This window comes from Simochromis diagramma, unplaced genomic scaffold (assembly GCF_900408965.1).
Source record: "Simochromis diagramma unplaced genomic scaffold, fSimDia1.1 OVJJ01000553.1, whole genome shotgun sequence".
Taxonomy (NCBI): Eukaryota; Metazoa; Chordata; class Actinopteri; order Cichliformes; family Cichlidae; genus Simochromis; species Simochromis diagramma.
Window position 1 is genome coordinate 2,978,555 of NW_024387095.1, and position 576,716 is coordinate 3,555,270.

At 41.0% G+C, this 576,716-nt stretch overlaps 16 protein-coding genes, 5 long non-coding RNA genes, 2 other non-coding genes and 4 pseudogenes across 41 annotated transcripts; 14 read left to right on the forward strand and 13 right to left on the reverse strand.

Moving 5' to 3' along the window:
* Positions 1-13,352: 13,352 nt before the first annotated feature.
* rgs4 (regulator of G protein signaling 4) lies at positions 13,353-19,336 on the reverse strand. Its single transcript, XM_040046467.1, has 5 exons — positions 19,151-19,336; positions 18,728-18,835; positions 17,373-17,437; positions 15,434-15,597; positions 13,353-15,069 (listed from the first exon to the last, which is right to left on the reverse strand). Exons 1-5 carry the CDS (start codon positions 19,192-19,194, stop codon positions 14,824-14,826), a joined length of 627 nt encoding a protein of 208 aa, XP_039902401.1. The 5' UTR covers positions 19,195-19,336; the 3' UTR covers positions 13,353-14,823.
* A 32,238-nt stretch (positions 19,337-51,574) lies between these two features.
* On the forward strand, positions 51,575-60,577 carry fetub (fetuin B). The gene is made up of 8 exons (XM_040046372.1): positions 51,575-51,621; positions 56,272-56,488; positions 56,862-56,975; positions 57,445-57,532; positions 57,705-57,871; positions 58,199-58,309; positions 58,623-58,709; positions 59,811-60,577. Exons 2-8 carry the CDS (start codon positions 56,273-56,275, stop codon positions 60,531-60,533), a joined length of 1,506 nt encoding a protein of 501 aa, XP_039902306.1. The 5' UTR covers positions 51,575-51,621; position 56,272; the 3' UTR covers positions 60,534-60,577.
* A 10,051-nt stretch (positions 60,578-70,628) lies between these two features.
* On the reverse strand, positions 70,629-77,603 carry LOC120742882. 3 transcript variants are annotated; one of them, XM_040046366.1, is made up of 3 exons: positions 76,859-77,603; positions 76,461-76,638; positions 70,629-75,176 (listed from the first exon to the last, which is right to left on the reverse strand). In XM_040046366.1, the coding sequence occupies exon 3, from the start codon at positions 74,944-74,946 to the stop codon at positions 72,994-72,996; it is 1,953 nt and encodes a 650-aa protein (XP_039902300.1). In that variant the 5' UTR covers positions 74,947-75,176; positions 76,461-76,638; positions 76,859-77,603; the 3' UTR covers positions 70,629-72,993. The 3 variants fall into 3 exon arrangements, with proteins under 3 accessions (XP_039902300.1, XP_039902299.1, XP_039902298.1); XM_040046365.1 differs by having other exon boundaries at positions 70,629-75,491; XM_040046364.1 differs by having other exon boundaries at positions 75,361-76,638.
* Positions 77,604-78,064: 461 nt separating this feature from the next.
* On the forward strand, positions 78,065-84,218 carry LOC120742883 (fetuin-B-like). Of its 2 annotated transcripts, none has more exons than XM_040046368.1 (7): positions 78,065-78,304; positions 78,762-78,872; positions 79,249-79,330; positions 79,489-79,661; positions 80,915-81,022; positions 82,209-82,295; positions 82,862-84,218. In XM_040046368.1, the coding sequence occupies exons 1-7, from the start codon at positions 78,089-78,091 to the stop codon at positions 83,591-83,593; spliced, it is 1,509 nt and encodes a 502-aa protein (XP_039902302.1). In that variant the 5' UTR covers positions 78,065-78,088; the 3' UTR covers positions 83,594-84,218. The 2 variants fall into 2 exon arrangements, with proteins under 2 accessions (XP_039902302.1, XP_039902301.1); XM_040046367.1 differs by having other exon boundaries at positions 78,169-78,304; positions 79,249-79,337; positions 79,504-79,661.
* A 14,486-nt stretch (positions 84,219-98,704) lies between these two features.
* LOC120742859 lies at positions 98,705-102,500 on the reverse strand. The gene is made up of 2 exons (XM_040046330.1): positions 99,073-102,500; positions 98,705-98,791 (listed from the first exon to the last, which is right to left on the reverse strand). The coding sequence occupies exon 1, from the start codon at positions 102,498-102,500 to the stop codon at positions 101,247-101,249; it is 1,254 nt and encodes a 417-aa protein (XP_039902264.1). The 3' UTR covers positions 98,705-98,791; positions 99,073-101,246.
* LOC120742881 lies at positions 102,317-105,875 on the reverse strand. Its single transcript, XM_040046363.1, has 2 exons — positions 105,670-105,875; positions 102,317-105,410 (listed from the first exon to the last, which is right to left on the reverse strand). The coding sequence occupies exon 2, from the start codon at positions 105,243-105,245 to the stop codon at positions 102,672-102,674; it is 2,574 nt and encodes an 857-aa protein (XP_039902297.1). The 5' UTR covers positions 105,246-105,410; positions 105,670-105,875; the 3' UTR covers positions 102,317-102,671.
* Positions 105,876-109,332: 3,457 nt separating this feature from the next.
* Positions 109,333-122,484, forward strand: LOC120742860 (annotated as a pseudogene).
* A 2,255-nt stretch (positions 122,485-124,739) lies between these two features.
* On the forward strand, positions 124,740-130,269 carry si:ch211-284e20.8 (uncharacterized protein LOC563738 homolog). Of its 2 annotated transcripts, XM_040046371.1 has the most exons (8): positions 124,740-124,854; positions 124,940-125,162; positions 125,316-125,429; positions 126,299-126,377; positions 128,650-128,816; positions 129,057-129,170; positions 129,530-129,661; positions 129,840-130,269. In XM_040046371.1, the coding sequence occupies exons 2-8, from the start codon at positions 124,962-124,964 to the stop codon at positions 130,092-130,094; spliced, it is 1,062 nt and encodes a 353-aa protein (XP_039902305.1). In that variant the 5' UTR covers positions 124,740-124,854; positions 124,940-124,961; the 3' UTR covers positions 130,095-130,269. The 2 variants fall into 2 exon arrangements, with proteins under 2 accessions (XP_039902305.1, XP_039902303.1); XM_040046369.1 differs by having other exon boundaries at positions 124,771-125,162.
* Positions 130,270-130,823: 554 nt separating this feature from the next.
* Positions 130,824-130,895, forward strand: trnah-gug. Its single transcript has one exon. It is a non-coding gene; the product is annotated as a tRNA-His (tRNA).
* Positions 130,896-132,565: 1,670 nt separating this feature from the next.
* On the forward strand, positions 132,566-132,637 carry trnah-gug. The gene has a single exon. It is a non-coding gene; the product is annotated as a tRNA-His (tRNA).
* A 7,315-nt stretch (positions 132,638-139,952) lies between these two features.
* LOC120742865 (carboxyl-terminal PDZ ligand of neuronal nitric oxide synthase protein-like) lies at positions 139,953-368,447 on the forward strand. Of its 4 annotated transcripts, none has more exons than XM_040046334.1 (13): positions 139,953-140,435; positions 140,768-140,839; positions 217,121-217,213; positions 225,694-225,752; positions 262,307-262,415; positions 283,892-284,033; positions 290,974-291,191; positions 314,309-314,470; positions 330,355-330,520; positions 334,405-334,581; positions 362,379-362,575; positions 362,784-362,908; positions 365,184-368,447. In XM_040046334.1, the coding sequence occupies exons 1-13, from the start codon at positions 140,331-140,333 to the stop codon at positions 365,821-365,823; spliced, it is 2,265 nt and encodes a 754-aa protein (XP_039902268.1). In that variant the 5' UTR covers positions 139,953-140,330; the 3' UTR covers positions 365,824-368,447. The 4 variants fall into 4 exon arrangements, with proteins under 4 accessions (XP_039902268.1, XP_039902267.1, XP_039902269.1 ...); XM_040046333.1 differs by having other exon boundaries at positions 139,955-140,435; positions 314,306-314,470; XM_040046335.1 differs by having other exon boundaries at positions 139,958-140,435; positions 291,022-291,191; positions 314,306-314,470.
* Positions 204,786-214,805, forward strand: LOC120742867. Its single transcript, XR_005697982.1, has 2 exons — positions 204,786-207,299; positions 207,685-214,805. It is a non-coding gene; the product is annotated as an uncharacterized LOC120742867 (long non-coding RNA).
* Positions 225,759-238,891, forward strand: LOC120742866. Its single transcript, XR_005697981.1, has 2 exons — positions 225,759-227,960; positions 230,757-238,891. It is a non-coding gene; the product is annotated as an uncharacterized LOC120742866 (long non-coding RNA).
* A 16,536-nt stretch (positions 368,448-384,983) lies between the features above and the next one.
* Positions 384,984-396,514, reverse strand: eef1db (eukaryotic translation elongation factor 1 delta b (guanine nucleotide exchange protein)). 5 transcript variants are annotated; one of them, XM_040046390.1, is made up of 10 exons: positions 396,371-396,511; positions 394,741-394,750; positions 389,380-389,497; positions 388,205-388,276; positions 387,391-387,453; positions 386,953-387,049; positions 386,378-386,490; positions 386,094-386,300; positions 385,808-386,002; positions 384,984-385,118 (listed from the first exon to the last, which is right to left on the reverse strand). In XM_040046390.1, the coding sequence occupies exons 3-10, from the start codon at positions 389,491-389,493 to the stop codon at positions 385,080-385,082; spliced, it is 900 nt and encodes a 299-aa protein (XP_039902324.1). In that variant the 5' UTR covers positions 389,494-389,497; positions 394,741-394,750; positions 396,371-396,511; the 3' UTR covers positions 384,984-385,079. The 5 variants fall into 5 exon arrangements, with proteins under 5 accessions (XP_039902324.1, XP_039902321.1, XP_039902323.1 ...); XM_040046387.1 differs by lacking the exons at positions 394,741-394,750; positions 396,371-396,511 and adding exons at positions 389,961-391,228; positions 394,057-394,722; XM_040046389.1 differs by lacking the exon at positions 394,741-394,750 and having other exon boundaries at positions 396,371-396,514.
* Positions 396,515-398,385: 1,871 nt separating this feature from the next.
* Positions 398,386-407,432, reverse strand: pycr3 (pyrroline-5-carboxylate reductase 3). 3 transcript variants are annotated; one of them, XM_040046393.1, is made up of 7 exons: positions 407,391-407,432; positions 403,688-403,781; positions 403,543-403,607; positions 401,055-401,234; positions 399,979-400,191; positions 398,972-399,064; positions 398,386-398,868 (listed from the first exon to the last, which is right to left on the reverse strand). In XM_040046393.1, the coding sequence occupies exons 1-7, from the start codon at positions 407,415-407,417 to the stop codon at positions 398,665-398,667; spliced, it is 876 nt and encodes a 291-aa protein (XP_039902327.1). In that variant the 5' UTR covers positions 407,418-407,432; the 3' UTR covers positions 398,386-398,664. The 3 variants fall into 3 exon arrangements, with proteins under 3 accessions (XP_039902327.1, XP_039902328.1, XP_039902326.1); XM_040046394.1 differs by lacking the exon at positions 407,391-407,432 and adding an exon at positions 407,122-407,260; XM_040046392.1 differs by lacking the exon at positions 407,391-407,432 and adding an exon at positions 406,289-407,088.
* bmb (brambleberry) lies at positions 407,421-414,945 on the forward strand. The gene is made up of 13 exons (XM_040046391.1): positions 407,421-407,547; positions 409,328-409,572; positions 409,767-409,895; positions 409,993-410,178; positions 410,256-410,478; positions 410,856-410,972; positions 411,058-411,237; positions 411,424-411,630; positions 411,717-411,858; positions 412,525-412,586; positions 412,693-412,820; positions 412,924-413,045; positions 413,426-414,945. The coding sequence occupies exons 2-13, from the start codon at positions 409,330-409,332 to the stop codon at positions 413,553-413,555; spliced, it is 1,869 nt and encodes a 622-aa protein (XP_039902325.1). The 5' UTR covers positions 407,421-407,547; positions 409,328-409,329; the 3' UTR covers positions 413,556-414,945.
* A 2,191-nt stretch (positions 414,946-417,136) lies between these two features.
* LOC120742927 (GDP-L-fucose synthase-like) lies at positions 417,137-420,818 on the reverse strand. Of its 2 annotated transcripts, none has more exons than XM_040046456.1 (10): positions 420,691-420,818; positions 420,110-420,252; positions 419,918-420,032; positions 419,682-419,810; positions 419,529-419,602; positions 419,005-419,138; positions 418,752-418,883; positions 418,577-418,656; positions 418,264-418,363; positions 417,137-418,165 (listed from the first exon to the last, which is right to left on the reverse strand). In XM_040046456.1, the coding sequence occupies exons 2-10, from the start codon at positions 420,244-420,246 to the stop codon at positions 418,110-418,112; spliced, it is 957 nt and encodes a 318-aa protein (XP_039902390.1). In that variant the 5' UTR covers positions 420,247-420,252; positions 420,691-420,818; the 3' UTR covers positions 417,137-418,109. The 2 variants fall into 2 exon arrangements, with proteins under 2 accessions (XP_039902390.1, XP_039902391.1); XM_040046457.1 differs by lacking the exon at positions 420,691-420,818 and adding an exon at positions 420,511-420,651.
* Positions 420,819-424,334: 3,516 nt separating this feature from the next.
* Positions 424,335-429,751, forward strand: LOC120742861. The gene is made up of 3 exons (XM_040046331.1): positions 424,335-424,780; positions 424,867-429,451; positions 429,657-429,751. The coding sequence occupies exons 2-3, from the start codon at positions 425,287-425,289 to the stop codon at positions 429,749-429,751; spliced, it is 4,260 nt and encodes a 1,419-aa protein (XP_039902265.1). The 5' UTR covers positions 424,335-424,780; positions 424,867-425,286.
* A 17,830-nt stretch (positions 429,752-447,581) lies between these two features.
* LOC120742908 lies at positions 447,582-450,498 on the reverse strand (annotated as a pseudogene).
* A 2,707-nt stretch (positions 450,499-453,205) lies between these two features.
* LOC120742911 lies at positions 453,206-457,809 on the forward strand. The gene is made up of 2 exons (XR_005697989.1): positions 453,206-453,422; positions 456,492-457,809. It is a non-coding gene; the product is annotated as an uncharacterized LOC120742911 (long non-coding RNA).
* LOC120742906 (leukocyte elastase inhibitor-like) lies at positions 457,536-466,055 on the reverse strand. 4 transcript variants are annotated; one of them, XM_040046418.1, is made up of 7 exons: positions 465,907-466,055; positions 464,265-464,448; positions 463,576-463,713; positions 463,375-463,492; positions 463,131-463,273; positions 462,830-462,997; positions 457,536-458,272 (listed from the first exon to the last, which is right to left on the reverse strand). In XM_040046418.1, the coding sequence occupies exons 1-7, from the start codon at positions 466,038-466,040 to the stop codon at positions 457,862-457,864; spliced, it is 1,296 nt and encodes a 431-aa protein (XP_039902352.1). In that variant the 5' UTR covers positions 466,041-466,055; the 3' UTR covers positions 457,536-457,861. The 4 variants fall into 4 exon arrangements, with proteins under 4 accessions (XP_039902352.1, XP_039902354.1, XP_039902353.1 ...); XM_040046420.1 differs by lacking the exon at positions 465,907-466,055 and adding an exon at positions 464,825-464,908; XM_040046419.1 differs by lacking the exon at positions 465,907-466,055 and adding an exon at positions 464,825-464,908 and having other exon boundaries at positions 464,265-464,467.
* Positions 466,056-481,501: 15,446 nt separating this feature from the next.
* On the reverse strand, positions 481,502-487,764 carry LOC120742907 (leukocyte elastase inhibitor-like). Of its 2 annotated transcripts, none has more exons than XM_040046423.1 (7): positions 487,688-487,764; positions 484,231-484,414; positions 483,566-483,703; positions 483,365-483,482; positions 483,125-483,267; positions 482,824-482,991; positions 481,502-481,982 (listed from the first exon to the last, which is right to left on the reverse strand). In XM_040046423.1, exons 1-7 carry the CDS (start codon positions 487,741-487,743, stop codon positions 481,572-481,574), a joined length of 1,218 nt encoding a protein of 405 aa, XP_039902357.1. In that variant the 5' UTR covers positions 487,744-487,764; the 3' UTR covers positions 481,502-481,571. The 2 variants fall into 2 exon arrangements, with proteins under 2 accessions (XP_039902357.1, XP_039902358.1); XM_040046424.1 differs by having other exon boundaries at positions 487,693-487,760.
* A 71-nt stretch (positions 487,765-487,835) lies between these two features.
* Positions 487,836-492,215, forward strand: LOC120742910. The gene is made up of 2 exons (XR_005697988.1): positions 487,836-488,088; positions 491,161-492,215. It is a non-coding gene; the product is annotated as an uncharacterized LOC120742910 (long non-coding RNA).
* Positions 492,192-500,712, reverse strand: LOC120742909 (annotated as a pseudogene).
* Positions 500,713-502,769: 2,057 nt separating this feature from the next.
* On the forward strand, positions 502,770-506,331 carry LOC120742862 (annotated as a pseudogene).
* Positions 506,332-540,649: 34,318 nt separating this feature from the next.
* Positions 540,650-566,317, reverse strand: LOC120742863 (NLR family CARD domain-containing protein 3-like). Its single transcript, XM_040046332.1, has 10 exons — positions 566,152-566,317; positions 565,579-565,695; positions 565,393-565,494; positions 559,907-559,985; positions 552,616-552,820; positions 550,685-552,458; positions 549,189-549,362; positions 547,306-547,479; positions 541,802-541,844; positions 540,650-541,608 (listed from the first exon to the last, which is right to left on the reverse strand). The coding sequence occupies exons 2-10, from the start codon at positions 565,644-565,646 to the stop codon at positions 541,087-541,089; spliced, it is 3,141 nt and encodes a 1,046-aa protein (XP_039902266.1). The 5' UTR covers positions 565,647-565,695; positions 566,152-566,317; the 3' UTR covers positions 540,650-541,086.
* LOC120742904 lies at positions 566,316-567,774 on the reverse strand. The gene is made up of 3 exons (XR_005697987.1): positions 567,642-567,774; positions 566,926-567,090; positions 566,316-566,373 (listed from the first exon to the last, which is right to left on the reverse strand). It is a non-coding gene; the product is annotated as an uncharacterized LOC120742904 (long non-coding RNA).
* Between the last annotated feature and the right edge of the window lie 8,942 nt (positions 567,775-576,716).

The window sequence follows — 576,716 nt, forward strand, 5'->3', positions numbered from 1 at the left end:
CCCAGGACAACAGTTTGCAAATGTGGCAAACACATACAAAAACACAGTGTTAAAATTAAGTGTTATAGTTTTGTCATATCACAAAAGTGCACACATGCATGGTAAAGCAGGTACAGGGGAGTTTCTGCTTAGTGTCTAAAAAACCTTATAAGCATTCCCACAGGGCACTCTGCTCTTGTAGAAGTTATGACATAATGTACGACAGACTAATAGAGCGGGAGTGGAAATTATGGTGTAGTTACTTATAGTATAGAGGTCATTTAAAAAAAAGTTTTCATTCTGGAGTTTAACTGTGAGTTTTGCTAAGAAAACATTGTGTGAATGAATTGCTTATTATTGCCAACTGCAAGAGGACAAAAAAAAAGCATTAAAAACTTCAAAAACACATTTTCAACTTTTAACCCAACTATAAATTTTAGCCCTGTTGTCTTTATTACCCAAACTGTCCTATAAACCAGAGAACCAGATATGCAGGCCAAGCAATGTATATATTTATGTACTCAGTGTGTGCATGTGCTCAAACAATGGAGATTAGTGGCGTTGCGCGTGCACGTGTCAGCGGGTACGTGCTTCATTGCATGTATGATCACATTAGAGGACCAGACCCTCCATTCAGGTTTTAATTAGCAGGCCTCACAGCTGCTTACCGTTAGAAAGGCAGGAGAGAACATCCAGCGATAAGCAAATTAACACTGAGTGAAGCTCTGCTCAGGTCTGGGAGTTTGAGCCTGAGCAGACTCTGGCTGTTATTACAGCTGCAGGCGGAGAAACATACACAAACACAAGTGCTGTACACAGAGGTGGATAAATCATCAGATTTTGTACTTAGGTAAAAGTAGCCACACTGCACTTTGGAAATACTATGTGGAAAAAGCAGTCATTTACATTTTTACTCAAGATAGAAAGCATCAAAATTCACTTAATGAAAAAAAAATAAAGGCATATTTCAGACTAATTTATGTTATATTTGTAACTTGTATTCATTGATTCATTAATGTGTCAGTTTCTTTAAATTTGAAAGTGCAATAGATGCTACTTGTAGCCTACATTTAGTCCTTGTTTTATTTTTTATTTTTTCTCAAACTTTCCATCGCACCCTTTACTAGGGAATATTAATAAACTATATGAGAAAAATGGACATAGACAATGTGACTTTACCCACTACTTTCTTAATTCCATTCTGGAGCCTGAAGATTAGAATTCTGGCAGCTCCCATCTTGATTATGATTAGATTAAAGTCTAGGTTTTGATCTTTGCTGTGTGCTGTCGGCTTTGTGCTCACACCCAACTACAAAGAGAAAGATCATATGCATGTCCTCATCATGATAGGGATTTGTGTTGGTTTTTGGGCTGTAGCCTCAGATTGATATTGTTGACTGGTAATTATAAAACAATATTTTTCAGGTCATTTTACATAAGGAAATGAAAAAGAAAGGCAACGAGTAGCGTAACTAATCATTCTCTCATGGGAGCAATTAAGTTATGTACTCCACTTTAAGAAGAGTTCTGTGTAATATGTGTAATTACTTTTACTTTATTAATTTTTGTGAGTAACGACTCCAACAGTGATGAGAACAAAGAGAGGAAAGGTGTCCAACAGGCACAAACATTTGACCACACAGCACAAATTCTAATTTTCACGAGTTTGATGTCATTGCTATGCTGCTTAGTAATGCTGTCCACACTCTGTCCACTAGAGTCGTTAAAAAGGGAGACAAAAGCCATGGAGAATAAAAATGTTTCTGGTACCAGGCTTCAAATGTGCTTTTTGACACCCTGAAGTGAGCCATTTTGACATGGGAGTCTATGGGTGCTTTTTGAGTCAGCCTTAAGTGATAAACCTTGTAAAATACGATTAGCTGTAAATGTCAGTGAATAGCTATTATTCCATCACATAAACTTATGTCATTTTTTCCAAAACAATGTCAGTTTTTTTGATTTATGGACATTTTTTTCTTCAATCAAGGCAACGCTGCAGCTTCATTACAACCACATCAGCAACTTTAATTTTTAAATCACAAAGTAATCCAGGGTATGCTCCGTAGAGTCAAATGTTCTGATCACCAGGCTCTATGATTTTCCTTTATCTCGCTTACCTTGGCACTATGATGTTTTCCACTGAGATCCAGAAAAAGTGCTGAGGAAATGATATTTCCTGAAAGGATTTAAAAGTACAGGTCACATATCTAAACACAACAGGGAAATGAACAGAAAAAGACAAAAGATTTGAGTGTACAAGAAAATAAATAGAGAAATAGAAAGATGTGCACTCAAGAGACAAAACAAAAGAAAAATCCCAACAAAGAAACTCTCAGGAAATGAAACAACTTGGCAGAGAAAGGAACACTAGAAAACTAAAGGCATAGCAGTGACCATAACTGTTCAACAACAATAGAAGAGTCATTTAATTATTTATATTTGTTTTCATGCTGTTTAAAGGGTTTTTTGTGCTTTAAAAAGTGTCTCTGATTTTCTTCTTTGTGATGTCCTCTTTTAAATTTTCCTTTGAGCTACATGTCAGTTTTGCATAAGACTTACTTTTGTCTTCAATTAACCTTTTCCAATTCCTCTAGCCTATATTGTGCTTTATTTACTTTTCTTACACCAGTGCCTGTACACTGTGGCTGGAAGAAAAGCGAATCATTTCTGTTTGTCTTTCCACCGGGGCTTCACATACCCTGTATTTTTCTGAAAAGCCATTTTCTCTGTTTTTCTTTTCTGTTGCTGGTCTGTTACCTGGAAAGATTAATGATAGCACTAAGAAAAGCCAAGTTAACTTGTTTTATCCCTCACCATACAGACCTCCAACAACCCCCACAGTTTTTAGTATAGTTTCAATCTGCATGGTGGAGAAATGCAGCAAGCAGCATCATACCTTTTACATTTGTAGGCTAAAGCAGGACCACAGCTGTTAATGCTATGACCTCTGTGGCTGCTGTGATGTAAAAGGAGGCGGTACACACCCTTGAAGTCATATATGTTGTTCTCTCAGGAAATGTCATGTGGACTGACAGAAAAGATTCTCTTGGTGCTGCAGAGGTTTCTCAAAAATAGTGCTCTTTGTTTTTTCTTTTAAATATAGGGTGAAAAATGTTACATGTTTTTATACCTTCTGTAATAAGAACCACGTGAGGAGGACCTAAATGTGGGTCAAATTTTCAGGTTATAATCATAATTTAGGATGGACAAAATAAATAAATAAATAAAAACACTTCAAAAATCATAAGGAAATAAACACATGAGTATGTCAGCTTCGTGACATCATCGAAATGTGTGCAGAACATACCAAGCAGACAGTTAGACCCAAATGTTTCACAACACATTTATTACTTGATAGCCAGACTGCCAGGTTAATGTACCATTCTTATGTTCTGCTTGTTCTTTTACAATAAAACACAGAGAAAATGTTGGTAAAAATCCAAAACGAAAAAATAGACTTAGAGGGTATTTACTGCTTATAGTCCTTCTCAGCAAGCAATAAACAATTGGGTTGTAATTTAAAAGCTTTCAGAATCTGCTTCTAAATGTTAAACATTTCTCATGGAGATTTATTGCCACGCTGTCCAGCAGAGTCAACAAGCATGAAGAACAAGCAAAAACAAACCACTGACAGTGTTTATGCCAACAGCTGGCCTTGCACACACTTTTCCAAATCTGCACGTTGTTCATCAGTGTTATACAATTGTGACATTTCACTGAATTTTTGTGGTCTTCCATCGAAAGTCTGATGTCTAGTTAGCAGACTGTTGGGGCATTTTTTACTGTCAGCAAGAGGCCAGGTTTCAACATAGGGTGTGAATGGTGTGATGTGATTAATGTGAAGTTGCTGAATTTTCTGGTAACAGAAATAATTTCAGGACTGACTGGTGGATTTAATTAAGAATAGTCTTTAGTAATAGCTTTCTCATAGTGTGCTTAGTAAGTATTGCTTGAAACATCCATCCATCCATCTTCATCCGCTTTATCCGAGGCCGGGTCGCGGGGGCAGCAGCCTAAGCAGAGAGGCCCAGACCTCCCTCTCCCCAGCCACCTCCTCCATCTTATCCGGGGGAATACCAAGGCGTTCCCAGGCCAGCCGAGAGATATAATCTCCCCAGCGTGTCCTGGGTCTGCCCCGGGGCCTCCTCCTGGTGGGACATGCCCGGAACACCTCACCTAGGAGGCGCCTAGGAGGCATCCTTGTCAGATACCTGAACCACCTCAGCTGGCTCCTTTCGATGTGGAGCAGCAGCGGCTCTACTCTGAGCCCCTCCCAGATGGCCGAACTTCTCACCCTATCTCTAAGGGAGAGGCCAGCCACCCTTCAGAGGAAGCTCATTTTTGCCGCTTGTATCCGCGATCTCGTTCTTTCGGTCACTATCCACAGCTCGTGGCCATAGGTGAGGGTAGGGACGTAGATCGACCGGTAAATTGAGAGCTTCGCTTTTACACTCAGCTCCCTCTTCACCACGACAGACCGGTGCAGCGTCCGCAATACTGCAGCTGCAGCCCCAATCCGTCTGTTGATCCCCGGCTCCCTTCTCCCATCACTCGCGAACAAGACCCCGAGATACTTGAACTCCTCCACTTGGGGCAGGAACTCATCCCCAACCCGGAGTGGGCGACCGTGGCTCAGGGGGTTGGGAAGCGCATCTGTAACCGGAAGGTCACCGGTTTGATCCCCGGGCTCTCTGTCCTGGTCGTTGTGTCCTTGGGCAAGACGCTTTACCCTACCGCCTACTGGTGTTGGCCAGAGGGGCCGATGGCGCGATATGGTAGCCTCGCAGCTACAACTGTAGCTTGCCTCCACCAGTGTGTGAATGTGAGAGTGAATGAATAGTGGCATTGTAAAGTGCTTTGGGTGCCTTGAAAAGCGCTATATAAATCCAATCCATTATTATTATTATTATTACTCCACCCTTTTCTGGCTGAGAACCATGGCCTCAGATTTGGAGGTGCTGATCCTCATTCCCGCTGCTTCACACTGAGCTGTGAACCATTCCAGTGCGAGCTGGAGGCCCCCACCCGATGAAGCCAACAGAACCACATCATCTGCAAAAAGCAGAGATGAGATTCTTTTTTTTTTTTTTTTTTTTTTTTCTTCTTCTTTTTGTGTCCCGTTTGGATCTATAGCCATCAGAATTGTTGTCTTAAGGCCAAGAAAGATGCCAAGCGGATTTATTTTACCAAGTGGATCGTCATGGCCTTGCCATATTGGTCCATTTGATTGACCTTTATTATAATTATGAATTTATTTTATTTTCAGTTGCTACAAACGGGACAGACATGACTGGAGGATAGGACAGGGAGAAAGAATGAAAGAAAGAGAGGGAGAGAAAGAAAACCAAATGGGAGAAGAGACGGTGAGAAGGGGGGGAAGAAAGAAAAAAAAAAAAAAAAAAAAGAACAAAACTCCTGGGTCACCTGCATGGAGAAAAAAAACAGAAGAGAAAGCAAACAACAAAGAGCAACATAATAAATAAAAAAAACGGCACCATCACAATAAACTAGCTAGCAGTAGATATCAGTAGATACTAAATAATAAACGATATTGTGCAGCACGCAAGATAGACAGCGCACAATGTGCTTTGAGGCAGCAGCCAAGAAAGCTGTAGTCCGCGTCTGTGAATACCCGTGTGTACACCTGTGTGCATACCTGTGTGGATCAGCATGCTTGCATTCCAAAGGTTTCTCCATGTAACGATCTGCTAGGGAGTGTGGGGAGCCACAGCCCCGTCCTCCAGGGCATGAAGCAGGTATGGAGGAGATCAAAACTCCAGACATCCAGAGGCCCCCAGAACACAAGAGACCAAGGAAGACCAACAGAGGGGCAGTCGCGCCACTGTCCCAGTAAGAGCTGAGGAGAGTCCCAGATGAGGGCTCACTCAGCAGCCGCGGAGCAGAAGCCAGGGGGAGTTGCAGTGACGCGCCCGTGAGCTCCGCCGGCAGCCAGCTGTGCCTGAGTGACCGAGCCCCAGGCCGAGAGGCCGGGGGCACCCCACCTCCGAAGTGGCCCGAGCGAGCCCCAGGCTCCAGGCCCCGATAAGCGGCCGCCAAGGAGTGAGCCGGTGTGTACCCGGACGCCCACCCCCAGACACAAAGAACCACCAACGCACCGACACCTGAGGGATTCCGCCACTGTCAGGGGAAGTGGTGGTGGGTGGAGATAGGCCTCCAAACCTTGGAGGGCCTGAGATGTCCCCAGAGAGGTGGCGTCTGATACCCAACCTGACATATAGACACAGACATACAGGCACACACAGACACAAACATCCATTCCCACCCTCATGCTCTCATATGCACTTACTCCACACTCAACCAACATGGAGACAGACATAAAGAGACGCTGTACACACGATCACACTCCCCAAGCGTACTCTACGAACCGGGTCTAGGTACCCTTGCCCCTGGAGGGGGGAACTGCACCCAGACCCAGGTGGTGTTACCCTTTTCCCTGCGGTGGGGAGAGGCAGACCGCCCCGACTCCGCAGCAGCAGGGAGGCCCCACACTCCAGACCGCAGTCGGACGGCCAACTCCTCCTCCTAGCCCCCTAGCCCCCCCGCTCCAGCAGGCCGCAGAGAACGGGGGTGAGAGAAGACTCCAAACCTCCCTCCACCCGCTCATTGTAGTGTTGATGCATGTGTGTTCTAAGGTGCAATTAAAACCCAGGAGGGCATGGAGCTACCTGCCAGAGAGCAGCAGGTAAGCGCATAGTCCCTCCTGCTAGCCCTCAATGTCTACGTGTATTCAAAATTGAGAGGTGGGCAACGACGCCAGGGGTGGGGTGTACACCCTGATGGTAATTTGGACTCCGTGTATCGTGCCCACCCCCAAGATCCTATATGTATGCGTAATGAGAGTGTGAGTAATGTGAATGTCTAAGTTGTGGGATAAAATTGAGGCAGAGGCAGCCAGAAGGGGACGGGGGGGGGGTAGCCTCCTCTGCACCCTGGTGACATACCCCTACTCCAAGGCCCTACATGTGTGGGTGATTGTGGTGGAGCGGGAAGAGGGAGGCAGCTGGAGATGGGGAGGGAAGGAAGGGAGGGGCAGATGACCCCTCCCTGGGGCCAGCTCCCCCGCTGACCCCAGTAGGCACTCCCATACTCCGCGACCCGCCAGGGAAAGGGGGCCCAGGCCCATCCAGACCGGGGCCCAGCGCAGCAGCGCCCCCCGGCCCCACAGAGCCCGGGACAGTCCACCCAACCCCACCACAGAGAAAACTGCACCCACCCCACCATCCATTCATCTTCCAGACTACATGAGACAATAGACGCCCAGGCTGAGATCTTCCTCCACCTCTCCTGTGTCTCCCCCTCCTGCAGAGAGTTCCTGAGGAGAGGAAAGCTCCTGCAAGGTGTGACAATCTCCCCCACCAGTTGAAGAGCCCCCCGGAAGGTAACCGGAAGGTCACCGGTTTGATCCCCGGGCTCTCTGTCCTGGTCGTTGTGTCCTTGGGCAAGACGCTTTACCCTACCGCCTACTGGTGTTGGCCAGAGGGGCCGATGGCGCGATATGGTAGCCTCGCAGCTACAACTGTAGCTTGCCTCCACCAGTGTGTGAATGTGAGAGTGAATGAATAGTGGCATTGTAAAGTGCTTTGGGTGCCTTGAAAAGCGCTATATAAATCCAATCCATTATTATTATTATTATTACTCCACCCTTTTCTGGCTGAGAACCATGGCCTCAGATTTGGAGGTGCTGATCCTCATTCCCGCTGCTTCACACTGAGCTGTGAACCATTCCAGTGCGAGCTGGAGGCCCCCACCCGATGAAGCCAACAGAACCACATCATCCGCAAAAAGCAGAGATGAGATTCTGAGGCCACCAAAGAGAAAGCCCTCCGCCACTTGGCTGTGCCTAGAAATCCTGTCCATAAAAATTATGAACAGAGCTGGTGACAAAGGGCAGCCCTGGCGGAGCCCATCACCCACCGGGAACGAGTCTGACTTTTTGCCGGCAATGCAAACCAAGCTCTTGCAACGGTTGTATAGGGATCGAATGGCTCGTAGCAATGGGCCAGACACCCCATACTCCCGCAACACCTACCACAGGACACCCCAAGGGACACAGTCGAATGCCTTCTCCAAGTCCACAAAACACATGTAGACTGGTTGGGCAAACTCCCATGCACCCTCAAGTATCCTCGAGAGGATAAAGAGCTGGTCCAGTGTTCCGCGACCAGGACGAAAACCGCATTGTTCCTCCTGTATCCAAGGTTCGACTAGCGGACGAACTCTCCTTTCCAGCACCCTGGCATAGACTTTCCCAGGGAGGCTGAGGAGTGTGATCCCCCTGTAGTTGGAACACACCCTCCGGTCTCCCTTCTTAAAGATGGGGACCACCACCCTGGTCTGCCAGTCCACAGGTACTGCCCCTGATCTCCACGCAACATTGTAGAGGCGTGTCAACCAGGACAGCCCTACAACGTCCAGAGCCTTCAGGAACTCGGGGCGGACCTCATCAACACCAGGGGCTCTGCCACCAAGGAGTTGTTTAACTGCCTCAGTGACCTCACCCCCGGAAATTGGCGGGTCATTCCCCTCATCCCCAGACTCTGCTTCCTCCTCGGAAGACGTGTCAGTGGGATTAAGGAGGTCCTCGAAGTATTCCTTCCACCGCCTGACAATTTTCTCAGTCGACGTCAACAGCGCTCCGCCAGCACTATACACAGTGCAGGTAGAGCACCGCTTTCCCCTCCTGAGACGCCTGACGGTTTGCCAGAATCTCTTCGAGGCAGTCCGAAAGTCTTTTTCCATGGCCTCTCCGAACTCCTCCCACACCCGAGTTTTTGCTTCATCCACTGCCCGAGCCGCATTCTGCTTGGCCTGTCGATACCTGTCGGCTGCCTCCGGAGTCCCACAAGCTAACCAAGCCCGATAGGACTCCTTCTTCAGCCTGGTGGCTCCCTTCACCTCTGGTGTCCACCATTTGGTTCGGGGATTACCACCACGGCAGGCACCAACCACCTTGCGGCCACAACTCAATGCAGCAGCTTCGGCAATGGAGACGCTGAACATGGTCCATTCGGACTCAATGTCCCCAGTCTCCCTCGGAATGCTGTTGAAGCTCTGCCGGAGGTGTGCGTTGAAGATCTCGCGGACTGGGGCCTCTGCTAGACGTTCCCAGCACACCCTCACTACGCGTTTAGGTGCACCGGGTCTGTCCAGCGTCCTCCCCCGCCACCTGATCCAACTCACCACCAGGTGGTGATCAGTTGACAGCTCAGCCCCTCTCTTTACCCGAGTGTCCAGAACATATGGTCGCAGGTCTGGTGATACGATTACAAAATCGATCATCGACCTACGGCCTAGAGCGTCCTGGTGCCACGTGCACTTATGGACACGCTTATGTTCGAACAAGGTGTTCATTATGACCAAACTGTGATTTGTGATTTGTCCAATAACAAAGCACTGCTCGGGTACAGATCAGGGAGGCCGTTCCTCCCAATCACGCCCCTCCAGGTCTCGCTGTCGTTACCCACGTGAGCATTGAAGTCTCCCAGCAGGACAACAGAGTCTCCAGGTGGAGCACCTTCCAGCACCCCCCCCCCCCCAGGGACTCTAAGAAGGCTGGGTACTCTGAACTGCCAACGTACCGGCAGCAAGCCGAGGGGATATTGGAATACCCACCCCAGCCCGCCGCCTCTCACCAGGGGCAACTCCAGACTGAGACAGAGACCAGCCCCTCTCCAGGAGACTGGTTCCAGAGCTCAAGCCATGTGTAGAGGTGAGCCCGACTATATCTAGCCGGTACCTCTCAACCTCGCGCACTAACTCAGGCTCCTTCCCCACCAGAGAGGTGACATTCCATGTCCCTATTGCCAGTCTTGGCAGCTGGGAATCAGTCCACCAGGGCCTCCGCTCCTGGCCGCCACCCGGCACACAATGCACCCGACCCCTATGGCGCCTCCTGCAGGTGGTGGGCCTGCGGGAGGATGGGCCCATGTCTCCTCTTCGGGCTGTGCCCGGCTGGGCCCCATGGACTAAGGCCCGGCCACCAGACGCTCGCCCTCGGCACCCTCCCTGGGCCTGGCTCCAGGGCGGGGCCCCGGTAACCCTATCCCGGGCAGGGTAAACTGTTCCCTCAATGTTCTCTTCATAAGGGTCTTCTGAATTGCTCTTTGTCTGGTCCCTCACCCAGGACCAATTTGCCATGGGAGACCCTACCAGGGGGCAAAAGCCCCCAGACAACATAGCCCCTGGGATCCCAGGGACACACAAACCCCTCCACCACAATAAGGTAGTGATTCACGGAGAGGTTGCTTGAAACATGAGCATTTAAATGTGGAGGTTTGTTTTGATTCTGATGTTTTTAATCAGCTGCTGAGATTAGTCATCAGAATAAGTCCTTGAATCATTGGGAAAACATCTTACTGGAGGAAATAAGGGGTGAGTTTCAATGACAGGTTGCAAACTTTACTTGGTGATTGAATGGATGAGAAGCAGAGACACTTCACCGCTTAGGGAAGTTAATTCTAGGATGTGAAGCCAAAGGACCAAAAACAGAAAAAGGATCAAAAATCCAAAATGTTTTCAGTTTCCTGACTGAGTTTTCTCATTTATTTCCGATGAAGCTGCCTTTGCACTGCAGCATTTCCTTTGAAACTTCTGCTAAGATTTATCCTCAAAGGTCACTGTGCAGGGTTGCAATTTCTACCACAGTGACAGTGGGTCCAAAATGAAAGGCCATAGTTTTGCTCAACAGCTCATGCTGAGAGTATAAGTGCAGTCCGTGTACTCCCACATAGCATATGGATTGGACAGGCAGCCAGATTTGACAGGGGGCATTTGCCTTATTTCACGTTACTCCTTCTTTAATAAATAAGGATATAAATAATGAATAATAGAAGTAAAAGAAAGAAAGGTGAGGGTACTTAAGAGAGGATATGAACTAAGGTGCAGAGTAAAGAATAAATAAATAAAATGAATTGTTAATATAATATGTAACCTAAACAGTGGACCAGCTTTATAGGCTACACAACAAATAGGCTCAATCAAAAGGCTTTATATAAAATGGATATTACTTAACTATTAATAAGATTTTAAAAAACAAACCCAGAGAAGTTTTTCTACTAAGCATTTTACAGTTTCACAGCTAAAAGTTTTCATTTTGCTAACTACAAGTTACCTTTTAAATGTAGTTGTGTCATTCTTATCAACCTTGATCCTCGCGACAGCAGAGCGTGTCTCACTATATTTAGATTCCTAAAATTCTACGAGGGACAAATGAGCTCTGTGTCAATTGTCATAATATATCCATCAGTTCATCTATTCATCTTCTTAACCATCTCTCCAATTCAGGGTGCCAGACATGCTGGAGCCTAGCCCAGCTATCATCCCAGGCAGGTCGCCTGTCCATCGTAGGCCACTAAACATAAACGGTTTTATGATGATTTAATTTTTATTCATTTATATTGACCATTCTTAAGAGAATGACATGTTTAATAGTCCTATATTAGTAGTAATACAATGTTCCCAAAGCAGCCTACAAAAAACAGTTTCAAGAGCTGATTTCAACAGTTCAACAGCTAAAGCCATATTATGTTGTATTTATAATTAAATGGCTTAAAGAAGGAATCGTTCTTGGAACAACTAAAGAAATAAAATTTGTGCATGACTTTAATTCACAACGCCTCAAATCCTTCATCAGAGTGACCAGAAAAAAGACTTGATTAATGAACTATTTTGTCTCGTGTTTGGACCTTTCCATCTCTGTGCCCCAGTACTGGTATTGAATGAAATCAGAAAAATGTTAGCCAGTGGTACTGTAGCTCCAGCCCTAAGTGTGTTTGTCCAGATTCCTCATCCCTGGTCCTCACTTGTTGTCCAAACTCCTCTCTCACGCCCATACATTTTAGATGACGGAGAAATATTCACACAAGCACACCAGTGGATTTATCACTTTTTTTGTGATTTACTCGAGCTGCAGAATTCCTGCATGTTGCGGCTGACATACAGCAGTATATCAGACAGAAACGAGAATGTGTGTCTGTGCAGACACAACTATGTGTGCATTCTTTTCTTTCCGTGTTTGCAGAAACTTTCCACAGGAAGGAATCTTACCTTAAACAACATAAGTCTCGTAACGACAGTTCAATCATGCTACCACTAATCCCAATTTGAAGCTCATCTGGAAGGATGCTCTTTAAGTATTAATTCAAATATTTTTAGAGATTCTGCCTCTATTAAAGAATCAAGGCACTTTATATTCTATTTTTGTGCTCTTACTAAGCAGCAAAGCAGGCAGACAGAATTTCCCAAAAGCAAATATTTATGCATGTTTGCCGTCTCCTTGTCTGTATGAGTTAGATTCCCAGATTAGATTTGATTAGTTATTTACTGTGTAGTTGCTCAGATATGTTCCCCTTAAATAGGCATCTTTATGCAGTGGGTATGAACACAGATGCTGTAAACACTGTTCACTTCAATGAGGCACATCCAAACAAAAAGTTGGTCCAGTGTATGAAAAGTGGAGCTTGAGCTCTGAAGGTTATTTTTAGCTTCTTGTAAGTTTTGAAGTTTAAAATTTAAACTGTTTAGTAATAAAATGGAAGACATTAAATTATTAACAGTGTATTAAACACCTCTATAAATTATGCTTTCATAACAAAATGATCTAATCCTGATGAAACCCGTCTTTCCTATGTGTGAAATGTTCTCTGGTAATTATTCGATAATAACGTTACCCTCTGATAATCATCTATAATCTGCAGACGTTACGCAATCAATGCTAGATATAGAAGAGACCACCTTTTCCCTGCTGATTATAGATGATTACTGTCTGATTATGAAGGGACAGATGTGATGAGGTCATGGAAACGTTCTTTTAGACATCACAACAGAAAGAGTCAACTGGCATCAACGTGTGTTGATCACTACATGAAATAAAATGTTATCAGTCAAGTTTAAAACCAATACTGCATAACACAATTTTTATTTAAACATTAATTTAATCATTGCTCTTCATTAAAATTTCCTTTAAGATGTTTTTTTTTTTTTTGATTCAGTAAAATAGCATGAATGAACTTACATTTATATGATGACTTTCTAAGTACTTCTTCCTCCACATAGTTGCAGAGGGGATCATCTGATTGTTGGGTTTTTCTTATATATTTGAGTTTTTACCTTAAATCATTAAATGCCTTTTGAGAATTGTCGTGAATTGGAACTGTATCTATAAATCTGAAATAATACTCAATTGCATTAATTGAAATTATGTCATTTTAATAATCAGTCTATCCTCATGTCCTTGGTGATCCACTTGCTAATATGGCACAATATGTTTGATGGTTGATGCATCATAAGAAGTGTAACTGTGTAACAAAGAAGTGTGTGTTTGAGCTTATCCTCCAACATGTCACACACAAACATACTGTTCATGCCACATTTATTTACTTCATATCTTGTTACCTATAGTTACAGGAGAATTTCACCACTTGTGTTAATCAGCTAGTAGGTACAGAGGACAGCTATTATTTTGACTGCCACCTTCTCTCAGCTTTACATTTTAAAAGAGCATCTGCAAGCTAGTACAACTACACAACACTTTCCACGAGTGACATCACCAAAGCTCGCAAAAAACAAAAATGTAAATACAACCACAGATTTTCATCATTAAACACATTTGGGAGTAGCCATATACAGAAATAGGACAAAGACACGTGTTCTTTTACATATAATATGTAGTTTTTTATCATCACAGTATACATTTAGATAAGACATTGTAGAATGTGTGGCCACCAAAAATTTGGTAAGGTGGTTTGCTTTAAAAAAATATCCTACTCCATTTAACATAACTGCGTCATGACTCTATGACAATTACTACTTCTACTAATATTAAAACATGCCTAAAATTCCCACGAGAACTAGTCAGTCAGTGTTTTCACAGTGCAGAGATCATGTCAGGATGTTTAAACAGCAGAGGCAGTTGTTACCATTATAAAGTGTTGAGATATACACCGGGTTTTACTCACGTGAATAAACAGACATCAGTGTCAACCATGGGCTGTTGTACAAACATATGGTATTAAATAGTGAGTTGGAACTTCAAATGACTATATAAAGCTTTTTTTCCATTACCACTACATTGTGAGGCCATAAGTCAACATGATGGAAAATAACCAGTCTGTGACCATGTTGTGACACCTGAAACTAACTGCAAAGCCAATCACTACAGTATACGTGCTACTTTATTGTTGTTCCAACTGTACCAGGGTCAATTATTACTTTACATTTATGATTGTATAAAATTCTACAACATTTAAACTTGGAGACTCTACTCCTACACAAGGGAATCGGGGCATTATTTTTAAAAAGTGCTTGATGTATTAATTTAAATATTCAGGTCTGTACATAGCTAAATTAGTAATCTGTGCCGTTCCATTGAGAAAATGTTCCAGTGGCACCAGTTTTCGTGTCTGTTGGCTGGAGGTAGCTTTCAATAGTTTTCTGTTCTAAGTATCAAGATAACCTGGTCACAGCTTCTAGATCAGATTGTGTTTTGCAAAGAATCCAGAATGAAAACGTCACAATGCAATGATGTATTTACATTTATAAACATTCAGTCAGTCTGTAGAACATTTCACCTGATGAATGCAGAAATGGGAAATATATAAATATTTACAAGAGTGACCACATAAGCCCAGAAATAAAGAGCAAGTATCAAAAACAGAAGAAGAAAAAACGACCTCACATGAACCTTCATCAGACATCTTCAAAACCATTCTTCCTTCCTTATCTAGAAACCCCGGACACCCCAGCAAACCTATCATTCCCAGTGTGAGCCCTAACTGACTGTCAAGCTTTGGCACCTCCTTCAAGCTTTTCCTTCTTTCGTCCTGACTAAGCACCACCAGCTAACACCTGACTGCTGTCAGCCATGTCACAGCTTCTCTTCTCTTTCTTCTCCTGAGCAGCGTTGCTCTGTTGTTGGCACAGATCCTGGATCAGTTTGGATTTGAGAAAGCGCCTATAGGAGTCTTTCTCCATCAGTGTGTAGATCATCTTCTGGGCATCATCAAAACAAGAAGGGCAGGCATTCTCGACGTTCTGTCTTGTTTTTTCTCTGGTCGCTGCATCTAAGTTTACCTAAAAGGTCACAGAACGAAAGAAAAGTGAAACGTACTGATGTAATGTATTCACTTATCAAGAGCCTAAACTTTTAAACTGCCACAGAGAAACAGCAACTGTTTTTGGTAATAGAGATCATTGCTGATGCGAGGCAGGAGAAACACATGGGCTTATCAACAAAATGAAGATGTGAAAAAAGTAGAAAGATATCAAAGGTGGACTATTTTTTTACTTGAAGGTAAATGTTCAGGTATAGTATTGGGGTGTGGTGAGTCATATTTTACCAGCCCAGCAAGTAATCTTCTTTTTATGTTGAAGGATTTTACTCTTATTAATCAAATTGATTTTGTTTGTCATTTTATTTCAGTAGTGTTGTGATTACCTCATTAAGAGCATCTGCACCAATATATTTCTGGTAGATCTGCTTGGCTCTGGTTGCTAGCTTGGTAGGTGCAGTCTTCGTGTAGTCCTCGCAAGCCATCCAGAAGTCCATGTTTTCCTCACTGAATTCCGACTTTAGGAAGCTGGTGAAGACTGTGCGACCCACTAAACACAGAAAGAAAAATGTGTCTCTTTTGATCCAACTGTACTCAACAGCCACATAGTCCGTTTATTTATTTATTTAACTTAATAACTTTAGTTAATATATATTTGTTATTAATAAACTATTAATTAATAACATTACAATTAGTAATGTTGTTTACTAGTTGGTAAATTTTTTGTAAACCAGCTGGAACTTCCCAGTAACCATCAAGATCATGTTCACAGATGACCTTTGTAACACACATGCACATGTAAGTAGGCCAGTGACATGGCGATTGTGTAATTCTTCTTTCCTTGTTTTTTTTTCTTAGGTTTAGATACAATTTTGGTCAGAATTGTGGCACAGCGCAATTTAATTATATAAACATACATTTTAACACTACAAATGATTAGTAAAGACTATTCTTTTATTGTGAAATAAGTCTTTACCAAAGTTTAATTAACTCTCGGTTTAAACATTGTCGTCATTGTAAAGCATTGCCAAAAAGATAAAGCAGTGTGTTATTGAAGCAAAATGAATAAGCTTCACCAGAGTGTAATAAATGCTCTAATATAATGGTGTGGCAGCCTTTGCACTCATCAAAGCCAGTCTAAATTTTCTAATTTGGCTGGCTGCCTGATGAATAATGCAGCAGAATTAGCTAGAGCAGTCCAATTTCAGGTAGCAGAACCTGCCCAGACTTAGTCAAAAATTATGCCACCTCCCCAATAGGAGTTTAAATCAGCTCCCAACTGCACATTAGTTGCCAGAAAAAAATGAATCATGAATACAGAAGTTCTGAGTGCTGGGTAAGAATTTTACCAGCCTTATTTTTTGGCAGCGTGTCCAAGTGCTGGACTCTAGTTTTACATTGCTTTGTAGCATGACACGAACACGCCACTGATTTACTTTATATTAAAAAGCTACATCTTGTCTCACATGTCTAACATGACTACAAGAAGAGTTTGAGGAGACCTTTGAGGTCTTAATATGTTAAACAAATGAAGGAGCAGTAGCAGCTGACAGATAGGGACAGCAGAAGGAAGCCATAACTATGTTGGAGGTCATGGAAAGACGCAGGTCAGAACTCCGCTGGTTTCCGCAAGGCTGTTGCTCCCCATGCACACGCAGACAATATGATTCTCAGAGGTCTTATACATCCACACACACACACACACACACACACAGACACACGCAGACACACACACACGTGCACACTCTGCACTGGTCAGCACGCCCTGAGAGGCCCTCTAGTACTGCCTCGTGACACGTAGCAAAAGCTAGAGCATGAGAATGTGCTGGAAAGTGCTTGAGTGTGTGTGTGTGTGTGTGTGTGTGCGTGTGTGTGCGTGTGTGTGCTCCATTTGCGTGTTTGTGTGTCCCAGCCAAGTCCCCTTAACTTTCTTTTAACAGCAGTAATGAGCACAGTGATGATACTTAATTAGCCAAACCCAACCATCTGCTACGCTGAGCTTATTTCGACTCTGCAGCTTGATTTTCAGCATCACTTTTGGGATTAGCAAAGCCTTACTGTCAATCCTTAGAGTGATATGCTAAAGCCAGTATTTCCCATGATTGCAACTGTATTGTACTACATGAAAATGATTAAATATATAAAGCCACAGGCACATTTTGTTGAGAACAAATGAGTGAAGCTTCTGTCGGACAGCTGATGGCATTATTATTATTGGGATGACAAAGTCAGAAGTTCTTCCAGCTAGCTTTGGATTAAAAGCCTCATCTGACTTGTTCTGATTCAGATCCAGTCTTTTATGAGTGAAACTAATGTAACACTTACCTTCACTGTTCAGCACATGGCTGAAAGACTCCTTCCATTTCTCCACCTCAGCTGTATTAGGCACCCTAAAACACAAACGATCAATGCCATTTTAAGTAAGGTTGCACAGAAAAACATTTTTACATAAAGTACATATGGACATTTTCACCTTGTCTCTAATCTAGTCTTTTTGTAGTACTTTCTCCAAAAAGGTGAAGTAGCCACCAAACATCTCTTAACAACATAGCAAAACAAAGATATCTGTATGAGATATCTTTTGCTGTAAATAGAACGACACATTCAAATCCCAGTCGCAAAAATGCAATTATCAAAATGACAGCAAATCAAATCATGCCAACGCACGTCATCTGACAGCAGCAAGCCCGGACTATAGTAAAATGATCATTTTCAGTTATAAAAGACCAATATATAATCAGCATTTAGAATCATAATTTGCATTATACACAAGGTTATATAAGCGCCATCGAGTCTTTGTGTTGTGCATAGTGATTGATATTGCTGCTGTGCAATTTTAGCAGGAAAACTGAATATTGATCATCCATAGCTGTCTCGGGATGCTGCTAAAAAGCAAAGGTCAATGCGAGCAGGGTCAATGCAAACGTTCTCATAAAGAACAATAACAGGCTTCCCGTGGGAAGACGTGCTCTGGAAGTGTAGAGAAATCTGATAGATTGTGCTCTTCGGTAACATAATTCGATTTCAGAATTTATGCAGAATTTATCAACTATAAAAGCTTAATGACTGTTAGCCACACAAGTCATCACATCTATGTCCAATTACAGGAGGCACTGGCTATGCCACTGGTCCAATATATTAAAAAAAAAGTACTAAATCATTTATTTTCCATGAAATGAAATGGTTCTTCAGCCTATTGCGTCAAAGTGAGCTCATCTTCTACGTGGAAAGATCCATCCATCTATTTTCTAATCACCTCCCTATCTCTTTCCCAACAAGCCTCAGATAACAGAGATGTCCCGCGAGTTTCAGTCATTCATTTAAAGGCACATCAATATTAAGGGTCTGCAACTTGAATTGAAGCACGAGCCAGGATTTTCTTATCTGTACCGTGTTAGGCGCTAGTCACTGAGTTTAAAGTCAAAAATAAACTTAATTTAGCTCTGCATCAGTCTGAAGGAGACTGATCTCAAACAGACACCGCCATCACATTTTTAAGCAGTTTCAACTCCTTCAGATTGGAAACGCAATATACTTTTTAAGGCAGCATTTGTGGCAGGCTTGGTTTTAGTTTTCATCATAAAAATTCTCTCTTTCGAAGGAGGCTCAATGTGTGACTTAGCGCATAGAACACATCTTTTAAACAGCAAATTCAGCTGAGAGAGGCTTGTTCCTCTAACCTTTTTGCAGCAGCTGTGGTTGATTTTTCTTTCATCTGCTTCTGATCTGCTGCTTGAGGTTCAGGCTTCTGGAGTAAGAAGCTTATTTTGTGCTTGATGTCTTTGGCACTGTGGAGAGGCAGAACGAGAGGACCGTGAGCAAAATGCATTTCAGAAAATGTCAGTGTGTTTCCATTAGTGATATCTGCGCACAGACTTCCTTTATCTATGTAAACAAGTGGTTAACAGCTTGTCAGCTAGTTCCTCTTTTTCCATATTTAAATTGAGATTTTGAGTTGCTGCTGTAAAATAACAGCTCTTTCATTTTTTACATGTACACACATCATATTCAAAAACAATGTTTTAATTTTTTCTCTTTCTGTCTTTATTTTTTCCTGAATTAATGTTTTTATCCACCTGTTGTTCAAGGAATATTGCACTTACCTTTTCAAGCATGTCGCAGGCAGTGTTGCAAGTCCTTTACACATGATGGAAGGTTAAAAATCTAAAAATCCAAAGTCAGTTCTGTTGTTTTAAATGACAACAGAGAGGCAACCACACAGTTGTGAGCAGCAGTGTTTTTGCAAGAGTCCTTCAGTATCACACAGCAAGCTGTGGTTGTCTCCACCCCCAGCAGTGGTTTTATACCTCCAAAATGGACTGACAATCCCACCAGACGGGCGAGGGGTGGGGGAGTGTAAGACAGTTAGAAAGGGACAACAGAGAGGGAGGAACAGAGGGAGAGAAAATAGGGGAACATTTACAACAGATGGGATCGTATGTAACCACAATAAAAGGTGTTTTCCACTGAGGGATTTAAGGCATTAGAGAAACTGGTGAAGTCATACATCACGTGGAAAAAAACAGAGCTTTTTCAAACTGAGCAAATCTAAAATCCAGACCTGGAAATTGTTGTTTTCAATGCATTCTGTGAGGTCATTGTTGGAAAATGTGACCTTTGTTGCTGGACCTACTGTCAACTCAGCTCACAGCAGCCAGTGTTTATATTCAAGCATTAACAACCATTTTTATACTGCTGTACCTAAAGAGAATTGTGTGCTACATAGCATTATTAATAATGTGATGCGTGCAATAAACACATTTCAGTAAATTAGATGATTTCAGGATTCAATTATAATCTCATCAAATCAATAATTGCCTTGAATGTTTTGCAGTAGATCTGTCCAACAGGACACTTGTATCAAAAAGGGTGTAAGCCACAACTCCCTACCAGACACAAATGTTATAACATTTATAATATACAGTAATAAGCATCCTGAATGACAGTTTATTATGTGTTACGGAAAACAGTAATGGTTTCATTCCAACAATTTGGCCATTAGAGATTTATTTACAGTAGATCTCTTAAAAGCATCAATATGGGACTTGATCCGATGCATTGTTAATTGGCACTCTCTGAGGCTAGTTCCAATGAACACTGCAGCCATTGTGACTGTTTGTCTCCTTTTTGTTGGCTTACTGCTAATCAGAGTCTTTTCTCTCTACTTAGCAACTCGTGTCATGACATGATAACTACCTTGGAGCTGTTGTTTTGAAGAGTTTACAGCCTGAAAATGAATCAGTCTGAAAAGTAATTATGCAGTTTTCCCATTCCTCCATAAATGAATAACTGTCTCTCTGTGTAATTCTAATTGTCCTCATTGGGTTTCTCATTTCAGGATTTGGTTTATAATTGTAAATACAAAACAATACTCAGAGTTTCACTTTCTGGGTTCTCAGTGGTGGTTTGACTGTGCCATTAGCTCTGTGGAAGTCTACAGTCGGGGATTATATAGCACATATCCACATGGACACGTAGTCAGAACAACAGAAAATGCTGCCAATGCTTAGCTAGTTACAGGTAAAAATAGAGATACGTTACAGTGACAAAGAAGTGAAAGCAACCTATAGGAAAGGGTGCGTTTTTTTCTCTCTTAAAGCTACAGTATGTTTAGCTTTCACATCTAAGTTCTTTCATTATAGTAGGTGTGGCCATGTCCTGCTGACAAAAGCCGGCCCTGAACTATTGTTAGCAAGGCTCAGATCAGCTATTATATTCCTCATGTTCATTTTATACTGTAGTTTTTTATCACAGTGGATACATTACAAATCATTTTCCTCAAGATGTGTGAGTGTATTAACTGTTTTAGCACTATGGCAAGAAAAACATCTTAGATCACCAAGAAGGGAAGACCACCTTCCACAATGACAAGAGCTAGAGTTTGATATGAGCAGACGAGTTCAATATGAAACTCGGCATGTCTCTCCAGAGACAGTACATGTGAGAAAAAACAATTGTTTTGATAATTACACAACCCTGATTTCATTCGTCAAATTACTTGCGCAAGTTTAGAGTCAACATTCTCTGTCTTTTAAACTTCTTCAGTTTTTTTCATTTTCTGAGTCTCTGAGCTTAGTCAAAGTCATAGAATACATGTGGTTTAATAATGCACTGTAGAAAGCAGCAGGTTAACCTTGTGAAGTCATTATAATAAACCTAATCCTAAAACATTCTATGAAGGACAGGTAGAGAGCAAGTCAGAGAGCAAATTCAAAAAGAGACACAGGAATGCTTTTAGTTTAGGTTTTGCATGCAGGTCTTTTACTTATAATTTTTCATCCTGTAAAGATGCTTTAGTTTAGCTGTTGATTTCTTTCACTGCTGTCAGTTAATGGTAAATATCTTACCACCATAAAAGTGTATAAACTCTCTTTAACCAGAAAAGGTATGTTTTTATCTGGTCTGTTTGTTTTGTTTAATCACCCGTTATTAGGTGTGTGCCAGGGTAAGTAGTTTTTAAAAGGTGACCACACACCACTATGCTTATGCAATCTCCAACCTTATCAGAAGTGGGACTCTAATTATCTAAGACAGAAGAGGAGAAGCTTACTATTCCTATAGTGCTGTTGTGCTTTTGCACATTAAATGCCACAGAAAGGGGTGTTTACAGGTTCTATAAAAAGTATCACTGTGCGGAATATGAACCATATCAAACACATTTTGTTTTGTTTACATTTTGCCTTCCTCACTACTTTTCTCACTACCTTAGAAGATCATTTTATAGCACTGAGAACTTCAGTTTTTCCTCTTACTGTAGATCAGAACTGTCAAGATTATTGACAGTTCTGATCAAGTATAAAAACAACAACCAACTTAGTCAAACTCCAAGAAACGGCAGTGCAGCACTAAACCGGCTGACCCTATTGAACTCAACCCACTCCACTTCTCATTGTCATCCAACTGTCAATATGGGACAAAATGTGCCGCTACAAATTTCAGCAAATTACACACAGACCTTGAATTACTGTGTGACACAATGAGACTCGGGTAAGGTACTGTCTCATAGCTGACCCTGTTCCTATTGTTTCCAAAAAATCTGAGCATTTTAGTCTACTCTTCAGTCTCTGGATGGTCATTACCATATAAGGTGCCCAGGGATTGCTAAGCTTGTAAATTAGTAAATGTTTTCTTTATCAAATAAAACTAAACCCAGTAAATTCAAACCAGTGGAAGGTTGGAATCTTATGAAACGCTGCCCTGAATTGTTTGGATGGAAATCAAAGTCCCCCACACGACTTGATTTGTGGCTCTGACGAGTCCTCTGCCGCAATTTCCTCCTACTTTACGTCTCCAAGCATCTCCTTTAGAACTTTTTATGACTTCAAGCAATATTCAATCATCCATGTATCTATCCTTGAATACAGAAGCCGGTAAACCAGCCCAAAGTGATTTTTTGAGGATGCAGCCAAGTGGCTGTTGTTATGGTAATTCTTTTTTTGAGTTTCTGACGGCATTGTTAATTTAAAGGTAAGGAGTCACGAATGGTGGAAGATATTAATGCAGATAGGCATGTTTTAACGAATAAGTCACAAACTAAAATGGAATACTGAACAAAAGAGGCTGCTTTGTATTCTAAAGCACTCTAATCAGGGGTTAAAATCATTATCCTGCGACCTGTAATTATTTTTGAACAATAAGCCTGCAGAACAGCAATCAGATTGCAAAGAATAAACCTGAAATCGGAAATTTACCCACCCCAGTGTTCCGTGCTTTCCCTCTGGCCAGTTGCAATTGCATCCAGCCCACACACTCTAAGCTTGTTTTCTAATAGTATATACGACTATGTTTCTTCATCAGCAGCGGCACAAAATAAGCAGAAGAAACATCTTTAAATGTGTGTATTGAAAAACGTAACCCCGTAAAACCTGGACCATGAAATAGATGCCTGAAAATTCTAATCTTAACCTAAACCCCTCACAATTAAATAAATATATACATATACATATAAGATCTAATTTGTTGTCATGTGTAATCACACTGATGATGTAGAGAACTCATAAAAGCTTAACTATGTAAAGCACTTTGTGCTACATTTTTTTTTGTATGAAAAGTGCTTTATAAATAAAGATTGATTAATTGATTGATTGATTGATGTAGCAAATGTAATATACTTAGCGTTACAGCGGTGAGCAACCCAATGAGAACTCAGTACAGGTAATGATATACACTGATTAGGTATAATATTATGACCACTGACAGGTGAAGTGAATTCCCTGATTATCTCTTCATCATGGCACCTGCTACTGGGTGGGATATATTAGGGAGCAAGTGAACATTTTGTCCTGAAAGTTGACGTGCATGGGCAAGCATAAGGATTGAGTTTGACAAACTGTGATGGCTAGATCCCACAAGACTTGTGGGGTGTTCTTGGTCTGCAGTTTTCAGCATCTAAAAGCAGTCCAAGGAAGGAACAATGGTGAACCACAGACAAGGTCAAGAGCGATCAAGGCTCACTGATGCACGTGGGGAGTGAAAGCTGGTCGGTGTGGTCCCATCCATCAGATGAGCTACTGTAACTCACTTAGCTGAAAAAGTTCATGCTGGTTTTTATTAGACAGAAAGGTGTCAGAATACACAGTGCATCACAGTTTGTTGTGTATGGGGCTGCATTAGTTGCAGCCTGTAGGTTTCTTATCTGGGGAACTTTCAGGTCAGTACTGCAGGCGCAATGTTTTCACTTCCCTGTTTGCACCTGGTACAGTTTTATGTCAGGAGAATAAATTATCTGCCGGTAGGTAGACTGTGACAGCTCCCGGGCACGTCACTGCAACCCCCCCCTGGCTTATGCTCCGCGGCTGCTGAGTGATCCCTCATCTGGGACTCTCCTCAGCTCTTTCTGGGATAGTTCTGAGGGCCTCCGGATGTCTGGAGTCTTGATCTCCTCCATACCTGCTTCATGCCGTGGTGGACGGGGCTGTGGCTCCCCACACCCTCTAACAGATCATTACATGAAGGAACCTTTTAAAAACAAGTGCGTTCATGCTCACAGGTGTACACACAGGTGCTCACACACACAAATTACACCCTCTTTGGCTCCTACCTTAAAGCACACTGTGCGCTGTCGATCTTACGTGCTGCACAATAATGTTTAACATTTAGCATTTACTGTTATATTCCCATAGATCATTGTGATGTTGTTTATTCTATTGCTCTAGTCTTCTTCTGCTTGTTTTCTTTTTTCTTTCTCAACAGGTGATCCAGGAAAAGAGAGAGGAGAAAAAAAAAGGACACAAAGACAAAGGTAATGAAGCAGATTTTCATTGTCTTTTCTCTCTCTCTTTTCTCCTTTTTCTTTCCCTCACCTTCTGTTAACTTTCTTCTGAACTTTTCTTCTTGTTTTTCTTTCCCGTCCCCGAGTCCAGTCTAGCCTGATTACAATAACTTAGAATAAAAATAACTAATAAAGATCAAATAAACTATGACAATCAAGTGGACCAGTATAGCAAAAGTAAATCTGTTGGGCATTTTTCTTGGCCTTGAGACAATAATTCTGATTGCTACAGTGCCAGACAGGACAAAAAAAGAAAAAGGTAGACTGTGACTTTAAAATCTGTTTCTTTCCTTTCTTTTGTTGTTTCTCTTAAATATTGAAATAGTGAGTATGTTCAACATAGAATAGAAGGGAGATGATTAGGCACCTCAGATGAATATGTGTAAGCTTGATGTATCAGTCTTTGTGAGCACTTTTTAAAGTGTTGGCTCTCAAACTGAGCAAGCTGAGCAGATTGTTTTGACCAGCTCATTAATCTCGACCCAAAGAGACAGACTAATTCATCATCTGTCTTGCTCACAGGTAATATATAAACAAGATTAACTGATAAGCAAGCTGAGGTTTGTTCAAAGTCTGGAGGATAACCTTCTGATAAATGCATCCTTGAAAATGAGGATCATTTCCTTCTTTCCTTCTCTTTGTCCCAGCGACTTTTTTCGCATGACCTCATAGCCAAAGCTGCAGCCATGCATTATTTTTCCCTTTGATCTGATACCTTGCAGCAGCTTTAATTCTTGTCTCCAAAAGTTCTAAGAGCATACCTTTCAGATTTGCAGCCAACATGTGGAGGCATTTAAACAACGGAGGGCTGCCAGCAGTTCCCTTTTAAGGTAGAATGATTTCCAAACAGTGAGAGCAGTCCTTTTAAAATTGGATGCACTCAGGGAGGAGATTGTTAGCCTTGTTTGTGCTTTTGGTGGATGGTATTTTCCCGGCGCTCCAATCATCTTCTGATTGCTTTTGCTTTTTTTTTTTTTTTTTTTTTTTTTTTTTTTTTTTTACAAGTTTTGCAGTGCATTTTCAAGGAAAATAACTACTTCAAATATCCAGCCTAAAACCACCGATTTCTACAACTTATTTACAGAAAACTTTGAGGAACATGACACTTCTTCATTTGCACGTTGTATTTGTGAATGTGTCTGAATAGAATAGGCCTTTCATATGCATCTGCGGACACTGCAAGGCTTAAAATAGAGATTTGCACCCAAGCATTAAAATGATGTTCTGTCAAGAGAAAGCCAATTTGCCGACTACATGCTCATAAGTGAATGAAGCGCTTTTAGCCATTCTATGTCAGCTGCAGGTTAGAAAATGTGCTTATAATAATACTGTAAAATGTAGGGCTTTTTGTAAAATGTAAATGAAAGCAGACTATAATAACTCGAAGCTTATTTCATTTTAAATATAATCATCAAAAGAAGAAGATTTTGAGCATGTTTACCCATGTGCTATGTTGCCTCTTCTTTTAAAAACACTCAAAAGCAAGGATTTGATAACTGAACATTCCAGTTGTTGTAGTTTAGAAATGGAACTGTTTTGTCTGCTCAACGTTCAGGAAGCTCTTTGTCATATTTTGGTTTCTCAGTCAGCCAAAAGTTTTTCACTTTAAGGTTGGAAGTGCAGATAGGCCAGTTTAGCACCTGGACTTTTTTTTTTTTTTTTTTTTTTTTTACAGCGCAATGACGTGCAGAATCTGGGTGGACATCTTGTTCCTGAATTAAACAAGGCCTTCCCTGAAAACGATGTCATCTGGATTGCAACACAGTATGTGGCTCCATTCCCAAACCTGTGTTTGTAACTCAGTATCAACAGCGCCGTCACAGATGTGCAAGTTACCCATGCTATGTAGTCGTTTAACGTCAAAGTTGCTGGTCTTTGAATCGTGTGACGCTAACAAGCCAGATGGTCCCGTTCTTCTTTGGCCCAAGGGATGTGCTGTCCCCGATTTTCAAAAAAGAATTTCAGCTTTTGATAGGTGCGATTATGCCGTGTCTGGTGTTTGTTTATAAATGTTTTCTGTTGCGCGCAAGAGTTTTCGCTTGCTTTTTTGGGGTTTCACTGTCAGTGGATTTCAGAGGTCTTCCTGAGCTCATGAGCTGACATCTGCTACAGATTTTCAATGCAGTGCTGTCTGAGGGCCTGAAGCCATACAAAAATATTGTTCAGCCTTTTGTCTGGAATACATGCAACTTGTGGGGATAGGTTAACTGGATAATCCAAATTGCCATTAGGTGTGAATGTGAGTGCGAATGGTTGTCTGTGTTAACTCAAAAGACACGATGTCGTACTCTCATTCACAGCGCTTTATTCGTTCCGCCATTTTTCATACCGACAACAACAACAACACTTCGCGGGCAACTGTACTCTCGCGATAAAACAGAAAATAACAAGTTAACAATCTCCCTCTTTCTTAAAAATAAAAGTATAAACACACCCCTGTAAACATTTGTATACATATATGTATATATTTATATAAACAAAAAAAAACATTTCAAAAGTGCTTTGCTTTACTTAAAGAATACTATCATTGCACACAATAAACAATGGTACATTTGAATGCAAAGACAACTTTGTAGACAAAGGATTACAGTATCCAGAGTCCTTCATCTAGCGCCTTTAGAAGGGTTAAAGGTGAAACTCCCTTTTTTGTCAGACAATCAGCAAGTTGAGATTTTGAATCTGACCAACAAACCTGATTTTCTTGGCTTGTATGAGCTCTTTAATGCTGCTCATTTCTTGCCTCAGTCTCTTCTCTGTAACCTGCTTAGTAGACTTGAGTGCATCAACCAAGGAATGATTATCAGTTACACAGATCAAAGGAAGAGCGTTTAGACCAGTGTTACCAGTTGTAAGCTCAGAAGAAAGTGTTGCCAGGAAGACAGCACTGTCTATTCCATGTGACATGGCAAGAGTTTCTCCTGCCAGTGTACTTCTGACCACGCGCCTGATTTTTTTTTTTTTTTTTTAGACTGCCAGAAGAGAGGACAAAACTTTCCTCCTTTACCCATAAGGACGATTAATGCCCCTCCTTGAGTACCGCCATCAGGAAGGTTGCCAAATGAAGCATCACTGAAAACAACCAATGCCAGATCCTCACTGTTACCCAAGTGCTGAAACTTAAGAGTCACTTTCTCTGCCTTAAGTTTACGGATAACTTTGTTCACTTCATGAATAGACTGTACAGTTGCATCTTTGATATTAGATCCAAGGCTACATGTGTCAAACATAACATCAGGCCTTGTTTGTTTGGCAACCCACAAAATCTGTCCTATTTTTGACCTGAGTTGCTCACGTTCTGTTTCACTTAAGGAAGCCTCCCTCTGTACAGCCCGTGCTGCTTGTAACTGAACTGGTTTTAGGTTGTCAATGTAAAGTTGTTGATGCACCTCTATTACATCATTAACTGTACAAATGTCCATACCAACATAAGAAAAACTGTCATGTTCTTCACGGCCCACAAGGAAGGTAGATTTCAGTACAGGAATGATATGAGTTGCAAAGTGACTTGAACCAGCCCAAAGGAAATCATCATCGTGACATGCAAGCACTCCTGTAACCTCAGATTGTTCATTCTGCCAACAGAACACTGCAGGATCAACCTGTGATATTTTACCACCAGTTTTGAGCATAATGTCTTTGACCTTATTGTACCAATAAAGTGAAGCATCTGCAAGTCCATAAACACACTTTTTCAGTTTCCATAGAACATTGTCCTTGCCAGCTTCAGGTGGGGGACGAAGATAGATGTCTCTTGACAGTTCCATTCCCTGCAAGAAGGCAGATTTAATGTCCATTGAATTTACTCTCCACTTGTTTTGACATATCACAGCTAGCACCAGTCTGAGGGACTCAGACGCACATGTTGGAGCGTCTTTCTGTAGTTCTTTAGTATTTACCTCTTCAAACCCCCATGCCACAAGTCGAGCCTTTGGGACAACACCATTAGTAGTTTCTTTGAGTGTACAGACCCATCTAGTAGACACACATTTTTGACCCAGGTCTTTCACTTCATCAAACACACCATTACTTTGCCAGCTCTCAATCTCCTGCTGCTTAGCAGAATCAAAGGAAATATCTTTTGTTATGAGTACATCTGCATCTCTGTTTTCAGCTTCAGTGCAAAGACCATCAACAAGTGACATGTCTACAGCTTTCTTTTCACCTTCACTACCATCATGCTCAAGATATTGCACATTGTACCAGTTTTTGTATTGCCCTTTTGCTTTTCCCGCTCTGCCTAGCACTCTGGCTGTGTGTTGAACACCGTTGTCTCTGTTGGTAAAAGCAATCAGCTGTCCTGATCTTAACTTTACATTTGCAGAGATATGATCAGTGGGTGTAGAGGGCTCATTTGCAGTTTGTGTGACAGACATGTTTTCTGTAGTGTTAGTTTCTCTGTCAATAGTGATGTCTTCTTCCTCACTAATACTCTGTTCACCATCGGGTGTGTCAGTGTCATCATTTTCAACTGCGTCTTTGTTGTCATCATCAGTAGTACTGTGTGGTATTTGTTTATCTCCAGTCTGTGAATCCACTTTAGTCAATCTTGACTGGTGTACTCTTACAAGAGTCCCCCCATGTCTTACAAATACAACAGTTCCATCCTGCCCAATAACTACACCTGGACCCTTCCACTCTGTACAGTCGACTCGTTTGTAGTATACTTTATCTCCTGCCTCATATTTGTCATCTGTAGGCCTAAGTTGTTTGCGTAGTGCTCTCCTGATCCTTTCTGTACACTCTGCCTCAGTAAATGCTTTCCTGGAAGCATGTAATGCTGAGATATGTTCAGCTACTCTTGCACTTACAGTTGTGCCCTCTAAGGCAGGTGGCTTATCCATCAACACAGAAGGAAGGTTGGGGTTTTGGCCAAACACAAGTTGATGTGGACTATAACCATGTACATTAAGCATACTGTTTTCGGCCATAAGGGCCCAGTCTAGCGCAGTGTGCCAGTCACATCCACGTTCCTTTTTTACCTTCAGGAGGATTTCTGTAAGTGTCATGTTATGTCTCTCCAGTAGTCCGTTGCTCCAGGGACTATACCCCACCGTTGTTTGTACCTCAATGTTGAAGTTTTCAGCCATGTCTCGAATGTCTGTGTTGTTGAACTCTCCGCCGTTGTCTGTGTAGAGCCGTCTGGGGGCACCGTGAATGCTTATCCAGGTGTGAATGAAGGAGTTGACGATCTCTGCAGCTTTCTTTGTCTTTACGATGCTGCCAGCACTGAAGCGTGTGAAGTGGTCGATGATGTGAAGGTACCACACATTGGGCTCCAGCTCATGTAGATCCATCGCTACTGTCTCATTATACTCAGAAGCCAGGGGTAGACCAACAGCAGGTCTCTGCTTGGTTTTGCAATATTTCTGACAAATGTCACAATCACGAACTATCTCTTGTAGAATAACTGCACATTGTTTATCTGTATTGCCAGAGCTTTGGATGAGCCTCAATAACCTCTCTGCAGATGCATGACCAAACTGCTTATGAAGTTTCACAAGGACTTTCTGTTTCTCTTTTGTAGACATTTCAGCAGTTACCATGAGAACTTCATTTTCATTGCAGCTTTCTGTAGTATTTTCATCTCTAATGTCCACACAATAGTGTCCCGAACTAGTGAGCTCTAGGGGAACAGGCTGCTTGAACATGACAACACTGTCATTCTCCATGTCTAGAACAGTCCCTGCTTTCTTGAGAGACGTTTTGCTCAGTAGTAGTGGAATGTCAACAGGAACTACTTCACTTTCAATGTCACATTTTGTTTGTCCAATTTTGGCTGGAAGTTTCACTTTTCTGCTGGAATACACTACAATACCATCCCCAAAGCGAAATGGTCTGGAGCTGGGGGTTTCTGATTGCAACAGCTTGTTTACTTGGCCTTGGCTGAGGTCACGCATGTAACTATCTAGCCACTTCTGACCACAAACTGTACGTGTACATGCAGTATCAATAATGGCTGACCCCAGTGCCTCAGTCAGGAAGATTTCAGAGTCTGTCATTGAGGCTTTAGTGTACAAAGTAATGTTACACTCCTCCACTTTCCCATCTTCAGTTAGCTTTACTTGGTCACCATTACGATGAGGACAGTCTTTCGCCCAGTGGTAAGTGCTCTGACAAATAGCACATCTTGTTCGCTTGCCAAACTTGTCAAGTGGGTTGGTACCTTGTAGTGGTTGTCGCTGTCCACTCCGCGACGAAGTACCGTTGTTCCGTTTGTATTTGGGACCTTTTTGTTCTGTAAGGAAAACTGCTTCTTGGTTCAGTTGAATTCCGCTGAAAACTCCGGTTACTTTCCCTCCGAAAATCCGTTTCAGTGCAGACTTCATGGACGCAAACGTTAAGTCCGTGCACACTATCAGTGCAAGCTGTCGACTTTTCTCATCAAGACAAGCTGTATCTAGAAGCTTAAATGCTAGCACAGCGTCAGGCAGCGTCATGTTGTACTTTTTCATCCGGTTATAACGCTGTTCAAAGTCTATAATGTAGTCTGCCATGGACACGCTGTGGTTCTTTGCAATGGAGTCAAAACACGAGTAGGCTTCATAAGCGCGGTCTTTCTCTTCTCTCTGAAACACCGCGTCAAGTTTTGCAAGTAGTATTTCCATACCGTCATCTTTGTCCAAATCTTCCGGGGGTATCTCCATGGCCATTTCTCTGGCTCTTCCCTCGAGCCCCAGCGCCACTGCGAGTGCCTGTTTCTTTTTATCCAGCTCCGTAACTCGTCTCCAGATATTGACTTCATTCTTCCAGCATTCGTATGGCCTGGCTTCATCAAGCTTTGGTGGTACTTTGTAATTGGAAACCATCCTCTGCTACCAATGTTAACTCAAAAGACACGACGTCGTACTCTCATTCACAGCGCTTTATTCGTTCCGCCATTTTTCATACCGACAACAACAACAACACTTCGCGGGCAACAGTACTCTCGCGATAAAACAGAAAATAACAAGTTAACAGTCTGTCCATGTGTGTTGGCCCTGCGACAGACTGGCGACCTGTCCAGGGTGTACCCCGCCTCTTGCCTTATGACAGCTGGGATAGGCTCCAGCACCCCCCGCAACCCTGAAAAAGGATAAGCGGAAGCGAATGGATGGATGGCAAAACTCCCTTTGTAGTTTAACAATGAAAAAATCTGTTTTATCTGTTTATGCACACCAGTTGGCTGAGTGCCAAAGCACCTTTATATTTTCACCTTTTTATGTTATTTTAGTAATTCAAGCACATCTTAAATGTGATTTTTGTCTTTTACACAAGTGTTCAACTTTTTTTTGTCTTCTTTCACTTTCTAGCTGTCTCCATGATGCTGAATGGGTACCATATAACACCCCGGCAGCTCACAGGAGTGCTGAGCGACTAAAACCAAGCTTCACAAATCAGACCGAACAGTTCAGCAGCTTTTTATATAACATATATTTTATTTCTCCTTCACGGTTTGGCTTTCCAAATAATGGTGTGGGGTCAGGTAAAATGGCTCTGTTTGGTTTCTGTCAGCATGGAACTGATAATGAATTTTGCCATGCTATCTCCTGCTGCTATCTGGTTAGCATATCCTGCTAACCAGACAGCAGGATATGATCAGCGCACCAGACAGCAGGATATGATCAGCGCACCAGAGGCCAGGCTTACACAGCAGCAAGGTGATGATGGCTCTGTGTGTTCCTGGCACACGTAGAGCTTCACACAGACGTGTGTGCTTCTGGAAAATGCACAGAGGATCCTAATTTGAATTACACACATAAAGACAACAGTAGAGTAAACATTAAGTCTAGGTACTAAATTCGATGGCAAATATACATTTATCTACTAAATGTTGCTCAGTTTTCAATTTATTTTGCATATAAAACTTTCTTAATATATTAATATTGAGAAGAAAGGGGGGGAAAAAAGGCTACAGTGTACCTTTGGCTCTTAAGCCTTACCAGTTAGTGCCAGGTAGGGATGTAGCAAAGACAGGTCAAATGACCAAAAATGAATTTATACTTACAATGTGGTGCACAAATTTGTTTGAATGTAGGGCAAAGGATTAGGCAGATGTCCCTTCCTTACTCCCCATGCTGCTGCCATCCTTGTCCTTTGTCTTATTACTTCCTGGATCGATTATTGCAACTCTTATTTGGTCTCCCCAATAAGTTCCTCCATAAACTTCAACTTCTTCAGAATTCTGCAGCTCGGGTCATAACTCGTACTCCCTTAAGAGACCATATTACCTCAATTCTTCTACAGCTTCAGTGGTTGCCTATAGAAGCCAGGATAAACTTTAAAATCTTAGTTCTCACTTTTAAGTGTATTCATAACCTTGCCCCTCCTTATCTCTGTGATCTGCTTCATATCACCACAGTTTCCCGCTCTCTCAGATCTTCATCTGCCACTCATCTTGTTGTTCCTTCTTCTCACCTTACCAGTATGGGGCACAGAGCTTTCAGTCGCTCTGCTCCTCGGCTCTGGAACTCACTTCCTTCAACCTTAAGAAATATAGAGTCCCTTCCCTTAAGTCACAACTCAAAACTAGGGATGGGTACCAGTATCGGTTCTGACATAAATGGTAGTAACCAGACCGAAAAGCAGCGCACATTTCGGTGCTTTATTTCGGTGCTTTTTTTTCCTGAGCTGTGATACACTTTAGATTCTAGCCAATCATTTTACGTTTCCGAGGATAGTAGGCGGGACCAGGTACGTACGTTCTTTTAGAGCAGAGCTACAGATTAAAAATGCCCAAGGCGAAGCGGTCAAAAGTCTGGCTGTACTTCACAGCAAAATATGCAAACTCAGCAGCCTGCAACAAGTGCTTTAAGCTAATACTGTGATACTGTCAAAGGAGGTAACACCTCGAATCCGATGAAACACCTGGCGACGCATAGCGTTTTTTTTTAAAAAGCCGAGAAATGCACCGTGATAGCTTGCTGCGAGACTTCACACCGAGCGCATCTACTGCGGGTGTGGTGCCTGTTATCGGTAACATCCCCCAAAACCCCGAAGAGGAGAGTCCTGGCCCCTAGCCCTGCCAGTGTAGCAGAAATGATGACGGATGATAATGGCAGCAACAGCCGTTCTTCTCTGCGTGAGTAGCTTAATGTTGTTCGTGTGTAATTTATGTTGAGTAGGCTAACCACGTTATTACATTAATGCATGTAAGGTGAACTAGCAAACATCATCATAGCTACATGCGGCTGTCTTCTTGTTTGATGGCAGATACTCCCTTCACCCTGGCCAAAAAGGCTAAAATGACCAAAGAAAAAGTGGAAAACAGTTAAACATGAGAGGTTTTTGGACAAAGTTTGTGTTTTTGTTTTTTTTCCCATTGTTTAAGCACTGCTTCCAGCCAAGAGTGATGCCATAAATCCCCTATAGCTGCAGAAAAGGCTAACATTGTTATGTTTTTACAAAAAAACAGCTGAACATGAGAGGTTTTTGGACCAATTTTGTGTTCTCCATTCTTTAAGCACCGGCACCGTTTCAAAAGTACCGGTTTGGCACCGGTATTGGATAAAACCTAAATGATACCCATCCCTACTCAAAACCTACTTGTTTAAACTGGCTTACTCGCTTTAATACAGATTTTACCATGTTTTTTGTTGTTGTTGTTTTGTGGTTGTATTTTGCTGTTTTTTGTATTTTAATTTATTAGAATCTATTTTAATATACTGTTTTATTTATGTCTTTTTCTCTTTGTAAGGTGACCTTGGGTTTTAGTAAGGCACCCTCAAATAAAGTGTATATTATAATAATAATAATAATAATAATATGCTTGAACCAATCTTAGTCCTAGAATGTCACTGTTAATCAAAAAATTCAAGTTTCTTTGGAAGAAAATATCTTCCAAATATAAAGTTCAGGCAAAATAAATGCTTTTTGTGAAGTCTGGACTAAGATGAGACTTTTGAATCCAGCAGTGGGTTGGTAGTTCTTGGCCAAATGAAATCTCACAACACAACACCTCTGAGACTGCTCTGAGGTGAAACACAGCAAAACGAGAAATCCTTGAGCTCGGAAGATTAAAAAAAAACAGGTCAGCTTGAGTGTTATGTTTTTCTGACAAAAACACCTAATTTGACATTTGAAGTTAAGTCTGTGGGGGCTGTTTGATGGGTTCATGGTGCTTATGTGCTTTCAAAATAGTGTTAATCTTCACTTTTCATGGACGCTTTCTGCAGCTTGCATTTTCCTAGCAAAACATTGCAGCTGATTGTTTGCTCAAAACAAGTGAAGTGAATAATATTAGCTGCACAGTGAGTTATTTTAGGTAACAGCTTGGTATGTAGACAACAGTCAGGTTTTTTTTTTTTTTTAATGGTGTGTTTAATGCATGAGGGTGTGTTTCCCATCACGTTAATGGCTCCAAAGGTCAAGAGCAGCCTAGGCAGCTAGATATAGATCCTCATAAAGCACATCAGGTGGCAGGGAATAGCCTTGGTAAAATGTCTTAATCTCAGTAAATTATCCAACACAGGCTTCTCCTCAACCCCAATGATCTAGTCACCCCTTTGAGGAAGGATGACCTAGCCCTTCATAAGCTGTCGACTTTGTTCTCATCAGTTCTGTAGAGGACAGTTGGTGAAGGATAATTGCATATCTCATGTGGTAAAGAGATGCATCTGTCATTTGGAGAGACATTAAATCTGATGGGTAAATCTAATGCAGTAACGTAGTACAGCTAGCCGTCCTATGATATCATTTCATTTTAATTTGGGTTGTTTACTGTGCTCTACAATTCGATTAAAAATATCAGTGCTTGCAAATATATTACTTTCCACATTCGGGCTTACAAAATTTACATGAATTGTTCGTAGAATCATGCCTCAGTTTTTAAAGGATGTGTAAATAACCCAATATGAACTTAATGAAATTCTTTCACTTCAGTTTTTTGTGAATCAGGGGAAAGTGTGACTGACACATCCACTGTGAAAACACAGAGGATGCATATCTCTTCAAAACAACGTGCTCCCAGTGGAAATATTGCCTAATACCGCACAACATAGATGTGAGACTGATTTAATTAATTTTGATGATCGAGTAAGACAAAAGAAGTCCCAATTCAGCTTGTGTAAACATGCTGAACATTAAGCCTTATAATGACAATACAAGAAAAATAAGGGGATGAACAAAGATGTTGGGACAGATTGTGAGGCAACCTGTGCAAAAATGCTCTCCTTTTAAATGTAGAAGATCTTTAAAAAAAATCTTTTTTGGTTTGGATTGTTTTGAAACAATTTTTGAAGCAAAGTATTTACTTCATCCTTCTGTGAATTTGAATATATAAATATTCAGAAAACAAAAGAAGCAAAACCAGAGGACTAAAGGAGCAAAGTCAGCCAATCAGAAACCAAACGCTTTGACGTATTCCTAAGGTTCACAAGTCTTCCAATTAAACTAGTGGTTTGCATGGTATGGTGACCCCTGGTGGCTCACAGAGCCATTGAAGGGGCGGGCATGAACTACCAGGAAAAAGCTGACTTAAATAAGTGGAAGAAAATGGTTGTAGGATAAGGGAAATGGACAAGGATCTATAACTAGAATAAAAACATGACAGCAACCTCCTTGCAACTGTGAAAAAAATAGGCCAGTGATTACAGTGAATTTTTTTCGATGACCATTTGGTTCCCCAGAAGCTGACTGTGCAAGTTTATTGCACATGGTCGCAATAATTTTGGTCATGCTATGGTCTCCAACCACTTATCTCCCCACTGTGACTCTAGCATACCGGACAACTCAAAGAGCTTTAGACAAAAAGCAAATACTTTCCCATTCAGAATTACTTTTTTATCATATACACTTTAACTACCTGAACTAATTAACCTAATATAAAAGTCTTTGGATTATAGGAGGAAACCAGACTACATGCAAATGCCACTCAGAAAGATTTAAACAACACTAACCACCTTTTTGTTGACTTCTGAAGCCAAAAAATGTTAATATTAAAAAGCAACAAAACAAATGAAAACAGGAATTTAAGGCCATAATGACCCATGTCAAGCTTCCACCACACAGGCCTACAGACTGGTCGGCAACCACATGGTGTCCTCCAGCCACTAGTGAAAATTGTGGATTCCCCAACCAGTTGGCAAGTGGTTGCTGGAAGGTGATGGTTGTTGCTTGGTGGGACAGGTTGCAAGGAGTTTGCTGTTCAAAAAGCCACTTTGTGATTGCTTTGGTCTCTAGCAGCTTCAAAGACCAAAAAAGTCTATGCCAGGAGTTACAAAGACTGGCAAAAAAAAGTTGCCCGTACTCATGCTGCCCTGACATCATGCCAGCTCATTTTAGGGATGGCATAGCCACGATCGGTGTTCTTAAACCCATTTGCCTGGAATTAGGGCGCCCTCCGTTTGCGAAGTGAACCTGCTGCTTGCGGCACAGGGAAGATAGGGCACGGCGGCGGAGGATTCTCTGGCTGGAACAGTATCTAAAAACCAACTTGCAAAATAAAACAAAATAAACACGAAAACACCAGACATAATACAGAGTTATAATCTGCACTGATGTTTTTTCAAAATTCTATACGCAAAAAGTGAGCACAAGAGCCCTCAGTGCACCTGCTTGCTGCTGTGTCAAAGTAAACTTTATTGTCATCTCCACTATATACAGTCCAGTATATAGAGAGACGAGACGACGAGGCTCCAGTTACAGCAGTGCAAATAAACAAACAATAAATATAAGAAGAGTAAGAAAATAAATATACACTTTAGGACTAGGGATAAAGGGATCAATAACAATTTAAAATTTATAATTTAAAGTTTGATGATTTAAAGTCTCTCACACAACCTCTCGAAAGGGGAGGGGGGCTGGCTCTTTCCAAATAGAGCACATTTCATTCATAATGTTGTGAATCCAAGCCCATTTTGTATTCATGATTTGTTCCTGGGTTGTGCGAAATCCCAGAAATAAACCCTAGAAAAAGCGAATCTGTGAGCTAAGGTGTAGGTCTGTTAGGTTATGTTGTGGTGATCGTCGAGTTGGGGGATGATTGTTCATACTGGAGTGCAAAATTAAAACCAATGGAAGATGCACAAGAAGCGTTCAAAGCCATCAGGTGCAAAAGATACAGGTAAGCAGATGTGTCATTGGATAATGACCTGTCATCCTGAAACAATCAGAATCAGAATACTTTATTAATCCTTAAGGAAATTATGTGGGTTACAGTTGCTCCAAGAAGTAAATGTAAAAATAGTAACAGTAAAAGACTAAACTCCAAATAATACATTATGTTACAGATGTTACACATTTAAGAAATAGCATTAATATATACAGATCGCTCAGTTCTAAATATCAAGGATCAACAGAGATGATTATAAATAAATATCAAGAAAATTTATAAGAATATTACAGAGTAGAGAAGAGTGTGTGTAAAAAGGGTGTAACTATTGCAGTGTTTACAGTGTGTTAGATGGAGGAGTTGTACAGGGAGATGGCCACGGGCAGGAATGATTTCCTCCTGTGTCGTTCAGTGGTGCTTTTTGGTAATCTCAGTCTCTCACTGAACGTGCTCCTGTGACTAGCCAGTACGTCATGGAGTGGATGGGAGGTATTATCCATGATTGTCCCTTATCTTGGACAACATCTGCCTCTCAGACACCACCCTAACAGAGGCCAGCTCCATCCCCACAACATTACTGGCCTTGTGGATCAGTTTATTTAGTCTGTTGGCATCTGTGACCCTCAACCTGCTGCCCCAGCATGCAACAGCATAGAGGATAGCACTGGCCACAACAGAGATACAACAAGATAACATTAATTAGTAGGGATAGTGAAAACTTTACATTTTTTAGCCACTTGGCTATAATAGGAAACAGTAGACACTGATGTAGCTTACTAAATCTTTTGGACTGTCTTCGGCACAATATTAATTAGTCATTGTCAGTTGTTGATTTGTCCTGTTCTCATTGTATGACGAATTATGATGGCTGTTTGTAAGCCGTTTGCATACTATGCATACTCTCTCTCTCTTTATATATATATGTATATGTGTGTGTGTGTGTGTTTGTGTGTGTGCGTGTGTGTGTGTGTGTGTGTGTATCTGGCTAAATTCAGTATGGTTCAAACTAGAGATGGCATGATACCACTTTTTAATGTCCGATACCAATTCCGATATCATAAATTTTGGATATCTACCGATACAGAGTGTATTTTGTAATCAATAAAACTGTTCTTTATAAATATCTTGCTGCATTTTGTATACAGTGGGGCAAAAAAGTATTTAGTCAGCCACCGATTGTGCAAGTTCCCCCACTTAAAATGATGACAGAGGTCAGTAATTTGCACCAGAGGTACACTTCAACTGTGAGAGACAGAATGTGGAAAAAAAAAATCCATGAATTCACATGGTAGGATTTGTAAAGAATTTATTCGTAAATCAGGGTGGAAAATAAGTATTTGGTCAATAACAAAAATACAACTCAATACTTTGTAACATAACCTTTGTTGGCAATAACAGAGGTCAAACGTTTACTATAGGTCTTTACCAGGTTTGCACACACAGTAGCTGGTATTTTGGCCCATTCCTCCATGCAGATCTTCTCGAGAGCAGTGATGTTTTGGGGCTGTCGCCGAGCAACACGGACTTTCAACTCCCGCCACAGATTTTCTATGGGGTTGAGGTCTGGAGACTGGCTAGGCCACTCCAGGACTTTCAAATGCTTCTTACGGAGCCACTCCTTTGTTGCCCGGGCGGTGTGTTTTGGATCATTGTCATGTTGGAAGACCCAGCCTCGTTTCATCTTCAAAGTTCTCACTGATGGAAGGAGGTTTTGGCTCAAAATCTCACGATACATGGCCCCATTCATTCTGTCCTTAACACGGATCAGTCGTCCTGTCCCCTTGGCAGAAAAACAGCCCCATAAGCATGATGTTTCCACCCCCATGCTTCACAGTAGGTATGGTGTTCTTGGGATGCAACTCAGTATTCTTCTTCCTCCAAACACGACGAGTTGAGTTTATACCAAAAAGTTCTACTTTGGTTTCATCTGACCACATGACATTCTCCCAATCCTCTGCTGTATCATCCATGTGCTCTCTGGCAAACTTCAGACAGGCCTGGACATGCACTGGCTTCAGCAGCGGAACACGTCTGGCACTGCGGGATTTGATTCCCTGTCGTTGTAGTGTGTTACTGATGGTGACCTTTGTTACTTTGGTCCCAGCTCTCTGCAGGTCATTCACCAGGTCCCCCCGTGTGGTTCTGGGATCTTTGCTCACCGTTCTCATGATCATTTTGACCCCACGGGATGAGATCTTGCGTGGAGCCCCAGATCGAGGGAGATTATCAGTGGTCTTGTATGTCTTCCATTTTCTGATGATTGCTCCCACAGTTGATTTTTTTCACACCAAGCTGCTTGCCTATTGTAGATTCACTCTTCCCAGTCTGGTGCAGGTCTACAATACTTTTCCTGGTGTCCTTCGAAAGCTCTTTGGTCTTGGCCATGGCGGAGTTTGGAGTCTGACAGTTTGAGGCTGTGGACAGGTGTCTTTTATACAGATGATGAGTTCAAACAGGTGCCATTCATACAGGTAACGAGTGGGGGACAGAAAAGCTTCTTACAGAAGACGTTACAGGTCTGTGAGAGCCAGAGATTTTCCTTGTTTGAGGTGACCAAATACTTATTTTCCACCCTAATTTACGAATAAATTCTTTACAAATCCTACCATGTGGATTCATGGATTTTTTTTTTCACATTCTGTCTCTCACAGTTGAAGTGTACCTCTGGTGCAAATTACTGACCTCTGTCATCATTTTAAGTGGGGGAACTTGCACAATCGGTGGCTGACTAAATACTTTTTTGCCCCACTGTAAGTTCATACTCAAGTTTTAAAAAACAAGAGACTGAAGCTATTCTGTTATACCTGTATGCAAAAAAATACACTCCACCCAAAACATTTTCAAGTTCAGCAACACTGATCAATCTGATAAATTTAAACCTACACCATCCTCCCTATTCTGGTATTTTAAAGAGTATTTACCTACCTAACTAATAGGGTTGCCAACTTCCAGCAAAAAATATTAGGGAACCACCCCCCGCCCTTAATCGATGTAATCAACTTTAATTTAATGCAAGTGTAAAACAAATGCACAGAAGTCAATTATTTTTCTACAATAATTAAATAGATTCAACATCTTTCTTCAACAGAATTGCAGACTGCACAGATGGTACCTTCCCGAAGGAAAACGTACTAAAGCTTACTAGGGTATATTAGACTTATTATTTACTATATACAATAATGGATTTCTATACATTTAATCAGATGACCACTTTTGTTGTAAGATTCAGATAATTACTTATTCAAAGTTTTTAAATGACATAACAAAGAAAAATATTTATTTGTGCCCCCCTCACCCTGTTAATGCCCAACCTGGCCCCCGACAAAACTTTGCTAGACCCGCCCCTGCACAGTTACCAGCCGTCAGCTATGTAGAAAAGGATCCTGGTGTTATTTGTCTCTCAGAAACAGTTCATAACTTCCCTTCAACTCATTCATGTCACCTAAAAGGTAGACCTGTTTCTCCATCACCTGTTCAGCTCTGATGATTTAGTAAGGACATCTCCTGGTTTCATCTTCATGTTTCCCTCTCACCACATATCCAAATGGATATCATGACCAGCAGCTTTTACAGCCGTGGCTCCAGCAAACCTCAGCTGATACTAGAAAGTAATATTAAATACATTCTAACAACAGCTGATCACACTTAAACATGCTGCTGTTGTTTATCCGCTGGTCTCCTCTTTCTAGCGCAAAGTGGGCAATAAACAAACAAGAAAGACGGGACTTGCGGCAGAAAAGCCGATCAGCTGATCATTGATCAGTTTCATGTTTGAAGTAATAAGAGGGGAGGAAGGGGGAGTGAATGAGAGAAGTAGATGCAACTGCGCAGCAAAGACAGAATAACTCAAGCTGAGTGTCTATTTTTTTTTTTTTTATTCTAGCTGAATTACGGGACAAATCGCTTCCTTTTCACCTCAATATGGAACTCCGATGGCCAGTCCAGCTATGGCTCAATATATCAGTTGTTAAGCTTAACGTGGAAATACAATGCAAACATTCAGGGATGAACTTACACACTTGCTTTACTTCTCTGGGATAGTTTTCTCCGAGATGAAATGCCGTGGTTAGGAAGCATGTAGCGAGGCTCCAAATGCTCCAACAGACCACTGAGAGGTCTCGCAGACAACAGCCGCTATCACGTGACACATACTGCTCCGATGTGCCGAGCTGGGTTACGCCAAGTAGCACCTTTTGTGAGGTGATTTTGTGATACTTCGGATGGGATTACATTTTTTATTTCTCTCCGATATCCGATCCAGTAATTTAGGTCAGTATTGGACCGATACTGATACGTAACATCGGATCGGTCCATCTCTAGTTCAAACAACAGTTTTTACAGTAAAATATTTATCTTAATGTACAATCGTTAATATGTTTTATATGTGAGGGGGTTGCAATAAGAGGTGTTCGCCCAGGGCACGAAAGGCCCGCCACTGCTGGTAAGGATACAAAGAACCCAGGCTTAGCTCTGGATTATGATTGCTTTCTGTTTTGGGTTAAGTTACGCTAATAGTAAAGAGGACTTTCTCCAGAAATTCTAAGACCTATTTGTTTCTCCACATAAGGTACCATGACAGGAATGCTTGTTTAATGAAAAGTCATAGCTTGCTAAACGAAGGATGTTTTTTGTGGCGTTACTGTAAACTGTAAGTACTCGAATTATAAATGGGTTCCTCAGGAATAATTGTGAAGGCAGTTTTTATTATTCACTCACAGATGACTGTGAGCATATCGAACCCAAACAAAGCAGTAGACTTTTCCAGATTCTGCTAAATGACCCTTAGCAGAAAACTCACAGTATTTTGTGCAAAAGAAGAGAGAGCACTGCTATAGTGATTGTTTTTAGACACTGTCTGCAAGTCAGTCATGACAGGTCATAATGAGCTGTGAAGAGGCAACGTGTGGAACAACATGCAGGTTCACAATCAAAATCACTCTTCCTGGGTGGCCTCAGTCACTGCTTTCATCTGACATGGAGACACTGATGGATGAGTCACTGAGGTGTGTGTGTGTGTGTGTGTGTGTGTGTGTGTGTGTGTGTGTGTGTGTGTGTGTGTGTGTGTGTGTGTGTGTTTCTGTGCATATAGAATCTGTGCCATGTTTGACAGTTTTAGCTTGGTGCTGTGAGCCCATCTGAAAATGTGTCAAATGATGTAATGCAAGTAGATCAACACAAGGTCGCACTTGGTCGATGAGGTATTTTTGGCCTTCTTGTTAATACAGATATTGGTTAAAAAAAAAAAAAGACATCTGTTGAAAAATGTTCCACTTGCTTCCTGTCAAACTGATGTTTTCCATGTGCACTCCACAGAGTTCACAAAGAAAAGATTTCAAGTATGAACTCTTGCATGTCCTCTGTTGTTGATTTTTTTTTAACTGTATTTATTATTACAACTTGTTAGCCTGACACCCAAAAAATCTTTTGTCTGTGCTCAACAAAGCTTCACTTAAGCTCTGAATTGGCTCCTGTTGGCTGCACACCTCTGTTTGTTGACTTGGACACTGCACTCACCGCAAATCTCCTCAACACTAATTAAAATGTCAATGGTGCCATGTGAAAAAGTCCATTTTAATCACTCTCACAACTGATAACTTCATTCCTCTTTGTATGCACGCGTGTTCTCTCTTTCTTTCTTTCTCTCTCGCTCACTCTCTCTCCATAACAGTGAACTCATTCTTTGTGCAAGTAGAAATAAAGTTTGACCCAAACATTAAAATCAAACAGTCTGTGAAACTGTTACTGCTCTGCAAACCTGGCAGATGACGATATAAACACACACATAATTTGTACTTAAATATAATCTGTGCTTATGTCATATAAACACTGACAACTGCAGTCAAGACTGACCACAGGCCCCTCCGGAGATGAGCTTTAAGACTGTACACTTGCAGACTGCAGCCTCGAAGTGTTTTCGCTGGTTATAATGTCCCCACCAGATCACCGTGTTGTAGTTACAGGCCACAGCTGTTCCTGAGGCATGGTATGTGTAATAACAAAAGCCAAGGTCTCATATCACATGAAGGAAAAGGGATTCTCTGTTTACTGTCAGAGCACATATGGTGTATCAGGCATTCGGCAGAATGTTTTTAATAATAGCAAACTCCCTGTCAGACCTTGTATTTCTTCTTTTCAGTGTAATATTTATTGTGATACTCAAAACCAAAAAAAGAAAGAGGTAGAAAACAATTTGGTGTCCTGAGGCTTGGTAATTATCTAGCTCCAACTCAGGTGGCATACATTTTTATTGTGTACTGGGGCCCATCACGACCAGCTAAAGAGGTGAAAGCTGACAAATCCTACAAAGCCCTGGCAAATCCTGGAGGAAGAAATTGTTTTACCTCACCTCCATAAACCAATACACAGATTATAGCAATTTCAATGAAATAATGTCAGTACAAAAACATCCTCTTAAAATATGACGAGGTTTCTGGCATGAAGCTTCAAGGGCTCATTGTACAAGGGTAAACCATGAATTGTTTTCAAAAGACAAACATGTGCACTGCGACAACAGCTGTGGTCAGTCTTTGACTGCAGTTGTCAGTGTTTATATGACATAAGCACAGATTATATTTAAGTGCAAATTATGTGTGTGTTTATATTGTCATCTGCCAGATTGCAGAGCAGTAACAGTTTCACAGACTGTCGTCACCGCTTTAAAGTATCCTACCAGAAAAAGGTAGGAACAGAGACTACAATCATGGCTGCTCAACACTATCTTTGTTAACAGTTGAAGTTCAAGCTCTGGCTGCTGGGCTGGGTTCAGCATGCATAGTATTAGCATGTTAGCAGTATATAATGCAGTTGTTTCTCCCTGGATGCAGTTTGCACTTTACCATTGTTCCACCGCTCCACCAGGTCCCTCAACCTTTCTTTCCCGGTGTACAGATAGATTAAAAGAAAGAACAATACAAAGAAAGAACAATACAGTATCCACATCTGAACCAAAGAGTAAAACAGTGAAATGTGGATTATTAAATATTAGGTCTCTCTCCTCCAAGTCTCTGTTAGTACATGACTTAATAATTGATCAACAAATTGATTTACTCTGCCTTACAGAAACCTGGTTGCAGCAGGATGATTATGTTAGTTTAAATGAATCAACACCCCCGAGTCATTCTAACTACCAGAAATCTCGAAGCACAGGCCGAGGGGGGCGGTGTGGCAGCAATTTTTCACACCAGCCTATTAATTAATGAAAGACCAAGACAGACTTTTAATTCATTTGAAAGCCTGATGCTTAACATTGTCCACCCCAGCTGTGAAACTCAGAAACCAGTCTTACTTGTTATCATCTATCGTCCACCTGGGCCTTACACAGAGTTTCTGTCTGATTTCTCAGACTTTATATCTAATTTAGTTCTGAGCTCAGATAAAATAATTATTGTGGGTGATTTTAACATCCATGTAGATGCTAAAAATGACAGCCTCAACATGGCATTTAATCTGTTATTAGACTCAATTGGTTTCTCTCAAAATGTAAAAGAACCCACCCACCACTTTAATCACACTCTAGATCTTGTTTTAACATATGGCGTAGAAACTGAACATTTAACAGTGTTTCCTGAAAACCCTCTCCTGTCTGATCATTTCCTGATGACATTTACTTTTACAATAATTGATTACACAGTGGTGAAGAGTAGACTTTATCAAAGTAGATGTCTTTCTGAAAGTGCTGTAACTAAGTTTAAGAATATAATCCACCCACTGTTATCATCTTCGATGACCTGTACCAACACAGAGCAGAGCAGCTATCTGAACGCTACCCCAACAGAGGTCGATTATCTTGTTAATCATTTCACCTCCTCACTACGTACGACTCTGGATACTGTAGCTCCTGTGAAAACTAAGGCCTCAAATCAGAAGTACCTGACTCCGTGGTATAATTCTCAAACACGTACCCTAAAGCAGATGACTCGTAATCTGGAGAGGAAATGGCGTGTCACAAATCTAGAGGATCATCATTTAGCCTGGAGAAATAGTTTGCTGCTTTATAAGAAAGCCCTCCGCAAAGCCAGAACATCCTACTATTCGTCACTGATTGAAGTAAATAAGAACAACCCCAGGTTTCTCTTTAGCTCTGTAGCCAGGCTGACAAAAAGTCAGAGCTCTTTTGAGCCAACCATCCCTTTAACGTTAACTAGTAATGACTTCATGAACTTCTTCACAAATAAAATTTTTATCATTAGAGAAAAAATTACCAATAATCATCCCACAGATGTAATATTATCTACAGCTACTCTTAGTACTATTGATGTTAAGTTAGACTTTTTCTCCAGTTGATCTTTCTGAGTTAACTTCAATAATTACTTCCTCCAAACCATCAACCTGTCTTTTAGACCCCACTCCTACAAAACTGCTCAAAGAAGTCCTGCCATTAATTAATTCTTCGATCTTAAATATGATCAACCTATCTCTAATGATCGGCTATGTAGCACAGGCCTTCAAGCTGGCTGTAGTTAAACCTTTACTCAAAAAGCCATCTCTAGACTCAGCAGTCTTAGCTAATTATAGGCCAATCTCCAACCTTCCTTTCATATCAAAAATCTTTGAAAGAGTAGTTGTCAAACAGCTAACAGATCATCTGCAGAGGAATGGTTTATTTGAAGAGTTTCAGTCAGGTTTCAGAGCTCAGCACAGCACAGAAACAGCTTTAGTGAAGGTTACAAATGATCTTCTTATGGCCTCTGACAGTGGACTCATCTCTGTGCTTGTCCTGCTAGACCTCAGTGCAGCGTTCGATACTGTCGACCATAATATCCTATTAGAGCGATTAGAACATGCTGTAGGTATTACAGGTACTGCACTGCAGTGGTTTGTATCATATCTATCTAATAGACTCCAGTTTGTGCATGTAAATGGAGAGTCCTCTTCACACACTGAGGTTAATTATGGAGTTCCACAGGGTTCAGTGCTAGGACCAATTCTGTTTACATTATACATGCTTCCCTTAGGCAGTATCATTAGAAGACATAGCATACATTTTCACTGCTATGCAGATGACACCCAGCTCTATCTGTCCATGAAGCCAGATGACACACACCAATTAGTTAAACTGCAGGAATGTCTTAAAGACATAAAGACCTGGATGGCTGCTAACTTTCTGCTTCTTAATTCAGATAAAACTGAGGTTATTGTACTCGGCCCTGAAAATCTTAGAATTATGGTATCTAACCAGATTCTTACTCTGGATGGCATTACCTTGGCCTCCAGTAACGCGGTGAGGAACCTTGGAGTCATTTTTGACCAGGACATGTCCTTCAACGCACATATTAAACAAATATGTAAGACTGCTTTCTTCCATTTGCGCAACATCTCTAAAATTAGAAATATCCTGTCTCAGAGTGACGCTGAAAAACTAGTTCATGCATTTATTACTTCCAGGCTGGACTACTGTAATTCATTATTATCAGGATGTCCAAAAAACTCGCTGAAAAGCCTTCAACTAATCCAAAATGCTGCAGCAAGAGTCCTGACAGGGACTAGAAAGAGAGAGCATATTTCTCCTGTTTTGGCTTCCCTTCATTGGCTTCCTGTTAAATCCAGAATTGAATTCAAAATCCTGCTCCTCACATATAAGGTCTTAAATAATCAGGCCCCATCTTATCTTAATGACCTTGTAGTACCATATCACCCTATTAGAGCGCTTCGCTCTCGCTCTGCAGGCCTACTTGTTGTTCCTAGAGTATTTAAAAGTAGAATGGGAGGGAGAGCCTTCAGTTTTCAGGCCCCTCTTCTGTGGAACCAGCTTCCAGTTTGGATTCGGGAGACAGACACTATCTCTACTTTTAAGATTAGGCTTAAAACTTTCCTTTTTGCTAAAGCATATAGTTAGGGCTGGACCAGGTGACCCTGAATCCTCCCTTAGTTATGCTGCAATAGACGTAGGCTGCCGGGGGATTCCCATGATGCATTGAGTTTTTCCTTTCCAGTCACCTTTCTCACTCACTATGTATTAATAGACCTCTCTGCATTGAATCATATCTGTTATTAACCTCTGTCTCTCTTCCACAGCATGTCTTTATCCTGTCTTCCTTCTCTCACCCCAACCGGTCGCAGCAGATGGCCGCCCCTCCCTGAGCCTGGTTCTGCCGGAGGTTTCTTCCTGTTAAAAGGGAGTTTTTCCTTCCCACTGTTGCCAAAGTGCTTGCTCATAGGGGGTCATATGATTGTTGGGTTTTTCTCTGTATCTATGAAGCGCCTTGAGGCGACTTTTGTTGTGATTTGGCGCTATATAAATAAAATTGAATTGAATTGAATTAAAAAAAAACTTTGTAACACAAATAACGACATAATTGTAATTAGTGTGATTACTGTAACTAAAGTAACACATTACAATTAGTACATTACTGAAAAAAGTAATACGCTGTAATTACAGTAGCGTGTTACTTTGTAATAAGTGATAAGTAATGAGGTCTTCACTCAGTAAAACTGAAACATAAACTTCTTGTTCTTTCAAGTTTAGCGACTTGAATTAATGAAGGCAAGACCTAGCATACTAATCAGCTACAACTATCTAAGTCAGGCCATGTGAAGATATCATCTGAATTTCAGGAGCGAGACCACTCCTCCTTCACGCCCCCTCTGGCCTCAGGCTATAAAAAACCTCCTTCTCCAATACCTGCTGTTCTCATTTTCATGCCCCACCCTGCCCCCCCTTTTTCTTTCCTCTCTTCTCCTGTCCTCTCCTCTCTTCCTTTCCTCCCTTTATTTCTCGTTAGTACATGGGGTTCTTCCCGGCCCGAGAGCCGTCGCCAGTCCCCTTCAAGGCTTTCCCCAAGCCGCAGCACTATTCACACTTCCTCATCCCTCATCGCCCATCGTTACCAAGGAAGTGGTCCCTGCTAGTGAACTATCAATTAAAAAAAGCCAAGTCTCTAACGATAAATGTTACTAATAAATTGGTCAGTCATGAAAAAATATACTCACCCAAGAGGGAAACTATCCCTATAATCTCCAAGCGTTTTTTGAATCAGGCTGCAAATATTACAGCTGATCATAAGAGCCTATGAGCAACCCTTAAGTGGCCAGTCTAGAACTTGCAGTTTCTAACACTTCATTCTGGCTTCATTTTACAGCCCTTGAGATTGCCACTTAGACTCAGCTTTATTCTTTTTAATCAATAAATTGCACAAGAAAAAGCTTCTTGACTGCATTCGCTCATAATTAAAGTGTGCCTTACAATTAATACTAATGGTTTAAAATCATCAGCTCTACATCGTACAATGGAGTGCTTTCACAACAGCAGCATTTTTATTCACACAGTTATTGGTAATGGATTGGAGCTCAGGAAAATCTATTTCAGCTGACACTCACTGAGCCTGTGTTTGTCTGCCTAATCGATATATTGGTCTGCGAAATTGCAATTGAAGTTATCTTTGCATGCATGTGCGTGCAAACTAGCATGTGTCAGACCGTGTCTTCGTGCATGTGTTTGTCAGTTCATTGCCGATTAAATGGTCACACAAAGTCCTCCATTAGCAAGTCATGAGGTGTGTAATTTAGCATTTAAACTGCAGTCAGTGTTGTTGCCTCTCTGTTTGCCATGGAAAATACTATTTCAAGCCATTTCCTCTTAGTTGTTCTTCACTATCACACTTAAGGGCAAGGACAAGCGCATTGTACACAACAGTGTAGATTTAATCTGGGTTCAAACTTGTATGTGGTGATATAAATGGGTGTATGATTTTAAAAACATTTTTAAAATAACAGGTTTCTAATTAGACACAGCTGATTTAGATAAAGACAGGACTTTAAGCCACATTAAAACATCCAAATGAGGGTCACGGTACAGTCAAATGCTTCTACGTTTAGTGTTTTGTTAAGTGTTTAAGCTCAGTATTTCACTCTGAACTGAAAGGCAGAAAATAGTAACTGGAACATATTGTTACTTGTTATGTAACTTAGTGGCAGCCTTAATTTAACAATACTCATTAAACAAGAAAAGGAGTAATAGTTATACCTAATCCATTGATGCACTTTAAGACTGAAACGATTGTTTTCCATTTTAAGTTAACAGCCCAATTTAATACATGCATATATTATTAAGGTTCTTCGTGGCCAGTCAGTAACAGCATGTACTGTTCTCTTTTTAAAAGCCTCATTAAAGTCAGACTGGGGGTGTAGCTGTTACATCCTTTAAAGGAAATTCAACAACAGAATCACATGGCAGAAACCTGCTGCTCTGCTTTTTATGGGTTGAAACGTTCAGTGATAAAAGTATTCAAATCTTCTTCTTGGATGTACCACCACTAATCGTTCCTACTAAAGTTATAGGAGAATTAATAATAAAAAGGCCTAAGACATGTTAATCAGTGTTAGACAACTAGAGAACGACAAAACTTGCAAAAGCCCATAGCTGCGATGGGACACATGAAAGGAAGCAGGTGCTTTTTATCAAGTTAAAAGAATCTGCAGTCTCACCTGTACATATGCATGCCCAATATTCGCTGTTCTTTAACTTCTAATTCATGTGGTTATCTATCTTTCTCGAGTTACTTGTGCAAGATACAGCAAAAGTTATGCAAAATGCTGAAAAATACTTTTTTTTTTCTCTGTATTTATTGTACTTCCATCGGTACCCATGAAGCTGTCCAGAGCACTAAGGAATGGTAACTAATGTTAATGAATTCAGCCAGGACCACCAAGTCAGAGTACACCTTGCCACAAGTGTTTCCCCTTGCACTAAGAACACTCTTCGGATGTCTCTTGCTTACATAAAAACTGTGTCTACTGCAAAGCACTGAAGTTCTTATAATGTTTATCTTTTTTTCTGTATATTGTTTTCTTTACCTTCACCTTTGTGGTCTTGCTACCTAATTTCACTGTGCAAGAAACTGTACAATGACAAAAAAAGTTCTAGGTTCTAAGATATAATTCTCCCTCTGCCATGCATTGTGGGCTCACTCACTTGGGAGGTAGAATCTTTGGTCAGGAATCCTCAAAAGTATGAGCCCGATCCTAGAGGTGGTCCTGCCAACCGTTTGTATGTGTTGTCCAGCATTCACTTTTAGGTCATTCACTGGGCCGATGCCTCCATGTTTGCTTGTGCCATTCTTACCACAGTGACAATCTATCTGCTTCAACACCTGTTCTGATGGCCAACACTAACCAGATGTTTGAGAGCATGTGTCTGCATTTCAAGTCTATCCACATAATAAGTCTGGAAGCTCTCCGCTAGCTGGTCTGCTTCACCCTCTTCCAACTCCCTGACAGCAATGGTCCCACATTGTTGTGGATTGTCACTTGCTTACCCCCTTCTGCTGTTGATACTGTCAAACTCACAACAATCGACTGTTTTCCCAAGGCTGTACATTTTGTTGCCTTTCCCAAACTCCCATCTGCTCCCAGACAGCTCAACTCATTGTAGAAAACTTTTTTTTGCCTTGTATATTAATACAATTAATATACAAAGGCTATTCACACTTTTGGTAAATGCATTTTGCTGAGTAGACAAATTTAAATACAATTGTGGCGGAGTATGGTTAGTCATTCATGCCACAGTGGTGCCGAAACCCAGGAGGTGGAATGGCGGAACTATGACTGGGACAGTCAGTGGCGCTGGCCCGAATGGTGGCCACGGCCACGCAGCGGGAGCAGGTGGTGGTGTTTCGCCGCCAGGGGGAACAGCTGCAGTGGTCCTGCACGTATCTAGTTGACTGTGAGCCTCGGCTCACTTCCTCGCCTGCTGCGCATCCGCTGCCTGCACAGTCTGTCCCCAGATCCCGCTGGACACAAAGTCGATTGCCGCTGGACACACGGTCGGCCCCCCGATCCAACCCTTCCCTGCCGCTGGTCCATGGGGTCGGGGACACCAATGGTCGTATCCTGATTTCCTCTCCCGTTCGCGGCAAGGGGGAATAGGGCTAGGCCAGAAGGCCGTGGGGGTATGTGGCATGACTGCAGGTGAGGCTGACACACCAGAGTTCCATCAGCTCATCACACTTACCCAGTATAAAACTTGCCGGGACCTGAGGTTGTGGTTGATGTTGTTGTTGTGTGTGGGATGCAGCTGAAAAGCTGCAGCCATGTGTTAGAGGAAAAGCAACCGGAATAAAAAGGTTAAAAGAACAAACTATGTGGTCTAGTCAAGTCCGCCATTCATGCCACAACAATTTATATATTTTTACTATGTTCATTAATTTTTAAAAAAATTTCCACATCTAGTTTTAAATCTTTATTAGGTCTTAGCCAATGAACATTTCATGTACAACTCAGCTTATTAAAAGGAAGACAATTTTGGTTATACTGGAGTTAACCCGTTATTGCTCTTCCGAATAGTCCCACATTTATGTGCCAGTTATATTCATATTATTATCCTGATTATAAGGAGTTTTAAAACATTTAAGTCTTCCTCTCTGATTGTCTGGCAAGTGTCCAGGAAAATCATACAACATAAGCAGAGCAAAAGTACTGATTTACATTTCTTTAGTCACTGGTAAAATCAGTTTCAGAGTAAATAACTGGCATGATAAACCGGGAGATTACATCACCTCTAATTTATGAAATATGCATCATAGTTCATAAATGTAATAGATTTTGACACTCACTCGAACTTTGTGCCAGTTCTATGTGCATTTAAATGTGAAAAGAGGGTATTTTGGATTGTACCAGACAGTCTATATAAGGAGCCAAGCTGCTGTACTGGAATACCTCAGATCAGCATAGCTTCTTTTCCCAGTCAGCAACATTGTAAACATTGTGACAGTGCTCATTATAGCAAACTGGAGTAGAACAATCAGAAAAGCTATGGGATGTTTCAGAACAACAGCAGCTTGAACTCTGAGGTTCTGTAAGGTTCACTGTGCTGTGGATTATTTCCTCTTATACATTAATCTATTTCATCAATTTTATTTTGGGACAGTGTAGAGATTTGTGAGACCAAAAGCAGAATGGAGAAAGAGGTGACACAACAGAATTTAAATCATGTGTTTTGTTCTGTCTTTTCAGGGAACTGAAACCTGCAGTTCCTCTTTTGGCCACTTGAGACTAAAAAGGAAAATCAATCCCCATAATCGCCCATTTAGCAATTAAATCACCTTGTTAACAATTTATTAGAAACCTACTCATTTGTTGTTAAGGCTTAGTTAGGGGCTGGTAGTTTTCATCAGCGTGTGTGCTGACACAGGTAACTGCAGGTGATAGCTATCTGCTGTATGTTTCACCTCTGCTAATTTGAGTCTCTAAGATGGACTCCATAACATAGTCCTCTTGATTATGTTTGTGCCTTTTAGAACAACAGAATAATCTGAGAAATTATATTATCTGCTGTGAGATACAAACCATTCAAGTTTATGTAGCATTTTAATAGTTTATTAGTACTAATTAGCAAATAGCTGTGTCTGTAAATGTCAAACATACATGGAGGCATGGGGTTAAGAAAGCTTGCTAGCCTTCCCTGGTAGTTTAACACTCCACTCCCTTGTCTAAATACTTCTTTAGAAGAAAAAAACTGTATGGCAGCGGCCAGAAATGCTCATGCTGAGTTTTCATAGTTTGAGTCCACAAACTACTGGGTGACATCAAAGTGGCTAGAAGCATCTTTTACACAGTCTGTGGAGGATACAGCCAAGAAAGTCCATTTTTTCATTTAATGTTTGCATTAAACCTTTTACAGCATGCGTCTGAAATATTGCACCGGTCAGTAAAATCCCAATGTATTATATCATACACAATATGAAGTGTGGTTCCAAACAAATCCAGGTCTGAGCATGCTGAAGTGGTATTACACACTCCCTGTGTAACCTGTGAGATCTGAAAGACAGATGAGATAACCCTTCTCTCTGTGCCAAGAGCTACAATTTTTCCTCATCTTCCCCCGAAACCCTTCTCTTTCTCCTGCACAGGTTATAGCCTTATAATATGAGTCATTGTTTACAAATCCACTGACCCTTAACGTTTGAGATCTATCTAAATTCTGACTATGTGAGACGCGACCTCTGTAAAGCTCTCTGTAAATGCAAACAAATCCTATACATTTATCATACCTGATGATGAGTAGTTTTGCTGACAGTTCAAAAACAGTCAGAAAAAAAACAGGTTTGTTAAAAAGCTGTTCTACCACCATAATAGCTTTAATTCTCCTTAGCATTGAGTGTCCAGGTCGTCTGGAAGCCCCATTCTTCATTACGACTGAGGAAGAGATTATCTTCATGTGCTCACCCTGTGGACTGAGGCTAGTTATCAAAGACGAGTCCTATCAGGATACAAGTGTTTCCTCACATTTTAAAGGTGATCATTCAGAACAACGTGATGTGCCGGGTCTTACCCTGTAAAATAAGATGGACTAAAAATATGGACTGACACTAAGACATGAAAATGCACCCCAAAGCATACAGGCCTGAATGCTTGACCCTAATATTGAGGGGATCAAGTGGTGAGTTTTGTTCTCTTTGTGCGTGTCACTCGCTTCCTCAGCTGCTGATGACTCACTTGACCGTATCAGTATTTTTCCACACATCTCTGTAGAACATTGTCTGTGGTTTTTGCACCACAGGGTCTCCAAATCCACGTTTTTATAATAAGGGGTTGACAGACTACATCTGTATCACGCATTATTATAATTTTTAATTAGAGTTCTTAATTCAACAGTCTGATTACAGCCTGCAGATTTTCTCAGGTACCTGAGGAAGCTGCTGTTTTGTGCATCATAAGCATTAGAGTCAGCATATATGCGCTGCTGATTACGACTTCCTACCTATTTATTGATGTCTTTTCAGTAGATCTGGATGCAGATGTCGCTTAGTCACTGTTCCCACTGAGGCACTGGCCAAGGGAACAGTCTGTGATTAAAGCTCCTGCCATCTGTGCCCTGACAAATGAGCCTTCTTTCAAAGTCACTGAGATGATTTCCTCCTGTTATCAGGATGAACTGGGCCCACTCAGTTGGCCAAAGTGATGACTGGAGTCAAATGTTTAATTGTACCTTGCATCAGAAACAATTGTGTTTCACCTTGTTTTATTTCAGGGGTTCATTAATTTGACACTTTTTTTTTGTATAGATACAATTTTTATTTTGAATGTACATTGCTGCAGTATCACACCCATGTATATGTACATATACATATACACATATGTCTTTTGACAAATGCTGAATGATGCATTCTGTGCTGCGTCTTTAAGTGCAGAATAGCTTCAGACTTATAACCAGTGTATCCAGGACCTCAGTGTGCAAAATGATGGTCTGATATTGCACTATACTGTAGCACCACCTTGTGCTTGAAATAAGTGTGTTTCAAGAAACTCAAAATTTAATTCCTTAGTATGAACTTAAACACTGCAGGTTGTTATGATTGCATATTCACCTATGGAATACCTCTGCATTTTCTCTCTGAAACATTTGCAAACTTACGTGAAAGTAAGTCCAGAATTCTTGAAGGACAATCCAAAGATCTTCTTTAAATGGTGGCTGCTTTTTGTCCTGCTTTGTGTCAAGATGATCCCACATGACATCAATAACCCTGAGAGCTAATTATTTTACTAATAACTCTATGGATATCACCTTGTTCTTCCAAAAATACTACTTTATGCTTGTCAAAGGTCACATCATTCACTGCAGCTAAAGGAAAACAAGCAACAACTCATTCCCTTCAGTGGGATTCGGGGTCAAATTTAGGAACAGGGGGAATACACCTAAAGTCTGCTTTCTGCTTCAGTTTATCCTCACAGCATCAAGTAAAGACCAAAGAATGTTAGAATGTTAACATAACACTTTAAATACCTCACTTGCACACACTGAAGAGGGAGGCGTTCACTCATGTAATATTTCAATTATTTATTCTGAAAAATGGTTCAAAAAGCATGTTAAGGAAGTGAATGTGACCAGTTAAGAAAGAGTGGGGAGAGGATGAGGTCACACAGTTTAAGAATAAATGTAGAGCTGTAAAAATGGCAAACTGCATGACCAAAGAAAGCAGACACATTCATTCATTCAGAATGGGTTTGTGAGGCACTCTGTGGGGCAATGCTAAGTGTAACAACACAAATTTAACAAAAAAACACTTAGTTTAATCTTAGGAAATTATAATAAGCTAACAGCTAAAATTTGAAAAACATAACTGAAAACATATTGAAACAATGATGTGTACTTAAAAGGCTAAGTATATGGCATTGTCTTTTATTTTTGTATTTGCTAAATATTGATGCATAGGTTTAGTGAGTATTCTGGGATGTCTATGACTACGTATCAATTCTATTTGCAACATGCTGTCCTTGTATGTTATAAAGTTCTTGCTATACATATACTGCTTGTGTTTCCAATTGTAGTGGAAAAAGAAGATAGTATACAAACCAGTGGAAAGTTTCAATTAGCCCCATTGTTCTTCTGTGATTTAATCAGATAGTGGTGACATGATATCGCTTCAGTTAGCTGATATGAAGTTGTACAGTGATCAGTAGCTGCTCTGATTACTCTCCAACATTCTTTGTCTTTTTAGATCATTGACTGCTGTGGTCCTGTATCTTGTCCATGCTGTTTCTCTTTAACGAACATTAGGCAAGCCTTGTCCTAGTTTATTTGTATAGCACAATTCAACAACAAGGTGATTCAAAGTGCTTTACAGAGACATTAGAAACAAGAACAAATAAAAAGCATGATTTAAAATTGATTAAGCCTTGTCCTTAATTAATCTCAGTGGCTAGAGTGGATCATGGGACTTTAAACCCACTGGCTGCACCCATTGATCACAAAGAAGAAAGACTCTTGAAAAGATGATTATATCTCAGCTAACATGCTCCATTGTACAGTCTGGTGAGTATTTGACTTGTTGCCTGATAGATGAGCATGACTTAAATAAGGAGTTGGGGTCAGTGGTTATATTTACTTTTTACAGGAGGAGGAGCTGTGTGTGCGACAGTAGCAGGATATAAAATGTGACCTCTCCTCTGCACATCTCTTCTAGAAGCCTGAGTGTGACAGTGTGTACCACCATGAAGACCTGCGTGCTGTTATCACTGCTGCTGGCGTTGGGTTGTGTGACCATCAATGGTGCACCAGTGGAGCGTGGTGGCATGGAGCCAGGTTCGTGTGAAGACGCATCAACAAAAGCAGCTGCTGAGCTGGCTCTTACCAAAATCAACCAGGACAGGAAGGAGGGCTACATCTTCAGCCTGCACCGCCTGTCCAACGCACACATAAAGAGACATGTAAGCAATGCTGCTGCTTGCAGTATCAAACCAGTTCAGTTCATTGCATTTCTGTTTGTTTACTGGAGCACTTTTAGTTTTCAGTACAATCCAGACATTTAAAGGGTTGTGATTGAAAAGCGTTTGGCTGAAATCTGGAGACAGAGCAGCAACAGTTACAGCACAATTGCACAGAAAGATGGTCAGAAAGGAACTATTAGACCTGCAACACTAAAAAACTAGTGTTTGTATTTTGCAAGGGGTCAAGCTTACAAATCAGGAGATTTCACAGATCTCGGGAAGTAAAACCAGAAACTGTTGTTAAATTCTGTTAAGGTTTTAATGACTGTAAATGTTTGTGTTTTTGACAAAACTGTATGTGTGCGTGTTACAGGGAGATAACGGTGTGGTCTCCTACCTGACTCTGGATGTCGTGGAGACCAAATGCAGCGTTCTCAGCAAGAAGGACTGGAAGAGCTGTGAGACTCGTCCCACTGCAAACATGCCGGTTAGAAAAGACACACACCCTGCAAGTGCATGTACTCACACTGTTCTGCTCAAGGCTTTCTTGAGTAGTTGTTATAATAAAATTGTTTTTATTATATTTTTATTTTCTTAATCGATAAGCAGTGGTTTATAAACTGTAAAATGCCTTGTTGGCAGAGGTATGAAAATGCGCAGGAAAATCTGACGTGCATGGCAAACTTCACCGACGATATTTAGGGAGGAATAAACACACATCAGCCTTCGGCCATTTTGATGAACGCATACGCCCCCTAGAGCGCACTAACTTTATTACCATCACACAAATGTAAACCACACATCAAACACAAATGAACCATTTGACTGTCTCCATAATTGAGAGCATTTTCTCTTCTTATGTCAACATGCCTTAAGAGAATTTTCAAAGACGTAAATAAAGGTCTTATATTCTACAGGAGTAGAAAGTACAGTGAAATATATATTTCTGTTTGCAGGTATATGGACAGTGCAAAGCTGCTATCTTCATCAACAAGGTGCACAGAGTGGAGCGTCTCTACAAATACAGCTGTGTTATCAGACCAGGTATGAAAATTACCGCATCTCTTTGTTTCACCTATTTCCAATTTTCCTTGCAAAACATTAAGAAATGATGTGTAGGGCAACACTTGGCACTACATGTCAAAATCTGGGACAGCGCTTTTTTTGCACACCACAAAATGTATGAAAATTTGAAGACAATTTTTGTTCTGCTCAGTTCCTGCAGCTAGAGTACATGAGATGTGTCCTGACTGCCCAACTTTAATTCACCACGACAATAACAACGTTCAGAAGACTGTGTCCCACTCTCTGGAAAAGTTCAACAAGGAAAGCGGACTCGCCAATCGTTTTGCTCTCCTCAAAATCTGCCGTGCTGCAGCAGGGGTAAGCTTACCATACCTCCAAAAGGAACATCAGCACATGTGACATAATGTATCCTGTCATCTTAACTTCCATAACACACAGTGTCAAGGCTGAGAATATTGTGACTGAATTTCTGACACCAGAGATTAGTTGAAATCACACAAAAATATCCTTCTTAGAGGTTAATCTAAAATATTTATCAATAAATGACTAAATACTGGCTTTCCATCAAACCTCATGGGCCTACTTTTCATGTTCAACAGTTTTTATTCCCACCACTCTAGATTACTTAATAATTCCTCTGCAAATGATTTTCTCAATTAAACATTTGTTTATTTGTGTGTTCAGATGGCCATGAGTATGTATTACAATGTGGAATTCAGCATCCAGGAGACCATCTGCCCCAACAGCGCAGAAGCAACAGCTGAGAAGTGCCCCCTCATGAACTGCGAGTTCGCCGTGAGTCAAGATAAACACTTCACAACTTTTTTATTTTATCTGAACTGAATTTCTTAAATGAGAAATTTTGATCAAACTGCTTGATGAAATTACTCCACTGTGGCTTCTCCAATCAGGGGGCTATCAGTTTTTATCACTACAAGCAAAGTCCTCTGTTTACAGTCAAGCCTCGAGCAAGGATGTGTTCTAGCTTTATATTACTGGCTAGTTTACGTCAGCAGGAGATTATTCCTAGATTCAGTTTTTCTAATTTTTAAACCTTAGTAAAATGGGCGTTCCTCTCTGCTCTTTGTTCCTCTTTTTCTCTCCTCAGCACAAGGGCTTCTGTAAGGCATCCCTCTACCACTCCCCCACTAATGATGAAATCATCGACGTAGAGTGTGAGATCTATGAGCCTGAGGTAAGTCTTATCAGGATACGATCTCTGTATTTTTTTTAACATCTTTCAATAGCACAGAAAACATACAGGATTGAGTCTAAAATTTAAATTTATTAGAATAAAACCTTTGAAACTTTTGTCTCCCTCTTGAACAAATATTTGATCTTGAACAAATGAACACAAACTGTTGACTCTAATTAGGAAAAACTACAAAACAGGGAATTTGTGTTTGTCCTAGCTGTTGGTTGCTTCCTTTATTGGACAGCAAGTCTTCCTCTGTATGTCAAGTTTTATTTTGATTTTTTATCTTTGATGTCAAACACTTTTTTTTCTTTCCTAATGTTCATCATACTTCTACATACAACCTGTAAACTGTGATACCACAGGAACCAGAAGGATTTCTCCGTTGCTTAGTTAGTGGCAGGTTTTACTTTGAAACAATGGTGCTTGGTAGGATGGTGAAAAGCAGGATCCAGCTAGTCAACCTTACACAGTGTCATCTTTACAGTCGTAACATTTAAAGTAAAAGTTGATATCTTGTTTGTGCTCTAGACTGTTTCAAGCTCTAACATTACAAAATCGGATGATACAGCTAAATTCTCACCAGGGCAATCAAAATATCATTGAATGATTCGATTTAATTTCCTTTCATTTTATTTATACAACACCAATTCAAAACAACAGTGACCTCGAGGTGCTTTATGTTGTAAAGACCCTATGATAATAAAAAAAAAAGCAACTCCAACAATCACCAACAATTAAAATATAGGAGTTTTTCCAAATTAATACTGTAAAGAAAAATGAAACTAGTGGTAAAAGTTCACTTGACTTTTAATGAGAAATGCAGTGATTAGCTTTCATCCGGTAGTTGCTATAGATCGTGATCAAATCATAGAATCCTTATGGGGCCATTAGCAGAAGTTCAGATTGTAATTCTTCCATTTTGACTTAATTTTTTTTTTAAATACCTTTTTCTTAAACATGTGTAAGACAGCTTCATTTTCTGGTCACCATTAAATTTGCTCCCATCTGAAGGAGGTCAGATTTTGTAAGCACTTATTCACAGGGCCACTGGATTTTGCTTTACTGTAATGTACCGTGTACTCTTTATCTCTTCTCCAGGCTGCTGAGAGAGAGAAGACGCTCCACCTGCTGGGCGGAGAGACTGACCACAGCCACAATGACACACACTCACACAGCCACGACCAAGACCAAACACACGACCACGTACACGATCACACCAAGAGCCACTCTCATCATGACCAAACCCACAAGCATGCTGACAACCACGATCACCACCACACACATGACCATGCCACAGGCAGCACACACAGGCACGCTCATGACCACTCCCATGACCACAGTCACAGCCACGATCACGTGCACACTCATCACGACAAAGCACACAACCACAGCAGTGACTTTCCCAACCAACACCACGACTACAAGCACGCTGAAGGTGTGCACACCCATGAACATGACCACGAGCTGGCTCTGGACCACGATCACAAGCATGGTCACCTGCATGAACACGAGCACCACCACCATCACCATGAGCACGAACATGAGAACACACCCCACGACCACCCAGAAGGCATGGTGACAATGCTGCCAGCTCTGGGCCAGCCTGTGACCTTGCCTTCCTTCCCTGATGTCCCTGCTGGTGGCCCTGAGCTCGGAGTCACTCTCCCACTTAAACCCGACCCCCAGATTCCTGGAGAAATGGAACCTGCTATCGAGCCCTTCCCAACCTCAGTCTCAGACCAGTGTCCTGTCCCAAAGGCAGGACGTGACCTGGTGGAGAAACTCTTTGCTGAGGACGCTTTTTTTATGCTTGCTGTATAACATGGCCTATGGAACTGTTTTAGATGTACACAATGACTCAAGTGTAACAAAGAATGGAAAACTATATGATATATGATACATTTGCAATAAAAACATTCACAGTCATTGTAACACATCACTTCTCACGTGTCTAGCTTCTTATCCTAAGCATCAAAAATGAATGCCTAACCCTAAACCCTTGGCCTAAACCTAATTGTAACGGGAATGACGTACCTGACCACGTAGTTCACTCGTTTAACACACTTTATTCCCGTTTGCTGCTCTCTGAACACTCAGCTGCAGCATTTCAGCTACAGTCACACACAACAACAACAACCAAAACTCCTGGTCCAGGCCTGTTTAATAGTGGAGATATGATGAGCTGATCGAGCTCAGCTTTGTCCGCCTCCCCCACAGCTGCGCCATGACCCACGCCCTGCCACACTAACCATAACCTAATCCGGTCTTTAAATCTGACACCATTAGCCGTTTCCGGATCCAACTTCCACTTCAGGTCCCAAAGTCAAACGAACACTGTGGCATCACTGGGGGTTAAAAATGTTCTAAATCTCTTGATCTTTAATAAAATGATCGGTATTGCTGCTTTACCAGGTGTAAAAAGTACAGCTCTGCTATCACATCCGACATAAATGAAGACAGAAAACTAAACAGCAGTGACTTTTCTAGTGTTACTGAACTTGGACTAGCTGGTATATAATGATGTGCTACGTGGAGGCTAGCTACACAGCTATAGTTAGCATAATATTAACACATTAGCACAGTGAAGCTGGAGGATGAACGCTAACTTTTTTCTACTCGATAAAAGTTAACGTGAGGGTTCTAAATGGTTAGGAGCAAATGCAATCACATGGCAGTATCCTGTAAACGGACGGAGAACAACTAGAACACAATACAAAGGATTATAACATGTTAAAAACATAACAGCCTTAATAAACATAGAGTAGTTTGAACCCGGAAGCAGGGTTCATACGTGATCATTTAAAGACTGAATTGTAACCCTGACACTAAAACCCAGCTCTAGAGTGCGACCAATTTGGTCACATATTCAATTCAATTCAATTCAATTTTATTTATATAGCGCCAAAACACAACAAAAGTCGCCTCAAGGCGCTTCATAGATACAGAGAAAAACCCGGTTGGGGTGAGAGAAGGAAGACAGGATAAAAGACATGCTGTGGAAGAGAGACAGAGGTTAATAACAGATATGATTCAATGCAGAGAGGTCTATTAATACATAGTGAGTGAGAAAGGTGACTCGAAAGGAAAACTCAATGCATCATGGGAATCCCCCGGCAGCCTACGTCTATTGCAGCATAACTAAGGGAGGATTCAGGGTCACCTGGTCCAGCCCTAACTATATGCTTTAGCAAAAAGGAAAGTTTTAAGCCTAATCTTAAAAGTAGAGATAGTGTCTGTCTCCCGAATCCAAACTGGAAGCTGGTTCCACAGAAGAGGGGCCTGAAAACTGAAGGCTCTCCCTCCCATTCTACTTTTAAATACTCTAGGAACAACAAGTAGGCCTGCAGAGCGAGAGCGAAGCGCTCTAATAGGGTGATATGGTACTACAAGGTCATTAAGATAAGATGGGGCCTGATTATTTAAGACCTTGTATGTGAGGAGCAGGATTTTGAATTCAATTCTGGATTTAGGGCGACCGTGGTGCAGGAGGTTGGGAAGCGCATCTGTAACCGGAAGGTCGCCGGTTTGATCCCTGGGCTCTCTGTCCTGGTCGTTGTGTCCTTGGGCAAGACACTTTACCCTACCGCCTACTGGTGTTGGCCAGAGGGGCTGATGGCGCGATATGGCAGCCTCGCTTCTGTCAGTCTGCCCCAGGGCAGCTGTGGCTACAACTGTAGCTTGCCCCCACCAGTGTGTGAATGCGAGAGTGAATGAATAGTGGCATTGTAAAAGCGCTTTGGGTGCCTTGAAAAGCGCTATATAAATCCTATCCATTATTTAACAGGAAGCCAAAACAGGAGAAATATGCTCTCTCTTTCTAGTCCCTGTCAGTACTCTTGCTGCAGCATTTTGGATTAGCTGAAGGCTTTTCAGTGAGTTTTTTGGACATCCTGATAATAATGAATTACTAGTTTTTCAGCGTCACTCTGAGACAGGATATTTCTAATTTTAGAGATGTTGCGCAAATGGAAGAACGCAGTCTTACATATTTGTTTAATATGTGCGTTGAAGGACATATCCTGGTCAAAAATGACTCCAAGGTTCCTCACAGCGTTACTGGAGGCCAAGGTAATGCCATCCAGAGTAAGAATCTGGTTAGATACCATATTTCTAAGCTTTTCAGGGCCGAGTACAATAACCTCAGTTTTATCTGAATTAAGAAGCAGAAAGTTAGCAGCCATCCAGGTCTTTATGTCTTTAAGACATTCCTGCAGTTTAACTAATTGGTGTGTGTCATCTGGCTTCATGGACAGATAGAGCTGGGTGTCATCTGCATAGCAGTGAAAATGTATGCTATGTCTTCTAATGATGCTGCCTAAGGGAAGCATGTATAATGTAAACAGAATTGGTCCTAGCACTGAACCCTGTGGAACTCCATAATTAACCTCAGTGTGTGAAGAGGACTCTCCATTTACATGCACAAATTGGAGTCTATTAGATAGATATGATACAAACCACTGCAGTGCAGTACCTGTAATACCTACAGCATGTTCTAATCGCTCTAATAGGATATTATGGTCAACAGTATCGAATGCTGCACTAAGGTCTAGCAGGACAAGCACAGAGATGAGTCCACTGTCAGAGGCCATAAGAAGATCATTTGTAACCTTCACTAAAGCTGTTTCTGTGCTGTGATGAACTCTGAAACCTGACTGAAACTCTTCAAATAAACCATTCCTCTGCAGATGATCTGTTAGCTGTTTGACAACTACTCTTTCAAGGATTTTTGATATGAAAGGAAGGTTGGAGATTGGCCTATAATTAGCTAAGACTGCTGAGTCTAGAGATGGCTTTTTGAGTAAAGGTTTAACTACAGCTAGCTTGAAGGCCTGTGGTACATAGCCGATCATTAGAGATAGGTTGATCATATTTAAGATCGAAGAATCAATTAATGGCAAGACTTCTTTGAGCAGTTTTGTAGGAATGGGGTCTAAAAGACACATTGATGGCTTGGAGGAAGTAATTATTGAAGTTAACTCAGAAAGATCAATTAGAGAAAAAGAGTCTAACTTAACATCAATGGTACTAAGAGTAGCTGTAGATAATATTACATCTGTGGGATGATTATTGGTAATTTTTTTCTCTAATGATAAAAATTTTATTTGTGAAGAAGTTCATGAAGTCATTACTAGTTAACGTTAAAGGGATGGTTGGCTCAAAAGAGCTCTGACTTTTTGTCAGCCTGGCTACAGTGCTGAAGAGAAACCTGGGGTTGTTCTTATTTTCTTCAATCAGTGATGAATAGTAAGATGTTCTGGCTTTGCGGAGGGCTTTCTTATAAAGCAGCAAACTATTTCTCCAGGCTAAATGATGATCCTCTAAATTTGTGACATGCCATTTCCTCTCCAGATTACGAGTCATCTGCTTTAGGGTACGTGTTTGAGAATTATACCACGGAGTCAGGTACTTCTGATTAGAGACCTTAGTTTTCACAGGAGCTACAGTATCCAGAGTCGTACGTAGTGAGGAGGTGAAATTATTAACAAGATAATTTGTTGGGGTAGCATTCAGATAGCTGCTCTGCTCTATGTTGGTACAGGGCATTGAAGATGATAACAGTGGGTGGATTACATTCTTAAACATAGTTACAGCGCTTTCAGAAAGACATCTACTGTGATAAAGTCTACTCTCCACTGCTGTGTAATCAATTATTGTAAATGTAAATGTTATCAGGAAATGATCAGACAGGAGAGGGTTTTCAGGAAACACTGTTAAATGTTCAGTTTCTATGCCATATGTTAAAACAAGATCTAGAGTGTGATTAAAGTGGTGGGTGGGTTCTTTTACATTTTGAGAGAAACCAATTGAGTCTAATAACAGATTAAATGCCATGTTGAGGCTGTCATTTTTAGCATCTACATGGATGTTAAAATCACCCACAATAATTATTTTATCTGAGCTCAGAACTAAATTAGATATAAAGTCTGAGAAATCAGACAGAAACTCTGTGTAAGGCCCAGGTGGACGATAGATGATAACAAGTAAGACTGGTTTCTGAGTTTCACAGCTGGGGTGGACAATGTTAAGCATCAGGCTTTCAAATGAATTAAAAGTCTGTCTTGGTCTTTCATTAATTAATAGGCTGGTGTGAAAAATTGCTGCCACACCGCCCCCTCGGCCTGTGCTTCGAGATTTCTGGTAGTTAGAATGACTCGGGAGTGTTGATTCATTTAAACTAACATAATCATCCTGCTGCAACCAGGTTTCTGTAAGGCAGAGTAAATCAATTTGTTGATCAATTATTAAGTCATGTACTAACAGAGACTTGGAGGAGAGGGACCTAATATTTAATAATCCACATTTCACTGTTTTACTCTTTGGTTCAGATGTGGATACTGTATTGTTCTTTCTTTGTAATTGTTTATGTTTAAGTTGTTTGTTGCTGGTTTTTAGTTTGTTTTTTGTGTTTTTGGAAGCTGACACAGTCTCTATGGAGATGGGTTTTTGGGGGGGTAGCAGGAGGAGAGAAGCTGCAGAGAGGCGTGTAAGACTGCAACTCTGCTTCCTGGTCCCAACTCTGGATAGTCATGTTTTGGGGGGTTTAATAAATTTGTCCATATTTCTAGAAATGAGAGCTGCTCCATCCAAAGTGGGATGGATGCCGTCTCTCCTAACAAGACCAGGTTTCCTCCAGAAGGTTTGCCAATTATCTATGAAGCCCACATCGTTTCTGGGACACCACTCAGACAGCCAGCAATTTAAGGAGAACATGCGGCTAAACATGTCACTCCTGGTCTGATTGGGGAGGAGACCAGAGAAAACTACAGAGTCCGGCATTGTTTTGGCAAAGTTGCACACCGATTCAATATTGATTTTAGTGACCTCGGATTGGCGTAACCGGGTGTCATTACTGCCGACGTGAATTATGATTTTACTGAATTTACGTTTACCCTTAGCCAGCAATTTTAAATTTCCTTCAATGTCGCCTGCTCTGGCCCCTGGAAGACAATTGACTATGGTTGCCGGTGTCTCTAGCTTCACATGTCTGAGAACAGAATCACCAATTACCAGAGTTTGACCCCCGGCGGGTGTGTCGCCGAGTGGGGAAAAACGGTTAGACACATGAACGGGTTGGTGGTGTACCTGGGGCTTCTGTTTAGGACTATGCTTCCTCCTCACCGTCACCCAGCCGCCCTCTTTCCCCAGCTGCTTGGGGTCTGCCGGGGAACAGCTAGCGGGACCTACGCTATCTTCGGCTGCACCAGCTACAGGGGCCTGGCTAGCTATGGGTGAATGAAGGGTGCGAAGCCGAGTCTCCAATTCAGTAATCCTGGCCTCCAGAGCTGCAAATATGCTACATTTGTTACAGATATCATTACTGCTAAAGGAGGCCGAGGAGTAACTAAACATCTGACACAATGAGCAAGAAAGTGCAGGAGGGACAGGTGAAGTAGCCATGGTGCTAACGAGTCGGCTACGAGCTAAGCTAAGCTAATAATAATAATAATAATAATAATAATAATAATAATAATGGATTGGATTTATATAGCGCTTTTCAAGGCACCCAAAGCGCTTTACAATGCCACTATTCATTCACTCTCACATTCACACACTGGTGGAGGCAAGCTACAGTTGTAGCCACAGCTGCCCTGGGGCAGACTGACAGAAGCGAGGCTGCCATATCGCGCCATCGGCCCCTCTGGCCAACACCAGTAGGCAAGTAGGGTAAAGTGTCTTGCCCAAGGACACAACGACCAGGACAGAGAGCCCGGGGATCGAACCGGCGACCTTCCGGTTACAGATGCGATTCCCAACCCCCTGAGCCACGGTCGCCCGCTAGCTAGCGAAACAGTACAGAGACAGTGAGTGAATACTTTGGCAATAAATTAGGTAGTGAGTACACAGAAAGTGTGCTTCGGATGAAGCACGTGAAGATTATACTATGAAAAAAGAATGTATTTAAAAGTTGTTAATTAAATTGCTAAGCAAATAAGCTACTCAGAAACACCACTGTGTTTGAGCAGGAACAGGAAGTGATACTCTACCGCAGAGCGAGCGAACACCAAGTGACAGCGCCACCAAGAGTGCGACTTCATTTCTCAATGGTGCGACTGAAAAAAAATCCTAGGTCATACCGGTGCGACCTGCCATTTGAGTACAAAAAAGAAAAAGTCTCCGCAACTCTGAAAGTCTGAAACTCTGGTCAACAACAGACACACATTATGCCCATATTGTGATCCAAACCAGTCAGACATAGTAAGGTTAAAGCTATCAAAACTATTTCAACAACCACCAAACAGCTAAAACAGCAAACCAGAGCAGGTAAACGGATTCCGCACAAAGACATAAACACAGAGTGTGGAACCGACGCATCAGAATGAGTGAGATGTCTGCTTTCTCACCCGACGGCACATACACAGACACGCTATCAAGGCTGAAAGCCGACAGCTCACGGATTCTGATGTGTCAGGTCCGCTCTTTGTGTTCACATCTTTTTTTGCGCTAGATTCTGATGCTGCAGGTTTTGTCTCTCTCCAACCAAATTAGACTGAACCAGCAGCAAAAGAAGATCAAAACTAGGCTTCACATTTGACAAACATCGTGATTAATTCCCTCTTACTTTTTGTACCCATTAGTGCCTGTTGGCCTCCACAAGGATAGTGGCATGCCAATTTTCTTTCCCCACAAAGGTGTCTAAACACACACGCACGCACAGGTTAAAGACACTGGACCAGAGTACTGTTAGTCTTTCAATCAACAGGAGCATGAACCGAACCAGTGATAGCATTACTTTTGAGCATTACAATGTTTGTTTGGATTTTTTACATATTATAAGATTCATGGAAATTAAGATATAAACACACCATATTGTCAGGATCCTGGGTCTCCTGACCCAGCGTTTTTAGTTCTTTGTGATTTTTGTACTTTGTACTCATGTGATTTATTGTATGGTTTCTAGTTTTGATCCCTTGCCCTTCATGTTTCTCTGTGCCCCCTCTGTTCTGTTTTAGTCTGTTTCTTGGTATGTGTCTTTGCATGTTTTGAGTTTCTTGTGTTTTCACTTGTCACTGTGTATTGTGAATTATATCTCATGGTTGGTCTTTTGTTACTCCCTCGAGTCTAGTTTCTTGTGTTCCATGCTTAGTACTTCCCTCTGTGTATTTTGGTTCTTAGAGTCCTCTGCTTTATGGGTTATGTCTCTGTGTTTCTTAGTTGCTGTCTCCACCGTGTCAAGTTCGCATCTCTGTGTTATACTTCCTGTTTTATTTTGAAGGTCTGCGTCTCATGTGAGTGCTTTGCTTCCTGTCTCATCAGTTCTGATTTCTCCCAGCTGTGCCCTCCTTCTTTGTCTCATTCCCCTCATTACTTCCCAGTGCATTAAAACCCTGTGTTTCTCTGAGTCAGTGTTGCGTTGTCCCTCATGCTGTGTGGATCTTCCTGTGTTTCCTGTAAGTTTAGGTTGTCATGTCCCAGTTTAGTTTAGTTTAGTTTGCTTTGTATGCTCGTTTTCCTGTGACCAGCAAATAAAGCTGTGGTTTTGAGTTCATCCCTCGAGTCTGCATTTTTAGTCCTCATCTCCTGCCTGCCACACAGCACATCCTGACACATAGGAATAAAAATAAGGAAGGCTTTATTTGGAATATTATTTGTACTATTCTATGTACCATTTTTCTTCCACTTATCCAATATTTAGGAAATTGTAATTATAGCTGTAAGATCAAACTAAGGATTTCATTGATGAGAAAAAGAAAATCTTGACTTGCTCCACCCCACCACAACTTAGAGATGTGATACTTTTCTGAGTAGCCGAAGACCATCCAACACAAGACGATATGTTGAAAAAAAAAAAAAGAATCAATATGTGAACATGATCCACAAAAGCTTTTTTAAAACTGAGGCAAAGCCTGAAAGTCACAATCTCTGGAATTGAGATGAGAGTGACCATCTGGTTTGCTATCAGCACTCATTTCAAAAACCATGCATCTCAGATGCTTCAATCTGGAGCATCTGTTGCAATGGTAAATTGCATACTGCATCTGTTACAACAACATGACTTCATAGTACGAGAGTCCGGGTGCCTGCAGTCCAGGTCTTTCACCAGATGAAAACATGATAAAATCAAGAAGAGCTAGAACTGCTGAGCAGCTAGAATCCTATCTATCTGTAGAATGGGGTAACATTCTTCTCCCTAAAGTTTAGCAGCTGATCTCCTCAGTTCCTTCAGTTTTTTGAGACATGTGGCTGTCATCAATTTCAAAATAAGCCAATATTTTGTCATAAAATTTCATTTTCCTGTGTAAACATTGAATATATTTTCTATTTTCTATTGTGGATAAAATATGTGAAATTGTGAGATTCAAAAATCAATGCATTCTGTTTTTATTTACGTTTAACACAATGTCCCAACTTTTTCAGAATTCGGGTTGCATGTCAGGGCCGTGCAGAGAGGTTTAAAGGGACGGGTGCTCAAAGTTAAAAAGGGGCACATTGAACCAGGCTGAATAACAACAACACACATTCATCAAGAATCTAATATGGATGGGAAGGGCAGGGCTGTGTTGATCTGAGACTGTAGACATTAAAAAGTCCATAGGAGAGCTGGTAGCTGATTAAATAAGTGTCATGAGATAATAACAAAATGCAAAGATTGGTGACAGCACTTGGAACCATAAGGCAACAAAAAACTGTGAGAAATAATTTAGGCTCTGCCTGTGATTCACTCTTTGCTTCTCTTCTTCCTTCCATCCCATCATTTCATATATCACTCTCCACTTGCTGTCTATCTGAAAACAAGGCACAACTTGCTATTGCAATAAACTATAATCTAATTATCCACACCTAACAACTCTTGCACTTAATCTATAATAAAATGATGACAGAAAAATGTTATAGCCCTGCCTTTAGTAGCCTCACACAGCTCCTGCTGTTTCCTCCTCATGTCCTTACCAGGCATGTCTGGACAATGTTATATCATGAGTAATATTTTTTTTAAAAATCCATCTAACTAAAACACACACATGCACGCACACATAGGGACATTTTAGACCTTCTTCAGAATACTGTATATACTATGGGCATCATGGTGCTGATCCAGAATCTTTAGAGCTACAATAATAAAGCAATGAGGAGGGGGAAGTAATAAATATGAAATAATGTATTTATGATGATTCCATTTGTTTCACTATCCACTCTGTGCAGGGGGAAAGCTTATTACATTTTTAAACTGTAGAGATACAATCATTTTACTGCTGTAAAATCCAAATTTTGTCTTATTTAAAATATAAATCTAATATAATCTGCTTCTTAATGTATGTTCTTTAAAATACAGCTTGTGTTTTTTAATATATTATAATTATAATAATTATTATGTGGACATGCATATTAGATCGTTTTTTAGTGAAATATAATCCCTCCAGAAAGGCAGGAAAAGCCCGGAAACTTACTTTAAAACTAAATATGTTCCCTAAAACGGTGACAGAGCTACAGACCCATGACAGCCAGGTAGCCAGCAGCTATGACCAGCACTACTTGTGCAGTTAATAAAAGGACAGGTAATGTTTGTCGCGCTGTTGCACACACAGCACGCTCGTTTGTTTCAGTTCGTCAGTTGCCACAAGACAACTTACCAACGTGTACGTAATAAGCTAATACTCCTGGGTGCTACACACTACAGTGTGCGCTGTACACCTACTTACTTGTTTTGTCGCATCAGTCTGTGTCTCTGAGTTAACTTGTGTTTCTCCTATAGCTCCGGACCGCTAAAAATGCGCGTGCTCTTTGTGAGCTCGTTCCCGGCTCGTAACCAGCGCGTTCTGCCGTCAAAGGCGATCATTGGTTAAATGTGATCATGTGACTGATGCAAGCCAGATCCTTTTATTTAGCAAAACTGTGATTAATAGTTAAATATTATTGTTGAGGGGCACAGACAGGACTCCGCACGCACACACACATTAAAAAAAATAATAATTTTTTTTAAAAAAGTTGCCTCAACAAAAGGGCACTTTGGGCACCCATCAGGAAAGGGGCGGGTGCTCAAGCCCCTCTAGCCCCCCCCCCTGCACGTGCCTGTTGCATGTCATAAGTTTCTTATTTCCTTCGTTGTAATTGTACATCCAGATGAGAAGGATTTACTATGTGGAACACAACACCCGGGAGACCACCTGCCCCCACAGTGCAGAAACAGTGACAGCTGAGAAGTGCTGCAACAGGAAAATGCATGCGTGATGAATTCTGTGATTTGAATTTATTAAAAATCCACATGTTGAACTCTGACTTTGACTAATTTTACACAAGCCTTTGATAAATGCTTATGATGTTTTGGCTTTTCTTAATAAGGAGAGTGTGTGGAATGTTGCAAAGAGAGGCAGGATGATCCAAACTGAAAGGGACGAGTTGCCAGAAGGCAGAATATCAGGCATACAAGTTACAAGTGCAACGGCATTCCATGTTACAATGACAATCATAATAAAAATCCACAAAGGTCAGCAACAGAAGGTAAGACAGGTGCTGAGAAACCAACTGAATGGTAGGAATAATATCTAAGCCATCAATACATTGACTCGTCGTCAGATATCCAGGCAGAATAATAAGCTGGCCACAGAAGAACATAGATACCACTGATCTCAAGACACAAATAGCCCTCACAATCCACAGAGGACTATATCTGATGTCCAGAACCCTGAGGCTCTGTGAGTAATGGAAAGATTAGTTAGTGTCAGGGCCAGAATCCAGGATGAAACAAGGAAGGAGCACGAGAAAACTGAGAAGTATCAGGGCCTGAAAGAACAGCTGGAGCAGATGTGAAAGGTCAAGTCCAAAATGGTGATAAAGAAGCATTGGGAACTGAAACCCCCAAACTAGAAGTGTGACTCCAGCAGTTTCCAGGCACATCAGAAGTCTGCTTTGATAAAACTGGAAACATCCTCACAGGGTAATCAGTGGAATTGTAGGCTTAGCCCTAAACACCCTTTAGGGCTAAGCCCCGGGTGTTTCAAATGTCTGGCTCCGCCTGTGCTTGGCTCGGTCTTGAGGTGAGAATGCGTCCATCACTTCAACCTTATTTGATGCTATTTTTAAGAGGCGAAGGTTTGAGTCTGCTAGCATGTCTTGTGTCCGTTTCAGGAGGTCGATAGCATCATGTTCGGTGGGGACAGACTTTAAAGCATCATCCACATAAAAATCACGCTCAATGAAATGGCGAACATCTGACCTGTATTTGGCTTCTCCCTTTTGCGCGGCCCTCCTCAAACCATATGTGGCCACAGCAGGCGGGGGGCTGTTTCCAAATACATGCACGCACATTCTGTAATTCACGAGCTCTTTCTGTGGATCGTTGTCTTTGTGCCAGACAAACCTCAGTACATTTCTGCAGTCCTCGCGCACCAGGAAGCACTAGAACATCTGCTGGATATCTGCGGTTACTGCGACTGGATGTTTTCTGAACCTCACTAGCACACCTAATAGACTGTTGTTCAGATTAGGTCCTGATAACAGCACTGTGTTGAGCAACATACCTTCAAACTGCACGCTGGAGTCAAATACCACTCGGATTTGTGACGACTTTTGAGGATGGTACACTCCGAAATAGGGCAGGTACCAACACTCTTTGTTCTCTTGTACTGGGGGTGCGAGCTCCGCATGCCCATTGTCCAACATTTTCTGCATAAAGTCTATCAGGTGAACTTTCATTTTTGGGTTTTTGTCTAGAGTTCGTTCAAGTGACTTGAGGCGACTGAGTGCGTAGCGGCGATTGTTAGGCAGCAATGCTCTGGGCTGGCGGAACGGCAGTGGAGCCACCCAGCTTTGTGACTCATCCTGGAAACACTCATTGTCCATGATATTCAGGAACTGCAGATCTTCCATGTAGGGTGCAAGCTTATTGTCGTTCTTGGTCTGGCAGAAAACATTGTTTCCTATAGTTCTGTTTTGTGTTCTGTCCTTTATGTTTGAACCACCAAGTACTAAGTGTCGATTTAAGAGACTGGTGTCTGGCTTGACAGTAAAGTGGCTTTCGCACGGGGAAAAATGAGTTGGCCTTCCATCTGATAGAACGTGAGTCTTAAAGGTAGAGACTTGGGAAGGCTTATGAGTATTGCCTAAGCACACATCTCCTATTATCACCCAGCCTAAGTCCAGTCTCTGTGCGTATGGTGCATTGTGCGGACCATTGATCTGACTGCGCACTTTATGAACTCTCAAAATGTCTCTTCCAAGCAACAGCAAAATGTCTGCACCACTGTCCAAGGGTGGTATTTTGTGTGCTATGCCTTTGAGGTGACTGTGTGCGTAAGCCGCGGAGGGAGTGGGAATTTCCTCTCTTTTGTTGAGAATCATGTTGCATTCAATTAACATGGGCAGGCAGCTGAATAGCGAGGGAGCTGTCGATTGCCTCTATCATATACCCAGAGGCTCTTCTGCCAGAAGTGAGACCTACGCCACTGCATGTCTGGAGGGTGTATGGCTCTGCCTTACCATTAACCTCGAACATGTCAAAAAACTCAGAGCGTGCTAGTGAAATGTTACTCTGGTCATCTAGCATGACATACATTCTCTGGCGTTTACTAGGATCGTTGGCAGGGTAAACGTTAACCAGGCATATTTTTGAGCAAGATTTCCCAGAAAATCCTTCCCCACATACCTCAGTGCAACTTGAAACAACTGCAGTCTCTTTTAATTCTTGTTTCTCCCCGCTGTGACTTGCTGGGGGCTGAAGAGCTTGGGGAAGGCGAGGAACATCTGAATGCAGAGCTGATGGGTGCTTATCACTGTTACATTCAGAGCATTTGATTTCTGCTTGACAGTTGCGAGCTACGTGTTTGTTAGAAGCGCAGCACTTGAAACAGATGCTGTGTTGCTTTAATATTGCCTTTGGCTTTTCTCTGAAACTTCTGCACTGTTGTAAGGCGTGAGGTTTGTTGTGCACAGGACAACATTTGTCCGGTCCTTCCTCAGATATGGCTGTAACGTTGGTTTTATGCACTGAAACTGACCTGCGGTTGTTGCTGTAACCATCTCCAAGCTTGTCCCTTTTAACTCCAGAGTTGCAGGTTGACAGCAGATTGAAGCTTGGATCGTTGCGTGCCTTTGCTTGTGTCTGTATGAACTGTAAGAAGAACGTGAATGAAGGGAAGGTCACCCTCTGCCGCTGTTTGTAGTGTGAGCCTTCCATCATCCACTTGTCTTGTATCCCATACGGCAGCCTATCCACAATGGGAGCAACACCTCGCGCTGTATCGAGATAGGAGAGTCCATACAAGTACCCTTCTTGTTTTGCTGCATTTATCTCCTGCAACAGATCACTCAGCTCTCTTAGTTTTTGATTGTCTCTGGGCCCTATTTTAGGAAATTGATCAAGTTTGGTGAAAAGAGCACTTTCAATGGCTTCTGGCGACCCATAGATTTCTTCTAGCCTCTCCCAGATTAGCTCTAATGCCACAGCTGGGTTTGTTATGTTTACAGCTTTGATGCGATGTGCATGCTTGGTAGATTCTGGGCCAAGTGATTTTACAAGGAGGTCGATTTGTTCAGACGCCCTAAGCTCTAGAGTGTCAATGGTGTTGATGAAAGATGACTTCCAAGATAAATAGTTCTCCGGCTTGTCATCAAACTTGGTGAGTTCAGAGGTTAACAACTGACTTCTCATTAAATATTTGGCAAGCTCATTAGAGTCCCTAGAGGAATTTGGATCTGGAGGGTAGTACCGAAAACGTCCAGCAGAGGGTGGTGTAAACCCTGGTGAGACATGGCTGAGGTGCTGCTGATAGTTAACAGAGTGTAACTGTTGTCCTTGCCTTTCAGGTGAGTAATCTCTTTGATCAGGGGGTCTGAGGGAGCCATAGTCCTTTGGTGCTGAGGGCAGTTCATCCGGTGACATGTCCGGTGGCTTAGGTCGATTTGCATACTCGCCTTTTTCTATTTTGACGTCCTTTGATTTGACTGAATCACTGCGTGCCTGATGCATATTGACATAGTCTGTAGTTTGCTCATGAGAACTCTGTGTCTCCTTTGGTAAGTTCAGGTGCTCATCACTCATGTCAAAACTTGCAACAGCAGACTCCAAGACAGCTGCTTCAGCGGCTGCGGCCTCAGCTTCACTTTCTTTTGCTAGAACATCAAGCTTTGCATCTAATTTGGCTCTTTCTACTTTAAATTCAACTTCCATCTTTGCAAACTCAGCTCTTTTTTGGGCAGCTTTAGCGCGGGCAGTAGCGGCGGCTAACATTACACTTGCAGTGGAAGAGCGGCTAGATTTCTTTGACGTCGTGGATCTTACTTCATATCCTTCTTTCTCCATCTTTAAGCTGATTGAATGCGCATTTATGCTGATTTGGTGTCACTGCGTCTGTCGTGCTGGTCTGGATACAGCGTGTAACAATGCAGTCTTCATCGTTGTTGTAGGGTGTCCCTTTTCACTGTACTGGCCTCGTAGAACCACTTTCTACTATCCAGGAGTTAAACACCTCCACACAAAAGTCACTGATGCCAGAGTGGGTTTAGACTTTGCTTTATATGGCAAGTGTGAAACTGTAACAACAAAATACAGTGTAGATGAGTGACAAATTAAAATAATTACTTGAGGAGCTGCGTGACCAAGTGCTAATGCTAACACCAAACAACTGTCTACGAACCATAAATTAGCACGCGTAATACAGCATCTAATTAACTGCTATTAATCAACATAAAGTGCCAAACAATAATGCATACTCACAGGGAATGCCTTTTATCAGCCTTTCACAGCATAAATCACAGCATAGATCACATTCAGTCGATTGTCTGATTCTTTCTTATACTTCCCCTGTCCGCACATGGACCATGCCTTTCTCTTAAAGGGCCAGTGCACTAACCAAACAAAACAAACACGTACAAATTTGACAATAGTCAGAACAGTAGTTTTTAGCACTTCATTTATCTAGCCACTTTCTGTAGTCTTAATGCATGTGTAAGAAAGCTGGATTTTCTGGTAACCATAAAACAAATTTCATTCCATCTAAATATGGCAGCACCGGCTCACATTTTGTATGCACATGGCCACTGAGGTTGCTTAACTATGTTATACTGTATACTGTTCTCCTGGCTGCTGAGATAGGGAAGAAGCTCCACATGCTGGTATAGACGACTGACCACAACCACAGTGACACACACTCAACCAGCTACAACTGAGACTAAACACACAATGACAACCAGACAAATGCATGTATACCTGCCCCATTCTGTGGTCCTGTCCATCTTATACCTGACCCCTCCCAGATCGATGCCTTCATAGAATATATGCTATTTATAACACTTCGAATATAAAACCAAAAAATACTCTGCTTCCCGTTCTACTTTTAAATATCCTAGGAACCACAAGTAAGCAGTCTGAGAGTGAAGTACTCTATTTGAATAATAAGGTGCTATAAGGTCTTTAAGATATGACAAGGCCTGATTATTCAAGATTTTGTATGTGAAGAGTCAGATTTTAAATCCAGCTCTGAATTTAGCAGAGAACATAATATAGGACAAATCTGCTCTTGCTTTCATGTTGCAGTTAGTAGAGTTCTGGATCAACTGAAGGTTTTTCAGGAGGTTTGTAGAACATGAATTACAATGGTTTATTTTAGAAGAAATTAATGCGTGAAGTGGCCTATCAGCATCATTGTGAGACAGGATGTTTCTAGTTTTAGTTGAGCAAATGAATGACAGTAGTTATGATCAAAATGACTCCAAGATTTCTCACAGTGTTACTGCATGCCAGGGTAATGTCATATATCTTTTACGTCGATTTAAAAAAGCCTTTAATTTCACTTCTTTTCCTGTAGTGACACTTACTTTTGTGAATTTGATAAGTTCTTGATTGATTTCTTCTCTTCCCCAGTGCACTATGGCCCTTCAGTTTGTCTGAGCCAGCCATTGGCCTCCAGAGCAACAGATAGAAGAGGAGAAAGTCCAGCATCAGTCTCACATGTGTCTGTCACAATTCTCCCTGTAAAAACTAGGCTTACAGGTCCTGCAAAGGAAGATTTCCCTGTCAATACTGATACTGATTTTGCTCTTGTACACTCGAGACCAGGTCAAGGTGAACATTCAGCAAATACGTGCACAAAAAGATGAGCATGCAAAAAGAAAAAGCATGTGGCAACATAATCAGATGATCGACCAGCAGCAGAGTTAGAAGTGCTTATTTAAATGTGTGTGTATCCAGGAGAAAGATGTCTCTGTAAACTAACCTCTAATATCGTGTCTGAGTCGTGGCCTTAATCAGGGAGATGCCAAGAACCCAACGGTCAATCTTCGTGCTCCAGAATGCTCTGAACCTCAGACCTCCAAACAGGACAATGACCCTAAGGACACATCACATGAGTGGCTTCAGGACCATTCTGTGAATGTTCTTAAGTGTCCCAGACAGAGACACGCTTGAACCCAATTGAACATCTCTGGAGAGATCTGAAAATGGCTGTGCACCAACCGTCCGTTTGCACAAATAAATGCTATGTTCTTTTGACCTTTCACCCTCTTGATCCTCCCATTTAGTTTGTGTTAATATGGTGGTGAATGTGTACCCAGACTGTCCCAGAGCCAAAAATCACAATGAACCAACCACCAAGGAAACAACTGACTCTCCCTGTGTGCACATTTATGAATCGTGGCTTTGCTTCATGTAACAAACAAATACTTCAAAACAAAGTGAGCTTATTATCTTATTACTTATAGTAATTTCATTAAAATGTGTTTTTAAGAGGCTTAATTTAAAAACCTGATGCTGAATGTGACAGTGTTCTGAAATTTACAGTCACTTAGGCTTCTAGAGAAAGAATAAAGAATGAAGAAAGAATGAATAGCTAGCTCTAGTGTTGTTAATAAGAAAAGTATACTGTGTTCAGTTTTAGTTTCTATTTATGATATTGAATGTAAGATTTGGTTTATAATTTTTAAATGTATTTTCATATGTGTGATCTTATCTTTCGTGTGCTCTTTGTGTGTTCTGTCCAGTCTCCTCTGACCCCAGATCCCACCAAGTTGTAAATGCATGCTCAACTGTAGGATAGCATTGTGAGATTAGTTGCTGCTTTGATTACTCACCATCATTTTTTACCTTTTTGCTGTTTTTATTGAACAAACATTAAGCTTTGTCCTTGATTTAACTGAGTGCCAAGAGTAGATTATATGACCTTCAACAAACTGGTTGCACACGCTGATCCAAAAGAAAAGATCGATTGCATGAGTGATTATCTAACAACTGATAAGCTCCGTTGTGCAAGTGTGCACTGTGAATGTTTGTCCGGATGCTAGGTGAGCATGACTTTTTGAGAGGAAGGGGTCAATGGTTATATTTACCATTGACAAGAGGTGTGTGTGGGTGGAATGGGGGGGACTTAAACAGTAGCAGGATATAAAATGTGACATCTCCGTCTCTGCACATCGGTGTTAAAGAGAGAGAGTCATCCCAGGCCTTTACCATGAAGACCTGCGTGCTGTTATTGCTGCTGCTGGCGTTGGGTTGTGTGACCATCAATGGTGCACCAGTGGAGCATGGTGGCATAGAACCAGGCTCATGTGAAGATGCTTCAACAAAAGCAGCTGCTGAACTGGCTCTTACCAAAATCAACCAGAACAGAAAGGAGGGCTACATCTTCAGTCTGCACCGCCTGTCCAACGCCCACATAAAGAGACATGTAAGCTGAGCTTGCAGTATTATTACTGTGTGGTAGACCAGAGCTGTTTAAGGCAGAATTACTTTCTAGTAGAGTCCAGAGCAGTTCAGTGTATTTTGGCATTACTGGAATACTGAAATTTATAACATCATAAAGTGATTTGACTAAAAATCTGGAGAAAAAGTCAGTTAGAAACATTTTCATGAAACAAATATGTTCCAAAAACTTTTCACTGTGATTGGACCAAATGAGACAACAAAAACAAATTAAACCAATGTTTTAAGTAAGTACGACAAGTCAGACTGTTTTGTTTTTTTGTTTTTTTTGAGGGGGGATGCCATGTTAGGCAAATTACGTGAAAAACAAATGACCATGTGAAAGATCAGAGCATAAATTAAACAAGTAACCACTGAAAATAAATTCCATTAGCGTTTTATTGACTGTACATAATGATTGATTAAATTTGTGTGTTTTACAGGGAGAGAATGGTGTGGTCTTCTACCTGAATCTGGATGTTGTGGAGACCAACTGCAGCGTTCTCAGCAAGAGGGACTGGAAGAGCTGTGACATTCGTCGTGGCAATACGCAGGTTAGAAAAAACACACACAAACACTGCATGTGCAAATTATCATCAACAAGTTTACCAAAAATCTGTATGCGTATGTAATTAATACATGTGTTAGTCCTGATTTTTTTTATTACTGTCTCTTGTGTTCTTCTTAAGGCTTTCTTACAATCTTAAATCTTTCTTTTTTAACATAGTGAGCATCTTAGTTTTGTGTTCCATAAGCAATAGTTCATAAGTTGGCAGGTGAATAAAGATATTTAGTATCACAAGATATTGTCATTGTTCTTTCAACTAATTTATAAAAAGGTATTAAAAAAATCTAAATAAACTCTTTTGCGAATGTGATGCTGTATGTATGAGCAGTACACTAACATCATGTATTGTATTGTGTTTGCAGGTATATGGACAGTGCAAAGCTGCTATCTTCATCAGTAAGGTACACAGAGTGGTTCGTCTCTACAAATACAAGCTGTGTTATCAGACCAGGTATGAAAAATATTACACGTATCAAAAAGAAGTGATTGTGGTTTTCATTCAAATTCAACCATTATATCTAAAAAGACATCAAGGTCCAGACTTAAAACATGTTTTTGTGGAGTGCAGCAGTCTCTTCATAATTAAAATGACTTTTTGTTCTGCTCAATTCCTGCAGGTAGGGTGCATCAGTCCTGTGGTGGCTGTCCAGGTTTAACTGACCATAATCACGATAAAGTTCAGAAGGCTGTGACTCAGTCTCTGGAGAAGTTCAATCAGCAGAGTGGGCTGGCCAATCGTTTTGCTCTGCTCAAAATCTCCCGTGCTACTTCACAGGTAGGGAGATCAAAATTAAGATGTGTGACATAATGTATCCTCGGCTCTTTTATTGTATAGATATATATTCTCATCATGCACTGTCAAGGCTGAGAATAAGGTAGCAGAATTCCCCTTTACAAATTTACACCATCAAATTTAATGGAAACACACAGAGAAGCTCCTACACAAAAATTAGATTAAACAACTACAGTAGCCTGTAAGTAAAGTTTGCATAAACTGTATAATATTTCATAAAGTTTTCTACCAAATCTGGTATAAACAGAAAGGAGGCACATAAATGTTTATGGTAGTGGCACTGCTCTGCCTGGACTGATACTGACTATATCCATACCTGATCTGGTACTACTACTGTAATGGTACTCTGGTACTTACATTAAGACACATTTTGCTCCACCCACTCTTCCCTGCTCTGCTGTGTTTCGTTGACCTGCGGTCACATGACTCAGCAGCACTAAGCAGAACTATGCAGGCTGCAGGAAGTGACAAAGTGGAGCAACGTATAGAGGTTCCAGGTTCTAAGAAATAAAATGTATACAGTTTTCCATTCATCTTGTCACATTCTAATATTGCACTAAAAAGTATCTGTTTTGAAACTACCAGACCACAGCCCAGCAGCCAAGAAGAAACAGACAGAAAACAGAAGAAACAAAGCTAATTTGTTTGTCTCCCCAAATAGTGAGGGCAGATGGTCGCCCCTCCCTGAGCCTGATTCTGCTGGAGGTTTCTTCCTGTTATAAGGGAGTTTTTCCTTCCCACTGGTGATTTCATTACTGGGGTTATCTCTGTATTTTTGAAAGGTCTACCTTACAATATAAAATGCCTTGAGGCTATATAAAAAAACTGAATTAAAATTGATTTAATTTAATTAAACAGAATGGGAAAATTTCACACAACTTCCTTAATCACATATTTCTGACAAAAATAAGAACAAGAATAGTGCTTAAAATATTTTTTAAAACTTTAATCTTTTTCATTTTTTTGCATTTGGACTATGTCTTACTTTCGTGACAGGGGGTGCTACACCACCTCCAGACTTGCCAATGGTCATTCTGTTAAGTAGTTACTTTGTGAAAAAAGAATCACCGTAATTTAGTGGTTATTAAAATGTATTCTATACCAAAACATTGCTGTATCCCACACCGCCACAGAACATCACTAACTATGCTGCCCCAATTCTCACACATGATTTTATATCAAGTCTCTTCCTTAATTTGGGCTTTTCCTTTCTCTCTGTGTCTTTGTGCGTCCAGGTTGTTGCAGGTAGGAAGTACCATGTGGAATACACCATCCAGGAGACCACTTGCCCCCAGAGGGCAGGAGCAGATGAACCTTGCCCCCCCATGGAATGCGAGTTTGCTGTGAGTCTTTTATTAATCTTTCATCTACTAGGTTTTGCCCTGTTTATTCTCAAATGAAATCAAGTTCAACTCACCTTCTCCATCAGGGGATTGTTTTACTTTCTAACAGTGCAAGGAAAAGACCTTCATTTGCTGCTCAAAGCTTAGTATGTTCTAGCTTCATATCAGTGGCTTGTGTATGACAGCAGGAGATTACTTTGATATTTAGTTTGCCTAGTTTAGAAAAAAACAACGTAAAACTACAAAGTTTTCAGATGCAAATTTGTAGTGTAATGGCATCAAGTGACGATGAGTTGGTCGTAAGGTTTCTAAACAAGAAAACGAAGAAACTGAGATTCTGGATTCATCCAGACATCCATTCGCTTCTGCTTACCCTTTTCAGGGTCGCGGGGGGTGCTGGCAGCCTATCGCAGCTGTCGTAGGGCAAGAGGCAGGGTACACCCTGGACAGGTTGCCAGTCTGTCACAGGGCCAACACACAGGGACAGACAACCATTTGCACTCACACCTATAGGCAATTTAGACTTTTCAATTAACCTATCCCCACAAAGTGCATGTCTTTGGACTGTGGGAGGAGAACCCTCGCAAACACGGGGAGAACATGCAAACTCCACACAGAAAGACCCTGGCCTGATGGTGGAATTAAACTCAGGACCTTCTTGCTATGAGGCAACAGTGCTAACCATGCCACTGTGCTGTCCATTCTGGACATCATCCAATTCTAAATAGAAGGCAGCAGCAAAAAGAATTTCTTGTTTTAATCCAAGAGGTGAAGCTGCATCACAGCTGCTTTTGTACATAATTCAGGACGTCAGTGAGGAAGTCTGAGCTCTTGTGGGTAGACCACACCTGAGGAGGCAGAGAAATATTTTTCAGATAGCCGTATGACCCAGAGCAGCATCTAGCTGCTTAGAATTAAAAACCTATTACCATATCATTGTATATTCTGTACTGGTATGCCTTTGAGCTGCAAGCACACTTGCCAAATGCAGTGGTCTGATTGGTCCAATCTGTTAATTCACACGCGAGAATCAGAAAAACTGAACTTGATCCAAAAAAATTTGTCCAAAAGTATTTTTAAAACAAGAAACATTTGCACAAACTGTACATGTAAAGGCCTTTATACTGTAGTAAAACCACAGGCATAATTATTGCACTCTTACTTTTTCTTCTTTTTCTCTCCTCAGCACAAGGGTTTCTGTAAGGCATCCCTCTTCCACGCTCTCAATGACGATGAGGAGATTGAGGGAGCCTGTGAGATTTATGAGCCTGAGGTGAGACTCTTTTAGATGGTTTCGCTGTTTACCTTCAATGTCTTTTTACAGCATAAGAAAAAAAAAAGGATGATTGGTGGATTGTGTGATTTTAATTTTAATTCACTGCACGCAGTGTTTTGGAACTCACTAAATTAACACAAACTGTTTATACATGTCTTTGCTGTATAATTCCAATGAGGATGTGTTTTTTTTAAACTACAGAATCAGATGGATACATCCAAAGTTTTGTTAACACCGTTCCCCTAAAGTTTAGCAAACAGATCTGCTACAGTGCTTTAGCCTGTCAAAATTCTCAGTCACACCTGGTACACCTCTATTTTGAAGCTCTAACTGTCCAGATAGAAGAGTTAAAAAATAAAATTCACTCTGTACTGTTGTCGTGAAGGGGGACCATAGCTATGGAGGCCAGAATTGCTGTTTGTTATTTTCAGGACTTAAGTGGGCCTTGAAAATCTGAAGATGGAAGCACCAGACCATATTTTATTCACATGGCCATTAGAGGTTGCAAATCTATAATACACTGTTCACTCTTTAATATCCTACACTCTTTATCTCTTCTCCAGGCTGCTGAGAGAGAGAAGAAGCTACACCTGCTGGGTGGAGAGACTGACCACAGCCACAATGACACACACTCACACAGCCACGACCAAGACCAAACACACGACCACGCAAACGATCACACAAAGTGCAGCTCTCATCATGGCCACACCCACAACCACACTGATGACCGTGATCACCACCACACACATGACCATGCCACAGGCAGCGCCCACAGGCACGCTCATGACCACTCCCATGACCACGGTCTGAATCACGATCACGTGCACACTCATCACGCCAAGGCACACAACCACAGCGGTGACTCCCCCAACCACCACCACGACTACAAGCACGCTGTAGGTGTGCACACCCATGAACATGACCACGAGCTGGCTCTGGATCATGACCACAAGCACGGTCACCTGCATGAACACGAGCACCACCACCATCACCACGAGCACGAACATGAGAACGCACCCCACGATGAACCACAGGGAACAGTGATAGTCCTGCCCGCCTTGGGCCAGCCTGTGACTCTGCCTTCCTTCCCTGATGTCCCAGTTGGTGGCCCTGGAGTTGGAGTCACTCTCCCACTTAAACCCGACCCTCAAATTCCTGGACAGATGGAGCCCACCATCGAGCCCTTCCCAAAATCAGTCTCTGCCCAGTGCCCCACCACAGCGGGAAAGCATAAAAATGTGGATGAACTCTTCACTAAAGACCTCGAATTCAAGCCAGCTGCAGCCAGTTCATAAAGCCTATAAAACAGTTTTTAAATACACACACAAAGGCTCAAGTGTAATGAAAAGAAGGAAAACTATTTGGCATTGCATTTTTCTACATTAAACACATTGTCAGTAAAGGACTGCTTGCATGAGTCAATCTTACCGTTTCATGTCCTAGAGCAAAAAAAATGTTTTAAATGCACATTTTTTCATAGATTCCACTAAACAACTGATTTTCTTTGGCAAAAGGCTGCTAATATTTTTTGCACCAACCAAGCAATTCCCATATAGGTTTCAACTGAAACCTTGCCATAAATCAGCATGCTGTGGAGTTAAAAATTTGTGGCACCTTAAAAATTGAATACAGGTGACAAAGGTAAAGACATTCTGTAGCTGAGAAGAAGTACAGGTACTTCTTTAAAAATTTAAAAATTTGGGAACTAGCTGAAGTATTGATTCAGCTTCTCTGCAATGAAATGAATAGCTGAACCTCTGAGTGTACACCTGTGGACGAACCAACTGTTTAAGGTAACGTGCTAACATGGTTAATGCTAGCATCACTGCAGTTAGCCCCACCCTTTTATGCTCATGTTAGCAGTACTAGCTAGCTAACTTGCTCTTCACAAATAAAGCTTCAAGTTAGTCTCTGCCAAGACTAGATATGAAACTACCCATTTGTTTTGATTACACAAGGGCACACATTTCTGGCCTCTTTAAAATATAATATTGTTTAAAGTAAACATTTCAACTGCAAAGAAAGTTTAGCAAACATAGATTTTTATACTGTGGTTTATGCTGTCCAGATTCTCAGTCACAGCACCCACACCTCTCATTTTAAGCTGTAATAGTGTCCTAACAGAGGATTTAAAAAATAAAAGTCACACTCTGTACTGTTGTTATGAAGATGGCTACAAGAATGCTGAAGGCGTGCACACCTACGAGGATGACCATGAGCTGGCTCTGGGCCACGACCACAAGCATTGTCACCTGCATGAACATGAGTGCTACCACCATCACTACAAGCATATAAAATATACAAGCTGGCCCATTGTTTTTTACCTGGAGACAGCAGTCACCCCATTGTTCTGACACACAACACTACACACTAACTACAAAAGGCAACACATTAACTACACACTCCAAACACGGTAAACGTCACAAATCTCTCACTTCTTAAAACTCGCTCTCTCTCTTTTTCTGCTGTCTTTCTTTCTCTCTTTCTCTCTCTCTCTCTCCATCACTCCTAAAACTTAACCCTCTTTCTAAACAACCAAATGTCATGTTGCCATATCATTTTTGATTGGTCAACACGAACTGGATGTTTTTTGTTTTGTTTTTTTATTTTTTGATCATAAGCAGAGAGTGCTTGCTAGCGCTGTCCTTAGCTTAGACAATAAACGTGACGAAACTATTGAGGAAAAAACACGCGTAAATATATTTTTATCATGACTCTGGTTTTACGTGGCCTATCTACACAATTTAAAACCTGGTATATATCACATTGTTGCTTTGTCATCTTGAAGTGGTCATGTGATTGGCTTACCACGACTACTTTATTCTTCCTCAGTCAAACAACAGCACTCATGCAATTGTTTTGCCCCCTAGCTACAGGTGTTTTGCCAAAAAGTGATTGTATGCCAGAAAGTGATTGCCGTCTGCGGGAGCGCGCGCAGCTGCTTAAAGCTGTAGCGCCCAGATTACTTACAGCTACTTCCGTGTAACTGATATAAGATGCGGTAAGCTGAACACAGCTTCAACCGTCTGTTGAAAAATAGTAACGCCACCGCACCACATTTTCTTGTTAGTAACAGTACTGGCGTTGTAACAATAGAAATAGTAATTGGCTAGATTACTCATTACTGAAAAAAATAATGCTGTTAGTAACGTTATTCCCATCACTGGTAATAAGCAAGAGAATAATGGAGGAAACAGAGATTTTTAGATGGGAAACTGTTCTTGAAGCACACTGAGAGAGAGAGAGCTGTGCAGATGTGAGGTGTGATTTTTATCGTGGTGAAAGCAAAACAGCAAAAGTAAGAGGGAATTAATGACTATGTTTATGTGAAGCAAAATGTGAAGCTTAGTTTGGATCTTCTGGATCTTTGTTTTTGGAGGAAAGAACTATATTGTGGTCACAGAATACTTCCCTCTGTATCAACAACAGAGGCTGTAATTACTTCTATGATAGCCATATTTGCAAGACACAGTGTGCCAAGTGAAGTGTTCACAGACAATGGACCGCAATTTTACAAATATTAAGTTTTGACAGTTTGCCAAGGAATGGGACTTTGTTCACACAACATCGAGCCTGCATTACCCACAATCTAATTGACAAATGGAAAAGTCAGTCCAAACAGTGAAGAGGCTGCTGAGCAAGGCAAGAGACAGTAGTACTGACTTCTAACAAAGCCTGCTAGTATACCGCACAACGCCACAAAGCAAATGTTCCAAAGGAAGATCAACCAAATCATACATCATTCAGGCAGAAGATAATGCTATTCGAAGACAAAATCGCCAAGATCTTCCGGACATGTAGAGTAGAATAGAGGTTGGAGGCTGATGAACAACCTCAACACACACTGGAGATACTATCACCTTGAACAGCTACACGTACATAAGAACAAACACAGAAGATCTGTAAGACAAGTAAAGCCACCTATGAGACTGATTGAACAGAGGTGTTGATACGTTGTTTGGAAGATAATATTGTCATAGTATTTACACAAGTTGCACTATAATTGTGTACTGGTGTTGAACTGATTATGATTGTTGAAAACTAGTTGTGCCTTTAACCCTTAATTGACAAAGCTTGGTTTAACAAGTAAAAGGAGAGATAGTTTATGTTTATGAAAGTAGAATTATTATATTTTTAAAAAGGGATGGTGTAATGATAACAGCAAATGCATATTTGCTTAGTATCAGTGTTTGATGTTGTTAATATGCCCAGACTGTAGGGGGAGCTAGAGGTCTAGAGAGGAGTTACCTGATGGCAGACTGGCAGAGTTGCTGTTCACATGTGATTAACACCAGTTCGATAAAATACCTTCTCTTCAAGTAATGGTGTTGTCATGGCCCTGAGTCTGACGACTCTGTGTTTTGTGTTTCTTTATGTTATTCTATGTTCTTGTTTATTCTGTTATGTCTTTTGTTAAGGGTTGCCATTCGTTAGGGTTTTGTTCTGTGCCTGCCTGCTCCCACTTCTCTGTGTTCCCTCTGTCTGTCCATGGTGTCACTGTGTCTGTTTGTGAGTCTGTCTGTTACAAGGGCGTAGATTTGGTTTTATTTATTTATTTTATTTAGGACAGTGCATGTTAATGAACATAAATGTAAAAAAAAAAAATTACATGAATGTAAACATACCAGATTATAGCCAAGGGCTAATTTCCATCTGTTGTCCTTAAGCATAAAAAATAGACATAAAAATTCATCATTCATTCATAATAAAAACTCCATCACCAAACTTACACATACACACCATTCTGTTCCCAAATAAAACATTAAAACTATACAACTCATACATGATCACACACTTGATTTGTCCATAACCAGTTTTTAACCTTTGCCTTAAACAAATTGAATGTCGAGCATTCTCTAATGGGTTGAGGAAGACTGTTCCACAGATGACCTCCCTTGACAGAGAGGACGTTCTGCCCAAATGCTGTCCGTCTGTGGGGTATAAACAAGTCTCCTCGGATTGTAGCTTGAGTGGTCCTGTCTAAGCTTTCTTTATGCCTAATGAACTGCTTTAGTGGTGGTGGAGCAAGGGAGTGTAAGACTTTATATATTAAACTCACTCTTTTAAGTTTCACTAAGTTATTGAAGTTCAGTAATTTATGTTTTTTTAACACATGACAGTGGTGGTGGGAAGTCGGTTTTTTGTCAAGTAGTTTTAAACTTCTTTTATAAATGTTTTCAATAGTTTTAAGTGTTGTTGGACACGCAAGTGACCAGGACGTCAAACAATAGTCCATATGAGAGATGATCATTGAGTAAAAATAAGTTTTTGCAACATTTAAATTATTACGTATATGATTAAAATTTCGATTATTAAATTTAAGTACCTGGGACACTTTATTTATGTGACTCTTGAAGGATAATGTTGGGTCTAGAATGACCCCAAGATATTTAAATTCTGGAGCTAATTCAAGCTCTACTCCATCCAGGAATATGTTTGACTGCTTCAAGTTTAAGGGGCGTTTTGAAAAATACATACAGACAGTTTTTGAGGTGTTCAACATTAGGCATGAGTCCTCCAGCCAGCTATGCATTAATGCTAAAGCAGCTGTAAGATCTTTTGCCACCTGCTGGACACTATTTGCTTGCGTATATATAACTGCATCATCCGGATACATTTGAGTAAATATATTTGGACAGACTTCAGGTAAGTTATTGATAAAAAGAGAGAACAATAAGGGCCCAAGAACAGATCCTTGAGGAACCCCTGTATCACAGTCTAAATATGGAGATTTAACCCCATCCAACACCACACACTGTTTCCTGTGTGAGAGATATGAGGCAAACCACTGAAGAGCCTGACTGGAGATATTAAACTGAGTCAATCTGGACAACAATATCTGATGGTTTACAGAGTCGAAAGCCTTCTTCAGATCTAAAAATACAGCTCCAACACAGGGACTCTTGTCCAGCAAGCTCTTCAAGTTCTCCACTAACAGACACAGGGCAGTATCTGTGGAGTGATGTGCCCAAAAGCCAAACTGCAATGGATGTAATGAGGGTTGGGTGTTTTCTAGGTGAGCAGTGAGGAGTTTAACCACCCACTTCTCAGCTATTTTAGATATGACCGGGAGTATGCTTATGGGGCGATAATTAGCAATGTCAGTCTTCACACCTGCTTTGAGAATTGGTGTAACTGCAGCAATTTTCCAATCTGTTGGAACAATGAAGTGTTTGAAAGACATATTCAAAACATGAGTTGTTGGATGTACAAGCAAATCCATATGTTCCTTTAGGAAGTTTGTGTTAATACCATATACATCAAGTGCTTTTGATTGTTTTAAACCTGTAATTAGTTTAGCAACTTCAGTGTCTGAAATATGAGTGATGGTGAACAAATTTTGACCAACATCATTCACATTATCAGAGCATACGACTGAGTCAAAGCTCTGACTGATCTCCTTAACAGATGAAATAAAGAAAGTGTTTAAGTTACTGACAATAGATAGAGGCTCTCTAACAATAGAGTTATTTACATAAAGTTCAATTGTATTTTTACTTTTGTTTGAATGACGGCCAAGTAATTTATTTAAGTGTTGCCAGATAATTTTACCATTACCTTGGCTCTTTCAATTATATTTATAAAAAATTTTGCTTTGGCCTGTCTCAAACTTCTTATTACTTTGTTCCGCATTGAAGTAAATCTCTGTCTATCCAGAGTTAGACCTGTTTTCAGGAACTGCTTTAGTAATTGATCTCTTGTTTTCATTAAATTCTTGCACTCTTTGTTTAACCAGGGCAAATTAGATGTTGTCTTTATTTTTGGCATTGGTGGGGACTGATGATTCAACCACCAAACTCTGCCCTGTTTCTTTTTTTTTTTTCCTTTTTGTCTTTGCTTCTTGATAAAAAAAAAAAAAAAAAAAAAAGGAGAAATATACTTGCCTACATATGCTATTCTACATGCTTTTAAACCATTTAAAATTAAAAGTCATAGTTTTATATGTGAATTATATAATGTTAAATTACAATTAAACAAATGACTAAGTATTTTAGACTTTAATTTACTTCAGCCATATTCCATATAAATCAGGTATCATACAAAAATAAAAATACAGTCATGACAATAAAAGAATATGATTTTAAGGACTTAACAACATTACTTCAGTTACACCAACATCTCTTATACATTAGCACTAAGGGAACACTGAATGACCTGGTGGGTTTTGTCCATAAAACTACTCATCTAAGATTAGCACAAAGTAAAAGATCTCTCAGCAAAATTATGCAACATTTTAGGCACTATTGCTCCTATCAAATCAGTGAGCTGGGATTTTTTTATTCCAAACATGAACTACTGTTACAGCAACAGACATGGACTACTGGTGTCCCACACAACAACTCAATGTCCACTATGTGAAGGAGCCAAACACATGCCTTCTCCTCTCGTTAACTGAGATAAACTGTTGGCATGTTTGTTTTACATCTATACTGTCCAGTCTCTCCTGGTGGACATACAGCAGAATTGTTTAATCTCATTTGAGTCATTGTTGACCACGTTAGACATATAATTTTAACAGCCTCTGTAAACTAATATCCTGGCTTGCTCAAGGCTGCCGTTTTCTCTGACAGTTTCAATCAAAATTGGAAATGCTGCTCTGAGACTGAGATAACTAACAGTGCTCCCTGTTGTGCAGTTAGTTTCCAAAACACGTTATTCATGGTTACATACAGTTTTAGACTGATGTGGGCCAAAGCCTAGCATAGCCTGTAACGTTATTATGACGGACACATTTTATGAGTGAACTTGGCTTTAAGTGACTTACAGGTTTCTTTGAAAAATACTTTCTTATATCCAGGTTCTTCCTTTGTGCTGCCATCCTCCCTTGCAGGTCCTCGCAGTTCAGGTTTGCTGTTGCTAAAACTAAACAGAGCTCCCTTAAAAGGCACAGACAATCTTTATTTGTCACATGATGTAGGACTACAGTGGAGAAATTAATTTAACTCTTTCTCCCACTTTGACAGATCTTTTTTTTTTTATTTATTTATTTTTTTTTTATGTGTTTTTCTTTTACTCGAAGAGATCAAATTATTGGTGGGGAAAATTCAATAATCGCTGGATATTGGTGGGGACATGTCCCTTCCGTCCATGCCAAATCTACGCCCTGGTCTGTTAAGTTCAGTGTCTTGTCTGGTTCTCTGTGTCTGTAAGTTTCCTGTTTTATTCTGAAGGTCTCTGTCTCATGTGAGTGTGTTCAGTTTACGTTTCCCCTGTCTCGTCAGCTCTGTCATTACTGTCATTATTGAGAACCCACAGCTAGAGAAAAGGCACATAGCTCAAAGAAAGAACTGGTGTCTACGCAAAACTCAGCTAAGAGCCTATTTTAAATTGTGTCTTTAGGCACTTTGTTTCTAGCAGCCTATTGCAAAAACATACAGTTTGTTTAGTTGAATCTATAACAAATGTAAAGTTAGTTGCATTTAGCAGACATATAGTTGTACTTCTGCCAATAATCAAGATTATTCGCAAAGAATCATTAGCTTTATAAATCTGAGGAAGTTGAGGAGCAAAAAACATAAATAAGTGTCAGGCCTAAAAAATTACTAAAGACTGAGGATTAGTATCTGAAAGTCATGTCCTTAAGAGATGTTTCCTGTTTGTCATGCAAAATATTGGACCAAGCTCAGCACTCACATAGCAGAGATTTCACAATTAGGTGCTGGCTCTTTAGATAATGCCTCTTATCCCAGTGACACACAAGGGGGAGCTTGTTTATTCACCATTGAGAAGACACCCAACACTGTGCTTCCAAGAGGGTCAGTAACCCTGCATATACAGTATCTTCACTTATGGTGTAACATCTCTTTTCCACTATAACAACAGCTGTATGTTAAAACAACACAGCACGATATGCAGGAACAAAACTAAGTAAGTTTCATAACAATAACAGATACAGCAAAGACAATTTCCTTAAACTTAACATGAAGCACAGTTTGCCAGAGGCATGATGGGAGATAACATACAGATTACAACAGATTACAATCAGCCAAATCTTGGAGGTTTTGGGGAAGGCAATGCTGGCAAGGCCTTTTTTCCTCTATGTGTCAGGGCTCTGTGTGCGGGCAGGTGGAGATGTGGATCCAAGTGCAGGACTCTCAGACAAAAATATAACTGAAAACCACAGCTTTATTGCTGGCACCAACAAAACAGAAACCAAACATGAAAACACTAACTGGAACACACAGGCAGGATCTGCGGGTACAACACAACACCAAGCATGGGAAAACACAGGGCTTATATACACAGGGTAGTAATGAGGGAATGGGCAACAGGAGGGAGACACAGCTGGGAGAGATCAGGGCTAACGAGACAGGGGGGAACAAAGCTGCACACACTAACATAAGACAAAGACTTTCACAATAAAACAGGAAACATGAATCACAACTCAGAGACACGGACTCAACACAGAGAGACAGAAAATGACACATGGAACTGAACTATACATGAAACCACAATTCCTAAAACATGGATAACAGAAACATGAAACTCTAATAATAATCATCACGACCACAACAAGAGAACAAGAAAACAATCCATGATGCAAAATTAAACCAAAACATAATAAACTCAAAATACTGGGTCCAACGGACCCAGAACCGTGACACTATGGGCTATAAACCCACACCTGCCGGGTGCAAGACCTTTCCCCCTTCTTTGAGTATTATGTTTCTCATTGACCAGACACTCAGCTGTGGTAACAGCACTCTGGGCGGCGACTGTATATGCTTCAGGTCTCTTGGTGAAGTAGTCCATGGCAGGAAAAGGACATAGCGGTTCCCTAGGTTAGTGGTAGGGAAACGGCCAAGGATGACTACCCCAACACCTTCCATGGGAGCCCCCACCTGATACTGTTGCAAGTGGGGACCATTCTGATGGCCCCTTCTGGGCAGTGCAAGCATCATACTGATGGAGCTCTACATCTTGGTGATACCCTGGCCAGTAGAACCAGGACCAAAGTCTTTGCAAAGTTATGGTGACTCCCAAGTGACCCGCAGCCACCGAACCACGACCAGGTGGAGCACATTGGTATGTAGCTGATGAGGCACCAAGAGCTGGAAAACATCACGGTGGCCCCCGTTTGGTTACTCAGTGATTCTTGAGATAAGGGACAAAACATGTCCGCCAGATAAAACCCAATTTTGGGGTTAAAAATATGAATACAAGTGTTAACCACACTGACTAAAAGACAAACCAAGGCAATGTTTATGCAACAAAAGTATGATTTTGCATTTTTTATACATATATATTTATTTTAAATGGTACAATAGATTACCAGTACCTTAAAAATCCATTGTCCAGAAGCAGGTGTGATAATATTAAAATACAGGGAAAAAAAGTAAAAGTAATGTAAAATTAAACATCATGGCTCTCGTCACTAAGTATTTAAGTCAGTAACATTATATAATATCAAAATATGCAATTGAAAAAGATTTTCCCTACTTTTTTAAAAGTAGAAAAGAATCGGGAATTATTCTGGGTAGCTTACACTCTGAGGACCCCTTTTTCCACTTCCTGTTTGGTACACATGCCATGAGGTCACTGCTGTGATAATTTATTTTATTTTTATTTCATTTATGACACACCTTTCTGATAAAACTCTGTGTCACAACCATAGCGCGTCAACACCAAAGTCGATGTAAACCAAGATTTATTTATTTTGTTTTGTAAAAAGAGCTTAATTTAGGTAGATTATAGAGGCCATAAACAAATGATGAAAAACAAGATGGCTTCTGTCAGATAAACATGTGTTATGAGAGAAAGTAGGGTATTTTGTCAACACCATCAGATGTCAACACCATCAGGGTTTTTGTCTGACGGTGTTGACCCTTTTTCTAATGGTGTTGACAAATGTCACAAAAGTGTGCTATTCACCATTTATATTAAGTTATTTTTTACTAATATTTCAGATATATTACTTCCTGTGTGTTTTACTGATATTTCTGCTTCACAGATGTGTCAAATATTATCAAATTTGTCTTATCTTGAATCTCATTGTTTATGTATACATTATTAATCCTGTAGGAAAATGCTTAGTACTCTGCATTTAATACCAATCCAGGATAGCCGCTGTTCGTTGGATTTGAACGCCCAACCTTCCGATCATGTGGCGCGAACGGGGATGCACAGTACAGTAGTGCAATTCATCCTGATCGGTGATTGGTCAAAAGTCTAGAGTGAAAGGAGAGGCTCGTGATTGGTGGAAAATGTGCAATGAAGAAGCCTTCTTTCATTCATTCAGTCTGTTGTCTGTTTTTTCTTCATCAGGTGATGTTTCCAGCTCCTTTATCCCACCTGACACCTGGACTGCTGTCTGTGGTCTTCAGCATGATCACAATGTGTTATTTATGTATTTTGACTGGTTTACAATGACAGGACAGTAAGCATTATCAGTGTATATTCCAATAAAAGCATCTAGTTTTTACTCCAACATCGATGAGGATTTTCTTTTGGCTCTTTTGAACCAACAGGTTGGAAAGTCTCCTGAAATTAAGTGCAATTGAAAATCAATTCCTTTCTTTACTTCTGTGATTATTATGTGCAAAGACTAGCCATAAGAGGAGTCTTTTATGTTCTCCTGATGAGACAATGTAATTGTTTTACTTTTCTACTGGTAAAATCTGAAGGATTATTCATGCCATGACACTGTCATTTACAGACAGGCAAGAAATTAAAGGCATGCCCTGAACTCTTGACCTCTACACAGAGAGACATTGTTGCACTTTGCTGCCATGTTAGGTTCACTTGTCAAAGGTAAAAGAGTTTTAAAATCATTACAAAGTTGCTATGGGAGATTATGTTTGTCCTGTGACAAATAGACTGAGTAGTTGATTATGAAAATGGCGTGATCATACACCATGGCTTTCACAGTCACCTGATGTCAACCAAGACTATCTGGGGAAATTTGACTCCCATAACAGATAATAGCTCTGTTAATGTTTCCTAATCAATTCCAGGAAACACTGAAGTTGTTGCGGAGGCATGTGTTGTACAAATACTTCCAAAACTTGTCTTTGCCTGCATGTACACATTGCTTCTTTGGTTCAGGTCTGTTATGTGTTTCTACATAGTCGTGTCTTCTAAACCTATTGGCAGAGAATAACTTAATAATAAAAACAAGTAAATCCACAACTCACTGTTACTGTAACACAGGACACTTTATTAAAGGGGATGAATAAAGGAAAACAGCACTGCAGGATAGTCAATCAGTGAACTGAACTACAAAAAGTCAAAAGTGCCCATCAGGTAGGCTGAAATCATACACGTTACCATCAACAATATAATTGTGAATGTTACACATACTTAAAGAAAGTTTACAACGAGCGATATGTACTGACAATAGCCAAACACGGGTAAATGTGTAGTAAATGGCACTGCGGTAAATCTGCCTAGTATGACATTAAATACACTTACTACTTCATATATCTCAGATCGTTTGTAACGAGCCACGGAAAGCAGTTGTAGCCACTGAAAAGACTAGAAATGGGCGTAATACATTAGATGTCGGCTAGCGCGCGGCTAACATTTACCACAAAGAAAAAGGGTTAAACGCGTTATTCAGCGTCGTGTAATTTCTGCTAAATCCAGACTCTGTAACTTAACGTAAACACAGAAGAAATGCCAGTTTCCATTTAAAAAAAATAGCGGACTTGCCGGCTTCTTCGCCCTTCCGCTTCGTGTTGTTGTTGTTTTGGTGACGCAACTTCCGTCGAGCAGACGATTGGTCGTCTACAGTGGGATTTGGCACTCCCATTGGCCTGAGTCTACAGTGTCTACGCTCACCGTAGACTCCGGGCCAATGAAAACGACGTAACCGTCTACAGTCAGCGTAGACTTTGCACTACCGTAGATTCGACTTCGCGAACTGAGCTATCTCTTCCCCGAGAGCTGTTCTTTAAGTGATGATGTATGAATCCTGCTTCCGGGCCCAAACTACTCTGTGTTTATTAAGCCTGTTGTGCTGTTAAAATGTTTTAATGCTTTTTATCTTGTTCTATTACATCTGAACAAGCCCCTAAAAACAGTCAGTGATCACTGTCAACGTAGCCATCGGGAACCCTCACGTTAACTTTTATCAAATGGAAAAAAGTTAGCACTCATTCAGCTGGTATATCATGTTTAGGTGGAAACAAGCAATCTAACTTCTAACTCTGTTAAATTTCATATATTCTGTTTTCATGGATGCCTGGATGTTACACCTGGTAGAGCAGCCACACTGATCATTTTTCAAGGTTCAAGGTTCTTTATTTGTCACATGCATAGTTATACAAGTATAACACACATTTTATTAAAGATGAAAGAATTTAGACAGATTGTAACTCTCATTGATGCCACAGAGTTCCTTTGACTTTGGGATCTGCAGCAGAGTTTGGACCTGGAAACGACTAATGACATCAGACTTAAAGACCGGATAGCATCTCTATTGCTTAATGCATAATTGTGTTGTGAATATTTATCCTTAATCTGTAAAAAAGCACAAGGTTCTGAAAAATTATAGTGATTACAAAATGGTACATTTCAGACTAGAATGGCAAAGGGGAACCTGTCAGTAGAGGAACGAAAGAGAAGGAACAGGGATGATCAAAAAAGAAGGAGAGAAAAAATTAACAGCCAGCTTGAGTTTCTCATAAAGGAAAGGGAAAGATGGAGAAATAGAGTGAAAGAGGGAAAAATAAAGAACATCAGTGATCTGAAAGAACGAGAAAAAAGGCAGAAGAGAAGGTTTTGGAAACAAGCACAGAGAGACAAAAGGAGAGAAAGTACAGCAGGGTCCACAACCACAGAGTACTTTAGGAATCAAGGAGTAGTAGGCAGCTACTTGCTGGTGAACTGTTAAGATGTAGAACTTGACATGTGCAAAAACAGAATTGTTATGATGTGTTTTGTGATTTTACAAAGGTTGTTAAGGTTTAATGGTCATTTTGAAAGAAATAAAATCTTGTTTTCTACTAGTGTGTCACCCCCGTCAGATTTGTGTCACCACCGTCAGCACCTTGTCAACTGGAGTTTTTGTTTATTTTTCTCTTTTGGAGAACCATATATTTTCCTCCCTCATGATCTTTCCAATAAAAATACGTAATTTTCTCAATAAATGTGTAATTTGTAATACAAGCTTCTGAAAATATGTATGACTGTAACTCTAATAATAAACAGCCAAAACAATCTTACTTTTAAATGTGGTATAATTACTTTGAAAACATATGTGCATAAAAAATAGAATAGAGAAGCTGCTAATAGTCAAAATAGCTGAAACAACTTAATTTAAAATATATATTTTTGCATTTCTTTTTGTCTGACGGTGTTGACAAAAACCTTGCACTTCTCCAGCAAAAACATAAATTATTAAAAAATGTTACACCTGGGAGATTGTACCAAAACATGATGAGACACCCAAAACTTTGTGTAACAATTATATGTAAATATGTTTTTGAAAAGTCAAAAAATATATTTTAGAAAATTAAAACCTGTTTTGTCCCTAATCTCAGGAATCACTGAGTTACACTATCCATCCATCCATTCATCCATCCATTCTCTTCTGCTTATCCTTATCCCAAGTGGACTGAAGCCTATCCCAGCTATCATAGGGCAGGATATAATAGCTGGGATATGCTAAATATTAGGGGTGGGGGAAAAAATCGATACTGTGTAGTATCGTGATATTTTGTTTGCTAATAATGTATCGATACAGGGACAGCAGAAATCGATATTTTGTTACAAAAAAGGTTTTTGTGCTCAGAGCATGTTGATCCTTTTTCTGAGCAAGAATCCTGACATTCCTTCACTGTCCAAATGTGTTTAACTTTTTTTTGGCAGCAATAAACATGACAGTTTACTTATTTTAATTTAAGACATGTTTTATTTTAATTAAGTTTAAAACTTTTTTATTTAATGTAAATTTATATTTTGTTTTAATTTATTTTCAAATTCTTCAGTTGCTGAAGGGGCTGCATAGTTTTCATAAATTGCTTAGTTCAGAATAGCTCGAATTGTACCAGATGGTTGCATTCAGTTAAGTTGGATTAGACTGTAATACAAACCGTTCAGTTTGTCAACAATAAAACTGACTGAAATGAGAGAAAGACTGAGTGCGAGACTTTGATATTAGATAAAATGAATATTGATAAAGTTTACCTTTATGTACAGAATCTGAATATTGCAAAATATTTTTTTTAAAAATCGCAATAATATCGTATCGTGCGTTAAGTATTGTGATAATATTGTATCGTGGGATGTATGGTGATTCCCACCTCTACTAAATATGTTGTAGGGTTAATTAACTGTGAGAATTTCTATGAGTATTAATTATTAAAAATAAACAATTGTATTTCTTTGAGTCCATTTACCCAGTTCAACAGTATACTATGACCCATCAGTTTGTCTGAACCAGAAAAGTCTGGCCAGACAGCAGTTTGATTATTCTTACGGGAAGTGTAGCATCACAGTGCAAACAGGCCCTGCAAAGGAAAATTTTCTAGAAAAAAAAGGATGAACTGTTACTCAGTCTGCTTGCAATGCTTATCTGTTATGGTCATTTTTCATCTTTTATATTATCTGGCCATCGGACCAGGATTTTATAACTTCATCTCGCATTGTGGGTCGCAGTATGTTGAGCCTAGCAACTGCAAACCTACACATAATGTATTTTAAGGGAAAATCATAATTTAGACGAGTACTGTAGGTGTCACTGTGTTGAGCATTGAGCTCCAATACATCTCTCTCTCTCTGAGAAAGTGCTTACATAGATTGCCTTCTCTGGCTGGACAATTACATGTTAAAGATCAAAGAAATGCAGAGTGGCAGGAGAACCATGTTTACCTTCATAATATTCTTAGAATAACTGATTTCATGTTCTGAAATATGTTGAGTGCTGTCTTTGTTTGACGAATATAAGCTTATAAGCACTGTTAATATAAACTATTGTTATTAAGAGATTAGAAAAAATCTTGCAGCACGGTGGCGCGGTGGTTAGCACTGTTGCCGCACAGCAAGAAGGTCCTGAGTTCAATTCCACCATCAGGCCGGGTCTTTCTGTGTGGAGTTTGCATGTTCTCCCCGTGTTTGCGTGGGTTCCCTCCGGGTACTCCGGCTTCCTCCCACCGTCCAAAGACATGCAGCTTGTGGGGATAGGCTAATTGGATAATCTAAATTGCCACTAGGTGTGAATGTGCGAGTGAATGTGAGTGCGAATGGTTGTCTGTCCCTGTGTGTTGGCCCTGCGACAGACTGGCGACCTGTCCAGGGTGTACCCTGCCTCTCGCCCTATGACAGCTGGGATAGGCTCCAGCGCCCCCCGCGACCCTGAAAAAGATAAGCGGATGGATGGATGGATAGAAAAAATCTTTACTTTGTGACTCTTTCATTTAGGTTAAAATGGAGAGAATGTTGTCTCCGGGAGTTTAGCTGATTTGATTTAGAGCGGCAAGGTATGGTGGGTGTGTTCCAGTTAAAGAACACGGGGGCAGCTTCCAAGTTTAGGAGATTTATTCAGCTGTGGTCTGTAGTAACGATACATAAAGCAACTATCAGTACAGCACACATAAAACATTCAACATGCCCAGACATTATTCTAGCACAGAGATAGCACAAGGAACTGTATTCAACACTCACATCTATAACAACTTCAACAATTACACAATATTTATGATTAGCATTAACTAGCTTAGTAGTTTACATAGCATATTAGCGCATTAGCATAAGATAACATTAGCATAGTCACGAGGGAACAAATACACACAATAGCATCTGACATACACAACATCATGTAAACAGAACCCACCTTCTGGCATTCACACACAGCAATAAACCAAAACCCACGAAATGCTGATGAGAGGACACAAGGAGCAATGCTGGCTATCAGCAGCTACAAAGGCAGACTAGGAGCGTCAGCATAGACATGGTGAGTTCAATGACGTAGGACATATCAATTTCTACAGCGCAAACACTATCTATAAACAAACCACAGCAATTCAACCAAGCAAATAACGTGTAAACAGTGGGCTTTCTAACACAGCCGCCCCCGACTGTCTGCACAGACAGTCGAATCCAAGGTAGAAAGGCCACTCAGGTACGTGCATCCTTATCATCTTCAAGCATAGGAAGTGAGATCAAGCGGGCTACTGGTCGAATATACGTTCGATCTTTGACCTTAATGGCAGCAGTCCGGATGCGTCCATCAGCTCCAGGGTAAGTAGTCGTTACCTTACCAACAGGCCATAAAGCTCTTGGGAGCTGAGGATCAACTATGAGCACCACTTGGTCCGGTTTGAGGCACTCAGAATCCTTCTGCCACTTCTGTCTCTCTTACAAGTTAGGCAGGTAGTGATGGATGAATCGGGACCAGAAATGGTTGACAAGAACTTGACTATGTCTCCATCTGCGACTCCCGATAAGGTTACTGGGATCGTAAACCACTTGAGGGAGTGATGCATCATAGCGTCCCATCAGCAGGATGTTAGGTGTGATGGGGTCTGGATCTGCTATGTCTGATGAGACGTAGCCGAGAGGTTTAGCATTTACGATGCCTTCCACTTCCACAAGGACCGTACGAAGCACAGTTTCAGGGACCATCTGCTCCTTGAGCACGACCTTAAGAGCAGTTTTCACGGACCTGACCTCTCTCTCCCAGGCGCCACCGAAGTGAGGAGCACTAGGAGGGTTGAAACGGAAAGCAATCTGCTGCTCTGCAAAACGCTCCTTCAACTGAGGCGCCATGGTCTCAAAGGCCTCATGGAGCTCTCGGGCTCCACCGACAAAATTTGTCCCGTTGTCACACAGGAGCTCAAAGGGTTTGCCTCTTCTGGCAATAAAGCGCCTTAACGACATCAGAAAGGAGTCAGTGTCAAGACTCTCGAGAAGGTCTAGATGCACACAACGGGTCGTCATGCACTTGAAGACTATGCCCCAACGCTTCTCCATTCGACGTCCAATTTTCACAGTAAAGGGTCCAAAACAATCGACTCCAGTTGAGTAAAAGGGTGGTTTATACAGACGCAGACGAGCTGGTGGCAGATCTGCCATCATTGGAATGGAAGGATTGGCACGCCAAGCCTGACACTGCCTTCAGTCCCTCTGATACCGTCTGACTGCTTCCCTCCCCCGGAGGATCCAGAACCGGCGACGTAGTTCAGCCAACACTCTTTCTGGTCCAGGATGAAGGAGGGTCTCATCAAAATCCTGGATGATGAGCTTAGTCAGAGGATGTTTTGGGTCCAGTATGATCGGGTGGATAGTATCTAGCTCCAGCTGCTCAACTCTTCGTAACCTTCCACCAACTCTGATGAGTTCCGTATCTTTATCATATTCGGGTGATAAGGAGTTCAAACAGCTGTTGGTTGGCAATGGTCTGCCAGACCTGAGTGCATTGGCCTCCTCTGGGAATGACTCTGACTGGGCCTTCATCAGGAGGAGTTTCTCAGCTTTGATGTAACCGTCTGCTTCACTGTGCGAGCTTGAGTTTGGGTCAGCCGCCCCATGTAGGGACCGCGCTGTTGTCTTCATGAGATCCTTCCAGGTAGAGAACATGCTGATTTCAGGAAGTTGAGGGCAGGAGTTAACCCTAACCTGTCCACAGAAATATGATTTCTTCAGCTCACCATCCTCTGGCTCTGGATATACTGGTGGGCTGGTCGGCCAATGTTCCTCGGATCGACGTAGAAACTCAGGGCCTTGGTGCCACCGGTGTGGTCGTGACAGCTCCTTTAAGGTCTTTCCCCGGGTAATGTCATCGGCAGGGTTATTCGCGCTATCCACATATCTCCAGGTACTCCCATCTGTAAGACTCTGGATCTCTGCCACCCGCGTGCCCACAAAAACTTTATAGCTGCAAGATTCTGACTTGATCCAGTGGAGAACGGTAGTAGAGTCCGACCACAGAATAACCTTTCGAATGGGCAGCGTGAGCTCAGCTTGAAGGAGACCAGCTAGTTGTGCACCAGTGAGAGTGGCACTTAGCTACAACCGTGGCATGGACAACTGTTTCCTTGGAGCCACTCGGGATCTAGCCATTACAAAGGCAACATAGACTTCCTTCTGAGCAGTTTCTGTCCGCAGGTAAGCGACAGACCCATACGCTCTCTCGGAAGCGTCGCAAAAGATGTGAAGATCTCTGCTCGAAGCAGATGAATCAGCAGACGCTGGTGCATAACATCTGGGGATTTCCATTTGGATAAGATCAGGAATCTCCTTTTCCCAGGCAAGCCATCTGTCACGAAGGCTAGGTGGCTGGATCGGGTTGTCCCAGCCGAGCTGGTCCTTCCAAAGATCCTGTACCAGAATCTTGGCCCGTGTGGTGAACGGTACTATATAACCTAGCGGATCATACTGACACGCAAGTGTTTTGTAGACGTTCCTCAGTGTGGATTCAGTTCTCTCCCCCAGTCGATGTCTGTATTTGAAGGAGTCACGAAGGCAATCCCATGTCAATCCCAGAGTTGGCTCCCAAAGATCCGTGCTAGACTGGGAGAGCCATAGGTCACTACTCTCAGATCTGACATTGGATGGAAGATGTTCAATGACAGCAGGGATGTTGCTGGCCCACTGACGTATCTCAAAGCCCCCGGTGTGGAGCAGCTGGCGCAGACTGTCGACTAGGGCCATAGCCTCCTCTTGGGAGTGGGTGCTGCGGAGACAGTTATCCACGTAGAACGACTGCTCTACACAATCGACGAGGTCATGATTGGACCTACAAGTGTCCCGGACGTGCTGCTGCAGTGCATAGATGGCACAGCAAGGACTGCATGTAGTGCCAAATGGTAGAACTTGCCATTCATAGATCTTCGGCTCCTCATTCCTCTTCATGTCCCGCCAGAGGAAGCGCAGCACTGGTTTGTCTGCTGGCAACAGGCGTATCTGGTGGAACATACCTTTGATGTCGCCACTCACAGCAACTGGATACTGTCGAAACCGAAGAAGAACTCCTAGCAAAGATGGACCTAGGGCAGGTCCAGGGAGGAGAATAGAGTTGAGGGACTTCCCTTCATACTGGAAAGAGCAGTTAAAGACGATCCTGTCCTTGTTATTGTGTCGCACCATGTGGTGAGGTATGAACCAGGATTCTGCAGTGGTTCTAGCTATCTCATGTGGCACCACCGCTACATAGCCCAACTTCTCTAGCTTCTGAATCTCCTGACAATATACTTCAGCGCGTTGTGAGTCTTTGACAAGTCTCCTCTCTGTACTGCGCAGACTTGGCAAGACTGCTTCCATAGAAGCTTGAAGCGTGGCAGAGTTGGCACGACGAAGCAGTGGTGTGGCATACCTCTGTGTCCCATGGACCGTGACCCTGATGGTGGATGTCTGGAGTAGATTCAGAGCTTGCTGATCTTGCTTCGATCGGGTTACCTGCTTTTCGCTCACATAAGGGAGCGTATCAATCTGTCAGAGACGCTCAGCATTCCTGAAAAGCTCACTGGTTGGCACAACGGTTGTTGTGAACAGGCACTGCTGCTCAGTTGCAGGAGTCTGGTCGATACTGATGGGACCTTGGAGCGACCAACCAAGCTTTGTATGGACAGCGATGGGTCCCCCTGTCGGGCCCAGATGAACTGGTTCTGTAGGTGCCAGGAGATGAGGCACGTCAGAGCCGATAAGCAGCAGAGGTTGAACATGGTCTACCAAAGGCAGAGGTAAGTCACGCAGGTGTTTATAGCGGCGTCGGAGAATCCTCACCGGATAGGAATGTTCTGAGAGACCAAGGGCATCGGCGGTGAATGCCTTATGTATATGATGCTTCTCCCCGGGTTTGTAGGGAGAAGACACTTGGAAGGAGACTGAGGCGCCACAAAGCTGCACTACGTCTTGGTGGACAGTCCGCAGGGTAAGCGTCTCAGGCTCTGGGGTGAGTTTTAAGCGTCGAACAGCTTGTGGTAAAATGATGCTTTGTTCTGAGCCATCATCAAGTATTGCATGAGTCTCCAATGTTTGGTCCCTGTTGTACAGCAAGACCTTTACAACCTTCCGCATCACCTTTGGGGAACGGTTTGGCCTATCCAAGTACACTGTTGTAGTCGGAGCAGTCATCCTGAGCACACTCTTCTGGATCTGCTGGACCGCATCATGCAGTACAGTCAGATGTTGCTCTCTGCAGGTATTACAAGGTCGTTTGAGGGTGCAAACCTCCGGCTGGTGAGTTCTTGCACATTTCCAGCACCGCTGTTCATCAGTTAACCACCTCACCATCTGGTCGGTGGTCAGTTTCTTAAACTCTACACAAGCGTTCAGGAAATGCTCCTTATTCTTGCAGCGTGGGCAATATGGTTTTGGTCTGGATGAGGTCTTTGGTCGGAAAGAACTCCCTTCTGCGCTGGGGTTTTCCCGGGAAGTCAGGAGGAAGGCTGTAGATTTCTCCTTTGGTTTATTGGGAAGACGCTGGTCTTTCTTTGTCGGCTTATAAGCTTCAGGACTATAGAGTGAAGCAGCTCTACCTGCGATGCGCTTCGCTTGGGATTTCATCTGCAGCCAGGAACTCAGATCAGGCAGGGTATAGGTTTGGTCAGTACCTGTCCGAAGAATGCCTTGGTTCAGGCAATGCTCTACAAACCCATCGCGATAACTGGGTGGCATCTTACTCAGTAGTCGGTCGACATGAGACCCACATCTTAGCTCAATGCCGTTCTGGCCCTCTAGTGTCCTACGCATCCCTACTAGAGATTGGATAGACAAGGCAAATGCATCAAAGGCTTCTGCGTCGCCGAATTTGATAGCTGGAGCATTCAGAATTGTGCCCAATTCACTATGGACAAGCTGACGGGGTTGCCCATACTTGTCCTGCAGGGCGTGCACGGCCATGGTGTACGGCGTTGGGTCGTGCATGTATGCCTTAGCTAGCTGGATTGCACTAGGTAGCCGTAGGTGCCCAAGCAGCACTTGATATTTATACTGCTCATTCAGGTGTGGATGACTGTTCAACAGGTTGTCAAGGGCCATTTTCAATAAGGCAAAGTCACTTTCACGGCCACTCTCAAAGGAGGGAATCATAGGTTTGGGAATGCCATGACCTGTGGCGAGGAAAGGGTACGCATTAGCTGTCGGTAGTTGATGTAGCTCGGATTTAGTCCGGGTGGGAGTGCGAGATAACTCTGCTTCGGCCGGGTTGGTGCAGGCTGCACGAGCGTACTGCGATGGCTGAACTGAGAATGGAGTAGATGCCTGGTAAGAGGTATCAGGTGCAAAGGTAGTAGACCGAGGTCCAGCTGGAACAGTTGGGTGCAGCACTTGGGGCATGCATTGAGAATGCAATGGATGCGAGGCCATGGTTACTGGAGGTGGAGCTACCACGGGCGCTGGAGGCTGAGCCACAGAAAGTGTTGAGGGTGGAGCGACTAGCGGTACAGGAGGCTGACCCACGGGACCGACTGAAGGTAGAGCTGCATGGGTGCTCGAATTACTATTCTCCGATGGGCATGATGAGACTCTGGAACCACTGGGTTCTTGTGCTTTCTCTTTAAGGAGAGAAGTAACCATCTTGGCTATCTCCAACTCGTTTACCCTCTTCTTTAGCTGTCGTCGCCTCTCCAGCTGTCTGCTCAACGACTCTTGGGTTCTAATGGCTTCTTCCTGTAGCTGCTGGGCCTCTCTGGCTTGAGCTTGAAGTCGTTGACACTCACATTCGACTTGTTGATCCTCTTCTAGGTGCTGTTGGAATTCCTCAAGTTCCATCTGCTTCACTCGCTCTTCGAGCTGGGCTGTTTCCAGGTCTGATAATGCGTGGGAAGGGAATCTGCCTATCGACGAGCGTGATGCCCTTGTGGACCTGGAGCTGGAGCTCCTCTGGGATGAGCGTGTTTTACCACTATGTGAACACTGGGAAGCAGTAGCCGGTTGCTTGGTTTGAGTTTGTCCCTCAAGAGGGAGTGTTGAAACCTCATAATCGGTCAGGTAAGCAGGTGGCCGTCGCTCTCTCTGCGAAACACGTGGGGGTGCTGAGTCAGCCTGGACATCTGTCTGTTCCATACCTTAATCAGTACTCTACTCCGGCTCGAAGGACCATAAAATGGAGAGAATGTTGTCTCCGGGAGTTTAGCTGATTTGATTTAGAGCGGCAAGGTATGGTGGGTGTGTTCCAGTTAAAGAACACGGAGGCAGCTTCCAAGTTTAGGAGATTTATTCAGCTGTGGTCTGTAGTAACGATACATAAAGCAACTATCAGTACAGCACACATAAAACATTCAACATGCCCAGACATTATTCTAGCACAGAGATAGCACAAGGAACTGTATTCAACACTCACATCTATAACAACTTCAACAATTACACAAGCTTAGTAGCTTACATAGCATATTAGCGCATTAGCATAAGATAACATTAGCATAGTCACGAGGGAACAAATACACACAATAGCATCTGACATACACAACATCATGTAAACAGAACCCACCTTCTGGCATTCACATACAGCAATAAACCAAAACCCACGAAATGCTGATGAGAGGACACAAGGAGCAATTCTGGCTATCAGCAGCTACAAAGGCAGACTAGCAGCACACGGCACAGAGTGGTGCATTCAAGGAGCGTCAGCATAGATATGGTGAGTTCAATGACATAGGACATATCAATTTTCACAGCGCAAACACTATCTATAAACAAACCACAGCACTTCAACCAAGCAAATAATGTGTAAACAGTGGGCTTTCTAACAAGGTCGTCTGACAGAAATATATATTACCTCCAATGTCCAGACCATAGTCTGATGAAGGCTAAAATGATGAAACATTAGCATGTTTATTGGCTTGGCCAAATAAATTGGTATATTTGAGAATTGTCACACAAGTTTTATGTGTGTGCAACCTATTTCCTTTGGGTATTCAGTGCTGGAGTGTTTACAAAATGCTTTGGCTCCGCTGTTGTTAGTATCATTAGCTGAATTTGTCAGTTACAATAACTATGAGGATTTCTGACTATTTAAGTTTTAAAAAATAAACATACCCTGTTTCCCAGTGCACTATGACCTCTCAGTTTGTCTGAACCAGCCTTTGGCCTGCAGAGCAGCAGATACCAGCTGTTTGCTCATCCTTACTGGAAGTCCAGCATCAGTTTGCCAAAAGGCCCCACAAAGAACATTTTCAGACTAGCAAATGTGTTAATATTAACCCTGTAGGTACAAGGGGATAATTATCCGTTTTTGGCTACTCATGATTTTTCCATTATATTTCAGCTTTAAAAGGGTCAGCCTTGTTGTTTGGTATCATTCTTTCCAGAACAATCTCGCGTCTGATTTTGCATTTATTTTTTTCGTTTTAACCTAAAATCGCACGAACATAAAATAAGACTAGGAAATTGATTTTTTTTTTCTGCGAAAACCACAAGCATGTTTAACAAATCATTCTATCAACTTGTCAATTTCAAAAACCTATGCATAAATTTAGGAAACAACAAAGGTATATACAACTATTTACATAAAAAGTCAGGAAATGCCTCTGGAATGTTTTGTACAAACTCTTTACAGTACAAAAAGATGTTTGTGTCACTCCAAAAAATAGTTCCTGTCCACCAAATGACAGACAGGTAATTCACAGATTGACCAACAGCCTTGTTTACAGAGCCTTAAAATATAAGAGGAGAAAAAGAAAGCAAATACGGAGAGAATTCTTTTTTAAATGTCTATATGTCTCCAGGAGAAAGGTGGATCTCTTTACAAACGCTGAAGGAGACGAGTTAACCAACTTGGAACTTCCACTGTTGGACGAAGAGGAAGACTCCAACTCTGCAATGCCCCCGCCATTTTATACTGTATAGCACAGAATCACAACTACAGTACAGTCACCTCAAAGCACTATATTGTAAGGTAAAGACCCTTCAATAATACAGTGTTCCTGCTCATTGCTCTGACCTGTGGGTAATTAAGCTGTCAACTTATAAGGCCAGCGCTCTCGACTTCTCTTTGCGAGATTCTCAGCTAACCAGAGTTAGTGCAGGCCCACATAGTGTTTTGTGAACGTCATAGTAAATTACCTTTTGATTCTCGTTCATAGCTACTCATCAGATTGCCAGACACCAACCTTCTCCATAGAACCTGCATTTGGACGCTGGACCTCTCAGCAGTCTTTATAGCCAAGGCTATTGCTCACTCCACGCACCTGTCTGCCTCAACTTCAGGAGTTTTGGATTCCTTACCACTCTCCCCTCCACGCTACTGATCCACCTGTGGCAAGTAAACAGCTTAAAGGAACATTCAGAACCATCATCTGACAGCAATCACCTGGAACCATACCTGAGCTTGTTTACTCTTATTTCAGTGACTCTGACCCCCCTGGACCCTGCCATCCAGTCTGACTTCCCCTTTGGCCCCAAAATCACAGAACTGCAGTTTCCACTGTTAAAGTTTTTCTTGTTGCTTGCATAGCTCAGGTTCCATAAGTGCTCAAAACTTTAGCATTGTTCATGGCACATGTTAATACTCATTGCTCACAGTTCAGTTTAATAGTCTCGTTGCACATTCACTTACTTTGAAAATAAACTTTGTTACTTAAACATTAACCAGTTCTCCGCCTGCGTCCTGCATTTGAGTCCTTTTCTCCCGAGTCGGCCTACAGCCATGACATAGGCGGGCCCAGAGGCCAGTACGTAACATGGACCCAAGCACAGATACAGACATGGACAACAGAAACTCAGTTTTAACAAGACTTTATTTACAGATGTAAACTTGTACACAAAGGAAAATGTGCGTGGGGAAACTTGTCATGTGTGTGGTCTTACATTTTGTGTGCTATGCGTGTAATGCATACATTGTGTTCTGGCCACAAGCAGCTTTCACTCCCAAGTGGTAAATCCAGGCTCGGCTCTTCTTTAGGCAGTCTTCTTCAGAGAGATTGGCTGTGGCTCAGGATATAGAGCAGGTTGTGCAAAAAGCTGCTGGTTATATGGTAAATGGTAAATGGCCTGTATTTATATAGCGCTTTTACTAGTCCCTAAGGACCCCAAAGCGCTTTACATATCCAGTCATTCACCCATTCACACACACATTCACACACTGGTGATGGCAAGCTACGTGCAAATTGGTCGTCTGACCTGGGTATAGGGGCAGAAGACTATTCTTTTGGAGGCACTATATCCTTGGTGCCTCCAAGCTGCCTGATGACGTGTGGACAAGGAACCAAATCCTGAGTTGCTCCAGATGCACACTGGATTGTGGGTCTGTTCATGAATATTAGACACAGAGCTTGAATAATAGTACCCTATGAATGTGTGCTCGATTGGGTGAGTGAGGCTTATAGTGAAAAGCCCTTTAAATGTTTAGAAAAAGAAAAATGCTATGTGTTATATAAGTTATATAACTAAAGTTAGTTCAAAGTTAGTGCAAGACAGAAGTGCAAATGCATTAATAAATAATATGTACCATTTAGATCTAAGAAAAACAGCTTCATTGGTAGGAATCATTTCCTAAAGCATTCTTTATGGCAGCGAGGTTGAATCGATCTCAGAGAAACGGGGCTCCGCTGCCTCAACAGTGTGGAGTGGAGCAGGTGTGATGGGTTGTCCTTGATGGAGAGCTGTTTGTTCAGTGACCTCCTGTCCCTCACTGAGTCAAACGCCTCCAAATTCTGACCAATGATATTGCAGTTTTTTTCCTCAGAAAGTCAACCCCCATTTCTTTAGTCTTGCTAACATTCAGAAGGTGGTGACAGTCATCCTGAGCAGCTTCTCACTCAGAAGAAGTAGCTGAATGGAATTAAAGCACTAGAGAAATTTAAAAAACATGATTCTAACAATGCCACCTGTACCATCCAGGTGAGAGTGAGCACACTGCAACAGCTGGATAGCAGCATTATCACCACTTCAAGAAGAAGGTTGAGCAAACTGAAGAAGGTCAAAACTTTATGCCATGTCGTCGATTAGGCTCAACTGTGTGGCAACACTGGACCATGTGCCTATTGATCCAAAAGAAGAGAGGGTGTACAACCTGTTTATTTAACAACTGATAACTTTATTATGCAAGTCTGTGTGTGTGTGTGTGTGCATGTGCGTGTGTATGTGTGTGTGTGTGTGTGTGTGCACATGTGGGTAGCAGGCTATAAAATGTGACATCTCCATCTCTACACAGCTCTTTTGGAAGCTTGAGTGTGACAGTGTGTAAGAGAGTCATCCCAGGCCTTTACCATGAAGACCTGCGTGCTGTTATCACTGCTGCTGGCGTTGGGTTGTGTGACCATCAATGGTGCACCAGTGGAGCATGGTGGCATGGAGCCAGGCTCGTGTGAAGATGCATCAACAAAAGCAGCTGCTGAACTGGCTCTTACCAAAATCAACCAGGACAGGAAGGAGGGCTACATCTTCAGCATGCACCACCTGTCCAACGCCCACATAAAGAGACATGTAAGCCCTGCTGCTGAGCTTGGAGCATTATTACTGTATGGTAGACCAGTGCTATTTAGGGTGGAATTGCTTTCTAACAAAGTACCAGATAAGTTCAGTTCATTGTTGTTCTGTTTTATTGTTGGAACACTTTTAGTTTTCAACACAACTGAAAATCATTTAGCTGAAATCTAGAGAGAGAACAGCAATAAATACTGTACAATTACAATGGGTTTTTTGCATTAACAGTTGCATCTTTTACAGTGTGGCTAACAAGCAAAGCATTATTAAAAAAAATGTACAGATGTGATTCATTTAAAACTACATGACCAAACATCTTTGAGAACAAGTAAGGAGCTCAAAATACTTTATTGAAACCTGCAAATGTTTTTATTCCTGTGGCAAACAAAAAATAACTAAATGTAGAAAATAGAAAAGTTTGCATAACGTGTTCACTGGAATTCTGTTAAATTTGGTGAAACAGAAATAATAATAGATTGGATTTATATAGCGCTTTTCTAGGCACCCAAAGCGCTTTACAATACCACTATTCATTCACTCTCACATTCATACACTGGTGGAGGCAAGCTACGGTTGTAGCCACAGCTGCCCTGGGGCAGACTGACAGAAGCGAGGCTGCCATATCGCGCCATCGGCCCCTCTGGCCAACACCAGTAGGCAAGTAGGGTAAAGTGTCTTGCCCAAGGACACAACGACCAGGACAGAGAGCCCGGGGATTGAACCGGCGACCTTCCGGTTACAGATGCGATTCCCAACCCCCTGAGCCACGGTCGCCCGTAAATGAATCACATCCACTTTTATGAAGGTGGACTGAGTCAGCCTGTTTATTGAAAATGATATGATTGACTAGCCTGAAAAATAGTGTTTGTATTTTGCTAACACTACCTGGTCGAAAAGGGTCAAGATTGAAAATCTCAATGATTTTTTCAAACTTGACAGATTGAGAATCAGGTGGAAAATGAATTATCACTACACCGTGAAATATCATGGATTACACAAACTCAAACCAATAACCACTCGTGATAAATTCCATAAGAGTTTCATTGACTGTAAATATTGTTTGATAAAGTCTGTGTGTGTGTGTGTGTGTGTGTGTGTCACAGGGAGAGAATGGTGTGGTCTTCTACCTCACTCTAGATGTTGTGGAGACCAACTGCAGCGTTCTCAGCAAGAGGGACTGGAAGAGCTGTGACATTCGTCCAAGAGAAAACATCAAGGTAAGAGCCCACACACCACATACACGTGCGCACACACAGAGAACACGGGGTAATCCTAACTGAAATTCTATTTCAGCATAGTGAGCATCTTAGGTTTTTGTTCCATAAGCATTACTTCAGAAGTTGGAAGGGGAAAAAGTCATTTGGTGTATTGATATATTGTATTTGTGTTTGCAGGTATATGGACAGTGCAAAGCTGCTATCTTCATCAATAAGGTGCATAGAGTGGAGCGCCTCTACAAATACAGCTGTGTTATCAGACCAAGTATGAAAAATATTAGATAGATCAAAAAAGGAGTTGCAGTTTTCACTTAAATGTAACCATCACATCTATGATGAAATCCAGTTCTACATATACAGCAGCATACTTTATAAAGGAAAAATAAAAACAGGCTGCACCTTATTACACAATTTGATGAAATTACAGGTTTTGTGCAACGCCAACATTTAAAACCACTTTTTTTTTTGTTCTGCTGAATTCCTGCAGGTACAGTGATGGGGGGCTGTGCCGGCTGTCCAGGTTCAGCTCGCAATCATGAAGAAGCTGAAATTCAGAAGACTGTGACCCAGTCTCTGGAGAAATTCCACAACCAGAGCAGGCCGGCCAATCGTTTCACTCTGCTCAAAATCTCCCGTGCTACTTCACAGGTAAGATTACCACAAATACAAAAGTAAAATTAAGATATGTGACATACAAACATGCTATCTAACCAAATACTTACTGTGGATGAGTGCTAATTTTTAAAATTAAAGACATCCTGTCTCTGAGTAACACTGAAAAACTAATGCACATAGTCATAGTTCTAGGCTGAACTACTGTAAATCATTATTGTCACTGTTAAATACCCGAATTCTTTGATCTTCGAGCTGAAGGAAGAACAACACTCGGTGTCTAAATGCTCAATCAACAATCACTTGTTGATTGAGCTGCTAGTCCGGCAGATCTCGAAGTGTCTGACAGTCACACAAACTCTTATAGCCTCAACCCCCCTCCAAAGTCATAAAAACTTAAACATTCACATTCTTTCTATCTCTCAGCGAGCCTAAGTTACGACCTTGGCTTCCTGTTTTTCTCCTTCTGTGTAAGATTAGGGAGAAAATCCTCATCAGTATGCTGTGTTCTCTCTGTAATCAGAAAAGCAAGGCCATAATTCTCTACAAACAGTATTTCATTATAAATCAGCAGTATGAAGTACCATAAAACAGTATAATTCATTCACAGTAAATCAGCAATATAGTGTAATACAAATCAGTCTAATAAGTCTAATAATTTCCATCCATCCATCCATTCGCTTCCGCTTATCCTTTTCAGGGTGGCGGGGGGTGCTGGAGCCTATCCCAGCTGTCATAGGGCGAGAGGCAGGGTACACCCTGGACAGGTCGCCAGTCTGTCGCAGGGCCAACACACAGGGACAGACAACCATTCGCACTCACATTCATTCGCACATTCACACCTAGTGACAATTTGGATTATCCAATTAACCTATCTCCACAAGTCTAATAATTTCACCTTTTCTAAATCAGGAGTATAATGCAACCTAAGACAATCTAATGATTTCACAATCTTTAATTAGAGGTATAATGTAGCATAAGACAGGGTATTAATCCCACATCACATTGTGCGAAAGGTTCACTGAAAAGCTCCCAATCAATCTGAAATACAACAGTGAAAACATTAAATGGGATAAGAAAGATCCTATATTCATTGTGGACTCTCATTTAGATTGACACGTTATTGCTTTTTTGTGTTTGTGTTTCCAGGTTGTAGCAGGTACGAATTACGATGTGGAATACACCATACAGGAGACCACCTGCCCCCGCAGCACAGAAACAGTGACGGCTGAGAACTGCCCCCCTATGGACTGCGAGTTTGCTGTGAGCCAGGAGAAAGAATTATTAGTCTCACTCCTGTTATTGTTGTAATCATACAGGTTGATGAGATCACTGAGTGCTGTATGGCTTCTCTAATCGGGGTCATTTCAAGTTTTTTTTTCTTTTTCTCTTTTCAGCACAAAGGCTTCTGTAAGGCAACCCGCCACCGGCCTCTCCGGGGTGAAGGACAAGTCGACGTCGACTGTGAGATCTTTGAGCCTGACGTAAGACTCACTAACATGTCATATCTGTATTGTTCAGATACCTTTCAGTCGCATAAAGCATATGTGATGAATACTGTGATTTGAATTGGACTTCAGTCGTCAGCTTGATGCTGCAGTAGTTAACGCGTTCATCTCACATGTGAAAGCCCCCTGATTCAAGACCAGAACAAGATCCCAACTCCCAATCTCAGGAGGTCACAGCGAGCATGCTCCTTGTGCCAGTTCCAAGCCTGGATAAATGGGAGTTTTATTTCATATATGCACCAGAGCTGATGTGGGAATACCCTGGGAAATACAGAAGAAGACAAAATATCTCAAAATTTGAACTATTGCCACCCTCTTCTACTAAATCAACACAAATTACACTACACCTCTAATGAGGAAAAACTACACCAGTGGTCATTTGGATTTTTATCTCACATTGAAAGGCTTAATCAGTAACACAGCTTTAAATTAGAGCCCCAAAGAATCATTCTTTAGACTTGAGAATCAGACTCGAGTGATTGAAAGCTGTTGTGAACTAGCATCTGTGAGTAAATCATTGACATTTAAAAACATTTTAAATTTACATTGAAATTGCACCATCTAGCTGACAGGCTGAAGTAGAGTTGAGCAGGCAGTGATCTGCAACACAAGCCTGTGTTGTCAGTGAACACATCCTTAAGCTGTAACAGTATCCAAATGGATGAGCTGAAAGATAGAATTTCACACCCCTTAAGAAGGGGGGACATAGCTAGGGACCCCGAAGTTGTTCTTTGTTGTTTTCATTACAAAGATGGCTGCATCAACACACTTTAAACACATACTCACATCTCTACTTAAGGTTGCTTAACTGCAGTATTCTGCACATGCCTCATACTGCACTCTGTATCTCTCCTTCAGGCATCTGAGAGGGAGAAGCAGCTCCACCTGCTGGGTGTAGGGACTGAACACACCCATGATGACACACACTCACACAGTCACCTGCATGAACACGAGCACAGCCATGGGCACAGACTTGGGGCCACACCCCACAAAGACCCAGAGGGAATAGTAACAGTCTTGCCTGCCCTGGACCAGCCTGTGACCCTGCCTTCCTTCCCTGATGTCCCCGCCAGTGGCGCTGGAGTTGGAGTCACTCTCCCACTTAAGCCCGACCCTCAGATTCCTGGAGAAATGGAACCCACCATCGAGCCTTTCCCAACCTCAGTCTCAGCCCAGTGCCCCACCAAAGTGGGAGGAGATCAAGGTGTGGTAGAACTCTTCGCTAGGGACCCCATATTCAAGCCAGCTGCATAGTGTGGTGCATGAAACTGATCTCAGAAATACACACAAAGGCTCAAGTGTGATGAAGTTATATTACACAGTGAATATCAGTGATTGCTAACTTTTTCTGTCACTGTAATAAAGACAGTGTGCAAAAAATATTGAATTATTGAACTCTCCAATTTGTAGTGTGTGTGTGTGTGTGTGTGTGTGTGTGTGTGTGTGTGTGTGTTCAAGTACAGTCATTCATTGTAATTATTAGAGATGGACCGATCCGATATTACGTATCGGTATCCGATGCTGACGTAAATTACTGGATCGGATATCGGAGGGAAATAAAAAATGTAATCCGATCCATTAAATATCAAAAAAGCACCTCAAAAAACTTGCGACATGGTGTAACTCAGCTCATAACCGTAGCACATTGGAGCAGTATGCGTCACGTGATAGAGCGGCTGCGTGTATTTGTACCTTGCTAGCAATCAGGCATTTTATCTCCCAGGAAGTGATCCCAGAGAGAAGTAAAGCAAGTGTGTAAGTTCATCTCTGAATGTTAGTAAAGCATTCCAGCGTTAAGCTTAACAACCGATATATGGAGCGACTGCCTCTCATTCTCTTCCCCTCCCTCTCCTGCTGCTACTTCAATCATGAAACTGATCAATGATCAGCTGATCGGCTTTTCTGTCGCGAGTCCATCTTCTTGTTTGTTTATCGCCCACTTCGCGCCAGAAAGATGTGACAATAAAAGTGATTTGATTTGATTTGATTAGAAAGAGGAAACCAGCGGCTGAACAGCAGCAGCACATTTAAGCTCGATAATCTGTTGTATTATAAATAATATTTATTTAATATTACTTTCTACACCAGGATCCTTTTCTACGTAGCTGACGGCTGGTAACTGTGCAGGGGCGGATTAAACATCACGAGGTGGAGGGTGGGTGGTTCCCTATTTTTTATTTATTTTTTGCTGGGAGTTTTAGAACTTTATTAGTTAGGTTGCTTACTCTTTAAAATACCAGAATAGGGAGGATGGAGTAGGTTTAAGTTTATTAGATTGATCAGTATTGCTGAACTATGAAATATTTTGGGTGCAGTGTATTTTTTGCATACAGGTATAACAGAATAGCTTTAGTGTTTTTTTTTTTAAACTTGAGTATGAACTTATACAAAAAGCAGCAAGATATAAAAAAAAAAAACCCAGTTCTATTGATTAAAAAACACACTATATCGGATTCATATCGGTATCGGCAGATATCCAAATTTATGATATCATATCGGTATCAGACATAAAAAAGTGGTATCGTGCCATCTCTAGTAATTATGGGAGTCAAATGTGCTGTACTTACATACATTTTGGGGTCTGTCCAGAATGGGCCCTACATGGGCCACAAGAGCCATGTTTGCTGTGAATACAATGGCAGTCAATCCATCTCCATTGGTAAAGGTAGTCATAAGAAAACAAACAAAAGTCAGAAACTACAACTGCCCACTGAAAGCATGCTTACCGATTGTCCAAAATCATGACCAAAAGCAAGAGGATGATATTGCCATAACTGTTTATAACATTTTTTATATAACAAAACTGAATTTACTGGAACCAGAACAAGTTCATTTACACCTTCTAATGTCATTGATGAAATGAGTCACATCTATTTGGAACATTTGTCAGTACATGACGTGGTATATAATACCAAAAGTTTGATTTCTGATAACTTGGCATCTATATGTTGATAGTTATATTTTATAATTAGACAGTGTAGTAAATGGATAAGGTTTCAAATTATCTGATCGGGAAAATGATAAGAATACCGCCTGGGTGAGGTGTTCCAGAGAAGTGGAAGAAAATTAATTGAGGAACAGTCTAAACATTTATACAAGGATCTATGGCAAAATTGCTGTATTGAATTCATCAGCTAACAGTGCCAAATATTCTTGCAGTCAATATTTCTACCATATTCATCTTTTAAATTCCATTCTAAACGCTATTGGTCATTATTCTCTGGGCTTAACATCTATACAGCACAAAAAGCAAGTGAAGAATGAAGAACAGTATAGTTAATGATATACAATGTTCAGATGTGGGAAGTAATGAAGTAAAAATACTTGTTTGAGGTACTTAAATAGAATTTTCAGGTAACTTGACTTTACTTGAGTACTTGTTTTTCTGACAACTTTTTACTTTTACTCCTCACATTTTAACACAAATATCTACATTCCACATTTTCAAAACAGGCTCCAATCATTTATAGCATTTATACTCAGAGTTAAAGTGGGGTGAGTTGTGGTCGGCACACTAGCTAGCTACTGAAGAGGGGTGAGCATAAAGAGATTAATATTTTATAAGTGGGAGGCTAAAGTCCAGCTGCAATATTTTCAGGAAGAGAAAAGAATGCGAGCTAACTTTAGTCAGAGAAGAATATTTGTTATTGAAATGTTGTGTGATAGATTAGCTTGCAGTACTGCCAACATAATGCTTCAGTTGTAATTTAAGTTGTAAGACTTACATTAATTCCACCTTTACACCAAACTTATACATCTAGTATAAGGAGAATAAACAGTATACTTCCAATATGGGAAATGGAAAATCTGCCAAGACAGCGTGGGAAACATCTTGTTGAACTCAGTTTTGCAAATCCACACAAACACAAGCAGGTCAGCGGATCACCACATGTACACTAAGATAACCTACAGGAGCTCACGCTATATATTACTGTAAGTTTTGATTTTGTTTCCCACACTGAACCACGACAACTGATCTTAGTCAACCTCTGCAATGTAGGCAACAGAAAATATTCTCTTTTTCACTTCTTGTGTCCTATACAACAAGATTCAAGTACTTTTTACTTTCTTACTTTGCGCACATTTTAGAGACTATACTTTTTCATTTTTACTAGAGTAAAGCAGTTGATTCAGAACTTCAATTTTTATCAGTATTTTTTAACACAGGTATCTTTATTTCTATTTAAGTAAAGAATGTCTGTACTTTTGCCACCTCTAGTAATATTAATCTTATCTGTGTTACTAATTTGCAGTTTGTTCATATAGTATGAGGATCTTAGCTCCGTCAAACTCATTTTTATTGGTGCCAGCTCAAGCCTTCATCCTTATCAAAATACTGTGTTAACAAAAAGTTAGCTTTAAAATGACACTCCATCTTTTAACAGTGGAAAGTCTGTGGCATGCTATTTAGAAGAAATCTCATGATATCACGTGGCAGCTGTGCCTTACCATCTGTAGGGGCACAAACTTTGGAACAGGGACAAAAACTTTCATATCATTGTTTGTTTAGAGCATTTGTTGCATCTGATGTTGAATATGAAATTGTTTGGCTTTAGCTGTAAGGTACTTTTTAAAATGCATAGATAACACTCAGATATGTATAACAAAGGTATATTGTGTTCAGTTCATATTATAAACAGGAGATTCAAAAGGGAGTTTATAGTTTTTTTTATTTCATTTTTTTATTGTTATGTGTCTGGTTTTACCTTTTGTGTGCATTTTTTGTGATGTATTTTATCTCTTCTGACCCCAAACAAATCAAATCTTCCCCAGGGAGTCTTCTTCAGGGAGATATTGACTGTGGCTCAGGATATAGGGCAGGTTGAATAGAAGGTCAATGGTTACATCCTCGGCTCCTCCAGTCTGCATCTTATCTCTAGACAAGATACTGAACCCTGAGTTGGACTCAACGCACTCAACAGACTACCTGATATCTCGACGAAGCATGCAGCAGACACGCCAGTCCACCATGTCCATTTCACGCTTTGGCTCTCTAAAGTGTGAAATCACACACATGCAGAAGTTGCATTGCCAGTAGGGGGAGATAATATGTAAGCCAGAAGGCGGGTCAGATGACAAAGTTTGTGAATAAAGGTGCCTGTATGAATTTGTGTGTGACTGGGTGAATGATATCACCCAATCACTCACGAATATCCTAACCCTAATATGAGCACCTGCACTCAGCCACACCCAGCTCCAATATCATGTCTCCAATATTAAGTTGTACAGTTATGTTTTAGATTATGACTGCGTGGCAAGGTGTGGTTTGTGGCTCAGCTACAGGGCAGGGGTGGAGCATTGGATTCAGGGTGTGGTGTTAGGGGATGCTGGTTGTCACAGCCGGTGATCATTATCTAAGCTGAAAAAATGCACAACCCGTGTGCGTGGGGTCTTCTATCCACAGACTGTTCTATTGCTGCAGGTTCTATCCACTCTGTTTCTTCAGCAAGTATTAAGTTTGCCCCTTTATTAAAACTCATCCCAGTGACACGAGTGGATCATGTACATTTCAAATCACTGGTTGCACGTATTGATCCAAAAGAAATGAGACTGCAGGGCTGCTTCTCTAACAACTGATAACCCCATTGTGCAAGTCTGTGCATCATCTGATTGGTTGGCTGATAGGTAAGCAATTTTTTTTGAAGGTTTGGGGTCAATGGTTATATTTGCCACTGACAGGAGGTTTAGTGATTGTGTGTGGGTGTGTTTGTGTGTGGGTGTGTTTGTGAGTGTGTGTGTGTGTGTGTGTGTGTGTGTGTGTGTGTGTGTGTGTGTGTGTGTGTGTGTGCGTGTGTGTGTGCGTGTGTGTGTGTGTGTGTGTGTGTGCGTGTTAGCAGGCTATAAAATGTGACCTCTCCATTTCTGCACATCTGATTTAGAAGCTTGAGTGTGACAGTGTGTAAGAGAGTCGTCCCAGGCCTTTACCATGAAGACCTGCGTGCTGTTATCACTGCTGCTGGCGTTGGGTTGTGTGACCATCAATGGTGCACCAGTGGAGCATGGTGGCATGGAGCCAGGCTCATGTGAAGACGCATCAACAAAAGCAGCTGCTGAACTGACTCTTACCAAAATCAACCAGGACAGGAAGGAGGGCTACATCTTCAGCTGTCCAACGCCCACATAAAGAGACATGTAAGCCATGCTGCTGAGCTTGCAGTATTATTACTGTGTGATAGACCAGTGCTGTTTAGGGTGGAATTACTTTCTAACAAAGTGATCACATTCATTTTTTATGACAGTAAGTCAGGCTGTTTACTGAATGCATGATGCTTGGAAACCGTCATAAATAGTGTTTGTGTTTTGCAGACACTACTTGGCTCAAAATGGTCAAAATAAAAACAAGAAAAACAAATTTAGGTGACTTGTGTGAAAGTTTAGGAGGTACCATGAATCACTGGAAGTGACCAAGTGAAAGCTGTTAAATTCAATTACATTTTTATTGACTGTAAACATTGCTTGATAAAGTGTGTGTGTGTGTGTGTGTGTGTGTGTGTGTGTGTGTGTGTGTGTGTGTGTGTGTGTGTGTGTGTGTGTGTGTGTGTGTGTGTGTGTTTGTGTGTGTGTGTGTGTGTGCATGCATTACAGGGAGACAATGGTGTGGTCTTCTACCTCACTCTGGATGTTGTGGAGACCGACTGCAGTGTTCTCAGCAGGAAGCACTGGAAGAGCTGTGACATTCGTCCAAGGGAAAATATCAAGCATTAGAGCACACGCACACACACACAAGTGCGCACACACAGAGAACGCAGCAAGGCTTTCTTAAAATCCTCAAATCTTTCTATTTCAGCATAGTGATCATCTTGGGTTTTTGTTCCATAAGCATTACTTCAGAAGTTGGAAGGGGAATAAAGTCATTTGGTGTGTTGATATATTGTATTTGTGTTTGCAGGTATATGGACAGTGCAAAGCTGCTATCTTCATCAATAAGGTGCATAGAGTGGAGCGCCTCTACAAATACAGCTGTGTTATCAGACCAGGTATGAAAAATATTACATATATATAATAAAAGGAGTTGCGATTTTTAACGATCATATCTATGATGACAACCAGTTCTACATATACAGCAGCATACTTTATGGAGGAAAAATAAAAACAGGCTGCACCTTATGAGACAATTTGGTGAAATTACAGGTTTCGTGCAACACCAACATGTAAAACCACTTTTTTGTTCTGCTCAATTCCTGCAGGTAGGGTGCATGAGAGCTGTCCCGGCTGTCCATATTTACCTCGCAATAATGAGGAAGCTGAAGTTCAGAAGACTGTGACCCAGTCTCTGGAGAAATTCCACAACCAGAGCAGGCCGGCCAATCGTTTCACTCTGCTCAAAATCTCCCGTGCTACTTCACAGGTCAGATTACCACATATCCAAAAGAAACATCAAGATATGTGACATAGAAACATGCTATCTAACCAAATACTTACTGTGGATAATTGCTAAGTGTTGGGTCTACCCTAGCAGCCCCGCTGGTTCAGAGCATCATCACCCGTTAACAAAGCAAGACAAACAGTTTAACCGGTTTTAACTTGCGTGCAAGGGAAGCCTGGTCGGATCTCAGAGCAGCACCTCTGCCCTCGACCTCAGAGGACTCCAAAGAACCAGTCTCCCCTTCAGCCTTTTATTCTGTGTCTCTATATACGTGACTTCCTGCTGGTCACCCTGTATATGGCTTAACCCCTTTTTAATGGTCTCATGATACACAAGCACAGGTGAGGGCATAAAGGGCAGGAAGTAAAACATCCTATAAGGACACCCAGAACCTTACATGCTATGTCTGCAGTTAAACACTATAGCTGATTGCCCCCCCCCCCCATCCTAGATGTGTAGGGGAGGAATAGAAAAATCTCTAAACATACAGTTTAAGACGAGGTTTAATTTAAGTACAACAATGACAACTATTATCAAAATCAACCTAACACTGGGTGACACTGAAAAACTAGTGCATACAGTCATTACTTCTGGGCTAAACTATTATAATTCAGTATTGTCACTTTGTGCGAAAGGTTCACTGAAAAGCCCTCGATCAATCTGAAATGAATGAGAATATTAAGAAAGAAAGAAAGATCCTTTATTCATCATGGACTCTCATTTAGATTGACCTATTGTTATGCTTTTTGTGTTTCCAGGTTGTCGCAGGTTCAATTTACCGTGTGGAATACACCATACAGGAGACCACCTGCCCCCACAGCACAGAAGCAGTGACGGCTGAGAACTGCCCCCCTATGGACTGCGAGTTTGCTGTGAGTCAGGAGAAATAATTATTAGTCTCACTCATGTAAAGTTGTAGTCACACGGGTTGATGAGATCAGTGAGTACAGTATGGCTTTTCTGATCAGGGGGTCATTTTAGTTTTAATGCTGCAATCAAAGACCTCTGCTTTCCACTCAAAGCTCTGATCCAGTGTGTTCTAAGTTCTACTGACTAGTTTGTGACAGCAGAGGATTACTTTTTCATTCAGTATGTGTAATTGTTCCACCGTAGTAAAACCACAGGCATCCTCAATCCTCTGCTTTCTTAAGTTTTTTCTTCTTTTTCTCTTCTCAGCACAAGGGCTTCTGTAAGGCATCCCTCTTCCAACCTCTTTTTGATGAGGAGCAAATTAATGTCGACTGTGAGATCTATGAGCCTGAGGTAAGACTCATTAACATGTCATATATCTGTATTGTTCAAATATCCTTCAGTCGCATAGGGAACAGTGTAAGTAATAAATGGTGATGGGGGACCTAAGAAGGCGCTTAGTTTCCTTATGCCTTGGGCTGGCTCTGTTTTGTAAACTCTTTATTATAGTACACTCTTTATAAAATCTCCAGGCTGCTAAGAGAGAGATGAAGCTCCACCTGCTGGGCGGAGAGACTGACCACAGCCACAACGACACACACTCACACAGCCACGACCACACCAAGAGCCACTCTCATCATGGCCACAACAGAAACCAAACTGATGACCACAATCACCACCACACACATGACCATGCCACAGGCAGTTCCCACAGGCGCGCTCATGACCACTCCCACGACCACGGTCTGAACCACGATCACGTGCACACTCATCATGCCAATGCACACAACCACAGCGGTGACTCCCCCAACCACCACCACGACTACAAGCACGCTGTAGGTGTGCACACCCATGAACATGACCACGAGCTGGCTCTGGACCACGACCACAAGCACGGTCACCTACATGAACACGAGCACCACCACCATCACCACGAGCAAGAACATGAGAACACACCCCACGATGATGCAAAGGGAACAGTGATAGTCCTGCCTGCCTTGGGCCAGCCTGTGACCTTGCCTTCCTTCCCTGATGTCCCCGCCGGTGGGCCTGGAGTTGGAGTCACTCTCCCACTTAAGCCTGACCCTCAGATTCCTGGACAGATGGAGCCCGCCATCGAGCCCTTCCCAACCTCAGTCTCTGCCCTGTGCCCCACCAAAAAGGGAGGGAATCAAGGTGTGGGGATTCTCTTTGCTAATGACCCCATGTTCAAGCCGGCTGCATAATGTGGTGTATGAAACTGTAATAAACACAGTGTGCAAAACTCATTTAATTACTGAACTATATAAATAAATAAATAAATAAATGTGTGTGTGTGTGTGTGTGTGTGTGTGTGTGTGTGTGTGTGTGTGTGTGTGTGTGTGTGTGTGTGTTGTGTGAGTGTGAATGGACTGGTTCTTACACCATATAGCGCTTCCTTATGCTACCCGAGGACTCAAAGTGCTTTATAGAACTTCATTCTTATTCGACCTCATTCACTCATTCATAGAACCACTGTTTTCTATGCTTTTACTACATAAGTGCTTTCTAACATCGACACACATTTATATTTCAAAGGAAACATCAGAGAGCAATCTGGGACAATGGGCCCATATGGGTCACAAATGGCATGTTTGCTGGGAAGGTACACTTTAGTCGAGACAAGTGGCTTTATTGTCATTCCAACCGTGTGCAGTGGTACAGTACACAGTGAAGGTGTGTGTGTATATGGGATTCTGCAGCTAGGTGCTTGGTACTTTAAAATTAGTTCGTTGCTAAGTTTCTCCTTGAATCATGTATCGGTTAGTGTTAAGTGGCTTAAAAACTGAAAACATTCTGCTGAAAAGGTTAAAGTACAAAGGAAAACTGAAAAACAGAAAATTGTCCAGTAAGCCTGAGGAACTATTGCTGTAGATCAGTGGTTCTCAAACTTTTCACAGTGAGTACCACCTCATAAAATATATGGCTCTTGAAGTACCACCCTTATGATTAACATTAAAGTACAATAGTATAGGCCTATTTAACACCATATACAGTTTACATGAGACAATTTTATTTCTTATATGAAAATTATTTATTTTAACTGTCATAAAGAGGACGTGACAAGTGATAATAATAACAACTGTACTGCATTAAAACATTCACAGCAGGTGGGATATCCGGTCTTTAAGTGATGACGTATGAACCCTACTACCGGGTCCAAACTACTCTGGGTTTATTAAGGCTGTTGTGTTTTTAACATATTTTAATGCTTTGTATTTTGTTCTATTTAATCTGAACAAGCGTTTATTTACAGTGCAGCAAAATGACAATAAATCCCCATGCGCTTCCCTGACTCCCGTGTCGTGTCTTCTTCTCAAAAGTCCATGCTCAGTGCTCTCCACTCCCGTGTGTCCCCACACCCCGTGCTTGCTGCCCTGCGGTGTTCCACGCTCCTCCTGAGGGGAAATAACAGAGGCAGCCATCAAGACACTTAATTCCAGTAGGCATACACTCACAGACGCTAGATGACTGACGTGGAGTCTCACGCAATAATCCAGCGTCGAAGAGCGCTCAGCCAAACTGTTAAATAGCTCCCAGACAAGGCTTGATCAGGTGTGTGTGATTCTCCTCCGCAGGTGTGGCCTGGCTGACACACCCACTAGGCCTGAAGAACCGGTGCTCTGCCACACACACACACACACACACACACCTATACACAAACATAGAACAGCAGCACCAAAAATACACATGTCCGTATTTTGATTCAAAAACATTTTTCATATTACTGTAGTTTAGTAGGATTATGACTTTTACTGAAATAAAGCAGTACGAGTTCAAACTATTTTCAGACACTCACACGGTGCTGATGTTCATGTAATGCATCTGTTCTAGCACAGCAGGCTGCACACGAGCATGCAGAGTGTTTGCCAATGTGACAAAAACGATTAGGAAAAAAGTTATGAGTCAACCTCTAATTCACATTTCAGGAAACACTCCAACAGAAATATTTACAGAAGATAAAAGTATATCCAAAACTCTTTGATCGATTCCTGCAGCATAACTCAAACTTTTTCTAAACTCAACTAATAGATAGATTTCTTCATTTTGAAAAAAGAAATCAAATGAACAAAAAGCACAGCTAAAGAGCAGCTACACACTCCACTGTTGCTAGCCCATTAAGTTTTATATGATACTACTGACATGAGCTTTTTAGATTTGCCAGTTACAGTTACTATGAGGAAGTATGAACTGGCGCACATAAAATAAAAAGAAGAATCAGCAGCAGAGAAGTGGTTTACACTGATGGAGTGCTTTGCAAATGGCCCTCACTTTCTTTTAAGCTTCGATGAGATGAGCTGAGAAGAGTTCTGCTAAAAGAAAGCTCACAGGCATTCCTGCGTGACTTCATTTCTTAAAGAATTTTTTTAAAAGTAATATTCAAGAACTGAAATGAAGTGTGCAGTGAGCTTTTTAATTGATTTGCCCTGTTCCCCAGTGCACTGTGACCGCTCAGTTTGTCTGAGCCAGTCATTGGCCTGCAGAGCAGCCGATAGCAGCTGTTTGTTCATCCTTTCAGGAAGAGGAGAAAGTCCAGCATCAGTCTCACATGTGTCTCTCACAACTCTTTGTGTAAAAACTGGGATTACTTATTAGGTCCTGCAAAAGAAGATTTCCAGGTCAATGCATGTTTCAGTTTCATTATTAAATGATCTGCCAGCATAGGATTTAGTAATTCAAGTAGGTGGGATTTTTTTTTATTAGGACCAGTCTGTATGTGCGTTAGATGAGGATGAGTGTGTACCTGCTGGTCGTATGTTTGGCTTTGCTGCCCCAGGGAGGGGAGGCCTCGGACCCTCCAGGCTGCATGAGCCCTGATGCAGTGCGAGTGGCAGAAGAGGCGCTGGAACAGATCAACCAGGACAGGAAAATTGGATACATCTGGAGCCTCAACAGGCTCTATGATCTGTCTCACACTCCAGAACAGGTCAGGGTGAATTATGCATATGCATGCACAAAGACATGATCATGCAACAAAGGCATGCTGCAACATATTGACCAGCAGCCATATTGTTTTTATGTTAGAAAAGTCACAAAAGGAAGAAAGAAAATAGAGTTGCTTATTTATGAATGTGTCCAGGGGAAAGATGGATCTCTGTACAAACTAACCATCGATGTCATGGAGACCAAATGCCACATCACCAGTGGAAAACCGTGGAAACAATGTGAAGTCAGAAATATTGGGAATGTTCCAGTAAGTACCAAGCAATGCACATGTCACAGAACACATTATAATCTGAGATGATGTTTGAAAGTGAATATGTCAAAGATAAAAGCCTGAAATGTTTACTGGTCTATATTACCATGTCTGATATTTGAATGTATGCAAACTTTGGGCCGCACATTTTTCATGCAAATTGTGGAGGCAGAGGAAAAAATATCTTTAAAAATATGATTTGTGATTGGATTGACCCAGGTCTTCAAAATGTAAAATATGCACACATAACGACATTATAACTAGCATCTTGAAACTCCAGCATTTTTAACACTATTTGGACAGGACAATCAGGACAAAAATGATATTTTTGTGATATAAATTGTTATAATCCGGCATCAAAATTAAAGGAAATTTTCATTTTCTTTATTTTTGTAACCAAGAATGTAATGTTAAAAAGTATTCTACAAGCTTTATTTTATAGTGTTAGAGTCACCTCAGCACAACTGTTGGTGCTGTACAAAATAAACTGATCTGAAAAACTTGAATTCAAAATGAGAGTTTGAATGGTGGATTTTTTACCGGCCAATACTTTGACATTTTTTGACATATCTGTCCCAAGTTATAGATCCTGATTCATTTCACAATACCAGACTGACAAAAAATATTTAGGTCTTTTATAAGTAAAGCTGTATAAAATTATCAGAAAATTTGACTTAAAATACCAGAAGTTGCAGCGACAACCTTTTCAGAGTTTTAATACAGTGAGTCTTCTGTTGTCTTTGTTTTACAAAGCACTGCATTGTAATGCATACATTCATATGTTCTGCATGTATGAGCTGCTGTGGTTCACCTCTTACACGTACATGTGTCTTTAGCTACTGTATAAATGTGTTTGTGTATTTCAGGTGTATGGAGAGTGTCAAGTATCTGCCTATGTTCACACTCAAGTCAAACTACAAAGCTACTCCTGTACAATTCGTGAAGGTAGATCAAAGCATCACTGAGACTCTTCTGTATTTTTGTCAACTTCACTGTATAAAACAGAAAATTATTTACAGCGTCTTAGCCACAGAAAGCAATCAGACTCTGTTTTGTTCACACAACAGTTCCAACACTGTTACATTTCTATCACCTACATCTGTCTTTTTATCTAAAGCCCTCCGCCATGTAGGAACAACTCTGCATTTTTTTTCCAACAAATTAGCAAGACGGTGAGAAGATTCTCTGATCAAAAAACCTCAAAAACTTTAGACGAGAGAGGAGATTTGAAAGAGGAAGAGTTTTCAGAATATGAGTTTGTTGTCTTTGGTGAACAGGACAATGCAGACATTAGAGAGTGAAGTGGGGGCAGACTGAAGAATAATGACACACAGGAAATGGTGTGGGGGCAGAGTCAGACCCAGACCCGTGCAGTGAGGACTCTAGCCTTCAGTACTAACCAGGTGCTACAGCAGCACCTGAGCCAGCTCGATATAAACCTGTCAGGAACTAGCAAAGCTAAAAATACTGATGCACAAACATGATAAAAGGGGTGATAGTTACACTCGCAGTAGCACAGGAACAGAGCAGGAGAGGGAGAGAAAGAGAGCCAGGGTTGTTGCAAGAGACAACATCGTCACATTAGAAAGGTATAGTAAAGAAAATGAGTGACACCAAGAAAAGAAGCAAAATCTGGAACCATTTCAATTTTATTGACAATACAAAGGCAGAGTGTAGAGTCTGCAAGAGAAGACTGCCATATAGAGCCGGCTCCACAAACAACCTGCACAGGCGGCTGAGAACTGTCCACCCATCAGTGCAATGGAAGGAACTGGGTGTGAGTGGAGCCCTCCAGTGGTTCACCACAAGACAGAACTCAATTGATAAAGGCCTGGCAAAAATGACTGCACTTGATTTTCAACCATTTCCAGTTGTGGATGTTAAAGGATTCAGAAAGTATATTCATGCACTGAATCCTGTGTATGCAATTCCAACCAGGAAAACCCTCTCCCAAAAAATCATCCCAGGCCTATATGACAGAGAATGTGCATTTTCTTTTGTTTTGCATATTCATTTATATGTTATTGTGTTGTTGTTTGCAGTGTTTTGTGTTGTTTCACTTTAAATTTGTTTAAAGGGGAAAAGTTGAACATTTAAATAGTTAAAAGTAGAATTCTACATAATTGGTTTTTGTATTTAAGAATTTATTTTTTAAATTTTATGTTGAGTGAATAAATAAGATAAAAGCATATTTATATAATAAATATATACAAATAAAAAACTTTTTTACATTAGCAATTCATTTTGTGCATAATTTTATATTGTTGTTGATAATAAATTAATTAAAGCAACAAAACAACCTGAAAAGCCGGTTGGGAGCCGAAAGGGCCGGCTCTCTACAAAGAGCCGGAATTCCCATCACTAGTAAACCAGAAGGGGCAGATGCATTTCTGAGGGCTGAACTATAGACTCACAAGAATCTCATCAATTTCAAGTTCCAAGAAATAAACATCAGTAGTGATAATAAACTTTGCTTCAAAAAAAATAAAAATAAAAAACTCGACCCATATCTTGATAATGACAGATTTTTCTTTTTCTATTAAATTTTAGTAAATCTCACTTTTATTAAGAAATTGGCTCTAACAGAGGTAAATAACCCATATGAAACATGGATGTGGTCTGTATTGGTTGACATAGGGATAAAGTAAACATCTATTAAGGGTTCAATTTCTATGATTGCTTTAATTACAAATTTAAAAAAAAAAAAAAAAACAAAGCAAGGGTCCAACAAACCTACAAGCATAGCTGCTCTAATAACATGATCCTCTAATAATTAGAGGGTTGGTGGTTTGAGCCCTGGCTGGTTCAGTACTGTGTGCCAAACCATCCTTGGGCAAGATACTGAATCCGAAGTTGCTCCCTGTGAAGGAATGTGTATTAATGTTAGATCAATTGGGCATAAAAGTGCTTTGGCAAATATGGCTTGTATTTAAAAAAGTGCTTTGTGTGCTCAGAGTAGGAAATTGTTGTTTGAGAACAATGCCATCCACCACACAAGGGTTAACAGTGTGTACTCACTAGTGAAGTAATTCCGTTTCTCTATCTTGTCTTGCTGTGGCATTCTGGATAAATCATGTATTTTCATAGAGATTTTAGAAGAACCTAAATACAATAGTCAAGCCTAGAAGTGACAAATGAGTTGATTGATTGAGACAGGATGACCCTCAGGCTTCAGAATTTTGTTTTGACCTTTGAACCTCTTGATCCTTGTGTTCAGTTCCAGCTACTGCAGTGGTGGACACGTGCCCAGACTGTCCCACGGCCGAAAATCTGAATGAGCCCATTGTCAAAGAGACGGCCAATCTCTGCCTGCAGAGGTTCAATGAGGAGAGCCGCCTGGCCAACTACTTTACTCTGGAGAACATAACGAAAGCCAGTTCACAGGTTAAGACAGAAAAAGAAATGAAAAAGAAAAAGAAACCAAATGTAGGCAGAGAGTCAGTAAAGAAACAGGTTGAATACAAATTAAGCTTATGTGTGATTTCTTCTAAGCAAGTACTTTTAGTTTTCTATCCTTTTCAAAAGACTAGACCTAATGTAAAGCTCTTAGCAATTTTATCTGACTAGTTTTTAGTTTTGACCTACCTCTGTCCTAAACTAGGCTTTCATAAATATATTTTTCAGTGGGTTGTTGGTCCGTCCTACTTTGTGGAATTCACTATAGTGGAGACAGGTTGTTCAAGGGAAACAGATGTCAGTGAACTGAGCCGCTGCACACCTATGGACTGTCAGTTTGCTGTAAGTAATGAGAAAATAATGCTCTGTTTACTCACCATATGTTCATAAAACTGGACTGCTACCAGGCTGAAGCTGAAAAACTGCCAATAATCTGCTGTTGAATGTGAAACTCCTCTGACAGTGATGAAAGAATACGCATAGATATCTTAAAGACCAGTAATGCACCTTACACTCAATTTATAATTATAATATTTGTCTTAAGACTCGGTGGTTAATTTATCATGTTTAAACCTATGTTCATGTGCCTGGTCTCATCTTTGGTGTGCTCTGTGTACTGCATCCAATCTCCACTGGCTCCAAACAAAAATCCCCCAAGCTGTAAGTGCAGGCTCAGCTCTCCTTGTTTTCTCTCTTCTCAGCACAGAGGCTTCTGTTCGGGCTCACATGTGGCTCGTGAGGATCAGTTTGAAATCAGAAACCCTGGTGGCAAAAGGGACTTGATTCAAGATAAGAAACCTGTAGAGGTGAAATGTGAGATCTATGAACCTCAGGTACTTGTTTGAACAACACAAGACTTAAATTATAAAAAAAAGTTCACAAATCTTCACAGTCTATCACTGCACTTCTGATATTTTGATTGTTAAAGGGTTTTTAAAACACAGTTCGAAAATGTTGACAAATGCTTCATTGCTGAGCACCACCGCTCTCTTGACTATCTTCCGTTTTCAGGCTTCCTCTGTGGAGGCGCAGGCTCACGCAAAAGCAGGCAGTGTGCACACTGAACACCAGCAGCATAACCACACTCACCTGCATCCCCATGAGCACCTCCACTCAGACTCACCCAGCCCAGACATTACACTCTCCGTGTCTCAGAACCTTGGGACTGTGGCGAATCAGCCTGCCTCTCCCAGAGCTTCACCAGCAGGCAGCTCCTGCCCCGGACCCCGCAGATACAATCTGGGTTTACGGAATCTCAGGCTCTGATTGGTTGAACCTTCAGTACTCAGTCCAGAGATTGTTTTTAACCATATTGCAATTAGTTCAAGACAAGAAATGGTAACTAAAACCTTGCAATTAATACAGAAAAAAAAATCTGTATTTACTGCTCATTGATCATTTAAATAAAGTATTTATCACAGCTGGAAGTTGTATAATTTATTTCTATCAGTTTAGCAAATCGGTACTTTACCTAATCAAATAATGACCCCACTGTAGCAACTTCTTGGACACATTTTATTTTTAAAAAGTAACTCTTCTCATTTTAAGCTACATATTACTTTTGGGGGGTTGTTTTATTTATTTATTTATTTATTTATTTATTTTATTATTTTGCAGGGGGGTATGCATGACCTCATTATTTGTTGATTTGGCCAGTTTAGCCTATTTGTAGGCTAAACAGCATAAGTTAACAAACTTATCAAGAGGCTATCACGTTTTTGATTGGCTCTCATCATATCTAAATGATAGATTTTTTTTTTGTTTCCATTACCAGTTTTAGATCTGCACACTTAAGCTTTTGAATACATGTTGGAGAGCCCAAAGCACACAAAATATCTAGCTCTGAAATGAATTAGAAATACACCAACCCTCAGCACTTCCCAGACAGATCGGCAGTATTTAAGGCCATTCCATTGGGGGGAGAGGAGGGAGGGTGCGCATGACGTCTGCAGGATCAGATATTCCAGATAAAACCTACACTCTCAAGCCCAACTTGCCGTGGTCGTATAGTGGTTAGTACTCTGCGTTGTGGCCGCAGCAACCCCGGTTCGAATCCGGGCCACGGCATAACTACTTTCTCCAGACATTAAGCTCCCAAGCTGGAAAGGCAGAATCAGCTCTGCTTGTTTTCTCTCTTCTCACAGAGGCTTCACACGTGGCTCATGAGAATAAGTTTGAAATCAGAAACCCTGGCGGCAAAAGGGGCATTTCGTTTCAAGATAAGAAACCTGTAGAGGTGAAATGTGATATCTATTGGTGCTAAACAGAGACAAGACAGAAAGATTTGCTGTTGGTCCAAAAACACAGAGACAAAACTTTTGTTTCCATATTTATCATCCCTTTCTCTGAAACACAGTAAGCAAGTCAGGAATGTTGGTATCATTTTGGACATCGAGCTCAGATTTGATAAGCAAGTCAGGAATGTTGGTATCATTTTGGACATCGAGCTCAGATTTGATAATCATATTAGTACGGTTACCAGGTTACCAGAACTGCTTTATATCACTTAAAATATATTTAAGGTTGGAAAATTCTTGTTTCAAACTGACTCAGAGAAATTGGTCCATTCTTCTGTATCAAGCAAGTTAGATTCTTGTAATGCTCTATTTGTCTCATTACGCGAATCATCAGAAGACTGACTTCAGCTTCAAAATGCAGTGGCCAGATTCATTGCAGGTATGCGGAAACTTGACTTTATTACCCCAGCACTGAAGGCACTTTTAACTTTTAACATATTTTAACTAGTTCATAAAGCTCTCGGTGGATTGGCCACCCACTTGACTTGTTCAATTTTAAAACCCAGTCAGACCTCTCGGCTCATCAGGTGCAGATTTTTTGACTATTCCTAAAATTAGGTCTAAGTGTGCTGAGGGTGCTCGTAGTTACTGTAAAAGTAAATGAAAATATAAAAACTGAATTCAAATGTGGGGCTAGGCTACATGCAAATATAAAGTCCACAAGTACAAATGGGTGTTCTGTTTTGGAATCCAAATACTAATACTTATATAACCCCAATTTCCAAAAAATGTGGGACACAGAAAAAAAAATGCAATTACTTGCAAATCTCATAAAGCCATTTTCCCCAACAGAACACAGAAAACATCAAATGTTTAACCTGAGACGTTTCACTTTTTTTCACTACTGTAGGTAAGCTGGTAGATTTACATGTGCCCTCACATGGAGCGACCATGTGGGACTTGTATCTGTCAGATCTGGGAGTTTAAAAAGAGAGCGATACTTACACTCCATTACTTTTTAAAATCCTGGGCTGGAGAACCAGACCAGTGACAACCGGAAAAGGATATCCTGCCTGCTCTAATGTAAAATTCTTGTGTTCTAAATCCCATAGTACTACATAAAAATTGGGAATTCTCATGGTTTTGAAAATTAATTATATTCATTATGCATATTTCAAAATTGTATACTTTATATTACTAGATCATTATTACGATCCATTAATGAGTAATATACATTGAAACATTTAGCAGCAGAGTTGTATTTAAAACCAATAATCTGCATCTACAAAAGCATTAGCTACTTAAGCTTTTGAACACATGTTGGAGAGCCCAAAGCACAAATAAGATCTAGCTCTGAAATGCTTTAGAAATACACCAAACCTCAGCACTTCCCAGGCCGATCGGCGGTATCCAGCCCCCCAACGGCCATTCCGTTGGGGGGCTGGTGACGTCTATGGGATCAAATATTCCAGGTTAAAGTTGCTGTACTGAGGACAGCTCGCCGTGATCGTATAGTGGTTAGTACTCTGCGTTGTGGCCGCAGCAACCCCGGTTCGAATCCGGGTCACGGCAGCTTTTTGCCAAAGTGCTTTTGTAAGAGTATGAAATCCATTACTGGTCGTATAGATATTACCAATAATTATATCTCTATACGTAGGTTTTTGTAACTTTTTTCTCTCTTTTTTGTACAGCGAGTATATACCAGTAGGGATGACACGAACACAGTAAATAGATAGAGAGGCTGCAATAAGTGTGTACATATTTCCGCCTACTCAATTTCGTACTTGGTGATTGAGTTCTTACTTCACGTGAGATTTTGTTTGAGCACATACGTGTGTATGTCTATGCATATATATGTGTGTGTACACGTAGTATGTGCGCATATGTGTATGTCTATATATGGCTTTGTTTTACGAAAAAGTTTCAAATGTAGTCATCGTCATAATCAGCTGTTTATCTATGAATATAACACTTTCTTCGGTGTGTGTGTGTGTGTATGTACCATTACACATACATACACAATCAGTTTACAAATGTATTGTAACTAATACAACCTTTAAAAAAAGTTTTCTTCTCTGCTGTCATATCAGACAGCAAATTCTTTCTTTTTAGACAGTTTTAGGCTCTTGGCTGACTCGTGATGCCCACAACAGGAGAGCACTGCAGTCACCTGTGGTGAAAGTTTCGTGTGCCGTTAAGGCGGAAGCACACAGTGTGCACTGTGACAGAATGTAGGCCGGTTCAGGAGAAGAATAAACCTGGCAGGCTGCCATCTCCTGTAGAAATACAAATTGATATACTCATTTATAAAAGAGTTTTCTGGCTGCCAAGTGTCAACGTAAGTCTTTTTTACTGTTAAACAACATGTGGTTATTTTTATCTGTCAAATGCTTTGCTACCAAATCTGTGTTGACAGTTGTGTTAAAACGGACATCAACAGCCTACATAAATTATGTTTTCTAACACATTAAAAAGATGTATGAGATGCAAAAATCACACTGTAAAATAACAAGGGATACTATTCAAAACTACTGGTTTCTTCTTAATAGAAGACAAGGAAACTGAGCTAATTCTCCTCTTATTTCTGTTAACCAATCCAGTGTTACACACTTTACGATGTGTCCACATGGTGTCAGCCTTATCTCTCTTTTCACTTCAACGAGTTCACACTGGGAGTTTGTCCAGTAATCCTAAAAGATAACTTCAGAGTTTTCTCTTTTTTCCCTTTATGCTACTGGAATAACTGCTGCACTTTTATGCTTCCAAACTGGCTGCAGGGGCTGAAATCTAACTAAACTGCCATAAAATTGCATTTGAATATTCATAGTGCTCAGAAAACTACCTGACTTTTTCTCCTAGTAGCACCATGGGAAACTTGAAATGCACAGTCTCACCCATGTTTTTACAATATATCACGGATTAGCATTAAGTATTGTAAATGTTTATTCATGCCATCTCCAGGATGAATTACAGGACTTTTCACAATTGCTCAGTTATACCTAAGATTCAAGATTCAAGAAGTTTATTGTCACACTGCAAAACACAAGTGGTTACGCAGAGCAATGAAATTCTTACTTTGCAAGTTCCCTTCACACAACTAAATTAATTAACTAAAATAAAGAATAAACCTAACCCTGAGCATGGAAAATAGCATAGAAAATAATAAATGAAGTAAAAACAAGTGCTTTGTAGCTTATGTGTGGGTGTAGTCAGAATTTAAAGTGAAAGTAGTTGCAACGCTTTCACAGTGGTTATATATAGAGAGTATGCAATATTAAAATTTTTATATTGTAAAATGTATACTGTATACCTAAAGTATATTCTCAAGAGGTCAAAATATCTGCATCTTCATTTGCAAGTATGATGCTGACATTTTAATGTTAGTAAATGCTAGCATGCTAAATTAAGAGGATGGTGTGTTGGTTGTTGTCAGGGTGCTAGCAAGCTGAGCATTTACTTCAAAGCAAATGTGCCAAAGTAGCCACAGTCTCACCAAAAACCAAACTAACTGTTGGTCATAGACTGCATATAAAAATGGCTACCCGTTGCTTTCTGGCCATAGCAATTTGAAACCTCAACAGTAGAATTTTGGACGCCATCTGGGTTTTTCTTTTTTGGAAATAAGCAGTTGTATCCAGTCTGTGTCTGTAGCCTTTACGCCCTGTTCTTGGTGTGATTGGACCTTTTTGCAGTATTCTTGATTGTATTTCTCTTTTAATGGATTTCTGTCATAAAAAAATATGGCTTGCTGTTTTTTACAGCATGGTCAAAAAGAAAATCTCTGCATCAGTTTAGGTGAATAAAATTCCAATAATTATTTAGCATTTATTTATTACTTAATAGTGAACAAATATGTGTAATGTATCTTGAAGCTTGCTAGTGTTACCTTGTAACTTAACTAACTTAACCTAAATCTCCTTCTGGCTTAAAACAAATAAATATAGCCAAAGAAAACTCAAACAAATGGTAGAATGGTACATTGAAGCTTCTAAATGTGTATTTTAAAACTATCAGGTGAATCATCGTCTATATCCATCGTTTATATACAGTCTACATCACTGAAACACTTTTGGAGCCAGCCTCGAGTGGCTACTTCAGAAATCACTCTGTATTTGGCTGGTCCCCATTTGGCCTCATTCTTCAGCCTTTGGATGTTGGTGATTGCTATAGACACATCAGTTTGGGTTGATCCTAAAAGTGATGAATGATACAGCTTTTAAATTCCTCTGTAAACCACAATATATGAGCTACATGACAGTGTTGCAGATATTTGGCATGAGTGTCAAAAACACCATTACAACAAACACTGCAATAAAATCAACGGTGGTTGTTATGAGAATCAAAATTACAAACTGGAGTGACTGTAAGACTAATTTATCTCTTCAAACATATCTTTCAGTTGATCCTCTTTTTTCACCATCTATGTGACTTCACTCACTTTTACAAACAAGCACAGCAAAGACTTACATTTAATTGCACGTCCAAGCCTGCTACATAATTAACACTGGGTTGTATAAGCCTTTTATGTGCTTGGATGCTGTATCAGAGGCAGATTATATCTGTACTAATCTACCCCCAAGTGTGAAGTGAAGACAGCTTTTAATACTGCATGTTGCTACACAGCTTCAGGCACAATTATAAATGTCATTAGCTGTCCCGCTGCTTCCCTTCTTGTCTGTCTTCTTTGTTGTGTGGCCCACATTCTTTAAAGATCTCCATTATTAATTTAGCTTAAAAGGCCCTCAAGATGTGTAAGGCTGTGCATGCATGCATGTGTGTGTGTTGTGTGGGGACTGTCTTTTAAACCTACCGTGTCTGTGTTTTTCTTGTTGCTTGTGGCTAAGACAAAAGATATCCCAGGTTCAAAGCTCCTGCTGACCTTAACAATGCATGATGTTGGTACCAAAAGAACAACAGGGCTCTGATTCACACTAAAAATCAAACTGATGAGTTAAGATAAAGCTACTGAAGTGAGCATCTTTTAGAATACCAGCTTAGTGTGGATGAATGTTGTGGTAAATAGTCTCAGACAAGGTCCTTCCTCCTGGGAAAGCAAAATAGATATGATGAAGTGGTATGAGTGGAATTCCTAAATATGTTCATGCCTCAGCCACCTGAAACTAATGGAAAATGCCACCTCACCTTTCTTGTATTTATTTATTTCCCCCCTTTATGATTTAAAGATGGTCTGTGAAAATGGGGCAGTCTCAAAAACACAGTTTATCCTCCAATCCAATGTAACCAGCATAGCATTTACCTAAACTAATTAATCCCTGATACTTGACTTGGTAAATTCATGTTTACTTCAAGAAGCCACCTTCTATCATTTGTGCCCATTCACTGTAACCACCACCATAGCGCCAAGGGCTACAATTGCAGAAAAGTATCTTTAACTATTATTGCAGTCCTTGATGTCTTTGTGTTGCTGCTCTCAAATCTTGGGTGGTTAAAGGGTAACATACATTTTATGATCGAATCCCACTTCCAAAGACGTTGGGACAGAAGTTGGGCATGCAACACATCTCACAATTTTTTGGAGAGGAAGAACAAAAAAACTGGAAAAGTAAGTGTTAATAAAAAGAAACCACTGGGGTAACATTTTGCAACAAATTACATATATTGACAACAGATCAGTAACATGATGGGGTATTAAAAAGGCACCTTAAAAGTATACATACAATACATACAGACAATATCTGTATGTATAGTGTGACACAGACCCGGGCCAGTTTGCAGCTCATGCCACAGGGTCTTGGCCATCATGTCCTGATTGCCTGATTACTTTACTGTAAGCACGTGCAGTGCAGGAATGGGTTAAGAGAAACACATCAACTTCAACTGTTGATGCGTACACCATCTTCTTTTACCACAGGGACAGGCCATATTTGCAAAAATTATTTGAAAATATTAAATTGTAAAGCACTTTGTGAATTTTGTTCTTTAAAAGCGCTTTATAAGTAAACCTTACTTAGTAGAAGATCCACTTAAAATGACACAGTATGTATTTAGAGGCTATCACAGCAATGTTTAGAGTGTTAGAAGGGCAGGAGCTATATTATAATGCCCAAATAAATACCCGTGCCAGAATAAAATGAATTGGCCAAAAAGATATGAATGTGTTTTTTAGCAAAAAACTTGCATTTTTAGTGTTTATCCTAGATTCAAGATGTAGTATCAGGAAATAGTCTGTTTCAGGTCTTAAATAATTTTCCTTCAGATTTAAAGGACTTATTATTTCCTCCTTTCTTATATATCAGTATATATCTGATGTGTATGTGGTTACTGTTAACTTCAATTTCCCCATGACTGGTGGAATTTGTTTGACTGCTCTAGTTCACTCCAAAGACATCCACGTTAGGCGGTAGATGTGAGATAGGTGACATATTTAAAGCTTGAAGTGACTGTAGTAACCCTGAAAAAACATCCATACAAATGCTAGTCTATTTCCAAATGTAGAATACATATTTCTTTTAAAAAAAACTTGTATATTTTTTCACCTTTAGGTTAACAACATAACTGTCACTGAAGGTTAAAGATTTCCCCACAAGGGCACAAATATGTGACTGTGACAACCTTGCATGTTGCCTTTTGTCCTCTATGTGGAACCAAGCTGTTTGTGTGAACAGTATTCAAGACCTAGTTCATGCAGGGAGCGTGTGCTTAAGATGCCGCAACCCTAATCAACAGATCAACATGAAGCTGGTGACCTGGCAAGGATTAAATTGTTCTCTATCCTTTTTTAAAGAGCCTTAAGAACACATGGGGTCCCTAAGTGGGTAACTGGTTGTACTGAGCATAAATTCCTCATGCACAGACAGCAGCTGTTTATGTCTGCCAAATAGCTGCCGCGAGGGCAAGGTGGCCATGACCACAAGGGCTGAAGGATTGGTGTAATACAGCCGTCTTTTATGGAGATACCCGTCAAAATACTCCAGGCAGAATAAAAAGAAGCTCACTGATAGAAGTGTTATAAGGGCTTCAGGTGTGTTTGTTCATTTAAAGCTGAAAGGCCAGCTAATGTTCTCTGTAATTACGTGATTTGGTTTGAAGGTAATCCACCTCCACAGCATTTAGGAAGCGCTCAGTTGCTAAACGGAGGAGTTAATTTTGATGTATGAGAATGATGTTCTAATTTAACTGCACGCTGAAGCACGATGATAATTAAGAAAGCAGGTGGGAATTTGGGAGATGGCAGTTTGGAGTAAATCATACCACACTGCTACAAGCCCTATTAGCAGCAGCAGCAGCACTTTGGAAATTTCCACAGAGGCGGCGTGAATGTGAATTTGTGCTGCTCCACTTCCCCACCCCTACCCGCCTGGGACCACCTTGTGGGAAGTGATGCATCTTTAACTCCTAGGGTGACGCAGATGGTGTGTGCATCATACAACATGACAACTGCATTAAGTATGAACACTACCCTGTCTACTGACCACATAGGTCTGTTTTCCTGGAGATAGTGTTATTCCAGCTGCTTGAACACAATGTGTGGATGGGTGTCCATGAGTGTCTGAGTGCGCAAGATCTCCCTTTAATTATCAGCAACAGCAGCCTATTATTATTGTACTGATAAAATTGCTAACTAGACTATGGCTTCCTTTTTCTGGATTGTGCAGGGGTTTAAATTCAGACTTTTTTTTAAAGGTCTCTTTTCTGTTGATGTATGTTTTTATAGGGGTGTGACAAATCTGAAATAAAGCGCTGCAAAAACTTTTTAAAAAAGTATATTTGTCTTATTTCTAGTCAAATTTATCTCATTACACTTACGTCCCTGTATTACTGAAATGTTGCTCTGTAGCTGATTTTGTCCTTTTTTTAAGTGTTTTAAGTTGAATAGAAATAAGACAAATACACTTGGTAAGATTTTGAGTTTTTGGAGTGAGACAAAACAATGCAATGCAAACATCTAGAATAGTGTATCATAATTCCTTTTCCCAATACTGAAGCCTGTAATATTTAAAGGTTTCAGAATGATGTGTTGAGAAAAAGACATCAGAATAATAGATAAAATAAAATGTAAAAAGTTCAATTAAATTTATTCAGAAAGACTCTGAATAGAAGATGTAAACAATTATAACAAACTACTAAGGGAAGTTTTTCTATTATTCTTAAATAAAAACTTAGACGCCTACTGTAATTTTTAAATAACATGTTATAAGTTCCTGATGTTAATATGAGTATAACATTAAAAAATCATGATTTATTGTGACGGTTCCTTTAAAAAAAAAAAAATTCATAAAAATATTTATAAAAGTACGGTGTGCTTTTAAAAAAAATCACAATATATTTAACTTGTACGTTTATGTAGTAGCTTCCCACTAGGTGTTAGCAGATGTGGCCACTAGTTGGTAGCCTTGTTCTTTTTATTTAATTCAAAATCCCAGTTGTGTTCTTGCTACACCTGTAAGGCTGTGTTTCTTATTTTAATGGCAAAAAGATCAAAAGCAAGGCGTGCTATCTCTTCTTCACAATATCTCTCCAAAAATGTTAAATAACATCACAAGAGATGAATACAACATTTTTTAAATTAATTTACTTTTTTGCTAATTGAAGGACATCGTTTTGCATCAGTCTCCAGGCAGTGCGTTTACATGCAGGTTATTTTACTGCTGACCAAAGCCAGCGTTTACGGTAAACACCTGTAAATATACACGCCACTTGCATAGGTGTCATTCAGGTTATTTCCATTATAGTGTGTGTGTGTGTGTGTGTGTGTGTGTGTGTGTGTGTGTGTGTGTGTGTGTGTGTGTGTGTGTGTGTGTGTGTAAACAGGGAGGGGGGCAGGTTGTGGGGTGGAGGGGGCAGGTACGAGAGTTTCAGCCACTCCTCCTCATGGCCACGGCGCGTCTCTGCTCCAATGGAAACAGGCGGGATCCCCGGACTCCTCCAATCACACCTTTCCTCCATGAGGGCGGCGGGGTGGGGGGAGTCCTGAACCGGAGGCAGGACCCGACGAACTTCCACACTCGCCACAGGAAAAGTCGGGAAAACACGTCTGTCCCCGCATGACGCTGTTTGTGTCGGCCTGCGTGTGTCGTTAAAGCCGTAGCGGTGACCGTTAGCGGGCCGGCAGTTTCCCGGAGCGCCGGTGAAGTTGTGGCCGCTGTTGACGGCGGTGTGGTAGCGTCGGGACGCTTTGCCGCTATGGAGAACATTCACTGATCGGATTTGGAATTGCTTTTCTTGGATTTATCCCCGGTAAACCGAGCTGTTCCCGCATATATCCTATTGGCACTGTGGAGTAGGAATATTTGGATGAAACAAAATGCCTGGGAAAACCAAGTACAACCTCGTAGATGATGGGCACGATCTGAGGATCCCATTGCACAACGAGGAAGCATTCCAGCATGGGATCAACTTCGAGGCAAAGGTGAGTTTCCAAGTAACTTTGAAGTGGTTAGCGCAGCACTTCATTTATATTTTATTATGTCACCGAGTCTTCTTCGTTAACTAACCTGTGCCTGAATAGCGCCTTGTTTAACTCGTATATACCGTAAACAAAACAGGTAACTGGCATAAGACTCTTGGGTCTCCCGAGAATTTGTTTTGTGCTTACGCAGTAAACTTAAGTTGTCAGCTTGTCAAGAGGTAAAAGTTGCCCAAAGCTGGGCTGATTATTACCTTACTGTAGGAACTTGTGTTTGAGATTAAAGGAAAGTCAGCTTCCTTTTTCACTAATGTGCTGTACCTGTCATATTTTAGTACATTGGCAGTCTGGATGTGGCGCGGCCGAGCAGCCGAGTGGAGATAGTGGCGGCGATGAGAAGAATACGGGTGAGTGGAAGGGAGCCTGACAGGACGCCGTTTAAAATCTTGCATTTTTTCATATTTTTCCTTTTCCACATCATTTGATAGGACACGACTCCACGTTGTCCACGGTTTTTTTTCTTTTTCTTTTAAAATCTGTTTACTTTTCGGCATTGCGAAGCTAATTATGATGGAAGAGCGCAATGCTATTGAACTGGACCCTGAACGTAACTTTAGCTTATTGTAGGCTTATAGCTTAGTTATTACTTCTAATAATGAGCACTGCAATTATGCTTCCTCTAATATTTGTACTCATTTAATTCAGAGACAGACTCAGTTGGATTTTTAAATATCAATTTTACATATAATGCTTAAATCACATGTCAGATTACCAAATTGAGGCCATGTAAAACTGACTTGGAGAAGGCCACAGTGTTGTTATTTAGCATTAGTTTTGTGTGAACACACCTTGGAGTTTAAACGTGGAGCCCTTTGAGTGTCTTTGACATGTCTTGCCTGGTGGGAGGTTTGGTCTCCCATGTGCTCCATCAGTGTTTTGAAGTTTCCTTTGAAGCGGTGCACTGGAGTGTGACTCTTACCCCCTCTCTCCCCCCTCTTTCTGCTGTGTAAATCCAAGATTTACAGCTTTTTCACTCCCAAAAAGAAGGCTTCATCTTAATCAGTGTGTCTGCCAATCATATTGCAGCAAGCTGATGTAGGTTGTTGATGTTTTCGGGGACTGGTGCTGAACTTGTAGGTGGAAACGAAGTGTTAGTTCTGTCCCTATTTATAATCTTGTGGTTTTAAAGAAAATTGTGCCCCCCACACATGCTGACATTTTATTTTAAAAAGCTGCCACTTTTCCCTCATTAACAGACTTCACTTTTGCTCTGCCATTGGCTCATTTCAGCAAGTTGCTCAACCTTTGAGCAGAGTTGAAAAAAAAAACCCTCTCGTTGGCCCTTTAACAAAGAAGTGACCTGCTCCTAAAAAGTGGACCTCCCGGAATGCTGCCATGGCAGCTGTTGTTGTTGGCAAGAAAACGAGCATTGGTTTGGCTCCTCCGGTGTGAAAATGGTTTGACACTGGCTGGACAACACAATGGAGGGTAACCACAGGTATCAAACTTGGAATGGAGATCACGTTGGGGATCGGGGCGCTGCAGGAGTCACTCTGAAGGCATTTTGTTTGAGTTGGGTTACCAGTATGCCGAAGCAGTCTCCACTCAGTGATTATGTAAGAAAACTGCACTGGAATGCCCCAGTATGTTTTGGTAAATGCAGAAATGATTGGTTTGTTTAATTACTTTTAGGGCATTCATTTACTGATTAGTACACGCTTACACCTTATGCAAAATCTGGACTTTTTAAGTAGGAAAAGAAATCACCGAAAGTAGAAACACTGTAATCTTCAGCAGGTTTATGACTGGCAGAGACAATCATGCGTCTTTGCCGTTAGTTTCACTTAGAAAGAAACAACAAAGGGAGCTATAGAGGCGCTGTCCTTTATTTATCCTTGCAGTTAGAGTTGCCCCATAAAACCAGTTCACTGTGGATTAAGGACTACAACTGGGCATCAAGCAACATTCTTGCAGCCTACAGTATTGATTATTGATTCTTGACGTATATTATCTATCCCTGAAAATGTTTGGTCCTTCTTCAGTTTAATTGTACAGAAAAAATAAAAATCAGTGTTGTGTGTTTCATTTGTACCGCATCAAAACAGAGCTTTTCATTATAGAATTGATCAACTTTCCCCTCGCTTCCCAGGCTTTTACTGTTGAGCAGCTGAAGAAAGTTCCGGGGGAAGCGATTGTTGACAAAGCACAGCAAATGCACAGATTGGATGCTTCTACTCTCTGCTCCCTGAACAGCAACATAAAAGTGGAATCAGAACAATGCCTAGACAAAAGATAACATGCTAGTTTTTCCCAAGGTTCCAAGTTCTGTGGTGTTGAAATGCAGTAGTGTGATGAATAATCATAAAAGATTTGAACACAACTTCCTATTTCCCTGCCACAATTACAGTAACTGGTTTGTCTTTTATATGACAGCTACCAAACAAAGCTGACTGTTACCGGCACTCATGTTTTGTTTCTAATTGAAATGTTCGTGTAACACCGGCAGCTTGTGAAATTTGTGAAAGTTAGTCAAAATGATGCTTTCCTGCAGCTTGTGTTTTTCTTGCAAGGTTACTATCAGACTCCATTTCTGCAGAGTCAGTCAAAGTTTTGGACGTTGCCTGGCAACCGGTTGATGTATGGTTTCATTGTTCATTGTGTGCATGAGTCACCTGTAAGCTGGTAGCTGATAACAAACAGACAACAGTGCAGAGCAGGAAATAGGCACCTAGAATGGAGCCGAACGCAAAAACCGGTAGGATTTGACGTTTTGTTACACACACGCGCACACACGCACACATAAAAACACACACGAGTAAACACACCCACTGTGTTGCACGTTGCTGTTGAATGATTAATGATCTCTCCAGAAATGAATGGAGAAAAACACTTAACAGATGGGAAGAGCAGTTTTCACTTCACTTAGTGAAACTTCCCAGCTGAAAGAAATGTAATGTTGAAAAAGTTACTAATGCATTTATGAACTTTTTTCGTTTTTTTTTTTGGAACTCAGGGTCTGTTTTGCAGTTATATAGTGAATCATCAAATGACAAAGATATATTTTAATAAAGATTTTTTTCTCCACCTGTTTTGTTAAAGCTGAAATGAGGATCATGTCACATTTTTTTCTTTCTTCTATTAGTGAAAAGATAGATTTGCATATACAGATTGAAAGAGCTATAAAATAAAATCCACCTAAATGCATTCTTGTCTTATTTTGCCTTTTTTCTCCCTGTCAGCTACAGACCAGTCAGAGATGAGGATGCTGTATTACATGCTGGTCTTCATAAATTAATTTTATTATTATCATAATCTGGAAAAGTGCAGCAGCAGCTTATCTGGTTAAAAGAAGAGAAGACCTTTGCAGTGAATTAAAGAGATTAATTTCTCATTAATCGCCCTTTGCTGGGTTAACTGACTGTAGGAAGACTGAGCAGCATGGGATGAGAAGATTAGATGTGTCTGACGAGACATTTGTGAGGGCTGAAAGAGCACAGCGGTGGAGCTGGAGTGCTTAAAAGACAGAAATGGAAATGCTTTGTCAGTTCCTCTGGCTGTCAGGCTGAACCAGGACCTTTGTGTTCGCTCGGTGCACCAATTAGCTGGTGGCTGGAAAACACAGTGCAAGTTTATTAGTCTGGGTTTTAGTTTGCATTTTAGCGAACTGTCGTAAAGCTTTGCACAAACTGTCCACTGCAGAAATTGGATGGAAGTTTTGAACAGTAATGTGCAATCTTTGTGAATACAGTTAGGCACTGAGAGGAAATATTTACAGTACTGAACAGTCTTGTGCTCTATTAAAATTAGTTGTTCCTTCTTGCGAGCCCAAAGACTCGTGGGAATAAAGATGTTTACGTTTGAATCATGTAGCAGTTTTGTGATGATTATTTTCAGCTTATTTCAGAGACTTTTGATCACCGTGGTTTTGATTTCCTGATGTTTGTGTGAAATAGCTAGAAGTCCTAGAAATAGGCCACCATAAAACAGACTCCCGTAGGGAATAATTTGGTCTGGCCAGTGTTTGTCTTAACAGTACTTACATTAAATACAGTAGCACTCCCTTAACCGTGTGGCACGAGGAAGGAGGAAGCTGTGATAATTAACTAAGGGAGGGATACTGTACATTAAATGTAGCATCACCTTAAGCACGCAGTGCAAAGAATAAGCGAAATGGGACTAAACAAATATCGTGCGACAGTTCCAAGAAAGACCAGAAACTCAGTTAATACAGTACAGTAATTAACTTCTTATTTAATTTAAAGAGGAAACACTGAAATGGCAACCAAGGAATAGCTGTATTCTCCTGTAAATGTGTCTTTTGTTCAGTAGATATGAACCTATAACCTTCTTGTGCCGCCCAGCAAAGAAGTTATAGAATTGAAATGATTAAATATCCCTGAACCGTGACTTAATTCATCCAGCTTCACACTGTGCTTGAGGACCTGATACAATATCACATTAATGTGACCAAACTGTAATTATCACGGAGAGCCAGTTATTATCACGGTGACAGCTATGCTAAGTGGCCCAGTGAAGTAATTGTACAGTTGCTTGTACCTTTGCCTTAGACTTTCTATCGACTGTGTGCAAACATGTATTGTTTATGTCTGTTGTGTACACCTGCCTCAGCTTATTTCCCTTCAGACAGAAAATATGAACAGTGTTCATATTTCAAGTCCTCACAAGGAGAGAATTAACTGCTTCAACCACAGAAAGGGGACAACTAATGAAGCAGAAAGTTAGTAGTGCTGAGAGGTGAGCATTATTGGTAAAAGTGACAGCCTTTCTCCATCAGGAAAAAAAGTCTTTTAATTACTGGCAGCCGGAGCTGACCTGCTTTATTTGATTGACTTTAATGAAGTAAAGAAGCTTTGGCTCTGTTCATGTAATCCGCTTGAATTAATAAATGGACTTTCTAAGAAGTGATGTCTTGCATTATGAAGGACCTTCAAACACTCATCTGTTGTGTGACTTATTTGTATTGAATCTTCTTTTTGCATTGTGATGATTGCTTTACATGATACTCTGCAGCTTCTTGCTGATATACTACAGAATGTCAAAACTGACAGATTCTTGTGAACAGTGCAGTGTGATTGTATTTACAGAGGTAAATGGCATGTAGAAAGTTGTAGAGTAACTAATTTATGGTAAAGCTCTCTGAAAAGTGTTTGAATATGTACATTAAAACATTTACAGTAGAAAAAGAGCCGGCATTTAGTGTGAAATCTACACTGAGCCGCAGTTAATGAGGTCGAAAATTAAACCGGGAAAAACAGCCAGTTTGGTAAGATCTCTGTAAACCTGGCTGGTATTTTCCATACATGCCTACATACTGTTCGTCCTCACCGCAGCAACAGTAGATCAATGGCTTTATGTTTAATATGTCTGAGTGGCTAACCACGCTGAATAACTCTCTGAAGAGTAATGCTGGGGAAATAACACGGACATGTCAGGTCAGTGGAAACAGCCCGTCGCATTCAAACCTCCCAGTGAACTGAATCACAGTTTAGAACACAAGACAAAGACACACCGTGGAAGAGATCCAGATATTAATAATAATAATGATTAAATACAAAGTCGTGTAAGAATGCAGAGAGTGAAAAGAGGTAAAAGAAGAGACCCCCATTAGTAAAAAGTAAAAAAAAAAAAAAAAACGGGGTTCAAAGAAAATAAGAAGAAAAATAAAAAAACATATGATGTTGAAAGTTAACATAAGAAGTGTCCTTTAAGCCGAAGAAATGTGAAATGACGGTAGCCTTCACTTATTCATTCCTGGAATCCTATTATCAGATTAGTCGATCTGATTCTATTTTAAATATGCTCTGCAAAACTGAGAAAAAGACCTAATACACAAACAGATAATATGTTTCTGAAAAATGTCATCAATTCCTTGCTTTGTAGCCAGAGACTCAACAGCACTGCATCAAGCTAAAACATGTTGGTGCTTATAAACAGTAAGCAAAGTGCAGCACAGAGAAATGTAGAAAACAATGAATTGAAGGTAGCCTTGTTCGAGTGGGCTTTTTGTGTGTAACAGCCTCAAATCTGGGCTCAAGGACCACTTAGGGGATTGGAGAGGTTGAAAGAAAGTGGATAAAAATGGATTATGCCATCATGTATTAAAACACACCAAATAAAATCTGTTTAGCTGACTAGTTCCTGGTTTCTCCGCTTGTTGTTTCACTATCTGTCTTTAAAGGGTTTTAGGGATTTTTCTTGTTGGATGCGGGTATAATAAGAAACTGCGCCTCTACACAGACTCGACACAGAAACTGTCTCAGAGTAGATCTACTAGTCCATAAAGGTTATTACCACGTTTGTGACTTATGGATGATCAGTAGAGGCCTGCTAAAAACTCCTGGAGTGCTCATGAAGAAGCCTGCTAAACGTGCTTGTCTTTATAAGTACATCAGGAAGTGTGAAGGAGGGTTTTTATCCAAAGGGTTTCCTCTTAAGTAAAACGCAGTGTTTGCCGTCCTCGCTGCTGTTTTGAAGTGGTAAAGATTTATGCTAAACCATTTTTGCTTATGTATGAATTTCTTTGTAGAGTGTTTTAAAGCATCTCTTTGTGTTCTTCAAGCTCTCTCTCTTTTGTTTTGGCCAGAGCTCAGAGGTCCTTTTCAAACTTCAGGTCACAGTTTAAAGGTCATGAAGTGCGCTAATAATGACCTGTGTATGGCTCATTACCCGCCCTCCCTTTTCGCCCCCAGTTGCTCCTTAAATTCAGTTTTCATCGTTCGAGACGATTGGTTTGGAAGGTTAAGTGATCATAATGAGCCTCTGTGTAGTTTACATTAATGTTATGGGACACTTGCTCAATGTCATGTTTATCCCTGTGGTTTATCCTATGCTAGCTGTCAGCGAAGTGCTAGCAGGCAGGCTGTCATTTCCATGTACGTGTGTTTAAGAAATGGCTAATATTTAACTTACCGTGTTCGTTACAGATAGCAGAGGGTTTGGCGAGCTGCTGATTGAGAGATGGCATGTATACAGCCTCTGAGACACTCCATTATTTACTTATGGTTCAGGTTGTTACAGGAATCTCTTTGAGCTAAAGGCTCAAACATGTAAGGCTTGATTAACAATGGTATGTAACTCAATTGTTAATGGAGTAATGATTTATTCAGCTCAGTGCTGTTGGAGGCATGATTTTTATGTCAGTGCATCTGAAAAGCAGCGTGCGGTAACTTTTTAGAACTGAGCCATTAAACAAAGCAAAAACGGGTGTCAAGGTTGAAATTTAAGCCCAATTTAATCTGTATGATGCTGTTTAAAAAAGGATTTTCAGGCTTTTAAGAAGCATTGCATTCTTTAAAAACAGCCCTAAGAGGTAAACATCTTTTGACTGCCTGAAGTTTTACACGTTTTCCTCTGTGTTCATTAGTTGGACATTGTCAGGCCCTTAGTCACCCCCCAGCTTGGTAGAAGCATGATAAACTCTGCTGTCCTGTCCACTGTTTATCATGTGAACAGGGCCAAATGCCCCAATAGGCTGGGTCTACACTAGTGACCCCCTGTTGGTGCTCTTGGACAAAAGCAATAATCAGGATTCTCGCTAATCCACTTACTGTAACCAAGTTAAAAACAAGAAGCAAACCTCCACCAAAGCAGCTCACTCTAAGGGCAGTATTTACTTTAAGGAGAAAAGTGTTGTATTTTGTATACATTCACTTTGTTTTCGTCGTGCTTATAGTACAAAAAAGTTTGTAGTGCAGTACAAACAACTGCAAAGTGCAGGCTTTTGTTATTTGCTATGTTTAAAACCCATTTTAATATACATAATTTTCAGTAATAGTATTTTTTATTTCTTAGAAGTATTATTTGATATTGTTTTCATGTATGAGGATATTGTACGTGTAGGATTCACTTCATTAAGTAAAACGTGTTTAAATGTTTTGCAATAAATATAGTATATAGTATTACAGTAATATAAATATAGTATTTCCAGGAACATTGTACATGTATTTAAATGGTTATAACCTGTTATTGTCATGTATGTTATAAAGTCCTAATTAGATAACATGATATTTAGAGTCCTGGTATGCCTATGTGTCGTCAATGGAAAAAATGGTAGTAAGAAAGTTTTAAATAGCTCTATATAGTCTGAGTTACTGTGATAAATCTATTGACCTTGAACACAATATTGTAACTCTTTATACAGGACTTTTTTATGGTGACAATACACACCACACTAACAGTTTTCCTCACGGTAACCCTGATAAGGATAGGCGATATGCTTACATTTGGAAGTTGGCAGAATATATTCATGGAGGTGTATTTGGAACACTAGCAGCACACTGCTGATTAGTCATCTGAGGTAGAAATTTAGCACAGGAAGCATCATCAAAACACAGACTGAGCGAATATAGTGTTTAAGAATGGTATTCTGTCTCGCGAGTAGTTAAGGAGACTTAAGATATCCAAAGCTGTTAGGAATTGAAGCTATTGTGGTGGAACGGAGTGGCCTAGCACCTTACTAAGAATCTTCCCCATAATTTTTAGTCAGTGTATATGAGAGGTTCCATTTCATTTCTGTCTGTAAGCTTTTTACTTGGTCGTCTTCAAGCTATATTCAGCTCTTCCAACACACTGTGTGTATGTGTGACTAAGCAACCCAGTGCCTTTATGTGGTTTGCAAACACACACCTCCTCCTGCTTGGCTTCTCTGTTGAAATTTAAGGCTACAATCAAGAATAATATGTAGTCCTAAATGTGCAAGTCTTTCTGTTTGCTCTTCTCTGTAATCCCACCTTTTCTCCTGGCCTTTTCATTTAATCCCCCTCTTGCACGTGGCCCCCTTTTCCATGAACAATCTGTTCTGCTTGTCACATCGTCCTGCCCTTCATCAGAGGCCGAGTGAAACTCTGGCTGATTAACGGGGTTTTTTCTCCGAAACGCCAGGGTCTTTGTCAGCCCTCGCTGTAACTAATGGCGACACAGACTTAATTCGATCCCTCCCCTCTTACTTTATTATTAACGCCTGCCATGCCACCGAAATATATCTCATCCTGTGAAATTTGTATTAACATTTTAGTCTCAGGAACATTAAATAACCCCCAGATAAATATCAAACAACCAAATTGTCCAGTTTGCTCCTGGTTGAAGGAGGAGGGATTTCTCTCCTGATTTCACGTTAGGAATATCACTCAAGAAAATAAGAAAAAAAAAGGAGATATTTGACAGATACCTGGTCCATGTCTGTGCGTGAAAAGCAGATGTTGTAGCAAAAGAGGAAAGTCTTGGTGGTAAAGTTGTTGAGTGAATTGGATCGCAGAAGCACGTAGACACAAATTTCTTCAGATTTTATGATTAACAGAACATCCTATCATTGGTTAGTAGTCATAAAGAATGTGTAAGCATTTTCCCTGTTTCCCTGCATATGCTTCACAAAATTAAAATGAACATTTTCCTGACAATTATTATTCACAACAGTTAGCAGTAGCAGCGGCATAATCTGCTGTGATTGGTTGGGGGTGAAGTGAAGTTGGGACAAATGAGGGAACGAGAATAACAACACTGATTAAATAGACTCACATTTCCATATAACAGGTGTGCAACCAATCATGCAACACTTCTTCTTCTCTGTGGTCTTGGTGAGCTCGGCTTGAATGACTTCTCCACCATCCAGGTTGTGGTACTCTCCTGAGTAGAAGCAGTTCGGGATAACAGAGTTGGAGTCCCTCTGACTGAGGAACAAGGGGCTGGTGAAGTAGCTGAATGAATTTTGAGGACTACTACAGGAACAACCTGAGCAGGCTGGTGTTAGGTATTTAGCACCAACTGAACTTGTAAAAGGAAATCAAACAGGACCGTCCGTTGATCGAGGATGGTGTAGTTCTCTAGAACTGATGGAAAAAAAGAGAACTCTGAGTTGGCAGATATACTGTTAGAGCTGTAAATATACCTGGGCGGCCTGCCAAAGTAAAGTCTCTGTGTGAGCAACACTGTGTTCATATTTTCTACTTATTTCAATCAGGGGGCCTATGCAAGCGATGATGTGAAAGTAAATCAAAGTGTTTTTTTAGGAGGATTATGTATCTGTGCTTGAAAGATATAAAGCGTATAAAGTGTTTGCTGCAGGTTTAGACAGTGAATTAACTCTGATCCAGCAGGTTTGAATGTTGGTGTACGACGAAGCTGTACTCCTGTTTTAAGAGAGCGCGCACACACCTCTTTCCACTGCCTCTAAGCTTGCAGTGACAAAATAGGCAAACAGCCTTGTCAGCACTATTAACTGCACTCCAATTACATCTTTACCTCCTTTGATTCCTGCCTCCATCTTTTCCCCTTTAGCTTATGTTTCTCCACATGCTCCGTTGCCACCGTTCACAACCCGCTGCCTCACTTGCTCATCTTCTTTCTCTGACAAGATAATACAGTGTAATAGCACACAGATGCTGCAGGGCTCCCTCCCAACGGTTCATGCCGGAATTTCCTCAAACCCCACCCAGACCCTACGTGGCCCAACGTGCCACCTGAACCTCCACCCTCTTTCTATAAATGTCAGCAGTTAACCGAAGAATGAATCTTGACTGTGCCCTGGGGCGGGCAGCAGGATGGTGGTGATCCAGGACAGTTGAAGGGGGGCGGTGTTGGAGTGCTGAGCTGGTTGCTGCTTTGCTGTGCCCTGCAGCGTAAACATGGGAAGGTACTGTGGTAGAGATGCTGTGCCTGGGAGGAAAGAGAGCTTTCAGAAGGTTCACTACAGCTGTCTGTTGTAAAGTGTCTGCTTTGACCCCAGTGATTTGCTTGTGGCTCAAGGCTTAATTTTGCTAAAAAGTTTCCATCCTTTCTTTTTCTTTTCTTCGTTTTCACACTATGTAAAAAATTGCTCCTAAGAAATTCTCTTAAAATAGATCACAACTGCTGCCTTTTGTGTGAGGTGATTTGTTGTGCAGTATATCTTGTTGTGCCGAGGATATGCATGCATGTGTACGTGCACTTGGGCCACAAAAGAAGGCAATTCAGTGACTATTACATTAATCATTCAGTAATTTTGTGCTTCTCTGAAAATATTTCATTTTGTGATTTATTTTTTTAAAAATTTTATTTATTTTTTATTTTTTGGGTCGGTCACACATGATGGGGGGATAAATCAGCTGCTCTCCAGTAGGTTTTGCCTCCTGCTAATCAATACCAGCACCATTATTTTGGACTCCAGCCACCTATAGTAGTCCTTGTTCTGCTCTGCAGCCACAGTGATCCTCCAGCTCTCAACCTCCTGCAAGATGGTGTAGCTGGAATATCTCCGAAATAAACTGAATGACATCAAACTTCAGAGATGAGATGTTTCTCTCTGCTCCAGCATACTGGACGTCATGCACCAGTTCCTGCTTCAGACTATCCTCTGTCTGTCTTAAACACTTGCAAACACGTGCCCTTCATATTCCTTTTATTATCAGGCCTGATTTGTCCTCTTAATGCTTGTTTACAGCTCTTTTTGCTGAGCAGTGAAAGGCAATTGGTCATGGAGCTAGAGTGAGGTTTTCTTCATGTAAAAGTGATCTTTACGCTTTTGTCAGTAATTTACAGCTGTGAGCTCCTGGCTTGACAGTATCATTTACTCTACAATGACAGCGTGAAATTCAGGAATATACTGTGCTAGCAAAAAGTGTTATACACACAAAAAAGAAATGATTTCTTTGGTATAAATTTTTGCTTTATTAATCGATGATTGAAGTGAAAAGCGAAAACTTAAGAACCTTAAAGAGTGGATGTAGATCACTGATTACTGCGAATGAAATGTATTAGAGTTTAGGCAGTGGATCGGACAAAACGGGGATCTCAAGCTCACTGTGCATTCCCAGATTTCATTTCATGATTTTTTTTCATCTGAGTTTTGTAACCGTAGTGGGTTAAAGAACTGGTTGTAAATGTAGGAAAACTTGAGAAGCCTGACTAAGTAAGGCTGGGTGATTCAATTTTATTTCAGCAAATATAATTTTTTTTAATTGGGATTTTTTTTCTAAACAAGATAATTGGAACGAAATTATTAGTTTTCTTGTTCACTTTGCTGTCAAGTGCCTTATTTTCTTTTGCGTTATAATTTGAGCAAAACCCATTGATTTACAGCTCTTAATTTTCTCTTCCTAAAAGCCCACACACTCAGTTTTGTTCAGCTGGGAGCTAAAATAACAGAAACAGTCTTTTCCCAGCAAGGCAACTGTCATGGTTTTCCATGAGTGACACCTGTGGATGGCATTTGCCTCTAACCGAGTCCACTGTTGATGCCGTGCTAAGGAGATGTTGCCTGATTGCATTGTTGTTATTTATGAATTTTCAAATGTACTGTTTAACAAAAAAATGTAAAAGCACATTTTCAGATTTGAATTAAGATGCCAAATGATAGCAATTCAGTCGCATCACTGAGAAGAAAAAATGGTTTTAGTGGTTTTTATGTTATGCAGGTCTCCCACATTGATTGACACAAAGACAAAAGAACTACACGAACGATGCTGAGCAAATTTGTTAGACCACCTAAGAAGAAAATCAAAATATTTTAGAAAGCTGACAAATTTCTTTAAAACGAAAAACTTCCTATTAGTCAAATAACAAACTGAATTCATGGTTTTATACCCAATTTTGAGGCGGGACCCTGGATTTCTTTGAAAGAATCGGAAGTTAATCAATTGTAACATTCACCCACTAAAGCTGTTTTATTCTATTCAATGATTGCAAGTAAATAATTGTAATTTGGCATCTTAATAAAAAAATAATAATGATTATGTTTTACTATGTTTTTCAGCTTTTTATGCAAAACAATACATTTGAAAAATGATGTTGGTCATTTCCAGTACTGTTAATTGCGGGCAGCTGTGACATAAACCTTACGTTGGGCAGTGATCCGGTAAATTTGTTGAGCATTATTTGTTTGTCAGCGGTCAAACCATAGGCAGGGAGAAACAAAATGTAAATTACTGACGAGGGCTTAAAATCGTTTTCGTTTCTGTAGGCTTAACTTGTACTGATGCATGTACTAAGCTTCAGCACTTGCACTTGCATCAGTCAAGTAACACGTCCGGTTTCCCAAACACTTCTACTCAGGATTCTTTGAATGTTGAGCCTCTCTCTTATGATGTCTTTGGTTAGCTGCCTGATTTTAACTGGTAGTGTTACAGCTCTCTAGATAGCTGTTTTACTCTTGGGTCTGTAGGGGGTGTTGCTTTAACCCTTTGTCTTCTTGAATCTCAGACGTCGCACTGATCTTTAACTATCAGGTCTTGAGATCAAGGCTCCACAAAAACCACTTGAACCTTTCTACCATAAGGAAACCCTTGCACTGAGGTTTTGGCACGTCCAGCAGCTGTTAATCAGAGTTACAGATTTCTCACCATTGGACGAGCGCATGCAATTGCTCTGGCAACTGACCTTTCAGCCTCACACTGATGCCCTTTCCTCCAAGACTTCCTCCCCTTCTGCACCCACTTTCCAGTTGAAAGTGAACTTTTAAAGAAGTGCCTTGAGGAACAGGTGGAAAATGAAGACACGGCCAGGAACAAGGTTCCCCCCCGGCTGCTTTCGCTGCTCTGCTTCCGTCAGCCCCGTCCTCCTATCCTCATCTAATAATGCTCCGTTTCCTTCTCCTCTTCCTCTTCCTCTCTCTAGACTTTATCTTTATTTTACCTCCTGTTTCTATCCCCCCCCACATCTCTTTGCGCTTTATCTTCATCCCTATCACCCTTAGTCCCCCCTCACCCCACCCCCTTTGTATTCTTCAGTATGTTGTCTTCCCTGTCCCCTTCATTCTGCTTTTCCTCCTCCTTCCTGCCCCTCCTCTCTCCCTTCATTCTCCTTTGCCTCCTCCTCCTCCTCAGCCTCTCCTCACCGCTCCTCCCTGCATAGTTTCTGTCATTGTTGAAGAGCTCGTCTTCCCTGCAAACTGCCTCCATAGTTGGCGTGCTTTCCATAGCTCAGCTCTCACCGAGAGCGACTCTCTCTCCTCTATACACACACCACCACGTGTCATTCCCTTCCCCTTTTAACCCTATGCTATAAACTTCCACACCAGTCAGTCGTTGCCGGCTGCGTCAACCTGACGTGTTTAACTTCTTGGGAGGTACAAGGTTCAAGATATGCGCACGGTTATGGCGTAGGATTGACAGGGGTTTCTGGTTACGTTGTAAGTTACGAATTGGATTTCACATAGAAGCCTAAATCGGGCATGAGTGTAAAAAAACGGAGCTACTTTAGCAACCTCCAACTGAGCATAGTACTTTGCAAACTATGTAAGAAAACTGTTCCTGCTACAGGTAGAAGCAAACTTGTTTCAGCACTTAAGGCAAAAGCCAGGCTGTGAAGCGCACTTCTAACTGGAATCCGGTAATTCCCATCCGCCAGTGGATGTGGTTACATGGTGGGAAAACAGGTCTTTGGGTGTGTTTTTTTTCTTGATCCAGAATAAAACATCCCAGGCATTTTTCGACTTTAATGTGTGACAATATTGTAGAGTTTTTGAAGAGTTACGAGGTTAGGTTACTTTAGTTATTGTTTTTGTCAGAGTGTCGTGGAAATCTGAAATAAATGGGTTTTTCACATCAGTGGGCTGTCTCTGTGATGTTTCATTTGCAAAAGAGTCAAATAACAATGCAGAGCACAACAGCAGCCTGCAAAGAAGCATTCACAAGCAATACAGGGGTTAAGCAGTTATGTGTTACACACGGAAGTGTCAGTGCCATGGTAATATAATGGTGCTGGCACCCTTTGGCAAGAAAATCGGGTATTCTGTCTTCAGTGAATATGACACTCTTTGGTAAGCAAAGATAGAAAATGCCCTTCATTTTGTTTTTACTAGTTAGTTACTAGTTTTTTAATACAGTCCTGAATATTATTATCACAAATATAATTTGAGGCTATTTTGCACACCACTAGCCTTTATTGAGCACTGTGATCGTCCAAATTTAGATCTGTCATAAAGTGTTCTACAGTTACCATTCACCGTGGTCCAGTTTTCTTTTTTTAATGTTTGTCATAAATGAGACAATGATGCCACCAAAAAGGATTTTTATCCATTATTTTCAGGGATTGGTTGTATATATTGGTGAGTGCTTAATTATGGATGATGATGCCTTTAGTGAAATGCAACAGATGAGAAAATATCACAGAATAAATAAATAACTGCTCAGAGTGGGTGTGTGGTTTCATATTAGCTAAAAATGATTCACGTTGGTCTTAACCATCTGTAAAATCTTCTTCTTTATAAATTATTAAATAATTCCTAAAATTCCAAAATGTTTAGCCTTCTCTATCTCTCCATTACTAAACTGGATATTGAATATACACTTAGCTTGTACATATAGCTGCGTCATCTGCATAAAGTGTTCTGGTGAACTGGCAGGCAGAACACTGATAAATAGAGTGACTGTGTTCTGCCTATCGGAGCAGTCAGACTGCAGTGCATAATTTAAAGGTCAAGTTTCTGTGTTGTTTGCTATTTGAGCGTTCAGTAAATAATTATAGATGGAAGCCCTTTTAAGATGGCCTGTACCAAGCAAACTATGGGAGAGTTCTGCAACAGATAAGATGGGGGTGGAAGTATAACTTCCAGGGCTAAAAAAGGCTTTTTAAAACCTTCTTTTTGTGCAAAGTCAGCAACCTTTCAAGTTGTTTTTACTCTGAATTATTTCATGGATTCTGTTCATGTGCAGATAACATCCTCCAGGCATTTCAAGATAGATGCCAGTTCTGAAACTTATCGCTAGAAGCATTTTGTTATAAAGTATGACTCACCTCTGTCTGCTGTGCGTGTTTGCTTTGTTGGTCTTTATCTCAAATTAAAAACAATTTTTTATTATCATGATGATTTTTTTTGCATACAACATTTTCAGACCCTTTCACGTCCTGGTGAAAGGGTCTGAAACTCACATATCTGTGAGTACACACACTCGGCAGCCAAGTGATAATGTTATGCAGTCATCTGCTGCTCTCAGGCTGACCTTGGAGCTGCCCTCATCTATCAGCCCCAGGCCTCGGCATTATCTCGCCACTGCAACCATCCCTCCTCCTATCTCTCCTCTGTGGCTGCGTCTCAATCCTGCACTCAGCCCTCCTGTGCTTATCTGCATCCTTTTCCTGTCTCTTAATGCTGCCAGCTCCCATCCACGCCTTTCTCCCCTGCCCTCCTCTGCCTTTTCCTTTTTATTTTGTCAGCCTCGAGTCTGTCAAATCATCATCCCCGCTTCCATTAATCCCTTTAAAATGTTTTGGAACCAGCCGTGTCTTTTGTACGAGGTTCGACAAAAACAAAGATGCACACGCATGTTTGCTGTCATTTCCTGTAAATATGTGACACAATAATAATATTAAACCTTGTACTTGTCTTGTATATTTCAGTCATTGAGTTCCTGCGAGCGTTAACTCCTCCTCTACCTAACTGCCCCCACTCTCCCTAAATGCACGAAAATCCGGACAAGTCGAGGAGTGTTATCAAGAGCACGTCCGCCTTGCATTGAGGCAAATGATTTCGCTGCCTTTTAGATCACCCACAGATGAAAGAGTGAAAGAAAGGGGATGATGATGAGGAGGTTACTAAGATTGTTAGATCTCCAGAGTCTGTGTGTGTCATTGCATGTGTGTGGCCGCGAGGATGAAATGATGTTGCCCTCCAATATGGTTTTAATGAAACCTTTTCCCCTCCACAGACACTTTCATTAAAGCTGCCGGCTGCTGCTGTCAACCCCACTTTCCCCACAGCCGCTGTGTGGATAGACTCCTCACAAAGCCTTGAACTCACAAACGGTCTTTGTTGTATTGCCATTTTCCTTCTTTTTGGTCTTTCATATGCTCTCTCTGACTGGACTGTTTTATTTATTTTTTTGTTGCCAGCACTCCCGCTTCTTTTACTCCCTAACGTACTGATTATATGGTTTGAAAACATCTGTTGTGCAAGTGTACAAAATACTTTAACATTACTAGTTATAATCCAGTGGAATTTGTAATGATACATGTTAGAAAACACAAGCACACAGAGGCTCTATAATTGTTGAGTCAGCTGCTTTGGTATTCTGAATGTCTGATTCTGCATAAAACCCATGTTTTTATTATCAGTGGTTATTTCTCACAACTGGAAGGCTTAATATTACTAATACTTTAACAATACTTTCTATTCTATTCTGTTTTTAAGAATTTTCCTTTTTCCCTCGTCTACTACAGAAATTACAACAAAAAAGTAATTAATAAATTAATGAAACAGGTCATTTTCTGTGAATGAACAAACATTTTCTTCTTTATATTTACCGGATATTCTGAGCAATGAGTTACCAGAAATTTCTCTGCAATTTTCCACATTTATTCCTTACAATTTAACCCCAAAAAGTCACACTGAAAGATGCCTTTCATTAACTACAGCAGCATGTTTTTATGATGTAAAAAAGCTGAAATGTACTGTTGAAAGTGCCCTTCTTTTTCATTTATTGAGATATCTCAGGGATTAAATGTACAGTTAAACTACTTTATGTGGTTGAGTTTGACCTCCTCGTTGTGCGTCATACTCCATCCTCAAACTTTTACATGACTAATTAATTACAAACATTCCTATCAGTTCTAAAAATGGGAAGATATGCTGACAGGGTGGACCTTGTCAGCAAGAGGTGATCAGTATTCAGTCTGTCTGACAGGATGGGAACTGAATATGTGGAGTCTGTGTCTGCATTGGCTTATCTTTAGGTGCTGCAGCAACTGTTTCTTGGAATCATTTCCAAATGGTGCCATCACAGTTTATCCAGGAAAGCAGCACAAAATCACTGCTTTCAGTGCGGCATCAACCATTGTCTTTTCAGGATGTTTTTAACTAGGCTGAGAAATATAGTTTTGCTATAATACACCATTTATATCATGTGTGGTCCCTCTGAAGGAACTTTATCTGCTATAGTGTGGAGGGCGTTCTTTCAGCTAGAGTCATTCACCTCAATGAATGATAAAGAAACAGCTAGTAGGATATTAAATATTTGAATGCAGAAACAAAAACTGACTCAGAGCCAACCTCTCCATTCATATTTCTATTTCTAAAAATGAATGAACTGAGCAATTTAGTGTAGTTACATAGTAATGAAATGATTTGTTCGCACTTAAAGCTTTGTGTATGAAACGTTACTCTACTGCTTTCAGGAAATATCATGTTGGTCAAAGAGCTATGGTACGCAAACTGTTGTGAAGTTGCAGCTAGCTGCTACTGGTGTGTGGTTCCTTTTGCCTTTAAAACTCCTGTAAGTCATCATGGTATTGATTCAACGAGGTGCTGGAAACATCACTCAGAGATGTTGGTCCATAATGACATGATAGCATCACACTTAATGGAAACACTTGCATTCCAAAATGCTCGGTTGGTATTGAGCATGCGTTCATGTTGTTCAAGTAAAATTGTGATCCTACCATTTCAGTGTTGCAGCAGTAATCGAGGCTCATCAGACACAGCAACATCTGACCCGAGTCCATGCATGTGTTCGGTTCTGACCTTACAGTGTGGCTGCTTTCAAGGTTCAACATGTGCTTTCAGAGATGCTCTTTTGCATACCTTGGTTGTAATCAGTGATTGTTTGCCGGACTGTTGCCTTCCTATTAGTTTGAAAGAGTCTGGCCGTTCTCCTCTGACCTCTAGTGTCAAAGAGGTATTTTGACTCAAAGAACTCAAATATCTTCTCTTTCGTTTTTCCGGATTGTTCTCTACAAACTCAAGACATGGTTGTGACCATTTGCCATCAGCAGAAATGCCACATTCAAAGTCACTTAAATCACCTTTCTTCTCCATTCTGATGCGAGTGTGAACTTCAGCAGGTTGTTTTTACCTTGTTTTTGCAGCCAAACACGCCGGTGAATCTACATATATGGTATTTGCAACTCAAACCAAATCCCGCATGTGCTTTAATTACATTGTGACTGCAACAGTTAGTATCTATTCAAAACATCAGCCCACACAAACCTCTGAAACACCACAGACTTGTTCTTCACTGTGGTTTTTCACCCCAGCTGGCATGCATGTCAGAGGAGTAGGAGTAGATGATGGATATCTTACCTATTGTCTCATTTACACTTCAGTGGAGAGCGTCCTAATTGATTTCAGTTTAGTCTGCTGGGTGGATGAGGTAGCATGGAGACCATTCGTCATCATCGTCGTCATCTATCATTTTAGCGCTGGAAGTTGAAAAGATGAAAAAACACAAGTACTGACTGAGAGTAAAAATGTGAGCAGCACCAGCCCATTGTTCCAACTCTTACAATTCTCTTCCTCATTCCCTCCGTCGGATGAAAGACCGAACAAAAGGTAGACCGTGTCATTAAGTCTGCAGTGGCCTTAAATAGCCAATTTGTTGCCATTACATCCACAGGGTGTTGGAGGAGCTCACACGTATCCACATAACGATGTCGTAAATTAGAGCAGGGGATTTTATGTTGGCAGTGATTGTATAGATGCTCAGCTGTCAGCAGTAAATTAAATTTACTCCTTCTACTGACTGATCATGTTCGTCTTTAATAGGAAGGAACGCTTGAAAGATGATGGCATTAAAAAGGTTCTGAATGGTCTGTTTTTCTTTTATCCCAGCAGCAAAATAAGCAACAGCAGTTTCAGACATTTAATGCTTTCCATTAAAATGAAATTCATTTGCCTGTTTCTTCTCTTTTTGCGGTGGGACATTTCTTTGCTGTAGCACTACTGATAAGGCTAGCTGTAGTTGAGCCCTACAGATTCCTGCAGACGTCCGCACAGGAGAGACAGCTGCAGTTTCCACCGTTCTCCTCTTCTTGTTTCTGTGTTAGTGAAGAGAGGAATCATACAATTTCAAGAAAGCTTTGTAACTTTCTTTCATCACCGTGGTGCTTGGAAGTACTGTAAGGTTGATTATTTCAACAACAGCCATGTGGTGATGATGACGGAGTACTGACAATCCCGGTCTGCTACGGAGGAATTCTTTGGATTATGGTCAGATGGCAACATTGTGGAAACTTGACTGCAGCGAGTGAATATTGAATAGAGTGATAAAAGTTTCATTCGGTACTGCTCCGTGTTGGTTTCATATTGAGAGAATGACGTCGGAACTGTTGCGTGTTTTCCACAGCTGAGCCTTCTCGGGCTGTAGAATGTCCGTTCTTGTTTACGTGTGTATTTATGACGATATTTATGATGAAACAAGTGTCGTGTACAAGTAGTTATGTTTGGTGTTGAACCAGTTTGACTTCTTTTTCTTTGGCAAATGATCAAATGTGACTTTTGGCTGATTTTGACATGAGTGCTGTGTGATACTGCAAATTTTGGTATTTACCAAGTTTACCAAGTAAATACTTGGCCAGTATTACCAATATCAGTGCAGATGATTTTACCTTTTAAATGCAGCTTATGACGGGGAGAGCAGTGTGTCATGACTTAAGAGATGAATCATCATCAAATTTTGACCACATTTTAATGATCATTAAAACAATTTGAGTTTTACTTTCCACAATAACTTTGTTAACTCAACAAAACACACTTTTCAACTTTCCATCTATTATTTTGGAGACCTGAAATGTAAATGTGCAAGTCTTTAAGCACATTGGGTCAACTTCTGTTGGTTAACTGGTAAAATATGGGGGAAATGGTACAAATAAATAAAATAGACTTGACCGTCAAACACAAAAAGGACTTTTTCCCATAGTGTGTGTCTGAGGTATATTTTTTTTCATTTCCAAAAAATAATTCAATACAATTGAGTGGGCTACATGCTGAACTTGGAGGATAAAAACAAAGTATCGACGTCATTGATTTGTAGATCAATTCGCCCACCTCTATTTGGCACACTTCATTCCACACTGCCTGTGACACTAACCGAGCTGCTCGGTTGTTTCTTCACTTCAAATGATTCTGGTGTTGTGCAGCAAATATGAGGCTTTTAAACTTTAAAATGAGTTTTGGTGCTGCTACATTGAGTCCTTCGCGTGTTTTTTTTTTAAAATTTTTTTTTTATTTTTATTCTTGACCACTGAGAAACCCAGTGACACGTGACCATTAATTGATTGTCATGCCAGGCTTTTATTGTGGCGGTCAGACTTTTCTATGAACATCATCTCTTTGTTCTTGTCATTTAGAAGCGAGGACGGGAGCTCCAGAGAATGACAGGCTGCTCTCAGCGAAGATGCAGAAATCCTGCCAGTGTCTTTATACTCGCAGCACTACAGTGGCATCTCTCTGTGCTTCACCATTCATGTGTTCCTTGTCTATGGGACACTATATTTCAGTGTCTGTCTGTTGTTTTCTATTTGGATCTAACTAATAAAATCCTAATACACTTGAAATCACCAGACAGCTGTGAGTGTACACCCGAAAACCTTGGACTAAGGGTTAAAGGAAAGCATTTTGACAGATTGAAAGACGCCGCTGTTGCTCTGCTTCAGTCTGCTCTGCTTCAGTCTGCTCTGAGGTGTTGATTTTGATTTGCTCTGGTTTACAAAATCGAAACTGTAAATGCCTTTGCTCACTGGATGCTTACAATCTGTGCCAGTATTTCCTGTGTTGAAAATATTCAGTATTCAACTTACCTATTCGTAATCCTGCCGTTCACATGGACAGTGTAATTTTGCTGGATGAATTTGCCAGAATCGTAGACTGTGAACATAAGGATAAATTATTTACCCCACTTTGCATAGTGGACCTAAATGATTGGATATACAGTGGGGCAAAAAAGTATTTAGTCAGCCACCGATTGTGCAAGTTCCCCCACTTAAAATGATGACAGAGGTCAGTAATTTGCACCAGAGGTACACTTCAACTGTGAGAGACAGAATGTGAAAAAGAAATCCATGAATCCACATGGTAGGATTTGTAAAGAATTTATTCGTAAATCAGGGTGGAAAATAAGTATTTGGTCAATAACAAAAATACAACTCAATACTTTGTAACATAACCTTTGTTGGCAATAACAGAGGTCAAACGTTTGCTATAGGTCTTTACCAGGTTTGCACACACAGTAGCTGGTATTTTGGCCCATTCCTCCATGCAGATCTTCTCGAGAGCAGTGATGTTTTGGGGCTGTCGCCGAGCAACACGGACTTTCAACTCCCGCCACAGATTTTCTATAGGGCTGAGGTCTGGAGACTGGCTAGGCCACTCCAGGACTTTCAAATGCTTCTTACGGAGCCACTCCTTTGTTGCCCGGGCGGTGTGTTTTGGATCATTGTCATGTTGGAAGACCCAGCCTCGTTTCATCTTCAAAGTTCTCACTGATGGAAGGAGGTTTTGGCTCAAAATCTCACGATACATGGCCCCATTCATTCTGTCCTTAACACGGATCAGTCGTCCTGTTCCCTTGGCAGAAAAACAGCCCCATAGCATGATGTTTCCACCCCCATGCTTCACAGTAGGTATGGTGTTCTTGGGATGCAACTCAGTATTCTTCTTCCTCCAAACACGACGAGTTGAGTTTATATCAAAAAGTTCTACTTTGGTTTCATCTGACCACATGACATTCTCCCAATCCTCTGCTGTATCATCCATGTGCTCTCTGGCAAACTTCAGACGGGCCTGGACATGCACTGGCTTCAGCAGCGGTACACGTCTGGCACTGCGGGATTTGATTCCCTGCCGTTGTAGTGTGTTACTGATGGTGACCTTTGTTACTTTGGTCCCAGCTCTCTGCAGGTCATTCACCAGGTCCCCCCGTGTGGTTCTGGGATCTTTGCTCACCGTTCTCATGATCATTTTGACCCCACGGGATGAGATCTTGCATGGAGCCCCAGATCGAGGGAGATTATCAGTGGTCTTGTATGTCTTCCATTTTCTGATGATTGCTTCCACAGTTGATTTTTTTCACACCAAGCTGCTTGCCTATTGTAGATTCACTCTTCCCAGTCTGGTGCAGGTCTACAATACTTTTCCTGGTGTCCTTCGAAAGCTCTTTGGTCTTGGCCATGGCGGAGTTTGGAGTCTGACTGTTTGAGGCTGTGGACAGGTGTCTTTTATACAGATGATGAGTTCAAACAGGTGCCATTCATACAGGTAACGAGTGGGGGACAGAAAAGCTTCTTACAGAAGACGTTACAGGTCTGTGAGAGCCAGAGATTTTCCTTGTTTGAGGTGACCAAATACTTATTTTCCACCCTAATTTACGAATAAATTCTTTACAAATCCTACCATGTGGATTCATGGATTTTTTTTTCACATTCTGTCTCTCACAGTTGAAGTGTACCTCTGGTGCAAATTACTGACCTCTGTTATCATTTTAAGTGGGGGAACTTGCACAATCGGTGGCTGACTAAATACTTTTTTGCCCCACTGTAAGGTAAACAGAAAATCCATAACATTTACATAGTTTCTTTGTAGATTTAGAGCTATTTTTAAGTGTAGAAATTGTTAATTAAAACAAAATAATCACTGATAATGAAATTACTTATTATGTGAGGGCCTCTTGTTCCTGTTGAGAAGCAAAGGTCTGCATTTTGGGGCAATTTCATTGCTACATTTTGCTATGTACTCTTTTCAAACATTTTAAAATGACAGACCACTTTGATTAAAAACCCCCAAGCCGGCTTCCAGACCACTGCTGCCACAAAAAGATGGCTTTCTTTGTTACCCTTTTATTACAAGGGACACATCAGTTTCCTTCAGTATTGCTTTTAATTGCCTCACAGTTTGCTGATGATCATTAGGCTCTTAAGTGGCTCTATTTTCTTTGTTTGTTTGTTTGTTTTAAATTTTTTAAAATTTGATTCTTTTTGTTAAGTTCATCAATTTCTTTGAAACTGTAGCCTGTCTTGGAAAGTTGCCACTGTGTATTAACTCCCGTTAAAGCACAAATTGGTTGGCAAAGCCCTGCTTTTGAACTACTTTTGAGTTCTGTTTCTGTGTAGAAATGAAATTCTGGGTTGATATACTTGGAAAGAAAAAAGAAGGGGGACATTTTAATGACGTTGTTGCCTCAGTTTCAATTATTTAATTGAAACTCCCAGGAAAAAAAAAGTCACTGACCTCCTCAACATACAGAGATACAATCCCGTCCTTAGTATCGTCATTAGAAGTGACTCACCATCCTCATTTATCTGTAATGGCTATGACCAGTCCTGAGACTTTACTTACCTGCTGCCTTCGCTGCTGATGTGCTGCATTGCAGAGCATTGCCTTCAGCCAGTCTTACATGAGTTCAGGAGGTCAGAATTATTTCTTGCTAACAAGGTTCTTTCTGGCATCAAGTTGATATTCGTACGAGACCATCTAGATCGATAACAACAAACCTCATTCAACACAGCGCTTTTCATTTGCAAATAATTAATTTAATCTGCCTCTTTTCCATTTCCAGTACTTGTAAATGACTGGAGTGGAAGGAGAATGCTTAGCAATGGTAATAGGTTAAAAAACCTAACGCACACAAATATGATCAGTGGAGGATTTTAAATATCAATGTTCTCAGTACCAGATGCTGGGGACAGGAAAGAAAGCAGAAAGACATTGACAGCATAAAACTTCAGTGTTTTCTTTAACCTTTAAGACTTTTTTGTCACGGAGTCACATCCGAAGGTTTCAAACACAAATTTAGGAATCTAACCTCCCACTCACATCCCACAGGTCTTTGGAAAGACAAATTCCATCTTAGTGGCAATCATTTTCTGGCTCTGCTGTGACTCTTCCAACTCACACTCGTCATACAAATTGCCTTTGCAGAGCAGCATGATGAAATTTCATCAGCATTTTCTCTCTCTCGTCCTAGCATTGTGTTGTAGATTCTGAATAGCTTTGGGGAACTTTGCCATGGACCCAGAATGCACTTGGTTAACTCCCCCCCAAAAAAATACTGAGTCTAATGAATCAAGCTGTACTGTGGATTTTGAGGCATCATAGGCCAGCTGCGTTGATAAGGCAGCATCAGAGAGCCGAAGTTGCAGCAGCCATGCAAACAAGGAACACGCATGATCCATCATTTAACAGATGTATGACTGCTGCTTTTGCTGTGTCTGATTTGCTGCTTGTTACAGTGATGTTTTTTTTTCATCTCATTAGCTGGTTGTACAAACCAGACCCAGTTAGAGGGCAGATCATGACTTCACGTCTGCCACAGAAGTAGCGAAAAATCCAATAAGGAGAATACGGTCGAAGGAGAGAATCCAAAACTCGGAGAAAGGAGGAGAAATGTAAATTAGGATGTAAACAAAATAACTTTTTCACATTCAAGATTTAGCTGCAATTGGCTCATTAGTTTTTGGATTTAAAAAAAAATCACACTTTGTGGTTGTGTAAAAGGACAGTAGACTAGAGACATGGAGAGCAATGAAACACTTTAATGAGTCCTGTGGGAGGCCTAATAAAGTGGCCCAGTGACAAGCAATGAAATAATGGTTACACTGTTCACCTCCGAGCTACCAACAGCTGCAGTCTGGATATATTGGAAAAACTAGAATGTTTTAACCTCTAAAAATCCAACAAGATATTGATCACCCACCTTGGGTTGGGCTTTGCGTTCCCCAGATCCTAATTAAACTACATTTAAAAAAAACTATGTAATATTAGCTTTCAAATGATGTCTCGTAAATCTCAATGAATTTGACACTACAGTTTTTCTGCTGTAAGTCTTTCAAAACCTTAACAGAGCATTAAAAACATAAACCTACCCTTTGCCCAAGGTGGGTTATTAGGGAGCTGGTTGTGGAAGAAATATACATTTACCAATAATAAACTCAGTTTGAACTTGTTTTAACACTTAACCTTAAGAGCTTTAGCACAAAATGGCACTATTTCCATTTTACACATATAATTAATTCAATACAACTACTTCATGCAGTATAGTATGATTAACCCTTTTTACCCTTGTTTTCAATGTATTAAAGTCGTTAACCATAATGCTGCTAGTTACAGTACGTTCAATTTTGTTTATATAGCGCGAAATCACAACAATAGCTGCTCAAGGCCCTTCACACTGTGAGGTAAAGACCCTGCAATAATGGAGAGAAAACCTCAAAATCAGACGTTCTGTAAGCAAACACTTGGAGACGATGGGAAGGAAAAACTTCCTTTCAACCAGAAGAAACATCCAGCAGAACCAGACGCAGGGAGGCGACACCACCTGCTGCGACTGGGTGGGGGTGTTATTGATAAAGTCTTTCACTATACGAAAACCTGGGGGTATTTTAGGCCTACAATATACAGATGATGATAGATCTTACCAGCTAGCCTGCTCTTTAGTGGTTAAAATGGCAACCAGAAAACTATGAATTATGTTGAAGATATTGGAATATCATTATCGGTTTTAATTTTTACTTTAACGTTAAATGCTTTGGTCCAGTAGAATTTTCACAAGAAACTAATTTCTGCCAAATATTCTCATTTATCTTCTGTCTTTTCATTTCAATTCAGCTAGAGAGGGTGAGCAGTTTGTTCATTTGGGACATTTTTAGAGTTGAGTCTCTGCTACTCCACATTGAAGGGAGGCAGTTTAGGTTTTCTGGCATCTGATTGCTGGACACCTCCAGAAAACAGATGTAATTTCTCAGCTGGGGACTCCTCCCAGTTGAACATGTCTGAAACACCCAGGTGTTCCCCCAAAAGAGCTTCCTTCAGTTACTGGGGAATCTATTTAGGCTGGTGCCTCCATGACCTGGACTCCAATAAGCAGTGGTTGATGGATGGATGCCACTGACAACATCAATGGGTTTTCTTGGAAATGGTATATTATGGTGTGTATATAGTTTAAGTTGTAGGGGTTTTAACATTGTCTTGTTACCTGTAGACAACTTGGTGACCCTCAGTTGTGCCTGTATTTAAACACTGGGACCTGCGCCTGTGAATTTTTTTTTAAAAAGGAGGGATAAAGTAGTTATTCAGTAGTGAAGGTTCCTCTTTTAGGCCTTCGCACCTTTTCAAATCATCAAAGCATCTTTTTTTTTTCTACAGCAACAATGGAAATGTTTTACCGGAGTCATGTTAGTGTCAAAAACCCAATCTCAGTCAGCACACAACAGAGCTAAACACGCATTGTTCTGTTTTGGCACACACTGTGTGGCGTCGTGTTTACCCTGAGACGAGTCCCAAATTAACAGATGGAAAACAAAACGTGCTGAAAGTAAGCCAGGATGACAACATGTGTCAGAGTATTACTATAAATCAACACAGATCAATAGACATATGTTATGTGCTGTTTGTGCAGCATGAATAAAACAAGATGTTGAAAATTCACACTCAGTGGGGACGCTGAGCTAATACCAACACATAGAGAAACACACCGTATACATAACGAGATCCTGTGGGAGTGTGCGCGTTTGGGTGTAGGAGTTTAGGTAGACTCTTTTTTTGTTTTTAAATAATAATCAGGATGTGTGTAATGTCAACATTTCCACCCAGCCTGCTTTTTCTGCTGAATTCTGGGATAGCTTAAATATAGTTTTGTGAGTGTGTGTGTACTGGAAGCATAATCTAGGTTCAGGAAGGCAATTTTATAGAGGGGAAATGGGAGAACAATACCTCTGGCCTCAGTGTAGCACAGTCTGGTCAGCGGGGCTGTGATTTGGTGAGCTGCACTGCAAAAAAAAAAAAAAAACCTGACCAGCTCAGCAGGAGAAATTCTAGTGTTTGGGCTCCGAACTGTACTCTGCAATATTCTGCTGCAACAAATCCTAAAATTGAATGGTCAAGCAGTAGCCCCAAGAAGCTGTGATAACCATTACCCTGCAAAGTAAAAGTGCTGGATGGAATAGAAAGTAAAGAGATTTATTAGAGCTGAAACTGTGACATTCCTCCTGAGGCTGTTGTCATCCTGAGGGGGTTTATACCCATTTGGATCCTCTGCATGCTCTGTAACGTCAATTGTCATCTGCTGCTGCGCCGTGAGACTCGTGTAGAAGTTAATCAACCTGAGCCTAGGACAGGGCTGAAGGGATAGGTCCTGTGTAATATTGTGTCTTAGGAGGTATAGCAGGTTGTCTGCTTAAATCCTGCTGTACACACATCAAAGTTAACCCCCTGGGAGAGACATCAAACCAAAAACTGGTCATACTGGTGTGGATAGAGCTTATGTAGTAGACCACTTCATCTCTGTGAGAGAGCTTGTATTGTAGAGGGCGATGACAGCGTTAGATAAAAGGTGAGGGGAGTCTCTAAAATAATGTGACCCATCGTGCTGAGGAACATCAATACTGGAACAACAAACATCAGGCAGACATTTTCACCTATTCTTGTCAGACCGACATCCAGCATTGTTCTCGTGCTTCAGTGAAAGAGGGAAAAAGTACAAACGATGACATGTGGACAACGGAAGCTAATGACTGAATGAACAATTCTTTGGTCAATGCTTTATGCTCATGTCTGCTTTTCAGGATGGTATCAAACATAAAAGTGACCCCAAGCTAATTGGGGTTTTTGATTGGATTTGATTGATCTGTCAGTATTAATAACATTTTTCCATTCCCATTCAACTTCATTTATTCGCAGCTCCCTGGAAGCAGACATACAAATCTACTTTTGTGCTATATCTCATTTCCAGAAAGATTAATATACACATAAGCATACCATAAATGGCACTGTTGTTGCATGAATGGCAAGAAGATCCACTTCCCGTAGTGACTTTAAACACTGAAACATATGATGTTTGGGAAATGAATACCTTGAAAACATTTTGCAGTGTTTTTTCAACCTTAGTCGCTGTGATTGAAGAAATGAACTCAAGTTATCGACCTTGAATGTGGAAAACAAAGGGAAAAAAAAGAAAGCAGGCAAAGCAGGAAGTTGATAATGTGCTTTGAGACCAGAGCTTAGATGCTGACAGAGATAGCCGAATCACAAGTAGCACAACTTCTATTCTATTCTATTAAACACTTAAGTCATGAAAGTGGCCAAAAGGTGACCTTTTATTACTCCTGAACTTCGGGCATCCTCTGGGATGTTTTCTCTGCTTTAAATCTTCTAAGACGTCTATTTGAACTTCCCACAGTGCTGAGTTTGAATGAAGGAACGAGCCTGTGGAATGCTGTTAAGAGTCTGATCCTCAGTGCTCCTTGGAGCTGCTCTAATTTGCCATCTCACTAGAGATTCAGAATAATTGGTCTCAATGAGGGATTACCTTCCGGCCACTGCTCATTTCAGACCAAACTGACAAAATGGCAACCCTGTATGACCCCTTATATCACAGAGGGGGTGGGCTCCCTCGAATAGCTGGCTTGGAAACTAACCATTAAACTGCAAAAGTAATTTCTTAAAGTGTTAATTTTGTTGCATATATTCCTCTGCATGATTTCTTTTTAAATGTGCAAATCAGCACGCTCATGATTCCAAACCAGTGTCTGGTTTTGTATCTTTGCCTTTGATCAGAGGGTCACAGTGGAGGTTTTAATACTGGCTAGACCATTTCCAACATGTTAATGGTCTGATAAAATGTCTTCTCATTTGGGCTTTGACTTGTGCTTATTGTCGTATAAGCACAGTCTTATTCTGTTTAGATACACCAATGCGCTTTCTCCAAAGTTGTTAATTGTCAACAAACAGCTGCCAACGTGTTGCTTTTTCCATATTTTCAGTGTTGCGCTCAGAGAAATCACCAGGGAAAGTCATCAGAATTTTAAAGAACTAAATTGATGTCTTGAGCTTCAGTTTCATGCTGGTTGCACTTTGGCCTCGGATACACTATTAATACATTCTGCAAACCATCAGCAGCTGGAAAATAACCCAGTTGGAAATGTCAGATCAAAGTGTATCCTGGAACACATTAATTACTTTGAAAATGATTGGTGACAGTTTGTTAGCCAATAATTTATGATTGCAACATTTAGTTGGAAGTAAGTTTTCCACCTTGCCAGTTTAGCTTGAGTTTGAATCTCACTCTCGAATGGCATTTTCATGCTCACCAGTTTCCTGGAGGAGTACTGGTTTCCTTCCGCAGCCCAAAGATACTTAAACTTATCGAAGACAATAGATTGCGTTCATGAGTGTAGTTGATTGTTAAGGCAGGGTTAGACACTCATTTTTGGCACCCATGGATAAAAATCCCATAATGCTTGGTCCAAGTACAGTGGTGTGCAAGGCAACTAGACTTCTGCTCTTTCTTTTTTGACTCTGTTGTCAGGCTATAAAAGTGTTACGCATAACTGATTTAAGCTTACCGCAGGTTTTTACAGGCCAGTAGAGTTATAGATCATTTGAGGTAACATACAAAGCGATAGTCTGGGTAATATTTGGTCGTTGGGTGGTTAAAAAGTAGGGCTACTGGAATATCGAAAATCAAATTTTGAATGTTTTCTATGGGGAGTGGTCTTACTGGTCATAGACTAACTTTGGAACCATAAGTGGTAGAACGATGCACCAAGTTAGGTTCAGACTGGTTTTGACCCCAGCTATAATTAAAAATTTTCTTTCATACTCCTGATCCAGAGACCAGCCAAATGCGGTGTTGCAATGGAAAACATGTATTTTCTCCAGGTCCAAAGAAAGGAATGCTATTTAATTTTGAAATATTACCAGGTGGTCTCTACGGTTATATAAGTCACATTAAATGATGTGACTTGCACCCTTCTGTCACTGTTAGTTTAGCTCTGGTGAGTTCATTAGGCACTTCAGGGGGTTGTATAGGTTTGAGGTTTGATAGCACATCCTCAGAGCTTAACACTGTAACCTGCTAGTGAAATATTCATAAGGTCTACTATCAGAGGCTTTGAAGTTCGCCAGCACCTGTGGCAGAATTTTCTTTAAAGCTTGCTGCATATCTTGTTCCTGTTTGAAACCTAACAACTGCGTTTATACTCCCTGAATTGTACTCAAATGTGTCGAGGCAAGAGTTGATATCCCAGCACTCTCGAGGAACAGTTTTAGTTAAAAAAAAAAAACTGTCATAAACAGAAGAGCTCAGCTGGTCCAAACAATTGTTAAACACTAAACCTGAACTTCATGCTACCTTTCAACCAACCAAGCTACTGTCCTGTCACAACTACATCTCCTGTTATGTGTTACAGAATTTTCCCACTGTAACACAATCTCCCTCCTCCTCCTAAACAGGAAAGGGCCCTCAATGAGTCTCTATTGTAAACTACTGTAAGATTCCGACACACCCTCCAAATGACAACAACAGTACAAAAGTGCTTGAGAAGCCAAGTTGTTCTTTGGTCATGCATGGCAGGTTAATGGGTTGTCCTTTGCTGTCTATGTTAACATTATTAACTGTATTAGCTAATGACACTGGAGGACTGTACTTATGGTAAAGGGCTTTAAGCACTAACATGCCCTTCTAGCTATGCTTTAAAGCATTGATCGCGTGCTAATAAGTGGGTGATGGGATATGGTCCACTTGCTTCCCCTCCACCAACCCCCAAATGATGATAAATTGCCTGACACAGAGAGCTGTGATAGCTTGGATTATCCACATAATTATTCTCCTGCATATTTTTGCTTATTAATGATAAACAGAGAATGAAAATATAAATTGGGATCAACTGGGGCTTTCATTCATGCAGTGGAAGACTTAGATATTGGCATATTCCACTCTTGAATTTAGCATTTTTCTTTTTTTTATTTTTCCAACTGAGCAAAATTCTTAATGATACTGCTTTAATCACAGCTTCTTATCTGTGTAATCTTACATCACTTACAACAACATTTATGATTTTAGCTCTACAAGTTACACAGAATTTAATCAGAACTTGTATTCCATGCCCTGGTCATTGAATGACCTTCAGAACTCACTTATGGCTTTGTCTCACTGTGAGATTTAAAACATGTAATGAAAACTTAACATAACTGAAGAATTATTATTTCTACATTGATTCTACCATCATGTATCTTTTAGTCCTTTGTTTCTCTTAATGTTAATTGTCATTCTAACCTTGATGTAGTGTGTTTTCTTTGCCAAGTCTTCCTTTCAAAGTAGATTTTACTCTTGAGGCGTTTATTGCTACAGCTCATGACCATGGGATAAAACATAAAGTATGCACTGATCAGTCAGCCAGGGAACGAAATTGGCCATTTTTCATTTTCCCGGCACAGACCAGTGAGCGACCGGTAACAGGCAAATGACCACACCTGCATTCACAGCCACATGCTAACGTCATTAGCACGGAAGCTCCTCATTGTGAGTGAAGATGGAGCGTTCGCCAAAGTAAACCGTGGGAGGAACCACGACTAAATCAGACATAATGAAACACTTAAATCACTCTGATCCAGAACTCAGAGTTTGCTCATACCGAGGCCTGTAGCTATGGGCTCAAATTGTGGTCATAAATATTTTGTACTTGTAAATCAGTTTTGTACTTGTAAATCAGGATTTATATGTGTAAAAAGAATTTGTGTGTGTGTAAAAAAGATTTGTGTGTGGACCAAAAAATACATGTGAAACTCTGCACTCAAGTTTCAAGTTACAAATACGAATTTTGACCCTGTTTTTCTTCCTTTCATCTAATTGGCCAATGTCATGTCAATCACAAATTTGACTATCCAATCAGAGAACAGATGGGTTTGGCTGTCTTTTTTAGGCACACACAAATTCTTTTTACACATACAAAACTGATTTACAAGTACAAAATATTTATGACCACAATTTTAGCCCATATATAGCTAAGGTTCAAAGCAGTTCTGAGGATAATTATGGAGACTAATAAAAAAGAAAGAAAGAAAAGACAAGAGAAGGGGTTAAAGACCTGTTACCTGTCGAAGTTATAAACATACAGGAGAATGTTGTAAGTAACTGACATTGGCTTTGTTATATAAATCTGCTTTTGTTTGGTGAGGTAAAATATGTCAGGTAAAGTTGGGTGTACAGCAGCTTATTTCCTGGCTGTAGCAGAGCACTTTATGTTCAGTGTAAGTTAAAGCTTACTGCATTTTCTGGCACAATTTTAAGTTGTAGACTTTAATATTTCCTTTTATTGTGAAAGTGACATTATACAGTAAAGATGTTTTTTTTTTCTATTTGTATATTTTTTTTAATAATAGTTTTAAAAGAAAAAAACAATCGTTAAAAGTCAGTACTGGCAGCTCACACTTCAAAGGAAAAGAATAACTAATCAGATACAGTCATGAAAACTGCACTTTGGCAGGGTTAAACAAAGGTTAAATAAATGAAAACGAGTATTTAAATAAATACTAAATAACTTGAGGAGCAGGTATTGATGGCGGCTGTAGATTATTCAGCGTGTGTAATCACTGCTAATTGAAAGTAAACCCGCTGTGTGTGAACAGGGTTGATGCTCTAATATTGTGCCGATTTAAATGAGCCTGTAATTTTGCTTCCTGCTGGTTAATTCTCATATTTCACATGCTAAGCATGTGCTTCGAGAGCTTCACATCGCCAGGTTTGTTGCTGTAATAAGACAGAAAACCCTGGAAGTCAAGCATGACTCATGAAATCTTGACATGTTGTAAAACTAACTAACTAACTAACTAACGGGTAATAGCCACGCAATACCAGCATAGCTATGCAGCATCAGTGGCCCTCTAATAAGTGATAATAGACCCTGAATGGTTTGGACATCATCAAGATGGTCAGGATAATTGCCAACCCCTCTAATGATGGGAGTATGAAGTCAGTGCATAACACCAAGGATAGAAAATTGCATGTGTGATGCTCCCAAGGTGTCAGAGGGTCTGCGAACAAACAGCTCTGACACATGCTGAAGTTTGTAAATGAAAAGGTGAGTCCTCTTCGCTTCAGCGCATTGAAACTGTATTAGGTTTTTTTTTTTCACCTTTAATACCACATACTGCTGGTTACATAGTTCTTGGTTTGTTTTTTGTTTGTTTGTTTTTTATTCAACCCCTCTTGGTGTTTGTTGACCTTCATAAATGGGTTCTGCTGCATGACAATGAAACTGCCCAGTGATGAAAACCATAAAATACATCACAACTGCACAAAGACTAAAACAGCTGCAGTGGGATGAGCTGTAAACTGCACCCATCACGTCTCTGTGTTTCCCTAACGTCAGAAATCAACTCTGTGTGAGTGAGAGCTTAGATAAAATGACTTTTTATGCTCCTCTCTTCACACTGAGGGAAGTAATATAAAGCCGCTCTTCTGGCTGGGAAGGGAAGTTTATCTCTGTTCATCTTTTGTCACTGACCTGTCACATTGGACCAAAAGTCTTTTTCTGTGCTAAAGCGCGCAACATCACTTTGCAAATGGATTATATAGTAAAAAAGCAGTCTGAGCTTTGCAGTGATTCAGGAAAATTCTCAGAACAAGGAAGGGACTGACACGTTAATACAGTCAGGAGGTTTGTTTGCAAGTGTTGTTTTATCCTAAATTTTTAATGGTGTGATTGGTTGGGTAAAAAACAAATCTGAGCTCGGAGGAGTAATATCCATACAGTGGGTGGTAAAATGATAGACGTACTCGTGCAGTTTAGTCTCTGAGAGCGCCCGGTGGAATTACAAGTACGTGTTTATGGAATGAACATCTCTGCTGAATGATGAAAACACAGGCCTGTCGATGCTGCATCTTATTCACATACTGATAGTTATTTTTATGAGTGTGTGGCAGAGTTTTAATCTATTTGATATTAACATCTTTCATCTGTTTCTTTTGTCTTTATTCTTTATTCAGATGCCCGTTAGTTGTTCCTGCAGCAGCAGCAGTGTTTCCTCAGCCGAACTGTGTTCCCTCTAAGCTGCGTACGTGCGCAATTGCGCACTGCTGGCACGGTCTCTGCGCACAGAAAATCTGCGTTGCGCACAAAAAAAAATCTAACCTGAATTAAAATTAAAATTAAAACTTTAACAATTCTGTTTTGCAGTGTTAGTCAGTAAGTGACTGGCTGCTCCCATAGTCCAGCCAATAATGCGATTCACATTCGCAGCTAATCAACGTCGTTGACAGGCTATGACAGCGTCCTTATGTGCCGACACCGGTGTTTTAGCTAGCAAAGCGGCGTGGCTGATGTGGAGTGAAGCCACGTTAATGACAACGTGTACAACCATTGGAGATGTGAGCAGGACAGACGGAACAATTGATGGAAAAAGTGTGGACTTTATAACAGTTTTTAAATTGTGTTGATAGGCCACGTAAAACCAGAGTTATGATAAAAAAAAATATGCAATGTTTGGTTTCCTTGCTGAATACTATTGTTGTTCATATTTACTGCGGGAAGAAACTGTAAAAACGGCGTTTTATAAGAAAAAAGGCTTGAAAGCCTGTGAGCAAAAACAAACTCCACCCCCTCTCCCTTTCCCATTCGTCCAAAAAAGTACCATGCCGACCAATCAAAAAATGATATGGCAACGTGGCATCTAGTTGTTAAGAAACGGGGGGAAGTTTTAGGAGTGATGGCGGTGTGGCACAAATAATTTGTGTGGCATCAAATTTGATGCAGAACAGCTGATTGTTCTGTAAATAGTTTGAAATGTTTATTTAAAAACACCGTGGCTGCATTTAAAAAAAAATAGCTGCAAAAAACTTTGTTGTTTGCCAAACTCAGTTACTTTTTTGAAGAAGTAACTATATAATTAACTGCCCAACATTGGTCATTATAAACTGTATTTTGCAGACAGAGAGTTACAGGACTCTCTCCCAGACCACAGACTCATAATACAAGTCAGAGCTTTATAAAAAAAGAAAAGAAAGAAAGTTGTGTTTTTAAAATTGGAGTTCAAGTTATTTTTACTTCCAATAGTGTTAACATACTACACAGGTCAATGACTAGATTTTTTTTAAATTTTCATTGTAAGTGGGCTAAAGCAGTTAATTAAAAGTAGTCTAACATAAATGTAAATGCTGTAATTTGATTATTTTAATAAACCATGTAACTTGGATGGATTCGATGCTGGCGTGACCACAGTGCACACGTCTGATGTCGCTCACAGTGGTCCAAGGGACCGTTCAGGGAGTTTGTGTGTTCGCTCAGACACGTGAAAAATTAGAGGGAACTTTGGTCCCAAGCAATCTGATTGTTTGTGTGATCAGTCAGTCTGCCACGAGGAGAGTTTCTCTTATTTACCATCAAGATTCTGAAAACTTCCTGAGAATTTTTGTCACTACGAGCAGCACTTTGTACTCTTTGTTTTTTTTTTAAATAAATACAGCCCCTGAACACAAAGCAAAAATAATTACAACCTTTCAGTGCCATGGTAACTGGGCTGGGCTGAAACTCAAATAAGGTCATTGCTTCTTGCTGCCCATTAAATAAGCTATTTTTATTCGTTTTTAAAAGACCATTTTCTTCTCTTCTTTAGGACTTCTTTTTATAAACCGGTCTCTGACCTAATGATATTTCTGTTGTGGATTAATAGCATTTGTCTAGCGGAGCTTGTCCTTACTCATTTAAGCTCCATGTTATCTCAGCATGAGATGCACAGAATCCAATTGGAGAAATGAAACTAAGTGTCTTGCCTGAGTTGTGTGGATCCCCAGGCGAGTGCGGAGCTGATCAACAGCAGGATGCTAGCAGCCTCTTGAACACATAATCACTTTATTAAAATGAATCTGTCTAGCCTGCTTTCCACTCACAGCAGTGACAGAACTTGCTCGTCAAAGCCTCGAGGCCACGACTAAAGCGTCTGCCCTGAGAGACTGATTGAAAAAGCGTACATCAGTTTAGTGCCTTTTAAGTTCTTTATTGGATATAATAATTACTTGGCATCTATATCCATTCACCTCTTTTGCTCCTGTCTAACTCTAAACTCCCATTAAACTTCACGAAAACTGTGTGTAACACTATTATACGTCTGCTGAACTGGCTTCCAACTTTTCTTCATTTAAAAGTCAAAATTAAGAAAAAGAAACTGGGTGACTTTTTAGCAGCCTCATTACTTGTCCTCTCTTTCCCCCGATGACTTTATGCATTATACTAAAAAAACATAGATATCACAACAGATTCTGCAGGAATTGAAAGGTTTTCAAATTAAAACAGTTTACACTTCTTCATCTGTCATGTTGTGATCTCACTGCAGGTAACAGATTAAATATGTGGCTCTATTTGCATTTCTAATATTAGAATAGAATATATTTGAACAGAGTACAATACCTCTGGATTTTCCCCCATAAATGTCCTTCAGTGTTACAGGGTTTCTTGCACAATTTTGGCTATGACTGGATACTTTTGACGTATTTAATGTCATAGAACCGTGAATACATGTAGATATCTTTGTGTAGCATAGCAAACAGTTTATTTTGTTTTCCCACAAAAAATAAAAGTTTCCTTTGACCATGTTTTGATTTATTCGCGATACCTTAACAGCCGATTCGTGAAAATATTGTCGGACATATACCGGTCCGTGGCTCAAAAAAGGTTGGGGACCGCTGCTCTATAACACTGCCTGTATGTTGCCAATATAAGTAATGGTAGTAAGAAACATAATTTTAAATGGCTCTTTATAGCATTATCATCACATTTCCCTTCAGATCAATTTAGATCTATTGACGTTGAAGTGGAGGTCAAAGGTCAAATTCACGATATTTTAAATCATTATACGGTACTTTCTATATGTTGATACAATACGCACCACGCTTGCAAGACTTATATTTCCAAATTACAAGGCTTTTTGTCAAGTTTTCAACAATAAATCATTAAGTTGACCTTGTAGATTTTGATGGATACAAGCCAAATTTTAATGGATCTTTATCATGACCAAACTCTACACCCCTACAAAGTTTTACCTGAATTAATTCTAAACTTTTTGAGCCATAGTGCTTACAGACAGAATAAACACTACAAGAATCATAACCTCCTTCGCTGAGGTAATAATTTGTGTGGCAAGTGTTATAGTCCGAAAAATACGGTAGTCAGATTTTTTGTTTATTTTTTAAATATATTTATTTACATTCTTTTTATTTCAGTAGTAGGAGTAGGAGGTTATTCTTCACTGGGGACAGTGATTCAGATAGCTTCAGGTCCCAGAGATGTATAGTCAACCCTGATGTACATTTAAAGGGTGCACACTGGTGTAGTGTAGTGAAGTGTCTCTGCTGAATCATCAATGTAGTTGTGAAAATTTAACATCCTTGTTCACGTCCAGTAATGAAATTTCTGTCTATTTTAACACATGGAAACTATGACACCAATGTAAGAGTGTGTCTTCATCCTCTACTCTTTGTTTCACTGTGGAAGCTCCTCTCCCAATGACTGAACAAAGTGTTTTGATAGCAAGTTAGCCGTTGAAGAGTTATACAGCAAATTGACAAGCAATGACCTGTAGAGTAATCAATAACAAACATAATTGTTCGTTGCAGCCATAATGGTAATGGTTGGTTGGATTTTATTTGCATGGATTTTGAGTCGAGCCCAGTGGACAGCCTTCTCTTCATACAGAAGAATTATTGCTACAAAGCCAAATTGCAAACCATTTGGACTCTCATTTACACCCATTTGTGACTAATGAGTGTCTTTGTCACAGTGCTTTGCACTCATTGGCTTTGAACTATACTTTGAACTGTTCCCTAATGGCAAAGTTGACCACAGCTGATACAATTTGCCGCCCCTAGTCTTACTGCCAAAACTTTGAGCAGGCCTGAGTCCATCCATCAGAAGAAGCCTCATCAGAGCAAGCCGGGGAGTCGTAGGAGAAATAATGTGCTTTTTATGATGGGATGGCCGTAATGTTCTCCACAGGTTGGGGTATTAACTGAGTTCATACATCACCCACACTGCAGAAAACCGTGGGGTAGTTTGACAGGGAATCACCTCTGGGGAATATGTGGGGATAGCATAGGTAACTAATGATCAAGAAAACGCCAACGAATTAAAATGTGAAGTAAGGTGAGGGGTTTTCCTCATGAGTATTAATTAGAGGCCAGGTTGATGTACAGCATGCTGTTTATACAAGAGTGAGAAACATGGAAAGTTGGAAGGCAAATGGATTTTTAGTGTTAAACAAGTCAGCTTAAATGTCAAGGAAAAAATATAAAGGCCCAAAAAGTGCTGTGTTGGAAAGTTTTTTTAAAATAACATTTAACAGGCTTCATTTAACAAGCAGGGTAATCATGGTTTTTGGTGGTTTTTTGAGGTAAGATGGACAAAGCTGACACAATGTAATTGCATTGTTCTAACTAACAGCAGATTTTTCACAGCTACTAGTTTCTTGGGATTATTTTGGGTGTCCAGGATGATATCTGTTCCTCTGCATTGCATTTATTTGTTTGGTGTGATGAATACACCTTGAAATCTTTTGCTGAACTGACATTTATCCAGGGATTTTCCTGGCTCAGTATGGGCCTTTGGGGGTGACTAAATGAGGGTGTGTAAAGCAGTGTAAGGGGTTGTTCTCGGTGACGTCCTCAGGCCAGTGAAATATGGAGAGTAACACACAATCACAAGGCACTTATGCCACTGAGGGCTCTTTTGAGGTGGATGACTGCTTCCCTCTAGGATCCCCTGAAGCGGTCATTGGTGTGGTGGTGGACCATAATGGCTAAATATCAATTAGTGGTGTTGGCTCTGGGCCCAGTGAGGCCTAAAAGCTGCAGCTCTGTAGCTGAGGCAATGCAAGTGCAACAGATAGACTGCTCTGTAACCGCGGCTGAGCGTTAAGAGGTTCTGAAGGGGAAAGGAATGCAGTCGGGTGTTGTTTTGGCTGCAGCAGCCAAAACAGAGTCTCTACTTCTTAAATGAAAAATGCTAAGTTGAAGATGATCAAACAAGAGCACAAACTGAGTTATGAGTCTTGCTAAGGGCGTATTTGAAAATCAACCCCTCACTACTACCCCTCAAGGCTACGTCTACACTAATGCGTTTTTGTTTGAAAATACATCGTTTTCTCTCCCTTTAAATGAGTGGCAGACAGAAATGTCAAATCTTTTCGCGTTTCACGCATGCGCAGTACTGGAGCATAAGCGTTTTCAGCCGTTTCAATGTGGACGCATAACTCTGTTAAAACGACTGAAAACGCTAGTGTGGACGTGGAGCTTTTTCAAACAAAAACGCCGTTTTCAAATCTATCTGGGCTAGTGTGGACGTAGCCTAAGACATTTCCTGCTGTGATCAGATAAGCAGCAATATTGTAGCAAAGAGGAGTGAGCTCCCCACAGCTGGTGGAGGTTGCACCTAGAGATTGTTTCACCCCAAGGAAGAAAGGGAAGGTGAAAGACAGGGAGAGAGATTAAAAATGATGTCCATAGCTGCTGAACAATGAGTAACTGTCAGGGGCTAGCTCAGTCAGAAACAATCCAATAAAGTCCACTATGTTGGAGAAAGGATGTTGCCACTCCTCATACTTGGCGGTGATTAAAAGAGTGAAATTTAAAAATACTGACATCAGCTCTGACCTTCCTTTTTAATTACTCTTTAATGGTCATCATAATATTGCTGTTATGGAGAGGAAATCAGGGATGTTCTGATATTGTGACTGCCCTAATCAATAGATGAAGTGACCTAAACAATGATCTGGTGTTTTGGTTTATATATGGGAGTCAAATTCCTGCTGACTTCTACCCTCAATGCTAAAGTCCATTAGTCATGTCTGTTTTTATTCTGCAACATTGAGTGCTTTCTTGTAAGTATTTTTCCTGTACCTTCTTTAGGAAGGTCATGTGACCGCTTGGTTATATTGTCATAAAGTCGGGTAGCACAGTTTGACCGTGTGATATTTGTTGAAGCCCTGTGTTGTGTGCACAGGGCTTCCAGCACTCTTCTCTCCTCCCTGCATCCACAGCAGCAATACACAGTAACACCTGCTGAGTGTTTGATGACCTCATACCAGCAGCACAACACAGATATACACCAAGATGCAGTGCTGAGAGAGGATGGGCAGAAAATGAGGGACCAACATCAGAAGTGCCTATCTTCAGATTAGTTTGGAAAAAGCTAATGTCTTGCGATAATGTCTGATGTGCTTCCGCTAGCTCCTCATCATGAACGCTAACATGAGTGAAATGACACTAAAAGGTGAAACGGCACCAAAATTGTTACCAAGGCAATCATAGCATAAACAGAAGCTGGTTGTGTCAAATTGGCGTTGAATTCATGAAGCACTTTTATTTACAGTATGTGTAGGATAAGGTTTATGCCTCTTATCTGTGGGGCGTGCATATATAGAGCAGCATGCTGGGGATTTTCTTATGTAATTCCAGTCTTCTACTAAAGACCACGCGTGTTAAGTTGTTGGCCCCGTGAAGAGATTTGAGAAAGCTGTCTTCGCCGAAATTGTTTTCTCTCCACAATTAGTGTGCATACACTTTGCGATTTCCGAAGGGACTCTATCAGCAGCATTGTTGGTCCTTTCCTGACACAGCCAATATCGCTTACGAATGGAGAGTCTGGCTTAATGGAGGATAAATCCACTCACCTTGGGCAATAATAGCTTACCCTCTGCAGTCTTACCTTGAAGATTGGAAACGTAGGACTTGGTATGTTTCCCTTATCTCTGGCTGCCAATAACAGGACCTCAGAGACAGTGAAGCATGAACCTAGAAGTGGAAAGGGAAAACTTCTGTCGGCCACCCGCAGCAAGCACACACAGGCGAGTGCTCTCCTACAAGAGAGGAAAAAAAGATTTTTGTCTGTCCTGGTAGTCGGGAGGGGATGGAAAACACCTGGGAGAAAAATGCAATTGCAAATGCAACCTTCCCGTGACCATGTTTGCATTTTTGAAATTATCGACCTACATCAGGTGATCGACTCTCAGTGAGGCGTAAAACTGGACCGGGGCTCATTTCATCTCGGCATCTGCACCATTCTTTGTGTCATCCAGATAAGAGTGGGATTGCGAGATTGGGAAGATGTCCCGCAGCCTTGACACTTGACATTGGCGGCAATTTGTTGTGATGGAAATGTGGATGATGGTGCAAAAAGTCCGGTATGGAGGTGTGCGTTACCTTAGTTACCGTGCAACATCACTAGAGGGTAACAGCTGGAGCTTTTAGGAGGACGGGCGATGTGTAATTGAAGAGAGAGAAGAAGAGGAGAGCAGCTGAGCTGGAGATCAAGACAAATGATGTGAATGGGGAAATGAAGATGCAGGCTTGTTTTAAAGCCTAGAACAGAGCATGTTTGCTCTCACTGCTAGTGATGGGGTAGGCTGGAACTACAGGCCTATTGGCAAATGACTTGTAGGCTGGTAGCCAATGAGAATATCCTGGATATTCCTAATAGATGTTCTCAGTCTTGTAATCATCTGTAACTGACCACATTAAACCAATACAAGAGTGTTTATTAGCAAAGGACGTGAGGTTGCGTGCCCATTGACTTCTATAGAGTTTCGGTTGGATGTTTGTGAATTCCCAAATTTCACACTGTATATTAGTGTAACAATTTCCGTCAGTCTATGAATTTTCTTCCGCTTATCTGATTTAGCTTCGGGGGGGCTGGGGTGGACCCTATCCCAGCTGCCATAGGGCGAGAGGTGGGGTACACCCTGGACTGGTTGCCAGCCGCAGGTGTGAATAGTTTTCTGTCAATGTCAATATTAATCCAGTAAGAATTTCGAATCATCACTTAACCTAGTCCTTAACCTAACCCCCCACTAACCAGGGCCTTCTTGCTATGAGGCCATAGTGGTCCACCACGCCGGCATGCTGCCCTTCATGTAAAAACTGTTACTGATGCTAAAATGTGTAACAGAGGGTATTCATCTTGTTTTGAAAACACTTGACCTAATGTTCAGGTTTTCCTCCAAGCTGAAGCTGAATCCCTAGTATTGTTTAGGTGTTTAGGTGTTAGGTGAGTAAGATTATTGCTAGCTATCACCACTGTAAACTGCAAAGATTAAGCTGTAGTTTAAATTTCAGGGCAATAAGAACTCGATGGCTCAATTCTAACTTGAATCTGTCCAGCTGGACTCATATATATCTATTTAAACGCACAGTAAAACAATAGAAGCTTACTGTGAAAGTCCATTAAAGCTTTTAATTGTGAACAAACATTTTAAAGTCCACAAATGGACCAAACAGTATACTTACAGTAGCTTCACCTCACAGAGCAAAGCCCGTATCACTGCTTAAGCTGCCAGCCTGTCCTGTTTTCAGCATCAGTTTAGGGGAGCCGTTTGAGCACGGCGCTACCTGCGTCAGTGTATGCATGAATGAAATTGTGTGTCAAGAGCGTAAATGGAGCACAGCTCAGCTTTGGTCGAGCGCTGCGAGAGCGTGTCTGATATTTGACTAACAGCATGCAGAGGGTGGACTGGATTTGAAGCAACTTTGTGGATAGAAAAGAGGACTGGGTACAAGCATAGATTCTTTCTTAATATCTTTTTTTTGTATGTGTGTACATGTTTGTGATTGTCTGTGCATCTCTGTCTGATTAAGATTTAATTCCTTCTTTTAGTTTGTTAGACTTTGGAATGTCAGCCTTGATAATGTTGATAATGATCTTCTTCTCTTTGCTGAGGTCTTTCAGTTCTCTCCACTTTACTCCCCTGAGGCTCAAACACATACAGTATGAGAAGCAAAGCAAAGTGCCTGTCAGGTTTGGCTTTGGGTTCCCTTCTGTGGCTTTTTCCGTGGTCAGCTAAGCATGCAGAGTCCCGGATGGCCCCACATCACAGCGTCGACCACTGCCTGTAAGCCTGTGGCAGCATTTGCTGGCAGGATCCCTATAGGAGAGTCTGCAGGAACTGATCCCACACCTTTACTCCTTTTTCTTCATTTGTTGGAAGTTCCACATCACACAGTAGAAATGAAACGTATGGTGTGAGTGAAGGGGCACAGTGGTTGACAAGTTGGAAATAAAGGTGTCGTTTGCAAGGCAGTCAGCTGTTCGGACAAACAGGATAGCTGAATTCGAACCTGCAAACTTGCATCCACAAAAGCCAGCAGCACACACTCACACACACTTGCATGAATCTAGTCTGTGTGCGCATCTTGTTTGTCAGCATGGACAGATGTGAAAGAATGTGAGACGAGGAGACACATTTTAAACCCCGAACCTCTTCGGAGTAACTGGAAAACCCTCTGGCTAACTTCGGAACGTTAAAGGAATTTTTAATTTGCAACGGTGCTTTGACACAACTCCCTTAATCATAGTCTGTTTTCATTGGGGAGAAACATTAATGTGGCAAATTTAAGATGCCCTTTGCAAATGGAGACGTCTGTATGGAGCGTTTGATTGCAGGGACGATTGGGTGATTGGAGGAGGGGTCTTTTACTGAAGAGAGCATGAATGAATTACATGGGTGTCTACTTCCAAGCTTGAGGGGGTTTTTATGCCAAGCTGAGCATCTTCCTCTGAAATGGGTTTAACTTTAATTTTCATGTATGGAACCTCCTGAGAAAGCTTCACCCCAACCTGGCTTCAACTCTAATGGAGCGGATAACCGAGGGTCACTATCACTAATGCAATTTTCCCTGTTCCATATGTAATATTACCTGCCTGTGCACGAGAGGCGAGACAGACGAAAAGACACGGCGGCCCCTTTTTTTTTTTCTTCCTTTTGACCTGGAGCAGCTCTTCCCATTTGCCTGTCTCTAAGGGCTCTTTACTTTGCAGACACAAAAAGGCCTGTTCTCAATGCTGGCATCCCAGCTTCTCGCTTTCTTTCTGCCGATTACTGACCTCACGCCATTTGATTTAAGCGGCTGAATTTCTCCTTACTTTCCCCTCTCAGCGTCACATCCCCAACCTATTCCGGAATCTCGCTGTTGAATGCCCGAGCTTTCATATTCAATCTTGTGCAAAATAGACCTACCTTACCTTTCTCTCTGTCTCTCTCTCTCTCTGTCTCTTTCTACCAGTTTTATAACTTTGCTTTGACAAAGGATTTCCCCCCTGTTCCTCTAAAGCCATTTAAATTCACCACCATGTGCTTACGGGAAATCCAATTTCTGCCACCAGCTTATAGAGTGGAGGAACAAAGAGGCCCATTTGCATGGAGAGTTGAGGAAATGGTATGTTGAGTTTGAGATGAGGATGAGAATTTCCCAGATTGCTTTACTGATGTGGTTATTGAATTGGTGCGGCAGTGCGACGTAAATGAAGCGCTCACAGGAGCTGCTCTGGAAGAGAGAAAACATCCAACTAAACTAAGAAAAAAATGCCAATGCAGTATTAATGAGGTATTAATTATGAGCTAGATATCACACACAGACATTCGTTAAGATCTCATTGTAATGGTGATTGGACAATGTTGCATCATGATCGCTTTTTCAAAGGATTATAACAGATTGCGTCATTAAATAAAGAAATAACTGGGCTTTAATTCGTGTACCAAAAAAGCCACAGGATTAGTTGTGACATATTTAGGACGAATATGCATCTTGGAGGTGTTAATCGAGCTATAGAAGGGAGGCAGCCTGGCAGAAAGTGGAGTGCACCTTCAGTCTGAACTTTCAGAGTGATATTAAGCAAATCTGGATGTAGAAGTTTGAGAGTCGGGGCTGTAATTGTAACTCTTTAATCATATTCATTCCAATGCTGACAGGTAAAGGCAGCGACATGCTTATAAAGTTTTGTCCCGATTGCCCCTTTCCAGTGTGAATTGGATGTGGAGTTTTGCGCCTGTGGTTATAGGTTCGGTTTGAAAGGAGAAGTGTTCCTGTACTCTTAGGTTATTGACACTACACAAGAGAGAAAAGTAAAGATCTGTTATCAGGATAGGAAAAAAGAAGTCTAAAAATCCAGATGAGATGTGGGGTCGCCATTTAGGTGATGATAAATAGAGGTGTGCCTGCCAGGGATTCACAAGTTAACTGATGGCACTGGGATTTCCCCCTCTATATCAAATCTTTTTCAAGTGACCACAAATGAAATCCTATCTTTTCTAAGCAGTAGGATGTAAAAATTACAAATTGCAATCAATAGCCACTTTGACCAGGACCTGTTTCATAAAGTGTTCAGATGGAAGAAACTCCTGTTATCTGGTAACTTTGTTGGGACAGAATCCTTCGATGGAGGAGGTGTTTTATTTTGGACACTAAGAAACACTTACCTACCCACTTATTAACGCAATTCTTTTTTTTAATATAGCATCAAATCACAGCAACAGTCGCCTCAAGGCACTTTATATTGTAAGGTAAAGACTCGACAATAATACAGAGAAAACCCCAACACATAAGTAGGCACTCGGCGACAGTGGGGAGAAAAAACTCCCTCTGATTCCTCCTATATAACCAGACTCAGGGAGTGGCACCCATCGGTTACAACAGATTGGGGGTGAGGGGAGGGAGACAGGACCAAAGCAAAGCCAGTACAGAAGTTCCTTAAATGCACATTCTTTTCATTGGCCAGCAGGGGACAACTCTTCTGGTTGTCTGATGTCTATAGAAGGTAGTGCGGAAAATGATTTGTTACTTTATTATGACCTCAGTAAGTCATTTCCTAAGGAGGCTGTGGTCTCAATAGCAGGTTTCAGGCATTATGTAATCGAACATAATTTTGTACAACACAGTGTCATGAAGAGTTAAGTAGGATGTAATTTGGGATATGGCTACCGTGTCACAAACAAATTGGTACTAAAACATTGCGCAGTTCCTCAGTCACATCAATCAAACAAGCTGGTCATGGCCTATAATGTGGTCAAGCAGACCACAAGATTACATCACAGTGACTACATATGTGCAAAGTGTACAATCTGTGGTTTCTGTCAACTTACTAGGAAAATAAATAGCTTTTAGAGGCTATGATGTAGTGGACAGAAATAGCATTGGACCATTGTGGCACAGCTGTGGCATTTAAAAGCTAAAAGCCACAAAAAACCTTGTATTATTACTGCAGGTAATGATAATTCTGTGGGTTTTCACCCCTTTTTATACTACACAGATGTATTTGCTCTGTTGTTGATATAAAAATAGACGTAGCTGTGTTTGGCATTTTGGCTGATTATGCTACAATCAGACAAAATGCCAAATGCTTGCCACTTTTCTCTCCTTCATATCTTTGTAAGCCAGAAATAAGTAGCAGAAATACTTTGAAGCACTGATTCATCTGCAGAAATAATCTTGCTTAATTGCGCACCTAATTTATCTGTATTTAGTTTATATTTATTTATGTGTCACAATTGAAATTTGCCCCTATCTGCCTCTTTAGCTCGGAGCTTGTGCTTCTCTCTTTTTTTTTCCTCAGCAGGGGAGCCAGTGGTACAGCTGATAAGACTGTTAAACATGGAGACATTGGCCACAGCTCACCACAGCTCTGTAATCGCACAGGTCCTCCTTACTTACTGTGTAGATGAAGGCTTTTGGTTGCTTTATAACAATGAGATAAGATAGCAGTGGAGAACAGGGAACGCTCCTGCTTTGAATGGCTGTGCAGAGGAGAGACAGGAGATGCTACAGTACACACTGTGTTTGGCTCCTCACTTGTCAAGTTGTTTTAGGATTTGTTTGGTTTTTGAGTGGAATAATCTCAATGGGAGAATAACAACTGTTGGGAAAAGTGCGTCCAGAAGCATCCTCCCTCTTTATATCCTTTCTCACTCTTCTGTGAGCACTGACATTCGCCGGGCAAAAATGATGGTTTTGTGTGTTTATGTATGTGTCTGTGCGTGTGCTTTAGCATTTGTCTGCAAGTCTACAAGCATATATGATTGATTTTTTTATGGAGGGGGTGGGTTTAACTGCTGGGGTGTGTGTATTTGGCCAATAAGTGAGTTTGTGGCAGTCAAGTACAGTGCAAAAAACATTTCCCTTACTCTGCAGGGAGCAGGACTGATTCCTTCCTCAGTCTGTCGTCCACATTATAGACTTTATGGATGCAGTAAAAACCCCAATGGGCAGCTGCCACCAGTTTCTCAGCTTCACAACTGCCAAACACCGAATGTGTGATATATATATATATATATAATCTCAGAAGGCTGCCCACCACATTGCCAGGTAAATACTAAAAAAAAACATATAATGAAAAAACTAGGCTCCACCATGGAACTACTGAAGTTGAAGCACATACACGCACATAAAATCTGCCTCTTCTCTGCCTCTGATTGGCTCTGACCCTGACATTTCTGCCTAAGCCTCCTCATCTAACCATAGCACTAAACAAGCAAGAGCCTCGAGGTAATCAGAGGCAGGATAGAGATGGGTCTCTGCAGAGTACAGGTGACGCTGTGGCATCAGGGCTCTGTCAGGAGTAGGAGGCTAGACATCATGGACTGTGCAAAGAAGAGGCAGTTTGCAGTACTGAGAGCGAGCAGTCTAACGAGGAGCTGGAAGTTGATTAAAATGATTTCAATATGTGATGGGTTTACAAAACCTTCACATTTAGACTTATTTAATCCTTATAGCAAACTTAGCAAATATGTTCAGTGGTGTTCTGAGATCAAGACTTCTTGGCATGAATATATTCAAATAATTTAGCTTGTTTGTCTTTAGCACTTGCTCACACTCCCTGTGTGAGCCACTACTGACTAAAACACTGAGGCATGTAAGCTGTAGGGCAGCAGAGAGACACACATATACACTGTAAACATGAGGATCGTACTAAATGATCATACAAAATGATAAAATAAGTTATTAATAACATGAGACTAACTTGTTATTATTATAATAAGTTGGTATCACGTTAGCTGATCCTCAGATGTGATTTTCTTTTATAACTGTAGCAAAGAAAACATTTATATGCTGTTAAAAGCATTAAAAAAAGGTTTAATTTCTTTAATTTAGATTACAATCTATATACTGCAGAGATGCTGCAGAGAAAACAGTGCAGAGACAGACAAAAGGGGTATTCTCCATCTGATCACTAGTCTCAGATATTCACTGTTCGGTAAAGGCTCTCACCAAAATGCCTTACGTCAGCCAGATTGAAGGACATTTCCAGTAAAGATGGGCCTGTAGGGAGTAAAACTCTGAAATCACTCGATGAGCAACATCACTTCTGGTGAAGCACAGCTGATTACGGCGCAAAGTTGTAAGTCAGTCATGCTGCTACTGAGGAGCAATGACAGCCAGTTACACAACGGGCATTTTCACATTTCCAGACTTGTGGTCTGAAGGTAAATAATAGCCAGTGTCACATCCAAACAACCCTAATGGCTGATAATGAGCAAGTGGTTTTTGCCAGGACAAACAATAGATGATTCTGCTCTATTTTCCCTTCCTGCCTTATTTCCTGTGCTGAGCTTGGTGTACCACAGGAAGAGTGATGGAAAGGCAGCTCTCTTTGTTTCACGTTTGTGCACATTTATGGACTATTTGCTCTGGTCAACTATGAATTTTGCATGTTAACAAAATATATCCTGTTCTCCTGTTGTTGCTACACAGCCACTATTTACCATATCGGATATCCCACTTTGGGTGTATAATTACAAGTGGACTTATCGATCATCCAGCCTCATTCTGTGCTAAGGTAGCTGTGCTTGTTCATTTAATTTGCCAGAAAATCTATCTGTTATGAAGGAAGCATAGAATATATGGAATATGTGCTACTCCCCATACTTTTTGTGGTCTTAGTCTTAAGTGGGAAGACATAAGTCTGCTTCTTTCTGCTAAATCCACTCGCACTAAATTGTGAAATAAAATGATATCAAAGACTTTGGTGTCCCAGATTCAATGTAAGGGTATTTATAAACGTATTTAATTGCTGATAGCGTCTGTAAGTTTGCTATTCCTAAGAGAAAACCAAAAACTTTACATGATTAAAATGACATTAACACATTTAATGTAAATCACTGTAGTTCACTTCTTAAATTGTGTATTACAAAAGGCTCATTTCTTTCAAGAGGAGTTGTGATTGGTTGTATTTGATGCTGCAGTTCAGTGCAGATCTAAGAGAGACGACTTGGGTGAAGTCGTCTCTCTGCACAAGCAGGAATTCATGTCAACTCTCTTAAGAAAAAATTCACCAAGCAGCTTAGATTTTATTTGAAATGAGAGTCAATGCGCGAATTATCATCTGCTTTCAGCTGAAGTCTTTAACATTGGTAAAGATGCCAATGTAAGTCTAATTGGTACTGGCTATTACTGTAATTTCAGTAGAGAGCAGGAGTAGGAGTATCTCCTTTTGTATCCTTAATCCGAGAATGGTCAACTCCAGAATCCCGACCCGATTCTCACAGCCATTTCTGGAGAACATGTGTTAGAACACCTGAATGAGTGCTTGGGCATGTTTGACCCTTCTAATGAGCCAGTTTTACTTCAAAATAGACCCCGATAATGCCTGCGCTGTCCTCATTTTAGCCACAGTGACATATGAGGAGGATTCATCAATAAGGAATAATGGATGTTCTTTCCAGAAGAGAATTTTGATTCTGGCAGTTATGAAAAAAGCATAATTGAGATCTGATGGTTATTTTCCTGCATTTGTTCTCACAGTTAGATTTTAGTTCTGTATTGTGGTTTAAATCCGATGCATCCCTTTTATATGAGGTAGTGTGCTTTTGTTGCTTCCTAAAAGCCTCTGGGCTGGTGTGGTGCAGGCTGTGGCTGATGTTGCATTTATATATTCACAGATATCAACTGTTAGGTTCAGTTAAAGCATAATGTTTCTTAGATTTACTATGTAAGTATGAAATGATCTCAAGAGTAATTCTAAAATTTGACATAATTGAGTAGGTTATTTCAGACTGCAGAAAAAGTCTGTTGGAACTAGGTTATGTGTCGGGAGTTGTCAGCTAGATGGCAAATATCACTATTGTCCCTAGTCTGTACCAGACCCGCTAGTCATGTATACTAATTGTTAACATTTTAACTGATGCCAAATGGTGGTAAATTGTTCTGTCTTAAATGTTATTCAGTGAACTGCCAGCAGATGGAGCTGAAGCCTCGACATCGTTGTGGAAAAACTGTATAACTCTGTTAATCAAGGCCGGATCTTCTTGTTAAGCTAGTCACTGTAATTTATTTTGATGAAAGGTGAAATAAGTGGTGGAAATTAGCTGTCTATGAAAGCTGGATGGCCTCGCCCTTATAAGGGGAGGAGGTCAGTTCAGTGCTGCTCCACATTGAAAGGAGCCAGTTGAGGTGGTCGCCTGCTGGCCGAGGTGCTCCAGGCATGTCCTTTCGGGAGTGGGCTCTGGGGTAGTCCCAAAACAGTCAGCTGGCCTGGGAACTTCACAGTGTTCCCCTGATGTGTTGGATGAGGCAGCTAGGGAGAGGGAGGTCTGGACTTCTTTACTTGGGCTGCTCTCCCTGCGACCGCACTTTGGATAAGTGAAAGAATTGATAGATGATTTATTGATTTTTCATTGTAACTTTTATTGAGATGGTTGTGGTGAGTTGTAGAACAATGTAAACAGTTGAAAATGCACAGCACAATGCGGCACACTTTTAAGTCACAATTCATTAGTTTTTTAGATATTCATTTGTCATATTTTAACATGTTTTCATATTATATTTATTATCAGTTTAAATGGTTTTTTTTCTATTTCTTTGTCTGTTTGGAGTGTAGTATAGTTATATGCAATGTTCATAATACATTATGTGAAGTGCCATACAGTTAAGCAGCATTTAAAGTAGGAAGCGATCGTGGCTCAAGAGTTGCCAGTTCGAGCGCCGGCTCCGACAGTCTCGGTCGTTGTGTCCTTGGGCAAGACACTTCACCCGTTGCCGCCTACTGGTGATGGTCAGAGGGCCTGGTGCCGCCAGTGTCCAGCAGCCTCGCCTCTGTCAGTGCGCCCCAGGGCAGCTATGGCTACAATGTAGCTTGCCATCACCAGTGTGAATGTGTGTGTGAATGGGTGAATGACTGAATGTACTGTAAAGCGCTTTGGGGTCCATAGGGACTAAGTAAAGCGCTATACAAATACAGGACATTTAAAGTACGATTCGTTATTGAAGAATGTGACGCTGTCTATTAAACAGCCCTCAAATTTTACTTGATATCTGAGTGTTTCTTAGTTTTAGACTAGTCCTTAGACTGTTTATTCTTTCTTTGTTTGGTTGATTTGGACCAGTGTTGTATTTTGTCTCAGCAGGATATTAACAACCCAGACACATCAACATTGGAGTGGCTTCAGTGTTGAAGTCCCTCAAGAATGTGTAAGTGTGTGAGCAACTTTAATCCCTCTGAAAATGGGTGTAATGACTCGACGATATCAGCTCACAGACGCTTGCAGCTTTAGCAAATCCACAAGTAAGCAAGACACGTGTGAAAATCCCCAAATCCAGATGTGCCACACTGATGTAGGCACATCAAATCTGGGAGGTGGAAGCAGCGGATGACTTGGCTGTCTGATGACTTATTCAGACAGCCGTCTCATCCTCGTTTTCAGTACTTGTAGAAAGTGCATTACCATTCAGGCAGCAGCTATGCAGAAAAAGCTGTTCTGTTACCTGCAGGCACGTCTTTGGTTAACTAGAGTCATTTAAAATCACCATGCTGCTTTTAAAGCGTTATTTATCTGAGATTTGATGGGCTGTTCCAGAGCTTGATATTCTCATTAAGCTGCCATGTATTTGCCTCTAGGACGTCTTCATACTTCTTTTGTTGGTAGATTATACTGCTGATATCCCAAAATATGCTAATCCCCAAACACCTCATTGTAATATTTGATCCCACCGTGTAGCTTTAGCTTCTTTTCAGCAGATGCAGAAGTGAGCATCCCCCTAAACGACAGCCTTCAACTTTTAACAGTATTGTGGAGAAGGTACATGACACACTTTTTGTGATCCACTCTGAGTGATTTATTGAACATGAGTCCATTCCTGTGAAATTCCAGGCTGACATGCATGCGAAGCGTACAAACAGGAGCGTCGGCCTTTACTGTCAGCGGTATTGTGGGCAGCTTCATTAAACTGCCAATTAAAGCTGTAAGAGCTGATAATCCTTTACTGTGTCTCCTGAAGTGCTTTATCATGACAGTCAGCCAGAAACACCTCAGCCCACAGTAATTTAATTCAGCCAAGACCACCTTGTCAACCAGAGGTTCCTCCCTGTAATTGGTTGCTCTAGTGATGGGTTGATGGGTTTTCATTTTTCTTTTTTTGCCTCCTGTTTACCAGTGTGCTTCTTTCCATGTGCGTTTCTTGCCGAGGTGTGGTGTAGAGGTTTAGGAAATCAAAGATCACATGGTTTTTCTTTTGGGTTAGCTTTGGGCATTGTTCTTTTGTTCTCTGAAGTTGTGAAAACAGCACAGCTCTTGACTGACTCTTTAAGTTTTCCGGTCCAGCGTGCAGTGCAGCACTGTGATATGGAGGAAATGGAGCAACAGGGGATCTGGAGGTTTGACAACTTGGCTCCACGCCTCATGCATACAGGATTCCATGACTGTCTGAACCAGCAGGCCAAGTCACTGTGGACTCTGCTGTTCTAAAACATGTTTTCCTGAAGTTTAGGACACAGATCATCACTAGAGCTGTGCCTTTAAAGGTACTGGTGTACTTTTTGGGGGGGTAATTATTTATAGTTGTGAGATCTGTACCATGTAGAGACTGGTATTGTGACAGTTTTGCACTGTAACATAATGGTACAAATATTCTTCCTTTTTAAAAAGAGTGCAAAATTGAGTTGAGGGATACTTAATTGATATTATTAATTCATTAGCCTTACCCTACAGCTCTCAGTAATGTAATTTCTGCACCTCTCACCAAGAGTCATCAATTAACCCAACGTGCAAATCTTTGGATTTTAGGGAAATCGGAGCACCAGAGAAAACCCACCTCCAGGACATTCCTGCTGTGAGACAGCAGTGCTTTTTATTCTGATCTGGCACTTTGAAATCTTGATGAAATCTTGAACTTTTTGCAAAAAGAGTTTTCACAGGACTCTGCAGTTTGTAAAAGTTGAATACATACATATTGCTTATTGCTGCTTATTGGTATTAAGAGGCTAAATATCAGCCAGGTGCTGCTAATCATATCCACTTGATTAACTGATCATCAGGAAGCATGAGCGCCTCACAATGCCGAGCAAGGTCAGACCGAGCAGGGCTCTGAGAAATTATAAAAAATGCGAAGTTGTTTAAGTTGTTGCAGTGACTCAGACCTCAAACTGACTGAAATCCTGTGGCGAGAACTCAAGAGAGCTGTTAAATAAATACCCACAACTTAAATTTGTTTCCATGATGTATCGGTACCTTTTTGGTCCCTACTTACTTTAAGGACCAGTAGATTGTACCTGTAGGAACAGAATCTGACTTTGTATCTTTGATAATTGACTCTTTCTTAGTTTTAGTATCTTAATAAGAATGCTAATAATAATAGTAATTACAACAACTTTAAGTTAAGGCAAATTAAAGCAGTAACACAATTTAAAACAAATTAAAATTAACTGGCAATAAAAGAGTCTCTACAATATGTTTTAATTTAGAACTAAAATAAACAAGTGAATGGAAGTCACCGTCTCTGCAAGCCGTATGTCCTCAGGCAAGTCGTCCCAGAGCCACGAGTCCCTGAAGGCGAATCCACGGTCACCTTTAGAGTTACAGCTCAACTCTGGAACAGCCAAAAGACCCCGCCTGAGGATGCCAGCAGATTCATGAGTGAACACTTCTGCTATTTAGCTTGGGGGCATACCCAGACGTGCTTTAAAAGTGATCAGTAGAATCTTAAAATCAATTCTTTAAAAAAAAGAGCGTTCTAGGAGCCTGTGAGGAGAGACCAGGTTTGAGGTGATGTGATACAATCTGCTAAAACCAGTAAGAAGCTGAGCATGCTGCATTCCAAATTACTGTTTTTGGTTTGTTTGTTTCATGCCAAAGAGGAGGGAGTTGCTGTAGTTGAGGCACGAACAACTTGGTTTAATAGGAGATGGTTTTAATTGGAAAACGTAGGACTGGATAACACTTTAATCTTTGCTTCAAAGCTCAGAGCCTGAAGGAAACGGTAATCCAAAATTTCTGGCAGTGCTAAACTACTAACTCCCAAAAAGTTTTAAAGAATCACAAGTACCATCTGTTTCTGCAGGCGTTTCCTAAAGCTGGGCACAGCGAGGTGAAACATTTGGACTTCTATGCAGGGATAGAGTGCATTTAATTTAAAATGGATAAAAGAAGTGTTTGGTGCAATGATTGTAGCCGGAAATCAAAACAATGGTTTGCACATGACCAATCCAACACAAGGAAATCCTCTCAAAATTAGGTTTCAAATAAAGCTGTCATCACAGTTGAGGTAAATAAAAGCATGAAATGCAGTATTGGGCATCGGTGATGACACTGATTATTCTTAAGAAGAAACACCAGCTGTGGCTCAGGCGGTATCGATCTCCACCTGCTCCTGTCCTCATGTCGAAGTATCAAGACGAACCCTGATGTGTTTGAATGTTAGATAAAAGTGCTTCGGTGTAGAGTAAAAGAAAGAAAGAACTGTGAATGTGTGTGATTGGGTGGATGAGAGGGGTAGTTGAAAGCACTTTGAATGCTCAAATTACAGAAAGTACCAGTCCATTTACTGCATGCTGCACGGTTTCACGTGCCAGCTGTAAACACCAGCCAGTCCTTATTGAAGGACACAGCCGGTCTGAGCGACCTCGATTAGTTAGCCACACTGCACTCACAATTGGCCTCACAGTTGATGCCTTTGCCCAGATTAAAAAAAAAAAAGCAAAACCAAAATTGAATGAGTGAAGAGATGGCATAGGTCTAATTAACAATAAACATTTAAAAGCTTACATAAAGGTTTCCTTTTGCCTTTCTCTCTGCGTACAGTCCCGTCCTCTTTAGCTTTTCTTTGTTTTTTTAATTCTTCTGATGGTCACTAACATTAAGAAATACTTTTAGATAGGCGAAGGTGAAAAGCCTTCTACCTTACCTTTTATTTAATTTTACCCTTGAAGAACATGATTGTAGAATTGAACATTAGAAGTTCATCCTTGTGACAGAAACACAGCGCATAATTAAAAAGAAAAACAGTTGCAGAAGGCTTTTTACCTGCCTCGTCATTTTTCTGCCTTTGCCATTTCCATCTTCATTTGCTCCTTTTTATACCCTCTCTGTTTTTCTTTTTCTTTTTTTCCTCATTTTTACGTTACTCAGAACACACGCAGCTTAAGCTTTGATTCCACTAGAGTTTAAGTAATGACAGAGCTGGATGTTTGAATTAAAAGGCTTTTATGGTGAAAGAGTCATGGTTATAGGTTATACTGCAAATATGAATTTAAAAAAAAATCTGTGCATGCCTGGAGAATAGAAGCTGCCCTGCACTAAAGCTAATGTGGCTTTAAGACACGCATATAGACTCACACACCCTTCATCATTTTGGTTTGTGTCACCTTGGAGTTGAGAGCATGACTGGCATCCTTTGACATGTTAATGAGTGTGTCTCTCATAGGACCAGACACTCACTGATAGGACGTCTTAAAAGGTTGCTGTGAATAAAGAGGCAGTCGGACCTAATTGTAGCCTGTATTCACACACATTTGGCTTAGTGCTCTGCTGTCGCCCCTGCTATTATATCACATTGAAAACAACTGTCTCCTTGATATGTATTAGTTTTGGAAGTTGAAATTACAAACCGCCTCTTCTGAAGAAATAAAGCGAATTGAAGGGTTTCCTTGGCTTTCAGAAGGTTTTGAAGCTTTCGTGAGCTCTGCTACCAGACTTCTATAGACTTCTAAAATATGCTAAAGGCTTGCCATAGAAAGTCACAAAAAGAAAAAGATTGATTTCAGATTTGCTTTTTGCCACAGATAATGAAAGAATTGCCAAAAGTAATCATTTTCCACCCTCTTGTTATAACATGCTGCGTCAAGTCAAACCGTAGACGGTATAAACGATGAACATGGTGACGAGCAGACCAAGAGTACCACAGATAGTCCTCCTTTCTGAAACATGGTAGAACAGTAGATTTAAGCTTTTCTTCAGTATGACTAAAAATGAGTGAAAAAGCCAAGAAAGTCATCAGGAAAGTGTTTACCGAGGTTTAAGTTAGAAAACTGTTTTCCCACTGATTGCTATAGGACCAAAAGTCTTGTTGCAACCACAACTATCACCCTTCAGGGTTTTAAGACATTCTGCACTGGGTTCGTTTTTTTGACCCGAAGGCTGTGAGTGCAGGAAAAAAGGGTTTCAAACATTTACTTTCTGGCACTTGAGGCTTCTTACCCTGCTGCACTTAACACATTTTGCTGGCACTGATGTACATACTCAAGTAACACTTCATGGTCCAGTGAAAATCTCTGTTTTAATAGTGTAAAGACTATGTTTGACTAAAAGGTTTGTTGCACTACAGCTTTGACAACTCCCAGTTCACTCCATAGTCACAATATAAAAACATAAATTTTGCATGTGGAGTTATTTTATGTACTAATGCAGTGTTCAAGAGGATTGTACGATTTTGTAGCTAGAATTTACGAAAGTCCCTTAAACATGTCACATACAGGTAGGGATGGGTATCGTTTAGGTTTTATCCGATACCGGTGCCAAACCAGTACTTTTGAAACGGTGCCGGTGCTTAAATGGTGCTCAAACTGGTGCTTAAAGAATGGAGAACACAAACTTTGTCCAAAAACCTCTCATGTTTAGCTGTTTTTTTTTTTTGTAAAAAGATAACAATCTTAGCCTTTTCTTCAGCTATAGGGGATATATGGCATCACTCTTGGCTGGAAGCAGTGCTTAAACAATGAAAAAAAAAAAAAACAACACAAACTTTGTCCAAAAACCTCTCATGTTTAGCTGTTTTCCACTTTTTCTTTGGTCATTTTAGCCTTTTTGGCCAGGGTGAAGGGAGTATCTGCCATCAAACAAGAAGACAGCTGCATGTAACTACGACGGTGTTTGCTAGTTCACCTTACATGCATTAATGTAATAACGTGGTTAGCCTACTCAAGGTAAATTACACACGAACAACATTAAGCAACTCACGCAGAGAAGAACGGCTGCTGCTGCCATCATCATCCGTCATCATTCTGCTACACTGGCAGGGCTAGGGGCCAGGACTCTACTCTTCGGGTTCTTGGGGGATGTTGCTAACTCCGGGTCCGATAACAGGCACCACACCCGCACTCGGTGTGAGGTCTTGCAGCAAGCTATCAAATACGGTGCATTTCTGGGCTTTTAAAAAAACGCTATGCATCGCCAGGTGTTTCATCAAGTTCGAGGTGTTACCTCCTTTGCATTTTTAATCTGTAGCTCTGCTCTAAAAGAACGTACGTACCTGGGCCCGCCTACTATCCTCGGAAAGGTAAAATGATTGGCTAGAATCCAAAGTGTATGATGTCTCAGGAAAAAAAAAAGCACCGAAATAAAGCACCGAAATGTGCGCTGCTTTTCAGTCTGGTTACTACCGTTTATGTCAGAACCGGTGCCATTATGGCACCGGATACCGGTACCCATCCCTACATACAGGGAATCGTAAAGTTGCTGTTTTGAAAAGAGAACAGCTGTAAGGGCTTTCTGACGGACTTAATCTGTGTGATTGTGACTCTCCACAACAGGCAGACTGTGGGATTAGATGTAAGTATGAAAAATTGACATGTTAAAATTGTTTGGCCTGGCTCTCATTTTTCACCTCCTTTCAAAGGCCTATTTGAATGTTATGGTTTGTCTTCAGGGCTGAAGGTCACATTAGGTTTAGGTTAGGGTTTGGCACCTAGTAGTTTAATGTAGTTTTAGGAATATGCTTATGCAGTGGTGATGTGTAATGCTATGTAAAGATGCCACAAAAGGGCTGTTGAAAGTCCCTTTGTCTGACTAAACAACCATAAACAGCATATCAGGTAACACTGAGGCTGTTAATGTGAATTTTGGTGCACCTTGGGGACTGGTTTAGGGTTTTTTTTAACAGAAGACATTGTAACTCATCACACAGGAAAAGACAACGTGAAAAATATTGATAAGCCATGCAATCAAGCTAGGATGCACATACAGTATCAAGACAGTGGAACCAGGTCACACTAATGGAAATGGACTGTTAATCATAAAGGGCCAGATTTACTCATGCATTGCACCAGTTGAATCTGGGTTTTGACGTTAAAAAAAAGTGATAATATTGCGTGCAGGAGGTGGCAAGTTGGATATTTTATGTGACAGACCCTGTTGGATATGCATTTCTGGGAGCTCCTTGCTAAAGATGCAAAATATAGAGAGAAGAATGTAAAGTGATTTACCAACGTTTGCAACTCACAATTTAGTGCTAATTGCGCTGATATTTAACGCACTATAAAGCATGTCTTATTTTCTGCCCTTGATAATAAAATGAGCAGAAGATTCAAAGCCAGAACCGTTGTGCTGTGAGGTGACGGCGTTAATTACCTGGACAAATGGACTGCTATAAATGTTAGTGTGTCACCTTGCCCAAATGTCTTTCTTGAAAATTGTTCACTCATGGCTTTGCTTTTCTATCAAGGTTCAAAGCGTGGTGTCTTTTTTTAATCTTTCCCCCCATTTTTTAAACAGCCTGCAGTGCCCTCCTTATAAAAGGCAGTGCATTAAAAATTATGGCTCTCCTAACATAATCAGTGGTTCCACTTTCTTTTTGACGGGTTCATCATCAAATAAAATCTATTATGAATGAAAGCAAGCTGTAATTTCTCTAAGCAACGAGGGCCATTAGCAGTTTGAGTCTTTATGCAGCGCGGCGCTGAAAATGAAGGCGCACTGGAAGTGATTTGTCGATCCACCAACAGCTCCTAAATTGAGTTTGTCTCACTATCCTTTTGGGGAAGAGAGGGATTTCTCCTCTGACATGGTTCAATAAGAGCAAAGAAAAGCCTTTGTAACTCTTTTCCCTCCCTCCCTCTGCTCCTGTGACTGTAGGTGGAGGACGACATTATAGGGAAAATGTCAAAGCTGATGATAAAAGACTGATGTGCCGGCTGAAAATACCTAAAATGACATTAGCCTCACTTTCATGTGCCCCTCTGATAGTAAAGTGGCCCCCTGGAATCCATCATCACATTTATCTGGGAAGGTGTTACATCTTCAATTCCTCTTCCCACAAACAAAGGCTGTATTGATCAGTTTCACAATAAATCCACTGACTGAACAGTTCTGCAGCACTCTGTAACACTGAAGAGAAGCCAGCTGAAGCGGTTTCTAAGGAACTGCTTCTGATATATCATCTTACATTTGAAGCAGCAAGTCAGAACGATCTGGTTGATATGAATCTCTTCCTCTGTTATTAGAAAAATATCTCTCATGCTTTAGATGTTAGGAACTATAGTCTTTGAAGCTTATCTCGCTGTGTGCATAAATCTATGCAAGATATACGTGACCTCAGAGGGAACAGATGGAAAGAGAGAAAAGACATCGTCCAGGCAGGAGGCAGCAAAGTCTGATACAAGGATCCAAGGTTGAGAGACAGTGACAAAGTGCGAGAGGAGAAAGTCTTTAACTATGCATTAAAGCTGTGACAGTCGACAGAAAAATAGATTTCCCTTGTTTCCTATAGGACACAACGGGAACCTGTGCAAACAGTCTTTGAAAGCCTAATTTATCTTATCTAAAGTTACTTTTAGAAGTTACACTGCGGATGGTTTGGAGACCAGATTTTGAAATGTCTTTGTAAATGGATGCGGTCACAAATGTTGCTTTTTATGTGGTAATGATGAATGAGGGACACGGCTAGCTGCCTCGTTTTGGCATTGATTCAGTGAACAGGTGTTCATGCAGAGTACAGTGACTAACGCTGTCTCCTCAGAGGAGCCTGCAGCCACAGGTCCCTGTAGTCTGATGAGATACTTAATCAACTCATTGCGTCACATCCTCAGAGGCACAAACGCAGCCATTTGCTCTTTTGATGTTTCTTGTTCTTTACTATGCTATGCATGGTGGCCAAAATACACTGATAATGGAACAGACTGGATGCACAAATAATGCAGTTTTCTTTTATATCAAAACCAAAGGGAACAATCATTTACTATTCCTCTTCTATTTGTATTCTTTCCATCAGAATTTAGAAGCTAGGCTGCTAGGATTTACTCCCATTCAACCTAAGGAACATCAATGAGGCTTCAGTTAGGGCTGGGTGATATGGACCAAAAATTATATAATTTTACTAACAAGGAACCATAGTTTACGAACATGAACATGGTGTAATGTGATAGTTGGGATATAAATGCTAATCAAGTTCTTCCCCAGTTAATCAGCAAATCAATTTCTCTATGGAGCTAACTTTGTGCATACATGCATTATCAACCAACCAAAGGTTGATTCTGTTCATCTTGATGTAGCGTCTGTAGCGCAACACTCTGTGAATAGTACTCATGGTCTTTGATCAGTGGTTGTTGATCAATGGTCATGAGAATTTACATAATCATGATGAAGGAACTGACCAGTGGGCTGGTTTCAGTCATTATGCAAATGTACTGTTTATAAGATTGGGGAAACCTGCAGTCAGCTGAGACTGAAGAAGTTACTTGGATGAGTGACGAAACGTTTTTCCCACAAAATGCTACGTCCAGATGAACAGAATCAACCTTTGAAGATTTACTTACATGGATGATTGAGAATGCATCAAGACGTTAGTTCACTGATATCACAAAGCGTTCGTTACAGATAAACTTTACCTGGGTGGTCCATCAAGTGTAGCAACAGCCTCCCAAGTTTACTTTAGGAGTTATCGAAGTATACTTTTATTTTTCATTTCTGTTTTATTGTCTCTCAGAGGGAGTACTGCAGTCCACAATCCTAGTGGAAGAATCCTTGAAAATTCAGGCCCTGCTATCCAGCTATCCCCAGTTAGGGAAACTTGTTCCAGCAACTTACTTCCAGACAAAACATAGATTTTCTAGTCTTCTTTTACATAAATGTAACTCCACTTGCAAACTAAAAGTGTGTACTGCGAATAAACATTCAGTTGTTGTCAGGTTCACGTGAAGTTCTTTGAAGGCAGGAAGTTTGTTGTAGACCTCACAAAGACGCAGTCGAAAGCTACAGTCCTGTTCAGAAAGGGGCATTTCAATTATGTGGTTTTTAAATTGGCTTTCCAAAGTTTAACAGCATATCGCTCATCCTTTTATATGCTAAATGCTCTGTACTCGTGTGGGCGTGTGTGATTATGTGCCAAAATATATTCAATTGCAAATTTTGGCTTTGATTCAAAGACACTACCGCGTCACTCAGATTGATGAGACGTGATGGACCCTGCACAGCATCTTAAACACAGATGGTTTTGGAAAATGAAATGCCTTTTCATAAACAACAGTGCTTGAGATTGAATCAGGCACCGGTCTGTGGAGAAAAGGGGAAGTCGGGAGGCATGGGGAGGGGGGGAGGAGGGAGATAACAGAGGGTGTGTGAGGAGCCAGGGAGTAAAGGAGAGAAAATATATGATCATGGGGCACACAAGGGGTTACTTGCTCTATCAAAGTGGCCGTGGGAATGAGAGTGAAAAGATTAAGATAGGTGGTTAAAAGAAAGCAGAATCCAACTAGGTTATTCTGCAGTGAATAAGGGAGAGAGGAAGGGAGGTTTCTGAGGTTGACAAGAAAGTGAAAAGCATTTGGTGCAGTTAGAAACTGAGACAGACACATCCCTCGGGAGTTGACATGGGAACTGTGGTCTAATCAGAAGATGCAGCAGCTCTTCACAGATGAGTGGATGCACAATCCTGTCTGTTGCTTCGCTGGCAGGAAAACCTCGTAATTGAATCTGATTTTTTTCCCTCCCGTGTTCTCCAGTGGAACTTTGCAGTCGCTCACATCTCTGGTTTCGTAGCTCTGACTTTTGCTGGAATGCTTTAGTGAACATTTCTGCGAACCAGAAAATGAGTAGTGCTCTGTGTTTTTACCTCACGAAGATCTGGCCGACCTGATTTGTAGGCCTTGTTGTTCCTTTTTCTTAAACATTGTTCACGTGTGAAATTAATAGTCTGCTTTGCCTTCCTTGATGCCTATACGTCTTGACTCTTTTGTTAAAGTTGCATCAGTGTCATACCAGCTAGTACGTAGTAGCTACACAGGTGATACTTACCTTAACTATCAGTGGGGTGGGGAAAAACATCGATATTGCATAGTATTGACATATTTTAAGTATCAATACAAGGACACCAAATATCAAGATTTATTAGATAAATGAAAATAGTATGAACAAGAGTGCTAATCTCATGCCCCTCCAGCCTGAGATAACATCGGCCAAGCAAACTTACATTAAATTGGCTCAACCGCAAAAAGCATCCGACACTGGACACACTTGAGGGCTGCCTGGTAATTGTAATGAATTTGTTCACGTTCCTCAACCAATTGCAACTTCTGATGACTAAATGGTTGCCCAGAGCTGAAGGGTGTTGCACAACCACTTTATGAGGCAACCTTTCTACAAACAGGCGCATTGTGACTTAGACTGACTTTACAGGGAGTGCAGAATTATTAGGCAAGTTGTATTTTTGAGGAATAATTTTATTACTGAACAACAACCATGTTCTCAATGAACCCAAAAAACTCATTAATATCAAAGCTGAATGTTTTTGGAAGTAGTTTTTAGTTTGTTTTTAGTTTTAGCTATTTTAGGGGGATATCTGTGTGTGCAGGTGACTATTACTGTGCATAATTATTAGGCAACTTAACAAAAAACAAATATATACCCATTTCAATTATTTATTTTTTACCAGTGAAACCAATATAACATCTCCACATTCACAAATATACATTTCTGACATTCAAAAACAAAACAAAAACAAATCCGCGACCAATATAGCCACCTTTCTTTGCAAGGACACTCAAAAGCCTGCCATCCATGGATTCTGTCAGTGTTTTGATCTGTTCACCATCAACATTGCGTGCAGCAGCAACCACAGCCTCCCAGACACTGTTCAGAGAGGTGTACTGTTTTCCCTCCTTGTAAATCTCACATTTGATGATGGACCACAGGTTCTCAATGGGGTTCAGATCAGGTGAACAAGGAGGCCATGTCATTAGTTTTTCTTCTTTTATACCCTTTCTTGCCAGCCACGCTGTGGAGTACTTGGACGCGTGTGATGGAGCATTGTCCTGCATGAAAATCATGTTTTTCTTGAAGGATGCAGACTTCTTCCTGTACCACTGCTTGAAGAAGGTGTCTTCCAGAAACTGGCAGTAGGACTGGGAGTTGAGCTTGACTCCATCCTCAACCCGAAAAGGCCCCACAAGCTCATCTTTGATGATACCAGCCCAAACCAGTACTCCACCTCCACCTTGCTGGCGTCTGAGTCGGACTGGAGCTCTCTGCCCTTTACCAATCCAGCCACGGGCCCATCCATCTGGCCCATCAAGACTCACTCTCATTTCATCAGTCCATAAAACCTTAGAAAAACCAGTCTTGAGATATTTCTTGGCCCAGTCTTGACGTTTCAGCTTGTGTGTCTTGTTCAGTGGTGGTCGTCTTTCAGCCTTTCTTACCTTGGCCATGTCTCTGAGTATTGCACACCTTGTGCTTTTGGGCACTCCAGTGATGTTGCAGCTCTGAAATATGGCCAAACTGGTGGCAAGTGGCATCTTGGCAGCTGCACGCTTGACTTTTCTCAGTTCATGGGCAGTTATTTTGCGCCTTGGTTTTTCCACACGCTTCTTGCGACCCTGTTGACTATTTTGAATGAAACGCTTGATTGTTCGATGATCACGCTTCAGAAGCTTTGCAATTTTGAGACTGCTGCATCCCTCTGCAAGATATCTCACTATTTTTGACTTTTCTGAGCCTGTCAAGTCCTTCTTTTGACCCATTTTGCCAAAGGAAAGGAAGTTGCCTAATAATTATGCACACCTGATATAGGGTGTTGATGTCATTAGACCACACCCCTTCTCATTACAGAGATGCACATCACCTAATATGCTTAATTGGTAGTAGGCTTTCGAGCCTATACAGCTTGGAGTAAGACAACATGCATGAAGAGGATGATGTGGACAAAATACTCATTTGCCTAATAATTCTGCACTCCCTGTAGTCACTCTCAGAGGGATTGTTAAAGTTTTGGATATAGCTGCTGATAGATTGCCAAAGTGTGCCATCGGTTTGACCGAGTTTTTGTCAGTGCACACGACTCAATGGCTGTCAGCTGGTTGTATTCTAGCGATGTTTCTGTCTTTTATACCAAGATATGGAAAAAGTCGTCCTGATATGAATTAGAATCAATACTATTTATATTGGCATTGATAAAAATTCTTTCAGAAACAAACAAAACAAACCGCTTATCCACATCAGTGTTGTGCAGGGGCTCTAACCTATCCCATCTTCTTTGGGGTTTTGCTTATGTGCGATATATTCAGAGAACTTGGTGGAAACATAGAGTATAAAATAATAAGATGGTGGACAAGAACAAGAACTAGAATGTGGTGTGTATTAGGTTGTAGTGCAGTAGGGGGTAAAACTGAGCTAAAGAAAGTACTGCTTCTCACTGCGGGAGTGCTCCAGTTTCTTCCTGTGGAGACGAATAGAGAGAGTATGGCACCTTTTACATTGTAACTGCAGACGCTCCACTCATCCTCTAACAGCTCTGATTGTTGGTTTTCTCTTTTCTTCATCTGCTAGTCCTTTGGGCTTTCCCTCAGGGAAAGTCTTAGAGGTCTTTTCTTCCTCTGTTTCTGCAATTTCAAACCCTTGTTGATCGGTGGTTCTTAGTTAAGGGTGTAATAGTATGCAAAAGGAAAGGTTCAGTATGATCTTCACTTTTTAAACTTTTGCATATAGCAGAGACGAAGGTAGTTACTCAATTCAAAAGTGACCATAATATGTTATATACTGAAATGCTGCCAGTGCCAAAATTAAAAGCACACAGTCAACCTGATCTGTGTGTTCTCAAAGGGTGTAGCGCGTCTTCCTCCCATCACCTACAACTGCTCACGCCTGTTCCTTCCTGATCGTGGTTCTGCTGGATGTTTCTCAGAGATTTTTCTTAACACTGTCATCAAGTCCTTGCTCATAGGGGTTTTCACTCTATTATTGTAGGGCTTTTACCTTACAGTGAAAAAGTGCCTTGAGGGGACTGTTGTCATTTTGTACTATATAAAATTGAATTGAATCTTTTTGATAGGCTATTCACTGAAAACCAGCAGTGTTTCAGCAATTTTAGCTTTAAAATTGCACAAAATGTTGTGCTCCCTATGTTTTGGTCAGAATTGAGGACACTGTCAGCTTTTTCAAATAAACTTTATTGAATTGCACAGTCCTTTTCTCAGATGTGTCTACCGTCTGTCCAATGCCCAATGACTAATATCCAGTCTTGACTGCCACTGCAATCTGCCCCTGTTATTTATTTCCCCTAGCTCCCACTCAACATGTCAGCATGCCTCAACAATAACAGAAAAGGTTTCTTTCTTTAGTGCTTTCATGGCTGACTGTTGTGTGAGCTTTTTGATTTGTCAGCCTTATGTCAAAGGTGTTGTTCCGTAATCAGAACTGCTCAGGAACCTCCCGTTCTCATAAAACTTTGTTTTTGTATTTAGTTGTGAATTCACTTAATGAAGGAGATTCATTTTTAGTTACTAGAAAGAACAGAAATAATAGCAACTGCTTAGATAGGTTAATACAGATATTGTCTTGACTGTGTGCAGACTAGTCTTAACTGGCGTTAAATCAGACCTAATTTAAGTGGACAGGTCTGCATTTAACCTGTGGCTGGCAGTAAGCACATTTCTACAGGAGAAAGATCACCAGTTTGAGACTGGGAGGAGAAACAAACCCAGCCACAGGGGAGGGGTCATAAGCTAGTCAGGCCCCAAAACCCAGATAAATGGCACAGTTGGATCAGGAAGAGCATCCAACATAAAATCAGCGCCAAATCAGACATGCTAATCTGTTCATACGGCGACTTATTTCCCTGTGAGAATAGTGTGGCAATAGTTGGCAATCAGATTGACTGTACCATGTTGGCTATCTGTTGTGGATCCAGTGTTCTGGGGGACACGAACTCTAAAACCACTCTTGTACAATTGGCTGTATAACTGATTAAGCACGAAATTGTAAGTGCTCATAGAACAGATGTATAGAGATAAATATTGATTTTAGTAAATGCTGTGCAAAGGTCAAAATATGCTTTTTACTTCACTAAGCACCTAATGACAACACCACAGTTTGCATATTTAAGAAACCTTGGCTTTCAGTTTGTGTAATTAGGAGCTTAATGATCTGAGCTGTTAATTAAACTTAATAAGTCACTCTATTATTGCTTTCCCCTCACTCTGCTCTTCTTAGGTCTTTGTCTCCTTTTGTCCTCCCTTTTTGTTTTTCCTCTCTCTGGTTCATTCTTTACAGCCCTCTGTAGCCCTTTTTCCTTTCTCTAGAGTAGCCATGTCATTGAGATGGATGTGTACTCGTGATTGGCCAGGGAGAAACCTCGGAGCTTGAATGGCATTGGCTTAGAACAGTGTGTGTGTGTGTGTGTGTGTGTGTGTGTGTGTGTGTGTGTGTGTGTGTGTGTGTGTGCTCACATGCAGATGGAGGCCTGCCTGGTTAACCTATCAGTGCTGGTCAGCATCTGTGTTATTCTGTGTTGTTTAATAGAAGATGGACAAGCAGTGTAGTAAACTCAGTTTTTTTAACAGCAGACTAGGACCCTTTATCTGAATAACTGGCCTCTTTTCTAGCCTGCTGAGATCATTGAACACTCTTGGTAACTGCTGTTACTTGACCGCAGTTGTGAACTGTGTGTTGGTCTATTGCCGTGCATCTGATTGGTTATTTTAATCTTTTGTTTCAGTTCATAATAAATAACACATTTGAAATAGTTGCTAGCAGAACTGGCATCGATATTAGACTTTATGAGTAACGGAAATACCATGTTTAAAATGAAAAAGACCATAGTTGTGCCTCAATAAGCTGTTAATCATCATCAGCAGTAAATGAGCCATGCGTGTAAGAGTCACAAACAGGATCAGAAAGATTATTGTGTCTTGAAACTGAATCCAAGCACGTTTGGATGGAAATGTGTGTTTCTTGCTTATACTAGCAAACTAGCTTGTTTAGCATGGTGGAGTTCCTAATTCAGTGTTTTTGGAATAGTGTCCTAGGCTTGTAAATTCTGTCATACTGTACAGACACTTGATAAATTAAGTGAGAAGCCACATCATTAAAGCTCTTGCCTAATATTGTTAAGGTTCCCTTCATTCTGTCATAGCTGCTTTAGTGTCTTTGAACTTATCCACCGTCATTAAGGCGTGCCATTTCCCAACAAAGGTGGGCAGGATCTGCCAAAGTAGCATCTGCACTGTGTTTGTGTGCTGCCTGAACTTCTCAGTCTCATGCTTTGTTTGACTTTCTGGTTATATTTGGACACTGCAAGACACTGATTAGAATAATGAAAATCTTGTAGTTCGGACCAAAAATTGGGTCAAAATGTCTGTTTACCAGACTAAGCCTGTACATTAAACAAAAAGTCTCTAATCCTTTGAGTTTAGTATAATGCTGGGGTACCTTTACAAGCATATGCATTGAATGATGATTGATGGGCTTGTCTAAGAGTTGGCTAAACCTTATGCATCTGAGTGGTTACAGCAGGAGCTCCAGTTCAAACTCCTGTGCACAGAGGGTTAACTCTTCCTACAGTGCTATAGTGTTTGGATGTTTGTCATCAGCAGATGCGAAGGTGTTCTGGATTTTGCACATCATTCTTACACCTAACAAAAGCAGCGACGAAGACGTGGATGAGCTGTTTAACCCAGTTTCACTGACTCTAACATAACTACTGACATGGAAAGGACAAGATGTCTTACATTATATGACGAGTAATTTTACATGTAATTGTGTCATTAGCTTGCTTTTCTGTTGATCATTATTATTCCCTGCCTTAAATTTCACAGTGAAAAAAGCATCTGCAGGCAGCAGACGTGCATGTTTGTGTCTTTGATGCCAAAATGATGGATTATACTGGGAACAGAAGGAACCTTTAGGAATTAACAACCTGCTTATCTGCAAATGGTGCCTGGAAATGTTGGACTTGTTTGCATGATAGATGAGCCTGTTCATGGACCCAAATATTCATTTCATTTCAGTAGGTTTAGATGTGAACTAATATATGTCACTACTCAGCATGACAAGGTTGTTTATGTTGGAAAAAAGAAATTCTGGTGTTTATTACCATTTGTAATAACAATAGTGGTTCTTGCTTTCACTTAATAGCTTTAACGCTGGTAACTTGGGCTTCCTCACTCAATACAGTCAACATTACAATGGATAGTCTATTTCATGAGACATATGGACTCAACAAAGAGTTCTCACGTGACCAAAAGATGATACCTAAGTTGATGATGTGAGAGGAAAAAGAAACATTGCATGATGGGAGCATCTTCAAAATCCTAATACAACAGAAAGTTTCTGATGTTGTTAACCCAGCTTACTTAGGATTTTTTTAAAATCATAACATTTAAACAGGAAGTACAGCGAACAGATTCTTATCTCAGGATGTCAAATGCTGCTGTCCTGTCAGATACTTCTGTGTCCTTTGCTTTGCCTGTAATAATAACAGTAATGCTGGATGCCACCACCTAACTAAAGCACTAGAAAGTCCACAGGAGACTTGAAGGGTAGCGGATTAACTCACGAAGCTTAGAACTACAAAGAAAGAACTACATTCATGGCACATTTGGGAAGTATGTGCTTTGCACTTTGTTTGACTTTGCTTTTCACTTGTTGATGAGGTTTAGTAAAAACTGAGATCGAATAAAACTACAGGATGCTGACATCTAAAAAAAAATTCAATTTTATCGATTTAACACTGAATAACAGAAGGCTAAACTGTTAGCTTGGTGTACTATTAAATCAAGAAGCTCATGGTTTTCTAATAGGTTTTTCTTCATGCTTTCTAATGCAAACAGTCATTTTGGCTGCAATCTAAGTGACAACATTGATATCATTTTAGGTGTGAATTTAGGAGGGTTACCCAGCAGACACATTTCAGACAATCCTCAACAACCTGAGCGGCACTACAAACCGTTATCTGTGCTCATTCTAACCTTGTCTTGTATAGCTGTGCTGTTGGGACTGTAAAATGAATGCTTGTGCAATTTCTCAAATACAGCCGTTTCTGTGCTGCAAGTTTTTTAATTGCTTGCATTCATTTTCTCATATTTTACAGATAGATGCAGCAGCGATGTGATTTATAGTATTGCTACTGCCTCTTGAAATGGAAGCTGTAAGCACTAGGGAGTGTGTGTGGTAGGTAATATGGATTTAGCGACAGGGCCATAACAGACAGGAATAGACAGGCTTATTAGCGAGAAGTGTTCCTGTCATAGTTTACTGCATGCACTTGGCCAGTCAAACCCTGCATGAAAAATCTGTTAAATTGCTGCTGTAATCATCTCTGTGGAGGTCAATCGTGCCATCGATCAGCCGCTCCAACGTTTAAATCTCGCATCTACAGCACAGTCAACATTACAATGGATGACAACATGACCATAAAACCACCAATAACACTGACACGTAAACATTTATAGACTTTGGAACTTGACCATATTGAATAGTTGAAGTGTTTTCCCAGATTATATGTAGGGAATATTGTGGAGGTTTTCGAATTTTCTTGAAGGTATCAACAGATTGTTGAATGCAGAGCTTTGCGTCTAAGTATTCTTTATATTTAGGGTTGTTAACCAAATGCATTAACCTCACTGTGAAAAAAGCATAAAAGGGCAGCGAAAAAAAGGCACAGTTTGACATCATCCCTAGTACAGAGTCTGTGTCATTTTACCCGTGTGAAACTACCCCAATTAATAAGATCACTGAATTCACAGCAAGCATCAAATGTGCTACCTCCGGTTCTTCTAGCTCAGCAGTCCCCAACCTTTTTTGCTCCACGGACCGGTTTATGTCTGACAATATTTTCACAGACCGGCCTTTAAGGTGTCGCGGATAGATGCAACAAAATTAAAGCAGTACCGGTACCAAAATATATATATATATATATATATATATATATATATCATTCATAATACACAAGAAAAGACCCTAGGAAACCGAGTCAACAATAAAAACGTTAAAAAAAATAATGATAAAAAACATAAAAACCATAAATTTCACACCCGAGCCTCAACTCTTGCAGCCCGGTACCAACAGACTCACGAACCGGTGGTTGGGGACCGCTGCTCCAGCTCAAACAGTATTTCCTGAAATGGGAAGACAACTGAAGTGGACAAGCGTCTCTTCAATTGTGCTAGATACCAGAAAAGCCAAGTTTGTACAATGCAGAAGTCCGAGTCCTCTGACATTTTTTGCATTTCATTCTTGAAAATAGCTCAAGCCTGTATTGCGCTTGGCTTTATACAAGCGCAAGATCTCTTTTTATGACCTCCTTAGTTAAAGTAGGACTGTTATTCCAATTGCTTGGAAGACTCTACTCTTGGACCTCCTCACCTCTCCATATGCATACAGTGATAACTTAATCCTTTAACGCCAGGTGTTTTATATTTGATGAAAGTCATATATCCAAGTTGATATTAAAGTTCTTAAAATGGTTTAATAAACACTCCAGTTTCAAAAGGTTTGAATTTTTTTTGTCAAAAATGTCATGCCTGTTGGTTCAAACTTTACAGGGTTAGAGAGCCTCTCGCAGAACAGACCACATATTAGTGACAAAAGACATGACACTGAAGTCAGAAATGGCATCTAAGAAGTAGCTGGGGTGTAGGTGGGTTGCAAAGCAGCTTGCATTGTCTGCAATAACTATATACAGTCTGAAGCAGCTTGTGTGTGTGTGTGCTCACATGCAGATGGAGGCCTGCCTGGTTAACCAGTGCTGGTCAGCATCTGTGTTATTCTGTGTTGTTTAATAGAAGATAGACAAGCAGTGTAGTGATCTCAGTCTGAATAACTGGCCTCTTTTCTAGCCTGCTAAGATCATTGAACACTCTTGGTAACTGCTGTTACTTGACCTCAGTTGTGAACTGTGTGTTGGTCTATTGCCGTGCATCTGATTGGTTATTTTAATCTTTTGTTTCAGTTCATAATCAGTAACACATTTGAAATAGTTGCTAGCAGAACTGGCATCGATGTTAGACTTTATGAGTAACGGAATTACCCCAGCATGTTTAAAATGAAAAAGACCATAGTTGTGTCTCAATAAGATGTTAATCATCATTAGCAGAACAGACCACATATTAGTGACAAAAGACATGACACTGAAGTCAGAAATGGCATCTCAGAAGTAGCTGGGGTGTAGGTGGGTTGCAAAGCAGCTTGCATTGTCTGCAATAACTATATACAGTCTGAAGCAGCTTAAACATCATACATCTATATTGCTAATAGGATCAGTAAAATGGAATTAGCTTAATTTTGTATTGTCAAGGGATTATTCATATTGGACTGCGGCAATTAAAACTGGTTTCTTGCAAAATCAGTGCGAGCTTGGTTGTTTGTGTCTCTGTGTCAACAAAAAGCATTTCCTTAAATTCAAACCCAAGGACAAGCGAGTGTAACTAATGCACTAGATGTCTAAAAGTGAATTTAAAATTGATACAGCAACATCAGCAGACATCTGGACAGATTCAGAACCCTTACAGTAACCCTCTTGTCTGAACAGTTGGGTCCTCCTCTGCAGTATATAGACTGTAACTGCTTACAAAAGTCAAGCACTGTGGAAAACATTATCATTTCTGCTCTATTGTTTTTTCTCCTTGCTTAATATGTCCTCATTTTAATGAGCCTTGTACACTTAATTGTAGAAAATTGCCTCTCAAAACATTAGCAATTAGGCGACGCTGGAACCTAAAAGTGTATTTGGTGTCTTTTCCATAATAAATTACTTAAAACTTATGAGATTGTTGCACAGTAATTTTCTGTTGACTCACTAATTGACAATCAACAACTCACTAGTTTGAGCACATTTACACATAATTGGTCGCGAACTGCATTGAGATGGGAAATGTGATCTCTTGGCAAACAGCTCTGGCACTTTTTGTGCACTGACAGCCAGTAAGGAGCTGATTGGGTTTCTTCAAAGCTTTCTTAAAGCTTCTTGCTTTTTCAAACTGATGCTGACAGGGAGCTTTTTCTGCATTCTATCAGCTCCTTCATTATACAGACGTAAAAAATTCATAACACAAGAAGTCACCTTGTCAGCATGTGGCCAGAGATTTTAAATGTCATTATTTTTATTTCACTTTGTGATCTCATACGAGCCAAAGTTGTGACAAATCATTGACAAAAACCTCTGTAACATAAATGTACTGTATATATACACTACTGTTCAAAAGTTTTAGAACACCCTAATTTTTCCTTTTTTTCATTGGGAATTACGCAGTTTAATGTCTCATTGCACTCTGAAATGAAAGCATAATACAAATAAGCAATTGGAGTTAAAAAAGAAATCATAGACCAAATTTATAGGCCAAAGTGTCTTCTAAACTTTTGACTCATCAAAGTAGCCACGTTTGGGAGATATAACAGCTGAACACACCTGCGGCATTCTTTCTACAATAGAAATCAAAATTCTTCATAAAGTTCTTCCCATATCTGTTGCAGAAGTTCCCGTAAATGTGGCACTTGTAGGTCGCTTTGCTTTCACTCTTCTGTCTAGTTCATCCCAGACCAGCTTGATGGGGTTTAAGGCTGGAGACTGTGCTGGTCACTCCATGTTTTGAAGCTTACCATCTTGTTCTTTTTTCCTGAGGTAGTTCTGGTATAGCTTGGACTTATGTTTTAGGTCATTATTTTGCTGTAGGATGAACCCCTGACCAACTAGGTGCATACCGGAGGGTAGTGCGTGGCGCTGAAGAATGCTGTGGTAGCCATTTTGGTTCAGGGTGCCTCTCACTCTGTACAAGTCACCGATTCTGGATCCAGCATAACAGTCCCAGACCATCACACTTCCTCCTCTATGTTTGACAGTTGATGCCACACACTGTGGAACCATCCATTCACCTACTTGACAGCATATAAAGATCCTGCGTGATTTACTGAATTTGGATAAATCACTCCATAATACCAGTAGCAGTGGTTCATGGACCAGCCAAGCCTCTTTGTCTTATTCTGATGCCTGGCTTTCTTGCTGCAACTATTCCTGTCAAACGTGCAGCTCGAAGTTTTCTCTTCAGAGTTGAAGCTGAGACTTGCTTACTACGACCAATATTAAGCTGTGCTTGAAGCTGTTGTCCTGTGAGCTGCCTATCATGCAAGCGACTCTCAGAAACTTGTCCACTGTTTTATTTATGGCTTTGGGTCTGTCAGACCTCTCGCTGTCAAAATTTCCCCAGTTTCTGAATGCCTTTCGATGGTGAAGGAAACTGTACTCACTGACACCCTGACTTTCTTTACAATTTCTCTGTAGGAAAGACCTAAACTTTTAAGTGTTATGATGGTCTTTCTCTCTTCCATTGTTAATTGCCTTATTCTCGCCATTTTTGTAGCAACACACTACTTTTTGCAGTACAGTACTGTTAAACTGATGCTCACGAGGGTATGGTACCATAATGTGTTCCAACACTGGTTTTATGCAGACAGATGGGGTTGTAAGTAATCCAGAAAAGTTGGAACACCTGGAGGAATTATTAGCAGCAGCTTTCAAGGCTTGATCAACCTCCTTTAAATTGTGAACCCATTTTGTGTTCCCTGGAGAAAGGCCTTTTTATATAATTCTGAAATGTACATTATTTTTTTGTTTTGGGTAACCTTCACCACTTACCTTTGTACCATTTCAAGCTATTAATTGGACTTGAATGACTTGAATTGCAATACATAACTGTGCATGTAGTAACCATTTAACATTATATCATTATTTTTCTTATACTGGGCCTTGGTGCAACACATAAAAGCAAACAAATAATAATAATAAAAAAACCCAAACCCCATGCTCTTCTGATTGGCTGTCCCTCATAGATAGCATCTGGGTGGACCATCTGCTTGGAGCCAGAGCTGTCCCCGAGATGACTGAATTTACGATATAGATATAAAAAGCGTTTCGAGCAGTCTGAAGCCAGACTGAGAGAGTATTTGGTCAGGGATTATTTGCACATACACTGACGTCACTTGAATATTTCCAAAAATGCAGCTCCTGTGGGGTGTTCCCAGTCTGCAGTGGTCAGCATCTATCAAAAGTTGTCCAAGGAAGGAGCAGTGGTGAACCAGCTACTGTCTCATGGGTAACCAAGGCTCATTGATTCAGAACTCATCAATAAGTTGTGCTTTATTTAGACCAGAGTGCTCGCTTTGCTGTTTTTATATGCACCCCAATGTTCTGATGTCTTTCTTTGATTCACTGAGTGGGTCTTCCATAAGCGTCTCACAGCATGGTAGGATTGTACCTAATCTAACCTCAGTCATTTCTCTGATGATGGCTGATGGCCAGAAGTAGACATAGAGGTGTGTCTCTTGTCACCTTTCAGGTGGTGCTATATAACTCAGGGATTTAGGCATCACTCGGCTGCATGTCAGTTTGCAAGATCCCTATATTAACACAAAAGTCACTTGATCCAGGATTATTTTTTTTTAGCCCTGCTCTGTATTTGATAGGCAAACAGTGTGGCTCCATACACTATTGACTGTGGGTGCCTCCTGCAGGGTTGTTTTTTGACACCGCTCACAGCTCCATTAAAGGCAGCAGAGACCATGGAAGCTGTCTCAGCTTGATTTATGGGGTATAAATTGACTTTAGCATAGCAGGAGTCTGCCCATCATCTTATATTCACTCAGCTGGGATTGCCCTTTTTCTGCAACAAATCTTGGTCATTGTCAGGTGTCTTTGCTCAAATAATTTCATGTTCATTCAAGCTTTCTTTATCTAATTCTTTCTGGTACTTCTAACATAGAAACCAGAATGTTTTTAAATTAACCACAGAAGTTTGTTATTGTAGGGCTGATCAAGTTTGCAAAAGCTGGCACGATGCTTATTCAAATTTTTCAAGTGTGTTTATGAAGACACAGTGAAGCTGGTTTTATTCATAGTTTGACTGCCTGCTTGGTTTGTGGCAAGTGCAATATGAGTGGATGCAAATATGCTCTTTGTGTTATGAACAAAGAATGAGCTGCTTTAGCAGAAGTCTGTAGTAGTACCATCATTTAGTATTGGGACAATTATATGGCTTATGATAGATGAACATATATTGTTGGGGCACACACACATCTCGACTTGGAGATGACATGCATCACCATGGTGCTCATACCTACCTACACAGAGCCTACACAACTTTTAGATCAAACCATTAGAAATGATGTTGGCTTGAATTTTTTCAACAGTGTGCTCTGTCTATCTGAAAATATATTTTTCACAAAATTGAATAGGCAGCACGGTGGCACGGTGGTTAGCACTGTTGCCGCACAGCAAGAAGGTCCTGAGTTCAATTCCAACATCAGGCCGGGGTCTTTCTGTGTGGAGTTTGCATGTTCTCCCCGTGTTTGCGTGGGTTCCCTCCGGGTACTCCGGCTTCCTCCCACCGTCCAAAGACATGCAGCTTGTGGGGATAGGTTAATTGGATAATCCAAATTGCCACTAGGTGTGAATGTGTGAGTGAATGTGAGTGCGAATGGTTGTCTGTTCCTGTGTGTTAGCCCTGCGACAGACTGGCGACCTGTCCAGGGTGTACCCTGCCTCTCGCCCTATGACAGCTGGGATAGGCTCCAGGATAAGCGGAAGCGAATGGATGGATGGATGAAACCCTTAATGTGTATATATATGTTGCATAACAAATTTGCATCCAAAAAATTTTCCGTGTCGTCTTTTCACACCGTGCTCGGTCTGTACAAACTGAACCTCAGTTCTCTACTGCTGCTGCCATTAACTAGCAAGATGTCAATGTAATTTTTTTAACAGTACTTTGCTTTGATACATATGTAAGACTGTTGAGCAAGCCTTGACAACAGACGCTTGTAGGGTTTTTATGTGCAGAGGTTTTGGTTGAGTGGAAGTATCACCTCTGTACCTTCAGCTGCATGTTACACCGGTGTTATAACTCTAATATAGTTCTGAAATCACAGCAGCTTTAACTCAACTTTTAGATCAAACCATCTAAAAGTTACTGTCAGACATGCGCCAATGTTGTCATTTGATATTTCTTCCCTGTTTGGTTTAATTTTTTTTATCACTGCCCCAGGACATGATTCAACAGGTGCCCCCCCCCCCCCCCCAACACACACACACACACACACACACACACACACACACACACACACACACACACACACACACACACACACACACACACACATCCCACGTCTACCTTTAATTTTCCAAAAAATTAATATCGCTTTGCCTGTCTTCTCTCTGCAGTATGAGTTCAAGGTCAAAAACATCAAGAAGAAAAAAGTCCACATCGTGGTGTCTGTAGATGGCGTGAAAATCACCTTGAGGAAAAAGAAGAAAGTGAGTGAACTTTTTTTATAAATTGCAAATTAAAAGCATCTTTTGTACTACTTTGTACTGTTTTGTACTGAATTGTTGTCACCCGCATCGTAGACCTTTTGAACGGATCAGTAAAACATCATATAAAATGTCTTGGTGTAAAAACATTGATGTTTTTTTTTTGGTTCATACGTGTGCTTTATGGTTGCGCGTTGACCACCTCTGTCATCGGCCACGTCGATCCTTGATAGTGCTGCAGATGACAGCCAGCTCTATTAGCCCACAACATTCACCGATGCTTACAGAGTGGTTAAAGGTGGCCGTTGACTCTAGCAGTTTAGGGCTACTTTTTTTCCAAGTGAGATGCCACTTGGGCAAAGGAAATGTACTGATGGAAATGGAAAGCTGTGTGGATAATCTGCTAACAGTGCCTCACTTTATAAACACAAGTGCAGCCTTTGCCTTGCAATGAGTTTACCAAGGGCAGCACAAAACGTGCAGCGTTGCAGCAAGAGCAAGTATTCTCCTAACTTCACAGGCATACATGTTTCTTGTAATTTGAACACAAGAAAATGCTCCGAAATTAAACTAAACATGAAAAAGGAAAAAAAGTGTTGTGTTTGGGGTTTTTTTAAGCTACTTTTCCTGCATTTCATATAATACTGCAGGTATTTACTATACTAAAGGCATAAAAAAATACAATTTTCTTTTCACCTCTGTATATATTTTCACTTTGCTTTCTCTGTCACCCTGTAAATTCCCAGCAATTGTGTTTTAACACTTAAAGAGGCTTTTTGTTGGCACAAAATCAGTATGTCTGGCCCCTAATGTGTATCTGTCAACAGTCTCGGCACACTGAATCATGGCTCTGTCTTTGTGGCTGTTGAGATATCATCTGTAGTTATAAGAAACATGTGACAGAACTCTAACAATGTTGGGTTAGTCACTTTCTAAAGAGCTGTTTAATTTCCTGTGTCTTTGTTTGTAGCAGAAGGTGACGACCAGTCCTCTTAGAGAACATGTGTGACAACGGAAGGACTACTAAAGAGAATAAAGTGCTTGATGGGGATCAGAACCATTAGCAGAGTAGAAATCATGAATTAAAAGATGAGGAAAGAGCAAGAAGAAAGCTTGAAAAAGTTGAACTGACACTGGAGAGGAATCTGTGTTTCCAAGTGAGCTGAGGATGACGGGACAGGCTTTGCGGTCGACTCAGCGAATGGAGGGAATAAAGACGATGATGATCGATGAGCTTAATCCAGTCTTGCACGCTTTAAATGGTGTAGATTATAGGGCTGTCACCAGATATCTGATTTCAGAAATATAGTACTTAGTGCCAGGACCAGGAGAATTTCAAGATGCTTGATGCTCGGTTCAATACCAAAAGAAAAAGATTATCCTATGTACTCAAAGATAAACTCTATTATTTCAGGACAACACAAGAAGGATGATACTTTGTACTGAAAAACACGACTGCAATGTTTTCATATTGCCTTTTGCAAATCAGTTTCACCCCTTGGTCATCTGACGTGAATGGGAAGTACTACTATACCCACTTCTGGAGGGGTGATATCCTGCCCCCATCAGCTCTGAAAGAATATAGGTTGCTAGCTACAGTACCTGCTGTAATTTCAAGGGAAAATTACTGTCATGTTTACAAAGTTTTGGTATTAAAAAGCATCTGAAGTACATTTTACCTTTTTAGGGTGTGTATTGAAGAAGTATTAAAAAGCATGCTTACCTCCTTAAACTCCTAAGACCCAAAATCTTCCATGGCATGCATTTTTAATTTCTTTTTGCTATTTGGGCATATTGGGGCCCAATGAATGTAAAAACAAAGAATTAACAGATTTTTTTTTTTACCTTATTTTTGTTTTTAAGAAAAATAAGAGCCACATATGAGGATATTCATTTAAAATTTTGATAGAACAGTGGCAGTATAATGTCCTTGTAAGTGGATATCAGGCCCTTGTAGAGCAAAATTGAGTATTTTGGTCTAAATAACCCAAAATGTGATGTCTACATATGTGGACGCCAGGTCCTAGGAGGTTAAATAAAAACTGTGGGCTTCTGTAGATAATTTGCCATTTACTAACAACTAGCAGCTGCAGCTGCAGTGATGCTGCTGTGACGATGTACCGGTCCGTCATGGTAAAGAGAGAGCTGCGTGTAAAAGCAAAGCTCTCAGTTTACCAGTCGATCAACGTCCCTACCTGCACCTATGGTCACAAGCTCTGGGTAGTGACCAAAAGAACAGGTTTATGGATACAAATGGTGCAAATGAGCTTTCTCCAGGGGGTGGCTGGTCTCTCCCTTAGAGATGGGGTGAGGAGTTTGGCAATCTGGGAGGGGCTCAGAAAAGAGCTGCTGCTCCTCCACATCAAAAGGAGCCAGTTCGGGCATCTGACAAGGATTTCTCCTGGGCGCCTCCTGGGTGAGGTGTGACACTGGGGCAGACCCAGGACACACAGGAGAGATTATATCTCTCAGCTGACCCGGACAAGCTTTAGGTGTTGGCCGAGGAAAGACAGGTCTGGGTTTCTCTGCTTAGGCTGCTGCCCCCATGTCCACCTGACCTGGCCACGGTTAAGTGGAACAAAATAGATGGATGGAGAACAATTATAAATTGATTATATTTGCTCATAACTCATAATAAGGCTATTTTGCGTTAGCAGCTTGACAAAACCTAAAACCTCACTGGAGATGACATGCATCACCAGTGCGTATGGATTTTCTCTGTTAAGCTGGAAATCCTGCTTTAGGCTCTGTGGTCACATAAAAAGGGGTGTTCCTCCAGTCAAGTGACTCTTTTTCTGCACAAAATGATCCCTATGAGAGGCACCTCCTCCAATCAGAGATGATGATCATCCTATAGTCATTAAAATATATACAGAACATAAATATAAGAACATAAAAATATAGCAGTGCTGTTACAAATAAGACAAGATATTAAAGCTGTAAAAGACAACAACTGTAAACTTGGTATTTAGTGCACAGAATAAAAAAAAATCCATGTAAAATACTTCAAGTTAAATATTTTATGACTTATGATATTTAGAACTCAGTGCTAGTGTTTATGTGATTGGGTCTCATTAGAAACTAAACATTAAAGCCCCATAGGTTATAAAGGAGATGTGAAAGCTGCTTGAGTTTGATGCTTGAGCAAAGTAAAGTAATTCTATGGTTTGAATAGAGATCCTGTGTTCCAATATTACATACTGAGGATTCCAGTGAGCGTGTGATGCATAGTCTGTAGAGCTGGGCTTCATATGTGACAACAGTAAGGTATGGGCAAACTGAGCTGACTTTGAACACAACCTGGTCCTGACCAGGTTGAGTATCAGTTACCATGGTGATTTAGCTACCGGTAGGTAAAAAGAGAGTCACTTTTGTGACACAGAAAAATTTGGCTTTAAGGTCAGCATAGCTTGCTAACTCATTAATTTCGCTTTGTAATACATTCCCCCATACAGCTTAAGGTTAGGGCTGTGTCTGCTTTGGCTGATCAGTGTGCCAACAGGGAGCTTCAGCCCATCTGACTCCTATGCCTCGTGTCCTGGACCTCTCAGATGTGCTTGTGTTATTGGTGCCCTCTGGAGCATTTTGATAGAATTATCTGACGGCTAAAAAGCCAGTCCAAGTTTCTTCCTCTATGTTTCACTTCTCTTTCATATACAGTTTATTTTAAACACTCTGTGCAAGCCTGAAAAGCAATCGAAGTCTTGTATTTAAAGGGACAGTCTGTGTCTTTGTAAGGAGATGAGGCAGCTCCAAAATCTGATTGCCTGTTGGCAACTTGCTGGCTGTGAAAATGGCAAGATTTCCTCAGCTGATGGTCCACCATCTGCACAGACCACACATTTCCTTAGTTCCTTCGTATTGGGAAGAATGAGCAAATGATGCAGGGATGAATGTTCCATATAAAACCAACTTGCAAGATGGTTTCCTCCAAATTCTGATGAAAACTGTCAAATTCCTTTAAGCTTTTTGGAGCATCATTTTTGGCACACTGATTTTGCTGCTGTAGTCTGAAAAAACTTTATAGTTAAGCTTCACCTGAAAGACTGTACCTACTTTATGTAGGACTCACTCAGCTTATATCAGGTGAAACTCTGTTGACTTACAAAGGCCATATTTGTATATATGTCAGATTTACATTAATGTCTGAATGGCCCTAAAAGGAGTTGGCCTTTAATCGGACTAGTTTAAAAGTCTAGCTTTGTTAGTACATGGCCACCTGAAAACATCTGCATATTTGCTCTATAGCTTTGTTGTGGACAGCAGTGTGAGTGGATGATGCATACTGTAAGTATTCATAGGGTTAAGGCTAATGTCCTTCATGCTTTGTGCTTCAGCAAATTCAGTTCAATAAAAAATATCAAAGTGGAAAATCTCAGCTGTAACTGAAGCTTTACATCAGTATTTGAAGAACTGTTTAGGAAATACTGTATATTTTCTATAATATAGACTCTCATTTCCGGTGACCAGATGCACATGAAGTCGACAGATTTATATTTTTTGGAAGTATTGAGTCCGCAGACATCACCAGATACTTTTAAGCAGCGTAGAATCGTTCTGTCAGGAGTACTGAACAGGCACATTGGCTTTGGGACATTTATTTTTTCAGCTTGCCTACTGCATATGTATTTCTTTTGAGGTACTTTGAGTACTTAATTAAACCATAAAACTGCGCTTAGATTTGAGCCTGACAATTTACTACAAATTGTGCTGAAAATGACAGCACAAAAAAAGCACATCCCTGATGTGAATGTGATAGTTGCCACTAGGAGGAATAATTTATTTGGAAGCCCAAGGGAGATGTTATTAAAAGCATGAAATCAGTGCATGTAGACTGCTCAAAGTGGTGCCCAAAGTTTGACTCTGTCCTGTAGATTTTTGCTGAGGCCAAATCTTGCATGTTTAAAGCAGAGCCCTGCATGTTTCTGGACCTTAAAGCTGGCATTTTACGTTAACAGAACAGAAAGTGTCACATCGACAGGTGAGAAAGAATAACACAAAACACAAGCGATTGATGTATTAATGGCTACAAAGTTATTTTTGACATTTAACAGAAATGTTAAGTGTTTTAGGTTTTAGGTCACAATTGTAAGCAGAGAATCTGCACATAAACAATAAGGTAGAGATCAAAGTCTCTGCGTAATGTGTACTGAATGTAATGAATATTGAGGTTTTTGCTGAAATAGTTTGTTATCCACTGATGGCCATGAGTCATATACACATGCCATTCATTACACATGGCCATACTAAAAAATACCTGCAGCTACATACACATGCAGAAAACAAAAGTGATGTGCACATTTATGCAAATGGAACAATAACTTCATTTACAGGCTAACTCAGGGGTCAGCAACCTTTAACACCCAAAGAGCCATTTGGACCCGGTTTCCATGCAAAAGAAAACACTGGGAGCCGCAAACACTTTTTGACATCTAAAATGATGATAACACTGTATATATTGTTTTTTACCTTTATGCTTTGTGTGAACAACTAAAGTGTGTTGCTTATGAAATCCATGAAGTGCTACAGAGAAAATTACATTTTATTTATGTAATGAACACATTTTGAACTCTTAAAGAAATATAACAAAACGGAAAGACACCCAGCTGAACTAAAATGATCCATGTAGCAAAGAAAAACTGTTGTGTACTGCTACCCTTATATCGCCTTTGGACTTTTGGAGCTTTGACCTAACTTTTAAAAAATAATTGGAAAAAAGCACTATGCTACTAAAAAATTGAAAAATAAATATTTGCAAAATTCTGCATAAATATTTATTTATTTATTTATTTATATTTATTTTACATGGTAAATGTGTGTGTCGGGGCTTGGTCTGCAGCACCGTTGCATGGGAGGCGGACGCACCTGAGCAGCACCCGCAATCACGCCTCGTCGCCTTAAAGTCTGTGCTCTCTTTGCTGTTGTGTTGTCGGGCTGTGAGCTGAAAAGCTACGGCCGGCTGTATGCGTACAGCAACCGTGTGTGAAAAGTGGTCAATAAAGAGATGCTGAAAAGCATGTTCATGGAAACATCGTCAGGTCTGCCGTGATATGTTTACAATGGAACTTCTGCTCCTGAACCTCTGCGCACAGTGAAGTCACTTTCATCTTTGCGCAGGACTGAAAGCTGTCATCTGTGAGGCGTGAGCAGTGTTTGTTTGGAGCTGCTGACATAATGTGGATCCGAAGATCCATAATTGGCCTACCTGGGGTTGAAAGTCTCGGTAAATGCACGGCGTTTCTCCAATTTAGAATTACGAGTTTCAAAAGAACTAATACAAAATATACACTTCAGCTAAATACTTGTAATTTATTTTCCCAAACCACGCGGAGCCGCAGTATAAGGACTAAAGAGCCACATGCGGCTCCGGAGCCGCAGGTTGCCGACCCCTGGGCTAACTGGTGAAAATCTCCACACATCCATCTATTTAATGCCGCTTTCCCGCCGTGGGTCAATACACCAGACCACCCTCTCCCAGTTCATCCGAGGGAACTTTGAGACTTTCCCAGGCCAACTAAGAGATATAATCTCTATAGCTTTCCCTGGATCTGCCCCAGGACCTCTTCCGAGTAGGCGATGCTTGAAACACCTCGACTGGCTCCTTTCAATGTGGAGTTCCATCTGAATGACTAAACTTCGCATCTCAACAGTAAGGGGGAGCCCAGCCGCCCTTCAGAAGAAACTCATTTCTCCCACTTGTGTCCACAGTCTGATTTCTGCCCAGGGCTTGTGAACATAGATGAGGGTAGGGATGTAGATCAGCAGCTGCACATTCACACTCATCTCTCAGTTCACCACAATAGAGCGGTACAGTGTCTGAATTTTGAAGCCAATAGAACTTGAGCATCTTTAAAAAGCAGAAATGAGATTTTGACACCAACTTCTGGAACTTAGATGGTCCTCGAAATTCAGTTGTGCAGAGACTGAATAGCTCTCGTAGCAATAACAGAGTAAGATTCTCCATAGTCGTACCCAAATTTACAAAGAAAATTAGTAAAATGCCTTCTCCAAGTCCAAAAAGCAAATAGAGAATAGTTCCTCAAACTCCCATGTACCCTCAAATATCCTCGAGAAGATAAAGACCTGGTCCAGTATTCTGCAACGAGGACAAAAAAACCCTAATTTTTCCTCCTGAGACTGAGGTTTAACTAACTGAATGTCTCTCCTCTCCAGTATCCTGACTTGGACCTTCCCAGGGAGGCTTATTAGTGTGATCCCCCTGTAGCTGAAACACTCCCTCTGGTTGTCCTTCTTAAAGATCAGAACTACCACTCCAGCATACCAAACCAGAGGCGCTGCCACAGATTTCCATGCCACGTTGTAGAGATGTGGCAACCAAAACAGCTATGTAGCATCCAGAACCTTAAGGAACTCAGGGCGAATCTCGTCCACCCCGGGAGCTCTGTCATCAAGAAGTGATGCGACATCCCACCTTTGTCTTTAGACAGTGTCATTCCATGGTTCCACTGAACTCTGTGTGGTTTGCTTCAGCACCACCCTCCACTTGAAATATGCAAAAGTCTTTTGCTGTGTTGTTTAGTTGTTAGATTATCCATGCCCACATTAAGTTTGCTTGTGTTTGACTTACTAATTTCCACTGCTATTGGTAAATTACCAAGGGCATTCATCAGAATGAACGGGCTGCATCTGTGTTAATAAATTAGTACCTGCTTGTTTTGTAACTATTTAGTTTGGCAAGCCGGCAGTCAGTTTTTGCTTTTCTTTTTTTGTTTTTGGAACTTTGTATTATCCTTTCGGCTTAGGTTGTCATCTCTACTTTACATATGCTAACAGGACAGTTCCACCTTCATTCAAATAGCAGTTAGCTGTCAAGTCAGGCACAAACTCACATAAAAACGCAACATGATAAAGTTTTAAAAAGAATTCTGAAAAATGAAGGGATTCAAACTATATTTAATTTCTGACAACAAACCAAAAGTGAGCACAAAATATGGATATTTATTTTTCTGTACCTGGCTGCCCTCAAAAGGCCCTTGGTCAAGTGTACTGGCGGGATGCAATTAAAGGCCAGTCGATGGATGAATGTTTTCTTGTCGAGTTTGGCTCCCTGTCCCGAAAGCTGAAATGTCAAGTGTGACGGTCAGCAATCTATTTACATCTCTGAGTGCGAAGGAGGCATTCAAAGAGCGCAGATTGAAGTGATTGAATGACTCGGTCAACAAAGGGCTCTGTGGAGACAGAAATCAACAAGAATGATTCCTGTGTGCGTCTGTGGTGACATTTTGATTGTGACATTAAGGTGAAAGGTAGATTTAATCAAACAGACAAAAGGAGCAAGTAAAAAATGTATGTGAAAGGCTCAAAATGATATCTGTGCTCACGGAATATCATCTGTCTGTCTTTGAGTTTCAGCTAATTTATGTTCAAACTGTCCAAGCAAGGAATGTTTCTTATTTCATTCGTCTTATGTATCCAATTTTTTACATTTGGTGTAACTGAATGGTTTCGTTTTGTTTACACAGAAGAAGGAGTGGACATGGGACGAGAGCAAAATGATGGTGATGCAGGATCCCATTTACAGGTAAGCTGGCCTTAAGATTTATTTATTTTTTTGTCATAACATTACATTTCTTTAGCTCATCTTTAAATGCTAATTTAGATGCTTTTTAATACTTATTCTAATAAGTCAGTCCTTATGGCTCATTGAGCCTTTTCCCAAATGAATTTTAATCCAAACTTGATTAAGTACGCTGTGGTGGCTCCGGAAATGAGAATCCTTTGTCTCTGTCAGTGCAAGCGTTGACATTTTGGAGAAAGAAGGCACTGGTAAGTCTGGCGATAACTTCCACCGACTCCCGAACAGCACAGCACCACCAAAATTTCAGAAAAAAAAATGCTAAACATGATATCAGAAGAAATGGTAATCAAACCAATCCTCAACACTGTTTTTAAAAATCTAATAAATTTTAAGTTCTAATGTGCCCAAGTCTCACTTCTGCTGTCATGTTTATTTCGGATCTCTTTCTCTTTTAATGGGGGTATCTAATTAAACCTGAACCGTCAGTCAGCTCTTTATCCCCTGTAACCATACTGTGTTTTTCTGCAGTTTTGTTTGCAGCGCTGCAATTCTATCATAATCACAGCATGAGGTTTAATTGACATCTTAAAACAGCCTGAGTTGTATCCCAGTGGCAGCGTGACCTAAAGTAACCTTATCTACTGCCAGTGGTGTTGGTGTTGTGTGGAATACTTGGGATCTGTGTCTTTCCTGTGTTGCTGTTTTTCCTCAGAACAGACATTTTTATGTAAATTCAGAACATCAAGCAGACTCGGCTTCGAGGCATTTGGGTCTTCTAGTCTAGTAGAGGTTTGTAATAGTGTGAGACTTTCAAGTGTTATTCATATGCATCATATAGCACTTTATTCGATACTCTTGTTGGTTACATGCGCGGTGTTGAGAGTATCAATATGCAGACTGGGTGAACCAGGGGTTGAACTGTCAACCTTCCAATTAGTGGGTTTTGTTCTGGATGAGTGTGAGTCAAACAACAACCTCCAGGGATGGAAAATTATGCCGACAGTTATGTGTCAAGAACTCTGAGTAGCCACTTGTGGCTGGCTCTAAAAGCGAGCCATCACCATAGACTCCCACGTTAAAATTGGCAACTAAAGAGTATTAAACATCTAGTGTAATGAAAAAAAAGGTTTCTCTTTATGGATGGATTCCTTTTATCATAACGGCATGTGTTATGTGTGCGTATACCGATTAGGCGTAACATTATGACCAACTGCATAATATTGTGTTGGTCCTTCCAATCCATTGAGGCACAGACTTCACTAGAGTCCTGATGGTGTGCTGTGGTATCTGGACCAAGATGTTAGCAACCAATCCTTTAAGTCCTTTAAGTTTGAGGTGGAGTTTCCATGGATCGGACTTGTTTGTCCAGCACATCACACAGATGCACAGTTGGATTGAAACCTGGGGAAATTGGAGGCCAACTCAACACTTTAAACTGGTTTGTTCTCCTCAAACCATTTCTGGACCATTTTTGCTATTAGGGATTACCATTTCAACAAAAAGCTGTACATGGTCTGCAACAATGCTTAGGTAGGTGGTACTTGTCACAGTAACTTTAACAAGGACCCAAGGTTTCCCAGCAGAGTGTTGCCCAAAGGATCATACTTCCTCCACCGGCTTACTTTCTTCCCATGGTGTATCCCGATGCCAGGTGTTTCCCAGATAAGTAACCCACCTGGGCATCCACATGAGTTAAAAGAAAACGTGATTCATCATGATTCTTCCATTGCTCCATTGCTTTTGGCGGTGCATAGGAGTCTGCATTGGCACCCTTTCTGATCTGCGACTATGCAGCACCATACGCATCAAACTGTGATGCAGTGTGTATTCTGATGCCTTTCTATCAGCACTAGCACCAACGATTTTGGCAGTTTGAGCTCCATGAGCTCGTCTGTCCACACAAGCGAGCCTTTGCTTCCCGCTGCAGACTGGAAAAACCCAACAAGAGCTTTGGAGTTTTGGAGATGCTCTGACCCAGTCGTGTAGCAATCACAATTTCGGCCTTTGTCCAACTTGGGTACAGTTCTTTACGTTATGTTATTCACTTCTGTCAGTTGTCATAGTGTTGTGCCTGATCTATATACGATGCATGTAATTTATTTTACAAGCTCTATTCATTCAAATGTTTTTTAAGACTTGTAATTAGGCATGTACCTAACACTAAACTATCTGCAAGACCTCAGCTCCCTGACAGTTATAGTATTTTGTTAAGTCAAGTTAAGTCAAGTTGGCTTTATTGTCACTTCAACCATATACAGTTAGTACACAGTGAAGCGAAACAACGTTCCTCCAGGACCAAGGTGCTACATGCAACATAAATTTACAACATAAATTAACAGAAAACACTAAACTAGCTAAGAGGCCTAGTTAGTTGGCTAGCAGAGACAAGACAGACTGACCTAACATGAAAAAAATAACTATCTAACTATCTAAGGAAGACTTTTTTTTTTTTTGTTAACAGACAGCAGACAACAAAGTGCACGTGCAAATGTGCAAACAAGAGCAGCAAAGTGACAGTGTGACAAAAAAACACAACGTAACATAATAATAAGGTTTTGTGATGATGAGTTGAGGTAGTGGAGGAACAGTAAACATTCCTTAGTGTAGCAGCAGAAATTAGGAAGTAAAGAAGTTAGTGCAAAAAGTCCAGTAATAATATTGTGCAAAAGAGCATTTACAGGTTGGTGTGTACGATAGATTGGTGGTGTAGGTCAGTGTGTTTGCGCTTGTGTTGATTAGTCAGTCCAGTCTCAATGTTTTGAGGTAGTTGAGTTAAGCTGAGTGATAATGTTTGTGTGTGTGTGTGTGTGTGTGTGTGCGCGTGCGTGTGTGTGTTTATCAGTCCAGTCCCTTTTTGCTGAGGAGACGGATGGCTTGTGGAAAAAAGCTGTTGCACAGTCTGGATGTGTGTGCCCGAATGCTTCGGTACCTTTTTCCAGATGGCAGGAGTGTGAAGAGTGTGTGAGAGGGATGTGTCCGATCAGCCACAATGCTGGTGGCTTTGCGAATGCAGCGTGTGGTGTACAGCGTGTCCTCAATAGAGGGGAGAGAGACCCCGATGATCTTCTCTGCTGTTCCCACTATCCGCTGTAGGGTCTTGCGGTCCGATATGGCACAGTTCCCAAACCAGACAGTGATGCAGCCGCTCAGGATGCTCTCGATAGTTCCTCTATAGAAGGTGGTCAGGATCGGTGGTGGAAGCTGGGCCTTTCTCAGTCTTCTCAGAAAGAAGAGACGCTGTTGGGCTTTCTTGTGCAGGGAGCTGGTGTTGAGGGACCAGCCGAGGTTCTTCTCCAGGTGGACGCCCAGGAATTTGGTGCTGTCGACGATCTCCACAGAGGAGCCGTTGATGCTCAGCGGTGAGTGGTCGCCTCGTGTCCTCCTAAAGTCAACAACCATCTCTTTTGTCTTGTCAACATTCAGAGACAGGTTGTTGTCTTTACACCAGTCCGTTAGTCCTCTGCACTTCCTCTCTGTACGCTGACTCGTCGTTCTTGCTAATGAGACCCACCACAGTCGTGTCATCAGCGAACTTAATGATGTGATTTGAACTGTGTGTTGCTACACAGTCATGAGTCAGCAGTGTGAACAGCAGAGGACTGAGCACACAGCCTTGTGGGGCCCCAGTGCTCAGTGTGGTGGTGCTGGAGGTGCAGTTCCCGATCCGTACTGACTGAGGCCTTCCGGTCAGAAAGTTCAGGATCCAGTTGCAGAGGGAGGTGTTCAGGCCCAACAGGCTCAGCTTTCCGATCAGTTGTTGGGGGATGATCGTGTTGAATGCTGAGCTGAAATCTATGTACAGCATTCAAACGTGTGAGTCCTTCTTGTCCAAGTGTGTCAGGGCAAGATGGAGTGCAGTGGAGATGGCGTCGTCCGTTGAGCGGTTATGGCGGTATGCAAATTGCAGTGGGTCCAGTGAGGGGGGCAGCAGGGTCTTGATGTGTCTCATGACGAGCCGCTCGAAGCACTTCATGATGGTGGGTGTAAGTGCAACAGGACGGTAGTCGTTGAGACAGGACACAGAAGACTTCTTGGGCACGGGGACGATGGTGGTGGCCTTGAAGCATGTGGGAACGACGGCACTGCTCAGAGAGATGTTGAAGATGTCGGTGAGAACATCTGCCAGCTGTTCAGCACATTCTCTGAGCACTCTGCCTGGGATGTTGTCTGGTCCAGCAGCTTTACGTGGGTTGACTCTGCGTAGAGTTTTCCTCACCTCAGCTGTAGTGAGACACAGGACCTGGTCGTTCGGAGGAGGGGTGGTCTTCCTCGCCGCCACGTCGTTCTGCCTGTCGAACCGAGCGTAGAAGTTGTTCAGCGCATCTGGGAGGTAGCCGTCACTGTCACAGGCAGGTGATGTCATCCTGTAGTTAGTGATGGCTTGTAAGCCCTGCCACATGCGCCGTGTGTCGCCGCTGTCCTCGAAGTGGTTGTGGATTCTCTGGGCGTGTGCGCGCTTCGCCTCTCTGATGGCCCGAGAAAGTTCGGCCCTAGCTCTTCTAAGCGCCACCTTATCTCCCGCTTTGAAGGCAGAGTCTCGGGTCCTCAGAAGTGCACGCACTTCCGCAGTAATCCACGGTTTCTGGTTGGGTCGTGAGATGATGGTCTTGGAGACAGTGATGTCATCGGTGCACTTGTTGATGTAGCTGGACACTGATGACGTGTACTCCTCCAAGTCAGTGAAGTCGCCGTAAGTTGCAGCCTCCCTAAACATGTTCCAGTCAGTGCTCTCGAAACAGTCCTGAAGAGCAGAGATGGCTCCTGCTGGCCAGGTTTTCACCTGCTTCAGAACCGGTTTTGATCGCCTGACGAGTGGTCTGTATGCTGGAATTAGCATAACAGAGATGTGATCTGAGTAGCCGAGGTGGGGGCGGGGCTCTGCCCGATATGCGCCGGGGATGTTTGTGTAAACAAGATCCAGCGTGTTTTCCCCTCTCGTTGCAAAGTCCACATAATGATGGAATCTAGGAAGCACTGACTTGAGATTTGCATGGTTGAAATCTCCAGCGTGTTACTTGAAACTAATTAGCAGATCTTTGTGTCTGTTTTATGGGCACAGCAACCCAGCTTGCTAGCGATAGCTGATAACTCAGCACCTCCTGCCAAAATAAGCTTCTGGCTCCAGAAAAACAAGATGGTCAGAATGCTAAACTGTAAGGCCTCAGAATAAAAATACTGGGTTACATTATAAGTCTGAGGTTACTGAGCAGAGAAAGAATGTAGATAAAAAGTATCTTGATAGCACATTTTATTATCAGTGTTTAAACCTTCAGGCATGTTTTAGTTGGGGAGTGAAGTTGGACAAAAAGGCTATGTTGATCTGCATGGATGGATGGTTTTCCCAAAGGTGAGCAAATATGTTTAATGTGCTTCCCGCTCTGGCAGTGAGATCATATCAGGTTTAAAAACTGGATATCTCTCTGGGCCGTGTTTATTTTGGGGATATCCAAAATAATGGCGTGCTACTGCTCTAAATCAGCCAGTTTTCTTAATGTTATCATGACAAATTTTTGTGGCATTGTTAACATGTAAAAAACCTGTCAGCGACAAGCGAGAAAACAAAGAGGATTTAACTCAAATGTACAAATCCGATGTAAGTTTAATGGTCAAAACTGTTCCACTCTGCCAGAATGTCTGATAAAGCAGAGTGTAGGTACCAGGTCATGCTGTCAGCCCTGTTATGATCTTTTTTTCTTTTTATCTTGTCTTCTATTGTGCAAATTTGTTCACTCTCAACTCTTATTCTCTGTATCAGGAGATCTTGCTTTTCATTTATGAAAATGTCAAATTCAAAAAAACGATACAGTCTCCTAGAATGAGGATATTGTTCCCTGGTTAGCATTATCTCTTGGTGACCTAAAAGGGCTAAGCAGAGGAAAACGTCATGTTGAAAAAAAAAATCGAATAATATTAAAGTGTGAATATCAGAGTTCTGAGGGATTAGAAACCACGGTTACGTTGTAAGATCAGAATTAAGGATGCAGAACGCGACGAGGTTTGTGCAGATGTTATTGGGGGAGACAGAACGGCTGGGAAGATCTCACCACAAGAGAATATGTGTGAGAGAAAGTTGGGCCTAACTTGACATGTCTGTGGTACATTTGACCCCACGGGACTTGAGATTGAGTTCATTCAGTCATTTGCCAAAGGGCTATAAGCCTTTGATTTGAACTCTTACCACAGTCTTGTCTGAGCGGACCTGTTAGACACAAACAGTCACTCAGTGCTGAGACGCAGCTTGTGAGAATTAAGTGGTTCAGACAGATTTGTAGAGAAATGATAGGAACGCTTTAAGATGACTTCACCATTAATCTCTTTGTCTTAGACTTACACAGACAAGCAGAGACGTTGAAGTTTGCTCAAACGATGAAAGCCTGCCTGACTAAGGTAGAAAAAAACCCTTGTTCTAGAGAGAGAAGTCGAAATAAAGTTGAAGACAGGTAGTGCCGCACTTCTTATTCTGCACTGAATGACTCATTCTTTATCCCACTGCTCCCTCTCTCTTTACCCTTCAGACGCACGCACGCACACGCGCACAAATTGACACACACTCTCCCAGGCGGGCCCGGCTCAGAAGTGCATCCAGGAGCCCAGTTGGGGGTTTGGGCTTTGGAAATGATTCTGTCAGAAAGATGGATTTTGCCCTGCTGTTTGTGTAAGCGTCTCTGAGCTTAGGAATTCTCAGAGATTTTGTTTGGTTAGAGATGCCTCACCCTGTCCCAACCATCTAAACCTTGCGTACGGTTTTTAATATTACAGTCACAAAGTTCCCCCCCACCCCCACGGCAGGAGGAGGCTGCACAGGGTGGGGGCTTGAAGCCAAGTCCGATGGGTAAGCCTCATCGATCAGTGGCTGTCATCTGCTGAGCCGAGTGTGACAGATCTTCACGACATCTCATCTTTACTCTTCGACTTAGTTACGATGTGCCAGTCCAAACAGAAGTCTCAGTCATGAAATATTTGATATTTTCTGTGCCGGACTTCACTTCTGCTCTTCACATATATTTATGTTTTATAATAAGTGTATATATCTTCTATACACGGTAGCAGAAGCGGCGATGTTAACATATGAGGATTAATATCTTGCCATATTTTTATATGAGGTGTCATCGTGTTTTATGACAAAAAAGAATGCTGATATGAAGTAGACACTGCTTCTGTAAGTAGTTATTTGTTATATGTTAGATATATGTGACAGTGTTGTTGTTTTGTTTCATATTCTACTGTATTTCCCCTCCCACTGGGCAGTTTTTCACACATGAACTTTGGGCAATTTGGAGATAATCATGTTGAGAGATTATCCATCGTTGCCCTTTCTTAAATGTTGCACACAGCAGGAAATAGACAACTTTAAGCATATTCTCACTACTGGAAACACTACTTGTTTGGCTGAGGGAGCTGCCTGGGGAATATGCAGGACACCCTCTCACTAATGGTAAATGCACTGAACTGTTAACGGTTCTATTGGCACATTAATACAAAGTGACATTACGCTCATGTTGCACATGAGAGACTGTCCACTGCATATGCGTTCTCACATGCATCTCTGGATGGTAAAATCCTAGAAAAATTCAAGGCGTGTGAAAATGGCTTTACTGTCCTTTAGGCTCCATCAAAAGCATTACTGTGAGCAGCAAATGATGTATTTCATCGTGAGCTCTGCCCAACCCTGTAATGAAGTCTGCGGTGCAGTCTGTTCTAGCACTTGGTTACTGCTTTGGAATTACAAAGTTTCACAAAGAGCTGTCGTGATTCTCAAGCTGTACCTGTGGCATTGTTCTACTTTAAGAGGCTCCCTAGTATTGGACAGGGATGTGCATTCCAAGCAAAAGTCCTGTTCAATAGTCTCTGGAACGTGTTTGATCAACCTCCAACCAAATGGCTTTCAAATGACTGCACATAGTTGTGGTAGACTTGTAATATGCTAGCTGTACCTGGTGGATTTTATACTGGACAATTTTTGTTTTAGAAATTTCCAGAAAGAATTTTTTGACAATTATATTTCTCTTTTTTTCATTCTTTTTTTTCTCGTCTAGTTTATCTTGAACCACTTATGTACCACATATACCAATCAGCCAGGTGACATATATACACTCCAGCCTATGATACATAAGTTGCTTGCTCAACTCAGTGAGGTCTGGTCCAAGTCATAACAGCCTGCAGACCTGTCGGTGAGTCTTTTTTTTTGGAAACTAGTTCGTCCATGTTTGGACTTCTTCTGTGTTGTAAACCAAATCAGTCCGTGCATGATTACATTGCCCCGCCCATACGCGAATATATCGCCGGTTGGAAAATTTTTACATACTGCCCGCACAATGTTTGCCTTCATAAGTTGAAAGTAAAGAACAACTTTCACACATAAATGCCAAGAGACAAGGTTTTCCCTAAGCGTATTGCATTGTCTACACGTTAGCTATGAGTGGTGTGAGTTGTGTGTGTGACATCTAGATCGTTCAATAAGATAAATTTGACAAAAACAGCTTAAAGTATACGTATGTAACAAATTATTGATTCTCATTATTTTTAAGAAAGAAAACTTAACAAGGAGTGTTTGTTCAATTAGTCGAAGTTATTCATACTTGCTGTGAACAGCTGCTGAAAACCCTGAGTCATACTAGATCAGAGTAGCACAGAGTCATTATCAGTCAGTACTTCGGTTCTTGCCATCACAGATAAAATGAAATCATAATAGGCCTGCATCCCAGAGGTCACTTCTTTACCAGACAGCTGATACACTGCTGTGATATCTGTGTCCTTGTATGCTTTCAAAGTTGTTTTTCTCTTGACTTTAACTTATCAATATCCCTGTAGAGCAGTTTATATATCTAAGATTGATCACGGTGTATCAGAATTTTACTTGAAAAGTGACCCGTGTCGTCTCGATTTAAGAGTGATTAGTCTGTAAATGTTAATGCAGGGAAGATCTAGCATTTGCATCACCCTAATGTTATCTGAGAGTAAATTAGAAGGCTTCATTTAGTGAGGGGAAATCCCCATGTGAGAAACTTGGTATTACGTTTGAATAATGTACATCATAAGCTAAATGATACATATTCATATGTAGCTTTTCAAACGCAGGGAGGAAAACGCACATCAAAGCTGTGGACTGTTTTAAGCACTTATATGTGGGTTTTTCAGATGAGCAGACGCTGTGTGACTAAATCATTTGGGAGGATTTAGTGAGCGCATATTTCTTTAGTGCATTCCTTTTTGTCCACAATTTTGTTGTCTATTCTATTCTATTTTTAGCTGCTTTCTAGCTGGAGCTGCTGGCTTACCACAACTTAGGCTGTGTGCCTCTCACGTCCAACATCACATCAGAAGTTGACATTGTTGCACTGTTGAGTATTTGTTTGCTGATCATGTACAGAGCTACTTGGGTTCTATACAGAATACTTAACATGTGCGTACTAATGCAAGTAGTTCCTCTCAAATAAAGAACATATTCACAGTTTGGCAACAAAATAAAGCTCACTGTTTATTTTTTATCCTTTTTTAAAATAAAAAAGCACATTTGCCTTTTTAAAAGCACGAGTTCAGATTACCACATAGGAAACATCTAATCGTTGTTGGAAAATGCCACGAAAAATGATTCGTTTCTTAAGAGTTGTGACCTGACTCGTGTTTTATGAGCTGCTACAGATGATGGAGAACGCTGCTAATGCAGTGTTCTTTTTTTCCTTTCTTCAATCACAGCGAGCAAAATGTTCAAAATCTTAGACGCCAAACTTCCTGCTTACTTACTGTTTGTGGTGCAGCAATTTGCATGAGAAATGGACTCCGTCCTATCAGAGGAGATGTGTTTTTGACTTCTCTAATGCAAAGACCATCTGTTTTTTCTCAGCCGCCCGTATTTCTTCAGAACCGCACTGCGTAGTCACGAGTCATTACACACTTGGATATAATGTTTTAAATCAAATTTTGACATTTGTTTGTTTTTCTTTTATCACATATAAAGAACAAATATAGTCATTTTTGCATAGTTGAGCAGAAGACGCTGTAAAATATTAAAACATAGATTAACAGGAATACGTTTTCAGCTGGGTTGACAGTAAACCCCTGTTAATTTTACAGTTTTCCTTCTGCAGTATTTTACTATAATCCTGCATGTCCTCATTTACAGTTCATTAATATAGTCTCTCCATTTGTACATTTCATTCTGTGCATCGCCGTTCTTTTTACATTCACTTGTTATAAGGTTGGACATTTTACTACTGTTATACTGCAATGCACTAAAACACTGTGGATTTCATTCATTTTAGCAGCAGTTTATCCCAGATACAGTTCAATGTGGTTATTTTTGTAAATGGTACATATTCCTGGCAGTATTGACTTTGGTAAGCTAAATTGCAGCAATAAAATATGAAGAGAGACTTAGAAAATCAATTGGCTTACATTTATCGGAAAAAGGGCCGAAATACTTGAGTTGCCAAATGACAATCAAATGACCTTTGTCCCTGTTTCTGAGTTGCTTTTATTGACGTTTCGGACAAAGAGGCAGTTCAGAATAGTATCTGTACTGTACTGTAAACATTACCTGACACATGCCAGCAACATGTCTTTTATAACTGCTGCTTCTTTTGTGCTCTTGTCATAAAAGAAGCAGCAGGTCGCAGTGTTAGACATTAAATATCTGCACTGCAAACCTCAAAGGCATGATAGCAGTCTGACTCAAGCATTACCTGTAACATTGTCCTCAAAAAGTTAATGTTACTGTACCCTCAAGGCATAATGTGGCAAGTTGTGAGATTTGTGTTAGATTGCCAGCTTAGTTGCTTTCCTGATTAGTGACCATTCATTTGAGGATGGCAGTAGTACCGTCATAGACAGTTAAATGTCTTTCAAGCTACCGTATGTGTGGTAAAAAAGTGCTTGATTCAGATTTGCAGCTGTCTACTCTCGGAAGCATTTTATCTTCCTCTGTTTACAGGGTCCTCTCCCACTGATCTCTAGCCTCTCTGCAGTGTTTTATGGGAGATAGCAAATAAAGGATACATTGCTCTCCACATTATACTGTCATATTAATGGGAAACAGACTGTCAGATGTTGTAGTTTTAGAGCAATTTCTAAGAGTTATGTGATTTAACCGGGAACTTTCTAACAGTAAAGTCATGGCAGCTAGATTAGCCATCTTATAACTTTGGGTTCTTACTGTTTAAACTGTGCAGCCTGTAGGGAATATAAGCCTTACTGTTCCCTGTTTAACATTATACAGTACTCTTGTTTGCTTTCTTAATATAATCTAAAGATTTATTACTGTATTATTACTATATAACCTTGATAAATACTCTGGAAATAAATAATTGGCAGATGTGATCATTTACTACAGTGGTCTTGGTCATGGTGGCATGTTGCTGGCTAAATCCTAACACTGTCCTCAAACACAAACTCTGGAAATAAAGGCAGTTCTTTCCAAAGAAAATGTTTGCCATTATACTTTAATATCATACAGCAGCTTGCTGATCATGTTTTTTCTTCCTGACATATTTGCAGAGTATTTCAAAGCGCTGTGCATTACAGTTTCATTTGGGTTTCTTATTTTGTGCTGATGGGCACTGTTGTGCCGTGTTCTGCAGGTATAGATGTGTGACTGCAGAGATCAACCTGGAAGCAGTCAGAGCGAGGGACTGCTGAGGCTAATGTAATGAGATACACACTCGAGTATTTGAGCCACATTGCCATCTTATTAGAGTGTCCATCAGTGGAGGAAATATTGAAGAAGCTTGAATGCTTTTAAAGTCTGTTTTTGTAACAGAAACAACGCTGTCACCTTAATAGCCGCCCAAATGGTTCTCCCTAATGTGTTTTTGGAAAAAGGGAAAAGAAAACTCACTAGAGACCAGCTGCTACTCGGGTTCTGTTAGGGAGCTATATTGAGTTTTTACTCAATTCAGTTTTTACGGTGATGTTAGCAACATCCTGGTGCCAGATACCACAGCACACCTTCAAGGGTCTACTGGAGACCAGCAGCAAAAGAGGGACCAACACAATATTAGGCACGTGGTCACAATGTTAGGCCCGATCATTGTAACCACAGCCTGATACAGATATAACAGATATACGTAAGTGTTAGGCAGTGGGCAGCAATACATAACTCTAGCTCTGTTTTCTATTCACAAACGACTTTAAGTTGCTAACTTGATCTGTAAACTTTAAGCATGAAGATATTCATGCAAAACATGTAGTTCTATGATTAGATTATTTTTACGTTTCTTTAAATTTGAAGTATATTTACTATCAGCATAAAACATTATGTCTCATGTCCAGATTGTCAGGCTGATAAATTGAAATGTATTTCTTGTTATGATGCTAAAGTAATGGTATAGTAGGGTGCTGCAAGTGTCAGATCAGTATATCAGGGCTGAGTGCACAAGGGATTGCTAATAAGCCCCTAAAAGAACTGACGAACAGTATATATAATATGCTGTTACAGGTGATATTACTGTAAACACTGGCTCTTACAACAAGCAGAAGCACTTTAAGGATAGGTGCAAAGGTTTCAGCAGGGGGAGGAGAAATGTTCTTTAAGCCACTGGTGCTGCTGCTGTTCTCCCTTCAGATCTACAGGTGTACATCACCCTGTTCTGTCTCTTAACAAACCCAGACAGTGTTTGTGTGTTTTTCACATTTCACCTGCCAGAGAGCTGCAGCCTCAGGGCAAAACCAGCAGACTCATTCACTGAGGAATACTTCGCAATCCCCTAGATCAAGCAGATGTGCCCACCCACAAACTTCAAACTGGCAGCCGGAGCATCTTTTTTTTTCTTAAACCATGCTCACAACGCTGTCATCTAACCCAACCAGGCACAAACACAGCACACACGCCTCATTTTTGAAAAAGCACAGGCTACGTGTTTGTATCTGAAGCGCAGACATGAGTGTCATATTCAGAGTGCTCGCCAGTTAGTCACTTTTGACGATGGATGGATAGATCGAGTTCTCCTGAGAAGTGATTTTTCTTTATTATTCTGCCTAATCTACTTATGCAAAGAAAAATATGTAGTCGTGGCAGGTGAAACACAGGTTTATCGTGTTTGAGGTGTACATAAACTATCTCTGGTGGATTCAATTGATGAGGGATCTGCTAACTTGTCTGAAAACTTCTTCCCCTCCCCTGCCTTTTATAACTCAGTGTCCCTTCATGAACAGATGGCACGAGGAAGCAGTTGATAATCAAAGCAGCAGATGTTCGGGGAAGCGTGTTTGCTGCCAATACATCATGATTTGATCTTAATTTAATACCCAATAATGCATTTGAGAAAACCGATTAAACTCATAATTGTAAAAACTGTTTAATGTTTGTTATTCCTGAACTTGGTGTTAAACAAAAATGTCTTTCCCTCTGTCAGTGGTTGGGACCTTGTTGATTCTTCAGACGTTGCTCATGCTCTTTTCTCCTGTCCCAGCTGTTAGCCCACACTTACTATTGCAGTTTACTTTATCGGTTCATTATTGTAAAACAGTATTTGGCAACAGAATGGAGTGGGCTCCAGCCTATTCAAGCCATCACAGGGTGGGAGGAAGCACACCCTCGACAGGTCACTTGTCTATCTAACAGCAGTAATTGATATTTAGTAATTAATCTTGAAGTAGTAAAATATTTTCTTCTCTTTTCGACTGCTCCCTCGAGGGCTCGCTGCAATGGATCACTGCCTCCATCTTAGTCTACCAGTAGCATCCTGCTTTGCCACACCATGCCTCGCCATGTCCTCCTTCACTGCATCCCTGAAGCTCCTCTATGGTCTTCCTCTTTTTCTCCTGCCATGTTTAGCATCCTTTGGCCAGTATGTCCACCATCCCCCTTCTGCACATGTCTAAACCATCTCAGCCTCGTCTTTCTGACTTTGTCTCTAAACATTCTCAGTCTGAGCTGTCCCTCTGATCTACTCTAATAAGAAAACCTACTTTTTTCAAACTACTTTATTAGCTGTAAGTTATAGTGGTCAACACAGATGAAAACTCTCAAAGATCTACTTTATTACCAGACATCCATAATAGTGTCAGACTATTGCTGTCGTAGGGTGAACCTCACATGTTTGACCCTTTTGCTGTCAACTTTGTACTTGGTTATTATTATTCTGTTCATTATTCTGAACCAAGCAGCTCCACAAAACTTCAAAACTGTATCTGGGAGAAACTGGAAAGGAGTGAAAGTTTGGGCATTTTTTTAATGTGCGTATATACAGTACACATCTGTCATTGGTTGTGTCTTCTCTGGCCTGCAGTGATGGTAATTGCTGTCATCCACCGAGAGGCAGCCTGCCCTCACTGACTCCCAACCAGACAGTGTGTATTAGACGGCTTGGCTTACTTCAGATCCCTCCGGTGAGGAGTTCACACCCAGCCAATTAAAGTCAATCTCATGTTTGTGTGTTCTAGGACACCCTGATTATGTGATAAGGAAAACAAACTCTGATATGAAGTGCACACGCATTCTACACACATTTCGCTTTGATATTTCAGTGCACTGATTCCATGCTGATTACACGCTGCACGCTTGAACAGCAAACACACACACACACACACACACACACACACACACACACACACACACACACACACACACACTGATATATCAAGACCATGAAGTTCTCACAACCCTATTCTGTCCTATACAATCTCTTTCACAGCAGTATCCTCTCCTTTTCTGCTCTGAGCTAATGGAGTGTCCAGTCAGATTTGGTAGCATGCACACTTCCCTACAGGAACACATGAAGGGAAAAAAATTGAAGAGCCATTTCCTAAAATCTACTGAATAGCTTTTGAAGGGTCAGTTCCCTGAAATAAAAAAAAGTAGTTCTGCAGCTTTGTTTTTATATACCCATGCATCTGTAAAGAACTTGTAATCAGGAACTTCCACTTCCATGGACTTCCTCTTCCCAAGGGGAGGTTCTTGCAAGATAGTCTAAAAGGAATGAGCCCTTTCTTTCTGGGACTGCTTTTGATAGTAGGCTTGACACAGCTGATATACTTTATCACGGGGGCGACCGTGGCTCAGGGGTTTGGGAAGTGTATCTGTTCGCCGGTTCGATCCCTGGGCTCTCTGTCCTGGTCGTTGTGTCCTTGTGCAAGACACTTTACCCTACCGCCTACTGGTGTTGGCCAGAGGGGCCGATGGCGCGATATGGTAGCCTCGCAGCTACAACTGTAGCTTGCCTCTACCAGTGTGTAAATATGAGAGTGAATGAATAGTGGCATTGTAAAGCGCTTTGGGTGCCTTGAAAAGCGCTATATAAATCCTATCCATTATTATCTTATTTATTTATTTTAATTTTTTTCTCAATTGTGGTACAACAACCATCTGTATGTATTAAGATCATCACAGCATCATGTGACACTTTATGACAACTGTCATTTTCATTCAAGGCATGAAGTAAACAGGGGCAAACTGCTGACTGCAGTCACCTTCAACCAGCATGACCAGCTGCTTGTTTCTGTTGTGATTTAGCTCCATTTGTAACATGTAGTTGTTTTACACGCAAATGTAAGCACATCCTGGTGTAAATCCTTAACCGACCGGTTGGTATTCCTTCACAAGACTTCCCTCTAAGAAAAACGTAACTTTAGTGCTGTTTTCTTTCCATTCAGAAACATTTTAAATAGTGTTTTTATGCTAGCTAAACCAAAATGTTGACTTCGCTGCTTAGAAGCAGGTAGTACTTTTCCTATATTCATTCGTATTCATTGAGGGCAAGCTTCCAAGCGCCCTCTGTTGTGCCCCCAGCTGAACTGCAGGCAATTTCTGTCCAATGAAATGAGTGGAATGGCTTTTTAAAACTGATCCTGTCGTCTTCATCACCTCATAAAGGAGGTTTATTTTAATGTCAGACAGACTGATGTATCAGTCACTTTGGACCCACAGCAATACTACTAAATAATCTTTTAACTTTTGTGTACTATAAAAATAGTAATACAGTTACAGTTACAGTTAACTTACAATTTAGAGGCAGATTCTTAAGGCATGACTTTACATTTTTTAACATTGTCTACAGTAACATTTATAAGGTAATGCCTGACATCCAAATGCCGATGTCAGTGATTCCTTAAGTGCGGGTTGGGTGCGCCACAAAGGTACTGCAGGTGGGCCCAAGTAATAACAGAAATTCAGTGTATTTCTTTCTTTATTCAAAAAGTGAATTAAAACTGGTAATGTGTTCTAGTGGCAGGTGGGTCTTACACTGGCCTTAACACTTTAGGTATGACTCCGTAGCATTAGCAGTTTATAGCAAACAACTTCTATTGTTTATATTTTTTAAATAAAATGTGGAGTTTGCATGTTCTCCCTGTGCTGGCATGTGTTCTCTCCGGGTACTCTGGCTTCCTCCCACAGTCCAAAGACATATAATTAGTGGTGTTAGGTGAAGTGAAATCGCCCATAGTTGTGAAAGTGAGTGTGAATAGTTGTCTGTCTCCATGTGTTAGCACTGCGACAGGCTGGTGATCTGTCCAGGGTGTACCCTGCCTCCCGCCCTATGACGGCTGGGATAGGCCCCTGTGTGATCCTGACAAGGATAAGCAGAAGAGAATGGATGCATGCATGCATAAATACATTATAAAGGAAATCCATCATTTTTTCTTATATTCTGATTAGATTAAAGATTTAAGATTGGGCGGACCCTGTGGGATATTCTGTTTTTTAAATGGGCCACTGAACACTTGACTATGGGAATGGCTGGCCAATGCAAATAATCCCCCATAAGACCCGAGCCACAAAATCATGTCAGTGAATGTCCTGGAAAAAAGAGTGGTAACGGCAGAGCGACTGAAACAAAAATGTAATTAATTTATTGTTTCTTGTTGCTTGATGTAGAAAACTAGCTGCAGGGTCCTAATAATTACTGTGATGTTCAAAAGGCCAGTTCCTCCTCTTCCCACAGTCAGATCAGACAGAGCCCGTGGTTCTTAGAATTATTACAGCACAGGGCACCATCCAAACACTGGGAAATACAGTATGAGCCAAACTTAATTATTAACAGTCTCAACACATAACTGAGCCTCTCCCTCTTTCTCACTGTAACTCATAAATGAATAGATATAGCATTAAAAGAAAAAGAAAAAAACATTGCGTCTCTGCAGCTATTCGGCTGTCATGTATTTTTCCTCCAACCAATGTTTTGACTGGCATTCTTAATTTTGGTTATGAGTATTAGTGACAGACTGCATGACTAAGAAGCTTTGATTATTATTCTGTTAAGGAAAAAGAATCTCACCTGTTTAAAACACTGGAGGCCTGTTGCTTTCATTTCCATCATAAAGGAGGTCTCATTAATTCTGGTCTCACTATTTTAACTCAAGCTGCATCTTAATTCAAACTTCATACTAAAATCCTACAGTTAATTCTAGACACATTTAAAAGTAGTTTGGCTCTGCGGTATAGTGTCAGGACTTTTATGACCCAACTGTCTGTCAAAAAGGGGATGTCAAATACAAGGCCCAGGGACCCGAATCGGCACAGCAAAGGCTCCAATATGGCCCGCTGGGCAATTTTGGAAAAGAGGGCATAAATTTTTAAACCTTTAACAGTATTTAAAGTTTTGCAGCTTCTCCTGTTGACAAAACCTCCCCCATGGCCATTCATACTACACCAAAGTAAATAAGTAATAGATAAACAATTGAACAATAAAAAAGTTTCTGCTTTTTGAGAAATGTATGATTTTGTTTACAGTGGATTCACAGTTTAAAAAAATGACTTTTTGTTACTGCATTTCTCATTCTTATATTAAAATATCTTAGGGATTAAATACGGCCCACTTAAGATCAAAGTGGGCCATAAGTGGATCTTACATTTTTAAACTAGCCTGTTTAAAGCATTATGATGCGTGTTGTGAGGAATAGACTATTCTCCCTGAATCTGAGCTGTAACCCTAGCTTTGTTGTTGGAAATGGGAAAGTGGTAGTTTTACAGACCCATCGTCATGTCTACAATTGACCATTAAGTGTTGACTGTGCTGTGGAGCTCAGAGAAAACTGCACTAACTGGAGGAAATGGCTCTGCGGCTGCCGTGTTTGATAGATTTAGTCTGCTGTCTGAAATATTTGAAACCAATCCGAATAAAATGTCTGTAAACATGTTGCTGAGCTTTTCATACGCATTTACTGGACTTGTGTTTCAGTTATAAAGCTTTTTTCATGCGAAGAAGCAATCCACCATCGTTTCAGGCTTTCTCAGTTTATTGATCATCTGTGTCCTGAGATGGATTAAAAGGGCTCCGTGGGTACAGTACCTTGTTATTACCATTGCTAACACTTAAAGAGATTGCATTTTCTGAGACTATAAGGGCCTCGGTTTGTATGTCTGTATTTATTCTAAAAGGCTTCAACCTTCTGCTGCTGCTGGTTTAAACATGTCTCAATTGAATGTAAATGAAGATGAAGACGGCTCAGCTTCTGTTTTCCTTCCCTCTGCCCACCCGTTGCTTTCCACTGCCTCTGGGCCTTGTTGTCTGCGTGTGCCCACGTGGGTGTGTGTTTAGGTACGTGAGCGTGACCTTGGTTCTCCTGGGTAGATCCGGGTGTGGTGTTGTGGATACGATACGCATGTACCCACTCAGGCGCTGTTCAGTATACAGAACAGGAGAAGGTGATTTGTCTCTGGGAGGAAAGGCTTGCTGTGGCGCAGAGTCAGTTCTGCCTCTTTCTGTTTGTCCTCATCTTTACATAGTTACTTATCCGTGCTATCCGCAGGGCTGTATTTCATTTGAAAGTTCAGTCTCAATGTTTTCATTTTTGCCCAATTTCTGAGAAATACTAAGTGTTTAAAGAAAGACAAGGTCAGACCAAACAGATTCTTTCCATATTTTATATTCGCAGGCACTGGAAGTTTTTCAGATGCTTGCTGCATGATTTTTCATTTCATTATTGATTCTTTTTTTTCTTTTTTTAAATATCCAGTTTTTCATGCTCTAATTAGACTTGTGAATATTGATGCACCGTTTCATCGTGATTCACCAATGGCCCTTTGCACACAGCAACACGTCCACGGATAATACTTCTCGTATAATATGTGACATCAATGCATGAACCATTCGTCGGTTGCATTGCTGTAAGAACACTGTCATGCTGTGATGTGTGGACACTATGTGGCGGTTTGTACTCGATGCTTACATAAGGCGTGTGCTGCCTGACTACGGTTGTAAAGGAATTACCCTCCCACTCAACTGACTGATTCGTTCTCATAAGCAGTCGTGGCAGCCTTCAGAGCTAGACACATTTATTTATTATTTATTATTCACATGTGGCCTCAGCAGAATAAGCATTTAACCTAATTTGAAATCTGCAACTTAGCGTGTTACTCCCCTTATGGTCATTCATATTAAATGAGAGAATACATTAAGAGTATTTGCTGCTTCTCGTAGAAGCCTGTGTTTGGTAGGTCCTCACGGGATCTGGGTATCGATACAGGGACTCCAAATATTGATATGTTGATATGATGCATCCACCCATCTTCTTCTTCTTTAATAGTTTATTAAATAGATTTAAACACTCTGGGAGTACTATGAATAAAAGGGCTCATCTCATGTACAATCATCATGAGATAATGCAGGACAAGCAAGCTTACAGAGAATAGGCTCAACAGAAAAATCATCTGACACTGGACACACTTAGCATGACAAAGCTACTTCCTTAGTCAGCAACCTGGGCAATTTGTGCTGGTTAATTATAAGTTAATTATAAATTAAAATTATTGATAAATCATAATATGTGGCGTTCCAGTACTCAGAATACTGCAAAATTGCATCATGGGGTGTGTGATGATTCTTACCTCTTTCCATCAGGAGTGAAAGAATTTCCAGTCTGGACTGGTCCTCCTTTTAGCTCACCTCATAGCATAACATACCCAAATTAGTTCACCTTTGAGGCAGTCCAGTCAGATTCCCAAACCACTTAAAGAAGTGTAGAAGACCAAAGGCTCCACTCTAAACTCCTCCCTGAATGACAGTGACATAAACTAGTTTATTTAATGAGGCCATGTAACCTTTTATGTTCTCACTATGAATATTTTCTTACTTGCAACCTTTAAAGTGGCTGCAGTGGCTGGAAATTTTGACCTTTTGTAATTCATCTCGTCTTTCCCCATAATTTCACTGCAGGTGATATCCACATGACATTTGTACTTTGTTAAAAACTGCAGCCAAATCAATGTTTGACTCATTCCAAATGTCACAAACTAAAACTAAATTCTCATCTGTGTTCTGGTTTCTGTAACCAACTTGTAGCATCGATATAATGGGATTTATTATAGTTTCAAAAGCAGAACAGTACCAACTAAATGTCTGTTTCCTACAGTAAAAGAACAAACTCTGGTTACATGTTTTTTTCTGTTTTAGGGTGAGGCACTGAACAAAACTTAAAGAAAGCACTTTTTGAGTACATTTTAAAGATCATGTCACCCTATAATAGGAGGGTGTTCATAACAGGAGCACATGGAAGGACTCCTTTGCGTTACACTCATCATCTATATGTGATAGACTTGGTTGATCTTTATTTGGAATGACTCTGAGGTCGTTAATCCTGTTTGGAAGGGTGAGCCCAGATGCACCTGATGCAGAAAGCTCATTTCCGCCACTTGTATTTACAATCTCATTCATCGCTAGTCACACAGCTTTGAGTCACACTCCACCCGTTTTCATCTGAGAACCAAGTCAGACTTGGAGGTGCTGGCTTTCTTCCTGGAGACGTCACACTGTGCAGGAAACTTCCACAACGGAAGTGATTCTCTTGTTGTGCATCGCTTTGCAGTTGATTGGTCACTAGCAGACGTGCCTGACTCTAGTTGCCTAGGTAACCCTCTGACGTACCACCATCATATTTGTCAATCAGTGCTGTCCTCTGATAATATTGGTAGTTGCTTCTATCACTCGCCTTGCAGTTGATAAAAGTTTAACTCGGCAGTTGCCCACTTTCCATTACATGTGGCTGTTTAATTCTTAGTCACACCATCTCATTTGTAAACTCGGGCATTAAAACCGCCTGTGCATAGCATATTAGAAAATATCAGTTATTTTAAAAAACGGAAGGGCGGATGGAATGGAAAGCAGAGGTTTATAAACGGATGTGGAGGAGTGAGCTTGAAGTCCTCATTTGTTTAATAGTAAGCAGTGGCACAGAAGGGAGGATCAGAGGGCAACCTTAATGAGAAAACTTAACCGTGCATTTCTTTGGCTTCACTATGTTTTGAGAGCTGAAGTAGTAACTTTGCTGGAGCAGAAAAAGATTGAATAACTTTCTGAAATGAATCCTGCAGTCATTCTCAGTTTTGATGGATTTTGTTATATTTAGGCTCGAGTTGTTCTGTCAGAGGATGATGGATGTTTCACACGTTTTGCCTCGTGCTGATAATCAAAAAGATTGGAGAAATTCTGCATTTGTATACAAACGCATGAAGGTCACTTGTCTTTCAATCAGTGTTTGCATTACATTCTATGGCTGAATTTAGCTTTTTACGCTTTTGGTTAGAGTATAACCACAATTTATATCTCTGTTTCTTCCCCATGTGTCTGTTGTGCTCCTGTATCGTATGAGCTGTGGATCTGCTTTCTATCTCTTACACTTGACTTGGCTAATTTTTTTCACCTCCCTAGCAGGACAAGGAATTTTTTACTAACTTAGTTTTCTTTCTGACTTATATCATTCTTGTCTTCCTGTACTAACGTGTGTGTGTGTGTGTGTGCATTCATCTGCTCTTGTGTTAATTATAAATCCCTTCACACATTCAATCCATTCAGTGTCCTTGCAAGATGCTGCGTGTCATGATATGACACATTATGCATTGTGGTATGAATGTATAATGTGGTGTATTATAATTCATGCGTAGCAGACAGTATGCATATGCATATATGTATGCATAAGGAGTGATTTCCTCTCCTGTGATGTGTTTGCTTGTGATACTGACAACAAATAGCCTCTGCCTCTGTGAGCAAGTATAGTAACAAAGCTAAATAAAGAGGAATTTATCAAATATGGAACGAGACCAGATGATGTTGAATAAGAATGCTGGGAAGTGACAGCACATGAAATGTTAGCATTATTGTTTATTATGTTTTACCTGAAGTATTAAGCGGATTTCTTTATTTGGTGAATGGAACCAGCCATTATAAAGACTGTATACAAAAGAGGGAAATAATCAGTGACGTTGCGCTATGATTTAGAAAATGGCAATCTTACTTATTTATTTTGGTGAGAGCCTGAAATTTAAGTTATCGGCTAATTCTAGTAAGTTCGGTGTAGAATATTGATAAATAGTGTAGGTGAATGGCACAAAAATCTTGTAATACTAATAAAATACAACATTTTTTCCCTTCTTGGTGTAAATAACTGCACAGGAGGCCATGTTATTTGCGAGATTTTGTATTAAAAATGTTCCTGTAGGCACTATAAATGCCTGGTTGACTCCACAGTCCACTCTCATCACTTGAATTAACAGAAGGGACGCCTTGTACACACCTGCCAGGTACGGCTACTTTTTACCCCTCGGACGTAAAAGACTGATTGTAATCACAGTACTGTGCGGGCAATTGTGAATGCAGTAAGTCGAAAACAAGGTCACACAGGAGCTTCAAATTCATACCAAAAGGTGCATCTACTAAAAATCTTGGACAAGTTGGAATCTCAGTTAGAGGTCAAGTTTTATGAAAACCTTTGAAATGCATTAATTTGTGAACAAGGCAACGTGAGATTTTTTCTTATCATAGGCGCATCTACTAGAAGGAGTAGCCTCTACTGGGAGGAGCAGCACTGACGGTTGCCAGTATTTTTTCATTAACCAGCCCTATTTAAAAAAAACATAAAACAAATGAAAATTTAAAAAGGTGCCTGTAGGTTTGATGCTTTGGGTAGTGTGCAACAACATCTCATTGTACCCCAACGTTTCCATCACCACCCTTCCATCTGCACTTTTACCCACTGTAATCTCAGTGCCAACCTCAGAGACAGTGGAAAGACTGTCAAAACTTCCAGCCCCAGTTGGCAGTTTTGATTGGCTGCCCCTCATAAGCAACAGGTTTGATTATTAGATAGGCAGAGTTCATGTGTTCGAGTCAGAACTGTGTGCTTGAGATGACCATATTGAGATATGTGCTCTACCTGATGCCATACAGTCAAAAACAGGAACAAAAACTGGCTATTAAGAATTACTAACTAGATGCAGTAACTTAAGTATTTGGGCATTTTAGGTCATCAGCATCCATAAGAGAAAAAAGGAAAAGAAGAACATTAACATTATTTAGGCTTCTTTGCAGGCTATTTTCCACAAAATAATAGTCCAGACTCTGTTATCAACACTTTCTGATACACTCCAGTGTATCGGGGTCCATGCTCCTGAGGCAAAACTCCAAATAAATATTTTACCTGTCTTGATTTGATATGAGGTTTTGGTTTATGTTGGAGAAAGCGAGAGTTTTATTCAATTTGTCTCCACTGAGTTGAGTTTATTGCAGGGCTTGAGATATTGATTTAGCGACCTGATGTCACATAAAAGACCCTAAAATGCATCCATATAAATACAGAAACCAAAACGCTTAACCGTTTGATTAAATAATACATTACAGAATAAAAATGAGCCTGAGCTGCTAACTTCTCACCTTGACTGTAACAAGTGCAATAGGAAATTGCCTGTCTGCTGGATGATTATGTCTGTTGTTTTACTTTCCGAATTGCCAAGTCTGTGCTATAAAATTTCCGGGTTTATCTTTATCTGGGCATGTAGAGTTTGAGCTGACACAGCAGCTTTTCTGATAATGAACCTCTACCTTTTCACCCTGCTACTTACACTCGTATTTAATCAGGAAAATGCTTGATCAGTATGTAGTGTAATTAAGCTTGGTTTATCTCAGTGTTGCCAAATCTTTGCTGCTCTCAAGAATATTTTGCTTCACTCAAACCTGTGTCTTTGTTATGTTGGCTTGTTATTGTGAAGCTGTGTTTCTCGTAATATTGAACTGTTGAGTGGTTTCAGTGCAGCTCAGGCAAAAGGCTTTTGTGTGTTGTCTAACCATGTCTGGTTTAAAGAGATCCCCCACGTGAAGTGAAAATATGAGTTGAAATCAAGATGTTCTGTTCAAGTAAACCAAGAGACCTTTGACCCAACAGCATTCACTGACTGAGGTGTTTTCTAACATAACCATCAAACCAGCATTTTGATTATTTTTGCTTGCAGAAAATCAGAAATCCAGTGTTTCAATCTATCATTTTGAGTTTGAGTAAATTACTGTTCAGATATATTGGATTATGATAGCAGATGACATTGTGTTCTGTAGTAAGAATAGGAAATAGGGGGAAGAGAGCCCAAAGAGGTGCAAGTATACAATGGAGAAAAGAGGAATGAAGGTCAGTAGAATCAAGATCGCATATGTGTATGTGAATATGAGAGAGACAGAGAGGAGTGTAACAGGGAGCAGAGGTAGTGAACATGGATAACTTGGAATATCTCAGGTCAACAGTGGGTGGAGTGGGTGGAGACAAGTGTTCGGTGTCTGGAAAGTTGTTCCTGCTGAAAACGAGTTTTTCCTTCCCACAGTCGCCAAGTGCTTGCTCATAGGGGGCATCTGATTGTTGAAGGGTTTTTACCTTAAAATGCATAGCGCCTTGAAGCCAATGTTGTTGAGATTGGGCTCTTTATGATTGGATTTGATTTGATTGCGTGACACCAGGATAGCAGCAAGAGGGAAACAGCAGGTTTGCAGAATACAAGTGAAACTTGCTGTATATATTTGTATGTACCCTCTACAAGAAGCGTGTCATTGACTGTCTGTGATCACTGAGAAGCTGACTGTTCAGAGTGATATGTAAAAGCATATTAATGGACAAGCGTGCATAAGCAACAGGTATAACCAGAGCCTTGAGATGATTGGCAACAAAAGTCAAGAACTTGGGAGAGCTTCAACAAGAGTGGACAGATGCTATTCAGTGCATCAAGGGCCATCTTCCTAATATCAAAGCATTCCTGAACCAGAGGCAACATGCTAAAGACAACAAGGATCAGACTTTTGCTCAGTTCTCTTTCCAGATAAAGGCAACTTTTAGATTCCATTTGGAAGTTGAAAGCCTAGTATCTGAAGTGAGCATGGAGAGCTGTTTTAAATTCTGCTCTGACCACACTCAACATTTGCATTCACGTAGTAAAGTTTTATCATTAGATGCTGTTGTTTTATTTGGTTATTGCTAAATCCATCTGAACAATCACAGCTCAACAAAAAGCAGGTCATCTGTGCTTTATTTCTTCAGAAAATCAACATCCAGGGTAGAAATTAGGGGTGCTTTTACATTTGCTTCATTTGGTTCATCTTAAATAATCCCAGATGTAGTTGCAGTTGGTAATGTTCAGCATGGTTCAGTGAAACCTGTCAATTCAACTATTTGACTGCTTGAAAACAAGGATACCAGTTAGATTTTAAAGCCTTTACTGACAATCAAAGACTTAACCGTGAGCCTGCGTGGCTTCAAAAATGTTTGTTCATAAAAATTATGAAATGAACCAGACAATGAAAATAAATAGTCATTTTCAGGTTATGAAATGCCTCACTTTGAAAGTAATGAGTATGCCCTGATAAAACACAAATCGTTAAGTCCCAACAGAGAAGGATGCTGAGCGTCAGCAGAATGAGCTCACACATTGAGTAACAGTACATATTAAAGACCTTAATCTTTTAGTGAGTTCATCCAGATGCCGTGTTTCCTGACATCAAGTGTGATTTTTATGAAACCCCTGACTTGCTATTAAAGGGAGACAGAAAGATAATCTCCTTTTTCGCACAGACCCACAAATTTTTTTTATGTACGGCACAATAACTGTCAAACAGCACCTGTGGAAATTTGAATAAACATACACATCCTGACCTCGTAAACCTGTACTGGAACACTGACATAAATTAGCTCAGTTGGCAGGACACTCTGTAATTACTGACGCTCTTAAACCTGTCACTCAAATCCAGCCATTCTTACAACACATGGCTAATGACTAGAAATTTGTCACCAAATAGTCTGAATGGATTGTTGAGATCATGTGAAGCAAGCATTTGAAAGCCAGAAACATACTGAAATATTCAGTTTTGAGATATTTCTACTTATTGAAATTTTTCTATATGCTGTAAAGCTGTTAAAAAACAGCAGGTTTGTACCTCAGATCTATATGAGGATTTTCAAACGATGTTTTACTAAGGATAATACTACAAAATCAGAATCACTTGAAGGATCAGACATATTATTTATTTATATGTTTTAAATTTTAAAAAAATGTTTGAAACAATTTCCTCATGTACAGTTTGATTTATAGGGAAAAAAGACGATGCTTTCTCTAGCAGATTATTGCTGTTGCCCGTAATTTGCTCTGCAAAATTGTCTGCATACATTTGCTGTTTACTTTCTGAGCTGTAGAGCTAGACACACAAAAAAGTGCAATGCAATATGGAAACATGGTAACAAAGAATTTTCGCCATCAAAGTAAAGGCTGCGCCTGGTTGCAGCTGAACACTTCCATGCAATCTGCTGGCAACTGTGAAAACCTGTTAGTGACCAAAGCAACTGCAATTAGGTTTTTGGTGCCGTACCATTTTCCTCTATTACCAACTTCTCACTAGTGATGGCAAGTAACCTCCAGCAACCATTTGCCAACCAGATGGAGAATACAGGTTTTTCTCTAGTCACTGGTGGCAACCAGGGGACAATGACTGCTCTCTAGGCCTGTATGAATGGGGCCTTAGTTGGGCAAAGTTAACATACTAAATATATTCCTACCTATGGCCAACTCAACGGATTCGTAAGCTTAAATGTAACAGCTATCGATAGCATATGGGTAAAAGTTTTACCAAGCCTGATCAGGCTTGTGAAACAGGCATGAAAATTTTATTACTTGTGTAGAAAGTCTGAGAAAGATGCACATTTTTGCTCCAGGTTGCACGTTAGGGTCTCAAAACTAGACTAGATTATATGGTACAGGTGAACTAGACCAAAAATATTTTACAACAGGCCAGATTTCGCCTGCATGCAATGAGTTTGACAGACATGACGTACACAGTGATCAAATAGTTCATGTTATACTGATACTGAAGCTTTTATGGATTTCCAGTAAGAGAGAAATGATACTAATTGTCACGGTTCTGGGTCAGTTTTGACCCAGTATTTTAAGTTTTCATGTTTTGGTTTGATTTTGTATTTTTTGGTTATCTTCTTGATCTATTTGATGATGATGTTCTATGTTTCGGCTTATTCTGGTTTATTTTTAGTTCTGCCCGTGTTAAGTCTGTGTTTCCTAGTCTGCGTCCTTGTGTATTTTTTCCTGTTTTATTTTGAAGGATTGTGTCTCATATCAGTGTGTCCAGCTTTGCTCCTCCTGTCTCGTTAGCCCCAATTTCTCCCAGCTGTCTCTCCCTCCTGTTACCCATTCCCTGATTACCACCCTGTGTATATTAGCCCTGTGTTTTCCTCAACCCAGTGTCGAGTCGTACCCTCAGATCCTGCCTGTGTGTTCCAGTTAGTGTTTTCATGTTTGGTTTCTGTTTTGTTTGGTGCCAGCAATAAAGCTGAGGTTTTCAGTTACATTTCCGTCTGTGAGTCCTGCATTTGGATCCACATCTCCATCTGCCCGCACACAGAGCACTGACACTAATACAGATGCACTCAGCTTTTAAAAGCATGATGCTTTTGCTGTAATAGACAAAAACAGACATCTCAAGGCTGATCTGGCACAGGTGCAATGGATTGATCCACAGTTACTGTGTGATTGTCAATGCTCTGTGTGTGTGTTGCATTTCCTCTTACCCTTTGATTTATAGCAGCTGTGTTTCACAGGCAGCGATTTATCAAAGGAAAAAATGTCTGGGGCCTTCGAAAACAAGCCCACTTCATTACTCAAACATCACATGGCAGCTCCCTGCACGATAGGCTCGGCCTGTTAACACGAAGGGCTTATTGCAGGGTTAGCTGAGTGTGAGTGAGTGTGCGGTCATTGAAAGTCTTGTTAATGCAGCATTACGCTGGCTGTCAAAAGTTAATGAATGCCAGTGTGAGTAGCTGGGCTTTGTTTGTTTGTGCACAACTTGTGGAGCCTTTACAGAAGCGCTAAAATCTCTTTCTGTCTGTGTTTCAGCTCGGAAAAGTGATGGAGAAGAAGTGCTTTTGCCAAACTGCTGTAATGCCTTGCTGAACTTGAACTCACTGGATGAGTCATGATCATGTGCTTCGCTCCACTACCACACTCTCTTTTCAACTCCATATTTATGAGCGATTTCTGCCTGAGCCTTTTCTCTCTCGATTCACTCATAATCCTTCACATCCTCACTTTTTGGCTCTACCGATACTCTCATTTACTTTGAGTATCCATGACTCTCATTATTTAACCTGCTGTCTGGGCTTTCAGTCACCATCTACTGCTCTTTCATTTTCTACCTTTGTTTCTATGCACTAAATTCCTCAGCTTTATTTATTTATTTTTAATAGTTTCCTTCCATGAACAGTAAAGTTAGTCTGGGTCTTTTTGCTTCACCATTCTTTTTAGAATATTTCTGCATAATTATAGGTTTTTATTTCAAATAGTTCCCTATATTTTTACACATAAATTGTCTTAGTCTGTGCAATGGTTGAAATTATGAGGAAAAAAAGGCTTTTGGTGCTAATTATTAGATTTTATTACACAGTTCTGAGCCTACTATCTGAATGTCACAGAAGAAATTGTGACTCATCAGACAAGCCAGCATCTTTCCGCTCCTCTTTTGTTCAGTTTTGATGAGCTTGTGCGAAAGTTAACCTCATTCCTGGTGTGGGGTGTTCAGGGATGCTGTGAATACGGTTGTTGTAACGAGCTGAAGCATTCTACTCTGACATCAACAAGGTGTTTTCATCCAGAGAGCTGGATCACTGGGTATTTTCTCCTATTCGGATGTAAACTCTTTGAGTTGGCTGTGTGGGAAAATCCCAGCAGTTTTGGAAATACTCAGATCAACCTGTCTGACACCAACAACCATGCCACGTCCAAAATCACTCAAATCGACTTTTGCAGCAGCAATCACAGTCATCGCTAAATGTTTGCCTATCGTCAGCTGTCATTAGGATGACAATTACTAAACATTATTGGCTTATACTGGAGTTCAGTCAATAAATGAGCAGTTCCATAGTAATTGTACACTCTTAACATGTTGTTGATGCTAAAATGTGGCATTCTTGCCTCTATAAAATCAAATTAAACCAGACTACTAGTGTTCTCTCTCTCTCTTTTCATATTTTTTGTTAAATATAGAACATAAACTGTCCTCAGCAAGTTGTTAAAACACTCCAAAATGCAGAGGATATGTTCTTAATGGCATAGAGCACAGGTGTCGAACTCCAGGCCTCGAGGGCCAGTGTCCTGCAAGTTTTAGATGTCCTTGATCCAGCACAGGTGATTTAAATGACTAAATTACCTCTTCAACATGTCTCGAAGTTCTCCAGAAGCCTGGTAATGAACTTATCATTTGATTTAGGTGTGTTGACCCAGGGTGATATCAAAAACCCTTGAGGCCTGGAGTTGGACACCCTTGGTCTAACTGGACTTTCCATACAAGTTCGACACCCCTGGCATAGAGTCATCCAGCTACAGGTCATTTCACTGCATTGGTGCTGTAGACGAGCATGGCCTACGCAGCTCTTCACTGGAAGCACCCTCGCCAAAGTATTCTTATAATTATTCCCATGTCTATCTGCTGTATCTAGAGATGGAGTTAAGGGATTTAGATGCAGTTTTTCAACAGGTGCACCAAGGCAGATTTGACACGGTTTTGCCACAGAATAACAGTATGCCAGTAGTTAGTGCAGGCCAACTAACTCCTTGGTGTTCATATTTATATTAATAGTTTTCTATCACAAAAAAGTACACGTGTTCATTTAAGTAAATAAACAGAGCAGTAAGAGATGTTTTTCAAAATTTGTTTTCTTTATTTTGATTTGCCGCTAATGACAATTTTTTTTTTTTTTGTAGATTTTGTAGTGCTCCCTACAATGTGAACCTCTCACCTGAATTTTCAAAGTTTTGTTCAATCCAATTCAATTCAATTCAATTCAAGCTCAACAATCAAATGATCCCCTATGAGAGCAATCACTAGGCAACGGTGGAAAGGAAAAACTTCCTTTTTAACAGGAAGAAACCTTTGACAGAACCAGGCTCAGAAAGGGGCAGCCATCTGAAGGAAATCCTTCATTATTTGTTCGAGGTCATCGAGACGTTTAAGTTTTATGTATCGAGTCTCCAGGGATGGATATCCTGTCTTGTACTGAAATTGTTGGTCAGTCTTAAATGTCCAGCGCTGTTGCTTGTAGTTGTCTTCAATGAAATAGTCATCAGTGTAAACGCCAGTGTCTAGAACATGATCTGGTGGCAGACCCCGAGTCTCTATGATGAATTTCAGATAATCATATTCATTCTCAGCGGGGTAGAGTGGCACCCCTGCAGCAAGCTCCACAGCTACTAGCCCCAGAAACCACATGTCACTTGCTTCATTATAAGGAACGCTAAGCATAACCTCAGGTGCACTATAACCAACCGTCCCCACACGGTCACCAGGAATCACTGCAGACGCAGGACATGCAAGGTCAAAGTCTATAAGTTTGACTTTGATGGGAGACTCGTGGTGATTTACAACTATGATGTTTCTAGATTTGAGGTCAGCGTGCACTATTCCCACAGAACCCAGGTGGGACAGAGCATTTGTGAGTTGACGTAAAATTGGCCCGACTTCGCTTATGGGGAGACCCTGGTTATTCCGGTCCCGTATGTAGTCCCACAGGCATTGATCAAGGAGTTCAAAGTTTAGGCAAACCCGCGCTCCGTCGTGGAAAAAGACGTTCCAATTAACAATGTTGGCGGTATCTGAATCCAACCTTGGCAGCTGCTCCAGGATGAAAGTTTCCAGTTTTGCCTGTTGCAGAATATCAGGGCGGACCTTGTTGACTTTAATAGCCAAAGCTCGGTTGGTCTTGGTATCACGACATTTGGCTACAATACCAAAGCCCCCTTCTCCGAGGAAGGCCTCTACCTTGTAGTGGTTTCCCAAAATGTTCCCTTCAACTATTTCAAGCTCATTTGAGCTGAAGGATGGGTTGGCTGACATGGTGAAATGTGTCGGCTTGGTTGTTGAATTGCTGAAAAACGTGAAACTCTCAAAACTTTCCAAAAGGGTTTTGGTTGCTGTCAGGTCAGCGTCCGTTAAGCAGTAAAGTTTAACAGAGCAAAGCCCCTATTAAAAACTCCACATGCATGAAAACTCAGAATTCGGTAGACTAGACATTGCTGGCGCTCCCGGTGAAAGAATTTTGTCAATACGACTTGTAGTTCTTTCTTGGGAAGTATTTGTTTCACAATGACTTTTCTGTTTATTTAAAGCAGCAGAAGAAAGGCAGATGTGTGTGTGTGTGTGTGTGTGGTGCCACTGGGTGCAGTTGCTATAGCAACCAGGCTCACACCTGCCTGCTTAATGAGCTCTGTCACTCTGCCAAGATTCATCTTTAAAACTTTTTTCAACTTTTGCTGTGTCCACAGTGTTTGCTCTACAGCCATCATTTTACCCTCGAAACGTAGCCATCGTTTTTCTCTTTCCAACATTGTGTTTTTCAAAGCTCAGAGATTTAAACTTTTTGAACTGTGTGGCTCAAAGTAGATAGATAACCTCCTAACTGACCCATAGAAATACATTGTATTTTCAGTCAGGAGTTTGTCTCAACAGCAGAAAAGACCCCACCTTTTAAATTACTCCTGTGACCACATTTTTGACACCACAAGGATAAAAGAGACACTGTTGTGTAGAACAATTCATTGGGATCCTCACAGTTCAAAAGCTGTTTTGATGGGAGTTAGGGTCTTGGATTTAGATGCAGTTTTTCAACAGGTGCACCAAGGCAGATTTGACAGGGTTTCGCCACAGAATAACAGTATGCCAGTAGTTAGTGCAGGCCAACTAAATAGGGTATTCTGATTGGCCTGTTAAATTCAAGCTTATTGTTCATTGGTGGATTTGTCTTCCGCACACAGGTGGTTCAGTTCTGGGCATTTGGAGTCAGATGGTGACTTTTAGAATCATCTTTTCTGAATGATTAAAATTTACGGCATTTAGCTGTCTGTAGTGGATTTTCCCACATTTCAGTCATTCGGTGATTAAAATAATGAGGTTTCAATTTTTTATGCAGATGTTTTCTGACTCTACATTTTCTTTTGTCATTAATCAGCTTTTTCTAATTTACATTTTAAACATGTTCGCCTACTTTTAACTTCTTCTCTTTGAATGTCAGCTTTCAATAGTTCTGAACTTTTGTTTTCAGGTGAAAATTTCTGTATTTTTCATCTCATTCAACATTTTTAACTTAACATGCAGCAATTATTTCATTTCAGCTCAAAACATTCAGCTAGCAGCATCCACACTGCAGTTTCTTCAGAAAATGCATTCTCTAGTTTAGTTTAGAATTTTTAAATGAAATTAAATTAATGAGGCAAAACCACAGGATTCAGAAATGAATTTTTTCTCTCCAACCATTGGTTGTTAGTTGGAAATAACTTCATTGGGGAAGCAAAGCTGTTCAACAAGTAATTCAACCGAAGATCAAAAAGAATAGATGAAAACAAAAGGAAATACTTAATTTTTCACTTGTGATGATCAGAGTAGAGACTAAAGGTCTGATTGGGCCGCACAAGATTTCCACTTCCACTTTTCAAACTGGGCCTCAGAACCTCTGCTTTAAATGATTGATCTTCTTTTTGTAGCTGTATTGTTTTTATTAGGGTTTTTTAATGTTATGAGGGGTTTTAATAAATTTTTTCCAGTCAGATGTATTTTTGTTATCAGAGACACACTTCTATTGCTGCTCTTATTTCATTCAGCAGCAGCGTGAGCAGAAAAGTGACTTCCCTTCAGGTGAATATGTTGTGGATTGAACGTTTAAGCGGGACAGACAACCCCTTGAAATACAATAAAAGAAGCTTGCTGTTGGCACCATTTGCAGTTTGATATATTTTGCCCTTAAGCATCTTTGACAGCTTTCGTGTGAAGCCCGCCTCACTTATTCCAAGATCTGATCTATCCGATGCATCTTCACCTGGATGGTTGGCAGCTGTTCCTCTTAGAAACAGTTGATAGAGATGTATCTGGGCTGTCATCTCGGCACTGCTCAGGGATTTGTCAGCTAAGCTCACTTTGACTCACTTGTGGGGTGAGCTTCGCTTGTCTGGAAGAATATAATGTGCCCCGCAGTCAACAGTTAGTGCAGCAGGAAGCAGTTTGCCGTCATCCTGCCTCAGATTTAAAAACAAAAAAATCAGGATGTTTATTCCTATTAAACTGTCTTGGAGTGAGGGGCTAAAGGAGGGCCTTTTAATTAAAAGGGAAGATTTTTGGGGGGAAAAAAGGAGCCGGATGGGAGCGGTCAGTTTTCTCAAAGTACATGACCTGGCTTGAAATGTTTTTTGCTACAGCTCCTCAAATCCCGGATTTTTTAGTCCTACTCTTTCCTTTGGAGGAAAGGCCTGTCTTAAGAGGAGCCTCTACTAGTGTTCTGTCTCCTTTTAAAGTTTCTAGTAGAGTAGACAGCTTCCTGAAACGTCCTTAGTTTATTAGTTACACTAACACAATATATTTTATATTAATCAGAATCTGGATTCTGGGCCAAATTCATAATTTTTCTTTGATTTTTTTTGGTACATTGTAGTTTTGTTTTAATCACCTCATAATCCAGGAAATAGTCAGAATTCAATTCATTGGCCTTTACTGTGTTTATGGGAAATACCTTTGGGTCAATCTGGTGATGAATGCTGTGTGTAGAAACATGCAGGAATCCAGCTGGAATGTTTGGTATAAGTATTAATAATGTGCAGATTTCTGCCTTAGAGGAATTTTATAGGAATGTATGATCAAATTCCACTGTTTTTGTTTGTAATTCAATTGGAATTTCAGAAGTCCAGCAGGGCAAGAAACACGCAGTTCTAGAATAAGACATGATTGTAAGTCATAAATAAACCAGCAATTTTCACAGTAAGACATAAGAAGCCAGCAGAGAGATTTATCACATAAATGTCTCCATAAACATGAAATGATTTATCTTAACGGAGGCTTAAGCCTGCTGTAGTCACATTACATATGTAAATGTCTACACTTTTTCTTTTACCTAAAAACACAGTGGCAGCCACACTGCTGGCTTGTTTACAGTCTGTATGATGGTCCTTGATAAGTGCACTGTCATTATAGCTAATGGAGTCATTGAAAACCAAAGGCATAATACACCAAAGTGGATCAGGAAACATGGGGGACTGAATTGGTTCTCATTATTTATGAGCCCTTCACAACAAATATATGTGCAAGATGATGACTAAACTTGTATTTGAATTCGTATTGCCTTTCCTGCTCTCTGGAACTGAGAGCAGGCTTTTTGTTATTCAAAAATAAATAAATGTATGAAAGTAAACCTAATGTGTTTAAAAACTAAAAATGACAATCTTGTAGATGATTTCATGCATCACTTATAAGTTGACTTTTACAGCAGCACGTTGGATCTGAAATCAGTGCATTCATGTGCGAGCTCGTGTGTGTGTGTGTGTGTGTGTGTGTGTGTGTGTGTGTGTGTGTGTGTGTGTGTGTGTGTGTGTGGTATTTTGAGAGTCTGCTGAGCAGACAAAGACACAATCTATAACACAAGAACTTCAGCTAGTGTGGCTCCCAGAGAAAAAAGCCAAAATAAATACCACAAAAATGTCACAGAGTGGGTAGATCAGACCCTACAATATTACTGGTAGGCAAACACACATATACACACACACACACACACACACAAACACAAAGCCACCTTGTACAGTAACATACTCACACATAGGCAGCAGGATCATTTGCATAATCTTCACCTAATTCCTTGTTCTTCCCTGGTTGTCCGTTGTCTCGCTATGATAAATTACCCCAAGCAACCTTGCAGGTTCCTTAATATGGTGCTAATTGGCCAATTAGGGCGCCGTTTTGCCTGAGGATTTCGCCACTTTTTGCGGTTATATTTCAAGTTTACTGTTAATCAACAAATGGCCTCAGATTCCTCTTCTGTCAAAATCCAACCACACATTGGACTATGCTCAAAAACACAAAGATACAGTGCATATGGTACTGAAGGCACATTTAAAGGTAGAAGAGCTGTACAAACGAGGGCAATAAAAATCACATAAATGAAGGACAGAGTCTTAATCTATACGAAACCAGGCCTAGAAAGGTCTTAGAAAAAAAGTCCTATGCCCAGCTGAATCATGGCAGCCTTTACAGCTTTGCCCAGGTAAAAGCCATAGACGATATAAAAGACCAGTACAATGTCACTCACTGGTTTGTGCAGCGAGCATATCTTGCATAATCCTCCTGACGCTTGACAATGGCCAAAATTTACAAAATTGACTTAATATTTGATTCACTATGACCTGAATTGAGTAACTAAACCTAAAAACTCATCACAAAAACCTTTTATTGAGGTCAGTTCTAAGAGCCTTGTTTCCACAAACTTCTGCAGGACAGGAAGTGTTTGTGAAACCAGAGGTACTGGCCTTTCTAAAAGACTGCAGATTGCAGAAGAGATGTCAGACTGTTAAACTCAAAACTCAATCAGTTTAACCTGAGACACATAATCCTAACTATAGTGGGGAAATGAATATGATCACACTACTTAAAACATAACCCAAGTACCAAGGTGCTTACATAATATACTTAAAAATTAGAACTTTTTGTAAGTTGGTAAAATACAGATAGGCAAACAATGCAGGTGTCATCAGTTGGAAATGGCATTAAGTGGAGTAATTTCTTATTTTCAGTGGATTCTTACGTGTGAGCATTCATATCATTTCAAAATATGACAGTTTCCCAATTTTCTTGCCACCTTATCATCATCGGCATCTCTTTACCCCTCCAGCTTTTTTCTTTTGTCATCATGAATTAGATCCACAGTGGGGGTTAACTCATACAGTGCTCTCGCGCCTACAGGTTATTGTTTAGGCGTTTTGCGCTGCCTTTGTACTCCCAGAGTTGTCTCTTGCTATTTACCTCCTCTGCAGGGTATTGTACAGTTTGTCACTGTTGGCTGCGCACAATCTCTCCCTACTAACACAACTCTATTTTTGACTCAAACTTAGTTCCTCCCTATATCCTCTTTCACACAGAGTATTTTTTTTTTTGTTAGAATGGTATTAACGCCCCCGTCTCCTGCGTGCACTGGAATATATCACTGTTGTTATTTGAAGCATTTTCTTTTACTTGGATTTTAAGTTCACCTGACTTTCTGACATTTTTGCAGTATAACATAAATAAAACTGAAGTTTTGAAAAGAGCTTGCACCTGTCATTTATTTAAATAGTCCTACCCCCATCACAGCTTTCTCAGCTTCTTTTTCCATCTAAAATCTACAGTTTGATGTCTTTCCTTTTGGATTAAAACAAAATCATGTTTATATTTGTCACATTCAAATCCCAGAGAAATAGGCTTGTTTCCCATTTTGCATCTTAAGATGCATTTTGAAAGCTTGCCAGGTTTTGTTGTTGTTTTGCATCTCATTCACTTTTTTAGTTTCTGACCTATTTTCTTTTCTTTTAGGATCTTCTACGTGTCTCATGACTCTCAAGATTTGAAGATCTTCAGCTACATTGCCAGAGATGGACAGAGCAATGTGTTCCGCTGTAATGTGTTCAAGTCCAAGAAGAAGGTAAGACAGAGAGAAGCTCCGTTTTAATGTCACTTGTTACATGCCCTTGATGAGTTGGATAGATTCACTTAACTGAAGCCGTACACCTACAGCTCTGCTTTAGACATCATCTCATAAATTTGTTTTAAACAACTGAACAACAACAGAAAGCAATACGTTATGTGGTTGCTATAAAACAACACAAGGACAAAAGTTGTACACTGAGGACTGGCTGTCTTATGTTAAGAAGTAATTATTTATTTATTTTGAGGGGTTTTTTTTGGGGGGGGGGGGATCTATTAGCAAGATTAATCAAAAAGTTGTGATCCGGTTGTGAGTTTTTTGGGATTTATCTTCTTCTTGTTTTCACTTCATAAATGCATATTCATTTGAAATACTGAAAATTAATTTGAAATAAAAAAAATATTGGGAGTCACCATTCAGATGTTTTTGTAAAAATATCGCTCATCCAGATACAGATATTCTAGAACTAGTACCAAGGCTGTATAACAAACCACACATTGCATGGTTACATGGTTTCAAACTAACCTTCTATTAGATCTAAATCTTTTACTATAAAAAACTTTTAGTCACAATTATAAATATAGTATGAAAGCCTACTTAAGGCTCAAATTTTAACCAGAGAGACTAGAATACGATGTTGGTATTTAAGGAATTGAGCTAAGTCACTTGATTCATATCTCTCAGACAGATTGTGATTTGTGTAAATGTGGAGCCTTCGTTTTACAAACGTTAGTCAAAGAGTTCCCCAGGAATGAGGACCAGTACTACAGTGCTTAAATCTTTGGGCAATATTACAAGAAAACACTGCATACATTTTCGGTTCTCTGCAGATGATACCCAGCTGTGTTTATCTACGAAGGCAGATAATATAAGACAATTAGTTAAACTGCAGTCACGTCTTAAAGATTTAAAGGCCTGGATGTAAAGTCATTTTCTTCTCCTGATTTCAGAGAAAGATTAGGCCCTAAAAATCTTGGAAGCATGATGTCTAACCAGATACTTAGAAACTTACAAAGGATGGCATTACCTTGGCCTCTAGCAACACTGTGAGGAATCTTGTCATTTTTGATCAAGATGTGTTCTTCAGTGCATGTATTAAACAAATATGTAGGGCTGCTTTCTTTCATCTTTGAAATACTGCTAAAATTAGAAACAGCAGAGCCTTCAGCTGTCATGTCCTGTAGAACTAGCTCCCAGCTTGGATTCAGGAGACAGGCACCCTCTCTACTTTTAAGATTAGGCTTCAAATTGTTCCTTTTTGATAAAGCTTAGATTTAGGGCTGGATCAGGTGACCCTGAATAATCCCTTAGTTATGCTGATATAGGCTCAGACTGCTGTGGGACTTTCTGTGACCGTATGATACAATAAGCATCACAGTCATTTCTGCATCATTTCCACTCACCTATACCACTATTTAATGACAGCATGTCATTACACTTTTGTCTTCTCCTAGTCTGTCTCCTTGTGCTCTCTTTCTTTTATTTTGTCGTTTCCTTCCACTCCAGCTGGTCGCGACAGTTGGCTGTCCCTCCCTGAGCCCGATTCTGCTGGAGATTTCTTCCTGTTAAAAGGGAGTTTTTCCTTCCCACCATCACAAGTGCTTGCTCATAGAGGATTTTCAACACCAAAGTTACAAATGAATTTACAAAAACACATAATATAATCACATAGGCGGGGGGAAATGCAAGAGTTCAAAGAGTTACTTGTCTAAATTGTTTAAAATGGTTCATGTAAGCCTCAAGTACAACACCAACACCACAATAAAATGTCACTAAGAGGTGAAGAGTGACAATACAAAGGAATTTATGAGAAAGTCTTGCTTAATCAATACGTCTTTTAAAGGTATTTAATTGAAGATACTGTCCACTGTAATTCACCTTTTGTAGTTAACGGGCAAGAGTTTCCTGCGTGGCAGGCTGTGCTCTGGCTGGTTCTGGGGCAACAGTTCAAGTATATAATCTGGGGCCAGGCCATGAAGGACTTTAAAAGCAGCAAGTTAAATTTAAAAGGTAGTTCTTGACCGGCAAGTGGGCAGCCATTAAAATCTGCTATGCTTCACATAACTGATTATGGTGAGTATGGTAAAACCTGAAAATGTGTTTGGACACACTCCGCTGATAAGTAGAGCTGAACTGCCAGTGAGCAAGTTGCTTCATGCCAACCTCTTCATACTCAGTTTCTTAAAAACCAACTAATGAGACTTTTTTTTCTTAACCTTGTTCTGCTAACCAGATTCTGCTTTGTTTGGGTTGTTTATGATTTCGAGTTCTTCCCAATTTAGATTTGCATGATGTCTTTTCTGATTTTTTTTTCAAAAGGAGCAGCAGAGAGGATGGGCTTCAACCTAGAATGAGTCATACGAATAATGTGTTCTTAAATGGCTGTATCTCAAACCACTGAGGTACTTTTTAGTGCTTGTGTGTCTGCAGTCTTTCTTATCTGTAGAAGTTTTCATCACTGCATCTGATCTGCAGAGACGAAGAAATGCCGTACCGTGCTATGAAAAAGTCTTTGCACCTTTTACTGATTTTATTTTATTTTTTTGCCACATTTACATGTTTCAGATCATCAAGCCAATTTTAATATTGGACAAAGATAACCGGATTAAATGCAGAATGCAAATTTTAAATGATGATGTGGGAAAACTATCCACATCTATCTTGCCCTTTATGAAAAGGTAATTCAAGTCCAGCATGAACGGCCAATTTAAGGCATTTGACTGCCATGTTGACTGTTGGTAGGACGTTCCTTTTATGAATGTGATTTCTTGATTCAACATGTCTGGCAGTAATCAGGTCTGGGCGAGTTTAGTGAAAATGAACTCATCTATCCTGTAAATGTGGTTAATCCCACTTAATTAATGACTTATCAGTTTTTTTCACACAGGTCCAGGTAGGTTTGGCTGCCTTTATAAATGAACTCATCATTTCTAAACTGCATTCTGTATTTAGTTGGGCTGTCTTTGTCTGATATTAGAATTTTTTTGATCTGAAACATGTATCTGTGACAAGTGAAAGAAAATCAGGAAAGAGGAAAATACTTTTTTCCACACCGTGTATTTCTCAATCCTCCGCACTTTTACAGCCCAGTTCAGTCCTCCTAACTAATATCTCATAATACCCTGTGTGAATCTTCTGTTTCACCTGCAAGGCTCACATTTTATTTCCTTTATTAATCAGCTGTGATGTGTAATTAGAATACACTAGAGGGGTCGGATTTGTTTTTGTTAATTCCCAATTTGATCTCAAGTCAGCTGGGCCGGAAAATCCTATGAAGCAAAAAATGTATTCACAAAACACACTCCCAAGTTGGCTTAAGCCCCCTCCTTCAGTGTGGTATGGCAGACCATGGATAATGCCTTTGTCAGTGAGAAGGATGTTAGACTGATGGTGATTCAGATCTCTGGTTCAGATGAAATTACCACTTCTGACAATCACTCTGATCTGTTTTTATGCAAAACAATGCTTTCTGGAGCAATCCATTGAAAGGTTCCAACATCATTCCCCGCCGTCTGTGCAGCTTTCACACTATGCCAACCCAGCAAATGGGCCAGATTGGACCTTTTAGGCAGGCTGCTTCTGGCTGTTAGCTGTTAGCCCTGTTAGCTTATTCATTTATGTAATTTACAATGAAACGGCTCCACAAAAGAGGGTGGACTGATTGAGCTCATGAATGGATGATTTAAACAGTCACCTCTTTTGGGCCTTTAATGCAGTTTATCCTTAGGAAGGTTTTCTCATTATCTAACATTACCTGGAACAATTTCTTATACCTTGCGATCTCAAATGTTTCACATCCTCATGATGGCACATTGTTGGTGCTGAACTAAGGTGTTCTAAATTCTGTGATTTTTTTTTTTTTTTTTGGGGGGGGGATCCGACTTTTTTGACCCTATGCGACCCATATCCGATCATGGTATGACAGTGTGAACGGCACAAATCCAATATTTTCAAATCCGACCTGGGTCACTTTCGTATGTGGTACTGAATCCGATACATATCTGATGTTTTAGAAAGCGACTGCTGTTTGAATGGTCATGTCGCATTAAATCCGTCTTTTACGTCACTGACACAAGACAGACGGTAATTATCCACGCTGGAGAAGACAAACGAGAAAGCGTGGTGGCGGAAACTGGAGACGGAGCGATTCAATGGACAGAAACTGAGGTTTTGGACTTGATTAGCATATGGGGAGACAATTCTATTCAAGATAAACTTGAAGGGTCGTATCGTAACCGAGCTGTGTTCGAGTGCATTGCCAAAGAAATGGTTGAACGAGGGCACAGGCAAATGTGGCTACAGTGTCAGAGGAAAGTGAAGAGCCTCAGGGCCATGTTTAAAGAAGCTAAAGATATAAACAAACGAAGTGGACGTGGTCGAGTCACCTGCCCGTTTTTTGATGAGCTTGACCGTGTTTTGGGCGACAAACCCAGCTGTCAGCCAGCTGTGACGTCTTCTTTTGCGCATGCGGACGGCTTTGAGGGCCGTGAACCGCTCACACTAGAGCGTGTTTTCAGTCACATTTTATTTGTAGTGTGAACAACCAGAGAAATTAAATCGGATTTGATCAAAAAATCGGAATTGAGCATTAAGACCTTCAGTGTGAACGTAGCCTAACAGATGAAAGATTCCTGGTTCGATCCTGGTTTGGGTCAGAAAGGGGCACTGATGTAAAAACTCTGCTAAATCCAACATGCAGAGCGACCGTCTGTGATAAGCCCTTCTAAATAAGGTGGCAACTGGAGGTAGCTTCTACAAAGAAGAGATGGAAGAAACACCCTTCAACCATGTTACGAGTGTTGATGTTGCATAGTCTGTCCACTAGAGGGCACTCTGCAATATCCCCATTGCTGTGCAATGTGCCTGCTAAGTGCAAATGAGTAATCCGTGTCTTACAACAATAGAATTTTTAAGCTGCATTGTCATAATATTTTAGGAAGGAGGTGTAAATAACAAAACATAAAAAATAAACAAATCTGTTTATGTTTTGTGTTACTTAAAGAAAAATTATTTTGGGCAATATATCAGATTTTTAAGTATTCAAATATATGTATTTGCATTTGTGTTAAAAATCCTGTATCGGCTGGGCTCTATTTTTTCAAACGATCAGTGAAAGAATTTGTGTTTTTGTGTCAAAACAACCTCAAACTTTGTTGCTGCATAATTACAAGATGGACAAAGACTGATCAGTGCATCATTTCCGATGTTTTCACAGTCTGGTAGTTATGTGGCGTTCACAACAATCCCACCTTCTCTTTTAAATCTAGTCACTGTCTGAGTCGCATCCTGACAACCACTAAAAAAGACACACCCTGGTGTCCCTCAATAATAATTCCTTGCACTGTGGGCCTGGCATTGGTGTGAGGAACAAGTATGAGGGTCTTCTGGGGTGGATATGTTGCTGCTGAAATGTGCTGAGCAGAGACAAAGTTAAAACAGAGTCCAGCAGTGTGACACAGTTAGGAAATGTGCTCCCAGTTTTCCACTTTAGCTGCCAATTTAGAGGACTTGATAGTTAAGTCCAGGGGTTAGCTGGGTGAAGCGCACACTGCCTCATTATCTCTTACAGACAGACTGGCATTGACACATGAGCACACATACACGCACACACACGCGCAGACACACACATATTCTGTTCAGAATACAAAATGGAGAGTGACGCATACCAAAAATCTCTGGGCAACCAAGGCCCTGAGGCCATTAAACTGAAAACTTATCTGTGCGTGTGTGTGTGTGTGTGTGTGTGTGTGTGTGTGTGTGTGTGTGTGTGTGTGTGTGTGTGTGTGTGTGTGCGTGCGCGCGCAGGCACATAATGCTTTTTAAAGTGTATTGGGGGTGAAGAGACTAAAGGCAGGGACTGTTTTTAATGGAGAACTTATTGACAGTTTGAATTAATTTATTACAGTTCACATCTGGATGATATTGATTACATTTATAACTTTACAGTTTTTAAAAAAGCATTTCCCTGTGGCAGAACCAAAAATGAAATACCTGTTGTTGTTCTCCTCTGGGCGCATGATGCCGCATTAGACTGCACTGTGAAAAAGCACATTAGTACAAAGAAATAAAGTCAACTAAGTAAACTAGTTTGGTTTATGTGTAATCAGTCTTTTTGCTCTGGAAAGTTAGCAGTTGGCTTTGCTTTATGTAGTTATGTTTGAGTTGTTGTGATCAGCTACTACCTTTTAAAATTAGCCTTTCAATTATTTATTTTCGTTTTCTCATTTACTGACAATAGCAACTTAATAGAAACTAAAGCGTTACAAACACTCTCAACATATATTTAGAACCAGCAGGTGATGATCTGGGTCTTATCTGGGATTATTATCACTTTTCTCAGTTTGATTATGGTTGAGAAAAAACATTATTTTTTAGATTAAGACACACAGCCAAGATGCATCTGCCAGTGCTGAAAATGAAGGACACAGGTTAAAAATTGCATTTTCTCAAGGAGTCACTTGAGCAAAAACAAGTCAAGAAGGTCCCTGTAGATTCAGTAGCTGTGTTAAACTGCTGCTTTTAATAGCAGAAATGACCATTTTTACAGTCTGGAACAAAAGCTAATTTCTGCCTCTATAATGAAGGCAGGTGGGGGGAATTTTTTTAATGACAATGTTTGTGCTGTTGGTGCCTTTGAAGTTATATTAAAATTCTGTGACAAGTTTTAAAGTCTTCCAAGACATTTGTGATTTGTTTTAGTACAGTGAAGTGCAGTGTGGGTATATAACTAGGGATGGGTATTGTTTAGGTTTTATCTGATACCAGTACCAAACCGGTACTTTTGAAACGGTGCCGGTGCTTAAACGGTGCTTAAAGAATGGAGAACACAAACTTTGTCCAAAAACCTCTTATGTTTCGCTGGTTTTTTTGTAAAAAGATAACAATGTTAGCCTTTTCTGCAGCTATAGGGGATATATGGCATCACTCTTGACTGGAAGCAGTGCTTAATCAATGGAAAAAAAACACAAACTTTGTCCAAAAACCTCTCATGTTTAGCTGTTTCCCACTTTTTCTTTGGTCATTTTAGCCTTTTTGGCCAGGGTGAAGAGAGTATCTGCCATCAAACAAGAAGACAGCCGCATGTAACTACGACGGTGTTTGCTAGTTCACCTTACGTGCATCAATTTAATAACGTGGTTAGCGTACTCAACGTAAACACACGAACAACATTAAGCTACTGACCCAGAGAAGAACGGCTGCTGCTGCTATTATCATCCGTCATCATTTCTGCTACACTGGCAGGGCTAGGGGCCAGGACTGTACTCCACGGGTTCTTGGGGGATGTTGCTAACTCCGGGTCCGATAACAGGCACCACACCCGCATTAGATGTGGTCGGTGTGAGGTCTTGCAGCAAGCTATCAAATATGGCGCATTTCTCGGCTTTTAACAAAATGCTATACGTTGCTAGGTGTTTCATCAGAATCGAGGTGTTACCTCCTTTGCACAGTATCAGCTTAAAGCACTTGTTGCAGGCTGCTGAGTTTGCATATTTTGCTGTGAAGTACAGCAAGACTTTTGACCGCTTCGGTAGCTGTAGCTCTCCTCTAAAAGAACGTACGTACCTGGGCCCGCCTACTACGCTTGCAAAGGTGAAATGATTGGCTAGAATTCAAAGTGTGTGACATCTCAGGGGAAAAAAAGCACCGAAATGCGCGCTGCTTTTCCGTCTGGTTACTACCGTTTATGTCATAATGGCCATAATGGCACCGGATACCAGTACCCATCCCTATATATAACTCACCACTGTTTATGCTTGTGTGTGTGTGTCTTACACCCAGTGCATTGCAGTGTATGGACCCAGCTTGCTAAGCACCCATGCTACTGTTAGCTGATAATTTAAATTTCTACCTGATTTTAATGTGACTCCTTTTGGCACCAGAAAGTCCAGATGGTGACCTTGAGGCGTCAGTGTGTGGTGTTCACACACATACAAATGACGTAGGCACATCACATGGATGGTGTCACCACATCTTTTATGAAGGACAAAGGGTGAAAAAGGGTGAAAACCATAAAAAGTTAAAAAATGAAAAATTCTAAGAGTACGGTTTGAAAGCATAACGTCAAACTCTGAAAAAGACTAAATCAGAAGGAAGCACTCTGGCATAATGAGAAGAATAAAGGTAACCATGTCAAACATACAATAAAAATGTCATTCGTGTGGTTTTGTGTGAGTGCAAGTGGAAACCTGTGAGTGGACGATTAAGAAGATGATTAAGGAGACTTTATTCTCCTTCTAACTACCAGCAGTCAGAAAATGGCTTGGCTTTATATCACAGCGGCATAAAAAAAGGCTTCACTGGCCGATCACTTCTAACACTTAGGCAGGTTCTCCTTCTCTCTGTCTCTCCTCTACTATGACTTATGCTCTCTCATTCATCCTCCTCCTTCTCCAAATCAGCAGTTCAGTGGATGCTAATGAATGGTCGAGTCTCTGTTATGTAGAATTGAAGTGTGGGTGATGGAGCAAAGAGCGTTCATCCACACAGTGAATGCCACATTGGCTCCAAATCCACAGACGGTACTATTCTATTTAAGAGGCAGCTGTAAGTAAGAGCAGAAGCAAGAGGTGGTGTCAGAAAGTGTTACGCCTTTCAAAAGCCATGTTTTGAATATTATATATTGGAAATCCACACGCAATATTCATAAGAAGCCACAGTGATCAATGATTGCGTGGTTTATTTATCGCAAATCAAAAGAAATAGGCAAATGTTTTGACTTATCACTGTTCAGGTCAGTTTTTCAGCCACTTATTTTTAAGCCTCCTCTCACATGAGCTGTCAGTGTTTGGAAAGTCTGAAGCAGTGAATGCAGCACCTGCGTCACACAACTGCCCCTGCCATGCCTTGTTGTTGGTGGATATTGCTCCATGGTGTCACTAGTGGTGCTTGAGATATGCAAACAAGTTTTTGAAATAGCTTAAAATATATCAAACCCTCTATATAATTTTTACTTTACAAGTTTTTACATTTCAGAAAGTATATGTTTAAACTTTATATTCTGGCCTACATATGGTTATATATGTAATAATGGCAGTCAGTTAAAGCAGTATATGAATGAGGCGAGGTTGTATATTTCTCTGGTTTTAATGAACATTGAATACAGATAATTTAGTGTAGTGGTTTATTATTTAGTCTAGTCTAGTTACATAATTATAGATCAATGTATAAAAGTGTTTATATTAATATAACTAGGGTTATATTTATTTATAGTGCAATTTGCATGTATTAGATCAGCGGTCCCCAACCTTTTTTGCGCCACGGACCGGTTTATGCCCGACAATATTTTCACGGACCGGCCTTTAAGGTGTCGCGGATAAATACAACAAAATAAAACTAGTACCGGTACCGAAAAAAGAAGATTTATTCATAACACACGTGAAAAGACCCAGGAAAACCGAGTTAACGATAAAAACGATAACAAAATAACACTGAAAACCACACATTTCACACCTGAGCCTCAACTCTCGTGGCCCGGTACCAAACGACTCACGGACCGGTACCAGTCCGAGGCCCGGGGGATCGCTGTATTAGATTATATAATCAAAAAAGGAAACATATATATATTTATATATAATGATCTAAATAGTGGTAAACGTTATTTGCTTCTTCCTATTTTCAAACAGATATTGATTTAATCTTCCTTCCTGTAAGTAAGTTTCTCTTTACACTGCTGTCGTCAGTGTCATCCATTAGAGCTTCAGTGTTTTGTAAAATATACAGGTCTTTCCCAGTACAAGTCTCACAAGATTTTGGTGGTTATCCTAATGAAGCTAGCCCAGCTTTAGACCATGTCATGTGTTGGTATCATTACTCTAATGTCTAATCTTGGCGATACCTGCATCAGTGAGGCGGGGGCACTTTAACAAGCCTAACATAAAGAACGGCACTCATAAGGATCATAAAACATAATGTGGATAACTTTGTTTTGGTCTTTTAAACCTGATAATTGACTCTATATATTACAGCTCACTAATAACATGTCAAGCTTTAATGTAGAGTCCTGCTGTTGTTCTGTGTTTTTAATTTATCTACCCAGCTAATGGATGTAGTGAGAGCTGTGGTTATTGTGTCAAGTGTTCCTTGAGTTCATTTAATGAAATTCTCATTGAGATTTGGACGGAGAAGATTGCAAAGGCCAGACTTTTCTCTTGAGAGGGAGATTTTTCCCTCGTGGCTAATTACATTAGAAAGTTTGGGGTAAGGTACAGGGCTAGTACTGCCCGTTTCAAATAAGAGATTAGAAACTAAAATGTCTTAAAGAACAAGATGCGTGCAGGGTGTATATTTTTACGTGGACGGTGTTTAAATGTAGCCACTGTAGATTTTAGCTTTAAAGTGAAGAATCAATGGTTTCCTCGCTGACTTTGTAGAGTGCTGATGTAAAATGATATAAGGCCAATTCAATGATAAGGACTCACTTTGTTCTTGATACAGCTTGGGGAAGGTAATTGGATTTAATAGCCTTTCAGCACTTTTTATTGAATATCCATATCTCAATGAAATTATCCTTCTGTCTTGAGCTGTAGTCTCTCCTCTCTGTTAAAGCTGTGTTGCTTCTGCACCAGTGGCACGACTAAATCAAAGTTCCAAATCAAACAGAACTGGAAATGGGTTGGGCATTTGTTTTAAGTTACTCCTTTCCTAAAACTACATATCAGTCGTGTTATATATTGATGATTAGATTCCCCTGCTGAAATGTAAACACAGGCAGAAGTCAACTGGCTGTCCTGACATAATTACTCTGTCTTATTCTCCAGTGTTTTAGCTTTGTGCTATTTACAACAACCGCTATACAGGGAGTGCAGAATTATTAGGCAAGTTGTATTTTTGAGGAATAATTTTATTATTGAACAACAACCATGTTCTCAATGAACCCAAAAAACTCATTAATATCAAAGCTGAATGTTTTTGGAAGTAGTTTTTAGTTTGTTTTTAGTTTTAGCTATTTTAGGGGGATATCTGTGTATGCAGGTGACTATTACTGTGCATAATTATTAGGCAACTTAACAAAAAACAAATATATACCCATTTCAATTATTTATTTTTACCAGTGAAACCAATATAACATCTCCACATTCACAAATATACATTTCTGACATTCAAAAACAAAACAAAAACAAATCCGCGACCAATATAGCCACCTTTCTTTGCAAGGACACTCAAAAGCCTGCCATCCATGGATCCTGTCAGTGTTTTGATCTGTTCACCATCAACATTGCGTGCAGCAGCAACCACAGCCTCCCAGACACTGTTCAGAGAGGTGTACTGTTTTCCCTCCTTGTAAATCTCACATTTGATGATGGACCACAGGTTCTCAATGGGGTTCAGATCAGGTGAACAAGGAGGCCATGTCATTAGTTTTTCTTCTTTTATACCCTTTCTTGCCAGCCACGCTGTGGAGTACTTGGACGCGTGTGATGGAGCATTGTCCTGCATGACAATCATGTTTTTCTTGAAGGATGCAGACTTCTTCCTGTACCACTGCTTGAAGAAGGTGTCTTCCAGAAACTGGCAGTAGGACTGGGAGTTGAGCTTGACTCCATCCTCAACCCGAAAAGGCCCCACAAGCTCATCTTTGATGATACCAGCCCAAACCAGTACTCCACCTCCACCTTGCTGGCGTCTGAGTCTGACTGGAGCTCTCTGTCCTTTACCAATCCAGCCACGGGCCCATCCATCTGGCCCATCAAGACTCACTCTCATTTCATCAGTCCATAAAACCTTAGAAAAATCAGTCTTGAGATATTTCTTGGCCCAGTCTTGACGTTTCAGCTTGTGTGTCTTGTTCAGTGGTGGTCGTCTTTCAGCCTTTCTTACCTTGGCCATGTCTCTGAGTATTGCACACCTTGTGCTTTTGGGCACTCCAGTGATGTTGCAGCTCTGAAATATGGCCAAACTGGTGGCAAGTGGCATCTTGGCAGCTGCACGCTTGACTTTTCTCAGTTCATGGGCAGTTATTTTGCGCCTTGGTTTTTCCACACGCTTCTTGCGACCCTGTTGACTATTTTGAATGAAACGCTTGATTGTTCGATGATCACGCTTCAGAAGCTTTGCAATTTTGAGACTGCTGCATCCCTCTGCAAGATATCTCACTATTTTTGACTTTTCTGAGCCTGTCAAGTCCTTCTTTTAACTTGTAGCTTGCCATCACCAGTGTGTGAATGTGTGTGTGAATGGGTGGATGACTAGATATGTAAAGCGCTTTGGGGTCCTTAGGGACTAGTAAAGCGCTATATAAATACAGGCCATTTACCATTTCTTTTGACCCATTTTGCCAAAGGAAAGGAAGTTGCCTAATAATTATGCACACCTGATATAGGGTGTTGATGTCATTAGACCACACCCCTTCTCATTACAGAGATGCACATCACCTAATATGCTTAATTGGTAGTAGGCTTTCGAGCCTATACAGCTTGGAGTAAGACAACATGCATGAAGAGGATGATGTGGACAAAATACCCATTTGCCTAATAATTCTGCACTTCCTGTAAGCTCGCTGAAGCTGTCATGGAACTTGACAAGTCTACCCTTTTTAAAAAAAACATTTCACTGGCTTATTTGATGATTTAATGAGGTTGTTCTCACTCCCAACCCAGGATGTGGTCAGGATCCTTTGGCTTCACATAGTGACACACTAAGCAACCCTTAAATGTCATTTTTCCAGTATACAGGGTAGTGCCGTAGGATAGTGCAAGTTCTGCAATGTCTAAAACAAGCATGATGCGACTGTGGGCAAAACCGTTGTCCAACCGTGTTACACCATGGTAACCAAGAAAGCAGGAGAAGGTTGTGGCAGACAAAGTTTAACCTTTGACAGTTGTTTATCATTTTATATTTGTAACCCAAACCACGAGTTCACTGCTTGCCCCTGGAAGCTTCTTCAACAGCAAATTGGTCCCAAAGAATTGGCAAGACCAAAAATAGTACAGAATACCCTTTTGAAGAGCATGAGAGCAAGGGAGCGTTACCCTGCCCAGAACAGGGTTACCAGGGTCCCACCCTGGATCCAGGCCTACAGGGGCCTGAGGGCACGGTTGCCCCGTCTTTGCCCATCCCAAAATACCTAGATTGGCTGTAGGGGATCAGTGCAGTGGATGCAGAGCAGAAGTGGAGGTCCTAGTTGTACCCAGCTGTCAAAACTCGCTAGAGCAACAAAATATGTCCCTCTGTTACTCACTTTGAAATCCAAGATCCAGTGTCTTGGTGTCTTGGGAAATGGCATGTTAAAATATGATGGGAAAGGTTTCATCCCCAAGTGCCAAAATGTGACAAACTAGGACTGAGAATTTGTTACATGTTCTCAAATTCACACCGACAAGATGATGTTCCAGTTTACTGTCTAGTGAGTGACAGAGGAAAGGGGAGAATCCAGAACATTCAGATGCTGTCTGGCACTCCTGCCACAGAGCGAGTTAATTAAAAGATACTGATATTTAAACAAATCCTGGAGAGAGAAAAGGTGACAGGGGAGAGAAAGAAGAATCAAGAAAGGTCGACAGAAGCAGTAAGATGGAGAAATTGAAACTGGTTTGGGGGGGGGGGTTGCATGATGTAGCCATGTGTGGTGCCTCGAAAGCAAGCTAATGGTTCAGAAGAGTCACTGAGACGTTATAAATTAATTTCCTTACACTTCGCTCACTTCATGCTGTCATACTCGAGCGCATTCACATGCACACAGAGACTTGTCCATTGATTAGGAGTTATTTCACTCTCATAATATTCACCTGCAGTGCCAGAACTATGGTATAATTCATTCCTGTTCCCCCCCTAATTTCAATCAAAGTGTTTGAAGATCAGACTATGCTGTGCCCTGATCATTATAGTGATCAGAGAGCGTCTAATGCAAATCTTTAAAGGATACGCCAGTGAAATGATCTGTCTTATATGCTATAGAAGATTTGTATACACTGAGCAATGTCTGCGTAAGCTGTAGAAGGACGAGAGGAAACTGTCATCACAGAAGGAATAGACATATGAAGAGAGAGATACGTGGCAATTCTTTAATCACAAGCAATTCCCTTGCTCACCACCCCCGCTCTTGTTTACCCTGCTCTTTCCTAGATTATATTATATTCCCATTTGGCCCTTATTTTTGTCTGTGCCAAGACTTGCAAGTGGACAGCCAAAGCACCGCTCAACCTCTGTGGGTAATTCAGGATAAATAATGCATCACACTTTTGGACAGACTTCATCTCATCATCACTGAGGAAGATCCAGCTCACCAGAGGCTTGATATGTAGAGAAGAAAGGGATAGAAAGGCAAAGATAAGGAAAAGATACACTTTTATTTAGTTGAACTGACAGAGAGGAAAAGTGATGGGGATAGAGTTGGAGACAAAAAAGAGGACTTGACAGAGATGGTGACAGATGTCCAACATAGGCAGCAGCAGCCTTTCCAGCAGGGTATCGAGGTTTTGCATTTGAGTGACAGATATTTTAGTGATCCTGTCAGCTGCCACAATTGGAGATTAGCTAGAGAATTGGCTGAAGGCAAAAAATGTTCAGATAAAGCACAAGTGTCTTCATAAAAAGTTAGTTAAAAAAGAAATTGTGTTAAAAGCAGCATTGAACATAGTGGTATAACACTAAGAACATTCAAGGAGTTTCTATATTAAGAGGACCTAAAAGGAACAGTTAGTTATGTCTTTTTTCAGTTAACTTCAATTTAGTTCACTTCACTTCAGTTCAGTTCAAATAATGCCACATCACAGCAAGCATTTATATTGTAAAACCCCAAACACTAGCAATCGAACAACCCAGAGATTAATAAAAATTAATGATTAAATGTAGAGCATTGTGTAAGCACAAAGATGGGCCTGAAAGCCAAAGACTCCGCTATCCGTTCTACTTTTAAATACCCTAACAACCACAAGTAAACCAGTGTCTCTCCAGTTAATATATGTTTACCCAACTAAAAATACTTTCATGTTGAGATTGGCAGCATTGGTTGGACGTGTTAGCCTGAAAGCATGTTGTCATGTGTTGAAGACTTGGAGCTTGGTTCTGAGAATATAAAGTCATTGGGAAAGTGTTTACTGACAATTAGGATACTTTTCAGACCCAGAGGCTACATCTATTGTTAATATAAAGTCTGTGGTTTGGTTCAGTTGCCATAGATAGTTGTATGGAAAGTCCAGTTAGATCAAGGGTGTCCAACTCCAGGCCTCAAGGGTTTTAGATATCACCCTGGGTCAAATTAGTTCATTACCAGGCCTCTGGAGAACTTCAAGACATGTTGAGGAGGTAATTTAGCCATTTAAATCAGCTGTGTTGGATCAAGGACACATCTAAAGCCTGCAGGACACCGGCCCCTGAGGCCTGGAGTTGGACACCCCTGAGTTAGACTATCAGATTTCTGAGTCTGGATCAAACACCAAAAGACTGCAGTCTGGTTGAAAAGGTAAACAGCGTACAGTAATGCTATAAATGTGATGTTGGGAATAATTGGAAAATATGGTTGTGTATTTATGATATGCAGCTTTTTGTTAACCCAGCTGGCTCTTAAAATGAACAAGGGCATTTTTTTCTGGCATTGCCAATGTCAACGGTCATAACTAAGGGGCAAATTACATCAAAAAAATATTTAAAGACTTTGAACAAATGGCTAAAACTGTATTTGTTGAAAGGGACTTCACATTTGGCACTTTTGACTTTGCAAGGTTTTACTTCTTTAAGATGTTGTCCCAGTTCAGTTTCAACAGAATAGCAACAGAGAGAATCTCCTCCACGTTAATCTCACTGTCTAAGCACTTAATTGTCCATAAGCACATTTGACCAGAAGAAGAAAAAGCTTTTTTTTTCTGTCCTTTGACTTCTATTCAGTTTTTCAGTCTCATAGGAGACCTTACCAAAGCAGCAATCAGTTATTTAAGCCCCCATGAAAAGGTTCAAGTTTTCTTTTGTCCCAGCGACTCTGAGAAGCGGGTCTATACTTTTATTACAATTAAACTTAACTACTGCAGCACATTGCACTCTACTCTCCCCCCAGAAGCTTTTAAAACAATTGCAGCTGACAAAGTACTTCTGGCAGACTGTAACTGGAGCAAGTGGAGTGCTCACATCACTGCTGTTTTAAAGTCCCTGAACTGGCTCCTGATGCTTTTGAGGATAGATATTTAAGATCCTGGGAATATGGATGTCTTCTTAAAGAAGCAATTAAACTGGTTGATATGCTGCAAAAAAGACACCTGACCTGTGTAGTGCCCTCAGTCTTTGCTGCTCACTCTAGCAAAGATGAAAGACTGTGATGGATTTGATTTTGTCAGTTTTGGCCCCAAAGTGCCTTAAAAAAATTCTCCTATTTATACATTTATTCTCCATAACCCTGAAACCTGTGTATCTCTGTTCAGTTATAAATTATTATATTCATCCATCCATACATACATTTTCTTCCGCTTATCCTCATCAGTGTTGCAGGAGGGGCTGGAGTCTATCCCGGCTGCCATAGAAAGGCCATGGTCAGGTGACAGATTTAGGACTTCTTCTTCTTTTTTTATAAGTGTCTTGAAAAATATTGTTCCTTCTAGGCTGGACAACTGCAGCTCATTGTTGTAATTTAGGTTGTTGAAAGGTTCTTTAAAAAGCTGTAGAGTTGATCCAGTATGCTGCAGAGAAAGTATTCTTCCTGTTAAAAGGGTGTTTTTCCTTCCCATCGTCATCAAGTTCTTCCTAATAGGGGGTTGATTGACTGTTGAGGTTTTCTCTCCAGGACTTTTACCTAACAGTATAAAGCATCTTGAGATAACAGTTGTTATATTAATGAAAATGAATTGAAATTGAATTGGATTGTTGCTGCCTCTGCCCTTATTACTTCAGTATGGTATTATCATTGTTGAGCTCCCAGCGGCAGCCCATGTCCCAAGCATTTTTTTCAGTAGTTCAATGAGGTTAGCTCTTTTGTTTAATGGGAGCATTTAGTGGAACCAATTTGGGGTTTTGTTAGTAGGATTAAGAACGAGGAAGTCATCTTTCTGAGCCAGAAGCACAAAAAATGTGTTGAACTGTTGAGTCAATTACAAGAAAGGGGAATTGGAGAGGAGGAAAAAAAGGACTAAAATAATGAAAAAGTATAAAGCATTGTTTTCAATTGTGTGTTTTCCAATGCGTCGGTGTGTGAGGCAGGGGAGCCGAGCTTTGCTGTGTTCGCTGTGTACAATAACACCAGAATCTGCTCTCATCCCCGGTATGACTGCCTGTGGAACAAACATCTTCAAAGGGAAACACGATTGTTTACTGTCAGTCTGAGGACCAGCATGGGGTGAGAAGACATGAATGGCGTCCACAGAGAAGGAGGAGATGATGTGGGGGTGAGATAATGGAGGAGGAAATGAAGAAGATGGGAATGGCAGAGCGTGGAAAAACAGAACCACGGCTCCAAGGAGGAAAGATGACTGAAGGATGCAAGAGTTGCTCCAAATGTGAGATGCCTGCAAGTGTATACTTAACATTTTTGAATAACATCATTTATCATTTTCAGAACAACTTTTTCCTTGTTTAAAAAAAAAAGAAAAGTTGAGAATTAGGTGAAATTGGAGGTTTTGCTCTGAGTGGAGTTTTGCCTTCAAGGGTCACTAGTTTTTTCTTTCCTTTCTTAATGCCCGTAGAGCGATGATGTCTCACGATATTAACACTCGTCTCCAGAAAATTAGAAAAGAGAGAAAGCAGATGTCAGAATTGAATACATCTGTGCATCTCTTTTAATTAGCATTTTTATCACTATAATCTTGAACATCAGCTACTTGTATTCATGACCCCTGATTGGTTGATGACACTGTCACTGAATACCAATAAGGAAGATGTGTTAAGACAAACAAACACTAGATTATTTTATGAAGGTGGAGCGAAGCATTGCTTTAACAGCTGATCTGGCAAATACAGAAGTTTTCTATATAGTACAAAACAACTACTCAACCTTTTACATTACAGTCTATGAATTTCTGTATATGTTTTTGAAGTATGGGTGCTATGTGTGTTGCACGCTCAGTCTCTGGGTGATCAGTTTACCAGTTGGTCACTGCAACTAGCGTGACTACTGTGAATAAAAATCCTTAGGAATTCTTAAAATCTCATCATAGCAATATTTACCATTTAAGAGGTTGAAACTGTTAGTTCTGTTTGGTTCTGAAGTTATTTAGTCATGTCACTGTGAGAATTCTTAGACAGCTCTGTTTTTCATCCCTCTACAAATTAGATTGTGCGGTGTTACTGTATTATTAAACTGTAGATATATAGTTTGATTAGATTTGATAGTTTATATATAAAATAACGCTGATTGAACTCCTGAAAGGACGATGAAGCAGAGGATGATTGAAATTGGAAATAGAAATGATTTGGCACAGATATTCTTGGTTGGAAACAAGCTCCTGCTTTACACAGATCATGGGATTTGACTACCTTAATTGCAACAACCTGTAGCATGCAATGTGGTGGTAGCAAAACCTCCAAATCTGAAGCCAGAAACCAGTGGCATGCTCCTCTGTGGTTGACGGAAATGTTACCCTAGCTAAAGATTTAACTCTCCGGGGATCTTGACGCAACATGGAGCATGAGCTCATGTACGTGGTCAGCTTAACTGTTGTGGTGAACCAGTCGGATTATGTGCCAACCGTCACTTATGGGCTTCACATATGGCCACAAAAATGAGGTCAATGATACAACCAAAATGAGCTTCCTCTGTAGGGTGGCTCGGTTTGATCTCAGAGGTGTAGAGAGGAGCTCGGGCATGCAGAGGGAGCACAGAGTGGGACGCCTGCTACTTTACACTTTAATAAACAAACTTAGGCAATGCTAAACCAAATGCTTATTTTGCACCTCAGTATTCTATTTGAGCTGACAGCAGGGTGTTTACTTGCACAGAGTGTATTTCTGATGTTCATTTTCATTGAAAGTTTGGCTTGAATTTTTATTTCTATGGTTTTAAAAGTGTTTTGTTTTTTTTGAGAGAGAGAGAGAGTTTTCAAATGGCTTTATGCTGTCAGTGACTTTTAGTGAGGTGACTGAGCACAACAAAGTGGAGGTTCATGGAGCTTTTATGCCAGCAAGGCAGCTTAGTCATCACGACTGTTGATTCTGTAAGGGTCAGAAGGTATGTGACACACTGGGAGGTCATAAATTCTTTCTGCTGGTTGTGCCACCTGATGGCTGGTCACTATGGTAACATCAGCACTAAATTAAACTGAAGCGAGTCGATTTAATTTAAAAAAATAAATAATAAAATGTGCTGTAAGAAGACTGCAGACAAACATTACTACTGATACAGAAACACATCTGTGGGCTGAGGCCAAAGCCCAGGAGCTCAGTTGCTGTCAAAACCCACTAACTCATCAACTGTTTTCTGATCCCATACAGAGCCTGCACTAATGCTGTTAGCACTTACAGGACACAGCCTCAAACTAGTCCAGTGTTGACAAGCAGGGCAAGAAAGGATTTGGTCCTTCAGTCATGTGTGTATTGTGTTGTGGCTTTTAGGCCACGCTTCATCCATTTATACTCATTCAGCTGAGAATGAGTGCTTTACAATGAAATCTTTTCTGCCTTTACGCCTTTCTACTGTGAGGAGATGGAGCAGATGCCTGACAGGAGATAGAAAGCATCTAAGTTGTTTTTGCCTGACCTGCCTTTTCAGAGCAGGGCCGAAGGAGGAAAAAGGAGGAGATGAGCAGAGGCACTAAAGTCGGTGTGCCTGCGGGTAAAGTGAAATCCAGTCAAAAGTAGAAATTCAGAGTTTGGATTATATTTTTTTAACAACAGGCTGCTGTTTGTTTGAAATGCCTTAGAAGGAGGAAAAAGGAGAAATTTCTCAATGTGCTGAAATACAAACACCCCCACCACCCCACCAAACAAAAAAATAAAAGCAACAAAGAGCTGCATCTACAATACAATAATAATAATAACTAGAATTATTCAGAGAGTACAAAGTTCTGCCGAGGCGGCTCAGTCTCTGGGCAGTATTTACTTTTAAGGGAATAGTATAGTAGGAGTAGGCTAACCTGTAAATAACGGAACATGAATAAGGTACATATATAATATTATATAATCTAATACTACTGTATATTGCTAATTAACTGGGCACCTCATTCTCTTTCCTTTTGCAATATTTTCTTTGAAGATAAACAATTTTTGGGGTCATCTTAAAAGAAATGCAGATGTGAAATCAAAAGTGAGGTCAGAGGTCATGTGACATGATTTTTGGAGGCAAAAGAATCCCCCTATATTGTTCCCTGTATTCCTATTTATTAATGCAATAGCAGTAAGAAACATAGTTTTAAATAGCTCCTCACTTTGACCTTAGATCAGTCTATTAACCTAAAAGGAGAGGTCAGAGGTCAAATGTGATGTGATATTTTAAATCTTTATACAGTACTGTCTACATGTTGACAACACACACCACACTTAGAATGAGCACACTAAGAATTATAGTTGTTTTTTGTCAGTTTTCCACCAATAAATCTTGAAGACCTCGGGCGATGTAAGCCACAAAGTAATGAGAAATTATTCAGAAACTTTCCAGCTAGTGAGTACTATGTGTCATTTTTGTCTCATTTTTGTCATTTATGTCAAATTTTTCTTCTTCTTGACATGAAAAGTTTAAATGGAAACTTCAATCTTTACCTAAACCTTTATTATTATTTTTTTTTTAAATTAAAGAAAACACAACATGTAACTGACGCATTTCTTTTTTAAAAACTGATATAGCCGGGCAACATGTTCAGGATGTAAGCCTTACTCTGTGACAGCTGGGGTGGGCTCCCTGAATTGGATCAAAGATAGATGGATGAAAGCAAGTCCACTGAGTCCAAGAGTAATAATTCCACATTTACAGTACATTGGTAGAAACATAGTCTCACGGGTGAAAGCCCGTTCATTTCTTTGTAGCTCTGCCTCTTCCTTATGTAGACTCTGTGACTCTGCATTTTTTTTCCACTACAGGACGATTCAGTTTCAGTATTTTTCCTCCCCACTTAAGTTGCAAAGCATCACAACAATGTGATTGGTCAGTTGTAATGATGGCCCCACAACAACATCATGATCTCTTAACATAGTGATATCAGATATCATCGTGTGGCCCAGTACATCCATGTAAGAGTGAATCACCAGCTGACCTACACACCCGTGTTCTGGGCTTGTTGTGTCTGAGACAGGAAATATTCTAAGAGTGATTCTGGGTCCAGTCGGAATCCAACACTGGGCTCAGTCTTATCTGGTAAAATCACCCTGGTGGCTCGTGGTGGGGTTTGCATTGCCTTATACCCAGAAACATGTATTGGTTTCTGGGTAAACACCTGCAGAAACCCAGTCAGAGGAAGCCTAAGGAGAAAGATGTCACACTAGATGAAGTCGATTAGAAAATGCAACGCAGCAAAGAGTTTTTGATTTTTCTTTAAAACCAAATGTCAACACAAAAATGCCGCTGATAACACTCTGAGAATCACAGCTACATTTATTTGTCTTTCTTTGTCTCCTCACCCTCGCAGAGCCAGGCCATGCGTATCGTTCGGACAGTCGGGCAGGCGTTTGAAGTTTGTCACAAACTGAGTCTGCAGCACACGCAGCAGAACACAGATGGACAGGACGACCACCACAGCGACAAGAACAGCAATGACTCCTCCGTCACAGGTAGACACGAACACCATTCCATTTTTTATTCTATAAAAGCACTTCTGTTGTGGCCTCAAGTCTGTTAAAAAGTGCTTACTGCAAGTTCAGTTGTGCATACTGTGATCACTTTGGAGAATGGTGGAGCTGCAGAGGCACTAAAGACTGCAAGGTGAAAGTTGCGTGCGAGTTTTCAATTTGAATTGAACTCATTAAAAGACAAAAAGTAGACGTGAGCTCACTGAGGAGAGGTCAGGAGCAAATGCAACGATTGATTGAGTGACGTTTTGTCTCAGGGTAATTCATTTGTTGTTTTACCTTCAGCAGGCGTTGTTAGTGAACGCTGACAGGCAAGTTCATACAGAGACAGTCTAAGATGCCAGAAATGTTATTTTGCCATGTAAAGCGCCCACTTAGATAAAACACACTGTGATTTTAAGACGAGTAAATACAGCTGTTTACGAGGTTTACTTTCAGATGAGAACTGTGCAGGGAGTGAGCGGATAGATAGACGTGTGTGGGTTGATGTAATGTAGTGCTTCAGAGGCATGTGCTGTGATTGTGCTGTGAAGGAGACTCGAGGCTTGTTTGGCTGTGGCAGTAAAAACATTGTCGGTGTGTCTAAAATTAAAAGCAGACCTTGAGGGCAGACTTTCTGGACCATTTTCATGTGCCAACAAAAGGGCACATCGCTGATAGAAACAGCCAGTGCTGCCGATAGACTGATAGACCTTGTCTTTTTTTTAGACGCCCATAACAAAACATTGTTAAATTGAGTGCCTAAATTGTGGGTGGATTCAGTGCTGCTCTTTCATATTAGCTGGAGGTTGTCCAGGTGGCTAAGTGAATAAGACTCATACTTGCAATTTCCATCCTGTGTAATTTCCCCCTGCCTCGCTTATTTCCAATCACCTCTCTGCTTCTGCATTCATAGAAATGCAGAAATTATCCCCAAGATAATTTATGGTTACAGTTGATATGAACTTCTTTCAAAATGGCATGTTTATGCCTTTTTACTGCAAAAGCTTTTTTTTTTTTCTGTTCCATCCTCATTATGCAGCAAGTCTCTCTTCACCTTTGTCTTTCCTCTCAAGAAAAATGTTCTCTGTTTGGATGCTGCACTGTTGGCATAACACTGTAGCATCCAAACAGACTGATGGCTGTTGGTTTTTGCCTGCTCTGCTCCTTGGTTCACCACCATGAGACTAATTTACGACGTAACCAATTCATTATTTTTATCTTCTGATAAAATCTAAAGTGATGCCTCCTGTTTTAACATAAATCTGTTGTATAAACTAAATCCCATATAAATTTAGCAGCTATTCTCCTCAAGGTGGCCTCGTTGCCAGCCTCTGGTCTGTTTGTCCCCATCAGCATCAATGTGTAACATACGTGAAGTGGACTACAGTAGAGATATCAAGGTCCTTTGATGTCTAAAATAGAAGCCGTGCAACCACTGGCAACTGAGAATATTAAGAATAGCAACTGAGGGAATGTTGTAGAAGTTTGTTAGTGTCTTTCCGTAACAAAACGTAAAAGCAAAACTGGAAGACATGAAACTGATTTAAAATATTAATATAATACAATTATAATTATAAAATAAGTATTTACTAATAGTCCATAAGCACAAATCTGTGTGTAACCTACGCGTATGAACATTCATCATCATCATCATTCATCAGACATTTATAATATTTGTATCTGAATTTGTTTGTACAAACAAATTTAAGTGTCTCTGACCATCTGGACAAGCAAATGAAGTATTATTATCCTTGTTATTGTTATTAATGCTAAAAATTACAGTTGAATTTTAAATGATAAAAGAATTATTACATTTAATATAAAGAAAACTGAATATTCAATTGAAAGGTGTAGGCTTTTAATTTGAACCTGTGTTCTTTGTCGTCTCTTAAATTATCGTATCTTTCATTAAAAATGACATATCATTGCTGGATGCAACAGGCTAATTTCGTCGCATTATTCCAGTCTGCCCTGAGTTTCTGATCTCTTTTGATGTCCAAATTTATTTCCTTTATTTGAGCCATAGTGGGTGTCTCAGAGGAAACCATATTCAAAACTTCTATAATTTCAGCCAGTTCAATTCAGTTTTATTTATACAGCGCCAAATCACAAAAGCAGTCGCTTCAAGGTGGTTTATTTTGTAAGGTAGACCCCACAATAATACACGCAGAGAAAGACCCAACAATCATATGACCCGCTATGAGCAAGCACTTTGGTGACAGCGGGAAGGAAAAACTCCCTTTTAACAGGAAGAAACCTCCGGCAGAAACAGGCTCAGGGAGGGGCGGGGCTATCTGCCACGAATGGTTGGGGTGAGAGAAGGAAGACAGGATGAAAGACATGCTGTGGAAGAGAGACGGAGATTAATTACAAGTAATGAGTCAATGCAAAGAGGTCTATTAACACATAGTGAATGAGGAAGGAGCCTTTGGACATAACTGTTTTAATTTCTTCAGCTGGACTTTCTGCTGCTCTCTTGCCTTAGAAGTACAGTAGCGTCACCGTTTTCTCTGTTCACCTGTAGGCATTTCCTTAGAAAGAGAAATGTGGGCGGAAGAGTATGGTGATTATACGAGACTGTTGGTTCAGAACTGTTCTCGTTTATTAACAAATCTAGGAACAAAATAGGCCGGTCACATTTCATTAATTGGACAGTAGTATAGCATACGTGCTTATTTTTACACTGTGTAAGAATGTACATATTAGTACATGAAGACCATTGGGTTTATACCATATTAGTTGTGTTTGGGCTCATTGTCATGCTGAAAAATGGAGATGTTGCCAATCATTATCGGCTTTTCTAACTCGTCTAACGTTGTGTTGTCAGTTTCAGTTTTAACCTTGAGATAGGAAAGAGTCCCAGAAAGAACCAGTGAGAGTCCATTAGCACTTGTTCTATCAGATTGCAATCCTAAAAAGCATGTTTTTAATGCCCTAAGCAAAATGTGAAAGAAGTATCATCAGTTCCATTGTGGAAGTCCTAAAAGTAAAGCAAAATCTGAAGGGCTGTCAGCACATTCCCCAGTGCCCACAAACACCCACACACTTCGCACAGTCATGTGTCCTCAGACTGCACTGGAGACGCACTGCACATACACAGCTGTAGATGTGCTGTAGATGAGATTCCTGCCTGTATTGTGCCCAAACTGGAAAGAAGGAGAATGGTATGCTAGAGTGAATATCATGGATGAGTCAACACAGAGAGAAACGGCACAACAACACTGGTGGGCTGAGCTACTTTTATCCGCTGCCTGATGTCTGGACAGCTTGGGTTGTGTGGCAGCCCGGGGACACATGGCTCTCAGTGGGGTCCTGAGAGGACAAGACAAGGAGTCATCAAATGCAGCTCTTTTACACCATTGTTCCAGATCTTACAGCGGCCAGCTGCTGGTCGTCCTCCCTGCCCTGATCTACACCGGGCAGGGATATGTTATCTGCAGATTCCCCTCCAGCCCTCCAAAGACGAGCTCGTTTTCACATGCTGATGAGCCCGGAGATCACCCACACACTGTAACTGTGCATCGCACAGACATTGTAAAGAGGACCTCACATGCATACAAGGAGAGGTCTGTACACACGCACTCACTGTCACGGTGTGTTAAATAACACAAGCGCCGTCACGCACAGCCAATGTGCTTATCTGAAGAACTAATTATCATGGCAATGAGAGGAGAGGGGAGGAAAAAAAGGGGGAGATAGTGTGCTGGAGGAAGGCATGTCTAGTTGAGATGAGGAAGAGGAAATGATGTTAGAGGGGAAAATAAACTCAGGAGGAGGATGAAAGGAAGAAGAAAGACCAAATGTAGATTAGAAAAGAGGAGAGGGGATGGAGAACTGGGTTGAACAGCAGGGAGTCACAAGAAGGAAGAAAAGGAAGAGAAGAAAGTGTGCAGCAATGTTTCTGTACTGTTTCAGAGGAGTTGTCCAACCCAGACTGAGTAATATAAACAACAAAGAACTTTGTAAAGTCAGCTTCCAACCTTGGAACTGGATCTAACGAAGCCCACTGAATGATAACAAATGCCAGTGTCATTACAGTTCAATTTAGCATGAGTTATAACAGAGCCACAGGCGTGAATATCCATTCAGCAGTAACTAGATAGTCAGTGAATGCTAAGTATACTGGGTAAAAAGCCCACAGGCTATATGATAACTTTTTTAGCTACAGTTTAAAAGCACACAAAACAAAAACTTTATTTGAACAAGTTATTTTGATTCAGTCAGTGTGATTTTTGACTATTTTATTCATGGAGTGACAAAAAGCAACACAACTGCACCTGCTTCCAGTTCATTTATACCTGTTTAACCCTTTTTTCAACTAAGAAACAGTAAAAGCTCAAAGTAATTTTGGTCATTTTAACAGTGAATTGAAGCGCTAGTGATTCCACGGTTTTCTTCCCCATCTCATTCAATTCACGCTCACTTATAAAGTAATGAACCACTGCTGCTGCTGCTACTTTGGTTTTAAAAGATTTATAATATTCCAATAGCTTAAACAAGGTAAATTACTGAATCTGATTACATTTTTATAACTTTTTCCCCCCCCGTTCCCTGTACTAATCAGAAAAATATTCACTGCATATAAGTTTCCATGCAGATGAGTCTAATTAATGGTTACCCACAGTGCACTTATGTTGTCTCCTGGCTTCCCTCAGCGTTTTGGAGACAAAGAAGGGTTCAGTTCCCCCTTCCCTCAGGTCAACCCTGCCCTTCCCTTACTTGCATTCCTGCCGAGGCACTGGAGACCTCTGCCACCTGGGCCTCTTGTCACCACCGTCTGCACCCACAGTGGACATGGGTGGGCACTGAGGCTGAAGGCAGCTGGCGGCTGACTTTCTTATATGAGCCGTGGTTTGAGCCTAAAGCTTAATTTGGACTTGTGCAGTGAATCTGTGTAGAGCCTGCAGTGTAACATGCACAGGTGGCTAATTTTCCATATCACTTTTCATTTGAATTATAAACTTCGGGGAAATCTACTTTGCTAAACCTTTATAAAGTGCTTGAAATAATAGTTATGCCATATTCATCATACCAGGGTCACACATTCCAAGAGGAAGTGTTGCCTGTATGTAATCATTTATCCAAGACGTATAACGCTTGCTCTCTTTAGTCATTTGTAAATGGCTCCCACCCAGGCCCATGTATGCACCATTTCTCAATTTGCAACAGTCTCCCCGCAAAGGAGCTTAGCTCTTTTCTTCTCTCAGTGTAATTAACAATAACAAAGTCATCTGGAAAGAGTTGAGGCTGAACTGGGAAGCAAAGACAACAGGGGGAAATTATGTCAGTAGCAGAGAGCACGGGTAAACACCGGGCAGCAGAGCTTTGCCAGTTGAGTAGAAAGGGTGAGTATTACGAGGTGTAATGGAGGAAAAGGTGAGAGTAGTACTGGCAGCAGGTTTTGAATGATAAGTTTTGGAGATGACAAGCTGTGCTCCTTCCAAACTCTTGGAGAGGAGGTTTGAGTGGAGGGGGAGGAGAGGATTAATAGCTGGGTGCACAAGAGGGGGAAACGAGCTGAGAGAAGTGACACCCTGTGTGGTCTTCTGCTGCTGGAGCCCATCTGCTTTAATGTTTGATTCAGACATGCATTCTTCTGCATACCAGGAACATACAGTGCGGATTTTATCCTGTCACTGAATCGAATTGAATTGAATAGACTGGTTGTAACGAGCTCGGAAAGAACTTGATACTTCCTTTTCACACCATTCTTTGTAACCCTAGAGATTGTTGTGTGAGAAAATCCCAGTAGATCGCCATTTCTGAAATACTCAGACCAGTACCATCAACCATAACACATTTTCTTTCCCATTCTGATGCTCTGTTTTAACCTCAGCAAGTCATCTAGACCATGCCTACATATCTAAATGCATTGAGTTGCTGCCATGTGATTGGATGATTTGATATTTGTGTTAACGAGCAGGTGAATAGATGAAAGTGAGTGTATTTCCACTATACGTGGAGTTGTGTGATATTCTTATATTCATGCTTATTCGCTTTATTTCGTGATAGCCAGTGGTGGGCAGATGGATTTGCCAGCTGATATAGTTTTGCCAGTGAAGGGAGTGCAGCCCCTATGCCAGTCAAGTGTATTTTTAACAGCTAGAAAACAAATGCAATTTTGTTTTGTGGGCAGTTTTCAAGTGCAGTGCAGTTTTGCAGTTTTATGGAATAAAATATGGAAATACAGGCTTTCCTTGGTTACAAGGTTCACATTGAATTGGGTGAAGACAATTCCAGGAACTGGAAGGAAGTGTTTCAGTGACTGTGACAAAGTTCTACAGAGGAAATATCTGAAGGCAGGAGGAATCTCATAACTGAGAAATCATTGCTGGCATATATCAAGTTAAATCAACATATTTCTGTTTTTTTAATTGACTTTAATGGTACTTTTTAAAAATGTCTTTCAGTGCATCGATCTCTCATAAACTGTTGCAGCTTTCAACAGTGTTTTTACTAAATTAACATGTTTGGATTGCTGGAACTATTAACAGCAACAAAAGTAGTCTTTACCAAATAAAAGGAAAATGGATATCTCCATTAAAATTTTGATTAAAAGCGATGGGGCCACAAGCAGAAGAGTGGGAGGGCTGGCTGTTAACAGCAGCTGTTTTGATTTTGTGTCACAGGAAGCAATTTTGTTGATCATCACAGTTAATATCTGCTTTGTAAAAACTCAGAAACCACCACTGATTTCTGTATTGGAAATAAATTAACAGCAACAGGAACACTAAATGGAAACTCAGGAAGCCAGAGTGTGCTCCCAACAGTACATTTATTTTAAATTTACATTAAATTTGACATCTGTGTGGCAATAAAAAAACTTGTCAACTATTTAGCCTACTGTGGCTGTGTGGAAACTTTTCTCTTAAACGCTTTTATGTTTGTCCACCCATGTGTGTGTGCGTACATGCTCACGCCTACATGTGTGTGTGTGCAGGTGTGCGTGCTTATCCACCTGTGTGTGTATGTACTTTCCTGGGCTCAGTTCGGGAGCTAACAGGTGCAGAGAAGACGGCGACCGTCGCTGAAGAGACCGACATTGATGCCGAGGACGTGAACCAGGCGCTAGCAGCAGAGGATCTGAACCTCAACAGAGGAGTGACTGACCTGGATGCCACAGCCAAGACAACAGATGTGAACCTCTCAGAAAACAAGGTAGGCAAACACTGTGTGTACAGATAGGCAATGTGGTTGCCAAGGTTCATGTATGTTCTCTGTATGTGTGGCAGCAACTTGGCATTACAGTTGGCAAATGGACAGGCCTTTAGCGCTTTTCTAGTCACTTTATTCTCTAAATTTGAAGCACTTTATCTACTGACACATCCGTGTCTGTTTTGGACTCAACAATTAATCTCACACATGTACGAGGTGGCAGGAAGGCTCTTTTACAAAAGATCCCAAACAGAAAAGCCCACCGTGACCAGGAGAGTCAAACTAGTTATGGTAAAGTTGCAGAGCAATTAGTGGTTGGAGACCACATCAGTACCAAAATTATTGCCACTGTACTGCATGCAATGAACTCACACTCTTGTTGTTTCAAAGACAGGTACAAAGGCCACAACCACATGCAAACAGCTGCCATCTTCAAAGCAACTTTGGTGCATCAAAGCAGTGATAAATGACACAGTCAGTCTGCTATTAGTTTGTGATCGAATGTGGTCAAGTAACAATTACATGCAATCTGTTTGTGATAATGCAGCACTTGACTTTTACAAATCTGTTGCCATCTACGTACAAAGAAAGACGCTCACTTTGCTTTATAAAAAATATACGTAGTTGCCAACCAGTTGATTCAAGTCGCTGATTGCAAAGTGATGAGTTGCAGACGAGTTGTTTGAGTTGCAGACGAGTTGTTTGGCACACTCTGATTGATTGTAAAGTGTTGGCAATCTGTGTTTGTAAATTAGACAGCAGTTATTTTGCAAACCTTTAGCAATTCTGAGAGTAGCTGCAGGACTATCTGTGTCGGGGCACGACTGTATGGAGGCAGGTCGCTTTCAGCTAGGTGTTTCACAGGTGCTAACTGTGTTACTACGTGGCGATCAAAAGTGGTCGAGGGTGTCGTACACTCAGTCATTTAGCCACCACAGCTGCTTGAAATCAGTTGTCAAATGTGAAAATATTCAATGCAGTCAACTGCCAACCTCCATTTTTTTTTCATAGATCTAGGACGGTTGCTGTCCTGTTTTTATTCTAATGTTCCAATATTCAAACTGAGCCATCAGCAGAAACCAAATGGACACTTTAAGTTGTAAAATATATATTTTTTAAATGTAAGTAGTTTTAACTGTTATGCCTTGTTTTATGAAACATGACCTTTGCCCCTATGTCAGCGTTCCCCAACCTTTTTTGCGCCACGGACCGGTTTATGTTTTCACGGACTGGCCTTTAAGGTGTCGCGGATAAATACAACAAAATAAAACCAGTGCCGGTCCCAAAAAAAGAAGATTTATTCATAACACACAGGGAAATCGAGTTAATGATAAAAATGATTTTTAAAAAATAATGATGAAAACCCTGAAAACCACACATTTCACACCCGAGCCTCAACTCTCGCGGCCCGGTACCAAACGACTCATGTCCAGTGCCGGTCCATGGCCCGGGGGTTGGGGGCCACTGCCCTATGTCTAATATATCCAGCATTATGTGTGTCATGTATTAATTTAACTGTATTATATATGCTCACCCCCCATCAAGGAGAGACTGACGCCTAGCAGATAAAATGTGGTTAAACTGTCCTTGTTTGTATATCAGCAACTAAACAGCATTTAGAAGATTTAGGTCTCATTTACAACTTTAAGTATTGTGGGTTCAAGTGGATGAAACACAAACATTTAAAGAAAGAATTTCAAAAATTGTGTGTTTGCATTAGAAGCTCTACTCTAGTTTATTGTTGAGAAACCTGGCAAGAAATGAAGTATCTGCTACAGAGTTTTGGGTTAACCTGACCCTAAAGGGGATCCAGACTTTATACAGATTTCTCGAAGGCTTTCTTTAATGTAAGATTTACTTGAGAAATCATAAAGTTTTCATTTTCATTTGAAGATAAATGCATGTAGTAAACTCCACTAAAATCAATGTTACACCAGCTCTGTGCTTGTGTATGGCATGACTGTTAAGAAAGTAGCTCCCACTACTTGGTTTCTTTCAGGAGCTGTTAGGAGTGTGTTGGCAACTGAGCGCAAAGATGGCCAGTTCACGTCTTTGCATGGCCTTGTAGTGTTAGAGATTTGATACTGCTCAGTCAGACCATCTGCTCTCTGGCCTGTGAAAACTCATCACTAGCATGTATCTATAACCAGAGAAAGGCTGTCTGGCCTGTCGGGAGGTGTGAGAGCATGGTTGTTTGGCCTGCTGGCAGAGCAGCATAGTAACTGTTTTTTACTGGATTTACAGTTGTATGCAGGGGTGTAATTGTGTTTTTGATAAAGGAGGCAGTGGGAGGGAAACTCTACGCGATGAGGGCAGAGATGGGGTGCAGGGTGATGTTTATTATGCTACTGTTTGGCTCAAGACCTAGGGCTCCATATCAAGTTGGCAACAGCGGTGCATTGTAATAATTTTATTACGTTTTTATTATTTATAGCTTCCCATAGCCTGGCTTTGCTCAGTAGTGAGTGGACAAGTATAGCAGAAAAGCCTGGACTGCTTTTATTTGTTACTTTCTATATTCATTCTTTTGAACCTGTAAAACATTGTCACAGTTACAGATAAGTCATACAGAAGTCAATCCTAACTTTAAGCTATAGCGGGGTTTTTTTGTATAACTTTATCAGTCTTTCACATCTTTGTGGAGGAATTTGGGTCTATGCTTCTTGACAGCATTGCTACAGTTCCTTGGTAGTTGTGGGCATTTAGTCTTGCACAGCTCCATTAGTGTCCCACGTTACAGTCAGATTGGAGTTTGGACTTTTACTGGGCTCTTGCAACATCTCAATTCTTGAATTCTTCAGTGATTCTGTTGCATTTTCCTTTTGCATGATTCAACTTTAGCCAAGTTTTAGCTGTTGGACAATACTTTGGTATACAGAGTTTGCGGTGAGCTAAACAAGTGCAAGGTGTCCAGATCCTGTGGCTCCAAAACAAGCCCAAACTATCACCCCTCTGCAACTCTGTTTGACTGCTGGTAGGACTGTGCTGATGTCATGCATTTAGCTTTTCTTAAATGTGGTGCTGACGGTTAAGACAAGATAAGATAAGATAACCTTTATTAGTCCCTCGTGTGGGAAATTTGTTTTGTTACAGCAGTGGACAGTGCAAGTTGCATAGAAAAATTAGAGAAAAAACACTGGAATAATATATCTATGAGATACTGTACACAATAGAATAGAATAAAATAAAATACTATATACAATTGAATAAAATAGAATACAAATGTTATATGCAATTGAGTATAATACAACGATGCCAGAAAAGAGTATTGCACTTAGTGTTATTGCACATGTGTGGATGTGTGTGTTTGATCAGTTGAAGTTTTTGTTGTGGAGTCTGACAGCAGTGGGGAGGAAAGACCTGCAAAATCTCTCCATCCCACACCGTGGGTGCCGCAGCCTGCCACTGAAGGAGCTGCTCAGTGCTGTCAGAGTCTCCTGCATGGGGTGGGAGATGTTGTCCAACAGGGATGACAGCTTAGCCACCATTCTCCTGTCACTCACCACCTCCACTGGATCCAGAGGGCATCCTAGAACAGAGCTGGCCCTTCTGATCAGTCTGTTCTCTTCCTGTCTCCGGCAGAGATGTTGCCTGCCCCAGCAGACCACACCGTAAAAGATGGCTGAGGCCACCACAGAGTCATAGAAGGTCTTCAGAACTGGGCCCTTCACTCTAAAAGACCTGAGTTTAGGGCCAAACATCTCCAGTTTGGTTTTCTTTGTCCAAAGGGCATTCTTAAAGAAGTCTTGTGGTTTGTTAAGATGCAATTTTGGAAACCTGAGTTGTGCTGCTATCGTCTTTTTTAGAGAGAAGACTTGTTCAGTCTTTTGTGTTGTACTGGACTAAAATGCCAACTGAGACTTATAGAGTCTGTAATGTAGCTGTTGGGTTTGTTGCAGTTTCTCTGATCTCAGAGTGAACTTGCTGGGACGCACACTACTGACGTGTACCTGACATTAAAGTATACTTGAATTCTCCAGACACACAACTCCTTCTGTAGAGGTGCTCACACAGACGGATGTGCAGTTAATAAAGTACATTTGATTAGCAGCACCTGGCAGCTACCTACTTGCATTCTTATAGAAGGAGTCAAAGTATACTTTCTCCTTTTTCACAGGACAACGTAGAGCTCTGTGGAGATGTTCATTTTTACTTTTGCTGTGCTGTAGGACTTTGTGCATACCACTGACATGCATACCCTGGCAAAACAGCAGCATTTAACACCCTGGGAAGGAGAACAGGCTCTCCAGACAGGCTACTGTTTTCGCCTTTCTGTAAGCTTTATTCAGGCTAGTGTTCATTTTCTAAAAAGAATGTTAATAAGAGTCATGAACAGACTGCTGTTGTCTAGCCTGAATAAAACAATGCACCAAGATTTATTACTGAGTGCTCTTGAGTAAAAGGCTGTGGCCTGAAGAGTTGCCAGTTTTTGGGACAAAGTTGCAACATTTGCCAAACATTTCTGCTACTTAGCAAATTAAAGAGTTGCATTATTTATTCCCTCTGATGCTCAGACGGTCACATTCACCCCGACTGATTTGGAGTATAGTTTTTGTTTATATATCTTTTTAATTTCTTGATGGTCTTTTTTTCATCAGATCTCATAAAACGCTCAGGGCTGTGCTTAACTCCAGGTAACCAGGCTGTTCCTTATTCATCTTCAGTCAATGCTAAATAGTGAAACAGATGAGCTCCTAGGCAACACTCCAGGCCAGCGTTAAGTAAACGTCTCATCAAGACCCAAACAAGAGTGTTATGTCACCTCAGGCTTCAGGCGCACCGAAACATACCTGTTAACACACCACGTGAGAAGATGCCAGATGCTAAATCAGAGTTATAAAACCAAACTATTCATCTGGTTAACAGTCCTTGGGTCCCATTAACGTTAGTTATGAGACCCTTCATTACAGCTCCTGATTGAAAGCAACATGGCGTGAAATCACTGAAACAACGAGCTCTCGGCAGTGACCTCTATTCTCAGGTCACCGGAGGGAGCGAATGTCTGTGTGCGTGACACATTGTCGTGTGTTCATGTAGTGTGCGTATTATTATTTTTTAAAATTTTCTCTCCTCTACACATATCATCAATCTTGCACTTTGACAGATTAAATGGAAATGTGCAGGGACAAGTGGGGGAAGGTAACAGTGAATAAGATATATGTGTGTGTGCCTCTCCTGTGGCTTTGCGTTAGTACCTATATATATATATGTGTGCATTTTTTCTGACACATAACCATGTGTACACGTGTGTGTGTCTTTGTGTGTGCGTGTCCCTGAGGAAAGGGATTTGATTCACTACAGGGTTTCTTTGGAAGCTCATGAAAGGGAAAGCAGCCTGTGAGTGTTAAAGTTCATTCTCTTCCTGTCAGCTCCCATTAGACTGACAAATCCCTCGGCTGCCTGTGTTCAAATGATCCCAGAAGACTCGGAGAGCACGCATCAATCCTACCTTAGGCTTTCGGTCCATGGGGTTGAGTCAGGACGTCTTCATTTAAAGGGCTTGCCTCAGGGATCACAAAAAGTATTAATCCAAGGCAAATTACAAAGACAAGTCACTGGGTGCAATGGAGAGACAAAAGTGTGCTTTACATATTTCTGGCTCCTCTTGTGTTTTTGGTGAGAGATAAATGCTTATCTAATGGATCAGTCAAGTAGAGTAAAAATAGGACACCAGTCTCCTTGTGACTACAAAATCTCAGGGGTTTCCTGGTGATGTCATTGAATTTTCTTTTTGCTGTAGGAGACCGATTACAAGTATTTGTTGTGTCCTCTGTTCGCCCAGAGGTTAAGTGTGCAAAACCACTTTCAAACAGCAGGTGATTCCACAGGTCGTTGGGTGGAAAACTACCAGCATCCAAGCTCTCATGGTGCATCTCGTACTGGCTGCGATCACTCTTATACCAATTGAAAGTGAAGTTGCCGAGCCCATTTGTTCAGTAGTTTGCATAAGAGTTCCACCAGTGAATGAATAAAAATGTCTGAAACAAGAGATGAGTGCTCTACTTTTAACATAAGTATTTGTTATATTTTAGTGTGAAATAAAAATAGGAGGACGTACGTGTTTACATTGACGAGCTTTAAAGTGTGACTTTAAAACAAATGCACTGATAGAGGTTTTGCATCTGGCCTACTTTCAGATGCTGTCAGGTAGGTGTAAATGCTTTATGAGAGTAATGCTATAGACATCACTCCACTGACAAATCACTTTCTGTCCTCTCCTTTTTTCCGCTGTCCTTCATGAGTTTTTTTATTTTGTTTTAAGCTCTAATATGGCCTAACGTTGTTGAATCATTAGACAGGCTTCCCACTCACAAGCTATGGTGCCCAGTGGGTGAGAGGCAGATTCTGTGTTTAGTTTGATGTGATTTTATTTTCCTTGATCTGAAGTCACTAAAATCAGTTAAAAGTTGAATGTGCTGATTGTTTGGGGTTTTTTTCCTCCTATATTTCCCTTGTTATCAGCTTTACAGTTATTACAGTCTGGCTTTGGGATCACAACAAATAAAAGAAAGACACGAGGGAATAACCAAAATTAAGTTTAATTTAGCAGCAATACGTTTTTCTTTTATCAAATGCAACAAAAATTCAGGCTTGGAAATGAGAGTGGCAGAAAAGCAATCTGCCTGGTGAACTCAAATCCAACTATATAAAAAATCAAAACTCAAATAGAAAAGAAAATTGTGTCAGAAGAGTGAGCTGCTACAAGGAGGAGGCAGGTTTTATAGATCCTAGACACAGTGGCCAGCTGCCTCCACTTTCTTGATTAATTCCAGCTCGAGCCAACCAGGAACCAACCAACTAAATGCCAACATATCAATCCAGTATTTGTTTAGATCATACTTTCTTTTTTAATTGAGGAAAATTAGAAGCAATAATACGCAAAATAATTCATTTCAGTTTTATTTATATGGCACCAAAGTAACAATAGTTTCATCAAGACACTTTATATTATAAGGTAAAGACCCTACAGCAATAGATACAAAATCCAACAATCAGGCAACCCTCTATGAGCAAGCGTTTGGCAACAGTGGGGAGGAAAATCTCCCTTTTAACAGGAATAAACCTCCAGCAGAAACAGGCTTAGGGAGGGGCGGCCATCTGCTGCAATTGATTGGAGTTAAAGGAGGGAGGCAAAAGACACACTGTGAAAATACAGAGTGGTGTATAAGGCATAGAGAGTGAAAAGAGGTGAGTGAAGCCCCCAACAGCCTAGACCTATTGCCACATAACTAATGGAGCATTCAGGGTCGCCTGATCCAGCCCTAAATTTAAGCTTTATCAATAAATAAATATACAAACCGTTGTAAGGAGAATAAACTTTCCCAAAATAATTGAAAAATCAACATTAGGGAAAAAGTTTATACAGAGCTTTGCTTGACTTTTGGCAATATTAATATCCCTCAAGTATGCAGTCTACACTTCCTGGAGTGAAAAACCAGCGTAGGGATAAAAGATGCAATACTGCGCAAAAGTCTTAAGCCACCATTAAGTTATTTATGTATTCAAGGAACCAGAGTGTTTTGTCATTTTTCATTTATTGTGATTTATTAATTTATACGAACAAAGTGATTCCCACGGAGCTAGTAGCTAACAACCTGCCATATCTGGGCATGGTGTGCAGTGTGGCCTTTAAAAATTTAAGGAAACTGGGTGAGTGACATCCATGACCTGTGTCAAGAAGTGAACAGTCATAGGAGCAGCAAAGATACTCCACAGGACCCTCAAGCTCAAAGGCCTGTGGTAGAGTGTGTGTGTGTGTGTATGTATGTATATATATATATATATATATATATATATATATATATATATATACAGTGGGGCAAAAAAGTATTTAGTCAACCACCGATTGTGCAAGTTCCCCCACTTAAAATGATGACAGAGGTCAGTAATTTGCACCAGAGGTACACTTCAACTGTGAGAGACAGAATGTGAAAAAAAAATCCATGAATTCACATGGTAGGATTTGTAAACAATTTATTCGTAAATTAGGGTGGAAAATAAGTATTTGGTCACCTCAAACAAGGAAAATCTCTGGCTCTCACAGACCTGTAACGTCTTCTGTAAGAAGCTTTTCTGTCCCCCACTCGTTACCTGTATGAATGGCACCTGTTTGAACTCATCATCTGTATAAAAGACACCTGTCCACAGCCTCAAACAGTCAGACTCCAAACTCCACCATGGCCAAGACCAAAGAGCTTTCGAAGGACACCAGGAAAAGTATCGTAGACCTGCACCAGACTGGGAAGAGTGAATCTACAATAGGCAAGCAGCTTGGTGTGAAAAAATCAACTGTGGGAGCAATCATCAGAAAATGGAAGACATACAAGACCACTGATAATCTCCCTCGATCTGGGGCTCCACGCAAGATCTCATCCCGTGGGGTCAAAATGATCATGAGAACGGTGAGCAAAGATCCCAGAACCACACGGGGGGACCTGGTGAATGACCTGCAGAGAGCTGGGACCAAAGTAACAAAGGTCACCATCAGTAACACACTACAACGGCAGGGAATCAAATCCCGCAGTGCCAGACGTGTTCCGCTGCTGAAGCCAGTGCATGTCCAGGCCCGTCTGAAGTTTGCCAGAGAGCACATGGATGATACAGCAGAGGATTGGGAGAATGTCATGTGGTCAGATGAAACCAAAGTAGAACTTTTTGGTATAAACTCAACTCGTCGTGTTTGGAGGAAGAAGAATACTGAGTTGCATCCCAAGAATACCATACCTACTGTGAAGCATGGGGGTGGAAACATCATGCTATGGGGCTGTTTTTCTGCCAAGGGGACAGGACGACTGATCCGTGTTAAGGACAGAATGAATGGGGCCATGTATCGTGAGATTTTGAGCCAAAACCTCCTTCCATCAGTGAGAACTTTGAAGATGAAACGAGGCTGGGTCTTCCAACATGACAATGATCCAAAACACACCGCCCCGGCAACAAAGGAGTGGCTTCGTAAGAAGCATTTGAAAGTCCTGGAGTGGCCTAGCCAGTCTCCAGACCTCAACCCCATAGAAAATCTGTGGCGGGAGTTGAAAGTCCGTGTTGCTCGGCGACAGCCCCAAAACATCACTGCTCTCGAGAAGATCTGCATGGAGGAATGGGCCAAAATACCAGCTACTGTGTGTGCAAACCTGGTAAAGACCTATAGTAAACGTTTGACCTCTGTTATTGCCAACAAAGGTTATGTTACAAAGTATTGAGTTGTATTTTTGTTATTGACCAAATACTTATTTTCCACCCTGATTTACGAATAAATTCTTTACAAATCCTACCATGTGAATTCATGGATTTTTTTTTCACATTCTGTCTCTCACAGTTGAAGTGTACCTCTGGTGCAAATTACTGACCTCTGTCATCATTTTAGGTGGGGGAACTTGCACAATCGGTGGCTGACTAAATACTTTTTTGCCCCACTGTGTATATATATATATATATATATATATATATATATATATATATATATATATATATATATATATATATATATATATGAGATGCAAAGACCTGACACAGGACATGACAGATGCAGCATGCCTTTCATTTCATCCAGCTACTGTTCACTGAAAACTTATAAGAAATGGTCTGTGTTGGAAGTATTGCTGTCAAGAAGTCATCATTAACAGAAACTGCGAGAAAAGCTGCACAGCTGAGGTATGCCACGTTATACAAGAACCGGACTGAAAATCAGTGGTAACAGGTGTGTCAGCAGCCCTCTGTAAAAGGCTGGAGGCTCTGTCATGGTTTGCATTTCAGCCGGCGGTGTTGGGGACTTTATCAAACTTGATGGGATTATGATTGCAGACAAATACTGTCAAAATTGATTTAATTTTCAAGCAGTACCATCTGGAAAATGTCTGACTGACAACACATTCACTTTTTCATATGACAAGGATCTCAAAGACACGGCAAAAAAACATACGTAGATGATAGAAAACAGACAGTTGAACTCATGAGTTATGGATTGGCCTCCCCAGAGTTCAGACCTCAGTGTTATTGAAGTAGTGAGGGGTTCATCCTGAAAGAGAGCAAAACAAAAGGCCACCAAGATCGGAATAAACACTGAAGCTTTTCTGGGTTTTTTTTTTTGGTTTTTTTTTTTTTGTGTGTGTCCCGTTTGGATCTTTAGCCATCAGAATTGTTGTCTTAAGGCCAAGAAAGATGCCAAGCGGATTTATTTTACCAAGTGGATCATCATGGCCTTGCCATATTGGTCCATTTGATTGACCTTTATTATAATTATGAATTTATTTTATTTTCAGTTGCTACAAACGGGACAGACATGACTGGGGGATAGGACAGGGAGAAAGAATGAAAGAAAGAGAGGGAGAGAAAGAAAACCAAAGGGGAGAAGAGACGGTGAGAAGGGGGAGAAGACAGAAAAAAAAACAAACAAACAAAAAAAAAAACACCTGGGTCACCTGTATGGAGAAAAAAAACAGAAGAGAAAGCAAACAACAAAGAGCAACATAATAAAAAAAATGGCACCATCACAATAAACTAGCTAGCAGTAGATATCAGTAGATACTAAATAATAAACGATATTGTGCAGCACGCAAGATAGACAGCGCACAATGTGCTTTGAGGCAGCAGCCAAGAAAGGTGTAGTCCGCGTCTGTGAATACCCGTGTGTACACCTGTGTGCATACCTGTGTGGATCAGCATGCTTGCATTCCAAAGGTTTCTCCATGTAACGATCTGCTAGGGAGTGTGGGGAGCCACAGCCCCGTCCACCAGGGTATGAAGCAGGTATGGAGGAGATCAAAACTCCAGACATCCAGAGGCCCCCAGAACACAAGAGACCAAGGAAGACCAACAGAGGGGCAGCCGCGCCACTGTCCCAGTAAGAGCTGAGGGGAGTCCCAGATGAGGGCTCACTCAGCAGCCGCGGAGCAGAAGCCAGGGGGAGTTGCAGTGACGCGCCCGTGAGCTCCGCCAGCAGCCAGCTGTGCCTGAGTGACCGAGCCCCAGGCCGAGAGGCTGGGGGCACCCCACCTCCGAAGTGGCCCGAGCGAGCCCCAGGCTCCAGGTCCCGATAAGCGGCCGCCAAGGAGTGAGCCGGTGTGTACCCGGACGCCCACCCCCAGACACAAAGAACCACCAACGCACCGACACCTGAGGGAGTCCGCCACTGGCAGGGGAAGTGGTGGTGGGTGGAGATAGGCCTCCAAACCTTGGAGGGCCTGAGATGTCCCCAGAGAGCTTCTCTGGGTTTTAATTTAGTTTTAATTTTACAGCCTAGTTCAATCGCTTTCCTCAAAATGATAATGAACTTTCTAGCATCGTGATACTTTCCTTTAACTTCTTGCAGCATGCTTCTGGCACACGTGTTTGTGTTTATTCTTCTTGTTTTTCCTGTCAGTTGTATCTTTCAGAAATGGTGTTGTTCTTTTTTTTTAATACATAAGTACTTGTTTGATTTATGGTTCAATATATAAATGAGTAGTTAAACAGCTGCAACTGAGAATTTGAACATCTTCCCTGAGTGTGAAAGTTTAGGTAGTCCAGTGTGACTCTAAACACCATAAATTCTGTTTTCACACGTGTGATTACTCGCCTGGCTTCAGGACAAGAGGTGTGATGATGTTGATGATGACATAAAGAGTTGTAGAAAGCAGGGAAGAGGTGTGAGTAGCAAGTGCTGTTAACCTTGAAAGAGTCTATTCTCTTTCAGGAAGTTACAACTTTAGCACCACTGTTACATATATTGAATCATAGCACTGTTAGTCTATTTCATGAAACAATTTTAATCCTATTACCATGGCCTAAAAAAAGAAACATCCATGTCTCTTCAGCCTTTAACTCATAGCTTCTAAGCTGCAGGCACACTCACACTTGGCCCTTTTCCCTGTCTCCACAGCAGCCTTACAGGACTTATCTTTCCAATGCTCTTCACACAATAAAAATGCAGCCTCTCAACTTTTCACTGTAAACTCAGCGGGGTTTTGTGAAACTGTCTCTTGACCCATTTATATTGGAGGCACTAGCTGAGGTGGTTTCTCTCTATAGCCTCACTGTCTGATTTGATTTCCCAGCATGCGTGTGCGCGCGCGTGTGCATGTGTGTGCAGACTTGTAAAGTTGTGATATAACACAAGTCTGCCAACAACCAAGGAGTCCCAAAGCCAAAATACTGTCATCCTGCAGACCTTAACATTTAAGCATGCCTCATTTTTACCCTCTATTTTTATCCACGTCTGCTTTTAAATGCGTATATGTGGGAATGTTGTGGTATTTGGACCTGGTATCATCCCATGTAGGAAGCTATTTGCTCTGAGCCTGTAACTCGTGTGTTGTTGGCTGACAGCAAACCACAAAAAAATGCGGCCAAAGAAAAGACAAAGTAAAACGGTGACCTTTTCGCCTCAGGCAGGCTTGAGTTAGTCCAGGATTGATCTGCATTCCAAAGCCTGAGATGATCATACATCTTTTTTACTTCCACACAGAGGGTTTGTTTCCCCGTTCATCATTTGCTTGTTCTGTCTCATCCATCATTACACTTTCCACTCCAGTAGCCTGCATTTTGTGTTGACATTCTTCTTCTTTCGGCTACTCCCTTTAGGGGGTCACCAAAGCAGATCACCCGCCTTCATCTCACCCTACCCCTAGCATCCTCCTTCAATACATCCATGAGTCTTTTCTGAGGTCTTCTTTTTTTCTTCGCTACTGGCAGCTACATCTTCAACATCCTTTGTCCAAACCATCTCAGCTTTGCTTCTCTAACTTTACCCACCAAACTGCTCAACCTGCCCTTCTGTTATACTCATTTATAATCTTGTCCATTTTGGTCACATCCAATGGAAACCTTAACATCTTCAACTCTACCCCCGCTTTGAACCCATCTGTAAAGCTTGGTTTTATCCCTACACTGTAACTTTCCACGCTATTTAAGTTGTTGCAGGCTGCGTCGACCCAACGTGTAGCAACATTTCTTGAGAGGTTCTTGGGAGTTTCTTCATCAGGTTACACAGAAGTGCAACTGCTTCTGACCTTTTCGGTACTTCTCCATCAACACTGGCATGCAGTCCATACTGCTCCATGCTGATTGTCACCTCTCTTCTTAACCTATCTTTAAACAACTCTTTTTCATGGCATGGCTCATCAAAATGATCCCTCTGTAGACAGCTCTGCACATCACCCTTGTAAATTGGATCCCGTACTCCTCTTCTGCATTTGTCAATATCCAATTGATACAAGTCCTTTCTTCGTGTCCAGCCTCGCATACAACACTAAGCCTTTTCTGGGGGTTTTTTTACCCCTACTCCACTTCTTTCCCTATCTTCACCATAGTCTACATAGGAAGAGTTTTCCCTGCGACAGATTGACGACCTGTCCAAGGTCCACTCCACCTTTCCATGACAGCTGTAATAGGCTCCAGTCCCTCCCCCCAGATAGCTGGGCGGGTGGATGGGATGAATGGAGCTGTAACTGGCATGTCTGATCTGTAGAAGAAATTGCGAGGATGACTGTAGAAGTCCAATGTTGGATTAAGACAAATTAAACTACCAGCCTGGCTTGCAAATCACCTAAATATAACCTGGAAGAAATCCAGGTATACCAAATAGGTTTTGCAACAGACTTTTGTCAACTTGTTCACCACTCCCAATTACATGTTACTTATTATTTATAATTGTTAACATAAGAGTTGTTTTGTATGAACCCTCCACAGACCCTACTGCCTACTGTTTTTATACTGCAGTAATAAGTAGCTCTCCCTTTGCTTCCCAGGTCTGAATCAGTCTCTGATTAGACATCTTGAAGCAAAACCAACAGAGCTTTGAGTAATAAGAACAGCCAGTGCCTCAAGTACAACGACATGCAAATTAATGCCCGCAACTATGTGACTGGCATCATTAAAAAGTAATGAGGCAACCATTAGCCAGGGAAACAAGAAATGTCATTTAGATTAGCTTTGACAATAACAACAATGGCTGTGTTGAAAGATCATCAAAAGCAGCTCAAATGATTCTAATGACACTAAGGGCAAAGAAATGTTCGACTTTGTTGCACGGTTGTAGATATTCCCTAACAAGCTCTGAGTCTAGCTTGCAGACTGTATGCATTATTTAAAAACAAAAAAACAAAAAAAACCACCACCACCTGATGCTTGTGTCAGAAGTGAAAGGACTCAGTGGAAATTGGAAAGGAAATGAAAAGGCTATTCTGAAGGATGGGACAACGAGGTTCCTTTCTCAGGGTGTTGATCAGTGTGGCATGCTGGGTTGAAAATGTGGGTGAGCTTGCCACAAACTGTGGATGTGATTTTAAAACCTGCTGAAATGTTCTCTGATTTAGTACACTCCTATTTCATCCTGTATCAGTACACAGGATATATCACTGAGACATCATTTGGTGACCATTTCCATGATCTTGTTACATACACCAAACAAAACAGACAGGCAGACCTGCAGAGCACCCACTGAAGCTAAAAGGCTAGCTAAATCAAAATCCAAGACAAAGGAAAGTTCTTGCTGAAGGCAAACAATCTCAGCTGGGACTGAGGTGGGAGAATGAGTAGCTTAAATCTTTACCAAGTGAAAAGAGGGGTCCATGGGGAGCTTTTTTCACCTTCGTGGCTCAAGATTTGGGAGTTCGCCTTGTAATCAGAAGGTTGCCGGTTCGAGCCCCGGCTCGGACAGTTTCGGTCGTTGTGTCCTTGGGCAAGACACTTCACCCGTTGCCTACTGGTGGTGGTCAGAGGTGCGCCCCAGGGTGGCTGTGGCTACATGTAGCTTGCCATCACCAGTGTGTGAATGTGTGTGTGTGTGTGTGGATGGGTGGATGACTGAATGTGTAAAGCGCTTTGGGGTCCTTAGGGACTAGAGAAGCGCTATATAAATACAGGCCATTTACCATTTTTTGTTCCATTCTCTGTCAAGATGATCCAACACTACTTCAATAATGAGGAGGTCCAGACCAATCCATGACTGATGAGCTTTGCTCTGTATGACTCCTATATGTTTATGTTTTTTTACTACACTGGCAGTATGTTTGGGATCGCTGTCATGCTGAAAATGAAAGTTGTTACCAGATACGATCCAGATGGTGTCACACTGTGGATCAAATCACTTTTCTCGCTTGAGATCTTCAGTGAAGACCATTTGTGATGAGGCTTCAGCGAACAGTACATGGATCAACTGAAGGTACAAACCTCGGGTCCTGTATCAAATGTTTGCTGGATTATTTTCCTATTTCTAAAGGATATGAATTTGTTGACTTCACTTTTCATCTGCTGGAGATTGTTTTTTTTTGGGGGGGGGGGGTTGCTAAGTTGTTTGTTATGTGTAGACACAACTCTGGTACATCCCAGGGGTTAGGTGCTTTTTTCTATGCTTGAATGATTCACAGGTCAGTGTTAAGTGGCTGAGCAAACAAACAAACCCTGAAAAGGCATAGGGAGCTATTCCACCACTTGAGCTCCTTGGAAGCAAAATATAAAAACTTGAAGGGCAGTTCAAATGTCTATACAGTACTGTACTGTATATTTACAGATTAAAGCATGTTTATGGTTCTTGGTGTGATCCTCGTATTTCAATGTGGCACTCGGTAAACCTGAATTTGACACCCCTGGGTTAGAATATTGCTCTTTCAAGTAACCCCGTCAAATAGTTGTACAAAGAAAACAAATTATTCAGAGAAATATACAGTAATTAACTTAAAATCTACCAAGTCATTGCTGACCCATCTAGGGCAGCGGTCCCCAACCTTTTTTGCGCCACGGACCGGTTTATTCCCGACAATATTTTCATGGACCGGCCTTTAAGGTGTCGCGGAAAAATATAACAAAATAAAACTAGTACCGGTACCGAAAAAAAGAAAATTTATTCATAACACACGTGAAAAGACCAAGGAAAACCGAGTAAACGATAAAAACAATAACAAAATAACGCTGAAAACCGATAAAAACCCTGAAAACCATACATTTCACACCTGAGCCTCAACTCTCGCGGCCCGGTACCAAACGACTCACGGACCGGTACCGGTCCGAGGCCCGGGGGTTGGGGACCGCTGATCTAGGGTACTGGTTGTAGTTAACATGCACCCTTTTTTTTTTATAAAAATATCACCTGTTTTGTAGAAAACTGGAATGCCAAAATGAGTGGGAATTTTTTTTAAATGTCTACTTGTTTCTCAAACTTTGCTAATTTAGCTAATCCTGACACTAGGCAAGTCTTTGGTTAAACAATAGCAAGATGGCTAGGATATTAATAACAAAGTATCAAGACACAATAAAGCAAACTATTGTTTTAAGTTAAACAGCTCTTTAGTCTTGCTTTTCACAACAAAGCTTTTTTTAGCCCCAAATTCTTATTATTATTATTATTATTATTCTGTTAGCCCCAAACCATTTTTCTTTTGGAACATCCTTTGAGCAATAACAGATTTGTTACATTAGGAGGCATCACGCTATCACTACATTATCATGAAGTCACCCTTAGAAGTAAAACATAGTGGAGGAGTAGTCTGTTAATGGGGTTATTCATAGTAACGTGCCCAAGCACGTCAAAACACTTCCGCCAAATTAAGATATTCCCTTATACTGCTATACCATGGTGGCTGTTTAGGTTGATGTCATGCAATTTTATTACAGGCAGAGCCACAGTGGAGTAATTTGTGCAGATTTTATTTTATTTTTTCTTCTCGAGAGCCCTTGATAAAGTTGTAAATCTGTAGCCAAGGCTGTCAGCAGTGAAGGAAGCCAGAACCTGTCAGACTGCACAGTGTTTTATAGCCAGCGTCCGTGTGTGTGTGCGTGTGTGTGGGTGGGAGGGCACTGTCTGTTTGACAGACAGAGAGCAGCTAGTGTAATCACAGCTGTAGGAGGAGAATTAAAAACTTCCTTTATCCCTCATCATCTATCTTTAGCTTTGTTTCCCTTTTCTCTGCTTCCCTGTTTTCTGTCTGTCCATCAATGAGTACAACCAGAGGCTAAAAGATAAAGGGAAGGCTATAAAGGGACAACTATGAACTTGTTAGTGTGTGATATAATAGCAACTTTTCCCTTTGGGTCAAACAGTTATGAGAAATTTCAGCAATATGGCTGATCCTCCCCTTTAAGCCCCCCTTCTCAGTTTGAATATTCACTCCACTGTCTTCCATAATTGGCTTTTTCTGTGGTAAACAAGTTTAGGATTCAGGCATGGACTGTTGTTTCTTATTCTAGGCAGTAAACAGTGCAGAGAGGCCGAGTCTGTGTTTGAATATGCAGGATTGTGTTTAACAAACTTCTAGCTGTGAATACGGGGGTGTGAGCGTTTCATGTGTGGGTTTGACTCAGTGCCTGTCCTCAGCTTTTGTCGTCGGCATTGTGGATGTTTTTTATTTATCCACCCATTATCCGAGTTAACATACCCATTGTTGCGTCTCATATGGAAATTCAAAAGTTACTTTAAAAAAAAAAAGAGACTGATCTCATCACCAGTTTGGCTTCTTTTTTTTAATGAATGGACTTCTTGTACCCATTAACACAAAGATTACAAATGTTCACAACTGAGTGCCTTCTACGCCCACATTTGCCTGCCCCATTTAACATCCTTGACAGCTTTTCATATGCATCAACCCTCGCTAGCTCAGTCACCAGTTTTTTAGGAGTCACTCCAGGCATTGTGCAGTTTATAGGAATATGTTGGCATCCAGCATTCACACAGCTGTGTGGGCCCTCTATGCAGTGGCATTTTTTGGAGTTACAGGATTTGGCTCAGAGGAAGTGTGATGTGTCATGTGTTTCAGGGATAATAAAAAGAATTATTCACACTTTTACATGTTCTTTTTTATTTATTGCAGCCGAACCTTTTTAAAGCAAATGCAACAACTGTATTTTGATATTCTTTAAATTACACTATTCTACAATCAAACTTCATTTGATAAGGTTTGAGGTCATTACAGTCTATCAGCTGGTTGGTTCTTAATACCTTTATTTATTTCTGACATTATTAGTCCATATCATTCTTAGAGCTTATATTCCAAGTGTGGCATCAATTTGAGATTTGTAAAGAATGACCCTGAGAAGCTAATACACCAACTCTGCAGCCAGTCTTTTGTTTGTCATCTTCAAAAGAGACTTGAACTTGAAGCTTGAAAGTAAAATGGTAGCGTACTCCTACATCCACAATCATTACCACTTTTATCAAGTGCAGCTGTCAAGCAATTCATCTGTAAAATGCATTGGGTTTTTCTTTTTTACTACTATTCCTATGATTTACAGTATATAGGAATGCAGAGATTCAGACCTCCTCTGAAGTTAACATCAGCAAAAGAGCTGTGTGCTGGGAGCTTCATGGCTTGGGTTTCCAAGGCTGCGCAGCTCCTGTAGGTGGCCCACTGCTTTTGTCGATATGCTGTGTATTTTTTGCACAGGTTTTTTTTCTGCTGCTTTCAAAAATATATATTTCAAAACGTATATAATTAGAATACAGTAAGCATACATCAAGTCAACTCAACAGTCACAAGACAAATCATTGTGTGCGTTATCCTCCTCTGACTCAAATAAGCGCCATAAACTGATTCTATGCTTCTATGCAGCCAGAGTTGTAACTGTGACCTTAGGGCTAAAGGCACAAGCCGTCTATTTTTTATATATAGTCTGTGACTACATCCTATAATTTATGGTTAGTGCACCTGACAAACTTCATGTGTTTGGTCTGCATAGGAATTACCTTCCTTTGCCTGGAATCCTTTGTTTGATGCATAGTAAGCTGCTGTTTGCGTCTAGTATGGTACCATATATTTGGCCTGCCTTAGCTCTTTTGTTCACCATTGATGTTATATGAGGGGGAAAATGACAACTCTTGAGCTACCCACATCCCAAAGAGGCTGAAATTTCCTATGTGCTTCCTCAAAACTGCTTATTAGGTGCTAGAACAGCTCCAGTCCTCCGTGACACATTCTTTGGATGTTGACAATGGATTTTGCAAAAGCAGTATAATGGCTTTTCTAATATGCAGTTATGGCATAGACAATCATTGTTATAAGTGATGGGAAACATCACTGGTAGTAAACAGTTTATCAGATGGGAAAATGTTGCAGATGACTAAATCAGTGTACTTTTGGAATGGGATTTCTTTCCATCTGTGTTATGTCTTCTTCTGCGCCAGCTGACAGTCTATTTATGTCTGTCTTCTCCTTCTGTTTCTCTATAATTGGGAATAGTTCCTGTGTCCACAGTACTCGTGAGCCAAACATGCCATCCTCTTTCCTCTGTGTTGCTTTAAGTGCTGAATTATCTTATTCACGCTTCCACTTGCTAAACCTTCTCTGTCTGACAACCCAGCTTCAAAGCTACCGCAATAATCCTTCTTACCGTCCTTTACTTAGCAGCTGAGCAGTTGTTTTACGTATCTCGGAGTAACTCCAATGGAATAAAGGTGAAGGAAGTGTGTGTTAAAAAGAGGCACTTTAGAGAAAACACGTTTATCGGGATCCTGCTTGTTACTGAGAAGTCATCCCCAACAAATTCTCTCTTATCTCACATTTATACACACACACACACTCTCACTCATTCTGGAGACTTCTGTCTTATTATTCAAATCATGATGGCGCCAAACAACCTGTCAACCTGGATAATTTCCTCTCGTTAACATAAAAGGTCCGTGTCAGGCAGGCCATCAGTCACATTTTCCTCTCATGCAGAGTGCGTCTGCTCTTGGTGTCACCAGAAGGCATGAGAGACAGACGGTGAAGTATTTTGGCGTAGATTCCTTAAGGCAGGTTAAGGTTCAATTTCATCAGGTTTCTGATCGTCAGTCGCCCCAACCATCCAATAGCATTTGATTCATTATGAAACACTTTGCCCTCGAATACACAGCAGCTCTATTCAAAAGCTTTTGATATCCACATATATCTGGCTGGCTGACCAACACTGTTACACATCGTTGCCATTAAATATCGCAGTTTTGTCAGAAACTGGTAGCATCACAGGTGTATGCACAAGGTGGTCTGTGGTGTTGCTGCTACGATACACTAGTTGTGCAAACTGCTCCGTTTTTAAGGGCGACAATGTCCACATCAGGAGGTAAGAGAGGTGGCAGTGGAAGTGATACCACCCAGTGTTTTCACATTTTAAAGCATCCACTTTGGTGTGATGGCCACCACCAGCTCATTCTTGGAGCCAGGTGTAACTGCTTGGAGGGATGCGTTATCGGCATGAAAGTTTGGTTACTAAGTTGTAGCCACAGATGGCGTCTAGTCACTAAAACTAGATTGCAGGCTTTCAAGCCATAATATATATCCACCCATTTAAAATTCCTCCATCTACACAAACTCAGTGAAACAGTAACTTTCAAGACAGGTGGAGTTCAGTAACTTCAATTAAAAGAGGCCATCTACACAGCGTGTGCTGTTACACAGATCAGTCAAAGCAGCCACGCTCCTAACTTAGTCGCGACAGCATTTAGGGGTTTTAAAATAATCAATTTGACTCGCTTTTGAAGCCAGCCTCCAGTGACCCTTAAGGAACTGCAGTTTTTGGCACTTGGCTTCATTTATTAGGCCCCGAGGTTTCCGAATTTATGTGAGCTCGCTGTTAGACTCCTCTCACTACTGCCATGACTGGTCCATCACAGCAAAGCGCACTTAATGTTTTACCTTTGGGGCACTACATGGCCTTCAGCCTGTATCAGTCTGTTTGGTAAATGCCTTTGGAGGAAAACATGTACGCTATAATCTCAAGGTCTCCGTGTTGGTCTGAGAGTGCTTTTTTTTTTTATTCCTCTATACCAACGTGTAATAGTCTGTTTTTAAGGACCGCTTCAAGAGGGGATTTAATACCTGCATTTATCTTCCTATCTGATGACGGAGAAGAGAATATGGCTGTGTATTTTTTGGAACAGCACGTGTTTTAAATGTATTTCCATGTTGTGTCTGCTTGGATGTCATCATTAGCAATGGATTATGAGATATTTTATTTGGCCATTGTATTACAGAAATATATATATTTTGACTAGTTGAATGACGGAAAGGCCACGAAGTGTGACCGGTAACTAAAGCCTTGAAACTATAATACGATGCTTCATGGCGTTAGATGAAGGAGAACTGATTCCCAAAGCTCATTATTGTTGGAGTGGAGCATTTCAGTGCTACTGATCTGCATTCCAGGGCAGCACCACTCATTCCACACTGGTGCAACTAATCAGCAACTCTACATTTTAAATTCAGATTGTTGTTTTGATGACGGCTTGTTCTCCAAGGCATTTTATTGACGCTATTGCTTGTCCTGATTGTATTTATTTATTCATTAGCAAAGCCTTTTCTTTTCTTTTCTTTCTCTTTTTTTTTTACTTTTTATTTGCATCATCAGCTTCTCATGAGCAAGTTCCAAAAAGTGTTTGAAGTAGTACATGGTTAAAACGAGCATGAGCGTGCAATTTTAACAGATACACCTGCAAAATGTGAAGCAAAACACAAGCTCTGATATTCATTTTACTTTTTATCGTGCACGTGAAATATCATGTTTTATCAAATTATGTATTTCTTAAATATCTGGGTCATTTTATATGTCCTGTACTACTTATTAGCAATGTTGGGGACGTTACTCACTACTGTAGAAACATGGATAGGTGAAAATGGAAGTTATAGTGCTGCAAGTCTCTGATCCCTCGGTCTTGTCTTTGTCTCACTGTCTCCATCTCGCTGTCTCAGATCGACATAGTGGTCGGGAGATTTGGAGTCAACAGTATCCATGATACACAATGTAACGAGTGAGAGCCGGCTCCTCACTTAATTTCCTTTCGCTGCTCAGCTCTCACACAGTGGCTCAGCTATGCTCCAATCCCTCCATATTGTGGCCAATCACATGCGAGGATACAAGATAATATCATTATGTGGAAAAACAGAGAGGGTGAGAGACGCGACAGTCAAGTGGAGCGTGCGTCTGTCCTCTCAGTAAGTGAGTGAGACAGTAGACAGCAGTGAGGAGGGCTGTGCAAGTGCATTGCAAATACACATAAATATGCCTGACACCCGTAAACGAAGCAGCATCTGGCTGCAGTTTGGAGACTTTTTTGTCTCGGTCTTGGTCTCGTCTCAACTTTGTCTTGGTCTTGACTCGGTCTGTCTTGGTATTGTCTTGGTCTTAGTTTAGGTGGTCTTGACTACAAGTCTACTGCAAGTCTGACTGCTCATCACTGTCTCTGTTACCTGCTGAAGTTCAAGCTCTGGCGGCTGGGCTGGGGTCAGCATTCACTCATCTAAACAGCATTCTGGGTTCTTGGCTAGCTTTGTGTTAGCATGCTGGTTGTGCAAGTGCCAAAGAGAGCTAAAGTTGTGTTAGCAATTGTTTCTGTTCTAGACGTAGTTTGCATGTCACTACAGCGCTCTTGTTCTTTAGTGCAATAACAATTTAATGTCCAATCCTCAAAAGCTGTAGATCACTCCAACAGTTTCCTCCACATCACAAAGTAAAATCAGTTGATTACAGCTAACTGTAGTAATAAGACGTGAAGGCAGCGCCATGCACAAAACTGCTGTAAATAACAGATTTAAAACTGTCTTCTTAGACTGATATTTCAAAAGCATTCTATTTCATTTTGTTATTGTTGTGATTTGTATTTTGAAAGGCGGTGTAAATAAATAATGTACTTACTTACTGCTCCCTTCACAAAACACCACAGACTGACTACTGGAACAGACAGTGTGTCCAACAGGGACCTTGCAGACTGTCAACTAGCAGCTTTGTTAAATAGTGCCCGCATGAGCAAGGCGAAGATGTATGACATCTTCCCTTTTTTGACACTTTGGATGATATATGATACACTTGCATTAGGTAGCACAATGTGCCATTAGTACACTGACGGTTGCTGGAAATATGTTTCGGGACTTGTATCTAGATATTCTGTCAGAAACCATGACAAATTAATTGTTGACTTGAACTATTTTCAACTTTTACAACCAATTTCTTGTTATATTAGAACAAACATACTTTGATTTTTGAAAAAATGCCATCCAGGAGGGGCTGAGATGGATGGATAGACGGATGCATGGACTTATGTATCATTTATTTTTGTTGCACAGTGATTCATTTGAAGGCTCTTCCACCCGTAAATGTGCTCATAATAACAAGTTTGCAGGATTTTCTGTTTGAAGCCTCATCATGCTGACCTCATTTCCTCCTTTTCCCTCTGGTAGCAGCCTTCAGAGGAGGCTTCCCTGCTGGTGTCCAGCCCCAAGATGCTGCTCCCAGCATCAGGCATACTGCCACCCAGCACCCCGTTGTCTGTGCACCACCAGATCCAACTGCTCCAGCAACAGCTCCAGCAGCAACAGCAGCAGACACAAGTGGCTGTGGCACAGGTGAGTGTCATCCAGTGACATTATGTCTCCCATGAAATCTGCTTGCACAGGAATAAAAATATGCTTTTTTATACATTTAAATTACATTTCACACTGCTCACTACAATCCTCACCATAGTGAAGTTGCTAAATTTCTGCAGAGTAAATCGTTACGAACCTCCAAACTTCATGTGGCCTCTTTTCGGCTATAGTCTTATGGGTAAGCTTGCAGAATGTAAGAGAAGATGAGCACAGAGAAAACACTGTAGCTATGGTCAGTGTGATCGCTCATATATTTATTCACTTTTAAAATATAGATGCAAAATAACAATAGAAATAGAGCAACAGTCTGGTGTAAGCTAATGAATTATGAACAGTGTATTGGTACACTGGTGATTGATTTTAAATCAATACACAACACTAACCCACAGACCTCAGTTTAAGAGCACATTTCTTTCACCTGTAGGTTGCAACAACCACACCCTCGGTCTGTCCGCCCATGCTATATCAGTTACTGTTTCTGCTGTGTACAAGGATGCTAGAGTACCTTGAAGCTTGCTGCCAAAATTCATCTCTAACTGGGACTTGTTATTCTGCTTTCCATCCGACTTTGCTGATGTAGCTATTCAGGATTGACAGCTCAGAATAATCCTTCTTTGCATTAGACTAGGACTTGGTGAAGTCCCTTAGTTCACCTACTGTCTGAAACAAGCTGTTTACACTCGCTCCACCCACCTTTAAACCAACATTGTTCTGACAGCTGGTGCTGAGTGCCTGAAAGAGAATATTTAGAGCAATCTGAATCCTGAGCTTTTGGCTCACAGGGATTACTTATACATACACGTGATCTGAAACTTTGGCCATGTTTGATATGAGCATCCATCACTATAATAGTGACTGAAAATGAGGCAAAAGAATAATAGGCCTCTTTTCATTTTGTATTAACAGTAATTTCTGAATTCCCTTGGGTGGAAAGGATAATCAGTGGAATGACTCACGGGTCACTGACAAATTAAAGAGATCAACACATGCCTGTGGTCTTGGAGAGGAAAAAAGTGCAAAGCACATCCAGCATGAGGCATCAGTCATCCAGTTTGAGTGGCTGTAGTGGGGGAAGAGAACAGTGACAGAAATGGCTTTGGGCTTGCGGGCTGGATCAACACACATACACAGAAGGCCTTAAGATTAAGATTAGAAAGTGCCATTTCATAGCTCAGCACGCTTTCCCTTGTGGATTCTTGCACTCACACTGCTGACCCAGAAGCATCCCAGAGAGTTAAATTCTGACGTCTCAAAGCTTCTAGAGAGGGAGGCGGAGGTCCTGATTAAACTGCCCGGCCACACTGAACTTTACTGTTCTCATCTTAAGATGGAGATGAACAAATAAACTGCTGCCACAACTGACAAATCACACATTCAGACTGAGCATGCCCATACATAGGTGCGATCAATTACACACTAATAAGGCCAAAGGTAGCTGCCCACGGGCAGAGGAACTAGTGTGTGTATTTTTTTTTAAATGTATCAAAACTGCTTTGGAACATGAAGTAACGATTTTCACCTCATGAAATGTTTCAAACGAGTGCGTTCCAGGCATTTGTGTCTGACCTTGGTTCTTTTGCCATTTAGCAAGGTTTCCCAAGTGATCGTAACTTGTCTGAGATGCTGTAGCAGTTTGCTTCCACACAGCATCTAAATTAGTTTCTCCTCAGTTTATTTCCTTAAAGGCTTCTGGCTGCACTCTGCTGTTTCTACCATCCATCTCTGCAATGCTTAAATAACTACCTCAGCTATCGATCAAATAATTGACAGAAAAATAATCTAATATTGAATCATTTATAAGGCCTAACTTCTCAACTTTATGAGGTCAAAACTTAAGCAACACTGAAGAATAAAAAAATATCTCCATTACTTCTTTACTTGTTTTGGCTCGTGCTCTAAATCAGGCTCGACATAGAAACATATTACATATATTGGACATAATGTAGGTATAAATTACAAAGCAACCATTCGTATACATCCACAGCCGTATCTGCCAGTGAAGCACCTACAAGGATGGATGGCCGTTTGTTTTCAGCCCACACTCAGGGAGGGGCGCGTCATCTTCCCAAATGTGGTGCTATCCACATTTATCTAATGCTCGGACAATGACAAAGTTTTTAACAAGTCCTTCCATACAAGTCTGTATCAGAAGCTCCGTAAACAGATCCCCCTAACATTTGTTATGTGTATTCATTTGTGAGTTCTTGCTAAAATCACATGACGGCGCCGTTTAAAATGATCTGACTTTATTACCGTACTGGATTAACTGGCTGCTCAGATTAGCTGGTTTTTGTTTTTTGCCATTCCAAACATCTGTGTTACCAACGGGGAAATTTCAGAGTGCCCTCTGTTGGACAAACGGTGCAACTTTAACACTCTTAACATGGTTGAAGGCCGTTTCTCCCGTCTCTTGTTTACTTTTTAAATTTTCATTTGTCAGCCATTATGAATGCAGATCAGCAGATTTCTCATAATTCCTGATATATCAGCGAGACTTTAGTGAGAACAGTAGCTCTAACTTTATGTGTTACTATAGAAGATGAACGCCAACTGTGTTGTGGACTCCTGTTTTGTTGCCTTCAAACTTGGATTATAGCTCTTGTTTTTTGTCTTTTGTAGCCAGAGGTTACCGTATTTAGGAGAACGCGCTCCTAATTTATCAGCTCAAGCTTATCCAGGAGGGGCTAGTTTGTCTGCTAGTTTGGATAGTGGCTGCACATAATAGCACTGATGTGCATCAGGCACATTTGTTGCCAGGGAATTTTCAAGTGCTTGAAAAGGCCCCAATGTAACCAACATAGTTAAGAAGTTTACTTCATGCCTATGAAGCTACTACTGACCTACTTGGAGGTGACCACTTTTTGTCACCCATCACTAGCTTTAAACTCTGCCTCAGAGGGAGTGGTTTTAGCCGTTAATGTGGGAGTTAAAGTTACACGTGACCATATTTGAGTAAAAGGGTAGAGCGCTAAGTTATTAGCTAATGCTTACAAGGTTAATTAGCAAGCTACAACCATCAACTGTATGGATGCAATGCACAGACGCACATATCGGCTAATTAGTCCTAACAGACTGATTAAAATTCAAGAATTTTATTCACCAAGATGGGAGACAAATGACTTTTTTTGAAGCCAGAATTAAATGGATTTTTACTTTTTGACAGATGTTTCCTCACTTTAAAACGTAACTATACAGACGATCATTTCTCTTCTTATTTCAATTTCAGAATTTCAGAATTTCAACATGTACACAACACACAATCTCTTTCATCAGTGTGCTTATGTGAATCTCCTGAGCATTCATAATGACTGATAGTTTGCCAACAGAAGTGATTTGTGCTGTTTGTGGCCAAGAGAAACTATTAAGCCCTCGTGCGTTCTCTCACACTGGTCCAGTCAAATCGGTCTCTCTGATGTATAAGCATAAACTTTTCTGAAACTGCTTCTAAGCACTATTAATAAGGAAAGGCAGCTAACTCTAGTAATAAAGGTCAAACAGTAGAAAAGAAAAGGCTACATGGTTCTGCTCAGATAGTCCCAATTATGAATGAAGACACAGAGGAAGAGAGGAACACGGAGATCATCTGGCTGAAGATGTGCTTGCACATGCACGTCTTTAGCTCTGTGTATTCTGTGTAATTTAGAGTTCTACAGTTAGTTTACTTTTCAAAACTAATAGTCGTCCCTGGCGTCTTCGCTTCAGTTTCACACCAATAAATGAAAATGACAGTGTTAGGGGTTTTTTCAGGGGGTGTGTTGAAAGTAAATGCTGCTGGATGACAAAGTAACCTACTTAGTCATGTTTAAGACAGCTGTAGTTCTTGTTTATGGTTCTAATGTCTCAAACAGGGAGTCCCTTCTGATTTTTAGAGCTGTCAGACACGAGCGCATAGTGCTGTTATACAATAACAAATCAACCACCCACAACTTTGATAAACAAAGCCAGAAAAAAACATAAGGAATTTGAGTTTTGCCAAGACTCCAGTGTATATACGCATAAATTATAAAAATTATCTAAGGACTTGAAATGTGAGAAAAAATACTGAAACAGGCTCAATTGCTGTATGTACGATAAACAGCTTTTTTTAACGGATAAAATGGGATAGAAAGACATCAGCGTTATGTGTTCACCGTCTTTGAGACATTTGCCCTCGAGACAACGTGTTCTTTGTTATGCAGCAAAGGCAAATCAACTTTTGTGAACTTGTTTTATCAGTCAGACAAAGACACGTGCCATTGTACTTGGCAATGGAATCATTCCATGAAGAATCGGTCAGCTGACCCCTTCAGAATCAATTGGGGGTTTTTTGTAGGTACTATTCGTGTATTTAATGAGGTCATGTGAATTTTCACCTTTTGACTGCAGCAATTGTCCATGTTACAAAAAAGGGCCTCTAAGTGCAGGATGTTAGGTTGAATTTTTCCACTTCAGTAAATGAAATTATTAGGAATTAATGAATAATTTGCATCATTTTTGCAGCATTTTCTGAGCTTTTATTTTGTAAGTACAGGAGCTAACCACATTATGTTTTCATTGTTGAAAAACTGTAAACAAATTAATTTTCTTCCACTCAAAGTCCCACTTTTTCATGGTTTCAAGCATCTTTTTAAGCAACTTTAAGCATCAACATCAGGCATATATCAGAACTTTGTAGCAAAACTACACCAGAGTAATGTCTATGACAGAGAGTAACAGACACAAGTAACAGAATAAAGTGTATTTTGGTTAAACGTCACCATATAACTTATGGCTATAGCGTGCCATATAGCTGTAAGACAAAAATACATTTCAAAGAGGTCATTGGTTTGATCCCAGGCTTCTCCGTTCTTCATTCTGAAGTGTCGCTGTGCAAAGTGCTGAGCCCCAGATTGCCCCGATAGACCCAGTGTGTGCTATGTGGGTGACACAAATACCATATAAACCCTGTTTAATCATTTAGTTTGAAAAGAATCAACTGCACTAAGCTTGTTTTGTTTTAATGTTATTGTCACAGTCCTTTGGGCTGATTTCGGCACATGCTGTTTGGAGACCCAACAGCAGAACAAGTGCTGAGAAGTTTGAAAGGTAATCGTGTTCTTGTGGTTTTAATTTTTCTGCCACAGATTAATTAAGAAAATGTGAAAAATCGGTGCTGCCAACTTCGCCGGAATGCAGAATTAGGTGTCTTGTCTGTCAAAACTTCCTGACGGAGAGTCCTCCCACACTCCCTCCCAACCATTAGCTTCCTATTTATACTTGAGGAAATAAGATAGTGATTTAATATCCTCAGACTCTATTAATCAATTCACTGATTAAAAGAGAAAATGAATCTGCATCTGTTTTGAGAAATGATTCAGTCATGTTTTGAAGCAAATATGTGTCAGCGTCTTTAAAGTAATATCCTCTGTTTCCAGCTTTGGAAGCTGAAATTAATAGAGGTTTGGAACAGAGACAAATCTGAGGATGTGATCAAAATCAGCATGTTTATCTACACGAAAAATAATTGTGTCCATAATTTTCTTTCTATTTGTCCCACTGTTTGCATATCTTAGCTGTCCCAGCATGTTTTGCAGAGTGATGGATAGAAGCAGCAGCGTTTAAATTTTTTTTTGTCCCAGGTTATTATGGAAGAAATTACCATGAGGGGTGAAGAAGAGATTGCTTTCAGTGTGACCCCGTGTGCTGCTGAAAATAACGGTGACTTTGAGGTTCGACCAGGGAACTGGAAAAATATTCTCACAGTTGAACTGTGCCGCAGAGGTCACAGTAAATGGATGTAAATTAGTGAGCTAGCAAACACTAATCACAGCTCACTTAGAGATGAGTGGAAGTGGAGATGTTTAATGAAGTCTTGAAATCGAGGGAGATATGGTAGCTATCTGATTCAGGACAACTCGTATCTGCAGCTGCTGCTCAGCCGCTGCTTAATGGAATCTGACATCTGGCTTTTGGTCCTTTTAGCTTGTTTCAGAGCTTTTTCAGTCATTTCTTGCTTTCTTTGTCCTCTTTCGTGTCTTTCCTGCCACACACTGCTTTCAGTTTTTCATCTTCTTCCATTGCTCTTTCCTTTGCACATTTCCTTTCCTTCCATTCTGCCTCCATGTGTTTAGCACATTCAGTTCTGCTGCCTCTCTTTCCCACAGTGCTGCTTTTCTGGTTCTCCCTCACTCTGCCAAGCCCTCTCTTGCCGTCTTACCCGCATTACAAGTATGAGTGCATTTCTAATGATTTCTTTATCATTGCACCAGTAGAAATGATAATGTTCCCTGTAGTGCTCTCCTGCAATGAGATAAAAACAGAGGCGAACCAGTGCTGGAAGGGTTTCAGACACTTCCACATCAAAGAGCCCTAGCGTGGGTGGGCAATGCCATACCGATAATCTGGTGTGAAGAGCACATCCTCGGCAACCAACTCTGTGAAGTCACAGCACACAACCAACACATCTAATCCTCTTACACCACCACTGGGAGAGTCTCTGCGTCTCAGTCTGAAAGGGAAATTGTATCATTCAAGCAGTTTTTCTGTAATTTCTGCATTTCTACAACACTGGCCAATCTTAAATTATCGCCGTCTTTAATGAGGAATTTTACATAGCTGAAAATTTGCCTGGTTTAGAGGCTGGAAGTACTTGGGTGAGTTGGTGAATGCATGTATTTGCATTTGTATGAGATATCTGGCAGATTAAAGAATGGCTAATGTCCCATTCCTCTGCAAGAGAGATTTGCCTTCTCACATGCGCCCCTTTCAGGTAATGCTACAAAAATTCTGAGCTGCAGTGGATGTCTAGAAGCAGCTTTACATTAGACTCATTCAGCGACGTAATCAGTAGCGGTGGGTGGATCGATCCAAATATCTAAGGTATCGATACCAACTCTGGTATTGGTAATCCCATCGATACTAGCGTGATAGGATCGATACTTTGTTTGCTAAAAGGTGTGTTTTGTTGTATTAGCTAATTATTGTGAAACGTAATCACAGTGATTTAATGGTCGTTAATGATGGGTCATCTCATAAATCATGGCACACCGCTTTCTCCTGCATAAGCACTTATAAGTTAAAAGTATTAGTATTAATCAGAGTTATTGTCAGCAGTAATGGCCCTGTATTTACTCAATAACATTTATTGCAGTATCGCACACCGCTAGTTATCAGAGAATAATAAAAAGCAACCCAGTCTATGTGGGAGACATCTAGAGGTGGAGTGAAGTAGTGCATGTGAAAATAGCTAGTGTGGTAAGTTAGTAAATCCAGCTTCATGTAACTTGTGATTTGTGTTATTAGCAGGTATGTGTTCCAAATTGTGATCTTGTCACATGTATTCCTGGTGCCTGAATCTAAGCAGTGGATGAAAGTGAAAGCAGAGTGTATGAGAGTCAATTGGAGACTGCCTCAGCCAGACGACCACCTAATGAACTTTTTGTAGCAGCCGAGGAAATTCACTGCTCACTTCTTTGGTTTAGCAGGACGGATTGACTTTGTTTGAATGATGTTATAATGACCTAATAGTTGGAGCAGCCCACATACTGGTGATACGACTGGGATGGATAACAGGTGATGAAGGCTGTTCTTTGGGCCAGTAACGATGAAACTTTGAAGCAACAGAAAAACTGCAAACACTGTGTTAATGAATCACTGATGTGTGACTTGGGATTAGAATAAAGTAAAACGGAAATCCCTGTGGAATTCCTGCATGTTAACGTTAGTTAGAGACAGATGCTCTCCGCATTGTAAAGAGCAAACAATGGAAGGATGGAAAATGGGTACTGAGGTTTCACGTTGTTTTGAAAGTGGGAATGGGGAAGATCAAAACCGTCCTTGGGTGCCGTTCTGCTGGGAGACGGTTTTGAACAATAAAAGCAATAAAAAGACAGAGAGATGCTGCTCCCTAATTAGAGATTTAACGAGACATTTTAGGTGCTTGAAGCGCCTTCACTTTCACGAAGCTGAGATAAGAGAGCAGAATGGATTGGGTAGCAGCAGGTTTACTACCAAGGGACCACCACAGTGAAGCACAAGTGTTGCACCTTTTAATTGGCTCTTTGTCTGAGTTCTGCTTTTAGAAAAACTTTTTACGCCTCTTCAAGGAACAGCAGCGTCACTCCGTCAGGATTTCTGCCTGGCTGATTGTGCCCGTCCTTCCTTTGCTGAGCATTTACAAAGGAAATGCCAACCTGTTTGTTCATATATGTCACATTGCACCAGTTTGTGTGAGATTTGAGAACACTAACCTTTAAGCCAGTTTTCCATCCATTTAGCATTTTCTACAAACTGAATAGACTGTAACTACTTTGATAAATGTTCCATATATTACGCTAAAAAACTGATGGAACTATCGATCCATAAAAAAATTATTTATTTTCCATTACTGGGAAGCATTGCACTTTCTGCCACTTCATTCATGCCTTTTCTTCATTACTATGATTCATACACTGTCTGGTAATAGAGTAAGATTTCCTTCTCTTCTCTAATGGGCGTGGCTCTTCTGTAGGGTCCAGGACTGAGTTCAGATTCAGGGTGAATCCCTATTTCTAAGCAGGACAGGTAGCATTAAATTACTGCACTATAGCTTTCAGGCTTTAGTGACTCTGAACAGAATGTAATCTGCCTAGATTATTTTCCGCATTCACAGCCACTGTTCGGGGTAATTCGTTCCAGACTAATGCATTTCTGTTATCTGTTCTATGTGGAAAGAGGAGAAAAGTGAACAAGCAGCCTATAACTTTTGAGGAGTGGAGATATAAACATTATCTGTCACTTTTTTAATTTTACAAAAGGACAAAAACGTGGCAGTAAAGTACAAACACACCAAATAACAGTCTGTTGCCACGAAAACGCATCGCCAAAGTTTCCATGCTAACACAAAGCTAGTAATATCAGTGCTCAGTATATGTTGACCCCAGCCGGGCTGGTCGTTTTCAACAGGCAACAGAAGGAGAGATGATTAAAGCCTCCATTTTTCCATGAAGTGCTCTTGGGGCTTGTTTTCACCAGCTTTGCTGTCAGGTTTGTGAAGCACTTGAACAGCAAAAGAAAGATCTTGCGTGTGTGTCCTTGTTAAGACAGGGATTTGTGCTGGGATGCGTGACAGTAGCCTAAAGCTTATATTGTTAACTGCTAATTATGTGGCAGTGCGTCGCAGACCATTTTATAGAGTAACATGAAAGTAATGCAGCAAGTAGGTTGACAAATGTCTCTTTCTTTGAGAAGTAAGTGTGTAGCTTATGCTGCGGCCGCAGTGGGGAAAACAGTGTCTGGAGACTGCAGCACTGGAAAAATTATTGCAACTGTGTGGAATTAACTTGCGATCTTGTTGCCTTTGAAATGGTCACTTTAAAGATGGGGATCAGGTCTACGACTATTCGCAGTTAGTGACAGGAGTGCAAAGACAAGTTGATGAAACAGCAGAGACAGAGTCATCACTCGTCTGTCTGCCACCGAATGGGGTCAAGTTGCCAATTGCATGCAATCTGTTTGAGAGAATACCTAGCTCCTGAGCTACACCCAGACCTTAGTGGCTAGAGTGTGATGTAATTGCAACAGGACAGCAATTTAACTGGAAAACAACATAGTTGCTAGGCAACCTTGCTTTTTGTATAAGAATATAACCAGAATACAATGAATTGGCAACCAGTTGAGTTGAGTCCCCTATAGCAAAGAGATACATTGGAAAATGATTTGCACTCAGCACAGATCGACTCTGACTGCAACGTGCCGATAATCTGTCCGCATTCATAAGATGGAAAATATTTGCAAACCGTTTCCAATCTGCAAGTGAGTCGGATTCAGGCTGTGAATGTTTGGAGACAGGTTGCCTTCCACCAGGCAATCTGTGCAATCACCTTGCAATAAAAAATGACATCCTGAGCATGTTGCACACTCAATTTAGGGTAGACCAGTTGGTTGCCACAACTAGTCTGTTGCCAAAAGGCACAGTGCTAAATGAAGTCACTGTTCAACCACCGGTTTTGGGGGGTTAATGTTACTGCGCCATAAACACATTATTTTAAAAAATACTGTAATGACCCTAACAGTGTTCACCACAATATTGCCCACCAATTCAGTCAAAAATGGCCAAAGAAAGTCTGTGAAAGAAGGCCAACACATAGGGTAAAAGATATACACAGGTAGAGTGATAACACTGACTGTAATTACACATCTGCGAACTGGAAAATGTGTTCCATTATTCATAAATACTACCTGTGCTGCTTAAGTGACCGTTCACTTTAAGTATAACAATGGAAAGCAAATCAAACTAACTACAGGTGGCCAGACAGAAAGGCGCACCGCTGAACAAAAGGCAATAATCTTCGAGGTCAAGCCGTAGTAACTTAGGACTTGTTATCGTTCATCTTATCTATTTTCAATTTTATTTTTACATTTTATCTCTGGGAACAGTTTTGTTTTCAGAGAGTTTGCTGAATAAAGTTTAAGTTGAACCTTGTGTGGCCACTTCAGACATTTTTTTGATCAGATATCCAGATGATAAAGCTTAGCTTTGACTTTTAAAAGAAATTGTTTTTGTTCCTAGATTATTTGAATTATCTTATTTGTTCACTACAGCTTTTATATTGAATTATTCACTGTCCTTTTAGCAGCCTCTGCAGCTCAGTGAGACATTTAACAATGGACAGCTTCAGAACAAATGTGACTCTTGTGGCCAAGGCCTCAGTATAAACCACGGAGGAGTGGCTGATGTGCTATTAGAGTTGTCAGCAGGGCAGCACAAGTCAGAGTCAAGCTCCTCTCTTCCATAGCTCAAGATGGGGTCCCATCTGCTGTAAATTAAACCACCGCAGTCATCATCAGGGTGTCTATCTTTACAAATGAGCTCTTCAGAGGCCGAACACAATCTGTAATCACCTCTGTTTGTTGAGGAGTATGGGGATAATGGAAGTAGATGACCATCTTCCTTGACACTGTCTGGCCAGTGAATGTGGGAGAGGAGGTGGGATGGATCTCTCCGCCCCACTGCCTCCTCATTAGAATGACAAAGGAGTGATGAGTCAGTCTAATGCAGAAAAGTAGCAAGGAGGAGTAAATGAGAAAACAGAAAACGACGCACAAAATGTAGAACAGAGCCATAATAAGACAAGCCAATGTTCCATAAAATGACAATATTTCTGTGTAAAAGAACCTGCAGATCAGGTTCTGCTTTTTTCTGTCTTATCGCTTAAACCAGGATTAGACAGGGAGTCACTCCTCATGGCCTCGCATGTCAAAACACTCAACTTTACAACAGAAATAACTAGACAATTACATAAAATTAACTATAAGTTAAAGGGACTAAAACAGTGAGAAAGCATTGTAGGACATGTCCATAATACCTCTCCTAGTAGGCCTCCAGGACACATCATTATCAGGTGCCTGAACCACCTCAGTTGGCTCCTTTTGCTGTAGTCCCTCTCGAATGACTGAGCTTTTCCCCCCGTCTCTAAGTGAGAGCCCAGCCACTCTTCAAAGAAACTTCTTTCTGCAGCCTCAATCTTTCAGTCACTACCCAAAGCTCATGACCATAAGTAATGGTTAATTTATGTGTTAGTTTGATTAGCAGCAACAGTAACCATTAACAAAATATGACTGCCATCGATGACCAAAAAGCTATCACTTGGTCAGATGTTGGAGCATCTGCAAAAAGTTAGCTAAAAATGTTTTGCTGTCATGACAAGCAAGAATTAAAGTTAGACAAAACATTATAAAGGACCTCGGTACATGAGCTTGTTGTGTTCTCATTAAAACCTGCAACACGAGCACTGCAAATGCAATAGTGAATAGAGGATTTCTCTGTAGTGCATAGCTGCGTTTCATAGGGGCTAGAATGGCCTTGGTACATTGTTCCAACTCTGATTACAGTTTGTTTTGTGGAGTTTTTTCCTTCCTTTCTTTGACACGTGGAGGCGTTGACGTCAACGGCCAAGAGCCTTCGTGCTACCACGGTAACAAGTGCTGCACTACCGCATCAAGCTCAAATTAGAAGCTAAGGAGTGATTAGGAGTTTCAGTAACTTGCACCTCCACATGAGGCCCTGTCATTCACACTGCTCTGAAAATACACCGTGAGCCCTTCACCCCAGCTGGTTTCCTAGGATTGTAAGGGAAACTGCTTGTAATCACTTTGGTATTGATTAAGCTTCTTACATGTACACTGACAAGAAGCTATTAAAAAGGCAAGAAACCACGTAACTGTTGCTGTTTAACATTAAAACATTTTCCACATCCGTGCAGAATTTTTGGGTAAAAGGATGTTTCACCCTTTTTTTTGTTCGGCTCCTTTTTGCCTGTTAAACAGCCGATGTTTGAAGCACCACTGGACCATGTTCAAACTCCAGAGTTAAGCTTAATCAAATTATTGAGAGCCACGTCGCCTCTGCTGTCAGAAAATCATTAATAAGTGGTCTCCTTTAACACACTGGGCCTCTTCTGAACCATTCTTGTGATTTGAAACCTTGAGAATTTCTCCTTTGAAACTGTTGAAAGCAAATACGTGCTCAGGATAGGAGATGGCAGAACAGGGCGGGAGGTGGGACCAACATTTGATTTGGAGAGTACTTTGAAGTCAGAACGGAGAGTCATTGCTGCTATAAAAGCTATGAGAGTGTGTGAGTGTGTGTGTGCGGACATCTGTGCACCGACTGAACAGTTTCTTTCTCCCCTTCCTCTCCTTTTATATCCCCGATTCAAAGTGTAAAAGAAGTTGAGCCGTTCAGTCTTAAATTGAAATCGAGTGTGTGCTTTAATCTCGCGGGCCACAGCAGGCTGTTGCATTAAGGTTACATGAGGATCAGAGCTGCCAAACGAGCACCATTCGTCTTGTAATAAAAGATAAAGCCGCTGTAATTACAGCACAAAGAGGTTGCATCTATCACTAATGTTCTGTCTGGGTGTTTTTTTTTTTCTTTTAAACTTTTAGATAATGTAATAGAAGGTGATCGAGTATCAGAAAGTAGAGTCAAAGCTGGAATATTTCATCATGCTTAATTAGCTAAAAAAAAGTAATAAAATTGGTCTGAAACTGGTAAAAAAGTAAACAAAAAAAACTGCCCATCACAGTTTCCCACATCTAAAGGCGACATGTTTCAAATTACTAACTGATTCCACATGTAGGAAGCAAGTAAGGTTTATTTATATTGTGTTTTCCAGTATAAAATGACATACACCAGTTAAAAGAGTATAAATGGATCAAAGTAAATAAAAGAAAGCCTGCACAGGTGGGTTTTAAGCTTCTTTTGAAAAGTGCCAGCAGTCTCCACAAATCCCCAGTCCAACGGAAGCAAAGTCCACATCCTGGGAGCCGGAAACTCAAAAGCACCGTCTCCTTTTGTCTTTGATCTGGACCCAGTGCCACCAACAAACATCAGTCAGCTGGCCTAGTAGTGGCGTATGGATGTAAATGTTAACAGCAATATAAAGAGGAATGTGACCAATGAAGAGCTCTGAAAGTGGTCACCAAAATCTTAAACTGAAAACAACTTTACAATCCCCAAAGATTTTCGCTGATTACTTCATTTGCTTCTGACTGAAAAACGCTCAGATGATTTAGTTGGTTTGCTGTTTTGTTCTTCTTTCCCTCTGCAACTTTAATTAATGAAAACATTGAAAATATGGTGCGATCGATCAATCGCTGCCATCTCCTAAGCTCACATCCTCTGAGCCTCTCATCTCACAATCGGTGTAGTTACTAGAAGATGGCCCACACTCGAGCTACATTCCCCACATAACTGGAGACAAATCCACTTTGTATTTAGGCTCAAAGTTCATATTGTATTTCATGAGAGTATATTTTAATTACAAGAATTTTATCCACGTTTCTCTCATCTGTGATAAAACCCAAGCTCTCAGTGGAAATAATAATCCACCGTTTTTGTTTTTGTTGTAGTTTTTTTATATAGTCTAAAATTCAACCCAGTTTATAAACAAAACGGTGCCAAAATACAGGAAAAAAAAAAGATACAACTGAATACATAAAAGCAGAGAGCCCACTGATGAAAGTAACACAGTGTTGATCTGGCATTTTTAATACTTTTGTATGGTATTATATTCTGCCAGACCAAAGACGACTGTTTTGCAGATTTATGCATTCATAAACGAGTCAGTTAAACTTATGGGATATTGTTGTTAATCACTCAAGCTGCTTTGGTGTTAATGAAATGAACAACATTGTGCAGCAACAATGAGACAACCCTCGATCCAGGAATGGTTTTAAAGGTGGCGGCCACTGATGTTTTTTTTCCTCCTCATCTTTTTTGACTAGTTTTGACTAATTCTATAGTTTTACATTTGGCTAGGGTTAGTGTCACTACTGGGAGCATCACGCAATACCTGGACCCTACAGAGGTTGTGCAACTCCTCCAGGATGGCACATCAATATGTGTCATTGCTAGACGGTTTGCTGTGTCTCCTAACACAGTCTCAAGAGCACGGAGGAGATTCCAAGAGACAAACAGGTACCCTAGGAGAACTGGACAGGGCCGTAGAAAATCCTTAACGCATCAACAGGACCAGTATCTGCCCTTTTGTGCAAGAGGAACAGGATGAGCACTGCCAGAGCTACAAAACGTGGAAAACAGGTTCATTAGGAATGTTTTGGTGGTGGATCAGTGATGGTCTGGAAAGACATATCCACAGAGGGATATCGAGACCTCTACAGGTTAGCCAGCGGCACCCTGACTGCCATTAGGTACTGGTACACTGGTGCAGTGGGCCATGGGTTCCTCCTGGTTCATGTCAATGATCAGCCTCATGTGGTGAGGGTATGCAGGCAGTTCCTGGAGGGTGAAGGTATTAATGCTACTGACTGGCCCACACACGCTTGCCTGACCTAAATCCAATAGAACACCTCTGGGATGTTATGTTTCGGACCACCTGCAAAATGGACTAACCTGCCACATCATTTTATCGCTTTACATACCTGTCTTTGAATCTGTAGGGTGATCGTTTTCGTTTCCATCAAACAATGTGTCGCCCTTTCATTCCTAACACCTTACACTCGATATAAGTGTAGATATGCAGCATGATTTATTTTATTTTCAATATTGAGATCTGATGTGTTTTCAGAGTTCGTTTAAGTTTTTCAAGCAGTATATTTAATTTGAGTCCACTCTTTTCCAGGGTAATTAAAATGAACTTGTATATGACATGAGGACAAAATATACCACAAAACAAAAAAGGATTCAGTCTCAGATGTAGTCGGGCTTCTTTTCATGTGTGCCTAGTGTTTTAGAGCCAGATGTCATGCTTGATACTTGCAGTGACTGCACATTCAGATGCTGATAGAAATCTGTCCACCCTGTCTCTTAAGCTGTTACCCTCGTGGTGTTTGACTGATTCTAGTTTTTCTTGTTGAGCTCAGACTCAGTGGTTTCTGTGTTGGGGGAAGGAGATGCATCAACATTTTGTTTCGCTCTCTTTGGCTTGTCAAATCTCTCAGCCTCTTCCTCTGACTGTCATTACTTTTCTCGCTCCTGGAAAACTGCATAGACATTTTAAAAAAAAGAAGGAAAAAGGAAAAAAAAGGCAGATGCGTTACTATGACAACAACCTTGAGTCACGTCATTAGCTTCAGAAAAGCTGCAACACGGACCCATTCAAAGCATGTAAATGAACTTTTTGTATTTTCTTGTTGCCATTAAAGAAATATTTGCGGCAAACAGCACGCACCGCTGATTTCTCAGATGAGAAAAGTGTGTTGGTAAGGTCAGCACAGTTTGGCCTTGGTCTTCACACAGACTGGGATGCGGTGCATTGTTTTGTTTGGGGAATTCAGATAAGAGGAGCAACCTGGGAAAAAATGTTTCTGTGAGCTGGATTAGGTTTGCCTCGCTCATTACAGAGAATCCATTTCTCCCTGCTTGTCAACAGACTCTTGACCCCTCACATCTTCTGTTGCAGGTCCATCTCTTGAAGGACCAGCTGAGTGCAGAGGCCACGGCTCGGCTGGAGGCCCAGGCTCGCGTCCACCAGCTGCTCCTCCAGAACAAAGACCTGCTGCAGCACATCTCTCTGCTGGTTAAACAGATCCAGGAACTGGAGACCAAAATGTCTGGACCAAATTCCAGTGAGTGGACCTATAGACATGCATACTGTATAATACACTTTACATAAATAGAGATGTTCTGATGATATAAAAGTGCTCACACATCTACTGAATGTACAGGGCAAGAGTAGACAGGCTGCACCGGGCAAGTGTGTAAATTGTGACCTGCATCAGCCTCTGCTGGCAGTCAGTAGGAAATGGGATGTAGTTTGTAGTTCTTGCTTGAGGAAAAGACACATCACCTAAAGCAAGGTGTGTCAAGCATAAGGCCCGAGGGCAAAAATCAGCCTGGCAGAGACTTCAGTCTGTTTGACCGGACAGCTTTAGAAAATGTGATGCTCCCTCAACTTGTTCTGTAACTTTAGGCAATTATATCTCAGAGCTTAAGCCCAAACAGCCGTAGCAACAGATTTCTGTTTTACTAGAGCACTATTTCTTTGTCTGACCTACTCAACATTAACATGGGCTGTAAGTGTGTGAACATAATGTGCAGTGCCTTTGACATCTCTGATCTAGATGATAGGCTGCAAAAACACAGCACACGGGAGCTTTTTGGTTTCAATTCGGTTTTGGCCCTTACACAAAATGTAACTTTAATTCTTTAACTATAACAAGGCAGACTCATCCTTCAGATGTGTCCATGAAAATAGTTCTTTGCATTATAGTATCTTATTAATGCATTAATTGCTGACGCTTCAGACTGCTGTGTTGTTCTTTGAGCTCAAGTCTTCGTTTTCATAAAGTTTCACTGATTATTTTTAAAAGGCTTTGGAGGTTTCTCACTGATAGAGAATAATCAGCATGCACACACAGCAAACATATACTACAAAATAAGCATATTTAACTTTTAATATAATTATAAAATATATAGAGACCTTAAAGTATTTAACAATAGTTATAAAACGCAATATACATATAGAATGTAATAGGAAAAAAATGGTAAATGACCAGTTTTTCATTAAAACTGTCAAAGACTTTTACTCCCAGGAAGTAAAAGGAAGTAAAAGGTTCCTGCTTTTAGTCTGTTTCCGCTTTCTTTTAAAGACTTGATCTTTTAAAGACATTAGCTGGAGGGGGTTTATATTTATCTGGCCATGCACAATTTTACTTGCACATTATTTCATGTATTTTGTGGGCTATAGATCTAAATTATTTATTATATAGTTTTATGTTATTTTTATATAGTATATACTTTTTCCAGTAAGTAAAGGAAATATTACGTTTTCAGGTCTTGGAAGTGGGAATTTTCTTATTCCCAGTTAGAATTTTGATCTGGAAGGTTCCTTCTGATTCTTTACTCAGAAAGTCGGAGCAGCCCCACCAATCCTGAGTTAACAGTCCAAGATGGTGGCGGTAAACGGCACTAAAACTGTAAACTGTGAGGCAGCAGTGCTAGCCACTGATCCACTGGGATTAAAAGACAAACAGAAGATTAACACAGTAGTAATCTATATGATAAATAATAATTGTAATACCTCCATAGTTGATTCATTTTTACCCCTCAGCTGTAAAAGGCTCATAGGATATTGTTATCACCCCGCTGCCTGGATGGCAAGCGGCGCGTTAACTCAAGTTTGTGAATTCAATAACCCGAAAACGAGGCAACGTAGGATTTTCAAATTAACAGTATATGTTTATTTACTAAAGATCTTTTATTCTGTACTGCCACTGTTGTGTATGCACTCTTGTGACTCACAAAATAAGCCACATCCAGAGCACTGACCAGGCTCTGTCCATGAACGTGCTGCTGTGGTGTTCTTAAGCACAAAAAACATGCATTATGTTGTATTGTTAGTGATGCATAAATCGCTCTACCTTTCCAAAAGCCAAAGCAAACCCTGTTTTTCCTCACATTTCCAGCTATCCTACCAGAACGCACAAACTTACTCCTGATTTCCAGCATCCAAGAGATAACTGGAACGTGGCATTAGTCGCTGTTAAAAACTAAAAGCAAATCAATTTTACACCCAGTGCAAGCAGAGGTGGACCAGTTTAGTGTCAATGACATAGTCTAACACAAACAAACATGTTTCTGAATGTCTTGTCTTTTCTTCTCATATCTCACTGGAGAAAACTGGAGGAAAGTGTCAAAGGTCCTTTGATCATGCTGACTAGGTGATTGGTCAAAACAAGTCATGGTCTCTGATGTGTCTCCTTTATATCTACATTTCAATATAAGGTTTACAGTTATAAATTGTTCTGTTTCAAGATAACATTATATCCCAGGCAGAAAACTGGGTGCCAAATAATTCCTTTCATTTAGACATCCATCTGTCCCTTGCCTCTAACAACGTTCCTGCTGTGGAAAAAAATTGTACAACCAAGGCAAAGAGAAACTCTACCAAGCAAATGATATGGGAAAAAGCTCAGCTGAATGAGCTGTGAGTGAGATATCTCACAGAACAGAGCTGTTTGGTCACACCAAAGGTGCCGTGACAAACAAGCAAATGTACAATGACAGTGACGAGAAAAAGTGAAAAATAGGCATGAAGGAGGCAGAAAAAAGGCATTAGTAATTCTACATCACACTCTAGGTCAACACACATCACTGTCAGACATGCAGAGCAGACGTCCAGCAACACACGGCGCACAAAAGCATTAAAACGCAGACGTGTACAGTATAAGATGTCCTTTCCATGTCTCCCCCCTCACTACCACACAATTTTAGTCATCCGTTTCATCTGCTGTTGAGACTGTGTGTGTGTGTGTGTGTGTGTGTGTGTGTGTGTGTGTGTGTGTGTGTGTGTGTGTGTGTGTGTGTGTGTGTGTGTGTTCCTGTCTAGCTATCTTTGTGAGGACCGAAATCTGCATTCTACTATACTTGTAAGAACCAACAGTAACTTGTGAGGACACACACACTGGTCCTCACAAGTTTGAAGGCTTTTTTGAGGCTCAAAATGTGGTTTTAGTGTCAGGGTTACAATTAGGTTATGGTTAGGTTTAGTTACCCTAGGGTTAGGGTTAGGCATTCGTTTTTAATGGTTAGGGTTAATGGGAAACCATTATGTCAATGAAGATCCTCACTAAGTTAGCTTCTCCAGCAAATATGTGATGCCATCAGGTGAATATAGGTCAAAATCTCTAAGGAATAATCCCAACGCCTGGCTGAATCCATGAAAAAAGTGATCCTCTTCAGAGCCTTCTGGCTGGGCAAAGGAGCAGCAGTGGCAGACAGTTCCTCTCAGTGTGCTGAGCAGTTCAAGAGGTCCTTTATCCCACTGTAATAAGACTTTTTAAACACCCTTCCGTGTGTGTCTGTGTGTGTGTGACAAAAAATACATCCCCTAAAAAAAACCAAAAAAAAACCCCAAACATATATGTAGCATAATCTAAAGCAGATTATACTGCAGAAGCAGTCTGAGAAGTTTTTGTAGATGTTTGATTGATGGAGTTGTTTAAACTCGAACACTGCAACTGCTGTGAACCCAAACAAGCTACTGCTACTGTCCTCTGCCAAGGAGTGAGTGAGTCATCCTTCATGTTTGTTCTGGGTTGGTATTGAAGACGTCTTTCTTTAATGCATCTCTTTCTCACTGTTCCAGCTCCAGGTCTGTGCTGTGTGCCCGTAAAGAACCCTGCTAAACCTGTTTCACTGAGCAGTCGTGATGATGATGAAATGCTTTGAAACATGTTGTTTTTTCTCTTCTGCTTATGCTGTACGAGCATGCACTGATTTATTGGTCACAGAGTGATTTATTTTGCTGGGAGTTGTAATCTTATATTCACCACAATTCACAGATATGTATGTCACATACATTTTATCTTCTGCCTGCAAAGGTGATGGCAGATTCATTTCAATCAAGGCTCATTTTTAAAAGTGGTTGAAAACATTTTATGTATCTCTGTTCTTCACTTTCCACCTTTTGCTTCACCTGAAATCTCCTTGCTTTATCTCCTCCATCCAGTGGGTTCCCAGGACAGTTTGTTGGAGATCACCTTCCGGTCTACAGTACCTCCGGTGATATGTGACCCCACGACACCTAAGCCTGAGGTGTCAGCCCTCAACCTGCACACATTTGGCAACAGCGACGGGACCAGCAATGCCTTCTCATCATCCAACGGGACTCTGGGAAGCCCACTAGGTAGGGACCAATGTCTACTCAAACTGGAGTGTTTCCGTTTCCTCCCGGGACCCCCGGGGCCTCCACCTCCTCGACTCCCCTCGCCTCCTCATCCGCTCAAGATTAACAGGCCAGAGATCAAAAGTCCAGAAGCGTCAGAGGGTCCAGTAAAGTCTTTGTCCTGCGACGTCAAATCTCTGGGCTGCCTGGAATTCGCAAGGTTTCGCGAGTCGGGTATTGCCTCGGAGTACGAGTCAAACACGGACGACAGTGATGACAGGGAGGATGAGGATGAGGATGAGGGGGAGGATGAGGACGAGGAAGACATGGAGATTTTTGGATGGGGAACAGATCAGGAGACAGTGAGGCTACTTAATGTTCTCAACAGACAGGGAACTCCTGACTGCCTGGGAGATGAAATAGCGGTGTAACACTTTAACCTGCCCCACCCCCCCATCCGGAGAATCCTATGGTGGCTTGTTTTGTTCACTTACTTAAAACTGCTGTGTGAGAGAGACATATATTGGATGTACACAACTACGTAATCAAGGCTAACGTGAATTTACCAATCACATTTTTTTTAACCTGATGTTGTTGGCAGATTAAAGTTATAAGCTGTCCTCTAAGGCACATTCAGCTTGAACTTGAAGTGAATTTAAGATAACTATGGTGTCAGCTGTTTTTAGACGGACATAAGGCTTCTATGGGAAAACATAACCTTGTCCTGCATTCGAAGTCAGTACATTAAGTCACACTGGGGAAAACACTGCTGCCACGGTCTTTTGCCTCTGAAATGGTTGGCTTTAAGACGAGAGTAGGGCCTGCGATCATTCATAGCGACTTGCCATTCTCAAAGCAACTTTTGGGTATCAAAACTGCAATAACCCTGAGTGATGAGAATGAGGTTAATTTGACCATTATGTGCAGTTTGGTCATAATGATGCTGCAGCAGTGTGAAAAGTTGCAAATCTGTTGTCCTCTACATAGAAATTCACGGGTTCGAGTCCGACCCACTGCACTTTCTTCTACTTTGCACATCTTCCTCTTCCTCCGCTTTCCTGTCACTCTTCACTGCTCTGTCCAATAAAGCAGAAAAAAGGCCAGAAATAAAATATTAATGAAATTCACACTAACTACTTGAATTCAGCTCATAAATTTGAAACACAAACTCAGAAATATGTCTGTGCAGTCAGAGTTGAACTGATGGGATGTCTTCCATCGGGACATGTGCTATCCCGATGGGATTAACAGTGGTGTCCCAGATGTAGAGGGCAGATAACTGATGGCTCTAAAACTGGACAACTCACAAGAAAACAGTCTAAATCAATTAATAAGGCCAGAGCATCAAATGTAAAAAGAAACCTAATTAAAATAGTGTCCCTTTAAAAAAAGGACACATGTAGGCACAAACAAATTAATAGCAGAATGATAAATCAAAAATCATCGACAGCATGACATCAGAGAGGAGACCAAACAAGAACATGCCAAACATTATAAATTTTAGGTTTGTCAAACTTATCATCCTCATACAGGAGGCAAAAAACAAGTTCACACAGGGTAACAGGACATTTTGTTAGCTTGAGGTTATCACAAATCAGCTGTAAGCAAATAAAGTTTGATTATAGATAATTTGCTTCTAGTTCAGGCTGAATTCGCCTTAAGAATAATAATCTGAGTTGGTCACGTACCCTTGGAAAACAAGAGTTTGAGCCTAATCTGTATGCACACTCATGCATATAGGGATGGGTATTGATAAGATTTTCACGATTCCGATTGCACTTTCGATTCTGTTTAACGATTCGATTCTTTATCGATTCTTTTTTAAAAAAGGAGAACACTAAGGTCGATCAGCTTAGAACTTTGTTTTATATCTTCTCTTTGAACAAGATAGAAATTTAGGAGTAACATGGCCTTACAAACCCAACAGTGAGATCTTAAGAGATCCACAGCCTACGGCTCTTCAATGGGGTGTCACAGGGTCCCCAGGAAAAAACCTTGTAAATGTAAAATAATAAAATAAATATTCTTCTGTAGCAACAACAAAGTATAACATAAATTATTCTGTAGCAATTACACAAGAATATCCAGTAATGTCCCTGCCTACAATTAAACACATTCACTTACCGAAAATCGGGGGCATCTGCTGTGGCAAATGGGTGCAAGGCTTTGACCACAAACTTAGTCACTGCTCGGTGACATTCGTCTATCCTGGCCTGAAAGGAGACGCTACCGGTAGACTGCAGCAAGAACTGCCAGCGAGCGCCAGCCAGACTCCCTCTGTCTCATCATGGTCGCCTAAATGCACAGTAATGGCAGGTTTTGTAATAAGGCAGATCGCGCTAACATAATATGCACTGTTAGTTGATTATTTACCTGCTGCATTAACGGGAGAGGACGTGCAAACGTTACCGCTGCTGCTGGGTTGAGATTCACGAGTCCGGAGCGGAATTAAAAACACGACATTCATTTAAGGTTATCGCGTGTTTTGTGAGCAAATGCTTTTGCATATTCGTAGTGTTTCCTCCCTTAAATGAAATATCTACTTTGCAAGTATTGCAAGTTGCCCTGTTGTCATCCGTTCTCCTAAAGTATAACCAAACTTTTTGACTGTTTGAGCCGCTTAGGCACCGTGTTTCCTGCCAGGTAAATGACGCTCCGCAACGTGGTGACGTGATTCGGGGCGACTGGAATCGATAAGGGAATCGTTTGCAAAAATGGCAAACAATTCCAAGGAATTGAAACAGTGGGAACCGGTTCTCAACAAGAACCGGTTTTCGATACCCATCCCTACATGTATATTCTCTTATTTCTCTGAATCTGTTGCTCCTGTTTGCTTCCTTTTGTTTCCTGTTTTTTCATGACACACAGGCGTCCATCTATCAGACACACTCATCAGATTCAGACTCTTAAGTTTTCCCCTTTGGGTAAATTGAAGTTGTGATTCTGCGTGTACGCTGATGGTGTCATGGGGCTGTCAGGGTGTAACAGGAAATCAATCACTTAGCAAATGGAAGTTGTTTGAAAATGTACATATACAATAACTCCTCAAGGTTAGTTCAGGGGCAAGTGCTCACTCTGTCAACACGGACGGAGTAGCGATCATTCACGCTGACAGGAACAAGACAGAAGTGTTCGGGACTAAAGAGACCTGAGACTGACACGCTCTCGTCACAGCTGGAGTGAAAAGCGACTCTTCCTGCGATGAAGCACGAACAGTTGGGTCTAACTTTTGGAGGGACTTTGTTACTTTGGAAAGGGAAAGTCCTTTCTTCCTCTGTTCATAATTAATCAAAGACTATTTTTAGACAGAAATCTCTATCTACCTGTACAAACTTTGTTTTCTACACAGAAACTGTTGGAACTGCTCCATCCTTGACCCTCTTTTTTGTCTCTCACTGTTTGTCAACTTGGTAGTCAGAGCATGTTTGCACTCTTTTCAGCTGTCCACGCACATATCTCCCCACTTTTTAATTTATGTAAAGCTGGGATTAGTTGGACCTCGAGGAACGCTGTTTGTTTCTTTTATTCATCCGGTAAACAAAACCTCTTCCCGCGTGCCAGAACAGCGGCTCGCGGATGACAGCCAAGAGCGGTCCCGTTTGTTTTAACCCAGCTCTGTGTACCGGCCTCCAGGCACGAGTCAATATTAAAGCATTTGTTTTGTTTCATGGGGAAAGCTACAGAGTTTTCATTTTTGTGTACCGTAGCCATAGTTTAACAGGACAGCCCTTCGCTCAGATCAGCGCAGACAGTCGTACTTGGCAAAGGTAGACCCTGCAGAGATTTGAAGAGGAAGTGAGCCAAATCTCTAAGTGCTCAATATCTTTTTGCAAAGAGCTTCAGTCAGATTGGATTAAACCAGTAAACTGCCAGCCACTTGCCATCTGATTGTGTTTGTATTAAAAGATAACAAAGATCCTATCTGCTGTTGGTCTAAAGTTTGTTTGGATATTCGTGCCAAAGTGGTCGCACATGAGAACTAACTAGTGTTACCAGTAAAGAATATGCAGGCCAGCTATAATTAGTCAACAGCATAGGTTTTCTCTGGCTTGACTTAAAATTGATCCAAAAGATCTAAATTACATTTCTAGACATATAGAACCGTTCTTAATTTCTGCGCTGAGACAATTATGGAAGATGAAAGCAAAAGAAAAAGTCACTAATACTGAAATAAGCAAATGGAGCTAATAGTTATACAGTCAGCACAAGAGCATACTGGCAAGCAGTCTAATCTGTTATCACAAAGACGAAGCACTTGATAGGCGAATGAGTAAATAATGTAGATCTGGTCATCCTTCAGTCAGAAACGCGATGTGAGGAGAGTAAGAGACTAAATAAGTCCCGACCAAGGTGAAACAGAGGGACACCACATAAATCAATAAGTAGCAATAATATAACTGTTGATTTTCCGATAGCCTACCTTTACCGGTTTGTTCAGTGTGGAAAGCAGAGGTGCCAGCCAGCTACTAGGTTATGATTCACAGAAATTCCCGTGCCTTCTGCAATTCCCAGACATCTCAATCAGCTCTATACTGCTGTATAAATCGGTGGATCTTGATAGACAAGTTCCAGTTTAGGCATAAGGTTTATACCCGGTTACAGGGAAAAGCATGTTTAAACCTAGATGGTCCCGAAACAACAGCAAGTTATACCTTAGGACCAGAGTTGTAGACAAGTATCTTAGTCCCATCTGTCGTCGACTTGACAGATCCAAACAGACTGAAAACACAGCAGAAAAAAAACGTGCTACTAGTTGTTAAGCAGCAATGGTTTTAAAAAAGAGAATCAATAATTCTTCACCTTGGGTAGATTTTGAAATATGCTCCTCAACAGCAATCATGCATGTTAAAAAAGAAAGGGTGCTTGATGGGAATTGTAGTAGCAAAACAACCATGTTTGATGGAAGCAAAGACCTGCGTCTACTGTTGAACAGAAGAACTACAGTTCGGGCAAGTTGCACGCTTGGATTTCCGTATTGATATTTTCCATTCACAACAGAAAGAAGCACTTCCAATATTCCAGCTCTAAGAATTCCCAACCCCATATCAACAAACAGTGTACTCTTAAACTTCTTTGAAGTGCTTGCTTTTCTTTTAACTGTTGACAGTCGGCTAAGGCGTCAGATCAAACCAGCAACACTGTGGTGTATGTCCTCTGATTGAAACCTTATTCTTCACATTGTCTTTTTTATCCCTCTTTCCTTGTGTTGTGTCTCTCTTTTCCCCTGCTGTCTTTTGTACGTGTTAATTTAAATAGTTTAAATCTTCACGAGTGGTTGAGCGCATGGCACAGGGGTGCAGATGCCTTCAGCGATCAGTCCCTCATTGAATTCCCGGCTGTCTAGACATTTGCTGCTGCTAATGTCTCCTAGTCTCTTTCACTATATCTCTACTCCCTCTCCCCACTGTCGCTATGTAATTAAAGCAGAAATGCCCAGAAAAACCCCCACACACGTTTAAGTCACATTTCAGCTTTTGATGCAATCACCGTCAGATAATGCAGTCATTTAAATATAATTAGAGGGCGCTTAATATCGACCAAAGACAAATTCAGACCTGTTGTGATAAATCATCAGTTAAAGCTCTGCACTGATATTATGGTGATTTAAAAAGATGACCTTACCTCATGATTCGGGTATTCATTTTAATCAAAGAATGTGTCTGGTCATCAAGACCGAAATTACCTCAGTGTCAGGCTCATTCACATTCTTTGGCTTATGCAGAGGAAGATTATGTGAAAGCCTTAGACAAGGTATTCCAGGAGGCCAAGCATTATGTGACTTGAATTACACAAAACTAGCTTTTTTTTTTGGCAACTTTATCTGTTTGCACTACTTCTCAAATTCCTTTTGTTGATTATATAAAAAGTTGTATTTTTTCTTCTGTTTATATATAAAAACACTAAGGGCAAGATCATTAGGTTCTGAAAATAACTTGAGTTTAGCATCTTGATCTGCCCAGTCGATTTGTCATATAATTTCACTAATGTGTGACCAGGTAAACAAATTATAAACTACTTTAAACACAGCTTCCAGTCTGTAAATCTAACCATCCTCCCATACCCTCAGTTAGTGAACGGGTGCATCGGCGCTGTAGGCAAGTTGTGTGAAATAAAAGCAAAGCTAAATTCAAAGGACTGTTCAGAAGACAAGGGGCAAAAAAGATCCTCAAATCAAAATATTTTCAATTTTTTTTTTCAGTAGCCAGTGGTTGTAAATTAAATACTTTGAATTTTGGATTTGATGGTAAAATAAAACACACTGGTAGAACCTTGTCATTTTTATTTTATAAAATTGAAAAAACAGATTCGATCCATCCAATCTCTTCCTTTTACCCTTATCACAGTCGCGAGCAGGCTACAGTCTATCCCAGCTACCATAGGCAAGAGGCGGTGTACACCCTGGACAGATCACCAATCTGACACAGGGCTAACGTAGAGAAAACCAACTAACCAAACCCAACTAACTGCATGTCTTGGACTGTGGGACAAAGCTGTAGTACCCAGAGAGAACCCTCAGAAACACCGGGAGAATATCAGACATAAAAAGGCTGGTCAGATGGTGGAGTCAAACTCAGGACCTTCATGATGTGAGGCACCACCATACTGCCCTAAAAAACTAATTTATTGATTAAATTAGATAAAACTGTTTTGTTACCTTTAGTTATCCAGTAATGAAAAAGTTTAAATTTCCACAGGACTCTGCAGGACTATGTAAAAATTAAATACACCTCATCATCATCCAGTAGGTTGTAGAACTTGACTTGAAATTTATCGTTCTCTGTGTCTTTATCGGTCTTCCACACTGTTTTGGAAGAATTTTTGCCCACTCTTCTTTACAACATCAGTTTAGTTGACATTTGTGGTCATTCATTTATGCACAGCTCTCTTAAGGTCCTGCCACAGCATTTCAGTTGGGTTGAGGTCCAGGCATTGACTGGGCAATTGCAACACTTTGATTCTATTCATTTTCAGTCAGTCTATTGTAAACTGGGAGTCACTGTCCTTTTACGTGACCCAACTTTTCCAAGCTTCAGCTGTTGGACAGATGGCCTCACATTTGACTCTAGAATACTTTGGTATACAGAGGAGGTCATGGTGGACTCAATGACTGTAAGGTGCCAAGGTCCTGTGACTCCAAAATAAGCCCAAATCGTCACCTCTCCACTACCTTGCTTGACAGTTGGCATGATGTGTTTGTGCTTATATCCTATGTTTGGTTTTTACCAAATCTGCCACTGCACATAACAGATAACAGAGAAGAGGCTTTCTCCTGGCAACTCTTCCAAATCAGCCATACTTTGACATTTTCTAATTTCTTATAACATTAAGCATACTAATTGAGGCCTGTGGAGTCTGACATGTAGCTCTTGGGGTTACGCAGTTTCTCTTGTTTCTCTAAGGATTGCTCGGTCTGACCTTAGGTTGAATTAGCTGGGATGTGGCAATATGTTAACATGCAAAAGCCAGATCAGCAAATGACCAAAATTGCCTCTTTTTTTTCCAAATGGAAGAAGTAAGTATGCACATATTTGTTATCACAGATCTGCACAGAGTGCTGTAAAAAGCGTTTTCACTTGAGTGTATGTTCGTACATTTACATTTTAGTAAACCCTTTTCGTGGTTTAACAAAATAAGTTACCCCAAAGTCAAATATTCTATCAAATATTAAATATGCTGGCCAGTAGTGCTGTTTGTTGTTAAAATTATTTTGATATGAAGAGTGTACCTAAATGTGATTTGGGGATGAACTATCCCTTTACCAGTATTGCACAGTGCATTTTACACTCATGGTTTAGCCATTTGCATGTCTTAAGTTGCATGTCTTTATTCCTAACCTCGCTATTCTGCTCAGGCTTTGGCTAAATAGTCTTTTCTACTTCCATCTGATTTCATCTATATTTCTCTCACACACTTGACCTTAACTTTATTCCCCTGATCCCCACTTTTGCGCCGACCTCTCCAAAATGTCAGACACGCTGTAATTCTAAACAGTCTCTTGTTGTTGTTTTCTATATTAGTGATACATGTTGTGTGTTTGGAGGAATAAAGTACAGCCTACAGCCTTTAACCTTGACAAAGAGGTTAGTAATTACTGCTAAAGTACGTGCGGAGGACAAAGCGTTATTATGAGGGTCTGCTTTTCATGAAATCTTTATTAATATAACCATCTGTTCTGTGGATTTATAGGGAGATCACATTCGGAGGCAAAGCAGACAGGATGGGTGTGTGCAGGTTCAGTTTAGTGTGAAACTCATTCCTACTTTGTAACTAGTTATTGATTGAGGCTGTAATGAATTTACAGGACAGCTGAATTCTGGAAAGAAAGAAGTGTCTGTTTCTGGTTGCTCGTCTGCAAGTAGTGTTGGACTGAAGACATCTAGAATTGATAGGCCTCTATTTGCATCCAAGGGTAATAGCAAGCACCAGTCCTCACCAGTGAAGAGTAAAAAATTAAATCTGTCCCAAACTCCTTTAAAAGTAGAAAATGTTTGACCTTGAGAGGTTGAGATACAATACTGTTGTAATATAAAAGGTTCGCCTCCACACTTAATCACCAGTAGATTGTGTTGAAAAGGTTTAACTCTCATATCTACAGATGCTTCAAGTCGGGTCCGGTCTTAAATCTTTATCATTGTTGCAGCTTGTCTCTCTCACGCATACTCTGTGATTTCCTCCCTCTTCTCAGCACTGATAAAATGTCTGGCTGGGATTTTCGCTGTGATTCGGAGGCCACGTTGCCAACCCGTCTGACCAAGCACAGCAGGGTTTGGTGACTTGTATCGATTTCCCCGTCACAAGCGCATGTTGTTTGAAACCGGGGTTAACTACTGGGATAGAAAGGGAGCGAATCAATACACAGTACACAACTCACACTGTCACCAGCAGGGACACGCTCAAAGGCAACACACACAAAGCAAATGCGTAGCAGGTTCAGAGCTAGCCAACCAAGGCATGGCACACACCTACAAGCAGCGGAACTCAAAACTGTCTGGCCTTGGTTGGCCGTGGCATGCACTGTGCAGTCTTCAAGGGGTACAGCAGAGACTGTTTTTCATTACTTTGCTTCTGTGCTTCAGCAAATTGGTTTTGAACTTACAATAAGGTTAAAATACAGACTTTAATACTGTTTGTTCATGTCCAAGTTGGATGGCCGGTGTTGGAGCATAAAAAGGTGTCAGAACTTTAAAAATGGCTACTCAGTTACTTTCATCTTCTTTTTGTCCAACAGCAAGATGACCTGAAATGTATTTATATATAACGAGCAGAGCAGCACACTCGATAACCCGGATACCTGCTACGCAGCTTTGCTCCTCTGACATAAAAACTCAACCAACAACTGTAACTGTAGCAAACATAGAACAAATCAATATGAAAGAGTGTGGATGCTATGATCTCTGCTGTCTATAATTTTCCATGGCAAACCCAGGATGTTTCTGAGATGAAACAAGTGCTCAATATAGTAGACGCATACAGGAGAAGTAAATGTCTTAGACAAACCAACCAAGCAGTGCTCTAGGGAAATGTTGTCCAAAGCTCTTGACTGACGGGAAGCCAAATAAACAAAAAAACTGTCAGTCTGCTGCTAATCTGCTCAAGCATATCAAGGGTTTAAAGAGAGCATTTCTCTTGTTGAGGTCAGAGGCCAGAAGAGAATGGCCAGACTGCTTCAAGTAAATAGGAAGGCAACAGTAACTCCAATAGCTACTCATTAATATAAAGGTATGCACAAGAGCCTCTCTCAGCATGATGAACCTTGACCCAGAACTCCTCACAGGCTCGTCGAAATTTGAAATTGACAGATTAAAAAAATGTTCCCTGTTTTTATAGTAGGGTCAGAATTTTGCTTAAACAACCTCCTGTCTTGTATCAGTGGTTCAGGTTGGTCATGATGGTGTTATTTTATGGGGGATTGTACCAATTTAGCTTTGTTTCTATGCTGCAACTTTCCTAAGTGTTGTTGCTGACCATGTCCATCCCTTCATGACCAGCAAAGGGAAGATGGTCTCAAAGCTTCATATCATTTCAAATTGATTTCTTGAACACGACAATAAGTTCACTGTACTCAAATGGCCTCCACAGTCACCAGATCTCAATAGAGAATCTTTGGGATGTGGTGGAAAAGGATATTTAGATGTCCAGCTGACAAATCTGCAACTGTGTGATGCACTCATGTCATTATGGACCAGAATTTCTCACATTTGTTTCCAATCTGTACCACAAAGAATTGATGTAGTTCTGAAGGCAAAAGGGGGTCCTACCTGATACTAGAAAGTAGGGGTGCAATGATACTCATATCGATATTGAACCGTTCGATACAGTGCTTTCGGTTCGGTACGCATATGTATCGAACAATACAAAATTTTTAATTTATTTTATCAACTTTTCTTCTGACGATGCTGTCTGTGTTGACAGCTCAGTGGATCTGCGTTCGACTACTCCGCCAAGGCTGCACTGTCGAGCACAGATCCACTGAGCGCAGCGCAAGCTAGCAAGACAGAAGCTAAGCTCGTTGCAACATGGCAAATTGAACCTCCCCCACCCTCATTCAGATCTGGCCTTTGGAACTATTTTGGTCTTCATGTGAAGCATGACCCTGAAGGTAAGCACGTCATAGACTAAAGTAAAACAGTATGTCGGATGTGCCATGCAATGGTAAATGGTAAATGGCCTGTATTTGTATAGCGCTTTACTAGTCCCTAAGGACCCCAAAGCGCTTTACACATTTAGTCATCCACCCATTCACACACACATTCACACACACATTCACACACTGGTGTTTGTTTTTTGGGGTTCAGTATATTTATATAAGTGATGTAAGGAATAAAAGAAATCTATATATTCGGTGAATATATAGATTTCCCACTCAATTACATTGGTGGGAACTACTGCGTTAGCAGTTTGCTTGTTAACGTGTTGACCCCGTCCAGCCCCACGCACGGGGCGATCCGCGGTAGCTTGTTAACGGAGATTTGCCGTGTTGTGGCATTAACGTCATTTCAGATTAACGCTGACAGCACTAGTGGGAACACAACAAATATGACTGCACATTTACGCCGACATCATCCTAGTGCAAAGACAAGTGGAAGCAGACAAAAACAACAAGCACGCATGCTACAAACTTTACCCGAGTCATTTAGGCAGCCGTTAGCACATGATTCTCCTCATGGGGATCTGATATGTTTAATATGCTGCTGAGAGTATAGCCCAGAAGAAGCGTATAGTATAGCTTTTAATTTGGAAAGAGCCATTTCTCTGTAATAAACTCTCTTTTCCAAAGATGAGTGATTTCTCGATCAGATAGATTTTTTATTATTACTTTGTTGTTTCAGCAACATTAAATTTAAAAACTGTATGTTTGAGTTAAAATATATATTTATAATTTTAATAAATGACAAATTAAAAAAGCATGAACATTTTTTTGTATCGAAAAAATATCGAACCATGACACCAAAGTATCGAACCGAACCGTGAATTTTGTGTATCGTTGCACCCCTACTAGAAAGGTGTACCTGTTAGAGTATCTGGTGAGTATAGGTGTAATGTTTTCTGATTATTTTCAGCTATTATTTTTACTCTTTGACTCTACTACTGCAGCTTGTCATGAGTCACAGTTCAAAATAAACCCTGTTTAACTCTGCAGCCCCTGAGTTCATCTTCTGTCTAAAACAAGTTGTTTAGCTCATTTTACTCTTCCTTTAAGCCTACTTTTTGATTGGCTGCTCCTCGCATGCAGAAGGTTTACACAGCCTGTGTCTTATGGTCATATTTTACATGGCTTCTCTTGTTGAAATCTCACATAGCCAAGAGGAGAAAACACTGTGTGAGGCGGAGCTTTGAGACCAGTTTAAGTATTTGCCTCACAGGGATTGCGCAGATACTGAATTCATAATTTGAAACATTGACCATGTTTAATATGAAAGTTCATTATTGTAACACAATAAATAAGTAACCAAGCTGACCTTCAACTGATGCTGGCTACAAAGTAAATATGTTCAGGTCATTTTATCTTTGAAAATAAAACACATAAACAACAATAACATTTAGTACATGAGAAAAACACTGGATATGATGAAAGTCACTTCCACATACGGACACACATTGATTCTGTTCATGTTTATTTCCTCCGGCTCTTTGTGTATGAGCCACATATAAAGAACTGTGTGTGCCAAGTGCTGTGTGCTTGTTAGGAACTGGCTGAGGTCGTTTTCTTTAATGTGAAAGTAGTGCTGACAGAGACACGAGGAGTTAGTAGGTCGCATATAAACAAACAGTCACGGCAGCTCCTCACAGTGCTGAAATTAATGACCATGTTTGCCAGAAGAGCAGAGGGAATAAAGGACTTCCAAAGCTGAGCAATTAATCCTCTGACTTCGACATTAATGATTGGAGCCAAGTAGGAGTTCACCAGAAAAGATTCCCACTAACTAAACTTTGCAGACCAAGCTGCATCAACCAAAAAGATGGAGTTCATTAGTGTATGTCTGTGGGTGCATTAGCGTCTTGAAGTTTTATGCTTTCTTAACATTTTGTGTCCATTGAGCTTTGGTTCCCCATTAGTATCATGTATTCACAGTCTCTGACAGTGGTCTCCCACTGGATCAGAGGATTTGAACCAGACGCCTACCACTCACTATCCAACTTTTTCAGCTTCCTCGAGGAGGCATTTTTCTTGCTTCTCTCTCAGCATTTACACACGTCTGCATATCCATTTGAAGGCAGTAGAGACCTCAGCGAAAACCATGCTCATGTTCTGACTCGATTCTTGCTGTGCATTGACATCTGGATGTCTTTGATGTTCCCACGGTGCAGAGCTAAAGGCCATGCTAAGCAGCAGCCTGGCCTGGTACATAATCTGGAACATGTGCAACTCCAGATGTAAAGAAATAAAAAGAGCAAACTTATCGCAGCACAGCTGAAGGCCCGTCTCATCCGCATCTGCCTGTCAGCCCGTCTGTCTTGTCCCATTTCTTCCCTTCTTCTAAAGCTTCCTTTGTGTCTTTTCACTTATGCGCTGACAAAAGCGAGCTGACAAATGTAGTGCGTACACATGCTGAATTTAAAGTGGAGGTGGAAGATGGAATCAGCCTCAAAGAGAACAACTCCCACTGAGCCAGGTGGGGGCTGAAAGGAAAGACAAGAGATAACTTTGATCACTTTTAGCTCTCAGTTAGATACATCTCAACTATATTAGTGTTTGATGTGTCATAGTAGGACTGGAAGTATGACATATTTAGATACATCGTATCCCTCACCATGCCTTTAAGAACCAACTCAGATTGCCAAATAATGTTGAACACACATGTTTCAACCCCCCCATGTCTTTGAATAACTGCCTCATTACTGCATAGCCAAAAGGCTCAGTGGACACACATTCTTATCTGTACACTTTGTACTGTTGTTCTGCTGCCTTTCTGGGCTGGGTCATTGATTCCAGTGGAATACCTGGGGGTACCTGAAGCTACTTTTTGCCAAGTCACAAGCTGGTCACCGCAGTGGGTGGCTATGCATGTTTGATTTGGAATTTTTGGGCTGGATCCTGTCCCTGATGCAACCTCCAAGGGAATTTACAACAGTTCTTAATAGAATGGACCAAAAACACACAAACCTAAACTAAGAGAATTAGATAAAGCCAGAGAGTAACTGAATACCCGGAACCACAGCCCCATTATTTTCTTGCTGCCTCGTTTCCCCCTTGCTGTTTCTTTCATGGCGACACTCATATTTTGGTGACTCAGACACTCTCACCGGGAGCTGTGGGGTCAGACAGACTGTGATGTGGCAAATGACTGAATGAATTATTGATCTGATGACTTTGATCTGGAGGCGACTGAAGGCACACAGACATGTCTGGCTACAACTAAGCAGTCTGTAGTCTACACTCTGTTTGTAGGTCTCCTATTTCTCTGGCTTATTTTCCATCACAGTGGACGTCTCGGTACATTAATTTTAGCAGCACAGTTACCCTACACTGCAGATTATTGTAAGGCCAGTGGGAGAGTTTGAGAAATCTTCCACATGATACGTTGTTGCAGGTCACCTGTATTTCAAGAGACATCTAGTGTTATATGTCTCCATCTAGTAGACGTATAACCATTCCTGTCTGGGCATGCACAGTCTCATCTTCTCAAAGATGACCCGTGTGTGGGGCTGCCCCACACACGGGTCGATCAGCGCCAACTCGCTAACGGAGATTTGCCACATTAATGCAGTTATGGCATTAACGTCATTTTAACGAGATTAACGCTGACAGCACTAGTCTTTTTCTTGTTCCAGCAATTTGAACCTGTCTTAACTTAACTACATTGAATATCCAGATGAGGTTTTCTGGGCTTTTTTGTTCTTTCTTTCTCAAAACAAATATTATCCATAAACCAAATTCGAGCATCAGTGTGATGGGATATGAGGACACAGCACTGAACACAAGTGGCACATCAGTTGGATGTTTCCCTCTAACAGTTTAGCCTTGTAAAAAAAAAAAAGCATCCACCGCTCCTGCGACTCCGGTGTTGCTGAGTCAGATAAAAGAAGGTTGCTTATGATCCAGTAATGATGACTCATCATTTGTATCATTTCATTTCATCATTTCTTTGTAAAACCACCAGTCATTTCGATTTTTCACCAATCCGGTCAAAGTGTCTAGATACACAAAATTAGATTTAAAATGTCTTTCACCATAATGAAAGTGTCTCATAAGCAGAATGTCAACATGCAAACAAGTACTAAAGGTTTAGCAGCATTGGTGTGTGATAGTCAAACAGGTGTGCCACAGTAATTGCTTTATTGAGCAGTCAGGTCAGGTTGACTCACTCCATTCAGCATTTCTAACCTGTTTACAAAAACATAATCAGTATTGGATTCGGTGGAGATTATGTGGGATTAGTCATTGCATGGTCTAATTTAAATAACAGAGATTCATTAGTTTTAGTTTTAATGGAGAATTTTGGCTATGCAAAGTCAGGAGGCTTGTTTCATTTGTATTAGTTTCATTCAATAGTTCTGGCGCCTTGTAGCCTAAATGCAGTTTCTGCCAGTAAAACAATCCCAAAGGGAAGAACAGAGTAGGGTTGTGCACAAAGTTTACCTGACGGAGAGGATGAAATGGAAGAAGATGGAGAGGATGGGAAGAAAGAGAAGGCAGGTTAGTTTTTTTTTAATAAGATGGGGTTTTTTGTCCCCTGAGACTGAGGGTCCAAGTCTCGCACCAAGACAGATGTCGACTGATGTTTAGAGGGATGAAGTTTAAAGTTTAAAGGATATCTATGATCACGTGTGTCCAGTTTAAGAAGAAGAAGGGGAGAGCAGGTCGGGTATGGCACTAGAGGAGGACGGGGCAGCTTTGTAATAATCTGCAGAGTTCAGATTTTACTGCTGAGCTGTTAGTTCCTTCTGATGCACTGCTGAGTCCAGCAGGAAAAGCATATTTCACTAATTAAGTTAGATAAAACTGAAATGATCTCCTGGGGGGGAAATTAGGCTGGAGATAAGATGCAGACAAAAATGTGTGAAGATAATTCTACTAATTAAAACAACTGAACAACCAGGCAGGAGATAAATGTGTCAAAATTTGTCTTAATTTAAAGTTTATCAAATCTATTAAGATTGTGTTATTTGTTAAGTTCTTTCAATTAAAAGCTGATTGATTTAGCATTTTCTTCTAAACACTGCAGATGGAGAAAAAGTGCACACTAATGCAGGAATATTTCTTAATGCAGAATATGATATTCCTCCTACTGTTGACCTCTTGTGGCTAATTAAAGGACTGTTGTGATGCACCACTTTTGGACTTGCAGCCTGTAGGCTGTTCCAATGAAGACAGCTGTGTGGTGTGTTGGTTGTTAGCCCAAAGCTCACATCATGTTAACAGTGATGACTGTAGACATGATGTTTGGGTCACTTTAGGACAGAATCAAATGTTCGTCGTCCTTTTTAATGCCAAAACAGCCCTGACCTGATGAAGCAGACCCCTAAAGGTTTGCTGTGGTATCTGCACCAAGATGTTAGCAACAGATCCTTTATGTCTTGTAAAATGGTGAGGTGGGGTGTTTATGGATCGAACTTGTTTTTTCTCACATACCATGTCAAAAGTAACATCCAGATGGATGGCAGGACCCAAGGTTTTTCTTTCAGAACTTTGCCCATCACACTGTCTCTGCCGGCTTGCCTGGGTCCCATAGTGCATTCTGGTGCCATGTGTTCCCCAGGAAAGCAATGCACATGCACCCGGCCAGCCACGTGTTGTCAAAGAAAAACCTGATTCATCAGACGAGGCCACCGTCTTCCAGTGCTCCATGCTCCAGTGGTGGACAGAGGTCAGCATAGGCACCCTGAATGGTCTGAGACTATGAACCTCAATAGGCAGCAAACTATGATGCACTGTCTATTCAAGCCAGCGCGAACTTTTTCAGCAATGCGAGTTACAGTAGCTCGTCTTCTTCTTTTGGTACCGGTATTGGTTTTACTTTGTTGTATCTATCCACGACACCTTAAAGGCCGTGAAAATATTGTTGGTCATACCGGTCTGTGGTGCAAAAAAGGTTGGGGACCGCTGTTCTATTTGACCACGTTTAGATACTGACCACTGCAGACTGCTCCCCAATATGTCATATATATATATCATATATCATATGATATATATATATATATATATATATATATATATATATATATATATATATCATATATCATATGATATATATATATATATATATATATCAGTGTCAGTGTTTTTCACTTCATCTGTCTGTGGTCGATGTAGCTTTAGTGCTGAAAACTGCAAGACAAAAAAGCCTTGAAGGAGTGGTCCCCAATTTAAAATCGGGTGCACTTATTTTATTTAAAGGTACAATAGCAGACTTTTTGATCTCATGAGAAAACAGCAAAATAACACTGTTGTATAAGAATATTTACAATCGAAGTGAAAAAGTAGAAAAAGAGTCAAAGCAGCCTGAGAGCAGTCAGTGAGAGTTCAGTCTGAACAATCAGAAACTTCTTCCATTAATCCTCTCCTGCATTTGCCCCCTCATCATCAAAAGCAGACTTTTACCAGAGCCCCCTCGCTTTAATCATTCATGTTAAACTGACACCTAGTCATAAATTGATAAGCGGCTCTACCTTTTTCCGTTTCCATAGCAGATTTTTTTCCCCCTTGCTTTGAATTTGCATACGTGATTGGCCTCTTTTGTACTAATACTTTTCTCATATGTTAATGTAGCCAAGCGAGAGCTCTAATTTAATACATCAGCGATAATGACCCTGTCTGGCCTGAAGATTAGTATGTTTAGTGTTCAAGTGAGAGTGTTTCAGTTCACACATCCTTTCAGCCCTGCACGCATCTCTTTGCATATTCACAGCAGCTTACTGGGATGCAGCTTTGTCTGCTTCTCTCATCTCTCACTGAGCACTACTGATTTTTCAATCACAATTCCAAAAAAGGTTGACTTGCTAGTCTCTCATGTTTTATTCACAGTAGAACAAAGAAAACATATCAAATGTTTAAACTGAGAAAATGAAGATGTCTTCAAAACGTGGGACTAGAAGCAGCAAAGAGCTGGAAAAGCAGGATTACAAAGAAAGAGCTGAAAGAACATTTTGTAAATAGTTACATTAATTGGCAACAGGTCAGTAATGTGACTGGGTATAAAAAGAGCAGAGGTTCATCTGCATCTACAAATTATTCCAGATATTTTAGAATAATGGTCCTCAACATAATATTGTGAAGATTTTGGTGTCATTATCTAGAGTACAAAATTCCATTAAAAGATTCTGAGAATCTGGAGAAATGGCTGTGTGCAAGGGACAAGGCTGAAAATCAGTATTGGATGCCTCTGATGTTTAAGCTTTCAGGAAACAGTGAACAAAAACAGAGCTCATTCTGTCATATATCATTACACGGGCTCAGTAACACTTCTAGAAATCACTGTCTGCGAATGCAGTTCACCGTGCCATCCACAGATTTGCGCGATGGGTTAAAGATCTATCATGCAAAGAAGAAGCCGACCGTAAAGGATACTGTGGGCTGACACATGTCAGTGTGAAATATACAAGAGCGTGTCTTTCCAACAGAGCCTGGAATGTTAGTGTCAGTCCAATGGGCAACAAGCAGATTTCTTCATATTTGGACAGGCCTTTATTCTTGTTGGAAAGCAGTTAAAATGTTTTAATTTTTGGTAAATTTTTTCTTCCATATTAACATTGGGGGCTTCGGTCAAATTCTCTCAGTGAAGAGGAGAAAAGGCTCTGAGTTTGTGTGTCGGTGTGTGTCTGTGTTTCTGTGTGTGCTGTCTCTGACAGAAGTGGGTTACCCTCAGCTAAGAACAAAGCAGGGAGTTTGCCACTTTGATTGGTGATGCCAAAGCCAAGCTGGGATGATTACAAGCTCACAGGGAGCTCCCTGGGAGGCCAGCGAAAACTGATTTGGCCAATTACCAGTACCACATAATAAAAACTGTACTCAATAATCACATCATAATTCAGCATTACTACTTATTAAGATAGAAGATGTGCGTGGAAAAATGGACATGACCACAGAGACAAAAGCTTTAATCAGGATTTAAGGAGCTGAGGTGCTATTAAGCGTCAGAGGTAATTACACCTTGATTAAACACCAGATAGGTGAGTGACTGATTGAATATGAGTGATTAAACATGGTGCTGTAGATAGACTATGTAGGGACATTTGTTTTACAGAGGAAGTAGGAGTGATGAAGTCAAGTTCAATGCTCGAATAAACATTTCTCAAAGCTGAGGTGTGAGTGCACTTGAAAGCTACTTTTTTCCCACTGGTGTAAAGGTTACCAGCACATAGCAAATACCTCTGCTGTTCCCAAATGCTGCTATTACCTGATTCCTGCTAAGACTATAACAAGTACAATCTTCCTGAGCCAAATCATGTGCTTTTCTTAAAAGGTATTGACAAAATGCGCTGCTTTTAAAAAGTGATGTTGCAGTTCAGAAAACAGCAGGTCCTATTACAGCAAAGTGAGGTAAAAGCTTTTCAATGTATTAAGTGCATTCAGTAACAAAAGCACATGAGAAGCCAAGTAATTAACTTTATCTATAATGTATGTTTGATTAACCTATTACTCACCAACCAAAGTACACTCATGACATCACCCACTGGCTTTGACATTTTAAAGCCTCAAAGTGTTAAATGGGAATCAGTGGCGATTGATTGATTGGCTTGTGGCCGGGGTGTCCAACTCCAGGCCTCAAGGACCAGTGTCCTGCAGGCTGGTCCTTGAGGCCCAGCATCACCCCAGTGATGCTTTCTAGTGAGCAAAATTTGTAGATGATAAACCAAACAGTCCCTATAAACACATTGTTTTTAATGTGATAGTCAATTATTTAGTACTTATTTTAGCTCTAAAAGCATCATTTGCTTGAAGGTGAAATGAAGAAACTTTATTTTACACTGTGCCCACTGACAGCTGGGACAGGCTCCAGCTCCCCTCCGACCCTGAATTGGCCAAACGGTTAAGAAAGTGGGTGTACATCTGGACCATGCTATCAGGAACACCCACACTCTGCCATTAATTCTTAACATCATTATTCCACCTGCACACAGCATGGCTGTTTCCAGCTCTGCCAGCATGCAGCTTTGGAAAAATCCACAAGTTGTGTTAAGACAAATGTGAATACAAATCATTTTTGAGAACAGCCTAATCTAACTTGACGGCCACTGAACTGTCTGTGGACTCTCTCGCCACTCTCTTACGGCGTCCTTTGTTCAAACACACAGATTGACCTACAGTCAGACTGTAAGATTGTAGATTGCAGAAGATTGCATGAGCGTTACGTTGGATTCAGCTTAGCATCCAAAGCGAGTACACGAGTGGGAGTGAGCTCTTTGGTTTTGTTGACTCCTTTGTTTGGTGCTCAGTAAATGTCTGTTTTTACTCCTGTTTCTTTCGTCACTCTCTTTCCTGCTTATTCTTCAGGGTGCAGGATTGATTGGATATCAAAAAAGCTATTTTAATTAGGTGGTATACATGAGGATGGGAGGGATTACACGTCGGATTACACATTAAAAATAGCCCCTTCCCACTTTGCACGCTTCCCTGTCTCTGTGTCTAATCTGGCTGTTGTCTGAATAATGCTGTTAATCCACAGCAGCTCCCGAAGAAACAAACAAAATCCTCATTTCAGCGTTAATGAACGATAATTATTACAGATGGAGTCCTTCAGGCGTGTTTGTAATTAAAAGACAACTCACGCACACAAACGCAAGCGCACAAGGAGTAAACAAGTCAATATTGTGCACACTCCTCCAGAACTGAACAAACAGGCTGTGGGAGTTTTTTGACTTAAAGTAACTGGAGTGATTAACATTTATACCTTCTTCTTCTTTTTTTCCAGAATATGATTATTCTTAACCTCTGTCTGAAGACATCTCAGTTTTCAGTGCAGAGGAATTTGAAACATGGTGCCGCGTCTCTTCAGGGGAGTGCAGGAGGTAAAAGGGACAAGTGTTTGGTCCACTCATCCACACAGTCAGCAGCTGGAGCTGCAGCAGAGTCTCAAACAGCTCACAGAGGCAATTTACGGCACTTATGCTCTCTCCTTTCTGAGTCATACCTCCATCAAGGGTTTGCACATGCACAGTTTCAGATCAAGTCTGAATCAAAATGCAAACTGTCTTGAATAATTATCCACAAGCTGCTTTAAAGACAAGATGTTCTGCATAAAAGGACAGAGTACAGAGCCATAACAGCAACAGTCTGAGGTCTGAGGTATAAAAAGCACCTGTGCAGTTAAAAACTGCTACAAAAGTTTGTGAAGTCTCTCTCCAAAATTAGGTTTAAAAAGTTTTTTCCCAGCAAGTTAAATTTCTACCATGCATGCATACAGTTTTTACCACATTACGGCTTAACGGCTGAATCCAAACACGTTTGCTCGTACAACACGATCACTCTAAAAATGTCACTGCCATAACAAGGACAGCAGACTTCCATCTTCCATCACATGGTTAAAGGTGATGTCTTCTTCTGCTGTGCACATGCACAACAGCATGATTTGCCGATATTGGCCTTCTTTAGCTGTTGATTGTCGGGGGCAGGACATATTTTTAATTAGATTGCTCGAATATAAACTGTGGTTGGGCACACACCTTCCCAGAATGGCAACTACACCCCAGTAAGTGCAGTAGAGCTGTTTGTTGGTAATACGGAGTCTAAACACAGTATCTGTGAAGGTTCTCTGTCATCCAGGTCATCGTAGTCTAAGGAGCTTAGAAAGAAAGGCGTCTGGATTTCTTTAAGTTGCTTGAAACTCGTGAAACTTGAAACTCTTTCAAGCAGCTTAAAGAAGTCAAGACGCTTTTCTTTCTAAGCTCCTTAGAATAAACACAGTGTATTGATAATGCCTCAGTTAAGCAAAATGTAATGAGCTGTAATAGAATCTAGCTTGATCATGACCAAAAGAGCAGTTAGTGTTCATTGTCATTTTCAAAGCTCTGACACTATGTGTATAGACTCAATCAATTCTCTCCGTGTCTGTGTTTCAGTCACTGTTTTGTGTGAGATTTATTTGATCCTCTGTCAACCTCTCAGTTTCACAGTTCCACAGACGGGTATAAATGCAAACAATGAAATCACTCACTGCAGCTTAGGCTCCACATTAATTCAACACACTATAAGACTTCAGTGTGTCTAAGTTTACATTTAAACACTTTTGTTCAGGATTCTTTGAGTGTCTCTGTCGCTCTTTCATTGTTCTTATAACCACTGTATGCTTTCTGCGTTGGGCGTTGCCATTATCTCCAATCATTTTCAGCGTCAGGCACTGAAAGTCTCTGCACCAGCATCTATTAATACTACAAAGCATGCAACTTGCAAATGCTGACAGTGCGTTATTCTAGTTATTATGCAGGAGCTTGTGGCTCACACGAGTTTCATTCTAACTGTGGAATTCGGCCTGTGCTTTTTAATCCGTGGTTCGCTTTTCAGACTGCACACTGAAACCACAGCAAGTGGTAAAAGTTTGAAACTGGGACATTGCATCATTGTTGTGGTTTTAACATCTAAGTTGCACTACTTGTCTAATTCTAAGGCTTCAGTAGGCTAGATTTGTAGGATAGAAATACACCTGTGTGACCTTATATGAGATCACACAGGGGCTGAGGCACAGAAGCCCATCCGTGAGAGGCCAAATGAAATTCTCGGTTAAGAGGCTGGAAGTAAATCTCAACACAGGGAATGACAAATCAAACAGAACAGCTCGTAAGCTGCTGTGAATGAGCGTCCTGTCAGGAGGAAGTTGGACTCACTGAAATCTGCCAGTTTGCTGGTAATGAAGGAAGTGCCTTTTATTTGTTATTGAAACCATCCATCCATTTTTTGTTCATTTATTCAGTTCAGGGTCGCGGTGGGGCTGGAGCCCATCCATGTCCATGTCACAGGGCGCTGTGCCAGTGTACAACCTCAACATCTGTTTCAGAGCCAACACGTAGACCATTCATGCTTACCTTCCTATAGTCAGTTGCACCAGTTAATCTAACCCCATGCATGTCTGTGGACTGTGGGGAGCACCCAGGGAGACGGCGCTAACCACCACACCGCTGCGTCTCCCCATGATTGAAACCACCTAAGCAAAAGAATTTGCTTTTTAATGTGGGCTTCACAGAGGTTGCTTTGAATTTAGATTTTTGCTGGGAATCTGTGTAGAGCCTACGACATAACCAATGCAAGAGGCCGACATCATTGCCCGCATTCATGCTCGTGCTGCTGTGTTACTGTATGTGTTGATTACCTTGTGGTCATCTTCCATGTTTTCTATGCGGTGTAAACTGATAGCAAGAGCTTCCCACTGTTGCCAAGTACTTGTTGGAGATCATCTGACTGTTGGGGTTTGCTCTGTATTATTGTAGTGTCTTTACCTTACAATATAAACCACCTTGAGGTGGCTGTTGTGATTTGGCACAATATAAGTTGAATTGAATTGGATTTGTGAGTCCATCTATTGATCATTTTTTTCTCATATTGAGATGATGTTAGTCAGTCTCTCACTGACGAATTCAAAAACTGAGAAGAGAAAGTTGGAAATGCACAAGCAGAATCACCAGGACTGAACAGGCTGGTCACTATAGCTGTAGGCTCTTTTTTGATTTCTTGGGAGATGCACGTCAGATTTTGGTGTAGGGTTTCAGAAGGGTTTGATTTTATGACGTAGAGATACAGAGACTGTGTGTCTGTGCGCTGTTTACATGTTGCTCTGACATTATTTTAGTTGGTGTTTATTTTTCAAATCTTATTTTCTTCTAACTTTGAAAAGAATCCATCATGCAGACTGGATTTCTACCTGTGTGAGCCTTTGTTTTACCAGGGGAGCACGTCTCACAGCTGTATTAAGTTTCAGACTTTTGAATTCTTAAATATTTTCTTTTCAAAGTAGGATAAATGTTGTTGCTTTTTTGGTATAGAACTCAAATGGATCCAGTGTTGTTGAAACGTTACTTTCAAGCACAGGAATACTTGGAATGTAAGAGTTTGCGCACATCTTTGAGAATTTCCCTCAGTTCTTTTATGAATTCAGGTTCTCAGAATCTCTTGTCTCTTTGTGCAATCCCAGACTGGCTCCATGATGTTGAGATCAGAGCTCTGTGGGGATCATAGTATCTGTAGCAGGACTCCTTGTTCTTCACTTTTTATAACTGTGGCTGTATGTTTGGGCTCATTGTCCCACGGTACAAGGAATTTGGGACGATCAGAGTCCCTCCTGATGGTAGTGCATGATGACTACAAGTCTAAAAAATGCCTGGCATGGTATTGTACATTAAGATGCTGAATACACACGGTTACGTTAGGTGTCACACTCCCAGAGGAAGCACAAAGTGTAGTATTAAACTTAAGATAATAGATAATCATCTTATTTTTGGACTGTGATGTAAGTATGTTGGACTGTGGGACATAGAGAGGTGCATGGTAAAATGATTCATATTTAATGAAAGCAGACACTTGTTTTGGAAGGTGATCAGAGATCCCATTTGTTTAGAGATAAGAGTGATTCCACCACTTTATTTTCCATTTAAAATTAAAATGGTATCACAAGGCCCCACAAAGAAACATGGGATGGATTTAACCAATGTATTGTAGTTAATCGTCCAGGCCTAGTGTTTGAAATATAACCACACTGCCATGTTGGGTTTTTTAAAAAATCTTTTTTTAGAAACTGGTTACCTTTCAAATAAGGTCACCTACATTTTCGTATCATCACTTCAGTCATCATTGCTGCTGATCCCAACCCTAACCCTAACTCTAACTAGTGATGTTCCCGGCAACTGTTCCTGGCAGTTTAATAGACAGTGACAAAAAATGTCTATTGTTTTTCTTCATTAATGAATCATAATTTAAATGCTGCTGTTTGGTATGTTGCATTATGCAATATAAACATTGCACATTATATGTGCAAAAAGGAAGAAGAAGGAAGAAGAAGAGTCTCTCCAGAGTGTCCTGGGTCTACCCTGGGGTCTCTTCCTGGTAGGACATGCCCGATCGGAACACCTTACCCAGTAGGCAACCACTCGAACTGGTTCCTTTCAATGTGGAGGTATAAGGGCTCTACCCTAAGCCTCCCACCAACTGACTGAACTCCTCACTGTCTCCTCATCCCTAAGGCAGCAGCCAGCCACCCTTCAGAGAAAGTTCTTTTCTGTCCGTTGTATCCACAATCACATTCTTTTTCCTTTAAAACAACTAACAATAATAATAACAATAATGAAAACATAGCTTAAAGATTTATGGCCTTTCTCATCAACGATGCTCCATCTGCTGGCAGATGGCTCCATAACATTTAAGACACAGCAATTTACCGACACTGGGCATCAATCAAATGTTAAACGACTACCACGTCTGGTACCGACTAGTGCCAGTAGCAACAATTAGTCAACTAATCGCGTACATCCCTAATGAATATATTATTTTTACTTTCATAAAATTTTTCTCTCAAGTCTTGGCATTCAGGGAGCAAAGAATAACTATTCTAAATGACACACTCCAAAAGACATCCGCTTTGCCTTTCTCCAGAATACAGAATTAGGATAAGGTTATCGCTGATAATGATTTAAAGCTTTTCAATCTAGGCTTTCCAAACAGGAGAAAATTCTATATAAAGAGGTTAAAAAGGGATGGCCATTAATCTGACTCTGACCCTAGATGGGTTGCCTTTGACTGGGTGGATCAAACAGGTTAATTGTTTGTTTGGTGTGATGGATTGCTTTTTGAACATGGAGATGAATGGGAACGTCTATATATTTAATTAAAGCAGCTGCATATTTTGGAAGATGCGTGGAAGGTCACACATGTCCTCATTGTCCATTTAATATAAACTGCTGGCAGGAAATGCATTCATCCAGCACTACACTTAGAAATGCATTGCCAGTAATGTCCATGAAGACTAAATATCTTTTTTTTTTAAAAAACCTTTAAGTCTTTTGTGTTTCACTGATGGTATATTTAGCCAGGACGAGCTGACCTCCTGTCCCAGTGGAAATGCTGGCATTTTAACACAATGGAAAGCCTTTGAATTTGCATTCATTTTAGTGAGCCATAAAAGCAACAGAGGTTCAGAGCTGGCTCGGGGACTGTCCAGCAGTGAAATGCCCATAAATAGTGATGATTAACTGCATCTGTGTGTAAATGAGCCAGCCAGTGACACTCTGGCTCATTTTCAAACAGCGGGTTTCACCTTTTCACCATGCAGAGAGGAAACCTGCAAAAACATTTAACGCTGAGACTTACACATACATTTTTCAGAGTACAATGGAGGCTGTGTCACAAACACCTCTCCTCCTGGTGCCCTTCACAGGCTGCTGTGGGGTTACTACATTACAAGGTCTTTCCGTTGACTCTCCATTGCAAGGTAATGTAGAAGTGTGTGGCCTCATTGTCTGGTGGGATCAACAAGGATGTTTTTTGGCCAATGGAACAGGAGACTATTGATCCAGATCACTTGATTACCTTGACAAACAGTCAGAAGATAAGAATAATGTTCGCAGGCAGGCCAAACATTCCAGAAAGATTCATAAATTAGCCTTCCAGTTTCATCACAGCTTTAATTAAGCAAATCTGTGCCAGTATACCATTTGTTAGCAATGTCAAGAACCTGTTTGTCATTTGTGGAAAAATGCTTAGTTGAATTATTTAAAAAAGTGTGTTTGTGGAACACAAAAGCATAAATCGCAGTCATGCCAATACACAGAAACTTAGAATGATGCACACATAATAAGCACTTATTTGGTGGCAGGAAGTGCAGAGTTATGGTTAGTGATGCTAATGACTTGCTCGCTGATGTACCGTATTAGCTAACTCTTAAAGAGCATTATTTTCTGCAATATTGTTTTTGTTAAGTATCACATAAACCACTAACTGATTGCCTGTTGAACCAATTAAAGGTTTGAGATATATAACATCAGAAAATACTGAAATATTCTAATTTTCTAAGCCTGAGGTCACATCGTCACTTTGCTTATATTTACTGCTGCAAATGCTAAAGATATTTGAAAATCAGTGCAGTTAATATTGTGCAAATGTTTGGGCTGTTTCAGAAAACGGGCTGAACATTGCCACTTTCTTAAAAACACACAACTGCTGTGGCACCAGATATTTACAGATGAGGACTGTTGTTGTTTATTGGTTTGATTTTACCCACCAGGTGGCGCCAAAATAGTAAGATTATCTGTAAGGTTTCGATCGTACTTCCAAGTTTGACATTTCTTTTTCTTTGCACTTCTCTTCTCTGCCTTCTTCGCGCTCTGAAGTAACAACACGTATCCTTTTCTGTTCTTCACTTAGCTCTTTCTCTCTCCTTGAAGTCGATGCCCTCTGTATCCAGTTGATTCATAATATCAGATCACATTTCCTCTGGCCTTTTGTCTAATGGGCTTTTTGCAGATCTCCTGATTGGGATGGCAAGTGAAATATTTGTGTGTGCACAAGAGAAGTCAAGGTTACCCTTTGATACGCCATCTGATTCCAAATAGCTATATTTTCTCCACATTTATCTGATGAAGACAATGTACCTTTCAGATATGCGTACACAGCTGCAGCTGTGCTCTTTAGCTGTTGCCTTCCCCAAAGTGTCCCCTTGTAGCAGTACTGTATGACTAAGCAGAAACAGCTTGACTAGTACAATGATTGATATCTGATACTTTGTGTCTTACTGAATGCTTTCCGAGAACTATTTCTCTCCAAGAGGTAAGATCGTCTGTCTTAAGTGGACTGAGCCTGAGCTGCCTTTTTGTTTTGTTTTGGTTTTTTTGCTTTTTCTCATCCTGTATTTTTCTGCTTGATCGTTCCCGCCTATGTTTGTGCATGTGTTGCTGCAGTGGTGTTATTTTGTTGTTGTATTGTTTTATGTATTATTCTGTGATATCAGTGGATCTACTACGCTTTGCCACCTAGATCCCTCCCATGTAAATGCATTGTCATGAAAAACCTTTGAATCGTCGTGTTACAATGCAAAGCTGCAGAGCGCGTCATAAGAACGTGACATGTTTGAAGAAACACTCTACAAAAGATGAATTTGGTTAGAAAAGTTTGCCCAGTAGTTTGGAAGGGGAAAAAAATAAAAGAACTTTTTAAAACACCAATCAGAAGTGTTCGTTTCAGTGGAATATTTCTTTGTTTTCTCTCAAGATCCAAGTTAGTGCATCCCAGAGTAAAAAATCCCACCAGTATTGCCTAAGACTTGAAAGGCCTGCAGCTTTGCAGCATGCTCTTTTAAAAGCAGACATGCTCTTTTTTTGAAGTCCTACTGTGTATTCACCTACCCCTCTCTCTCTCTCCCTTTCTGCTCTTTCCCTCTCCATTTTTCTTTTGTGAACAGTTGATCAAAGTATGTTTGAGAACTCCATTGCGCAGCAGCAGAGTCCCCAGACCTCGAGGCCAGGGCCGTCCTCGACCCGGCGCGCCGCGGCGACGACTAATTCCAACCCGGGGTCCAGCTGTGTGGACTCGCCCTCCTCTGGAGGACAGCAGAGGCTGAAAAATGCCATTAACCTGGGCAAGGCAGTCGGGGCAAAGGTTAGTGCGACACAAGCAGAAACGGGACATTGAGCTCAGCAGGTCCTGTATTCTTTTACCCTTTGAAATAAGCTCATATAGTGTGACTTATTGAAAGGAACACAGGTTTAAGCTCTTTTTATTCTTTCAGCTGAGCCGATAAACATTTGTATCAAAACTACCTGCAAAGGTTAAACCTTTCTCTCCTTCTCGTCTATCCTTCTTTCAGGTCAATGACTTGCTAAGAAGAAAAGAGCCCAGCAACCTCGGAGACATTGGGGTCACGGAGGTCAACAAGAATGTTGGTGCAGTTTGGAGCTGCATGGAGCAACTCAGTGAGACTGCTGCCAGCAGGTATGCACCCTCATATCCACACACACATTCATACTTCATCTTAATACTGAGCAAACCGCTCCCCCCAAATAATTAACAGGCTTCTACGTCAAAAGATTTTAGGATGAATATGTGAAACTCGGAGGCCTTTCCACACGTCTAATTAATTAATAAACCCACTGAAAGACATTATTTTAATTTATTCAAAAATATTCCATTACCTATACTGAGCAGAGGACATATCTATCACTGCAGAATTGGGCTGTGGGTCAGAAAAGGTGAATAATTTACGATTTTTCCTGTGAAATGTGGCTTTAAATTAATGATGATACATCAGAGGTGCCTGGGAGATGCCTGGAATTGAATAAGCCAGTTTTTCACTTTGAAGTTTTCAGTTTCAGGGGGTTTATTTTATTTTTTGTTTTTTGAATATGCCGATTTGACATGTTTATGTACTCTCATAAACGTACTTTGGAGGATTTTTCGTCTGTTCTCCTGAAGATTGGCCGAGTAAAAGTCATTTTTCAGCCGCTCAGGTTCCATTTATCTCCATTCGCTGCACCCAGAACAGATTTAGCTTCATTTAGCAGCGATCTAAAGATTGTTCTGGACCACCAGCTGGTTCGGCAGACTTATAGCTGACTCACTTCTCATTTTTGAAACGTGAATGCATGAGATGAGGTGCGCAGGACCTTCCCCTGTTCCCCAGACAACGCAAGTCCTGCAAAGCCTCTGACCTCCTTAACAAGGTTTATGTTTTTTTCTTGGGTTTTTGATGTTAATGATGCTGTTTTTGTGACAAAAAGGTGCATTTTCTGAGGACAGACAGCACAGCAGTGCTTATTGAACTGTCTCCACCTGTCAGCTGCAGTGAAAGGTCACACAACAGTAATAATTTGTGATCGCCTTGGCCTCTAGCTACAGGATTACGTGCTGACGTCGTCTGGAACAGCTTAAGAATTTAGAGTGTTTTTTGTAAACACGCTCACTGAACTCAGTGAGGAGCTCCGAACACGAGCGAACGTAGGTTTAAGCTCTTGTAGCTTCTCTCCAGCCGCCTTCCTCCTCCGTCACTCAGCTTGTTCTTATTAGTCAAGAGCAGCTTTGAAGTCTGAGTCATCCTGCCAGGTTTCATTCTTCTATCAGCTGAAGCGGCATGCAAACTTTGGATGGCCTTTGTTCGACAAAGTTTCATTCAGTTAAAATATGAAACAATTGGTGGTTCTTTGATGCAACAAACGGCCCCTGACAGGATTCTATTATTTTGCACAGCGGGGCCATCAGCCAATTAGCTGTCAATTTTTCTTGACATGTTTAGTCATAGTCCCGCCCACAGTTTTAATGTGTACCGACTGCAAAATCTGAAGTTCATTTTGCTGCATTTTTTCTTTGCCTGAATAGTTTGTGCCTATTGTAAATGCAGCATTACATATGGGTTATGTATGGATTGCTTCCTTAGTTATTACAAACCCTAGCTTCAGTGTTTGTGCCTGTATGTAGGCTCTGTGACAGGTCATCTGCTTTTATCTGCATCCAAATGCAGTTCTAGGATGTTTTACACAACGTAACGTTGTTATGAAGGAGGAAACTATCTATCAGAGCCTAAATTGTTTTTGTAAAGCAACAGACAGTGCCCGAGAGAGGTGAAGAACAGTGCAGGCAGGGTGGAGTGGGTGGAGACAAATGTCAGGGGCAATTTGTGACAGATGGATAGTGGTGAGAGTGAAAGGGAAGGTTTACATGATGGTAGTAGACCTGCTACACTATAATTTATGGCTTATAGAGGGTGCCACTGAAAGAGAGACTGAATCTGGAGGTGGCAGAGTTGAAGATTTCTGTTGGGAGAGAACAGGAAAGATCGAGCGGTATGAAGACAAAGTCAGAGAGGCAAGACTTAGATTGTTTGGACAAAGGATGTTGAAGATGAAGCTGCCAGGAAGGAGGAAAAGAGGAAGAGCGCAGGGAAGATTCATGGATGTAGTGAAGGAAGGCGTGCAGAGGGATAGATGCTAGGGATAGGCTGAGAAGCAGGTTGATGATCTGCCATGACGACCACCAAGGGGAGTCATGAGGCTGTAAACATGCTGTTTAAGCTTGAACAGCTCTGGTCAATTCAAGCAGCTAAACTTCATCAGCATAAAATATGTTTAGGAATCGATTTCTTCTTTGTGGCAGCATATGGCAGAAGTTTCAACTGTAGTCACCACTTAAACGTTCTCTGTCTGTCTTTCGTTGCCTCCCTTAATCTCCATTTTCCCTTTTCTCCCCCTACCTTTATTCCTCTCTTCTATTCCAGCCACATCACCTCCTTTGACTCCTTCCCTCGGCTGGACCCTCCACCCCCATCGGGGAAGAAGCGCCTCCCTCGAGCACTGAAGACGACCCAGGACATGATGATCTCCTCTGACCCCGTGGTCTCCTCCCCCGACCCTGTGGATTCTTCCTCCTTCCCTTCCTCCCCTGAGAAGACATCCCCCATCACTCAGGAGGAGATAAGGAATGAGGAGGAGCAGCAACAGGGAAAGGAGGAGGAAAAGAGGTCATCGGGCCCAGCAGAGAGGAAACCCGGAGCTGATTCTGAGACAGCTGAGATCAATGACAACGTGGATACAGTGATAGGTGGAGAAGAGGATGGCGTAGAAGTGGGAAGCTCTGATGAAGGCATGGATGAACACGGGCTCCAGCTCCAGCTCTCTGTACCAGACCTCATCAATAAAGATCCCCCTCTGGAGTCCAAAGCCAAACAATGCGATATCTGGCAGAAGGCGCCGGGGCCAGACTCGCGGCTGGCTTCCACTCCCTGCTCGGGCAAAACTCCCTGCCGCATCAGCCTGGGCGAGGATGTCCTGCTGGGGAATGGCGCCCCCTGTAGCAAAGCCACTGGAGGGAGCACTGAAGACATGGAGCACCATCCAGACCTGCTGTCGTTTGAGTAACACACAGAGCTGCGGCCAAATAACCAGTTCAGTAGATTTCAAAAAGCATTTGAAGTTTTTCTCTTAGTGTCCATCCCAGAAATGTGTGTGGAGGTAATTCAAACAGACTGCAGCGAGTACTGCAAATCAAAAATTCACTGCCACTTTTCAATTTTTCAACTCGATCTTCTCTGGGCTTTACTTTAGGAAAAGGGAACACATACTTCCAGAACCGAGGGCTCTTTATCTTTTTTTAATCTGATTTCCGGATGTGGGATTAGCTGAAAGGTCACGGTAATTACGCCTTGCTTTCTAACACGGCTGATCTGAGGTCAGCTGGGCGCTTCAAGAATCTTGTTAATGAATGAAAATAAAAACTGACCAGCATGAGACAATGAATGAGCAGCAGGAAATAAGCGGGACTCTTTTTTGTGCAGTTTTTTAATGCTTCTGATTTATTCACTGTGTATTTCTTATGTATATCAGGTGTCTAACATATCATGTCTTCCTCAGTAATGTAATGATGATGTAACAATGAATGTTTTAAGTGAGATGAAATATCCTTTAAATGGGCTAAAATGTTACAGACAGTTATTGGCAAGTGTAACCACAAACATTAAATTTTATATTATTTTATCAGTATTAAGATAAAACACTATTGTATTTAGCACCACGATATTTTCGCTCTATTTAAAGGGACATTTCATTGCATTTTTGGTATAAATCATACAAACGCTGCTGCAGCTATAATGTACATTTAGACTCATTTAACATAAAACTCAAGTGTTAGGAGTTAGGCGCAGGCTCGGGAAAAGAAGACGGAAGTGAGGGGTGAAGAGGCGGAAAGGATGTGAATGTGTAAGATGGAAAAGGTTAGCGAGGAATTTCCTTTCAGTTCAGTCGATATGAAATGTCACGCAGCACTTTCTAATGCAGGAGGGCGAAGCCTTTTGACCCTCAGCTTCACCCTAAAGAAATGATCCCTGTTCCTTCGTGAGCCAACCTGGAAGAGAACTTTCTCCAAAATGGATTTTTGGAACACACTTAAACTTTTGTTTCAGTTATATTTATATAGCGCCAAATCACAACAACAGTCACCTCGATGCGCTTTTTCTTGTAAGGTGAAGACCCTACAATTATAGAGAGAAATCCCATCAATCAGACGACATCTGATGAGAAAGCACTTGAGTGAGAAGGAAAAACTCCCTTTTAACAGGAAGTAACCTCCGGCAGAACCAAGCTCGGGGAGGGGGGGGAATCCAAACCTACATGGCCCTGTGTAAAAAAAGCGTTCGCCCCCTAAACCTAATAACTGGTTGGGCCACCCTTAGCAACAACAACTGCAATTAAGCGTTTGCAATAACTGGCAATGAGTCTTTTACAGCTCTGTAGAGGAATTTTGAACCACTCATCTTTGCAGAATTGTTGTAACTCAGCAACTGTTTGTACCATAAAAATTTTATTGCCTGGAAGGCGAAGGAGCTGTGTGTTTGGATCCAGGCTCATAATTTGACCATAACTGAAACACCAACATGATAAAGATTTCCAAAATCATCTTCCCACTGTGGCTGAACTGAAAGCAAATTCCAGTGATCTCCACAAAATCCTGATGGAGAGTCGAAAGAGAGACGGGTGGAGGGACGGGCAGCTTTTGGAGGGAGGGCTGCTGGAAAGTTGTTTCTGAGCTGAGGAGGAGCAGGATAATTAGCTGTCAGCAGAAAGAGATGAAAGAGGTGCGTTTTTATTTGAGCAGATCATTAAGTGACAGACCAAAGACAGAAGCGATTGGCTCAGTCAGACATGCTGTTTTTTGTCACATTATTTTAGTGAGAAAGCAGGAGCGAAGATTTCTGCAGAAGAGATTCTCTCTCATTTACTTTCACTTCATCGGCTCTGGAAAAAAGAACCCAAAGCCTGTGTATTAATACCTTTGTCTTAGCAGTTCGCATTTGAAACTTTCTGACTCAGAAAGGGTTTTTTTTTATCACTGTAAGAGTAGCACAATCAAGTTGCCATGGTTATTGTAGCACAAGCAAAGCTGTATTTTTATAACACTACTGTGTGAGCATCTGTTCTGCAGATCTGTGCGAGTGGATTAAAGTGGACTTTTGAACTGTGGAAAGTGAACACAAAGATCCCAATGCCCAGACACTGAAAAAAACCCATTTTCTGCGAGTGGCCTCAGTGAGTGACCTGCTGTCCTTGTAGAGATACACTGACTTTAGAAAATATCAAAGAGCTCCCAGAGGACAGCGAGACAGAGGCACAGCCAGCGTTGGTCATGGTCAGGTCGTACCCGGCAGAATGAGAGGAATGTTGGAGCTGAAGAGAAACAGATAAAGGAAGCTTTGTCTCAGTCTGTCTCTCTCTGACTTGGTCTTACTTACTGCCATCTACCGCCACAATAAAGCAGCTGATGTCTCCCATTAAAGAGTTATTTCACCCAAGTCACAAAACATAATTGTCCCATTAGCTTTAGCAAGCAACCTGCAGGACACTGTGGAGATTTTCTTCTGTTTTCAGCACCCAGAGCATTGCTCATGAAGTGAGAGTGGCAGATGTGACAGGTGGAAATGAAAAGTAGCTTTTAAAAAAAAGAAAAAAAGTGTAAACTGACCCTTTTAGGTAGATGCAAGAGTGAAAAAATATCATTTACTATTACAAAAAAACATAACTACTGACAAACACTGGTGTACAGCATGCGCAGGGAAAATATAGCCACCATTATTAAAATGGGATTCTTAAACCAAAGCAGTTTGTTATAGAGGATAGCTGATGGCTGATGATGTCAGATATCCCTAATATGGTCATTTAAGTCCCACCCACCTACTGTACAAACTTACTGTTTGTGAGAGGCAACCAGTCAGAAGGCTTAAAGTGAGGGGAGGGCTTGTGTTTGGCCTGAGCTGCTCCAGCATGAGGTAAATGAGGATTTTCTTGAACAGCAAATATTACAAAACCTCTGAAGTAGAGTCCAAGAATATAAATCTGTTGTATGAAACGTGAGCAGAAGCCCTGCCCACTTTAAATGGCTCAGAAAAACTGAATTCTGTCAAGTAACGACCAAAATTGATTTTTTTTTTTTTCATGTTTATGTAGAGCTCATCAGTCCCTAAACAAAACAAAAACCACCCTAAAATAAAAATTGTAACTTGTACCCTGACGGTCGATGATAAGCCAAGTGTCTCTCAGCACGGAGATGAACCACTTATCAGAGAGGCTTTGATTTGATCTAACAAACACGCAGGAACGGATTGATAACAGCCACTCAGATTGAGTCAGAAGGTAAAAGCAATGCAACGCGATCATTAGTTCAGAGAATGCAACGAGCAGCTTTACGAGGACACAAACACTAAAAAGCTGAATTCTTTTATTTGCTGATGAAGGAGGAGCAGTGTACTTTTTATGGAAATGTTGTAAGGCTATTTTTGAAAATTCTGTGAAAATGCTAATCACTTTGTTGCTCTAACAAATGAAGGAAAGAGATTTATTTTGATATACAGTCAGAGGCAATCTGCGTTATTTAGCTGCTGCAGAATCTGATACATGGAGAGGAAGAAAATGACCACGCTTTGTCTGTGACGTCGTGTCTTGCTTTTGTCTTTTCAACGCTGGTCGACATGATTTCAGCAGACATGATGAATGAAGGAAGCTGAGTGCTGCACGTGGAGGCTTTTTCAAAACAAGCCCGAAGAAGACTGGGACCTTTTAGCAATTCTGCTTTAACTGTTGCAAATTATGTGACTGTGTCTTTTTTTTTATAATGAAAAATCAAAATGATTCAATAATTTTTTGCCTTTTATCCTCCTAATGTAGTTTTTTTTTTTTTTTTAAGTGGGGAAATAATTCCTCCAATGGCTGTAATCTTCTGAGAAAACAAATCTGAAAATAGACTTAATCATGAACCACTTTTTGTCTTCTGTGTCTTTTTCAAAGCTTAACAAGACCTTTTCTTCATCATTTGTTCTGGGAATAGTCTGTGTTTTGTCTTTCCTTCGGCTCACGCCTGCCACTCAGTGACTGCTTGCACAGAGCTCTCATCCTTATCAGTTCCATCAGTCAGCGTCGATGGCCCCCGCGTGTCCTCACTCTGTTTGATGGATCATACGCTCTGAGAGGCGCGGCGGTGGCGGGGATTCTAGAGCGGAAACCGCTCTGATGTTTAATTCATCTGTGTTTGTCCTAATTCGTGAAACTCCTAGTCACTGGCCACCACTGGTGTAAACAACCGGTCGACTCAGACGTGTGTGCAGGTCTTGTTGCTGTTTAATAATTCAGACGTGATGCACTTATTGATTTTCTACAAAAGAACCCAGACCTTCATGCATAATGAATCATCTAGGGCGTGAGATAGCTGGGTGCAGTTTCTCGACCCAACAAGTTTCTCTCTGCTGTGTCCTGCTGAGTTTCTCAGCTAGTTTTGTATAAGGAAGCGCCCCCAGCAGTATGAACGAAGGTCATGCTGCGGTGGTTCTCGAAAGATTAATTTTTATGTAGTTACTCAAACTGAGATTGAGCTGAGATACTCTGCATAGCTTGAGCTTATATTTCACATATTGCAACTTGGTAGCAGTGTTGGGGAGTAACGGAATACATGTACCGCCGTTATGTATTTAAAATACAAAATATGACAGACATCTTAACACAGGCAGCTGTAGCTAAGTTGTTTTTTTTGGTGCAGCATGCTAAACAACCTTGCTAGCATTAGTTACTAACTGTGTTGTCCAGTTATGATCACTTCTGGCTCTAGTATCAGCATAGCTGCATCCAAAAAGATAATGTTATGCCTCCAAAACAACACAAAGTCTGAAACCAATCTGTGATATCCCAGTGGCTATGGCAATCTTTTATATACTGTCTATAGTGCAGTCCACCTCATAGACACCTATGTTGTGAGTTTGCCGCATTGTGCTCCAAAGCACAGGCTGGGCCTGACTGAGCCTTCATGAGTACATCCACAGCATGTTCTTTCCATCACAGCCTTATTTGTATGAGCCGGTCTACAAGGCACGGAGAGATTTGAAAAGAAAATTAGGACAGACAGAACAAAGCTGCTGCTTCTACAAATGAGCTCTTCCATGAATGCCTTTCAGAGCGTTGTGAAAGTGAATAGATGTTCACATTGATTATCAAAAATAAATCCCATAGTGAGCATGAAGCCATAATAATGATATGTAATACAGGCTGTTCTATTATCTGATGAAACGAGCAGTGTCTTCGCAGATGCTTCTTGCTGCTAGGACATCAGAAAAGTTTGCTCACTGACTCCAGCCCTGTGATGAAGAGGTATGTGTCAAACTGATGAAAGGGTGCACAGCTGTGCCACAATAACAGCCAAATTCTTTCTAAAAGTAGGCTAAGAGACATTTTTGTAAGGAGGAGTAGTCGGTGTAAATCGTCCTGCCTTCTGACTATGAAGATGACCTTTTCCAGGATAGCTTTACTTTGTAGCCTGGGGGATTCCAGCTTCTTGAACAGAGGGTAGATATTAGTAAACTCATTATTAACAGTGCATTGAATGTCTATTGTATATTCTTAGCAACTATTAAATGTAGTTTTAAACAGGAGCTTTTCTAGGATTTTTCAAATAAGGTGGCACATGGGGGTCCAGAGCCAGTGATGGGGTGGCAGGGTGTCTTTGTATTGAGTTAACCTGCGCATGTCACGGTCCTGGGTCGGCGACCCAGTGTTTTGAGTTTTGTATCATTATTGAGTTTTGATTTTGTCATAGTTTATCTTTTCTAGTCTTTTGGTTTCTGTTTCTGTGTTCTATGGTCTGCTGTATTCCCTAGTCAAGTTTGCGTCTGTTATGTTTCCTGTTTTACTTTGAAAGTCTGTGTCCCATGTCAATGTATTGAGTCTCGCTTCCCCTTGGTCTTGTCATGTCAGATTACTCCCAGCCGTGCTCTCCTTGTGTGTCTCATTTCCCTCGTTATCCCTCAGTGTATTTAAGCCCCGTGTTTCTTTTTGTCAGTGTCGTGTCGTCTGTGTTACATCCCTCATGTCATGTCAGGTTAAGGGGTTTCAGGATTGTTGTGCAGTTCATGTTCCTGTAAGTGATTCATGTGTTTCATCATGCACTCTGCACAAGGTCCTGCTCATAGTCATTGCCAGTCTTCCTACTTTGTCATAGTTAAGTCACAGTTTTCTTAGTTTAGTTTTCCCAGTGTAGGTTCTAGTTTAGTTTCGCCACTGCCCGTGCTGCTTTATGTTGCCCCCTGTATCAGCCATAATAAAGGCTCGCCTTTTGTTAAAGTTAGTTCTGTCTCCTCGCCTGTGTCCGCACCTGGATCCAACACACACCTCCGTACGGTCTGCCTCCGCCAATCATGGCAGCGCAAAGGAAAGTAGTTAGGAAATGGTAAGCACTGAACCTGTGAGGCCACAGCAGGAGTTCATTCTTCTTGTTTTACAGTGGGAAAAAAAAGGATGTAGCAAGCATTATGTCACCCGCTGATTTGTAAAGTCCTTTCACAAAGCCTTGATTTGAATATTTTTATGCCATCACAGTCTTGGTGTTTTGAAATCAGCTGTGAGCAGGTGCTCAGAGTAAACAATCACTTCTGTAACTACCAGTCCATTTAGCCCATTCCCTGGTTTTCCATTATATCGACACCCAGACTGTATGATCTAAAAAAGTAAAGTACCCTTGCCCCTCTCTAAGTCAGGTAGCAGTAACTGAGTCAGTTAATTATGTAATAGTATATGATGTGACCGGTGTTTTAGTGCTACTTGGCTTTAAAGGCACAGTCAGTAATTTTTTAAAGATGACTTAATAGAAATCCAGAATGTTTTACTCATAAATATACATTGATTAATGCATAACAAATTGATGTTTTCTCATAAACTTAGAATTAATCCATTAAAAGTAAATGGGAGCAGGTATCAGTTTGTGGAAGCCGCCACATTGCCCCAGCATTTTAAATACAGTAACTAAGATGGACTGAGATGGATGTTCTGCCTAAATGTGGATATGTGTGTGGTTAGAGAATGGCCACACACGTAGTATGACTTATATGTTACTTTTAATTTAAAGTTCACAAACTCTTTCAAACAATTTTTGATCATTTAACATTTGTAGCTGTATGACGCGTCTTTCTCATTCTGTCTTTATCCCCCATCACCACTCCTCTCATTCCACCCTCATGTTCACCTCCTCACCTCAAGGCTTATCTCTTGAACTGAAGTCACGGCTCTAAAACATTTATCTATTTTCACAATTGCTAACATAATGTCAGCTAATGTTAGACTTAAAAAACAGACAGTTTCAGTAACGCTGGCTAACAGTTTGTGTATTTGTCCTTTTGCAATCTCCTGACATCTAGTGGTGAGATTTTGCACACTGTACCTTTAAAAACATTGTACCAGTTTAGCATTTCAACCAAAGCTTGGCCCCTGAGAACACCCTGATGAATATTAACTCTGGTGTTGTTATTAAGCCATTGATCTCTGACTTTCTTTATGCCTACAAACACACCAGGTCCTCACAGTGTGGCTTGGATCGTTTGTGGTTAGTGAACAAACTTGTCTGGGATCTCATCACGCTGAACACGTACAAAAGTTTTCTCATCCTCTGTGTGTTTCTCATATGTGGGCAGCACTCTCGACCCTCAGGAGAAAACATGTTTTCCAACCCATTAGTCACTGCCAACTGGCAGGATAGAGTTCTTATCACGTTTATTGATCAGCATGGGAAAAGATTGAAGTTTTTTATTTGTGTGTGTGTGTGTGTGTGTGTGTGTGTGTGTGTGTGTGTGTGTGTGTGTGAGAGAGAGAGAGAGAGTGGGTGTGAAAGGTAAGAAAAGGACTCTGTTGCCCCTGTCAGGCAAACAAAGCCTCAAACCAGCTTTAGCCACACTGTAAAATCAAAACTGTCCCCATTAAAGCTGCTTGTTGCTCTTAACAAAAGCAACTGCAACACAACAGCGCACCAGAAGTGTTCTTCCAAAGTTCTCAAGTGTCCCTGGTGTTTGCAGATTATTGCTTATTGAAATGTTTTGTTATTCAGTGTAAGTGAACAAACAGTTCCTAAACTGCATTTTAGTGAGATGTTTGCTGAATGAACATCACACTGATGAAACAGCATTAGATTCAAGTGTTTTCTTTTTTACGATGTTACGCTTATGTGCACTCATAATAAAAATCATGGCAGTCCCTGGCAGTACAGCTTATTACTTATGCTTTTTGGTGTTTTGGGGGGTTCCAGTCAGTTAATCACCAGGTTTTTAAAAGAAAAAGACACAAGAAAATATAACGTTGGTATTTTGAAAGGTAGTGCTTACCTTTCAAGAAGATGCTTCTTATATTGCAGTTACACATTACCTATAAGGGAAGGGTGCAGACTATATTAAGTGCTTTGGGGTGACTGCTGTTGTGATTTGGTACTATATAAATCAAACTGAATTGAATTATATCATATTATTTTTGGATACTTAGATAATATTTATGAGCCATATCATGAGATCATTTATAGCGTCTGTCTTTTTAAAATACCTTGCAAGTAACTAACATATAAATTAGTATGATTTGTTTCTCCTTTGCTTTAAAGCTGACAGTCATCATTATCTACATTTTAACTGTCACGAGGAACAGGTAAACAATACTATCAGTGTTACACCAATTCTGAACAATTACAGGGTAATGCTGGTAATTTAGAGTCATGGGGTTTGTTATGAATTATAATTATAGTTTTTAGAGGAATGTTTATTTTACTTTCTGGTTGTTTGTGAAGCCCCTTACCACTGACATATAAATCATTCAAGCATAAAAAAGCATCAAACTCAAGAGATGAACCAGTGTTGTGTCCACACATAACAGACAACTTACCGAAGAAACAAGTTTAAATTGCATTGTAATTGCAGCCTGTCACAAAAAAACCGTGATTTGTTTCATTTCTTTAGTACATCTATGAAAAATGATAAAGATAACATGGTTTGACAAGCATGAAATAGTATCTTTGCAACAACAAGGTGATTCAAAAAGAGCTATTAGCCAAAAACCTACATATTTCAGCATGGGCTGTAGCACGTCCTGAAAATATGAAGAAACCGGACAAGTGAAGGACAAAAGAAGTTGCCGGTGTAAAAACTATCCACAGCAGATGAACTGTATCTGAAAGTCTTTTTTTTTTTATTTTCAGAAATAGGGGGTAAAAATCCAGCAAGGACCTGATACACGAGCTGAGAGAATCATCTACTGTTCACTGAAGCTTCATCAGATACAGTCTCAGTCTTAATTTCTGTCAAGAAACCATTCTCAGGAAATGGGGGGGAAAAGGCTAAGGTATGTCAAATTACTTACCTATTAATATCAGGCAACAGATATGGAGTAGTGAATCTAAACTGGAAATTGCTGGTTCAAGTATGTACAGAGGAGATCAGGAGAGAGGTGAGTGTCTAAATCTGTAAAACATGCTGAGGGCTCTGTCATGGTTTGGGATGAATTTCACTTACTGGTGTTGTGGATCTTATAAAAACTCGTGGACTTTTGACTGTAGAAAAGCACTGATTGTTATGAATGGCTGTGTGGCAGGCAGGATTTGGACACGAGAGACGGGAGATAAGATAAAAAAAAAATCAGCTTTGATGCTACACTCAAACAAAATACACAACAAAGACTGGCGAAGAATGAGGAATTCAAAACTACAGAAACAATAGCAAGAAGACACGTAACCATGAGGAATGATGGAGGACATGACAATGAAGTAAGACAGGTGGGAAGCAAGCAGGAGACAACCGAAAGAACAGCTGAACTTAAGAAAATGAGACAAAGGATGCGAAACTAAATACAGAGCACAACAAACAAGACTATAAAACAGGAAGTAACTGAAGACGGGAACAGAATTTAGGTGGGCAGGAAAAACAAACATTAACTATAATTACAAATTTTAAAAAAAAAGATACCAGTGGAAAAAAAAGGTAAAAATGATCTAAATCATGGAGCTAGCTCGTTCTGCCTCATCTTCACTGGCCATGCTGATATTCTCTGTGCCTGCATCCACATGATGACCTTCCAAACGATAAAAAAAATATTGCTGTAAACAGTGTATTTTGCAACACCAAGAAACAAACAATAGCATATAATATGAAACAGTAGATGTTTTAATTTCATCATTCATTACATTTCGTCATATCGCACAGCCCTACAAAGAAGAGCTTTGAATGTCCTTCAAGAATCCTGCACTGAAGTCTATTTAAAGAAATCACAACGAAGATGAGAGAGTTCAGGCTGTGCTGAAGAATTAAAGTGCTCATAAAAATTATTGATTTTCAAAGCCTGTTAAAACTGTACAAACTCTGTTTTTTTCCCCCTCATATGCAGTATTTCTGCACTTATTTTCCAAGCAAAATAAAAAAAATCAGGGGTGACTCAAGACTTTTGCACAGTACTGTGTGTGTGTGTGTGTGTGTGTGTGTGTGTGTGTGTGTGTGTGTATACATATACAGGGTGGGCCATTTATATGGATACACTGTAATAACATGAGAATGGTTGGTGATATTAAAGTCCTGTTTGTGGCACATTAGTATATGTGAGGGGGCAAACTCCTCCAGATGGGTGGTGACCATGGTGGCAATTTAGAAGTCGGCCATCTTGGATACAACTTTTGTTTTTTCAATAGGAAGAGGGCCATGTGACACATCAAACTTATTGGTAATGTCACAAGAAAAACAATGGTGTGCTTGGTTTCAACGTAGCTTACATATATATATATATATATATATATATATATATAAAAACACCCAGCACGCCCCTGTGGGCGGTTTTATCCTTCAAGCTCGGGTCCTCTACCAGAGGCCTGGGAGCTTGAGGGTCCTGCGCAGTATCTTAGCTGTTCCCAGGACTGCGCTCTTCTGGACAGAGATCTCCGATGTTATTCCTGGGATCTGCTGGAGCCACTCGCCTAGCTTGGGAGTCACCGCACCTAGTGCTCCGATTACCACGGGGACCACCGTTACCTTCACCCTCCACATCCTCTCGAGCTCTTCTCTGAGCCCTTGGTATTTCTCCAGCTTCTCGTGTTCCTTCTTCCTGATATTGCTGTCATTCGGAACCGCTACATCGATCACTACGGCCGTCTTCTTCTGTTTGTCTACCACCACTATGTCCGGTTGGTTAGCCACCACAATTTTGTCCGTCTGTATCTGGAAGTCCCACAGGATCTTAGCTCGGTCATTCTCCACCACCCTTGGGGGCATCTCCCATTTTGACCTCGGGACTTCCAGGTTATACTCGGCACAGATGTTCCTGTACACTATGCCGGCCACTTGGTTATGGCGTTCCATGTATGCCTTGCCTGCTAGCATCTTGCACCCTGCTGTTATGTGCTGGATTGTCTCTGGGGCATCTTTACACAGCCTGCACCTGGGGTCTTGCCTGGTGTGATAGACCCCAGCCTCTATGGAACTTGTACTCAGAGCTTGTTCTTGTGCTGCCATGATTAGTGCCTCTGTGCTGTCTTTCAGTCCAGCTTTGTCCAGCCACTGGTAGGATTTCTGGATATCAGCCACCTCCTCTATCTGCCAGTGGTACATACCGTGCAGGGCCCTGTCCTTCCATGATGGTTCCTCGTCTCCCTCCTCTTTCTTGGGTTTCTGCTGCCTGAGGTATTCACTGAGCACTCGGTCAGTTGGGGCCATCTTCCCAATGTATTCTTGGATGTTCGTTGTCTCATCCTGGACTGTGGTGCTGACACTCACCAGTCCCCGGCCCCCTTCCTTCCGCTTAGCGTACAGCCTCAGGGTGCTGGACTTGGGGTGAAACCCTCCATGCATGGTAAGGAGCTTTCTTGTCTTTATATCAGTGGCTTCTATCTCCTCCTTTGGCCAGCCTATTACCCCAGCAGGGTACCTGATCACGGGTAGGGCATAGGTGTTGATGGCCCGGATCTTGTTCTTACTGTTCAGCTGACTCCTCAGGACTTGCCTGACCCTCTGCAGGTACTTGGTGGTTGCAGCCTTTCTAGTGGCCTTTTCTTGGTTCCCATTCGCCTGCGGGATCCCCAGGTACTTGTAACTGTCCTCTATGTCTGCAATGTTGCCTTCTGGTAGTTCACTCCCCTCAGTTCTGACTACCTTCCCTCTCTTTGTTATCATCCGACTACACTTCTCCAGTCCGAACGACATTCCAATGTCATTGCTGTATAGCCTGGTAGTGTGGATCAGTGAATCGATGTCTCGTTCACTCTTGGCATACAGCTTGATGTCATCCATGTACAGGAGGTGGCTGACAACTGCTCCATTCCATAGTCAGTATCCGTAGCCAGTCTTGTTAATGATCTCACTGAGGGGGTTCAGGCCTATGCAGAACAGCAGTGGGGACAGAGCATCTCCTTGGTAGATCCCGCACTTGATGGTGACTTGTTCTATGGGCTTGGAGTTGGCCTCTAGTGTTGTACGCCACATCCCCATTGAGTTCCTAATGAAGGCTCTTAGGGTCCTGTTGATCTTGTACAATTCTAAGCATTCCAGTATCCAGCTGTGGGGCATTGAGTCATAGGCCTTCTTGTAATCAATCCAGGCAGTGCACAGGTTGGTCAGTCTGGTCTTGCAGTCTCGGCTGACTGTTCTGTCTACCAGTAGCTGGTGTTTTGCGCCTCTGGTATTCTTGCCAATCCCTTTCTGTGCGAGCGAGCAGTCCAATCCCCGATAATACCAGTGATCACACCGAAGTGGTCCGGCACGGAAGAAGAAGCATGAGGACAATGCTGACCAGACCGAGGTCTTGTTCTCGTCAGATGATCAGCGATGGGCACCAAAAGCCTGAACAGGTGTACCAGTCCACCACAGTGGTCCAGCATCCCTCATGCTGTGCAGTTGCTCCCAAATGGGCCTACCCTCTTTCCGTGGCTCACCATCACTGGGCAGCTCGTTTCTCTAAAGCTAAAGATGTAGCGGATAGAGGAGCTAGTAGTTCGAACCAATCAGACGAACCAATCAAATATATATATATATATTTTCCAAAATAAAAACTATACTATCCGCTTCTTCTGGGCTATATTCTCAGCAGCATATTAAACATATAAGGAGAATCATGTGCTAACAGTTGTCTAAATGACTCGGCTAAAGTTAGTAGCATGCTTGCTTGTTTTTTTTCTGCTTCCACTTGTCTTTGCACTAGGATGATGTCGGCGTAAATGTGCAGTCATATTCGTTGTGTTCCCACTAGTGCTTTCAGGTTAATCTCGTTGAAATGACCTTAACGCCACAACACGGCAAATCTCCGTTAACGAGCTACCGCCGATCGCCCCGTGCATGGGGCTAGTTAACGAGCTAACTGCGCTAACACACTAGTTCCCACCCATGTAATTGAGCATTGCGTGGCACATCCAACATACTGTTTTACTTTAGTCCATGACTCGCTTACCTTCAGGGTCATACGTCACATGAAAACCAAAATAATTCCAAACGCCAGATATGAATGAGGGTGGGGGAGGTTCAATTTGCCATAAATATATATATATATATATATATATATATATATATATATATTAGGGGTGCAACGATATTCGTATCGATATTGAACCGTTCGATACAGTGCTTTCGGTTCGGTACGCATATGTATCGAACAATACAAAATTTGTAATTTATTTTATCAACTTTCCTTCTGACGATGCTGTCTGTGTTGAGCGCTCAGTGAATCTGCGTTCGACTACTCCGCCTAGGCTCGACAGTGCAGCCTAGGCGGAGTAGTCGAACGCAGATTCACTGAGCGCTCAACACAGACAGCATCGTCAGAAGGAAGAGCGCAGGGCAAGCTAGCGAGACAGAAGTTAAGCTCTCCTTGTAACATGGACCTCCCCCACCCTCATTCAGATCTGGCGTTTGGAATTATTTTGGTTTTCATGTGACGTATGACCCTGAAGGTAAGCGAGTCATGGACTAAAGTAAAACAGTATGTTGGATGTGCCATGCAATGCTCAATTACATGGGTGGGAACTAGTGTGTTAGCGCAGTTAGCTCGTTAACGTGTTGGCCGTCTAGCCCCATGCACGGGGCAATCGGCGGTAGCTCGTTAACGGAGATTTGCCGTGTTGTGGCGTTAAGGTCATTTCAACGAGATTAACCTGAAAGCACTAGTGGGAACACAACAAATATGACTGCACATTTACGCCGACATCATCCTAGTGCAAAGACAAGTGGAAGCAGAAAAAAAACAAGCAAGCATGCTACTAACTTTAGCCGAGTCATTTAGACAGCTGTTAATATGCTGCTGCTGAATATAGCCCAGAAGAAGCGGATAGTATAGCTTTTATTTTGGAAAGAGACATTTCTCTGTAATAAACTCTCTTTTCCAAAGATGAGTGATTCCTCAATCAGATACAGGGCTCGCAATATCGCTAGCCTGACGTCCCGGGGCTAGCGATTTTTTCAGTCGGGGTACCAAAATCTATCTCTGCCCTGCCCGTCGGGCTATTGTAGGAAGGAAAAATATATGTCAATGCTTTTGCATTCTTTCGGAAATGTAGCTGGGTAATTATGTCATTGGCATCGGTGAGCCACTGTCAATATGTGACATATTGAAATCGCGTTTGAATTTGCGCTTGTTTTTTGCTTTCACTTTGCAATCATGCGAACTGTGTATAGAGAGCGACAGCACTGATCTGTGAGTGATGATAATTTGCGCACCAATTCCTCTGACATCGTCTTATTAATTGTTAGCTTACTATGCAAACATGACAAGTGAAATCTCCCGCAGCAAGCTTAAACATGTGAGAGGTTGATCGCGCAGAGAATCGCTGAGCTTATGTGAGTGAGCGTGTAAAAGCATTTCAGTTCTGCTGAGCGGTTCGGTATATATATATATATATATATATATATAGATATATGCGTGTGTGTGTATATATACAAATAAAGGATATATTAGGAAAAATGTTTGAATTATAACTACTCCTGGTACTCCAGCAAACTAGGCCAACAATTTTATTTTCACATTCATTCCACAGCATGACGTGCTTTGTATGCGTTTCTTAAAGATAGTAATTAAGAGGAAAAAAACATGCATTTTATGTTATTTATACTAATACTCTTTTCTTCTCACTTTGCTCAAATCTGCCAGTGGAGTGGTAGTCTCTGGGGGTTTTCTTTCCTTCCTTCTTCACCCTCCACCCTCTCCTTTGCCTTTCTTTCTCCTGGGGCTGATGATGCCTCAGACAGTAAATGCTCTCGTCTGTGTTTGGTGTTTGGTCTTGTTTGACTTTGACTTTTGTTTGGGTCACTCATGACTGACTGAAAGACAGATGTTGTGAAGCTATTCTGAGTACATCTGCTTCACAACCTCCCAGTCTTTACTGCATCGATCCATTCATCCATCTGTCATCATGGGCCCATTGCAACCTTTCAAAGCCCAGACGGGGCCTCCTTTATGGGGAGCAGGTTGTCAAAGGATGCACAGACAGATAATCAGACAGACAGGCTGTTAGCTGAGGCAACATTAGTCTGTCTGCAAAGTGAAACAGGCCGCAGGGGCTCTGCTGCTACAAAAACCCTGTATTTTAACAAGCCATTAAATTCACTGTTGGCTCTTTAAAGCTTATTTTTCTTCAGGGAAGAGAGGCAGAAACCTGTCAGTGAGGTATAATTGTTTCATTTGTTTCTAGCGCAAATCAACATCTCATTTAAAGTCAAGCTCCCAGTGGAGGGAAAAGTGAAAGCTTTTGTTACCTTTTTTGTTTTGCTTTGTTTTTTCCAGTGGTAGATATAAATCCCTAAACTAGTTTAGATACATTTACTAACTGCCATTAACTGGGGTTCCCTCAGGATTCAAGTAAAAATAATCACATACCTCACAAAAATACTGGGAAAAAAAGAATGAAAGCACCAGAGTGGAGCAGCTTACAGGAAGCAGAGAGCACTCTTTTTTAACCCATTATGGAGCTATGATGGTAAATACTGAAGAACGCTACAGGTGACTAATTGCACTAAACAGTCTGAACAAGATTAGTGTGTTATGAGCCACATGCATATATGTCCCTTCTTACAAAATGATAACACAATGCTTGGTGAAGTCTAGCCCCAACACTCTAAATATGTTGCTCCATAACATGCACATATTCCTACAAATTTAAATTGTTCCTGACTAGCTTATGTGTTTATATCAGTTACTGTGGATTTAGAGATAGCAAGTGATTAGCCTATATGCCAAAAAATGCATTAGCATATGTTTGCTTTAAGCGATAGCTTGCTGAGCCACTAAACCAGAAGAGAGAACATGTCAGATCAATAGTTTAGCTTTTAAATTTTTAGCATGTTAGCATTGTCTTTTATAGGCTAATTATCTTGCTACTGTTAGCATACAACTCAAAATTTGTTAAGACCTAAAACAATCTTTCAAAAGTAGATAAAAGCATCAAAATTTAAAAACATGTCTCCCTGGCACCATTAATTTATTGCCAACTTGAATTTAAAAAATTTCAAAATTTTTTAGTTTGACAATCGTTCCCATTTGGATAACTATTATTTTATGAAATAATTTCACCCACTGGATCAATTTAGAAGTGTTTTTTCTTGATTTATATGCTTCTAGCTTGTTTGTTTCAAACAAGAAGTTTTTTGTTTCAAAAACTATTTAATTTCAGTTATAGATGTGTTACATTTTGCACCAATGATCCAATGACAAATGTTGCTGCACAGGTCAAGGGATCACATTTTACCTCTAAGTTAACGCTATGAAGCTGGTTTCAGAGATTCATTGGTGCATGAAGACTTCTTTGCCCTTGGTTTGCTCTGCTGGCACACCCTGTCATCGGCTGTTATTGTTTTTCTTACAGGCTAACACAGAGAGACAGATAACTGTCTGTCAGGCTGCGCTGCCCAGCTATAAAGTTCCAACTAGGAACTCAAGGGTAATGTTCTCTGCATTTTAACTGTCCTAGTTTAAGCCATTATAATTAGATTGTAATTATATTTAATGTTGGTTTTATTTATTGTATTTTTAGTTTATTTCAGGTTAATTATTACCTCATTTTAAAAAATGCTTTATTGGATTTTATTGTTATTGAGGTACATATGTTAAAATATTTGTTTTTATATTTGATGTTTTCAACCCACCTTGTAAGAAAGGAATTTCCCAACTTTGGGATGAATAAAATGTATCTGTTTTACATGTCATCTTACCTGGCAAGTTCACCTTAGTCTGTCTCTCTGGGTGACCTTCCTACCCAGCCTATATAATACAAGGCTAAATAGTTCTATCTAGTGGACAAGTGAAAGCATTGCATCCTCAAAAGGTTACCAAGTGGCCCAGAATCACTTTCATTAAATAATGAATAATAAAATTGTATTAAACCAGTAATAAGCATATTTCACTAGTAAGTCAAATAAATGTTACTATGAACTAAACAGAACATCAAGCCTCTGAAAACTTCCACAACTTTATCTAAAATATGAGCACACGTGGAATTTCAAACTTTGAAACTCTTGTGTGTTTGACTCCTTGAAATTCAGAAATCCATCACAGTGATTATAATGCTTCATTATTATTTATCATTTCTCTACCATTTCTCTAATAAGCTCTGGGAGTCACATCACTCAGGGGGATAAGCTGACTTCACCCTAACTTTCCTCTCACCCCTTCTCCTCTTTGGGTTTTAAAAGGTTTGAAACCTGAAAAATATATAAAAAGATCTAACTTAGCAAAAGTGAATCATCATAAGAGGTACCTTTGGTTAAAGCAAGACACGGGGGTGAAAATCCTGCGATTAAATGAAAACGTCGCTGTAAACATCACCAAATAAGAGCTGCTCTTACAGTTTACATTACCGTGTGTACATGCATTTGAATCCTTCGTATGTATGTGATCAGAAGTGGAAGAGAGAGCCAGATCTTCTATTTGAGTGAACAAACCAATAAAACATAAAATAAACTATCCCAGCTTTCTTGTTAATCTGATGTTGGATGAGAAGTCCTGACTCAGTGTCCGCGCTAATCCATCCCAAAGGTGTTCTATCGGGGTCAGGACTCTGTGCAGGCCAGTCGAGTTCTTCTACACCAAACACACTCGTCCATGTCTTTATGGACCTGCTTTGTGCACTGGTATGCAGACATGTTGAAACAGGAAGGGACCATCCCTAAACATTGTCCAGAATGTCTTGGTGTGCTGAAAAATTAAGAGTTCCTTTCACTGGAACCAAGGGGCCAAGCCCGAACTCCTGAACAACAATCCCTTACACCACCTTTGAAACTTTACACTTTGCGCAATGCAGTCAGACAACTACCATTGTCCTGGCAACCACCAAACCCAAACTCGCCCATTGGGTTGCCAGACAGAAGCCTGATTCCTCACCCCAGAGAACACATCTTCACTGCTCCAGAGACCAGTGGCAGCGTACTTTACACCACTACATCTGACACTTGTGCTTGGTGGTGGTTTGGGAGTAGCAGTTTAGCCATGGAAACACATTCCTCCTGTTTAACCAGTTTACTTACACAGCAAAAAAAAAAGCATCTAATTCTGCCATGTTTCCCACTTTTGACAGAAATGATGTGACCTGTCTGACACTGAATGAGCACTACACTGAATGAGCACTACTACACCTCCAGCTTCTAGTTTGTAACACAGAGGTCCATGTCCTGCACAGGGTGGAGGAAAACTTCAACAAGCCTCTCTATCCTGATGTGTAGCTCTACTATCACCTTTTGTATTGTAACACAGCCAGTCTTCTTTATATTAGCTGTTTGATGAAACCAGGCTTTCTGCTTTAGTGTCTGTGTGGCTTTTAATGCATGATTTGACTCTCTTGTGCACAAAATTAAGACAAATTGCGATAGACTGTGTGAGTGGTCCTACAATCCTCCAATCAAATTGTTTTTTTGTTTGTTTGTTTTTTCTAAGAAAATAATTAGGCAAATTTACCAATTGGGTTCTTCTTCAAGCATCTCTCATGTGCGGTGAATTAGAGATCCAAGAAGACTGTTTCAGTAGCTTAACCTTAACCTTAGTGATGCATTATTTTACTATGCATCACTATGATCTTCCAGCCAGGTTAAAAAACACAGACACCTACCTAAAAAGATAAAAAAGAAAAGTGCTGTCCAATAAGCTTGCTTTGTGGTACACCCCTCACCTCAGACATCTTTTTTCACATTCCTCTTGAAATGGCTGAATACCACATTCAGCCATGCAGCAAGTTTTAAATCCATCTGCTCTGAGACCTCCGTCAAAATACGAGAAACAGAGAACTTAGGTTCAGTGCAAGAGGTTATTTTATTATTATTATTTTTAACCGTTGACACAATCAGCAGAGAATCAAGGCATGACATGAAGACATGAAGAGGACGGGGTCAGATCTTGTTGAATGCTGCTACGTCGACACTCTGGACCTAAAATAAAGCAAAAAAATGGAAGTGTACCAGGATTATTCACGACAGCGAGTAACTGCATGTTTTGATTTTACACCGGATACTGTTCCTGATGTCACCCTGAAGAAAAAAAAAATGAGTCAAACTGTTCTTGTACAACTGCTCGTGTTATGGAGTCTTTCAGCTTCACTTTGTCCCTTTCTGCCTCAAGGTGGCAGCAGTGTGCTGACTGTGGCAGATAATGTGATGATTCTGACACACTGCTCTTATTTTCCTAGGTGAGCCATCCTCACTGAACCTAATCTGTTCACTCCAGCTTCTCTGATGCTTTTAATCTATTTTAATTTCTATGTTTGAGTATGTTTACCTACATTTTAATGATAAAAAAAATGCATATATGTAATTAAAATTAGCATTAAAAGAGTAAGGAGGAGTAGAGGGGAAACGGTGGCTTTGTCTATTAGCCGTTTTACTATTGCAAGTTAATGCGATTTGGATTTCAGCAGCAGATGGCTGTCCCTCCATGAGCCTGGTTCTTTAGGTCTTTCCAGCAGTTTGAGTGTTCTTCCTTCCTACTGTCACTAGAGCATCATTTGATTTTGGGGGTTTTAGTGGAGTGATTGCTATTGTGATTATTAAATTCTGGATACCCAGTTAGTCTGTTATTGTATGAGAGCTTAACAGAAATAAGAGTACTGAACAAGACTTACATAATCCTCAAACTTGGTGATTTCCTCCTCTAACATGTCTGTTCCCACTTTGTCGTCCTCCACCACACACGCAATCTGGAGCTTTTTGATGCCATATCCAACAGGAACCAGTTTGGACGTCCCCCATAACAGACCGTCGGCCTGTACTGAGCGCACACACTCCTCAAGCTTCGCCATGTCTGTTTCGTCATCCCACTAAAAGAAGCAGAAAAAACAGACAGTGAGCTTTTTTTTTTTCTTTTTTAAATAATTGACCTACGACCGGGCTCAGACTGAGCAGACTTACAGGTTTGACATCCAATAAGATGGAGGACTTGGCAATGATGGCAGGCTTCTTGGCCTTTTTCTCTGCATACTCTTTCAATCTCTGTTCTTTGAGTTTGTCTGCCTCTTCATCTTCATCACTACCAAACAGATCAATATCATCGTCATCCTCCTCCTCCTCCTCCTCCTCTTTAGCTGGGGTGCTGGTCTTCTGCTGGACAGCGGTGCCCTGAAAAAAAAATTAAAAGAGTGGAAACATCTCTGGATTCTAAAAGGTGAAAGCTGGTTGAATGTTTAAAAACTCACGTTTGTATAAGGGACTGAAGGAGCAGAAGCTGGGCTGACGGCTGCAGGAGACTTCTCCAAAACTGCAACCCGACATTCCAGTTTGGAAAGTGCTGCCCTCAAGTTCTCCACCACTAAAGAGACATGAGATACAAGAGTGCGTTTAGCATGAATGAGGAACATGTGAATATGAATAAAGAAGTGATGCATATTCTAGCAGATCAAACACTGTGAGAGTTAAGACAACAGCACTGAATAATCCTTTAACTTTACAACCAATCAAATGTAAATCAGTAGTTAATCCTGTTCATTCACTTGTCTCTGTTTTACAAAAGGTCTCCAGCTCTGTAGGTCTGCTAGACTGGTGCCTGCATTTGCAGTTAGAGAGCTTGTTGATTAGGAAAAAAAAAAGTGTGACGACACCATTTTCATGTATTTAAAAAAAAAAAAAAAAAAAAATCCTGTCAAAGTCATTTGATCATTATTAGCTGCAGTTCTAATAATACTTAACTTCAGCTGAGGGCACCAAAATAGCTCTGCTGTAAGTAAAGAAGGAAAATGCATTAACACCTGATCAAAGCTGAAAACAAACCCACCTTTGTGTAAGCTCTGGTTCTCCAGCTCCAGGCTCTTGATGCGGGAAACGAGTTCTCCGTGATCAGCCGAGCTGCTGCTGATGCTGCTGCCTGTGCTCTGAACCGCAAAGACAGAAACGGAGAGGGATCAATACAGTTTAATGAGAACATCTGATGGAGGATGTGGAATATTAGTCTTTTCATCAAACAGAACACCCATGTGTGAGAAAACAGCAGGTTGCAGTCTCAACAGCCAGGCTCTAGAGCCAGAAAGTGACAGCACAAGTACGCAGCAGTTTACAGACCCCAGTAGAAATATGCAGGTGACTGTGCCTGAATTGGAAACTGCACAAAAAAGGCATCTGTAAGCTGAGGTATTCAGATCAGTAAAGTGTGGTTTTCAACAAAGTCCACTGACAGAGGTGCTTCCAGTGACACACAAGCTTTGGAGGCACTTACAAGCTGAGAATGTTGGCTTATGGGAGGCTGAGCAGACCCTCTGTTACACAGTGTAGTCTTCAGCTTGGGGCCAGATTTCAGGGACGAAAGGAAATGAGGAGAAGGGAAGGAGCAGGATTTATTGAAGTTCATGCCAAAAGGAGAGCAATGAGGAGCACAGAACAGAAAGCAACTGGAGCAACCACAGGAAATAAACAGAGCTCGGAGGTCACAGAAGAGATAAAAGACTACAACCATATTTTTAGACTAAACCACATTTACACTTTAGAGCCTTCAGATCAACAGAGAGCTTCAACTCAAACAAAATCTCCCTTATCAGTTAGTTTAATCCATCTCCGTCAAGGAAATGAAAGCTAGGAAAAGTCAGAAAAAAGGAGGGCAACTGGTCCTATGTGTATTAGACTGTCACCATAAAATGATAGCACTATAGCTATGTTATTTCTAAATACAAACTAGTTTTTGAGCTATGCCGATGTCAGACTGCACTATTATTTCTTTTTAAAAAGATGATGATCACAGTGCCTGATAGTAGTCTGAACTGGGCATTATGCGAATATGTAAGCTAAGATTAGACAGCTTACCTTTTGGAATAACTTGAAATTATTTCCAAGCCAATTTCAATTTGTCATCTCCATTTACTTAAAAGAGAAAGACACTACCCCCAAAACTAAAAGGCTGGATGCTCTGATCTAAATGGTCGGGATTGGTGAAATTATATTAGTATGCATACATGTACTTGGATAATTTAAGCACTTTTAATACCACATCAATGTTATCCATCAAATGGAAATACAGCGTGTTCGATGATACTTACCCCTGCTAGAGACTTTTGGATGTTCTCCCGGGCCCGGGCAATGTCCTGAAGAATGGTGTTGGCGCCAGCATCCTTAAAGAAAATGAACAGCTGTCAACTTTATGACGCAAGGACAGACTCCACAATTAAAACATTTCATTCCAAAATATTAGATTGATTTACACCCCCCAAAAAACAAACAAACAAAAAGGAAAAAAACAAACAAAAAACTGCATCTACACAGCTCTGGTCAAACCGGACCTCTAGCAGATTTGTGCTGCAGGTGCCTTTTGTATCATTCTAATTAGTCAACTAATTATTCTGGCTCAAAACACATGGTTGTGTCCAAAATACCAAAATTAAGGCTTCAGAATCCAAAACCAGCAGAAGATGTCACAGTGGCGATCTACTTAGATGTTTACATTTTAATGTGGCCCGCGACCAAGGCCGTAATTTATTTAAATTACAATGTAATTATATCTACATACAAATATTTAAGGATAGGTACACTAGAATAAGGAGCTAACAAGTCAGGTTTTTACAGGAAACAAAGATAATTATACTAAATAATTTTAAGTACAGCGCAAGTAAAAAAAAAACATAAAAATAAATAAATAAAATAATTCAATAATAAATAATCAACATAATGAATATTCAATAATGATGTACAAAAATAATAATGTAAAAAGGCAAGATTAATCCACTTCATAATACCAAAAGGCCCTGAAAAGTACAAAATACTAATGATATAAGATGGCGAAAAATTGTTTGTTTTCCTCCTAAACTACCAGGAAATTGTGTAGTACTTAAAGTTACTTAAAGTACAGTTATTTTCTGTTTCCAGTAAAAATGTCCTGTATCTACCTGTAAGTATTTGTATGTAAATATACTTACATTACAATCTCAAATAAGATACGCTGAAATTCGTCCTTAGACAGAAGGTATATTGTAACGTATTACTTTATTTATTTTTAATTACAATAAAATATAACTTCAAATTCAGCCTGTGGAATAATACAGTTTTGATCAAATACAGAACAGAACAAACAAAATCTATGCACTGTTAGAATCTAATCTCTACGCAAAGACACTTAAGATGTAAATAATCCACATTAATATGGTACAATGGTTTCAGATTAGATGTGAGGATTAAAAGCTTAAAGCACAAGATTTAACTTGTAAGGCAGCGTGGTTACCTTTGTAGGTTGTGGTGAGCCATTCATGTGCTCGTAGAAGCGCCTCTCTGCTTCGTCATAGCGTGGTTTGTCAAACCAGATCTTTTCCTTGGCCAAAAAATCCACTGCACTCATTTTTCTACAAAGTAGAAAGCAGGGAAGGAAAAGACAGGGATGTATGAACAGGACACAGAAGGTCAGGGAAAAAGGAAATGAAGCCTAAATTATTACTAATTCTTATACTAAAAATCACCCAGCATACAGAGATTTCACCAATACAAAATCTGACTTTTTATTCTGTAAGAGACTAATTTTAATTTAGTTTTAAACAGCTATTCTCCACCAACAGCCACCCCAATCCAACTATACAAATGCATAACAAAAAAAGAGGATGGTAAAACACAACAATGGGTCAGATAGTCAAAACACAAAGCATAAGGAAAAGATTGAACACAGATGAATGACAAAGAATGGCTTAAAGAAAAGAAAAATCAAATTCATGTGGGAAAAGAATGGAGGTGATATGATGGTCAAAAAACCCAAAAAAACAAAAGATGAACTGAAACATCTGGAGCAGTTCCCTTCTCCCGGTTTGATCATACTTGTCCCTCAGTGGGGCGGCCGAGGCAACTGATGAGGCTTCTGCTTCTGGCCTGCGCTCCTTCTTCACAGCTTTATTCCCACTGCAACCATGGAAATGGCTCTCAGCAGCATCATACCGCCACTTGTCCAGCCACACCCGCTCACTGTTCGGATGGAGGAAATAGCGAACTCCTGCAGCTGCTGCTTCTTCCTTCTCCAGGAGCTCAGCCGGCTCCTCTTCCTCTTGTATCGGGTGCAGAGCATGGAAGACCTCAGCTTTCCCCTGTGGGACCACACATGTTTCCTCTGCTACAGTTTCTTCATTTTCCTCCTCCTCTTCTTCTTCTACAAGGCTTTGAGGGTGGTCACTACATCTGGAAGTAGCAGTGCAACTGGACCGTTTGGTGGAATTGTTACCATACAGGTTTTGGTAAAAGGCTGCCTCAGCACGGTCATAAAGTGGTTTGTCCAGCCACACGTCTCTGAGCAGCTCCACTGGGATGCGGGGCAGTCCGTTAACTGATTGCCGTACGGTTGGTGTGATGGCTGCTTGGATGACAGGGGTTGCAGGAGTTGGGGCTAGAGACTGATATCCTTCATCAGGTGTTCTGGATGCAGTGGAGCGACTGGATGGAGCTTGAAGGTCCAGAGAGTTTGGAACTGATGGCTGCATCGACCCCTCAACAAAGCGGCGTTCTGCTTGGTCAAATGTCGTCTTGTTTACCCACACTGTTTGTACAACATGGTGGCAGGCCACTTGGTCACCATGGTTGCATGATGGGCCAGCAGAAGGTGGAGCTGCAGTGGATGAAGAGTTCAATTGTTTCCCGGAGGATGGAGGTGATCGGTTCGACTGGGTGGTCCCATTAGAAGAGCTTGCCAGCCAGCACTGGTAGAGGCTCTCTGCTCTCTCGTAGACGCTCCGTTCAAACCACACATTCGCGCACTCAGACTGCAGACCAATCAACCCAGAGAGGTGATCAGACGGCTGGCTGCTTTGTTTGTTTTTCTCCTCGTTCTTGTGCTTGTCAACTTTTTCTTCTGGGCGGCTCTCAGGATTAAACAAACGTTTTCTGCGGCGACGGCTTTTGCCACTACGCTTTCCTTCTCCGTTTATGCTGCCGCTCTCCGGAGACGACGACGCGGTCTCTCCATTTCTCTGGCCTGGCTCGGCCTTCTTTCTACAACCCAGCATGGTCTTTGTGGACTGATCCACCTGATAGTGGCTGGGAGGCTGACCATGCTCTGACTGATCATCTACAGAGCTCTGGGTGTTCTTCTTAGACATCTTTGCGCCGTTGCGGAGACAAAGAAAAGAGAATAACAGGCACAGGCTTTTGGGTTAGTGAGAGAGAGGCACGGAGGTTTAAAGACACAAAGGGGTCGATCTATTTTACACAGTGCTGCTGATGAATTATTGAACTTTTGCTTTGTTACAGAGATGCACATTTATGGCAATACACTACAAAACAAATTCTACAAATCGGTAGCAGAGAAAAACATGCAGCATGCAAGCAGATGGTGTAGACTGAAGTTAGGTGACTGGACAAAGTCTGTCACCTTGAGAATTCAGCACTGCACTTTTCACACTTTCGCCACAGCTGAGAAAGGAGCAGGACAGTATTTAGAGACAAGTCCATCATTTCAAAATGCTAATGATCAAAGCAATTACGAGACGGTTTTAGCCAACTGGCTATGGAATACACATTTTTCCTTAGCATCTGGCGGTTGCCAGGACTGACTGGTCTGTAGGCTTGTGTGACTCAGACGTTAGTGCTCATAGTGGCCAAACCTCAATAAATGATGCTCTTGGTTGCTATGTCATCACCTGTTGGTTTAGTGAAGTCCTGTTATGGAGTCTCGAGCTAAGTTTTTCACCATATTTTCAGACTGTGAAACAGAATGCTTACTGGCTTGTCAATCACAATGGATAAGCTTCACTTCTGACAAGATACATCGTAGCCTCTACATATGCTCAATCCAGAAGTCTAAATTAAGCTTTGCCCCAATAAAGCAAGTTAATCCACAAAGACTTTAAATAATTGTGAGAATTTCTATTAAAAAAAAAACCCAATCCTTTCCATGTGGTTATGATTATAAACTATTAATTCATAGAATTAGTAGATTATACACAAGAAGATATGAGATACTGTTCATACAGAGGTGCCTTACCCTATTAATACACAGGCAATGCATGCCTGTCTGACTGATGTTGAGAAACTGAATAATTTTAACATATTGCCCAGTTCTAACTAGAGATGGCAAGATTTTTTTAATATCTTGCTGCATTTTGCATAAGTTCATACTGAAGTTTAAATAAACAACAACACTAAAGCTATTCTGTTATACCTGTATGTAAAAAATACACTGCACCCAAAATATTTCATAGTTCAGCAACACTGATCAATCTAATAAACTTAAACCTACTCCATCCTCCCTATTCTGGTATTTTAAAGAGTACTTAGCAGAAATATTAAGCAACCTAACTAATAGGGTTGCAAACTCCCAGCAAAAATTTTTTTTTAAAAAAAAATAGGGAACCACCCCCCACCCTCCACCTCATGATGCTTAATCGACGTAATCAACTTTAATTTGATGCAGTGTGAAAAAAAAAATGCACAGAAATAAATTATTTTTCAAGAATAATTACATAGATTCAACATCTTTCTTCAACAGAATTGCAGACTGCACAGCCTTCCCAAAGGAAAAAGTACTATAGCTTACTAGGGTATATTAGACTAAATAGTTACTATATACAGTAATGGACTTCTATATATTTTACATAAGATTAAAACTTTGGGTGTAAGATTCAGATAATTATTTATTAAAAGCTCGACATTTTAAATGAGAATAAGAAAGAAAAGTATGTCTTTGTGCCCCCTTTTCCCTGTTAATGCCTTATTGGCCCCCCTGGCTACACTTTGCTAGATCCGCCCCTGCACAGTTACCAGCCGTCAGCTACGTAGAAAAAGATCCTGGTGTAGAAAGTAATATTAAATAAATTCTAACAACAGTTTATCAAGCTTAAACGTGCTGCTGTTGTTCAGCCACTGGTTTCCTCTTTCTGGTGCGAAGTGGGCAATAAACAAACAAGAGAGACGGACTAGCGACAGAAAAGCTGATCAGCTGATCATTAAGCAGTTTCATGATTGAAGTAGCAGCAAGAGAGGGAGGGGAAGAGACAGTCGCTCCACATATCGGTTGTTAAGCTTAACGTGGGAATGCTTTACAAACATTCAGAGATGAACTTACACACTTGCTTTACTTCTCTCTGGGATAACATCCTCGGAGATGAAATGCTGGTTTGGTAGCAAGGCTACAAATACACACAGCCGTTCTATCACGTGAGCACACTGCTCCGACGTGCTACGGTTATGAGCCGAGTTAGTGTCGCAAGCTTTGTGAGGTGCTTTTTTGATATTTAATGGATCGGATTACTTTTTTTTTTTTTATTTCTCTCCGATATCCGATCCAGTAATTTACGTCAGTATCGGACCGATACGTATCGGTCCATCTCTAGTCCTAACCCAGATCAATCGAATCTAATTTTTTATGAGTTGTCTAGAATCTGATTTATCAATCATGTCTTTCACGGAGGACACTGTATTATCAGAGCTAGTAAGATATCCAGCATATGCCATAGCTTTTATATTATTAGCACCATTTATGACTAAATATTTATGCAAAGGATACACATTAAACTGACCTTATAATGCACTCCTTTGTTTACAGCTTCCATTATGTACTTTACAAACCTTAAACAGCTTTGCAACACTGAACATACACAATGACATGATAGCAATCACAGGAAGAAAAGGGGTCATTGAGTAAAAGAAAAACATTAATGGACCAATGCAACGCATGCGCATGCAAAATAAATAAATAAAATTAAAATAATAATACAGTAGGTATTACAATTCAGACATGCACTAAATCATGCATCTTTAAGTTTTAGTAATATACTACAATACAGCAAATGCATTCCCTATTGTTCATACAGAGCTTAGTTAAAATGATCCAAACTAATACAAAGCTATAACAACTTTGGGTACTGGTTTGGGAAGTCATTTCCTGCTTGATGTTTATGAGGAGATCTTAGTCAATCTGTTAACTCACCTTCTTCAGTAAAGGTGTTGAGCTCAACCTAGTATCAAAGTCAAATGCTCAACACGTTCTTTTCATCCAGTTAACCGCAAGCCATTGAAAAGAAATTTATCAATCACCACCTTGCAAAATGAATCAGACAATACAAGGGATACAACATTTAAGGAGGGGGGAAACAGTACAAAAGACGGGCATAACTACCATGATGTGACCCATTGTTTTCTGCACTCCTGTTTTGAAGCCAAACGTTTCTACCATTTCCATTTTGGTTGCAAGAAACTGGATGTGACTTGAAAGGGTATGTCTGAATGTGAAACTGCCTGGTCATTGGCTCCCGACTTGTGATTGACAAGCCGTTATCCAATGAACAAGCAGAAAATACCACTGATAAGCCTCCTATTTGACATGTGGTAGGTTTAAGATTTTATTGAGTATGATCTTAAAGGAGTAACTAAGACAAAGAACTAGCAAAGTGTTTACAGAGGTCAAAACAGAAAGGCTTTTTTCCTCATAGACTAAAGGACAGGAACACTCATTGAAGGCATAGTTATAGCCATCTTTAGGCTTTCAGACTAAAAACCGGTTTAAGGCACTTCCACATCGGCTTAACTTTTTCAAACCAGGAAGCTACATCCATCTTTTGTACTGGTCTGTGCTCAATGCAAGGTATGTGACAGCGTTACAAGGAATACTCACATGTGAAATTCTGAAGGCAAGATGGGAGAAGACAAGCTATACATTAAAAAATGTATCTAGATCAGATATTCAACATGAAAGTCAACCTTTCCGCAGTCTTTAAATGGCTCCACTTTTAGCCTTGGATGATGCTGAATGGGAAAAATGCTTTCACTGAAATCCAATATAATCCTAGAACATGAAGCAAAACTTGGACCCAACCCCCCTTCAGTTGGGAGCACAGTTTATTTTCCTCTACATCATCAAAAGTAGACATTTGCTGTTAAAGCACATCACACCTTTCAATACTCAATCTAATTACCAGATCAAACAAATTAGATACGATGTGGAAAACAGATTTTAATCCATTTTCTTAAAGAACTGCTGACTAGGCTCAGCTGCGGTAGGAGGGGAGGTTCATTTATCAGTTTCAATTTCTGTGCATTTGTGTGTGTGTGTGTGTGTGTATATATATATATATATATATACACACACACACACAAAACTAAACATACTCTTCTGAAGGCACCCCAAAAATATTTCATACAGTAGGAAACTGCCGTTTTTAATTTAGCTTAGTTTTATTAACTAAAGTTAATACTTAATTTCTTGGGAGCTACTTCGAGCTGCAGCTCTAGTGAGTATTTCTGGCAGCAGGGTGGTGCACTGGGTGCTGGATCAGCTCAAAATAAACTACATGGCAATTTTGGAACATGTCATGGCTTCAAGCAGTTTTTGGAAAAGAAAAAAGAAGAATTCTATGCAATGGTTGATTTAGATATAGATATATTTAGATATAGGCTGACATATACTTAAGACAGTTTGATTGTCGGTTTTGGCTGGCTCGCAACATTCAGTTGATATCCCTGTGACTTTATAATTTGGAGAAAAATGAAATCACCCCAGACACCCTGTGGCATTATATAGAATATGCTTTGTTCTCCTTTGATGTCGAGTATCCTTGCATGTATATAGTTGGTGCAATTTCATTCACAAATAATTTAAATCATCAGTCCCTCCTTGATAACATTTAAAGAAGGTGGCTGACAAAGTATATATACGTGATTTAGAACAACAAGAATTCACCTCTCCTGCCCTGATCTGTATAGAAGCTCATCAGTGACCATGTTCCAGGATTCAAGGCAGCACTTCCACTTAAAGATACTTGTGTAACGTCATGTAGAAAACCCTCATGCCAAATGCTAAACAACAAAAGACAGAGCATCAGGAGCGCTGTCAACTTCCAAAGGTGCGCGCCCTGCTAACCTTAGCCAGCTTTCATCTTCTATATTTCGGTCCTAGCTAGAATGAATTCTGCAGTAGCCATTTCATTTGCACCGGAATAAGTCTACTTGTTTTAAAACGTGGCCCCAAAGAGCTTCTTTTTAATACTGACAATGCCGTAAAAACCTAACCAGCACAAGCAGCCACTGAAGCCGGTATCCGGCAAGCGTGACTGCCGCTCCGACAGTGTTAGCACTAGCACGCTGCTCATTCAGCTAGCAGCTTGCTAGCCACGGCTAATCCCAGCCAAGCGCCTGCTCTGTTAACCACTGAATATCCATCAGTTTACCCAAAATGTCTTTTAAAGATTCCCACCACTAACAACCACACCGAAACCTGGCTGTCGGTCGGCGTTGAGCTTACTTACTATTGTGGGGTTTTTTTTGTCTTGTCGGTGTGAGGCCGGGCCAGCGAATAAAACGTGTTTCTCCGGTCGTGAATGACAGCGGGAAGGAGGAAGGAGAGGAAGCGGAGAGGAAGCAAGGAACAGCGGTGATTGTGTGATCTTAGCGGGTGGGGGAGGGAAGGTATGAATCATTAATGTTGCCTCATGCTCTGTGTTGAATGTCATGTCGTTTTGATATATTAAAATTGGAATAAATGTGACACTGGAGTATTTGCATCTCACCAAATTAGGTCACAACTCAGTTTAAAGCTACACCTCATAATTTCCAACCGCTGTCTTAGTATGACAGGCTTTACTGTTTATGATACCTTCACTCAGTTATTATTGTAAGTCTCTAAATCATTTACATCTGCTGTTATAGACAAATCAGTGGCAAAAAAAACAATGTTTCATTCTCTTTGATCTAGATTTCAAAACCTCTGAACTTTTTATTTCTATTGTTCAGCCAGTTCAAGTGAACAGTCTTGAATTTTGACTCATATGACGCACTGGCAGATGAACTATGTAATGTTATTCAGGGCCAAAAAAGGTACTAAATGGACTTGTCTGGAAATTTATTTTTCAAGATTACAATTAGTTTTATGGTGCCTTTTGTTATCAGTGAACTCATGACTTTGTCCATCCGTCCATCCATCCATCCATCCATACACACACACACTCATTCATTTTTTTTAATGTGTACACAGGTCTGGGCTGCAGTCTATAAAGAGACCAGACCTTTCCTCCCTAAATGCCAACTAAAGCTTTTTCAGAGGAATTCCCAACTGAGGCCCACCTCTCCTGGAGCAGGAAGAGGTGGGCCTCAGGTCCAAGTTGCGACCTTGCTAATGGAGAAGGGGCTCCATGTGGCCTAAGACGCAGCAGCTTGTCCACCCTCTTCTACACCCACAGCACATGCTTTGTGGATCAGGCTGCAGTCAAAGGGTAATACATTGTCAGTCAGATTCTTGGCTGACCACTGACTTCAGATCTAACAATATTCAGTGTATAATTTCCCAAAACAAATTAAAACAAGAATTTATTGTATTTATCTTAAATGATTTATCCATATGGCTGCCTATTAATGTTTCTTTCTAGGTTAACTGACTCATTGCTGCAGTGGCTTGTTATCTTTTGTATTGAAGGTCAGAGGTCTGAGCTGTCAGCTAATAGCTGATTTCAAGACTCCAAAACTAACAGAAAAATAAGGAACAGAACCTGATAACATGACACTTTATGAAAATTGATACTTATTTTTAAATTAGAACCATTTTTTTCCCCCATACACCATGTTATACACAACCATACAGTAGCTATACTTGGGACACTATCATTGTACTGGAGCCACACAAATGTGATTACTCTTATCCTAAAATTTAGACGTATGCTTTATCCAAACAAATATTAAATACAATAATAATAATTTAAAAGATTAAAATGATCCACTGACTCTACATTACAATCCAATCAAGAGCAGTAAGGCAGTACAGCAATGAAGATGTTCATAACAGGGGCTTCTGTAGTGATGATGAACAATATGGTCTGCATAACAGCTTTTTTTCTACTCGTTTAGCCTCTCCTTCAGCCTTCGAGTCTCACGTGACTTTTAGTAAATGTGGCAAGTTAGATTTATTCAGCATTTCGTTATTAGAATATACCAACAAATACTGGTACAATCAAATTTGGGTTGTACCTTACTTGCATCCAAATCCAATAATAATAATAATAATAATAATAATAATAATAGATTGGATTTATATAGCGCTTTTCAAGGCACCCAAAGCACTTTACAATACCACTATTCATTCACTCTCACATTCATACACTGGTGGAGGCAAGCTACAGTTGTAGCCACAGCTGCCCTGGGGCAGACTGACAGAAGCGAGGCTGCCATATCGCGCCATCGGCCCCTCTGGCCAACACCAGTAGGCAAGTAGGGTAAAGTGTCTTGCCCAGGGACACAACGACCAGGACAGAGAGCCCCATCCAGCTAAGACAGGGTTATTTGAGTGCATGTAAAAACAGAAGTCATGGTCTAATATTAAACTGTCAGAATCAATTTTAAGATTAAGCCAATGTTGACTTTTAGCTTACAGAGACTGAAAGAAGATGAGAAAATGTGATTTTAAAAAAGGGACAACTTGTTTTTTTTTTTTTTTGAGTGTGATGAGAAGAGGAGAAAAAAAAAAAAAAAAAAAAAAGGAGTTCAGGTTTCCATGTTGGGTATTTATCAAGTTAAAAGTCTAATGAGTAGTTCTTAAAGGCAAATTTGTCCATCACTTTCTGCTCCCTGCTGTTGACTTTCGGCCGAGTTCCCTGGCTCTCTCGGTGGCGGACTCCACAGCACTCATGGTTGACGCCCTCACACCGCCTTGTTCCAGTGTGTGAAGCCCATATATGGTTGTTCCACCTGGCGTGCAGACTTCCGAGCGAAGTTGAGCTGGATGCTTCCCGGAATCACGTAACAACCTCCCAGCACCCTGCAGCAAATAGCAGCTTTCAAATATTGTATTTGGACACTCAGGAGTCAGAGCTCTGAAGTGAACTGTTGTAAAACAGAAGTGAGCAAAGTGTTAAACTGACCAGAACAGTCTGAGAGGCAATGCTGTGGGCTACAGCGCTTGGCATGCCCATTTTAACAGCTCCTTCTGCCAGAGCTTCAGCAAAAAGATACACCTGCAGAGAAGAATCTCACTGATCAGAATAAAACATGAACTCTGTGTTAGATTAGAAAAACCAAAATTAATGGAAATTTGTGCAAGTTTTTTTTTTCCTTTTAAGTCATTAAAGACTCTGGAAAAAGAACAGTTAAAAGAAATCATAAAAAGCCCAAAATTGACATGACATTTATGACCATGGTGAGCTCATGTAAACCTCTGAGCTCAACTGTGCTCACAGGAAGCTCAACTTCCAGGCAGGTACTACCAGTGACAGTGAAGAATACCACTGATTGACACATGACCTGGTTGTAAATAAATTAGAAGGACACCTAGGCAACTGGAGCCTGGAATATATAAGCAACCGTCATCTTCAAAGCAATGTGTATGGTCTGAGAAATTCATGTTACAATTGTAAACAAGAAGTTACAAAAGCCGCTTTTCCATTAGTACCCATTTTCACCACGGTTTTCAATTAGGTCCCAGTACCTGGTACCAGGTTCCAAGCGATCCTAACAGGCACCAAGACGTCACCAGACTGCATGCCAGTGATTGGCCGGTTAGGAGTGTCATTTGATGTGTTATGAGAGCATCTCGTTCATGAAAATCAAAACCACCATTTTTGAAACCCAGCAACGGGTTAAATGGCTACCAAAAGCAATGTCATGTTCCCCAAGTCTGACGAAAAGCCACAGAGCGAGCAGCAGGTATATTCTTGCCTGAACTTCCACCTTTTTTGTAGTGTTCGAGTTGCATACTAATTACGTCATGTCATGCTCGGACACATTGCTATAACAACAACCACACACATTGGGTTGTACTCTGCTGCAATGGAAAACCAGTCGATCCGAGTAGGTACTAATGGAAAAGCGGCAAAAGACTTCAGATAAAACAAATAAACCAACCAAAAGAAATAAAATCTAGGACACTCACAAAGGCTACTCCGCTCCCGCTCAGCCCAGTATGGATGTCAATCCAGGCTTCAGGTCCCTCCTCCACCAAACCACAGCGATGCAACAAGGAGCGAAGTAGTGCGCCGTCCTCCTGTTTTGCGTGTGATCCTCGAGCAAACAGGAGAGCACCTTCCTGAACTAAACACGGTAGATTTGGCATCAGCCGGATGGCAACAGAGTTCTCAGGAAGGAGCTTGACGTTAAAAGAAGACAAATATAGATAGATCAGCATTGAAAGTTACAGTTATATTATTGCAAAGATATACTGAATTCATATTATTTTACCCAAATTTGAGTCAGCATGCTGAACTTCTGAGAAGTCAGCAATTAATAAAATGTAACATGCAAGTAAACAATTATAATTTGGCATATTAATAAAGAAAAATGTGCTCTTTTCATGCTTTTTCATAAAACATAAGAACAAGAATCATATTTTAGCATTAAAATATCCCCTTTATTAATGAGTTTGTGCACACTGGTGGATTAAGCATTAGAGAACCAAATGATGATGTTGTAATTACATACACTGCTAATTTAGGGCAGCTCAGCTGTGGCATAAAGATGTAACTGGGTGATGATCTGATACATGTAAGCACTGTATATATATATAATTTGTGTGTATATAGTATTAGTTTCAGGTAGGAACTATTTTATTTCCATATAACTATACCTTTATTTGTGCCTCTGCCCATGAAGACAGGCGACTCTACTCTGATGTTCACTAGCTGCACTCTTCTATTGGTAGATGGAGGTGGTATACAAAAAATACTTGAAAAACTTGAACATGAAACTGCTCAGAGAGATCTGTGGTATTTGAAATAATGGTTCGTGATTTCCATAAAGAGACACTGCTACAGAGTTATTAAAAATATACAAATTGGGGAGCTTTGAGCAACTTATACACAAGAGAAGAGAGACATCTCTGCAGCCATCTCAAAAACTCATTCACACCATGACAGTACAGACATAAACACACTACAAGCCAAAAGAAGAACACAAATCTGATTCATTGGTAATCTGTCCCTTAAAAGACACCAGAAACTATGTGGCACTCACCTCCTCTAACGTTGCTAGTGTTACTCCTGCTGCAACAGATACAATCATGTGTCTGTCAGTGACGTGTTGTGTGACCTCCTTGAGAACTAGCGGAACCAGGTGAGGTTTGACTGCGACAAAGACCACATCGGACCCACAAACCACCTCTATGTTGGAGTGAGTTACAGCAATGCCCAGCTCCTAAAAGCAAGCCGGTGTAATATTACTTAGCCGAAGCACTAGCTCGGACACAAGATCAAATCATGCTGATGGCACACAATTCCTTTATATTGTTAATTTTTGCAGAAGCATTTACATTTCTAGGACTTGGAAGATGTCCTCCAGTATTACAATTATTTGCTTATGACATGATTACAGTTCATGTTGCTTTCTAAAACTCCGCCATGATAACAGACTCAGTGTTGTTTCAGTGATATTAGCAAGCCAGTGTTTAATGCCATGCAAAGTGCTGTTTAAGAGTTTAGAGGAGAGGAGTAAACTTTAAATGGTCAATTAATCATTTACTGGGTCAATTTTAAAAAAAAATAAAAAATCTATTGGATATAATCCAATTATCTATTGAGCAACTTTGTTTTTCTCAACGAACAGTACAAAGTTGCAAAAAGTTATAGAAAATTATTTTTCAATCTCGGGTGAGAAAAGTGTAAAACACTCATCAGTCACCATAAAAATATGCTTTTGGGAAAAAGAAAAGAAAACAGAAAAACAAAACACTAAAGTGGTCTGACGAGTGATTAAACCCAACAACACAGTTTGCTGACTCATTTTTGGGGAAAGATTCAGCAGACTGAAGCTTAATGATCACAGCTGTCAGAGACAGAAAGGTTAGGCCCCAAATCTAAAGTGGTATACATTTAATTTCCAAGCAGTATAAGAATATATAAATGCAAAAACCACCTCTCCAAAGAGCAAATTCATATAACATTCAAATCGTTAAATGTTCGTGTAAAAACACACACAAAGTTAACCCCTTGTTATTTTTGTCACTTAAGTTAAGAGAAAATGCAGTATTGTTTATTGCGGTGCCCTGTAGTGACCAGGTGCAATAAAGTTTTTATTTCTATTGGTCAGAGTGTTGCTAAGATATGACTTTACTTTCTGTTTGTCAGCTTTCCACACTTAAGATTAGCTGTGACAGCCAGAAGATCTCCCATGTCAGCTTTAGTGACAACTGAAAAGAAAAAAAACAAACATTTGGGGCTTGTGAAAAATTGTAATACCCCTTCATAAAACCCAGTGGTTTCACACCGGGCTTGAGAAATCCAACGCTTCCTTGTTTTTTAAAATCTAAACTAAACTTTGATGCACTGATCTATTGATGCAAGCCGAAAGACGATGGCCCTATTCTAGGAACTGACTTAAAAAATGATCTCTGACTTCATGAAAACACTGAGACCGATAAATGGACTCTGGTCAGGACGTGCTTTAATGATCCTTAAAATAACCTTTGACGAGAAACCTTTATGTGGATCTGGTTCAGGCTGACCCAATGAGACCATTTAAGGTGATTTTCAGTAGAAAATACACCGAGTTCAGATTCTGAATTTCAGACATTGTACCTTTCAAAACATGGAGGCATCATTTAATGACTGAATTTCAACCTGTGACCACATTTTAACATGAACTGCTTAGAAAACAGAATGTCTGCAGTTTTGCCTTAAAGTCAGGTCAGGCTCATAGTTACATCATCTCCAACATCCCAATTGTGGCAGACATTTTTTTTTTTTTTTTTAATGAGGACAAATGATTGATCATTGATCAGTTTTATATACGTTTGATTGAAACAGATTGCTACAATAAAGGGAAGTAAATGTTAGCAGTACAGAAACCTAACTGACAGCCTGACACCTGCATTATTATACAAAGTATTAGCGTTAGAAAGATGGGGAGTACAGATTTTATATTCTGACCAGGTCATAGATCAATGATGTAATCGCCATTTCCATCCCTAAATATAGACGAATGAATGATCGTAAAAGTGCTCATGTTAATTACAAAAACCCCACATCATCTAACTGGGATTTTAGCATTTTTAAAACAAACTTTTGCAGTTTCATTTACTCCAGTATGTCCTCTGATGGTGACTTTATGAATGAAGAAATGAACGTGGATGTCAGTCAGTTGTTTTAGGTGCAGCAAGAGGGAAGAGAAAGAAACTCAGAGCAGGTTAAGTTCACAGAGTTTACCGATTGACTAAGTTTAAGTTAACCGTCTTTCTGGAACAGAAAAGCCAGAATTTTCCTCATCTCAGAGTTAAAAAATTCAGTTGTTAGTAAACCTGATTCCCAGAATAGGGACCATGTCTACAAAAAGGTAAAAATGTTACAAATACTTACGCTGCTTAAAAATAACTGGCTGCTTCACTACAGTTTTAGACTGAACTGTAAACTGATCTTCACCATAACTGCTTACTTCAATGCAAAATGATTCACACTGAGAATTTAAATGATAGAACAATAAACAAGATGGAAAAAAACCTCCACAATACCTGAAAGCGTCCCAGATTCCTTGAGGATGGTGCACTAACTTTGACGTTTGCAGGAAGGACATTTCCTACAAAGAGAACATTTATTAAATACTAATGTGTCCTTCATTCAAGTCCTCCTCACTTCTTCAGTTCTCTCTACACTCACCGGATAAGATGCCTTTGGCGATGCCAAACGCCATGTTCCCTGCACCGATAAAGCCAATCTTAAGCTGAGAGTCCATCTCAGGGTCCATTTTGATCTGAAACCAAAGCAGGCAGCAGGTTACAGCAGGAACATCGAGATAACATGATGCCAGTGATTAAAAATCACCATGATGACGCATTTTCCACTGTAACAAGGGTTTCACACGTTGTTGTTTGAAGATATTAAACTGTGTACATTTTACAGACCAAAAATAAATAAATAAACTCGGGGAATGAATCCAGACAAGAATCAACACTAAAAACGTCACCACTCCAAAGACAATCAATTTGTGTTCAGATCTGTGTGTCCATGTATATGAGAAACCCGATTACTATGAGAAATCAGGTTAAAGCAAAAAACAAAACAAACTCACACATATATGATAAATCCTATTTGACAGGTGGTCAGTAATCAGATTCCCCTCCCTCCTCCAGTAAATGCTGCCACAGCCTAGTTTCCCTGTCATAGGTCATTATGAAACGGCATCCTTTACCCAGTTCTGGGTTTGCAGGACAAAAAAAGGCTTAAGTACAGAAACCAGTCAGTGTGCACATCCGATTTCTCTCGTGTTTAGACTGCAGCCTGTATCACTGTATGTGGTCAATGAGCAACTGAATATTGTTGGTTTGACTGAACCTAGAAACACGTGACTCACACTCAACTGCCAGTCTCCCAATTAAACAAAGACAGTCAATAGAAGCGCACATGAAAATATGAATAAACCCCACTAAAGATGCAGTGGAAAAAATAACAGTGGTGTTTGGACACACGTTGCAGAGACAATAATTTAAGTGTTTGTTGGGGTACACCTGGATTAATATAGAATTAGCATTGTTGCGTTTTTGTTGATCGATATTATAGTGTTGTTATTAGTGTTGTACATGTTTCTACACGACATCATACCTACTAATTCAGGAATCTGAATTACCCTTGTAATGGAAACACTTTAATAGGAAACAGTGTATTTTTGTATATGTAAAAATGTAAATTTGACTATGTTGATACTGAAAGCTTTTCCTATGTTTTGTTTGGAAAATGATTCGAGACCATTACTTACCTGACAGAATATTAGAAACACCTTATTTCAGCAACTGAGAGAGTCACTCTGACATTACAGTCTTAATGAATATAGAACTGATTGCCAGACAGGTATACTGTATTTAAATTTAAAAAAGTGAGCTACACCTAATATCAGTGTATACTGTAATCCAGATGTATTAAAAAACAAGCAGACAATGACAGCATGTAGCATGATCTACTGACTATTATGGCATATTTGGGCCATTTTAAGTTTAATTATGGAGCCAGAGAAAGGGTGTGTTTTCTTGCAAATTTAGTTTAGTCTGAATTTTTCATAACAAACATACAAGTTCAATATTGGAGTGCATCTGTTTTTGATTTTCTGTTTTTTGTAAATCTTTTTCTTCCCATTTTAAATTTGACACTTTAATATTTGAATCTACAGTAATGTGCAAACATCTTGAGTCACCCATCAATACTTTATCTTTTGCTTCCAAAGACCCACCCTGCATGTGTGATGCTTTGGGCTCTTCGGTTTCATCAGAAATTGTCTCTGTGGAAGACTGTTTGCCATTGTTAAGGAAGGGAAATCAGAAGGCTGAGGTATGCAAATTAAACAAGAACTAGGTTGAAAATCAGAGGCTCGGGTCTTATGAACTGATGAATCTAAATGTGAAATTTTTGGTTCAAATGATGTCCAGAGGAGGTCAGGAAAGAGGTACAAGAGTTAGTGTCTACAGCTATCGGTAAAACATGTGGAGGTTCTGTCATGGTTTAGGGCTGCATTTCAGCCAGTGGCGTTATTGATCTTGCCAAAACTGCCATAATACCATCAGATTTTGATCCACCATGCAATACTATCAAGAAACCTGACTGGCAACGGCATCATTTTTCAACCCAGACACATGGCCAATGCAGTAAAAGCATAATTGGACAATGGAACATAATAATAAAAAAAAAAAAGACATTGGGGCGTGATCAGTCATGGACTGATCTCCCCAGAACTTAAACATTACTGAAGCAGTGTGGGATCATCTTAACTGAGGCAAAAAGCAGCAAACATTTCCTTCAAGACGCCTGGAGATCTATTCTTGAAGACAAAGAAGTCAAAAGGCAGTCAAAACAAATATTGACTTTCAAGCTTGTTAGAGTTGTACAAACTGTTTTTGCCTTATATTCTGTATTTTCATGCATGCTTTGATTTCTCAATAATTCATCACACCCATTTCACATTTTCCTAGCAAAATAACTGAATGAGAAGTGGCTCAAGACTTTTGCACATTACTGTATCCCGGTTCTCTCCTTCTAAATTTAGGGCTTTATACTGCCAGAATATTTGAACGTCTTCCCTTTTGAAAGTTGCATAAGTTTATATCTTTAAATTAGAATATTCGACACATTTACTTTCCGAAATTTTGAATTTCCAAGGAATTAATCCCCGTCTTCCCAGGCGCCATATTTCAGTTATTTTAATACCTACAATGGCCCTCCTACGTCATCGTAAATTACATACGACACCGCCTCCACGGTTATCACCCCTACAATTAAATCCAGGTTCTGGGTGGTATTGTCCGGGCAGGGCTGCGGCCAGTGTAGTACTGATGCTTTGCCATCTGACTCTTCTGTCACCTCGTCGTTTCTGTCAGAGTTAACCCCGGGTCCCACCAGAGGGTGTCTGGACTCCATAATAGCGACCATCGTCTTTTCATAGCGCCACCAGCCCTGTATTTTAGTTGGGGCCGGGGAGTCGGGCTCTCGCTTGCACTTGTAGTATGCGCTTTTGAGAAGTTTCCAGCGAAACTTTAATTGGTCCACGGATCTGTGATAACCAGCCGCTGTCATTCTCCTGTGTGCCACTTTGAACAGTTTGTTATTCCTCACTTTCCTTCCGTCTAAGCACTTCTTCATGTCCAGCTCCTTGAGAATTTCCAGAAACAACTCAGTTTCCTTCACGTCCCAGTTCTGCTTCTTGATGCCAGAATCGTCCATTGTTTTAGCAATGCAGTCTCATGAAAACCCACACGAACTAGCGTTCACACGGCTAGGTTGCTAATAGGTGCTAGCATGCCTGCTGTAGCATGAGCTGTTGTGATGTTGCTAGTTTAAAATCTTTAAGCAGTATTTAGCACGGAATCTTCAAAACCGAATCAATAAAAGTATTACAATTCTGCGTTTTAAACCCTCTAAACACGGAAAAAAAAGCCCCGCTCATGCATCTAAATGGGAATAGCTTGAAAATAATCCAGGAGAGATTAGATTAGAAACACAATGCACGTGTTTCTTTTTGACTGGACAACTATAAAGTAACACGGAGTGACACAAACACGATAGCGTGAACAAAACCGGGTAACGCTGGCGGTAGGACATTTATTCACCTGATTTGTGTTTCAGATTTGCTGATATCCGGCGTTTTGGCAACCGCAAACAGAAGTTAAATTTAAACCGTGGATGCACCCAGAGCATCCACAGAGCCAACCAGCTGACTCTAGCTCCACTGTTGGTTCGTTTGGTTTTCACTTCACTGTCGCTGCTGTTCCAGGTGGGCGGCGCCGCTCAGCATCCTCTGCGAGACATTCCGCGCATACCGTTTTTTTTTTTTTCGCCGTGTCCAGGACGTTTCAACCGTGAAATAAATGAAACGCACCTTTTTAAAGAACGTCTGCCATTCCATTGGTCGTGGCCTCGTCGTGACGAGAAGCTTTAAACGGGCTGAAGAAAGTTAGTGACTGTCATTTGAATCAGCTGTGTGAGGGGGACGGGGGCGAGTGTTTTACCTTGTCAAGGACCTCCTTGAACAACAGGTATTTGTTTACAAATTATTCTATTTTATGCATTTAATAGGGCGTTTTTATTTTAACTGTTCATACATATCGCAAAATATGATAGCTAATTTGTTATTTTTTAATGACTGCAGTATTTTAAAATTGGGGAAAACAACTTAAAATTTTTACAGTAAGCTAATTAGCTTCGTTTCCGTCCCGTTTAAGTCATGCAAAAGTGATTATTTGTTAATTAAATAATGTTACTGCAAGTATTCAGCAGAGCGCTGCAGCAGTGGGCATGCCTGGGCAAGCCTCGGTAGGATCTTCATTCAATCAGAGAAATAAATGCTAGTTGTTATTTCCACATTGTCTAATGCATCCAATGCAACAGAAACACTTTATAGTCATATACAGAATGCTAAATATCTATATGCTAAACATCGTCACAATATTCGTTTAAATATGCACAGATCATCAACAATGTTGAAACCACCTGGCTAATGTTTTGTAGCTGACGGTCTCACCACCAGAACAGCTCTGACCAGTCCGGACATTTCCATAAATGCCTGAGTGGAATGAGCTCTGGGCAGTTTGGTGCTCGGGTCATTGCCTTGGGCTCTTTGCTAAAGCTGTCCCTGAGCAGGTTTTGCCCTGTGGTTTAGGCACGTTATCAAGGGGTGTTACGATACGACCACCTAACATCCACAGGATTTAAGTTGGTTAAACATTTTTAGTTCTTCTCTCCACTGGTCAATGGTTTCGATGCGTTGGCTGATTTGCTCTATTGCTTTTTGTACACTGCTCAACAACAAAAAAGAAAATTAAAGCAACACATCAGATCTGAGGGTTAAAAAAAATCATGCTGCATATCTACACTGATATGAAAATGATCACCTTACAGAGGGCTGAATTCAAAGACATATTGAAAATCAAAGTAAAAAAATGATGCAGCAGGCTAGTCCACTTTGCGGAAATTTTAATTGCAGCTAGTCATAATGGTACTTAGTAGTTTGTATGGACCCCTGCCTGCCCCCCGCCCAATGTGCTTGTAAGCATGCCTGACAAGGTCCGGGCATGGTGATGGTATCCTGAGGGAATCTCCTCCCAGATCCGGACAGTCTAAGATGCAACTTGCTGGTGTTCAATTAGTTGAAACATAATGTTCTACAGGTGTTCTACTGGATTAAGGTAAGGAAAGCATGGGGGCCAGTCAGTAATATCAACTCTGTCCTCCTCCAGGAACTACCTTCATACTCTCGCTACATGAGGCCAGGCAATGTTGTGCAGCAGAGAACATCAGTGGTGGGCCTGCTAATTCTGGTATTCTCTGGAAAATGCCAGTCAGGCTCCATGGTGTGGGCAGTGAGCACAGTGCCCACTAGAGGACGTTGGGTCCTCGGGTCACCCTCATGAAGTCTGTGATTGTTTAGTGAGAGACCTTCACACCAGGGTCCTGCTGGAGGTCCTTTTATAAGAGTGTGGCAGTGTTTATCCTGTTACTCCTTGCATGAAGGAACAGACACTGATGGGATAAGGACCCTCTACAGCACTGCTCACCTCTGAGTAACTGTCTCCCAAAAGTGATAAAAAAAACAAAAACAACAACCCATAAACACACCTAAACTCAGAGTTGAAGCTGCAAAGGGTGGGCCAACATCATATTAAACTCTTTAGATTAAGAGTAGGATGAGAAGTTCTTATGTATGTGAAGGCAGATGAGCAGTTACTTTTGGCAGTATAGTGTGGTTGCAGGGATTATGAGAAATGTATTTCCCATGTTTGATGATTTGCATGCGCACCTTGTCATGTTCTGATCCAGACATGGGTCACCTCATCCACTACCTGCACCTCCTGCTGGCCTGTCAGTGTCTCGCGGTCAACGGGCTGTTTGAGTGGCTGAGGCTGACAGAGGCACCTCGAGCAGCAGCGCCTCTTCAACCAGCTGCAGTGGCTCCAGCACATCTTGCCAAAGACGCTCAGTTTGAGATGGCAACTGCAGATGAGAAGTTTTTAGCTGAGGCAAAGCAGATGGAGCTCAGCCCATTGGACAGCTGTCATTACAGGGTATGTGGGCCTTGAAAATGTGTATTTAATCCAACGGACAAATAAAATGTTTTTGAACAATATTAGGTTTGAGTTTGGAGAAGGCTGGGGAACAGTGTTATTAAGTGTCTTTCATATAAAATTCTCATGACACAGTTTTCAATACATTGTTTAAACAGAGGAATCATGTTTCTCTGGTTTGTCTCCTCCTGTAGGTGATCGCTCGGCTAAAGTCGAGCTGTGACAGCCTCTCAGAAGAAAAGCTCGCAAAGCTCGGAGTGGAACTGTTTAACTGCCAGGCAGAGATTGAGGGGCGCCAGACGTACCTATGCACAGAGGAGATGGTAAAAATACGATCTTGTAGTACTTGTCAGAAATGGCTTTAAAAATATAATGAAAAAATATATAATGTTGTGTGCTAATCTCAATTTTATGTGTTAGACCATCAAAGAGTGCACAGCAGACATGGATTCAGATACATGGAATGCTTACCACATAGTGAGCAACAGAGCGCGCTCTGTTTGTTATGCAACTCGACAGCAGCTTTTCCGGCGCAGAGCAGAGCACACAGTCAATGCACTCATCTCCACAGCCACCAGCCAGCTAGATGCAATGAAGGACCTGAAGGTAAGGCTGGGTTTAAAAAAAAAAATAATTATTTTTATTTTGCAAATCAGTGGTTTTCATGGATCATTTTCAAACAGGAGGGCCAGGTAGAGTTGAAAGAACTGACTGCAGCATCACTGGACAAGCTGCTTGAAGGCCACAGTGCTCTGCAGGCTCAACAGGGGAAGCTCCACGAGGGCCAGGAGCAGATGACGAGTTCACTGAGGGACAACCTGGAGCGTCTGGGTCAGGAAAAAGCTCTCATCGCCTCTGGACAGGAGTTGGTAGCTCAGCTCATTCAGGGAATTACACAAAGAATGGGTGAGAATTTTACATTTTTCTGTATTTTTATTCTATTCTGTTAAAATTGACTTTGGGCGCGACTGCAAATAATCCGACATAAAGGCTCTTTTCATGTGCTAACAGTCAAATTGCAGCAGTTTGTAAATGGGTTTACTACTGACCATGGATAAAAGAAACTGTTTGTCAAAGTACTCGAAAATGACCTGATACAGTTCGATGTGCTGAATGACTTCTGGAAGTTTTAACTTTCCCCTTTTAAATAAGATAAAATATTGAACTGCAATTGTCTTTAAGAAAACTCTGTAAACACACCTGATGCCACATCATGTAGCATGGATTTTATTCTTTCTGTCCACCTTATTTTTTTTATTTTTTTATTTTTATTTTTATTTTAGAGAATGTGAGCGAGCATCTTCAAATCCAGGGCTCTGAGGTGCAGGACAGCCACAAGGCGATTGTCAAGGACCTGGCAGATGTAAGACACCAAGCTCAGGACATCTATCAGAAAATTGGTAAATGGCTGAAATCATTTGTAGTTTATAAAACTATCCCCCCCAAGCAATGTGCTTACATATCTTTTTGTATGTGGCTGAGTAGACCACAGTATGATAGAGTTTCTGCAGTATCAGGATCAGACCTCCCAGTACTACACTGACCTGATGAACAAGTTGGAGCGCATGAACAGCACCCTGGGAGGCATGCTGCACTACCTCGATAAGATGCAGAGCCGCATAGAGGACAGGCTTCACATGATCCAGGGCTACCTCGGATGGGCAGGTGAGACACGGCAGCCATAGGGCACACTCCCTTTTTATAGGGTCTTTTCCTGCTACAGAGAAGTTGGATAATTGACTGTCAGCAGGACATATTTAGAAATTAATTCTTTACATTCTCTTTGACTAAAAAAAAAAAAATTTCTGTATGACTTAAGAATTCTTTTTCTTGTGCTTTTTGCTTGAACAGGTTTAAGTCTGACAGCTATATGGACGTGCATCACACACACAGGCTACTTTGTACTGTGTGCAGTCCTGCTGACATTCCTGCACTGTCCTGGTTTCTCTCGAGCCATGCTGCTGCTAACTGTGCCTCTGAATGCAGTTGCTGAAGTCAACCAGCAGCCAGCGCTGGATCTCACCAGCCTCAGCCTGCTGCTGCTCACTCTGTCTCTGGGTATAAACATAAAGTCACTTATGAGGAAAATACATTAGCTGCAGTTTTCTGAAGCATTTGTCACAGTGTGAATTTTGTTTCTGCAGGTCACTGGTTTGTGAATCAGCTGTGGGCATGCTTCCAGATCATGAAAAAGCTGACCAGTCCACTGCTACTCAGCTCGTGCACCATTGTGGAACTGCAGAAGCAGCCTTGCAACTCTTATCCACCATCATCTACACCACAGAAGTGAGTATGTTGCACACTAGAACTGCAACTTGCGTATTGGTCTTTGAAAATGTTCAATTTAACGGACTTCACTGAATGTTAAGGCCATCACCATCTTGGTGTTTTGAAACTGGACATGGAAGAGGGGTGACGTCTGCTTGCTGATGGACACTGGTTGCAGCTATCAATTATAATATAGAGCAGGGGTCCCCAATCCCAGTCCACGAGGGCTGGTGTCCCTGCAGGTTTTAGATCTCACCCTGGGTCAACACACCTGAATCACATGATTAGTTCATTACCAAGAACTTCAAGACATGTTGAGAAGGTAATTTATCCATTTAAATCAGCTGTGAGGGATCAAGGACACATCTAAAACCTGCAGGGACACTGGCCCTCATGGACTGGGATTGGGGACCCCTGATATAGAGACAGTAATTTATTAAATGAGCACAATGTTGTAGATGTTAAACTTAGCTAATGATTTAATCCGACTCAATCAGAAACTCTTGAGTTCACTGGTCAGTTCTCAAACTGGTAACTGATGATTTGTTCGAGTAAAAAATGAATTTTGAACTCTACACGGTCAGTAAGAGCTTCAGGCAGTAGAACATGTATTATTGTCTACACCAAATTAACAATGATTCATTTTGCATCTATTGGACCTATTTTCTATCCTTTTGTGCTCAGAGATGAAAAAGATGACATCATTGAGGAAGACGACCTATTGAATCCGGACAGCTTTTTATCAGGTGGGAAACACATGCTGAACCTTTTTACAGTGAATCCTGTTCAAGAGCAGTGCTCTTTCTATAAATTCAGCTTCTCAGTTTTGCTGTCAAACATGTTTGTGTTCAGGTGAACTTGGCACATCAGCTGTGTCTCCACCTCAGAGGAAGCTTACGCCAGAGTCTAGGCTTATGCCAGTAATTGGTAAACCAAATCACTCCACTCCCAGGTTTATACCAAAGCCACTTTCTTCAGCGGTAAGCAAACTGAGTTAATGCTTTCAGAAATGCAAAAACTGTATTCTCGGTGCATCACTAGTGGCAAGCAAGACAAATATTGTTTAATTTAAATCTGTTTTAGGCTCTTTGTTACGATATACCCCTGAGTAACCTGGAAGGCGTTTTTGATTCAGTCACTGACTCGCATGATTTAGGGAATGATTCACGAAGTGAAAGTCCCACTCCATCGTTAGTCAGCAACAGGTCAGTAGCTCCAGTTACGTGTGTGTGTGTGTGTATTTCTGTTTGAAGAGCTAAATTGTTTATATGGACTGTGATTTAATGTACTTTGGGGTGTGTGTGTGGGTGGGTGTGTAACCCTGACATTTGAAATGAGCATGTCATGTTAGGGATTCTAGCTGCCAGTTCATTGCTATGTTGCTGATACCAGTTTACACTGAAATCATACAGAAATAGAAGTAAGTCTCCAAGAGCTTTTGGCCTATAGGAGTTGTTTCAATGTATACTGACCTCATTATTTGAAACTGTGGAATTAATAATTACCCTCCAATATAACCTCATTATAATGAGTAAAAGGGAAATATGAATTGTTAAAGGGCATCTTTCTGTTTTCCTGCCTTCAGCTCAGTGTCAGGCCGTCAGCTGTGCAATGGCCTCACAAAAAGAGGAAAAGTCTGTAAGAAGAGAGCCGTGCCAGGACAGGAGTACTGCAGAGTCCATGAAGGGGGGCACTCCTCGTATGTCCAGTTTTAACAGGCTCAGCCGTCTTTGTTGTCTGTAAAAACTGTATACAGTAATGAAATATTGTTTTTACTAAGTTCTGTCTGCACTGCAGACAGCAGTAAGTAAGATTGCTGAATGAAAATTACGTCTGTAGATATTTTAAATGTTTTTAGACGTTTATTTAGCTTTCGTGTTTAATAAAAATGAAAACTTATCAAAATTAGCTTTGTCAGAGTATGTGCATGTACACACAAGGAACTGGGCTCAGTTTTTTCTTAATTCCATGCTCTTTATTGCTTTCAATGTACCTAAGAGAACATGGAAACAGACAGTAGCAATGTGCCACAGATGAACATGTATAGCCTATTCATAGTGGTGGGTAACTGGTTCTATATATAGATGGAGGGAGAGAGTTATGTGAATTTGAGTATGTGTAATATAGGTATAACCAAAGAGTATTTACTGCATGGTTTGTTTCAGTAAAAGCTGTGGTGGACGTTTTAGTAGAGACAACATGTAAGCAATGGCCTGTGAAAAGCTGCTCTGTAGCACCTACCAAAGGGAGGAACTGGAAGAGGTTGTATCCTGGGTGTGAGTGTTTCCTAATTCTGAGTTTGTACAAATCGTTTCTTGCAGACCTGACTTGTCCACTGTAGTCTGTTCTCGTCCTCTTTGGTTTGATTAATACACTGATGGTCATGCAGGAAACAGACTGGATTACTGCAGAGTAGAAATGGACCAATAGCTCCTGAGCTGGTGCAGGAGGTCCATCCTCTTCTGGGCCTCTTTGATAAATTTGTATTAGGTGGCAACAGAGACTGGATCCCTGAAACCTGAAGGAGCATGTTCAGCTGTTTAACCCCTCATTGGTATGCAGACTCATCACCAACATTCACAAGTCTCATGATCACCATGCCATCTGCAAACCTCACGTTTTTAAATAGGCTGGTGTTTTGAGGTGCAGTCGTTTGTGTATGAGGATCTACATTCCTCAAGGGCCGATGTCCTGCAGGTTTTAGATAGCACCCTGGTTCAACAAACCCAAATCAAATATTAGTTCATTACCTCTGGAGAACTCCAAGATGTGTTGAGGAGGTAATTTAGCCATTTAAATCAGCTGTGTTGGATCAAGGACATCTAAAACCTGCAGGACACTGGCCCTTGAGGCCTGAAGGTTCCCCAACCCTGATCTATACACTTCTGTATACATCAGGGTTCTGTGTCTGTTATAAAGTGAAGCATGAGTAGTGCTGTCCAGCAGAACTGAATCCTTGTTTTGTTTTTATGGCATATGAACATATAGAGAAATAAAAAATCTCAATCTGTGACATGTCTTTCATATCAAGGGTAGGACACTTGAGACACATTGCAAATATAAAATATTTATTTTGCTCTGATTTGTTTAACAAAACAAAAACAAAACACTAGCCCACATAATGCTCAATTATATAAGCTGGATCAATCAAATCCCAAACCCTTCAATAACAAACTAAGTCAAAACAATTCTGATTTCTGAATGTTATGTTGTGCCAGCACCTGGATTACAAGAGTGAAGCAGCCCATTTCCTATGGGCTCAAAATGTGGTCATAAATATTTTGTACTTGTAAATCAGGATTTGTATGGGTTTAAAAAAAAAAAAAAATTTGTGTGCGTTTAAAAAAAAAAAAAAAAAAAAATTTGTGTGTTGGTATAAACAATTTGTATATGTAAAAAAGATTTGTGCGTGCATAAAAAAAATTTGTGTGTGGACTTAGCCAAAAAAAAAAAAAACCCTGCAAGTTACAAGTACGAATTTTGACCCTATTTTTCTTCCTTTCATCTGATTGGTGAATGTCATGTCAATCACAAATGTAACAATCCAATCAGAGAACAGATGGGTTTGGCTGTCAGAGGGGCGCTTTTTTTGAACTGCAGGTCTTTGAAGGGAATAAATGCCCTTTTACATGCCAACCCAGCGTTTTCCTTCATCACCACGAAGGAAAACAGTCTGTGGTCGTCCAAGTTTGGTGATTTTTGTGTCACAGGTCTACGTGTTTAATACAGGGACTTCAACAGCCTTTTCAACAGCACTGCGGACCGCGGGGTGGGGGCGGGCAGTGTTTTGGAAATGACAGTCTTCATCACAAAGCTTTCGTCGGTTTGAATTAGCATACATGTTTTTATTGAGCATTTGAAGAACTAGCAAAAAAAAAAAAAAAAACTCTTGTAGAGGACAAAGTCATAGAAAAGACAAGGAGCAGGTGCATCTAGTACAGGTAGAGCTGCTGCGAAAACCCACAGAGCCCAGCAGCCAGCGTAACAAATTCTGGATCCTTTGCTTTTAGTTAGCAGTTAGCATTAGCAGCACATCCTTCGTCCGATGTGAAAGGACTTTTATGCTGCGCACTGTGACTCACAGCAATGGTCCCGGATCAGCCCTGACTTTGTGTTAAACTAATCCTAAAGTAATAATGGTGTTTGTAACCACTGACATACCACAACTTTATCTTTTCAACAGCTGCTGAAAGTTAGGTGACCTAGCTGCTATCGGATATTTATATAGAGATCCTCAAGCTTCAAACTGTATTACCCTTCAAGGACCTGCAGTTCAAAAAAGCGCCCCTCCGACAGCCAAACCCATCTGTTCTCGGATTGTTACATTTGTGATTGACATGACATTGACCAATCAGATGAAAGGAAGGAAAAATTGGGTCAAAATTCATACTTGTAACTTGCAGGGTTTTTTTTTTGGCTAAGTCCACACACACACTTTTTTTTTTTTTTTTTTTTTTTTTTACACACACAAATTCTTTTTACACATACGAAACTGATTTACAAGTACAAAATATTTATGACCACATTTTGAGCCCATAATTTCCCAGCTGAAATGATTAACGCTACCACAGTGAATAAAACTCTAAAACTTCTTCATACGGGTCGTAGAATAGACGATGACATCATTTTTCTTTTACTGAAGGACAGTAGACCCCACGATCTGTACGTTCCTAAAACGTTCCATGCTCAGCTGGATGATCTAGTTTAGATTAAAACAGTTGGATTAAATCTGAGATGACTGAACTCTTCTTGCTGGTAACACTGATACTGGAAACCACAATCAGCAACTCTGCAATTTAAGTTAAAACTGGGAGGGAAGGAAAAAAAAAAAAAAAAAAAAAAAAAGACATCCAAGCTTACATGTAGCTCAGTCAGTACCCTTTAAAATTCGACTAGAGAAAAATGTAGTGAGGGACAGTAGAAAAATGGCAGAAAAGCTTTCTTTTACAGCACAATTAATGTCAGTCCTTTTAAAAGCAAATACAAAGAGCGCCTAAATGGGAAAACCAGCTGAAAGCACCTGAATTTAGAGGGCGTAGAACAGGGCTGCCCAATCCCAGTCCTCGAGAGCTAATATCCTGCAGCTTTTAGATGCATCCCTACTCCAACACAGCTGAATCAAATGGTTTGATCTCTTCAGCATGCCATCATGTTTGGCAAAGGCCTGATAACAAGCCATTCATTTGATTCGGGTGTGTGGGAACAAGGATGCATCTAAAAGCTGCAGGACGGTAGCTCTCGAGGACCGGGATTGGGCACCCCTGGCGTAGAAGAAGAACGCTCTTCCTCACAGCAGCTGGACGGATTCAGCAGTGATGACTTTAAGGCCTTGCAGTACAATTTCTCAATTTTATTTTATAGCTGTGTTGAGCCGTGAAAGGAAATTATTTTTGTCTCCTACTACAGACTAGTAGCAACTTTCATATGTGTATTATTTCCTATTGACTGAGGGGCACCTCTAAATGCAAGTACAGAAGTATGCTAAATGATCATGATTTGCAGTGGTCTCTTGAAAATGCTTCTCTAACACTGAGTCCACAATCACAACCATAGCCAGTATACAATAGATGGACTTCACTACTGTGATTTTACCCTTTGCTTAGTGAAGCTGTTGCGATTTTTGCAATCATCAATTTGGTGTTTTGAAACCAGATGTGACGAGGTAAGGTACAGACTTGTCATTTAACGTCTCTTTATAATCACTAACACTTCAATCTAGCTACAGAGCTCAAACTCATAAGGAAAGTGTTTACTGAGGTCACAGATTGTGGATGAGCAAAGATTTCTACATGACTGGACTGCTTTTTACAATTGCAGGAGTCACCCCCTGCTGGCCATTAAAAAGAATACAGGTTTAAGGCACTTCTGCATTAGCTCACAATTTAGACCCTGCAGCTACACCCACCTTTTATACACAGACAAGGATTCTAACCAGTTCCTGACACAAGAATAATGGCACCATGGCTCGGTGGCATCATTTCAGTCCAATACTTTTCAAACTGGTATTCTGACAAATCATCCACGATTGAATCCAGCTAAATAGAGTCCATGTACAGAAAAGGGGTCCCAGGTCCTGCACCCAACATTCAGCACAAAACAGTATGGTGCTGCAGAAAGAGGGCAACAACAGTAAGACTCAACACCAACTGCCTTGTGTTTGTGCTGTGAAGCACTTTGTTTTCCACGAGCTCTCTCTCCACCACCAGACTCTTTACCAACACAACAGCAGATGAAACAAGAATTAGCACTGATTTTTTTTGGCAGTCTTCTCACTTCCTGGCTGTGTCATAGTTGGCAACAAACCAATCACAGGTTTCCTTTAAAGCTGCAAGTGAAAAGAACCAGGCAAGTCAGTAACTGATGGAGTCTTTTGAAATTTCTACACTGTTAGCATCTAAATGTCAAGCTTTACATCAGCCGCACCTTGGTTGAAGGGGGTGAAAGTGAAGTCTGGCAGATACCGGCACAGCTTTGCATTGCTGGCCGTCTTTTTGAACTGTCCATCTGCTTTACTGGTGTCAAACTGAATGTCATGGGTAAAGGAAACAATGAGACAACAAGAAGCAATGTTGGGGTTTTCTCTATAGTAGTCTACAGTCTTTACTTTACAACATAAAGCGCTTTGAGGCGACTGCTGTTGTGATTTAGCGCTATATAAATAAAACTGAACTGAATTTAACGTTAATCTTCCAAATCCACTGTCAAAAACAAATAACTTGCATTACTGAAAGGATACCACGACTTCTCCTTTAAAGCCCAATGCATCAACAACAGCTTCTGCTGCTTCTTTGATGGACACTTCATCTTCCTCACCAACTGGAAGCAACAGATGTAGCATTATAAGAACACTTATCCTTAAACTGCCATCATCATTGAATAGTCAAAGAGTCATAGAGTCTATGAGGACTCACCAGAGAGAATGATTGGCTCAACTTCTGGATACTCCCTCAGGACCCAGAGGAAAAGACGAGCCAGGTCCAAAGAGTAGATGAACTGTCTTCTAGGTGTGCCAGAGCCCCAGACCACCAAGGGTTTCCCCCCCTCTGAACAGTACAACATGTAGATGAAGTCACATGTCCATTTACACCACCAAAAACTTGTAAATGCTTAAAGAGAAATGCTGGAATGACAATGGGGTTAGGGACTTAAAAATCCACAACTTACTTTGAGCAATGTATGCTTTATGTATAAGACCTGGTAGCACATGACCATCTTCGATGCTAAAGTTGTCATGAGGACCAAACACATTAGTGGGAATCACAGCTGTATAGCAACGCCCATGCTGCTGTAAATACGCTCTGTGAAGCACACACAGGAAAAAAAATGTCATGAGGCTGAAAGTTTTAAATGCATTTCCTGAAAAATAGGCAGAGACATCATGCGAGGGTGACACATAACAGTATTGGAGAATTCTCAAACACTAATATGTCCTGTGAAACTATACACATGCTAAACAGAAGTATAACTAAAAACTGTTGGGATTATGTTGGTCAGCCGCAAGATCATGATTGTTTTACCCCTTTGAAATACCCTGCATTTGTTGATCTTTTAAGACAACAACTTCCTTGCTGGACTTCTTGAAAATAATTAGAACTGTTCTAAACCAGTCTGCCAGGGAGGGATTTGAGAGCTGAGAGAAAGCACAATGCGGTAGAGGATAGAAATGACACATAAAAGACATAACGTACCTGTTGTGGACATCAATCATCCTCTTTGCATAGGCGTAGCCAAAGTTGGACTCATGAGGTGGACCGTTGTGGATCTGTAGTAAAGAGAAGCGCATGTGAGCTGCTCTTTTCCAAATGTGCTGATGCACAGAAAGAGCAGGGAGGTATATTCACCATGGTCTCGTCAATAGGATAGGTCGTCTTATCAGGAAAGATGCAGGTGGACAAGCAGGAAACAACCTTGACCACGCCCGCTTCATGCGCTGCCTGCAGCACATTGTCATTGATGTAAATGTTGTTCCTCTGGAAAGTAAATAAAGCAGGATGAGCATCAAAAACATGAATCTAGATAGTCTACGATCATAGCATTTCTATTAAATGAGTTAATTAGATGAACAGGTTCCTCATACCCAGAAGTCCAGGTTATATTTCATGTTCTTGAAAAGCCCTCCAACCATAGCAGCCAGGTGGATGACGTGCGTAGGCCGGTGTTTCTCAAACACTGCCCGGGTCTGGCCCATATTCCTGAGGAGAGGCCACCAGCAGGTTAATAGTATCAAAACATGTGACAGCATTTTATCTTGAAGCGGAGCAACTCTCACATGAGGTTGGCATCTTTGGAGGACAGGAATATCCATTCCTCCCCTTCCTTGGCTCCTCCTTCTTTCACCACATGCTGTATGGCCCTGCCCACCAACCCGGATGCACCTGTCACCAACACCCTCATGGGATCGCTCATGTTTATCTAGGTAGTGGAACATGAACAATTCAGCACAGGACGAATCACAGGGAAACTCTGATTTAGATACAAGCTATAAACATCGGCAAACTTTCTAAAGCTAACAGGTTTATCTGTGTTTTCATGCAGTAACGTTTGCCATTTGTTAGATGCTTCCTGATTTTTATCTGAGGTGATCTGACCCGTACAAAACGAGCAGATTTTGTACATATATAGTTGCATATGTGCCACGTACACCGCACACGACCATTCAGACAAGCTAACCTTATTAGCTGTTAGGTGGCGATGATCGCCGTCATCGTTCCTTGGAACTCGACAAAGTAAAAAACTGATTACCTCGTAAGTTTACTTTTCTTCCTAAAAGCGACATATCAGTGCTAGAAATCCTCGTTAACTCAGAGTTAAACAAATAAGCTAGCATTAAAAAAACAACAACTCTTTTACCTGTTTGAAAGCTGAGAACAGAACAGAGAAGCCGGTTTCTTCTCTTCGTCGCCTCTTCCTTCTTCTTCGAAATTTAATTGGCGGTTGTCAAAGAACTGAATGGTGCATTACCGCCACCAACTGGTGTGGAATGTGACTGGAACGTCGCTCGAAAGAAAAAAAACCCTCAATTCCCCCTAAGCCATTTATTCTCTTTTAAAAACTGAAGTAAGGTCTGATAACGTTTACTTCTAGAGTCCTTTTGCAGTATACCAATAACATCTAGTTTCATTTTTACGTTACTCAGGTTGTAACTGTCCCTGAGACAGTTAAAATAAAGTTGGTTATTTCATGTTTCTGTGACAGATTCATGCTTAATTTAGTTCATTTATTTATAAGAAAAGATGATAAAAGTTTAACATTAATTAAAAATTCTGGAGTAGATGGAGGAATGAGTACCTCTCAAACATCACACTAAGACAACGCTGGCACTCTCCAAGACGAAATGTTAGAATAGGCGACATTGTCATTGTGAAAGACGAAGGAATCCCTCGCAGTGAATGGAAGCTTGGGAGAGTACTGGATGTTTGCAAAGATGAAGATGGTCTGGTTCGGAAAGCCAGAATACAACTAGGAAATAGAAAACTATCGAAAGAGGGTGAAAGGCTCAATAAACCATCCACTCTTGAACGCCCTATACATAAATTAGTGGTCCTAATAGAAAGTAACTAGAATGTTCCAGTGGAACTTCTGTAAATGTGTATGGGATGGTTAAAGTATTAGGATTGACTTGCAAGTTTGTCACAATTAAGTACTGTTTGGTTCTGTAAATTCCTAGATTTATTCAAATTATTTACAGATTTCATAAATCATAGTAATTTGGTGGGAGTGTAACTGTCCCTGAGACAGTTAAAATAAAGTTGGTTATTTCATGTTTCTGTGATAGATTCATGCTTAATTTAGTTCATTTATTTATAAGATAAGATGATAAAAGTTTAACATTAATTAAAAAACATGTCTAAAATATGTGATTACAAAATATGGGTTTGTTAAATATGTAAAGTGCTGTAAAGTTTGTAATTGTCACATGACCAGAGTTCGGTTGAGAGCACAACCATGGCATTGTGGAGCTAGCATGGATACATGGCTACAGATACATCTACAGCCTCAGCGTTAATGTTATTCTGCATGTGGTCCAAGAGGCGCACACGGTATGGTTTCATGTATATTGTTTGTATAATGTTGCATACGTGTTCTACACTGGTAATGAGAGGACATTTTTGTGATATCCATTATTGTGCATTTTTTTCTGTTCTGCTTGCATAAGACTGTTTATGGACATTGTAACAGTTGGTGAAATGTTAGTATTTGACCACTAGGCGGAGCTCTTGTAATGATAATGTAACTAGAAAAATTTGCATTTCCTGCGAAAATGCTGTGTGGATGCTTTAAAGCTGAAGCTGTCTGCAAAAACTAGCTGAAAAAGCTGAAAAGTTGCAGAAATTGTAAAAACTTTGCAGAAGCAAAGGAACTTTGCTAAAATGGAATAACTTAGCAGAACTGCAATATCTTAGAGGAAACATAATACTTGGCAGAAATACAATAGCATAGCAGAACTTTGTTGTAACTTACCAGAAACATGATAACTTCTCAAAAATACAAGAATTTAGGAGAAATAGTATAAGATAACAGAAAGAATATATTTAGCCAAAAATACTTAAGCATTACAGAAACACTATGATTTAGAAAAATAGTACAACAGAGCAGAAATTCTGTGATTTACCAGAGACACTGTGATGAACTATGAATATTGTAATTTTAAATCAATACTATGTTTTAGCACAAATACTATAATTTGACAGAAATACTATCATTTGGCAGAAATACTATGTTTTAGCACAAATACTCTGGTTTAGCACAAATATTATAACATAGCAGAAATACAATTATATAGCAGAAATGCTGTATTTAGAAAGAAAAATATAATATAGTAGAAATAGTATGATTTAGCAGAAATACTACAATATAGCATAATAACAATGATTTAGAACAAATACTATGATTGAGCAGAATAGTAATAACTTAAGTGAAAATACTATAAAAGTAAGATGACAAGCTGAAAAAAAAAACGGAACATGGTTAAGTTCCCTCAAAACTAATTATTGTTCACCTGTGAAAAAAAAATAAAGAAATAAAAATAAATTTAAAAAACAAGAAGGAACAGCCAACAGATACACACAAAATCAAATATGTATACACAAATGCACAGAGAGAGAGACACATGGAGGGTCTATGCCAGTCAACCAGTCTGAATATATTATATTTTTTTCCAACAATGAGATGCTGCCCTAAAGAGGGTCTCTCTCTCTCTCTCTCTCTCTCTCTCTCTCTCTCTCATGCACACACACACACACACACACACACACACACACACACACACACACACAGGGAGAGAGAAGCAAGCTGCTGAATTTGAATCTACCAATCAGAGAGGCTGTGCACTTTTTCCCGCCAAAACAGGTGCACGCAGCACAGAGAGACACAGGATTTTTGCAGTCTATTTCTCATAATGACAACTCCCCTCAAACAAATGACCATAATTTCCTAACCGTAGGGGCTAGAACGGTCATTCTTACACCGTTTTGTTCAGAAGAGATGGGGGAATCTTAAAGTGTTGACAATTTATCATTAAAATATGAATTATTAAAGATATTTGACTTCTAATGCACCATAACTGAGTAGAGCAAAGCAAAAACTGCCTTGACTTGCCCTCAAACAACGCTTTCTAACTCTAAATCTATTTGGAGTATCAATATCATTCTTTCACTGTAAGAGACAGCAGGCTTTGGTGAACAATCATGGAAATTTTCAGGTCTCTGTGGAAATCCATTAAAAAGATATGACGAGAGAAAAAAGTGGTTCATTTCCAGAGTTTGAAATCTGAAGAAATCTGAGCGAAGGACGGATTTCCTACCCTCAAACAAGTCTAACTCATTTCAGAACGGTAATAGGTGAGAAAGAAATTCTTGAATTGTGAGCGTCAGGAGTGTCTGAAGATATACTGGGACAAGCCTCATGTCTTAACTTTGCTTCGTTAAGGAGATATGACGATTCGAAAATGCCTCTCATTACAGAAATCAAGCGGTGATTTTGAACAAACTCTCCATTGACTTTCTATGGAGAGTTTTCCAACTTTCTGTTGGTCTGAGGAGATTTGCCAAAATTCTATCAATTCCACAACAATGATAGTGACATTTTCAGAAAGCCAGCAAAAATACCTACGTTTTGATGTATAATATGTGGAAGTTGAGTGAAATTTGAGCAAGTAGCAAGAAGTTGTTTGGACATGAAGAGAAGACTGCGAAACCTTCAGTGGCACACTGGAAGCCAAGTGCATAGCAACCATAACAACGCATGTATTTTGTGAAAAATCAAAATTTTGCAACTCAAAACTTTAGGAGGCATAAAAGTAAAACGGTAAAAGATTTGAAAAAGCTGATTTATACCTGAACAGCCCAATAATTTGAGAACATTTTAAAGTTTGAATGGTTGTTCTACGTGAAAATATGAGGAAGTAGTTAAGTTTCAAAAACAAGAAATTTTTAGCAGAATTGCAGAAGTTTCCCATTCATTTCAAATTAAAGGAAAAAAGCTTAATATTTTAAAAAGTATAATAGCGAAAAATACCAAAAGACATAGCCGTCATTAGCAGAAATAGCAGAATAGTTTAAAATTTGAACGGTGAAAATCGGCTGAAAATTGTGGAAGTAGATCCACGGCGAAAAGTGTACGGAAACACCAAGAAGGAACTCAATAGTGTGGATGCTTAAAGCATCCACACAACTAACGCATTTTATTTTGTATGTTTTATTTTTGTGTTGAGCATGTTAACATTTTCCTTTTTTGCCTACTGGATTGGTGTAAAGTTAATTTGATACATGGAAAGTAACCAGTTAATTTTGTAAGTATAAGACCTTACTTCCTGTTTTGGGAAGTAAGGTCAGAGAAGCTGCGCATGGTGACGGTCTAGCTGTGTAAAAGTCAAGCTAAGAAAGAAGAAATAAGCCCTAAGTTCCAATTACACCGGTTTGTCTACTTGCAGGCCAAAGTGGTATGTTTGTTTATATTTTGTGAATTTTATATTGTAATATGTTTTAATGCTGAAATATAATTTTCTTGTACATTTGTATTCACCAGTTCTACGGTGTACCTGTACGTTAAGAGAAGCACAGTAAACATCAGTAAAGAAGAACTCTCGTGTCTCTCGTGTATGTGTACAAGCCGGCATAGTAGAACACTCCACTGCTCCGGAGAAGGCAACGAGATGGTTGGACCGACGCTACTAGCAAGAGACGCTACTAGCAAGAGAAGCTACTAGCAAGAGAAGTATCACATGCTCCAGCAAATGCATTGAATACGTAAAGAAGCAAGCTAACAAGTGAAAAATAGTCAAGCAAGCACAAAAGTCCGTGTCTTGGAAGTAACAAAGCACTTGTAAATTGTTATCAAGCCTCAGTTCCATTTGAAATTCAAAGTGACCTTTCATATTAAGGAGCAGCTAAAATCAAGATTTATCAAGTAAATGTTAAAGTCAAGTGAAAATACTATTAAGACAACATGGCAGATGAAAATGAAGATGCAATACAGCCCACTGAAGAAGAAAGTACTGATGATAATTTTCAAAATGATGAAAGTAAAGTGCAGACAAATGGAGAAGAAACTCCACAGTGCTCAGTATTTACTGAAGGCACACAGTCAGAAAGCTTACGCAGAAGCCAGCGCACACGCACTCTTACTGAAAAGGGACAATCCTTACAAGAAGCCAAGTTAAATGACTTGACAAACAATTTTGAGCGAGTTTACAAGAAGTGGAAATACCACATAAACTTATTTAAAAGAATGGTGAAGAGTAAAGACATTGAGTTAATACCTGAAGCTGTAAGTGTTATAGACACTAGTATGACTGACATCTGTAACATTCATGATGAGATCAGAAAAATACAAAGTCCTGATATTGAAATGCGCAGAAGATGTGATGTGTGCATGGCTATCAGTGAAACTGCCAGAGCAAAGGCTCGGTGCCTTTTAGAAGAAGATGGTGATCCAAATAGTATACCCTGGCCTGATTCAGAGTCCGTGTATGACAGCAGTTCATCCAGCGCTTCTTCAAGGATCACATATAAGTCAAGGTCTGTCTCTGGAATGTCAAAGCAATCATCTCTGGTCACACTACAACAAAGACAAGAAGCTGCAGCTGATGTAGCAGCTACAGAAGAAGTCATTAAAATAATGAAAACACAGCATCAGTGTGAGGAAGAAATCAGAGAACTTGAAGTTGAGGATGCAAGGAAAAGAGCTCAATTTCTAACTGAGAGCACCTCAATAAAGACAAGGTTAGATGAAAAGAGAAAGGAAGTGGAACTTTTGAGAGAATTGCAAAAGCGTAATGTAGCACAAGCAAGACTGAAAGTGTATGCTGAAAGTGTGAATAGTGAGGATGAAGACAAATCTCCTGTTCATTCCCAAGTAAGACGAGATAGTTCCTTCCCGCAACCAAGCTTTCCAAATGTGAACTCGAAACCATTCATCCCCTCTCAAGTTAGAGCTCCGCAACAAACTGCACCTCTCCAAGCCTCTGTCCCTCAAACAGCAATTCGTAGTGCAAATGAAACGCCCTCCACTGATCTTGTAAGGATGCTCGCTGAAGCTATCACTGCAAACAGAATCCCAATCCCAGAGCCTCCAGTCTTCACAGGTGATCCACTGCAGTATAATGACTGGAAGTTGTCTTTTCAAACATTAGTTGACCGCAAGAATCTGCCAATTCAAGAAAAGCTATTCTTCCTGAGAAAGTATGTTGGAGGTTCAGCGAAGAAGGCTATTGAAGGACACTTTCTGGTTGGAACAGACACCGCTTATCATGCTGCCTGGGAGATACTCAACGACAGGTTTGGAGATCCCTTTGTGATAGGCAAATCATATCGTGACAAGATTCAGTCATGGCCAAAAATTAACAACAAAGACACTAAAGATCTACGTGAGTTTGCAGATTTTCTAAGCAGTGTTGAGTCAGCCATACCTTATGTTCAAGGTTTACAAGTTTTGCATGACTGTGTGGAAAATCAGAGGATAGCTGCAAAGCTGCCTGATTGGCTAAGCGCACGGTGGAACAGAATGGTGACAGAATTTCAAGATGAACACAGAATGTTCCCAGATTTTAGTCATTTTGTCAAATTCCTGAATAAAGAAGCAAGAATTGCATGTAATCCTATCACTTCTCTGCCTGCAATAAAGCCAACTGAACAAGACAAGCATGCATTCAAAGAAAAGCCCAAAAGAAACTACATGCTGAATGCTAAGTCACTTAGTACAAGCTCTAGTGAAAGGACAAATGTCACATGTCTCTTTTGTAAGAAACCTGGTCACACGCTTCAGAAATGTCGCAAGATAATGGACAAGTCAGTTGAAGAGAGAGTAAAGTTTGTGCAGTCTGAAAAACTGTGCTTTGGTTGCCTCAAGACTGGTCATAACTCTAAGAACTGCACTTCCAGAAGTGTGTGTGACAAATGCCAAAAGCCTCACCCAACTTGTCTACATCAAGACAGAGAGAAAAGAGACAAGGAACAAAGAAAGAATAACCAACAACAATTTAAGGCTAACCAGGAAACAGAGGTTTCTGAAGTACAAGAGCAAGTATCTAACCAAGTTACATCCAACAGAGTTGTGCAACAAAAGTCAAAAGGTTGTACTTCCTCAGTTATCCCAGTTTATGTATCCACTGTGGATGAACCAGAGAATGAAAAGTTGGTGTATGCTTTGCTCGATACTCAAAGTGACACCACTTTCATCTTGAAAGACACAGCTCAGTCGCTCAACGCCATGTTAGAGCCAGTTAAACTCAAGATTTCCACTATAACGTCCAAAACAAAAGTTGTTTCAAGCAGCAAGTTAAAGGACTTACAAGTAAGAGGCATTTACTCTGAAACGAGAATCAAACTACCAACAAGCTATACCAGAGACTACATTCCTGCTAACAGATCACATATTCCCACAAACAAAACAGCAGAGAACTGGTCACATTTGAAACATTTATCAAAGGAGATGGCTCCCAAGCTTGATTGTGAAGTTGGACCACTGATCGGATATAACTGTCCTCAAGCATTGCTCCCTCTAGCGGTGGTCAGTGGTGATCGAGACCAGCCATTTGCACAGAAAGCTTTGCTTGGCTGGAGCATCATTGGCTACAGTGACTCTGAAGGTGATTGTGAAGATGAAATAGGAGTAAGCCATCGTGTTATTGTTAGACAAGTCTTGCCAGCTGTAGGACCAGCTCACAAGCTCAAAACGGAAGTTCACTTTGTAAGCAGAAACAAAGTCAAAGAAATACTTACTCCAGCCGAGATACTTAATGTGCTAGAGATGGACTTTGTTGAAAAAGGTGTTGAAGAAGAGTCAATGTCACAAGAAGATCTACTGTTTCTAGCCAAAGTAAAAGAAGGCATAAAACAAAGGCAAGATGGCCACTTTGAAATGCCACTACCCTTCAGACAAGAAAGACCTGACTTGCCAAACAACAAACTTTGTGCAGAACACAGACTGAAGTGTTTAGAAAGGCGTCTCAGAAAAGACGAGCGCTACTACAAGGACTACGTGACTTTCATGCAAGACATCATAAAGAGAGGTGACGCAGAGAAAGTGCCAGAGGCTGAGCTAAATAATCAACCAGCATGGTACATTCCTCACCATGGCGTCTACCATCCGCAGAAGCCAAATAAGATCCGCGTCGTCTTTGATTGCTCTGCAAGGTTCCAGAATACATCGCTCAACGAGCATCTCCTGTCAGGACCTGACCTCACAAATACTCTTGTTGGAGTTCTGTGTCGTTTCAGGAAAGGACGTGTAGCTGTCATGTGTGACGTGGAGCGCATGTTTCACCAGTTTCATGTTGCCCCAAAGGATCAAGATTACCTCCGATTCCTATGGTGGGAGGATGGTAACATGGAAAGGTCCACATCAGTGTTTCGCATGAGAGTCCACTTGTTTGGTGCAGCATCTTCACCAGGATGCGCAAACTTTGGATTCAAGCATGTCGCTGCGCAAGGTGAAAATAAGTTCAGTGAAGCCACGGTGAAGTTCATGCAACGCAACTTCTACGTGGACGACGGTTTGGTGAGTGTGGATTCAGTGCAAGAAGCTATTCAACTTGTAAAGGAAGCTAGAGAACTGTGTGCCACGGGTAAGCTGCACCTGCACAAGTTCATTAGCAACAGCAAGGAAGTGATTGCTGCTATCCCAAAGGAAGAATGTGTAGCAGGAGCAACTGATCTGGATCTGGCACTAGGAGAGCCAAAGATAGAAAGAGCTTTAGGGGTCCAATGGTGTGTAAGCTCAGACACCTTTCAGTTCAGAGTGATTGTAAAGAATAACCCCTTCACTAGAAGAGGAGTGCTCTCGACAGTGGCCTCAATATTCGACCCACTTGGATTCGTCGCTCCGTTCATTTTAGTTGGTAAGAAACTCCTCCAAAGAATGTGTCAGGAAAAGCTGGACTGGGACGAGCCGCTTCCAGAAGATCTCAAGCCTCAATGGGAAGCTTGGCTCAGAGACCTCCAGAACCTGTCCTCCATAAAGATATCACGTTGTTATGTCCCATCAACATCTGACCAAGTGAAGCAGTATGAGTTACACAGCTTTTCTGATGCCAGTGTAACCAGTTATGGTGTGTGCTCATACTTGAGAACAGTGACCAAGTTTGGAGAAGTACAGTGCACTCTTGTGATGGGTAAAGCAAGAGTCGCTCCTACTAAAGTGACAACCATCCCAAGATTGGAGCTTTCTGCGGCTGTAGTAGCTACGAGAGCAGCTGACTTTCTAAAGAGAGAATTGGAGATCCAAAATATTCAGGAGTACTACTGGACTGATTCCAAAGTTGTCCTTGGTTATATTAACAACGATGCAAGGCGCTTTCATGTATTCGTTGCTAACAGAATACAGAGAATCAGATCAAGTACAGAACCAAGTCAATGGCGATATGTTGCCTCTGAACAAAATCCTGCAGATCACGCGTCACGTGGAGTCATGACAAAAGAACTAGTACAGTCCAACTGGTTCACAGGACCAAGTTTTTTATGGCAAAAGGAACTACCAAAAGAAGATGCTAAAGTGAAAGAGATCAGTATCGAAGATCCAGAACTCAAAGTCACAACAGTATTCGCAGTTAAGGCAAAAGAAGAGAAATCCATTTTAGAACGACTGGAAAAATTCTCAGATTGGACGAGAGTTGTGAAAGCAATTGCAAGATTAAGACGACGTGTAAAGTATGCAAAGAACTCAAAGGAAATGTCCAATGAAAGTACTACGTTGGAAGAAAGGAAAGAAGCCGAGGAGTTCATCATACAGACAGTTCAACAAGAAGCATTTGGAAAGGAAATTAAGATCATAAAGGATAAGGAGGAAGTCAGACCATCTCACTCAAAGCTACTTCAGTTAAGTCCACTCCTTGATCAACACAATATCTTGAGGGTAGGAGGAAGACTTACAAAAGCATCAATCCATCCCAACATCAAACACCCAGCCATTCTGCCAAAGAAACATCATGTGTCGCACCTGCTCATCAAACATTTTCATGAGAAGACGCATCATCAAGGCCGAGGGATGACAGTAAATGAGATACGGTCCAATGGCATATGGATAATTGGCTGCAGTACTGAAGTATTGTCATTTATATACAAATGTGTCAAATGTAGAAAGTACAGGAAAGGCAATCAAGAACAAAGGATGGGCGACCTGCCACCAGAAAGACTGGAAGCTACCCTCCATTTACATACAGCGGTATGGACTGCTTCGGACCATTCTGTGTAAAAGAAGGGAGGAAAGACTTGAAGAGATATGGACTCTTGTTTACATGTATGTGCTCGAGAGCTATACATATAGAAGTTCTAGATGATCTCAGTGCAGACTGTTTTCTCAATGCACTCCGTTGTTTCATAGCAATACGTGGCAACGTAGGTCAGCTGCATTGTGATCAAGGCACCAATTTTATCGGTGCAAGAAACGAGCTTCTAATGTAAGCAACTCAAGAGAAAGTCAAAGAGCTGGGAATAACTTTCATTTTCAACCCACCTGCTTCTAGCCACATGGGAGGAGTCTGGGAGAGGCAGATTCGGACAATAAGAAATGTTCTGAAATCCATTCTTGACCAGTCAGCTTCAAGATTAGACACTTCATCATTGAGAACGTTCATGTATGAAGCTATGGCAATAGTAAACAGTCGACCACTAACGGTAGAGTCTATCAACGACCCTGTAGGACTGGAGCCGTTGACACCCAACCATATTTTGACGATGAAGTCAGCAGTGATCTCACCACCACCTGGAGAATTCGCTAAAGAAGATCTCTACCTCCAGAAAAGATGGAAACGAGTACAATATTTGGCGAATGTATTTTGGACAAGGTGGAGAAAGGAATATCTGTTAAACTTGCAACAGAGAAGCAAATGGAATAAAAACAGAAGAAATGCAAAAATAAATGACATTGTGTTATTACAAGAAGACTGTCTTCCAAGAAATCAATGGAAACTCGCCAAAGTTGTGGAAGTCACTCCAGGAGCTGACGGCAGAGTCAGAAAAGTTAAGCTTCTCATCGGTGACTCTACTAGAGACAATAAGGGGAAGCACACAACTAAGACGATTTTAGAGAGACCCATACATAAGACTATACTTTTACTTGAAGCAGAGTAAAGACTCAACATAATGTTTATTGGTTAACGTTCGCTAAGTTCATTGTTGGGTCAAATTCCTTTAGGATCACACATGCTGTTGCGATAGTGTGATGGTGGGAGTGTAACAGTTGGTGAAATGTTAGTATTTGACCACTAGGCGGAGCTCTTGTAATGATAATGTAACTAACGCATTTTATTTTGTATGTTTTATTTTTGTGTTGAGCATGTTAACATTTTCCTTTTTTGCCTACTGGATTGGTGTAAAGTTAATTTGATACATGGAAAGTAACCAGTTAATTTTGTAAGTATAAGGTAAGGGCAGAGGTCACTTCCTGTTTTGGGAAGTAAGGTCAGAGAAGCTGCGCATGGTGACAGTCTAGCTGTGTAAAAGTCAAGCTAAGAAAGAAGAAATAAGCCCTAAGTTCCAATTACACCGGTTTGTCTACTTGCAGGCCAAAGTGGTATGTTTGTTTATATTTTGTGAATTTTATATTGTAATATGTTTTAATGCTGAAATATAATTTTCTTGTACATTTGTATTCACCAGTTCTACGGTGTACCTGTACGTTAAGAGAAGCACAGTAAACATCAGTAAAGAAGAACTCTCGTGTCTCTCGTGTATGTGTACAAGCCGGCATAGACATTGATATGAGAGACTGATAAGCTCAAAACATTTATGTTGTAAACTTTGTGTTTCTTCAGTTTTTACGGTGTCTGAAGACAATAAGAGGGAGAGAGAGAGAGAAATAAATTTCCGAAGACATCAGTATGATGCGTGGCCATTCTTTGTTGGACCCCTGTAGTTACAGTGAAAACGTACCGCCAACGTGGCTGGAAGTTCGACGTTAGAAGCAATGCATGTTCCAGAATAAGAAAAGAAGAAACGTTCTTGACAGCGCAGTGTGTGTGGTTCGAGAACACAACGGAAAAGAGGCTTGGAAACTTAAAAAAGAGGAAACACCATTATTGGCGCTTTGGACGGCAACGACCATGACTTCACCAATAGAGGGCGACATTGACCATCATAAACTACAGCTCTGCAAATCTCCTCTGCAGCTGCACACAGCAAGAACTGTAAAATCCCTGGCGGTCTTCAAGGAAAAGATAACGGCTCTGCAGCCAGCGCCAGGTTGGGCTGTGATATATCCACAACTTCATGGAGAGGTCTATTAAAATAATAATTTATTTTGTATGAGAAAGGTACTGAGTTAAAGGTAACCAACCTGTCATTATAGCCAAAGTGTTCCCTTTTATTTTACAAGTGGTGTTGTTTAAAGTGTTCTAAAAATGTTTAAGAGTTCAACTTAAAAGAAGAATAACAAGGGGTGTAGTTAAGCAAATTGTTGCAAGAATCAGATTGTACTGAGAATTGTATATTTGCCAGGATCGCATGTACATATAGCAACAACTTGTTTATGCAGCAGGTTTGCTGAAACATGTACAATGTCAGTAAACACAGAAAAATCACATATTGAAGAATGCAGAGAACAAATTGATTCCCTTAAGGAAGAGCTAAGTAGATTGAATGAACAATTGAAATTACAGACTGATGATGTTGAAAGGGAGAAATTGGAGTTACTCATAGGTGCTATTCATGCTAAAATAGAAATCCAGCAGATAATGTTGAAGAAGCCTGCCTCTAATACTTCAAGACTAGAGCCCAGGAAATCCTCAAGGGAGCGAAAGTTAACGCCCAAAATGCTAGAACTTAAGCAACAAGAGTTCTCTCAGAAGGAGAGTAAATTTATCAAACTATATGAAAGCTGGAAAGAACAAGTTAAAACTACACATTCCAAACTTAAAGATGAGTGCTCTGACCAGGAATTAGCTGACATGATGGATACTGTCGAAGGGCTAGAGTCTCAAGTGAAAAATACATATGAAGATATGAGATCGCAGTCAACCCCTTCTACTGAGACTAGAAGAAAAATGGATTCCTGCACAGCAGTAACAGCGGACTTGATGAGAATACTTAAAGTACGTATGAGTGAAGTGGGGCAAGAAGAGTTTGATGCTAAGGCAGAAAATGCGAGACTTCACATGGTGCTAGACAGAGAATATGCTCAGTCAATATTTGGGACTACAATCTCCCGACTAGGGCTGGGTTTTTATAATCGACTCATCGATTAAAATCGATTCTGGCTTGGATAACGTAAAATCGATTCATTAAAATCCTGAATCGATTTTTTAATATAAATTTATTTTGCCCGAAATGCCAGAATCTCTGGTGAAAGATCACAAAATTTCAACAACCACCAAACAGCTAAGACAGTAAATGCGAGCAGGAACACGGATTCTGCACAAAGACGTGAACACACAGCGCGACCCGCGGATCAGAATCAGTGAGATGTCGCCTTTCTCAGCTGACGGTCGGGGCTGAAAGCCGATAGCTCGCTGATTCTGATCCGCGGGTCCGCGCTGTGTGTTCATGCCCTTTTTGCACTGATCATAAAGCTGTTAGTTTTATCTCTCTCCAAACAATACTGACCGAACCAGCAGCAAAAGAAGATCCAAACTATGCTTCACATAAACATCGTCATGAATTCCCTCTGACTTTTGCTGTTTTGCTTCGACCACAATAAAATCACACTTCATGCACAGCTCTCTCTCTCTCCCTCTCTCTCTTTGTCTCTCCCTGTCTGTCTGTTTTCTGCATTATTCGCTTGCTTGTTACGCACAAGTCTACCGTTGTTGGAATCGTCGTGTCACAGTGCAGTTACGGCAAAAAGAAGAATATCCAAGCTTCAAACAATTTGCTGATTTTGTTGCACAAGAAGCGGAAGTTGCATGCAATCCTGTAACATCATTTCATGCCTTGAAACACACTGAAGAAAGGTCAGCTAGAGACATAAAGCGTCCAAAGGCTAATGCATACATCACAAATGTGAAAGCATCAGAGAGAACAACCACAGGATACAACGGAGTGGAGAACAATTCAAATGAGCCTGATATAGAAAGAAAAGCAAATGCTTTGCCATCAAACTCAGTCACATGTATTTGCTGTGGAGAAAGCCATTCTATTCACAAATGCCAGACCTTTGCTAAAATGTCCGTGGAGAACAAAAGAAAGTTCATACTTGACAATAACCTGTGCTTTGGTTGTCTCAGAAGAGGACACAATTCAAAAGACTGTAAGCGCAAGGCGACTTGTGGGGTTTGTAAAAAAACATCATCCAACAGCTCTTCACGAAGACCGTCCAAAGACTGCAATGAACACATCATCACATAGAATGCAGGCAGAAGAAAACATATCTGCACTTTCTTGTTGCATGGACAGAGGAGATGGTGGGAGCACATCCATGATCGTGCCTGTGTGGGTTTCTTCAACCACCACTCCAGAGAGAGAGACCTTAGTGTATGCTCTATTAGATACACAGAGTAGCAACACTTTTGTAGATCAAGGGGTATGTGAGGAGATGGGGATGAGTTTAGAGCCAGTGAAGTTAAAGCTAACCACTATGATGGGAAGAGATTCCATTGTTCAGAGCGAAAGAGTTAGTGGGCTCAGAGTTAGAGGGTTTTCCTCCAAAAGCTTTATCAACTTTCCACTTGCCTATATCAGAGACTTCATCCCACTTGAACGTTCACACATTCCCACCTCTGAAACTGCCAAAAGATGGGAACATCTAATCAGAATAGCACAGGAGATACCTGAGTTAATGGATTGCAAGGTCGGGCTGTTAATAGGCTACGACTGTCCTAGAGCACTGGCACCACGGCAAGTAATCGCAGGAGGTGACGAAGAGCCATATGCAATCAAGACAGACCTGGGCTGGAGCATTGTTGGCAGTTCACAAAAAATGGCAACATCAGCAGAAGTGACAGGCCTGTGCCATCGCTTATCTGTTAAGGAACTTCCACCCTTGACACCAGCCACCATCATCAGAGTGCTTGAATCAGACTTCAAAGACACAGCTCCTGGAGAAAAGAGCATATTACAAGATGACATACAGTTCATGCAACTGCTAAATGAGAAAATACACCAGAATGCTGATGGGCACCTAGAGATGCCACTTCCCTTTAAGGCACGCCCTCAGCTGCCAGAAAATAAGCGTCTGGCTCTGGTGCGACTTAAGCACCTGAAAGGGAAGTTTGAGAAAAATCCCAAATTTAAGGACGATTATGCAAGGTTCATGGACAATGTCTTCAAGGAAGGTGATGCTGAAAGAGCTGAAGATGATCCCAGAGAAGGAAATATGTGGTATATTCCACATCAAGGCGTCTATCACCCGAGAAAACCGGAAAAAATCAGGGTTGTGTTTGACTGCTCTGCAAAGTACAGTGGCACAGCTCTGAATGATCACCTCTTGACTGGACCTGATCTCATTAACAGTTTGACTGGAGTACTCTGCCGATTTCGCCAACACCCAATTGCAATCATCTGTGAGGTAGAGAAGATGTTTCACAGATTTCATGTAAACAGAGAGGACAGAAATTACTTGCGATTCCTGTGGTGGGAAAATGGTGAAACAAACACAGAGCCAAAAGAATATCGCATGAAAGTCCATCTTTTCCTCACCAGGCTGCGCAAATTATGCAATGAAGTATCTTGCGAGCCAAAATGAAAGGGAACATCCCACAGCAGCCAACTTCATCAGAAGTAGTTTCTATGTTGATGATGGGCTAATCAGTGTAAAAACTGTGAATGCAGCCATTGAACTAGTGAGAGATGTGCGGAAGGTGTGTGCAAAGGCAAGACTAAGGCTCCACAAGTTCATATCCAACAACAGAGAAGTCCTGGAGTCAATTCCACATAGTGAACGAGCTAGTGGAGCCCAGGATGTGGACATCAGCCATCATGAACTCCCAGTTCAGACTGTGTTGGGAGTAAGGTGGAGTGTAAGCAGTGACACCTTCTCCTTTAAAGTTGCCCTGGAGGAGAAACCAGTAACACGATGGGGAATTCTGTCCATTATAGCCTCTGTGTTTGACCCATTAGGCTTCTTGGCTCCTTTCCTTCTAATAGGAAAGAAAATTCTACAGGAAATGTGTCTAAAGAGCATTGGATGGGATGAGCCACTGCCTGGTGAATTGAAGCCACAATGGGAGAGTTGGGTCACTGATCTGAAGAACCTGCAGAGACTCCAAATCCCAAGATGCTTTGTACCTGAAAGCCTTGGGAAAGTCCAGAGAATAGAACTCCACCACTTTTCAGATGCGAGCAATCGTGGGTATGGTCAGTGCTCATATGTTCGGGTGATGAGTGAAGACCAAGTGCATTGCTCCTTAGTCATGAGCAAAGCAAGAGTTCCACCCACAAGAGTTGTAACCATACCAAGGCTGGAATTAACAGCAGCAATGGTGTCCTCAGCAGTCAGCAGAATGCTAAAGGAGGAACTGGAGCTCAAAATTGACCAAGAATATTTCTGGACTGATTCACAGGTGGTTTTGGGCTACATTAACAACGAAGCTCGCAGATTTCACGTTTTTGTTGCTAATAGAGTGCAAAGAATCAGAGAAGCAACTGATCCTGCACAGTGGCACTATGTTGACACCAATCAAAATCCAGCGGATCACGCTTCCAGAGGCCTCACAGTAGCGGAACTCATCAGTTCAAATTGGCTCATTGGACCTCATTTCCTGTGGGAAAGAGAGTTTGTCACACCAGACTCAACTCCAGACCTTCTGGTAGGTGATCCAGAGGTCAAAACGACACAAATACTACAAACAAAGGTAGTAGAGGACAGGAACTTCTTGGAGAGACTCAAAAGGTTCTCAAAACGGCATACAGCAGTAAATGTAGTTGCTAGGATCCAGCAACTAGCCAAAAGAGCCAATGCAACAAAGGGTATAAATGTGGAAGACAGGAGAAAAGCAAGTCATGTGCTTATAAAATTAGCACAAGAAGATGCTTTCAAGGAGGAAATCCATGCACTGAACAATTACCACAGAGCCATCCTTTGTTCCAACTTGACCCAATATTGCAAGACGGTGTTCTCAGGGTAGGAGGGCGGTTAAGGAAGGCTTCCTTACCGCTTGACATGAGGCATCCAATAATCCTACCCAAACATGGCATAATTACACACCTGATTTTAGATCAGTGCCATGAGAAAACCCAACATCAAGGCAGAGGACAGACACTTAATGAGCTGAGAGCAAATGGTTTCTGGGTTGTTGGTGGGAGCAAAGTTGTGGCTAATCACATTAAGCAATGTGTTACATGCAGGAGAGCTCGCAGGCCAACAGAAACACTAAGGATGGCTGATTTACCGGCCGCTCGTGTTGACCCCTCACCACCATTTTGCTATTGCAGGATGGATTGCTTTGGACCTTTCCATACAAAGCAAAACCGCAAGGACTATAAGAGGTACGGTCTTATATTCTCTTGTTTGTCCTCTAGATCAGTCCACATAGAAATGTTGGAAGATCTCACGACAGATGCCTTCATAAATGCTTTGCGGTGTTTTATAGCTATTCGTGGAGCCAGCAGACAAATCAGATCTGATCAAGGAACAAACTTTGTGGGGGCAAAAGATGAACTGACAGAGGCCTTAAAGGAAGTAGATAAGGACAGACTGTCTGCTTACCTGGCCAGGAAACAGTGTGACTTTGTCATGAATGTGCCTGACGCCAGTCACATGGGAGGTGTTTGGGAACGGCAGATAAGGACAGTCAGGGGTGTCTTAACCAAGGTCCTTTCACAGAGTGCTGGAAGATTAGATGATGCTTCTTTGAGAACATTCTTCTATGAAGCCATGGCAATTGTTAATAGCCGTCCTCTCACCACTGACAGCATCAGTGATCCCAAAGCCTTAGAGCCACTCACCCCAAACCATTTACTCACCATGAAAACCTCTGTACCACTGCCTCCACCTGGAAAATTTGTGCCAGAAGATCTGTATGCCAATAAAAGGTGGCGCAGAGGTCAATATTTGGCAGAGCAATTCTGGAGTAGATGGAGGAATGAGTACCTCTCAAACATCACACTAAGACAATGCTGGCACTCTCCAAGACGAAATGTTAGAATAGGCGACATTGTCATTGTGAAAGACGAAGGAATCCCTCGCAGTGAATGGAAGCTTGGGAGAGTACTGGATGTTTGCAAAGATGAAGATGGTCTGGTTCGGAAAGCCAGAATACAACTAGGAAATAGAAAACTATCGAAAGAGGGTGAAAGGCTCAATAAACCATCCACTCTTGAACGCCCTATACATAAATTAGTGGTCCTAACAGAAAGTAACTAGAATGTTCCAGTGGAACTTCTGTAAATGTGTATGGGATGGTTAAAGTATTAGGATTGACTTGCAAGTTTGTCACAATTAAGTACTGTTTGGTTCTGTAAATTCCTAGATTTATTCAAATTATTTACAGATTTCATAAATCATAGTAATTTGGTGGGAGTGTAACTGTCCCTGAGACAGTTAAAATAAAGTTGGTTATTTCATGTTTCTGTGATAGATTCATGCTTAATTTAGTTCATTTATTTATAAGATAAGATGATAAAAGTTTAACATTAATTAAAAAACATGTCTAAAATATGTGATTACAAAATATGGGTTTGTTAAATATGTAAAGTGCTGTAAAGTTTGTAATTGTCACATGACCAGAGTTTGGTTGAGAGCACAACCATGGCATTGTGGAGCTAGCATGGATACATGGCTACAGATGCATCTACAGCCTCAGCGTTAATGTTATTCTGCATGTGGTCCAAGAGGCGCACACGGTATGGTTTCATGTATATTGTTTGTATAATGTTGCATACGTGTTCTACACTGGTAATGAGAGGACATTTTTGTGATATCCATTATTGTGCATTTTTTTCTGTTCTGCTTGCACAAGACTGTTTATGGACATTGATATGAGAGACTGATAAGCTCAAAACATTTATGTTGTAAACTTTGTGTTTCTTCAGTTTTCACGGTGTCTGAAGACAATAAGAGGGAGAGAGGGAGAGAAATAAATTTCCGAAGACATCAGTATGATGCGTGGCCATTCTTTGTTGGACCCCTGTAGTTACACAGGTTTTAGGTCAGTTGTCTTCTCTCCATCTGAGCTGCTGCGTCTTCTTCTTCTATCTTTTTATGACGGTTCGCAAACCACTTCAGGTACATTACCGCCACCTTCTGGACGGAGATTCTTTTCCGTAGGCTGTCCATTCACCATCCTTCCCTCCAGCGACCCTAGAGGCTTCTTGCTGGTTCACTTTTATCTCTTCCAGGTGTATGCATTCTGTCTCTTCAGCTACTTTTCTCTTCTTTACACAACTACCGCTTTCCCACACTGTCAATCTCAATACTGACGTTACTGTAGACCAGTCATCTTCTTGCCTGCCTTTTTCGAGCAAATCAGCCTCCGTGTTGCACTCTTGTGAAACCCACCTCCTTACCATCTTCACCTTGGACATCTCAGTGGGAGCTTTATTCATAGCCGAAGTCGTCATCTTCAAAACCACCAGCATCTAGACCAAGGGCGTAGATTTGGTTTTGGCATTGGTGGGGACGGATGATTCAACCACTGAACTCTGCCCTGTTTCTTTTTTTTTTCCTTTTTGTTTTTGCTTCTTAACAAAAAGAGGAGAAATATACTTGCCTACATATGCTATTCTACATGCTTTTAAACCATTTAAAATCACAATTCATAGTTTTATATGTGAATTATATAATGTTAAATTAATATTAAACAAATGACTAAGTAGTTTAGGCTTTAGTTTACTTCAGTCATATTCCATATAAATCAGGTATCATACAAAAATAAAAATAGCTTCAAATACAGTCATGACAATAAAAGAATATGACTTTAAGGACTTAACATCATTACTTCAGTTATAGTACACCAACATCTGTTATATTTTGGCACTAAGGGAACACTGAATGACTACCCATAAAACTACTCATCTAAGATTACCACAAAGTAAAAGATCTCTCAGCAAAATTATGCAACAGTTTAGGCGCACTATTGCCCCGATCAAATCAGTGAGCTGAGATTTTCTATTCTAAACATGAACTACTGTTACAGCAACAGACATGGGCTACTGGTGTCCCACACAACAACTGTTTGTAGGGTGAGTGCATTTTTGTGCAAACTGCACTACAAGGTGGATATTTGGAAAATCATGACTACCTCATGACATTTTGTCTCAAAAATTAACCCTATGAATATGTCAGTGCCATTAGGATGAAATTATTGTGTCACCAACATTTCTATGTTAGACATATAATTTTAACAGCCTCTGTAAACTAATATCCTGGCTTGCTCAAAGCTGCCGTTTTCTCTGACAGTTTCAATCAAAATTAGAAATGCTACTCTGAGATAACTAACAGTGCTGCCTGTTGTGCAGTTAGTTTCCAAAACACGTTATTCGTGGTTACATACAATTTTAGACTGATGTGGGCCAAAGCCTAGCATAGTCTGTAACGTTATTATGACGGACACATTTTATGAGTTAATTTGGCTTTATGTGACTTGCAGGTTTCTTTGAAAAATACTTATATCCAGGTTCTTCCTTTTTGCTGCCATCCTCCTTGCAGCGCAGGCTTTCCTCTGCTAAAACTAAACAGAGTTCCCTGAAAGGCACTTTTCGTTGTTGTTGTTGTTGTGCTAAGCTAACAGGCAGAATGCTACAAGCATAGCTCTAAAGAATGTAGCATCATGGGCAGTGTAGTCCGTGCTGCAGGGAGAATGGACTATTTTTGTTATTGACCAAATACTTATTTTCCACCCTGATTTACGAATTAATTCTTTACAAATCCTACCATGTGGATTCATGGATTTTTTTTTTTCACATTCTGTCTCTCACAGTTGAAGTGTACCTCTGGTGCAAATTACTGACCTCTGTCATCATTTTAAGTGGGGGAACTTGCACAATCGGTGGCTGACTAAATACTTTTTTGCCCCACTGTATATTACACATTTGATGTCCACTCCAGGGACTGCTCACAGTCCCCTCTGCCACCACCTCGGGTTCGCCTGTCTTTTCAGATTGCTGTTAATCTAATTATCTTTTAAAAATTAACGAGTCAAATTTTGCAAATGTAGCGGAGTAAAAGTACCGTTTCTTCTTCACAAATGTACTCAAGTAAAAGTAAAAAGTATCATGCAAAAAAGGTACTTTAAAAGTACATTTTTTTTCAAAAATGTACTCAAGTAAATGTAACTCGTTACTACCCACTTCTGCTTCTAGCTTGTCAAATACATTTCATTGCAATGTTGACCCTGTGCTAACTTGCATATGACAAGTAAAAACTGAAAGTGAAACTGGGATGTGGATGATGCTGTGCATCAGCTGAATGCTGACTGGTTGACAAGTGGGCCGGAACATGGAAGGAAACCGGGTGGAGTTCACCGAGAGTGAAACGTGAAGTGGACACTTGTTTTTAACACTGGCAGCAGCACCAGTGTGGCCCACAGAGCGGCTGGACCACACACACCTCATCAGGAGGATGAAGGCCAGTGAACTGACAGCAGTCACAAACACACACACCTCTCTGCTCATGCAGTTTTATTTAAATTCTGTTTTTTGAGGGGTCATTTGTGGGCACATTCTTCCTTGGCCTGCCTCTTGGTCTCCTGGTTTGTCCAGGTGATACCTCGGATTTGGCGTCAGTCCTGGGCACCTTTTTGGGTCTGCCCTTCGGTCTGTTTACCTCTGCAAAGTCAAATTCAGCAGGCTGTCAATCTTTTAACCCAAATGTTGTCATGTAGTTTTCATTCATAACCTCTGCTTCAGTTACTCTATTTAGAGATACACTGACAAAAACTGGTACACTCTGAAGAGGAAACCAACAGTACTTTTTTTTCTTGTCAGGACTTGAATCCACCTCGCTCTCCTCCGCTGGCATCTTTCTTTTGGTGGTTTTCTATAGAGAGAGAAACACGATAAATATGAAAAGAAGCACCAGTCGGTGTGTTGATGTTGACTAAAAGACATTACTTTAAACCTGGGAGTCCACTGTGGGTCGTGTACAGTTTGTTTCTACAGAATATCTTAAATCAAGAACAAATATGAATTAACATGAATATTTCCCACATAGATAATTACTGTCAAACTTATGGGCAGAAATCTGTGCCATCAGAAACTGAATTTGAATAAGTTAAATTTGAATTGCTCAGATTGAATCTGAATTGAATAAATGCTTTTGAAAACTGAATTTGAATTAGTCCAATTTGAAATTGAATTTATGGTTTGAAAATGATCATCACTAAATTGAAATTGAATTTTATATTTTGAAAGTGAATTCATTTGCTTTGAAACTGCATTTTATCCTTTAAAAATTCAGCTCTCGAATAATTTCAGTTTCACTTCTCACCATTCAGTTTCAGTTCTACAAGTCAGGCTTTTGGAACTTACATCCGGTTCCGGTTCAAGCGCAGATTAATAGAAATACGGTTTACTAGCGGACCAAAAGTGTTACTGAAGGTAATCTACAGCATCTTGAGCTAAATTAAGACTTCAGAAGTCATTCGTCATGTCGAATGACCAGCGGATAAACTCTCAGGTTGGTAATAAATGTATTACATTTATAAGAACAAGCGTCATGTTAACAAATGATAGCCATACAGTAACTTTTATGCTTATTGTAGCTGTTAGCTAAAAATGCTAATTTAGCCTAGTTTGCCCTGCATTCAGCTTTGACAAACAAATATGATCGACTGTTTCTAGTAGAATTCCAAAGTTGTCATCTTGTACCCTCTCAGAGCCCTGTATGCTTGTAGAGACCCCTACAGTAGGGAAACATGCAAAACGGTGCCAAACCTTTGTGTTTTAGCTTTATTTATGTCTTACACAGCATCCCAACGCTTTAGCTAACTTAATAACTTTAGCTAAAGTGAATAGTTAGTCTAATTCATTAGTGCAGCATTACTGGATCACCTCTGTTTGAAGTGATATAATATGATATACAACTATCACTGAAACATCAAACTTTGTAAATAAACAAACAACACTTCTCATTCTCTATACGTTTGGCCACAGACAGGGGGAGAGAGAGCGAGGGGGTGGAGGGAGAGATCGTGAGGGGGTGGAGGGAGAGACGTGAGAGAGTGTCAGGGGGAGTAACAAATATAAATGTTACATTGTAGCTGAGTGCTCCAGGATCACATACAGAGGCGATGATGTTTGTCCTGATGTGCACCAACACTAAGAGCGTACACAGTCAAAGACAGGCGACTGCATATAGACACATGAAGGGAAACTTATCAGCTGAGGCAAATTACAGAGAGCAATGTTAATGAGTTCAGTTCAGCTGCTTTGGTGTAAATGAAATTAACAACAGGTGCACTAGAGGGGCAACGACGAGACAACTCCCAAAGCAATAGCATGAGGAGATACCTGGTTTCACAGCCAGCCCAGCCACGGCCAGGTTTTGCCGTGTCGCCCAGCACAGCCATAACCCCCCTGGGGGGGTCCGTAACCCATCAGCAGGGACAATATCTGTTTCTTTGTGCGAGGAGGAACACGATGAGCACTATAAGAGCCGTCCACAAGGTTACTGGTGTGAATGTCTCCGACAAAACAATCAAGACTCGACATCCTCTAGCAGGCCTTGTGATCACTACCCAGCACCATGGAGCCCGAGTGGCATCGGCCATAATACCAGACTTGGCATTTCATCAAACCTTGTGGCATCACTTCATTCTGAACACGCACCTATGACCGCAACAATCTGAAAAGACAGGCGACCCTGAGGTGTTGGCAGAGGGGACTGTGAGCAGTCCCTGGAGTGGACATCAAATGTGTAATATATATGAGCCTACACACTAACCCTTCTGCTCGACCATAAAGACAGCTGAAGGATGGACACTAACCGAGAAGAAAGTGAACTGGTTGTAGCAGTCCCTCGGACCAAGGAAGAAATAGAGAGAGCCTCGACGGTTGCAGTAATTTTTACTTTGAGATTCATTCAGATTCTAACAGTGCTGAGGTGCACCAATGCACCGTGTAAACTAAACAGAAACACAAAATACATTTTCTTAGACGCTTATTACAAATATGAACTCAAATAAAGCAGAAAATGCAACAAAATATCAATTAAGCAAAGAAATACAACTTAAAACATGTACCTCGCTCCGCATTCCAAGGGCTGCAAATTGTTAATTTCGCTAGAGTCCGGTATCACGCTGCTTCACGCTTCATTGAGAGCTGGCTACTGGGACATGTGCGCCACAAAACCCTCTCAAGGTTAAGGTCAGGGCCTTATGCCCAGGTCAGGTTTTCAGGACCTGATTGCCCTGCTTCAATGGGTTTAACATAGTAAATCATGTCCATTCAATAATGTCACCATATAAGATACACAGTATCTATAATATATGTGGCAAGGTCTAAGATCAACGAAACACATTCTCTATTAAAGTTCATTTCACACTTTATTTCAGATCAAAATCAGGAGGGGTCCAGCATAACAGACCCCTAGCACAGGCTGGTTAGGTATTAAGAAATTATGGCTCAGTTATCTCCATTTGGAGCTCAGGTGCACGGTCCGAGCGGCCGACTGGACCCTTATTCTCCTTATGATCTCCTAGTGTTACATATGTGCTTCTCCTCTGCCTTCCATTGTATGTCAAGGCCTGGTAAACATCCCACATGATAGCATATAGAGAGGATGCAGACGTATAATCCCTGTTTTGATGCACTTATCAAGGGAAATGGCCACAAGTGCTCAGGTCAAAATAAAAGAATAAAAAATTAAAACTCAACTAATCGCCAACAGGCGATCAGATCTTCCCGCACCTCCATAGGGGAAATCTCACCCCATTTTTTTTAAATTTATTTATTTATTTATTTTTTGATAACACTTTATTTGGTTTGTGTATTTAGTAAATGTGAGAGTCATGCAGCTGTTAGCAAACACAGCAAACACAATCAATTAGTTTTAAACTCTTTTATTTACACATCCATGTTAGTAAGTATTTGGAGGTCAAGGAAGATCTGCTGACCTGTCGGTGTCTCGTCAATCTCCCACTCCCTTATTCGGTCTGCCAATCCAGGGGTACTGCCCCTGATCTCCACACAGCATCGTAGAGGCGTGTCAACCAAGACAGCCCTACAACATCCAGAGCCTTCAGGAACTCGGGGCAACCCTCATCCACCCCAGGGGGCCTGCCACCAAGGAGATGTTTATTAAAATGACCTCACCCCTGGTGATGGACGAGTCATCCTCCTCAACCCCAGACTCTGCTTCCTCTACAGAAGACGTGCCAGTGGGATTAAGGAGGTCCTAGAAGTATTCCTTCCACTGCTCAACAATATCCTTAGCTGAAATGAGCAGCACTTCACCTGCACGATACACAAGGCAGGTAATACCCCCCGAGTTGCCTGACGATTTGACAGAATCTGTTCGAGGCAAACTGAAAGTCTTCTTCCATGGCCTTTCCGAACTGCTCCCACACTAGAGTTTTTGCTTCAGCCACTGTCCGAGCTGTGTTCCGCTTGGCCTGAAGGTACCCATCAGCTGCCGTCGAAGTACCACAGGCTGACTAAGCTCAATAGGACTTCTTCTAGAGCCCGATGGTTCCCTTCACCTCTGGTGTCCACCATCTGGTTCAGGGGTTGAAGCAGCTTCAGCAATGGAGATGCTGAACATGGTTCATTCAGACAGAATGACCCCAGTCTCCCTTGGAATGCTGTTAGAGCTCTGCCGGAGGTGGGAGCAGAAGATCTTGCAGATGGGGGTCTCTGCCAGGCATTCCCAGCACACCCTTACTTTACGTTTAGGCACTCCAGGTTTGTCCAGCATCCTCCCCCACCACCTGATTCAGCTCAAAGCCTGGTGGTGATCATTTGACAGCTCAACACCTGAGTTTGCCCAAGTGTCCAGAACATGCGGCCGCAGATCTGATGATACAATTACAAAACTGACCTGCAGCCTGGGGTGTCCTGGTGCCGCGTGCACTCATGGACACCCTTCTGTGCAAACCACAGTTTTTTCATAACTAACACCATGTTTGAACATCACTCCAGTTCAGATCTGGCAGGCCGTTCCTCCCAATCGCGCCTCTCCAGTTATCACTATCCGTGCCCACATGAGCTTTGAAGTCTCCCAGTAAGATGACCGAGTCCAAGAAGGCCCAGTACTCTGACCCATCATTTGGTATATAGCCGCAGACAACAGGGACTTCCCTACAGGTAGGCCCATGTCCCTTTTTTGGACTAAGGCCTGGCCTCGAGGTGCTTGCTCTCGGACACCCCACCTGGACCTGGCTCCAGGGCAGGGCCCCAGTAACCCTATCCCAGGCAGGGTGAAATGTTCCCTGGATCCTCTACTGATAGGGGCTTTTGAACTGCTCTTTGTCTGGGCCGTCACCTAGGATCAATTTGCCATGGGCAAAAGCCCCCCACAACATAGCCCCTGGGGTCCTTGGGACACACAAACTCCTCCATCAATATGGTAGCGATCCACGGAGGGGAATTATTATACATACATATTTCATACAATGACTCATATAGAACATTCAATTTACAAAGTTTCAACATTAAACTTGTCAGTGGTAGCATTTCATTTTTGAAAACATCGTGTCATGTGAACTATAAGATGTTTTAGAAGCATATGAGGCAAAAGAGATAAGTTGATGGCATTTGAAAATGCATCATTGCCTTTCAAAGCGTGTCTTTAAGGACCGATCAGGTCCCATCACAGGTAACTTATGTCATTTATACCTGCGTCCATGCAGGCCTGAGTATCATTTGAGAAAAGTTGATATTGAAAAGCATAAGCAGTTCAGTTAATAAGATATCAGTGAAGTCTGTGGGGCTCTGTTGTGAAACAGATCAAGAGAAATGGTGTCAAAACCTGTGGTTAATTTAGAATGGCAAGTTCAAAAATAAATAAATCTTGAGCGACTATGTAAAGTGTAAACAACTGCAATGAGGTCACCATATTTTATTCTTAGTGAAACGAAAAACATACGAGATGTGTTAACTGAGAAAAATTAATTTTAAGCAAAAAGGGCCTTTTAAATATGATGGCAACATGTCTCAAAGTTGGCACAGAGTCGTGTTTGCCACTTTGTAGCATTCCCTCTTCTTTCAACAACAGTCTGTAAACATGTGATGGGAGCAGCTGCGAGATTTGTCTGATATTGGAATCTGGCTACTCATAATAGCTGCACAACACAGTATCCATGTTCTCAAAGCTGCTAGATCTCGTGCTTGTACAAATACCATCTATTTGAAACAAACAAAACCCCAACACCCCACCCCCATTTTTTTAAAATGAAAAATAAAGTTTTATAATTAGCAAAACATCACAACACTCCATTTACTTCATTTCAGAGATTTTTTTAATTTTCATTTATATTGCAACATCATCTTCCTCTGCTGCTTCTGTCTACTCAGGAGATGAGAATCTGCCAAAGAACAGGATGGACTTGGTCTCATTATATCTGATGAAGAAGAGGAAGGGGTGATCTGCTGTGAAGTGTGTGTCCGGTATAAAACTCTCCAGCTTGATCACAGCACCTGTGGCTGCAGCGGCCTCTGTGCCCTCCTCGTTCACCTCTGCAAAGACCTTGTGGGCCATCGTAGACAGGAAGAGCCCAGGTTCACCGTTCATGCCAGACAGGTCAGCCCTTCCTGCACAGAACACGTTCTTCATACCTAGTTTAGCCAGAGGATCATTCAGTTCGTAGTCTTCCTCCAGCTTGAACTTTGGCAGGTGAAGGACAACTTCTGAATCAACTTCCATGTTTTTCCTGTCGGTCCATTCATTCAGCCTCTCCTGTGTTAGCTCCTTCTCCAGCTGGAACACAGTTAATACATTTTGTCATATTTCTTTTGCTCATATTTAAATTCATTTTATCCATGAAATCAGAAGCAGTCTGTTAAATGATCAAATTTAAGTAAACAGAAGCGAAGCATTTGTGTAAATGACCTAATTTGGCTAGACATAATTTGGTAATGTTGACATGTATATTTATATAGGCCAATTTCCTTCGGTGTCAACCTTCAGGATCAATAAAGTTTTACTGAATTGAATTGTTTTGGAACTACTTTGGTTTTATTTTGAAACAGGAAACTAGCGCAAAACACAAGATGAAGGTTTGTTAATAACGTGGGTTTTACAATATGGCCTTACGAAGACAGATCATCATTTTGTCTGTATTAATTAATACCCGGCTGACAGTGGCACGAGTTTTGTTAATGTTACCTTTAATGTAATAGGTTATGTGCAATCAAGATGTTGTTTAGAGTTTTTGTAAGCTATTAAAGTAAGAGCAAAGCGGTTGAACTGAAGCAATGTCATAAGAGAATTTTAGTTTCTAGTGAAAGGACTTACCACCCTTTGATTATGTAGGATTGAGAGGTGAAAAATATGCATAAGATTGATGATATAAAGTGTAAATTTGAAGTTCATGTTATAGTTAGTGTACAGGAGAAATGAGTGTTTCCTTAATATTTTAATTTTATGGTATTAATATGTTGGGTTTTTGACAGAGTCTTTACCAAATGTTTCAGTGAACCACACCTCTAATAAAAATTCTGTGAAGCATCAGTATAAGAGACCATCATTCAATCAGGGATGGTACAAGAAGAGGTTTTCGTGGCTTTTCCTCACAGGAACTTGTTTCTAGGCTGTGTACCTTCAGCAGAGGGCCTGGGCCGTCTGAGGACTCCTTAGGCAGCAGAATGAACATGCTGAGCTCCTCACCCACATAGGGCAGCTCCAGGATCTGCAAATCATGGTCAGAAATGTAGTTGTAGGGAAGCTTCTTCTTCTGGTACATCATCTGGACTGGTACGGTCTCATTCTGACACACAGGAAATCCAGGCGACCAGATCACGTTATTATAAAGCTTCTGATGGTGTTTACCTTAAACATTTTACAGTTTCCTGTATTCAGACTTTTGATTCAGATTTTGTATCCTTCAGTTAAATTTCTACCTGTCTGATTTCAAAGGGCATCTCTTTGGTGTTTGCCTCATCAAATCTGTTCCTCCAGTTGCCCTTGAAGTAGACAGCATTGACCAGAACCAGTCTGGTATCTTTGTTGACTGTTCCTGGCTTCAGAAGGTCTTTTATCTTATCTGACAGGAAATACAGAAACAACAATATTTCATTACAATCCACAGGATGCTAAAATGATTCCCTGCTGTTCAGGCTGTGGAAGATGCACAGTCTCACTTTCTGTCTGCTGCTCCACCCAGCTGTTGATCGCTGCTCTGCACGCCTCTGGAGCTCCGATGAAGTCCACAGTTATCGGGTCTGCCAGGTAGTTCCTATGTGTGACGTCAATGAAATCCTGCAGAGAGCAGACATCTGTTTATTAATCCAGTCTTTGTAATGAAGAACTTTATGAAGAGAATCATTGATGTGGACACTCACTGGGAGGAAGTGGGCAATGTTTTCTCCATAAAGACGGTTGGCTAGTTTCAGGATGTAGGATGCAGACGGTGAGTTGATTTCAGCATTCAGTTTCTGGAAGTTTGCATGGACGCCTTCACCTGAGCTGAATGAGAGGGCCTGTGTGGCATTGAAGACAAAGACTGAAAGGATGTGACACTGAGCCTGAGTGACCCTAATGTAACAATTTATGGTCCAAAGGCAGAAACTGGACAACTTTATTCTTTCAGCATCAGGTTTAATAATAACCTTTAACATACTGTCAGTCTCACTGAACATCATGCTCTCACTCACTACACTGTTTGTAGGTTTTATGGACTGATGCCATTTATAAACACAAATTGCTGATGTCAGACTGGGAACATCAGTGTTTTGGCCACATAAACAAACCTTTTCAAACACATAACAAAACCCCAAAAGTTGAATTCTGTCCAATCATAAACCTACTGAAAAGAAAGTTTATAAGACAGCACTGGTCTTACAAGGTGTGATTTTTTTCTGAAAATATAAATATATATAAAAAGCAAAATAAAAAAACAAAAAAACAGAACAAAAAGCAGTCAGCCACATCTGACAAGACATTTAAAGTTTCACAGGCATGCTGGCTGATTAACTGATGGTGTGGTGCAGGGAACAAGTGACAGTGAGCTGACCTGAGTAATCTGAGCTGCAGTGTCTCCTTTGGCTCCCTCGTAGATCGTGGCCAGGGCTGCGCCGATGCTCAGAGGAGAGACAAAGATGTTTCCAGCAGGTTTGTCTGGCTCAGAGTGCGGAACAGCTCCAAGGCAAAGGCTGTGTTTGAGTTGCTGACGGCGGACATGGCTGATGGTGTTTTCCTGTAACATGCAAACAACCGTTTAAACTGCAACAACATTACATATCGGAAACACAACAGAAGACTTTATATTAAAGCAATGAGGGGGAAAAAACAAAACACAACACACTTCAGGAAGTAACACCAGCACTGCTGGGAGAATGTAGAAAATCACCCCAATCATCTGCCAGCTGTGCATTTATTTTAACAACCTGAGCTGTTTTCACAAAGCTGATTTCTGTGACCAAACTCAAAGATGAGAAGAGAACGATAAGTGAAACTCGTAGACACATAAAACGAGGATGAGCACAGGAATGAGGAAAGCGTGTAAATAAGGTTGGTGGAACGTAGCACTCTTAATTCTTACTCTCATGTATATATCTCATGTATATCTCATGCACATATCTTTCCACGTAGCACTTTTAATTCTTATCCCTACTTTTATTTTTTCCATGTCTATTTAAGTGTTATTTATGACACCATGTTTGCACTGAAGCACCGCAGCAATTTCCTAATGTTGTAAACCTGCTCAACATTTGGCAATAAACCCCATTCTGATTCTGATTCTGATTCTGATTCTGGAATAAAGAAATGCGGTCCTACGGAAGACGATCAGGGCTTTAAAAACAAGAAGAAAAAAGTGGGGACTTTAATCTCAGAATTCTGTAAGAAAACTCGTCCCCACTTCTTTCTGTTTCCAGTGGAATCCTCTTCTGGTGATGGCTTATTTTACAGAGAACAGCATGACTAGATCTCGTGTGTAAACCTGAACTCGATCGATCGCCTCTGACGGGAACGGCTGATGGGAATGTTTCAGAGAATGAAGTTCCTGTAGTGCAGCTCATTGGTTATTCATTTAGTTCCTACGAGACATGGAGCCTGTTCGAAATAGCACATTTTACAGTCTGGCTCCAATCTCGGACTGTAAGTTGAACTCACAGAACAAAGTGCCTCCTCTCCGATCTGATTATTAACCACACATATTACGGCTTCTCCAAACCAACGGCCGCGGAAGGCTAAACATGGGGATACTGACGACACGCAACAACAACGCAGGAAATGCACTTCTGAGCTACTGTTCTCTTTATTCAACCATTATACTATTCAAACCACACATCAGTAGGGGAGACCGGGGATAGTTGTAACGTGGGTCAGTTGTAACACTTCCAATTTCTCCAATCAGGGCTAAGTTTCAAATGATGTGACTCATCCTGTGCATGCCCAATTCAGTTCTGCTATCACATGTGAAAAATCAGCACATTTTGTCAAACACAGACAGTTTAACATGAAAAAAAGTAATTTGTATGCCAAAAAGTAAGTTTTTCTACTTTATTTCAATTTCTAATAGCATTATCTGCTTCACAGTTAAACTCATCAAACTTAAATTATGTTATTTGTATGTCTATGGGGATATATTCTGTGTAGGTCTTTAGAGCTAGTGTTTTAGCTGTTGGCTGTAATGTTAGCTAGTTCATGGCTATAGGAGTCTGGGTCAGTTGTAACAGCAACAGTCTGGGTTAGTTGTAACAATAATGCAGATGTTACAACTTACCACACTATTACTTTAACTTATATTGAACAAGTTGGGGCAACGACATCAGCAGAGAGAGGTTCACTGGTCGCTTTTGTATATGTGGTTAATGCCATTGGCAACACAATTCCTCCACTGTTTGTGTTCCCACACATACATTATGCAGACCACTGTGTCAGAGATGGACCAGTAGGAAGTATTGGTAGTGGAAATAAATCAGGATGGATGCAAGAAACAGATTTCATCATCTTTCTGAAGCACTTTGCAAACCACACCAAGGTAAGCCATGATAAAAAGTAAAATGGAATTGCGATGCTGGTGAACAACTACATTTTTTCAGCTTCATTGTTATGTTTAAAATTGGTGCAAGAGTTGTAGGTTATAATGCCCACTGAGCCAATGAGGCCAAACTCAAGGAAGACCAACCAAAATTAATGAAATATTCAGTTTCAGGAAATTCCATAATTTGTCTTTTTTGGGGGGGTTGGAATATGTTCAAAAGCTAGATTTCTGCATTCTGTCACACACACACGGCTCTAAGTGCATTCATGTGTTGAATAAACAAAGATTACATGTTAATATTTTGTCAGTACCCTTATTTCATTGTGTTAGATTTCACCCCAGGATATGTTACAACTAACCCAGACTATGGGGTTAATTGTAACATTTCACTCTTTGTGTTTGAGGCCATACCATGCAATGGGTAATTGTGCTGCAGAGAAAATAGCTGCACTATTTAATAGCCGACACATGTAAATACTTTGCATTACATTTTGAATCCACTACCTTAAACGAGCTCCAATTTACAGACAGAAATGTCAAAAATGTTACAACTATCCCCGGTCTCCCCTACATGGGACCCAATATAAAACAAATGCACAGACTCCACAAAGAAAGAAGACTGGCACTCTCGTTTCACACCAATTATTATGCCAAATTGCAATATCCACCCGCAGAATCAAACACACTGCACATTCAGTTGCGGTCAACAGAATGTTTTACCCCATGCTCACCTTACCTCTCTGCTCATCAAACAGCAGGTGCGCTGAACAGGTGAGTGCAACAACATTTATTGCCCAATACACACCCATGAGTCACGCCCCACGACCGTGCACCAATGCAGTGTGTGCATTTTAAACCAACCCTCTTAACCCCAAAAAGGAAAAACTCACATATTGCTTGTACAACATATGCACATACGTACATTCCTCTATAAAATACTCCTGTGTTCTGGCCGGAAATGTTTCCTCATTGCTAACTGGTGTTACTGTTTCTTCGTCTGTTACATCATCCAGGACCTGTATCTCATGATGCCCTCTTGTACCTCTGTTAGCCGGCTAACATCCTTCAAGGCTTTCCTGATTCTGGTATCCAGCTTTCTTCTTCTTCATGATGGGCATTCTTGATCTTCAGGGTGAGTTTGTTTTTCGAGCAATGAATATGTTAAATCTAAAAACAAAAAAACAAACACAAACAAAGAACATCACTAAAATAATTTTTTTCTTCATTGCTGATTGGAAGCATATTGAAGTGATGGTTATTCTTAAAACTTTCAACTTTAACTGTTAACAGATGAAAGTGTCATATATTAAAAATAACTAAAATCATTCAATAACTGTAAAACAGCCAAAAGTTCTCCTTTCCATGAAAGAACAGCGGCACACACAGCTGCATACAGTGTAGGAGTGATGGAGGTTTTAGAGTGTCAGCAGATGGCGATAGAGAGCTTGTGAGAGGGCCCGGCCTCTCTGTGGAATCTTTTTGGCCTCACAGTATTCTGTAGAAGTGAAACTTTTTGCAACCATAAGTAATGCTAACTGCTGCCCATTAAAAAGAATGCAGGTTTAAGGACATTGCAGTGCACTGGCTTTTCATTTCAGACCTCTGTATCCATGTCCATATTTTATCATGTCTTAGTTCCAGCAAATACTTTATTGCCAGTTTGAGGTAATTAATGTGAGTCCGTTTCTTTCAACGGCAAAAAACGACTTTACTTTTTTTTTTTTTTTTTTACATATTTGTGTCTCCCATGAGGAGTCAACTATTTAGTGCAGTGCCCACTGAAATTGATCATAAGACCAAAATCATAATTTCCATTTTGTTGAGATGCCCTGCTCTCTGTATCAAAATTCCTCTCCTGATATTGCTGCACCTTTACCTCTCTCAGTGCACATGGATCTATTATCATATACAAACTGATTACCAGTTCTGTCTCTCCTTCATCTGCAGCTGATTCTTCTCATGTCAAGGCTGTATGTATAAAGCTTCTATCAGAATGTTAAAGTGGTGTGCTGTATGTTGCTGTCTACAGCCTGAGGAACATAAAAATAACAGCGGCTCCTTGTTGCTCATTTGGAATGCATAGTCCTTCCTGCTTGACTCATTGGAAAGTTTTCCAGTGTATTATCTAGACTGCACTGAGGATAATTACGGGGGAATAAACACAGAGGCGTTTGCCATTTTCTGGACTTGAACGCAGTCTGAGAGAGAGAAACTTTATTGACAGCCACTGATATATACACATGTACATCACTTGCCAAACACAATGCATGTTATAGGCTGTTTCCATTTTCCTTTATATACTCTCTGCATTCATTCAAACATTGAGCCTGTGTGTTGGCAATGCTATATAATTATGTGTTTTAATTGAGAGCATATTTGTTTTAAATGAATGTCAACACTGTCATCCCTAAGATGTGATTTTTTAGAGAAAAAAAAAGTTTGGAAATTCTCAGAGTTGTGTATTCTTGTGAACTTGCTTTATGTGGCCTTGGTGTTTCAGGTATTTCCATGCTCGGTTTACCCAAAGCAAATGCAATGGTCAGTCACTCTTTTAGCACCAATTAGTGATCAACTTAAATATGACTGCAATATTTTTCTAGCAAACCCGCACTCAACACAAGTCAGCTCAATACTGGCATCAATAGGCCAGTATGTTAACGAGCTCGCATTTTCAGCCTGGTCATTCCACAAGCTTCCTTTCAACCCACTCAGGTTGTGGCAGCTTCACGTTAATATAGAAGCATTTAGTGAAATGACTGCATTGTCTTACTGAGAGACTTCAACTCTCATGTGGGAAACTACAGTGAGACTTCCAGGGGCATGATTGGGAGGAACCGTCAGGGGCCGGCAGTCTTCCGTGGCCTACCTGCCCGTTGTGTCCATGTGCGCTGTTTTTGTTTGTGTCGTCGAAGCGACCTCTCAACCCAGAAGTGTTCCGGTGCTGGAGGTAGCTGCACCTGAGCTTCAGTCAATGCTGGATCATTGAGTTAACCCTCATCAGTATGGCCGTGATTGATAGTGTTTAGAACCTCGTGTCACGATGGGGTACGCTGGTGTGTTTATGGAGCGGACCTAAAATCAGACGAACAGTAACAAAAAGGGAATGGCTGCAATCACAGCATTGTAAGATGGTGAAAGATGTACCCTTAGGCCCCCTCCTCGATTCAGAGATGGTATTTCCCTTTTCACCCAAATGGTCTCCTTGACTCCACGCTTAAACCAGCGTTCTTCCCTTTGCAGCCATTCCCCAACTGTCTGTGAATGGTACTCATGGCCATTGATCAGCGGTCCTTGATCAATGAGCTTTGATCAGTGGTTTTTGATCAATGTTCATGAGAATTTTCATACTAATGATCTAGAAACTGACCTCCCAGGCCATTGTTCATTCAGTGGTGCTAGTTTCAGTCATTATGCTAATGTACTGTTTATAAGATTGGGGAAACCTGCAGTCAGCTGAGACTGAGGAAGTCACTTGAAAGAGTGATGAAATGTTTCTCCCACTGAAAACGCTACGTTCAGATGAACAGAATCAATTTTTTGGGATTTACTTACCTGGATGATTGAGCGTGCATCAAGACGTTCTTTTGATTTGGTTTAATAATATGCTGCAGCAGAGAGAGCACTCCTGGTTAAACGCCAAAGGCAGCGCACAAGGCAGCGCCCGTCTGAAGATGGGTACTGCCTTGTGCGTGCCTTGTATGCAAAGTGACAAAACATACAGACAAAGACATTCCACAACACTTACACATTGCCACATCACATGGGCCTATACCTTTAGCTTATCCTCCCTGAGAGAGTTATGACCTTTTTTATTACTTAACCGTCACCTAAAGATTAACCTCCTGAAGCCTCCTCCTTCCATGAGTAAAGGAGAAGGAGTTCCACTATCTGTCTAATCCCCACAACGCCTGGATGTCTCTAACTTACTCACAATGACCTAACTGTGTTTGTGTAATAAAGCATAAAACACATATGTGATGCTATCATATATGTATATAACTACATGACACAAAAAGTGATATTACTATTACTAAAGTGAAATTGCAAAAACATTTGATCATAATAAAATAAAGAAATTTGTATCACACCCACCTCCTCAGTCATGGTGGTTATCATGATTGCCACTGAAATAGTTTATCAGCATTCGGGTTTTTAGGTTTTTCATTTCAAAATTATGTCAATGTGTGTTGTGCAATTTCAGATTTCTGCTGAGGGGGCTCAGGGACTTATTTGCTGGACCTAGATGCCCGAGGCTCTTTCATAACCACGACACTGCTTCAGCGACAGGCAGGATTCATATGTTTGCATCATCCTTGCACACTACTGTGTCACTGTTTCCTGATAGGGAGGTACATTTAGCATTGCTTTCATATCCTCCTGAGAACCAGCTTATTCATTTATTTCCTGTGCAATGGACATTTGTTTTTAGTCTGTCTTTTGACTCATTTGAGATATCTTACTATGTCCTGATCTACTAAATAGAAGCCACCCTGGGCTTCCCATTGATATCTGATGTGTTTGGGTGGGTGACAAAAAAAAGTTCAATGGAAAGATTCTTTTGTACTCGGTTCTGAGGATGATATATCCACATGAGTCATTGTATGGAAGTTCATTCAATCCACCATATTGAGCCTTTTATATTAAAATCCATTGTGTAATCTCTCCTGCTGATTTTCTGCAAAGTGTAACTTCATAAGTCTATACAGGTTTTGCTTTGTGTAGCCACATGTGGAGTTTCTGTGCATGTTAATGATTAAATGCTGCACATCTTTCTTTGCTCACTGTCCATTAAATGTTGTCTGCCTCACCTGCTTGGCTGTCTGAATCCCAAAGAATCCCAAAGATCCATGTATTCAGTCTTGGCTGTCACTGTCACTTGTTACTGTCATTACTGCAGTCCAATCATCTTCTTGCCTGCCTTCTCTGAACCATCGGCCTTTGTGCCGCATGGTTTAAATCTGTGCTCTCCATCATTTTCATGGATTGTATTTGCAGGGCTTCTCCTTCATCTACATAATCTGGACTGGACAGGTGACTAATGATGTCATGTATATCTGTAGTGTGTGCTACAGCCCTGCAGGCCTGAGCACCATTTGAGAAATGTTGATACTGAACAGCATAAGCAGTGGAGTTAATCAGATATCAGTAAAGTCTGTGATGCTCTGTGTTTGATGTATAACCCCAATTTTAAAAAAATGTTGACAGACTATGTAAAATGTAAAAAAAAAAAAAAAACAGTCTGCAATGATTTTCCCACATTTTATTCTCAGCAAAACACAGAAAACACATCAGATGTGTAAACTGAGAAAAACTGATAATTTTGAGTAACGAGCATCATGACTGTCTCAAAAAAGTTGGTACAGAGCGTTTGCCACTGTGTAGCATTCCCTCGTCTTTTAACAATTCTGTAAACATGTGAAAAAAGCAGCTGCTAGATGTTTTTTGTGATATTGTTACTGCTCATTTTTCATTGTGGCTGTAATACCTGCAGTATGCAGTTTAGCGTCATCATGGTGTAACATAAAAGGCCTTCTCTGACAAATATGCTGCTGTAATAACTGCTGCTTCTGTCTACTGAGGAGATGAGAATCGGCCAAAGAACAGGAGGGACTTGGTCTTATTGTGTCTGATGAAGAAGAGGAAGGGGTGATCTGCTGTGAAGTGTGTGTCCGGTATATAACAACAAGCGATGATCATAGCACCTGTGGCTGCAGCGGCCTCTGTGCCCTCCTCGTTCACCTCCACAAAGGCCTTGTGGGCCACCGTAGACAGGAAGAGCCTCCCTTCACCGTTCATGCCAGACAGGTCAGCCCTTCCTGCACAGAACACGTTCTTCATACCCAGTTTAGCCAGAGGATCATTCAGCTCGTAGTCTTCCTCCAGCTTGAACTTTGGCAGGTGAAGGACAACCTCTGAATGGGTGCTCATGTTTTTCCTGTCGGTCCATTCATTCAGCCTCTCCTGTGTTAGCTCCTTCTCCAGCTGGAATACAGTTAATACATTTTGTCATATTTCTTTTGCTTATATTTAAATTCATTTTATACACGAAATCAGAAGCGGTCTGTTAAATGATCAAATTTAAGTAAACTGAAGTGAAGCAGAAGAGTTTTTGTGTCTTTTCTTTACAGGAACTTGTTTCTAGGCTGTGTACCTTCAGCAGAGGGTCTGAGCCATCTGAGGACTGGAATTAGAATTGAAATTGTGTGTTCTCCTGCTCTCCTTCATCCTGACCCATGTCTGTGTACAGTCAGTGAACACTGGTAAAACATGGATTAGTATAAAGTACTGTGTGTATGTGTGTGCATGCCTGAATCTTTGTGTTTGTCAACTGTAGGTTTACTTGGTAGATTGTGGACTGGCCTATAGGTACGCACCTGACGGTCTGCCCAAGGAGTACAAGGAAGACCCCAAGAAATGTCACGATGGTACCATCGAGTTCACAAGCATCGACTGCCACAAAGGAGCATGTAGGTGCAAACGTACGCGAGTAGTCATGACGCCCAACATGGTGTACAAAACCAGAGTGGTAATCTGAAAGAGTCTGTAGGATCTGATGTTTTTAACCATGAACAGGAAAATCAATGTGAACAGATTTCAAACCATTTTAGTGAGGACAGTTTGGAACAGCTGGGCTGTTTCCTCCCCATTTAAACTGGGATTCAGTTGGGGGAAACGGCCACACACACCATAGAGTGTAGAGAAGAGTGTGACACGGCCCCACATTCACCCAGAGACTGAAACAGTACCCATGTTTGTTTTGCTGTACAGTCAGAGCACTTTAACACGGCAGTGTGCTGGACTGACTTACCTTTGGGGCCACAGTCGTAGTACTGAGTCTACTGTGTGTTCAGCCACAGCGTTGTTGCTCCAGCTAAAGTATGCCAAAGAACAAGACTGATACTGATTGATGTTCCTCATCTCATACAACATGGAAATAACCTGAATGCTATTATGTACATAAGTGTCTCATATTGCTAATGTTGCTACGTACGCCATGTTTGCTAACAGCCGCGTCCAGGCGCAGCGACCTGGAGATCCTGTCCTACTGCATAGTTCAGTGGCTGTGTGGTCGGCTGCCCTGGGAGGACAAGTTGCAGGACCCGCTGTACGTCAGAGACGCCAAGATCCGGTATGTGAAACTCAGTACCCAGCCTGGGTGCTCCACAGTCAGCTACACTTTGCCATTTATACAATTCTACAACAAGTTTTATTTTTTACAGTTTTTGTTTTGTGTTGTACAGTTCACACAGATTGATATGTATTAAAGAAAGTTGTGTAACGTTTTCGCCTCCAGGAGTCAAGAAAACATAACAGAGTTCATGGCCAAGTGTTTCTCCTCTCAAGACAAACCAGGTGAGACAGACTCACACCGGCGGCTCTGTGGCTACGATGGACCAGCGCTGAGCTGTTTCACACTGATGTGCCTCACCGTATTACTCATATACTGTAGACTTCTTTTACACTTGTCACATCATGAATACTAATGTTTTGATCTGGTTGTGAAAACCACAATGCCCTGTATAATCCCACAGTCTGAAACTGTGTGAGCCTCAAATCATATCAAGTTCATGATTAGTCGAACATTTTACCTTTCCATTATTTTAACAGTGTTTAAGGAGTTTAAGTTGCCTTGGAGTTGTGTTATCAGCTATGATCAGTACTGTTAGTGTTCTTTGATAAGGTTTGTGTGTTACAGCAGCATGATTAGTAAAGTGTGAATTGATTCATTTCGTCCGTTCCTGGCTGCTCTCATGTGTTTCTAACATGATGTAACTCCTGAATTTGAGCAGTGACCACCTGACCTCTCACTGGGATAGAAGTACAGGCCACAAGCTGCGGCAGTAAATGGCAACATTGTTGCCCGACTGTGCTAAAAGTTGCCTTTTAATGTTGGTGCTTTGACAGGAAGGCAGCGTGTCGGTTCAGACAGAGGAGACGTCGCACCTCCGTCCTTCTGCTGTGCTGAGCACGAGCAAACTGTTGTTTACTGCTCCATCTGTGTGCGTGTCTGTGTGTGTGTGTATTTGTGTGCCAAGTCTGAAGAAAGTCCCACCACACAACATTTAGCCTGACGTTGACATCTGAATGCAACACACTATGGTGACAACAGTGTGGGGGGAAAGCTTGTGTTTAAGTTACGTCTTTGTTTATGAAGTGTTTGATAAAAAGAACTAACATGGATGACCTGATGGTTTCAAACGAGCAAGGTGTGAGGGCTCTGATGAACGGGCTTCTCATTGTGTTGCAGATGAGATACAGCGGTTCATGGAGGAGGTGAAATCTCTGGGCTACACAGCCAAACCACCCTACGACAAGCTGCGCTCTATCCTGCAGGCTGGACTGAAGACCATCGGTGCTAAAGAGGACGGCGAGCTGGAGTTCACCTCTGCCAGTGGTGAACTCCATCCTGGCTTGCTCAAAGCTGCCGTTTTCTCTGACAGTTTCAATCAAAATTAGAAATGCTACTCTGAGATAACTAACAGTGCTGCCTGTTGTGCAGTTAGTTTCCAAAACACGTTATTCGTGGTTACATACAATTTTAGACTGATGTGGGCCAAAGCCTAGCATAGTCTGTAACGTTATTATGACGGACACATTTTATGAGTTAATTTGGCTTTATGTGACTTGCAGGTTTCTTTGAAAAATACTTATATCCAGGTTCTTCCTTTTTGCTGCCATCCTCCTCGCAGCGCAGGCTTTCCTCTGCTAAAACTAAACAGAGTTCCCTGAAAGGCACAGCCAATCACATTGGCCATATTTGTCACATGATATAGGACTCCAGTAGAGAACGTAATTTAACTCTTTCTGCACCGCTGGGTGAATGAGACGTTGACAGATCGTTTTTTTTCTTTCTATCGGGTTTGATTTTCTTTACTCGAATAGATCAAATTATTGGTGGGGACAATTCAATAATCGCTGAATATTGGTGGGAACATGTCCCTTCCGTCCATGCCAAATCTACGCCCTTGATCTAGACGCTGGGGGATACTGGGTAGAATGAACATGGTGAGCTGGTCACCCACATGGGGCAGCTCCAGGATCTTCATACCTTGGTCATGGATTGTAGTTGTAGGGCTTCTTCTTCTTCTGGTACATCATCTGGACTGAACAGGTTACTAATGATGTCATTAATATCTGTGATGTGTGCTATAGCTCTACAGGCCTCAGCATAATTTGAGAAATGTTGATACTGAAGAGCAGAAGCAGTTCAATTAATCAGATATCAGTAAAGTCTGTGACGCTCTGTGTTTAATGTACAACCCCAATTTCAAAAAATGTTGAGAGACTATGTAAAATGTATATAAAAACAGACTGCAATGATTTTCCATGTGTTATTCTCAGTCAAACACAGAAAATCATGTATCATGTCAGATGCACAAACTGAAAAAAATCGAATTTAAGCAAAAAAAACCTCTTTTTGAACATCATGACAACATGTCTCAAAAAGCTGCCAGTGATGAGAGAAGCTACTAGATTTTTATCCGATCTTGGATTCTAGCTGCTCACTTTTCATTGCTGTTGTAATAGCTACAGTTTAGTATACTGTAACAAACAAGGGCTTCACTGAAAAATGTGTTGCTCTAACCCCTATATATACCTTTCAGTATTGCTGGGGCCCTTCCAGAGCATACTGCCAGTTCATAGATGCACCATCATACCATCAGAGCTGCAGACTCTTGATAATAAGTTGGAGTTTCCTCTTTAGTCTGGAGGACACAGTATCTATGTTCTCTAAAGCTGGTGGAACTTGTGATTTTATACAAGTACCATCTATTTTGTAAAAGAACATTTTGTTTTTAATAAAAGAGACACGTGTGTGTCTGATTAAGTAATAAAATGTTCCAGAGAAAAATACAGTTTTATAAATAGCAAAACATCACAACACAAAACTCCATTTACTTTATTTCATAGATGTATTTATTTGAATTGCAACATCATCTTCCTCTGCTGCTTCTGTCTACTGAGGAGATGAGAATCTGCCAAAGAACAGGATGGACTTGGTCTCGTTGTGTCTGATGAAGAAGAGGAAGGGGTGATCTGCTGTGAAGTATTGGGTCCATCCACCACAACGAATCATGTACACAACACCTGTGGCTGCAGCAGCCTCTGTGCCCTCCTCGTTCACCTCCACAAAGGCCTTGTGGGCCACCGTAGACAGGAAGAGCCCCCCTTCACCGTTCATGCCAGACAGGTCAGCCCTTCCTGCACAGAACACGTCCTTCATACCCAGTTTAGTCAGAGGTTCATTCAGCTCGTAGTCTTCCTCCAGCTTGAACTTTGGCAGGTGAAGGACAACCTCTGAACGGGTGCTCATGTTTTTCCCTGTCGGTCCATTCATTCAGCCTCTCCTGTGTTAGCTCCTTCTCCAGCTGGAATACAGTTAATACATTTTGTCATATTTCTTTTGCTCATATTTAAATTAATTTTATACATGAAATCAGAAGCAGTCTGTTAAATGATCAAATTTAAGTAAACTGAAGTGAAGCAGAAGAGTTTTTGTGTCTTTTCTTTACAGGAACTTGTTTCTAGGCTGTGTACCTTCAGCAGAGGGTCTGAGCCGTCTGAGGACTCCTTAGGCAGCAGAATGAACATGCTGAGCTCCTCACCCACATAGGGCAGCTCCAGGATCTGCAAATCATGGTCAGCAATGTAGTTGTAGGGAAGCTTCTTCTCCTGGTACATCATCTGGACTGGTACGGTCTCATTCTGACACACAGGAAATCCAGGCGACCAGATCATGTTACCATAAAGCTTCTGATGGTGTTTACCTTAAACATTTTACAGTTTCCTGTATTCAGACTTTATGTCCAGATTTTGTAACCTTCAGTTAAATTTCTACCTGTTTGATTTTAAAGGGCATCTCTTTGGTGTTTGCCTCTTTAAAAGGATTCTTCCAGTTGCCCTTGAAGTAGACAGCATTGACCAGAACCAGTCTAGTATCTGTTTCGACTGTTTCTGGCTTCAGAAGGTCTTTTATCTTATCTGAAAGGAAATACAGAAACACAACAATATTTCATTATAATCCACAGAGGATGCTAAAATGATTCCCTGCTGTTCAGGCTGTGGAAGATGCACATTCTCACTTTCTGTCTGCTGCTCGACCCAGCTGTTGATCTCTGCTCTGCACGCCTCTGGAGCTCCGATGAAGTCCACAGTCTTCAGGTCTGCCTGGTAGTACTTCTGTGTGGCGTCAAGGAAGTCCTGCAGAGAGCAGACATCTGTTTATTAATCCAGTCTTTGTAATGAAGAACTTTATGAAGAGAATCATTGATGTGGACACTCACTTGGAGGAAGTGGGCAGTGTTTTCTCCATAAAGACGGTTGGCTAGTTTCAGGATGTAGGATGCAGACGGTGAGTTGATGTCAGCGTTCAGTTTCTGGAAGTCTGCATGGACGCCTTCACCTGAGCTGAATGAGAGGGCCTGTGTGGCATTGAAGACAAAGACTGAAAGGATGTGACACTGAGCCTGTCTGCCATTTCAGCATCATGTTTAATAATAACCATTAACTGACTGTCAGCATCATGCTCTCAGTAACTATACTGTTTGTGGGTTTTATGGACTTTCATGCCATTTATATAACACACTCCATCCTCATATGGTAGACACAAATTTCTGACGTCCCACTGGAAACATCTTGGGGTTCAGTGTTTTGGATACAAGAAAATTAAGCTTTTCAAAGATGTTAAATGAAACCCCAAAATTTATTTATTTATAAATCTACCGAGGACAAGAATTATTAGTTTATTAGTTAGTTTACTATTCAGCCAGCCAGCACTCTTGTAGCAAAAAAGTTCATATATATATATATAAACACAAATCAAAACAACAAAATAAAATTATTTCTTCTGTATAGAAAAACACAGACAGCCACATCTGACTGCTTTTAAACTGTAACGAGGGCTTGAAGTTGCACAATCATGCTCGCCGATCAACTGACAGCTGGTGCAGGGAACAAGTGACAGTGAGCTGACCTGAGCCATCTGAGCTGCAGTGTCTCCTTTAGCTCCCAGGTAGACCATGGCCAGGGCTGAGCTGATGCTCAGAGGAGAGACAAAGATGTTCCCGACAGAGTTTGCCTGGCTCAGAGTGCGGAACAGCTCCAAGGCAAAGACTGTGTTTGAGTTGCTGACGGCGGACATGGCTGATGGTGTTTTCCTGCAAACAACCGTTTAAACTGCTAAAACATTACATACCGGAAACACAACAGAAGACTTTATATTAAAGCATCGAGAAAAAGTGATTTTTTTAGGATCGCGCACACAAACAGACGCCACTGCCGGAGCTGCCCCACCCACTGAAGCTAAGACTCCGCACACAGTGTAGCCCGTTTGTCAGCAGTGACTGCTCACTTATACGAGACTCCAAGCTACTTCTGTTCAGAAGTGATCGCCACATCGGGTAGCTTCGCTTGTTCGACTTGATAGATTTTTTTTTAAGTATTATTTTTAAATTTTAGCTTTTTATTATTATTATTATTATTATTATTTTGTAAATTTCATTTCTGACGCAAATCCAAGGGAATATGTCTTACCTCGAGCCGGGGATCTTTCGCTATGATAGGCGGATGCGTACACTGTGGAGACACTGCAACCTAAACGAGACTGATGCTGCTTATTGATCTGTGAGTCTATGATCGATCTATGAGTGCACTTAAAACAGAAACTTTCCGGAAGTAACATCGCTACTGCGGGAAGAATAAAGAAAATCAAGCTTTGCATTTATTTTAACAACCGGAGCTGTTTTCACATTGGCTGTCATTAAATAATAAAACCTTAGCAAAAATTAATTTGTACATTAGGATAAAACAGTGTGATCATCAAACATTTTAGTGCAAAAAATAACAAACCCATTGGACTCACAATACCTCCATGCTTATTTACCGTCTGTCTCTTTCAGTTACTTACACAACGAGCCTGTTTACATTTTCAAAGCTCAAGACAGCGCTCTTTTTTGTTACTATGTGACCTGCAAGTGAGAAAAGTCTCTCACATTAGACAGAAATGGCAGGACTAATGAGATACTTGCGGGCCAGGACAGACAGCTGTGGGTGTGTCCCTGCTCGACAGGACCACCACTGCAGCCGGCAGTCTGTCTCACTGTTGGTGGATTCTGCTCTGTACAAACTCAGGGCCCTGTTACACAGGGCTTCCTGATCAGAATCAGAATCTGAAGACAATGAAGAGAGGAGGAGGCTCTTTGTCTTTGCTGGCTCCTTTGTGGTGGCATTTTTATACTGTTCCTGCAGCAGGGCCTCTAGGCTGCTCCAAACCTCTTCTCGCTTTCCCCTTGCAAGACACTTTAAATCCTTAAAGCGTGGGTCAAGCACAGTAGCTATCTTGAGCCGCTGACGGTTGAGTGTAGCTACATGTTGGGATAGGTCCTTCGTAAAGGCAGTCTTAAACTTTAGTCATCATTGGAGACCTCCATGGTGTGATGCAGGTGGCAGAAAGCAGGTAAAACCACTGAACATGAGACATGTCTCTCACCTCCAAAAGCTCGGTCACAAACCCGTAGTAGACAGTTCAAGAAAGCAGTTATTATTCTACACAATAACTGTCAACTACAGATGTTTTGAAGAAACAGTAACAATAAGTTAAAAATTGTTTTATTTACCTGCATGGCTCAAGAACATTCAGCAGCTTTTGGAGTTTTCCCAGCTCTGATCGAGTTAAAATGACTAGCTTGTGCTTTTGTTTGTCTAAAGCAGCAAAAACAGCCTCTTGATTCTTTAGTGGATGAGAAGCCATATCCAGTGTTGAATTCCACTGTGTGGAAACATCCTATATGGGTGGCTAATTCTGTTGCCCCAGTCTTGTTTACTCCTGGTGTAGTTGCTGTTGTAGACAGCAACTACATCACGGGGAATGACCAACATCCTGAGGATGAACGTTGTTCGCAAACTGAAAATAACTGATGATGAGGGTCGAATAACAAGTGGTTTCATCCTCAGAGTTAGTGATGCACAGGGGAGGAAATGGGTTTTCCCAAAAATACACAGAAGTGTATTTTCAGTTGTGTTAATGATTGTGGGTCAGAAGCATTCTCCTGCTCATCCTGGAATGATTGTTTCTGCTCAGGTAGAGCTTTTAAAATGAGCTGCTGAAACTGTGTGTGTAATCTGACACTGCTTTACGGAAAAGCCAACGTCATCAGCAGATTTCCTGCACCTGTGCTTCCGATCGAAAATCCTTTGTTTGCCTGAAAATACCAACAATGAAGTAATTTGTTTACACAGTCCAGTAAGATTTGTCGCAATGACACTGGATAGACTGTAAAATAGTCATTTACTATGACTCTTTTTCTTGTTAGAAATCCCACGCTGCCTCTTCTTTTATAGCAGCACGTCTCCCCGTTCGCTCTAGTTTATTAAGATCTATGTGGAGGAAGTGAAACTTTGTTTCTGGTCAGACTCACCTCTGTGCTCTCTGGTGCTCAGCCTGGCTACATTCTCCTCTAAAAATGACAAATGTTTATGTTCTGAAACTGAACGTAATGAATCAAGTTACTGCTAATAAAATCCTTCTAATGTGCTCACATGTGAATTGATTCATTTCGTCCGTTCCTGGCTGCTCTCATGTGTTTCTAACATGATGTAACTCCTGAATTTGAGCAGTGACCACCTGACCTCTCACTGGGATAGAAGTACAGGCCACAAGCTGCGGCAGTAAATGGCAACATTGTTGCCCGACTGTGCTAAAAGTTGCCTTTTAATGTTGGTGCTTTGACAGGAAGGCAGCGTGTCGGTTCAGACAGAGGAGACGTCGCACCTCCGTCCTTCTGCTGTGCTGAGCACGAGCAAACTGTTGTTTACTGCTCCATCTGTGTGCGTGTCTGTGTGTGTGTGTATTTGTGTGCCAAGTCTGAAGAAAGTCCCACCACACAACATTTAGCCTGACGTTGACATCTGAATGCAACACACTATGGTGACAACAGTGTGGGGGGAAAGCTTGTGTTTAAGTTACGTCTTTGTTTATGAAGTGTTTGATAAAAAGAACTAACATGGATGACCTGATGGTTTCAAACGAGCAAGGTGTGAGGGCTCTGATGAACGGGCTTCTCATTGTGTTGCAGATGAGATACAGCGGTTCATGGAGGAGGTGAAATCTCTGGGCTACACAGCCAAACCACCCTACGACAAGCTGCGCTCTATCCTGCAGGCTGGACTGAAGACCATCGGTGCTAAAGAGGACGGCGAGCTGGAGTTCACCTCTGCCAGTGGAGCAGCGGTGCCTCCCACCAAGGTCAGCGCTCTTACTTGTTTCAAGACTGGGAAGAGTGAATCTACAATAGGTCTGCTGCCCTCAGGTGAATGTATGGCTATTCACCCTATGCAGCGAGCTTAACATAAGAGGAGATGGTTCCAGGAACGACAGGCAGTGTTGGGGAGTAACGGAATACATGTACCGCCGTTACGTATTTAAAATACAAAATATAAGTAACTGTATTCCGTTACAGTTACCGTTTAAAAAGGTGGTATTCAGAATACAGTTACTTTGTTGAAATAAATGGATTACACTGCAGTACTTTCCTGTTTCATTTTGTCGCGGGTCAGGACTGTTTGGGTTTTGTTTGACAGCTACGTTCTGTTGTTCCAGGGGGCAGCGTTACGGTTGCCATGGTTACAGGTCGACGCTCTCTCTCTCTGCGACTGTGTGTTTCCTGGGTGAGAGAGCGCCTTTTCGTTGTTGTTGTTGTTGTGCTAAGCTAACAGGCAGAATGCTACAAGCATAGCTCTAAAGAATGTAGCATCATGGGCAGTGTAGTCCGTGCTGCAGGGAGAATGGACTATTTTTGTTATTGACCAAATACTTATTTTCCACCCTGATTTACGAATTAATTCTTTACAAATCCTACCATGTGGATTCATGGATTTTTTTTTTTCCACATTCTGTCTCTCACAGTTGAAGTGTACCTCTGGTGCAAATTACTGACCTCTGTCATCATTTTAAGTGGGGGAACTTGCACAATCGGTGGCTGACTAAATACTTTTTTGCCCCACTGTATATTACACATTTGATGTCCACTCCAGGGACTGCTCACAGTCCCCTCTGCCACCACCTCGGGTTCGCCTGTCTTTTCAGATTGCTGTTAATCTAATTATCTTTTAAAAATTAACGAGTCAAATTTTGCAAATGTAGCGGAGTAAAAGTACCGTTTCTTCTTCACAAATGTACTCAAGTAAAAGTAAAAAGTATCATGCTGTAGGAATGTTTAGCTTATTTTAGAGTTTAGAAATATGTTATTGTAGAATATAGAACTATTGTAGAGATACTGTGTGTAGAGCAATAAAGGCCTCACTCTTTTAAGGCCTCACTCTTTTGTGAAGTTAGGAGTAGACTTTAGAAGGCTTCTCCCCCACTGAGTGGAAATTCCCCAGAGGATGTCTTAAGGTGAGGGTGTTAACATTTGTAACTGTGGGGGGAGTTTTATGACCTCTAGGGAGTCATCTACACCCACAGTGTTTTAACTGTCACGCACACACATCCACAAGCACACTCACTCACGAGCACTCACATAGACACGTGGGAACGTGCACATGTAGGCATTCACGTGCTCATGCACATACACACAGACAGAGTTTGCAGCACACCGTAGAGGGGGTTTTATGATGGGGTCACTTCTATAAAGCTGGCTGTAACAAACAAAGGAGTGAAGATTTTTGCAGAGGGACATCGGCCTCATCTTCCCTTCTAGAAGTGCATGCTTAAATGAAGATGAATGTAGATGAATAAAGATTTTGTGAAAATGACTACTGAGTCCGGTGCCATCTCTGGATGCTCGAGGAATAAAAAGAACCGGGGTAAAACTGAATTCTCAACAGTTTTGGTGCCGAGACCCGGGATTCGCTCGAGGCCCAGAGATGAATTGGCAGAGCTGAGATCGTGAAACGAGGCGAACAGAGAGCCAGCTCACATGATTAAAAGGTAAGCACGACCTGTTTATTTTCGAACCGTGCATATTGTTTAAAGCCTAAATTATCTGTTCGCTAAGTTGAGCGTATCCCAGTGTAAATTCACTCAGTAGAAAAAGGCGGCTAGTGTCCGTCTCAGTGCGACTAAAGCAAGAGACTTTTGCTAAGAACTTCAGGTTGATGTTTAGCGTACTGTGAGCGACTAAAGCAAGAGACTTTTGATAAGAACTACAGGTTGATGTTTAGCGCCCCGTAAGGATATCTCGGTGCGTTAAAGCAGGAGACGTTTGTTACGGATTAATAGAATCGGTGTTTCATCCGTCTTAGTTATTAGGAAAAAAAGTGGCGGTGTTTGATCCGTCCCCGTGCGTTACAGCAGGAAACGTGTGTTATCATTAGTTGGAAAGCGGGGCTGAGAGGCCTCGTCGCCAGCTACGGGCTGCGCGTGTCACGGGTTTGGTTACCCCACCTAGTCTCGGACGCGGGGCTAGGACCTGAAGGCAGGAGATCCAGGGTGGTGACCTGGGGATTCGTGGCTCCTTAAATAACTAAAGCTAGGTGTTGGATCCTAGTCGTGGTTGATAACGTGCATGAGAGTGGGGGGCAAGTTGCTTTGTTAGTGGGAGTACGACTGCTTGGCTCAGCCCACTGACTGCAGTGTGTGTAGATTGTGTAGTGTGTGTGAAAGCGCAGTTAGAGTCTGTGTCTCGTCTGAAGTACGGGAGTCGATTAAAGTAACAAAAAGAATTCGTGTCTAAAAGTGTGTGTTTGTGGTGTGCAGAAATCGCGGCAGGAGGCCGTGTCGCGAATTGTTGCCAACTGTGAAGTCAATTGGGGGGTTTAATTTGGTTTTATATTTTTTAGGGGAAGAGAAACTGCGGTATCAAGTCCGTGGCGCATGTTTGAACAATTCGTGAGGCGCACAAGCGGACGGTACCCTGCTCTGTGTGCTGATCAGGGCGTTGTCCTGAATCAGCAGAAGTGTCTCGCAGAAAGTTTGAATGGGACTGCGAGAAGCATGAAGTGTGTGTGAGCCAGCCTCGAGGGGGCGGGTTCACAGGTGGGACGAACGAAGAGTAAAGTGTGAGTGTGTGTGAGAGAGAAAGAAAAGGTGGGGGCAAGTGAGCAGCCTGTGAGTGTGTGTGTGAATTCCTTGATGACAAAGAGGGAGACAAAGTAGATTAGTTGATTTTCTGTGAAATAATAAGAGTTAAGAAATCGTAGTGATCAAAGAGGAGAAAATGAACTAAAGTAAATAAAGCAAATTAAAGAGTGGATCAGTGTTAAACTAATGATAAATAAATTGATAAAATTAATAGTGACATTTAAAGGTGATCAAGTACTCAAGGATGAATGGAGAATTTGATTGCTGACTGTATGAGAGCTGTTGGGTTGAAAGGAAATGAGGTTGAAGGAGTGAGTTAACAGGTTAATGTGTGGTTAATGTGGGGTAAAAAAAAAAAGGATAGAGAAAAGAAAATGATGAAAACAAAGAAAATAAAAGTGTGGAAGTGTGAGTGGGAAATTGTCTCCAACTGGGGGAAGCAGTGACGCTACAGGTCACCTTCTTCCCCTGCTGGACACAAAAAGAAAACATAATTAGGAGTGTGGTGGATGAAAATAATTAACAACAACATCAAGAAGATTTTTGTGTTTGCAGTTAAGAATAAATAAAAAATTATTTTTGGGGTTTAAAGTCAGTAGAGTTCAAAACAAAATAAGCAGAGATGTGTTGCTTTAGGAGTAACGAAAACATATGCAGTCACAGTGAATAATGAAATTCTCTCAGTCTGTCGTTTACAGGTGGGGAACGGACCTGGATCAATTCTCCACGGGCAGCAGTCGGAAGAAAATTATAGGTTGAAATCATTAGAAAAAATAGAAACACCCAGCCAGAATTTTTTGGCTGAATTGTTTTGCAGCTTCCCGTCCTCATCCCGAACAAGCAAGCTCCAAGGAAAGCTGAATCTCTCCCTGAAGACACCGAGTGCAGTTTCAGAAGCATGAGCATGTACATAAAAAGTAGACAGGAGTCCAAGAGACAATCTGAGCAGAAAGGTCCAGCAGCGCTGTGGGCAAACGGCATCAGAAAGAGAAGAACCACCATCTAGATTGGATGGATGGAGATGCGTTTCCAGCAAGCTGCAACCTCATTGTGTGTGAAGGAGTTTTGAGAAGACTGTCTGAGTTTGACATTTGCCATGTTTGGAGCGAGATGGCAATGAAAGAGACAGTGGGACAAAGAGAGACACGGGACAAAGCTGAAGAAAACTGACTGCCATTGGACTGAAAAGTGGGAGAGAAAGGAGCAGAAGAGGACTGAGGCGGCTGTTTTAGTGTGGGCAATCAAATTGGGGTTAAGGAATCCAGGGAGACAAGCGACTGCCTGGAAGTGGAGGATTGACACAGTGTCCAGACCACCACAAAAGGGGGAAGAGGACAAGCACTGAGGTATGCAAGTGTACTGTTAGAACAATGGAAAGTGACACCACACATGCACATGATATGCACCAGACATAACACAAAATCATACACAAAGTGTTACACATTAAAAGAGGGTATTTGTAGAAGGGGTTAACAACACACAGTATGGTTGCCGATGGTAACCTGCAAGCATTTGGGGTTTAGCTGTGCCTGACTATGACAGAGTTTTTTATTTAGATGTTTCTGAAACAAACTTTGGAGTGAACGGAGTTTTGTTTCAGAAAAAAGGGGGAAGGTACATGAAAGGATACATAAAAACAGAAAATGTATTAACCCGACTAACACACACACACACACACACACACACACACACACACGTAATGAAGATCAAACACAATTTTAAGTAGGCAATACTGGTACCGTCATCCTGTCGGGTTTATTGAGTGGGTTGAGAACTGATACATAGACGACTGAATGAGTATTATTTTGGGGAACATGAGAGCAGGGGTGAACAGAATCTTGCAGCCAGAGTTTAAATGAGTGAAACTGGCAGATTTTTGTTTTGTTTTGTTTTTGTTTCTGAAGTATGGGTGTTTTCTCACCTATAAGAGAAAGAACATTTTGTGACAAGTCCTAAGACCGGGCTTCTGTATTTTTATTTTCTTTTGTTTTTCAGTTTATTTGTCATTTTTCATTTTATTTTTATTTTTTGAACAGTGCACTGATTTTTGTTTGTGAATTTCTTTTCTTTAAGCAGATCTGCACGTCGGGAATTAAAAGTGCTACACGTCGTCAAGAAAACCGTTGCGGGTGGGTTTCTCCACATTAAAATGGGCTCTGGAGAAAGCCACTTATTGGGACAAGTCCCTGTCCAAAAAGGATTCAGCGATGTAATCCAAGCTAAAGTTCTTCGTTTTCTTTTTGAAATGACGTCATTTTGCTGAGAGTGGAAACTAAATGCGACGATGGGTTCCACTATCAGCAAAGAAAAAAAAAAAGAATGGATGAATGAATGAATGAATGAATGGAAATAAAACAAACTGACTGACTGGTAAAAGCTGACAAGACTGACTGACTTAACACCATTGCGTGAAGTCAACCCCCACCTGACAAAGGTGTGGATGTATCTCTGTGTGTGTCTCTGTTACAGGAGCAGAAAGATGATAGCAACATCTGAGGTTGCGTGATGGTTTAACCTTTTAAATGCCATTTTATGTTTGTGAATCTATCAGTGTGTTATTCATGGGCTTGTGGTACTCACAGAAGTTACTGTGAGAAAGTGTGTACACACCTGCGCAGCGCTAACATTTGCATTTTTTCTACAGCATTGCAGTTTTTTATGTGATTTGATGATGTGGCTTTTAGCAGAACAACTGGTGGATGTTTGTTTCTTTATTACAGGTTTTGTTTTCTTTAAGAGTGCATGTAGCATTCAGCAGAAGTGGACAAGTGACATGAGAAAAACAAATAAGAGAATTACAGTACTTATGGAATAGTTTATTATGGGCTCATTTGCTGGCCACTTTTGAATCCATAATAAAATGGGTGGAGTGACATTGTTTAAGGGAAGTCACAGATTAAATTGTGGAATAAATTGGGATGATTCATGATTTGGGACAAATTATGGTAATAATAGTGATTTAATGATTGGAGAAAACCTGCACATGATACTTGTCTGTTATGCTGAATACTTTATCACTTTCATGATCTCTAGTTGGTTGCAAATGTGAAGTTGGACTTAGATTGTTTTAGGGAGACTGTGCAACATTCTTATGCATGTCTCATTGGGGAGTTGACACATGGCGAAAGCCGTGTGGCGAGAGGAGTGTTATTTTTTCAATTTGTAGATGTCGTGAGGTGCCAGAGGCAAAGTGGGTGTGGCTGAAGGTCTACAAACGAAAGTGGAACGAGCCCAGGTGGACGGGTCCATTCGAGGTGGAGACCAGGACCTCACACGCGGTCCGACTGAAAGGGAAAGGCGAAACCTGGTACCACTGGAGCTAGTGTGCTGTAGCGGAAGAGCCTAAGAGGTCGGAAAGGCTCTCTGCAAAGGAAAAAAAGGGGGAACTCGGCTGAGACCCCCCACATGGATCCCAGCCCAGGGACAGAATAAATCCCTGATCCATGCAACGACTGAAGGGTAGTCTACCCCGGAAGTTGAAGAAAGAAGAGTAAGAGAGAATCACCCGACTCAGAAGATAAAGGTTTAAAAATAATAATAACAATAACGACGAAAACAAAAGTAAATAAAAAAAAACAAAAAGACAAAACAAAACAAAAGAACAAGTGAGATTACATTGGACAAAAAGCGATGAGAGAAATAACTAAAATGGGGTTATGGGGAAAGTGGAGAGCAATGGTAGTGTTAGGAGTGATAACTGTTGTGATTGTAACTGTGATTTTTCTTGCAAGTGAATTGCCCAGAGACAGACCTGAATCCATTCCAGCAACTCCACCATCACAGGCCACGGTGGAGCGAACCAAACGTAGTGAAACAGGTAAATCAGATGAGTGTTTGGATTATTATGGCGGTGTAGAGTTGGACTACGTTAAAGGGTCCACAATCTCGTATGCATTTGATCTTTTTGCTGTCATTAAATGCAAGGGCTTACTGAACAGTTGAGTCCAACGTCTTTAATGGCAGTACAAAATCGGATGGCGTTAGATATGTTGTTGGGATAAAAAGGGGGCGTTTGGGGATATGTATTGTACTTTCATTCCAAATAAAACAGTTCCTGATGGCTCTGTGACCCGAGTTCTGGAAGGCCTAAAGACGTATGAGCATTCGCGAGTGGAAAAACCCGTTGGAAGCGTGGATGACCTCTGTCTTTGGGCAATGGAAAGATTTTATTACGTATGTCAATTATGGTTTCTTTGTCTGTTTTCATTGCAGTGTTAGTGACATGTGGGTGTTGTTGTGTGCCTTGTATCAGAGCTTTGTTCGTAAGACTCATCAATCGTGCTGTGGGAGAGTCTGATACAAAGGCACACACCATGATGCCACTTTTGGGAAATGGGGAGTCACAGTATGAAAACATTATGGTGAAAGATTTAGTTTAGTTTTATCTGCCATGGAGCAGATAAAAAAGGGGGACTTGTAGGAATGTTTAGCTTATTTTAGAGTTTAGAAATATGTTATTGTAGAATATAGAACTATTGTAGAGATACTGTGTGTAGAGTAATAAAGGCCTCACTCTTTTAAGGCCTCACTCTTTTGTGAAGTTAGGAGTAGACTTTAGAAGGCTTCTCCCCCACTGAGTGGAAATTCCCCAGAGGATGTCTTAAGGTGAGGGTGTTAACATTTGTAACTGTGGGGGGAGTTTTATGACCTCTAGGGAGTCATCTACACCCACAGTGTTTTAACTGTCACGCACACACATCCACAAGCACACTCACTCACGAGCACTCACATAGACACGTGGGAACGTGTACATGTAGGCATTCACGTGCTCATGCACATACACACAGACAGAGTTTGCAGCACACCGTGGGGGGTTTTATGATGGGGTCACTTCTATAAAGCTGACTGTAACCAACAAAGGAGTGAAGATTTTTGCAGAGGGACACCGGCCTCATCTTCCCTTCTAGAAGTGCATGCTTAAATGAAGATGAATGTAGATGAATAAAGATTTTGTGAAAATGACTACTGAGTCCGGTGCCATCTCTGGATGCTCGAGGAATAAAAAGAACCGGGGTAAAACTGAATTCTCAACAATGCATAAAAGGTACTTTAAAAGTACATTTTTTTTCAAAAATGTACTCAAGTAAATGTAACTCGTTACTACCCACCTCTGCTTCTAGCTTGTCAAATACATTTCATTGCAATGTTGACCCTGTGCTAACTTGCATATGACAAGTAAAAACTGAAAGTGAAACTGGGATGTGGATGATGCTGTGCATCAGCTGAATGCTGACTGGTTGACAAGTGGGCCGGAACATGGAAGGAAACCGGGTGGAGTTCACCGAGAGTGAAACGTGAAGTGGACACTTGTTTTTAACACTGGCAGCAGCACCAGTGTGGCCCACAGAGCGGCTGGACCACACACACCTCATCAGGAGGATGAAGGCCAGTGAACTGACAGCAGTCACAAACACACACACACCTCTCTGCTCATGCAGTTTTATTTAAATTCTGTTTTTTGAGGGGTCATTTGTGGGCACATTCTTCCTTGGCCTGCCTCTTGGTCTCCTGGTTTGTCCAGGTGATACCTCGGATTTGGCGTCAGTCCTGGGCACCTTTTTGGGTCTGCCCTTCGGTCTGTTTACCTCTGCAAAGTTAAATTCAGCAGGCTGTCAATCTTTTAACCCAAATGTTGTCATGTAGTTTTCATTCATAACCTCTGCTTCAGTTACTCTATTTAGAGATACACTGACAAAAACTGGTACACTCTGAAGAGGAAACCAACAGTACTTTTTTTCTTGTCAGGACTTGAATCCACCTCGCTCTCCTCCGCTGGCATCTTTCTTTTGGTGGTTTTCTATAGAGAGAGAAACACGATAAATATGAAAAGAAGCACCAGTCGGTGTGTTGATGTTGACTAAAAGACATTACTTTAAACCTGGGAGTCCACTGTGGGTCGTGTACAGTTTGTTTCTACAGAATATCTTAAATCAAGAACAAATATGAATTAACATGAATATTTCCCACATAGATAATTACTGTCAAACTTATGGGCAGAAATCTGTGCCATCAGAAACTGAATTTGAATAAGTTAAATTTGAATTGCTCAGATTGAATCTGAATTGAATAAATGCTTTTGAAAACTGAATTTGAATTAGTCTAATTTGAAATTGAATTTATGGTTTGAAAATGATCATCACTAAATTGAAATTGAATTTTATATTTTGAAAGTGAATTCATTTGCTTTGAAACTGCATTTTATCCTTTAAAAATTCAGCTCTCGAATAATTTCAGTTTCACTTCTCACCATTCAGTCTCAGTTCTACAAGTCAGGTTTTTGGAACTTACATCTGGTTCCGGTTCAAGCGCAGATTAATAGAAATACGGTTTACTAGCGGACCAAAAGTGTTACTGAAGGTAATCTACAGCATCTTGAGCTAAATTAAGACTTCAGAAGTCATTCGTCATGTCGAATGACCAGCGGATAAACTCTCAGGTTGGTAATAAATGTATTACATTTATAAGAACAAGCGTCATGTTAACAAATGATAGCCATACAGTAACTTTTATGCTTATTGTAGCTGTTAGCTAAAAATGCTAATTTAGCCTAGTTTGCCCTGCATTCAGCTTTGACAAACAAATATGATCGACTGTTTCTAGTAGAATTCCAAAGTTGTCATCTTGTACCCTCTCAGAGCCCTGTATGCTTGTAGAGACCCCTACAGTAGGGAAACATGCAAAACGGTGCCAAACCTTTGTGTTTTAGCTTTATTTATGTCTTACACAGCATCCCAACGCTTTAGCTAACTTAATAACTTTAGCTAAAGTGAATAGTTAGTCTAATTCATTAGTGCAGCATTACTGGATCACCTCTGTTTGAAGTGATATAATATGATATACAACTATCACTGAAACATCAAACTTTGTAAATAAACAAACAACACTTCTCATTCTCTATACATTTGGCCACAGACAGGGGGAGAGAGAGCGAGGGGGTGGAGGGAGAGATCGTGAGGGGGTGGAGGGAGAGACCGTGAGAGAGTGTCAGGGGGAGTAACAAATATAAATGTTACATTGTAGCTGAGTGCTCCAGGATCACATACAGAGGCGATGATGTTTGTCCTGATGTGCACCAACACTAAGAGCGTACACAGTCAAAGACAGGCGACTGCATATAGACACATGAAGGGAAACTTATCAGCTGAGGCAAATTACAGAGAGCAATGTTAATGAGTTCAGTTCAGCTGCTTTGGTGTAAATGAAATTAACAACAGGTGCACTAGAGGGGCAACGACGAGACAACTCCCAAAGCAATAGCATGAGGAGATACCTGGTTTCACAGCCAGCCCAGCCACGGCCAGGTTTGCCGTGTCGCCCAGCACAGCCATAACCCCCCTGGGGGGGTCCGTAACCCATCAGCAGGGACAATATCTGTTTCTTTGTGCGAGGAGGAACACGATGAGCACTATAAGAGCCGTCCACAAGGTTACTGGTGTGAATGTCTCCGACAAAACAATCAAGACTCGACATCCTCTAGCAGGCCTTGTGATCACTACCCAGCACCATGGAGCCCGAGTGGCATCGGCCATAATACCAGACTTGGCATTTCATCAAACCTTGTGGCATCACTTCATTCTGAACACGCACCTATGACCGCAACAATCTGAAAAGACAGGCGACCCCGAGGTGTTGGCAGAGGGGACTGTGAGCAGTCCCTGGAGTGGACATCAAATGTGTAATATATATGAGCCTACACACTAACCCTTCTGCTCGACCATAAAGACAGCTGAAGGATGGACACTAACCGAGAAGAAAGTGAACTGGTTGTAGCAGTCCCTCGGACCAAGGAAGAAATAGAGAGAGCCTCGACGGTTGCAGTAATTTTTACTTTGAGATTCATTCAGATTCTAACAGTGCTGAGGTGCACCAATGCACCGTGGAAACTAAACAGAAACACAAAATACATTTTCTTAGACGCTTATTACAAATATGAACTCAAAGCAGAAAATGCAACAAAATATCAATTAAGCAAAGAAATACAACTTAAAACATGTACCTCGCTCCGCATTCCAAGGGCTGCAAATTGTTAATTTCGCTAGAGTCCGGTATCACGCTGCTTCACGCTTCATTGAGAGCTGGCTACTGGGACATGTGCGCCACAAAACCCTCTCAAGGTTAAGGTCAGGGCCTTATGCCCAGGTCAGGTTTTCAGGACCTGATTGCCCTGCTTCAATGGGTTTAACATAGTAAATCATGTCCATTCAATAATGTCACCATATAAGATACACAGTATCTATAATATATGTGGCAAGGTCAAAGATCAACGAAACACATTCTCTATTAAAGTTCATTTCACACTTTATTTCAGATCAAAATCAGGAGGGGTCCAGCATAACAGACCCCTAGCACAGGCTGGTTAGGTATTAAGAAATTATGGCTCAGTTATCTCCATTCGGAGCTCAGGTGCACGGTCCGAGCGGCCGACTGGACCCTTATTCTCCTTATGATCTCCTAGTGTTACATATGTGCTTCTCCTCTGCCTTCCATTGTATGTCAAGGCCTGGTAAACATCCCACATGATAGCATATAGAGAAGATGCAGACGTATAATCCCTGTTTTGATGCACTTATCAAGGGAAATGGCCACAAGTGCTCAGGTCAAAATAAAAGAATAAAAAATTAAAACTCAACTAATCGCCAACAGGCGATCAGATCTTCCCGCACCTCCATAGGGGAAATCTCACCCCATTTTTTTATTTTTTTTTATTTTATTTTTTTTGATAACACTTTATTTGGTTTGTGTATTTAGTAAATGTGAGAGTCATGCAGCTGTTAGCAAACACAGCAAACACAATCAATTAGTTTTAAACTCTTTTATTTACACATCCATGTTAGTAAGTACTTGGAGGTCAAGGAAGATCTGCTGACCTGTCGGTGTCTCGTCAATCTCCCACTCCCTTATTCGGTCTGCCAATCCAGGGGTACTGCCCCTGATCTCCACACAGCATCGTAGAGGCGTGTCAACCAAGACAGCCCTACAACATCCAGAGCCTTCAGGAACTCGGGGCAACCCTCATCCACCCCAGGGGGCCTGCCACCAAGGAGATGTTTATTAAAATGACCTCACCCCTGGTGATGGACGAGTCATCCTCCTCAACCCCAGACTCTGCTTCCTCTACAGAAGACGTGCCAGTGGGATTAAGGAGGTCCTAGAAGTATTCCTTCCACTGCTCAACAATATCCTTAGCTGAAATGAGCAGCACTTCACCTGCACGATACACAAGGCAGGTAATACCCCCCGAGTTGCCTGACGATTTGACAGAATCTGTTCGAGGCAAACTGAAAGTCTTCTTCCATGGCCTTTCCGAACTGCTCCCACACTAGAGTTTTTGCTTCAGCCACTGTCCGAGCTGTGTTCCGCTTGGCCTGAAGGTACCCATCAGCTGCCGTCGAAGTACCACAGGCTGACTAAGCTCAATAGGACTTCTTCTAGAGCCCGATGGTTCCCTTCACCTCCGGTGTCCACCATCTGGTTCAGGGGTTGAAGCAGCTTCAGCAATGGAGATGCTGAACATGGTTCATTCAGACAGAATGACCCCAGTCTCCCTTGGAATGCTGTTAGAGCTCTGCCGGAGGTGGGAGCAGAAGATCTTGCAGATGGGGGTCTCTGCCAGGCATTCCCAGCACACCCTTACTTTACGTTTAGGCACTCCAGGTTTGTCCAGCATCCTCCCCCACCACCTGATTCAGCTCAAAGCCTGGTGGTGATCATTTGACAGCTCAACACCTGAGTTTGCCCAAGTGTCCAGAACATGCGGCCGCAGATCTGATGATACAATTACAAAACTGACCTGCAGCCTGGGGTGTCCTGGTGCCGCGTGCACTCATGGACACCCTTCTGTGCAAACCACAGTTTGTTCATAACTAACACCATGTTTGAACATCACTCCAGTTCAGATCTGGCAGGCCGTTCCTCCCAATCGCGCCTCTCCAGTTATCACTATCCGTGCCCACATGAGCTTTGAAGTCTCCCAGTAAGATGACCGAGTCCAAGAAGGCCCAGTACTCTGACCCATCATTTGGTATATAGCCGCAGACAACAGGGACTTCCCTACAGGTAGGCCCATGTCCCTTTTTTGGACTAAGGCCTGGCCTCGAGGTGCTTGCTCTTGGACACCCCACCTGGACCTGGCTCCAGGGCAGGGCCCCAGTAACCCTATCCCAGGCAGGGTGAAATGTTCCCTGGATCCTCTACTGATAGGGGCTTTTGAACTGCTCTTTGTCTGGGCCGTCACCTAGGATCAATTTGCCATGGGCAAAAGCCCCCCACAACATAGCCCCTGGGGTCCTTGGGACACACAAACTCCTCCATCAATATGGTAGCGATCCACGGAGGGGAATTATTATACATACATATTTCATACAATGACTCATATAGAACATTCAATTTACAAAGTTTCAACATTAAACTTGTCAGTGGTAGCATTTCATTTTTGAAAACATTGTGTCATGTGAACTATAAGATGTTTTAGAAGCATATGAGGCAAAAGAGATAAGTTGATGGCATTTGAAAATGCATCATTGCCTTTCAAAGCGTGTCTTTAAGGACCGATCAGGTCCCATCACAGGTAACTTATGTCATTTATACCTGCGTCCATGCAGGCCTGAGTATCATTTGAGAAAAGTTGATACTGAAAAGCATAAGCAGTTCAGTTAATAAGATATCAGTGAAGTCTGTGGGGCTCTGTTGTGAAACAGATCAAGAGAAATGGTGTCAAAACCTGTGGTTAATTTAGAATGGCAAGTTCAAAAATAAATAAATCTTGAGCGACTATGTAAAGTGTAAACAACTGCAATGAGGTCACCATATTTTATTCTTAGTGAAACGAAAAACATACGAGATGTGTTAACTGAGAAAAATTGATTTAATTTTAAGCAAAAAGGGCCTTTTAAATATGATGGCAACATGTCTCAAAGTTGGCACAGAGTCGTGTTTGCCACTTTGTAGCATTCCCTCTTCTTTCAACAACAGTCTGTAAACATGTGATGGGAGCAGCTGCGAGATTTGTCTGATATTGGAATCTGGCTACTCATAATAGCTGCACAACACAGTATCCATGTTCTCAAAGCTGCTAGATCTCGTGCTTGTACAAATACCATCTATTTGAAACAAACAAAACCCCAACACCCCACCCCCATTTTTTTAAAATGAAAAATAAAGTTTTATAATTAGCAAAACATCACAACACTCCATTTACTTCATTTCAGAGATTTTTTTAATTTTCATTTATATTGCAACATCATCTTCCTCTGCTGCTTCTGTCTACTCAGGAGATGAGAATCTGCCAAAGAACAGGATGGACTTGGTCTCATTATATCTGATGAAGAAGAGGAAGGGGTGATCTGCTGTGAAGTGTGTGTCCGGTATAAAACTCTCCAGCTTGATCACAGCACCTGTGGCTGCAGCGGCCTCTGTGCCCTCCTCGTTCACCTCTGCAAAGACCTTGTGGGCCATCGTAGACAGGAAGAGCCCAGGTTCACCGTTCATGCCAGACAGGTCAGCCCTTCCTGCACAGAACACGTTCTTCATACCTAGTTTAGCCAGAGGATCATTCAGTTCGTAGTCTTCCTCCAGCTTGAACTTTGGCAGGTGAAGGACAACTTCTGAATCAACTTCCATGTTTTTCCTGTCGGTCCATTCATTCAGCCTCTCCTGTGTTAGCTCCTTCTCCAGCTGGAACACAGTTAATACATTTTGTCATATTTCTTTTGCTCATATTTAAATTCATTTTATCCATGAAATCAGAAGCGGTCTGTTAAATGATCAAATTTAAGTAAACAGAAGCGAAGCATTTGTGTAAATGACCTAATTTGGCTAGACATAATTTGGTAATGTTGACATGTATATTTATATAGGCCAATTTCCTTCTGTGTCAACCTTCAGGATCAATAAAGTTTTACTGAATTGAATTGTTTTGGAACTACTTTGGTTTTATTTTGAAACAGGAAACTAGCGCAAAACACAAGATGAAGGTTTGTTAATAACGTGGGTTTTACAATATGGCCTTACGAAGACAGATCATCATTTTGTCTGTATTAATTAATACCCGGCTGACAGTGGCACGAGTTTTGTTAATGTTACCTTTAATGTAATAGGTTATGTGCAATCAAGATGTTGTTTAGAGTTTTTGTAAGCTATTAAAGTAAGAGCAAAGCGGTTGAACTGAAGCAATGTCATAAGAGAATTTTAGTTTCTAGTGAAAGGACTTACCACCCTTTGATTATGTAGGATTGAGAGGTGAAAAATATGCATAAGATTGATGATATAAAGTGTAAATTTGAAGTTCATGTTATAGTTAGTGTACAGGAGAAATGAGTGTTTCCTTAATATTTTAATTTTATGGTATTAATATGTTGGGTTTTTGACAGCGTCTTTACCAAATGTTTCAGTGAACCACACCTCTAATAAAAATTCTGTGAAGCATCAGTATAAGAGACCATCATTCAATCAGGGATGGTACAAGAAGAGGTTTTCATGGCTTTTCCTCACAGGAACTTTTTTCTAGGCTGTGTACCTTCAGCAGAGGGCCTGAGCCGTCTGAGGACTCCTTAGGCAGCAGAATGAACATGCTGAGCTCCTCACCCACATAGGGCAGCTCCAGGATCTGCAAATCATGGTCAGCAATGTAGTTGTAGGGAAGCTTCTTCTTCTGGTACATCATCTGGACTGGTACGGTCTCATTCTGACACACAGGAAATCCAGGCGACCAGATCACGTTATTATAAAGCTTCTGATGGTGTTTACCTTAAACATTTTACAGTTTCCTGTATTCAGACTTTTGATTCAGATTTTGTATCCTTCAGTTAAATTTCTACCTGTCTGATTTCAAAGGGCATCTCTTTGGTGGTTGCCTCATCAAATCTGTTCCTCCAGTTGCCCTTGAAGTAGACAGCATTGACCAGAGCCAGTCTGGTATCTTTGTTGACTGTTCCTGGCTTCAGAAGGTCTTTTATCTTATCTGACAGGAAATACAGAAACAACAATATTTCATTACAATCCACAGGATGCTAAAATGATTCCCTGCTGTTCAGGCTGTGGAAGATGCACATTCTCACTTTCTGTCTGCTGCTCCACCCAGCTGTTGATCGCTGCTCTGCACGCCTCTGGAGCTCCGATGAAGTCCACAGTTATCGGGTCTGCCAGGTAGTTCCTATGTGTGACGTCAATGAAATCCTGCAGAGAGCAGACATCTGTTTATTAATCCAGTCTTTGTAATGAAGAACTTTATGAAGAGAATCATTGATGTGGACACTCACTGGGAGGAAGTGGGCAATGTTTTCTCCATAAAGACGGTTGGCTAGTTTCAGGATGTAGGATGCAGACGGTGAGTTGATTTCAGCGTTCAGTTTCTGGAAGTTTGCATGGACGCCTTCACCTGAGCTGAATGAGAGGGCCTGTGTGGCATTGAAGACAAAGACTGAAAGGATGTGACACTGAGCGACCCTAATGTAACAATTTATGGTCCAAAGGCAGAAACTGGACAACTTTATTCTTTCAGCATCAGGTTTAATAATAACCTTTAACATACTGTCAGTCTCACTGAACATCATGCTCTCACTCACTACACTGTTTGTAGGTTTTATGGACTCTGATGCCATTTATAAACACAAATTGCTGATGTCAGACTGGGAACATCAGTGTTTTGGCCACATAAACAAACCTTTTCAAACACGTAACAAAACCCCAAAAGTTGAATTCTGTCCAATCATAAACCTACTGAAAAGAAAGTTTATAAGACAGCACTGGTCTCACAAGGTGTGATTTTTTTCTGAAAATATAAATATATATAAAAGGCAAAATAAAAAACAAAAAACAGAACAAAAAGCAGTCAGCCACATCTGACAAGACATTTAAAGTTTCACAGGCATGCTGGCTGATTAACTGATGGTGTGGTGCAGGGAACAAGTGACAGTGAGCTGACCTGAGTAATCTGAGCTGCAGTGTCTCCTTTGGCTCCCTCGTAGATCGTGGCCAGGGCTGCGCCGATGCTCAGAGGAGAGACAAAGATGTTTCCAGCAGGGTTTGTCTGGCTCAGAGTGCGGAACAGCTCCAAGGCAAAGGCTGTGTTTGAGCTGCTGACGGCGGACATGGCTGATGGTGTTTTCCTGTAACATGCAAACAACCGTTTAAACTGCAACAACATTACATATCGGAAACACAACAGAAGACTTTATATTAAAGCAATGAGGGGGAAAAAACAAAACACAACACACTTCAGGAAGTAACACCAGCACTGCTGGGAGAATATAGAAAAATCACCCCAATCATCTGCCAGCTGTGCATTTATTTTAACAACCTGAGCTGTTTTCACAAAGCTGATTTCTGTGACCAAACTCAAAGATGAGAAGAGAACGATAAGTGAAACTCGTAGACCAGTGGCGGCTGGCCCATAGGGGGCGCTCGGGCTCCGCCCCCCCCAAATGTGGAGGAGTAAAAATATATATTTTTAAAAAATTCATCAATGATAGTTTTACTATGTGTGTGCCCATATACAGCCAGGCGTATTTTAACATTTTCACCAGCTGACTCATTAAAGTTCAACCAACAAACGGTGTTTTTCTTCTTCTAGGGCGCTCGTCAAAGCGCCCTTGATATGCAGCGAAATAGCCTATCATTAAAATGGTTGCCAGGGGAAAATAATAAATATTTGACCTATCAGCGTCGCTGAATTAAATGGTTGGGGGCGCTTAAAATTGCGCCCCTGCAGAAAACGCGAAGATTTGCTGTTCTAGAATTTTACCTCAGTCAGTAGCCTAAGTGAGCTATAAGGTCAGAGAGAGACGATGGCAGCGGTATTGTTAACGGTTGAGGCACAGCCTCCCCCAAATTCGGTTAGATCGCTTCTAACCTACCCTTTTGCCAGAAGGACAATGGCAGAAAAACTGCAAGTTAAAGAGTTGGGACCTGACAAGCCCGAAATTCAACTAACCCAGGCAACGAAGGAGAAGTCAAAAGCATACAACAGGACTTTTTGTCGGAGTTGGTTCCAGCGCAAGTCGTGGCTGACAGGCTGTGCATATTGATTTATATGATGCAGCCGGCTTTATATTGTTGCTTGATTACACCACACAACATTGGATTGATGTAGCCTAAGTAATGAGTAAGTGGACACATTCATTTTTGCTTAAAGGCTACTGGATGCTAATTTCTTTCGCTTTCTACCTGTAACTTATGTAGCTAGAGGAAAGCTTTCTGTTGTGTGTTGCCATCTAGTGGGCATGAGGTATCACTGTATGAGTTAATCACCTAGCAACAAATTAAAATTGTGTTGTTTGATGTACTCATTAAATGGGTCATTTTAGTCGATATCATAAAAATTGCCCCCCCTGAGATTTTTTTCAGGAGCCGCCACTGTCGTAGACACATAAAACGAGGATGAGCACAGGAATGAGGAAAGCGTGTAAATAAGGTTGGTGGAATAAAGAAATGCGGTCCTACGGAAGACGATCAGGGCTTTAAAAACAAGAAGAAAAAAGTGGGGACTTTAATCTCAGAATTCTGTAAGAAAACTCGTCCCCACTTCTTTCTGTTTCCAGTGGAATCCTCTTCTGGTGATGGCTTATTTTACAGAGAACAGCATGACTAGATCTCGTGTGTAAACCTGAACTCGATCGATCGCCTCTGACGGGAACGGCTGATGGGAATGTTTCAGAGAATGAAGTTCCTGTAGTGCAGCTCATTGGTTATTCATTTAGTTCCTACGAGACATGGAGCCTGTTCTAAATAGCACATTTTACAGTCTGGCTCCAATCTCGGACTGTAAGTTGAACTCACAGAACAAAGTGCCTCCTCTCCGATCTGATTAACCACACATATTACGGCTTCTCCAAACCAACGGCCGCGGAAGGCTAAACATGGGGATACTGACGACACGCAACAACAACGCAGGAAATGCACTTCTGAGCTACTGTTCTCTTTATTCAACCATTATACTATTCAAACCACACATCAGTAGGTGAGACCGGGGATAGTTGTAACGTGGGTCAGTTGTAACACTTCCAATTTCTCCAATCAGGGCTAAGTTTCAAATGATGTGACTCATCCTGTGCATGCCCAATTCAGTTCTGCTATCACATGTGAAAAATCAGCACATTTTGTCAAACACAGACAGTTTAACATGAAAAAAAGTAATTTGTATGCCAAAAAGTAAGTTTTTCTACTTTATTTCAATTTCTAATAGCATTATCTGCTTCACAGTTAAACTCATCAAACTTAAATTATGTTATTTGTATATCTATGGGGATATATTCTGTGTAGGTCTTTAGAGCTAGTGTTTTAGCCGTTGGCTGTAATGTTAGCTAGTTCATGGCTATAGGAGTCTGGGTCAGTTGTAACAGCAACAGTCTGGGTTAGTTGTAACAATAATGCAGATGTTACGACTTACCACACTATTACTTTAACTTATATTGAACAAGTTGGGGCAACGACATCAGCAGAGGGAGGTTCACTGGTCGCTTTTATATATGTGGTTAATGCCATTGGCAACACAATTCCTCCACTGTTTGTGTTCCCACACATACATTATGCAGACCACTGTGTCAGAGATGGACCAGTAGGAAGTATTGGTAGTGGAAATAAATCAGGATGGATGCAAGAAACAGATTTCGTCATCTTTCTGAAGCACTTTGCAAACCACACCAAGGTAAGCCATGATAAAAAGTAAAATGGAATTGCGATGCTGGTGAACAACTACATTTTTTCAGCTTCATTGTTATGTTTAAAATTGGTGCAAGAGTTGTAGGTTATAATGCCCACTGAGCCAATGAGGCCAAACTCAAGGAAGACCAACCAAAATTAATGAAATATTCAGTTTCAGGAAATTCCATAATTTGTCTTTTTTGGGGGGTTGGAATATGTTCAAAAGCTAGATTTCTGCATTCTGTCACACACACACGGCTCTAAGTGCATTCATGTGTTGAATAAACAAAGATTACATGTTAATATTTTGTCAGTACCCTTATTTCATTGTGTTAGATTTCACCCCAGGATATGTTACAACTAACCCAGACTATGGGGTTAATTGTAACATTTCACTCTTTGTGTTTGAGGCCATACCATGCAATGGGTAATTGTGCTGCAGAGAAAATAGCTGCACTATTTAATAGCCGACACATGTAAATACTTTGCATTACATTTTGAATCCACTACCTTAAACGAGCTCCAATTTACAGACAGAAATGTCAAAAATGTTACAACTATCCCCGGTCTCCCCTACATGGGACCCAATATAAAACAAATGCACAGACTCCACAAAGAAAGATGACTGGCACTCTCAAAGCTTTACACCAATTATTATGCCAAATTGCAATATCCACCTGCAGAATCAAACACACTGCGCATTCAGTTGCGGTCAACAGAATGTTTTACCCCATGCTCACCTTACCTCTCTGCTCATCAAACAGCAGGTGCGCTGAACAGGTGAGTGCAACAACATTTATTGCCCAATACACACCCATGAGTCACGCCCCACGACCGTGCACCAATGCAGTGTGTGCATTTTAAACCAACCCTCTTAACCCCAAAAAGGAAAAACTCACATATTGCTCGTACAACATATGCACATACGTACATTCCTCTATAAAATACTCCTGTGTTCTGGCCGGAAATGTTTCCTCATTGCTAACTGGTGTTACTGTTTCTTCGTCTGTTACATCATCCAGGACCTGTATCTCATGATGCCCTCTTGTACCTCTGTTAGCCGGCTAACATCCTTCAAGGCTTTCCTGATTCTGGTATCCAGCTTTCTTCTTCTTCATGATGGGCATTCTTGATCTTCAGGGTGAGTTTGTTTTTCGAGCAATGAATATGTTAAATCTAAAAACAAAAAAACAAACACAAACAAAGAACATCACTAAAATAATTTTTTTTCTTCATTGCTGATTGGAAGCATATTGAAGTGATGGTTATTCTTAAAACTTTCAACTTTAACTGTTAACAGATGAAAGTGTCATATATTAAAAATAACTAAAATCATTCAATAACTGTAAAACAGCCAAAAGTTCTCCTTTCCATGAAAGAACAGCAGCACACACAGCTGCATACAGTGTAGGAGTGATGGAGGTTTTAGAGTGTCAGCAGATGGCGATAGAGAGCTTGTGAGAGGGCCCGGCCTCTCTGTGGAACCGTAATCTTTTTGGCCTCACAGTATTCTGTAGAAGTGAAACTTTTTGCAACCATAAGTAATGCTAACTGCTGCCCATTAAAAAGAATGCAGGTTTACGGACATTGCAGTGCACTGGCTTTTCATTTCAGACCTCTGTATCCATGTCCATATTTTATCATGTCTTAGTTCCAGCAAATACTTTATTGCCAGTTTGAGGTAATTAATGTGAGTCCGTTTCTTTCAACGGCAAAAACGACTTTACTTTTTTTTTTTTTTTTTACATATTTGTGTCTCCCATGAGGAGTCGACTATTTAGTGCAGTGCCCACTGAAATTGATCATAAGACCAAAATCATAATTTCCATTTTGTTGAGATGCCCTGCTCTCTGTATCAAAATTCCTCTCCTGATATTGCTGCACCTTTACCTCTCTCAGTGCACATGGATCTATTATCATATACAAACTGATTACCAGTTCTGTCTCTCCTTCATCTGCAGCTGATTCTTCTCATGTCAAGGCTGTATGTATAAAGCTTCTATCAGAATGTTAAAGTGGTGTGCTGTATGTTGCTGTCTACAGCCTGAGGAACATAAAAATAACAGCGGCTCCTTGTTGCTCATTTGGAATGCATAGTCCTTCCTGCTTGACTCATTGGAAAGTTTTCCAGTGTATTATCTAGACTGCACTGAGGATAATTACGGGGGAATAAACACAGAGGCGTTTGCCATTTTCTGGACTTGAACGCAGTCTGAGAGAGAGAAACTTTATTGACAGCCACTGATATATACACATGTACATCACTTGCCAAACACAATGCATGTTATAGGCTGCTTCCATTTTCCTTTATATACTCTCTGCATTCATTCAAACATTGAGCCTGTGTGTTGGCAATGCTATATAATTATGTGTTTTAATTGAGAGCATATTTGTTTTAAATGAATGTCAACACTGTCATCCCTAAGATGTGATTTTTTAGAGAAAAAAAAGTTTGGAAATTCTCAGAGTTGTGTATTCTTGTGAACTTGCTTTATGTGGCCTTGGTGTTTCAGGTATTTCCATGCTCGGTTTAGCCAAAGCAAATGCAATGGTCAGTCACTCTTTTAGCACCAATTAGTGATCAACTTAAATATGACTGCAATATTTTTCTAGCAAACCCGCACTCAACACAAGTCAGCTCAATACTGGCATCAATAGGCCAGTATGTTAACGAGCTCGCATTTTCAGCCTGGTCATTCCACAAGCTTCCTTTCAACCCACTCAGGTTGCGGCAGCTTCACGTTAATATAGAAGCATTTAGTGAAATGACTGCATTGTCTTACTGAGAGACTTCAACTCTCATGTGGGAAACTACAGTGAGACTTCCAGGGGCATGATTGGGAGGAACCGTCAGGGGCCGGCAGTCTTCCGTGGCCTACCTGCCCGTTGTGTCCATGTGCGCTGTTTTTGTTTGTGTCGTCGAAGCGACCTCTCAACCCAGAAGTGTTCCGGTGCTGGAGGTAGCTGCACCTGAGCTTCAGTCAATGCTGGATCATTGAGTTAACCCTCATCAGTATGGCCGTGATTGATAGTGTTTAGAACCTCGTGTCACGATGGGGTACGCTGGTGTGTTTATGGAGCGGACCTAAAATCAGACGAACAGTAACAAAAAGGGAATGGCTGCAATCACAGCATTGTAAGATGGTGAAAGATGTACCCTTAGGCCCCCTCCTCGATTCAGAGATGGTATTTCCCTTTTCACCCAAATGGTCTCCTTGACTCCACGCTTAAACCAGCGTTCTTCCCTTTGCAGCCATTCCCCAACTGTCTGTGAATGGTACTCATGGCCATTGATCAGCGGTCCTTGATCAATGAGCTTTGATCAGTGGTTTTTGATCAATGTTCATGAGAATTTTCATACTAATGATCTAGAAACTGACCTCCCAGGCCATTGTTCATTCAGTGGTGCTAGTTTCAGTCATTATGCTAATGTACTGTTAATAAGATTGGGGAAACCTGCAGTCAGCTGAGACTGAGGAAGTCACTTGAAAGAGTGATGAAATGTTTCTCCCACTGAAAACGCTACGTTCAGATGAACAGAATCAACTTTTTGGGATTTACTTACCTGGATGATTGAGCGTGCATCAAGACGTTCTTTTGATTTGGTTTAATAATATGCTGCAGCAGAGAGAGCACTCTGGTTAAACGCCAAAGGCAGCACACAAGGCAGCGCCCGTCTGAAGATGGGTACTGCCTTGTGCGTGCCTTGTATGCAAAGTGACAAAACATACAGACAAAGACATTCCACAACACTTACACATTGCCACATCACATGGGCCTATACCTTTAGCTTATCCTCCCTGAGAGAGTTATGACCTTTTTTATTACTTAACCGTCACCTAAAGATTAACCTCCTGAAGCCTCCTCCTTCCATGAGTAAAGGAGAAGGAGTTCCACTATCTGTCTAATCCCCACAACGCCTGGATGTCTCTAACTTACTCACAATGACCTAACTGTGTTTGTGTAATAAAGCATAAAACACATATGTGATGCTATCATATATGTATATAACTACATGACACAAAAAGTGATATTACTATTACTAAAGTGAAATTGCAAAAACATTTGATCATAATAAAATAAAGAAATTTGTATCACACCCACCTCCTCAGTCATGGTGGTTATCATGATTGCCACTGAAATAGTTTATCAGCATTCGGGTTTTTAGGTTTTTCATTTCAAAATTATGTCAATGTGTGTTGTGCAATTTCAGATTTCTGCTGAGGGGGCTCAGGGACTTATTTGCTGGACCTAGATGCCCGAGGCTCTTTCATAACCACGACACTGCTTCAGCGACAGGCAGGATTCATATGTTTGCATCATCCTTGCACACTACTGTGTCACTGTTTCCTGATAGGGAGGTACATTTAGCATTGCTTTCATATCCTCCTGAGAACCAGCTTATTCATTTATTTCCTGTGCAATGGACATTTGTTTTTAGTCTGTCTTTTGACTCATTTGAGATATCTTACTATGTCCTGATCTACTAAATAGAAGCCATCCTGGGCTTCCCATTGATATCTGATGTGTTTGGGTGGGTGACAAAAAAAAGTTCAATGGAAAGATTCTTTTGTACTCGGTTCTGAGGATGATATATCCACATGAGTCATTGTATGGAAGTTCATTCAATCCACCATATTGAGCCTTTTATATTAAAATCCATTGTGTAATCTCTCCTGCTGATTTTCTGCAAAGTGTAACTTCATAAGTCTATACAGGTTTTGCTTTGTGTAGCCACATGTGGAGTTTCTGTGCATGTTAATGATTAAATGCTGCACATCTTTCTTTGCTCACTGTCCATTAAATGTTGTCTGCCTCACCTGCTTGGCTGTCTGAATCCCACATGTCACATGTATTCAGTCTTGGCTGTCACTGTCACTTGTTACTGTCATTACTGCAGTCCAATCATCTTCTTGCCTGCCTTCTCTGAACCATCGGCCTTTGTGCCGCATGGTTTAAATCTGTGCTCTCCATCATTTTCATGGATTGTATTTGCAGGGCTTCTCCTTCATCTACATAATCTGGACTGGACAGGTGACTAATGATGTCATGTATATCTGTAGTGTGTGCTACAGCCCTGCAGGCCTGAGCACCATTTGAGAAATGTTGATACTGAACAGCATAAGCAGTGGAGTTAATCAGATATCAGTAACGTCTGTGATGCTGTGTTTAATGTATAACCCCAATTTTAAAAAAATGTTGACAGACTATGTAAAATGTAAAAAAAAAAAAAACAGTCTGCAATGATTTTCCCACATTTTATTCTCAGCAAAACACAGAAAACACATCAGATGTGTAAACTGAGAAAAACTGATAATTTTGAGTAACGAGCATCATGACTGTCTCAAAAAAGTTGGTACAGAGCGTTTGCCACTGTGTAGCATTCCCTCGTCTTTTAACAATTCTGTAAACATGTGAAAAAAGCAGCTGCTAGATGTTTTTTGTGATATTGTTACTGCTCATTTTTCATTGTGGCTGTAATACCTGCAGTATGCAGTTTAGCGTCATCATGGTGTAACATAAAAGGCCTTCTCTGACAAATATGCTGCTGTAATAACTGCTGCTTCTGTCTACTGAGGAGATGAGAATCGGCCAAAGAACAGGATGGACTTGGTCTTATTGTGTCTGATGAAGAAGAGGAAGGGGTGATCTGCTGTGAAGTGTGTGTCCGGTATATAACAACAAGCGATGATCATAGCACCTGTGGCTGCAGCGGCCTCTGTGCCCTCCTCGTTCACCTCCACAAAGGCCTTGTGGGCCACCGTAGACAGGAAGAGCCTCCCTTCACCGTTCATGCCAGACAGGTCAGCCCTTCCTGCACAGAACACGTTCTTCATACCCAGTTTAGCCAGAGGATCATTCAGCTCGTAGTCTTCCTCCAGCTTGAACTTTGGCAGGTGAAGGACAACCTCTGAATGGGTGCTCATGTTTTTCCTGTCGGTCCATTCATTCAGCCTCTCCTGTGTTAGCTCCTTCTCCAGCTGGAACACAGTTAATACATTTTGTCATATTTCTTTTGCTTATATTTAAATTCATTTTATACATGAAATCAGAAGCAGTCTGTTAAATGATCAAATTTAAGTAAACTGAAGTGAAGCAGAAGAGTTTTTGTGTCTTTTCTTTACAGGAACTTGTTTCTAGGCTGTGTACCTTCAGCAGAGGGTCTGAGCCGTCTGAGGACTGGAATTAGAATTGAAATTGTGTGTTCTCCTGCTCTCCTTCATCCTGACCCATGTCTGTGTACAGTCAGTGAACACTGGTAAAACATGGATTAGTATAAAGTACTGTGTGTATGTGTGTGCATGCCTGAATCTTTGTGTTTGTCAACTGTAGGTTTACTTGGTAGATTGTGGACTGGCCTATAGGTACGCACCTGACGGTCTGCCCAAGGAGTACAAGGAAGACCCCAAGAAATGTCACGATGGTACCATCGAGTTCACAAGCATCGACTGCCACAAAGGAGCATGTAGGTGCAAACGTACGCGAGTAGTCATGACGCCCAACATGGTGTACAAAACCAGAGTGGTAATCTGAAAGAGTCTGTAGGATCTGATGTTTTTAACCATGAACAGGAAAATCAATGTGAACAGATTTCAAACCATTTTAGTGAGGCCAGTTTGGAACAGCTGGGCTGTTTCCTCCCCATTTAAACTGGGATTCAGTTGGGGGAAACGGCCACACACACCATAGAGTGTAGAGAAGAGTGTGACACGGCCCCACATTCACCCAGAGACTGAAACAGTACCCATGTTTGTTTTGCTGTACAGTCAGAGCACTTTAACACGGCAGTGTGCTGGACTGACTTACCTTTGGGGCCACAGTCGTAGTACTGAGTCTACTGTGTGTTCAGCCACAGCGTTGTTGCTCCAGCTAAAGTATGCCAAAGAACAAGACTGATACTGATTGATGTTCCTCATCTCATACAACATGGAAATAACCTGAATGCTATTATGTACATAAGTGTCTCATATTGCTAATGTTGCTACGTACGCCATGTTTGCTAACAGCCGCGTCCAGGCGCAGCGACCTGGAGATCCTGTCCTACTGCATAGTTCAGTGGCTGTGTGGTCGGCTGCCCTGGGAGGACAAGTTGCAGGACCCGCTGTACGTCAGAGACGCCAAGATCCGGTATGTGAAACTCAGTACCCAGCCTGGGTGCTCCACAGTCAGCTACACTTTGCCATTTATACAATTCTACAACAAGTTTTATTTTTTACAGTCTTTGTTTTGTGTTGTACAGTTCACACAGATTGATATGTATTAAAGAAAGTTGTGTAACGTTTTCGCCTCCAGGAGTCAAGAAAACATAACAGAGTTCATGGCCAAGTGTTTCTCCTCTCAAGACAAACCAGGTGAGACAGACTCACAGCGGCGGCTCTGTGGCTACGATGGACCAGCGCTGAGCTGTTTCACACTGATGTGCCTCACCGTATTACTCATATACTGTAGACTTCTTTTACACTTGTCACATCATGAATACTAATGTTTTGATCTGGTTGTGAAAACCACAATGCCCTGTATAATCCCACAGTCTGAAACTGTGTGACCTCAAATCATATCAAGTTCATGATTAGTCGAACATTTTACCTTTCCATTATTTTAACAGTGTTTAAGGAGTTTAAGTTGCCTTGGAGTTGTGTTATCAGCTATGATCAGTACTGTTAGTGTTCTTTGATAAGGTTTGTGTGTTACAGCAGCATGATTAGTAAAGTGTGAATTGATTCATTTCGTCCGTTCCTGGCTGCTCTCATGTGTTTCTAACATGATGTAACTCCTGAATTTGAGCAGTGACCACCTGACCTCTCACTGGGATAGAAGTACAGGCCACAAGCTGCGGCAGTAAATGGCAACATTGTTGCCCGACTGTGCTAAAAGTTGCCTTTTAATGTTGGTGCTTTGACAGGAAGGCAGCGTGTCGGTTCAGACAGAGGAGACGTCGCACCTCCGTCCTTCTGCTGTGCTGAGCACGAGCAAACTGTTGTTTACGGCTCCATCTGCGTGCGTGTCTGTGTGTGTGTGTATTTGTGTGCCAAGTCTGAAGAAAGTCCCACCACACAACATTTAGCCTGACGTTGACATCTGAATGCAACACACTATGGTGACAACAGTGTGGGGGGAAAGCTTGTGTTTAAGTTACGTCTTTGTTTATGAAGTGTTTGATAAAAAGAACTAACATGGATGACCTGATGGTTTCAAACGAGCAAGGTGTGAGGGCTCTGATGAACGGGCTTCTCATTGTGTTGCAGATGAGATACAGCGGTTCATGGAGGAGGTGAAATCTCTGGGCTACACAGCCAAACCACCCTACGACAAGCTGCGCTCTATCCTGCAGGCTGGACTGAAGACCATCGGTGCTAAAGAGGACGGCGAGCTGGAGTTCACCTCTGCCAGTGGTGAACTCCATCCTGGCTTGCTCAAAGCTGCCGTTTTCTCTGACAGTTTCAATCAAAATTAGAAATGCTACTCTGAGATAACTAACAGTGCTGCCTGTTGTGCAGTTAGTTTCCAAAACACGTTATTCGTGGTTACATACAATTTTAGACTGATGTGGGCCAAAGCCTAGCATAGTCTGTAACGTTATTATGACGGACACATTTTATGAGTTAATTTGGCTTTATGTGACTTGCAGGTTTCTTTGAAAAATACTTATATCCAGGTTCTTCCTTTTTGCTGCCATCCTCCTCGCAGCGCAGGCTTTCCTCTGCTAAAACTAAACAGAGTTCCCTGAAAGGCACAGCCAATCACATTGGCCATATTTGTCACATGATATAGGACTCCAGTAGAGAACGTAATTTAACTCTTTCTGCACCGCTGGGTGAATGAGACGTTGACAGATCGTTTTTTTTCTTTCTATCGGGTTTGATTTTCTTTACTCGAATAGATCAAATTATTGGTGGGGACAATTCAATAATCGCTGAATATTGGTGGGAACATGTCCCTTCCGTCCATGCCAAATCTACGCCCTTGATCTAGACGCTGGGGGATACTGGGTAGAATGAACATGGTGAGCTGGTCACCCACATGGGGCAGCTCCAGGATCTTCATACCTTGGTCATGGATTGTAGTTGTAGGGCTTCTTCTTCTTCTGGTACATCATCTGGACTGAACAGGTTACTAATGATGTCATTAATATCTGTGATGTGTGCTATAGCTCTACAGGCCTCAGCATAATTTGAGAAATGTTGATACTGAAGAGCAGAAGCAGTTCAATTAATCAGATATCAGTAAAGTCTGTGACGCTCTGTGTTTAATGTACAACCCCAATTTCAAAAAATGTTGAGAGACTATGTAAAATGTATATAAAAACAGACTGCAATGATTTTCCATGTGTTATTCTCAGTCAAACACAGAAAATCATGTATCATGTCAGATGCACAAACTGAAAAAAATCGAATTTAAGCAAAAAAAACCTCTTTTTGAACATCATGACAACATGTCTCAAAAAGCTGCCAGTGATGAGAGAAGCTACTAGATTTTTATCCGATCTTGGATTCTAGCTGCTCACTTTTCATTGCTGTTGTAATAGCTACAGTTTAGTATACTGTAACAAACAAGGGCTTCACTGAAAAATGTGTTGCTCTAACCCCTATATATACCTTTCAGTATTGCTGGGGCCCTTCCAGAGCATACTGCCAGTTCATAGATGCACCATCATACCATCAGAGCTGCAGACTCTTGATAATAAGTTGGAGTTTCCTCTTTAGTCTGGAGGACACAGTATCTATGTTCTCTAAAGCTGGTGGAACTTGTGATTTTATACAAGTACCATCTATTTTGTAAAAGAACATTTTGTTTTTAATAAAAGAGACACGTGTGTGTCTGATTAAGTAATAAAATGTTCCAGAGAAAAATACAGTTTTATAAATAGCAAAACATCACAACACAAAACTCCATTTACTTTATTTCATAGATGTATTTATTTGAATTGCAACATCATCTTCCTCTGCTGCTTCTGTCTACTGAGGAGATGAGAATCTGCCAAAGAACAGGATGGACTTGGTCTCGTTGTGTCTGATGAAGAAGAGGAAGGGGTGATCTGCTGTGAAGTATCTGGTCCATCCACCACAAAGAATCATGGACACAACACCTGTGGCTGCAGCGGCCTCTGTGCCCTCCTCATTAACCTCCACAAAGGCCTTGTGGGCCACCGTAGACAGGAAGAGCCCAGGTTCACCGTTCATGCCAGACAGGTCAGCCCTTCCTGCACAGAACACGTCCTTCATACCCAGTTTAGTCAGAGGTTCATTCAGCTCGTAGTCTTCCTCCAGCTTGAACTTTGGCAGGTGAAGGACAACCTCTGAATGGGTGCTCATGTTTTTCCTGTCGGTCCATTCATTCAGCCTCTCCTGTGTTAGCTCCTTCTCCAGCTGGAATACAGTTAATACATTTTGTCATATTTCTTTTGCTCATATTTAAATTCATTTTATACATGAAATCAGAAGCGGTCTGTTAAATGATCAAATTTAAGTAAACTGAAGTGAAGCAGAAGAGTTTTTGTGTCTTTTCTTTACAGGAACTTGTTTCTAGGCTGTGTACCTTCAGCAGAGGGTCTGAGCCGTCTGAGGACTCCTTAGGCAGCAGAATGAACATGCTGAGCTCCTCACCCACATAGGGCAGCTCCAGGATCTGCAAATCATGGTCAGCAATGTAGTTGTAGGGAAGCTTCTTCTCCTGGTACATCATCTGGATATGTACGGTCTCATTCTGACACACAGGAAATCCAGGCGACCAGATCATGTTACCATAAAGCTTCTGATGGTGTTTACCTTAAACATTTTACAGTTTCCTGTATTCAGACTTTATGTCCAGATTTTGTAACCTTCAGTTAAATTTCTACCTGTTTGATTTTAAAGGGCATCTCTTTGGTGTTTGCCTCTTTAAACGGGTTCTTCCAGTTGCCCTTGAAGTAGACAGCATTGACCAGAGCCAGTCTAGTATTTTTGTCGACTGTTTCCTGGCTTCAGAAGGTCTTTTATCTTATCTGAAAGGAAATACCGAAACACAACAATATTTCATTATAATCCACAGAGGATGCTAAAATGATTCCCTGCTCTTCAGGCTGTGGAAGATGCACATTCTCACTTTCTGTCTGCTGCTCGACCCAGCTGTTGATCTCTGCTCTGCACGCCTCTGGAGCTCCGATGAAGTCCACAGTCTTCAGGTCTGCCTGGTAGTACTTCTGTGTGGCGTCAAGGAAGTCCTGCAGAGAACAGACATCTGTTTATTAATCCAGTCTTTGTAATGAAGAACTTTATGAAGAGAATCATTGATGTGGACACTCACTGGGAGGAAGTGGGCAGTGTTTTCTCCATAAAGACGGTTGGCTAGTTTCAGGATGTAGGATGCAGACGGTGAGTTGATGTCAGCGTTCAGTTTCTGGAAGTCTGCATGGACGCCCTCACCTGAGCTGAATGAGAGGGCCTGTGTGGCATTGAAGACAAAGACTGAAAGGATGTGACACTGAGCCTGTCTGCCATTTCAGCATCATGTTTAATAATAACCATTAACTGACTGTCAGCATCATGCTCTCAGTAACTATACTGTTTGTGGGTTTTATGGACTTTCATGCCATTTATATAACACACTCCATCCTCATATGGTAGACACAAATTTCTGACGTCCCACTGGAAACATCTTGGGGTTCAGTGTTTTGGATACAAGAAAATTAAGCTTTTCAAAGATGTTAAATGAAACCCCAAAATTTATTTATTTATAAATCTACCGAGGACAAGAATTATTAGTTTATTAGTTAGTTTACTATTCAGCCAGCCAGCACTCTTGTAGCAAAAAAGTTCATATATATATATATAAACACAAATCAAAACAACAAAATAAAATTATTTCTTCTGTATAGAAAAACACAGACAGCCACATCTGACTGCTTTTAAACTGTAACGAGGGCTTGAAGTTGCACAATCATGCTCGCCGATCAACTGACAGCTGGTGCAGGGAACAAGTGACAGTGAGCTGACCTGAGCCATCTGAGCTGCAGTGTCTCCTTTAGCTCCCAGGTAGACCATGGCCAGGGCTGAGCTGATGCTCAGAGGAGAGACAAAGATGTTCCCGACAGAGTTTGCCTGGCTCAGAGTGCGGAACAGCTCCAAGGCAAAGACTGTGTTTGAGTTGCTGACGGCGGACATGGCTGATGGTGTTTTCCTGCAAACAACCGTTTAAACTGCTAAAACATTACATACCGGAAACACAACAGAAGACTTTATATTAAAGCATCGAGAAAAAGTGATTTTTTTAGGATCGCGCACACAAACAGACGCCACTGCCGGAGCTGCCCCACCCACTGAAGCTAAGACTCCGCACACAGTGTAGCCCGTTTGTCAGCAGTGACTGCTCACTTATACGAGACTCCAAGCTACTTCTGTTCAGAAGTGATCGCCACATCGGGTAGCTTCGCTTGTTCGACTTGATAGATTTTTTTTTAAGTATTATTTTTAAATTTTAGCTTTTTATTATTATTATTATTATTATTATTTTGTAAATTTCATTTCTGACGCAAATCCAAGAGAATATGTCTTACCTCGAGCCGGGGATCTTTCGCTATGATAGGCGGATGCGTACACTGTGGAGACACTGCAACCTAAACGAGACTGATGCTGCCTATTGATCTGTGAGTCTATGATCGATCTATGAGTGCACTTAAAACAGAAACTTTCCGGAAGTAACATCGCTACTGCGGGAAGAATAAAGAAAATCAAAGCTTTGCATTTATTTTAACAACCGGAGCTGTTTTCACATTGGCTGTCATTAAATAATAAAACCTTAGCAAAAATTAATTTGTACATTAGGATAAAACAGTGTGATCATCAAACATTTTAGTGCAAAAAATAACAAACCCATTGGACTCACAATACCTCCATGCTTATTTACCGTCTGTCTCTTTCAGTTACTTACACAAACGAGCCTGTTTACATTTTCAAAGCTCAAGACAGCGCTCTTTTTTGTTACTATGTGACCTGCAAGTGAGAAAAGTCTCTCACATTAGACAGAAATGGCAGGACTAATGAGATACTTGCGGGCCAGGACAGACAGCTGTGGGTGTGTCCCTGCTCGACAGGACCACCACTGCAGCCGGCAGTCTGTCTCACTGTTGGTGGATTCTGCTCTGTACAAACTCAGGGCCCTGTTACACAGGGCTTCCTGATCAGAATCAGAATCTGAAGACAATGAAGAGAGGAGGAGGCTCTTTGTCTTTGCTGGCTCCTTTGTGGTGGCATTTTTATACTGTTCCTGCAGCAGGGCCTCTAGGCTGCTCCAAACCTCTTCTCGCTTTCCCCTTGCAAGACACTTTAAATCCTTAAAGCGTGGGTCAAGCACAGTAGCTATCTTGAGCCGCTGACGGTTGAGTGTAGCTACATGTTGGGATAGGTCCTTCGTAAAGGCAGTCTTAAACTTTAGTCATCATTGGAGACCTCCATGGTGTGATGCAGGTGGCAGAAAGCAGGTAAAACCACTGAACATGAGACATGTCTCTCACCTCCAAAAGCTCGGTCACAAACCCGTAGTAGACAGTTCAAGAAAGCAGTTATTATTCTACACAATAACTGTCAACTACAGATGTTTTGAAGAAACAGTAACAATAAGTTAAAAATTGTTTTATTTACCTGCATGGCTCAAGAACATTCAGCAGCTTTTGGAGTTTTCCCAGCTCTGATCGAGTTAAAATGACTAGCTTGTGCTTTTGTTTGTCTAAAGCAGCAAAAACAGCCTCTTGATTCTTTAGTGGATGAGAAGCCATATCCAGTGTTGAATTCCACTGTGTGGAAACATCCTATATGGGTGGCTAATTCTGTTGCCCCAGTCTTGTTTGCTCCTGGTGTAGTTGCTGTTGTAGACAGCAACTACATCACGGGGAATGACCAACATCCTGAGGATGAACGTTGTTCGCAAACTGAAAATAACTGATGATGAGGGTCGAATAACAAGTGGTTTCATCCTCAGAGTTAGTGATGCACAGGGGAGGAAATGGGTTTTCCCAAAAAGACACAGAAGTGTATTTTCAGTTGTGTTAATGATTGTGGGTCAGAAGCATTCTCCTGCTCATCCTGGAATGATTGTTTCTGCTCAGGTAGAGCTTTTAAAATGAGCTGCTGAAACTGTGTGTGTAATCTGACACCGCTTTACGGAAAAGCCAACGTCATCAGCAGATTTCCTGCACCTGTGCTTCCGATCGAAAATCCTTTGTTTGCCTGAAAATACCAACAATGAAGTAATTTGTTTACACAGTCCAGTAAGATTTGTCGCAATGACACTGGATAGACTGTAAAATAGTCATTTACTATGACTCTTTTTCTTGTTAGAAATCCCACGCTGCCTCTTCTTTTATAGCAGCACGTCTCCCCGTTCGCTCTAGTTTATTAAGATCTATGTGGAGGAAGTGAAACTTTGTTTCTGGTCAGATTCACCTCTGTGCTCTCTGGTGCTCAGCCTGGCTACATTCTCCTCTAAAAATGACAAATGTTATGTTCTGAAACTGAACGTAATGAATCAAGTTACTGCTAATAAAATCCTTCTAATGTGCTCACATGTGAATTGATTCATTTCGTCCGTTCCTGGCTGCTCTCATGTGTTTCTAACATGATGTAACTCCTGAATTTGAGCAGTGACCACCTGACCTCTCACTGGGATAGAAGTACAGGCCACAAGCTGCGGCAGTAAATGGCAACATTGTTGCCCGACTGTGCTAAAAGTTGCCTTTTAATGTTGGTGCTTTGACAGGAAGGCAGCGTGTCGGTTCAGACAGAGGAGACGTCGCACCTCCGTCCTTCTGCTGTGCTGAGCACGAGCAAACTGTTGTTTACTGCTCCATCTGTGTGCGTGTCTGTGTGTGTGTGTATTTGTGTGCCAAGTCTGAAGAAAGTCCCACCACACAACATTTAGCCTGACGTTGACATCTGAATGCAACACACTATGGTGACAACAGTGTGGGGGGAAAGCTTGTGTTTAAGTTACGTCTTTGTTTATGAAGTGTTTGATAAAAAGAACTAACATGGATGACCTGATGGTTTCAAACGAGCAAGGTGTGAGGGCTCTGATGAACGGGCTTCTCATTGTGTTGCAGATGAGATACAGCGGTTCATGGAGGAGGTGAAATCTCTGGGCTACACAGCCAAACCACCCTACGACAAGCTGCGCTCTATCCTGCAGGCTGGACTGAAGACCATCGGTGCTAAAGAGGACGGCGAGCTGGAGTTCACCTCTGCCAGTGGTGAACTCCATCCTGGCTTGCTCAAAGCTGCCGTTTTCTCTGACAGTTTCAATCAAAATTAGAAATGCTACTCTGAGATAACTAACAGTGCTGCCTGTTGTGCAGTTAGTTTCCAAAACACGTTATTCGTGGTTACATACAATTTTAGACTGATGTGGGCCAAAGCCTAGCATAGTCTGTAACGTTATTATGATGGACACATTTTATGAGTTAATTTGGCTTTATGTGACTTGCAGGTTTCTTTGAAAAATACTTATATCCAGGTTCTTCCTTTTTGCTGCCATCCTCCTCGCAGCGCAGGCTTTCCTCTGCTAAAACTAAACAGAGTTCCCTGAAAGGCACAGCCAATCACATTGGCCATATTTGTCACATGATATAGGACTCCAGTAGAGAACGTAATTTAACTCTTTCTGCACCGCTGGGTGAATGAGACGTTGACAGATCGTTTTTTTTCTTTCTATCGGGTTTGATTTTCTTTACTCGAATAGATCAAATATTGGTGGGGACAATTCAATAATCGCTGAATATTGGTGGGAACATGTCCCTTCCGTCCATGCCAAATCTACGCCCTTGATCTAGACGCTGGGGGGATACTGGGTAGAATGAACATGGTGAGCTGGTCACCCACATGGGGCAGCTCCAGGATCTTCATACCTTGGTCATGGATTGTAGTTGTAGGGCTTCTGTTAGATTTGTATTGTTGATTGTCATTTATGCTTAGAAACATTTACCCACATATGCTTAGAAGTGTATAATCATTTGTAGATTGAAAGAATGTCTCATCCTAGGAGGTCTGTAACAGCTCTGAGTAGCATGAAGGGGGAGGGCGTTCACTCCCTCTACAGAGTGTTCTGGCATAGATCACACACCTCCTAGGAGAGGTCGTATCTTCTCTTGCTGATATATGGTATAGCAAACACACGTATATCTGTTTAAGTATAAGAGTCTTTTGTTCAGATGGACCCGCTCCTGGCACCAGCGTTTGGGGAGTCTTCACAGGGTCACACCTTGATCTCACACACACACACACACACACACACACACACACACAGTATTCTTTGTTCACATGTATACCTATGTAAGATGTCATATGTTAATGACCCTATGCATATTCATGTAACCACAATAAAAGGAGTGCTATGGGGAGCCTGGCTGAGAGTCTGACGGGGGCTAGGTGGTGGGACGACACTTGACCCCAGCCAGGTTTCCCTCATGCATGAGTAAACCAGCCTGCTTGTGTCTTGCTTTGCAGTGTAACTATATTGTCTTTAACGTTCCAGCGGATAGGTACAAGCTACAAACCTATCATTAATTGGTCCTTCGAGAGCCGGATCCCTGGAGTCGACATTCACCGAGGGGAGAAGGGGCACGCGGAAAGACTGACGTCAGCCAGGAAGTTCCTGTGGATTCGCTGTCTGTCTTTTCTCCTCGATGGATGGCGATCGGCGGGATTCGAGGCTATACTACATGCTAAGCAACACCAAGTAAGTTTAAGTCTTTGTCGCTATGTGCAGCAAAGCACGCATCCACTGTGTGAGGTTGCGTTGAAAGTCTTTATCACTGTGTGCGATAAAGCACGTGCGTCCGGTGAGTGTCCGGTTTTGAAATCGCCCTGGGTGTGTGTCCCGAGCGTCCCTTCATTGGGTTTTGAAATCGCCCTGGGTGTGTGTCCCGAGCGTCCCTTCATTGGGTTTTGAAATCGCCCTGGGTGTGTGTCCCGAGCGTCCCTTCATTGGGTTTTGAAATCGCCCTGGGTGTGTGTCCCGAGCGTCCCTTCATTGGGTTTTGTCGCGCGAGTGGGTGAGCGTCCCACAGCTGGGTCAGGGTCCCGAGCGGTCCGGTGTGAGTCCGGAGTAGGCCTATTTTGTGTTATTGTCATTTTCGTCGTCGTCTCGTTGTTGTTGTGTGTGCGGAGCAGACCGCGTGGTGTGTGACGTCAGCAGCTGTTGTTGTTATCATGGGTTTCCTAAGCAGCCAGGAGTGTGTGGAAAAGGCCAGCCCACATCAGCAGCTGTGCTCTGGTGGGTGGCTTTCCCCCCACCCCTTCCTGACACAAAATGTTAACAGCCTGTGTGCCAGACCATAGACGTAATTGAGGTGGATAGTTGTTAAAAGTAACCTACATTAAGCTTGTGGTTGCTTAAATTCAGTACAATGACATGTGAGGTGAAGTGATATAGGTAAATATTTAAACTAATGAAGTGCATAGAGGCACTTGACCTGTGTGAAAGACTGTCGTCTTATTATGAGCCATTGTTGAGATACGCAGCACATCTGTGAAAACAGCTAATATGCTGAAGTACATGATGGAGAAGCTGTATTGAATATGAAAGTGTGATGAAAGTGAAAGTGATGTTGCGTTGCAGTTTTCCTGCATCTTGACTCATGTGTGTGGAGAGTTCATAGCATCAGCAGCATGTTTTTGTTTATTTGTTTTGTTGGGTTGAAAATAATTAAATAAACGTGTGATCATGCTTATGGATCACCATGGCACATATCTCCAGCCATATGATTTATTTATGCAGATGAAAAAGTGAGTGTGAATGTGTCTGACATCACAGTGTTTTTGTGCACTGTGCAAAAGTAATTGCCTTTGATTGTGAGTGAGAGCGGTGATTTTGCGGATCACAAGTTGTTGTAAAGAAATAAAATAAAAGAGTGAAAAAGAGACAAGTTACATTGTAGACGAAGAAAAATAATCATAGCAGAAAGGTTTTGTGTTGATCAGCCGAAAAAACAACTACAATGTCGTTTTCTGCTTTAAGAAAGGATTGTTCACAAAAACACACAGAGAGAGAGAGATGTGTGTTGATTAAGCAGTGATGATGATAATGAACATGTCTTAGTTTGTCACTTTCAGGTGAAAAGCAGACCTGAATCAATTTTCCACATGCAGCAGTCGGAAGAAAGTTATAGTTTAACATCATTGGAAACATGTAGGCCAAGTTTCTGGCTGACTTATTTACAGCACCGTGTGTCTCTCAAACTCACAAGCAGCCCTCACTCCTCCCTGAAGACAAGGAATGCAGCTCCGAAGCAATAACATGGCAGATAAAGAGACAGCAGCAAGTCCTGAGCAAAAGTCTCAGTGAGCAGCGGCAATGTGGACAAACAGCACCAGAGAAGAAGAGCAAACCCATCATCCTGACTGATCGGATGAATGGCACTGTGTTTACAACAAGCTGCAACTTCACTGTGCATGTGAAGAAAACTTTTAAGGAGAACTGAGGAGACTGTTGGAGTTTGACATTTGCCACCTGTGGAGTAAAATGGCAAGAAGAGACAGTGGAACACAGGACAAAGCTGAAGGAGAACTGCCGGCGCTGTAGTTGGAAAGGCTCCATCATAAACACGCCCTGTGCAGAGGTCCAAACCCAAGAAGGTCGGCATCAGCGTGGGCGAGCTGATTGTGAAAGCCGTGGCCGTTTCCAAGGAGCGCAGCGGCGTCTCCACATCCGCTCTCAAGCAGGCTCTGGCTGCCGGAGGCTACGATGTGGACAAGAACAAGGCCCGTGTCAAGACCGCCTTCAAGAGCCTGGTGGCGAAGGGCACTCTGGTGCAGACCAAGGGCACCGGGGCCTCTGGACCTTTCAAGATGAACAAGGCTACTGAGACCAAAGCCAAGACGCCCGCCGCGGCCAAAGCCAAGAGGAGCTGCTAAGAAGTCGCCCAAGAAGGCAGCAGCAGCAGCACTACAGCCACTAGCACGAAGTCAACCGCATCAGAGGACAATAGAATGAGAGTGGTGAGAACACAAATTTTATTTTTAATGTGGGAAATCAAAATTTGGGTTAGCAAACCTGGGGAAAAGAAAACTGACTGCTTAAGTGGAAAATTGAGACGGAGTTTTAAACACTACGAAAATAGAAACATATACAAAATCACACACAAAAGCAGAACATGCATTAACCATACTAACACTCCAAACACAAGAGAGCTAATGAAGATTAGACAAAATTTTAAGTGTATGAGTCTGTTTATCATCTTGTCCAAGTCACCTCGTGTGATGCAAAGATCAGTGGAACTTATAGCACATTACATGCTCTGCTGGATATGCAGCTCCACACACATGCAATGAAAATTAGCTTGTTATCTTTCATCAGTGTTAAAATAGTGTCAATTTAGCAGACACTTGTTATCAAATACTGAATTTATACAATGCAAAAAATTGACTCTCTAGGTTGCAGGACAGCAATTTAACTTTTGAAAAAAAATCCTGGTTTGATAAATCAGTGATCAGACAATAAATTTAGTTGTTAAAATGGTAAATTGGGAGAAGCTTCCTGCTTGATTGATGCAGCAAGTGATTTACTGTATGAGGGAAATTGTCTTTAGTGATAACATTTTGAACATGCATTTCTGTTGTCCTGTCATCCTAGTGGGTTAATAGCTGATTCAAATTAGTTGATCGTTCTTAGATTAATGAAAGGTGATTGAATTCTAGCACGAGTGAATGGGATGTGTTGGAGTTGTTGTGTGTTGAGTGGAGACTCTAAAACACTGAGTTTCCTGTTTTCATGTGTGAGTGAATCCTGTATTTAGATACACAACTCTGAATACGTCAGAACAAACTTCTTTTGTGAAGTGCATGACAGCATGTCACATGTTTTATGATGAAGGGAAAAGGAAAACTGAATAGATCTGTGGCCTAAATGAGTGAAGAGCACAGACCTGGTGACTAAACTCATAGCTAATAAGACATTAGGCTTATGTTGTGTGTTGTGCAGCTGATGGTTGGTTTGGAGTGAATCTAGCTGATGATTCTTCTCCTGTTGTGAAGTTGATGAGGAGTTTGTGTCATGACTTAACAAGGCCCTTTTATTTTGATACTTTCACAGTGCACTGAAAGTTTGGTTTGATAATCTCTGTTATTTTTTATTTTTATCTTTTGAACAGGCACTGATTTTGTTTGTCTATTTCTTTTCTTTAAGCAGATCTGCACGTCGGGAATTGAAAGTGCTTTACGACCTGTCAAGAGGGCCGTTGCGGGTGGGTTTCTCCACATTAAAATGGGCTCTGGAGAAAGCCACTTATTGGGACAAGTTCCTGGCCTAAAAAGGATTCAGCGATGTAATCCGATCTAAAGTTCTTTTTCTTTTTGAAATGACGTCATTTTGCTGAAAGTGGAAACTAAATGCGACAATTGGCTCCACTATCAGCAAAGAAAGAATGAATGCATGAATGAATGAATGAAAGAGAAAGGAAAAAAAAAAAGCTGACTGACTGGTAAAAGCTGACAAGACTGACTGACTTAACACCATTGTGTGAAGCCAACCCCCACCTGACAAAGGGGTGGATGTATCTCTGTGTGTGTCTCTGTTACAGGAGCAGACAGATGACAGCAACATCTGGGGTTGCGTGATGGTTTAACCTTTTAAATGCCATTTTTATGTTTGTGAATCTATCAGAGGTGTGTTATTCATGGGCTTGTGTTGCTCACAGAAATTACTGTGAGAAGGTGTACACACCTGCGCAGCGCTAACATTTGCATTTTCTTTTCTACAGCATTACAGTTCTTCATGTGGTTTGATCACATGATTTACACCAGGACAACTGGTTGATGTTTTTCCTACTACAGGATTTCTGGGTTTATATGTGAATGACATTCCTTCCACGAGAGGGGATGGTTGATGTTATGGTGTTTTATGGCACCTCTGGAACCTGTTGACCTGTGTCTGACCTCCGTCTGACCACAGTCAATGTGTATTGCTAATGTTTGTTACTTTGGGAATGCTGTGGAAGATTCAGCAGAAGCAGACAAGTGACATGAGTAAAACAAATGAGAGATTACGGTGTTTATGGACAAGTTTAATATGGGCTCATTTGCTGGCCACTTTTGGACCCATAATAATAATAATAATAATAATTGAGTGGAGTGACTTTGCTTAAGAGAAGTCACCGATTACATTAATGTTAACTGAGCACATGGGATGATCCATGTCTGAGGCAAATTAGGGAAATAATTGTAGTTTCCTGATTTGAGAAAACCTGCACATGACACTTGTCTTGCCCGTGCTGAATGCTTATTACTCTTTTGATATAATTGTTTGTACGTGTGAAGTTTGCTTTTCTGAAATATAGGTGCAGCAGTGAGAAGCAGAAACATTCCAGGCATAGCTGAGCCCAGGCAGTGGTTGAGGTCAAAGATCAAGCTGGTTGGGGCCCATCATGAGATCAGACCTTGGAGCCACAGCAAGGACCATGAAACTGCCTGCAATAGAGAAATCTCACACTTGGTTGTTTCAGGGGTGAGGGGGAAGTGCTGATTGAGCCCCCGTAGGGTAAGCTCGCACTTCAACTTCCAGCCTCTGACCAACTCTAGGGCAACCAAGTGCGAGGCGTGACGGCTGAATCGGCTGAACCAGGAGGAAGGCAGAGAAGCTGAGCGTTTTGAGACAGATCCAGCAGGCCCAAAATCAGGACTATGCATGACGAGAAGGAGTGCCTGAGAGGATCGTCCACAAGATGGGAGCTGAGGCCAGGAGAGAGGCTTCAGGAGGATCAGAGATCATCTTCAGCACAGCAGATATGACACAGAGAGCTGTGCTACTGAGCTTCCAGGAGATCAAGAGGAGACTTCCCACAGCAAGATTTAAATAAAATGAAAGATTCAATATTGACGCTGAGGAAGACTACTAAGGTGTACGACGTGCTCTGCCTTAAATCTTCAGCAGCGTTGAGACATGAAAACCTGAAGGATGAGGGGAGCGTGCCAAGCTCCATCGACAGCGCAGAGGGAATCTAAGGATGACATCATGATTCTGTGAAAAGCACAGGAACCAGAAGCTATGGTGGTGATAACAGCAGTTTCCTATGAGGTCTGCAGCTTTGGAAATAGCTGAGACCCATGTTGACAAACAACAAAACTAACTGGTATGTTTGAATGTTTATTCTACATACATTTGGACTCTGGTCCTATGGACAATGATGGAAACAACTGGAAGAGACATTAATGATGCCCTGCAGAACTCAAACCACTCTGCAGAGAGACATGTGATTTGCACACCCGGAGGAAGCATCACCAAGCTGAGATGTTTTTGAAAATGTTACTTTTTATTTTCACTATTAAATTAACAATTTCTTTGTTTGCTTGTAGGATGCAGGTTGCCATTGGATGAGATTAATGAGGAATGGGATAACTGCTGATACATTTGTTAAACTGTGTACTTTTACAGTAATTTAGGGTAATTTGACATATGCTGAGTATAAAAATGTTTGCATTAAAACTGTCAGTCATGAGGTATTCATAACTGGGAATTCTTCTAGCATAAAGGTCAATAAGGGGGGAAATGTTAGATTTGTATTGTTGATTGTCATTTATGCTTAGAAACATTTACCCACATATGCTTAGAAGTGTATAATCATTTGTAGATTGAAAGAATGTCTCATCCTAGGAGGTCTGTAACAGCTCTGAGTAGCATGAAGGGGGAGGGCGTTCACTCCCTCTACAGAGTGTTCTGGCATAGATCACACACCTCCTAGGAGAGGTCGTATCTTCTCTTGCTGATATATGGTATAGCAAACACACGTATATCTGTTTAAGTATAAGAGTCTTTTGTTCAGATGGACCCGCTCCTGGCACCAGCGTTTGGGGAGTCTTCACAGGGTCACACCTTGATCTCACACACACACACACACACACACACACACAGTATTCTTTGTTCACATGTATACCTATGTAAGATGTCATATGTTAATGACCCTATGCATATTCATGTAACCACAATAAAAGGAGTGCTATGGGGAGCCTGGCTGAGAGTCTGACGGGGGCTAGGTGGTGGGACGACACTTGACCCCAGCCAGGTTTCCCTCATGCATGAGTAAACCAGCCTGCTTGTGTCTTGCTTTGCAGTGTAACTATATTGTCTTTAACGTTCCAGCGGATAGGTACAAGCTACAAACCTATCAGCGCTCTCTCTTTACGATTGTGTGTTTCCAGGGTGAGAGAGCGCCTTTTTGTTGTTGTTGTGCTAAGCTAAAAGGGAGAGTGTTACAGACATAGCCCTAAAGCATGTAGCCTCATGGGCAGTGTTGTCCGTGCTGCAGGGAGAATGGACTGCCATACCCGTTATGTGTCTGTGAGTGCGAGGAGGGAGAAAAAGGAGAGTGGAAAAGTACGAGCTGTCATTGAGCAGAAACGGGAGCTGGAAGCATGTAAATATAACAATAACCACTGCAGCCAAGAAGAGTGCCTGACGAGCCCAGTTGCAAGTAAGCTATTAAGACTCGACTGTACACCGTGTTTGTGTTTTCCTCCGAAACAATAAGTTCTGTTGGAGCAGCCTTTCAACGCCTCTCTCTGTCTCTTGCTAGCAAAGTTGACCCAGACAACAAAGTAAAGCTAGTTTTCGGCTACGACGTATTAGCCAGAGGTCCCTTTACTACGGTTCGGAGCCGCAGACCTTCAGTAATAGTAATAAATCACATTCATGTAGTTGTAAACAGCATGATAATATATTAATATATTTTCTGTGTGTGAACTGCTGTCATCTTGGCTGAGAAACAGAACAACCACTTCTCTGTAGTAGCGAGTTTTCCTTAAGATCAACAAAAAATTGTTACTTCACTGATGTACCCTATATCCTTTTTGACCGACCTGGACATGCACACTTGCAGTTCAGTTCAGTGCCTTTTTTTTCATGTTTTACTGATGGATAACTAAACACTTAAAAACTACTCATGATGGCTTGGCTTTTGTGTTGTGTTGTGTATTGCCAGTCAGTTGCAGTGTTTTATCACAACACAACACAACAGTTGCAGCTTTCACTGACAGCACAAGTGGTCCTTGAACCTTTGTACTGTTTTCATTAATTAATTTTGCAGTTAACTTGTGAACATGTTGAATGATCTGTCTGCTGTCACTGGTTGGTGCTGAGGTCTGAATCTGATGACAGCTCCTGTAATCATAATGAGAACAGAATCATCACAAACTGAAATATAAAGTTTATTTCTCGAAATTGAAACAAAAGCAATCCTTCTCTGTCCTCACACACTGGGGATCTGAAGTTCTATTGTTACATTTTTTCAGTTCTACAGTTTTGCAGACAACAAAAATTAATGCTTCAATTATTTCTTTCAAAGGATGTAAGTTGTACTGAGTACTGTATATTTAACCATGAACAATACTAAGAATTATCCAGACTGTTTCTTAACCTGAATATTTAGTATATTTGCAGAATGGCAGATAGAGACAAAATACTGTTACTGTTAATCTGACTATCTTCAGGTTTTACATGCTTACATATACACACACAGTTACTGTCCCTCCATTTAGAAAGGCAGAGGCGTCAAGATGTAATTATTTTACATGTCTTTGTTTTTTTTCCTGTGTAATAATATTCAACATTGCTATCAATACATTTTTCAAAAAATGCCTCTCTGTGCAAAATGGGTTCAAAAACATAAACAACTGTGGAATACTGTTTGTGATTTGAACCGGGGGAACAAATTGTGGCAGGATCAGCCTGATATTATTTGTATCCCGCTGTAACTTTACTGTATAAAGAGCTAACATCTCCAACATGTCAGGAGTAGTTAGTCATTACAACAAGTGTGTGTGAACTAAAAATCAAGAATGTGGGATGCTGTTTGACCTACCTTGGACCTTGTTTGTTGCTCTGGACTTACTCCTTCCAACTGCAAAGCTAATGAACTGCTAATTTCTGATGACTTGCTTCTTTCTTTCAATTGCAAAATTACCTTTTCTATAACCAAGAGCCCTCGTACAATTTCTTTTCGGAATATTAAGAAAATCAATCCTGAGAACGTTTCTTTTGCTTTCTCTAGTCATTTGCATTTTCATAACCTGCTCAGCCAAGAGCACTTGGATTCCTATTATAACTCTAGTCTCAACAGTATTCTAAACTCTGTTGCCCCACTCAAAACTGAATCTGTATCTTTCTCTCAGTCAGCACCCGGGTTTATAGCTGAACTAAGGCTTCTGAAAGCAAAAAGTCAAAGGCTTGAATGTCTCTATAAGAAAACTTACTATTCATAAGGAAATGTGTAATAATTATGTTTTGTATTATAAGGAGTGTATTAATCAAACAAAATCTGCTTATTACTCCACCATTATCTGTTGAAATGAAGATTCAACCAAGATACTATTTTCCCTGTTCAAATAGTCTTTCACGTTACCAGATTTTTTACCTGCTCACCTTTACTCATCTTCCTTCTGTTTTTCTCTAATGTTATATTTCATTGAGAAATTTCACAAAATACACCAAGACCTGGTTTCTGATGTTTCATGTAGCTCTTCCTTTGCAATTCCACTCCCATCACACTGTTTTTCTGCTTTCCAACTTCCCTTTGTTGCTGATATTTCAAATCTCATCTGTAAGTTAAAAACTTTTACTTGTCAGCTAGATCCCATCCCTAGAGTTTTGGTCAAGGCCTGTCTACCCTCTTTGCTTCCTCTCATATCTGCTATCGTCTACTCTTCGCTTACCACTGGGAACTGTTCCTGCTCCCTTAAAAGTTGCTGTCATCATGTAAATATTGAAAACAAAATTCACACAGGCAGTTCTTCTAAGCTGTTAAGTGCTCTATCTATCATTCATACACATTCAGACCCCGATGGATGAATTGTAGAGTTAGTATCTTAGTAACGTGGGGTTCGAATCTTTCCCTGGAATATTTGGCATGCAGACTGGGATCGAACGACCACCTTTTTGGTTAGTGGCTGACATGCTCTACGAGCTACAGCCACCACACAGTATTCTGCTGTGTACAGTGTCCTTGAGTGTTCTGAAAGGTGCTTACAAATAAAAGCTGTTTTAAAAAAATAAAATTGTTATAATAATAATAATAATAACAACAATAATTATTATTATTATTATTATTATTAGTAGTAGTAGTAGTAGTAGTAGTAGTAGTATTAGTATTAGTATTATTATTATTATAACTGTATCTCAGTTCCAAGAAAGCAATCTCTAATATTACAAACATTATCTTAATTCCAAGCACACAATCCCAAATACCAAGAACTGTATGTGAGTTCCATGAAAGCAATCTGTAATAACATAGACCAGGGCATCCCTGGGCACACGTGCCACCGCTGGCACATGAAGGGTTTACTGATGGCACGACCATAGCTGGACTGGCCACCGGGCATACCGGGCACTTGCCCGATGGGCCGGTGGTGATTTTTCATTTTTATGGGCCGATGTGGAGGCTTTGTTTGTTTGTTTTTTGTAACCGTATAAACAATGAAAGGTGGTGGATTGGCCAGATGCTGGCTGATGTGTAAAAATAACTCAGTTGTTTGGTCATGTCTATGGCAGAGCTTCCACAGCGTCCAGCGGTTGAATGAGGGTATTGGGAGGAGGAGAGACCCGAGGCGGCCACCGGTGCGAGTGTCAGGTGAACTGAACTTCAGGTAAGAAGTTATGACCTGCAGTCCATCTGGGTCAGATATAAATCAAGTTTAGGTGTAGTTTATTTTCGTTGTACTGACTTTTTACAGTCAGTTACAATAACTTGTACTGCGTACTAGCTAACTGTCACGGCGGGGCGCGCCGGCGTGAGGAATGAGGTAGACCCAAGAGCAGACACGGTGGAGACAGAACTAGGTTTCCAAAATAAGGCAAGCCTTTATTGTGGCTGCAGGCATAACAAAAACACTAGGGGACACTGAAACTGGGAAAACTAAGAAGACAGAGAACACTGTGTAAACTAAAAAGGCTAAGGCACTCTGTGAAGGAACTATGGAAAAAACTATAAACACAGAGTAACTAAGCAGGCTATGAAACACAGTGTCACAATAAGGGAAACTACGAAAATACGAGGTGAGGATAACAGACGATCTGACACTGACACAAAGACACACTGGGCTTAAATACACTGAGGCAGTCATCAAGAAATTAGAGACAGAAGGGGAACACAGCTGGGAGGAATAAGACCTGAGAAGACAGGAGGAACAAAGCTAGAAACACTGACATAAGACGGGAACATGAGCCTTCAGAGTAAAACAGGAAACAAGACACCACTAAACAAACACGCAGACACGACACAGAGAGATAGACTAGACACTGAACTAAACCTGCAATAAACATGAGAACACAAAAACCTACGAACTAATCCCTAAACAAGAATAACCGAAACATAGAGTCATAATCATCATTATCATCATAATAGGAAAAGAATCCAAAATGCAAAACACACCAAAAGCATAACTCAAAATACTGGGTCAAACTGACCCAGAACCGTGACACTAGCATGACCGAGTTTCTGTGAATCGTCTCGTATTCAGAGAAAATATTACTTGTTTCGTATTGAGCTGAAAAAGAACACTGTTTTTCCCGTACTTCAGCTAGAATGAAAAAAAGACACAAAGCTGGAGTTATTCTGCATCTTTACGCTGTCAGCTGCATCTTCTTCTCTCATTCTCTCCTCCTCCCTCTCCTGTTGCTACTTCAATCATGAAACTGATCAGCTGATCGGCTTTTCTCTCTTGCTTGTTTATCGCTCACTATGCGCCAGAAAGAGGAAACCAGCGGATTTCACGCTAAACAACAGCAGCACGTTTAAGCTTGATCAGCTGTTGTTGTTGCTGGAGCCCCAGCTGTAAAAGCTGCTGGTCATGATACCGTGTGGTTATGTGGTGTTGAGGGAAACATGAAACCAGGAGATGTCCTTACTGAATCATCAGAGCTGAACAGGTGATGGAGAAACAGGTTTACCTTTTAGGTGACATGAATAAGTTGAAGGGAAGTTATGAACTGTTTCTGAGACAAATAACACCAGGATCCTTTTCTATGAGGACAAGAATGGCTCTTGGTGAAGGCAGTCACACTTTTCACCTCTCCCTTCCCTTATCTTTCCTGCTTAGCGTCTTGTGTCCTTTTCTAGTCTCGTCTATTACTTTTTCCCTGGAACACTCTCTCACAATCTGTTCTCTAAAACATAAAAGACGAATTATGGATTTGATCAACTGGCCCCTGAATGTAATTGACACCCTCTTCTCAACGAGAAACCTGGGCTTGGGTGAGTCTGACTGTAAGACATTGAAGACACCTTTTCGGAACCATGATAACACACATATACACATGCAGATATACACTCATCCCCCCTCTCCTTCCAAATGCCTTCGACGCTTATTCCCTCCCGATGCAAATGGTAGATCAAAGGGGACCAGCGCATATGCTGCAGGCCTAGATGCGCTGTCTAAACTGGCTGTCTCTCACCTTTTACCCATCCGTGCCGATTGTCATGTGTTTCTGTGATGTATTAAGAGTTTTTTCATGTGCTATGCGCAGAGTTGTTTTTTTCTGTTGTCAAACTGATCTCCCTGTTGGAGCTCAGTCTTGGGGGAGTTCGTTTTTCTCCTTGTTTTTCCTGATGTTGTGTATTTTCCATTGTTCAGTTCCAGGTCGCTGCTCATGCGGCTGACCGGCCAACTACCTAGCCTGACCTGTCTCCCCAATGTGATGTTTGTGTATTGTATGTACGGTTGGCAAAGTCAGTCTCTAAATTGCCCCTCGGGGATAAAGAGTCTTCTGAATCTGAATCTAAATTTCTTTGTGCCCTCCTTTCCCTGTTAATGCCCTACCTGACCCACTGGCAAAGCTTTGCGAGACCCGCCCCTGCACAGTTACCAGCTGTCAGCTAGCTTTTAATAAATGATTATCTGAATCTTACAACCAAAGTTTTTATCTGACGTAAAATGTATACAAATCATACATATACCAACAAGACAGTGTACATCACTGTCACAACAGTGTTTGTTTTCATTCAAAGACTTTATGGCTTTTCCTCTTCCTAATACCTGGTGGGCCGGTCTCTAGTCAAAATGCCCGGACTGATTATTTGTCCCAGTCCAGCATGTATAGACCAATGTTATCTTTTCTGATCAAACTAGAAAACTTTAATGAGCTGCTGGATTTGTCTTGGATTAACTGGCTGGACACAGAGGACATTGAAATTCAGCTGATTGAACTGAAAAGCTTGACTATGTGGGGTCAAAGGTTGCAGATCTCTGAACCCAGCTGGAATCCATAGCTGTGCTTGCATTTTCACCTGCTGGACATCACTACCTGACAAGTTTAATTGTCTTCAGAACATTGCAGAGACTGCGTTCGGAGATCTGCATGTCACCATGTAACCATGGCAACCGTAACGCTGCCGCCTGGAACAACAGAGCATAGCTGTCAAACAAAACCCAAACAATCCTGACCCGCAACAATACAGTTACTCATATTTTGTATTTTAAATATGTAACGGCGGTACATGTACTCTGTTACTCCCCAACACTGTCTGTATGAATGACAAAGGGTTCAAACAACTTGACAAGGTTCTCCATCTTGGTCCAATCACTTGTGAGAAGTGTATCCATCCCCAGCTTCTCAAGTAGTTGGTTTAGTTCAGCTCTGGTTTGGTACTGTTCCAACAAGTGGTACAATCCCAGATCAGACTTTTGTCACACCTTTTAAACACTTCTTCATTTGTCACTGATGATTTTCTTACAGCATGTACCAGATTTCTTGCTTTAGTTATGACTGAATCAGCAGTTGGGTGTTTCATGGCATCTTTCATTGTGAGATGGAGAGTGTGTGCTAGGCGCGGCATTCTGTGGAACTTGCTGCTTTCCCCGTATTCTTGCAGCTCAATGTCTAAAAAAAACAAAAACAAAAAACAGACAATTATAAAACGTGTAAACATTATAAACATAGAAGCAATAATCTAAAAATCTTGTTATATTTCCACTTGAGGTATGTATTTGATTTGATAAAAACAATTTCTCAATCTACGGACATTAGCTCTGTGCTGCAGGTCTCTTCTGCAAGCAGACCTGTTTTAATTCATTTTATTTCTTAATAGTGTGAGTCACATAGCTATGAGTGAAACATAATCAACATTTAATACTGGACAAAAGATTAGTCAAGATTAGTCGGTTACGTTGAAACCAAGCACACCATTGTTTTTCTTGTGACCAAATTGTGCTCTGCCTAGATTGATTACAAGAAGGCCTATGACTCAATGCCCCACAGCTGGATACTGGAATGCCTAGAATTGTACAATCAACAGGACCCTAAGAGCCTTCATCAGGAACTCAATGGGGATGTGGCGTACAACACTAGGCCAACTTCAAGCTCACAGCACAAGTCACCATTAAGTGCGGGATCTACCAATGAGATCTTCTATCCCCTCTGCTGTTCTGCATAGGCCTGAACCCCCTCAGTGAGATCATTAACAAGACTGGCTACAGATGCTGACTACGGAACAGAGCAGTTGTCAGCCACCACCTGTACATGGATGACATCAAGCTGTATGCCAAGAGTGAACGAGACATCGATTCACCGATCCACATTACTAGGATATACAGCAATGACATCGGGATGTCATTCGTACTGGAGAAGTGTAGTCGGATGATAACAAAGAGAGGGAACGTAGTCAGAACTGAGGGGATCGAACTACCAGAAGGTAACATTGCAGACACAGAGGACAGTTACAAGTACCTGGGGATCACGCAGGTGAATGGGAACCATGAAGAGGCTGCTAGGAAAGCTGCAACCACCAAGTACCTGCAGAGGGTCAGGCAAGTCCTGAGGAGTCAGCTGAACGGTATGAACAAGATCCGGGCTATCAACACCTACGCCCTTCCCGTGATCAGGTACCCAGCTGGTATAATAAGTTGGCCAAAGGAGGAGATAGAAGCTACTAACATAAAGACAAGAAAGCTCCATACCATGTATGGAGGGTTTCACCCCAAGTCCAGCACCCTGAGGCTGTATGCTAGGAAGGAGGCCGGGGCCTGGTGAGTGTCAGCACCAGAGTCCAGGATGAGACAATGAACATCCACGAATACATCATGAAGACGGCCCCAACTGACCGAGTGCTCAGTGAATACCTCAGGCAGCAGAAACCCAAGAAAGAGAAGGAAGACGAGGAACCATCATGGAAGGACAGGCTCCTGCACGGTATGTACCACTGGCAGATAGAGGAAGTGGCTGATATCCAGAAATCCTACCAGTGGCTGGACAAAGCTGGACTGAAAGACAGCACAGAGGCGCTAATCATAGCAGCACATGAACAAGCTCTGAGTACAAGATCCATAGAGGCTGGGGTCTATCACACCAGACAAGACCCCAGGTGCAGGCTGTGTAAAGATGCCCCAGAGACAATCCAGCACATAACAGCAGGGTGCAAGATGCTAGTAGGCAGGGCATACATGGAACGCCATAACCAAGTGGCCGGCATAGTGTACAGGAACATCTGTGTCAAGTATGGCCTGGAAGTTCTGAGGTCAAAATGGGAGATATCCTCAAGGGTGGTGGAGAATGACCAAGCTAAGATCCTGTGGGACTTCCAGATACAGACGGACAAAATGGTGGTGGCTAACCAACCGGACATAGTGGTGGTAGACAAACGAAGCAGATGGCCGTAGTGATACACGTAGCGGTTCCGAATGACAGAAACATCAGGAAGAAGGAACATGAGAAGCTGGAGAAATACCAAGGGCTCAGAGAAGAGCTCGAGAAGATGTGGAGGGTGAAGGTGACGGTGGTCCCAGTGGTAATCGGAACACTAGGTGCGGTGACTCCCAAGCTAGGCGAGTGGCTCCAGCAGATCCCAGGAACAACAGCGGACATCTCTGTCCAGAAGAGCGCAGTCCTGGGAACAGATAAGATACTGTGCATGACCCTCAAGCTCCCAGGTCTGTGGAACACTCACCAAGTGTTCCACATTCCTCACACTCAATGTCTGACTCCTCCGACTCAGACTCTATCCACAGTTTTATCTTGGCCCTTTCCAGCAGGTCTTTGCTCATCCTGAGAACCGTTGGTATCAATCAGTTTACATGCGATTCTGAAGAAGCCGTACAGCCTTGACGATGTTGGCCCCATTATTGATTACAACGAGCAGCACCTTCTCTTTCCCTACAGCCCACTCTTCTAATGTCTGATCAGTGCAGCGGGCGATGGCTTCCCTGGTATGTGGGTGCTTCATTCGTTGCACGTTAAGCAAAGCATCATGGACCTGGCCCAGGTGGGTGGTAAAAACAAGCGGAAACACCCATGAAAGATCCTGTTAATCCCCTTTTGCTCCAGCCATCTACACACAGAGTTAGCTTCCTCGCTTCTTTTATTAGTTCTTTCAGTTTCTGCTTTGCTACTGTATATCCATCTCGGCCCCAATCAGACTATTAGCTCACACAGTTGTGTAGATATCCCAATCTCAATAAACATATTCACCAACGCTTCCTCTCGCTTGTGATGTTGCTGCGAATGGACCAACCTTGGGCTTGGGCGTGCACACTTACCTTCTCAAGATAAGCTAGTTTAGCCTTCTTTTGTGAACTTTTCAAGTGCACTTTAAGGTTTGTGGGATTTTTCCCCTTTAGAAATGTCCCACAAATTTTTATCTCTTTCCACTAAAAGACACTTGCTTTTATCCAAAACACAGTCATATTCAGAGAAATCCCAAATTCGACTCTAGCGCTTTCTCTTGACTTTTGCTGACAAGATGCTACGCGTGGACGGAGCGGCAACACAGACGACTCGACCGAGGTACTTGCTACCTGCTGGCATAATGAGACAAAGCAAGAAAAAAAATGGAAACTACAGTTCATTTTCCCCCTAGACCAGGCGTAGGAAACGTTAGTCCTCGAGAGCCGGTGTTCTGCAGGTTTTAGATCTCACCCTGGGTTGCCACACCTGAATCAAATGATTAGTTCATTACCAGGCCTCTGGAGAACTTCAAAACATATTGAGGAGTGTTCTCGAATGGGAGCTGGTGTTTATTACTGGACCAATTAGATGACATGAGGTTGTCTGATTTGCTGAGCCAGAGGACGGCTAGAGAGGGTCAGAGTGAGGACACAATGTATTGCGACCTCTGGTGTTCCAGAGGTCGAGAGAAGGAGTGTGGATCAGGGAAATTATTTTACTGCTATTGGTAAATAATCATCATCATTACCATTGCATTAATAATATAATGAACTGTGGGAAAGCACTGGACATTGATTGTCAGATCTGCCATGCTGGGAGTAATCTTGAAAGAGACGAGTGAAAGGATCAACAGAGAAGAAGAAACCACGTGATGAAACATGCACGGTGGACTGCAGGCTGGTAAGAACAGTGTGACATGACTGTTTAAAGGCACTGAATGTGATATTTTGCCAGGCTGGGACTTAATCCAAAAGGAAAATACTGAAGAGAAACAGAGAAGAAACAGACTGTGTTTGCTGGAGAATTCAAGACAACAAAAGGACACTGAGAGAAGAGGACGGGGACCAGTGAGAGGTGAAGCCGGACGAGTTCGACTGCGAGAATACAGGGTATAATTGGGTTGAAATTGAAGCCTGAACTCATGATGGTGTTTAGAGATGTCCACCAGAAAACTAAAGAGGTAAACAAAAGAAGGTAAAATGAAGAGAGAAATAACTGACAATTACATCAATGAATAGAAAACACACATACACAAAGTGTTACATGTGAAATTGTTTTTGGAAAGAATCAGAAGTGAGATGGTTTTGAATTAAGAAATCAGTGAAAAGATGCATGAATTAAACCTGATTATAACATACAGAGGCAATGAAGAAAACAGCTTACACTCACTGAACATTAACATACATAGGAAAAGCAATGAAGACCTGCTTACACTTATATACATAACATAAGTTGGTATTTCTGACCAGAGAGAGGGAAACGGGTAGTTTAAGTACTTATGATAATAATGAAAATGTCTCAGTTGTGTTTCTTTAGGGGTGAAACAGACCTGGATCAATTCTCCACATGCAGCGGTCGGAAGAAACCTATAGGTTAACATGACTGGACATGTTAAGGCAAGTTTCTGGTTGAATTGTTCACAGCACCATGTGTCCCTGAACCTCACAGGCAAACTCCGACCTATGTTTGAGGACCAGGAATGCTGTTATTTAAGGTGGGAACTTAAAATTTGGGTTAGCAAATTTGGGAAAGACAACTGACGGCTTAAGTGGAGAATTGTGCAGGAGTCTGAAACACTGCAAAAGCAACATGTGCAAATTCACATACACAAGCAGAAAATGCATTAACCCTACAAGGACAAGCTCATAAAGATTAATGCATAGACACTGATTAAACCTGGCTAAGAACACAAACATACGCAATGAAGAACAGCTTGCTATTTGTATGAGTGATAGAATGGTGTGAATGTTTAATAAAATACATTTGAGTTTGTAGTTGAGGAATAACTCAAAGAAGCTATATAACAAAGGGAGTGAGTTGTGAAAAAAGAAAAAGTGATTAAAGTAGTTTTAAAAGAGTGACTTAGGAGTGCCCTGGTACTGAGTGATCAAAACCAGTGATCACTGTGGAAAGAAATAAAATAATTTAATGAGTTGGTGATGTTTAAACATATGTTTCTCTTGTTACGGCAACTCATTGAGATATGACTCAGTATGCAAATTACTTGGAGTGAGTGGTGACCAAGAAGCTTCCTGTGTGTGTGTGACTGAGGCTTTCAGAAGAGGAAGTATGGCAGAGAAGAGGAGTGCAGATTTGGATAGGAAATTTATAGTTTAGTGATGATATGTTGTTGTAAGGGGGTTATGTCTTATGCTGAATCTAAGTATGTTAAAGTGCATAAAGGGGGTGATTGTTGTGTGCAAATTGTGTGGTTTTAACAAGACTTTCGGTGTATTGAGGAGGTGAAATTATGTGAGTTGACCTGGGAGTGTCAGGACTCTGGTGGCAAAACTTTTGTGTGCTTAAGATTTTTGAGGTTGTTGTGGTGATGGGTTGATTCTGTCAGTTAGGTTCGGGTTGTTTTTTGATTTAATAGAGGGAGTTTTAGGAAACATGGACAGGTCTAAGAGGGGGCCCATTATTTTTGTAACAGTGCACTTAGAGAAAACCTGTCAGGTGATTTTGTTTTGTGTTTTCATGAGCTAATAATCAGCTCTATTTTTCTCATTTTTGTTCTAAGCAGGCCTGGAACAGTGAATAACAGCGCTGAAAATTCTCGGGAAGAGCAAATATGAGGTGGGCTTTCCAGATTACAACTGGCTGAGGAGAAAGCTACCTGTGGGGACCTGATCAGGTCGTAAGTCCCTGTCTAAAAGGATTGTAGCGAGTCAATCCAGTCCAAAACATAAGGAACTATTTTACTGTGACAAAATGAAACAAATGAATGAGCTCATTTTGCTGAGGGTGGAGAATCTGATCACTTGCGCGGGAGGCTCCACTATTAGCAAAAATATGGTGTGACTGCATGTGAGTGAATGTGTGACTGGATGAAGGTGGGGATGAATAAATGTGGACAAACAATTAGCTTTTACCAGAGAAAATTTCTGTTTTATTGACTGGGGTTAGATTATGGGATAATAGTATATTGTTGGGAGAATGCCAAATGCTAAAGGGGAAACATTTTTTGATATAACTCATGTTACCATTAACTGAAGAAACACATGACTGATAACTGTTCTGTTTTAAGTTTATTTTTATGACATAGATTGGATCATGAGTGGGGAAAACTGAGCATTTTAGTTTTGACACATGAAATGTGTCAAAAAGGGGGGAAAGGTTTAATTTGAAATGGGTTTTAGGATCATTTTATGACTTTTGGGTTTTTTGATCATTTAGATATGGTAATACTGAAGCAGAGATTGTTATTTTTATGTTAAGGTTAAAGGATTAAAGTGAACTGAATCCTGTTTAGAAGATACAATGCCGGTGTTTTTAAAGCTGTGTACAAATCTTAGAGGGAAATTGTGGGACACGTGGACAAAAAGATATGCTTTGGGGAAAACTAGTGAGGGTTGAAGGAGTAGAACAGGTTTGATTTCTTTTTGATTTCTAGAAGAAGTGGTTATAATGTAGGCTTACACATACAGGTATTACATAGATTTATTTTTAGGATAAAGGGGAGAGCTTATAAGTAGAAATGATTTTTTATACATATTGCATTTTGTGCCTTTAAAGGAGTTGTGGCTCAATTCGTCTCTTGAGGGTCACGAGCCTTTGGCTAGCGCTATGATTAGCCAATCTACTGTGAGGATGATATGAGTTATTGAAGGATTGCACACGTTTACAGACATAGAGTCCATAAACATACATGACAGTATTGATTCCAGTCAAAAGGCCTCAAATTCATTTAGCTTTTAACTGAACTTAAAGAAGGACCAAAGAGGAAGGAAAGCATATATTTTGGTTAAGTCTGATAAACTAGAATTAGAAGGTATTTTTACATTAAAATGAGCAAAATGAAATAAAAAGGCTATATCCAAAACAGGTTATAGGAAATGTGAGGTTTTAAAATGAAGTTAGTGTTAACACACAGGAGTTGTTTTTAGGCAGCGTTTAGCTATGATGACATGTATGCATGGGTAATTACTTATATGCTTAAACTTAATTGATTAAAGTGGTTGTTGTCTTTTGGATCTTTTAGTAGAATAGGCGTTTATAATGATTTTCTTGTGAAAGGTGACTTTAGATTAGAGTAGAGGAACTTGCAGCAGCGACAGTTCATGTACAGGATGTTGAGGATCAGATAAGGGAAAATAGAGCGAGCAACCGGATGTGAAACCAGCGCTTGAAGAGTTTTAAATGATGAGTAACGTTGAAGAATATATATAAATAGAAGTTAAAAAGTCAGGAACATAATTAGGATAATGCTTTTGATTAAAGAGTCTCAAACATGATAAGTTAGGGAGGCGCAGGAAAAGGTGTTTTGTTTCCTTTGCAGAAGATCTCGGCGACCACAGGGGGGTGAGGATGCTGGAGGCCCGAGGCCTGATGGACCACAAGAGAGGGACCGAGAAAACCTAAGCTTACGCATGGAGTGTTCTCGAATGGGAGCTGGTGTTTATTACTGGACCAATTAGATGACATGAGGTTGTCTGATTTGCTGAGCCAGAGGACGGCTAGAGAGGGTCAGAGTGAGGACACAATGTATTGCGACCTCTGGTGCTCCAGAGGTCGAGAGAGGGAGTGTGGATCAGGGAAATTATTTTACTGCTATTGGTAAATAATCATCATCATTACCATTGCATTAATAATATAATTTACAGTATTGATATTGTATTCAGAGGTTTAAACAGTATGTGTGTCTTTCAGAAAGACTAAGTTGCAGGCAGGAGTTGACAGGAAGTTGCAGAGAGTTTGCAGAAGTGAAAGCAGAGTCTAAGTTATTCTGAGGAGCAGGTTAGACGAGGCTATTTGAATTACTAGGTTATTCAAATTGTCTGTTATACTTTTATATTCTTTTATTAAGCTTTTAGTAGAAGTTCTTCATTAGAACATTTATTCAATATAGTACATATAGTTTCAGTTAGGTTGTTACACATAAGGATGAGCCTCGGTTCTGGTAAAAGGTCAGAAGTGCAACGAGTGAGATGAGAGAGCATGTAAGGTCAACACATACACACACACACATTAGTTAGACTCATTTATAGGTGAGAATTTGGTCATGTTTGTCTCTGGAAAGAGGAACAGTTTCTTGTTGTCTCTGCAAGAAAGAGGAACAGCGTCTGGTAGGATGTGGGGCTCGTGTTCCAGACGAGATAGAAGACAATGTTCTTTTAAACCGTGTTAAAAGTCATTGTGGTTTTGATTTGACGTATGTATATATTCTGTCTGTGACGTATGAAGGGGCGTCATTAATTCAAACCCTGATGCTATAAAAATCTGTGTATGCTTTGATTAAGTCGAAGATCAATCCCTGTCTGCGTACAGAGTGGTCTTCCCACGCGTGTATTCATTAAAATCAATTGTTTGACCAAGATCTTCTGGACCAATGGTTGTTTGTACTCTCCTTCCTCAATATGTGAACCTTAACAGGAGCTAATTTAGCCATTTAAATCAGCTGTGTTAGGTCAAGGACACATCTAAAACCTGTAGGACACCGGCTCTCGAGGCCTGGAGTTCCCTACCCCTGCCCTAGACTAATGTATGACACACACACGTGAACAAAAACTAAACACATTTTCTCTATAAATTCAGTTAATTTTAGTTAGTTTTGTGAACGGTCATTTCAGTTTGAGTTAGTTGTCCATTTGTCGCAGTCTTGTTTTTATTTCTAGTTCTGTTAACAATTTTTGTTTTTATTTCTAGTTTTCATTATTTCGTTAGTTTTCATTAACGATAATAACCTTGCTTCTTGTTGACATTATGCTAAATGCTAGAGATGTTCTTGGAACCTTGATAATGTAATTGAAAATTTATTTTGTTATGTATTGATCACTTTAGTATTAGTAAACTTCAGTTAGTCACTTCGTCTTACTCATTTATATGTCTGTAGAATAAATGTGTCTTTATGCTCTATCACACACAGATACACAAACACAGTTGAGGCATTGTAAGTTCATGTGAGATGTAAAACAGATATCGGGGCTCCTCCTTATCAGGGAGCAAGTAGGGAGGATTCGAGATATAAATCTGTAAGTGACAGCTATGTGAACCTCACAACCCAAATGTTGCTGAATACTTTTGTCTGTGTGTTTGTATAAATACATCAAGGCCGTGTTTCTCTGGTTTCTCCTTATTGCAATATGTTATTAAATGTACATCAAAAGATGCTCATCAGGTGTTTGCAATTAATTTTAAAATTTTTCACAATGACACAGCTATTGGTATTTGAGATTTAGATCTTGGAACTGAGATATAACTCTTGGTATTAAAGAGTTTATTAGTGGATTTGAGATGCAAATGTTGGATTTTGGGATTGTGTACTTGAAAAAAAGAAAAAAGTTTTGTTATGATCGAGTGTGTTATTGGAATTTGGATTTAGATTTTGGCTCCGTTAAAGCATTTTCATTGCTCCACTCAAAACCAGTTGTCTCAAAATCTAAAACCCAGCTTTGGTATAATAATGCTACCAGAGAACTCAGATGTGTAGAAAAGCTGAGCGAAAATGGAAAAAAAGACAGACTTCAGGTATGGTTTGATGTACTTAGAGAATCTTTGATAAATTATCAGAAGGCTTTAAGAGCAGCAAAAAGTATTTCTATAAGATTGTGTCTAATAACTGTCACAAACCTCATATCAGCATGATTATTCAGCATGATTAATTCTGTTATTAATCCACCTACTGCAGCTCCCCATGCAGCATCGAAAGCAACGTGAAAACTTACTGAAATTCTTCATTAATAGGATTGCGGATATCAGGTCTCATATTATCCCTCCTACTACTGACCCATCTGTTCATACGGCAGCTTCAATTGCATTTGATCATTTTGAGCCCTTGTCCTTTTCATTACTGAGTGAAGAAGTCAACAATTTGAAACCCACAAGATGTACGCTGGATATTGTTCCATCTTGTTTAAAGAAAGTCGTTGGAAGATGTTTTTGACACTGTGGGTATGTGTTTGCTTTGTATTGTCAATAGCAGTCTTCAGTCTGTGTGTGTCCCTGCTGACTTCAAACATTCTGTGGTGGAACCTATTCTTAAAAAAACATAACCTGGATCCAGCAGTTTTATCCAACTACAGACCAATTTCTAAACTGCCTTTTCTTTCTAAAGTCCTGGAGAAAGTTGTCCCCCGTCAGCTCCAGACCTTTGTATGGCATTGGTGAAGTATTTCAGTCTAGTTTTAAAGTGCACCAGAGTACTGAAACTGCTATTTTAAAAGTTTCTAATGACCTTTTAACTTTTACTGACTTGAGAGATTTTGCGATTTTAATATTATTAGACCTCAGTGCTGCCTTTGATGCCGTAGATCAGGGGTGTCAAACTCAATTTCACAGCATGCAAAAACTCAAGGCACACTTAAGGTCGCAGGCCAAACAAGATAAAAATTTACTGACACACTAAAACACACACTAAGACCCACTGTTTTTTAAACATAAAAATTAATAATTTAGTGAACTCAGTGCACAGTTCGCTCAGTTTATCAGCAAAGTGTGCCGACTTGGTTCAAAAAGTAAGGCACTGGTGCATTTGTGACAGCTTCACTTGAAATGCCTTCATCGCGTCATACATGCCATGTCCATGAACTGACAGGTTTCCTTGCTGAGCTCAAAAACTCTGTTGAGAACTTTTCCCCAACTCAGCCAATGAACCTCTATATGATAAGGCAAACTGCAAACTGAATCTATTTTCCACATAAAAGACTGAAATTGACAGTGATTTAAACTTTTAGCTCAGATAAAATTTATGGTTTGCGTCACAGTGATGATTACATTCTCCATTTTAAAGACTTTACCACACAGCGTTTCCTGGTTCATGATGCAGTATTCTGTTAAGCAGTACAGTTTTCCTCCTGCATCTTTACTCACATCCTGCTGACTACTCCACTTTTTTCACCTCATAACACCGGCACTCCATCTATTAGAAGTCCAAAACGTTTGTCCCAGGGCATGTCGGTTACACTTTGACAGATATTTTTAAAACTTCCTGTCGTTGTCCAGTGCATCGATTTAATGTCCTTGTCCTGCAAATTGTAGTCCACTCCACAGATGATGGCCAGCTGTGCAATGTCCATCATGTCTGTACATTCATCCACAGCAAGAGAGTGTGCAATAATGTCTTTGCTTCTTTGACACAACTGTGTTCTTAAATCAGTGACCATCTCACAAACCCGATCAGCAATCGTATTTCTGCTCAGGCTCACATTTGCCAAATTTGCCATTTGCCAAAATCTGCATTTTGTCTGGACACAAGACATCGCACACCTTCATCATTCAGCTCCTCAGAGTGAAAAATGGGCTGATTTGGCTTTCTCCTCTGCCAAAATAAAATTTGCTTTCACAACAGCTTCACTTTGTGATTTTGCTGTGATGAAAAACATCTTCTGAAATGTAGCCTAGCCGGCAAGGAGGCTGCAGCGCTACATTATGGGATCTGTAGTTAGTGTGTTATTAGCGCCTCATATCGCCGGGCCATGTGAAAGAATAATAATAAATCTATATAAAATGATTTCGTGGGCCAGATTTAAAAGTACTTTGGAGCGCCGGAAGCAGTGGAAGAGAAGGAAATATATGAAATTGTCAGTGGACATAAAAACAAAACGAGAATGAGTTGGGCAGAATGAGTTTGTACTACTTTTATTTCTCTTATTTCTTACTCAAACCTTCTAAGTTTATAATTCTTTTTCTTAACTGTTATCATGTCTTCTTATGTTTTTATTCATTTTGATTATATTAATTGTACAGCACCTTGGTCAATTGTTTTTGTTTTAAGATAAGATAAGATAAGACTTTATTGATCCCACAACGGGGAAAGTTTTGCGTCACCTCAGCTCAGGTACAGATATATGAAGGAAATACAAAAATACAAATAAGTACAATCAATGAAAAAAGTAAGATAATACACTATATACAATGGTAGCATACACAGTATGTGATTATGGATATAGTTGGAAATATGGAAGACATAAACTATATAGCTTGGAAGGTCATGGAAGGTCCATTATGCATGAAGTGGTGACCGTGGATGTTCACAGTGTCCAGTGACTTATGACATCGTGATTGAGGAGTTATAGAGTCTAACTGCTGTTGGGATGAATGATCTGCGAAAGCGCTCCTTCCTGCAGCGAGGGTGTTTCAGTCTCTGACTAAAGGAGCTGCTCAGCCCACTCACATACTCATGCAGTGGGTGATGTGGGTTGTTCATGATGGATGTCAGCTTTACTAACATCCTCCCCTCACCAACCACCTCCACAGACTCCAGGGGACATCCCAGCACGGAGCTAGACCTCCGCACCAGTTTTTCAATCCTGCTCCTGTCCCTGTCCGTGCATCCACTCCCCCCAGCAGGCCACTGCATAGAAAAGGGCAGATGCTACCACAGTGTCATAGAATGTCCTTAACAGAGTCCTGCAGACTCCGAAGGACCTCAGTCTCCTCAGCAGGTGGATTCGACTCTGGCCCTTCTTATACAGGACGTCTGTATTTGTAGTCCAGTCCAGTTTATTGTTGAGGTGAACACCCAGGTACTTATAAGAGTCCACTATAAATGTGCTATATGAATAAACTTTGACTTTGTGGATTTTTGGAATTATAGTTATACTTCACTAATTAGCTGGGGATTCTGAGCCCCTCCCAGAGAAAGAATTTGGAAGGATTCCAAATTTCCCAACCTTTCCCTAATCGTGCTGGTGGTCATTTTTTTGCAATGATTTTAGGTTGGAATTCAGATTCCAACCTAAACTTCCATATTTCCGCCAATGAACAAAATTGGAAGGGAACACTTTCTGTGGAATTCTTCCAAATTCAATGATAAAGTCAATGGTAGATATTCCAAAAACACGATATAATCCCTTTCCCTAACCAGGGAGGTCCCTAATAATAAAAAATAAAGAACATAGAAAGACAAGAAAGTCAGAAAGGACAGACAGAAACACAGTATAAAATAGAAGTCAAAGAGGACAAAAAACACAAGGACGGGATGTCAAACCAAGTAGGGGGTGCCATGAAAACAAACACAGAAGAAACAAAGGACGGGAGGTCAAAACCAAGCAGGGGGTGCCATAACAAATAAAGAGAAATATAAAGAAAGAAAAACAAGTAAGAGAAATACAGCAAATGAGAAAAACAAGTGAGAGAAATAGAGAAAACAAGAAAGAAACACAAGAAAGAAATTAAGAAAGAAGTTTTGAAAAACACAAATAGAAAACCTAAAAGAAGGAGGAGTCAAATAAAAGTATAAAAGCCAAGAGAGGCAGAACAGAGAACAAACAGTCAGAAACACATTGGGCCAGCCTGAGGAAGGCGAAAATACGCCGAAACGTCGCGAAGGCCCAATTGAAGTGCACTAAGACCCAAGATGGGTAATTTTTTGAACCAGGGCAGGGATACCACCCCCCGGCCCCCATTGATGGACAGTGCACGCCAGGCTTCCGATTGCTGTTGGCCTGTTTTCACCTAACTCCTAACTCAGCCCGTGCCTCGTGGGGGTGGGGGATGCCCCTGCCCACTAACAAACCCTAACCCAATTCAGGGTCTGCACGCTTGAAGTACGCGCACTACGCGTACTACATACGGTGCGCACTATAAGTATGAGAAGTGCGGAAGTGAGAGGCTTGTAAAATGGGACGGTATACGCTTCGTCGCGCTGTTCAGGTTGCCTAGCAACCATGATACTAACCGCGAGACACGTTACATACAGCATTGTTTGACAGAAATGAAGGAGAAAAATGTTTTGTTGGTCATTCATTTTTGTCATGACGTCACTTTAATTAGTTGAGTATCTGAGGCTGAGACCACAGAACTGTAAGACATGATTGTTGGGCTTCATTTCTGTGCTGAACAGTCATTTAAGATTAGTTAGTAAATAACAATTAGTTAATGTTGTTCATGAGACTAAAGTCATCTCACTGTGGTAATGTAAATATAATATGGCCAATATTATAGTATTGTCAGATTATTATGATATATATATATATATATATATATATATATATATATATACACACACATATACATGGTTGTAGGTATTGCCCGTAGTGCTGCATTAACATCATCTAGCAGACCTTCTGAGGGTACTTCACGTAATCTTGGTAACCGGCTACGGGGGATCCAGGTTTCAAGCTTGGCCATGATTCTATTTTTCAGGTCAGTTCCTCTCGCACTCAACGATCCTTCTCCTATCGCACTTGGGGCTATGTACCCAATCTCGGGTGGGGGTGATGATATCTCCCCCCTGACCTGGCGTCCTGACTCCTCCTTGCCGTAGCATTTGTGTTGTACCTCGTCTCTAGCTGTGAGAGCAGTCCCTTCTTTTGAATGTTGGAACACTGAGCTACTAGTTGTTTCGCCGTCATTGTGGATGTTGGGTATCGAAGAACCCAACCCAAGAACTTGCAATCCTCTGTTCCAAAGGCGTGTAGTCTAACCACTACGCTATCCAGCTGCTCTATATATATATATATATATATACATACATATATATATACGTACACACACATATACACACATATACATATATCACTGACTTTCAGCTTGTTGTGTTTGTGGATATATGACTGACTTTAATTATTAAACATTCGCACATAAATAAGTGATGTCATATTCAGTACTTTTGACAGTTCACTCTTCGGCTGCTCCATCTTATTAGGGAAATTCCATATACATAAATGTAAATTTCAAAACTCAACCCCATCATTTAATTTGTTTTTGATTGAGATTCAATATTACTTAAACTCTCTTAAATTAACTTCCAATAAAAAAAGGTTTATCATTGATTGAAATTCATTCAGAAATGTTTAACGAATGAGCTGTCACAACTTTCAAGTACAAAGTTGTTATGAAGTCTGTCACATTCCCCCCTTTTTTTCTTTTTTCTTTTTTTTATCCTTTATTTATTTATTTATCCTTCTTATTTCATTGTACTGTATATTGTTACTCTTATTTGCCTTGTATGTCTACTGTACAAACTGAACTGGAATGACTGACTGTTGACTTTATAATTTCAATAAAGTTTGAAAAAAAAAAAACAAACCTCTTCGGCCGCTCCCTCCTGTCGTATTTTGCGGCAAAATTATCCACACCCGCGCTATGACTTGTGGGATATATGGGACCACGAAGCGTGCACCGGACCACGCTTGATATTTGGGGAAATCGACGGCGCATTTGGAGTATGCATTTGAAGTACACTTCGAATTGGGACAGCCGTCGTCGCGTGGCGGTGACGTAACCGCACTTAAAATGCGTACTTCAAGCGTGCAGACCCTGAATTGGGACACAGCCTTTGTCTTAGTTTTGTCTGTCTTGTTTCTCTCTTCATCATCATCAGGTGTATCAGGCCATCAGTGAGCAACAAACAGCACACCCAGACGGTTTCATCATCCTCGCAGCAGACTTTAATCATGCTGATCTTAAAACTGTTCTCCCAAAGTTTCATCAGCATGTACATTTTCCAACAAGGGGAGACAACATATTGGACTTGGTCTACACACAGGAAAATGGAGCATACAAAGCCATCCCCCTCCCCCATATCGGCACCTCTGATCACCTCACTGTTATGCTAATGCCAGCATACAGACAGAGAGTGAAGGTCATCAAACCTGTTATGAAAGAGGTAAGAGTGTGGCCACAGGAGGCCACCTCTGCTCTTCAAGACTGCTTTGGGTCAACTGATTGGGACATATTCAAGGAAGCAGCCACCTACAATAACATCATAGACATCGAGGAGTACACAGACACAGTGAGCTCATACATCACCAAATGCATTGATGATGTAACACAAGTGAAAAGTATCACAACTCGAGCCAACCGGAAGCCATGGCTAACAGGAGATGTCCACAGGCTGCTGAAGGCCAGAGACAAGGCCTTCAGAGCTGGGGATGAAATAGGCCTGAGAACAGCGAGAGCCAACCTGTCCCGTGGCATCAGGAAAGCGAAACAGGACTACACACACAAGATAACCTCCCACTTCAATGATAGCAAGGACGCAAGAAGTCTATGGCAAGACATCCAGGCTATTACAGACTACAAGCCTGTAGCGCGTAGCTGTGAGAGCGACACCACTCTGCTCAACAACCTGAACAGCTTCTTTGCACGATTTGAAGCACAGAACAACACACGCCCACAGAAAACACCACCACCTCCACACGACCAGCCTCTGTGCCTGTCTGCTGCCAGCGTGAAGAGGACACTCATCACCATCAACGCCCGGAAAGCAGCGGGTCCAGATAACATCCCTGGTAGTGTGCTGAAAGACTGCGCAGAGGAGCTGAAGAATGTCTTCACAGACATCTTTAACACCTCCCTGAGGCAAGCCACTGTCCCATCATGCTTCAAGACTGCCACCATCATACCTGTGCCAAAGAAACCATCCCCAGCCTGTTTCAATGACTACCGCCCCGTGGCACTGACACCCATTATTATGAAGTGCTTTGAACGACTAGTCATGTCACACATCAAATCCACCCTACCTCCCACCCTGGACCCATACCAGTTTGCATACAGAGCGAAACGATCCACAGAGGATGCAATCTGCTCTGCCCTCCACCCAGCCCTAACTCATCTGGACAAGAAAAACTCATATGTGAGAATGCTGTTCATAGACTTTAGCTCAGCATTCAACACCATAATACCACAACAACTCATCTGTAAACTGGACAGACTGGGCCTCAGCACCTCCCTCTGCAACTGGCTGCTGGATTTCCTCAGCCAGAGGCCTCAAGCGGTGCGTGTGGGCAACAAGGTCTCAAACAGCATCACCCTGAGCACGGGGGCTCCACAAGGCTGTGTGCTCAGTCCTCTGCTCTTCACCCTGTTGACACATGACTGCACACCAACCTACAGCTCCAACCACCCTGTGAAGTTTGCGGACGACACAACGCTGGTGGGGCTCATCACCAAGGGCGATGAGACCTTGGAGCTCCTGACCACGTGGTGCAGAGACAACAACCTCCTGCTAAATGTTAGTAAGACCAAGGAGATTATTGTCAACTTCCAGAGAGGCCACACCTGTCACCCCCCATTGACCATCGACGGTGCTGCAGTGGAGAGGGTGAGCAGCACCAAGTTCCTGGGGGTGCACATCAGTGAGGACCTCTCCTGGACCACCAACACAGCATCACTGGCCAAGAAAGCACAACAGCGCCTCTACTTCCTGCGCAAACTCAAGCGGGCAAGTGCTCCACCACGCATCCTGACTACATTCTACAGAGGAACTATTGAAAGTATCCTCTCCAGCTGCATCACTGTGTGGGGCAGTAGCTGCACTGACTATAACAGGAAAGCTCTACAACGCATTGTGAGAACAGCTGAGAGGATAGTTGGTGTACCACTCCCCTCCCTGCAAGACATTTACACCACTCGCCTCACCCGCAAAGCCATCACAATTGTCAACGATGCAACCCACCCCGCGCACTGTCTGTTCAGCCTACTGCCCTCTGGAAAGAGATACAGAAGTCTCCGCTCCCGCACTACCAGGCTCACCAACAGCTTCATCCACCAGGCTGTGAGACTGCTGAACTCTCTTCCCTCCCGGCTCCCAGCCAGCAGAATCACCAGATTGGCAGAAGTATAGGAAGACAGACTGGACTCTACCCCTCCCACCCCCCCACCTTCCATCCACGCACACTCTCCAACAAGGAAACACTCTCTGAACCAAGAACTGGAAAACATTCCTGACTGGAAACAACTACCTCTGCATTGCAATTGCACACACCTGCTGCTATATATTTGTAGTATTTCTTTTAGCACTATTTATATTATTATATTACTATTACTGCTGCTATAGTCTTGTGCTGCATTAAAACAAAAACCCCTACCAACCACAACCTGGGACTACCTCAAGTAGACTTGTATACTATTTTCCAAGGAACACTGTTGGAACACTTTATTTTATTTATTTTTAGGTCTTGTCTATCCTGTTACCTATTTAATATTACCTTATTGTTAGGGCTGTTTTTGTTGTGCATCTGCACTTTATTGTTGTCAATGTCTACACATGGGACAGTGTGAAACGTAATTTCAATTCCTTTGTATGGCAAGTACATTTGAAGAAATTGACAAATAAAGTTTTCTATTCTATTCTATTCTATTCTATTCTATTCTATTCTATTCTATTCTATTCTATCGGTTTAATTTCCATGTCTTGTTATTCCTGGTTTGTTTGTGCTGTCTCTCACACCTGTTTGCCCCTTGCCTCATTATCTTGTGTATAAAGTGTCTGAATTTCCTCATGCTCGTTGTCACATCAAACTGTTCCTCTCTGCCTGTTTTCCATCCCGTATTTTCCAGCTCCTCTGGTTTTATGTCTGTGTGATTTACAGTTTCCGTAGGCCTTCAGATAAATATCTCTTGATTGCATACTAGTCTGCATTTGTCAACCTTAGTTGTTGCGTAATATGTCCGCGGTCATATCTACCTTATTTTACCTTATTTTTATTTACCATATTTACAGTAGAAAGCACTTTGTGACTGTATGTTTTTTCATGTTATTTCAGATTCTTTATATATATATATTTTTTTTGTGCAGCACAGCAGAAGCACTAAAACCTTGCAGTCATTGTGCTAAAACAGTCAGAATAAAGGAGACAGGATTAAGCTGAGTTCTTCCTTGTGTGGTGCTGAGAGAAGCTGCTGAGAAAGGCTTGCATGGCAGAAAACTTTTTTTATTTCCTTTTAGTTTACTGTCCTTTCACTTACACAAATTCCCCTTTCACCTTATAGTCAGTGACCTTTGTTAATCTCATCTTTGAAGACACAATGAGCAGCCTTTTTATTATTTCTGTTTGACATGATAATCAAACAGTGATGGTTCAGTAATACATTAGTGCTTTTGATTAGCTGATATTTTTTTTTATCCATTCATAAAAGTCTATCAATTACTTAGTTATTTTATGACAATGGTGAGGTGTCTCTGAAAACTCCCAACACACATGCTGCAGACTTTACACTGACAAACATCCGTTTCAACATTGTTCCAAATATGAGAGAATTTCTACAACCAAATTTTATGATCATTTCACATTTTGCTATGAGACCGGCCTGGGCAGACACATACATGACTTATTTACTGGAACTATAATGAACTCACTGTAGTGGAATTTCTGTCTTGGGAAAAATATGTTTGGAGGAATCCAGTTCAGCAAGTTTGACCATAAGTTTGCACGCACAGAAAAAGACTGCCTCTTCAACCTGTTTGTCCTCATTGTGATATACTTCCACGCCTCCTCTTCTACTTGTTACCTCTCTTTCATCCCTTCCCATCTCTGTTTACTTACATTTAGGGACGTGGCTGGCAGTAAGTTAGATGTGACATTTTTGGCCTTTGTATTTAACTTTAAAATTGAAAGAGGACAGAATTCGGGTATGTTTAACTTCAGCGTTATTAACTCAGTTCTTAGTCCGTCTGGTGCTGTTCCTCATGTAGCATCGCCATTTAACATTTGAAAACTTACTGAAATTCTTTATTAATAGTATTGCAGATATCAGCTCTCATATTATCCCTCCTGTTACCCAGTAGTTCACATAAGAACTTTGGTTGATTTTGATCACTTTGAGCCCATGTTCATTTCACTACACAATGAAGAAGTCAACAACTTGAAACCCACAAGATGCACTTTGGATATTGTTCCATCTCATTTACTGAAATATGTTTTTGACTCTGGGCATGTGTTTGCTTTCTATTGTCAATAGCAGTCTTTAGTCTAGGTGGTTCCCTGCTGACTTCAAACATGCTGTGGTGGAATGTATTCTTAAAAAGCAAAACCTGGACCCAGCAGTTTTATCCAACTACAGACCAATTTCTAAATTGCCTTTTCTTTCTAAAGTCCCGGAGAAGGTTGTCCTTCTACAGCTCCAGACCGTTCTAGATAAAAATGGCATCAGTGAAGTATTTCAGTCTGGTTTTAACACGCACCACAGTACTGAAACTGCTCGTTTAAAAGTTTTTAATGACCTTTTAACATTTACTGACTTGGGAGATTCGGCCTTTTTAATACCATTAGACCTCAGTGCTATCTTTGATACCATAGATCATAGATTCTTATCTCTCGGCTTGAACACTGTGTTGAAATCAAAGGGACTGCATTGGAATGGTTTAAATCTTACCTGCCTAACAGAAGTATTTCTGTCAGATTGGGGAATACATCGTCCTCAAAAAATCTCACTTTCTTGTGGCATCTCCCAGAGGTCCATTATTTATCCTAGTCCTTTTTTTAATTTTATTTATATGCTCCCTATGGGTTCCGTTTTTTAAAAGCATGACATCTCATTTCATTGATATGCAAATGACTCACAGATTTACCAGCCACTGAAATGTAAATGTACGAGTCCTCTAAAGATTTTACTGGATTGTTTGGAGGATGTTAAGGCATGGATGGCTTTAAACTTTCTTTATTTAAATGGACAGAAAACACAAGTCATTGTGTTTGGTCCCTGTGACCACTACAATTTTGGCCTGTTAGAAATTTATAAAATACCTGTGCGAGGAATTTAGGAATGATTGTTGACACTAATCTAACTTTTCAAGACTCAAGACTCAAGAAGTTTATTGTCATTTTGTATGGTGTTACCCAGCCTGAAACAAAATACTGTTTCTCACCAGCCTCTACAGTGAAATAAGCAATGCAGTTTAAAAAAGAACAAGTTTTAAAGAGGAGTAAAAAGGCTGTAATGAATTACAACAATAGTTATGGATAAATAGCATAAAATCTAATTTCAGCCTAACATGAGAAATGTAAAAGCTGTTTTAGCAGTCGTCCTCTCTTTGTTTGGCTGTGAACAGTCTGCTGGAGCAGAGCCCACAGTTTGTGACACACTTTAATGTCTGTGAAGGTTCTCAGTCATCCAGGTCATCGTAGTCTAAGGAGTGCAGAAAGAAAAGCGTCTGGACTTCTTTAAGTTTCTTGAAGACGTTTCACCTCTCATCCGAGAAAGAAGAGCCACCTCCACGGGACAAGACTCGGCTGTCCATCTGCATCTAAAGGACAAAGGTCACTCTTTCGAGGATGCCAGTGTTCACATTGTGGACAGAGAAGACAGATGGTTTGAAAGAGGAGTGAAAGAAGCCATCAATGTCCACTGTGAGCGACCATTTTTGAACAGAGGCGGTGGTTTACGACACCAACTGTCTGCCATCTATAATCCAGTTTTGAGTTCCCTCCCCAGACGCCTTAACACCCACTCACATCCTGGGCCATCTGACCTCAGGAAATCACATGATAGGGTGGGCCTAGGTTTCACATTGAGCTCACCGGAAACCTTGGTGGATTGTGACCTACACCTGTTTTCACACCTTGGCTTGGGTGATTAGGTAGAGGATCGTTAGGGGGGTCCATTGTACCTCTTGGTGTGATACTCCCACAGGGTTTAAATTTGGGACTCTCCACCATTTGACCTTAGAACTGAAGCTTCTTGGATGAGAGGTGAAATGTCTTGAAGCAACTTAAAGAAGTCCAGACACTTTTATTTCCAAGCTCCTTAGACATATTTTAATCTATCATGTTGAATCTACCTCAGAGTATTAGGGCCCCAACAAGACACAAAAATATAGCTGATCATTTGGAGAATACAGTGGAAATTTGAAGATGAAAGTAGAAAATCTCTTAGGAGATAAAAGTAGAAATGTGCAGAGTACAGTTGTTGTTTCAAGACAAACTGCCACGGTTGCTGTACCTTCTATAAAATGCCTTGTGTAGATGAATGAGTGAAACATACTGATCAGCTGTCTAGTGACACAACATCCATCCTCTTTACTGCATGATGGTGTAACCATCGTTAACCTCGTATCTTTCCATGACCAGCCATTTCATTTTCTACAAATCCGCCCAACTCTTCCACGTTTGTGTTTTTTTTAAACTGTTTTTCCTCTTTCTGCACCATGTTTTAAACGTCTTTATACTGATCACCACAGTGTGTTTATGAGCTCGAAGACAAATCATTTCCTTGCAACTAAAACCAATTCTGAAGTCAGATTTCTCCAACTCAGAGGGTACAGCAACTGTGGCAGCTTGTCCTGAAACAACAACTGTAATCTCCAAATTTCCCTTCATTGTCTACATGATCAGTAACATTTATTTTCTTAATGTGGCCTTAATCTACATCTAAGATACATCAATTAAAAAAAAAAAACTTACAAAGTTCGCTCTCTATCTCCTGCTGTCCCTGAAAATATAAAAGCCCGGAGCTCAGTGGTTCTCCGGCTGTGTGTTTAGTCTGATTTACAGCTATGTAAATGTATTCCTATTGATGGGTTTGTAGTTTAAACCTATTCGCTGGAACGTTCAAGGCAATTTACTACACAGCAAAAGCAAGACACAAGTAGGCAAAGTTCTTTGTGTTACTCGTGCATGAGGGAGGCCGGTCTGGAGCCAAGTGTCGTTCCACCCACTTGACCTCCGTCAGACTCTCATCCACTCCCCCGTAACACTGCTCTTTTATTGTGGTTACATGAATATGCATAGGTTCATTAACATATGACGTTTCATATAGCTACACATGTGGACAAAGAATACTGTGTAAGTGTGTGTGCATGTGTGTGTGTGTTTGTGTGTGTGTGTGTGAGTGTGTGTGGGGGGGGGGGGGGGGGGGGGGTCAGAGTGTGACCCCATAAAGACTTCCCTAAACCTGTGTGGAGCAGGGAAATTATTTTACTGCTATTGTTAAATAATCATCATCATTACTATTGCATTAATAATAGAATCTGCAGCATTGATATTGTATTCAGAGGTTTAAACAGTGTGTCTTTCAAGAAAGACTAAGTTGCAGTTGACAGGAAGTTGCAGAGAGTTTGCAGGACTGAAACCGAAAGTGATTCTGAGGAGCAGGTTAGACGAGGCTATTTGAATTACTAGGTTATTCAAATTGTCTGTTATACTTTTATATTCTTTTACTAAGCTCTTAGTAGAGGTTCTTGATTAAAACATTTATTCAACATAGTACATGTAGTTTCAGTTAGGTTATTACACATAAGGATGAGCCTCTGGTCTGGTAAAAGGTCAGAAGTGCAACGGGTGAATTGAGAGAACATTTGAGGACGACACACACACCCACACACACACACACTCAGTTAGAGAGAATCATTTATAGGTGAAAGTTTAATCATGTTTTGCTTGGGGTTGCAAAAGGAGCAGTTTGTCGCAGAACTGCTGCTGATGTGTCTGGATGATAAGCGAGCATCCGGCAGTAACAGGATGTACCTGTTATGAAGACGACGGCGGTGTTCTTTTTAAATTGTGTTAAAAGTTATTGTGGTGTTGATTTGACGTATGTCTATATCCTGTCTGTGACGTTGAAGGGGCGTCAGTAAATGTCAGCCCTGACGGTATAAAATATCTGTTCATGCTTTGATTAAGTCGAAGATCAATTGCTGTCTGCGTACAGAGTTGTCTTCCCACGCGTGTATTCATTAAAATCAATGGTTTGACCAAGAGCTTCTGGACCACGGTTGTTTGTACTCTCCTTCCTCAATTCTTGAACCTTAACACCTGCTGGTCTGGAAGTCCAGCAGTTCATCTAAACAAAAGGCACTTAGACTAAAACTGACATAGATTCGTTTATCCTACCACAAAACAATAAGAGAAGGTACGCCCTCTCCCATGCTCCCAGGATGTGGGTGTGAATGCCAGAGCACTCTGGAATGCACACGAAGTCTTTGCAGACTCCTAAGGATCACACATCCTATCACTACACAATCGATTATACACCTCTAAGCATATATGGTTAAATATTTCTAAGCATAAATGACAATCAACAATACAAATCTAACACCTATCACTGCTCAGATACTGTATCCAAACTCATATTTGATTATTAAATGTCAGCTCCCTCCAAAATAAGAGCTTCATTAAAATACACAACCTCACATCAACTGATTTTATTTTGAAACTCATAGTTTGTTGAAGCTGTTTCCTGGAGCAGGACCCTGAACAATTAGAAAAAGCAGATTTAAAAACACTTCATGTAATCTGTCTTCATTAAACTGGAATCATGCAGATCATCTTCTCACCAGCAGAGGGCCACGAATCACCATCAATGAAGAGCTAAAGGAAATGTTACTGACATCAGAGCTGTACGTATTGATCTGACCAATATGGAAGTTCATGTTTCTTTGATTGGATCAGTTTTTAAAAGCAGCTGTTTTTATAGAATGACAGAAACATGAGAGATGCTGAATGTCTTTAATATTTGATACACTGAGTACTATTGGATGTCCATTTATTCAGCCATGATGGAAATATCTCATTAAGAAAGAGAAATCAAACATTTGGATTCATTTTAATGAGCTCAGACTTGTTGAAAATGCAGAGGAGCTGGTTGTGAACTGAGCTTCAGAGAAACACAACATACTGATATTCACTGTGAAGCTTTGAGTGGAAAAAGACAGAAAAACAACATGTGGATCCTGGAATAATGGGAGCTTCCATCTTTAAAGGACTGAAGAGGAAGAAGTTTACAAGGAATCATTTAGAAGAGTTTCAAACATCAACTGATTAAATCCATGAATCTGAAAACGTTTGAGTGAAAGAGGCAGACATGTACAGACTGAACTATCTGTTCAACAGAGTGTTTCTCTAACAGGAGGAAACTCTTTACACTCCACTCAGCACAGGGACACTGAGGAACCAGGAAACCAGAATCTAAACCCAGGATAAAGAGTTTCAGTGAATGTGGTGTTGAAGGTGTGGAGGTGGATCAGAGTGTCAGAGGAGACTCTGTAGAAGGACAGAGTGCCAGCAGGACAGTCCACATACACTGCTACTCTGTTAGAGACAGAGGAGGAGGAGGAGGAGGAGATGGATGTTTCTCTGTTATTGTGCCTGATAGAATGAGAACCACAATCAGAAGACATCAGACTCCAGGATTGATCATTGTATCCAAACAAACAGTCATCGCGGCGTCCTTTCCTTCTGATTCTTCTGTAACTCACTGATATATAAACTCTTCCTGTCCACTCGACCTCCCAGTAACAGCGACCAGTCAGACCATTTCTACACAGCAGCTGGAAAAAAACATCAAATCTGTCTGGATGATCAGGATATGACTGAACCTCCTCCACACGTGTCACCTTCCTGTTGTTGTCAGACAGTTTTAGGTTTGTTTGTACTGTGTTTGTGTCGATTGTGAGTTGACAGGAATCTGATGGAGAGAACAAACACAATCCAGCTGCAGTTATTGATCCATCATCTGTTCATTGATTGACACTTTAATGACTCCTGACATCAGAGATGTGAATGGGTGATGTGACAGTTTGAAGATGGTTGAATGTGTGCTGCTTTGTTTTCATGAATCCCATTAAAAACACACTTACACTTCCTCAGACCACCTGGTCTCAACCATCGGACTCCAGCAGGCTCCACCCTGAAAGGAGGAGGGGGGTCAGAGCAGCACAGTCTCTGTCAGCATGCACACATGGACATAACATGGCTCTCATACACATACTGTTAGACAATGATAAAGGAACAGTCCAATATTTTCACAAATACACTTCAATCCATACGTGGATCAAACTGCTAATGATTTAGACAGATCCTGGATCTGTTTGTTCTTTCAAGAAGTTGTTGGATTAGTTGTCATAACAATAAATCCAAACAGTCAAATCAAAGGCTCCACCAGTGTATTAAAAATAAGAAAAGCATTTCAAATTGAGATTATGATTTGTGATCATGATCTTCATTCCGCTGAATACTTTTAAAGAGATGTGTCTTCAGCCAGAAGGGAATAATTCATGTCATTTATAAGCACCACATATTAGAAGACAAATGTGGGATTTCTTGCTACTGCCTTTAAAATAACAACTACGTCCACTCTTCTTTACAGTCTAAGGATCTTGGAAAGAAAAGTGTCTGGACTTCTTTAAGTCTAGTCCAGATACTTTACTTTCCATTCTAGCTGGAGCTGAACGTCAGCTAACTAAACAGATGATAGTGACCTTCTTCAGCAGACAGTGGAAGCTGGCTAGTGCTGTTTCCACCACTATCCATGGGTCATCAGTACAAGAATGGAGGAGGGCTGCGCATAGGGCATGTAAAACCCCTCTTGCTACGGAAACAGCTAATGAACCAAATTATCGACTGAATTGGGATGAAGGTGATCAGCTACTCCCAATAACAGCAGTGGAACAAAGTCATCAGACCATCCAACTTCATCGATCTTCAGTCCGATAGAAATAATTCGTTATGTCATTTGAAACGTACGAACCCTTTATCTAACTCTAAGATTCGGCTGTTAAACTCCTAAAGTTTGCAGATGACACCACCATCCTTGGCCTCATTCAGGATGGTGATGAGTCTGCATACCTGCAGGAAGTTGAGCGGCTGGTACTCTGGTGCAGTCAGCACAATCTGGAGCTGAACACTCTTAAAACTGTAGAGATGACAGTGGACTTCAGGAGACATCCCTCAGCTCTGCCCCCCCTTACCATATCAGACAGCCCTGTGTCGACTGTGAAGATCTTCAAGTACCTGGGTACCACCATCTCCCAGGACCTGAAGTGGGAGACCAACATCAACTCCATCCTCAAAAAGACCCAGCAGAGGATGTACTTCCTGAGACAACTGGGGAAGTACAGTCTTCCACAGGAGCTGCTGATCCAGTTCTACACTGCAGTCATTGAGTCTGTCCTGTGCTCCTCCATCACAGTCTGGTATGGTGCAGCCACTAAACAGGACAGGAGCAGGCTGCAGCAGACTGTACGGGCAGCAGAAAGGATCATCGGTGCCCCCCTGCCCTCCATCCAGGATCTGCACCTCTCATGAACCAGGAAACAGGCAGGGAAAATCATCACAGACCCCTCACACCCTGGACACAGACTTTTTGATCTGCTGCCCTCTGGCAGACGGTAAAGAAGCCTGCAGACCAGGACCACCCGACATAGGAACAGTTTCTTTCCCCTCGCCATCTCCCTTCTAAACAGTTGACCTGTCACACTGCTCCCACTGCCAGACTGCAACTGCACCTTATGTACATTCTGTAGTATTCATTCCACCTCATTTCATTTTTGTATTTTATGTATATAAGTTTAGATTAGTTATTTATAGTTGGTTTACACAGCTTTGTGTATGTATGTGTATGCATGTGTAATGTATATATAGACACGTGTAGGGATGGGTACCGGTGTCCGGTGCCATGATGGCACCGGTTCTGACATAAACGGTAGTAACCAGACCGAAAAGCAGCGCACATTTCGGTGCTTTATTTCGGTGCTTTTTTTTCCTGAGCTGTGATACACTTCTAGCCAATCATTTTACGTTTCCAAGAATAGTAGGCGGGCCCAGGTACGTACGTTCTTTTAGAGCAGAGCTACAGATTAAAAATGTCCAAGGCGAAGCGGTCAAAAGTCTGGCTGTACTTCACAGCAAAATATGCAAACTCAGCAGCCTGCAACAAGTGCTTTAAGCTGATACTGTGATACTGTCAAAGGAGGTAACACCTCAAATCCGATGAAACACCTGGCGACGCATAGCGTTTTTTTTAAAAGCCCAGAAATGCGCCGTATTTGATAGCTTGCTGCGAGACCTCACACCGAGCACATCTACTGCGGGTGGGTTGCCTGTTATGCAACATCCCCCAAAAACACGAAGAGGAGAGTCCTGGCCCCTAGCCCTGCCAGTGTAGCAGAAATGATGACGGATGATGATGGCAGCAGCAGCCGTTCTTCTCTGCGTGAGTAGCTAAATGTTGTTCGTGTGTAATTTACGTTGAGTAGGCTAACCACGTTATTACATTAATGCATGTAAGGTGAACTAGCAAACATCATCATAGCTACATGCGGCTGTCTTCTTGTTTGATGGCAGGTACTCCCTTCACCCTGGCCAAAAAGGCTAAAATGACCAAAGAAAAAGTGGAAAACAGTTAAACATGAGAGGTTTTTGGACAAAGTTTGTGTTTTTTCCATTGTTTAAGCACTGCTTCCAGCCAAGAATCATACCATATATGCCCCATAGCTGCAGAAAAGGCTAACATTGTTATCTTTTTACAAAAAACAGCTGAGCATGAGAGGTTTTTGGACCAATTTTGTGTTCTTCATTCTTTAAGCACCGGTTTGAGCACCGTTTGAGCACCGGCACCGTTTCAAAAGTACCGATTTGGCACCGGTATTGGATAAAACCTAAACGATACCCATCCCTAGACACGTGTGTGTGTGTGTGTGTGTGTGTGTGTGTGTGTGTGTGTGTGTGTGTGTGTGTGTGTGTGTGTGTGTGAGAGATTTACATTCTTGTGCTTGAGATCCACCATCTACCAGAACCAAATTCCTTGTATGTGTCTGCACATATACTTGGCCAATAAACACGATTCTGATTCTGATTGACCCAACTCCTATGGGAATTTGACATATACAAAATTTAAATCCTCTACGTCACCAAAATGTGATGGTCTTGAACCGGGAAACCGAGTAGCGATGGTAAGATGGTTCTTTATTCTGGCAACCCACAGGACCATGCACGTGGCGTTGGACTCATCCTCTTGCAACGTGCAGGAATCAACCATGGGAAAGCGCCAATTACAAACGACATTGGCAATTGGCTGATTTCCTTCTATGCATCAAATCGATGGGTGTTACGGCTGTGGCCATAAGAACACTGTGTGGGCTGTTTTGTTCTGTCTCTTTACTGTGCTTAAGACTCTTTGCAGGTCCCTCCCCTAATGAAGAGTAGTTAGCAGCTGATTGGACCGTGGAACACTGGTGGTGGTCAGAGGGCCCGGTGGCGCCTGTGTCCGGCAGCCTTGCCTCTGTCAGTGCACCCCAGGGCAGCTGTGGCTACAATGTAGCTTGCTATCGCCTGTGTGTGAATGGGTGAATGACTGAATGTAGTGTAAAGCGCTTTGGGGTCCTTAGGGACTAGAAAAGCGCTATACAAATGCAGGCCATTTACCAACACGCGATCGCATTCAAAAAGCCGCTCTGACAGCTCCCGCCGGAGAGAGAGAGAGAGAAGCGAGCGAGCGAGCAGTTTGACAGCCGACGCGGTCCTGGCCCTGGTTTCCAGCCTATATTTTTGCTGTGTGTTTGTGTGAGCGTGATCTGTGAGAGCCGCTCCTCGTGTATTAACTTAGTGCTTAGGCACCCATAGGCTGAAGCGGAAGGGGCGAGCCGCCTTTTACTTTGGAACAGTTTTCTCCTGTTTTCCGGGTTAGGGAGCGAGGGTTAGTATTGTCATTTCTTTGTTCTGTTTCTTTCTTATGGTTTAGTTAGTTTTCTCTGGTGGAACTTTGTTGGTTTTGTTTATGATTTTGGCCTGGGTTCACCCTGGAGCTATGCTTCATTACCTTCAATAAAATCACCTTTTTTTTACTCAGATGGCTTTTCAGATGGCTGAATGATCCAAGCAGTGACAGGAATTCCAAATCAAATTATGAAATCCCTTTGAGCTCCTTTTCCCAGGAAATGGCAGATGAAAATTTAGATCTGCTCTGGATGTTCCTTGAAGCAGCCACGTTGCCAGCTCACGACAGTATCTCTGATTGAGACCTCTGCTTCAGGATTGGCATTGTGTCTGGAGTTTTCTGATGGTTGCAGCCTATCTGGAACATGACTTCACTGAACACGCCGATCAAGATTCATCTGTTCAGCTCCAACATGCTTCAACAACTTGGCCTGCGGCAAATATTGGAAATCTCATATAGGGACTGGATCACGAACAAAGAGGTGCTACAAAGAGCAGGCATTTTCCCCTTATCCGACATTGTTTCACAACATCAATTTTAGTTCACCTGACACATCTTCCGCCTATCCCTCCACTGGCCATCCAAAGTTGCCATGACATGATTTCCAGGAAGAGGGAAACGCAAACAAAGGATGACCTAAGACCATCTGGCACCAGACCCTAATAGCCTATTGCTGCTGATCATCGGTAATGCATCGCATTGGCTGCCCGATGTGCTGCACGGTGTAGGAGGAACTAACTGCTAAGTAATAAAATTATTTTTTGCTGTATATTCTTCCATGTGTGTTTTTGTATAAAATGTTAATTTATTTATTTATATTTTGCCTAGCATCTTTCTCTTTCACAGGATATGCCACCCTCTGCTCTCACAATTGCCCCTATGGAAAACATAAAAATAAACAAATCTGAAATTTGCTAAACTATTTTTCCTTCACTCTGGAAGTACACTCTTGCTCTTTACTCTTTGAATTGAAGTTAACCATTCTGTCTCATCCATTATATGACATGATGATTGTAACAAATTTCCCATGCGTGGGACTAATAAAGGTTATCTTATCTTATACACTGCCACTGAGAATATAACTTAGATGGTTCAGACGAGAACAGCTGGTTTATTCTCTTCTATCTCTCTGGCATAGCTATTCAGGCAGTTAACCAAGACTGTGATATGTTGCTTGCCAGTTCCTAAGGCCTCATGCATTGGCAGCCTATTATACTGCTTAAACACCCCTTTCCTCATCACACATTTCTGGAATAAGGAAAAGATGTGATGAAAAAAGTAATTTTCTAAAAATTACTGTACTATCCAAGATCTATCCAGATCTATCCAAATAGTGAAAAAAAGAGAGAAAAAAGCAGTTATCACTGTTCCTATAAAAATTACTTGAGTACTCTTACATTAATATATCTCAATATTATCAGACTTTGAGATGTTATTAAATATCTCAATATCTAATGATGATAATAATAATGTTATTATTAATTAACTTTCTTATGTTTTATATTTTCTTTTAACTAGACTAGCGTTTTTGTTCAGATCGAAAGAAAAATGTTCCTGCATTTGTAATTCGTAACATAATGTCAAACAGTAGCTCAGTGAAGGACACAGGAAATGTTTCCAGCTCTTCCTCCTCTATCAGACAGTCTCTCCATACCTGAGAGTGTCCAGTCTCCAGCAAGGATCCTTTAGTCCAGCCGACAGCAGCTTCATTCCTGAGCCTCCTGGATGATTGTAGCTCAGGTCCAGCACTCTCAGATGGGAGGGGTTAGAGCTCAGAGCTGAGGCCAGAGAAGTACAGCCTTCCTCTGTGATCAGACAGCCTGACAGACTGCAGACAAACAAAACCACAGTCTGTAAACAACTCACTGCAGGCTTTTATTATTTATGTATTCAATTGCTTTTATTGGAGATACAATGTTATCCATTATGCCATTACATCCATTCAGTTCATTTCAGCTTTTTTTAAATCATGTGACAATTTACACCTGATAACACTACTTACGTGAACAATATGCATGGTCGAAAGACTGAACACATAATGAGTGCTATGACACCACCACCAACCCCCATCATCTTTTCTGAGTTTTTTTTTTGGTTTGTTTGTTTGATCTTAAACTACTTTTGCATTTGGTTATGTTCAGTGTCACTACTAGCATTATGAGTTGATACCCGGACCCTTCAGAGATTGTACAGGTAGTCCAACTCAATCTGTGTCACTGCCAGAGGGTTCGTTTAGTAGCATAAAATCTTGAATAAGAATCTCAGCAAGAACACTGAAAATTGGTCGTGGATCGGTCTTCTGACATGACAATGTCACAAAGCATACCTCAAACGCAATACATGTGTGGCTAAAGATGAAGCATATTAAGGCGAAGGAGTGGTCTAGCCAGTCTCCAGACCTCAGTCCTATTGAAAATCTGTACAGGGAACTGATGCTTTGAGTTAACAAGCAGCAGCCAGGAACCCTAACAAATTTAGAGACTTTCTGTGTTTCTCCTGAAATGTGTGCAAACCTGGAAACCAATTACAAGAAATATCTTACTGCTGTTCTTGCAAACAAGGATTCCACAACCAAGTTTTGATTGGGAATTTGTTTTTTTCTGAATTTTTGGTTGATATTCTGTCTATGAAAATGAAATTAACCCCAAAATTAGAGATTGTTCATTTATTTCTAAATCAGCAAAATTACTAATTCAGAAGGGGATTAAATAATTATTTCCCCTAACATGCATGGTCTTCTCTGAAAAATGTGCCATCTTTTTGGAATTGGATTTGTAATATCACCAGTTAATAAAGCTTTTTTGTTATCCATCTAATTTCTTAACTGATCATTTCAGTGAGAATGAAAGCAGAGCTGGAGTCCTACATGTAATTGGGTAAAATATCTGGATAGTCTTAGATGCATGAACATACAACTATTGAAAAAGCTTCATGCCTACAATACTTCTATTAAACAAGAATTTTTGATAGAAAGGTATTATTGAAGTAAAGATTTTTGACTTGGAGTATAAGAAAAAAATCTTTTTAAAACAGTAAAAAACAGTAAAAATATGTGCTGCAAAGTTCCAGACCCTTCTGTGCGAATAAATAATTGTTAATAATGCTTCCCTTTGACCTTTGTAATAGCATTTGTGTACTTTTGATCTTTTTTGTTCATTTCTTGGCTCGATACTAATTTTTTTAATACCTATCAGCTCCCATGTTCAGCTTTTTTTTTGATTTAGTATTCTAACTAAATATAGATTCACTGTTAATTTCCTGCAGTCTCCAGGATCTGGGTCTTAATTAAATAATCCATAATAAAAGGTGTTGGTGTTATGAATACAAAATAGCCCTAAATCTCAGAACTGACCACCACATGACTTAAAAAAAAAAAGAACAAAAAGAAAAAAAAACAACCCACAAATGTGAATATGAAATCATTTAGACAGTAATTCAGAGTCAAATCACACGCACACAAAAAATAACAGATCAGTTACAAATTCTAAAAGATTAGCTGTGTATGTAATATTGTAAAATAAAAGTCTGAATCCTAACCTGAGAATTTCCAGTCTACAATGAGGACTTTCCAGTCCTGCAGAGAGAAGCTTCACTCCTGAATCATGGAGGTCACTGTTACTCAGGTCCAACTCTCTCAGACTAGAGGACTGGGAGTTGAGAAGTGAGGACAGAGCTTCACAGCTTCTCTCTGAGAGGTTACAGCCACTCAGTCTGAAAAATAATATTTTTAATCAAAGGAAATAACTTTAATTGTTGAACATAGAAATATATTACATAAAACAAATATATATGTTTTATGTTTAAATAAACACTTTAAATTTTAAAGATTGGTAACAGTTAATCTCCTGTCTAAATTTAAATAAGTGATGGGCTAATTGATTTTGTGGCCAACAGTAATAGTTCAGTACCAGTTGGCTTAGGCATGTTGTTGGTCACTAACGGTCACTAATTATAATATATGTGATTACAATTCTGACACACAGTAAAACATATATTGAACTTTATGCAGTGACCTCTTACAGCATAAACTAAACACGCCATTTTAGTTCCTTGACGCCATGCTCCCTAAAGGTCCAGTTTCTTTAATTTGCCATTTACAGGAAACTTGGTACAGGGCAGTATTCAGTCTTTGTGAGCTGTGCCTTCACTCAGGAAATGTTACATTCCTTACATGCTGTGTGTGTCATGATGTTGGATTTAGTCTTTAAAACCAGTAAGTTTCAAACAAAGGTATTTACAGGACAAAGTAAGAAAAAAAACATGATGTTGAAAGTACTTGGAAAGGAATCTTGTGTTTCTTTTTTCTTTTCTTTTTTTAAATTGAACAGGTGTGTTAAGATAGCATAATTGATCGTGCAATTATTAGTGAGGATATATAGGGGTGATGATACTTAAGTAGTCCAACTGCATAGGGAAGGAAAACCTTTTTTATCCTCTCAAGTCTGTGATGGACAACAGCACCTTCCAGAGTGGAGTGACACAATAAGATTATGTTTGGGGTGGGATTAGTCTATAGTTATCTTCCTTGCCCATATCTGTGTTTTAGAGGTGTTCAGTTACTAGTTAGTGATAGAAGAGGTAAAGAGAGTAATGGAGAAGTAGGAGTTCACAATAGGTGACTTTGGCTGGTTGAATGTCTTCAGCTACCACAGGAAGTACATATGCTCTGATATACCTTCTTGACAAAGGAATTGATGACTTAAAGTCTGAGAGATGATGGTTTCTAAGCAAAAGAACTTCACAAAGCCTGTTGGGAGGGATACAGGAAGATGGGGTCTGGTAGGGGTGCTTTTATCCTGAAGTCAAAAATCATCTCCAGTGTTTAAACAGTGCTGAGCTCCAGGTTCGGACTCAAGCCTTATTGCAAATGGTGAGCCTTAGCCATATGGCAAAAAGGGTGGACAGTTTAAGAATTTTTCAATAAGACAGAACCCATTACAATATTTTATTTATTTATTTAACTGTATTGGCCTAGTGTGTTGACAATTTGAATAAGAATAAAAAAAAAACCCACAGAGAACATATTTACTTACAGAGCTTTTTTGGAGGCTTTGACCACTGGCAGCATTCTCAGAAGTGCCTCCTCTGAAGCAGAGTATTTCTTCAGGTCAAACACATCCAGATCTTTTTCTGATGACAGTAAGATGAAGACCAGAGCTGACCACTGAGCAGGAGACAGTTTATCTGTGGAGAGATTTCCTGATCTCAGAGACTGTTGGATCTCCTCCACTAGAGAATGATCATTCAGTTCATTCAGACAGTGGAGCAGATTGATGCTTTTCTCTGCAGACAGATTCTCACTGAGCTTCTCCTTGATGTACTGGACTGTTTCCTGATTAGTCTGTGAGCTACTTTCTGTATTTGGCAGCAGACCTCGTAGCAGAGTCTGATTGGTCTGCAGTGAAAGACCTAAGAGAAATTGGAGGAACAAGTCAAGATGTCCATTTGGACTCTGTAAGGCCTTGTTCACAGCACTCTGGTAAAAGTGTTTCTCTGCAGACTCTCTTGTTTCAGACTTCTGGGAGGTTGTTGGTTGTTCTTCGAGCAGATTAACTCCAGAGTTGATGAAGGTCAGATGGACATGAAGAGCAGCCAGAAACTCCTGAACACTCAGATGGATGAAGCAGAACACCCTGTCCTGATACAGTCCTCTCTCCTCTTTAAAGATCTGTGTGAACACTCCTGAGTACACTGAGGCTGCTCTGATATCGATGCCACACTCTGTCAGGTCTGATTCATAGAAGATCAGGTTTCCTTTCTGCAGCTCATCAAAAGCCAGTTTTCCCAGAGACTCAATCATCTTCCTGCTCTCTGGACTCCAGTGTGGATCTGTCTCAGTTCCTCCATCATACTTGACCTTCTTCACTTTGGCCTGAACCACCAGGAAGTGGATGTACATCTCAGTCAGGGTCTTGGGCAGCTGTCTTCCCTCTCTGGTTTCCAGCACATCCTCCAGAACTGTAGCAGTGATCCAGCAGAAGACTGGGATGTGGCACATGATGTGGAGGCTTCGTGATGTCTTGATGTGAGAGATGATCCTGCTGGCCTGCTCCTTATCTCTGAATCTTGTCCAGAAGTACTCCTCCTTCTGTGGGTCAGTGAACCCTCTGACTTCTGTCACCATGGAAACACACTGTGCAGGGATCTGATTGGCTGCTGCAGGTCGTGTGGTTATCCAGAGGTGAGCAGAGGGAAGCAGTTTCCCCCTGATGAGGTTTATCAGCAGCACATCCACTGAGGTGGACTTTCTAGGGTCAGTTAGGATTGTAGTTTTGTGGAAGTCCAGAGGAAGTCGACACTCATCCAGACCATCAAAGATGAACACAACCTGGAAGTCTTCAAAGCTGCAGATTCCTGCTTCTTTGGTTTCAGTAAAGAAGTGATGAACAAGTTCCACCAAGCTGAACTTTTCCTCTTTCAGCACATTCAGCTCTCTGAAAGTGAATGGAAATATGAACTGGATGTCCTGGTTGGCTTTGTCTTCAGCCCAGTCCAGGGTGTATTTCTGTGTTAAGACTGTTTTCCCAATGCCAGCCACTCCCTTTGTCAGCACTGTTCTGATTGGTTCATCTCTTCCAGGTGAGGCTTTAAAGATGTCTTCTTGTTTGATTGTTGTTTCTGGTCTGTCTGGTTTCCTGGATGCTTTTTTAATCTGTCTGACCTCATGTTCCTCATTGACCTCTGCAGTCCCTCCCTCTGTGATGTAGAGCTCTGTGTAGATCTGATTCAGAAGAGTTGGGTTTCCTGCTTTAGCGATGCCCTCAAACACACACTGGAACTTTTTCTTCAGAGTGGATTTAATTTCATCTTGGCTCCAATGGGAGTCCCTAATGGGAGTTTCTAAAATAACCAATGGATAAAAAATTTATGGAAATATCAAATGCACATGTTTTGATTATATGTTGGCCTGTTACTTTATGTCAAGTACAGTCAGTAGCTTAAATCCTCAGATAAATCCTCTTACTGCTCTTTAGAAGGTCAGCTAGCTCATCTTGCTTCATTTTCCTCAGGAAATCTAGTGTGATCTTCACAAATGCCTTCCTGCTGCTCCTCCTGTACTCGTCACCCTCCATCTGATTCTTTAAGCATTCTTGGTAATCTGAGTTCAGAAGCTTCTGGATCTTCTTCAGTTCATTCTTTACAAAAGTGATGATGTTGTCCTCCAGCAGCTGGAACATAATACTTTATGAATATCTTAATCACCCATAGACAGTTACAATGAGGAACATAAGCATTTGAACACTGTGTGATTGTGCAAGTTGCCCCACTTAGAAATCATGGAGGGGTCTGAAATTCGCATTGTAGGGCATCTAAGGGAAAAAAAGCTTCTGGGCATCTTTAAATTGCTTGAAGACGTTTCATTACCTCATCCAAGAGGCTTCTTCACTTCTAAGGTCAAATGGTGGAGAGTCCCAGATTTAAGGCCTATGGGAGTGTCCCCCAAGGGGGACATGGAGCTCCTACTGAGCCTCTACTTAATGACACTGAAGTTTGAAGACTAATCCTAAAGTTAGACAGGGTGTCTTTTTCCTTAATCCAAACTTGGAGCTGGTTTCAAAAGAGAGGAGCCCTTTTATTCCCTAAACCTATATTGTCTGCATTACGTGTTTGGCTGTCGTGCTTTTGGACATATTTAATACTGTGTGACGTGTAAAGTACCGAAATAACACATGCAGCTCCACAGGTGTCTTATGTGTTGTTAATACTGAAAGAGGAGAAACTTGTTGATATAATTTGTGCCATTAACAAAAGAGGCCACGGTAGAAGTCAACTAAAGTTTATAGAGGAGCAAAATGAAATAAAAATGCTATATCAAGAATAGGTTATGACACAGGAAATGTGAGTTTTAAAATGAAGTAGTGTTAACACACAGGAGTTGTTTTTAGGCAGCGTTTAGCTATGATAAAATTTACGCATGAGTAAATGCTTATATGCTTAAACTTAATTGATTAAAATGGTTGTTTTCTCTTTGATCTTTCAGTAGAATAGGCGTTTATAATGATTTGCTTGTGATCTATTGTGAAAGGTGACTTTTAGGTCAGAGTGGAGGCACTTGCAGCAGCGACAGTTTTGTGTACAGGATGTTGATGATCAGATAAGGGAGAATAGATTGGGCAACAGGAAACATATGCAGGGATGTGAAAGCAGTGCGTTAAGAGTGGTAAAAATGATGAGTACTGAGATCAGTAACGTTGAAGAATATGTATAAATAATAGTTAATAAGTCTAAAGATCATGCTTTTGATTAAAGAGTCCCAAACATGATAAGTTAGGGAGGCGTAGGAAAAGGTGTTTTGTTCCCTTTACAGGAGGTCTCGGTGACCACAGGGGTTGAGGATCCTGGAGGCCCGTGACCTAACGGAGCCACAAGAGAGGGACCCAGAAAAAGGACAGACCAGGGGAGATTGACAAGTGTAAGGGGTATCTCACCGGTGTCAGTGAGTCCAGTGGTGAGGGAGGAGTGCTGATTGAGCTCAGCTCGCACTCTCATTCTCTCCAGCCTCTGACCAGCTTTAGGCTCACTGATACATTGGTGTGACTAACCTCACGCATGGAGTGTTCTCAAGTGGGAGCTGGCGTTTTATTACTGGACCACCTAGATGACATGAGGTTGTTGTCTGATTTGCTGAGCCAGAAGACGGCTAGAGAGGGTCAGAGCGGGGACAGTGACCCGGATGTCCATGATGATATGGATGGACATGGAAGTAGCTGAGTGGGCCGAGGAGAGAACAACAACATATATATCGACCTCTGGTAGGTCAGAGGTCGAAAGGGGGAATTGTGGGATTGAACAAAAGTATTTTATCAGTACAATATAATCTGCAGTATGATCATTGCTTTAACAATATAACAGAAAGCTTTAAGATGGCCTTAAAATGTTTATGCATACTGTTATCATATTAACCTTTTATTCCAGATGATTCATTGTTATCTTTTATTCATTTATATCCTTTTTATTAAGCTTTGAAGTAGGGGCATTCATTTACAGCATTTGTTCAATATATTATATATATAGTTTTAGTAAACTGCTAACACATTTGAGAGTGGCCTCTGTCTGACTGTGAGCGTTAGTGGGTGAGGTGAGAGGTGAAACTGAGTGCATTTCATGCTGACACACACACACACACGTACACACCCACACACACACACAGTAGATAGACTCATTTATAGGTGAGAGGTTAATCATGTTTGCTTGCAACTGCATTTTTGTGCGTTCAGAATTGCTAGTTTGTTGCAGAGCATGGCCCAAGGTTTTGGAGAAGCGAGAGCGAGCTACAGGAAGCACCTGCCGTGGAGACGGAGACAATGTTCTTTTCAAACTGTGTTAAAAGTCATTGTGGTTTTGGTTTGACGTATGCATATATTGTATCTGATGATGCATGAGGGGGCGTTAACCCTGATGAATCAAAAGCAATCTGAAGTGTCTTTTTGGGCGGAGATCTACAGCTGATGTTTTGCAGTGTATGTCTCTCCACGCTGCGTGTGGTCATTAAAATCAATTGTTTGACCAAGCTCTTCTGGACCATGGTTGTGTTTACTCTCCTCCTCAATATTGAACCCTTAACAGACAGCAGGAACCCGATACCATCCTTATGGTCATCTCACCGCTGCTCCGCTAGGAGGCCTGGTGGATAGACTGCTGACCATAGTGTGCTCGTTAGCCTGGCCAGGTCGTCTTGTAAAGCTAGCAGTGACTATCCCATTTCCGTTGGATTATTAATTGCCTGTTCATTCTCCAGCAAGGGACCTCTTGTCTATGATCTTCTTAACCCTTTAAGACCTACCATAGAACCAAGAACGCCAGAGCTTACTTTATATTTTTACATGCTGTGGAGCCATTTTTGGGAGCATTTCAAGTTGCTATAGAGATTGACAGACCACGTGACTTTCGCGCATTGCATGCCGGGTAATCGTGGCAAAACAATCAAAGCAATGCATCAAATGCAAGCATTTGCAGCACCGCAAAACGTTCATTCTCCGGTTCCAATACCTTCTTGCTTTTTTTTTGTCCCGCAAAAAAGTTATGTACAAAACGAAGGAGAACAATCCCGGTCCGTACAAAGACAGACTTGATGAAAAGTCAAAGAAAAGATACGAGGAAAAAAATCAAAGGAGTGAAAGGGTTAGACCCTTACGAGCACACAGAGTGGACATAATACGTTAGCATGCTGCCCAACTTTCACCACGCTCATATAATAATTATACAGTTCTTGGAGTGAGTGCATACACTCATGAAGTTTAGTAACTTCAGGTCACTGCAACAAGCCCAGGTGCAGTTTACCGACGGATGGGTGCAGGACTTTGAAATGCACCGTGTAGAATGAAAGACCATCGTACAAACAAAGGTACGTTTACCAGTCTCACAAATCACACTCCTGCCATCTGGAAAAGGGTACCGAAGCATTCGGGCACACACACCCAGACTGTGCAACAGCTTTTTTCCACAAGCCATCCGTCTCCTCAGCAAAAAAGGGACTGGACTGATAAACACACACACGCGCACACACAAACATTATCACTCAGCTTAACTCAACTACCTCAAAACATTGAGACTGGACTGACTAATCAACACAAGCGCAAACACACTGACCTACACCACCAAACTATCGTACACACCAACCTGTAAATGCTCTTTTGCACAATATTATTACTGGACTTTTTGCACTAACTTCTTTACTTCCTAATTTCTGCTGCTACACTAAGGAATGTTTACTGTTCCTCCACTACCTCAACTCATCATCACAAAACCTTATTATTATGTTACGTTGTGTATTTTTGTCACACTGTCACTTTGCTGCTCTTGTTTGCAGATTTGCATGTGCACTTTGTTTTCTGCTGTCTGTTAACAAAAAAAAAAATGTCTTCCTTAGATAGTTAGTTTTTGTTAATTTATGTTGTAATTCATGTTAGGTCAGTCTGTCTTGTCTCTGCTAGCCAGCTAACTAGGCCTCTTAGTTAGCTAGTTTAGTGTTTTCTGTTTATTTATGTTGTAAATTTATGTTGCATGTAGCACCTTGGTCCTGGAGGAACGTTGTTTCGCTTCACTGTGTACTAACTGTATATGGTTGAAGTGACAATAAAGCCAACTTGACTTGACTTGAAATCATCTTCATAAATACACATTCGTTAACCATTTATCAATAGGACCTTTAAGCTCAACGGTAATTAATTATTAGTGGAAATAATTTCTGGTTCGCATTACAGAAATGTAGCAGTGACAATAATATTGTATGCTGTAATCGTACTGGGCTATTAGTGATACAAAAAAACTGTTTTATCCTGTGAATAAAAGTATATGTTTTTGTCAATGTACCATGGTAATAACAGAAGCAAAACGCAATATTGTGTCAGGACAATTCACTATTTATGCACAATAAACAAAGGAGCACAGCGCGACAATTTCTGTTCAGCGCCAGACTTGCTTGTAACCTATATCACCAATTATGTCATGAAAAATGCCCCCTGGTATTCATCTGAACTTCGCCAACTTAAAGCTACTGGACACCGCCTGGTACGTCTCTTCAGGAAAAAAGGACTTACTATTCATAAGGACATGTATCTCAGTCATATACAACATTACAAAGAAGCTATTCATCATGCTAAATCTGCCTACTACACTTCTATTATTGAGTCTGCTGAAGTAAACACTGGTACTTCGTTTTCTACATTACACAATATTGTTAAACTTCCAGATACTTTGGCCATACATACACACTTTGCTGCAGTCTGTAACAAATTTATGGACTTTTTTTTAATACCAAGATTGTGAATCTTTATCAACAACTGCCCTTTTCCTGTGATATAGTCAGTTGTTCTACCTGCATTTTTTTCCTCCTGCTGCACTGTCATCATCTCTATCCAAATTTGAACTTCCTACAATAATTCAGTTATCTTCTATAATTACTAAGTTAAGATCATCATCGTATAAACTGGATCCACTGTCAACTAATCTTGTTAACTTTTCACTCCCCTCTCTTGGCTCATTGACTGCTAATATCATACACTCCTCTCTTATATCTGGTTCTGTTCCATCTTCTCTTAAAACGGCAATAATAAATCCAATACTGAAAAAGAACAGTTCAGACCCTTCCAATCAAAATAATTGCAGGCAAATTTCAAATTTGTCGTTCTTAGCCAAAATTTTGGAAAAGATAATGGCTGCAGAGGTTCATAGACATCTCACTGGAAATAACTTTTACGAACAGTTTCAGTCTGGCTTCCATTCATTTCATAGCACAGAAATAGCTCTAGTAAAAATTACTAATGATTTTCTGCTTGCAGCTGACTCTGGACCCATCTCCATCCTCGTTGACCTTACAGCAGCGTTTGATACTATCTCCCACCGCATCCTTCTTCATAGATCAGCATCTATTGGCATAAATGGTACAGCACTCGCCTGGTTTACCTCGTATCTCTCTGGCCGTTCACAGTTTGTTCAATTACACACTAACAGATCAAAATGTACCCCAAGGCTCTGTCCTGGGCCCTTTACTTTTCATTATCTATCTCCTACCCCTAGATGATATTTTCAGGAAATATAACATTGAGTTTCACTGCTACGCAGCTGACACCCAGCTCTACTTATCTTCCAAACCCACAGCTACTCTCCCACCCACATCCATTTCTGACTGTTTAAGTGAAATCAAGGTCTGCTTTACTCATAATTTTCTTAAACTTAATGGCAATAAAACAGAACTTATTTTAATAGGCACCAAATCAAAACTGGCTAAAGTCCCAACCAGAAGTCTTTCATTATCCACTGATAACTCTGTTGTCACACCCTCCCCTCAGGATAAGAGTCATGGTGTGATCCTCGACAGTGCTCTATCCTTCACAGCACATACAAGTAATATCACTCGGTCTTCCTACTTTCATCTTCGTAATATTAACTGCCTTCGTCCCTCACTCACTCCAAACAGTACTGCCATACTAGTCAATGCTCTTGTCACATCTCGTTTAGATTACTGTAATTCTCTTCTTTATGGTCTACCTCATAAATCTCTCCATAAATTGCAGTTAGTTCAAAATACAGCTGCTCGTATTATATCCAGAATTAGATCCACTGAACATAACACCTGTTCTTAAACAGCTCCATTGGCTTCCAGTTCACCTCCGTGTCAATTTCAAGATCCTGCTTCTTACTTTCAAAGCGCTTCATAACCTCGCTCCTCCATATCTATCTGATCTTCTTTGTATATACTCACCCCCTCGTACACTACGCTCTTCTTCAGCTTCCCTTCTGTCTGTTCCACCTGCTCGCCTGACTACCATGGGTCTCAGGGCCTTTAGTTGTTCTGCCAGAAAACTTTGGAATGCCCTTCTACCAGATCTGCAGACTACAAACTCTCTCACCATTTTCAAATTACGTCTCAAAAACCCATCTATTCAAAACCGCATACCCTTCAAAACGATTCTATCTTAGTCTAGTTTTACCTTGCTTAGCTTTTATACTTTCATGCTTTTTTTCTCATTCACCTTATGTTTAAAATTTATTTTGCTGTGTTTTATTATATTGTATTGTTGCTACTTACTATTGTAAGGTGACCTGGAGGGTCTTAAAGGCGCCTATAAATAAAATGTATTATTATTATTAGTAGTAGTAGTTGAATGTTCTGCCTTCCATTCTGCTTTTGAAAACTTTAGGACCCACAAGTAAGCTGTCAGTCTGAGAGTCAAGTGGTCTGTTAGGATAAGAAGGTACTATGACCTCTGATATCCAGGTGTTGTCAAGACAATGTGTTAGTTTACTCCAGCAATATTTCATTTATACTCTGGCACAATCATTACAGTAACTGTCAACATTAAGTGCTAGGATCGTGGATTAAACTATGCCATTTCTCAACACCAGGTTTTCTGTGTTTTCCAGTTATCTATCTACCCAAAATAATTTACTGGACATGCCCAACACAAGCATCACTTGATAGATAACGTAAAATTATTCACTGGTACAGATACACCAACATAGTCCAACAATCTTTTGGCCTGCCCAGTTGCAATTTTTATGATTTGTTTCACACATTGTTTTCACCACAATTAATAGAAAAGTAGTACTTTCATATGGACCATTACTGCTAAGGGCCAAAAGGATTAACAAAAAATCTCACATATTAATGCATGGTGATTAGGGAAGACAGCAGAAGTCTAACTACCAACTTTTTTTTTTTTTTTTTTTAAGGGAAACTGTCTCTGCTTCTCAAGCCACAACATAAAAATGGCTCTGAAAGATGTGAAAGTAGTTGTTCTACATGTACAGACCATAAATATGGAGTCCAGGTGTGTTTGATGCTGCTGGGCAGACTGACCATTGGGAACCTCTGAGCTCTCCCGGTCCACTCTGTGGAGGAATCATGAAGAATATGAATAATAAAACAAAACAGTATAGCCATCTATCGCTCCTGGTCCTCTATGTCCTACAAAAATCAACTTCCACCTGGCTCTTAGAATGTGCTCTGTAGTTTCTGAAAGGAAGACATTTACGACAATGAAGGTTAGTAGCTTCCTCTATTCTCACCAATACTCTTATTATCTTAAAACCAGCAACACACAGCTTAAATCCTGGACCCCATCCAAACTCCCAGAATGAAATCTGACAAGCAATTTTCATTTCATTGTTCTGTTGTGTGAAAATCTTTTAAAAACATACTGCTAGTATAACATATATAGACTATCAGTCAAAACTTTGGACACACCTTCTCATTTAACCTCCTACGATCTGGCGTCCACATATGTGGACATCACATTTTGGGTTGTCTAGGCCATAATACTAAATTCTGCTCTACAAGGACCTGATATCCACTTACGAGGACATTATACTGCTACTGTTCAATTGAAATTTAAAATGAATGTGCTCATATGTTGATCTTATTTTTCTCAGAAACAAAAATGTGGTAAAAAATAAATAAATAAATAAACCAGGCAATTCTTTGTTTTTACATTCATCAGGTCCCAATAAGCCCAAATAGCAAAGAGAAATTAAAAATACATGCCATGAAGGCGTTCGGGTCTTTGGAGGTTAATGTTTTTTTCTTTGGTTTTGCTACTTTCTACTAGAGTTGGCACAATACCACTTTTTTATGTCCGATACCGGTATCATAAATTTGGATATCTGCCGATACCGATATGAATCCGATATAGTGTTTTTTAATCAATAAAACTGTTTTTTTAATATCTTGCTGCATTTTGCCTAAGTTCACACTCAATTTTAAAAAAAACAACAACACTAAAGCTATTCTGTTATACCTGTATGCAAAAAAATATTTCATAGTTCAGCAATACTGATCAATCTAATAAACTTAAACCTGCACCATCCTCCCTATTCTGGTATTTTAAAGAATACTTAGCGTAAATATTAAGCAACCTAACTAATAGGGTTCCAACTCCGAGCAACAAAAAAATAAAAAAATAAAAAATAGGGAACCACCCCTCACGCTCCACCTCATGATGCTTAATCAACGTAATCAACCTTAATTTGATGGAGTGTGAAAAAAATGCACAGAAATCAATTATTTTTCAAGAAATATTAAATAGATTCAACATCTTTCTTTAACAGAATTGCAGACTGCACAGCCTTCCCAAAGGAAAAAGTACTATAGCTTACTAGGGTATATTACACTTAATAGTTACTATACATGTTAGAGTGAATTTTTAAATGTTTGTCATTTTTATGTTTAGCATCTCTATATTGGTTTAACTCTGTGATGAAAGGAATTCCACTGTTCCCCTTCCCAGATTCTCGAGGTTCTGGGTGGGGGGGCTGTAGTGTTTTTATCACAGGCAACATCCTTGTGAAGGCATGTTTGATGTTGGTAAACTTCCTGCCCTTTGTATGGCTTCACTGTGTTATCTAGGGTTAGCCATAGATTGGGTGTGGGGGAGATTACCCTCTTTATGACCTAGGATGTTGTTCCTGCTATATGACCCTTTGGGTCAGCAGGAACACACACACACAAACACACACACATATACATACAGTGCGTTGTCTTTGTAACCAAGGGGGGTTAAGAGGGAAGGTACGTGTTGTAAACTATTGTTTATTGTGTGAACGTTTTCAATAAAAGGCAGCGAGAGGAGGCCATCGTCGGGGTCATTTGTTAGGAGATTCGAAGTGCGTTTCTGAGATACCGACGAAGCCTCCCTTGCAAGTAAATGGATTGATCGCTGTTGCCTTGTTTTTCTTTCACGGGAATAAGTCCTGGGATCAGCGGGGTCTGACTTTAGACCCAACAATATACAGTAATGGACTTCTATTCATTTTACATCAAATTAAAACTTGTGTAAGGTGTAAGATTCAGATAATTATTTAATAAAAGCTAGACATTTTAAATGAGAATAAAAAAGAAAAGTATTTCATTGTGCCCCCTTTTCCCTGTTAATGCCCTACCTGCCCCCCTGGCTAAACTTTGCTAGATCCGCCCCTGCACAGTTACCAGCCGTCAGCTACGTGGAAAAAGATCCTGGTGTAGAAAGTAATATTAAATAAATTCTAACAACAGCTTATCAAGCTTAAACGTGCTGCTGTTATTCAGCCGCTGGTTTCCTCTTTCTGGTGCAAAGTGGGCCAAAAACAAACAAGAAAGACGGAGTCACGACAGAAAAGCCGATCAGCTGATCATTGATCAGTTTCATGATTGAAGTAACAGCAGGAGAGGGAGGGAGGGAGAGGCAGTCGCTCCATATATCGGTTGTTAAGCTTAACGCTGGAATGCTTTACAAACATTCAGAGATGAACTTACACACTTGCTTTACTTCTCTCTGCGATAACTTTGTCGGAGACGAAATGCCGATTTGGTAGTGAGGCTCCAAATACTCAACCAGACCACCGACAGGTCTCGCATGCCACAGCCGCTCTATCATGTGATGCATGCTGCTCTGACGTGCTAAGGTTATGAGGCGAATTACAGCGTGTCGCAAGTTTTGTGAGGTGCTTTTTTGATATTTAATGGATCGGATTACATTTTTTATTTCTCGCCAATATCCGATCCAGTAATTTAGGTCAGTATCGGACCGATACCGATACGTAATATTGGATCGGTCCATCTCTACTTTCTACAGTACATTGTAGATACAAAGTGAAGACATCAAATATATGAAGGAAGATATATGGAATTATGTAGCAATGGAAAAATGATAAAGAACTATGAAAACTATGAAAGAATTAAGAAATATGTCTTATATTTTAGATTACTGAAAGCAGCCACCCTTTAGTTTGTTGACAGTGCTGCAAACCCTTGGCCTTCTGTCAATGAGCTTCATGATGTAGTCATCTGAAATGGTTTCTCTTCACAGGTGTGCCTTGTCAGTGTGCACTGGTGGAATTTCTTGCCTTCTTAATGGGGTTGGGACCATCATTTGTGTTGTGCAGAAGTCAGGTTGGTTCACAGCTGACAACCCTATTTGACAACTGTTAGAATTCATATTATGGCAAGAACCAATCAGCTCAGTTAAGAGAAAGAACAGTCCATCATTACTTTAAGAGCTAAAGGTCAGCAAAAGAAGATGTCACACCCAATGCGCTCTGTTTACGGAAGTAAAAATGGCAGCTATAGAGCTAGTAGGTGTTGTTGCAGCAGTCTATCAGTTTCTCCCCATATGCTAATCAAGTCCAAAACCTCAGTTTCTGTCCATTGACTCGCTCCGTCTCCAGTTTCCACTGCGGTGCTTTCTTGTTTGTCTTCTCCGGCGCTAATAATTGGCGTCTGTCTTGTGTCAGTGACGTAAAAGACAGATTTAATGCGACATGACCATTCAAACAGCAGTCGCTTTCTAAAACAGATATGGATCGGATTCAGTAAGACATATGAAAGTGACCTAGGTTGGATTTGAAAATATCGGATTTGTGCTGTTCAAACTGTCATACCATGATCAGATATGGGTTGCATAGGGTCAAAAAAGTCAGATAGATTGGATGCGCTTTCGCCTACACTGTGAACGTAGCCCAAGAGTCAGTTCTCCGAGTCACCTGCCTCAGAAATCACAAGTTAACAGCACCCGAGATTAAAGCCAAGATGCCACACAGAGTTCCAGTAGCAGACATTTCTCTACAGTGGATGTAGCTGGTAACAAACCACTACTAAGGAAAAACAACAAGCAGAAGACATTTTCTGAGCCAAGAAACACAAGGAATGGACATTAGACCAGTGGAAATCTGTGCTTTGATCTGATGAGTCCAAATTTGAGATCTTTGGTTTCACGCGCCTTAACTTTGTGTGACACAGAAAAGGTGAATGGATGATCTCGACATGCATGGTTGCCACCTTGAAGCATGGAGGAGGAGGTGCGTTGGTGTGGGGCTGCTTTGCTGGTGACACTGTTCGGAATTTATTCAAAACTGAACCAGCATGGCTACCAAAGCATTAGTTGGAACCTTATTTATTTTTCAACAGGACAATGACCCCAGACACACCTCCAAAGGCCAAAAAGTTCTCAGCATCTCTGAGAACTCCTTCAACACTGTTAGAAAACCATTTCATGTGACTACCTTATGAAGCTCAACAAGAGAATGCCAAGAGTATGCAAAGCAGTAATCAAAGCAAAGGGCGGCTATTTTGAAGAATCTAAAATATAAAACATGATTTGAGTTATTTCACACTTTTTGGTTTACCATATAATTCTATATGTGTTCATTCATAGTTTTGAGGCAGTCAGTCAGAATCTACAATATAAATGTATTAAAGAGAAACCATTAAATCAGGTGTGTCCAAATCTTTGACTGGTAGTGTATATGTAAGAACAGCAATGCCCTCAACGACTTTGGAATACAAGTCTTAAATATATTTTGGATGCTTCTATTTCAGATACTAATGCTTGTATGAATTTTTAAACTCTAATCAGTCGAGACAAGCTGGGGTCTGAAGCGTATAGAGACAAACTAATCACAAAACTGATCTCCCCTGAACCCAAGCCATAAAGAAAGAGACTTGGGAGTTGTGTTTGACTCAGATTTCAACTTTAGGCCTCATGGGTCACTAATTCTGACTTTCAGTCACCTTAAAATATTGCTGGTGTGACTAATGGATGGAGGACAATGCATGCTATTAAAAAAACCACTTTAAATCGTTTTGAATTTCACAAGAGCAAGAGAAGACTGATTAATTTTAGTGTTTTTATATGTATGTCTACTATATGTCTATTTATTTCCAGATATGTTGTTTGGAATCTTGTATAAATTGTTTGTTTTGCTCTGATCCTAAAAATGGTCCAAAGTGATGTTTCTTGTGTTGGCTTTCTGTGTCTTAAGAAATATCTTTCCATCTGAAAGTTTCTTACTCTGTGTAACTGTGTAACTCAAAGAAACTAATGTTCAAGCTCGTCTGCAGCTACGCTCTGCTATATGATTTACCCAAATGTGTTATAAGTAGCATAATTCTAGAACTCTTCAGCCAGAGTGCTTACTAGAGAACATATGCCTTTGTTATCGACGTTAAACTAGCTGTTTTATCAGCTTTTATGTTATTTTTAAATAATTTAACTATTTTTAAAGCACTTCACATCTGAATGACTTTCTTTTTAAGATTCACAGTATATTTAAGGCTAACTAACCTCTTCAGTTCATCTTTGAATAAAATGTTTTTCCATGTTTCACTTCCTGCTTGCTGAAGTGGATTTTCAGTTGTTTAGAAACCAAAGACTTGTTTTTAAGAGACAGTTTAAATGGGATTAAGGGAATGACATGTTTGCACTACAGTTTTTGATTTAACTGCTTGATGTTGTTGGATATAGAGTTCATGTTACTAACAGCTCACCTCTCTGCAGCAGACACAGGCTGGACCTTAAAAGTAATGGAAAGCCCTTTAGACATGTCACTCTGTAAGGACACAGAGCTGGGTGGAGGTCCAGGTTGGCTCCTGTGAATAATGATGGAGCAGTGATGTGAGTGCTGAGCTGTGACATGGAGAAGAGTCATGGACAGTTAGAGATGGTCATCTCACCTCTGAGCTTTGGTGTGGCTTTCTCTGACTCTTTTAGAGGGAGGGACTCTGTCCTCACACTGATCCATGCTGCTGAATTCCCATCCACATCAGCTCACACTAACTTTCTACCTTCACCTGCAGAGGAAACACAAATCATTTATGTGCACATCAGCTTTTGTGTGTTTTGTAACACTTCTTCTTGTTGGAGCAGAGCCAACAGTTGGTGTCTCCACTTATTTCTTTTTTTAAGAACAACAAGTTGAATCTATATCTAACACACATGTAAACAAAATATTCGTTTATAAAGTCCGCTTTCCATCTCCTGCTGTCCCTGCGAATAAAAAGACCCGGAGCTCAGAGGCTCTCCGGTCGAGCTCAGGCAACATTCAGTGTGTTTTATCTGATCACACACACTTAGAGAAAATGGCGGACACATTCGATCTCGTTGAAAAACATTACACACTGACTTTAATGGAGAGACCGGAAATACAAACACACACAGTTTGTTCTCTGAAGAAATCAAACATGAGCAGAACAAACAGTAAAGTTCATAAAGACAAACTGTTAAAGGAGGAAACAAAGAAAACTTACAGTTTCTTCACACACACCAACAACAAGCTCCACTCCACAAAGTTCAAGGAAGTGAAAGCAAACTTTGAGCAGGAAGGAAACACCCAGAGAGGCGTTTGAGGACACTCAGGAGCATCGAATCACTATGTGCTGCGTTCAGGTGCACCTCGGAAACCTCCCAATACCTGGCAGGTTGTGATTTATTAGGGCCTGAGCACTGAGAGTGCGAAGGCCCTATTGTATCTGCTACGTTTATTATTATTATTATTATTATTATTATTATTATTATTATTATTATTATTATTAGTGCCCGAGCACTAGGGATGGGTACCGGTATCCGGTGCCATGATAGCACCGGTTCTGACATAAACGGTAGTAACCAGACCGAAAAGCAGCGCACATTTCGGTGCTTTATTTCGGTGCTTTTTTTTTCCTGAGCTGTGATACACTTTAGATTCTAGCCAATCATTTTAAGTTTCCGAGGATAGTAGGCGGGTCCAGGTACGTACGTTCTTTTAGAGCAGAGCTACAGATTAAAAACGCCCAGGGCGAAGCGGTCAAAAGTCTGGCTGTACTTCACAGCAAAAGATGCAAACTCAGCAGCCTGCAACAAGTGCTTTAAGCTGATACTGTGATTCTGTCAAAGGAGGCAACACCTCAAATCTGATGAAACACCTGGCGACGCATAGCGGCACCGGCACCGTTTCAAAAGTACCGGTTTGGCACCGGTATCGGATAAAACCTAAACGATACCCATCCCTACCGAGCACTGAGCGTGCGAAGGCCCTATTGTACCTGCTCTCTTTATTAGGGCCCGAGAACTAAAAGTGCGAAGGCCCTATTGTATCTGCTCCGTTTATTATTATTAGGGCCCGAGCACTGAGAGTGCGAAGGCCCTATTGTATCTGCTACGTTTATTATTAGGGCCCGAGCACTGAGAGTGCGAAGGCCCTATTGTATCTGCTACGTTTATTATTATTATTATTATTATTATTATTATTATTATTATTATTATTATTATTAGTGCCCGAGCACTAGGGATGGGTACCGGTATCCGGTGCCATGATAGCACCGGTTCTGACATAAACGGTAGTAACCAGACCGAAAAGCAGCGCACATTTCGGTGCTTTATTTCGGTGCTTTTTTTTCCTGAGCTGTGATACACTTTAGATTCTAGCCAATCATTTTAAGTTTCCGAGGATAGTAGGCGGGTCCAGGTACGTACGTTCTTTTAGAGCAGAGCTACAGATTAAAAACGCCCAGGGCGAAGCGGTCAAAAGTCTGGCTGTACTTCACAGCAAAAGATGCAAACACAGCAGCCTGCAACAAGTGCTTTAAGCTGATACTGTGATTCTGTCAAAGGAGGCAACACCTCAAATCTGATGAAACACCTGGCGACGCATAGCGGCACCGGCACCGTTTCAAAAGTACCGGTTTGGCACCGGTATCGGATAAAACCTAAACGATACCCATCCCTACCGAGCACTGAGCGTGCGAAGGCCCTATTGTACCTGCTCTCTTTATTAGGGCCCGAGAACTAAAAGTGCGAAGGCCCTATTGTATCTGCTCCGTTTATTATTATTAGGGCCCGAGCACTGAGAGTGCGAAGGCCCTATTGTATCTGCTACGTTTATTATTAGGGCCCGAGCACTGAGAGTGCGAAGGCCCTGTTGTATCTGCTCTGTTTATTATAATTAGGGCCCGAGCACTGAGAGTGCGAAGGCCCTATTGTATCTGCTCTGTTTCTTATTATTAGGGCCCGAGCACCGAGAGTGCGAAGGCCCTATTGTATCTGCTCCGTTTCTTCTTCTTATTATTATTATTATTAGGGCCCGAGCACTGACAGTGCGAAGGCCCTATTGTATCTGCTCTGTTTATTAGGGCCCGAGCACTGACAGTGCGAAGGCCCTATTGTATCTGCTCTGTTTATTATTATTATTATTATTATTAGGGCCCAAGCACTGATAGTGCGAAGGCCCTATTGTAATTGCTCTGTTTAAAAAAGTCTCTTGGAGCAATATCCCAAATCAAACAGGAAGTCAGTCATTTTAAAATGAATGTGTAATTTTGGCAACATTTTCTCCTCTTTTCAGGCCTCATACTTTCACGAACTCCTCCAAGGGATTTCATCAGATTGAACTATTCTTCAGTGTGTCGAATCCAAAGACCTTTGTGATGTTAAATTGCGAAGCTTTTTACATTCAGGGAAACGGGGTGGTCATGGCGGCACGTAGAGTTTCAATCACTCGCCAAAAAGCAGTAATCTGCTATCACTCACAAACACAATGTTCGATCCGGCTGGTGGTTAAATGCATGAATTCCATCAATGTGACATCAGATCGGACGTGCTGGTTTTAGGTGTTGGGCGTGGCTCGACGCGCCGGGGGTGCGAGGGCCCTCATAACGCTGCTTGCAGCTTTAATTATTATTATTATTATTATTAGGGCCCGAGCACTGACAGTGCGAAGGCCCTATTGTAATTGCTCTGTTTATTATTAGGGCCCGAGCACTGACAGTGCGAAGGCCCTATTGTAATTGCTCTGTTTATTATTATTAGGGCCCGAGCACTGACAGTGCGAAGGCCCTATTGTAATTGCTCTGTTTATTATTATTATTATTATTATTATTATTATTATTATTTAGGGCCCGAGCACTGATAGTGCGAAGGCCCTATTGTAATTGCTCTGTTTATTATTATTATTATTATTATTATTATTATTATTATTATTATTATTATTATTATTTCGGCAAATGAATTGGCCGTTTGAGGGCCTAAACATGCTCAAAAACTCATGAAATTTTGCACACGCGTCAGGTCTGGTGAAAATTTACGTATTTTAATGTTCTCAGACATGGCCAGGGAAAATTAGCTCAGTAGCGCCACCTAGAAAAATGAAAAACGCGAGCCCCCGGTATGGGTATGGCCTACAAGTTTGAAAGTCGGTACACCTATATAACGTTCAGAGTCGAACAAAAAAGTCTATTATGGCAATGTCCTAAACCCAACAGGAAGTCCGCCATTTTGGATTGAAGGTGACATTTTGGCTCTGATTTTACCGTTTCCATGCCTTGTACTTTAACGAACTCCTCCTTGGGATTTGGTCCTATAAACTTCAAATTTGGACAGTGTCAACTACACCCTTGTGCCATGTTAAATTGCGGAGCTTTTGAGTTTTCACAATACTATGAGGCCGTGGCGCCATGGCGAATTTCGATGACTCGCCATGAAAATCTTATTGCCTCTCATTTTGTCATACATTTTCTGACCTTGACCAAAGTGAACACATATGATAAGGCTCCACCCCTGAACATATTTCAACTGCCATATTTGACATCAAGGACAGCGCCACCTAGTGGGAACAGGAAATGTCATGTTTTACACTTTGGGGTACAGTATTGTGATGGGTGACATCTGCAGCCTCAAATTTCTCCAGGAAAGCCTTAAGGAGTTGGTCTTGGGTTACAGTGAAAACTGTGACTTTTCGCAAAAGGGTGTGACCCCAGCAGCATGGCGAACTTTGATGTCACGCCATGAAGAAACAAATTAGTATAACTCAATGAAATCCAGTCTGATCAGTACCAGACTTTACAGGCATGATGTCAGACCCGCCCTGAACAGATTGATGTGCCCATTGTCGGAAATACGGACAGCGCCACCTAGTGGCAACAGGAAATGTCATGGCTTTAATTTTGTTGTACTGATTTTCACAGGTTCATCGTGGCCACCTCAAAAGCGGTGAATATCACCATCAGTCCCTCGTGATGCTTCAGTGCAAAAATTGTGACTTTAAACTGAACGGCGCACCCTGGTGGCAACGCGGTCCACCATGAAAGATGAAGTGGCTTTTGAGGGGCTTGGAAAGTTTATAGAGGCTTTAAATTTAGCACACACCTCCAAATGGATGAAGGCTTTGTTGTCATGTGATCATTTTCATTGAATAGCGCGAAATGGCTCCACAGCGCCCCCTACAAAATTTCAAAACATCAGCCCCAGCTCTGTGTTTTATGTATGAGTCTGAAACCTGGTAAGCTTATAGGAGATATCAAGATGTACAAAAAAGTCTCTTGGAGCAATATCCCAAATCCAACAGGAAGTCAGCCATTTTAAAATTAATGTGCAATTTTGGCAACATTTTCCCCTCTTTTCCAGGCACCGTTCTTTGACGAACTCCTCCAAGGGATTTCATCATATTGAACCAATCTCCAGTGTGTGGAATCTAAAGACCTTTGTGATGTTAAATTGCGAAGGTTTTTACGTTCAGGGAAACGGGGTGGTCATGGCGGCACGTGGAGTTTCAGTCACTCGCCAAAAAGCAGTAATCTGCTGTCACTCAAAATCAAAATGTCCAATATGTCCCAAAGGTCGCAGGCGTGATGAGACTCGAGCTCGGAAATGTTTGTTATGCTATTTGTACATAATGGTTAGAGCGCCACCTAGTGGGACGACTATAATCATGATTGAATGAGATGAAATGTTAGCTGGTGGTTGAATGCATGAATTCCATCAATGTGACATCAGATCGGAGGTGCTGGTTGTAGGTGTTGGGCGTAGCTCGACGCGATGGGGTGCGAGGGCCCTCATAACGCTGCTTGCAGCTTTAATTATTATTATTATTATTATTATTCCGGCAAATGAATCGGCCTTTTGAGGGCCTAAACATGCTCGAAAACTCATGAAATTTTGCACACGCGTCAGGTCTGGTGAAAATTTACGTATTTTAATGTTCTCAGACATGGCCAGGGAAAATTAGCTCAGTAGCGCCACCTAGAAAAATGAAAAAGGCGAGCCCCCGGTATGGGTATGGCCTACATGTTTGAAAGTCGGTACACCTATATAACGTTCAGAGTCGAACAAAAAAGTCTATTATGGCAATGTCCTAAACCCAACAGGAAGTCCGCCATTTTGGATTGAAGGTGACATTTTGGCTCTGATTTTACCGTTTCCATGCCTTGTACTTTAACGAACTCCTCCTTGGGATTTGGTCCTATAAACTTCAAATTTGGACAGTGTCAACTACACCCTTGTGCCATGTTAAATTGCGGAGCTTTTGAGTTTTCACAATACTATGAGGCCGTGGCGCCATGGCGAATTTCGATGACTCGCCATGAAAATCTTATTGCCTCTCATTTTGTCATACATTTTCTGACCTTGACCAAAGTGAACACATATGATAAGGCTCCACCCCTGAACATATTTCAACTGCCATATTTGACATCAAGGACAGCGCCACCTAGTGGGAACAGGAAATGTCATGTTTTACACTTTGGGGTACAGTATAGTGATGGGTGACATCTGCAGCCTCAAATTTCTCCAGGAAAGCCTTAAGGAGTTGGTCTTGGGTTACAGTGAAAACTGTGACTTTTCGCGAAAGGGTGTGACCCCAGCAGCATGGCGAACTTTGATGTCACGCCATGAAGAAACAAATTAGTATAACTCAATGAAATCCAGTCTGATCAGTACCAGACTTTACAGGCATGATGTCAGACCCGCCCTGAACAGATTGATGTGCCCATTGTCGGAAATACGGACAGCGCCACCTAGTGGCAACAGGAAATGTCATGGCTTTAATTTTGTTGTACTGATTTTCACAGGTTCATCGTGGCCACCTCAAAAGCGGTGAATATCACCATCAGTCCCTCGTGATGCTTCAGTGCAAAAATTGTGACTTTAAACTGAACGGCGCACCCTGGTGGCAACGCTGTTCACCATGAAAGATGAAGTGGCTTTTGAGGGTCTTGGCAAGTTTATAGAGGCTTGAAATTTGGCACACACCTCCAATGTGACGAAGGCTTTGTTGTCATGTGATCATTTTCATTGAATATCCCAAAATGGCTCCACAGCGCCCCCTACAAAATTTCAAAACCACAGCCCCATGCTCTGTGTTTTATGTATGAGTCTGAAACCTGGTAGGCTTATAGGAGATATCAAGATGTACAAAAAAGTCTCTTGGAGCAATATCCCAAATCCAACAGGAAGTCAGCCATTTTAAAATTAATGTGCAATTTTGGCAACATTTTCCCCTCTTTTCAGGCACCGTTCTTTGACGTACTCCTCCAAGGGATTTCATCAGATTGATGCAATCTCCTGTGTGTGGAATCTAAAGACCTTTGTGATGTTAAATTGCGAAGCTTTTTACATTCAGGGAAATGGGGTGGTCATGGCGGCACGTGGAGTTTCAATCACTCGCCAAAAAGCAGTAATCTGCTGTCACTCAAAATCAAAATGTCCAATCTCTCCCAAAGGTCGCAGGCGTGATGAGACTCGAGCTCGGAAATGTTTGTTATGCCATTTGTCAGTAATGGTTAGACCGCCACCTAGTGGGACAACTATAATCATGATTGAATGAGATGAAATTGTTAGCTGGTGGTTAAATGCATGAATTCCATCAATGTGACATCAGATCGGAGGTGCTGGTTTTAGGTGTTGGGCGTGGCTCGACGCGCCGGGGGTGCGAGGGCCCTCATAACGCTGCTTGCAGCTTTAATTATTAGGGCCCGAGCACTGACAGTGCGAAGGCCCTATTGTAATTGCTCTGTTTATTATTATTATTATTATTATTATTATTATTATTATTATTATTATTATTTCGGCAAATGAATTGGCCGTTTGAGGGCCTAAACATGCTCGAAAACTCATGAAATTTTGCACACGCGTCAGGTCTGGTGAAAATTTACGTATTTTAATGTTCTCAGACATGGCCAGGGAAAATTAGCTCAGTAGCGCCACCTAGAAAAATGAAAAACGCGAGCCCCCGGTATGGGTATGGCCTACAAGTTTGAAAGTCGGTACACCTATATAACGTTCAGAGTCGAACAAAAAAGTCTATTATGGCAATGTCCTAAACCCAACAGGAAGTCCGCCATTTTGGATTGAAGGTGACATTTTGGCTCTGATTTTACCGTTTCCATGCCTTGTACTTTAACGAACTCCTCCTTGGGATTTGGTCCTATAAACTTCAAATTTGGACAGTGTCAACTACACCCTTGTGCCATGTTAAATTGCGGAGCTTTTGAGTTTTCACAATACTATGAGGCCGTGGCGCCATGGCGAATTTCGATGACTCGCCATGAAAATCTTATTGCCTCTCATTTTGTCATACATTTTCTGACCTTGACCAAAGTGAACACATATGATAAGGCTCCACCCCTGAACATATTTCAACTGCCATATTTGACATCAAGGACAGCGCCACCTAGTGGGAACAGGAAATGTCATGTTTTACACTTTGGGGTACAGTATAGTGATGGGTGACATCTGCAGCCTCAAATTTCTCCAGGAAAGCCTTAAGGAGTTGGTCTTGGGTTACAGTGAAAACTGTGACTTTTCGGCAAAGGGTGTGACCCCAGCAGCATGGCGAACTTTGATGTCACGCCATGAAGAAACAAATTAGTATAACTCAATGAAATCCAGTCTGATCAGTACCAGACTTTACAGGCATGATGTCAGACCCGCCCTGAACAGATTGACGTGCCCATTGTCAGAAATACGGACAGCGCCACCTAGTGGCAACAGGAAATGTCATGGCTTTAATTTTGTTGTACTGATTTTCACAGGTTCATCGTGGCCACCTCAAAAGCGGTGAATATCACCATCAGTCCCTCGTGATGCTTCAGTGCAAAAATTGTGACTTTAAACTGAACGGCGCACCCTGGTGGCAACGCGGTTCAACATGAAAGATGAAGTGGCTTTTGAGGGTCTTGGAAAGTATATAGAGGCTTGAAATTTGGCACACACCTCCAAATGGATGAAGGCTTTGTTGTCATGTGATAATTTTCATTGAATAGCGCGAAATTGCTCCACAGCGCCCCCTACAAAATTTCAAAACCACAGCCCCATGCTCTGTGTTTTATGTATGAGTGTGAAACCTGGTAAGCTTATAGGAGATATCAAGATGTACAAAAAAGTCTCTTGGAGCAATATCCCAAATCCAACAGGAAGTCAGCCATTTTAAAATTAATGTGCAATTTTGGCAACATTTTCCCCTCTTTTCAGGCACCGTACTTTGACGAACTCCTCCAAGGGATTTCATCAGATTGATGAGATCTCCTGTGTGTGGAATCTAAAGACCTTTGTGATGTTAAATTGCGAAGCTTTTTACATTCAGGGAAACGGGGTGGTCATGGCGGCACTTAGAGTTTGAATCACTCGCCAAAAAGCAGTAATCTGCTGTCACTCAAAAACACAATGTCCAATCTCTCCCAAACGTCTCAGGCGTGATGAGACTCGAGCTCGGAAATGTTTGTTATGCCATTTGTCAGTAGTGTTTAGAGCGCCACCTAGTGGGAGGACTATTAACCATTATTGAATGAGATGAAATGATAGCTGGTGGTTAAATGCATGAATTCCATCAATGTGACATCAGATCGGACGTGCTGGTTTTAGGTGTTGGGCGTGGCTCGACGCGCCGGGGGTGCGAGGGCCCTCATAACGCTGCTTGCAGCTTTAATTATTATTATTATTATTATTTCGGCAAATGAATTGGCCGTTTGAGGGCCTAAACATGCTCGAAAACTCATGAAATTTTGCACACGCGTCAGGTCTGGTGAAAATTTACGTATTTTAATGTTCTCAGACATGGCCAGGGAAAATTAGCTCAGTAGCGCCACCTAGAAAAATGAAAAACGCGAGCCCCCGGTATGGGTATGGCCTACAAGTTTGAAAGTCGGTACACCTATATAACGTTCAGAGTCGAACAAAAAAGTCTATTATGGCAATGTCCTAAACCCAACAGGAAGTCCGCCATTTTGGATTGAAGGTGACATTTTGGCTCTGATTTTACCGTTTCCATGCCTTGTACTTTAACGAACTCCTCCTTGGGATTTGGTCCTATAAACTTCAAATTTGGACAGTGTCAACTACACCCTTGTGCCATGTTAAATTGCGGAGCTTTTGAGTTTTCACAATACTATGAGGCCGTGGCGCCATGGCGAATTTCGATGACTCGCCATGAAAATCTTATTGCCTCTCATTTTGTCATACATTTTCTGACCTTGACCAAAGTGAACACATATGATAAGGCTCCACCCCTGAACATATTTCAACTGCCATATTTGACATCAAGGACAGCGCCACCTAGTGGGAACAGGAAATGTCATGTTTTACACTTTGGGGTACAGTATAGTGATGGGTGACATCTGCAGCCTCAAATTTCTCCAGGAAAGCCTTAAGGAGTTGGTCTTGGGTTACAGTGAAAACTGTGAGTTTTCGCGAAAGGGTGTGACCCCAGCAGCATGGCGAACTTTGATGTCACGCCATGAAGAAACAAATTAGTATAACTCAATGAAATCCAGTCTGATCAGTACCAGACTTTACAGGCATGATGTCAGACCCGCCCTGAACAGATTGATGTGCCCATTGTCGGAAATACGGACAGCGCCACCTAGTGGCAACAGGAAATGTCATGGCTTTAATTTTGTTGTACTGATTTTCACAGGTTCATCGTGGCCACCTCAAAAGCGGTGAATATCACCATCAGTCCCTCGTGATGCTTCAGTGCAAAAATTGTGACTTTAAACTGAACGGCGCACCCTGGTGGCAACGCGGTTCAACATGAAAGATGAAGTGGCTTTTGAGGGTCTTGGAAAGTATATAGAGGCTTGAAATTTGGCACACACCTCCAATGTGATGAAGGCTTTGTTGTCATGTGATCATTTTCATTGAATAGCGCGAAATGGCTCCACAGCGCCCCCTACAAAATTTCAAAACCACAGCCCCTGCTCTGTGTTTTATGTATGAGTCTGAAACCTGGTAAGCTTATAGGAGATATCAAGATGTACAAAAAAGTCTCTTGGAGCAATATCCCAAATCCAACAGGAAGTCAGCCATTTTAAAATTAATGTGCAATTTTGGCAACATTTTCCCCTCTTTTCAGGCACCGTTCTTTGACGAACTCCTCCAAGGGATTTCATCAGATTGAGCAATCTCCAGTGTGTGGAATCTAAAGACCTTTGTGATGTTAAATTGCGAAGCTTTTTACAGTTCAGGGAAACGGGGTGGTCATGGCGGCACGTGGAGTTTCAATCACTCGCCAAAAAGCAGTAATCTGCTGTCACTCAAAAACACAATGTCCAATCTCTCCCAAAGCTCATAGGCGTGATGAGACTCGAGCTCGGAAATGTTTGTTATGCCATTTGTACATAATGGTTAGAGCGCCACCTAGTGGAACGACTAACTAATCATGAATGAATGAGTTGAATGTTAGCTGGTGGTTAAATGCATGAATTCCATCAATGTGACATCAGATCGGACGTGCTGGTTTTAGGTGTTGGGCGTGGCTCGACGCGCCGGGGGTGCGAGGGCCCTCATAACGCTGCTTGCAGCTTTAATTATTATTATTATTATTATTCCGGCAAATGAATTGGCCGTTTGAGGGCCTAAACATGCTCGACAACCTCATGAAATTTTGCACACGCGTCAGGTCTGGTGAAAATTTACGTATTTTAATGTTCTCAGACATGGCCATGGGAAAATTAGCTCAGTAGCCGCCACCTAGAAAAATGAAAAACGCGAGCCCCCGTATGGGTATGACCTACATGTTTGAAAGTCGGTACACCATTGTATCATGTCAGAGTCGAACAAAAAAGTC

Bases quoted from the DNA above. Each gene is read 5' to 3' on its own strand.
- pycr3 (XM_040046392.1), bottom strand. From the start codon at position 406,735: ATGGACGATTCTGGCATCAAGAAGCAGAACTGGGACGTGAAGGAAACT. The intron at 400,192-401,054 runs GTGAGTGCCACA...TTTAACGTCAAG, and splicing joins CACTAGCAACGTTAGAGGAG to CTCCTTCCTGAGAACTCTGT. The intron at 399,065-399,978 runs GTGAGTGTCCTA...TCTTCTCTGCAG, and splicing joins GCGGGAGCGGAGTAGCCTTT to GTGTATCTTTTTGCTGAAGC.
- LOC120742863 (XM_040046332.1), bottom strand. From the start codon at position 565,646: ATGGATCAGTGTGAGGACAGAGTCCCTCCCTCTAAAAGAGTCAGAGAA. The intron at 552,821-559,906 runs GTCTGTACATGT...ATTATGTTCCAG, and splicing joins ACCTGGACTCCATATTTATG to CTGCTGGAGGACAACATCAT. The intron at 547,480-549,188 runs GTTAGGATTCAG...GTTTGTCTGCAG, and splicing joins TGTAGACTGGAAATTCTCAG to TCTGTCAGGCTGTCTGATCA.
- LOC120742907 (XM_040046423.1), bottom strand. From the start codon at position 487,743: ATGTTGTTGCACTCACCTGTTCAGCGCACCTGCTGTTTGATGAGCAGA. The intron at 483,704-484,230 runs GTCAGCTCACTG...AATGCCACACAG, and splicing joins CTGCAGCTCAGATTACTCAG to GCCCTCTCATTCAGCTCAGG. The intron at 483,483-483,565 runs GTGAGTGTCCAC...TGCTCTCTGCAG, and splicing joins ACATTGCCCACTTCCTCCCA to GATTTCATTGACGTCACACA.
- LOC120742881 (XM_040046363.1), bottom strand. From the start codon at position 105,245: ATGGAACAGACAGATGTCCAGGCTGACTCAGCACCCCCACGTGTTTCG.
- eef1db (XM_040046387.1), bottom strand. From the start codon at position 391,228: ATGTCTAAGAAGAACACCCAGAGCTCTGTAGATGATCAGTCAGAGCAT. The intron at 386,491-386,952 runs GTGGGTTTGTTT...ATGTCTCTTTAG, and splicing joins GAACCAGAGCTTACACAAAG to TGGTGGAGAACTTGAGGGCA. The intron at 386,301-386,377 runs GTGAGTTTTTAA...TTTTTTTTTCAG, and splicing joins CTTCAGTCCCTTATACAAAC to GGCACCGCTGTCCAGCAGAA.
- LOC120742859 (XM_040046330.1), bottom strand. From the start codon at position 102,500: ATGGAAGCAGTCTTGCCAAGTCTGCGCAGTACAGAGAGGAGACTTGTC.
- si:ch211-284e20.8 (XM_040046371.1), top strand. From the start codon at position 124,962: ATGAGGATGAGTGTGTACCTGCTGGTCGTATGTTTGGCTTTGCTGCCC. The intron at 126,378-128,649 runs GTAGATCAAAGC...CCTTGTGTTCAG, and splicing joins CTCCTGTACAATTCGTGAAG to TTCCAGCTACTGCAGTGGTG. The intron at 129,171-129,529 runs GTAAGTAATGAG...CTCTCTTCTCAG, and splicing joins CTATGGACTGTCAGTTTGCT to CACAGAGGCTTCTGTTCGGG.
- LOC120742861 (XM_040046331.1), top strand. From the start codon at position 425,287: ATGGCAGATGAAAATGAAGATGCAATACAGCCCACTGAAGAAGAAAGT. The intron at 429,452-429,656 runs GTAAAGCAAGAG...CGTTGCTAACAG, and splicing joins ACAGTGCACTCTTGTGATGG to AATACAGAGAATCAGATCAA.
- LOC120742927 (XM_040046456.1), bottom strand. From the start codon at position 420,246: ATGAGCGATCCCATGAGGGTGTTGGTGACAGGTGCATCCGGGTTGGTG. The intron at 419,603-419,681 runs GTGAATATACCT...TCTTTACTACAG, and splicing joins ATCCTATTGACGAGACCATG to ATCCACAACGGTCCACCTCA. The intron at 418,884-419,004 runs GTAAGTTGTGGA...TGTACTGTTCAG, and splicing joins TAAAGCATACATTGCTCAAA to AGGGGGGGAAACCCTTGGTG.
- LOC120742906 (XM_040046418.1), bottom strand. From the start codon at position 466,040: ATGGCTTCTCATCCACTAAAGAATCAAGAGGCTGTTTTTGCTGCTTTA. The intron at 463,493-463,575 runs GTGAGTGTCCAC...TGCTCTCTGCAG, and splicing joins ACACTGCCCACTTCCTCCAA to GACTTCCTTGACGCCACACA. The intron at 458,273-462,829 runs GTACACAGCCTA...ACTGTATTCCAG, and splicing joins GCTCAGACCCTCTGCTGAAG to CTGGAGAAGGAGCTAACACA.
- LOC120742883 (XM_040046368.1), top strand. From the start codon at position 78,089: ATGAAGACCTGCGTGCTGTTATTGCTGCTGCTGGCGTTGGGTTGTGTG. The intron at 78,305-78,761 runs GTAAGCTGAGCT...TGTGTTTTACAG, and splicing joins ACGCCCACATAAAGAGACAT to GGAGAGAATGGTGTGGTCTT. The intron at 81,023-82,208 runs GTGAGTCTTTTA...TTCTCTCCTCAG, and splicing joins CCATGGAATGCGAGTTTGCT to CACAAGGGTTTCTGTAAGGC.
- LOC120742882 (XM_040046366.1), bottom strand. From the start codon at position 74,946: ATGGAGAAAGAAGGATATGAAGTAAGATCCACGACGTCAAAGAAATCT.
- LOC120742865 (XM_040046333.1), top strand. From the start codon at position 140,331: ATGCCTGGGAAAACCAAGTACAACCTCGTAGATGATGGGCACGATCTG. The intron at 217,214-225,693 runs GTGAGTGAACTT...TTGTTTACACAG, and splicing joins CCTTGAGGAAAAAGAAGAAA to AAGAAGGAGTGGACATGGGA. The intron at 362,909-365,183 runs GTATGCACCCTC...CTTCTATTCCAG, and splicing joins AGTGAGACTGCTGCCAGCAG to CCACATCACCTCCTTTGACT.
- bmb (XM_040046391.1), top strand. From the start codon at position 409,330: ATGGGTCACCTCATCCACTACCTGCACCTCCTGCTGGCCTGTCAGTGT. The intron at 409,896-409,992 runs GTAAAAATACGA...TTTATGTGTTAG, and splicing joins ACCTATGCACAGAGGAGATG to ACCATCAAAGAGTGCACAGC. The intron at 410,179-410,255 runs GTAAGGCTGGGT...ATTTTCAAACAG, and splicing joins ATGCAATGAAGGACCTGAAG to GAGGGCCAGGTAGAGTTGAA.
- fetub (XM_040046372.1), top strand. From the start codon at position 56,273: ATGAAGACCTGCGTGCTGTTATCACTGCTGCTGGCGTTGGGTTGTGTG. The intron at 56,976-57,444 runs GTTAGAAAAGAC...TTCTGTTTGCAG, and splicing joins GTCCCACTGCAAACATGCCG to GTATATGGACAGTGCAAAGC. The intron at 58,710-59,810 runs GTAAGTCTTATC...TCTCTTCTCCAG, and splicing joins GTGAGATCTATGAGCCTGAG to GCTGCTGAGAGAGAGAAGAC.
- rgs4 (XM_040046467.1), bottom strand. From the start codon at position 19,194: ATGTGTAAAGGACTTGCAACACTGCCTGCGACATGCTTGAAAAG. The intron at 15,598-17,372 runs GTAAGTGTTACA...TTCTGTGTTTAG, and splicing joins CCATGTGCTGAACAGTGAAG to TGGGTCGCACAGTCTTCACC. The intron at 15,070-15,433 runs GTAATCACAACA...GTGACCTTTTAG, and splicing joins GTGCAGATGCTCTTAATGAG to GTAAACTTAGATGCAGCGAC.